The 576,716-nt window shown below is 37.1% G+C and overlaps 15 protein-coding genes, 1 long non-coding RNA gene and 2 other non-coding genes across 26 annotated transcripts; 7 read left to right on the forward strand and 11 right to left on the reverse strand.

Moving 5' to 3' along the window:
• Positions 1–2,006: 2,006 nt before the first annotated feature.
• On the forward strand, positions 2,007–4,083 carry LOC133526996 (alpha-(1,3)-fucosyltransferase C-like). The gene is made up of 2 exons (XM_061863882.1): positions 2,007–3,302; positions 3,698–4,083. Exons 1-2 carry the CDS (start codon positions 2,407–2,409, stop codon positions 4,011–4,013), a joined length of 1,212 nt encoding a protein of 403 aa, XP_061719866.1. The 5' UTR covers positions 2,007–2,406; the 3' UTR covers positions 4,014–4,083.
• A 2,002-nt stretch (positions 4,084–6,085) lies between these two features.
• Positions 6,086–7,611, forward strand: LOC133526997 (alpha-(1,3)-fucosyltransferase C-like; the record flags this gene model as incomplete). The annotated part of the gene is made up of 2 exons (XM_061863883.1): positions 6,086–6,888; positions 7,171–7,611. Coding segments are annotated over 2 exons (1,098 nt in total), but the record flags the coding sequence as incomplete, so codon positions are not given.
• A 10,721-nt stretch (positions 7,612–18,332) lies between these two features.
• Positions 18,333–19,732, reverse strand: LOC133527042 (cuticle protein-like). Its single transcript, XM_061863928.1, has 2 exons — positions 19,615–19,732; positions 18,333–19,187 (listed from the first exon to the last, which is right to left on the reverse strand). Exons 1-2 carry the CDS (start codon positions 19,672–19,674, stop codon positions 18,387–18,389), a joined length of 861 nt encoding a protein of 286 aa, XP_061719912.1. The 5' UTR covers positions 19,675–19,732; the 3' UTR covers positions 18,333–18,386.
• An 8,547-nt stretch (positions 19,733–28,279) lies between these two features.
• Positions 28,280–29,017, forward strand: LOC133527264 (cuticle protein-like). Its single transcript, XM_061864202.1, has 2 exons — positions 28,280–28,341; positions 28,462–29,017. The coding sequence occupies exons 1-2, from the start codon at positions 28,330–28,332 to the stop codon at positions 28,954–28,956; spliced, it is 507 nt and encodes a 168-aa protein (XP_061720186.1). The 5' UTR covers positions 28,280–28,329; the 3' UTR covers positions 28,957–29,017.
• Positions 29,018–34,410: 5,393 nt separating this feature from the next.
• Positions 34,411–35,225, reverse strand: LOC133527045 (cuticle protein-like). Its single transcript, XM_061863931.1, has 2 exons — positions 35,167–35,225; positions 34,411–34,939 (listed from the first exon to the last, which is right to left on the reverse strand). Exons 1-2 carry the CDS (start codon positions 35,176–35,178, stop codon positions 34,472–34,474), a joined length of 480 nt encoding a protein of 159 aa, XP_061719915.1. The 5' UTR covers positions 35,179–35,225; the 3' UTR covers positions 34,411–34,471.
• Positions 35,226–37,347: 2,122 nt separating this feature from the next.
• LOC133527070 (superkiller complex protein 8-like) lies at positions 37,348–42,296 on the reverse strand. Its single transcript, XM_061863959.1, has 8 exons — positions 42,114–42,296; positions 41,942–42,030; positions 41,251–41,399; positions 40,741–40,976; positions 40,261–40,365; positions 39,572–39,654; positions 39,094–39,259; positions 37,348–37,492 (listed from the first exon to the last, which is right to left on the reverse strand). Exons 1-8 carry the CDS (start codon positions 42,129–42,131, stop codon positions 37,379–37,381), a joined length of 960 nt encoding a protein of 319 aa, XP_061719943.1. The 5' UTR covers positions 42,132–42,296; the 3' UTR covers positions 37,348–37,378.
• Positions 42,297–43,355: 1,059 nt separating this feature from the next.
• LOC133526784 (zinc finger protein ZFP2-like) lies at positions 43,356–48,184 on the forward strand. Its single transcript, XM_061863534.1, has 3 exons — positions 43,356–45,366; positions 45,800–45,964; positions 46,499–48,184. The coding sequence occupies exons 1-3, from the start codon at positions 44,574–44,576 to the stop codon at positions 47,515–47,517; spliced, it is 1,977 nt and encodes a 658-aa protein (XP_061719518.1). The 5' UTR covers positions 43,356–44,573; the 3' UTR covers positions 47,518–48,184.
• Positions 48,185–48,925: 741 nt separating this feature from the next.
• LOC133526785 (superkiller complex protein 8) lies at positions 48,926–53,194 on the reverse strand. 2 transcript variants are annotated; one of them, XM_061863536.1, is made up of 7 exons: positions 53,039–53,194; positions 52,835–52,956; positions 52,579–52,739; positions 50,853–51,088; positions 50,242–50,429; positions 49,911–50,082; positions 48,926–49,052 (listed from the first exon to the last, which is right to left on the reverse strand). In XM_061863536.1, exons 1-7 carry the CDS (start codon positions 53,054–53,056, stop codon positions 48,963–48,965), a joined length of 987 nt encoding a protein of 328 aa, XP_061719520.1. In that variant the 5' UTR covers positions 53,057–53,194; the 3' UTR covers positions 48,926–48,962. The 2 variants fall into 2 exon arrangements, with proteins under 2 accessions (XP_061719520.1, XP_061719519.1); XM_061863535.1 differs by having other exon boundaries at positions 52,573–52,739; positions 53,039–53,193.
• A 765-nt stretch (positions 53,195–53,959) lies between these two features.
• On the forward strand, positions 53,960–60,113 carry LOC133526911 (pre-mRNA-splicing factor RBM22). 2 transcript variants are annotated; one of them, XM_061863766.1, is made up of 8 exons: positions 53,960–53,996; positions 54,133–54,229; positions 54,310–54,363; positions 54,449–54,942; positions 55,305–55,478; positions 57,176–57,318; positions 59,000–59,112; positions 59,452–60,113. In XM_061863766.1, exons 2-8 carry the CDS (start codon positions 54,176–54,178, stop codon positions 59,746–59,748), a joined length of 1,329 nt encoding a protein of 442 aa, XP_061719750.1. In that variant the 5' UTR covers positions 53,960–53,996; positions 54,133–54,175; the 3' UTR covers positions 59,749–60,113. The 2 variants fall into 2 exon arrangements, with proteins under 2 accessions (XP_061719750.1, XP_061719749.1); XM_061863765.1 differs by lacking the exon at positions 53,960–53,996 and having other exon boundaries at positions 54,009–54,229.
• A 1,545-nt stretch (positions 60,114–61,658) lies between these two features.
• Positions 61,659–75,506, reverse strand: LOC133527201 (secretory carrier-associated membrane protein 5). The gene is made up of 8 exons (XM_061864100.1): positions 75,299–75,506; positions 75,122–75,223; positions 74,221–74,358; positions 69,669–69,873; positions 68,885–69,143; positions 68,310–68,427; positions 67,700–67,858; positions 61,659–65,046 (listed from the first exon to the last, which is right to left on the reverse strand). The coding sequence occupies exons 1-7, from the start codon at positions 75,353–75,355 to the stop codon at positions 67,703–67,705; spliced, it is 1,035 nt and encodes a 344-aa protein (XP_061720084.1). The 5' UTR covers positions 75,356–75,506; the 3' UTR covers positions 61,659–65,046; positions 67,700–67,702.
• A 410-nt stretch (positions 75,507–75,916) lies between these two features.
• LOC133527193 (furin-like protease 2) lies at positions 75,917–444,512 on the forward strand. 3 transcript variants are annotated; one of them, XM_061864092.1, is made up of 15 exons: positions 75,917–76,227; positions 118,840–118,881; positions 326,633–326,897; positions 412,277–412,381; positions 419,641–419,811; positions 421,187–421,321; positions 421,546–421,853; positions 422,240–424,036; positions 424,145–424,378; positions 424,967–425,128; positions 426,215–426,354; positions 426,453–426,708; positions 426,862–426,953; positions 437,610–437,770; positions 440,565–444,512. In XM_061864092.1, exons 3-15 carry the CDS (start codon positions 326,736–326,738, stop codon positions 440,751–440,753), a joined length of 3,912 nt encoding a protein of 1,303 aa, XP_061720076.1. In that variant the 5' UTR covers positions 75,917–76,227; positions 118,840–118,881; positions 326,633–326,735; the 3' UTR covers positions 440,754–444,512. The 3 variants fall into 3 exon arrangements, with proteins under 3 accessions (XP_061720076.1, XP_061720075.1, XP_061720077.1); XM_061864091.1 differs by lacking the exon at positions 118,840–118,881; XM_061864093.1 differs by lacking the exon at positions 118,840–118,881 and having other exon boundaries at positions 424,970–425,128.
• On the reverse strand, positions 224,935–227,389 carry LOC133527123 (uncharacterized). The gene is made up of 2 exons (XR_009800826.1): positions 226,320–227,389; positions 224,935–226,197 (listed from the first exon to the last, which is right to left on the reverse strand). It is a non-coding gene; the product is annotated as an uncharacterized LOC133527123 (long non-coding RNA).
• Trnas-gcu (transfer RNA serine (anticodon GCU)) lies at positions 345,800–345,881 on the forward strand. The gene has a single exon. It is a non-coding gene; the product is annotated as a tRNA-Ser (tRNA).
• On the reverse strand, positions 385,804–385,874 carry Trnag-gcc (transfer RNA glycine (anticodon GCC)). Its single transcript has one exon. It is a non-coding gene; the product is annotated as a tRNA-Gly (tRNA).
• LOC133527100 (uncharacterized) lies at positions 430,424–433,858 on the reverse strand. Its single transcript, XM_061863990.1, has 5 exons — positions 432,920–433,858; positions 432,310–432,467; positions 431,821–431,979; positions 431,260–431,544; positions 430,424–430,594 (listed from the first exon to the last, which is right to left on the reverse strand). The coding sequence occupies exons 1-5, from the start codon at positions 432,981–432,983 to the stop codon at positions 430,424–430,426; spliced, it is 837 nt and encodes a 278-aa protein (XP_061719974.1). The 5' UTR covers positions 432,984–433,858.
• Positions 444,513–538,559: 94,047 nt separating the features above from the next.
• On the reverse strand, positions 538,560–539,783 carry LOC133527162 (uncharacterized). Its single transcript, XM_061864055.1, has one exon. It carries the CDS (start codon positions 539,781–539,783, stop codon positions 538,560–538,562), a length of 1,224 nt encoding a protein of 407 aa, XP_061720039.1.
• Positions 539,784–545,606: 5,823 nt separating this feature from the next.
• Positions 545,607–547,206, reverse strand: LOC133527221 (uncharacterized). 2 transcript variants are annotated; one of them, XM_061864123.1, is made up of 3 exons: positions 546,804–547,206; positions 546,531–546,707; positions 545,607–546,360 (listed from the first exon to the last, which is right to left on the reverse strand). In XM_061864123.1, the coding sequence occupies exons 2-3, from the start codon at positions 546,559–546,561 to the stop codon at positions 545,717–545,719; spliced, it is 675 nt and encodes a 224-aa protein (XP_061720107.1). In that variant the 5' UTR covers positions 546,562–546,707; positions 546,804–547,206; the 3' UTR covers positions 545,607–545,716. The 2 variants fall into 2 exon arrangements, with proteins under 2 accessions (XP_061720107.1, XP_061720106.1); XM_061864122.1 differs by having other exon boundaries at positions 546,531–547,206.
• A 19,106-nt stretch (positions 547,207–566,312) lies between these two features.
• On the reverse strand, positions 566,313–571,377 carry LOC133526905 (bifunctional methylenetetrahydrofolate dehydrogenase/cyclohydrolase 2, mitochondrial). 4 transcript variants are annotated; one of them, XM_061863759.1, is made up of 6 exons: positions 571,032–571,377; positions 570,605–570,702; positions 569,893–570,348; positions 569,118–569,326; positions 568,507–568,629; positions 566,313–567,737 (listed from the first exon to the last, which is right to left on the reverse strand). In XM_061863759.1, exons 2-6 carry the CDS (start codon positions 570,694–570,696, stop codon positions 567,610–567,612), a joined length of 1,008 nt encoding a protein of 335 aa, XP_061719743.1. In that variant the 5' UTR covers positions 570,697–570,702; positions 571,032–571,377; the 3' UTR covers positions 566,313–567,609. The 4 variants fall into 4 exon arrangements, with proteins under 4 accessions (XP_061719743.1, XP_061719744.1, XP_061719745.1 ...); XM_061863760.1 differs by having other exon boundaries at positions 571,257–571,314; XM_061863761.1 differs by lacking the exon at positions 570,605–570,702.
• Positions 571,378–576,716: the final 5,339 nt, after the last annotated feature.

Below are 576,716 nucleotides of genomic sequence, written 5' to 3' on the forward strand. Positions count from 1 at the left end.
AATTTATGTTGGATCGTCCTTTTATAATATTTTTATTATAATACGTAGCTATTAGACTATTTCGGCCAGTATTCTAAACCGGAAAAACGAGATGTTTTGTTACAGAAACTTAAAAATACGGAGTTTCTTTTACAGCAGTTTTCGAGTACCAGGGCCAAAAATTACAAATTAACGTCTTATTCTTCGCTCGCGTTTGAAGCTATATAAAAAGGAAATCTCACATTTTACGAATAAGATTTTGTAATTACGTAAAAGATATATAGTTGAGCTAATATCATCTGAACTTTTCTCAATCCACCATCCCAAGCCAAAAAGTTTATCTGATATTAGTTAGATCTACTGTACTCGTATTTTAGTACCTACTTAGAAATACGGTAGAGCGTTGATTTCCCATATACACATTATTACGTCGCAATTGACGTTATAATATGCACTGTCATGGTTTAAATAAAGCACATGATTAACCACAGTTGCATTCAGCGCGCAAGTTTATTTATTTGACAAATATTTCGCCGCTGGTAATACCTGCAGATAATGTTATTTGGCATTATTGAGCGCGCGAGGTCGCGGTTAGTTTTTCAGTTGTGATTCCGGTGTGTGCTGGAGAAATGTGGAACACATACCTACCTATTCACATTTAAAAAAAACGGTATTTAAAGCAACACTCTTGTCGGACCATCGGCTGGTCTTTGCGATAAATGTTAACCAAATGTTAATGCGAGCGAGATATATTGATGTCTACCTGGTTATTATGTAATATTGACGACCGGTCTGGCCTAGTGGGTAGTGACCCTGCCTATGAAGCCGATGGTCCCGGGTTCAAATCCTGGTAAGGGCATTTATTCGTGTGATGAGCATGGATATTTGTTCCTGAGTCATGGGTATTTTCTATGTATTTAAGTATTTATATATTATATATATCGTTGTCTAAGTACCCTCAACACAAGCCTTATTGAGCTTACTGTGGGACTTAGTCAATTTGTGTAATAATGTCCTATAATATTTATTAATTTTTTTATGTATTAATATTTTCAATTTTTAATACTCTTCTAGCTACGATATCACACCGTCTTACGCTTTGCACACAGAAACGCGTCTGATAGGTTCTGTTCTCTTACAACATTGTATATAAATAAGTGTAATATGTGCATCTGCCACCTATGCAAAGGCCTAAATTAAATAGTTCACTTTCTTCATGTAGTGCCTAAGCTACGCAAACCGAGCAGTACGCGCAAAGTAATTTTCTATGTATAAATCTATACTCGCAATTTTACCTTATTTCCATGTTGTTTAGTCCGTACCGTACCTATAGTTAATAGTCACCTGGTTGAAAGTCCATCTGTATTGCCACATAACTTGGCAAGGAAGTTGACACCAGCGCAGCTGCATCAGCTCCTGAGTAGCAAATAACAACTACGTGAGTCCGGCATTCCAAGAACGGTCATGGTGACGCCTCCGAGTGCTCTTAATTCAATTAGAACACCATTGTGACGTTTTTGCAGATTTCACGCGACAAAAGATTATTTTGTCAACAATAACTGTATCTCAACAAAAGTCGCGAGAACGACCAGTGGCCGGTAGTTTTTGTAACACTCTAACTGTTCTTGAAAGGTTGAGTATTTGTGTGTGAAGTGTTTATCGTGTTCTGGTCCAAAATCGATCTTAATCTGAGATTAGTGGGGTGTTACGTCTTTGTCAGGTTGTCTAAATTTGTCTCTTTATCAGTAGTTAGTGATGGCGTTGCCACCTAAGAGGCACAATGGTTTTTTGAATGGTCGTCGACGGATCCCAGGTCTCCCACGCATACAATGAGATATTTGAGGATTTTCCTATGATTACTTATTGATTTCACTTCCGGTTTGGAAATAAACATTTTGAAGTGGATTATTATCAATAGAAATAGGTAATTTATTACCAGGATATTGAAGAGTTACCCGTCAATACATTAATTGGTAAGAATGCGTAATTCAGTGGTAATTCACTTCCCAGCTATCTCCAATCATACATGAATCATACAATTTATTTAGTGTTTACGTGTCTCAGTGTCACATTTTACTCTTCTGTATCTATGGTGCAATGAATATAGCAACCCCAACCAACAAGTTTTTATTCTCATGTCTTAGGTAGAAACACATTCTCCCTTGCCATGTGCTGGAATTTTAAGTTTTTTAAATAAACCAATTTGATTGTATCGTCTACTGTTAAATTTAGCTACCTGATGGCAATAACTAATGAGTATTTTTGTTAAAATGCTTAAAGATTTTTTATGACGACCATAAAGTAAAACATTAGTGCTGTAAAGTCAACGTGTCACTTGATTGTCACTTTCTTATCCCAAAGCAGGGTACGTTATTCTCGTTTTCTTCTTGGAAATATTCCAGAACTCCACATCCATGTTGTACAGGCATGCTTTCCCGGGTTTCGTGTTGGCGGCTATGCTCAATAAAAAATATGTTTTATACGCTTTTCTTAATTTCGCTATGTGTCGTCCTTCTCGTATGGATGCTCGACGAAATCCTCGACTTCACTGAAAAGACGCGCTCTTTATTCTTAATCAAATTTAGCACTCATAAACTCATACCGGACACGAAATACATCCTCTCCTGGGATCATAAGTACCTTACTTCAAACGTGACGGACAGCTTTCAGAAGTTTAATTGTCCAGTAAATAATTGTGTTTTCACTACAAACAAAGACTTGTTGAACCTCAGTGCGTTTGACGCAATCGTCTTCGGTGAAAACATTCTGACCTCCGTTAACAGACCGAGGGAGCGGAGCCCGCACCAGATATTCGTGTTCATGTCGAACGAATCGTCCTACAAGTACCCGGCGTGCGAGTTATACAACGATGATTACTTCAACTGGACGTTCACGTATCGTTTCGATTCTGATGTATTGTGGAGGCCCTTCGTGGTGCGGGACCTCGCCGGCGACACCGTTGCACCCTCTGCGGAGGTGGTATGGACAATTCTTAGAAATTTCGTTCCACTTAGATCCAATATAAAATCCACGTTGCGCAGTAAAATGAGAGCAATTGTTTGGATTGTGGACGACTGCAGTTTTGCGGGCTATGACTATCTGCTGAGGTTGGAAAAACATCTGTATCACTTCGGTCTTAAACTATACAAGCACAGACATTTTAAAAAGAGCAGTCTCTATTATAGCGATATTTTGCCTCAAAATTATCAGTTTGTGCTGGGGTTTGAAAACTCGATAGTCAAAGACTACGTGTCACAAAAGGTCATGGAAGGTTACAGAAACTATGCGGTGCCTGTCGTCTACGGTGGGGCCAATTATAGCAGGTAAATTCCTAAATGTTCAAAATACTATCTTACTCTATGCTCACAGAAAAGTTATCTTTTTAGAAGAAGAACGACGTACCTATATTTTATACATACTTTGGCCATCCAATCAGTATTATATAAACTCAGTGTAGGTACCTAGCAGGATCTATTCCTTATGGGTAATCCTTTATCACGCAAAATAGGCGCAAGTCATCGAGTTGCGCAAAATCGCCCGAATACAATACAATATAAATGGGTAATCCTTGTATTCGGTTCGGCTAGAATAACATTCAGTAATTTGTAACAGATTCAGACCGGATTTCACTGTACCTCCCGTAAGTATGTAAGGAGGCACCTGCTATAAAACAGGCCTATATATTATTATATTTACAAAATAATCTCATCATCCACAGGTTCCTTCCTCCGGGCTCCTACATCAATGCGCGCGAAACGCATCCCTACAACCTAGCACAAGCCATTTACGAGGCAACGAGGAGTCAGGAGGCATACAAAAGTTACTTCAAATGGAGGAACTATTATTCAATAGAAGAAGATCACTCCTCCCTGTGCGACCTGTGCGCGGCGTTGAACGGCGACAAATCCAAGTATGCTCCTGCAAAGAAAACATTCAGGGTATGGTGGAACTCTCCTCACAATATGCATCGATGTCTTCCTACAGATTACTCTGATGTAGAAAAACTTGATAACTTAACTATTCAGCATCTTTAAAAAACCAATACTTACCAAAACTTTTAGAATAAAACTTATTTTTTATTTCTATTAAAGTTTAGTTGCTAAATCTGTATTATTATCCCTCTCACTCATGTGTAACAATAAAAACGGGCTCAAGGAAAACCCATCAGATCCTAGCGATTAGGGCGTCGTACGAGTTCGCGATAGTTTACTACTGATGGGCTGTTTAGAATTGGGAATTCAATGCCAATATAATATCAATTCTATATTAATATCAATACGTTGTACGCCACTTTAGTAGCTGCGCTTCAAAAACGAACTAGCGGGTTGTGCTTTGGATACGTGTAGTTGCTATATATTATATCGCTAAACTATCGACACAATTATAATTTTACTTGAAAGGATTTAAACTATACCTAAAATGAACAGAAAACCGTTGTAACAGAACTTTATATATTCTTATATATAAAGTTCTTCAGTTTCAGTATGTTTATGTGAATTACAATAATTTATGCCGGAAATCCATGGTAAAAAAAATCCAATTTTGAATTACAATTTACAATACATAAAATCCAACTAAAATATGTGTTATACTCGTAATATACATCGTGTTTTTATTGAATTCCATTAACTTCAGGGTATCGGTAAGTACGTCAAAGGAAACTAAATGGCTTATTTAATGTAATTTTTTTTTTCTTAATTAAATGTTGCATATAGCGCTGTTGTAACGCGGGCATTACATTTAACTCAACCAAACAATTGAAAACTGTGAGATTGTGACATATCAATGTCATTTCGATAACCGATCGTCTGAGATAGTACTTAAATTTAGTAGCAAATGTATTAACTCGTAGGTAATTAACACTAATCAATATGTAAACAGACCCTAAGGCAAGTATACACGCTCGTAAGGGCCTTATCAGGTAAAACATAATTATCATATAATTATTGATTATCCCCGACATGGAGTTAAATAGAATACCGGTGTCATTTAGAAAGTTACTTAATTTAAGCTCAGGGATGCACCCTTGAAATTAACGGAAATAAAAAAAACACGGTGTATATGTAGTCAATAGTATAGTTATTTCCTTCACCAGAAAAAAAAGCGGCAAATTTAAACTATATGTATAGTAGCTTCGGAGTTTGTTTTATGGCGACCATAAACTAAAGTATTATTGCTGTAACGTCAACCTGTCACTTGATTGTCATATCCCGAAACGGGAGAAGTTACTCTTGAGGTTTCTTCTTGGAAATATTCCAGAATTCCACATCAATGTTGTACCAGCATGCATTTCCGGGTTTCGTGTTGGCCGCTATGCTCAACAAAAAAATTGTCTACAAGACTTATTACAACGCTTTTCTTAATTTTTCTATGTGTCGCCCTTCGCGTGTGGATCCTCGACGTTAACCTCGACTTCACTGACAAGATACGTTCCTTATTCTCAACCAGGTTTCGAAGTGTCTAGTCGTCCGCTAAACGGACGCGTAAAATAATTTAGTCCTCCGCTAAACGCCAAATTTCGTTTATTTACAATTAGGAAGAATGTCATATGACAGAGCCTAGATAGGTGCGACGACGAGCGAAGCGAGGAGGAGTGTGTTATGTGAACTGCGCGCGTAGACAAGATGCCAATTGTTAACGCTCCGTAGCGAACGAAACGCAACTGACTCTGTCGCACTAATATGGAAGAGTGATAGAGAGAGATAACTACGCTACACTACGGAGTGTGAACGATTGGCATCTTGTCTACGCACCCTGTGACCAAAACGGTGCGCGAAGCCGAGCGAGCGAAGCGAGCGTGCTGCGGCAGCGGGCTGCGAGCGCCGTCACCGACATTTTATTGTACGATATTGTTTTTTTACATTAATATAAGAAAGGTTATCCAAATTCTGCGAATGGTTAGAAAACCTATCAGAAAATATGCTATTGAATATGCGAATATGTTAGAAAAGCGTTCGGGAAAGGAAGCTATTGAAAAAAAATAAAGTGGTAAATTTTGCAAATGGAAAAATCGCTTCCAGTAAAATTCTATTTTCGGAAAATAATCATCACTCTCAAACACGCTCTCACTCTCTTATAATATAAAATTATATATTACAATATATTTATCCGACGACTAATTTATTTTATTCGTCCGTTTACCAGACGACTAGCAACATTCACCAGGTTTAGCACTCCTAAATTCATACCCGATGCAAACACGAAATACATCCTCTCCTGGGACCATCAGTACCTTACTCCAGATGTGACCGACAGCTTCCAGAAGTTTAATTGTCCAGTGAGGAATTGTTTTTTCACTACAAATAAAGAACTGTTGAACAACCTTAGTGCGTTTGACGCGATCATTTTCGATGAGAACATTCTGACGTCCGATAACAGACCGAGAGAGCGGAGCCCGCACCAGATGTTTGTGTTCATGTCGAACGAATCGTCCGACAAGTTCCCGGCGTGCGAGTTATACAACGATGATTACTTCAACTGGACGTTCACGTATCGGTTCGATTCCGATATATTATGGAGACCTTTCCTGGTGCGCGACCTCACCGGCGACATCGTTGCACCCTCTACGCAGGTGGTTTGGACAATGTACTCCGCTCCGCTCAGATCTGACATAAAATCTATGCTGCGATGTAAAATGAGAGCAGTTGTGTGGATTGTGAACGACTGCAGTTTTGCGGGCTTTGAGTATCTGCTGAGGTTGGAAAAACATCTGGACCACTTCAATCTGAAACTATACAAACACAGGAATTTTAAAATGAACATTAACTATAGCGATATTTTGGCTCAAAATTACCAGTTTGTGCTGGGGTTTGAAAACTCAATAGTCGAAGACTATGTGTCAAGGAAGGTCATGGAAGGTTACAAAAACTACGCCGTTCCTGTTGTCTACGGTGGGGCCAATTATATCAGGTAGATTCCTAAATGTTTAAAACACTATCTTACGATGTTCACAGACAATTTTTTTTCAAGAAGAAAAAACATCTCATGGTTATTAAAAAATAAACTCAGTTCTTCGATGTCCTAGTTCGATTCTCTTTATTCCTTTTATTCGGTTCGGCACGACTAACTATATTTTTTAACAGATTTAGCTTTTACTGTACCTCCCGAGGTAGTATTTAGAGAGATACTACTACTACTACTATAAAAAAATACCTATATTAATAATGTTCAAAATAATCTCATCATCCACAGGTTCCTTCCTCCGGGCTCCTATATCAATGCGCGCGAAACGCATCCCTACAACCTAGCACAAGCCATTTACGAGGCAACGAGGAGTCAGGAGGCATACGAAAGTTACTTCAAATGGAGGAACTATTATTCAATAGAAGAAAATCACTCCTCCCTGTGCGACCTGTGTGCCGCGTTGTACGGCGACAAAGCCAAGTATGCTCCTGCTAAGAAAACATTCAGGGTATGGTGGAACTCTCCTAGCAATATGCATCGATGTCTTCCTACAGATTACTCGGATATTGAAAAAAAATGGTAACTTCACTATTCACAATCCTTAGAAGTATATCTATTCCAAAACTTTTAGATTAACACTTTAACTAATTTTATTGAATTATTTTATTTACGAGTTTATAAAAGTTTATTTGCTAAATCTGTATTAATAGCTCTCACTCATGTGCAGGTAACAAGAAAAACCCATCATATCTTAGCGATTAGGGCGTTGTACGAGTTCGCGATAGCCGTTCTGAAATGAGAATTCAATACCAATATAATATCAATTCAATATCAGTGTCACCTTAGTGGCTGGGGCCTGCGCTTTAGAAGCTAGCAAGCACGTGCATCTAGTGTGTTATTTAGGTTTAAGAACTTTATTTCTCAAAAGAAGATATATAAAACTTCACTTAAATGAGAATTAAATTAATTATATATATTATAAGCATGCATAACATATTATTGTGTACAATATATTATTACAGTTTCAGAATTCGATTTGAGTGGGTAAGACTATGTAGCGTAGAGGTACAATATGCAAACAGTAGGAATGGTATGTTATTTATATCAGTTGATACATGTAATGCACGTTCAAGAATAAGGCCCTGGTTATTAATTTCATATCACACAAAAGAGCATGTTGCTACAAATACAAACACAAAAGACGAAGTAATTAATGTCGGAGTCGTATTGGTTGAATCAGTCGTTAGTCGGGGAGGCAAATCGCTACACAATACGGTAGTTAGGGAGGGGAGGATCGGAACGTTTAACGAGGAAATTATTTAGTAAATGTTGCCAAATAATAACATTAGTGTGAGTGAGGGGTGAGGGCCGTCTGGCGCGGCGCTAGGACTTGCTTGCAGGGATAATTTCCTGAAATCTAATGGAGATTCCATTGCTCTCCTATACATTTTGACGGGTTACTCAAGTAATTTAACTTTTTTAAATGCACTTGCATCAGTTTTGGCAAAGAGAATTTGAATAGAGGTGTATTGTCAAAGGAAACTTTGTAGCGACTTAAATTTACTGCCATCTTTTTCGACACATAATTAAAACTTTTAGAACGTCATTTGACTTTGATCCTTATTCTTTCACTGATATGTCAAAGATATAATAGATCATCTCGCGCCATCGCCATCTAATAGATCAAAGGCCAAAGGTATAGCAGCATCATTTCGAGCGATGGCGCCATAACCTTTAGGTAGTGCCCGGTAAGATGTCGCCACTTTTTGATATTTAACAAATTGAACACATATCAGTGAAAGAATAATCAAAGTCAAATGGCGTTCTAAAAGTTTTAATTATGCGTCGAAAGATGGCAGTAAATTTACGTCGCTACAAAGTTTTCTTTGACAATACACCTCTATTTCAAATTCTCTTTGGTTTTGGGTAGTCTTAGCATTATGACATTATCTAACAAAAAAACATTATGTATGTATTACACCTTGCTGAAGCGCTGGTGGCCTAGCGGTAAGAGCGTGCGACTTGCAATCCGGAGGTCGCGGGTTCAAACCCCGGCTCGTACCAATGAGTTTTTAGGAACTCATGTACAAAAATATCATTTGATATTTACCAGTCGCTTTTCGGTGAAGGAGAACGTCGTGAGGAAACCGGACTAATCCCAACAAGGCCTAGTTTACCCTCTGGGTTGGAAGGTCAGATGGCATTCACGTAGAATAGAATATCATTTATTTCAGCACAAGTACACATTAGTTATACAAAAGACTTAAGACTTACAACTAACTAACTTATGTATACACTGAAAAAGTTGAACACTCAACATAATCCTACTAGTGTAGTACCTGAAGCTCAACGCAACTTCATATGACCATTAGCCGAAGTTTTCGACAGGGGTAAGCTCTTAAAGGCGACTCATAATATTATCCCATTTATTAGGTAGGTATATTAACTTTTCGCGGCCGATTAAGAAAGAAAGAAGGAAAAATATTTTATGGCCACACCCAAAAAATAAATTACAGTTAAAATTTCACAAGTAAACTACACATATAGTTACTTAACCTTAGACAAAACTTATTAACGAGCTTAATTTACAAATATAACAAACCAACATTTAATTAACAAGCAGAAATTATAATTTGACGGAGTTTTGACGCAGACACACAAATCTAGAGATTGACCAACCAAATCCTGTATATATTGAATTAATATGTATATGCAATTATTTTTTTTACCATTCACATTTCTAAACAGAAAGGTTTACTTATCATAGCTATAAAAACAATCGCGGCACTCCTGTCCCTTCCACAAAGCGGGGGGCGGCCTCCTCCAATGAGCGCGCTCGCGACTGCGGTCCCGCCGCTCTCAGCAAAGTCCTATCTCCTCACGTGGCTCGTCCACATAAGGCTTTTGGCTGCAGGGCGGCAGTATTGCAAACAGCGAGTCTGAATTGCCACATAATTGAGAGGCTACATGACTGCTATTCTTGCGAGCGAGCCGTCGACTCGGTCGAACCAATACCCAGTGTCAGGAACGGTTTTCATTTGTTTTTATTTATTTATTAATGAATGATTGATTATGAATACCTCTACTTCTATTTTTAGTTTTACTATAGGTTCCCTGAGTTTTATAATTCGAGAGCATAATTTTAATCAAGACGAGCCGTTTGCTCTTATTTTCGAAGCGTAACCTTCTTATAATAGTACATTACGATACAAGTGCGAAAAATAGGAAATTCGAAACGAGTGGCGATAAATTAAAACACAACCGAAGGGAGTGTTTTAAATCGACACGAGTTGCGAATTACCTATTCGCACATGTATCGTACAACGTTTTACAGTACATATGGCCCTTTAAATGTTCGACACAGTAACGTAATATGCTACTTCTCGCACTAGTGCTATAAAGTAGCCATATGTACTGTAAAACTTTTTTTAAACAATTCTTTAAACGGTTGCTAAAATCCTAGTCGTGTAAGTATTTCCGTGTCTTTCGAGTCGAGTGATAAAAATTATTTTGGGATGTTCAATTTCAGCTCTTTCAAATAATACCCCATCACTTGATTTAGTAACCAGACTTTCAAATTAATATTGTCTGGCTTAGTGTTGTTCATAATGTGACATGTGAGAGACAGACAGAAGGACGGACGGAGTGGATGGACGGACGCACCACAAGAATTCCTTTTGTAACTTTTTGGTACGGGACTCTAAAAATGATTGTAATAGTTTCCAGTCCTAATCTGAGATAATTCATAATCGTACTGGATATCGTCCGGGCAATGGGAATGTGCCAGCTCTCCGTCCACGGATCCATTGTCGCCACCATCACAATTATGAGCTAAACGCTCACAATTAATCCCGGTTTTATGACAGTTTACGCGTGGATACGCAATCACAATTGGCGAATCTTAAGCCTGATGGCGGCTTTTATTCTGTTCGAGCGCATTATTACTGGAAGATTGAGTGGTTGTTCGATGGTACTTAATTTTGAATGTCGTTTTTTATTCCTAATGAATTATCTCAAAAATACAATTTGACTTTAAAAATTAATAAGTAAAATGAAGAAGTAGAGGTACCTTATACCTAATTGTGGGTTTATTTATTACAAGCACTTACCTACTTATTATTTACAATAATAATATATCTACATAATGGATATACAGAGGCTTATTATAACTAGCTTAAATCTAAAATAAGCCCTTGTAGCTTGATACAATATCAAGGATGCTGGCGGTATTTCCACGTTATATCGCAATACTCATACGTTGTGCGAGGAAGCCGCCAGCTCTTTGGTCACCAGTTACGTTACTTAAACAATAGAGATCTAATTCAACAACAACTTTGATTAAAGAGATTTATGTAAGTACGTAATCTATTCAACCGAAAATTTATTATAATTCCATATTTAATATCGCCGGAACGGCCGGAACCAAAATAAAGGATACCCGCCCTAAAACGGATAAAACGTCATTTTTTTGAAAACCAAACAATGGTAAAAAAATTGGTTTTAGTTGTTTATTTTATTAGAAAAAATATTTTACATAATTAAATTTTCTACACAACTTATTCTAAACACAGCTAAAATATTAGTTTAAATACTCGTGTAACAAGTTGATGAGACGACTCGTAAGCGAGCCCGCGCGTCCCCCGGGGCCCGCTCCAAAAGGAATGGATAATTCAATCACCTCCGGAACGTACCCGCTAATCCCGAAATTAGCAATACGATATGAATAAATAGATTTCGGTCGAACAAAGCTCGCCCTGGGAATAGAGGGAGTGTTTAGCGAATCATTAGTTTTCCTAATGACGGGTTGTGTTGCGTGCGTTTATTTTATTCCAATGACATTATGGCAATGTGTTATGGCGGGACATTTTGCTCGGCGGTTTGTAAAGGCGTTTATATTTAGGTTCAAATTTTTATCCGACAGACGAAGCTGCGAAGGAGAGCTGCGGCGGTAGGATGGTCGCGTTTTTATCATCTGTCACCACGCCTGTCACGTTCTAATAAGTATGTAAGTTCGAAACTGACGCATGTCACGACAGGCGATAAAAAGGCGACCATGCTACCGCCTCTGCTATCTAATCCTTTCGAACGTCTATTTTATCCTTTGTATGCATTCTGTATGTAAGTATGACTATTTTTGCGTTGAACGTTATCTCAAACCGCCCGACGGATTTTATATTATGAAGTGCTGTAAGATTCGTTTTACAATTAGTAAGTGGGGGGTGGAAGAGACGTGGAACTAATTAATTAGGTAGTTTAATTTAATTAATATATCATTACTGATGAGTAGACGATGGTCTAAAACATAAGTCGCTTACTCGTGTCCTTTTAAGCCGTCCATATTCTTTAAATAAAAATAAATTAATACAATGCTAAAATCAGTTTGGTATGGGGTGGTTTAAGAAAGTTTGAAATGCAAATTCATGTCCAATTTCGAGGCTCCTAAAACACGAAAAATCAATGTCTAAAAACGACAAAGAAACACAGCTATATATTTCTGTTTATAGCTGAGGAGGCGCTCGGTTGTCCCCATTTACATAAACAGAGCTTCACAATATTTACAGGAAAGCATCTGTCTCACCCTCGCTCGTCTTTCTCTGTCATTGCCTGGAGCAGACTCTGGGCGGATACCAGTATGGCATTTCTCCGATTTGACACAGTGATGGTGCAAGTGTCTTTTAATAAGCCCCCTCTTCAAAGCACCTACGATCATGATATCTAAGTACCTAATCTTAATAGATGCAAAACGTAGCTTTTGTTTAAAAGCGCGGTTCAAAAATGGTATAACTTCTGTTGGAATGGAAGGTTAGGGTGCGTAACCAACGAGCCAATCGTTTAAGCTCTGTAGCGAACGAAACGCAACTATCACTGTCTTACTAATATGGAAGAGTGATAGAGAGAGATGACTACGCTACGCTACAGAGCATTAACGATTGGTACGTTGGCTAAACACCCATATGGCAGACGTTTTGTCAATTCTTCAGATAAGGTTGAAAAGAACGAACCCCAAATTTGTTTAGGAAAACGCTTAGATGAGGGGAAGGACTTAAATCATAGGTTTCAAAAACAAAGTACAACGAGCATCAATTAAAAGCACTGCGAGTCTTGTCAGGGGAGGAAATTCGAATAGTTGCTATTTACCTGTCGCTTTACTAGCGGCTCTTGGGATGACAAATAGACGAACGAACAAAGTGTTTCGCGGGTATAGTCCAGGTTTGACTTCTCATCTGCTTGCAAAAATGTGTGTCGAGAAGGTGGCGGCGAATCGGGTTGCGTCCTCTCAGGGTTCAGCCCTGGGAGGCAGCGGGGCCGGGGCCGGAAGCAATTAGCCAGCGCGCACGCGCGCGCTTCCTCCGCCTAATTGGCGTATCGCTCGATGTGTCCCATTATAATCCATGTTGATATTATCTGAGGATTAGTGCCGTGGTTGCGGTCACTGTCTTGAATGCGTTATTATCTGTGAAGGCGGTGCGGTTGCTACTGATGCTTGTTGAAGCCTCTTGGCTACATACCTACTTATGAGGCATGTTATGAACCAATCATTCGTGGTTCAGTTCGTCGGTGTTCGGTCAATTTAAAGCATTATTGTATTTATTTGATTTTTCTATTTAAGTATAAATATAAAGACCACCAAACGCTCTGTGATCGGAACCGAAGGCGCCTTTTTTTCAGCGATAAAGTATGACAGTGCCATAATAAACATCACAAGCTGCCGACATATATGTACACTGAAAGTACCTATTTGAATATTATTTGTTAAAGGTTTTTAAACTTCCCTAAATTAAATTTTCATGAGACAAATATAAAAATATTTCTTAATATTCTTTGACTCACGAGTGTAACCTCTAGGTTCTTTATTTGCTATTTTTAAATGGTAGCAGATGAGCCAAGTAGTGAAAGCCCATAGTGGAGCAGCAATTTGTATGTTACTAAAAGTACATCAACACCAATAATATTGCACTCAGTAAATAATGAACCTGTTTAACATGGCCACTGCGCCACGCGGTCATCTGAAAACAATCTGGTTCACAACACCCCCGCGAAGACTGAAGACTGCATGTCGAATAGAGCCGCGTGGCGAACGCGTGGCGTTGGCGATTAGCAACTATCGCTGAATGGACATTGTTAGGATTTCCTTTACTTGACTGGTGTGTCGAGAATGAAATAATTGCATTGACATTGAGAGGGCTTGTAATGGTCGTATTTGTAACTACTGGCAAGTTCTAACCAAAAGAATATGACAAATAACATGTAACAATGTGCCGTACTCGTAGTTGCTGGCAGCATTACCCCGCATTTAAGTATATAGGTATGTATAATATGTAACAACGATAACATCAATGTAAGTATGATGTTACAGAAAGGAAGACATTAAATATGTTAGACAACATATTTAATGTCTTCCTTTCTTGCAACTGCAGTTGTGAGCTGCATTATTTATGGCAATTCGACAAACTAACACAAACACTACATATACACTGGAAATGGGATTTTTGAAATATGTTCACGGTCTATCAGCAACACTTCAATTGAGCATGGGTATCTTTGCAATAAAATTTTCGAATTCCCAGTTAACAGTAATGACGATGGTATCTACATCATAACATAACAATGGTTCGTGAAGACTCTATCGAATTGTTGAATAGTGACGCGTGGCGTGGCGCGTGGCACACGTCGATTAGCAACTATTACTGAGTGGTGGTTGTTAGACTCGTTAGGCTTTACTTAATGATTTCACTGGTGTGGCTTTGTAAAAGAATTAAACGGTTCTTTTGACATAAAGAGCATGTAATGACCGTGCTTATCTTTGTAACCGAAGAACGGAGAAAGTACCTACCCGAAGATATGAAAATTATTTTTGAGTAAATTGAAGGAGTAGTTTATTTCTTCACAGCCTAAACGGCTTGACTGTCAATAGAGTATACAAGATACAAGAAATTTATTGGTAAAAGTCAATGTTTTACAGGTCATTTTGAGTTAGGTACATATTCAACTAATACTAGTAGGTACACAGCATTTTTTGGATAAATGTCACTTATTATAAAATAAAAAATATGTTTAAAGCAGAACAAATACATAATTAGTATTCAATAGGTCGCATATGTCTTTCAAGTCATCATGTTATTTATAAGTTAAAAAATTAAAAACGTGTTTATATATAAATTACCTACTTAGGGTTAGTACACGATTCAACAAATTCGTCGAAGCTGTAGCATGCTAAGTCAGTTAACATTGCTTTAAGATTTTGGTCAAACTTTTTATTCGTTTTTGCTAGTTTTATTTCCTCAGGTAGCAAGTTATACAATTTTACGCCTAAGATCCCAAGTGACTTTCGGGCCCTTGCGAGCCTGCACCGCGGGACGATTAACCGGTTAATTCTACGGACCTGCGAATGGGTAGCGTATTGATCCACGTTAGCTCTAACATACTTACATGCGCTTAATATGTAAACACTCGGAAGAGTGAGAATCTTATACTCTTTAAATAAACTTTTTGCGGGATGATCATATGACTTTCAGCTGATAAATAATACGAACAGCACGTTTTTGTAATTTGAAAGGCATTTCGCGGTCAGCCGCCGTCGCCCACAGGTCAGCACCCATAATAAGAAGCGAATGAAAATACCCATAGTACGCTTTTATCACATTTTCATGAGACAAGGTCGGTGCTATTCTGGAAAAGTATAAAGTGTCGTTACATTTGTGTAGGTTATGAGACCCTAAACATGTAGGTATTAGGTAAGTACTAGGTATACTGAGTTCACCTATACTCTGTTATTTAGGTATTTAAATAAAAGTAAACAAAATCAACCCTTAAATGGCTCCTTAAGCCAGTTGAGGGTAGATGAAAACATTATATGATCAAAATAATGTAGGTTAAAGTCAGGTCATTCAGACACAGATCCAGGCGGTTTTGTATTTGGTTGGTTATCCAATAAATGTTATAACTACCCGAAAATTTACAAATTGTTCGATTAGTTTTATTTAAGTACCTAAAGATACAGACAGAGTATACTTACACGCAGGTATAACTTTAGCAACACGTGCTCTTATTGCTAAGATCAGTAATAAATTTACTAAGCTTGTAGTTTTTAATGCATTGTTTATTATGATATACAAAGCATTTTTTACTTTAAATCTGTAAAACAGGTATATTATAGGCGTTTACATGAAACAATGTTTCCACTGTGATCATTTATATAAGCTTCATACGTTAACCACAACAAACAGATGTTTGTAACATGTTCCACCATGCAATTATGCAGCTTATCATGGACAAAGGAAAATATTTTTCATAAACATTAACCCTTTATCATAAAATTCATAAACAACATAATAATTAAGTACCGTCGTACTATAATATCTGTGCTATTATCTAGATAGGACTTTGTCGCTTTTAACCGAATATCCCTTCGAACTTGCATGCGATATTCGATGCGACCGATTGGTTTTTTAAACCTTCCAATTTCGACATTTAACTTTTCGGCACCTCTCTTAAACTTTTTATCTGCATTCGTTATATCCGGTTTTTTATATTTAATTTAATTTAATGCTGTAATTTGGTATACCAAATAAAAACCTTATTTACAAGCAAGCAGTAACTTTCAAGGCGTGTACCTATATCATCGGACGGCGCGGCATGATGCCTTTGACTCCTCGAAAGGTACGGTCGTCATTTTACTTTACTTTTGTCTACGGATACGAGTATAATTAACTATATCATGCAAAAATGCAAATTTCAATTACCTAAGTAAGTTGTTAGACAGCCAAGGCATTAGATCCCATGGAAGTCTGTAAGTAAGTAGTAACACCTATATACTGTGACAAGGTCCTAAATAACCATAAAAGGGGTAGTTCATCATCCGATAATAGAGGATTATCGCGACAACCCTTTGTGGTAAAAACTGCACCAAACATTTGCCGCTACTGATTATTTAATGCGCGCTCGGCATTAACTCCGTCAGTGAATTGGTAATCACGACGGCTCTGTGACATGACGTGTTGGTAAATATTTATCAAAATATTTCGGCTTTTCGTGTTTTCATTCAGTTCGGTATTTATTTAAATGTTTTGTATGTAGAATGTCTTTTCTTAGGGTTTCACGTAGAAGGATGAAAACCGGAGCCATATTACGAAGATGCGCTGCATGTCCATCCGTCAGCAAATCCCTAGCGGGTTATATCTCAAGAACCATATTAGGCCAGCGGTTTTGCCAAATTATCATTAGTCCGAAACAACCGTTTTCAAAAACCGTTGAATATTTAGAAGGGTTTTAAATACAGTGTATACATTCAATACGGGCGAATATTTAAACGGTGGTCAGCTTGGGAGCTAATAAGTATATTGAGATAAGTTTTGCTTAGAACTACAATTAAAATACTAACCATACAAAATAATTTGGCCCGCAATGTACCTAAAGCAACAAAAGTTACGAGATACGAGCTTTTATACGAGATAGTAACTGTCAACAGTGTCAACGCTTGTTGGCAGTGACCATAAAAAGCTCGTATCTTGTAATGTAATGTCATGTCATGTTATGTCTCGTAATGTTTCCAGTACATTACTGCTCAGTAAATTTACAAAAAATATTACCGAGTCATAATCCCATAACATAGTTAAATGTAACTATTTATTAATGCTTACACAGATAAATACTATATCTGGTAAATTTATCGCCCGTGTTGGATTTACAAACTGCATATTCTAATTCTGATAATTAGTATATTACAAATTATAAAAAAAATGCTTTTGGACGATGACAAAGGAGAGAAAAGTTGGCAAATATGAACATTATTTACATCACAACAGTGTCAACAGTCCACAATATACTAAACAAAAACTTTTGTATGTGGTCTAAATTGTATTTTTAAAACACCAAAGGCAACCCTAATAAAGACATCCTACTTAGTTTAAAACATACAATGCGGCCCTTTCATAAACCAAATATTATCGCGACCCCTTACGTCAGCGCACTACGGGACTTCACAAATAAAATATTCACATCACACGTTGAACAAGCCCTCCGCGTCCTAACAACCACTTTCGCCATCAGTCGCTGTCAATTTATATTTGCCTGCAATCAAAATTTGCGCGTCGACACGTTCAAACGGCAGTTTGTCCGAGGCCGGCCAAGGGGAAACACCCTGCCCCCCGCGGGCTTCCTGCCGCAGGGTAGCACAGGGGCTTAAGGAGCATATTCTCAGGCGGCCGACTAAACTAGCCCAATGAATAGGTGTCAAGAGCAATGCGTCAGAGTGGCCCGGCGGCTCCGGGCGCCCTACGTGCCGCGTAACCGGAGCTCCTCGCCTCATAATGCTACATAATTCAATTGATTCCCCGACACTACCCGCACGCTTGCTACTAACTTCGTTTGGAGCGTTTTGATATCGGATACGCTTTGACGCCTCCTTGTGCAATTCTTCTGGCCGCTCGGGGGAAAATAAAAGACGAAAATTCGATCAATTGGCTATAGTGATGTATTACAATAAATACTAACTTAACAATTACTTAATGTTGGTATGAGACAGTTGGCGAGGAGTAGGTGACATGGCTGATGTGGGCGGGGTAGGCGTGAGGGGCCGGCGCGTAGGCCACGTGATGAGCGGCCGGGGCTTGGGCGTATGCCACGGGAGCAGGTGCGTACGCGACTTTAGCGATGGGCTGGGCGTAGGCGATCTTGGCGACGGGCTGAGCGTAGGCCACGGGAGCTGGTTGCGCATACGCGATGGGCTGCGAGTAGGTTACAGCGGGCGCTGGCGCCGGGGCGTAGGCCACTTTAGCGACAGGTTGGGCGTAAGCGACTTGTGCCGGTGCCGGGGCATACGCTACTTTGGCAACAGGTTGAGCATAAGTCACTTGAGCTGGTGCAGGAGCGTAGGCTACTTTGGCGACAGGTTGGGCATAAGCCACTGGGGCTGGTGCAGGGGCGTAGGCAACTTTGGCAACCGGCTGAGCGTAGGCGACCGGGGCGGGGGCAGCCGCGTACGCGATTTTTTGGGGTACTCCCTCGTAACGGACTACAGCGTTGAACCCGTGGATCTTATCAGCTGTGTACTCCACTATGCGCTGCACGCCATCGGGCTGAACGAGAGAGTAGAATCCGTGAACAGCATCTCCATTGCGGTTCTCTTTGGCTTGTTTAGAGTCTCCGGAGAGCTGGTCTTGGATGGAGTACTCGTACTCGTACTGGGCGGGCGCCTCGGGCTCCTCGTAGACCACCTTGGCGGCGGGTGCGACCTGGACTGCCGCGGGGGCGACCTCCACGACCACGGCCGCGGCCGCTGCTACCATGCAGAATAAGGTTGTGATCTGTTGGAGAGATAAATGTTTGGTTACTGTATTAAATAAGTCTGGCTCTATAAGCAAAGCACTAGGAGTAGCATCCACTACATGACTACAGCTAGCAATCGTTAAAATGGAATGAATTACCTACAGCAAATCTTTTACAATCTTACAAGTTATTTTAATCTTAAGTAGTTATCAAACTTTTGATTAAAAATGGTATGTGTGAATCAAGGGGGTTGCATAGTGCACACACAGTTGCAAATTAAGGTGTTTCATTTTTTTTAAATAATGACATGATAAAAGCACTGAAAGCAATTTTAAGGATTCAACATTTAATCAAATCTAAATCATTGCGTAGCACGAACTAGTTTTATAGCTGGATTTCATTAAGTAACTAGTGGATTTTAATCAACATTTTTATTAACGAGATGATCATTGATGCTTTACTCACTTTGACTGCCATGTCGAGTGTTTGTTCGTCAGTGTGACGAGATGAGCGCCCGCGCAGCATTTATACGTGACAGTTGCGCATACGATGACACGCCCTGCGTCTAGGGTCAAAAACCGGATCAATTCAATAATTATGTAACTGTGATGGGAAGTTAGTTATAGCCCTTGTTTTCATATATCGATAACTATATTGCATTATCGATATTCCGATAACAATCTAATCAGACATGCACCAACAATAATGAATGAATGATAAAGTAAAACCGGCTATCCTCGTGGCTTTGTAGGGGTAATGAGCTTACAAGATTGATGTAGACTTGATAATTGGGTTGTAGATAAGTATTAAGTATTTGTATGAACTAAGCATATTAAGACTAGATTATACGTTGTGTCTAGCTAAATCTGAGATCTAAGAAATTAATCAGAATAAAACACGCAATCTCTAGGTATTTTGATAAAAGCCATCAGCTAAGGAATAAGAAAGAGCTAGTGCTAGGTAAAAGCATAAAAGTTACGAGCAAGTGTCTATAGAGCAAGATCCCAGAGCCCCCAGACCTTACTTATTTTCTCATGAATAACATGTATGGGATAATGTAGTGTTAGTATGTACATACTTTTAATGTCTGCATACTTGCTATATTGGCCCAACGGCCATTTGTTCGGTACAAGGTGCTAAAGGTAAGTAAAAATAATACTAACTTTTCTTAGATTCTCATGGCTAATTTTTATGTATGTTATAGAAAATATTGTTCAAAATTGATAGTTAACATTTCCAGACCATTTCCGCCGGCGGTAACCTTTAACTGATGCTTTATAGCTGTAAAAAAAAATTGTAACTTATATTCTCACTCTTGGAACTATTACAAAACATTTTGTAAGCAGCCAGAATAATTGGAGGGGCCCAACTATCCTCCAAACCCACATAATGTTTCGCTATGAGTATGAGTACAATCGTGATTAGGAGATAGCCGAAACTAGAAAAGCTAGAAAGTTGAGTTTTGCACATCAGGTTACGTTTATAATGTATATGAGACATTTTAAAAAATTCGACCCCTATGGGGGTTAAAAAGGATGGCAGTTTGTATGTGGTACAAGTTTAATTTTCAGCTTGGAACCCCCTTAGGGGTCGAATTTTTAACCTTATTAACTATCTCGAAAAAAAAACCACCAAAATATAAGTGAAAGACAGTTGTTTGTACTAACGGAACGGACCAAAATATTCGCCTTAAATAAAACATCCGTCATCATCATCTTTTTTACTTGTCTGACTAAGACCGTTGGACGTGGACGTATGCCAATATAAATGCATTCTTATCAGGGTACATACGGCCCGCCTGATTATAAGCAGTCACCGTAGCTTAAGGACGCCTGCAACTCAAAATCTGTACACTCCTTTTTTGAAGAACCTCATACTGTAGACCCTCGAGAAAATCTAAACATTTAAAATATAAGATTTTAAGATTGTTAAGAGTGTCACCTCACCATATGTGAGACCTTAATCATAAAATAGTACCTAACCGAGACTGTGCAATGTGATTGACCTTCGTTTAAATTTTAAGTAGCTAAATAGCGACAAAATCTGTACTCACATTTACATAAAAATAGAATAAAACTCTCCATTAACGCATAAATCGCCATCGAGCAACTTTAATTACTACGATTAGTACCTAATAATTTTAGAATTATTGACGCCATTTCCTTACAATATTTTTTCACACGACCATGTAATAGTTATTTGTTTAACAAGGGGGAAACGTTGTTGTTTAACCGCTCGTGCTAATATATTGATACTTGAGCAAGCGAAAGATTGTAAAATTGGACTTCGAGCGCAGTGAGTGGTTCGAGAAGTGAAACGAGCGCTGTGAGAGTTTCAAGGCACGAGGGAGAAACACACTTTGCCTCCGAGTGAAACACAATTATTTTCACCACACCAACGCGAGGAAAATACTAACTATGAAAAACCAAAAAAATGTAACCAAATCAAATCGAAATGAACGTAATAAAAAAATTGTCATTCAAAATCATAATTTAAAAGTCAATCCCCTACCAGCTAACATAAGGAAACATCTCAAAATTTGTATTTGATTACATGTGGATAAAATTTTCAACTTTCTCATTAGTTTTTGAACAATCAAGAGGGCCTTTACAGTTGGTGTGTTGAAACAATAGTTAAGTAGGTACATCATATACTGTCTGTGCGTCCCTATTTTAGAATGAATTGTGCAGCTCAAATCAATAAGTTTCTTAGCTTTTCTGATCTGAATTGTCACCATCACACAATTTAATTTTGCCGTCGGTCCTGAAGTTACTTTGCCTACACGTACACGGGTGTTTTATTTAAATCCCGTTAAATTCGGGGTATGACTAAATACATTTAAGAAAACTATGTAGTTAACTAGTTACATAGTTAATTTTATTTTTTTTCACACGAACATTATATTGAAATCAACCAACCATACAATTGAAAACTAGTTACATAATATCAATGAAATTTCTAATACCTATCGGTCGTCCGAGATAGTACTTGCATTTAGTAGCAAATGTATTAACTTATACTAAACACTAATCAATATGTAAACAGGCTCTAAGGCGAGTGTACACGCTCGTAGGAGCCTTGAAAGAAAAAAAAAAATCGTTGATTAGGTATCTCCAAAATGGAGTTAATTAGAATACCGCTGTTTTTGAGAAAGTTACTTAATTTCAGGTTAGAAATGCACACTTGAAATTAACAGACTTAAAAAAACACGGTGTATAATTTACCTACTCATAATTGGCAGTCATGTCGAACTTACTGAAAGAGTAAAATGAATACCTGCTTAAAATGCTTAAATCTAAATTAAGTACCTACTAACTATAACATATACTAATTAATTACCCACTTAGAACAATGTGCAAGTTGCCGAAAGTTAAAAAAATGGACAATTTCTCGGAACTTTCATAAAAAATCAAGGAAATTTTTATTTTGGAAACGGAAATTTTTGATCCCCTTACAAAAATATAATAAATTTCCGATTTTTTTGAAAGCTGCGCATTAGTATTTGAACTACACTCGAAAGCCGCGCGAAAAACTAATATATGGTTACACATTGGTAATCAACTAATCATACATATACACATGCGCGATAACTCGTCTAACAAGATCATATAGCCGATACGCCGTAGACCATTACTCTAATTTCAAATTGCCAAACTATAATTTACATAATTCAGTAGGCTTGGGTAACTTGATTGTTTTGTTAAGACTTAGTAAATTTTACATTAACGAGTTTCTTAAATGCTTGGACATTATTGGCATCCGTAATGTGTTGCCTTAGTTGTCTATCATTATCGTTTTTGTATATATACGAATTAGCCAACAAACCACAGACTATTTAGTCAATTTAAGTGTTCGCCTTCAAAATAAAGTGAAGTCTTTGCAAAAACTACCAAGTAAAACAGCAATTTTACAAAAAAGCATACTCGGAATGGCTCACAAAATATATAACAAGTTACCGGCTAATATAATATAATGTAAGGATAAGGATAATGTTTTTAAAAGAAACCTAAAAGCTTTTCTTACCAAGAAAGCATATTATTACTCTATACCAGAGTTTTTGACTGATTTGTAAATTAAAATGTATTGACAATGGATCCTGACCTCTATTATATTATATTAAGATTATTTTTTCTAATTACCTAATTTAGATTTACCTCATGATATAACCCTGGGGACCGATTTTTGAATTACGACCGCTCGATTTCGTGTATTTCGTTTAAGACTATTTCCACTACTAAGCTTTTAAATTCTACTGATAGAATTGAAAACGAGTGGTCAATTCCACCAGTATCTAGTACTAGATTCCCAATTTCTATTGTTCTTATTTCAAAAATATCAATTTCTCCGTTTTCCACAGATTTTCGAGTAACGAAATCGAGTGCTCAAAATTCAAAAATCGGCCCCAGTTCTGTACCCCTAGTGTAACTTTAGTCGATAGCGAAACGTTACGTACGCGTTTGCGTTAAGTCTCATTTTGTATGGGTTTTTGAACAGCTCGCCAAGCGGGACGTTTTGGAAAGTCAAAAATTTCATACAAAATGACACTTAACGCAAACGCGTACGTCACGTTTCGCTGTCGAAAATATTTACACTAGGGGTACTGACTATTATTGTTTGCCTGTGATACCATGATTAGATTGATTAGAGTGTGTATTTTTATTGAATTTGTATGCCAATAAGCACGACATAGTGATACCAAGATATTTATTTAACATCTTGTACCTAATCTACCTATATTGTACAAATAAAATCTTTGAATCTTTGTCACTTCAAAGTTAAAAGCAGTAATTTGATTATCTACGTATAAGTAGGTACCTACGAGTATTCTGTGTTTAATATGTATTTAACTGTGAGAGACCTGCGCTGCGCGCGTTATCGGAATTTAATTTGACAATCATTACGAGATACCTAGATATACCTATATTGACAATTTTCCGATAGTTTGTTATTATTTAATTATCTATTTGACGTTGTGTAGAGTTTATTAACTATTGATTTTTGATGATGACTTTGTATGTAGGTACCTATATTTATAGACATTTTATAATTGTATATAATAAATTTTTTTATTCATTTTCTTTGACGATCATAATATAAATTCATATAGATTAGTTTAATATAATTTATACAAATAGAAATACGTTTATTTTGTAATTTACAATTTATATTGTAATATCATATTAAAAAAAGCGCTGGTGGCCTAGCGGTAAGAGCGTGCGAATGCCAACCGGAGGTCGCGGGTTCAAACTTCAAACCCGACTCGTACCAATGAGTTTTTCGGAACTTAATGTACGAAATATCATTTGATATTTACACATAGTCGCTTTTCAGTGAAGGAAAACATCGCGAGGAAACCGGACTAATCCCAACAAGGCCTAGTTTACCCTCTGGGTTGGAAGGTCAGATGGAATCAGTCGCTTTCGTAAAAACTAGTGCCTACGCCAAATCTTGGGATTAGTTGTCAGGCGGACCCCAGGCTCCCATGAGCCGTGGCAAAATGCCAGGACAATGCGAGGAAGAAGATATTGTAATTTCATATTATGAAATAAATAAATCTAAATCTAAATCATATTGGAAGGACACACATATTTTTGCCCGCGACTACGTTCGTGTGGAATTTTATTTTGGTTTGTAATTTTAACAGGCATTCCTTGGTTTTAATATGAACGAGTATTGAGTTTCCCTCTTCAAAAATAAACATTAAATCCATTTGTATCCCATTAAGAGGTAAGTAATTAGTTTTATTTATTTTGTGATATTTGAAATTCCTGCGTAACCATACCATAAGCTTACGTGACTCACGAGCTGCTCCGCATAGCCTTACTAACTTACTATAGATCACTATCTGTCTCCACCAAACTGCATAACTGAATAAACAAAACAATACTACTAATTATCATATCACGCTGTCGAAGCTGACTTGTCATCGATCGATCAAGGATCATTCCAGTCGCTCACCAAGCAAGGGTCACTCACACTCAAGTGAAACAATATAATAGGAACTCAGAGCATAGACAGTCATTAAAGAGTTCGAGATCACGCTGACATGAATAGTTCAACGAATCGCGCCGTGTTCATACAATCGATAGGAATGAGCAGCAAGCTTTTCGTGTTACAGACTATGCGCCATGTCGGCCAAGGCCACGGTCACCTAACTACTTTTATGTCGATCATAATTGAACCAACTTAACCAGACCTCCATTATTGCCCGTTACTATGATACTCGCCTTATACCCGAGAAAGCTCAGGGATCTACTTAGTCGGACGCTGGCAATTACTGGTTTTACATGTTTTCGATCTGTACGTAATACAAAAATTATAGAAGACACTTTCGTAATTGTTTACAATATTTATTTGATCGCTTTTTGATATTGCAACATTAAGAGTAATAAATTGCTTCTTGCAAATAATCTTGCAGTGTACCCAGTCTTGCCATAAATTATGACACATAATTAAACGTCCCTAGAGACTATGATTTCGAAGTTATTTGCTTATTTAGTTATTTATATAGAATAAAAATGCCTAATGATTATTACATGTTGTCATCCCTCGCCTTAAGAGGGAAGTATAACACGTGTCGTCCATACAAAAAGAGTAAAAGCGGCCAAGTGCGAATCAGACTCGCTCATGAAGGGTTCCGTACCATTTATGACGTATTAAAAAAAACTACTTACTAGATCTCGTTCAAACCAATTTTCGGTGAAAATTTGCATGGTAATGTACATCATATATTTTTTTTAGTTTTATCATTTTCTTATTTTAGAAGTTACAGGGGGGGGGGGGGGGACACATTTTACCACTTTGGAAGTGTCTCTTGTGCAAACTATTCAGTTTAGAAAAAAAATTATATTACAAACCTCAATATCATTTTTGAATACCTATCTATAGATACCCCATACCATATGTACGTACGTATACGTCTTGGTATGGGTTTGATGTAAAAAAAATTGCGTTTCAGTTCTAAGTATGGGGCACCCCCAAAATTTATTGTTTTTTTTTTCTATTTTTGTGTGAAAATCTTAATGCAGTGCACAGAACACTTACCAAGTTTCAACAGTACAGTTATTATAGTTTCAGAAAAAAGTGGCTGTGACATACGGACGGACGGACAGACAGACATGACGACGAATCCATAAGGGTTCCGTTTTTTGCCATTTGGCTACGGAACCTTAAAAACGTTTTTCCACTTCTAAATATTTTCCATTCTCCATAATCTTTTAGTATGTTATTGACACAATGAAAAAATTGTTTTATAGGTTTCCTCTTTTTCAAAATTTGCAAAACCAAAAGCTTTTTTTTTAAGCGAAACGTATAAATCTAGAATATATTATGCTGAAGCGATATACATCAAAATCAAAGTGATTTGTTAAGGTTTAGTAAGTGAAAAACGTTTTGTCTTGAAATGGAATTTCATACAAAAAATACAGTTATTTCGCTAGGATTGCAAAGCTATTCTTCCCTCTTAATAGCAATTGCAAGCGAATGTTGCCTAATTTACAGTCTTGTCCTGAAATGTTTTATTCACGTGACCAATATTTGTACGATATTTAATGCATTTTTGTCTACGTACAGATCTAAGAAAGCGGCAGATGTAGTTAACAAAGTCTTAGAATTAGACCAAGCTAAGTTGGCAGCAATTTTCTTACCAGACTGTGCAAGGGTTATTAAACGTCATAACTTCATAGATGTTTGACTTATAATTATAAAATAACACTTGCACAGTCGGGGCTCTCAAAATCGCAACTTTCATTTAAAAAAGTTATGTATCTAAGAACTATTATAGGCCTGTTCCTAAAAGACCTGTTCGCCCTCGGAATACCCAACTGGCGTGAAGTGGCGCAGGATAAGGCAGAGTGGCGCTCTCTTGTGTCAGAGGCCAAGATCCTGTTTGGGTGTAGTAAGTAAGGCCTGTTTTACGTGACATATAAAAGTTAGTTAGTTATATACATTTTTAAAAGCTATGGAATCGAGATTTCTGTCAGAATTGGTAAAAAGTGGTGCGTCGCTCGTTCATTAAAAATACGGTGTATTCCCATTTGTCCTCGCTACACGTGACCGCCGCCATTCATGCGGGATTTATATGAATCGCCTATTCCCATCTGTGCCCAGCGGGGGCAAACCAAACACCAAGACACCACCACCAGGACACCAAATATAGGACTTGCTTATAGAGCTATGTCCAGGAATGGCTTTATACCTTTTACCGGTGATTTAATGATGAGGATGACTGCCTATTAAACTGGAGGGTAAACATATTTATAAAAATAAAAACATTCAGAAGTTGCCACTCAGTTCTTAGGTAAAGCCTGACCAGTAATATATGATCACGCGCCATATTGCGGAATTTAATAGGAACTAAATTATTCATACTAAACTGCAATGCCGGATTTAGAGGTCTGGAGGCCTCGGGCAATAAAGGAGTGGAGGCCCCCTGGCCCCAAATTTTTTCCAAATAAAATGGTAAATTTACCGAATTCTCTATTGTGGGGGGCCCCTCTTTTGTGGAGGCCCGGGGCAGTAGCCCCGGTTGCCCTCCTCTAAATCCGGCCCTGCTAAACTGAACTGTCACCCTATACATGAGAATAACAGCGCCCTTTTGACAATGATCATATATTTCTAGTCGGGCTTTACATTAAATAATTAAGCTTTTACGAAAATACCTGCCTACTATCGATACAACTGGTTGCACCTATGTTGTAATCAACGCAACGTATCCCAAGTTCAATCAGTCAAGCAAGAAGGTGGTTCAAAGTCGACGAAAGTTATCTGGCATTTCAATGATACCAGTGCAAGTATTTAAATTCGCTCCCCAATTACCCATAACTGGTATGGATATCGAGGGTCCCGTTAAAATGGACCCGAACACTACCAGCATCTATGCAAGCAATTAGAATAGGTTGTGCTCACTTGTTGTTATCGTCATGTCAAATCAAGTTGATCTGGTTATGCATTTCTCGAGTGACACAGACCTTCAACTCACAATATGTGAATTAGCATTACGATTGACAACGAAAGGGCAGTCACTAGTAAAACATATAGACATTGTTAGTGCGTTTTTATTTTGGAGTGCGACTTAGCCCTCCGGCCGGCGCTGGCCGCCTGTAGGCGCTAATCGAAGTATAAAAAGTGTCGCGGGTCAGTAAATGTCATAGTCCACCACCGACAATCACATCAGTAACAATGGCCGCTAAGGTGAGCGTATTAATTGATAATTTAATTATTACTTCAATTTTTTTTCATCTATTTCTGATTTGTGCGAAAAGATTTGGGCACTATTCAGTAGACTCGCATTAACGAAACATTTGTTTTCAGTTCGTCGCTATCCTTTCCCTGGCCGTGGCCGTGTCCGCCATTCCTGTGGTGCCCCTCGCCAAGGTGGCCTACGAGGAGGCGCCCGCCCACTACGAGTTCCAGTACTCCGTGGCGGACCACCACACCGGCGACATCAAGCAGCAGCAGGAAGCGCGCGCTGGCGACGCCGTGCACGGTTCCTACTCGCTGCTGCAGCCCGACGGCGTGCAGCGCATCGTGGAGTATACCGCCGACAAGGAGCACGGCTTCAACGCCATCGTCCGCTACGAGGGACACCCCACTGAGGCGCCCCACAAGGTCGCCCTCGCCCCCATCGCCAAACTCGCCTACGCCGCTCCCGTCGCCAAGATCGCCTACGCCGCTCCCGTAACCAAGGTCGCTTACGCTGCCCCCGTAGCCAAGATTGCCTACGCCGCCCCCGTCGCCAAGGTCGCCTACGCCGCCGCTCCCGCTCACGTCACCTTCTCTTCCCCCGCCATCTCCTACCACCACTAGACTGATAATTGAGGCTTGTTTTTATTATGACTAGTTTCTAATAAATTATTTATTGAACGAATTTTATATTTTACATTCCTAATTCCCAATGGTACCCGCAATTGGCCAATTGAAAACATTATCTAGAGCAAAATAGATTAACCACTTCTATTTTAAGCCCTTCACACATCGTACTTAATTCAGAATTCTAATTCCTAAATCCTAAAGGTGTTACCGCGTTTAGTAATAGTTTGACTGCATGAACTAGGGAAAATATTTAGGATCCTAGTATGTCAATTAGGACGACTGAGTGTGTGAATCGTTTAAAGTTGATGTTTCTGTTAGCAATATGAGATTATGACAAAAGTACCTAATTTTGAAGATGATGAGATACTGGCCAGATCTGTGGTTTGTAAAAACAATTAACAATATACACACACAGAACATGAGCAAGCACTGACTTAATACACACATACTTACACATATCTGTATTAGTTGGCTTTAATTAGTTACACTCTTTGTCATTTACCTTTTTTCCAGTCTACGGATTTCTATTGCTGATACCATTGTTACCATATCAAGTGCTCTCACCTGGGAGGAATCGCTGACTCCCGAGTCACAGGCTTAGACCTAGTTCGGGAGGCAGAGGCTCAACCCCACTACCTAAATGTGTTACAAACCTAATACACCTGTCTTACTCATAAATTTTACAATATGAAATGTAACGTAAGGTTTAAAGCAATAAAGAATTATAATATTCTATAGGTAAACTGTAAGGCTTGATGCATTTTTGTGTACCCACATTTACAATCCACGCTGTTTAATATCCCAGAAAACAAAACTACATCCTACCGAATTACATTCAGCAAGACTATTTTCAACATGTGTAGCAGAAACACAATTAAAATTGGCTTTATAATGACTATAAAGGTTTACCTACACTACAAGTACCTAAAGTTTAGCTTTGTCTAGAATACCTACCTACCCAAAAATATCACTACTTACTTTTTTAAATTAAAAACAAACAGTCGCATCGGTACAGCAAAATACGAGCATTCGCCTGTAAACTATTGTACAGTAGGTGCCTAGATAAGAAGGTACCAGCAAAGAGAATTTGAAATAGAGGGGGATTTGTCAAATAAAACTTTGTGGTGCTTTGTAGCTGCAGTAAATTTACCTACTGCCATCTTTCGACACATGATTAAAAAATTTAGAACGCCATTTGACTTTGATCCTTATTCTTTCACTGATATGTGCTAAATTTGTTAAATATCAAACAGTGCTGAAATTGATGTGGCTACAAATTTTTCTTTGAAAATCTACCTCTATTTCAAATTCTCTTTGGTACCAGAGACCAGCAAGAGAAAACCCTCAGATCATAGAAAGTACTAGATGGCTGACGGAGGCGTGGCGCGTGTCGCCGCGACATGGTGGCCATACCGGCCCGCCGTAAGACAGTAGCAAATTAGCTGTCATTGAACAATGTGCGCGTCAATTTTATTGAAATGCCGAATTATAGCGTTATTTTGTGTCGAAATAGGAGTGCATCCAAAAACTATAAGGATCATGGAGTTACATACCACATGTGAGTACATTTTTTTTCACGTATTAGTCAATAAAACCACACATTTTAACAAATAAATCCAGTGACATATGATTTTTCTGAGTCAGACCATGTTGTCATACAAACGAGTGGCAATTTGTCTATGCATCCTACATTGACGCTTTGGCATGGAAAACTATTTGTAGTGTCCTTAGCAACGGCGCAATGCATTAAACCGCTAACGATATTCACAGGGGCATTATTGTTTCTTGGTACGACCGCCAACCGCTCCCTTCATTGACGCCGCGAAGTAGAGTGGTGCTCGTGCATATAATTGATCTTTGAGCGTTATCGATAAAAATGTTTGGATATAGTGTGTATGAAAGTAATTATTTTTCAAGTAAAATTTTACAATTATTTTATATGCACCTAATGTTTAATTTAATACTTATTATTTTGGATTAAAAATGGAATAGGTAAGCCAAAAAATAAACTGATTTAATTAAGTACAATTTATTTATAACATTAGAGTTTATACCTATAAGTATATTTTATTCAGGTTCTTAGCAACGATTCGAATAACTGCACTAGGTATAATCAAATATGTTCATGATTGCAATTTTTTTCAGTTCCCCGAAAAATCCCAGTATTAAAGAAAAATGGATAGATGCTACAGGTAGAGGGCCCTAACAGGTTTACGAGCGAGAAAATTGTTATTTGTTCGGATCATTTTCAAGAAAAATGTTTCCAGTTACACTTTGCCTCATTGATATAACGATAGAATATAAATGTGTTTAAAATAATAGTATATTGTATACTTAGTCGATCCAAAAGTTCTAGCAGAAAGATTTTTACTGATAATTATGATTACTCTTTCCTTATTATTCGTGCATATGATTTAAAAGCTTATTTAATGGTGCATTATACTTACAATATAATTTACTATAACTTGCTTTCGCAGTTCTTCATAACTCTATGTAACATGCTGGAATTGCTTTCAACTGGTAACGAAATATGCTATAATAAACTGAAACTATTTTTTTAATGAAGCGCTCGCGTCTAACGACAATCCCAAAGTAAACAATTTAAACAAACATTACATCAAATAATGACTAAAATTTAAACCAATTTGATTAGTTAAGCATAAACAAGCTTTCGCATCATGGTACATGTTTTTTTTTTTTAATTAAAAGCTTTGTATTACATTTTATCAGTAAAAATCTTTGTGAGAGAACTTATGGATCAACTAATATACCTTACACGTACCTTAAAATTCTTAGCTCGTAAATAAGGTCAAAAATTTAAAGGAATATAAATTACGTCTATGGCAATTATTACTTAAAACAAAAATGTCAAAACTCTAAGGTCATGTTCAGAACATGTAAAATATCGATAGCTCTATCGAATTGTCCTCACTCTAGTGCCGCCGCTCTAGGCTCCTACACCGCGCGGTTTGTTTGGCCAATCACAGCGCGTGAGTTGGTTGTCTGGCCACGCCTTTAATGATGTGGTGGGGGATAGTTGGAGTCAGCGAGATTCGTTGAAATTATGCTTCGTTATAAATCTCCTTACTTCTTATATCTATGAGAAAACCGGACTATGGCATGGCTAAGCAAAGTGGGTCTCAAGCACTGGCATATTGTACCTATGTTGATAAGTACTAAGTCTAACGTGATATTCAGGAGTACAAAGAATAAAATAACAGTAGTTCGATAAATATTTAGCAATAGGGGATATTCTGCGCAGGGGGCGCCACTAGCACATACTAACGCGAAACACTCCTAGGAGGTAGGTACTGCGTGTATTTTTGATATAACCACAAACTTAAACGAAACGTAGGTTTTAGTGGTACGAAATGATTCTGATTTTTTTTTTCATTTACTCTTTACCACAACCGCATTATTACCCAATTCTCGATTTTTTTTTTCTAGCGGCAATGTATTTCGTACATCGCCGCATCATGATCACTAGATTGACAGTTGTGACAATAATATATACTAATCTATGGTTGCGACGTCGCCTCATTAAATGCGATGTTTTGAGTTAAAACAAAGTAGTGATACATTGCTTGCTGAATTATTTTATATAGAATAACAAAAGTCGTCAATTTTTTTATAAAACCTATGAAATTGTGTTCATAAAAGCCTAATTAACTACCCTTTGATTATATGGTCGTAATAAAAATACGTACAAACCTGTAGGTATATAAGTAAAAGTTCACCCATCACGACAATCGAGTCACATCAATTATTAAAAATATTTTTATTATATACGTATAAAATTACGCAATTTTTCCTTTATCTGTGCTATAAGGCGTTGCTTAGTTGTGACAGCCCGAACAGCCTCCTGAAGACATTAGCTGTAAGGAATGAGTGCTCAATAATGCAACATTTAATTAAAAATACTTTGTTATTAGTTAGTTACGAATATTAACATATATTTTAGGTTTTAGCTGTAATAATAAATACTAACAAATTTGTGGATATTGTTGTCTGAATAAATAAACTTAAAATAAAAATTAGTACCAAATTTCAAGTCTTTGAGGTCACGAGAAGTACCTGGTTTTGATTCCCTTGCGAGTGTCGAAAATTTGAGGCATAAACGGCTGTATCTTTTGATTGCGTAGGCTTAGAAGTTTGATTTTTTCACAGCTCCAAGGGACAGAGTAGACCTGAGCATTTGATATAAATTCCAGCTTGATACCTCAACGCGTTCCTGAGAAAAAGGGTCTTGACAGACAGACAGACAGACAGACGGACAACAGAGTGATCCTATAAGGGTTCCGTTTTTCCCTTTCGAGGTACGAAACCCTAAAAAAGATCGTAAATGCGAAAATTTGTCAGGGTCCTTACCAAACACAGACGAAAGGTTAAAAAGTGGGGACCTACATAATAAGAATTGGATGTACTAAAGATAGAAAATTATATGGTTAAAATTAAGTTTTGCTCACAAAAGCGGGTGGGTACATTCTGTACATCTAGCCACCTAGCCGAGTCGGACAATTTTCGGTGCACATAGTGTCTGTACATAATGTCTGCCGCATGTCCAGCGGAGGTATCGGTGTCGTAATCACGGGCCGGCGGCGCTGCCATTCAATGAGATGAAATCACTATGCGCGGGTATGAATAATTCAGGTGCGGTCCGCCGCCGGCCGGCTCGACATCGATATAAAGTTTTCATATGTGCTGTGATAGTCGGTAAAGATAAAATACTGAAGCAGTTTCGTAGCTTGGTAAGTTTTCTTCAAAAATTATATTTCAATAGCTTCGTGGATAGTTGGTAGTAAACGTAATACTTGGTACAAGGATAGTTGTACCTATTCTCTTCTCCTTTTAATTTGTTAGTGGGTTGCTAATACATACCTACTTTCTTGATTCGTTAGTCAATTTTAACATTTACTTCACAGTAAAATAAGATAATAATAACAATCATGATAACTGCGCACAATAAACAAAAATATTCGTAAATACTTTGTTTGATTATACATATTTTTGGATGAGGTACATGACTTGTTTCAATTCAAGTTATTTCGGATAATAGAAATCGAATATGTTGAGTACAGAAAATAAATTCCACGAGTATACACGCACTCGCAGAATTCAGAGTACCTACATACTGCATGCTTAGTTTAAATTCGGTCTAATTCTATACATACAGCTACAACCAATTGGAAATATGTACCCAGTCTGAAATCTTCTTTATTAGCCAAATTTGGGCATTCATGATTAGCAGATAATGATTAAATAGAAGCGCGCGAAACGGCTAAGCTAAAATAACTAGCTTTAGCTAAGCACATTCCCAGCCTGCAACAGCGAGTGCGTAGTATTGATCAGTCTCGCGCTAATTGGAAGTGTCGCAGTCCATTGCTATTTAAATTACCCGGTGCAGTCAATTGCGGGTACCATTAGGAATTAGAAATGTCAAATGCAAAGTTCGTTCAATAAATAATTTATTAGAAACTAGTCGTAATAAAAACAAGCCTCAATCATCAGTCTAGTGGTGGTAAGAGATGGCGGGGGAAGAAAAGGTGACGTGAGCAGGAGCGGCGGCGTAGGCGACCTTGGCGACGGGGGCGGCGTAGGCAACCTTGGCTACGGGGGCAGCGTAGGCGATCTTGGCGACGGGAGCGGCGTAGGCGAGTTTGGCGATGGGAGCGAGGGCGACCTTGTGGGGCGCCTCAGTGGGGTGTCCCTCGTAGCGGACGATGGCATTGAAGCCGTGCTCCTTGTCGGCGGTGTACTCCACGATGCGCTGCACGCCGTCGGGCTGCAGCAGCGAGTAGGAGCCGTGCACGGCATCGCCGGCGCGCGCCTCCTGCTGCTGCTTGATGTCGCCGGTGTGGTGGTCCGCCACGGAGTACTGGAACTCGTAGTGGGCGGGCGCCTCCTCGTAGGCCACCTTGGCGAGGGGCACCACAGGGATGGCGGACGCGGCCACGGCCAGGGAGAGGATAGCGACGAACTGGAAACCAATTAAGCATTATTATAACATGTATGTCTAAGCTACCAGGCTGTTTTATGTTGTAAGAAATATTGAGAGTAGAAATGAAATATTAAAACTTTTGTATTACACATACAAATGCTTGAATGACAGAATGGGGAAGAAAAAGAAGGAATAAAAGAATTTACCTACCTAATAATTAGGTATTGTAGTAATTAGAGACCACACTAATAATTAAAAAAGCTCACCTTAGCGGCCATTGTTGCTGATGGGATTGTCGGTGGTGGACTATGACATTTACTGACCCGCGACACTTTTTATACTTCGATCTGCGCCTACAGGCGACCAGCCCAAGCCGCAGGGCTAATCCACATTCCAATATAAAAACGCACTAACAATATACGCATGTCGTACACCCTTGGCTATTTGTTGCTAACACGAGGTGAAGGTCGTCACGATAACGACACTTGCGCGAGAAATGCATAACTAGATCAACTTGATTTGGCAGCGTGTTCAAATTTGGGCCACTATTTATCTTTACATTTCTGTGTCTATTGGAAAAACTCCTCGACAAAGTCATCGATTATAATTAAACCTCGCCTTTAAGAAATGGTTGGCTCGGTCCGTTTTTCCCATTTTTGACCACCCCGATGTTAGGTAGGTACTTAATCAAGCTAAAATATACCTAAGAACGCCGCCATGTCTGTGATATGAATTGAAACAATACTCTTCCACAACCAATAGGTGCCTATCAATAAATCCAGCCAGCTTATATGATTCTACGCACTCAAACTAATGAATCTATTTGAAAACACGATCCAATCACATCATCAATACAAAGCTACATCGTGTACAAAGTATTTTCCTTATTTTCCGCAACCGCCAAAAACCTAATAGTGCTTCCATTATCCGGCCATGTTTGAGGTCCCTATTCATCGTGCCAGTAATTACGACAGAAAGGGCGGGATTTATCAAAAATATTTACATTGTACGAGTCAATTGGCATGGGCTTAATTTGCGGCGGCCCGTGGGGAAATCGACTTTACATTCAATTTGCCGCTGCACAGATAAAAAGCAATCTCTTTCCATTTTTACCTGCGCCGGTAAATCGCTGTTTCGGTAACAAGGTTTTAAAGCTAACATTTGTAGCGGAACATAGGGTACCTTTAGGGAAAACGGGGATACTTTCGATAGATGTAAAATAGTGGGCATCACAGCATCATTCTTAGATAGCTTAGATGTACTTATTACCTAAGTAGTAAGTGTATGAAAATTGAAAACTGGGTCATTTGAAAAATTACAAAATTAACCCAAAAACCAAAATGTAAATATTTTAAGAATATAGTACCCATTTGGTACCCAAGCGATGTACTTTTAAAACGACACATCGCAAAAACTGTGTTAATGTGTTGGAAGTAACCCACTGTAAATTTGTCAATAATTTGACTTTAAAAATCGCTGCGTTAAAAACTTTAACGTCTATGTATATCTGTGTACTTAACTTGCTTATCAATGCAGATTACAAAAAAAATGCATTAAAAATTTCGCCCACATAAAAATAATATCAACACAGCTCTTAAAACTTCATTACTTCCTCAAGGACAGATTAAAGGTTGTTTTAAGGAGTATTTAATGGAAGCTCCCGCGGGTATCATGACGTGAGCGAGCGCAATCCGCTTACCGGCAAAAATTAATCAACCGCCAGACGGCTTAGGGGCTAATACTGCGGCCCTTCGGCGACACGGGGCCGGTACGGACACGATGCGTGTTTTAGAGATTGGATACTTTCTAGTAAGGTAATAGGTACAGGTCGATTCACGAAATCTGGCAAGAATGAAATGAATTAAACTTTAATTTTATGAGTGACACCTGTATCGGTAGGTCAGTCACGGCATGGCAGTCAGAGCCACCATTTCATTTTATTGGTTAATATAATACACACATAGATATTTTCATTAACTAATCCTTCCATTCGTACCAGATTTTGTAAATCCTTGTTTTATTTATTTATTAGAACTTAGAAATTTTCCACAGCTACCTACAAAACTTACGCATTAGCTAATAAGGTTTCATACAGAAAGATCTTTTTTAAAGTCCACTCGATGGTAAACGGTTACCATAGCATAAGCTGCTTGCAACCACAGAGGTTCACATGCGCATTGCTGACTCTTTAAAACACGCGTGCACGCCATTGTAGTCCTTTGAGAAAACCTCCGCAAGCCAGCATGGAATTCATTCCATAGCCACAGCGTTTGAGGAATTAATAGACGATACAAAAAATACCTACCGCGTTCTCGTAAATTAAAACTCGAGTAACATAAATTAATACTTACCAACTCATTCGTTTTTAGAGGCACCTTTTCAGGGTAACGTAGGTATTTTTAATTGTTCAGGTCAGGTTTAATAATAGTCTAAAATAAAATAAGACGTATTTTAAGAGAAAAACATATAATTACTTGATCACTTCTTAGCAGCAGGTTTAGGCGGTGGCGGGCACTCGTATAAGTTAATGCATTTGTCCTTGGACACTGACAGGAGCTTGTTGCCTTCGGCGTTGAACTGCACTCCGCACACCTGCGAAAAGGGTCATCATGAAAACAATGTATTCGAGGAAGACGGGTAGTTAAAGAGATCCACAACATAACAAGTATGCACTTATGAATTGCATAAAATGTGATATTTATTTTTGTACCAGTTATTAATTTCTTCAGTAAACGCCTTGCCAATACCTATATGCATGGGTATGTACGGTAAACAACAATTGTAGTTATTTACCACCCTCTGAAAGCTTCGAGAATAGAGATATTGCGTATATCTCTATTCGTGCTTTCACGATCAAGTGTTTCAGAAACACTGATTGCTTTAAATACATAATTATTGAGACATATTTATTTTTGTGAAACTATATTAGTGAATGGTAACCATACTATTTTTAATTTCCGTTAATTTCGAGGGTGCATCCTTTAGCTTAAATTAAGTAACTTTCTCAAAGACACCAGTATTGTAATTACCTAACTCCATTTCGGAGATAATTTATAATAATTTTTATCGTATAAGGCCCTTACGAGCGTGTACACTTTCCTTAGGGCCTTTTTACATATTGATTAGTGTTTAGTACGAGTTTAAGAATATAGTAACCATACATTTGCTACTAAACGATAAGTACTATCTCGGACGATCGATGTTATGTCACAGTTTTCAATTGTTTGGTTGAGTTAAATGTAATGCCCGTATTGCAACAATGATATATACAATATTTAAATACTTTTTATCACAGTGAAAATAATTTAAAAATGTATATATATATTTTTTAACTATGCCATTTAGTTTCCTTAAACGTACTTACCGATACCCCGAAGTTAACGGGGAATTCAATAAAAACACGGTGTATATATTAGATAAGCATTTTCAACGTGTAGTATTACCCGCTACAATAGATGCTGACTGTACTATTATATGGAGCTTTTTTAGGACTGGCACAAATAGGGCACAATGACATATAGTGTTTAACCCCCGACGCAAAAAAGTGGTGTTCACTACTATTTGTGTGTGGGTCTGTTTGTGCAAACGTAGCTCTTAATCGGCGGTTTTTATTTTCTATTTGAAAACAGATTTTGTAGCGATCGTTCTTTGACAGGTTTTATCAAAACCGCACACGGCGGCAGCGGTGCGTCCTTCTACGCTCGCTACCACCGCGCCGCCCTACATGTGACTTCCATAATCCATATATACTTCGCGATCATCACATAGGTACAAACCACATATCTGCCATTTCACATGTGATTTTTTGAATACTGAGGACGCATTTTTGAATACAGACTCTAATTACCATTAGGTAAGATACTTACCTACAGTGCCAGTGTGCTCCTTGAAGACGCGCAGCTCGTGCAGTTTGTCGACGCCAGCGACGTGCATGGCGCCGGCGCTGCTCTATGTGTGAGTTCCACACTACCCTGCAGACTCCTGCTTGCTCTAAGAATATGGTACAATATACTCACAGCGCCGGTGTGTTCTCTAAAGACATGCAGCTCTTGTAGTTTCTCGAGGCTGGCGACGCATACGGCACCGGCGGCGGCGCGACCGTCTGAACTCGCTGCCGCTGACGCCGCTCTGCGTATGAGTTTCATACTGCTTTGCAGACTCCCGCTTAAGAGAATGATTCACATGACACTCACAGCGCCGGTGTGCTCCTTGAAAACATGTAGATCCTGTAGTTTGTCGAGGCTAGCGACGCGTACGGCACCGTCGGCGGCGGCGGCGGCGGCGCGACCGTCTGCACTCGCTGCCGCTGATGCAGCTCTGCATGTGAGTTTCATACTGCTTTGCAGACTCCCACTCGCTCTAAAGGTATAATATCGTAAAGTGTATTCGATAACCTATAGATTAAATGTTGACGTTTGAAAGTCAAAAGTATACCTACACTAAGTTTTTTAAGTCGTGACAAAACTATCGTCAATTCATTTCTTATTCTTAGTTTCAGTTTGCTTCGCTTTCATTTAACATATAAATGAAATATTATGCAACGCGAATGTTTGAGCAAACCCCTATAACATACCACGAATTGAATTGGTTAAATTGAATGAATCTATCGTGCGCCTTTATGAAAAAATACATATTAGCGTTGATAAACTTGTAGTTGATAAAGTAACTTACACATTGTATGTGTGCACATGCCCGTCGGACGACGCAGTGAGCAGGAGCGACGAGTCTGGTGAGAATGTTACGGTGTTCACGGCCTAACAAATTGGTAAAATATTCATTGGTACATCATTTCAATACATTTAAATTTACAACACATAAGTTAAATATAGGTACTAAAATAAATACATAACTAAGTTTTAAAATAATTAAGTAGGTATTAAAAGGTTCAATTTTGTAAGTATGTAATTATAGTAATAGGTATCGTAATAGAAATCCACCTAAGCCACGCCAAAATATAAGTAAGTATAAAGGTTTTCTTTTTTACCGAAAATTAAGATTTTAATTATAAGGTGTAATTTCAAAAGGAAAAAACAAAAAAAGTGGCGGATAATTTCAAAAATTCGGGATTATCCCTTTTTCGAAATTACTCGAATACATTTTACTATATGAATTTCACATTACTTCCAGAGATTACTACCATTATTACGATCTTTCTCATGTCAGTTCATTCCTGACGTGTATTAACTATTAATTAAGAAAATTATTAACAAACAAATGAATACAACAACTAGAGTAATTAAAATTAACATTGTATGTTCAACTTTAAATTGTAAGTAATAATAATGCACCTTAAAGGAGGTATTTGTCGTCTCCCCAGTTGTTGGTGTCTGATTGTAATGTATAGTCAGTACAGTACCAACCTGTGTATGGGCTTGTATGGTGTGCAGCAGCTTGCCCTGCGCCGCGTCGAAGATACAAGCAGCGCCATCTGTGGCGCCACTCGCGATGTACTTGCCGTCGGGACTCTGCGGTTGTTCAACTTGTTGTTTTTAAACATTTTAAATTGTTTACCTTATAAAACTACTTTATTAAATGTAAACATACTAATCTCAACAATTGACTTGCAATCGTAAAGGGGCTTGATTATTAATCATTAAAGGTATGTTGGTTAGGTGATCTTAAATATCAATAAAATTCCTAGTAAATCCTAGTTTAATTATAGGTATAGTGACAAGGCATAATTACCTAGTAAATATTAGAGATACCTAACAAACTGAGAATGATTGTTGATTGCACATTTAAAAAGCAATGCTAAGTCAAATAAAACAGATTTCTTGTTAACAAGTTATACATATTTTATACTATTATTTTTTAAACAATACATTTAATGCACAACTTACCCAAGCCACACTTAAAACAAATTTTCCTCTAGTGTCCAAGACACACTCCAAGGACGCTTTCTCAATGCCATAAACGCCCAGCTTCCCAGTATGGCTTCCGGTGACTATGTGGTTGCCCTCAGGTGAAAATGCCACCTTCCACACATCTGTGCCACTGTTCTGGATCTCATGGACTTTGTGGCCGGTCAACAAGTCCCAGATTATCAAGGTGGAGTCCAGAGATGTGCTGGCTAGGGCTAAGAAATAGTACATATTTATAAAAATATCCTCCACAACTCCAGATCAATAAAATAGTAAAGTTAAAAATATGTAAATAAAATCTAATTCTTTTTTAATTTTATACACATAAGCTTACACTTAAAACTTACAAATTAATTCACAATTAGATACAAAATAATGAACTATAGCTCTTTTGATAATGTAACTCAAAAAAACATTGATCAGCATTCTCAGTCTTTGATACTGTGTATGCATAAAATAAAGGAAAGTAGAAAAACGAAATTAACTCACTGTGACCGTCAAAGCTGATTGCAACACAAACTACAGCCATAGAGTGCCCCGCTAGAGAGTGCACTAGCTCCAATCTATTGTTCTCAAATAGCCACACCTTTACCAGGCCATCTAGGCCACCCGTTGCTATGAAATCTTTGCATGGTGCCCTAGAAACAGAAGTAAATCAAAACAAAGCAAAATTTGAATTGGGTAAACTTACCCTATTGTCCACAGCCTATTATTTTTAGTTGTGGACAATTAAAATGTGAGATAATAACAATTACTTAAGAGCTTTTATTTGTCTACAACTTAATTGTTTCTTTTGCATAACAAAATTACGCATTTAAATGTACAACCACCTTTAGTGTTACAATGTAAAAATTAGATTATTAACAAATAAAGGCTCAATTCATGACTATACTACGGCCAATACTTTCAAACGCCATTATATATATTAAAGTCAATGTGGGGTTGACTGGCATATAAAATTTATTGCTGGGAAGACCATTATCGGACAAGAACTCTCTTGTTTGTATACATACATCACTCAGGCATAGTTACATATAAAGAACTTCGCTCCTTCTGTTCTACCAACCTTCTGTGAGTGGATTATATATACAAACTGAAAAGTTAAAAGCAACTAAAAATCTTCTAAAGAGTCTTCCTTTATAGTCGGATTTTATGTAAATAGGGATACTTATTTTCTTACTTCGGATTTTCAGAAGTAGCCGTTTTAGCCCATGCGCAGCAGTAAATAGGGTCGTCGTGAGCATTTTCTTTCTTCAGTAATATCGAATACTAAGACAGAACATGATTTAAAAAATATGCCGATGCCGCAACAGATGTTTAGTATACACAATTGTTTAGGGTTATGTGCTTACCGCGGTTGAAGCTGGCATAGTGTTAAAAGTAAATATTAAGTTTATAACACTTATCGTAGCTAATTACAAAATCTAAACAATCACCTAGTGGAGTATTTTTTAAATAAAAACTAGTATTTTAAAAGTAAATTTATTAATTTTGACACTGACAATGACATTCATGTTGTCAAAATTTGTACCATAGAATAGATAATAAAACAACCATTCTATTTTTTTTAACAAAAAATAACCATTCATAACCGGTCCGAGGCATGTTCGATAGTGTCGAAGATGGACCATGGCCCGTTAAGGACGTATCTATAAGTGAGAGAAGATATATATATATATATATATATATATATATATATATATATATATATATATATATATATATATATATATATATAAGTGGCTTTTTTTTCATATGAACCATTTTTTACATTTCAAATATTGTAAACGATGTGCTGATATTTGGTAAAACGGAAAAATATTCTTTCTCGGGCCCGAAATCAGACCTGACATCGGGCGATAGCGAGTGTGGATGTAATTGGCCCACTAGTTAATTTGTGTATAGGGCCCTCCACACTCGTGCGCGAATCGAGGCGCGAAGCCGCGAACGCGGGTGTGGAGGGCCCTCGCGTCGATTTCGCAGATTGTTCACGCCTTCGCGCCTTATTCCCCGTTTTTTGTCGGTATTTGGCCCGCGTCAAAGGAGACGCGAAGGGCGAACTTGCAAGACTCTACACTCGCGATCGCTTCGCGCCGCGATTCGCTCACGAGTTGGTTAATCTGAAATCTGTCATAACATTCTGTGGCGGCTACTTAGTTATATTGGGTGCGAACTTGATCAACCAAAGATCAATTTGACAGTTTGAATCAGTGCCTTTCCGCAAACTAAATCCGATCAGCTGACGCTTCGGCGCCATCTTGCCGCGAACCAAACTGCGAAATCGCCGTGAAGTTATGCGAGTGTGGAGGCTACGTTAACGTCGCGGAATGTTCGCTCCGCGAAGTCGTGCCGCGATTCACGCGCATAGTCTGTAGGGGTCTTAATAAACGCAAATGCGAATACAAATAAATGTCCTGTAATATTTATTTAGTTAATTTACAAACTTCGGTGTACGCGGTAAAGACCTGATAAAGTGTGGATGTAATTGGCACTTTCGGGCCTGATATCGGAAAGTGTGGATATAATTAGTCCATGGTCGAACCGTGTCGAACCCGGGACTATGGAGTGTGGATTCTCTTATGGTAGAACTGTCACAAAGGTGTCCAGCTGTCAGCTATAAATAATAGTTCCAAATCTCTCCAGAGTAGCGCTAGAGTAGCTAAGAACCTAGGCGTTATTGATGAAGTGAAGTGCCATTGTAGCGCCACCTATTTGAGGTTTTTTCATGACACTTTTTGGTACATGGAGATTTCATTTCTTGCCTCCACACCCGGGACCATCGATTTCATAGGCAGGGCCACTAAGCCAGACAGGTCGTCAAATTGAGGGCATTTTTCTTTTTACTCCAATTATGATATAATTAGAGTGACGGAGAAAGATGCAACCAGAACTTGCGAACTTCGGTGTTCGCTTATTCTATGTTCGCGGTAGCCACTAGGATGTCGATCTGCATAGGTACAATAAGTCTAGAGATGAAATGGTAGAGCGGGCAGATGACCGAACGAGATGCTCTTATGGATCTTTCAGTAGGAGTAGCAGAGAAAGCGCTATTGTTTGTCCTTGTCACAGTTTTTTTTATTCCCCACCGTAAATTTTAGTATGGCTTATAGTGGGCGCGGTGGGCAACAAATAACTCGACGAAATTACTTAGGTTGTTTTTGGTATGAGGAATGTTAAAACGTGATTTAATTTTGGCGCGTTGCGTATGTTCCCTTTCGCGGGCGCATGCGTGTGGCACATCTAGTTGATCCTACCATCTATGTCGATCTGTCAGACTTGACGTTGACGTGTACTTGACGTTTTTGTATTTATTTTCACTTTTCCTAGTTCCTTGACTACTTTTACTTTATACATACTTACTTTAAGGACAATATTTTTGAAGTATTCGGTAATTATTGAACATTTTCTTGGATGGGCCTGCCTCAAGGATTATCCAGTTTAACTTAAAGGTTTCTTTGACAAAAACTGAAACGTGAAAGGTCGCATATTGGTAATCGAGATCAAGGACAGAGAGTTGAAGTCACTGGACACGCTGGAAACTCGTTTCAAAGTCCGATCACCACTCACCATATCACTGAGGCAGGCCCCATAATGAATTCCACAGCGAAAGTGTCTACGTAGCCGACAAAATCACATCTGTAGATGAGTAATAGTCGCATGAGGTTGTAGATAACTGAATCGAAATAGTGATTACAAGACGCCCTCTGCCCTTTCCAGAGGTCTTAGCTTATTATTTCTAGTTCCTTGATACAGTAGGTAAAACACGCTATTACAACTGGAAAATACTTTTATAACTACTAATAGATTCTGCAATGTCAGAAGGTATAGATGTAGTCCAGGTGAAGGTAGAACCACTATATACAGATAATGAAGAAAATTTGGAGTCTACAGGGAAAGCGGGAGAACCTGAATACATACATAAATATGTAAAAAAAGAGTCTAATCGGAACATCAAAGACTGCTTACTGGCCAGCCTCTGTAGGGACCAAGTAATAGAAAACGACCATGTGAGTCACACAAGCAGAAATACAGATCATATAGATCATGAGATAAAAAAAGAAACTGAGAAAAGCACTATAGATGACTCGCAAGTTAACTGGTTTATGGACCATGTAGTAAAAGTTGAGAGAGTGGTAGATATTTATCATGGAAGCAAGATAGCATCACAAGTTAATGGATACACTCAAAACACACCACTTATGCAGAGCAAAGTGTCACAGACTGCATACAGCGACTGTGATATAAAAAAGGAGAATGAGTTGGCAAATGATGCAAATACATCCAGTATATCTGAGGCAACCATACCAAGTAGCATGTACATAGACCATGTGGTCAAGATTGAGAGAGAAGCAGACATGTCCAGTGCAAACAATATTACTTCCCAACATGAGTTCAATAAGTCTGAGAGCAAAGCGGAACAGGCCAGTCAAACAGGCCATGATATGCAGGATGAAAGTAAAGCTATAGTACAGTCGGGCCTGAGCACAGACCAAATGGTAAAGGCTGAAAGTGCAGTCATAGGCCTGTACATGGATCATGTTGTAAAGGATGAGGTGGTAGTTGGGCCGGAGGTACTACAGAGACCAAAACTCTTACTGCATCAAGGTTAGTACTGTTAAAACTGTAATGTAATTTCAGGTGTCAATTAGATGTTTACTGGCATAACCTCCTAATTCTTTTTTACCAACCCTTTGAATACTTTAGAATTGGGAACCTTTTTTATTCCAATATAGTCCAAAATTAGGCAGGTCCACATGAGCGTTTTCCTCGCCTGAGCGTGCCGCCTCTGCCGAGGCACGTCTACACTGGCCGTTTTGTGCGTGAGGAAATTGCTACGCGCGTATGCTCGCTTTGTGTGGACCCGCCTATTTGATTTGATTTTGTCATTTTATAAGACTTACGAGGATAAGTATGCAATAACAAATTATTGATACTAGTGTTATATAGTCTGTGCTGTAATAAATTATAAATTGGGATTTAGAGTTACATACAAAACTTCATCTTTATTCTTATTTTAAATATTGTAAAATTTTTACAGCAATAATCAACCGTATGGGGAGTAGAGGTAGGAGCTGCTCTGTCAGATTGGAGAAAATGCATGTGGACATGGACCACAGTGTGTGTCGGGTTGGACTTAATACATACAAGTTCCGAAAGTGTCTCCTAAACTACCAAGATAATCATGTAAAAATAGATATTAATAGTAAGTTTTACTTTATTCCTATTCAAATTAAAATATCATACATCTTGAATGACCTTGAGTAAATTGAGTTTCTAAAATATTTTATGAATTAAACAGTAATTTATAATTTTATACCTTAAAACCCACAACCTACTCAATTGTTGGTGCTCCCTCATTGGCTGTTATAAAATTTTATATAACATCGTGTGACAGGGACAACATAATAATACAAAGGTATTACAGAGAATCCCATTGTTGGGCAAAGGCCTCCCCCATCATATTCCAATTCCGTTTGTCAGTAGCCTGTCTGTTCCATGTTAATCCTGCGAAGTCAGCCAGCTTGTCACGCCATTACTATCAATACTATCATGATGTCCCTGTAACACAATGTTGTATAACATTTTATAATAGCCAATGTTGGAGCACCATTAATAAAAACATTACTTACCTATTTGCAGGCCATATACTACTATTGTTAATGAAGTCATCACCATTTACAAAGGTAACTCATAATTGATAATGTTGTGTTAGTAATGTTTAATATTTTTATTGCAGGATCAACTCCACAAAAATACGAAAATAAGCATATGAGAGCAAATGCCAAATCAAGTAAACAAAGCATTAAAATCCAAGAAAAACGATACAAATGTGACCTTTGCAATTATGCTACTGATGAAAAATATAGGCTTAAAGTCCATGGAAAGGTGCATAGTAGTGAAAAACCCTTCAAATGCAACCTCTGCAGTTACTCCACTGCCTATAAAGCTCACTTGCAAATTCACGACAGAATACACACTGGGGAAAGACCTTACAAATGCGACCAATGTAGTTATGCCTCCATCCAAAAATGTGACTTGTCGGTCCACCAAAGAGTGCACAGTGGGGAGAAGCCTCACAAATGTAGCTACTGTAGTTTCGCCTGTAAACGTAAACGTGACTTGTTAGCCCATGAAAGGACACACAAAGTTGAAAAACCGTTTAAATGTGATCACTGTGATTACAGCAGCAACCGCAAACGAGATCTGTTAATCCATGTTAGTCGCACTCACTCTTTAATAACTACCATAAATGATCAGAATATTTACAAATGTGACCTATGTAGTTACACTAGTCCTACTAAACGAAACTGGACGAACCACATCAAAATAGTGCATATGAAAATTAAACCATACAAATGCAATCAATGTGGATATGAAACTAGAGATAAAACTAGATTTGGAACTCACATCAAGAAACACACTGGGGAGCCAATTGATTTGCGTTACAAATGTAGTCAATGTAATTACGCTACTGACCATAAACATCATATGTTAGGCCACCAAAGAACTCATTCAGGTGAAAAACCTTTTAAATGTGGCCACTGCAGCTATGCTACGGCCTATAGACGTGAATTGTTAGCCCACAAAGCTTTACACAACGATGAAAACCCTTACAAATGCAATAAATGCAGCTACGCATGTGGCAGTGAGAGTAATCTGCGAAACCATGAAAGGCTACACATTAGTGAGAACGCGAATAAACTTACGGAAACCTTAACAGAAACTCAAAAACCTGTCTGTTCAGATCAGAGTTAAAATAATTTCGAATATTTAACTTTAGGGTTAGAAGGAAAATGGGAGAGTTGTAAAAAACAAACAATACATGCAACATAAATTATTTACAATTCTGGCATTAAAGTCGACCGCTATCCACATCCAGACCGGTCAATGGTCAGGGCAATTTAATTTTTCTACTAACATGATATAAAAACGCGGTCTGTCGGTACCATTCCAATGATTAACAGACTATTGTCAGTTTTTGGTGAAGGACTAGGGACTTGAACGCGCGAAATTATAACACAAACTGTCTAACAGAGGAAAACAATGGGGTCTGTACAATAAGTGCTTTAATTGAATAAAGAAACGCATAAGTTAAAGAGACTTCCTGCACAAATGCAGGATAATATTTTTATAATAGATAAAATATAAGTGTATAGTAATTAGGTTTTTGTTACATATAATCACACGTCCATCACTGCATAGCATACACATTTTTCTTCATGATTAATATTAGATTATTTTTATTATGTAGGTAGTATTATACTTGGGTTATTTTTTTTACCATTGACGATTGAATTTATTTACAAATTGAATTTTCATCACAAAGTACCTAAGTCGTTCCATTTATTGTGTTTATTACTTTATATTGTTATTTATAAATTGTTAATAGGTAATGGAAATAAATCAATTATAATTTTAAAAATGGTTTTGTCCATTAAAATCCAGATGCTCCCAACATCATCCGAGTTTCTATAACGCGCCGTCGAGGCGTGTTTTAGAAATATCGTTTTGTGCGTCGACTAACGCGGTCTGCAAATGCATAAGGAAAACAACTAAAATTACAATCCCAGAAATGGTTCTAAAACAAGCTGGGAAGCTTCTGCTTCCCAGCTTGTTGCAGAAGGGAAATAAATCCCAAATGAGTATCCACCGTTATTAAAACCCCGTGACTCAAAGGTTCTTGTCTCTTTGACCTACTTAAATAGAATCTAGAGCACCATCTATAATAAGCTTTCTAAGGCCTGCCTTTCGCATTTAACACTCATTATAGCCTATACGCCAGTTTTTTTCCCCAGAATCTTTTGAAACTTGTCAACCTATATATATCTATCGGATCGGCTATCCAGTGCGCAGGCCATAATAGTACATTACGATACAAGTGCAGAAAATAGGAAATTCGCAATAAGTGGTGATAAATTAAAACACGATAGAAGGGAGTTACCTATTCGCACGTGTATCTTACAACGTTTTACAGTACATATGGCTCTTTAAAGTTTCGACATATGCACGGAAACTGCTCATTCCCGCCCACGTGCTACTGTAAATATTTTATTTCAAATGACGCACGTTCGCGCTGCTGTAAATATTTTATTTCAAATGACGCACGTTCGCGCTGCCTTTTTACACCCTCTATATATGTTAAGTAAACGGAAAATGCTCAACTTTATTATAAAATTGTTTATTACTTAATTATATACAAGCTATAATGGACACGAGTAAATGATTAAACTTTTGTCTTCGGAAACAGATACTATTTTGTTGCTATCTGCATTGAACTTCACTCCCCAAACCTGTAACAGAAATCAAATATTTTAGTTAAATTAATTGAATACACACGACAAAACAAAAATAAGGAAACAAAATTTAAGAAAAACAAAAATATTTTAAAAATTACAATCACCAGCAGAAGTGCAAACGAGTTGATATATATGTAGCTAAATAATCTCTTAAGTTGTGCTCAGTTTATTTTGGAATAAACCGGTCCACATTCCTGGTTACGAAGTGCTTGCCGACCGGAGAGTAATTAACATAACATTGGTCACTAGGCGGGTCCACACAGAGCGATCATACCGGCCAGTGTAGACGTGCCTCGGCCGAGGCGGCGCGCTCAGACGAGGAAAACGCGCGTTTGTGCGTGAGGAAATTGCCTATTGTTGTTGAAAACTTTCTGGCACTATAATGGAATACAGGCCTATAACCGCGTAAATCGAAGTTCGTCAGTTGCGAGCATTTATCTCTGTCACTCTAATTACGTCTTAGTGAGAGTAAAAGAGAAAAATCCCCGCAATTTGCGAATTCCGATTTTCGCGGTAGGCCCCCAGGTCCCACTCGCGAAAGGTCCGGTCGGCACTGCTGAATAAGAAGAGCTTGATGTCTGGAGAGAAACTGACATATCATACCTGGTCATTTCTTTCCTTGAAGACGTTATGGCTCAACATGGAATACAGGTCCCACTCGCAAACGGTCCTGTCCGCACTGCTATACAAAGAGCTTAATGTCCGGAGAAAAACTGACATATCATAACCTGGTCATTATTCGTCCTTGAAGACGTTCTGACACTGCATGGAGTCCTTGTCCCAGACCCGGACGGTCCGGTCGGCACTGCTTAATACGAGTGCTTGATGTCCGAAAAAAAACTGACATCATACCTGGTCATTGTTGTCCTTGAAGACGTTCTGGCACTGCATGGAGTCTAGGTCCCAGACCCGGACGGTTCTGTCGGCGCTGCTAGACACGAAGCGCTTGCCGTCCGGGGAGAACGCGACAGATAGCACCCATGAGGCGTGGCCTGATAATGTGCCGGCCAGGTTCGCGTGGACACTGCAATTTTAATTCACTTTTTAGGTTTTTGGCAACATAGCCTAGATTCCAATACGTATGTTCTGTTCTCAGGTTTTAACACTTATGTTGTATGAAATATTCGACATTTACCAGTCGTTTTTTGGTTGTAGACATAGACATAAAAAATATTGTACTTACACATCATATAGCTTCATATGGCCATCATCGGAGGCAGTTAGCAGTAGTTGCGAATCGGGAGAGAAGCACAGACTACGAATGGGCATGGCGTGGCCTTCTAGCGTATGCACCAGCTTGCCTTGTGCGACGTCGAAAATGTTGATGATGCCGTCTAGCGCACCGCTGGCTATGTACTTGCCGTCGGGACTCTGAAAGATGTATACAATTTTATTATTTTGCAACTTTAATTGACTAATGCATAGACATATCTTTCATGGAGGTTTTAATAGTCCCTGTTCCTATTTTTTCAGCAACCTCTGCTCGTTTTAATAAGTTACAAGCTTTCGGAAATAGCTTTTCAATAGGCGGGTCCACACAGAGCGAGCATATGCGCGAGGCAATTTCCTCACGCACAAACCGGCCAGTGTAGACGTGCCTCGGTCTGCTCGTTCTGTGTGGACCCGCCAAGTAAAGAGGAGTTTTAGGTTTTTCTTACAAATAAGGAAAAAGTAACATGGGAGAGTGGCTTGTATTGGGACTAAAATATATACAGATAAACTTAAAATATAATTAATGTACAAATTTAACTTAATAAGTATGTTAGTTAACATCAAATTAAACCATTGCCTTACATAAGCCACACTCAATGTAAATTTTCCTCTAGTATCCAATGTCTGTTCCTGCTTGCCACTTTCCACATTGAATATGAGGATCTTCCCGGCATTGCTGCCAGAGATAACATGCTTGCCATCCGGTGAGAAGTCCAGTGTCCACACATCAGAGGAGCCCGGTTCCATCGTCTTGAGTTTTTCACCAGATGCAATGTCCCATAGGATTAAGGAGGAGTCTTGAGAACTGCTTGCTAATGCTGTAAATAATGCATTTGATTAATACAAAAAATGCATGGAAATTATATCTACAAGATTTTTAGCTGTATTTAATTCAGATTATAAGGATTGTAATAAATAAAATCGAGATGTAAGATTGGGTATAAAATCATGAAAATTACAATCCACAAACTAAGAAGTGGTTCTTTTATGTAAACATTAAACTATTTTAACATTCTAAATAATAATTTACAATTATGATATAGTTACTATAGTTAGCTCTCTCAGTAGAATGTTGACCATTCACTGAGGCACACTGATCATACTTAAAAGACAATTTAAATGAAAGGAAAGAAACAACATAGTTAAACTTTCTATTGAGCCAACTATAGAAATATCATGTGTCGAATTATTAATTGGACTCTGACATTGGCAAGGCCTTTTACACCTCCAAATGTAATTTATTATTAACTATAAAGACTGTACATCACTGTTATTTTTTAGTAATTATTTAGTTTTAAGATTATTACAATGTAATGTTTTCCCAGCTATTGGCTGTTGTATTTATAAACATTGGTATGTATTTTTGATGTCACTATATGATATTACTGTAAATGTATTAACTTATAAAATAGCCCTTGAGGCCTACATGCAGATTTTTTTTTTATAAACACATGTACTTCTATGGAGTTTGTAAATCATAATATAATTAAACATTCAATATTTTCACATGTATATTATTATTATTCAGAGCCCACTGTGTCCCACTCAGTTTTCCACTCATCTCTGTTTAGTGCTATATCTGGCCAGCCTCTCAAGAAGGAGTCCAAATTGTCAACAAGGTCTACCAGCTCCTCGGTTAGACTCATGGGGCTCCCACTCAGTGATATTACCAGCCCAGTCCCATTTCACACGTTCACATCTGCTTCACATGTGTGTCAAAAAATATACAGTAGAATCCGTTTATTATGACTCCGCCTATATTGACCACCGGTTATTATGACGTAATTACACCACGAAGTTTGGTTTTCATATAAAATTCTTTATAAAAAAGTCGGATATAATGACTTCCCTTACAGTGACATGTCGCTTATTATGACCCATTTTTAATAAATTATGTCCGGTTATAATGACCGACATGATTCTTTACACCTCCGGTAATGTTCGTTGATTCCCGACGACGTTCGGCACGTGGCTCGTTTTTGTTTTGAATCTCAGTGAGTAATTGACGCTTGAAGGTTTAATGAAAAATTACAGATTTCTTGCAGTAAAAAATACACTTGTATGTGTTATAATGTGCTGATTATGTACAATTTTGATTTAATATGTATGTAGACATATGTATTTACTATGTTTCTGTATTAAAATACTTAAGTACATACATATTTACATAAAAAAGGTTTTTCATTTCACAAAACGTTTTGTATGACGTCCGCTTATTATGACGTGTTTGTCAATTCCTTTCGATGTCATAATAAACGGATTCTACTGTATAAATAAAAAAGAAGACAGAAATAATACACACTTTTACCGTCGGGACTCACAGCCACGGATATGACGCCGAGGGAATGTCCCTCCAGTTGGTGCCTTAATTCAAGCTTGCCATTCTCTAACTGCCAAATTTTAATTATATCATCCAACCCTCCAGTGATGATATAATCTTCTACTGCTTCTTGAGAATGGTTTGAGTCCCTGAAAACATATTATATTTCAATTAAAATACTGGTAAGTCTTGACTTATGTTTAAATTACAAGATATCTATAGTAAAGACAATAGGTTAACTTACTGTGAGTTCTCAGTATTTTCCCCATTATCAGCGGGTTTCTGCTTTTCATGGCCTATTCTACTCCACCCACAACACCAGATTGAGTCTTCATGCGCATTTTCTTTCTTTAATTCTAAATAATACTGCAAAATAACAAAATTTAAAGCATATTGCTTCAGTTTGCCGGATTAAAACATAATTTAATTAAACTTGCTAGCGACTTACCAATGTTGTGATCGACATTGTTGCTTTCAATAAATGCTACAGGAATTAAATATTGTAATATAATTATTTAATTGAATCCGTAATTCACAAAATAAACAAGCACTTTCCATTCCAATTCATGTCAACTTTGAGCTTTGACGTTTGTCACCCATAGAGAAAGTAAATTCTGGATACTTTGCTTTATATTTCTGAGGACCAAAGAATGTACTATACATCCACAGGTTTAATTAAGCGGCTACGAGACGTTCCAGCATTTGTACTGGCATATGTTAATCATGAATAAAATGCTTTAACCATAAAGAACTTTGACGTATCTGTGGCCTCATGGCCTGCCCAGTCTTGCCAGGCATACGATAATTATCGTACATGTACGATTATTTGGGCTCCGGGGGCCTACCTCAAAAACCGAAATTTTCAAATTGCGGGGATCTTTTACTCTCCCAAAGACCTAATTAGGGTGATAGAGAAAAATAAAAATGCCCGTAATTGACGAACTGCGATTTTCTTGTTTATAGCCCCGGTAACGATGTACGTTCCAAAGAGCATTATCGTACGCAAAAGTACGATAATTTCAGCTCTTGAAAGTTGCCACCCAAAAAGTCTAGTATTAAAAGCAATATCTTCCCCCGACACTTTTCCTAACTTCCTCAGAAATATGCTAAAATTAGCACCTTTTGGGTGTTCGGCTCCTTGGTGTAAGTCAAAAATGACGAAATTTTCTGTAAATTGTTTAGATTTATCACAAAAATATTTGCGCAATTTAGACAAAAATTGTGTTTTCTTTGATTATACTTTGGACATGTAAGCTTATTTTGCAAGACATTTTAGGGGTAGTGACTTTTTGGTAGGCGTACAATAATTTTTTTACCGATATTCTGATTCTGACACTCAAATACCTACGATAATTTTTTTCCGCTCATCTGGAAACACTGGGCCTGCCACTGCTGCCAATGATGCTGTGAGAATTTGGCATTCTTTCTTTTCTGTGAATGCGTATAGGATTTATTTATTTCGATGCGCTATTTTCTGCTTAGTGATGATTAATTATCAAAGATAATATCTATAACTTACTTAAAAGCTTTCTTTTTGTTTAGTTTACAGTTAGTAAAAAGGAAAAGGTGTTTTTAAAATCTGAAAATGGCTGTGTCCAAATCAACGAACACCTACAATCGACAGAATTGGGAAGATTCGGTAAGATTAAACCATATTTTTTATACATATTCAGTTCAGATCAGTTAAATAGTTATTAATATTATGATTTTCTTTTTCAGGACTTTCCAATTTTGTGCCAAACATGCCTAGGAGACAATCCGTATATTCGTATGGTAACGTGTTACTTTATCACTATTAACTGCAAATAAGGTTACCACTTATCATGAATAGATTATTATATGATTAAATTCTTTACAGACAAAAGAGAAGTATGGCAAAGAGTGTAAAATATGCGCTCGACCATTTACAGTCTTCCGTTGGTGCCCAGGGTCTAGGATGCGATTTAAGAAAACAGAAATTTGTCAAACATGTTCCAAATTGAAGAATGTTTGTCAAACTTGCTTGTTGGACTTAGAATATGGGCTGCCTATTCAAGTAAGAGATGCAGCTCTTAAGATACAAGATGATCTACCTCGAAATGAAGTGAATAAAGAGTACTATATTCAGAACTTAGATAGTCAAATGTCTAAATTTGATTCTACTCAACCGAGTAATTCTGCTCTGAAGTCGAAGGGTGCTTCTGATCTGTTGTTGAGGTTGGCCCGAACTGCACCATATTACAAAAGGAATAGGCCACATGTGTGTTCATTCTGGGTGAAAGGGGAGTGCCGGAGAGGAGAGGAGTGCCCGTACCGGCATGAAAAGCCTACTGACCCTGATGATCCATTGGCTGATCAGAATATCAAAGACAGGTACACTCTATTTTTTATATTTCATTTTATACTTACAACATATCATAGGGTGACTTTTATAAAATTATATTTTATGTATTAGAGTAGCAAGTTTACGCACACATTTATAAATTTGTTTGTACATTTATTCACTGTTTTGTCCATTTGTAATTTTGTTTAGTAATTAGAAAGCAGTGGCAAGCTTAAAGTACCGCAAAAGTATCTACTCATATAATACTGTACTGTACAATATTGTAATTCACCATTTTGTAAATATCATGTTCATTGCAATAACCATTGAAATATATTTGATAGTATGCATGATCTTTCTGCTGTTGTTAAGATGATTTAACAGTTTAAATATCCTTATAATTTCCTGACAGATACTATGGTGTGAATGACCCAGTCGCCGAGAAGCTAATGCGCCGCGCTGCTGCCATGCCAGCTTTGCCACCACCCGAGGACAGAACGGTCACAACACTATATGTGGGCAATCTGCCCGATAATATCTCCGAGGAGGAGTTGAGGGGACATTTCTACCAGTATGGAGAAATAAGGTTTGGACCAATCTTTTTTGACAGTATTAGAATAATACTGTTATATAATTATAGGCGAGCAGCTATTTAGCTGATGAGCCTCAATAAGACTCTTACATATGTTTCTGTTGTTCGTACACTCATCAGCCTTCGACAGTTATGCTTTAAACCTGTCTGGTTGCATGACTAGAGTCAAACATAGATAAGTTGGCAGCAATATTGATAACCCAGACACAGTGCACGGGTCATTTAAAACATCAAACTTCTACGAAATTATGACGTTTACTTGACACTTGCACATTCTGGGCTATCAAATTTGCTGCCAACTTATCCTGGTCTGACTTTAACTTGCGGGCAGTCAGTATCAAAAGTAGCAATGAAACAATTCACTAGAGTTATGTGCCACCCTCAAATACTTTTTTTTATACTATATAGGTGGCAAACAAGCATACGGCCCGCCTGACAACTTAACTTTACTACTTTTACATGTACTCTTGCAAATTGAGATATATTCAGATTGCATTCAAAAGTATCTGCCACAGTAATTGTTCTACATAATATAGAGACATATCTCTACTACTTCTCTTTTCTGGTACTTTTGATGTCGACTGTTGAATAGTTAGATATTGTATTGTTCTTATTTAAAATGGTTTTAGATCATTAAATTTAAGTGACGAAGCTTACCCTATAAGGTCCTTTTTTTAGCTCAGGTAAAAAAATAAAAAATAATTCAGCCTATATACGTCCCACTGCTGGGCACAGGCCTCCTCTCATGCGCGAGAGGGCTTCAACTTCAACGTTTATTCAGCAAATCGGCCACAAGGGCACTTTTACACGTCGACATGGAATTTACATACAAGCAAAAACAAGCACAACAACAATTATAAAATACAATTCATTGAAAATATTAATGCAAACTACAGTATTATTGTTTAAAGAAAAAGTAAGTAAAATATTATTATTACTTAGAGATGTATAAAGTCTCTAAATGTCGAATTACAAAAAAAAAGTAATAATAAAAAACACAAACAGATACAAAAAAAAATTAGTTAGAGGTCTAAATATCTCTAAATTTCAGAACTAAATGATTTTTATCAAATAATACTTAGAAGTGTATACTCTCTAAGAGTCAAAATTCCGTATAATTAAAACATTCATTAGGATAAAAGAAACATACGAGAACCGTATGAGGTGTCTCACTGTAATTATACTCAAAAATAAAGTTAACTTAAACAGACCAGTCTCCACAAAACCGGGTAAATCGAAATTCGTCAATTGCGGGCATTTTATCTGTCACTCTAATGACGTCTTATTAGGAGTAAAAGAGAAAGATCCCCGCAATTTGCGAATTTCGGTTTTCGCGGTAGGCCCCCAGCACCCGTTCACGAGTATGACGCGTATCTCGGCTCGGGCTATCACGCTAGCCCAATGCGGATTGGGGGGGACTTCTCATACACCATTGAATTTCTTCACAGATCTATGCAGGTTTCCTCACGATGTTTTCGTTCACCGAAAAGCTAGTGGTAAATATCAAATGATATTTCGTACATAAGTTCCGAAAAACTCATTGGCACGAGCCAGGATTTCAACCCGCGACCTCCAGATTGAAAGTCGGACGTCATATCCACTCGGTCACCACCGCTTATGCTTAGCTCAGGGTAAGATTAATTTTATTAAATCTAATAGGAATTTAAGTATTTTTTACTTTTAATCGGCAGGTCGCTAACTTTGGTGCCGCGAGCACAATGTGCCTTCGTGCAGTACACGACTAGGAGTGCCGCCGAACACGCGGCCGAGAAGACCTTCAACCGACTGGTCATAGGCGGCAAGAGGCTCACCATCAAATGGGGCAAATCTCAAGGTAAGGTTGGAGCAGTTTTGTTGCTGTGACTACTGGAATTTGATGGCATCTTATTATCCTTATGATGAATGACTTTGTTTATTCTTCTTCTTTCCCTTCCTATTCCTTTTAATAAAATGAGAACTATGCAACTGGTCTTTGAATATAATTTTCAAATAAGTCATGTTGCAGTTTTTCTCTTGTTGCATAAAATTGAAATAGTATTTACAGTACTTTTCAATAGGCTTGGCAGAGAATTGTAGATTATTTCGAAGATTGTGTATTGTGTAAACTGTGAAGAGTTATGTTTTTATTTATTTATTAAAAGAATACAGGAAGCCAAAATTCTATATAAATATTTTTTTTTAATCGAGAGCCTCGGCCTCGCCACATGCAGATAACCAAGTAGGATGCATCTAGGATTTTTCATCTTATTTATTTATAATTAATGGAAAGGTTAAAAGCTGGTTATGAGACAAACAATAGGGACAGTATTAGTTGTTGTTGTTTAACCCTTTACCAGGCCCCGAAGAACCAGCGTGTCTTAATACGTACTTTATATGCTGTTGCAACCGTATTGAACGCCTTGTAAAAAATGTATTTATGAACGTCGGAGATCTTCCTTTAAACCAGAAATAAAAATGTGGGTTAAGGTTATCCCATCGCCTGTCTAAGTAATGAACTGTCATACTAGATTTTGTCTTATTATATTCTTGATCAGGCCAAGGGATATATTCCACCCACATCTTATATCGGTTATAATAGTCAAGGTTTAACTCCAAATCTCCTACGAAACATTATATCAATCACTGAAAAAAAATCACTTACTTACGTGAGTTTTTATGACATGACAAGACAATTTACCGGGCCATGGGAAATATAGCTCCCACACAGTTAAACTCTAATAAGGCCATGGGATAATGTCAACCCACATCCTAATTCTGGTCATACACAATAATGCATGAATATTTAGCAATGTTTCCGATTACATTAGCTTTCAACACTCAAAATCTACAAAATATCAAAAAATTGTTCGACCTATGTACTTCTGTTTCATATAAATTATGAAAAGTGTTCGAATTTATCCGTAGTTTACTGAAATTAGCGTTCAAGTGAATTTAAACGGCTGCCAAAGATATATTACGCAATTTAGAAGCGTGTTGTGAATGAAGATCATAAAATAATATTTTCAGGGATTGACAAAATATTTTGTAGGTGGTTTGGAGTTAAAACCTGACTACGGTAACCGATATAAGATGTGGGTGAAATATATCCCTTGGCCTGGTAAAGGGTTAAGCTAAACTTCGCCCCCTCATACAGATAACTTAGTTTACAAATGCTCTAGGGCAAAACAAAGGCAAAGCAGGGTAAAGAAAATGATGGCAATAAAATTAGTAATTAGTCAAGTGGTGGCGGGTATTTTAGCTAACTAAAATCGGTCAACTGACTAAAAATCGTTCACACTACAGACGAGTGAGTTGGCAATGTTATAATATGAAAGGCTGCTTCGGACTACGTTAATTTAGTCAAGTGGCGAGTATTTTAGTTACTAAACGTGTATGAACACCAAAAATTTAGTCGAGTAGATTAGTAAGGGGTCTCACTCGCCAGATTTTTTTAAATAAAATGAATCGATTCGACTAAAACAGAAAAAGTCGAACATATTTGTACTCATTTTTCTTTACTTCACCTCGTGTTTTAGGACGTCAAGGTACAAACGAGAAGAACGAAGCGCTGCCGGCGCTGGAGCCCGTGCCCGGCCTGCCCGGCGCTCTGCCGCCGGCGCCTGCCTTCCTGCATCCATTTCCACCACAGGTAATATAACTGTATATTCTGTAATTGTCCGTTTTTTTTAAATGTGTTTTACTAGCAAAAGCAATCGGTGGAAGTGTAAACAGCTATCAGCGATAAATATATGCCTCTCTTTCATTCATACAAGACTTGTAAGTAGATGTGTTTTTTTGCGTGAGAAAATAGCCGGTCGGTAATCACTTACTCGTCGTCGATCTGAAACCTCTCTGCCCTAATTTGTCTAATCGATCTATAATTTTAGTGAAAAAGCAGTATTATTGGGTAAATTTGCCAAACTCATAGTATCTGTTAAAACGAAGCTTAGACACACTTCATTAGATTTTAAACGTCGTATTTTTGTAGATGCCGCCGCCCCACCGTCCCAACGACTTCTTCAACCTGCACCACTACGGGCCGGCGGCGGGCTGGCCGTGGGGCGCGCCGCCGCCGCCGCCCGGCGCCGGCCTGCCGCCGCCCGGCCCGGGCCTGCCCCCGCCCGGCCCCGGCCTGCCCCCGCCCGGCCCCGGCCTGCCCCCGCCCGGCCCCGGCCTGCCCCCGCCCGGACCCGGCCTGCCGCCGCCGGCGCCGGCCCTGCACTACCCGAGTCAGGACCCGGGCCGCCTGGGCGCTCACGCGCATGCCAATGCGCCGCAGACGTAGTATATTTGAGCTTTACATCTATCACAGCAGAAATGTACAAATTCATAAAACCACCCGAAATGAAATATTTCTACAAAATGCGGAATAAAACGTTTATACATATGAGCGATATTTTTTCTTCAAAGTTATTGGTATATTGTGGTCATAATATACCATTGAAGGTGATAATTAAGAATTATTTTTGTCCATCCGGGGCAAATTAAACTTAGTGTTGAATATTATAGGGTTTATAAATCGACATCGTTCCTTGAACATAATGTTTATATTGTGACGTGGGCACGGATCGAAGTGTGTTAGTTTATTGTGTGGATATTGTAAGTATCTTGTCAGTAATTATGAAATAAAATAGTTTTCGTATGTAGTAATACGTAGTTTTCTTTATTATTACACACTGCTTCCCTTCGTATATACAATATACCACCGTAATGTTCATGACAATGCAACACGCAGACGTGATCTGATGCAGTAGTAAGGTGACTATATAGACATCGAAAGAACCGGAGATTAATTCAGTAATAAATGCGTGAAAATAACTGTGCTATTTAAAGTCACATTGTGAAAACTGGTCGCCTATGTTTGCTTTGTTATAAATAAAAGCATTTAACGGTTCCGATGCACTTTTAACTCAACAATTTTCCCTTATAGGCAAGTGTAATAAGTATTTGTCCGAATGCCGAACATTTGACAAAGTGGCCGAATACCGAATATTCGTAGCATTTAGTAGAATACTTGCTGTGATTTTTGACGTTCAAACGGATTTGCTTAGAATCAAACCTTAGAACAACCAAACGAATATAAATTGGCAGCGCTTTTAACGATTATACTTACAATGTATTTGTCCACGTATAGTGGAGCCGTTAACCACGTATAGTACGATGAATTTTATCGACAAATCACCCCCATACCTATGTTTTTTCTCAACCATTTTAAAATTGCACCCTTTCAAAGTTTTATGGTGCCATACACTACAAGTACAAGGTACTACACTACAGGTACAAGAAAAAACATAGGTATGGGCTGTTTTTTTGTCAACCATTTTAAAACTGCACCCTTTCAAAATTTTATGGTGCCATACACTACTATAAATGTCATTAAAAAATCAAATATTTAATAGGTAACAAAAATAAAAATCGTCTCCAAAAATTTACTTTTTTTTCAAAAACGAGGTCGTTGACCTGTACTTTTTTTATTGTTAAATGATAGCACAGGATATCAGCTAAAAGTTGACATCAAAATGATAACCCTAGTTAAAACATTTCACAAGTTACACGAGTCCAAACAAGACATGTAATGTGCGTCGAACTAAGTTGTTTTAGTTCCAAATGATAATCGGGCGGCGGGAAATTATTCTTTAGAACTAAGTTGACGCTCATTACAGAAGGTCTTCTTTTGAGTCGTGTAGACGTGTAACTTGTGAAATGTTTTAACTAGGGCTATCATTTTGATGTCAACTTTTAGCTAATATCCTGTTCTATCATTTAACAATTAAAAAAGTACAGATCAACGACCTCGTTTTCGAAAAAAAAAGATAAAATGTAAAAAAGTAAATTTATCAAGACGATTTTTATTTTGGTTATTAATTATCGAGTAATTGTGGAAAATTCTTTATGACATTTGTGCTTCAAATGTATGTCCTAATTCATAAGCTATCGAATGATTATTATTTTTTAGATGTGCGATAGGTAAATGGGCATATAATGTTACATTAACCAAGTGCAGTAGTGTATGGCACCATAAAACTTTGGAAGTGTGCAGTTTTAAAATGGTTTTGCAAAAATATAGGTATGGGGGGTGATTTGTCGATAAAATTCATCGTACTATACATGGTTAACGGCTCCACTATACGTGGACAAACACGTTGTATTGGTAATGTAACGGAGAGCCGTACATTAGATATAATAAAACAAGAGTTTAATTGAAACTATATTTATTAATTAATCATAAGTATATAACATGACTTAAGTTACAAAACAGTTAAACGTTCAGATAGACCCGCCTTCTTCCGGGGAGGACGGTTACAATAATTTACATTCTAGGCCCAGATATATGCCAGCAGTAATACCCTGACTTACATGATTATTAGAAGGTAATCTATTAACTGGACATACATATTTAACAAGCCTCCTTTAGATTTTTTTTAATACTACGACGGTGGCAATCAAGCATACGGCCCGCCTGATGGTAAGCAGTCTCGGTAGCCTATGTACGCCTGCAACTCCAGAGGAGTTACATGCGCGTTGCCGACCCTAAACCCGCCCCCCCTCGTTGAGCTCTGGCAACCTTACTCGCCGGCAGGAACACAACACTATGAGTAGGGACTAGTGTTATTTGGCTGCTGTTTTCTGTAAGGTGGAGGTACTTCCCCAGTTGGGCTCTGCTCTAGATGTGGAATGACATCTAGAGCAACTGCCCATACCTCTCTTTTGGACGTAGTTTAAGGACGTACCCCGATCCATTACTTGGTTGATACTTGATACTTCATTTAATTGGTTGTAGTACCATAACACACTATTGTTTCCTGTTATAATCTCATTAATAACGCCAGTTTTATGATGGCCAAATTTTTAAAATGTTTCTGTTGAGACTAGTTAAAATTAATTTCATATTAAAAAGTAAAATCGGGGCATTACTGCGCTGATACAGGAAAACGGTTCATATAACTTTTACATTACCTCGCGCCGTAAGGCCGTCTTCGGCGTGACGTGTGAGTGGGACATCGTTATTACATGCAAAGCGTTGTCGCGGTCACACACTGCAAGGCAACCATTACGACCCGTTACGGCTACAAGAGGACGTTTCTGTAGGAACACACCGCAGGCGGTCAAAAAGAAAACCTCTGGGCTATCTACAATCGCGAAAATCGAAGTTTGTCAATTGCGGGCATTTTTCTCTGTCACTCTAATTACGTCTTAGAGAGAGAGTAAAAGAGAAAGATCTCCGCAATTTGCGAATTTCAGTTTTCGCGATAGGCCCCTGGTCATATGTTTGCCGTAAGTTTACCGCGCTAGGCATGTTATTGACTCTATTGCGTAGTCAGGTGACTAGTTCGGCTTAAAAGAAAACTAAGCTATTTTTTTTTACAACAATGTCTCTATGATGTGTTGTGCTACTATGAAACAACTCGGAACATAGGTATTAAGGCCGATTGGATTGTCATTATGGGTAATGGACTATTTTACTACCTACTTGTAATAAAAGTTATTGTTGGGTTAGTTTAGGATACTAGCTAATTTACAAAAAAGGGATGTGAAAAAACTTGGGGCAACTATAAAAATATGAAAGTTTTAATTGATATTTCATATGACTATGTCAATTCAATTGCTTCCTATAATATGGTGACATACGTTACCCCAATTTTAAGTTTTGTAAAATGTAATTAAGATTTAGCGGCTTATTTAAGTGTCAGTAAAAAAAAGAAAGCCAGATTGCGGATTGCTCTTTACCTTTATATATTATTACTATATCAAAACTAGGCTAAACCGAATGATTTATATTAATCAGTTCAAACCTACCAAATCCACACTGAATGGTATTTAACCATGAATACTAATAAACAGTAAGTGCTATATGTAGACCTAATTTACATGGACATATATAAATTAAAGATATAAAATATTTACATTTTGTTTAGACAGTTCGCTTTGGAATGTTCACATAATTGCCAAAAATAAGTTATCTGTGGATACAAACGATGAAGCAAAAACTAATGTGAACACCCCTTTATCTTATATATTACTAGTATAGGTTACAAGGGCATTCTATAAAGTAATAAAATCTAGTAAGGCTCAGCTCAAAAAGTGCGCAAATAAAAAAATAATAACTGACATAAATACTAAAATCGCACTTTGATGAACTTAATATTTTAATCCCATAAAATATCAGTCGGGGCAATTACAACCATGGGGCATATTTAACTGCCAATGAAATACAAATAAAGCACACTTAAGAAATGAAACGCTAGTCTCTATCACTCTTCCGTATTAGTGCGATAGAGACAGATAGCGTTTCGTTTCTCTGTGAACGATAGTCATCTTGGTTAGGCCCTTAGATCGCCACGTACTTATATTTCTGGGTATTTACATTTTTAACTTTAGGGTTACTGCTGCCCAGACTGACCTTTCAATAAATATTTTTCACTGCATTCAAAATAATTTCCTGGAGCTTTTCGTAACATAAGTAAAGAAAAACCAACAGGTCTTTAAGTATAAGAGCCACCGCGACCCAACGTAAAACATAATTTCAATAAGGCTTTGTAGAACATTAAAGCATCATTAAGCTCACATTATTTAAAATGTTCATAAAATTAGCAATCAACTTAACAATTTAATTTTATTGGCGATGCTTAACACTAAAATAAGATATACTCAAAACAAAGTGATATTGAAAAACAGTGCAACACAATTTTAATTGTTACATAAATCTTCGCTATAATAGGTGTAGTATAAAACGTAAAATACTAGCTCACATTTATTTTGTGATCCGCTCTTTACACTACGCATTATTTTGGACACTTCTAAAAGTAATGTTGTACTTTATAACCCCCAAAATACGAAGTCTATAAAATGCGACTTTTTGTGATACACTGCTTTTGGAAGCAGCCCATTATTATATTACAAAATTATTTTTATAAGTCATAATAAATAAGTAATAATTATCGATATTACGATTACACACACAGCCCTCTTGTCAATTTGGCTGTCCACTGACCGCAACAGCTATTAATAACAAACAAAAAGTTTGTCGTCGGAGAATTTACATATACTAAATTTCTGGATGCCGCAATTATTTGATCATTGACTTGATTTTCATACAACAATTAGATCACGAATAATTACCAAGCAGAGACATGACCGGCCAGTTTCAACACATATTCTCACGAGTCGAGTAAAATCTCGAGGCATTGCATTGGGCAGCCTTGGAGCCACTACACTAGAAATACAAGTATCGGATCGTGATATTGGCAATTTCATCCATGGCGCAGTCAGCCGTACTTTAAATTTTATAAGGTTAAGAAACTTTTATTATTTAAATGTATTTCTGAATACTTGAATTTACCCCATAGTCGCAATTACTCCGACTAGCCTTACGCTTAACGTTTAGCTCTTCGAACATGTCTCTGCATGGTGACATAACATACAACAATAAATACGTCGAAAAAGCCCACGAAAAGTGTAAATATGAATAATCATATTTACATGCTTCGTGAACAAAGAGAAAAAGCGAATTACCACTAGTTCATTTCCAGTGTACGTTGCGTATTTCTAAATGCACGTTTGGAGCGGTCCGTCTGTTTCAATTCTGAAACAAAAATGTAATTTCGATTATATTGTAATTCTTGGATTCTCACGAATACTTCAAGAATTTCGAGGTCATATTGTTTTGTTTAAGTTAATTATTCTAAAAAAACTAATCTTAAACTTAATCTAACAAGACTTTGAAAAACTTATAAGCTGGTCCTTGATTTTCAAACTATTAGGTAGTCTACTCTCCAACGTAGTCGTCAATAGTTAAGTATCGTTAATTTTTTTAAAATATATATTTACATTTCTTCCCTAATTTGTAAAACAAAAAAGCGGCCAAGTGCGAGTCGGACTCGCGCATGAAGGGTTCCGTACCATTTAAGACGTATTAAAAAAAAACCTACTTACTAGATTTTGTTCAACATTTTACCACTTTGGAAGTGTCTCTCGCGCAAACTATTCAGTTTAGAAAAAAATGATATTAGGAACCTAAATATCATTTTTGAAGACCTATCCATAGATACCCCACACGTATGGGTTTGATGAAAAATTTTTTTTTAAATTATATGACGTTTTAAAAAAAAACTACTCACTAGATCTCGTTCAAACCAATTTTCGTTGGAAGTTTGCATGGTAATGTATATCATATATTTTTTTTAGATTTTTCATTCTGTTATTTTAGAAGTTACGGGGGGGGGGGGGGCACACATTTTTTCACTTTGGAAGTGTCTCTCGCGCAAACTATTCAGTTTAGAAAAAAATTATATTAGAAACCTAAATATCATTTTTGAAGACCTATCCATAGATACCCCACACGTATGGGTTTGATGAAAAAAAAATTTTTTTTAATTTTATGACGTATAAAAAAAAAACTACTTACTAGATCTCGTTCAAACCAATTTTCGGTGGAAGTTTGCATGACAATGTATATCATATATTTTTTTTAGTTTTTTCATTCTGTTATTTTAGAAGTTACGGGGGGGGGGGGGGGGAGGACACACATTTTACCACTTTGGAAGTGTCTCTCGCGCAAACTATTCATTTTAGAAAAAAATGATATTAGAAACCTCAATATCATTTTTGAAGACCTATCCATAGATACCCCACACGTATGGGTTTGACGAAAAAAGATTTTTTGAGTTTCAGTTCTAAGTATGGGGAACCCCCAAAATTTATTGTTTTTTTTCTATTTTTGTGTGAACATCTTAATGCGGTTCATAGAATACATCCACTTACTAAGTTTGAACAGTATAGCTCTTATAGTTTCGGAAAAAAGTGGCTGTGACAGAATCGGACAGACAGACGGACATGACGAATCTATAAGGGTTCCGTTTTTTGCCATTTGGCTACGGAACCCTAAAAACAATCGGGCTATTTTGTAAATTTGGTGTCTGTGATTGTACGCGAACAAAAACTTCATGTAAGAGATACAAAAATAAACTCGCAATGTAAACGATGAATTTACCGTTGTTAAGTTTGAGTAGTATACATATTTACCTCGGCAAGATTGAGCAATTTATGCAAATCGACCCTCATGGCACATATAATATGACCTATATGTAATGGAATACACGGGACATTTGTAAGTGATTTACATGAACGTTACTGAATCATCGGTAATAAAACAATTTCAACTAGTTATCAACCACGTATAAACAAAGATGAATCATATCGAGGATAAGATACCGACTTTCTCCACGCCTTTATACAATCCGAAATGTCTATTATAGGTATTAGGTATGTATACTGCTATCTATAACTATAAATCTGCGATTAAAGTTGGACTGAAATGAAACTCAAATGTATGAAATTACTGTTAAAACTTAAAAGGGTTATCTGCACAATATTGATGAAAATGTTATGTTTTATTCGATTAGGTATTTTTAACGTTCCAAAATATTTTTTCTTGAATCTTCGACAGTATTTTTATGGCATTTTTGTAGTAATATCGTTTATAATTTTTTTTCTTCTTATTTACATCGGTAACATTCGATTCTCCTTTCCAATAAAAAAAATGAGTTTCACTGAAAATCCGAAACATGGTGAATGATCCAAATATAATCTTAATATTTTTAACACGTCGTGCGTTGACGTCGCTTGTATTTCCCCCACATCCGAAGTATCACACATAGTGCGAAGTATCGCACATATCCAATACACCTACCTCCGCCAGTAGCGGTTGGTCAGCGCGATTCAAGCGCGGCCGCGCTGGACCCGCCGGTCTGCACAGGCGGGTAGCAGAGGATCTCCGTCGTGCGTGAACTCCGTCAGCACCTTGTTAGCAGCACGTTGATGCTCCCGTCTGGTAGATGAAGTTCCAACATTTCCATAATACACAACCTACCGGCTAATGGCGGTTGGTCTGCGCCATCTGCGCGTTGACGGCAGCAGCGGTCGCGCTGGACCCGTCGGACTGCACAAGCGGTTGCAGAGGGTCGCCGTCGTGCGTAAACTCCGTCTACACTTTGTTAGTGACGCTCCCGTCTGGAAGATATAGTTGCAACATTCCCTATAATACACAACCTACCAGCTAGTAGCGGTTGGTCTGCGCCATCTGCGCGTTGACGGCAGCGGCGGTCGCGCTGGACCCGTCGGTCTGCACAAGCGAGTAGCAGAGGGTCTAAGTCGTGCGTGAACTCCATGTGCAACTTGTTAGCGACGCTCCCATCCGGAAGATATAGTTGCAACATTCCCTATAATACACAACTTACCGGCTAGTAGCGGTTGGCCTGCGCGATCTGCGCGTTGACGGCGGCGGCGGCCGCGCTGGACGCGGCGGTCTGCACGTGCGGGTTGCGGAGGATCTCCGTCGTGAACTCCGTCTGCGCCTTGGCGAGCGACGCTCCCGTTGATCGGTAGATGCGGTGCACCTGGGGAAACACATGCTTGTCCATTACTCTAACAGTCCAGAAGACTATAAAAAGGCCATAAATTTTATTATATTTTGACATTTAAGGATTGCATTTGTTTCGACAAATTTGGACGGCGCTGGTGATGAAGCCGATGTTGATCAGAATGGTGATGTTGCCGACCTCGATATTCGTCTCGATTATACTGGTGATCAAACCACGGTAAAACATCTTCAATGGTTACCATAGCCATGAGCATAAAATCAGCAACGGCGCTGGTGTAAAGAATATGGCGATACTGGTGATCAAACCGCTGTAAAACATCTTCAATGGTTGCTCACCTTAGCAATCAGCATAACATCGGCTACGGCGCTGGTGATCAGAATGGTGATGATACCGACCCAGATGTTCGTATGGATTATGGTGATACTGGTGATTAAACCTCTGTAAAATATATTCAATGGTTGCTCACCTTAGCCATGAGCATAACATCGGCCACGGCGCTGGTGATGAAGCCGATGGTGATCAGAATGGTGATGATACCGACACCAATGTTCGTCTGGAATATGGCGATACTGGTGATCAAACCGCTGCAAAAAACGAAAAATAATGTTACTAATATAATAATGGTTAATATCAGCAAAAATATTTAGTCTTAGAGTGATAAAATATATTTAACTGGATTATAAGTTTCAAAAGTTTGCGAAAATAACATCGAATAGAAATATCCCAAATGCAAAATTAAAATTTGTAAGTGTTTTTGTCATAATCTTCAATTTTGTTGCTTCTCATTTAACTCCAAAACAGCTGTAAGAAACTTCGATTAGCTTAATTCGCTTTTTTCGAATACCTATATAACAAATATCTGCTGAAGTATACCTAAAGCGCATCATTTAAGATGCCTCAGTAATCGTCCCTTCTTGATAAGCAAAAGTCACCTACCTAGAAAGGTTCTTGGTTAGCTGAAAGCGATTTCCTAAATCACGCCATTTTTAATTTACCAGAACCTACCCAATTTGATTAAATGGCAAAATTAACATTACTTACCAATAACCACTTCCATTGAACCCAACACTCTGCACCACAGCAATAATGATTTGGAACAGGAATATGAAGAAGTACACCATAAAGTTAAAGGAGGAGTCGCTCCTGAACGCCTTGTAGATGGGTCGGTACCAGCAGATAAAGCTGAAGGGAGTCAGTAGCACGAAGTAGAGGATGGCCAGACCGAACACGGTGAAGCCTTCGCCCGCGAACATGAGGCACATTGTGCCGACGATGTTTAGGGCAAGGATCAGCGCGTGGACTGGAAAAGAAAACGAATTATGTCAGTGCTCTTGCAGTTTTCATTTGTTTATAAAGGAGAAGAAGCGGAATATGTGGAAAATACTTCAAATGGCGCTGGCGCTGTCTCATTCCATGAAATAGGAAATAAGTGTTCGTTTTTAAATAATTTTGTTAAATATGATGTTGCAAAGTAAGTGAGACTACTTCGTCGGTAATTAACAGGGACAATTTGCTTTTTAAGCACCTTAAATATATAAATTGGGCTTTTTTCTATAGCATCACAAATAAAGAGCTTAACATATAAACAAAGAGTAATAATTAGCTAAAAATTTCAACACTCACTCATCCACAGGTGGTAAAGGTGTAGCACGATCCTCTAGAACTCTAATGGTATGTCCACATTTATATCCTGATGGAAGCACGGTTGCACAGGGCAACTCGGTAATGGCACCAGTTGTTCCGTCTGCCGGGGGACCCGGCCCGGAGTTCTGCTTCGCACCTGGCTACTACTATACTATGTAGAGAAACTTTACAGAACACTCACACATCCACAGATGGTACAGGTGCCGCACGATCCTCTGGAACTCCAATGGTATGTCCACATTTATATCCTGGTAGAAGCACGGTTGCACAGGGCAGAAGCCCGGCAATGGCGGCCAATTGTTCCGTCTGCCGGCGGACCCGGCCCGGAGTTCTGCCTCGCGCCTGGCTAGCTCCTCCGCTTTACGTTCTAGTTCTTCTTGCCGCCTCTGTAGTTGAGATTCCAATTCAACACTCATCTTTTTTTTATTTAAAGTAGGAATAATGCTATTTCTCTTATATCTTTTTTTACATTTAGTATACTGATTTATATGACGCACTCTCTCAATATTTGTCCTAAGTATAGCAAACTTTAATATTGCAATCCACTTTTATTTAGTAAAATAAGATCCCACTTTTAGATTATTTACGTATGTAGTTGTCCTAGCAGGGATAGAACTGAAATTCACTGATTGGGGACCTACTTAAAGGAAACCCAAATAGGATTCCGCCATTACATTATACCTCACAGTATAGCTAAGATGAGTGGGCGCTAACAATTTGGCAATTGTGAGTGTGACCTCTTATCGGTATATATAGATATATTTCTACATTGTACATTGTGAGAGCGTGGGATCAAGTATTACCTTTATTACTATTAGCTTACCTATTAACAGTATTTAATGGAAAAAGTATTTTGATATATTATAGCTTTTCTACCTAATAATAGTGATATAAAAGTCAATATCACAAGCTCCGTACGATTAGGTGTTTTAAATATTGACTTTATTTTGTTTGTGTGTAGGTAGAAAATCAAATGGAATAATATCTCGATCACAAATTATTTTGAAATATCTGTACACTATATACACGATACTAAGAGAAAAATAAATTCTAATTTGAATACTATTTTATATATAGAATCTATATATAAGAGAGTCTTCTTCTTCCTCGCGTTGTCCCGGCATTTTGCCATGGCTCATGGGAGCCTGGGGTCCGCTTGACAACTAATCCCAAGATTTGGCGTAGGCACTAGTTTTTACGAAAGCGACTGCCATCTGACCTTCCAACCCAGAGGGTAAACTAGGCCTTGTTAGGATTAGTCCGGTTTCCTCACGATGTTTTCCTTCACCGAAAAGCGAGTGGTAAATATCAAATGATATTTCTCGTACATAAGTTCTGAAAACTCATTGGTACGAGCCGGGTTTGAACCCGCGACCTCCGGATTGCAAGTCGCACGCTCTTACCGCTAGGCCACCAGCGCTTCTCTATATATAAGAGAGTAAGCGAACATAAATAAAATAAGTACATAAGAGATCTAATAGTGTGTTTACCTTTAACTCCTTTTTGTGCCATATGGAAAAGCAAAGCAAGTGTTAGTAAAGTGACTGGCAATGTACATATAAATAAGAGCAATATGTAATACATATCCAACAGTGTCGAGTGCAATAGATAATCACTAGTTTTTGATATTGTGCTATATGGATACAGAAGATTTATATACTAACTAGTTGTATTAGACTCTCATATCTCTCTCTATGTACATGTAAATATCCGACCAGGCGTGCACTTGTCGGCGATACAGAGCTTGCCAAAAACAAAGTAAATGTACACGCCTACATACACTTGTAAACAAATTATTCACAGGAGAAAATTGGAGCGCGATAAATCGACACAACAGCAATGATATTATTGTAACTAGTTACCTGTCTATACAGGTTATACACGCTCCTTGTGACAATTGTACAGAATGCTCATTAGTCGCGTCTAGGCACGCGAGAGATGTACTGTACGTGCTAACGAGTTCCCGCACACCTCAAGAAAAATGGACAAGTCGTCGACTACTAAAATAATAAGCGTTTTGGTAAGAAAACTGATGTATGGAGTGAGCACTGCTTACTTGCGTTACTTATTTCTCTATGATTAAGGTTTATAACTTGTCAGGACGTATTATTTATATCTGCACACAATGTAACTTCCTTAGTCGATATTATTAACTAGATAATAGTCCGTATGTGTGACTGTTTGTATGTTTTCTATACAATACAAGTTTCACAGGAAAACCTGTAATTGGCCATACTATAGGGTAAATAGCATATGATAAAAACTCTGTAGCGCTATCTCATTTTTCTCAATAAATAATAATAATAATGAAAGAAAGAAGTGAGAATATTCAAAAATGTGGAAGTAGTCTACACTCTACATTCATCATCAATGCTCATTCATTTAAATTATCCACATGAAAAATTTAAATTGTGGACAACACAATTTGGCTGCTCGTTATGAAACTGTTAATGGTGACTCACTGTTATCTGTATTGATGATATCTACGTGTATAGCATTTTATTGTGAAGCTTGGTGGTCACTTTCACTAATAAAAGGTGCTTTATGGTGCATAGCTATAACTGTATTGTACATGTGTTCATGTAGTACAATAAACGGTTAAAAATTAATTCGCTTTTTACGTGACTTATTGTCCCACTTACTAAATTGAAATATATATAATATTTTTTTAATATTTATTTAAAGCTACATAAATCATATAAATAATAGTACATTACGATACAAGTGCGAAAAATAGGAAATTCGAAACGAGTGGCGATAAATTAAAACACGACCGAAGGGAGTGTTTTAAATCGACACGAGTTGCGAATTACCTATTCGCACATGTATCGTACAACGTTTTACAGTACATATGGCCCTTTAAATGTTCGACACAGTAACGTAATATGCTACTTCTCGCACTAGTGCTATAAAGTAGCCCCATATGTACTGTAAAGTATATTTTAAGGTATGCCTAAGAGGTGGGAAAGGTATAAATATAGGATTTTCTATAGATGAGCCATACGCGTGTGCCCGTGAGGGACAGAACATATGCAATGCGACGAAATTAAAAACGTTTTTAACATTCCTGATAACACGTTTTCGTCACTTATGATTTTTTAGAAGTAGGTAGAAATGAAAACTGAGACTGACAAGGACAAACAATAATAGCACTTTCTCTGCTACTCCTACTTGAAAGTTCTATAATAAGACCATCCCGTTCGGTATTTTCCCTCCACCCCCACGTCCCACCCAGTAGATCATATTCATGAACTGTAATTTTTTTGAGAAATAAAGTTCTTTAAAGTTTAAACCTATCTTTAAAGAAGAAATCTAGCTGCCAATAGTTTTTTTATCCTAGATGGTGTACATCATCTAATAACTCCTTTAAAAAATTAAATAAAACTATATATAGGTAGTTCAGTACAAGAAAACTCTATATTTAAATGCTTTTTACAGACCAATTGATTGCAGTATATTAATTTAATTGTTGTGGTCAGGCAACCTCATTATCTCCTTAACAACATTCCAACCTGTTAATAAAAACGTACTTTAAAGAAATAAAAGTTCTTGGCTCAAAACTATGTTTTATCTATGTATTTCCTTATGGGTTACGATCGGTAGCGAAGAGCTGGCCCACACCAGCCAGACACACCGTCCCCCAAATGACGGCCAATAGACCTCCCCACCCGTCGGTGGGTCTGGGGAGCGACCCGCGACAGCCGCCGAGGCCGAAAGGCGGAAGCGGCCCCTCATACAACCCTGACGGGGGTATCGAATGAAATCCAGTCCAGTGTATTTCCTTATTTCTTGGGATTGATTATCATCACAAAGTGTTCCCAAACTTGCTTGATGAAAGAAGGGCCCTAACAAACACTAAGAAACAATAGATTTTAACTATTCTAGTCAGGTGTAGGAGATAGAGAAAGTTTGTTGTTTCATTTTTTGGTCTTGAAGCAACACTAGCACAGTCTTTTGTATCTTCTTCTTTCCTTCTTGTTACCCCCTGCTGGGATGTAGGGCTCGAACCATTTTATTCCATTGACTCAGGTCCTGGGCAGCTTGGGTCAAACACCCAACTCTTGCTGCATGGAACGGTGCCAAGTAAATTTAAATGACCATGTTTCCAGGTCTGGGTCACTTTAGATAGGTGGTTTATAGGCTTCCTGAGGATATGCCCAATCCAATGCCATTTGCGCATTTGGATCCCCTTGTGTACAGGTGCTTGACTGTCCAGTTATTCTCCCTAAGTGAGTGTTTTTTGATCCAGGTAGGCCAAAAGTGTTTTTTTTTGTATAGATGTAGTATAGTCAGCATCAAATAGATAGTGACAGCCAAAGTGGCCAAATATATCCTAACACACAAGGTGTTATCATATAATAAGGACATGTCCCAATACATTTGGCCACCTTGAAAGTCCATAACGTCGGGAATAGTGCAATACCGCGCAACTAACAAAGTCGTAAGAGTTCGAAATTCAAACAATGTACAAGGTAATTGGACCTTACTGCATTTGTTAGTTACGCGGTATTGCACTATCCCCAACGATATGTGCTGACTGTATGCCAATTAACCCCTGGTTGCATGGCTGTGTGTGGCTGGTGTGTGTGTATGTGGTCAAGTAGGAAGCTAGGTGAACTGGTCTCAGCTGGAAAGAGCTGGAAGTAGCCACTCAAGATCACGGCAAGAAGCCTTATGTCCCTAATGAGGTATGGGGGTGGATGTCAACAAATAATGCTTATCAAAATACATACCAAAAGGTCAGCAGTGAGGTTATTGTTGGGCGGCCCTTGCGGCTGCTGTTGGGATGGCCTGTTGCCACCTCCAACAAACTGTGTGTTTGTGGGCGGGGACACTGCCTGCATGATCGCTGGCTGTGGTGGTTGTTGGACCTGCATGACAAAATATTAACACATGAATGTTGCCCTTTCAAACCTATCCCGTGTCTATATTAAGTTGGACGGAACTGAATTTTTCATGGCTCAAAAAACAGACTCGTGTAACACATCTGAAATTAAGCCAGTATTACTTACCAAATTTTGTAGTTCTAGGTCAACGGAAAGTACCTTATAAATTTTGATTCCCTTGGGTAACAAAATACACGTTTTTTGCGGCATAAACAGCCACATCTTTTTTCTTTTTTTTACATTAAATTAGAAGTTTAATTTTTTCAGAGCTTCAAGGGACTGCAGACCTGAGCATAAATTTAATTTCAACACAATACCTCCATGTGTTCCACACAGTAAACAAAGTGGTCCTAAATAAGTAGGTACACTTATAGGGTTCCTTTTTTTCGCTTTGAGGTATGGAACCCTAAAAATGGGATGTAGCTGCATATAAACTTGAAAAACATAATTTCATAAACGAAGTTCCTCGTGAGTTCATAATATGCAATAATCATACTTTAAAATCATAAATTGTTTTCTCAGGTGCATAATATAATGATATCAATATATAATATGGATATATTTATTACATTGTTTACTTACTCATAGGTTTCCCTGTTATCTATATGCAATTATTATAAAGAGAAACTTATTATCATTAGACACAATTTGAACTCGTTCGGCCGGTCTCGATAAAATGTTCCGATGCTGTTAATACCGTATTGACGCAGCAGAATTCGTTGACTCAACTGAAACTAAACAAAATTACCGTGGGTTGATTTGCGTTAGGCTGCCCATCGAAGGGATTGTAATCGTCGAGACCTTGTGTCGCATTGTTTGTACTTCTCGCAACTTGCTGGACGGCAGGGTCCTAAAACAAAACATCCACAATCACACTGTTGAACTGCTAGAACACAAATTCCGATAACTTGGATGGGCTACTTACAGCAAATGGGTTGTCTATGGTAGGGTCCTCAAACGGATTATCCTCGAACTTAGACATTGTTTAGGTTACTACTATATTTTCTGAATCCTTTGTATATATTACTTTCGACAAAGCAAGGGTTTTTCCATATATTTTTAGCTCAAAATGAGATACACAATCAACTGATAAAGTAGTGACAAATCGTTGATGACGAAAAGTGACAGTTGACAGTAAGTTTTTAATGTTACCAATCTTAAATCTTAACAGCGCTGCCGCAAAATCTTAAAATATATAATACAAAGAATATTTTTATACACAGTGCATTTAATTATTTGAAAACACTGAATAGATATAACAAGATCTTATTTTTGTGGTTAAGTAATTGGAAATCAGTCACTTACTTTATTTATATTAAATTAAATACAAAATATACAGTTTACCTCAATGGTCGATTCGTCGCAAAAGTAGATCTCGTTTTCAGATTAAACCAAATGTGTTTACTGGTATTACGAAACACTACGTATTAAAAAATATGATCCTAAAATATTTATAAACGACTTTCTACCCTGAAACCTCATTTAACTCGTGTATTGCAGAGATCTCCGCAGGTTGGCACTATCAAAAAGTGGGGGCGAAGCGATAGCTGAGTGAAGCAGTTGGCAACTACGGACAAGTGTCAGTTCAGTTTCATCGCTGCTGTCAAATGTGGATGGTGTTTACGTTTTGTAAAACTATTTTTGTGATCGTTTTGCCTAGTTTTTGTTAATTATTATTATTTTTATAACTACGCTTTACTTCGTAGTTTTTAACGGTGCAATAGAATTGTGATATTACCATTGAATTCCTTAGAACCATGTCAGATGTCAAGAGGTGAATAATTTTGTGTTTAGTGTTAGTTGTGAGTGACGGTTTTTGATATTTTTTTCGGATTTGGACCGATAGCTGAAAAGGTAAGTGTTTCCTGTTATGATTAGGAATAGGTTTACGCGCTGATAATGCACTTTGGGTAGTTACGTGGCTGGTGAAACAATAATAATTGGCGCTGATCGAAATGTGTACGAGGTGAGTTTCAAGGCTTGCGTAATGTTAAAGAAACGCTGATTGTGCTGGTGGAGGTGCGTACGAGTTAGCCACACGGTGCGGCCGGCCGCGCGTGCGCAAATCTGCAGCGGCAGCGCGCTGGAGGCCAGAGAGCGGCGAAAGTTGTTTGCTCTTGATATCGAGGAAGTAATGCCCAACAGGATATTAGGCTTAGCGCACCCGCGCAACGCGAATATACGTTTTATCCACTTGAACTCATGGCAAAACATCACATTATGATTTTTCTTAATTGTCACATATATATTGCTCTAACTACCTACCTATAAGATTCCAATAAGTAAAAACTTGTTTCTCACCATTTGGCCTTTACTAGTTTTGGTGTCCAAATGGCCCAACAGATAGGAATATTTACTTTGTTAGTAGTATCCAAAGAAATCATTGGCTATTAATCAAGGTTAAAGTATAATGTTCCTGTTTTACAATACAATTATGCTGCTGGGCCAAATTTTAATCATATTTACAATCCTTTTATGGGAGTGCATGCTTGCATTGAGATAAATATGGTTATTATTATTTCGTGTCTGTCATTTTGTTACTTATATCAATTTTAGTAATTTACACTCAAATGTGTTTTCTGATGAATGGTGAACACAACTTATTTGAATTTATTTATTTGCTTTCTAGACATTTGTGATTTTGTGCCACAGTAAGCAATTTATAATTTAAAATATGGACACTAACTTTAACAACTCTATGGTTGTTATTTTCTCATTATTATGACACAGACTTGCTTTTACTCTTAAAGGACATAGTTTAAATATTACAGGAAAATATTGCAGTTAATAATCAGTACTAACATTCATAGTCATGGCTCTAACGGAAAACATGTTACAATTAAGGTTTGTGCATAATGATTTATTATGACAAATTTTTCACTGTAATTAGTACATGTGTGAGTATATTAACATAGGTATTCGTCATTAAAAGATTTTATAATATTTCAGTGTTTATAATGTTTAGAAGTTACTGAGGAAAATGACAAACAATAGTATAAAATAATACAGTGTAAACTCCATATAATGTCACTTGATATAACATTTCACTCCCTATATTGTTGTAATTTTTTGCCTACAGTTGCTTTACTTCAATGTTAATTACATACTCTCTATATCACGAAAACTCTCTATAACGTCAAAGAATGTCCAGTCCATTAAGTGTCTCCTTACATATACCCCCTTATTCATAAACGTCTAATTAAGTTGACAAGCCGCTAATAATCATTTGAAAGCGACAAACGATTATTAGTGGCTTGTCAACTTTAGTAGACGTTTATGAATAAGGGAGTTAGAGTATACACTGTATGTTGTTGCATGATAGGCCATATTTACTTGGAGAGTAATATTTTTGTAACATAATTATTTAAGTTGATTTTTTCTTGCAACAATCATTATAGATATTTCTGTTTTTAACTTATTGTGAGTGGATTATATTAGTCATCAGCAGTTCAACAGCTATCTGCATCTATTTACAAAACCAAAGCTATTGATAGATATTGGAATATAAAGAGTAAATATTTTGGAAAACCAATTATAAAGGTTTTTGGAATGACTTCATGCTTCTATTACAGAGGCCCTATTGTGATAAACGAACATTGAAATTAATTGAAGTATATGTCTTTCGTATAGCTTGAATAAGCAAGAGTGATAGTGAGACAGATAATGAAATCTTGATTTCCGTTGTTGGTGGTAAGGGCTAATCAAACAGCTTCCAGGAATAAAGAATTTTAGCTGTAGCTATCTAGAACGAAAATTAATTCATAATAGTATCACTTGTACTCCATCTTCTAACATCAATACTACCCAGGACCTTAGCCAAATAGCTCTATCTCAAAAAAAAATGAAATTATCACCTATAAAAATTAAAGTATAAGGTAGCAATGAATAGTCTTTTGAGATAGCGCTATTTGGCTTAGTAGGGCAGAATAGCGAAGCATCCATAGAACTGATTCTCACTACGAATTACGAAACCATTATGCAAATTTCGATAGAACATCAATCTTATCTGTAAAAAGGAAAGACAAAGTAAGACTCACAGATATTAGAAAGAAAACCAAAATTTAGGATATATCAGTGACTATAAAAACGTTAAAATGGAAATGGGCTGGACATATGGCAAGAGAAGGTAAAAACAAGCGGGATAGAGAGGTAGCAGAATGGTATCCTAGAGGTGGAAGGAGGAGATGGTCGGATGACATCATAAAGCATGCGGGAATCAATTGGATTGGGATAGCACAGAAGAGAGAGTTATGGAGAGAGCTGGAGGAGGCCTATGCCAAGAAGGCAGACTAAATAATTAATGAAAAGCAATGGTATTAAAATATATTTATTAAAATGATTTAAGAAAAATATTAAAATCAATATAAATGCCATATGAAATAATGTAAAATTTTATATGTAATGAATTATTATTTTGGTCAATAAAGGCTATTCCTATCTTATCTTATGCTAATTGTCCTATAATATTTATTATTTATTTATTATTATTATTTAATTTCATGCATATGTTTATCCAAGGAAAGAAGCATCCAAATCATCTCTGGCTCAGGCACTAGATATAACCTAAAAGAAAAACCTTAAGTTAGAATTTTGCCTGAAAGGAGTATACAGGTTTTTAAATGGTCAGCAACGCGCACGTAATATCTCTGATGTTGCAGGCGTCCATTCCATAGGTTACAATGATTGCTTACCATCGATTGTTTGCCCACCAACATGGTAAAAAAAATTTTTTTGCCCTTCCCAGGAATCTGACTGCTTCTTCTTGACAGGATTTTAAAATCGTCTAAATGGCCTGTGCATCTAGTAAGGGGGCAATTCAGATTGATGTGATTGACGGTCTGGTCTGGCCAACACATACAGACAGGAGATGCGCTCCAGCCCCATTTGTACCAGTGGAATAGGAAATAAAATCAATAGATGATTAATTGACTAAATTATAGGGTCTCATTCTTCATCCTGACCGTTAAGAATCTCTCACAAGCACAATGGATTCAATGCCATGCATTCACGTTCCCATCGCAATCAAAACATCTTCAAACGTAAAAACAAACTAACCTCTTTCACTATGGCTTGTTACTGTACAAGTTTTTTGTTCTATTAGCTGTGGAAGTTTTTTAGTTCTATTAGTTGCGAACATGAGTACTAGGCTTTAAAGAATGACACTATATTTTGTAGCGTACGGTCGCTCTTGATCTATTTAGGGTTCAAACTAATTTAGTTGTCAATATTTGCGGTATGAGGTGTCCAATGTAAAGTAAACCCTAAAAGTCCGTGACTTTACCTAGGTGAGAAGTATGCATATATGTATTACATTCATTCATTCAAGTATTAGTTTACTTCAAAGTTTGTAACTGTTTTCGCGTTTATACTTCAGTACTCCGAGTGTAAATTTATTCGATAGCGAAACGTGCGCGTTTGTGGTGAGTCTCATTTTGTATGGGATTTAGAAACAGCGCGCCAAGCGGGACGTTTTGGAAACTCAAAATCCCATGCAAAATGAGACTTAACGCAAACGTATGTCACGTTTCGCTATCGAATAAATTTACACTAGGGGTACTGACAAGCGCTACTGCTGACTTTCGTACTATTACGGACTGTGTGGTATACATATTGATTTAAACTATTACGCGTTGTACCCATTATAGCGTATAGAATAAACTTAAAAAGTTGATTATATTCAACCTTTCCTCACATACCTATAACAACGGTACTGAGAATGGACGTGAACGAAAGTGGTGAAGTAATTACCACCATGGTCATAAAACACGACAACTTTCTCAAAGTACGTAATGTAGGTATTGTATTACTTCGTAATCAAGATAGGTAATAAAATATCAACAATACTCATTTGACGTACGCTAAAGAAAATAATGGACAGTAAAATCGATAGTCATTGAGACAATTACGATACCCATGTTTAGCACTTATTAAACAATTTTTGTAATAATGCTTATTGTTAAAGGAAAGGTACCTATCCTTACATACTTGGCTGGCGCGATGACCCAAAATGAGTCTTGGCCTCCAACACAGGAGCACGCCACTTTGCTCGGTCCAGAGCGGACTTTGCGCCAGCTCTCGCTGACACCGAGCTCACGGAGATCAGCCTCCACTCTATCCGCCCAACGATATTTATAACGATAACAGGACGGCGTCCAGTTGGTCTTCTCAAGTAAGCCGTTTTGACTGCCCGATTGTCACCCATCCCAGGTATAAAAAACTTTTTTTACTTCATCTACATACGGATATTTACCTTATACGGATATTCGGACGCAATAGAGGCTGCGATCATATATTATAGTTATATTTTAATTGAGGATACCTAGGCAGTAGCGGTTAGCTGCGTGTTAAAACTATTATTTATTCTGTGGTTAAGGCTTCAACCGACGTTGCGATAAATGGCATGCGATTTTAGATAATTGCTGGCTAAGTAAGAGCAACGAATTCAATTGCTGAACCAAAAGCTGCAATGTATTGCAAATCGCATTATCAGTGACGTTTGGTAGTAAATAGATTTAATTGATTCATAACAAGTCTAATTATACACCGTGTTCTTATAGAATTCCGTTAACTCCGGGGTATGGGTAAGTACGTTTAAGGAAAGTAAAATTATTTTGCAAAATAATAAAAATATATCTTTGTTTTTATTTTTATAAAAAGTAATTAAATGTTGCATATAGCGTTGTTGTAACACACGCATTACATTTAATTCAACCAAACAATTGAAAACTGTGACATATCAATGTCATTTCGAACATCAATCGTCCGAGATATTAATTACGTTTACATAAGTCATTTAACACTAATAAACACTAACCAATATGTAATCAGGCCCTATGGCAAGTGTATACGCTCGTAAGGGCCTTATTTTAAGATAAAAATAAATTATTGATTATCTCCGAAATGGAGTTAATTAGACTACCGGGGTCTTTGAGAAAGTTACTTAATTTAAGCTCAGGAATGCACCCTTGAAATGAACGGAAAAAAGAAGATGGTATACATGTGTCCGCGATAAATTTTGCCCACGAATGAGTACCATAAACTGAGTTAACTACAAAATTTCTCTCTCCGTGAAACATGTGTATCGGCTTAAAAGGTAAGAATATTACTTTTTTCCGAATATGATCTTCAGAAACATTCTCCTGGAATACAAGGTAAAAAACACAATATTTAAGGCCCAGTAAGGTCGTGTTCTTCTCTGACTCATTCACTGAGCGTAAGCGTGAGCGAAATGGAAATGCGTGTGGGAAGCGGTTTTTTTACCCTCTGGGTTGGAAGTTCAGATGGCAGTCGCTTTCGTAAAAATTCGTGCCTACGCCAATTCTAGGGATAAGTTGCCAAGCGGACTCATGAGCCGAATATTTTATATAATAATACTACACGATAACAGCAATAAATATTCATTAAATTGCTAAATATAAACAGTAATAAGAGTTGTAGGCCGGGCCGCCCGTACTGTAAGTAAATAACTTTAAAAATAGACGAATAAAAAAACGACGCGAGGAAGATGATGTGTATAATTTGTTACACATTTTAAAAGTGCATTTTAAAGGGCCCACTGATTAACAGTCCGCCGGACGGTATCGGCCTGTCAGTTGTTCGGAACTGTCAACTTTTTGTTCTAACTGACAGGCCGATACCGTCCGGCGGACTGTTAATGAGTGGGCCCCTTTAGACATATATTCGTGATTTTGTTCTATCGAGCGGAAGTCAAAACTTAGCATTCGAATCGATATAATCTCTCGAGAAAGGCCTCACGACACGAATGCTAATTAAATTTATGGCAGCAGTATTGTGATCCAAAAGCGCTACGACTTTTTAAAAACTCCGTTTACGGAACCTACTGCAAATTAATGTGGAACGACTCTGTTTTCGCAGTTTTGACGTAAGCTCTAGGGTATTGTTTGACGTAATCCGTCTGTGTAGCCTGTAGGCAGAACGTAGATGAGTCTTGATAAGGACAAACTTAGGTGGGCGTACCATAATACTGAATGTTTACATTAACCTACATCGAACCTACGAATGACGTCAACTTACCTATCCCTAAAGTTGATATAGGTATTGGACAATATTTGCCAGATTCTTGAGGGCTTCAGAAATGATCAACTTGACTTTCTCAGACTTATTTTTGGCCGGTGAAGGGTCAGCTTATGCTAACAAATAAAAGATAATTTTAATTTGTCGTAGGTATAAAGATCATACATAAACAATCCATTTGAATCAATCGTAGACCGTAGATACCTAAGTATTATTTTAGATCGGTTTATTAAAGATTACACAAAGACTACTTACGTGAGCGTTTTTTTATTCGTAGATTTTAAATCCTTATTTTATAAAGTGCCAAGTTACGATAGTGTGAAATTGACATTTAAACGATAACATACACTAAGCATCATTTACTAGGCTTCAGAAAGTGTCCTGCCTTCCCATAATTACATTGTTTTCTTGACCTTTTCCTAAAACAAAGTTGCCGAAAAGGTCGTTACGTCCGCCCGCGACCCAATGAATCGACGAAAAATGCGTTATGTGGGACAAATTTCGTAAAGAACCTCGAACTTTCCGAGCCAATGCACTTGTATAGCTTAAGTTTGTCGATGGCTGGTGTGATTTCCAACTGCTGGCGTAAGCCCGAGTGAGTCGAGTTCTCGGTCAATCCAGCCTATCATGACCTTGAAATGATTAACAATAAAGGGTAATCGAAGAGCATAGTTTCAATGGTTTGCCTGAGTTCTACTCGCTCGCGTTCAATAAGTAATTGGAATATCACTTTTGAAAAAACGACACGCCGGCGACGCGGCGGCTGCGACGAATGTCTATCACTCGTCGACATGTTAAATGAGGGAGACAAACAGATTTTAGCGTCGACACTTTATAGGGATATTCTAACTTTTTTAACAAAATAGAAGAATAAAGTGCTTCTTTACGTTCTAAAAGTACGAGCAAAACCGTCTCCACTTTCGCCGACTGACTTTCATAAAACGTATACCTTTTTTATGCTAGTAAGAGTCGTTGCTACTACGCTGATTTAACATGTATTCTGTAGTAACGGTTAAACAATTGAAACTAATTTAAAACCAATTCACATTGAACAAAGAGAAAGAGAAGTCTTGAGATTTTATTTATAACTGGTCTTTATGGTTCTACGGTGGTCTTTGTATTAGAATTCCAATTAGTTGATTGTACGTCCAATAGCAATCAATTTAGAATAATATATTTAACAATAAACCTAGCGATTGCACGCCGCAGCTCTACTTATAAACGACCATTCCGTCGTTAAGCTATTACATAACCAAGCGGTCCCATTACCTGTCCAATTAAAGAACTGCTGTTTTGTAGAAAACCATTCGCCAATAAATTGTTCCATGTTTTAAAACTCGTATCTTATTCCAGAGTCTAATTGCGAAAGAAGCTCTTCTTTATGCGAGATAAAGTTGTTATTCCACAAAGGTAAAGGTAATGTGGTTTGGAAAGTTGTTGTTTTTAAATTGTATCGAAATAACCGGGATGTTGTGAACTCGAGTTGTAAAATAAGTTTCTCTTGTTTTTATAATCTTAAGAAATTAGTTATGACCGCTTTGCGCATATTAATACCTGTTCGTTGTCTTGTAGAACTATTTTTAACATTTTCTTTTAGTTTTAAAATATAATGTCATTTTCCTTCACGTATATTTTGTGATGGCATCTTAACAACGATCAGTAGTTCATTGAATTCATCGTTAAATAAATATTCTTTGATAAAAAATGCAACGATTGCAATACCCATTCAAATACTCATAATACTCGAGTGACTGAGTCTTTCCTACAACATTTTGCAGACAGAGACTCACACCACAAAAGGCGAAGTGCTAAAAGCACTATTACACGGCGATGGCACCAATTGTCCGTGAAAGACTACCTGTAGTGGAGGCTCGTCTATAAATTGAGGCATTGTACTACAGAGTTGAATGATCTGCATTAGACTAGTACCTACCGAAAAGTCAACAGCAGATGATGAGATGTCTAAATATAATATATTCGAGAACCATGTATTTTATTTTTTTACAAGAACGGCTTTGACACCAATTACACCTGTACAGGCAATAGATCAATAGACAGATGTATAGATCCTTTTGAAAACCTCACCCGCTTAACTCCTTCTGCTGACTGTACCTAGGCAAAAATAAGAAATGATTTTGTTTAAGTAAGTTTGTAAATTTTTAAATGAAACTGCACACATAGCGAGTGTAAGTTAGGGCCACTCACGCAACGACATTAAATTTTATCCTAAGTCTTTTTATTACGATACGTTTACCTACGCGTCTCTTACGCTTACGCTCCGTGTGCTGAGGGCCTAACTGTTCAATATTCCAATTGCGGTATATATCAGGGACTGATTTCGGTTACGGTATAACGGTATGGTTGCGGTATAAAATTACGATAACGATACATTATACCGGTAGGCCGCGCGGCTCCGATATAAAGGTATCGCTACCGTTGTAAAATAACGGTGCCGGTATTTTTTCCAGTATATACCTTAACCGTTATTATAGCTAAACTGATCATATTAAATAAAATTAAAAGGGCTTACGGGTTTACACTTACATATACAGCTTCATCCAATAGGAACCAAGTTGGCGCATGGCGCGGGCGGCTTGGCAACGACGCCTAAGCTAATAGGGTACCTTTATAAAAGCGGTTAAGGTACCCAAAAAAATAATTATTTTTCGGTAGCGAAATAAATTTATTCGTCTACCTAAATGGTTCGGATTAAAGCGGTATGACGTCATACCGTTATTTAAAGGTATCGTTATTTTTCGGTTATGCAGTCCCTGGTACATATATCTATGACAGACTTTCATCCTATGACTTTAAATAATTGAACTTGTTATATCTCTAGCAGCGTGATTGTGACTTTTATTTTTATACGAGTAAGAACCCAATTTTTAACTAACTCCACTTCGGGATTTGATACGTGTTTACTTACATTCCATATTTGTTTGTAAATTATCTGTGTTATCGAAATAAAGTATATCCTGCAATTAGCAACCACATAATGTTAATGTAACAGGATATTAAGCAACTGAAACATGTTGATATACCTACATTGGGTTATTCCCAGTGGTAACAACTGAGAAAAAAATACCTAGCTAATACCAGTGGTAATAAATTGGTGGTAATATCTATTGTAAAATATCTCGCATGTTCAGTAGCATCAGGTTACTATGCGGGCGAGGTGTTCAAAATTATCTAATTATACCTTCATTTTTGGGAGTAAGATGCGTGTGCCGATTAATTTGACCGCCTCGTCCCCTTAGCAACTAACATTATTGAGTTCTTTATAAAATCATTAACGTTATTGTTGTCGGTTATCTATATTCGTTAATTTATTTGTCTTAAATGCCATCGTTAAAATATTTTCCATCTTGAAATTCTAAAATGAGACCTAAATACAAAACACTTCTCGGCATTTTGACGCCTACATTTCTTCGCATTCTGATTTTGATGTTCGGCGACGCCTAAAATTTTAGGTATTAAATTGATACTAAAATGTTATTTCAACAGTTATTTAAATCTAAAATATGCGACTATCAAAGTTACAAATTTTAATTTTTATTTATTCACTGTGTTTGCACCGTAAACTTGCTCAACATTTAATGTGTTTTTGATTATGCAGTGGAATCCGTTTATTATGACCAGACATAGGAATCCGTGGGGCAAAATTATTTGACAAGTAGGGAGTGCCTGTATCGATAAATTCAACTATCGAGGCTAGTTCTATATACTAGTGGTCACTCAAGGGTTTGCTTGTAAAAATATGTTTTTATTAAGACTAAAAAAATAATTAAATAATAACTCAATGTACTCTTCTTCGTTTTTAAGACAAGACAAGACAATTTTATAATTTTACTCATCCCAATTTTTTTCTTCGTGAATATCCCATTTACTATTGTTAAAGCAAATGACCAGAATTTGTTCCATATTTTCGGGCATTAAGCGTCTCCGTCTTGGCAAAAAAATTGAGATGAGTTAAATTATAAAATTGTCTTGTCTTGAAAACGAAGAAGAGTACATTGAGTTATTATTTCATTATTTTTTTACTCTTATTAAAAATATATTTTTACAAGCAAACTCTTGAGTGATCACTAGTATATAGAACTAGCATCGATAGTTGAGTTTATCGATACAGGAACTCCCTACTTGTCAAACAATTTTTCCTCGCGGATTCCTGTCTGATTATGACTCTGCTGCTTATATTGAATATTGACCAACTGCTTACTATGACGTTATCTCTCTGCGAAGTTTGGATTTCATATAAAATTCTTTGTAACAAAGTCGGATAAGATGACTTCGCTTATTGTGACATAACTTATCCTATTAATCCTAGTTTCATGAAATGATGACCGGTTATACTGACACATTCGCTGGTTTTCCTTCTTCCTTGGTGGCCGTCCCCGCGTCTTTCTCTGCGCGGAAGTTTGATGCGTGGCGTGTTAGTTGTTTTAGTTTTGATTCTTAGTGACAAGTTCATAATTTATACAAAAGTAATAAAACTCATCTTTCACAAAGGAATTTGAGATTAATTTGGAAAACTTAACATAATTAAGAAGTTGATCAAGTATGTTTTATAAAATGTTGACTATGACATCCGCTTAGTATGATGTATTTGTCACTTCCCTTGATTGTCATTATATGCGGATTCTACTGTAGTACAGAGAAAGGCGACCATTTATAGTAATAATACGTATCAGATATCATTTGTTTTTAAAGGTTTTTTGATTTGGCACAGCATAGGCAATGATGGGAAAATGGACAGTAGGTACATACCACGACAAGGTACAAACGGCATAATTCATTTATGAAATAATTTGAAAGTTTAGTACAGTTTAATTAAACTTGACGGGTGGAAGAAATTTATAATTCCAGATTTATTGTCATATATGTCCCCGTAACTTCTTTTATGACGTTTACCTAACCTAATGTTGTAACGGTCTGTATAACGTATTATACCGTAATACAAGATAAATTTATTAGAGTATAATGTATCGATGACATATGTGTATTAAATGTCGGTGCCTTCAGACCTTGTTAGGCTGGCCTAGTATGAAAATTATGTAATGATTTAATTAATACTATTGCATCACAGATAAGTAAATATAATATAACAACTATCTATCGACATACGCTTTTCTTGTTATAACTGTAAATGGGGACCATCCGCCCTCCAGGCATCAAATATCGAGTATACGAGATACTGACCTTTGTATTTTCGTGGCACTTTAATAATTTCTCGTATCCAGAAACCAAAGCGCCTTACAAAATATCATATGTCAACTCACGAAATTGAACATCATTACGTCAATGGCCTGATTTTTATTTTGTTCTTGTTTTTTGGTTGGAAAAAATACGAGATCCCAATTTGGGACAAAAAATTAGTGTAATTTTCCGTTGAGTTACGACCAGAGGAAGACTTTTTAAGACATACGCTGAAATTAGGCTTATTTATACGTACATAATAGGGAACTCTATCTATATAAGTAAGATACAGGCTTAGCTTAGTTTGGGTTCCACCAGATATTTCTTTTATGGAAAAATTGTTACTGGTAAACAATAAAAAGATTTTGTTTTTTTTTTTATATGTCCATATACCAAATTAAAAGAAATCAGACAAAAAAGAGACAACAAAATGAAAATCGCACGAAGGATTCCGTACCATTATCTATAAAAACGGCAAAAAAATAATGTCTGTTGTATCGGAGCCTCCTTAAATATTAATTTTATTCTGTTTTTTAGTATTTGTTGTTATAGCGGCAACTGTCTAACTATCACGGTTCATGAGATAAAGCCTGGTGGCAGACGGACAGACAGACAGACAGACGGACGGACAGCGGAGTCCTAGTAATAGCGTCCCGTTTTACATTCTGGGTACGGAACTTTAAAAAGACAACAAAATGAAAATCGGCCCCAGTACGACAGTGATGAAAAACGACAGTTTGCTTGAAGGAGACCAGTCTGTTCTTAAATTGTCTCTCGTTGTATTTAAAAGGCGGATGTGTAAGCTTGGTTAAGCGAGCTGTGAACGGTTGACCTTGCCGAGCGAACCTTCAAACTCTTAAGGTTTCAATTCTTAAGGTTGATAGTCAGGTCACCACGTGTAATGCAACCCGTTTTCATTTCTCTTAAGTGTATTTTGGTCATATACCTACTCGGATGGAAAAAAACTTTATGTCGATGTCGATAAAATTGCTTAAATAAGTCCAGCAAGAAATGTAAATGTCTGGAAGAAATGTCAGTGTACCAGAAGTTTACGGTTCACTGATATTTCTAGTCCTGAATAATTGAATATTATCTACCAGGCCAAGCGTTGCGAAGCTTGAACAAATAGTGATTCTCTACAAAACTGCTGTCTATATTTAATTCCTAATAAATTGTCGCCTTTCTCCCATAATTAGGAATTAAATATAATAGGCAGCTACAATTCAGGCAATGTTTGGCATGACAGGCAATGTTGAGTTAGTAAACGGTTCGAATCACTTTGATATGCGTTGACGCAAAATATCCCTTCCGTAGCGAAAACAACTTAATGACCTATAGTTCGTGTCGTTCACGATGACGCGCAGATTTGTCAAATGTAACCTTTAATAGCGTGACAATACGAGTAAAGGCATGCGTCTTCGTGAATGACAAGATCTATATGGGCTATTGCTTTGTCATTGTTAGAGTCTATGCACTACCTTATTCTTAAAAGAGTGCACTTAAAACAGACAATTTCATAGGAATAACCGTGGCACATGTTATTGCCCTGTCATTGTCATCCTTCCTTACCCTATGAAGAGCCACGTCGATCGATTCAATTCGGCTTTATTCCGAAACTCATTCATGTGGGTAATTTGACTCCGATTCAGTAATGTAGAATTTCATTAGGGGTATGTGAACAAATTAATACTGTCAAAATAAACATGAATAATGTGTTGCGATCAGGCGATAGGGCGCAGATTACTTATTAGATGGAGCATATGGGACAACTCAAGCTTACAATGCGCCAGTACCCGTAGGTACTTATTAAAAGCTTGAACGCGTCACAACAGCGTTCGGATGAACTGCAAAAAAAGAAGTTTTAATTAGTCTTAAGTTAATTAACTCTATTGTGTTACGAATTACGACAATTAAGCAGCTTCTTTTTAAGTTACATGCATAAACGTGTGTTGGCTTATGCTATTTATAAACTTATGTGTGTAGGAGTTAAATACAATATAATTTACATAGATAAGACTAATTACTAAGCCGGAAAAGGGGAAGAACAAAATTTTTTCGAAACCATCAAAACAAAGTAATTAATCAACTATGCGGCAACAAAATTTGATAGACTAGCCAATAGACGAGACTACAAGTTGCCTGCTGCATGGACATAGAGACCCGCGAGGGCGTGGCAGTGACCGTTTTTTTATTTATTCTATTGGTTATATGCGAAGTTGGGGGTAGGGAAAATACAAGCGACGCCATCGCATGATGTAGTGAAAATGTGAATTTTCGGAGGACGCTGTCAACTGCCAAAAATTAGCATTACGTATGTCCCACACCCAGTAGGGCGGCGCAGCGCGCCACTGTCATGTACGGAGCGAAAAATGCGCAATCTAAGGGTGGTAGTGTGTGTCACAAAATTACATTACTGTGATTTGTATAGCCAGGAATTAAAAGACTACTTTTCACGCGTTTGAATAGGAACCGTATTACATTTCTTTGTCCCGAGAATTGGGTTTCGTGCTTGTGTTGTTTTGGAGCGTTAATTACATGGCACGTTCTTAGAATTAAGTTATTAAAGTAACGTATTTGTTTTAAGCACGCTATGTAGAAAAATGTTAAATTACACGAGTAAATCAGCCGAAGATAGTATAGGTAAAAAAATTTGACTAGTAAATCTTTATATTTATGTTTATATTTATCACCTATATTCAGGGGTGTCCTGTCGTTTGGCCAAAAGATGTTTAGCAAATTGACACTTGGCAACCAACTACTGGCAAAATTATATTTTAGCAAATCATTTTTTTACAACAATATTTTTGACAAATTATTCTTATTACCAAATAATTAACTAATAAAATTTCATTTCATAACAGATCTTTTTGACAAATGATTATTTAACAACAAAGTTAACAAATAAATCTATCATTGGTCAAAAAAGGTTTGCTATAATGTATTATTTGACATGTGTTTCTGTACTAATAAACTGTAAGCGAGCCAGACCTGTCGGGGCAATCCGACTCGGATAGGTTAGGTTAGAAGCCTAAGGCGGGAGCTTTGCTCCCGCCTTAGGCTTCGAGGTTATTTTTTTTTAACAACGCGAAAAATGTAAGCAACGATTGCTTGCTTGTCTTGCAACTAAGTAACTTACCTCAAAATAATCTGGCCCAAATGAAAATTGCAACCATGCAGAATTATTCCCTCAAAGTTTGGTGAATGTATAAATTTGCTAAACATATTACTAGGTGACATGAAAAATATAAAATTGATACTTTGTATTTTGACATATTGTAATAATGTATTATTTACTAAATGATTATTTGTCAAGTGACTTTTTGTAAAATGATACATTTGCGGAATAACATATTTGCCAAATACTACTTTGGTGAAACGATTTTTGTAAAATGAAAATTTGCCAACATTGTTTTGGTTAAACATTAGTGAACCATATTCAGGTCCCTACCCATAAATAATGCGATAACAGTTTTTTTTTTAAGTTATTAGATCTTGCCCTAATGAGTACTCCGTATATATATCTTATTTGTGGGAGCAATGAATACATTATTTGGATTGTTATTACATAGTTGCGTGTTGTTATGATTTTATTTATTTCTATATTACTATTAATTAAAAATTCAATTTAATTCTGATTGTTTAGAAGCAAAGATTTTGTTACGTCTTTAATTTATTAATTTTTTAGTTCGTTTTCAAGTATTTTAAGTGTTGTACTTGTTAACGAAGTACGAGTTAAGTTTTTAGTAGGTTCATTGACTTTGTTTTTTTTTTCTTTAAATAATTACCATATTCTTTGTTCTTAAAGGTCGTGTGAGGACCTCAATGAATATTAATAACAGATTAATATTACTACCAGTAATTAAATCTTAACACATTGAGTGCCGGGAACCCGCTCGGCGGGCGCTCTGTTCGTCGTCGCTTTCCTTTACAAAGCGGGAAATCGCTAGAATTGGCTACGCGTGTAGCGCTACGAAAACGTTGGCAGGGAATGCGTTAATGCTGAGGGCCTAACGCGAATACAGAAGTTCGCAAATTGCGGGCATATTTCTCCCGTAAAACCCGCGCCACGTGACTATATATTCCGTTTCTGTCACAAGTTTCGCGCAGCGCACCATATCTTGCTCGAAAAAGATCTTATTTCATGCAGGTGTATTGAGGGACAAAGGCCTATATTGTTCCCAGGGGAGTTATGGATTGTGAAAAAAAGCTATATAGCTCCCTAGGGAGTCATAGGTTATTTTTTTATTCTGTCACTAATTCATACAAACCAAGTAGCGTAAATAAGTTTTACTTTTAAAATACTGACGTTTATAATTTAATATTTTTGTTTAGGTTGAAAAATATTACCCTCGTTTCCAAAATTTCACTTACCCCCGTCGTTGCACAATGTATAGTATAATAGTTACTTTCTAATTTGCTGGATTTAGTCTCTCACTTTATTTGACTCGTATACTATTCTTCATGAACTTTATTTACACGGAATTAGGCTAATTTAACAGTGTTATTTTACTATGGCGTTATTCATAAACGCGTTGCTGGCCTGAATTAGCTATGAATCGTTTGTCTTTTACTGTCATTTTGACTTCTGTACCCCTAGTGTAAATATTTTCGACAGCGAAACGTGACGTACGCGTTTGCGTTAAGTGTCATTTTGTATGCGATTTTTGACTTTCCAAAACGTCCCGCTTGGCGCGCTGTTCAAAAACCCATACAAAATGAGACTTAACGCAAACGCGTACGTCACGTTTCGAAATCGAAATTATTTACACTAGGGGTACTGTATTTGTCAGAAAGGAAAAAAACATAATTTAACTAAATCAGGCCCGTAAAGTTTTATGAATAAGGGGGTTAGACTGTAGATAGGACGTTCGCTTTACCAAATATGTATATATTATTCAAAGTTGACCGACGTCAAAGTCATTGCGTTTAGTTTTTGTCTACGCCCAAATTTCAATTGGTTCTGTTGCTAGTTGTATCTTTAACCATAATACTTATTTTTCTTCGTATTTTGTGCTCTTCGGTTAGGTAGGTACATTTAAGTGTTTTTTTGCAAATAAAACAAGTGTTTTCGCATGTCTGTATTTTTTCAATCAGCTACACCAATTTAATTAATATTTAATCTAAACTTAACTTGATTAGAAGTGCGTCATCGTCACGCTCAAAATTGCTAAAGCAAGCGAACGCAAAGAACCAATTCGCTAAAAACACATTGGGGATCCACCGACCTAATGTAATAGACTAGCTAAGAAAAATTGGCAATTAAATCTTTTCGATTAGAATTTTGGGTTATTCGTCTATTTCGTTACTTTTAGGTAAAATTTGGCAAATTGATAAGAGTACCCTAATGTGCACCTCTACAATAGCAGAGAAATGTCACCGTATGTCTTAAAAAAATCTTCCTGTGTGTTACTAAAACGTATTGCGTTTTCATAACGGAATGAGAAGCTATTCAAACTAACCAAATTTTATCGCAATCTAATAAAAAATGGCCCTTTAACTGTTTTATACCCCGTGCACCAGCAACAATCGACGTTGACTAATCTCTTCCCTCTAAGCCAAGCGCTCGAGTTTCGACAATAATAAATTACCTGTTGAAGTCGAAATTGCCACTTAATTGTGATAAATCGTTAGGCTGTCATATTTTGGTTTTATTGTCTCGGCGGGACGTCTTTTTTATTCCACTATAGAAGCAAATGACGAATAAGCATGACGACTCTAGTTTGAAGTTTATAAACGCTTTCCACTCAAAGGCCCTTACATGCGATTTTCAAGTATCTTTTAAAGATTTTGGTTAGACGTTTATACCTAGCCACATATAACCTAGGTGTAACCTGTTATAATATTACTATAATATATTTTACGACGACTAAGTACTAGGTCGTTTGTTTGATGGTCGTGCTGCCTCCCGTAGCACAGCCTCCTTGCGTACGTACCCTACAATTATCGACGTTCTTCGTCATTACAGCATGGCACATACTTTTATCAAGTGATTTACATGTATCAAATATCAGATAGCCTGACTTTAATTACAATTTTTTCATTGTTTTTCTATCCAGCCGAACTCCGTCTCCCTTTTTGGAGTATCCAGACGTGAACTCCGTCGTTCTCCTGGTATCGGCCACAACAAAAACTATGAAATTCCCTCCTTGCGTCGATGACCCATCAGGGCATCACGATGTTCCGCGATCGCTTCGGTATCTTTAATGGTAAGTGAGGTAGCTGAAATTAGGAACGGTGACTATTTGCTGTATGATACATTCTCAGAATTTGAAAGATAAAAGACCCCTACAAATCGCGTAACTGTCATATTTCGGTTTTATTTTATTGTCTCGTAGGGTCTTTACTGTCCGCAGCCATTATAGGCCATTTACGTTCTGCTAACCGATTTACGGGATTTTCTGATGACACAACTTGCTTGCAAATAGCCCATAAAAGTTATTTGTATCCGTTTGTTGTCACGTCGGTTGAATCTAAACTGACTGGCCTAATTTTCTTGGAAGGCGTTGAGAGGCATACTACGGTATACTATACAGCCTATACAGTGTGTAGCTGCGATACAGATTGGTATCCATTAGATAGATCATACAAAATCGCGGCCACCAAGCATTGGCGCGTGCTGCATAATCAAATATGAAAGTGCGGCCGCTTAGTTCAGTTCAGTTCTACATTTATAAACTGTCAGCGCATAAATTAAGTTCCAAGTTGTTGTAATATCTATTAAAATGGTGAAAGATGTAACTGAATAGTTCTCGCAGCATAGTTAATCTCCTGTGCGGTGCTTGAGTTAAAACTTAGGTCTTCATTTATGGTGCATGATTATGATTTTTTTTTCTTAACATCAGGGATAGCTGTCTCTTCTTCTCTTCGTCTTCGTTAGTTAGGACACTTTTGTTTATTCATCCTACACAACGTTCAGCTATGCTTTATTGGTCCAGCCATGCTTCTTGACAGCTGTCAAAGGTAACAAAACAATCCGTTAGAATCTGAGGGAGGTTATCTGTGAGTGAAGGCGATATAACCCGTAGTAGGCACTTAGGCAAGCTCATTTCTCTTTGTCAAATCCCTGTTACCAACAAATGAAGGAAGTTTCTGCTAAGTTACACCTGTTCCATTCACTAGATATAGAAGCGTTGAATAATTATACCGCTATAAGGCACCCGAAGAAGTTTCGTAAAATTCGAGGCGGCGATACTTTCGAGATTTTCGTTTCTGTGTCGTATGTTATTGCTTTCAATATTTTTAACAAGTACACGACGTCTAAAAGTGCTGTATTAAAAAGACTCTATATTTAATCTAACTTATTAAGTTGTTGTACTAGCACAAATTCAGGAAATGTAGTTAAGTATTTCACAAAGTTAGCGATCGGCACCCTTGCAGTAGTTCAATCCGATACAATACAATACAAATACTCTTTATTGCACACAGTACAGAAACAATCGATAGTTGGCTGCTTCAACCTTATTTTAAGGCTTATTATACTTTTTCCTGTCAAATAAGTGCCAATGAATAGTACTATTCAGTATCAATAATTGAGTAGGTAAAATTTAGAATTCACGTTGTTAGCATTATTAAATGTTTACATTCTTTTGACGTTGAACTGAGAATAACGGCTTTTAAATTTTACTTTATCTTCCGTAGCAAGTCTTATGTATATTCAATCAAGAACTTGAGATATTAATGTATTTTTATTAATTGGGTAATCTATTCGTTTTGAGTCATGTAAAAGGAAGTACTCACTCATTCTTAAGTATTGATTGGAAGCGGCGATGCGTTTACTACACGCACATGATCACGAGTAACAGTAATACAACTTACCTACTGTAGATACACCTTAACTCCTTGTAATAGGGTGCAAGAATGGCCAGTTCAGTGTATACGGTATGTCTGTATATTATGTGTTGGCTTAGACTTAGTTATGTAGTCATCCTCTGAATGCACGTGCTTGTTTAACTAACATTACATCATCTGAGCCATTCACCAAGATTGCTGCGTTACAAGCGACTGATATAAGCCTCCATATCATATCAGTCGAAAGATTTTGTCTTCCTTAAGGATCTTCGCAATGAATGGTCGTGCGCTGCCTCTATCCAACATTTCCCTACGATCTTGGCTGTAACGTCGATCAACCTTGTTGTTTATCCATCCATCCAAGGCGTTCTGTTGGCCAGTCACTACCTAGAAAAGGCTTCAGAATGCGTACATCTGGGGATCTAATTATACCAGTTTAGTTTGATCAGCTGTGGTATTTTTCTTACTTCCTAACTTCACGTAAACAATAGATGAGCGCTGCTGTATCTTATGTATATGCCGGCTCCGCCTGGACTGAATGGGAAAGACCAAGTGCTGACTGGACGTTTTAAGGGATGACAAGCGTGCGTGGATGTGATCAATAAAATAGAGTAAAAAAGTCGGAAAGCTGAGGATGCAACATGCATAAACAGTGAAGCCGACCACTATCATGTTACTTGTTTATTTCATTACGTCATTGTTACGCACGATGAGGACAAATAAAATGCGCATGTACGGATATGATGAATGATACACATATATATGGCAGTGTGATAATGATAGTGTCTCTCTTTCATTCGCGCAGTGTTAAAATTAGACGCCTGCTGCTGTATAAAACGTTTTATGAACATTCTGCGTGCAGGTTCAAGCAATCAACTAGCTATAGGCACCTAATTTTAGAGGTGTTTCTCACGGAACTCATGCAATAATGCCCAAAATTTGGGAGCCTGTCATGGCCACTGCGTTCCGAAACCTTCGCCAATTCTTACGCCTTTTGTTTCATATATAAAATACATATTCAATTTTTAAATATATTTAATAAGGCTGTGTAAAAATCGATTTCAAATTTTGCACAGTTAATGATAAGTCGTGGTTAACACTTATCATTTGATATGAAACAAAACGGTAACTAATTGACAGCCGTGTATAATAAAACACAAATTGCAACCGATAAAAAACTACTAAAACTTTACGACTGATTTTTTTTTACACTAAGAATCCAATTTATTTGCTAGTTATTAGGCAATTAAAGGAAAATCAATTTATTATTGCTTATAATACCCTGAGGAGTTTCATAAGCCCTGACTGATAATATTGACAAAAGGGAAGATTATCGCAAGTCCTGAAGTTTCGGTTTAGTTTGTTTATAGAGGATGGTTGCCGAGGCTCCAATGATAAGTACATAATATAGTAAGCGTATGGCTTACCCTACAGTTGTTGGAGTTTGTAAAAGTTACTTACTTACTCCATAGTAGATGTAGGTCACAGCGGAATTTAGTTACGCTCAAGAATTCACACTTCATTTTAAAAAATCGCGTCAAAATAGAACTTCCATTTATTTATTTGTCGTCATATTTTGGTCTTAAGGATGCTTTCAAGTCACGTTTAAATCAATGTACTACTTACTCTGAATGTAGTCGTGGTTTTGTTACACATGATAAGCTAGTCCGCTATCACGGATGGTTTTTACCGCTTATCGCCGTAGTTAACTTAAAAGACATCCATGACAATCCGAGAAGTATAAAAGTGCGGGCTGACATACGCCTATTACCAGAGATGATGAGGAGAACTCGTGTAAGTTTACCTACAAAGTTATAAGCGTCCATAGGCAGCGTAGACCACTTCGCATCAAGGCCGTCTACTTGTTTGCCATCAGCGGGATATAGAAAAGGAAGTAATCAAACTTGGGCACTACTTCAATGCCAAACGTCTTCGTGTACAGAATTGCCTCCAATAGAAACGCTAAACTGAGTTCGAAAATCATGACCTCTTATTGCCTTGTTATTGTGAGATAGAGTTATAGTTATTACTTTTGAAGGGAACTATGTAAGTTATATAGTCACGCGATACAGCGCTTAGTGATCGGGTGAATGTTTTATTCTCGTTTTAAATCAATTATGCTGGATTAACCTGCTGTAGGTCATTTGATCGGCGGTTAAGTTGGCTGTTTCACAACTTTTAACAAGCGCTTCGCTTTTTGCGGACCAGTATAATAAATGTGAGCTTTGATTTGACGCCCGCTTTTGGGTGTGTGTTACAGTGATACATGGTTATTAATTAATGACGATATATTTAGGGTCCGTCTCTTTCTTTCGAGCGGTTTCAAAAAGTGATGTGATAACCGCGCCCTTCATACACCGGCTGGTTGGTAGTAAAGTCCCTGGGCGTAGAAGTGCATGCACATGTTGTTGATTCTCAATTCCTCACCAGGAGATTCATGAGGAATAGGGGGACCTTTTTTTCGTGCATACGGCGATGTTTGTATTTTAATCATTAAATTATCAATTTGCTTTCAAAAAGTACATTAGTGACGTGGAACTCACGAAGACGAGAATGTCGTCTTTCACGTATTACCCAGTTTCTTTTGTCAAGTTAAAGCAGTGCTTAAGATAAATAAAAGGTAGGTAAGGTAAAAAAAGGACATTATAAAGACTTTCCAGTGTTTTTACCATATAACGATCAACGGAACGCCGCAATGAAACGATGCAAGGCTTTCTTGCCATTTCCACTAAGGCGAAGATGAGAGGAGACGCACGGGAATCAAACAAAAGCATTGGTTGTAATCCACATCTCTTCTCCATCCCGCTGGATTGCAACCAATGCTATTGGCAGATTCCCGCACTTCTCTCATTTCCGCCTCAGTGGAAAGGCAGCCTTAATCTAGATACTAAGTGTAGTCGCTTCGCTATCAGATATATCGTAGCGCCCGAGGTGCTTAAAAATATTTGAACACGCCACTTGACAATAGAAGCGCGTGTTCAGGATATTTGGAGCACGTTACGTTGGGTTAATTGTTATTGTGATGAGATGCACTGATTTATGCATGCAGTTATTTAAACTGTTTTATTAACTATACCTAACTATGTCGGACTCTGTCATGACAATAACAGTTTTGAATGATTCACGGTTAGTTTCACTACACTTAAACCGACCGGGATTAATATCGGGAGCTCATAAACAATATTAAACGTAATCACGGTTCATATCCCGGTCGATTAAAGTCTACTGTCGTGACAAAATGTTTGTGAATGAGTGTGTGGTCGATACTGCACTATACATTGTGTAACCGCCGCGTGGTCCGTTCCTTTTACTTCTGCGACAGTTCTGGGAAGTTGTTACATAGTTAAGTGCGGCCTCCTTGGGGTAAATAGTTTACAGTTGTAGGGTAAATGTTAATGGTGGAGCGTTTATAGAAACCGATTCTTATATGTTACTAAGTATTTAAGAAGTTGTTGTATTTTTACAGTATCAATAGTAGCAGCAATAGTAGCGGGCGTGCCGAAAGTATCTACCATCCCTAAATAATTTTACAAATAGAGATAATATATATATCGCATTAAAAAAACTACACTTGAATTGTTTAACATATAAGGACATATCTCTTTTTTTTAAACTATTGGATAATATACTTTTGGACGCGTATTCTCATGAGTATTCTGACTGTACCCATTTTTTACAATATCTCAGTGTGTAAAATTTAATTAAGTGCTAAAGTACCCTGTAAATTTTGGGACTGACCTTACTAATTAAAACCCAGGGACAAGTATGAAAACCCTAGTTTTAGAAAATGAACACTTGACCTTATAACATATAGAGGTAAAACTAGGTCTTATATTTTAAAATACCTACCTACTAAAATATGTACCTCGAGACTTCGTGCACACTAAAAGAGGCAGTTAGCAACCTGAAAGCTATTCTATGCTTCGTGTTGGAGCTGGGGTGATTAGAGTAGCGCTACCTCGATTTCACGCAAAATAGGCACAATGGTTGTCGATTTGCGGAAAATGCCCAGTAGCACTAATTAACTAAGGTCTTATTTTTGAGAGTGAAGTAAAGTCAGTGGCGGAGAACTGCACATCGACGTTGCAGTTAGCGTGCAGATGACAACCTAAACTCATTAATTACTTACTTTAGTACCACAAGTTCAGAGTCATAGTAAATAAGTACTAGTGTAGAAACAAGGTTGTTTTTTTTTGCAATTAGTGAGTTTTGTTTGTCACCTGACGAAATAAATCTTAAAGATATTGAGGGGGTCCCCAACGCCAATTACCTTCGAATCTGAATCTCTTAGTTTTCTATTGTAGCTTATAGCGTCACAAATTTACTTCACTGTCTTCGAGATATTTGGCATTAAAGTTGAACCATTTTAGGCAAAAAAACTGGTTTACTGGCCATAACTTTTGTGTTAATTAGTTTAAAATTAAAATCCCTGACCAGTTTTAGTCGTCGAAGACGAACCCAAATGTGTAGATTTCGTACATGTAAAATCCTTAACAGCAATCGAGTAACGAAAAAGTGTTTTTTTAGACAATGTTTAAAAATATATATAAAAAACCGGGCAAGTGCGAGTCGGACTCGCGCACGAAGGGTTCCGTGCCATTATGTATAAAAACGGCAAAAAAGTTATGTTTGTTGTATGGGAGCCCCCCTTAAATATTTATTTTATTCTGTTTTTAGTATTTGTTGTTATAGCGGCAACAGAAATACATCATCTGTGAAAATTTCAACTGTCTAGCTATCACGGTTCATGAGATACAGCCTGGTGACAGACGGACGGACGGACGGACGGACGGACAGCGAAGTCTCAGTAATAGGGTCCCGCTTGACCCTTTGGGTACGGAACCCTAAAAATAAGTGTTCATTTCTTTCAAAATCCGGCAGACCAGAATGGAGATAAAAAATTAAAAAACCGATAGCCGTTTGTCTTATAATTCTATCTAGGTGCCCTTAGTCCGCCATTTGTAACTTCATATATTGTGCAATAAAGATTAAATAAATAAATGCAGGAGTAACGACTCAAAACTAGTCAAAAATTGATGTAAACCGCGGGGAGCCCCTTAACCCAATTACTTTTCTTGCATACGATATGTAGTTTTTAAAATCTGTTAAAAATTTAGCCTATTATTTATTGACCACCATTATCATCAACCATTGTCGTGATTTGTTACCATAGGCGCCTGCCTAAGCAACCGCAACCTAAAGCTAAGGCAACCTGGGATCCGCTTGGTCGCTAATGCCAAGAATGCGACTGTCATCTGAACTTTCAAACCAGAGCGGAAGCCAGGTTCTATTGGTGTCAGTCCTATTTCCTAAACTTCACTGAAAAGGTTCTGATAAATATCGTTTCGTGGCATTAAAGCTCTTGCCCTTTTTATTGACCTTCATGAAAACATTATTTTGTGGAACGAGACAAAGTAATGTGGACTCTGTGATGTATGTAAATTGCCAATAGACGTAATTTCTTTGAAATTGCCCGATTACTCCTTATACATACAAACGGATTTTCTCCGCCATTATACTTGGTTATCAATTGAATATTTCATCTTTTCTGTAAAACGAGGCAAAAGTGGGATTGTAGGTAATTTTTAGTATTAAATTAGTAATATTATAGGTTGTCCACCTTTCACAAATCGATCTATCACCAGAGTAAGCCCGATAAGGCTATATGTTGTGGGTACTAGACGTCAGACGACGATACAATATATTATAATATATAGATATGGATAAATAGGTACATAGAAAACATCCATAACTCAGGAACAGATATTGTCTGTGATGAACACGAATAAATGCCCTTACCAGAATTTAAGCCCGGGTCCTGCTTCGTAGGCAGAATCACTACCAACCAGGCTAGGAGGTCGTTAAATTAATTATAAGCGATCATAATAGTGTTGCTTAATTCTAGCAAGAATGGCATTAGGCATACATAACTGTATCGTTTAACACAGGAACGCGTTGGTGGGATTATATTATAAACTTCCTAGCTAGATAAACATTGTACTTGAATGATTGATATGATTATATGGTTATAAACCCTGTGAACTTTAGAATAATCGTGTACGAATACTCCGATCGAACTAGTATAGTACCTATATTGTTTGACAACGAAATTTTTCCGAAACTTACACATGTAAGTATAAATTGATGTAATTAAATTTCCCTCAGACCTTAAATATTTTCGTGTAACGTTTTCTTTTAAAACGTTATCTTCATAACCAACATTATAAACGTTGTTAAAACATTATTTTAATATTATTACATCAGTATTTCAAAGCGTTACTTCGCAACGTTACCGAACCGAGATGTACCGAACGAGATATATATATTGGAGGACAATATAAGTATCTCATTTAGGTAAATGATTCGTTTTTTTATGCTGAACCTTGCCCATTGTTGCCAGTGTACACGTGTAAAACCTTACTCTGTGATTGTACAGACGCCAGCAGTAGTCCAGTAGTCCCACGTCTTCCTTGATCGGGCTAGTAACAACTACAATAACAAGTAAACCTATATCACCCACTTGGCAACCGACAATCGTTAGAAGACACGGCACACAGTCAGGCGACATTTGCACATTTCGACAATCCCTCTTGAATATTCAGATTACGTACATTAATTAATACAAAGGTTGAATGAATTGCATACAATGCCGACATTGCTTAAGCGTTTAACGTAGGTTTAGGGGAGTACCGCAAGGAGTTATAAAGGGCTCATAAATTTCTTCTTCTTTTCACGGAAATTAAAAATTTGTTTTTTTTTTTTAATATTTACTTACTTTAAAATAATTACTAGTAATTTATTTATGGGATTCTTTTTGATTAATTTGCCTTTATAAGAATTGTTTTTTTTCTAATATTCCCCAATTGTTAAGTAATTAAAATATTTGTACATTATTATAAAATAATGAACTGTTAGCAGTACTTTAAAAAAACAGTATGTGCGGATTATACCGTAATTAAAAATAGGTTGATTTCGAAGTACTTGGCCTTAACTGCGGCACAATCGTGCCTATACATACATTCATACGCATTATGACATTATACGCGATAAAGACATATGCTAGAAAAAGTGTTTGCGTGTTAAGGTTAAGTTATGTAAGAACTTAAGTCTTACTTTTACACTTTTCAAACAATGGAGGGGTCAAGATCGCTGGCTTAGACCTGAATACTTTTACTATCTGTAACCTAAAAACAATGACCTTGGAAACATTTCCAACTAATGTCAGTAGTCATTAGAATCTTAAATTACTTGTGACATAGAATTTTGAAGCCGATAACCAAATGTGCTATCATTTGAAAATTTCTACTTTTGAAACAGCACAAGAGCCGCACTTACCTAATAATATAATAATAATAATTCAGCCTATATACGTCCCACGGCTGGGCACAGGCCTCCTCTCATGCACGAGAGGGCTTGGGCTATAGTCCCCACGCTAGCCCAATCTGCCCAATGCGGATTGGGGACTTCACATACACCTTTGAATTTCTTCGCAGATGTATGCAGGTTTCCTCACGGTGTTTTCCTTTACCGAAAAGCTAGTGGTAAATATCAAATGACATTTCGTACATAAGCACTTACCTGATTACGTAAATTAGTTAATCAGCTTATTTCATGTCTATTTATATATACTTTCAATATGCGGCCTAATATAACTAATATGACAAACAAGCAATGAATTATTTAATATTTCGCAGAGAATTTTTCATGACATAATACAGCTATGAAAACTGATCTTTATATATTTTTATATTAACCTGTTAAAACCTTAATGCCTGTTTAGTAGCGCACTTCCTAACGGGAACCCAACGCATAAAAAGATACGACGCAGGGGTTCATCGGCATTATCTACGCTCATTTATTTTCAGGAGTTTTGTATTAAGCGGATTCCTTAAAAAAATACGTATTTGGGTCCCGATCTTCATTACTCTTACGGTACATCAGGTTCACTGTTGGACAATATTGGACATCTACCTCTTGTGGACTAGGGTTGGGCTATAGTATGGCTATTATTTTGCGAAACCAATTAGTACTAGGTATCTAAGATGCAAACCGATAAACTGGTGAAAAAAATCAACTAATATTCACTAAAGTTTCCGCATTTCGTGAAATTCAGGCTTAAACTTAAGCCTTAATTTTGTTGTGAAACTTCACTAAAGAAACGAAACCTAGCAGAATTTTTTTGATATGGTAATATATCAGAATATAGCGCGCCAAAACTCAATACAGTGTATGACAAATACATACTGACATTTCTGAATATATATATAAAGAATAGGGAAGTCAAATTAAAACGTGAATTTATTTTCGGTCTTCCTATATATAGCTAAAAAAAAGTGTTTCCATTGACATGTGCCAAGTACTCGGAAAGGGAAAATAATTCCAACCATATGGTTGGAACAAAAAGGATATCCTTTTTTTCAGATGTGTGCTTTTAGTGGAGGTTAGCTTAGGCTTTCTCTCCACATTTTTAGTGGAGGTTAGCTTAGGCTTTCTCTCCACATCTAGTGATAAATAAAACCGCAGATCCTAGCGTTTTATACACGTGCAACACTTAATTAATACCAATGAACGTTGGTTAATGACTATATATTGACCGATACATTATCGTCGGAATTTGGAATGGAACCCTTGAGAATGTAATTAAGACACCTGGACTACATTCGCGACCCAAATTTAAGCCTCGATATTCATACGGCTTATAAGCTTCCTTTAAATCGATATCTTATTGTGTGTTAATTTAGCAACAAGTTCCCTGACACGTCGTAGCGCCGCCCTATCGCGGCCATTATCAGTTTTACTTCGAGGTCGATAGGCCTCATTTCGTTTGCCACTAATTGGCCCATAAACACTTATCTAGGACATTGCGACCCGTCCCCATTGCCAAATAGCAGACAACGCTGAATTATTACCCTATAATCGCAATCAGCTTGCACATCTCCGCTTCCCGATTCGTATGGGGTGCTTATTCGCGGACAATGTCAGGAACAAAATTGCAACGAAATGGCTACCATTACGTTACGAGCAGTACGTTACTGTTATTATTTTCTACGAAATATTGCGAGATACCGGCGAGAATGACCTCAGAAACTGGAGCGAAACGTACGAACATATCATAAATTCAACAATATAAGGTTTTCCCGAAGCTAGTTGCCTTTTCGAGTGAACTTCCTTCCAGCCGGGAATGTGTTCGCCTTGTTTTGTTATGTTTTCGAGTTAGCAACGGCAAATTGTCGGATTACACAACTCCTAAGTTCTTCTATAAACATTACAGAACCTTCTTCGATTCCAGAATCACAGCTTTTCTGTTGTGTTTGTAATTTGTTTATCGGTAAAACAAGGAGGCAACATCGCCTGCGAAAACATTTGAATATTGTTGGTGTTGAATTTGGAGATCGTGTTTGTTGTACGTAAAAGTCGATTTAGCAAATCCTCGCGGCGGAGCGGCCCGTAATGTAAGCTGCTTGTAGACGTGTTTTTCTGTAAAAAAATAATAACGAATTTCAGCTGTTTGCCGTAAATTCAGTGATTTATGTCCGTTTCCTCCAGTAGCGGGCCATCCGTTCGCTCGGACTTCCTTTCCCCGCCGTGTAAATAAGCACCCGGCATTTTGTTTGCCAGTTTAACGGTTGTAAATTTTATAAGAAAAACACAAACGAGGACCGAGCGCCGCGCGGTCGACAAACGACCACTTTTTACATATTTATAAGCTTTAGAAAAAACACGGTGCAACGGCTTTTTGAACCGTGCTTAATTTTACAGGAAGTATTTCAGAGGGGGCACTTATGTTGCACTCGTTTCTTTCTATTGCAATAATAGCCAAGAAAAAGTCCTTTGTTAGTAGTTTTTCCACTCTCTTTTTTTATTAAGATCAGATTTCCTTCTTTGATTACAGCCATTGTAGTGTCTTTTAAAGTAACACTTCACTATGAAAAGAGCATCGGGCTGGGACGCCTGGGACGTCAAAAATGTAAGTTATTGTTCGGAAAACCAAAAGCTTGAGTTTGTATGTATTAATTTGACCTTACTGGTAAAGTACAAATTCCTTGATCCCACATCCCGTGTTGTATTTTTCCTTTCCTTAGTCAAAAAGTAAGTCTTCATTCAGATACTGCCGATTGCAAACTGATTCACATTGCGCGATCGGTTATTCCGTTTAATTTGGCGTATAATCCGATCGCACCTACGTTTGCCTTAAAAACATCCACGTATCGCACTCCGGGAGCCATCCGTTCCCAAGTTTCCTTCCTCTGGGGGCGCAGGTAAATAAGCGCCCCTTTGTTTGCCGGTTTAACGGTGGCGGTGGTAAATTGTACGGTAATAACGGCACTGTGGTGCTTTTCCACACGCTTACAAAGTTGATGTTCAAGGGAACCAGAAGTTAATTGATCTCTGGTGCGGTTTCTGAACTTATAAATTCTTATCTTGATTATTAAATTGACCTTCTTATTGCACGTTGTCGAATATATTAATCTGAGTGCGCCTCGGTCGTATTTATCACTGATAAGTGGTTAGCCCAAGAAGCTTTAAAACAGACTGGGGATTGAATGTAGAACAACAATTTGAGGAGAAGTTTATTCACATACGAGTCTATGGAATATACTCAGTCTCTTCGCGCAGGTATATTCCCTTCCCTTACTATTAAGCTATTTTTAAAAGGAATCACCTGACAGACCAAACATGCAAAACATGTCATAACCCTTATTGAGGTCATATTTCTGTTCCTTAAGTTTTTGTTCTGAGCGAAAATTATGAGTACATATGAGTTTCTTGAGTGAATCCAAACCTCAAATCGCCCGCGTGAGCAGCCAATAGGAACACAGCCTGGTAGAGGTGCGCTCGTTTGCCGGAAGCAATACAACTCTTTGCCTCCCTGCATATTCATAGAGTGGCAAAAATGCCGCAATCCACGAGGCGGCCCGTAAATTGTGCTGCAGGATGTTTTACTCGCTAGTTCACTTTGTAGCTTTGTAACAAATCTTCAACACCTTTATCGTCAAACAGGATTTTTTTTTGTGTTATTTGAAAGTAAATAAGCGAAGGGTAAAGACGCTTTTTTCAAATACAGCCAAGGCCACCTGAGACTTTTGTTATTCTTTAGAAGATAACATTTATTTTGAATTTCCGAACAAATATTGACCTACATACCGATTCTCATCCTAGTATATTGTCTTCGTCTCGTTTCTGTTTTGAGCTAAATTATGAAAAGATTGTTTTAATCATTCTTTAAAGTAATTAGTGTAGTTATGGCTTCCTCTTTAATTCGGGTCCTTTCGTGCTCTTGATGATAATTTTTGTAGGTTTTCCAATTTATTTTTTTCTTTATTCCGTCTGTTATTGTTTTAATCTGGTTTTCCTTGCGTAAATGTCATTGTATACCGCCGTGGTAAACAAACGTACAGCCCTAACATTAGCCTTTAAACTTTTTGAATAACTTTCATCTAATTCTATCTTACCTTGTTAATATTTTCAAATTTTGTCATTAGCTACAAATATAAAAAAAATATTACAATACATATATAGTATTAGCACTATTAGCAGGTATTCTATCGACGCATCTGCCTAATATTTAATGAGTAACATTTATTAAAGTCGACTAATTACAGTTACACTACATTCACGTATCTCATAATTAGTTATCTGGTTTAATTAGGTTTGAATGGGTGCCTTCCAATAGTTAGCCTAAATGATAACCGTCATATTGCCAGTCCGATCACGTTTCATAAAACCGCCATTTGCCTAATAGCCTTTGAGTAAGGTCAACAGGATTACTCGAATTATCTTAAACTATTTAAATTATAGTTTTGTTACTATTGCATAATGGAGAATTATTTTCGAATGTATAAACCACGCTCAAGTAGTGCTGGTTGAGTGCGTCAGCGTCAATATTATGTAAATTTTTATGTATTATTAAATTAAATATGACAAAAGATATTATATAATAATATATTAAATGGCATTATAACAAATGTATGATAGTTTTTTTTATTAGCGTCTATAGTTGAAAAGCATTCTATTTTTATTTTTATGTGATGAGGAAATAGGCTTATACTTAGCAGATACGACGTACACTTTAAAACTAATTAATAATATTATAATCTTTTCGTGTACTACATTAGTCAAGCGATCAGCTACTTCTAAGATATAATGGCATAGATGGAACTGAATAATATAACGATATACTTTACTCTAAAATATCAGTACGTGATTTTAGATTTTAGATTTAGATACACAAAGGATTTCCAATGCTTATTGGAACTTAGCCTAATTTACAATTAATTTCGTTCACGTATAATTAGGTAAGCTTTGTTTTTTAAGACATTCATGAAATAAAAATAGATTGTGAACCCGCATTGTATATTCACATGGCGTTGCTCATTGCAACTTGTTTAAAATTCCTAAAACCAAGTGCATCTCGGGGTCGTACAATGAAGTCGGAGTGTAACCAAGTCCGGACGTTTCATAGATGTATATAAAAAGACCACCCAACACTACCTATGCTCCTCGAAGAGATTTGTACACTGTATTCAGTTTGGAAAAAGAGTAGTTTGAAAGTTTGTACATATTAACTCATAATGTTTTTTTATTTATTGGCTAATAGTTTGTGTGGGTCTTATCCAACAAAGTTTGCTCAAATTCTGATTAACATGTGATCTAAACTTTCGCGCCAATGATACAATGAAATGTAATGATACATCAAGATGTTCTGATCATGTATATGTAGAAAGAATGCAACTACATTAAATAGGTTTGGTCTTGTTAAAACATTTATGATCAGTAGGGAAAATAGTAGATAACTGTCTTCAAAATTGAAAAATCCCCTACGCTATGTGCGAAAAAAATTATTTTGGACAAGAGTTGATACTCTTCAAACATAGCTAAGAACCACCGCGAGGAAACTCGATTTCACGTTAAAAAAACGCATTAAAATCGGTCCATCGGTTGGAGAGCTGCTATGTCACAGTCAGACATACATTGGCGTCAAACATCTAACACCCCTCTTTTGGCGTCGGGGGTTAAAAAAGACAGTGCGCGTAAAATGTTTGTTTTGCTAATTATAAACTTTTTTCTTCTCTTGGATTCAAAGCAAAAACGAACTTTCTGGTTGCGTTTAAATAAGTTAATAAATACTAAACGCGAAAACCAATGGAAACACTATGCTAATTATGTGTAATGACGAGAGTCGGTTTAACACGTGCCTAACCAACAATCAATTCTACTCGCTGAAAATTGAACACGTTTAATGTTTTACCTCGTGAAGCTCTGTAAAATACATTGTACGTACATATTGGAAATTGTACTTTGAATTTCTATCGAATATAACAAGGTTTCAAACTCAAGCTTCAGGGAAACGGGACATTTTTATATTTTTTTAATAAGTGCGGTAAATGCTTCGCCCTTCAAATTATGTACATGTCTGTGGCATATCCCGTTGGCAGGCTCGTCACGTGCATTCGCTGTAGTGTGTCCCACTGTTTACCCACCGGTCACGCCTGGCCATTCAACACGCTTACAAAGACTTAACCAGTTACACCTTTGATCTCTGATCACGCATAGTTAATACAGGCCTCGAGTTCAATTCATATTGGTAGGTGTAGTGTGCTTTTGTGAAGGTGTAGTGTACTCCTGTTACGTAACCACATGATCACGAATGCCGTGTTTCCAGGTTAATTCTGATTGGATTTTATTGCGATACGTGCTAAAGATGTGCTAATGTTTGATGCTCTTTTGTTTCCATTGTTATCATATTAGGAAAGGATTCAACAACTGGTATAATTTTAATAAGTTATATCAATTACGATTGGTAAAGAACAAGCGTACGGTCTGCTCCGGAGTTATCTGTTACGATAGCACATGGACGCTTGGAACTCCAGAAGAGTTGTACCAGAAATCCTAGGACCCTATTGCAGTGTTTGTAATTCTTTTTTGCACGTTTTGCCATTATTTTTATTCGAAGACGAATCGATATTCGAAGTGACGCGTTACAGGATTTATATTTAAAATAGTTATGTCTATTAGCAGAAAACTTAGGTTAATACAAAATACACACAGAGTAGAGAATTTGTCTTTCTTACTTATATACGATGACACTGATCTTTGACAAACGCGGCAGCAATTCAGTCGGCAGCAATGTCGCGCCTCATTACTCCATCAGTAATGCTGGTGAAGTATGAATCCGAACGGTACCTTAATACTTAAGGTGTTGATTGTAAGCCTGCAGCAAAACGTCACCTTTCCTTAAACGCGTCGACAACCTCAATAGATTGTTGCGGTTGCTCCAGTTCACACCTGAGTTACATTCTAATCGCCCTCCAAGCACGGGCGAGTCAGAGTTTACACAAACCAATATAAGGGCAATCTACGAGTTATTACAGATGATGAGGTCACGTTATACTGGCTCATGGAAAAACTAGACTCGCCCGTGCTCGAAGAGGCGATATGAATACGTTCTTGTTCAAGTCTTAAGTGTACAATTATTCACTACGTCTTTGTAATGAGTGCAAACTTGCATTAGTGTGAACCGTGCAGGTAGTTAATGAAATTTCAAGATGTTACTTCGGAACAGAACATGCAATTAGCAATTATAATTAGCATGTGGAGGGTAAAATAAAAACCAGTCTCAAAGCAGCGCTCGTCTTTAACTTACGTTCCCTGTGCCCTTGCATACTGAACATGGCGCAGCCGGTTTTTAAAATTTACTAATTCATAGTCAATAGTGTTATTCGAAGTAGAAGTGATAAGATAACTGTAATAAAAACGTAAAAGTGAAAGTGCTATGCAATATAAAAGCTAAAATAATTACCAAGTACAATGGAAGCCATTTTGCAACCACCGCCGCCGTTTATATTTGAAAATAATCTTGTAAATGTGACATCTGGTAATTTAAGTAAAGAGTGGGACAAATGGAAAAAGAGTTTTAAAATTTACTATGCAGCGTGTGAAATCGGCAAGAAAGATGTGATAGTGCAGATAAATATTTTGCTTCACGTCATTGGTGATCAGTGCGCCTACGTGTTCCCTTGCCCCCGCGCAGTCCCCGCCGCACTCGCTCAGCACCGGTTCTAACGTTCGCAATGTTCTCATAAACAATACTTACCGTACTACTCGTTCCGGCAGGGAAGTACGACCTCCTGATCGGTGGGGATTCCCAGCCACATCATGAAGGGTGAACTACATGCAGTGAATCTAATCCCGGCGCAATTTGTCAATGAACAATGAATTCAAGTTTAGATTGTTTTAACAGTCAAGTATAGGAAATCAATTGCATGTCTTTGTAATGTTTAACTTATGTATCTTAAATTGAAATTTTAATATAGTTAAGAACGCAAATTTTAACATATGTATATTATTTATTTTTACCAATGTCAGAATTGTAATTTTTTTTAACCACTTTAATGATTCTACCTGCCAATGAATTGTAATGTATTTTTATTATTTACACCAATGATGTTTTATATATTTTTTTTAATAGTAAGGAGATTACAGATAAAACTTATTGCATGTTCAGAAAGGAATGTATTAATAGTCAATAAGTAAATAATTTATGTCAACTTATATTTTATGTTACGCGTAAAATTTTACTCAGTCATAATTTATATTTAAGCGATTGTTACGTGTAATAGTCTGTATTTTTTTTCTTCTCTTTTTCTGTTTTTGAAAAAGGGAATTGTCATATAATTAGCATGTGGAGGGTAAAATAAAAACCAGTCTCAAAGCAGCGCTCGTCTTTAACTTACGTTCCCTGTGCCCTTGCATACTGAACAGGTACCTTAATACTTAAGGTGTTGATTGTAAGCCTGCAGCAAAACGTCACCTTTCCTTAAACGCGTCGACAACCTCAATAGATTGTTGCGGTTGCTCCAGTTCACACCTGAGTTACATTCTAATCGCCCTCCAAGCACGGGCGAGTCAGAGTTTACACAAACCAATATAAGGGCAATCTACGAGTTATTACAGATGATGAGGTCACGTTATACTGGCTCATGGAAAAACTAGACTCGCCCGTGCTCGAAGAGGCGATATGAATACGTTCTTGTTCAAGTCTTAAGTGTACAATTATTCACTACGTCTTTGTAATGAGTGCAAACTTGCATTAGTGTGAACCGTGCAGGTAGTTAATGAAATTTCAAGATGTTACTTCGGAACAGAACATGCAATTAGCAATTATCTTGAGCTAATGATTAGACTGCGCATTAGAATTTGAATAATATACGGTAGACAAAATTCTGTTTAAATACCCACTAAGTATAACAACAATTTTTATAATCTGTTGCATAACTTGTGAAAATTACCTGCGAAAAGAGTAGGTATTAAAAACAAAAAAATGTGCCAGTCAGCTTTTAATAACTTCTTATCTTGTTTTTTTGCAATATCGCGTTAAAAAGGAGCAAACTCCCTACTAACATTATACTATCTCATTAAAACGCATTTGTATCTAAATCAGCAACAAAGTTACAAAACCACTTAATTATCACTATCGCGGGCAACATTTAAAATACCAATTTTCGGTTAAGTTAAAACGTTTACAATTTCGCTCTTACGCAAACGTCGGCCGCCTGTAGCATAATGAATGTAAACTAGATATTTGTATTCTGTTCAAATGTTTATTCTATTGTGTGCAAATATCAAGTTCAGTAATAGTATCTGCGTTTGACATGAATACTCAGTCAAACAAATCGCGTATGAGCCGATTTAACGAGCGTCGCAACGACTTTCGGTTTCGATAGTCGAACGACCAATCAACATTATTTCCGTGTAGTGAGAGCCCTATACTCGACTGCACGCCAATTTGAAAACTGCCTAAATTTAGCTAGCGGACTGTGTTGGTGATGTGCTCGATAAATCAGTGCCTTGTCCTCTCACATCACCGTTGAGTAATTAAACAAACATATTGCAAGTCGATTTAAAACGTGTTCTATTACGACACAATTTGCGGTACTAAATTATAATGATAGAACTAGTAATTCAGAGCTACTGAAGTAGGTAGTACGTATTATTGACGATGTGAGCAAAGTTGTAGAAGTTCATTGTACTCCAATTCAAACAAGCGGTGTAACCGAGCAGTACAGCAGAACTTAGTTAAATCTTATTCCGTCTGAGAACTTTAAGAGACTACCGCACGATACGAGATTCAGTGTAATCTCGCGTCCAAGTCAACATAACCTAATTGCTAATAAATGAGAGATGGCATTCCAGGTGGTCAATTAGGAAATGACCGCTTACGCTTACATTAAGCAGGCTGTAAGTACCATATCAGTACATGCTCGTCTACGACTACGATCGACGCGTGGTTGTAAAATCTAGAACTCGACCGAAGTTTCATTCGGCTTCGGCAAAAAACCGGTTACGGTCCGATATTAGTAAAATTATGTATAGGGTATCCTGCTGTCTCTGAATTTTAATTCTTAAATCACTACCTTTGATGAGAGCCATTTAAGAGTGAAGTAGTAACACAGCTACGAGTATAGTAGGTAAACTGTTTTACTACTGATAATACTGATATGTTTGTAAAGTTCGTACAGTTCGTTCTGCACCCCGCAATCCAAACGAGCGGTGTAACCGAACCGTGCCGAACTTAGGTAGAACTTATTTCGTCTCAAAACTAAAAGCGTCTATAACAAAACATGTTTCTGGTCTAATTGTTTTCTCCTCCCGATCGTTGGCAACGATTTCGACGGAACTTTTCTTATTCTACGTTGTTGATATTTTTAAAGTTTCCTTTAACTACTGCTAAACGGATAGAACTTTTTGTAACGCGGCAACTGTTCGTACCAGTAACAAGCTGTTTTTATTGTTTTTGTGGAATCGTGAAAAGAAAATTGTTAGGCACATTTAAATGTTTCTGTTTATTAATATTATATTATATACATTCTTCGACACAATTTTGTGTAATAAGAAATCTTTTTACAAAAGAGGAATAATATCCGAAGTAATAAAGGTGAGAAAGAAAATCGAACACCACTCGTGCGGCGCGGAGTACGCGTTAACATTATTGAACTACTTTTCATCAGCATTGCAGGCGTGACGTCACAGGCAAAACAAAACACTATCCTAACATCAAACATCGTTTATATTTACACTCTATTGTTTGGCAGTGCGATGTCTGAATAATGGCGTTGTTATCTAGTTGTATCCAAAGTTGTGGAATAAAACAATTTCTAGCTAACATTAACGATGCAGCGGGGAGTGCCCGCTTTATGACGACACCGACTGAGGCCCTGCATACAAATTGCGAAATGTCACTTTCCACTTTAGAGTATGGCGAATTGGTGAATTTAGTATAGTTGTTTCGAGTTTAGACGTGTCTGTACTCTCATGAAAGCGGGTTTAATATATTCTGATAATATTATTAATGCGAGTTGAAGATGAATTTGTCTCCTTGTTACCCTTTCAACTAAAAAGTACTCCATAGATTTGGATGAATTCTAACATTCAAATAGATTAGTTAGCTTGTTACCACAGGTTATTATTTATCCCGGAAAATAACCCACGAATATAATATACGACCAAGGAGTTTTCTACGCAAACGAAAACGTGTAATTCTAAAATAATTAATACGGGTGAATAAGATATTGCAATTCCACATGCGTTACTGAAGTTTATCACTAACGTTTTATTATAGTACATTGTGCAATGAGGGGGGGTAAGTAAAATGTTGCAAACGAGGTCTTTTGATGCACGACAGGCGCAGGCTGGAGACTCGAGTTTGCAATAATCTTACCACCGGAGTTACACACAATGTTTTTCATCACACTTGCGAAGAAAAAAACGAAATTATAACGAAATGATTCTTAAATACGGTGACATTACAGACAGGTTTGGCATTGAAGGCACACACCCATCCGGCATTCTGCCACGATTGAAAATTGTTTTAAATATTTTAAACAGCTATTAAATTAATCAAAATAAATAAACTATGAATGTCAGTATTTCATAAGTAAAACTCATTGATACCTTGACTTGAAATAAGCATTTTAATTTTACACTAATCTACTCGGTTCGTATGAGTTAGTAACATAATTTAATAGAATATAACTCCCGTGGGGGTAAAATAGACTTTAGCTCCCGCTGCACTTGAGTGAAATAGCACGCTTACTGCGTAGGAGTGATGAACATAATATCATTGCAGTAGGTACAAAATATACAATATCTGGCAAATTTACGCCAAAACAATAGGTATCATTAAGGAACGTCTGGTTACATTTACACTTCATTAACATTCATTATTTAAAGCGTTGGACGGATATTTTTCATTATATTATTCTAATCGCTGTTTAAATGAAGATATTAACATTTTATGACGAGATATGTCTATCACTTTAAGCAAATAGGGTATTGTCATAATATAAGGGTCGAAATTATTTTCGTGTTCTTGTATTTGTTTCCAAAAAATGTGACGAAGTGGAGGTTTTTGTGTGAGATGAAGTTTAGTTTCTAATTTTTCTCAAGTAAAATATAATCTACAGCTAGAAAGATATACAAGATAGCACTCGACTTTTTTATTAATTTGATATAAGACGGAAATACAATTGTGACATAGTGGGCAGAAACAAGACAAGAAAAGATTTTTGACCTATGGAACAGATTTCTAAATGTATAAAGTCAATCCCCCTTATAACGCATTCACTGCTAACGTTTTCGTAGCGCTACACGCGTAGCCGATTCTAGCGTTTTCCCGCTTTGTAGAGGAAAGCGACTACGAACAGAGCGCCCACCGATCGGGTTCCCGGCACTCAATGTGATAAGGCTCTAAGAACTTTACAACCCTCAATTAGTTGATGTATTTGTTATCCCTTACTTACAAATCATCACAGGCCTTTGCGTCTATTGCAGACGATTTATGCATTGCTATTTAGACAGCGGGTTAGGTGACTGTGGAGGCCGATGCGTGAGCGGCACAACCTCCCACATTTTTGGCAGAGAAAGCTCATGCCACCTGAGGTTCCATTCCAGTCCCGATTTGCTTACAAATACATAAATAAAAATGAAAGATAACGATTAATAACTATTGATGCATTTATAAATAACGTCAAATGAAACTAATGATTGTACCGATTACTTTGCAGGGGGGGCCTTAATTGTCTGTTTGTATGTATGTTCGCAATAAACTCAAAAACTACTGAACGGATTTTCATGTGGTTTACACTTATCAATAGAGTGATTCTTAAGGAAGGTTTAGGTTTGTAATTTATTAAGGATTTATGTAACCCGTGCGAAGTCGGGGCGGGTCGCTAGTTACCTTTAATAAAAACTACCGTCATTAACCGTACTGCAAAATGATTTTCTCAAACTTGTAATGAAATGTTGACATGACTTACTTCAAATTAGGCCCGGAAATAACACATATCAGGTGCGATGAGTGAAGATGATATATTATGTAAAGGAATTTCATACAGCCTTTCTTTTGTTTTTAAAGTCAAATTATGGCACGTCTTGGCATTCAACCTTAAAAAACCTATAAGCAAATTCTGCCATTATGCTTTTTTTTGTCTATTTTTTTCTTTTTTTGTCTTTTTTTTCTTTTTTGTGTTTGTTAAATATTATTTCTGGGAGATAGGGCTCTATCTCCTAAACCGTGCGTCGTAATGCAAAAATAATCAAATTTTCGTTCCCCTTCGAAACCCGACGCACTGAATAACCTATCATAGTAGGACATGAAACAATCATCATCATCCAATTTTTTTTTTTATAATTTCATTGCAAGTTTGAGAAAAGCACTATACAAATCTCGTCAAGAAACGGGGTTGCCGGCCGCGTATCCTTATTCGTCCTCGCTACGCTCGGCCGTCTATATCTACTTGGCCTGCATCCATTCGTTTCCCGTTCTCTATAGTAATGTACTATTGCATAACGAATGAGATAAACAACAAAGAAAGTATATCACACTTCTCATTAAAGTTATCAACATTCTATAACAGAATAAAATGTCTAATTGCAGTTGTTGTATTTTAATTGGGTTACGTAGCCTGCTTTACGTAGCTGTTACAAGTTACAACTAACAATGCAATTTGTGATTATTGCACAATCCGGAGCGCATTCGACCTTTCTCAAACACTTCTCATTTTATGACTATCATTCACGTGTCACGAATCCCCTTTCAAGTTATTATTACAAATGTATTGTGAATTTGTTATAGTAAGTTGGATACAAACAGTGGCAATCCCCGCAAATATTATAAATGCGGAATCCCATACAAACGCAGTTTCGTTCTCATTTTAAAACTGCCTGTTGGATTGTAATGAAATTTTGCACATACAATGATATGAGGTATATCTATGCCTGTAATTAGTTTATATAGTTCCAGCTTATAATACAAAGAAAATAGAGCAAAATCAAGTTTTGTATGAAAAACTTACGTTCGCTGTATTATTTTAACTATTGTAGGTATCTGAAGCTACATAAACTAATTTTATTACAGGCATAGATACTTATAGCTTGTCCTAATGTATGTATAAAGGTCAGAGTAATCTATAACTACGTTTGTATGGTGAACCGAGCGTGCTGCGGACTCTTAACCGGCGAACCGATGCAGATGAAATTTGTTATTGTGATAGTTTTTATCACAGAAATAAACGCAAAGTCGCGGGAAATTTTTATAGTAATATATAAAATAAATCATATTTAGACCGATTTAGATTTTGTTGTCGATATCTTTATCGTCTCATTTCAATAAAATTATAGTTCGTGTCAACCACGATGACGCGCAGATTTGTCAAATCTAACCTTTAATAAATAATATGACAATACGAGTCAAGGCACGCGTCTTCGTGAATCACACAATCTATTGGTGGTAAGATAATTCCCTACTGTCGTACTGTGTACAGTCAGCATCAAAAGTAGCGGATCAAACAAGGTTTCAAAAGTATCTACCATTCTGAAACAGCTTAACAAAATGTGGTGGTTATATATGTAGAACAATTAAGACGGTAAAAGATATACTTTTGAATGTAAATTTTAGAGATTTATCTATATTTGGAAAAGTTATCCGGAATATCAGATACTTTTGGCGCGTTGTTTCATCCGCTACTATTGATGCTGACTGTACATAATAAATAATAAGTAAGCGCAATTTCAGCGTACACATATTATAAAAATCCTCCACTGACGGCACGATTCGAAGAATGAGATACGATAACGATAAGTTCTGGTTTAGATAAGTTCTCATTTAGATATCGTTTGTATGTTGTATAATTGACAGAAGCAGCTCGATTCGGGCAACCAATGTCACTTTGATGTTAGAAATATCGTAGATCACAACCAATTCCAAGATCTTAAACGTGTCTTAATAATTTTTCGTATCGGGCTGTGAGTTTCGAAAACGTGTATTTTCGTAACAGATTTGAATACTTATAGTATTTATACTGCCCAGAATGAGGAAGGAGCTCTTCAGAACAGAAATCTAACGCTCTTTAGCCAAATCTAACGCCAAAGTATATAGACCCATTTGCGATGTCGCAACCTGCCAAAATACAAAGTTGAAACTCTCGTGTTATAACAATTAACTAGAATAACGGTGCCCGGAAACTAAACAAAAGCTATTGGGAAAATACGAGAGTTGGACAGACTTCCGGTCTAAAGCAGAAATAACAGGATGGCTGCAGCAACGCGATGTTTGCGCACTATGTCAGTCTAAGTATATAAAAAGAAGATATTGTAAGCAAAACCTAGGTACTGCTTGCTAGGTACCTGTAAGCAAAACAAATACAATTTACAGGGTATTCCTTTTTTAAAGAATAATATCATTTTTCTACTCGTCGACTGTAAGTAATGGTTGAAATAAGATTTAGTATACCAAACTATAATTACGTACTTTTCATGTATGGACACCAAACTAAACTATAATATGCGTTTCGATACGCTGTAGTCAACTATAAAAAAATATTACCAATCACGTGCCGCCGCGCTCTCATAGAAAAGACTAAACAGGAAACGGGCGGGCGGGGGCTGGCGCGTTTATGTCTTTTATCTACTGAGATACTTACCAATTTTCATTGCTTAGTTAGGTTTTATAGTGAAAAAAGGATTATTTTTGATGGCTCGTAGAAAAAGTATTGCATACTACAGTGATATAATCATTAATCATGCTTTTCAATCCCGTACCTTACTTCAGGCAACTCAGCAAGCTTCCTTGCCTAAACACGGTACTCGTCTGAAAAGCTCTCTATTATATAACGATTGTATACAATACTATAATAAAATCAGGATAAAGTAACGCTTAAAAGGACACCGAATCAGTATTTTGGCAAGTAAACATCCAAGTAGGCGCGAGAACAAAGCTTGTGGGAGGATATATTTTAATTTATGAAGTATCTTTTTTAATTGTTTTTCTAGCCGCTCTCTCCTCTGTGCCGCAATTTGGTACTGTCCAATGCACACTCCCACAATTTTTCACAGTATGTCTCATGAAGTACTTAATTCAGTTTATTTTAATCGTTTCAACTTTGTTTGCAGGTATGGGCATGGCAATAATACTACATACACAGTAAGGAGAAGGTAAGAACCGGTGTGAGCCCAGCGCTGAAGCGTTACTAGTGTCGCTAACTTTACCACAGAGAAATGTAAAAGGTTTATTAAATTCCCGAACGTCCTCCTCTAGCGTCCCACTACACAGTCCTAATACTAGGAAATACAATTAAATATAAATCGTTATCGAAAGGGACGTAGTTGATTTTGATTTATTTATTAATTCATATCTATTTTGTAATTCTAAATTTTTCTTGTATGGTGGGTGTATCTTTTTGTTTGAGACTTATGTTGTCAAAAACAGAGACAGAAAATTGTGGACATTAGATTCACGAAAGTTCTTAATTTTGGAAACAAAAATACTGTTTCATTTAGTACACAATCCAATTACAAGTTTTTGTTGGACCCAAAGTTTGAATAGTGGAGAATGCCTTAACTTTCACAGACTTTAAATCTACCTTGATTGTAATTATGCAATAAAGTTTAAATACTTTAAATAAATACTTGTGTTAGAATCGGATTAAACTAAGGGCGTGTAATTGGATTGTGTACTAAATAAAACTGTATTTTTATTTCCGAAATTAAGAACTTTCGTGAACGTCCACAATTTTCTGTCTCTTTTTTTGAGGACGTAAGCCTCAAACAAAAAGATACACCCATGATACAAGAAAAAATAATTATTTTATGTACGTAATTTTTTTTAATGAAAATATGATGTTTGTAATCACACACCCTAACTTTGTTCTATTCAAATCGGTGCAAAGTTGACTTAGTTTGATTCGGATTCTAGGAATATTAATGAAAATGGAAGCCAATTCCTAGATTCGTGTAAGCTGATTTTGGTATGATGATATTTCGTGGCTTATTGGCTTTAAGCATCAGTGTCACACCAAAATACGTCATCCAAGCATATTCAGGAACATTACGATAGCCTACCTATTTATTACTATAAAATCGCTTGAACGATGACTGATTTATTTTGCATCAAATTTAGTAAATCATCCGCCTAGCCACAGAGTGGATGGTATTAATTAACTCATGTCAATTTAACATATTCCGTTACGTGACCGGAAAGGTACTTGTGCACGTATCAGTGGGAAGTGGTTAATCAACGGTCATCGAAGCGTTTTCAATTTTGGAATATGATGCGAATTAATTTTGCGCAATATATTTGGACATAGGTTGATATCGGAAGAACATTATTGGTTTTGGTACAGATACCTACACTGACACATTCTCATCATCATTACAATATCAGCCTTTTCTTGTCCACTGCTGAGCATAGGCCTGTGTTCAATTCAAGTACGCCATTTATCCCGGTCCTGAGCTAATCTCATCCAGTAGTGACCCGCTATCTTCCGAATGTCATCGACCCAACGAGCCAACCACCATTAACTTGTAACTATTTAACGATTTTAATATAGGACACGGTGTAAAAAGTGGTAGTTATAAGTATCTTTCAAGACAAAGGACGTTGGTTCGAATCTCGGCTCAGAGAGACAGAAGTCTCTTGAAGCTTACGAATATAACCCGAGCTAATTCTATCAATGCTTTAGATTGGGTCAGGCAGTCGCCTATGTGGAATCAACCCTCACAAGCTCTTTTAGGAAACAACCCGATAAATAGTTTATGTGAAATTTGAAGGAGGCCTTTAAAGTAAGTAGGAGGCCTATTTTCTTATTTTTTTGGCTACGGAAGATTTTTTAAATTATTATATTGATTAAGAATAAGTTGAACAAAATAGGTACTACGATTAGAAATACGTGTTTCTTGGCGATGTGCGCTTCTTGTGTCTTGGGAGTAATACCATCAAAAAACTCACATAAACTACAAATACCCAGTGAGTATAGTTTAGTTATCCGCGTGTATAATAGGATTTCCGAAACTTTGAAGGCATCGACGTCAAATATTTGCCTTGTTAGTTGCACCTCTTTAGTGCACACACAAAGGCGTAGGCATCAAAAATATTTGAATGCAACTCTATTGTGTGGAACATAAGGTAGTTTTTGAACTAGATAAATTTAGTTCACCTTATGTCTCGACCTGGACCTTTAGAGTTTGAAGATACACTTATAACCATATACCAGTTATGTGTTCCCTTGCATTTTTATACATACAAGATTGGCGTCTGTGTAGCCCACCTAAGGATTGCTCAACTCCTTAAGATAAGGATGGAACCTTTGCAGGCATTGCTATCAGCGATTGCAAAAGCAACGTGGATTTTGCGAACCTATTTTTGCATCTCTACTGGATGAACTGGATCGAAAAAGACAGAGCATATGCTAAGCAGACCATATAGTCTGGCGAACTAAGCAATCTCCGGTCAAATTTGAATTTTAAGCGTTAGCGTCGAATGTAGCCAACAGTCTAGCCTGCATATGTACTGGATCTTCCATATTTACATAGGTACCTTTATTAAATATGGCGCGTGAAGTTTCCCAAACACACTTCCTGAACCAAGGTGTACAATTGCACAGTTGAATGAGCATGCATTAATGAATGAAATATTACACAAATTTCCCAGTTGGTCTACAACTTCGTGCTTCTCATTTCCATTGTTTTAGAACTTGAATCATGTGATGTAGGGCGTAAAGTACAATTTAAATTGACAAGATTGAGCAAGATACGAGGTTTAATATGCTTGCATAGCGATGAGGTACGGTGTGAGACAATTTAACGCCTAATTAGTTACAGTTAAATTCGTCCGATGGATGCTAATTATTTTACACTTTGCTCCACAAATTATCACGCTAATTGAAACTGTGAAATTTTTCAATAGTGATGCCAAATTGTTTATTGAATAAATAAGGAGTAGATACAATGTTATTAAGTGGTTATAAAATTCTTGACATATTTAATATAGCTTTTTAAAGATTTATATAATGAAAACAAAAGAGAAAAAACTACACTGATCTAAGACGAATGTAACAACAAAGTTAGCATTATTTTACAGTAAACATAAGTTTTAAAAGAAAAAGTTGAACAAGAGACACCGGGGTCGAACAAGCTTTGGTAGCTCAGTTGTTTCTAGTTTCCCCTATAACCATATGTAATTATTGGCTACACCTAAGGTCAATGTGTGAAAAGAGGCATATACAATTTTTTGTTAGCAAGACCGTTATACATAGGGCAAGAACTCTCGTATCCCTAGTTCGTGTCATCCATGATGACGCGTAAATTTGACAAATCTAACCTTTAATAACATGACCTTACGAGTAGGGTTTCTGCTCGAGAATTCTCGAGGCGAGAAATCTCGAGAAATTCGGACGCGGAAAAGAAGCGGGAAAAAAAAAAACTAAATGCCTCAATCAAGAACTCGAGAAATAAATCTCTTGTTATAGTAAAAAGAAAACACGCGTATAACACGTGATGTGTCATAGTGTATTTCTTTAGGTAATGAAATAAATGTAAACAATGTTTTATTTAACATTTTCAGGTACTTAAACATTTATTAGTTAACCAACCATTGATCCGTCTCCTATCGTTCTGGCTTCAACAGATTTTTATATTATGTAACATTTGAACTACTATCCTCAAATGTCTAAAGAATTCGTCTTGTTTAAGGTTCATTACTATGCTTCCTTTAGCATTAGAAAAAGGTAAACAATCTTGACGCGTCTTTTATTAAAAACGCTTTAAAAAATGTATATGATTAATAATTGTTACATTTTTTGCCTTGACTTATTTTTCAAACATGTTTTTCAATGAAAAAACACGCCAGGATTAGATCGCTTATCTTATTTCTAATGCTAAAAGACGAATTACAGGGCCATGTAATAACAAATATTACAAAACTAATTTACTATTAATAAATCAAATCATCCCGGGAATAGGAATGTATCTATTGGCAAAATAGCACAATTTTAGCAGATTTATTGTTACGTTGAGTAAGTACCTATATTAATAAATCTTCTGTAAGTTTGTCACATCGAGTTAAATTAATTCACTTGAATATACTTGCCTAATAAAACACCATATTGGGGTTTGTGTACATTTCGTTAAATACCTAAAGAAATATACTATAGCATATTACATAACCGGCGCCTGCACCTATAGACTATAGTTTGTTTGTTTATTGTTGAATTTTTGATTATTAAGTGCAATTTATGGTAATTAAAAATTTACCATTTGTATGATTATTGATCTCACCTAAGACTTCTGCATCTGATTTGTAATAAAGCAAAAAAAATGAAAATAATATCATGTATTTTGAGCCTTTCGAAATTTCTCAAGATACTCGAGAAACTCGAGAAATCCTGGTCGAGAATTCCCGTGCCTCGAGAAATGAAAGTGGTCGAGAAACCAGAAACCCTACTTATGAGTCAAGGCACGCGTCGTCGTGAATGACACGATCTATATTTGAAAACTTACTTCGCTCAGACTCAGGCAGAAAGAAAGAGCTTCGCTCCTTGTGCTCTACCGAACTTCTGTGAGTGGAGTCTGTGTACAAACGCAATAGTTGGAAGCGACGAAAACGTATTTTATACAATCGTGATATAATAGAGAGCTTTTCAGTCGAGTACCGTGTTAGGCAATAAAGCTTCCTGAGTTGCCTATGTAAGGTACGAGATTAAAAAGCTTGATTATATCACTATTGTATACAATACTCTTTCTACTAGTCATCTAAAATAAAACTTGTTTTACTATAAAGCCTAAATAATTAATGAAAATTGGTAAGTATCTCAGTAGATAAAAATGTAGACAGACATAAACGCGCGACTCCTGCCCTGCGCCCCGCGCCCGTTTAGTCTTTTCAATGGGAGCGTAGCGAAACGTGATTGGTATTTTTTTTTACAGGCGACTACAGCGTATTGAAATGAATCTTATAGTTGAGTTGCAGCCCATACATGAAAAGTACGCAATTATAGTTTACGAAATCTTAATTCAACCATTACAGTCGACGAGTAGAAAAAAGGTTGTAGTAAATGTAGCAAAGCGCGTTGTTGAACTGTTAAAAACTTTTAAACTGGAGCTACTATTATTTTTCCAGTCTCTCACCATTTGGTTATTATATAGGCTTGTGCACACCGGATGCGGGTGCGTAGACGTGTACGTGCATGTTGTATTATACAGATCTGTGGTCTGTGATTTATATGAACTAACCTAACAAGATCCTTATGAGACATCGCATACCGCTGGCGTGACGTGTGCGTGCACGGATCTATCATTTTACTTAGCGTACGCTACTCACACGCAGCCAGTGTGCTCTGCCCTTTATGAAATTCCGACATCATTATATAAATTTAACTAAGCAGAATGCCAGCGCAGACTCAATGAGCCTTGGCATATAGTTCTAATAACTATTATTTTGCCAACCAAAACATCACACACCATCGGTTGTTAAAGGTTTCCAGGAACTCTGGTTTATATAATATATGGTTGATTTAATATTAATTTCATTAAATACGTAACTGTGTAAGGTACATTAGGTACGGGTACTAGGTATTACAAATAATACAGGTTGATGACGGGTAGCATAGGAACATATACTACCCACGTGAAGTTCCAAATTTCTAAAAACATCTAGAAATAGAAATAAAGTGTTTCTTTTCGGAGATTTTGTGACCTTTCTGTCATGAGTCAGCTTGAGGGGTTTTTTGCCACAGTCGTGGTATAAATAGGAAAAACTTTTACGAAAATATTGGAAATAAAATATCAATTGCGTCAGCAAGGAGTTTCCGTAACAAATAATTTGATATTTACCATTCGCTTTGATGGAGGAAAACGTCGCGTGGAAACTGGACGTATCTCAATAAGACGCGTATTAGAATTATATAAAAATCTCCTCTGTTATTGATATGCACAGATATCAAATAACATATCAATATTAGATTAAAAAAAAAAAAAACGAATTGACCACCTAGTTTACCTTTTGGGTTGGAAGGTTAAATGGATTTTATTGTTGGATTAGGATTCTTAGAATCCAAGTGTACCTACCTACATATTTAAAGTCAACTGGGACTAAGTGGGTTTACTATTAGTAAACCTAGTTCGTGTCATCCACAATGACGCGCAGATTTGTCAATTCTAACATTTAATAACGTCACAATACTAGCCAAGGCATCACGCGTCGTCGTGAATAAGACGATCCCTAGTCTAGGGTTAACTCTACTGAACATCAGACCTGCTAGAAAGAGTTGCGTTCTCGCGCGCGACTTCATACATCTAGCCTAGTGCGACTTCAAGTATGGAGCCGCGCGCGAGAATGCAACTCATTGCTAGCCGGTCAAGGCTCACAAGGTTGCCTAAAACTCATAGGTACCACTACATTTTAATTCCCGCTCAAGCCAACAAAGAGCAACATTAACCTGTATCTGTTATTCCCTACAGATCTATAAAACAATATTTAAGGGCTAATAAACAAAATTTATTGGGCCAAGTGTCGAAATTCACGAGAGCCCTTTAATTTGTTAAATTGAAAAGAACCATCGCATTGTTCGATGGAATTAGGTTTATTTGTACGCATTCGGTCGTCAAAGAAGATCCCTTTGCCGGAAATAAGTGAATAGAATAAATGGAATGCCCAATAAAGACGATAGACTGCGGCAGTTTGAGAGCTATTACATTTAACCCTTATTCTGAGAGTCGGATGGTCGCCACTAACCATTAGTCTATTCTTTCTGCTAAATTGCATTGGCGCTTCATGTTTACGCTAATTTGATTAACAGGCTCACAGTAAAAGTAGGTACAGGATGACATTTGAGACGTGACTAAAAATAACAATGAAAAAAAAATTGGAAATAATCTTACACAGATGGACCTCGACCCAAACATTGAAATTCGTATTAAAATATGTTTGTAGCTCAAATAGTGATTTCCTAATTTTATTGAAAGTAATGCTACGCAGTGTCACAATCAATTTAATCGCTGAACACAAGGCATGATCTTAAAGAAGTTTGTTTTAAGTACTAGCATGGATATTTGTTCCTGAGTCATGGGTGATTTCTACGTATGTAAGTATTTATAAAAAAATATATATGTTGTTGTCTAAGTAGGTACCTTTAACACAAGCCTTATTGAGTTTACCGTGGGACTTGGTCAGTTTGTGTAATAATGTCCTATAATATATATTTATTTCGTTTAATTTATATATGATTGTGGCTTAACGAAATGTAAAGATGTTTTCTGATCACGACTCCGATTTTACTCTGTATGTGTATAATGGTGATCCCACACTGGCTATTATATAACTTTATGACTTGTGTGACAGAGAATATAAAAGGCTATAAATACTATCATGGTGTACCTGTCTTTTTTGCCATCCCGGATTATCCATTTTAGCATGCTTTTGAACATCCTTTGCCATGCCATGGAAAGAGGTGATTAGTGGTCTGTCAGTTTGTGATATGTATGATTGGATTGTTATGTATGATACGTCAGCCTGTGTGTCAGTCGAAGACACGATGTTATACAACCTTATATAACAGACAGTGTGGGAACACCATAACCGCGTATCGCATCCAAAGTTTCAGCTTAGAAACAAGAATGTACGGGTTCATTTTGACCTGATTCTCGCAGTCGAGCGAGATTCTTGCCTTCCTTAGCAGACCATTTCCTGCGGCTTTTAGAGACATTTCGTTTAAGGAGATTGCAGTGTCTCTGTAGTTCTGTTTGGATTTAATTTAATATTTCTATTCAGCGTAAGTTGTAATATTAAAACGGTGCTTATTGCAAGTCAAATTAGTTACATTTTAGGTTTTTGAAGATAAAGAAGAGAAATAAAACCTATCAAATAATCGACCAATTTTCCTAATTAATAGTCTGCATTGTAGGTACAGTCAGCGTCAAATACTTTGTAGCAGTCAAAGTGGCCAAATAGTTCGGTACACCATACTAAATATATGGTGTACCGAACTATTTGGATACTTTGGTTGCTACAAAGTATTTGACGCTGACTGTACCTATAGATATTCAATTCAATTCAATACACTGCAGAACGAATTTGTTCTATACCATTTGGCCACCTTCATCTCATCCGGTAATAGTTGTTGGCGATACGATTGATACGAATCCCTTCTAAAAACTTTAAATGGTCACTCAGTCAAAGGCCCGCATTGAAACGTCGCTTATATCAGTTATAGCACTGTGCACTGACATTACAGATAAATTCCTATTTATAAGACAAAAATACATCAAGTATTTGTTTTTATGTATTTTAGGCTAATGTTTGTATTATGACCATTATTCTTAAATACGACGGATTCCATGGAATGAACGGTCCTTTTGAACCACAGATCCTAAGTTTAACATATGCGCCATTGTTCTTAGCAATTCTCCCATACAAAGGAACTAGTATGACTGACAGGACAGCGTTGTCTCTTAATGTCACGGCCATGACTCGCGCAATTCATGTCTTAGTTGATAACGGATACAGTGCGACTGTAACTACAACTTAAAAGAGACACCCGCCGCCAAAACGCCGCTCCCATCCCATACAAACAAAGTCATTGTAAAACGACTTAGACTTGCATAAATTACATAAAACCTGGGGCGTATTTTGAAATTTGGCGCCCGCGTTTCACGTGAAACGTTAAGTGAATGTTAGACTAAATAGCAAGGATATGGACTAATGAAATAAATAAAATGGAGAAAATGATGGTAGACCGAGCGCGGTCTACACAACTTTGACTCCCACCCGCTATATCCAGTTACCCGTGAACAAGATGCATGTAACTGCGTCGAAATATCGGGAGCTCAAAAACAATACAAAAGGTAATCATGGTCCATATCCCGGTCTATAAGTGTAGTGAAACTAACCGTGAATCATTCAATACTGTTAGGTGAACGTCTTTAAAGACCCGTAGAAGGGGGCTCGTACCAAAAACCAGATGTAACAAAACGTGTTATGGCGCGGTGGCTTATCTCTCTAATAATAATACCTATATCTATAGTTTTGATATCAGTCTATAACAGAAAGTAGCCATTACTCGCAACTGCGTGTGGAGCGGACATAGATGGCACTGATTCTGCGCTACGCATTCGGAGCTAAAATAAAACCTATTTGCAGTATTTATGTTGACATGAATAATATTGTCGTTCTTTCATTTTATTCCATTTCCTTCCAATCTCTACACTGTCAATACGTCAATAATAGTACTCGTAATGCAATTTTATTATTTAAAGGTACCTAATGCTATTTTTATTGATAGTGTCTGGCCCGCAGAGACCTTTCTACAAAGCTGTGCAACTTACGGTTGTTGATATTCAATACATAATAATATATGGGTAGTTTTGAATACCTACTGATCAACTTTTAATGCGGCAGTTGCGACACACACTAATAAATTGCAAAAAAGAGGTTTCTTGAAAACTTGTACGTGGGTAATACTGAAGGCTTCTGGAATGAGCCATTTAGAGGTCACACAATGAAAATGTTTATTTGTTGAAAATATAACTTATTGTCTAGTTTTAGATACACATTGTTGGATGATAATTTGTTTTTAGGAATGCTGTTTGAAAATTATTTTTCAGGGTTATTTTAAGGATTAAAAATAATAATTAAGATTCCAGGAACTTTCACTATGACCTAAGTACTTAACTTGTAATTCAAGCGGTACGTTTGACTTTTCTAAACTTTCACATGAAAAAGGTTCCGCTTATGTATTACTGCTGAAAATATGTTCATTGGGCCATTTGATTACTTGCAAATTGTTTATAGATGCGCACTGTAGCGGTCTCCTTTACAAATGGCACCGAACGTAGTTTCGCGACATTAACAGAATGGGGTTACTTAGTTTCGGATTAGTAGCGTTCTTGTGCTGCGTATTGTTACCGTTAATGCTGGATTAGAACTCCTTGATAATGTTGCTGGGCTCTTACTTACATTATAAAGGTTCTTAAGACTTTGATTATTAATTTGAAGGTGCGTCCAGAGATGTAAATGCGTCGCGACTGCGGAGGCATGTTTGATGTACATTGCGCGCTTTATGTGGTCCTTGTATGAGTTGTGCCCACCCAAGGCGCATTTACTAGAATTGGACTCTGAACTTACCTTCACTTTTACGCTGGTCAAATGAAGGTGGTTAACGAGGCAAAAGTGTAAGGTTAAAATTTCTAACTATTATTCAACAGTATGAAATCGATCATCTCTCCAATAACTACCTATATGTCCCAAAGCCGCGAAGCGCCTCTGCTAACGCCGCCTCCAATACTCGTATCGACAATATTAATCAGTATATAAATTAAATAAAAAGGAACTACAATATTATATACTTACCTAGGGACACTGCTTTACTTGTCAAACACACACATTTTGTTGAAACGTGAAAGCAAACAGTTAACATGTAGGCTGCACTTATGCCGCAGAATGACATAGTTGTGTATGAATGTGTACTATTTGCAACCATCATGTAAATACACATAACATATAATGTAGCCTGCTGTCGCAGAGAGGCGCCCTGAATACTTTTCCGTACTTTATTGTCGGACTATATTATTGGATCATGTAAATGATGTAATCAGGTTTCAGGTTAAAGATACCGTTTGGAATTGTCATTTCAAGAAATTAATAGGTATTCCATTTCATATTTCCTCAAGTAATGCAGTCGGCAGTATGACAGAATAAAATTTCTAACTAGATGTATGCCCCTCCCCTTGGCCATCGGCCATATGAACTGCCCCCCTAGCCTATCAGCAATCGGCGCCCTTGACTGTAGTAGTATTATAGGCCGTCATTACTACTACAAATGTCAAAATCGATGTCGCCGCCTGCAAATTTTACATTTGCGTCAGTAATGCAGTCGACGGCAATGTCGCGCCGCAATGCTGCAGCAGTAATGCTGGTGCTGTCTGAATCCGAATGTCACCTTTAATATTATTTCCCCTTGGGAAAGCATTATAAGTGAATGAGATTGATCGTATTAATTTATGTGTTTTCAAGTCTCTGCTTTTGAACGGCAACCGGAATGCTTTGGCATCTCTCCTAGTTTTAACCTCCAGGGGTTACGACTCCCTCTAAAAGCGATCCAATTTAGGACCAACCTGTTTTACCCTGGCAGTTTTACTATGGGACCGTTTCAGTTTAGGACTTAAATTGAATTGCGTCAGAAATTGCGACATTCTAGCCTTTTTACTGCTCTTTCCTATGCATCATCGTGTCAAATTCGTTTTCTTATCGCAGCAGTAAAGTCAGTGGCAGATCAACATGTTTTTAAAAAAACTGTATAAAACTTCCATAAAAATACAGGATAATTCAAGAAGCGATCACAAATGCATTATTCCGATGTTAAATTATCATTTTAATCCAACATGAAACATAAATACTTACAATTGTATACAATAATTCGATGAAATTCATAATTAAAATATTAACACCCCCTATTATACTGTAATTGTATTGATCATATTGACACTAGCATGGACATTGGACCGTGACACTGATTCCACAGATTATTGGAGTGTGATCAAATAAAAAAATATTTTTATCGGTTTATATTTCGAAATACGATTATTATTAACCCAGTAAGAAGCTTATTATTATGCTACCAACTTAACTAAGTTACAATTCTTTATCGTGACTTTTTGTTTCCGATCACATTTCCTGAAGCATCCTGTATGTTAACATTTGTTGCCACGGCCCAATCAATTCGTGTAATTAAATTCAGTAATGGATTGTGGATTAAGTTAATTGTCATTTATCGACATGGCTATGTGTATTATTGAGGTATGCATGATAATAGTATTAATTGGTAGTAAAACCATATGATTTAGTTGATAATAGCTTTTAACTAAACAATCGTTATCCTTATGTTATTGCAATACGGTTTCAAATGTGGATGGTAGTTTAGCTTAAAAATACCTGTGTCTGACCGAAACTCTGCATTTTCAAAAATAAAATACAAAGCGGCGTTCATGCGAGGCAATGTTGGATTCTAATAGGAAAACGTCGCCTCGAGCAAAATTCGAATCCAATCAAAAAGTTGTATTTCATACAGTTTTTGAAAACAACAACTCTGCAACAATTCTCAAAATTATATGCCTAATAACGTCTAGTTTAATTAAAACTGTCATTGTTCAATTTTCATGTTACATTATCGCGGTGTCGAAGTGGAAGGGACGTGTTTAGTTTATACCTACATATTATCGGCTCCATCCATCGGATCCAACTAAAATTATCGGCTCGTTACGCCAGAGAATTATAGCGAATAATCTCCGCGCCAAATATTCGAGGTTAATATAATTTTATTAAACATAATTCCAAATTAATTATATCGTTGTTAATAAACTGTACCATTAATTTCGCTTCGCTTTTACTCGTTAATCCCATCCTGGTAATCCCATCGTTTATTAAGCGCATCTCCTCTTTGGAATCAGCTTAAAGTCAACAGTATCCGTAATATTATTCTCAAGGCCAAAGGAAATGGTTTACTTATGTATGAAAAAATTAAACAGAATACATATTGTTGTTGCTAGAATGTATGCATTATTAAAATCGTCGTAAAAAAAGGCTTAAGGCTTAAGGCCAATTTCTGCGGACGATACAAAGAAGCTCGCTTTTCTTCCCAGAACGTACAGAATGTGGAACGAGTTGCCTCCTGAGGTATTTCCTTTGCGCTACGACATGGGATTCTTTAAGAAGCGGGTATTTAAGGTTCTCAAGGGTCGACAACGCTTAAGGCTCCTGTGATGTTGCTTATATCCATGGGCGACGACGACCGCTTTCCATCAGGCGGCTCGTTTCCTGACTATCACATAAAAAAAAGAAGCGATACAGTGTTCTCTAGTTCGCGCGTAAGGTTAAATTGGGGAATACCGTCTACAAGGTCTTCCCCCGTAGACGGAGACGGACTGTCTAAGCGTCGTACGTGTACGAATGCGAAAGTTCTGGTCTTCCCTGCAATCAATTTTATATGCTGGTCTTTCCAACATTGATCTTACTTCAAAATCGATCCTCTGTAGCTTTTCTATCAGTTCGCAAACCTTTCCTATTCGGCAGTAGTATACTCAGTACTTATGTGCAGATTAAATACCTACTATTTATTTTCCTGTACTAAGGTGATCAATTATCTTTGTGAATGGCCTGGCGGATAAGCGCAGGGCAGATTTTGATAGCCGCCAATACGGGACCGAATGAATATTAAATTAACTCCAGCATTTAGTACGAAAATACGCCAATTAAGTACCGACGTACACGGCCGTTTTACGAGGTGATAAAATTGTCGAATAGCCCCCTTTATATGATACATGTCGTACCAAAGATATGTGAATAATGAAGACTCAATCAAGGCCGTATTAAACTATGCTGCCATTATACCCTTGGGCACATAAGAATTTAGGGCCTTTTTGGAAAGTAAAGAACGCGAATTAAAGTAACATTTTTCTACTATGATTTTATATTTATTATGGGTAATCAAATATACTGTAACTGTCTGCCCTTCGGGGCCCCCTGAGGATGGGGGTCCTGGGCACGGGCCGGTAATTACGGTATTGGCCTCAATCTACAGAATCGTCGTGCACTGGTGCACGCCATTTTTGTAATCACACATTACGCGACGGTTCAGGCCGTTTGAGAATGTTTTGTCTTTCTTTGGCACTAACACTATTTAATTAGCTAAGTAAGTTACAGTTTTTAACAGAACTCAAGAAAGCTTTGGACCATGAAGCATATGAAACAAATCTATATAATCTAATGTGTTTCCAACAATAACTAGGAACGTAAATTTGCAAAGACTTCAAGTCTTTATGAATTCCTAGTCTTTGGTCGTGTGCATGTGTGGTGCGCGCCTCCGGGCCGAGTCATTATTGTGTTATCTTTATGATTGACTTCCCACTGGATCGCCCGGTATAATGACCCTGCGTTCGATACAAACCGATACGATTGTCGTTCCATTGCTCTTGTGTCAATATTTTATCGGTGTCGGCTTTTTTTCGCAACGTGAAGGTCGTAAAGAGAACAGATGATTCCAATTACATTTGGACAGGGGTTTTTTGGGTAGCAGAGTGCCTCTGAAAAAGGGAAAGTGGTGTTCTTCGTTAAGGCGACTCAAGTAGGTTAAGAGAAACGATGACCCTTGGAATTTTCAAATTCATTTTACGAAAACTTTAATACATGCGATTTGTTCTTCTTTTTATTAACTGACTTATAAAAATGAGTTGGATCTCAATTCGTCGAGATGCGGAATTTCAAAAGATTTTCTTTAGTGGGACACTACAGCATTTGAATATGAGCGGTATACACATACACTTATTGGTGTTTTCGAGATGCACTGCGAGTCGTGTCAAGTTCGTATTATGACAAAATCAAAACTAACATATTGTAAATTATATTTCGTCGCTTTATTTTTCAGATATAAATTTATATTGACCACGTAGTTTCCCTATTGTACAGGTAGCACCGCACATATTTAAGAGTAACTATTTTGATTAAAACTGCCAAAGCAACTTCCGCTTACTTTCGGTTACCGCTGAACCGCTCACCGGCGATAGCTGTTCATTCTTTATTTGTGCGAGGTAGCGTACGCACGTCGGTCTAGTTGCCGAAACGATTGACTTAAGATCACATTGTAATATCGTTCTATGTTTCAAACTTCAAGCTAATCCAGCACGGTATACCTATAGTTATAGTACTTTAATAGGTACTTATTTAACCATATCTTTTGTTTCCATTCCAGGTAAGCAAAGTTTTACCCTTTTACCAACTACGCTCGCGTGCCGAGATGGGGTCGTCAGGTCGACTGATAAGGTAATTGTACAGTTTATGGGAACGAGCCGTGGGAAAATGTGTTGTTTAAAACAATACACGTGTCATATTGCAATTACCTATCAATGTCGGGCCGATTAAAGGTCACGTGTTAACTGGTTTGCGTGACATTTTAGTTAGTACTTTCGATTTGCTGGCACTAATAATTATGCTTGGTTTGTAATGTCAACTGAGCGGTTACGTCTGGTGAACGATGTTAGTTTTTAATTAAGTGAACTAATTAAAAGCCTTAATGGCTTCGAGATTATCCTACTAAATTTAAACTATCGTATTGTATACCTATTTTGAAACATTAACTCTTTCAAACTGATTTCTAAAGAAAAGAAAAGGAACTCAATGGTTGAATATTCAGGCTTTTACTTCAGGAGACTCACAGTGACGCCTACCGTCGTAAACAATAGACTTCCAATCCCGCTCTATACAATTTTTCAACTTACCTAAAAATATGTTTATTTTCTATGAATGGTTTTAATATACTCACGGCTAATTTGTATAACATCTTCATGGAAAGTATATTACTTAGTTAGGTTCTGACACAAAGGATTTGACTGATAAAATGTAATACAAACCTTTTAGTAAAAAAAAGTTTTCCTTGATTTGAAAGCTTGTTTCATACTGATCAAAATGTAATATACTATTTACTACTTGTTTGGTACTTTGGTATATGCGGCTGGATTGTGAAAAAATATACGTTACAAAAGGGAGTAAAAATCAGTGTCACATTAATAAAATAGGTACAATTGTTTATGTGTATGAACCTACTTTATTAGAACGTTATATTATCACCAGTATTGAGTTCTACGACAAGTCTGTACTTCAGCTATTACCCTTCAAACTTAGGGCACTTTTTAGTGACACGCTAATTTTTGACTGCCATCCAACGAGTAGGTTTGGTTAACACGTACAGTTGCAATTTTGGCAATACCATACACATGAATTATATATTTAAAGATAGGTAATCTTCTAATAACCGGGGGCCCTTGCGGATACACTTCGACCCATAGGGATCTTTTGTGTAGTTAAAGATAGGTAAAAGATCTAGCTTTTGTTTTATGTAAAATTCAACCATGCAAAAATGAAAAATAAATAAATAGGAATCAAAATCTCCTTGAACAGGTCGCGTATTTTTTGCATATTTTTATATAACATTTTTCCGAATATTACATAGAATTATGCAAAACTGAGACAGCAAATTACATTAAATTATTGTAAATTGTAAATAATTCAGCATTAAATAAGCTTTCAACCCATATATATGAATGATAATGGATCTGTACCTATAGCTTTTTTATCAGTCAAAACCTTTGTGACAGAACTTATGACCTGACTAAGTAAATGTATATATATTTTATTTATTTCATTTAAAGTAATCCGTTTTAATTGAGAGTGTATTAAAGCTCTCGGTTTCCTCTTGTTTTCATCGAAGCATCAACAAATTAACTGTTATTTCACAAAGAGCAATCCGCTGGAACTGGCGGATTAATGGCCAAGCCTTAGCGTTATGGCGAGATCGTTCGTAATGCTAATTACATTTTTAACCGCACAAAAGGGTAAATAAAGCTGGGAAGCCGTAGATTTATCTGATTTTATCTGTTTATTTATTTTGCAATTTGTAGCTTTGTTTTAATTAAGTTAAAATATCATACCGTACATAAAAAGTGTCACTTTGATATAATCATAGTGCTTCGAATACGCCAGTCAGGGCGAGTCAGCGAAATATTTTAGTGCATTTTATATGTATAGATTACTGCGATTACTGATTACTGCGTAAAAATAGCCTAAAATATGAAACGCTTTTATGGTTCTACATTGTGTTGCGAGCTTCGTTGTGCAACAGATTCCGTACTCGTGTTATTGGATCTGACTATTCTGACTGCACTGTACAAACCAAATGTAGAGATTTTCCTTGCCGAATGTTAAACCAGTGGATAGTAGGATAGTTTTGAATGATGATTGCTTTGAGATGGTCAATAAAACACTGTTTTTGGTTTAACGTTGCACAAAAATATACAATGGAGGTTATAAATTGAAAGGAAAGATGACGGCCGTTTCTCCATACAAACTACTACCCCATATTCTTCTCTGAATATTGGCATTATTATTTTTTCTCTATTTTGGCACAAACAGTCATTACAGAAGAGTTACATTAGAAAATATTACATATAATATTGACAATACAGTGCCGAAAACGTTATAGATTATAGTTATTAATGTTGTTGCGATGGAACTGAATTAACTATGAGAAGAAGATGAAATTGAAAGAAGGAAAACGTTTAAGCGTTGACCACTATCCCAGTAAGTGGCACCATTAAACTTAAGTAATTAACAGTAGAAGTGACAGTGACATGCCAAGCACTAGGACGTTCACCCTCCTAATTGTTTATTGCCTACTTAATATCTACGCGTGTTATTGGTACATTATACATTATTATTACTCTCACTCACTTATAATTTTATCATTCGTAGCTTGTGAATTTTTTATTAATTTTGTTTATCAATTCTGTAAGAGTGGTATTAAAAAGGTCTTTTTCATTAAATTGTTAGTTATTACGGGGAATAACACTGTTTCTAGTGTAGTTCTTTCGACGGATGATGGGTGGTACGAACATATGAAGGTTACGGTTGGGGCTAGCGGAAAATCTGGCTTTAGTGATGAAGTTCAATTTAGAGAAAAATAAGGGGCAATCAACTTCGTTACTGACAATATTATAAAGGAAGGATATATCGAACAGCTTGCGGCGGTTTGCAAGACTTGAGTTGAGGACGATTGTGTCAATAATTTAGTATTTTAATAAATTTTCTTTGCACTTTTTCGATACGACCGACATTATGGAAAATATATTTATTTAAGTTGATGTATATGAATTAACAATAGCTATGCCCCTACGTTTGACTTTTTTCAGATTTTTAGATTATTGGAAAAACTTGGAGCGATAAACAGATTTCATTAAAAAATTTATACGCTCCTAACTCTTATATTAATAAAAAAAAAAAAACGTAGAGGCATAGCTGTGATATACAACAAATTGTGTCAAAATATTTTCAATAATGTTATCCTCCTACCTTACCAACCGTTCCCAAGCCGTGGTTCTTGGAGGTTTTAGATCAAATTACATTACAATCCCATCTGGCGTTCCCCAGGGCTCTCATCTTGGACCTCTTCTATACATTGCTTACATACATGATATAAATAGATCTATAAATAATGCCCATCACCTGTTATATGCAGACGACAAAAAAATATTCATCCGTGTCAGAACTCTTGAAGATTCTCATCGTCTGCAAAGCGATCTCAATAATCTTGACGATTATTACTCCCTGAACAAGATCTCTCTTAGTACTAATAAATTTCAGTGCATAACCTTCACTCGCCGAATCACACCAATAAAATTTTCATATAATCTTAGAGGTACCGTGGTGGAAAGAGTCGAAGTAGTTCGTGATCTGGGAATAATACTCGACACCAAGATGTCAATGAGGGAACATGTCGACCATATAGTCAACAAAGCGTATCGTAATCTCGGCTTTATGATGAGAACGTGTAAACCATTCTCAGATGTTCTAAGTTTGAAGATAGTATACTATGCATACGTTAGAAGTATTTTAGAATATGCCTCTCCCATATGGTCAGTCAATTACGCCATTCATAAAGATCGTATTGAAAAAAATCACAGGAAATTTGCGTCACATTTAAATCACAAATTAAAAAAAATTATAGCATCTACCTCCTACACTGATAAATGTCGACAATATAATCTCTTAACACTAGAAGACAGACGTAAACTTTCAGACATGAGGTTTCTCTTTGATATAATTAATGGTCGCATCGATTGCCCACAACTGTTATCTAGTCTATCATTTCGAGCACCAAAGCGTCGCACTAGACATACCGCCCTATTTCATGTTCCTTTTCACGTGACTAAGTATGGTGACAATGCAGTGTTATCTCGAATCCCTCGTTTATATAACATGGAATTCTATTCTGCGGACCCCTTTCTCGGATTTAGGAATAAATATATGAACAATATCTACAAGACACTTTCAGAAAAATACAAATAAAATTAAGATTAAATTATTCACCAGTCTATTTAGCCTGTCCATCGGACACACACAATTATGTATATATAAATATATCATTAAATTTACTGTACTTCTATGAGTATTACCATGCAACTCTTCTTTTTAATTTATGTTTAATATTTCTAATTTACTGATGTAAAGTCATACAATTGTGTAGTATTGACATACCAAAATAAACGATGAACTGCAGATTTATTGAGGCATATGCACTTAAATAAAATGAACAATATTTGTACATCGTCACGTCACATCAGATCTTTACGTCTACGAACTTATTGACGTATCCGTCTTGGCTAAAATTTATGTATTTGTATAGAATCATAAACTCATAATTCATGATGAGCATGTTGTGAAGAGCACACTTTCTTATTAAAACTGTTTATTAGGATAATACCTAGATACGACTTACGTTATTCTAAGTAAAATGTAATTAGTGAATAACTGTCATTGGCCATCTATTATGTAATCACTCATATGTAAAACTTTTATTTACGGCTGTTGTTGTCCTAAATATCAATAAATAAAAAATAAAAATAAAAAAATATCCAGAGAAGAAAATTAGGACTACGTTTGTATGAAAAGGTGATTTCGCGCGGGTCCTCCATTTTCGTCTTAAGTTCGGTAGCTTACGCTGTTAGGAGAATTTGACAATTGACTGATACTAAGACAGCTCGCTTTATACTTATTTTCATATTGAAATGCCTTATGGTATTATGGTTTGGGGCGAAGCAGCTGACATACTTGCAGACTATATTTGTCTTACAAAAGAGAGGCATTCATTCGTTCTAATATACAAGTTAAGGGCACGGGCAAGTTCTCTTAATGACAACTTTTTAAAGAAATTAATATTTTAACTGTCATATCTTCCCAGTATGTCTATGAGTGTATTATATATGTTATTAAAAACCTAGAGTCATTCACAAAGAAATTTGATCTATTTTTTTATAACACCTGAAATAAAAATAAGCTACAATAGATATCAGAAAGTTTCGTGTACATAATGTACAAAAATCATTCGTTGGATAATGCGTACATTTTTATAAACAGTTACGTGACGATTGTTTAAGATTACCACTTCCAGCTCCTAAGAATTATTTGAAAAAGCCTTTGACGCTGACGGCTTATTACAGAGTCGAGGACTACCTGACAGACAAACATGCATGGTCCAAACCAAACTAAAAACTGTAACAAAGTCGAGTTGGTACAGTTTAGCTAAATTACGCAAATTGCATTTTTAAATGAATGCATGTTAATTATAAAGATGTAATGTTTTGAAAAGATGAGTCCCGCCGAGTTTCTTGCCGGTCCCATATTGGGATACCCATCTTCAATTTAGGAGGGATTTAAGGGTTAAAGCCGGTGTCTCTTTTTTTGATGTTCATAAGCGCATTGTAATATGCTTACTTGAAAAATAAACTATCTATAAATAAATAAATATTATAAGACATTATTACACAAATTGACTAAGTCCCACAGTAAGCTTAATAAGGCTTGTGTTGAGGGTTCTATATCTCTTTATAATGTAAAATTAGTTATTTTTATTTCTAGTTTAATTTTGATTTGTCAAACTTGGCGCAGGTGCGTATGCCCAAACGAGAGGTGCAAATCGGGTCCTTTTTGACATGATAAGTGTTCTGTCTTCAGTGCTCTAAGTGTACGTATTTTCGTATTTGTAGCTTGCTTCGTGTAACTACGAGTATATATAGTCAATAAGTATTAACAGTAATTTAGAACGCACTGCAGACAGCAGAGAATACCTCTACATATATATAACTACACTTTTTGCTATGTACGACATTCAATTTTCAACTTCCGGCAACTTCATATAAACCGATCAACATAAGCTCTCATTTCCCTTACTATCAGAACACAGCGTTAAATGGAGTCCGCGTGTTCGCTCACTGTAATGTCCACGACACAAGCTAAAGCCATCGACGGTGGGACATTTCCGACGCGTTTTCATTCACAGTACTTGCGCGGAGTGGGGCGAACCACTGTAAAATGACCCGGTGTTCCGTAAACTAGTACTCATTTTAGTGCGTTCTTGGTGGCGCCTTATAGTACCTAACCCTTTATAAGCCTTAACAGGCAGGGTTAAATGGAGTTCGCATTCTTGTTCACTGTAATGTCCACGACACAAACTAAAGCCGACGATGGCGGGACATTTCCGACGCATTTACATTCTCAGTACTTGCGCGAACGCACTGAACTCAGGTGAATCATCGTGAAATGACCTGGAGTTCAACATACGCTCTCATTTCCCTTACTATCAGAATACGGCGTTAAATGCAGTCTGTGTGTTCGCTAACTGTAATGTTCCACGACGCAAGCTAAAATCTTTACATTCTCAGCACTTGCGTGAACCTCACCATCATCTGTCATTGTGTCCTTCAGGAAAGCGAGGTTCGCTTTGTCAGTCAAATTTCCATCTCAAGTCCAGGAGCAGACCCGGATCAAGGGGCAAGGGTGTAATGCTTAAGGACATGATTGAGTGCAGGTTATCTAAGGGCGATGTCGTGGACACTTATCAACGTAGAGGATAAACTAGAATTGGTCCGGTGTCCTTGCAATCTTCTTAAATATCTGTTATTTATATTACTGTCAACACAAGCTAATCCTCTACATATTTGATTAGGTAAGGTCTAAGAAACTCAATGTCACGAATCGGGATTTGAACGCACGATCTCTTATTTGGCTGCCGCACGTCTTTCTGCTGCTATGAATAATCGGTGCGCTCTTGCATTGGTTCAACCGAGCGATCAACTCGCTCTGAGTTGGCAAGCGTTGAGTGACAGTACTGTTCTGCGTGCGCCATATAGGGCCTTTGGGCGCATAGGTCTAGGTTCCATTGCTGATTTCTTATCCTATGTGTTCCTTACCATAATACTGTCAATATAAGCTAATTTTATAACATACTGAATTAATGGTACTTAATTATTTTTTTCACTTCAGTTCGTCTTCGAATCGATAAACGAATCAACACATGCGTATAAAAATGTGCCTTGTTACATGTGTTACCAATGTGAGACATTTGCTACGGAATAACGCAGTTTACATATCTATACCAAACCATCCTACGATGACAGTATAAGTTTAACACGGGCTATTAACTTATTTACCGTGTCGGAACCGTCTCCTTACATCGTTTACACGTTGGAAGCAGTTATGTGCAATATGTTGTTCTAGATATTTTATTGTGCAATTTTGTTTTTTCTATCACTCTTGTGGTGGACTTAAATTTGAAGTTTTAGGACTTGAATTTGAAGGACAGGGCAAAAGTTTCAATTTGCTTGTTTTTGTTCTATAACTGTTGCAAATTATTTATTTTATACATAGAAAGAACAGAGTGTAGAAATGTGCAGTTACGTCTCGGACTCGGACTACAGTCGAGCAAGAGCGCAGTATTGACGTATGGAGCATGCACGGATGCGCCTAGTCTATGATCGAATCGACAGGAGTAACCCGGGCGTGTAGGAATCGGAACTGTCTTCTCCTTACATCGCTTACACGTTGCAAGCACATGTCACGTCACAAGCAATTTATGTAATGTGCAATGTTATTATTTTCTGCATCTCTGTCAGTCTTACAGTAGCTAATAGAGTGAGAAAGCGATCAAAATTATCTGTATGGATTTCTAAGTGACTACGGGTGGCCGGCCTTGCAGATTCGGCTTCGTTTTTCAATATGTCAATGAAGTTTCAAACCTTTTTCAGCTTCATCTACCAATAAATTGCAATTAAACACAGGCGAGATCAAAACACGTATTTTTAATGTGTACTTCAAATTACATAGTGTTTATTCGCTTAATCCTTCTTCCTCGCGTTGTCCCGGCATATTGCCACAGCTCATGGGAGCCTGGGGTCAGCTTGACAACTAATCCCAAGATTTGGCGTAGGTACTAGTTTTTACGAAAGCGACTGCCATCTGACTTTCCAACCCAGAGTAAACTAGGCCTGGTTGGGATTAGTCCGGTTTCCTTACGATGTTTTCCTTCACCGAAAAGCGACTGGTAAATAGCAAATGATATTTCGTACATAAGTTCCGAAAAACTCATTGGTACGGTAGCCGGGGTTTGAACCCGCGACCTCCGGATTGCAAGTCGCACGCTCTTACCGCTAGGCCACCAGCGCTTCGGTGTTTATTCCCTTAATAAAATTAGTATTTATTTACAAGATCGTATAAACAGTATAAGAACTGATTTTTACAAGGCCCAAATAACTTACCTTCTTTTTTGCTTAAGGACTTATAAGTCCAGGACAAAACACCTTTGCAGAGTTATATTCTGGTCCTTGCCAATTATTAATAGTTCATAAGCTGAAATAAATGCCATATACTAAGAAAAATTTCTTGGTATATATCTAACATTTATTTCAGTTTATAATTTATATAGTAGTATTTTTACGTGAAATAAAAACAAATTAAAATATTTTCTGAAAATAATTTAATATGTGCTAATACTTCTAAGAGTATTAATAACTCATTTTGTCGTTTTTTAATAATGACATATCATACGCGTAATGATCTTGCCTGACGTTGAACTAGCATAAATTGTATTTAAATGCGTTCCTTGTCAATGACGGGTGACGGGGACGGGACGGTGACATCACACACAACGAAGTGGATGTTCAGCGCACTGTGTCATTCCAATAGCTTAAGGCGAGTTGGAAGCTCAAATAAAATTGTATTTTGTGTGTGGGCAAGCGGCGCGTGGCGAAGTGGTTCCGTTAATTAACGTAAAAGAGTAAATATACTTAGATGTTTGGAAGTCTTCAACATTGCGATATATCATCAGAAACTTCCTGCCTCGCGGTATTTGCGAACTGATACTACCTCCAACCTTAAGCAACGAGCGTACTCCAATCGCAAGGCCTGTAACGCACTTGTGACCGCCTGATGATGCAGGTGTACGTGGCCGACAGTAAATAATTGCGTACTATTCAGGCTAATCGTCTGCACGCTTGTCTCCTATGTCATTATGAAAACTGTAGGCTCGCAAAACTTTTCATTTATGTCGCGTCGACGGCACATTTAATTTTAGTTTCCTCACAACGCGTATCGCACTTGATGGCCAATAAGAGAACTGTTTGATTACATAGTTGATCTTGATCTACATCTCACAACGTCAGGCTAGCACCATGCTGAGTCGGGACCATTCCGTGGCTTTCTCGCTGTTTACTTCTTTTATTTTGCCACGAATAAACGCTCTCTACTCTACCCTTCAACGCCTTCCGTACTAAATTGGGATACATTAAATGATTTATATAATAAAATTTTCGACAAAATGCTGGCAAAGGCGGAAGCGTAAGCAAAGGTTTAGTTCGTGTCATCCGCGATGACGCGCAGATTTGTCAAATCTAACTTTTAATAACATAACAATACGATTCAAGACACGCGTCTTCGTGAATGACACGATCTGTACGTACTCGTAATATGGTTATAACGTCATCGGCAGCCCTTATTATTTTTGAAACAAGGTCGAATTGTCAGTTTGAAACAGTGTGGTGTAGACCATTTATTATTATTAATTTAATAAAATATACGACAGAACATATAATAATGTAATGAGTTTGCCTGTGGGATCATTAGTCTCTAGTTAGCTAATAAAATTGTCACTGAGGAAAAATAATCTTATAGTTACTACTATATGTGTATATAAATTAGTAAGTTTTTTAACAGTGTCTTAATTTTTTTTTCGCATCTGATGAGTTCTTGCTTATCTCGGTAATATGGAATACGTTTCCTTTGGGTTCTATCCCCGCAGTAGGTATGGTTTGTTGATCTATCCCATGATTTCTTAGATCTATCTACAATTTGACAGCTTAGCTAAGTCATAGACACATAGCAATGGGAATGCACTGCGTTGGTACGTCCCTGCACTCGGCTTGAAACAAATCTGTGCATTCGCGCAGACGACATCGGAGCAGCTGTTTACATAATTATGTAACCGTTGTTTATTTCGACATTGCTTGTTTGTGTAAATATTGAAGCGTTTTCGTCGCGTTACGTTTTATTATGCTTGATTTTGTTTGCAGAAATTGTATACGTATATTACGTACAAATCATGTGATAGAATTTTATAGAGGCAGTACAATTATATTTTCGAAGCTATACTATAGTTATTAGCTACTTTAATGATAGTGCTTGTTGTACTTAGAGGCTGTTTCGTGAGTTTTATTAGTATTTTAGTTTTTAATTATAAAACTATTTTTTTAATAATCAGGTACGGTCTTCTTCACAACCGTCCTTACGGGGCAACTTTCCAAGAATACATTTATATATACGACCTTATTGTCAGTGAGATTTAAGTTCCAACATTTGACACATTACAACGCCGAAGAACGTAAACACGCATGACCCAGTGAAATTATAAATATTCACAAATGATACGTCTCATCACTACAAACTTCAATAGATAACTGTCAAATGTATGAACTAAGCTCTCGCAAACTATTGAGGCGTGTATATATAACTATCTTTACAGTACGTTTGAAAACTCGTCTGTACAGGATACAGATTAAGTCCCTAATATTAACCCGTCTTGTAAACATGCATAAAATGTACATATGAATTTAAAAGTGGAAAAATTACTCTCTTGGGTGAGACTTGAACTCACGGCCTCTGGCTCGATACTCCTCTGGAACGCTAGATGGCAGAGCGCTGGAGTATCGATCCAGAGGCCGTGAGTTCAAGTCTCACCCAAGATAGTCATTTTTCCACTTTTAAATTTATTCTAAGCTTAATAGCATCGATGCTTGTTAAAAATTAAATGTACATAATTATGGTCTTGCAAGTCTTTATTTTGATGACTTCGATCATTTGGATTCGATATGTGGAGACTTGGAGAGTATAGGAGACAGAAAATACACATATCGTTCGCGGAAAAAAAGATAAAGAAATATCAGCTCAAAAGAACCTATATAAAACATTTTAATATCAGCTAATTAAGGAATAACTTTATTTTAATATAAGTGCTTCTTTGACCGGGTCAACATATGTCTTATTATTATGAAGGCGAAAGGCATTTAAGTGGCAACACGTCTTTCAAAAGAGCGGCTCTTATTTTTGTCGTCTGTGGCGTACTACACCAATTTCACTAACCTATCTCATACATACGTAACCGATTTCAATTTGTAACGCATTTCGCAGCTAAACGCTAGTGAAATTCCTGGTACATCGTATCCTTTGTCACGGGGAACAGTAAACAGCACTCGATACCCGTTGAGTGCAGGACAGATTCCCGGCGTGACGAGGACGCATCCTTAGTCTGCAGACATCCGTGCTGTGTAGCGAACACATGTAGCTAGGGACGTTCACAACAATCACAACACCGACTACAACTCCTAGACAGTTTAACAGTTGCTACACGTAAGTAACGCGATCTTTATAGTTCTAGTAAGTTTTATACATACGACGAATCGTAGCTCAACCATCCAACCCCATGCCCGGTACAATTTGTCTCGCCCGGTAAAATTAATATTATTTTAGGCCTTTCTACCTATCTAACTACTAACAAGCTTTCTAATACAAATCCCTTTACTCACTCCCAAACTCCACAAGAGTCAACATCTGGCTTTAAAAGCAACCGAATAGTGAAATTCCCGGTGCATCTCGCATCCTCTGTTACCGGCAACAGTAAACAGCACTCGATACAGTTCAGTGCAGGACAGATTCCCGGCGTGACGAGGATGCGTCCTTAGTCTGCAGACATCCGTGCTGAGTAGCGTGCACCACCCTAGATACTAGGGACGTTCACAACACTAACCAACAGCAATGTCTTAGACGAACCAGTATAAAAGTAGCGTCACCTTTACTGTTTGGAACAGGGCGGGAAAGTTGTATTTGAGACGGAAGGTGACTCTTCCCTTCATAAATAATATTTTAGTCCGATAATCAATCATGTTATTTATTTCAAATATGTTTTTATCAGCAACCCAGCTGTTAATTCATTCATGTTCCTTTCAGATAATTTTAGTAGTCAGATTGACTTTAATTTTAGCAATAATGTATTAGGTCCTAATACGAGTACTAATCCCAATATGAATTACGATAGAAAATACGAAATGAAGATACATAAACATATTAAATCTCTTTACATAGTTAATACGTACGTACTACGTAACACTGAGTTTACATAAAATATTATGTTTAAAGAACTTTATTTTCTCAAAAGAAATTTTACATTCCACTTAATGAGAATATATACTAAAACAAAAGTAAAATTAAATATTCAAACATCAAAATCGTTTCAGTTCGCACCGCATCTCAACGCAGCTTCAAATGTAAACACTTGTGAAATTCCCGATGCATCTCTTATCTTATAGTGTAGTGCTCGATGCCGGTGAGTGCAGGTGAACATATTCCCGGCGTAACGGGAACGCATCCTTAGGCTGCCTTTCCACTAAGGCGGATCTTGAGCGACGATGAGAGGAGACGTGCGGGATTCAACCAATAGCATTAGTTGTCCTTTCCGTTCCGCTGCATTACAATCAATTCTATTGGCTGATTCCTGCCCGTCTCCTCTCATCTTCGCTCATCTGCGCCTTAGTGGAAAGGCAGCCTAAGTCTGCATACATTAGTGTATACAAATTGTATGTCTACATATATTGTTGACATCACTAAGCTTCAAATATCTTAGCTAAGCGCACACATCTCAAGCATATCGATCATATCTTTTACAAACGCTCCATTTACAATATGTGTTAATGTCTGTTGTTGTTGCGTTAATGCCCCTATGTCACGAGATCTCGCCATTGTAATTGTTCTACTTTTACGTGAGGAGATAAACTTGTTCATTTATTTTTAATTGGAGTTCATATAAACGCCACCAGGACCACAGGTGAAAATTGTAACCCATCGTCGTTTTTAACCCACTGGAAAACACTCGCATTTAAATTAATTGGAGAGTGTAATCTCAAGGCGTTCAGAACAATAACTAGATCTGGGCATAATATGGGTTAAGACTTAGAGAGTACATATAATATGATTATAATGTTTGCATAGTTGTCCAAGAGATCAAGTCATACTGGAGACGAGCTGGCAACCGAGGCAGAATGTGTAGTGAATTGGTAGCGGCTGTCTATGAAAGCCTGCGCTAGACATTTCCGTCACTATCCTTACTCCAAGATCTAGTATTTCGATCTTACAATTTACATAGATACTAGGTAGTATCTTGTAAGATATTCATGGATATTGCGTAACTTATTGCTGCTAAAAAATATGCGTACATGTCGGAAAATATCCGAAAACAAGAATGATTAGTAAAATACTAATCAAATCATCAGTCAATACATAAGGTTAAAAACCTCCAACTCTCGGTCCAACATGCTTGAGTGGCCTACCTCAAATATCTGCGATCGTCCGTTCGTCTACTCGCCTTTCTGGCGCTCTAGCATACCTACGGGCGATAGAGATGTCATGAATGCTAGAAGCATGCACCGGATCGTGTCAATTACGTCATGTTGCGGCGTTCCCGATCGACAAGACGTCGGTTACCTCGTACGTGCAACGGATCCCCGCCTTCATTCAGAGCTGCCTGAGGGCTTTTGGTGTCAATAATTCACGGGCCAATCGTAATATTTTCGGATAGAACTCTAAATGTACCTACGTAGTCCGTAATTTAAGTAGTTATTTAAGAATGTAAATAATAGTTTATTTTATTTAAAACTTATTTTATTAATTTCGGCTGCAGGGCCAGTGTTACACAGCCTTAATTGCATAACAATGAATGCAGTAAGTAAAAAAACTCAAAAACGATAATAAATAAATAAATATTATAGGACATTATTACACAAATTGAACTAAGTCCCACGGTACGCTCAATAAGGATTGTGTTGCGGGTACTTAGACAACGATATATATAATAAATACATATTCACAAATGGAAGCATTATTCAATAATTTTTGCTCAGAATGATGGCTTTCTCGAAGCTAAAGTGGTATCTGAATCACAAGCTTCGTCGCTTTAAAACTAAATTCTAAAAGTAATTCCGAGTGTTTTCTGTCCGGCGCTAAGATTAATTTGTTCCGTTGGAAAACAAGCGTTAAGCCCATCCCGTATTGGTTGGATACTGTCCAAAAAATATTCATCCGAACTAAGAAAAGTTTGTATAAAAATATTTTTTTCACACCACTGCTCGGAAATATGGCAATAGATGGTATAAGTCTTGACTAGAAAGTAGCACTTAGTGTGAACTTTTTTGATACGATATAATTACGAGATAAGCTGTAAAAACGGTAATTCAAGTGAGTTCAGTGAGAGTATTACAATTTTAGAGTTAAATAATACGTCATTATTGTCTTGTATAATTCCTCAATTCGATTACGTACAAGGTAAGGATGGACACTTAGCTCCTAAGTCCCATTACAGTCATTAAACACTAATAACACCTTTAAACAAATGAAGACCGCTAACATGTTGGCTCAATAGTCTAAATACAACATTAGAGATGTAATCCGCAGTCTAACTCCATTGCAGAGAATTCGAACGCCATCTGTTGTCACCACCAATAACCAGTATAAGTTTGATAGTCGATTATTATGGATCTAAAGATCATGAAGTAACAAGTACGAGTAATATACGAGAACGAGTAGTATATCATACAAAGTATATGTTTAAGTTTATGATTTAATTATATTATATTAATTAGTATTTAATTAGTAAATAGTAGGTAGTGATATCGGTTAATTATTCTCAAGTACCAAGCATGCACCTAACAAACGTCTCTTTTTTTTGACCCAGTGGTTGACTGGTGGAGAATACCTTAAGGCATTAAGTTCACCATTTGTACTTAATATTTTATATGCAATATTGTATAAATTAATGAATAAATAATATGTGTATTAATAAAAGAAAACGGGATTTAGATTTAGAAAGCTTGCATCCCTTAGGTATTAGAGACTGGACTTTTCTGTCGAAACTCTAGTCCTTTCTAATGCCTAGACCTTCAAAAATTGATGACAAGTTTTGTTTTATAGACTCAAAACACTCTGACATTCAATTGGAGTTTTGGAAGGTAAACCACCAAAGTTCTCTTATTTAGAGGTCAAATTACACTGGATAAGTTTAAGAGTTGACTTATTCGCACAAATGATGGGAATCCCACCTAAGTGAGCTCACGTCGTTTCCCAAACGACCTTGTCCATCAGAAACATTAGTGTCGGATGTCGTTCAGATGCCGGATTGTCGACTTCCTTAAACTGCACGAATAAGGTAAATGTGCGAACGCTTGGCTTACCCGAGCGTCCTTGGTGTTGGAGTACGCCGCGTTAATCGTTTTTGTGTTTTTGCTGTCTGTACCACAAAAAATAAGAGAGGCTTCTCAGCTTGGGTGGTCATTCGGTCAAATTCTATTGGACTTTGGTTCTTGCTCGCATACTCAGATATAAGTTTCAATATAGGATAGCCGAACACAAATTTCATGTGTCGCAAAATGATCCAGTAGGTAGGTTAAGAAATAGAATCCAAATAAAGATCACAAGGGTAGCACCATTAACGTAGCAAAATTTCTGATTGTATTGTAATGCAGTCATAAAGAAAACAAGTTACTGGATGTACGCTGCATGATGTTTCAGTATAGTCGTGCCTTCTACTATGTACGTATCTACTTTCAAACAAACAACTGTTCATTAATTGGTACAGTCTCCGTCAAAAACAGCGTAAAGATAGTCCAATTGCAATAGTACTGGCCAGCATACCCGGAGGCATTCCGAGTCCGGGGTTGTTTAATCGTCGAAGTTCCTCGATACAAACCCTGAACTATTCCAATCCCACGTCAAACCCTCCTTATGAACAAACCAGCATACAAATTACCTTTGCATCCTTAAGATATGTCAGTAATCTAAGTTCAATGTATACTGGATAGTCTACTGCGAGTTGCTTGCGCTTTGCAAAGAGATCGTAATACAGTGCCTGCGGCGCGGAAACTTCGGCCACAGAATCCCATCCTGAATAAAACGACGTATCACCACTTCCAACACGACTGTGTAATACGACCTTTCGTAATATAGCCCGCTCATAGAGCAGGCTCGTTTCGTTTAATGTCCCGTGCTAGTTAAGTGCATTTATATGTATAAATATTAAACTTCCGACTGTTGTTTTGTATTTGACTTTTACTTTCCAAATTAGACCTACGCTATGGAACCTCTTATGGACATTAGATCTGTTTCTACTGCATTTGGTATTAAACCATAAAAATAGTAAAAATATGTAATAGAGGATTTGGAGTGCAGGTGAAATCGACTCTTGTTAGTTACGCTACACTGTGACCTAAAGATCCAAGTGGCAGACTAGATTAATCATCATTATGTTACCTAAAAGTCATAAAACCATTGCTGGTCAGTTGCCCCAAGTATCTCCGCAAAGACCGGTCGTGCACGGCCCTCATATATTTTGATATTCACCAGATCACTACGGCGGTCGGTTAATCGAACGGACGAGAATTCAGCATACTATGTTACTAAAAAAACATTTTAAATACGGAATAAATAAAAAAATAAATCTATTTATTTCAAATAATGAACTTATTCCTATTGGACAATTGTGTGCAAAATGTCTTTTATAATGAGATTATGTGCGCGGTCACTAAACTCGCGTGTTGTTACCTAGGTATCACTATTATGATATAATAAACTAAAATGAAATTAATATAGCTAGTGGGTTTTTTTCTAAATGAATCTTTCTCTACGTAATAGAAGGACAATGTTATACCGCCAGTGTTTATCAGCTAATGTAGAAAGTTCGCGGCACCGCTCATTTCGTAGTCATTTCCATAACAAAAGTGTTATTTAATATTTTCCTTCAACCCTTAACCGCTTATTAAAGTAATGCAAAAGTAGCGTGGCGGTTTTGCGTGTGGCGGCTCGGAAGCAATTTTCTAACGCCATACAATAGTTGGCCCTATAATACCATGGCTTTATAAGCGCATGCGAGCGTTTGTATCAAACTTGCGCTGGTCGTCCGTCACCTTATGATCAACTAGAGTCTGTCTGATCTGAAGTCTAAGATAACTGAAGAATAGACTTCGCAGCTACTATGGACATCATATATTCAATTATATTATTAGAAATTGACGTTAATGGTGACTATAGTGTCACTTTCACACTGTCGCTTGCTAAGTCAGCGCAAAATTAGCTTGGTATAGCTCTGGTATAAACTGGTTTCGTTCAGGCGAACACTTGGTAAGTCTGGATGATTGGGGCTAGGTATTGTATTTCGGATAGTTACGCGAGCGCGCGCCAACCGCAGTGTAGCTTGGTTTGAAACGTCTAACAAGTATCCGTAATCTTTGACTGGTTCGCCGTGAGTCATCGACTCTTTTAACGATTGGAATACCGCTGGGCTTGCCTCAGGGCCTCAGGTGTAAAATTAAATGCCATAATCCGTGGTATTGCGACAATTTTACGACTCGCCGGGGTCAATGCGAGAATAATTACGAGCTATTGTTCTATTTATTGTTAAACGTTAACTAACGCCGCGGCACTTCTGCGAATTTACGATAAAGAATTACGGTACGAGTGAGATGATTTTATGCTTGTGGCGAAAAAAACGCCGGAAAGGCATTACTTATAAAAGTACTAAGGGCCTATCGTGTATAGTGTGTAATTAAGTTTTTTATTAGGTATAATTTAAAGAGGTATTTATTTTATTTATTTATTAAGGTTTGCCAACAGGTGTAATACAAATACAATTGGACTTAAATAATAACCACAAAAATCATACCGGAGTATTCACCCAATTATAGGCAAACACAACTTGCTAATACTACTTGCTTACATTTTGTACTTATGTTAAAATTCTTAACCTTAGCCAAAACAAAACAAAAAAAAAAGCTACAAGCATAAGATGCAAGAGAGCAAAATGAAAAGTAAAACATATTCTAGAACTAACCTCTAAGCTATGAGAAACTACAAAGACTCCAAAAATACTACAATTTCATGTCCCAACCTACTACAGACACAGAGGTAGGTGCATACAATTGCAGGAATTAAACAAAATGGACATAAAGGCGAAACACAGTGGCCATCCAGTTAATTTGTCACAACAATTATTACTTTTTGACATTTCAATGTACTTAAACAATTATTTCTATTTTAATAAGTATGTTTTATGTCAAATTAATTTTTAATTAAAGAACAGAAAAAAAAGATCGGTTATATTATATACGTCTGCGCCATACGTAAAATTTAAAAACCACAAAGGACGCACTTACGCAGCAAGAGATGGGTGTATTGATGTTTCATCAATCTTGTGTACCACTAAGGACAGCGTTACATCTAGAAAGAGCTTTGATTATTGACTGTATTGTCTTGATATGTCCTAGTCTTATACTTATATAAACACGTTTTGAACCTGTGTTAAGAGATATTAAGAATGTCAACTTTAGTTTCCTTAAACAGGTTGTTGTGCTCTTTACAAATCCTGAGAACTACACTCTGAGACCCGATATTGGTTCTATAAGTGCTAGTTGCGAATGGTCTAAAATTAGTGATTCGAGCATGCTGTCTGGGTACAGTAAAATTAATCTTTCGCAACAGCTCAGGACAATCCACAGCCCCTTCCAAATTTTGTAAAGCAGTACCTGGTCGGATACCCAACGACGGTCTTCCAGGGATGTTATTTTGAAGTAATTAAGGCGATCTCTATAAGCATGCAGCGAGGTATGCGGAACTTACATGTTTTTCAAAAACGTGTATAAAATTGAGAATGTTTAAAAAGAAAACTTACATATATTTTTCCCTTTATTTTTTGATACCGGTATCAGTTTGAGCAGCGCTCGAAATATAGATAGGTAAGTACGCTTGTTTTCTAGTTTCAATTCAATTCAATAAGCCTTTATTTAACAATCTTATTAACTAGTTTTACAAAATATAATAATACATATCTTAATTTCGCTTGTCTTAAACTTTAAAAACTATGTATCAATGTTCAGTTTCAGACATCGGCGTCGAGAGTGGCTTGCTTTCTAGGTTAATATATAGTAACTTTGATAGATTTTTTTAACTTGCAATTAGTTACTAAATATAAACTAAATGGCATTCAGAACCAACTGCTTAAAAGCCCGTGTAAAATCTGCTCGAGCTAAAACGTATTTATCTGATTGTGGCAGCTGCGAAGGTTTAACTATAAACACGTAGAAACGGCACTATTTGTTTAGGGAGAGATTCGGCGTAAAGAGTGGTATCGGACCACCCCAAGCCGTGACTTGGCCGCGCCTCTCTTTGGCGCACATCCAATGTTGCTTGATGACTTCTCTCACACGTTAAATTGATATTGGCACTTAGTACAACGTTCCTTGTCGCCGCTCCCGCATCAAACTTTCAACTTTTACGACAACATTGCGTTTAAAATAACAGCCAACTTCTAACAAATAAAGTACCACGTTAAATTGAAGTCGAGCACTATTTCCGTTCGAGTTACAGGTTCCGATGCTGAAGTTGCTTTGAGACAACGTATAAAATATTTCACGTCTCAAAGGCAACTTGAGCTTCGAGACGATGTTGTTCTATTTGAAATGAAATATACTTTATTTATTCTCAACTAAGGGGTTACTTTATATTTAAAGGACTTGTCGAGTTACGAGTATTATTACACTGGCACACATTGCCAGTACACGTTAATGTTCATCTACGAAGCACGGAATCCAAATGCGCAAAATGGCAGTATAATCTCAGCATGCAACCACTAATCCGGTCGTAAGCTGCATCGAGGAAGGCATTTACGAAAGAGCCGCCTGAGAAAGGTCACGGTGCACGGTCCATTACACAACGTGGAGCCAGGCAGGTGTCAGTCGGTCGTGGCCAAATGGTGCGAACTGCGGTTTACGGGAGAAAGACGTGAGAACGTGTGTGGCACGTACGTTTACTGCCTTTTTCTTTCAACGGCTGTGTAACGTGCAAGCTAGTTAGTGTCCGGAGATATCTGCAAACCGAAGCTATTAGGAGTATTCAGTAAGGAAATGGTGTTCTGTATATATTAAGGAAAGTAAAATTAATGTATATTTAGGTAATTATATTTCGACATTTCACTATAAATTTAATATTGAATAAATTACGCGGAAAAACTGTGATCTTGATGTCATATCCACGTCTATACATTTGGCATAATTTGCAATCAAAGAAGTAAATCTTAACTGTGAGCGCTATTGCGATCTACGATCTAAAAATAAATAAAAAAACGTAGAAATGTGTACTTACTTCAGAAATCCTGTTTTTTTTTTCTTATAATGAACAGGTCAGCGCTCGTGTATACAATGCAGATATCAAGGGATGTTTTCAAATCGACACTTTCAATATTGTAAAATTAAGGAATATATCCGTTCTATTGTGACAATGCGACAAATTTCAAACGCATATCAATCAGGCAATCTCCTTCGACATTTGGCTATCAAAGAAATGAATTACTTCTGAATAAAATTTCACCCAAACAGCGCGCGGAAACTTTACAAACGCCCTATTTTTCCCAACCGCGAAGATTCATTCGCCATCTAAATGAAAATGCGTCTTTCAGAGTTGGAACGATTCAGGTCACAGGCAGGGGTCGTGTGATGAATATTCCGATGTCGATTGTTTATCCATATTCTGCCTCACTTTTGTCTTTGCGCAGGAAGAATTCAGATAGTTCGATTCGATTTTCAGACGTATTCTGCCTGCATATGTTAGGTCTAGGCACATCCATTGATGATGATTGCCGGTCGCTGCGTAGGAAAATTCCATAGAATTGATACTGTATTCCTATACAACGTAGGAGTACAGCTTTAGCGGGCGAACGAGGCCTATGTGAGTACTAGGAACTCGCAATCTCGTTATGCTCATAATTCTCAGAGCAATTTCAGAATTCTTTAAATAAAAACTATTTTTAAAGTACTTACAAACTTTATTCATAACAGTTCAAAACTCCGTTTCAATTTGAGCTCCAAAACGTGGTAGATGTTAAATATATATCTTCTTGTTATTTTAAATAAATGGCCATACCTTGCGCTTTACTTATCAAAACATCAAGTGGCATAATGAAGTCCCGCCGGGCGCTATCGGTGCCGAAATACGCGGTATTTAAGTTCCTGCCGAATTTGTCCGGGGCGCGACAGCCAGGCCGATCGTTGGAAATTTGCCAGTCACCGGTGCATTGTTGGGCCGCCATGTTAGTAAATTAATATCAGCAATGGAGCTGGACGCAACACTGCAAGTCGGGGCATGACTGGGGTGACAACGAGTTGGCACAAGCGGAACGTGACAGGGGATAAATTTGCGCTGGTGTACGGTGACCGTGTGATGCTTTGTTAGGAGTGTTAGGTGTTGCGCGAGGATAAAAAGTCTTGACTGCATTTTGTGCAATCTTCTGATGCAACTGTATAAATTTATTTTACCATGCACCTGAATGTAAAAGTAATTTAGGTATTACATAATTGATAATTAACAAAACTAGTCAATCATAACTTGGCGTCAAGATTTGGCTTGCTTATGCTTTTTTACACATGGATAAAATATCACCCGCCTGATTAGTCGTAACAAAGGGACGAGAAATGCCGTAGAAATTAAATGGATATCTGTAACGAAACGTCTGGCATCACGATTGCAGTTATTTTAAAATATTAGGCATCAGAAAAAAATACACGAGTGTAATTTTCAGTTCGTCGAGCATGCTATTCTTTACTTCAAGCAAGTTGCTGTTAATAATAGTTATGTAAAATGTTGCAATAACATTCAATGCTTATCAAAGGCTAGATATATAAAATGATTTGTAACATTTCCTATGAATAACTGTGTAATATCGGACTCGTCCGGGCGTAAAAGCAGCTTCCATGGAAACCCTACTCAGGCGCGCCTTGCACTGTGGTAACATTTGCTTTATGCCGGTGCGAACTTTTGGAGTTTCGCCTCGAATAGAGTCACTATAAATGCAACGGTGTGCACTTCTGCACGGTCTAAGGCTAATAACGCTGCCATTTTGCTTACTAAGTTTGTACGAGCGCTTTAGGTGCTTATTTTGTATTGTTATTTTATGCGGAGTGTGAAATATGCTGGCAGGTGTCGTTATAGCCGCAACTATGAGTATAAAGTTAGGTACATTATTCCCATCAGGAGCAAAATTCTATCTCGCACATCGTTAATCTCGTAAAGTGCCATATCACGAAGTTTATATTCAATGCGTCGACTTAAAATGTATAAGTACAGAATAGAATAGAAACACATTATTGACAAACCGTGTACAGAAGTTGACATTTATACAACATTGTTCCAACAGTTACCCGACATAAGTAAGTACTTATTTATAGCATTTAAATTAATAAAGTTTGATTGTTGCACGATGACGACTTTAAGTCACGAACTAATTATAAAACGAGCCTCATTTGTCTCTCCTTCAGACGAACTCATACCGACTTAAGTGCTGTCTGATGAGCGGTAAGTAATTATAAACAATCTTTTGACCTTTCTATATAAATAATCTTGTTCGAACGTATATAACTTGATGAAGAGACAATTAAATCAAAATAAATGACAACGTTCATATTTTCAGTATTGCATCGATTTTTATGGGCTCCGATCACGCCTCGCTCGACCGCACTTTTTGGCACTTGAAAACTCATTTAATATTAAAACGTAACTTAAGTGATATTAATAATTTTGTGCTAAAATCCTTTTAATATCAATTTTTTTATTTACCGCAATCGTGTCTTTAAATCCGCTACATTTCCTATCTCCCGACATCCTGTGCGGCCACTGATACCAAATCCTCTAGAGTATTGACACGTCAAGCGACACGGCCAGTCCAATCACATTAAATTAATCGCTAAACAGCATTGGGCTAATAAGTGTACTGTATTATATTATTCATGGCCACATTACGAATTCTAAACGCAATTACACTCTGTGGTCATGAATTTCGCTGTAATCAAATTTCTCGCTGTTACATTTGATTCTGGCATTAATATTTGATGACTGAATTAATTAGTTTTAACATCCGTTGAGAAACTCATACGCCGTGCTGTTTAATCATAATTAATTTGAAGACTAATGTTTTGTCTAAGTACAAATTGTAGGTGTATTTCGCTCCTAATAAATAACTTGAATTTTTAATCAAACCAGTGAATCTAGGTAAAGGCGTCGTCTCTCTTTGTGTATAATATCTATGTTGTATTCTGAAATATTGACTGATTCTACAATATATACTCTTACACACCGATAGAAACAATATTTTTATAATAACATTAATAACCAATTATTTTTAATTTCAGGTAAGTGAGATCGCAGTCGAACTCCTTCAAGCCAGGTGCTAGGTTTGTAGAACCAGAAATATAGCATGATTCTTTAGTGGACTACGGTATCCACTTACCGCTAACGTCCTGTTTGCGTTATTGACACCTACTTGGAATTCAAAAATGTATTCTGCAAATAGGCGTCAAGGGCTCTTTTACAAATACAATCTTGGTAATTAATCTTACGGGTGGCATGATTAATAGATTAGATGTATGTAAACTGTCGTGAGTCATACTAACTCGCGTATATTTAGTCACTCGTGCCGCTATCGTGACCGCTGCTCATGCACTGTTAGTGTTTGAAAATGGAGACATAGGCTCTCCGAAACATGTCGCGTGAGTGAGTTAAACCGTGAAATTTTGCTTAGCCGTATATTTTTTCTGTTTTTGTTTCTTAAAATAATTATAAGGTAATACTAAGTTGAGTAATGTTCAATTATCTATACAATTTACCGTCTATACTACCAGCAATACACTTAATTCACTACTGGAAGACCTTATCTCGTTGCAATTAGGTTCTCCAACCGTCAGTTAACTGGGTTGATGGTACTTGCTACGTTAATTACACTTGAGTATACCCAGTCAATGCAATTTTCTGTTGCATTATAATGAAATTGCGCTAATATTAGGTTCAATTGGATGTGAGGTCGTTATCGACATGACAATTGCATCAAATTAGGATGTAACAATTAAACGATTCTGGGAATATAGGTACTGAAACATTTTCACTTTATGCTAGGCGGCGATAACGTAATTTCTGTGTTTTTCCTCGGAGGTTCGGCTGGATATTCTATCTAACACGACAAAAAATGTGGCCTTCTCATATCTATAGGTATTTAAAATTGATTAGATACTAAAATACATATTTTGGCACTCCTTTACAGGCTTTAACAATTTGATTTGTTCATAGTTAATTAATACATTTATATTAAGTGATTCATTATTTCGTATGACAAAATATATATTAATTATGATGTCCCAACATTATTGTTTCCTCAAGGTGACTTGCACATAGTATTCTAAATTATAATTATATATACGTATTGCATGTAATTTCATTTCTTCTTGTTTTTCAATGAAGTAACTTTAGTTGTAAAAGCGTCTTGCCGTATGTTTTTTTTAATTCACGTACTTTTGTCCACACTTACCCGTCAATTTATAAAATGATATTGCAAAGACATGTTACTGCGAATTAACATTTTAATTGATATTTTCTTATTTGTAATAAGAACACGCTAAAGCCACAACACACCACGAGCGACCTTGATGCATTCATGCGCGCACGCCCCGGTTACGTTAACGTCACGTGACCGCAGCACGACGTGACGCTGCAGTTACGTGCACTTGACGACTCGTTAACGCGTCGACGTGCCATGTGGCGTGTTACGTTTGCGGCTGCGATTTGCGACGGGGAACATTTTGGAGGCGGAAGTGGCGGACCTTGGGTGTTCCCAAGTTAATTCGTTTTTGTTGATCTAGTTTTTATAAATTAAGCTGTAACTAGTAATGGTTGTCGGGACGCCTTAACTTTTTTGAAACAGTATAAATGTTGCAACGGGGAGGTTCTTAAATGGGCGCCATTACCGCAAAAATCACATGTGCCGCAAAAAATCCAAGTAAGAAAGAAAAAAAGGTCTCAACAAGGTGAAACGACGACGTTGCAATACTTGCAATACGCTTATGTTGTATAATATAGTACTGGCCAATAATGTCACCTCTATGTTTTTTTTACGATATAACTTTTTTTTGTGTTTGTGAGTGGCTTTCACCTCACTACTTTGGGCAATCTAGAAGTATTCCTTTGTACGAGCGATGAGAAAAATCGGTCTCACGTAATGGTTTTTTTCATAGAGGTTTTTATTTTATTTTAATCAACTTCATTTTTTTATTATAGCTCTTTTAGTAATACGAGTATGCTGCGTCTCCTATTGTAATTAACTGTATTTTATTGCACTATTCTAACCTATACTGCTTACTCTATACAAGTTCATACCAAAACACACAAAGGTAATATACATATTTGGGGTTAATTAATTCTGATTATAAATATATTCAGAATCGGACTGGATCTTTTTCGGCCGATGTGATGTTTTTTTTTGTTTACGTACCTATTTTTTTCACTAAAACTCAATTTACATCATAATAACCACGATATCTTTAACGTAAAGTAACTTTAACTTGTACTTTGAGTTTAGTAACAGGAAATTACTTTTTTTATTGTAGCTCTATTCTTCAAAGCAACTTGACAATGCTTGATGCGGATATCATCGTTAGTATGTTTGGGACGTAACTTGTTGCTGATTTGCATTTGTAGCCACCTGACGAAGCCTGCGTTGCGGATTTCTTAAATATAAATTAATTTATTTTTAAGATTTTGTTTCGGTCGTTTATTGTAAAATGACATGTTTATACATGTCATTTTACATCCTTTATACTTTATAATCCTTTATAGTTTATAATTGTTTATAAACTAAATGAATTATATTTGACGATACACTTAAACACTTCACACTCTAAACTACCACAATGTCAATCAAGTTCATTTCCCCAAATGTAACTTAACGGAAATTAAAGCTCGAAACTTCTGTACAATATTACATTCCGCTATCAAATATCAATCAGGAAATACAACTATAACGAAAAATGTCCACGTATATTTTGGAACCTTGCCACAGTGACAATGACAATAGTACAAAATTCCTCGTGGCTGTAAAATTAATTGCCTTTGTGAAAAAAATCAAAGTGGCCTAGAATTCATTTGATCGACTGTATTCCCATGGCTAGCTGTAGAAAAAGCGGGCTGACGTAGTTGGTTCTTTTGGTCAGGAGCCATGGAAATGAATCAAAAGCAAACTGAAAACCGAATGAAAAGAACCAAACAGAATCTTTTAGAGCTTGGCTTTTGATAAATCGCGGCCGTTCGGACGCCGCCGCAGCCCAATTATCTTAGGTGTCAGAGACAAAGGAACGGGGTATCTGATCAAATATGCACTGCCACTGCCAGCTGCATATGGGAGAACGCTAAGCATGTCTGGTTTGTATTACCTATCTTTATTGCTATCGATATCGTGTTTGTGACTTTTTAATAGTTTTAATCGCCTTAGCTTCATAAGAAATTTGTAAGAAGTCTAAAACAAATAAAGAAAACCTAATTTTGCCACTATGCGAAGTTCTGTTGACTGCAAAGCATAATCAAGTTGACAATCGTTATTTTTGGCGGACGAGTTTTCCTCATGAGCTAAATACACACAACTGCAAATACATATCCGATTGGGCTAATAGCAATTTTTAATATACAAAACTGCATAATTCTTGCATTAGCAAGTCGTATAGCGCAATCAGTCCACGAATTATGCGATTATACTCAGGTGACTCGAGTGGGCTTATCCGGCAGTTTGCTTCCAATATTGAATTATCTTATCAGCAGCACTTTATACGTATTTGCGGGTCAATTCGCAAGAGCTGCGACTTTGGTTCATTTTGACAAAGAATTTGAGTGACAGATATTTTAATTTAGAACGCGAGAAATTGCATTGTTTTGTATTCGTTTGTGATTGGCAGTATTTGTATCTGTGCTGAGTTTCTGTTTTACCAATAACCTAAAGGTCAAAGTGCAATGTAACTGTTTAATATTATACTGGGGTAATCAAATTAATTTTTAAAATAGTTTCATCTCGTATGAATTGCTCAATAAATACTTGTGAAAAGGAAATAAACCAGTATTGAGAACAGGTTCGATTTAAATAGTACAATAAGCATTATAAAAGTACGAAAGAAGTCTGAAGTGGATGGAAAGAATTAATAATTGGTAAGATGCTTACCCCGGTTGGGAAGGAAGGAAGATAAGAAAAGACGTAAAATTATCTTTGAGTGAACATCTTTTCGCAAATACTAATATTTAGCAAAAATGCTATCTTTAATTGTTGTAAACAGGAAAATATTGTATTATTAATTACGCTCGAAGCAGTTCGTGGAAATTTTCCATTCTCGGAACATTCCGTTTAAAAATATTGCTATTGGTCATTCTGGTGGTGTGTTTAGAAATACAATAAGGTAGGTTATTATGTCGATCAGTTTATTTATTTATAAAATAATACACAAGACCCTACTCATAGTGTTGTGTTCCTGCCAGTGAGTAAGGTTGTCAGAGCTCAACGAGGGTGCGGAGGCGGAGTGTTAGGGTCGGCAACGCGCATGTAACTCTGGAGTTGCAGGCGACTGCTTACGTAGTATTAAAAAAAGTAGTCTAGTCACATCGTTCATAACAGTCGGTAATAGTAATAGATGTTAAAAAGCAAAATCATATAGCATGCCTTTCAAACGTGTATCGGATTTAGCGAAGCGGCCATGATGGTCAGAAATATCCAAACGGGCACCCTAACGACTTGATAATAGTGGCATGTTTATTTTTATTTGTAAACGTTGTTGTACCTTTGTTTCTTTATTTACTACTCGACGTAGGTGTCAGCAATTTATTTCTATAGAGCTTTCTCAAAAACCGCTTTTTTGTTCTATTTGTCTCGCTTGTCTAGCCTTCTTTCTAACGTTATTTGCTTTCACTTTCATAAGAAATTAGGCTGAATTATTAGCACATGAATTTATCTTCCTTTTTATACCGTTCGTGCATTTAATGGAGATTAGACTTGAAGGACTATGCAAAAAATATTTAAATTAAGTATATCTTTTGCAGCCAATCCACTTTTATTCCACATCGTTTAGCTGTATCAACATTTAGGCGAAATTGCTTATAGCATCAATGGATTTAACGGCCTTTGAATTAGCTGTATAATTATCATCACTCTCTCTACATTTTTTTATTGGTTTGACCCGTCTGTATGATGTAAGACTGGTTGGACGAGACCACTTTGTAGACAACCTGTTCTCTGCCTTCCCAGTCAAAACACCGACGGAACATTGAATTAATTTCTAAAGTCTGGGGTATTGCACTGCTGGTCAAAAGGTTCTCATTCTCCCACATCCCGTTTTAAAAAGTGTGAACCTTGGTAGGATAATTTCAATCGAATCGATCAATTGTTTTTCCTGAAGCTGTATCTTTTGCTGAGAGGGGCAAAAAATATTTTATTTATCTATCACTGGTGAGAGAATGTAGTCAAACAACCGTAACACTTTCCGGCTAAAGTTCTGGCATGTAAAGCCACTTCATCCTTTATATAAAGAAACAGGGTAACATCAACGTGTAGTATGTTGAATCTCAGCCTCAACCGTTTTTATATCTATAACATAATTCTCAGTGACAGTTGTGACAACGGTGTTTTTAGCGGGTGGTTATCGTTTTTTGTTAGCAACGTCCACGAGCGACCAATTAGTTGTGAGACTGAGAAGTACAGGCTCTCAGCCTCTATTATCAAGAATTTAAAGTGGATATCCAGATATTTTTGAGCACCTTGGTCGATCCGATATATTTGATAGCGACTGTACCAATGTCTACACTGAAAACTGACAATTCGTAAACGTTATTGCTAAGAGAAAAAGCCCATGAGTGTTAATTGATGGTGAACTGGTGATCACGTCTTACTTTAATTCCTGCTTGTATAACATCAGTTACAGGTTTCTTGCATGTAAAAGTAAAGCAGAAACTACACAGAAGTGCCAGCGAATCAGTAGTTGTGGAGCACCGGACGGCAATTTGTGACTCCAGTGTGTAATCAGCAATTCGCGAATCGGCCCATTAAGCTCGACTCCGGCCTTTCGGGCGCCGAGCAGTTTTACCAATATTTGCCTCTGCGGGGCCCACATTATTATCCGAAACTTTATCAATTATCGAGTAATGTGGCGAAGTTTCTGGCCAGAATACTTCGCTCGCATTCGAGTTTCGTTCGTTAGTGGGTCGCGTGTCTTAGACGTATTTGGTTTGTATTAATTATCATAAGTAGATATGATTTCGGGAGTTCTAAGCTTTATTAGTGTTACGATGAGTTAAGCGGAATTAATGAGGTCCTTATTAATGAACTTAGGTCTTTAAACTTTCTAATAGGCTTGTTATAGGTATTTTACTTATATGATTGTAATATTTTACTTATAATCATACCCCGGGGTTGTGGGTGCGGATTTCATGTATCTACATGTTTAACTTTGTTTATTGTAAAATGGTTACCAAACTATGAATTAAAAATAGGTAGTAAGCTCCAAATGTGCTTAGAAACGTTGAAATAGTTTCTGTTTTTACAGTTTTTGGCTAGAGTAAAACTTTTCCGCACCCCAAACCCCGAAGTATGCTCATAATAATGACTATAATAATTGTTCTATATTTTTTAATAAACAAAGAATACGAGTAAAAATATATCTGGTGTTGAAGGCATCCATAAGCTACGGTGACTGCTTACCATCAGGTATGCTTGTTTGCTACCGACGTGGTATAAAAAAATCATAAGTAAAATCAGTTCGTTTTTATCAACCCTTCAATTGTACTGCAGAATTACTTCATCCCTGATATATAAAACCTTTATTTTCGAATAAAAAATCATTAAAGCTTTCAGTTAAATAGGTCAATGCATAATGGGCGTGATTTAAACTTTCGTCATAACATTGCGACTATGTAATTGTATTTAAACATGCGAAGTTCGGTACGTTTCGGAGTTACGACCGAAACGTGCTCAGTTTATGTCTCAACTAGGAATCACGACTTTATTAACATGCAATAAAGTTGCATAAAACTCGTCAAAATTTAGGCATTGTTTCTAGGCTTATAAATCATACATGTTACACTAGTGTAACATGTGGTTTATTTATTGCGCTGAAGATACTTTTGATGAGACATCAAGCGGATGGTATAGAAATCGGCAAAATGGCAAACTAGGTTAATCGACCAAATAACGAAATGCACTAATAACTAAGCTAAGCTAAATTATACAGGTTAACTCACGTATTTTAATCATTGTTAGTGCTTGCACGACCTCCGGATTGAAAGTCGCACGCTAAGTCAACCAGCGCTTACACCCTAAAATACATAGGTCACTAGATAAGTTTTACAATAGACAAATATGTAACAATGACGTGGCCTAACACACATATTTTTAAATTTCATAATGAAATCATTCATAAATTGTCCATGCAAATTTTAACCTGATGGTACGTGAGTTAAACCGTACAATTAGCTTAGTGTTAGTGTGACTCAAAAAAAAATACTGTATACTACAGCATATAGAAAAATATTTTGGCTATAAATAATAACATAATGTGTACCAGATCGGTGCGGATAATAGAATTGTTATTGTCACTGTCTTAAATTAGTCCCATTTTCACATCATCATTTGTTATGCTACGTGCATAACAACGTAGACACAATCGTAACAAACAACATCAGGAAATCGTTTTAAAACCACCACGTTCCCATCCATAAACACGTGACTGTAACGTGCACTTTCTTTGCGACCGAAACCGCTAACTAACGTCTGGGGGAACCAAATTACCTGCTCAGAATTAAAACGGCATATCAACCCGTGTAACTTTAGTAACATAGGGCGTTTTTGTTCGAACACTGCTAAATTACGTATACAGATCACAACGTCGTATAAACCTGTACTTCTTTAGTGACATAGGTCTTTTCTATACTAACTCCAAGTTGTCATGATCACTGCCTTTCGCCATTGAAGGCCAATTCCAAAGGCGTATAAAAAGATGAACTCCCTAAGACACCGCATTGTCAAGGGTAGGTGCGAAGAATTCCGAACAGTGTTGTATGTAAGTACCTACTTGTATAATTGCAGGTACTTTTAAAACTCTGCACCGTCGGTTGCTAACCTTCCCACTTAGTTTACATTTAACATTGTTTTACTTTACGGTGTCTTTAAAATTAAATAAGACTGATATTGATGATACTTTCGGCCTATTTCGAACATGGCGAAAACTTTGACCCCTATCTTTTTCGGTCACGTGACACCTGCTGCCCTGAGGCGAGTTTAACATTTTTTCCCCATCACAAAAAGTGCACAGCGCCGCTAAAGAAGTTTTTACTTCAAAAACCAATTGCTACATTTTTGAAATGGTCGTTTCACTAGCTTTCATTTAATATCCATATTGCTACGGTAATAAAAAAATCAAACATTCCCCTTTTTTCATATGCGGGCGCCATTTCCCATTTTATACATATAGCTTATGTCACTACCAAAATTCTGACGAATTCAACGACATCTCATATATCAAAATCCTGTACAACAGTTAGGGCTGTAGGGCGTGCCAAAAAAATGGACATAATACATACATACGCTCGAAAAACATTACCCTTCTTTGACGCAGTCGGGTAAAAAAACGACGATTCTGCTTATGTGCGCATGTTGTGTTATAATGCTGTATCTATCGAGTAACTGATCTGTGCGTATAAATGACGTCACGCCCTCTCATCTTAAACTCTACTTTCTCCGCCTGGTCGCGTATTGCATAAGTCCGAAACGCAAAACATTCCTGCAGAAAGAGAATGTAATGGATTACCTGTTTGGAATAAATGATGTATTGGTTTTAGTTGTACCGGTTTTGGAGGTCACTGTCACTTTTTTGCGGAATATTTAAGTCTTGAATTTTAATATAAACAAGAATAACAAACTGCAGTAAAAGTTCAAAATTCTGCCATCTTTTATGTGGTACGTATCGGCAAACTAAGATTGAAAGAGATGGCGTTATGACCTGCCTCGCCACTTAGTTTTGCGGCAAGAATAAGTCCCACGGATGTATGTAACAAATAAATATTCATAAATACTATATATTTATATGTATACATGAAAAACATCTATCACTCAGGAACAAATCAAATATCCGTGCTCATCACACGAATAAATGCCCTTACCAGGATTTGAACCCAGGCTCCCTCATTATTTTTACCTATTTACAACGGAACGTAGGCGGTTGCTTTTAGGATGAGAGGCTGTTCATGTTTTTGTGTTTCTTTGTGCACACGATGTTCAGAAAATTGTTATCTCCTAAATGGATTGACCGAGTCATGGTTTCAAGATAAAAAATATGTATCTTTTTATTTACGATGAAGTAAGTTATGACATAAATCATCAATGACTCGGGAGCTAATATTATTGTTCATCCCAAAAAGACCTCAGGGCCCCGCCTGCGCAGACATCACTAAGAAAAAGCAACCGGCAAAAACCAGTTACACCGAGATATCTCACCCGCAACTTTTTCCGCATCAGAGTCAATTTCCTAAGCCGTTCGCACACAATGACCGGACATCTCCCGGATCACCTGTCCAAGTGGAGTCCTGGTCATTTGTCAATGTCGCTCGGCGGCCATTGTGACCGCGTTGTGACGTCGAAGTTTTACTTTCGCACGGAATGTGGGCAATGGCGTCACGCTTGCTTGGTGCTTCGCAGTCAATACAATTTGTAAACATCAGAAAAGAGGATCTATTATTTTCTGGCATTTCGGCGTCCAGGATTTCATACCAAATTTTTGGTATACCTGTCAAATAGATGCTGAATAAATTTAAAGCGATATTTTTTCAGTAAACAAATGTGTGTTGACAGACTATTCGATAGATCTTTAATAAATAAATATAGGATAGGGCTTTTTTAAACTTTTTTATTAGGCAAATATTTAGTGAAAATAATCGCAACGAATCAAATAAATAATGTAAAATGAGTAGCTCTGTGAGCTGTAGACCTCGCAATCATAGCTCGAAACTGAATAAATGTATGGCTCCGAAGTTTAGAAGATTAAAAACTATATTGTCAAAAAAAAACATAATTATCGAACCTACTCACAAAATTTCAGGCGAATCGGTTGAGAAGAGGAAAAGATCCGGGCATACGAAAGCAGATTGCCCGAGTTCAACGTAGATGTTCGCTAACGCTTCGGTCAATAAATAGTTTCAACATATTTTGCACGTGATCAGTTAAGCCGTTTTAAAAAAATTCCCAAAAAAAGTCCAATCATAATGAAAGGAAGTTAGTCCCGTTATATTTTATAACCATTTTGAACATCTAATTGCGGTATAGGTGCTTCCTACACCGCGCTTGTGAACTTATCTCAATTCCTCTAATCTCATTACGCACTTAGCAACTATTAAGTGGAATTAATAGCTTGTTCACATTTGCCGTTGTAAGTTGAGCGAACTCCGGAATGCCCAGAAGATTACGCCGACATACCCGAAAACTTGTATGCGTAAGCATTTGAATTATGTAAGTGGCCGTTTTGAGTTTTTATGAATACATATTTTGCAAATTTAGGTTGACTTCGGTGTCATGTCATGCATATAAAGAAGGCATCAAATATACGTTGAATAGTTATTAATTAATCAGTATTTTTAGCGCTTAGCTCTAGTAGGTAAGAAGGATATATGTAAATCTTATTTTCTTCTTAAAATTATATGACAGAATCAGCAGATGATACGTAGCCAAGTTTTGTGATAAAAGACTGAAAATAAAAATAAACTTGTTATAAAATTAACGTTGTGTTCAATACTTAATCCACAGCTAAACGTGGCAGAATATATGCATTCATATATGCTCTCCTATAAATAAGAAAGATTTATGTAATTTTTTATTGTGTAAATACTAGCAATTGAACATCGAATTGCCTACGGTATACAAACAGTATATTGTTTTAATACTGACGTGTTTCATTTAATTGTTTTCGACAAACAAATATATATCTCTATACCGCTATTTACATGCAGCGCCTGTTTCAAATTTAAAAGGTTTATTACTCATATTATTACAGCGTGAGTTATCCGAATACCTAGAGAAGTTATTTCCTTAGGCACTCACATTTATGATATTTGCCATAGAAATAACATTAATATGAAAAGGATGGTCAGACATATGTGTAATCGGATCATATATGGACCCTTTACCCTTTACGGCACGAAGAATATCAAACTGCTTATAATAATATATGTAGTTTGTGCCTTAAGTATCGGGTATCACGTCTACGTTGGAGTTAACCTTTCGCGGGGAGTTTCCTATTATACGATAGAGTTGAAAGAGGGATTCCTTACTAAAGTTGTCTCTTTTATAAAGTTAAAAGTGACCCATTTTCAATACTTTGGAGTGTAGTTTATTTAATAAAAATAAATCTTTAGTGAAAACATCACTAGCCCTTTCTGTATAAGTAGCGAAATTTGTCTTTTTAGCTTAATTGAAAGTTTAGCCACTTTTACATAAAATATTGATGTACTCGTAATTACAATCCGAATCGTACCAATTTTATTTATATTAAAATGATAATGCTATAACGGTGAATGAGATCCAGAGAGATCTTCTAAGGTGTGATTTTAAGAGTACTAAATCTCCTTGTAAACCCTAGTGGGTCAAATAATAAACAAAATTTAATTAGGCGGTCCTATTGTCCCAACCCACCTCGTTTGAAGTACTGCTGTTTCATACAAAACTTTATCTATTGTTCGTGCAATCCAAACGTTGGAACTGCGCACCAAACTTTCTTGGTGCATCTGGGTCATACACGGGTAGAAAAAAAAACAGCAACGGCCTTGGAAGTAAGAATGTATTTGTGATTAGCGTTATCGAGTTAGTTATTGCCTGTTTTAAATAAAAATATTTAATGCATCCATGAAGGAATTTTATATAACGCACAGCCGAGCGTGTTAAGAATCTCAATAATTGTAACGAGTGTAAACATGCTATAGGAATAAAATAAGTAAATAATTGTTTTTCTTTCCGGTATCTAGTTTTCCTGTACTTATAGAGATAATGAGAGGCTATTAAACAGCTTGGCAGCTGCTGTTTGAATGTTTATTTTTTTTAAGTAACATTGTACCTACTTACTACACTAGATGGTGTGTAATAAGGTCCACATGGCTAACTTCCTAAGTTGGCTGAAACTTGCGAAGTTCCATGTCTGACTTACTTGACTTAAAGTCCTACGTCCCCTAGGTGGGGCAGAGCAGAGGGCATCCACAGTGCGCCGCCATCTCGTTCTATCTGGGGCTGCGTGCTTCGCCTCAGGCCATGATAGCCAACTGTCAACTCGGATGTCACTGAGCGTCGCCTGAATTAGTTGGGACAGCCTGATCTTCTCTTGCCTTGCGGGCTTGCCTAGGGATGTGGTCGGGATCCCTTCTAAGAGTGTGACCGATCCAGGTCCACTTAAGGCGCGCGATCTGGTCAGCGATCGGAGTTTCGCGGCACATATCTAATAGGTGTTCATTAGATATTCTCTCGGGCCAGTATATCCTGAGAATCTGTCGAAGGCACCGGTTAACAAACGCGTGGATCCGCTGCGTGATGTCCATAGTGACCCTCCACGTCTCGCATCCATATAGCAGCACGGTATTCACATTCGGAAAAATTTCAATTTTACTCCTCTCGTCAGTTTTCGAGACCGCCATATGGGACGAAGCTGTGCGAATGTTGCCTTAGCTTTGGCTATCCTAGAAGCGATGTCCTCTTCAGTTCCTTATACTTTTGGTTTTTGAACTCAACGTTAACATAATTAAAAGTCTACAAATCAGTGTTGGCTGGACGTTATTTACAACTGACCATTAACCATTACAAATTGAACCGTTTTTTGCATCAACGTTTCGGCCAACACTGCTACAAATAATAACACTGCGCATTCTTCTTATAATTGACCGAGTGTTAGCGAAGGTCTCCATTTCAGCTCTGGAAAAACGCTTTCTGATGAATTCATAATAAAATAAAATAAACAATAGACCATACAATACAATACTAATTTTGCACACTATTGCTCACCTCAATAGAAGAAAATAATACAGAAAGAAAACAGCAACTCGAGTAGGGTTAAACAACTAGCGGTCTTATTGCTAAAAAGCGATCTCTTCCAAACAACCAAGACCATATTATTTCAAACATATAAACAGGTGGTGTTGTGTTCCGCGACAGCGACTCGATTTTTTTTTTATACCACGTCGGTGGCAAACAAGCATACGGCCCGCCAGATGGTAAGTAATCACCGTAGGATATGGACGCCTGCAACACCAGAGATATACATGCGCGTCGCCGACTCTTTAAAAACCTGTACACTCCTTTTTTAATGAATTAATTTATATATTTATTAAACTTCATTGCACAAAAGAAAAACTCAATGTACAAAAGGCGATCTTAATGCCATTAGGCATTCTCTACCAGTCAACCTCAGGGCAAAACATAAAAGATTGAAAGCGGTGCATTAAAAACTAAAGAAATCATTATTGAAAGAATAAGAGACTTAATACACATTAACATACACACAACCGATTGTAAGACAGATACTTAATTAATCTTATCTTAATTAATGTTGTCACAATTCAGTGAGCTCCATATGGTGCTTGCAAAGACGAAGTTTGTTTTAAAGACATGTTCTAATTTACCTGTATTGAGACCGGCGCTATCAAGCTTGCTTGTCTGAAGTGGCTAGGTTCAAGTTGGCTGAAACTTGCGATCGGTGTCAATGACGGCTCCAGTAACTTCACTTTGCATGCTCTGCACTCAAATTAGAGCAGTTTACCGTTCAAAGGTAGTGTAGGTAGGTAAATCGTTTTACATAGCACTAGGACGCAAGTTTTAAATAAAGAATAAAAATCACCTCTATTGTTTTGCCTTTAGCTAGGTGTTGGAATTTCTTGGTCAATTTAGCTCAGGCTATTTTCTTTTCGAAATACTATCGAAAAACTAGCAGTACCTGGGCGTCGTATCTGAAAGCAAATCGAATGTATAGAATAGATTAGTAAAACATTTATTCAGACAACACAAATAACAAAGAAATCAAGATGAGAATCCGAAATGTTCTCCACTCAGCAATGCCGTTGGTACCAGTGTTGGCCGAACGTTAATTAGAATTGAAAATATTGAAAATTAACCATTACAAACGTTCGGCCAACACTGGTTAGCACGACTAGCGTGGTCAACGGCGCTGGTTTTCTGTGGGGTCAGCGGGGTGTCCGAGTCTTTTCAATATAATTCTTATTTTACTTTTTCTTTAAAATGTGCCATATTTTCTTATAATGGGTAGACCGGCAGGGTAGGTGGAATATTTATATAGATGCATACGCTGAAAACTACGTAATGATTTTCGAGAAACTTATTAGTATCAGCCAGCATTCGACCCATATGCATTATTCATATAACTGCTCCTAGAATCAACATTACCGTTTCCTATTACTGGGTTCCAAATTGTTTGATTAGTGACACCGTTTAGACGGCGAGTAAGACCGGGTTTATGTTAATGGACGAGGAAAGAGGGAAGTGTTTGATAATCACCCGAGTCTCTTTGGGACCGTAATAGGAGGACAGTAATAAAAGAAAACCAGAATTGGCGCTAAGACTTTTGTTAATCTGAGATTGAGGCCGTTGAGAGTTCTCTCGTTGTGTGTCATTTACATGTAAAAATAAAACGTTTCATTCGATTGAAATGTTATGCATGATATTTTTTTTTATTCGAATTGGATGTATTTCTAGACCTATCTCCAGCTCGTTCAACATCATCAATCTATTTAATTTTTTTATCATTCGGCTTATTCGAGTCCGCGTCCGGTTTCTGAATTATAGTAGTACCTAATTGCACGCCAATTTATGTTTTCTTTTTTAATCATGTTGGACCAACATCGTGTAGTAAAAGCGTCTACTGCATGTAGAGATGCTTGCAACTCTCTGGAAATTGGTGTCACATGTAAGAATTGTAAGATGCAGAAGAGCTTTTAACAACCTTTCTGTTTAAGACCTAAACTGAATTGCTAAAGGACGGAGCTACATAAGTCGCATATCTCTGTCGTTAGCAAATCAGTTTTGGTCCTAAACTGAATCGCAAAGACATCATGGTAAGGCTACTGTATCTAATCTAATCTCCCTTCTTGGAAGGAATACGTCAGTCCTTCATAATATATAATGTATGGCTTATATGATCGGCCTCGGTATTCCATTCAAAGTCGAACTAAACTTGATATGGGTTGGAACTAAATTACTAATTAGACTGAATACGGAATAGTTCCAGCAGCGTATTTAGCTCAGCCAGCAATCGGCCTTAGCATAATGTACTAACATCTTATCATGGCGTGGATTGTGTTAAACTAAACATAAATGAACTCATTGAAAATGGATTTGTTCTAAATAGTTCGGTACTGGACCGAGTTCTGTATTTATACCTCAGGTGGTAGTTAATTCAAGAGCCCTCATAAAGTCGTAACAAATGCACCAGCGGAATTTCTAAAAGGCTTGTAATTTTCCTGGAGTTAAATGCTAATTTACAAATGCAACGGTTTATAAAATGCGCATAATTTATATTGTTATCGGAAAATATAGACGGGTTCACAATTGTTATTATACTTAGAATTCCGTAGGTAAAGTTTTTGTTAAAAGAGCACACTTAAAGAAATGTTTTCGTAACAGTAACAAAATATTTGGTTACTACTTAGGCACAAATTGGGACTAGTGAATGTGTTACACATGTCGGTCTGTAACAACAAAACCGGTTATAGGATATTGATCAAAATTGATTTCTCTATTAAGTACTTAAAGGTCAGTTAATTTTTGAAATACTCACTGAGTTCAGCTAATATTTTTTTCCTAGCTACAATAATTCATAAGTTTTGACACTCAAAGAAATAAAAGGGTCACCTTTTTAAAGACCTGTGTTTATATATAGCGATGAAATAGTTCAAACTTATATTTCCCTGCGTTCGTCCGAAAACGACTGCCAGTGCCAGTTATCGCGTTATATAAGTTAAAATATCGAGTGCAACATAAATTTAGAGCTAGGGTTTACAATATATGCATATATTTAGACTGCAATTGTTACCAAAACAGATAAATATCTATCTTTTTACAAACCTCAAATTTCCGTTTTTTCATACAAGTATATCTACTCTTAAGGGTCAGCAAAGATGTCTCGAATGTGTACTGGTACGAGTAATGGTACTTAATCTAGCATACATATCAATTACACTTAGGGACCTTTGTGAGCAAATGGGAGCCCCCATTGTGGCTCACTCGACGGTGAAACGTATTCCATAACAGAATTCAATCTTATCATTGAAGTTCTACGAAGCGTGCTGGGGAAAACTAATAGAACTGCATTTAACAGAAAATTACGTGATTATATTACATTCGTGTTTGTAAGGCTTTCAGGTAAATTAATATTTTCATTTGTAGAAAACTGATTAATTACATCAGTGTAGTTCATAACGCGATCGTATTAAGGGTATTTATCTACTGGCCTATTGTTTAACCTGAGTTTAGGAATGTATATAGGTATACCTAGTCGTTTTGCATATTTTCATTTAATGTTAGCCCTTAATTCATCATCATCATTATCCTTGCCTTATCCCGTTTACTTGGGGTCGGCACATCTAACACTGGCGCCATTTTTGGCGGTATTTTGTCATATCCAGCGGGTTTAGCCCTTCATTCATAACGTTTAAAATATTGATGTTCAGTTTTGGTTTCTTTCTAACCATCACAAATGATGCATAATACACGCCCATTAAGTCTTATTGCATATTAAATTCTTTTTAACCGGGTTACTCACTTATTATTAAGTCGAATAAATGCTTGACACGTTTCGATCTAATTTTCACGGAAATTTTTTAGGACCACCGACTGCACCGCCTTTACTGATCGAGCGCGCGACGTGTACAGTCACGTGTATACATTTTATGTTTAGTAAAGCCTTATTGCTTATACTTAAACTGTTAAAAGTATAAAAATGTTAAATCTATAGATATCTTTACCGTCACACCATACGGCATCCTTCAATTCTGACTAACGACTTCATCTCTATGGGTGATTCCGCACTAAATGGATATAGGCGGGTTTGAAGCACGATTTGATCGTAAAAGGCGTCGTGCCAACCCAATTACGAGTCGGATTGAGAGGCGTCAGTCGGCGCGGTCATTAAACTATCTATCCTGATACACTTGGACGGTATAAAATATGTTCCTCGGTTTACGAGCGCGGTTCCTGCGCGAACGCTTTCCTTCTGTATTCCCGTATTTTAGCGGACGAGCGAGTCGCAAGCTCAAAGGATACATATAGGCACAGAAAGAAAAAAAAAACTCTTACCAGCATGAGTACAAAAACCTAAGTGCGGTTGGTCCAGCCATAGTCAACCTGCGGCCTGCGGCCCTTGCCGGGCGTGGTCACTATTGAAGTATTGACTGAAAATGCAGGCCCAGGCAGGGAGTTGCTAAGAAGTTGTGGACAAGTGGCAGCATAGTGGAGTACCTGAAACAGATGAAACTAAAAATGAGATCCTACATTTTTAAAAGTAAAATTGTTTGATTGACATATTTTTAATTTCCTCAAATATTGTACGTGTACAAAACCGATTCCTTGAGTATGTCTTTCTTGTGTTATAAATAACTATATTATTATGGCGGCTTTTCGCAAAATATGCTTGCGGTAACGATTAATCAATTTAATATCTAATAATTAAACAGCAGACATTGTTTTTAAATGACCGTAAGTACATGCGTTTTAACTTTAACCAGTTATTTACAAAGGTAAACTTCGATAGGCCAGCAACACTAAATGCTTCTATGTTTCTACTTTTTTAAATGATACAATGTCAGTAAAATACCGTGCTAATATTACATTATTAAAGGTTTGACTCGTTCAAGGTCCATAAGCGTTCAGAATAACGCCCCTTATCGGAACGTTTTTACTTTTAAACGGATTTTATATCAGATGACGTGGCAACACTTGCCCGCGCTATGAAAACTTAAGGAGCCATCAACGGCCAGCTAAACGCGTTGTAACATTAAGTATTTTATGTTATTATTATTTCCTTAAGGCAGGAACAAACTGAGCCTACTTAAAGCAATGTAGATATGCATTATTAGAATCTAAACCCTGAAATGAGTAAGCTTGAAAACATAGTCGTCATGAGTTTCGTTGCCTATTACAAGTATGTTTCCAAGCATACAAATTCCTCAGCTCAGTTCTCAGTTTCAGGTTGTCCTTGCCTTTAAGGTTACATTCTGGCTGTAAAAGCATTGCTGGACAGCATTGTAGTAGCAGAAACGGGTAATGTGACTGTCCATCTCCATTCTCCTTGTTAAAATGAGTGACGGAGCTGCAACAACGCTGGACCAGAGACCCTACAACAGTAAAGCTGTTGTCAGTAGCTAATCGAATGTCACCTTTATCATGCTCTCTTGTTTAAAATATTGATGCCTCTTACGCTACGTGGTTAATTAAATGTTACAATGTTGTTCCATGAAATGAGATTGTCATTATAAAATCGATTTTACGAAATTGGAACACATTTACATTGTACTTAGAAAAAACGGTCTCAGCTTTGAGGATATATAATATTTGTACGACTATAAAGTAGGTATATCAGCCGAAAGCTATGTTAGTGTTTTTCAATTCGCGACAGGTTAAAGACTTGGGTAACCCAAAATTGTAGTTTTTTATATTGAATTATTACAAGTAAATGTTTTAATCAAGGACAAATACCGTTAAAAATATTTACAAGGAAACTAGACTATATGATATATATGTGTGACCGCGGCCGACAAAACGTCCCAATTTGTGGCTTGTCATAAGGACGAGATTTGCTTGTATCTTTATACGAATATCATGACACGGCGACCTTATGGTAAGCGACAAAGTGGGACGTTTTGCCGGCCGTCACATATTTGCAAGGTCGGTATAACCAATCCGCTCCGGTCCGCTTGGTTTAATTTATTTTCAGTTGTATATCATTAATTCATTTCTTTGCAAAGCACAAAAGTATAATTTTAGTATAACATCTTAGTTAGTTATATAGCAGCGGGACTCAGAGTGATTGAGATAAAAAGTAAAAATACGCGCGATGGCCTAATTTTCCGTTGCTAGTTTCGCGCGGCGCGCCGTATCGTTTGTTTTTTTTTTTAATTTCCTGACTTTCCTCTTAATGAGTTAATAAAGCTAGTGCGAATAGAAAAACACTGACAACTGAGATATCTTTAAATTACCCGGATAGCAACAAGAAGCAAGACCAACTCGACAGAGTTAATTAGTAGTTAATAATTAGGTATCATTTACAAATTAAAAGGAACTTCGCGTAAGTTTTAAGAATGTCGGCGCCTTACAGGTAAGGCACAGAATACATGGAGTGGTATCCCCCCGGGATCCACGGCGGATCGATAAACGCGAAAAGTAAACAATAAAACAAATGTCATTTGATATGCCAAATCCAAATAAACATTAACTACAGACTTTTAACTGTTGGAACTAGTACAATCTGTTTTGGGCTTGGTAGGCTAGGTTTTGGTATGGGCTATGTACTCAGTGAGTAATGCTGTTACTAAGGGATGCGTATGTAAAAATCTTTTAAAAATAGGCCATAATCCATAGGTGTTGATAGCGTCAAAGCGCTCGTTAGAGTAAGACCGCGAGGCCGATTCTGATTTTAAAAATGTTTTTATAATTAGGCTGCCGCCCACTGACCTATCACACATAGACAGTTAGTCCTCATAAGGCTAATCTGCCAAAAGCATAGAAATAGGATAGTATAGAACGACTGTCAAACTTGGAAAGTGTGACCAAAAATGAAATGCAAGTGTGTGCGTAAATTGTCTATGTGCGAACAAAAATAGTGATGTCATGTTACAACATATTAATAATCTCTCGATGTTTAACTGCTTTATCGACTACTTTTTCAAATGTGTTTGAAAAAGTTGAAAATGATAAAGTTGAAGTTGTTTGAAAATGTGTTCGCAAAGAGTTGACTTACCAAAGAAAATTTGAATTTCGCCCCTTTTCCTGCTGACAACTTGGGTTGGATGTGTATACGCTGTGTACAAGTATACGCTGTCTTGTGTTTCCTTGTGTTGGCGGCAAAGCCGTGGAAAAGTGGTTAAAATGTAAGTACTGTGTTGGAAAGTGAAGTTTAAATTTATCGCCAAACATGTACACGTTCAAAAAAGGTATTATAACAATCGTTATTATTTTAAGTCGGTTATAAAGGTAATATCTTAATGATGTCTTGTGAACAACTAATTCCATACCTACTAATATACCGACAAGTTATCGATACAGTCATATGAACATTTTGTCAAGCCCTAGCGTAAAGTAACAGTTTAGGTTTTTACACAAAATATTCTAAATTATTGACTAATATGATGAAATATTAACACACAATTGAAGAAAAACTTATAATGAACTGTTATAATTGGTTTTTAAAACTTTTTATGCTGTTAATTTGATAAAATATCGTTACGAAAATTTCGCTAGGATTATCATAATTACCTGTGAAATGAGTATTTTCCTGGGTTTTTTGGCCCTGAAATACTACAACCCGGCACACAACATGACACCATCGTCACTAAATTACTTAATGTATAATTTTCTTTTTGATTCGCTTATATTTTTCACGTTAAAAAATACGGCAATATGATCTTGGCCGCCTCGGCCGCCTTCGAACTCAAAATTGGTTACGTTTTCTCATATGTAGTCTGCCTCTTTTGCACTTATGGCTTGTTCATATACGTCATGGCTTCCCTTTCGCACACTTCATCTGTCTGTCAAGCGAAGCGACTGACATGTCTCTGGCCAAAAGTGAAGCCGAAACACGATCGATGTGTGCGTGCGACGTTCGTGTCTTACGCTCAGCGACACACACATATATACAAAAACGGGTTGCCAGTGTAAATTTTTTCCCCTCAAAGCAGAGGGATTTTAACCACATCCTTATACTTGGCTATCAATCATTTGGAAGTGTGTATGTAGATATTAAATTTGTAGCAAAAGCTTTCAAGGTTTCTTTTAGGCACTTTTCATTTCTGTTCTTTGTGAAATAAGGTTTAAATAAATAAATGTTTATTTAACATTTTACAAATGTGCACAAAATTATTTGTTATTATTTTTTCCTGCACCAACATACACAAATGTCTCTGTTTGACCCAATGGTTGACTGGTAGAGAATGCCTTTTGGCATTAAGTTCGCCATTTGTACATTTTTCTTTATGTGTGCAATAAAGTTTAAATAAATAAATAAAATTATAACAATAATTTTCTGAGCCTATTTACAAAGAGTGACGTTAAAATTCTGTTAGCAACATATCAATAGCCCTGAAACTGTAGCTGAAACTTTCCGTCCATCTCGCAGATGGAAGCGGATCAGTCGGAAATCTATAACGAATATTACACAAAATAAAAATATTAATTTAAACTGTAATTTTATAAAACCCAAACCATAATTTGAAATAAAAGAATGACAAATATTAATTTTATCAATATAATGGTCATGCCTCATTTGGATGAAAAAAGATTCATATCACCTGGCAACATTTATAAGTAATGGCGGCTGACGAAAATTTGGATTTTTGTATTCACAATTGCGTAAAAATATCACATTAAACTCGATACTTACGCGTGAAATGTTATATCAGGCGGTTTGTTTTTATTCACTGATGTGTTGTGATTGTGACACCCATTCACCGCACAAACGCACCTTCTTTCTTGTATTTTTTAATTTATAACCGGGAGGTGTACACAAACCAACTCGACCTTGAGTACTGCGAGGGCCGTTCGGATACGATGACACGAGTGCGACATAACGTCGTACTCGAAATGGCTTCACTAGGGAGCGAGCAATCAGAGTCGTATCAAAATGCACGGCTCAAGGTCGCGTCGAAAAACGATGAAAACGTTAACAATCACAGGGCGTATCGCGAACACCGAAGTTCATAACACAAATTGAGGGCATCTTTCTCTGTCTTATTACGCCTTAATTGGAGTAAAAGAGAATCTGAATCCGCGTCGCGAAGCTTCGCTATTTACTCGTGTGTTCCGCGCCTATGCCTCCAGTATAAAACTTCCTGGTTTATCCCTATAAATTTCTAATCCTCATGTAACATTGTTGAGGAACTTAAACGAAACTCGTATTAATCTAAAATTTGAATTTACGTAAGCCTAGAATCTAGATACTCTGTAAGCATCTAATTATAACTTTTTGTTTGTGTTCCTTATATCGTTGTTGCCATACGGGAGGGAACTCTAATATAAGGTGCTAATAAATTAAATACCGATATTTTAAGACATGGTACAATTAACTCTAAATAGAATTAAGGAAACTTTTCATATGATTTTTTTGTTTTCATTTACCGAACAAAAATAATAAATTATTAATCTATCTATTGTTTGTCTTAAATGTTATAGTCAACTTGTCATTTGATTTATCAATGAGAAGTGGCCAGATAAGAGTTAGGTAAAAGAGGTCCCATTTAATTATCTCATTAACAGGATGTTTTTGCGTAACAAATTTGTTTACCAATTTTCTCCAAAAATACATCATGACCCCTATAATGTTTCATACTTAAATATGTTCCAGGAGTCGAGTTCTATCAGCTGTAAAAATATTGGTAGCTAATTTGTTAGCACATTATACGTATGAAGTATTATGAATAATGTTTTAAATCATTAAAGTAGTATTTTTATTAGTGTTTCTTACTAAGTAGTACTTACTAAGTAAACAAATGACTTATAATAGTTGTGGAAACTAATTAAGCTAATGAAAGTTGGAAAAATATCTTCTTTGCATTATTAAGCATTTACAGTCAAATAATTTAATTTGTGTACCATTTCTACCTTGTCACAGTGACAATAACATAAGATACATAATAGCGGCTTTTTTAACAGTTGTCTATAATATTAGCGATGCAGGCAGCCAATTGTTTTTGTCAGGTACACAGCAGTAAGGTTTGAGGCTTGTGACTGTTCTCTAAACCCTTAGAGAGCAAAAAGACACTCTACGTACACCTATAAATTTTGAGCTGTGAGCATTTCATTGCTTTTTAGCTATGTGACTAGATTTACCGACCGTTTTGGTAATTTTTTTCTGTTTAAATTCACAAGTAAACCTTTTCTTTGTCTTGCATATACGAGTAGCTTAGGAGTTTATGTAAAATAATACGAGAACAGCATCTTTAGGTAACATTATTGAGCATGTGTGTGTTAACTCTAGTGAGGTTATGTATTGTGTAGTTCTAACCCAACTAGCAAAAATGCGCAGATTTTGTGGTATATCAATGATATATGGAGTGTTATATCCGTGATAGAAATGTTTCTATCATTGGAAAGTGGCCCCACTTTTACAACTAATTGATGATATATCGTTTGTATATTGATGTCGTTTAACAATAACTTAGATGTATATCAGCGTTATTTCAATGTTGCAGAAATCAAATTGGTGTTATATCAATGACACTATAATCGCTATATCACTTAACATAAGAGCTACCACTATTCCGCTAGTAAGCTTTTAGTTGATATTTTGTTGATATAATTTCCGTTGTATTCGTTTGTTCGAAACTCAGTGACTCGGTGAAAAAGTGGTGTCAAAGCACAAAATAAAAAGGAGAATATCGGTAAGTTACAATGTCATGTTTTTATCACATCATGTTTTAAGACTTTTAAGTAAGTAAGTATTGATGTGCGTGCATAGCGCGGTTAATTTACCTTGCGCTTTAAATTGTATTGATAAAGTAGTAGCATATTATTAATGTTTTTTCCACGCCCCCCATTAAAAATGCTTATTTAATTAATTATAAAATGTTTAAATTAGCTTATTATTTTGTAGTCACCGATATATAACTAACACATGTTCAGATTACTGATATATCATTGATATGTAGTTTCTCGCCGCCATTACAATGCTTTAGGGTTCCTTAGGAAAATAGAAGTAAACCTTCTTAATTATACACGTTAGTGTACAACTTTATACTATATAATAGAAGGTTTTAAAATGTAATTAACATTTTTCAGCTCATTCGCTTAAAAAGAAAATGGTGATATATTTGGATGTTGATTGCTTTCTAAGCCGAACGGATTTCAAGAAACTCAACAGGTTTAAATGGCCGTGGACAGTGACTCATTTCATTATATCTGAGAAGTGCTTTAGTTGCGGGAAATTAACTGATTGTAGCTTGGGCTCTCATTTTGTTATCCACGAAAATAATATTAAAAAATTTCTTGGCATGAAGAAACTATGGTGTAAAGGTTGTCGATACACATTAGTGTACGATCATTACCCAGAGGACGAATGTTACTACTGTTAACGTATAAATTCGTGTATATAACAACCTACCTTCTACTAATTATACACACCTATTTATATCTAGAGACGGGCCTTATACCTAGTTATAAACACACCAAAGAACAAAGACCGCGACGCGACGTCTATTCATTGCAGGTACTTAAGTATTGCTGCGCTCTTCGCGCACAACGTAGATTATTACCTACTTTTATTTCTCTCTCTCTTAGATCAGTCAGTAGTGTCTGGTATATAGAACGCGCAGGTCATATTGCGCATTGCGATCCGTACGCGCGGATACGACACAAAAGGTTTTAATTTTAATCGTTTTGAATACCTACTAAGTAAGAAAATACATTTAATGCTTTACGTTTGTTTTGCGATTTTAAGATTGTTATGTCTGCCTTTATGAAAATGTAATATTATAAAGTAATATAAAAATATGATTTAGGTACTTACCTACGTAATATAATCTACACCGGTATTTTTACCAATTAAGTAAAGCTACCTAGTAGGTAAACAAGGCAAAATATATTTTAAATACTACAGCTATTTTATGGCGTATAATCATAAGAATCGTCTGTTCAGAAAGTTATATATTGGGACCTACTCGTAGTTATTTTATTTCTGCATTAGCTTCTTAATATAACTTATATTAATATTAGTATTTTTTATTATTATAGAACATGCCATTTAAAGTAGTTCAAACCAGAGAAGATGATGCGTTGTATATAACATACTGCCCCGATAATTGGGAATCTGGGGGCAAGTTATACTGGCCACCGTCAATGGTGCAGGCGGAAAAATTTAAAAAAAAAGAGACTTCACAACCTGCACCTAATTGGAAGGTCTTTGCCTGTGAGGTTAAAAGAGAAAAGCTGACGTTAGCACAGGCGAAAGCATGTGCTAAGGAAATGTCAGATATTTCCGAAACCGAGGAGGAGGATGCGAGACCCAAACCTGCACCTAGAAGACACAATTATAAGGAAAATGCTTGCTTCAACACTTTCAACAGGATAGCAGAGCAGTGTACTAAGGTAGGTTTTATACCTCTTTAAAGTTCCTTTTTTTAGTTTTTTTTAAATAACTCGTAAACGGTGGCCCTTAGCAAGAAATGTTCTTTGACGCAAATAATCTATGTAAAATTGCCTACTAGAAAGATTCCGTACACTTTTTCGCTGAGATCAATATTTAAAAAGAAATTAAAGCGGGATTTACGTTTTACAGCATTTTTTTTATTATCTATTAGCCACCGTTTACGAGATATACCCTACCCGTTAGCGCCACCCCCATCCATCAGTACTTTCAGTATGTTATGTAAGGTACATTATCTACAACTATGCCAAAATTCGCTTATACACGAATTATCTCCCCGTTTTTCCTTCGTTTGGTGGCCTATTATGCAAATATTCATATGAATTATTAAATTCAAACCATTATCTTTTTTACAGGATAAGTACAAACCCCAAGAAGTTGAATCATCATTAACAAAGGTGGAAGAGTATGTCTTGGTAAGTATTATTTATTACATTAATATTTTCTATGGACCACTTTTGCATTAAAACAAAACATGTACTTACTCGTATCATTTGTTTACCCTTTTGTACCTATAATCGACGTCAGAGGTATGTATTTGCATCTTATTTCATAAACATATTTTTGACGTCGACTGTACAGTTAAGGGCAAAAATATGTAAGCACTTTTTAACCCTAATTCGAAAGAATAAGGTTTTAAAGTGTACACATTATTTTACCCTTCCCTGTACATTTTTACTATTACTGTCAAACAGAATTTATGTCCATGTTGATTCCATGTACATACTCTTGACTCGGGCCACGAGTACAGTCAGCATCAAAAGTAGCGGATCAAATAACGCTTCAAAAGTATCTACCATTCTGTAACAGCTTAAAAAAAGTGATGTCTTTAATATAGAACAACTAAGACTGTAAAAGATATATTTTTAAACGCGAATTTCAGAAAATTATCTACATTTGAAAAAGTTATACGGAATATCAGATACTTTTGGCGCGTTGTTTCATCCGCTACTTTTGATGCTGACTGTACCACGACTTGGCTTGACTTGGCTCTTAGATAATATTTATTTTTTACCTTTTTTCCAGCAAAAAGATCCTATATTGTCTGCCTTCATAGATACAACCGAAACCATTAATGACCTCCCACCACTTGATGATCGGACAATGTTTCATATACAGGAAACTGATATAACACCACAAAGTAATAGTATTTCACAACCAAATTATACAGAAGTAGTTACTCCAGCAGCACACGATACTGAATCAAATTTAATATTAGTGAACACAAATATTTCGGAAAACGACACCGTGACAAAAAAAGTAGATGTGCTTTTTTCCGCCATGGTAGTTGTCCAGGAAAACCAGGCAACTATTCAAAAAGAACTGGAGCGCATCAGTAAGATGGTTGTGAATCTCGATACAAAATTTGACGAATTTTTGAAAAGAGCAGAATCCATTCAAAGAAGCGCAGATATTGGAATACAACCAATAGATAGTAAAAATTCATTGATTGATTTTGAAGAAAAGCTAAAGAATCCTGTTGTTGAGACTGAATTATATAAGAAACTCTTATTTGTATGTGGTGTCGGTAAAGGCAAGGGCATGGACAACTGCTATAATCTCGTGGACATACTCTTTAAAAGACAATTTTTGACGTCATGCTCATGGTCCGGTGGAAGTCGAAAAGAAAATGAGCCTAAATTATGCTTTAAAGCATACGAAAAGACTTTCAATTTCTTTTTTAGTCTTATCAGAGAGAGCGACCCCTCGTTTACGAAAGTAGAGTGTGAAACTTTTTTTAAAAACGTGCTCCGGAATTCGACCAGACGCAATAAGGCCAAAGGTCTTAGAACCTCAGCTTCCCGTGTGAGATCAAAAAAAGGGACCAAGTCTGACTTAACCTCTGATCCGACCCAATCCGGATCGAAAGAAGAAGATACGAATATATGAACATTTTTTGGACATTGGAATATACGGGACAAAATTTAATACTGGGTAGAAAGTTCCTATATCGATAAACTAAATTATCAATGGATTTCACCTAAACTATGAATCGCTACAAGTTTTGTTCGTAAAAAGTTTGTTCTTTAACCTGAACGTTTATTTTAGCAAAAGTAAATGAGACAGTAATTTAAAATACACAACGAAGAAAAAAAATTTGTGAAATTTCATAAGTTCTTTTAAATTAAAAAAGATCATATTACTTAAGACGTTATTTTGTTTAACAAAATTTACTTTTTACAAGCAAAGCATCAGTGGTGTAGGTAAAAATCATTAATATTTAGTTTATTCGATAACTTCCTACCTATCATTGAATTTTGCCCCGTAAATTCCGATGTATTAGATTGGTGATTTTTATGGGGCTTGGCAAAATACTCATATTGTATTTAATTGTTACGTTTGATTGTTGGTAGAGATAAAATACGCCTAATATACACTGTTTAGCAAGTCGGAATACGGTTTTACCGACTGCGTGACTGTATGGTATTCTTAGTTTTTTGTTTTAATAAGAGGATTATGATTGTTTTCATTTAAAGAAATGTTGAAGAAATTGACAGTTATTAGGTCTGTAATTAGGTGTTTATAAGTAATTCGAAATGAATTATCTAAGAACATCTAATTATTATATTTTTAGTTTGTTGTTTTATAAAGAGCGTTATGATTGTTTTAATTTAAAGAAATTTCGAAGGAGTTGACAGGTCTATTAGGTGATTATAGTTAATTCGATATGAATTAACTAAGAACACCTAATGAATGTATTCTTAATTTGTTGTTTTATAAAGAGGATTATGATTGTTTTAATTTAAAGAAATGTCCAAGAAGTTGACATTTATTTCTGTAATTAGTTGTTAATAGTTCATTCATATCTTCTTGATTGTGTTCCATTGGTAGGTGGCACCAAGTTCAATTTATTAAAAATCAATATTTAAGTATTAGCAAATTCCATTTATGAGAAAATACTAGGTTCACTTCTCACGGTTTCTTGAGGTAAAGTTCAGTGCTCTTGCAGAAATTATGTGTTCAATAATTGGTCAGAGTTTATATTATTACGATTGTGTAAACTAATATTGCCTACCAGGATTGTTACACGGATTTGTAAAAGGTCTAACTAATTTCTGCAAGGGCACTGAACTTTACCTAAAGAAACGAAAAAATGTTAAGAATCCACAAGTATTTATTTAGTAATCTAACTTGCTAATCTAGCTTGAACATCAATATTATTTTTGTCTAATTACATTTTGTTTACTTTTTTTAATTTTACTAAAATAACTAAATTATACTGTTCCGTTTGAATTTTGTTTTTCAGAATTGTAAACAAGTAAATTCACTAATTGTGTGACTTTAAATAATGTTATTTTATCTTTTACAAAGAAGTTTGTGATTGTTTTGATTTTTTTTTAACTAAATTACATCGATATCATTTCGTTCATACATATCTCTTATATAAGTTAAAAGTCAAATATACCAAAAATAATTCTAGCATTTAATACAACTCCAAGTGCCTCATCTTTGTTGTAGATGGCGCATTTTTTTAAAAAGCCGCATCTCCACTGGGCGCACGAGCTCGGGAGCCAAACGCTCGGCCGTTCGACAACGCGATGTGTCCACACAGACCGAGCGTTTGGCTCGCATTCGCAAAGCTGCCGCGCGAGCCCGTGCGCCCATCGTCAGGGATCGTTACCGGTATTCTGACTACCGGTTTTAAATTAGGTATAACCGGTTATAATTGTATTTTGCTATTTATATCACTAAAACTTTGATTACCGGTATAATCAATAACGGTATGCATGTATATTAGCGATTTTGCCATTAGACAACAATACCTGTATTTGACATATTATCCTTAAAAAACTTTACCGGTAATACATGTCAATGTCAATACACTCCTTTATTTGTTTCTTCGAATATGTTGTGCTTTGCCGTATTGCTAAATAGTCAGAATATTTCAGACTTACCGAAAAGTGAAATAATAGTATGTATGACATACGTCGTAAATTAATTTTCTTATTCAGTACCTACCTAGTAATAATACTTCAGCCAGCTATGCAGAATGTTATCGCGTAACGTTACAATATTACACCTATTTGTGGTGTTTTAGTAGTAGTATCTGATTGACATCTTACCTTACAAGCGCAATGAATAGCGGTATTGAATAAAGGTATTTATTATTTTAAATAGTCTATATATAGCGGTAAAAACAAAAGCGAAATGAAAACAATACCTCTAATAGGATTATAGGTATTATTTTTATAGCGGTAATAGTCTGACAATTTATTTACATACCTGTAAAAATAAAACCGGTTGTACAATCCCTGCCCATCGTGCGTCCGGTGGAGATGCGGCTTATATAAATTTAATATTATACACTTTATGCCTATGGAAACTGTAACATTACTTTTGTTTTTAACTTCGAAACATGCAATTTTACTAGTCAGAGTGCTGTTGCAGGGACAAAACTAGAATAAAAGCAATTAAAGGCATATCAGATGTTGCAATTAAATCAATAACGGTATCCAAGTGAGTTACGAGTAAAGCAGTCTTAAAATTAGTAAATATACCTAATTCCGCCCAGAAAAATACATGCTCAAAGCAATGTTTTGATGATACGTGTTTTAGCGTTGAGACAAGTCAAATTTTACGTTCCCAATTTTACAATAGCAGCAAAGTTACAGTTTCAATAGGAAAAAAGCTAAAAAAATACGTGTGAAAATCTAACTATGATGCGTTAAACGTTGTTTGGAGTTTATTTTCATTTTACCTACTGCTCTCTGATGCAAAGGTAATTACTCAGACATGTCGTATCGTAAATTAGGCATGTAATTTTAAAAGTTTTTTTTCAGAAAATATATCAATCTCATAAATTACTTAACTTGATCAGTTCATAAATAAATACCATTATTACATTTAAAAGTGTTTTATTCATTCCTGAAATTCAACCATTAAAAATCTATTTAATTATATGAAACTGTAATATATGACATTATAATAGAATAAACATATAACTAAGTCACAGTTATTAACATTGATATTCGAAGATCTATTTTCTCGATCAGATACATCAGAGGATGCTGCAAATACATATTGGGCCAACGTCGGCAAATATAAGGGATGCAGCTATACGAACGCATAAGTGCGTCCCTTATATTTGCCGACGTTGGCCCAATATGTATTAGCAGCATCGCGTGAAAAGGCAATCTTTGAACTTAGATATTGAGGCACGCATTTTCTTTTCTCACTCACAGGTTTTACCCCGGGCAAAGGAGAGGGCCCTTTTAAACAGAGTTAACAAAACTTTTTATAATTCAGGTAGGTACTCTGCGTTATAAAGTGTGAAGTAAAGGTACAAAATACATGTCCGATTTATATTCAAGGGATACTAATTTACACTTTATATCATTAATGTTGTAGATTCCTTCTGTTCTTTTCATTATTTTGATGTCACATTTGTATATATTCAAATATGAGGATTTTATTGGATTCACAAAAACATCATCAAGAGGCTCTAAACGGTAACCGTGGATAGTTATGCCACTTTTTGATCTATTCAATGACAGAATCTCAATAACATGATCTTCTTTGCTCAAAAACCATTTGTTATTTTTTTGTGATGTCAAAACAAATCCTTTTAGGTGTAGTTCTGTCACGGAATTATAAGCACATTTAACAAATGGGTATTTTTCTTTTTTTTCTCTGGCAGAATTAATTTCAATGTCACTTATTTCACTTATTCTTCTAGCAACTTGTGCAAGTGGATTGTTGCCCTGTCTTATCATTCTCTTGAGAGTATATAACTTATTTTCAAATGGATAGGCACAGAACTGTTGTAATTTTCCAAATCTTTTAACCTCGTCAACGACGTGTGTCAAATTGTGCACATTGCTAGTAATATAATCTCTTCCATAGATATGCTTAAAACTTTGAACAAAGCTGTCTAACAATTGTTTTGCTAATTCCAAGAAATGAAAATAATGTTCATTTGATAATATAGTTACCGCGCAGAAAAGGCACATAAAATGCTGGAATACGTCTGTTTATAATGTGTATTGCAAAATTATAAAGCTTAAATAATGCAAAAATGTACGAAACTCAGACCCTTTCCAATGGCATAGCTCACTTAAGCTTCTCACTGATCTGTGGATTTCTTTTGGCATTTTGCAGCCTAGTAAAAAATCCGTTACTTGGGATATTTCTTGGGCGCACCATTTTGTGTCATAGTTGTTACTATATTTACCATCTCTCCATGAAGTCAGAAGCCGCTTCATTATGCCAAGTTCTATTAAATGGAGTGAATCTCCTACAACGAAATCTTCAACCATGTCTACAGGAAGCTCCAGTATAGGTGAATCCGCTTTATGGTGTTCATCATACTTTCTAGCTCGAAAGTCTGTATCAATCCTCTTCGGGCAACCAATTTTTGGAAAAACGACAGTATGAGATACATGTGAGTACTCCCCATATACAGTGCATTTTTGGCATCCATCTTTTCCATTAAAATTACATACACCTAAAAATTATTGTTTCTATAAGTAATATAATTTTTTCATACACCAAATACTATTTTTTTTGTTTAAGTATATATAAGTGAGTACTAAGCGATAGTATACGAAATTATATAGTAGAAAAATGCATAATTGTACATAAAAGTTACCTTTAACAAAAGCCCGTGCAGGAGAATCACATATAAAGGCTCTTATGTTTAGAATTACTTTTAATTCGGAACCTCGTTCATTTGTTACAACGACACCATCTTCTAAAAGCTGTTTTATTTCGTCCACAAAGCTCCTCAAGTATGTTTTTACTTCGGGCGGTTTCCCATAACCAGAATAAATTCCAATTACAATTGGAGGAAGTTGCGGAATCTCATGAACATTACATAGTATTGGCCAAAACTGGCTTTTTGAGCTTTTCGAAATTGGTAAACCATCCACGTTTATATTTAATGAAAGTTTTTGTGGTATTTCATCGACGTTTTTAATATACAAAATTAATGAAGCTTTCAAACTATTATGCCAATAATGCCCTGTACCCATTGGCTTGATTTCTATCTTAGTATTTGTTTTCAGTAACGTCCTTGGATCGGTTGGTAACACATATGGTAGTCGTTTGTTCAGTATCTCCAGTAAACTTTTAAGAGAATTGTGTGGTATATTAAATTGGATGGCCCATTTTTTTATATCTTCCTTAAAGTCGTAATCTTTGTCCCTTACTTCATCACTTGTAACATCACTGTCCGATTCTTCTAAATTATCATCCAAATTTACAAATGAGTCATCTTTCACGCTGACACACGGTTCTGATTCAATATTTTTTTCCGTATGTACGGAACCTGCTTGTAAATTCTCGATGCTGACTTGTTTATGATTATTATTTTCAGGTTCATTGTTGTCCAATATAAATCGCGATTGTTGAAGTTTGCTTTTAACTTTTCTTTTGTAAGAACCACTTCTCTTAAATCTTTTCCAAGACTTTAAATCCATTTTATTGCAATAAATTCAAATTTTCAGTTATTAATGTGATACAACGACCGTATTTTGATATTTAAGTGTTTAATTCTTTCCCTTAGAGCATCTTTCTTCTATAGAAGAGTTTAAAACAACCAATATGTGTCTATACAACTATATATTGGGGCAAAAAATACGTTTATAAGTATTTGGTGATAAATAAGGTCTCACGAAATCCATTAACAATTATTAAGGGTTAATATAGATCCCGTTAATACTTTAATGCTGCTAGCGTAAAATTGTCCCCTTAGAAGCTAATGTGCGATAAATAAGACGTATATCATCTGCGTTATGACCTTATATATCATCGCGTAGTCATATTTGTGCCATATATATCACAAGTGTTATTATAGTGATTTAAAATCCGCAATAGAGTGACATAACTGTACAATAGTACCGTTTATAGCTGCTATGCAAGAGATTTGCTCTAAATTACTGTTGTAAACAGTGTTGAACAGCTGCGTTATATGTGCTATATAATGCGATCCAGGAAACGTTTCTGTCATCAGTTATTATCACTATTTGGCTGTACAAAATTATAACGCTTAATGATGATACTAGTCACCAATATACAACAAACGGTCACCGCATTGCTGTTATACGACTCTTGAGAACAACCAATATGTGTCTATATGACTATATATTGGGGCAAAACAGACGTTTATATATATTTGGTGATAAATAAGGTCTCACGAAATCGTTTAACAACTATTAAGGGTTAATACAGATCCCGTTAGGCCTTAATGCTGCTAGCGTAAACTTGTCCCCATAGAAGCGCATGTGCGATAAATAAGACGTATATCAGCTGCGTTATGACCTTATATAGCATTGAATAGTTATATTTGTGCCAGATATATCACAAGTGTTATTATAGTGACTTAAAATCAGCAATAGAATGACATAGCTGTACAACAGTACCGTTTATAGCTGCTATGCAAGAGATTTGCTCCAAATCACTGTTATGAACAGGGTTAAACAGCTGCGTTATATGTGCTATATAATGCGGTCCAGGAAACGTTTCTATCATCAGTTATTATCACTATTTGGCTGTACAAGATTATAACGCTGAATAATGATACTAGTCACCAATATACAACAAACGGTCACCGCATTGCTGTTATACGACTCTTGTAACTCTGGTTAGGGATAAAAAAAAATCTATTATCACTACTTTGCTAGTTGGGAAGTTCTCTTGAGCACTCGAAAACCGACACGTAGAAGCCGTCGTGTTTTTGCCATTGTGTCGCCTACTATTTAGACAGCTACACGAGGCCAGTAGTTTCTTGTCTATGGTACACTACAGAGCATTAACCCTTCTCTGATATGTATGTGGAATTAATTGTATTTACTCTTGTTAACAGTTTTCATGAAAAAAATACGTATATAAGTAATGAAGATAAAGAATCCAAACTCAATTTTTTTTTTCGAAATGATTGACATATTTTTGACAGAAAGTTAAAATATTTTTGGCAGATTTTTGTCGATAAGATCCTTTGCCCTAAATTACCTCGTTCAGGGATAAAAACCACATTACAGGCTAGCGTACACTGGGCCCAAGGTAGAGCGGCTTGGAGAGCGAAGGTCAAGAGTGTCCACAGTCGTCACGTCCATCAGCCATGAGGACGACAAGGAAGAAGAAATTACCTCCAAATTATTGTAATTTATAGATAAGACTATATAGCAAATGTTTCAACGAATAAACTACTGAAATTGCATTACCTACTCTTGCTTAATGATGAATGTTTCATATCTGAAAATGTATATCAACACCATTTCACGGAACGCATAAATATGTAGATGGTAAATTACTCGATGTCCCCCTTTGTCTCCTGTCATCGGGTCGACGGTGCCCGGATATTGCCTTTCAAAGTTCCGAATATCTCTAGAATTGATCCCGCTTTATGTTATATATCACTTGAATATAAAATTTGTATGACCGAAATGAAATAGGGTGTCATGTTCATTTCTTTTGATAATTCGTTGTATTTGTTACTCTGGTGAAATGTACGATATGCGTATAGCTAAACGTGAATGAATAAAAGGTAAGGTGTCATTAATGTCATCATTAGATCGGTTTCTTTGGCAATTATAGCTTCATTACCTATTCACAATTTAAAATGAATATTCCGTAAAACGATGTCATTTCAAACGGAAGGAGGGTTTTTATTCAAATCTGGTACCGAAATTACGAATGATATTTCTTAGGCATACATAGACACGTCCCAAGAAACTGATATTTTATCATTCATTACAAATGTCTATAATAGATATTAATTTATCTTAACACGTCCATAGCATTATTAGTATTAACACTATTAACTTACAAACTATGTTAATATCGATACAGATGGAACGCTATTGTAACTGCGTGCATTGATGTAGAAATATCAGAGCTCTCAGAATTTCATTAAGTTCAAGACAAGCATCCGCTCTGTAACAATTGAAATGCTACTTAGTTCTATCGATGTACTATAGGGGAGGGTGGAGAAAAACGGGGTAGGGGAGTAAGACAAGCCACTGGCCTGTATTCCAAAAAAAAATAAGGAATAGATTCTTCAACGCCACTAAGGCCAACAATATTAGTAGGCTCCAAGGGCTAGTGGCGAAGTATCTGATGTTTTTTTATGACCAGGTATGCTAAGAATTATCTCGGATTAAATACCTACTTCATAAAGTAAATTTGTTTAATCCTGTTTAAAGATCAACTATAGACATTGTTCAATAGAAAACCAACGATGTGAATAAAGTCTTAAAACATTTTAAGCAGTTTTATTCGGAATCAAACGTTAAGTAACCCGTTGTGTCCTACCCTCCCCTAATGTGAGTCATGCCAGTAGAACTTAGAACTAAAACTTCGACTGTTAGCGGGATCTATGTCGAAGTTCCATCAACAGGTTCGGCAGAACCCAAATGGAACTTTATAGTTGAAGGACTTCTATCAAAAATGGTTGATGCATGTAATGTCTATTACAATGTTATAAGGCTTTATCCAAACCAATAATACAAAAGTAACGGTTTGTTTATCTGAAACCTTTTCAGGCTTAAACTACTGTAACGATTGTGAAACAAAAATGGGGTTATCCAAGCGATAAAGCAAACATCGCAGCGCAATTGAAAGAAACAGACACTTTCAATTTTACGTAGACAGGTATGATCATTATACTCGTAATGCCGTGTTAAGCCAATCTCTAGCGGTCTCAAATCATATATATATATATATATATATATAAATTGGGCAGTACATCCGTATCCGCCGCGTACAAAACTTATGCTGTAGGAATTGGATTTATAATTACTTCATTTGTTGAAAGTTATTACACACACGTGTTAAGTCGCGAGGAGCACAACTAATAAATAAATCACAGATACATAAATAAACAAAACACAGTTTCCAAAGATGAACGTTTTCCATCAAGATAAAGTAATTTTTACTACAGAAAATACCAAGACTGCAGAAAATACTATAAAATATAAAGAGTCGGAAAGCCAGAACATTTCAAAACACTCGCACAATAATGTCTTTGTTCTCAAGTAAGTACAATCAGCAAAATGGCACGTATCGCGAGCATTCGACTCAATTTAGTTTTTCGCGTGAACAAATTTGAACAGACATCATTTTGCATATTATTATGAGCTAAGATTAAATACGTGTAAGGCTGCCTCGCGACACAACGTGCCGAGTTCGAGATGAGCCTGAAATGCTGCCGTTAAATATAATTTGACTAAAAACAGGCTTTGTACTTTGTCGTACATATACTTGCTACATTTTTGACGATCTTGTCTTCTTAATCCTTATTGAAATTGAAGACTTTACCGTAAAGCTGCTAACGCTAAAGCGCTGTAAATACGGACAGAAGGCTGGCAAACATCGTAACATAATCAGCCGAAATACCTAAAAGCATTTTTTGCGACTTCGGCGATAGTCAAAGTTGACCCCATAGTCATATTCGTTAATCGTGACATTTGTGACTTTGATGTTAGTACCTTTAATGGAGTTTTTATGTCTAGACGTAAGAAAAACTTCCTGTGTGGGAATCGATCTATTGTTGGACACGTGATAATGAAATGTCGTGAACGTGACCGAAGTGATTGTCACAAGGCCAACATGACCTAGTTAGTGAAAGAGATCTCATCATCATAAATTAAAAGTCTAGCTCTTGTCAATGAGCAGAGAGGACCGCGGGAACGTCGGTTCACTCACTTAGTTTTTGGTTAGAGTTAGACACAACATTTACTTTCTCTTTTAGTTATGTTATACCTTGCTCTCGGATTTTATCTTCGTTTTTTTGATTCCAATACGCCTTCTACAGGCTACTATAAGACTTATCTTGGGCGTAGCACGAGTGTGCCATGACAGTATCTCGCACGTGTACATGTCATTTCCTAACTGTATTAATTAGAGAGGGACAGGTCTATCTTGCGCCCGAGATACTCTTGCGACGCTGCACTTGTGCTAAACCTGCTGTTTTCAAAAAGTTAAGTCGCACTTTGTCGTTAGGTCGTTTATTGTTGTCTAAGGACAGCCTTCGATTATGGGTGACGCTCGTATCAGGCACGGCACGGTGTGAGCAATCCTTACGCTCGCAAGAGTCACGGAGTGACTCAAGTGACTGTAATCAACAAGTTAGCAGGACTTCGTGCGGAAGCCCTCGAGGCTTGCTGGCGTTCGGGAATCTACTGCCGTGCTTGCCATAAACACCATATGTACACTTTAAAACACATTCAATTCTGTACATTATCCTCCAGCGATAAAGTACAAGTTAAAGTGAGTTTTTAAAGGCGGATACAGTGTGCATGATAAGATTGATAAGCAGTATTGTGGTACTTGTCAAACGGAAGTCTAGACGCTCGTTTCTTGCCTTTGCCACATGAGAACTTATATTAAATCTGTCAAGATTTACCAGTTGCATTATTTTTAATATAGGTAATTATTGACAAGCGTATAACTACTAAACTAAGTACTTACAACAGACACAGAGATAAAGGTTACAGTCCGATTGTGACTGCAGAAACGGAAATGGGAGATGTTCCTTGATAAAATGAGTAGGTAACTTTCGTAAAATGTGCCTGATTTGCTCCAAATTAAAAATTTGATTTAAATTTAAAAACTATTACACTGTGGCAAGTATATTGATATATATGTCAATTAAATAATGATGTAAAAGTTAAACGAGGTTGTGATTAGTTTTCATATAAACAAACTGTAGGAGCACAATAACCCAGTCTCCACTGGGTATCGTGGGTGGGAGGATTGTTTACCGTTAAATCGACCTACTTTACTGGGGATCAAAATCGGCACATTTAACATTTTACTATGGGCAAATACACATTACGTATATGTACATATATTTTTTTCCTGTTTCAGGTAAGATGGCCATCGCAGACATAAAATTGAAATCACAGGTACCCTTTAATCCTGGTAAGTGTTGAGCGTTATTGGCGCGGTGCGAGTTGTCACGATCATGTTCTTCATTTAGCACGAACGAGTGCGTGCGAACCAGTGTAACGTGGCATCGAACTCCAAACAACTATGGTTGGTTGAAGAGCTCATTGGGTTATGAAATAAGATATGAGGAGATCCACAAGTGACCCAAAGTCAAATCGAAAATATCAGTAGGCAAGCAGTAGGTAAGGGTCATAGTCCTATCTCACACCGGTACACCACGGCGGCGCAACCAGTTGTCGGCTTATCACGTGGTGACGGACCGGTTGCTCCGCCGTGGTGTCCAATTGAGTTATGGCCCTAAATGGCAATGGCCTCTAGGGCCACGAATTGGAAAACGCAGTGTGGGTAACCCTCCATCAAGGTCTATCAGGAAACCGGTAGCGCACAACCGGTTCTTGTGGAATCTTTGGAGCTACCTTTCTTTATTGTCTGTGGTGATGACCGCATCTGACCTAGCGTTTTCTTGGCAGTGAATGTATTATGTGATGATTGATGATTTACCACATTCACTGCCAAAAACACGCTAGGTGTATGTCAAGACTTACATGACATCGGACCCCGTTTTTGTACTTTTTCCTATTTAGAATCATTGGAACTATTGAGCGGCAAGGGGGCTTGAACTCACTACGTTGATTTTTTTAATGCCATATTACGAGTTAATTAGTATGATGATGTAACAGGTTTGGCGAAGCCATCGAATAGCTCGTGCTCGGAGCGTGATATCGGAACAACGCCGCAGGTCGGACGTCCAATTTCGTCGCGGGTTGTGGCCAATTTCGCCCGCGCCGGGCGCAAATAAAAAGTCCCAAGTGCAATAAGTGCCGCCATCAATGTCGCGTTAGCCCCGACACAATAAAATAAAAAGTCAATCGGTTGCGGGGAAAAGAGAAAACAGATATATATCCCAAGAGACCACGCTAACGTATTAGGTGCGTAGGTTTAGAATGGTTTTATATGAAGGGTTTACGAAAGGCATATTTTAAGTTATATTTCAAGTTCTCGTATAATTTTAATTCATCAAAAGTATAGTAGATTGTTAACCAAGGGATGAAAGACACTCATTTCAATCGGGGTAGTTTGACGCTCGAACGGAACTATCGAGTCCGAGACTAAAATGGTTCCTTTCACCTGAGTTAACACTCTACTTTTCATTTCGAATCGTAGAAAAGTAAAATACACGTGTATTTAAAAAAAGACATCTTCTGTTGTAAAATGGACTATCATTGTTTGCATGGAGTCTTCATGTGTTAATAATGTTGTTATTGTCTGACAGTGAATGACCCTAACACTTAATTTAAAAAAATAGTAGATGCGTAGCTTTTATTTGCCGAAGTATAAACGTATATCCTATAAACAGTTAAAGATGGGATTGGTCAACTTGTTTTTATTTTATATATATTATAATTTTTGAAAGTCGGACGTGATATCCACTCGGCCACCACCGCAAGTGGATATCACGTCCGACTTACAATCCGGAGGTCGCGGTTTCAAACCCTGGCTTGTACCAATGAGTTTTTCGGAACTTATGTACGAAATGTCATTTGATATTTACCACTAGCTTTTCGGTGAAGGAATACATCGTGAGGAAATCTGCATACATCTGCGAAGGAATTCAAAAAGTATGTGAAGTCGCCAATCCGCTAGCCATTGGGCTAGCGGGGGGACTATAGCCCGAGCCCTCTTGCGCATGAGAGGAGGCCTGTGCCCAGCAGTGGGAATATTTATAGGCTGAATTATTTTTTTTTTTTTAATTTTTGACACGTGCTGTTTTTTAAATAAATATTATAGGACAATTTTACACAGATCGTCCTAGTCCCATAGTAAGATCAATAAGGCTTGAGTTGTGGGTACTAGATGGTGATTAATAGTTATTTACTTGTATATATAATCATCCGTAGCTCAGGAAGAAATATTTGTGATAAATACCCGAATAATCCCACTATCAGGATTCGAACCCCGGACCTCATGCTTCGTAGGCACGGTCACTAACGATTAGGCTAAGAGCCCGTTTTTAACATTAAATATTTTGAATCAAATTGAATTCTTCTATCTCTGATATTTTCTAGTGGCTTTGCATACGATATACGATACCTACTAAAAGACGTGCATTTTCATACAAGTCATGGCACACGTCTACTTGAAAAGGCGGGAGGGGTACTGTTTTTGATGTCTATTTTATGTGAGGCTGGTGATATATGTCTGTGGCGTAGACCGCCCGCCCGTTCGCCGCCCGTGTAGGAGCGTAGCAAACGCCTTCCTATGGATGCCTGCGATTGTCGACTCAACAATAGCTTTCTGAAATGTCCCCCTTGCTCCTTTGTCAGCCATTAGTCTTTTATTTTCCTTCGCAGATGACTTTTGTCTCACACGATTCTATTGTTACTTTTTATTTTTTGACTTTCGAGTTCTCCTTGTTTCCTTGTTCGCTATGGGAAAGAGCATTAGCTTGAACTGATTTGTAATTAAAGTGATGCGGTTATTTTAATTCAATGGTTTTTTTTTCGCCGTCAAATAATATGTGTAACTTAATACGATATACTAGCAATACCGCGTGATAGGTCTTTATTTACAATACTTAGTTAGAGGAATAAGGGTTTTATTTTATTTGAACTCAAGTTACTAAAGTTAAGTTCGCTTAGCTATAATTTCCATACCTACCTATACAACGTACCTCTACCCTCTGGACATAGATGAATAGGACGTGTCGATTAGGGAATTTCTAACCTATGTACAGTCTCATTCCAAACGCCACAGTATTAACGGAGAAATTAATGATTTACGATTTAATACTTCGGAACAGCCTGTATATAGATACACGGTAATTAAAGAGTATGTCATGTCACTAGTGTCACTTTAATGTTATCGTCATTGTGAACGTTTATGACAGTATGTTCCTATTGATGATTTATTTGAATTAATTGAACTTGTAGAATATATTTTTTTATGTTTACCTAATCAAATAATTTACCATATTAGAACATTCCTGAGAAGGATAGTATAGACACGTTGTATAATAAGTGTATTAATAGTTGTATTATACCTATAATATACTCGGCCAACTCTATTGCCCTACCTGCGATAGAGTGTTTAAAAGTAAGTTTGGCTTTGCAAGCCATATTAGAGCTCACGCTCGTAATTAGCTAAGGTCGCCGTTGCCGATCACGGCATGGATAGCTATATACATATATATATAATTAGTGATACTTTTAACCACTTTGTTTTTTAATGTCATTGAGGTAGTCTTCATTATTCTATTTCTAATGTGTCGGGATCAGTGTCTAGCAACAATTTACGTCATAGTTTTACCATAATCATTCTTTTTTACCTTTATTATGCTCGCGGAGATAAAATAACTATAACAGTTAATACCGTAAATTTAGCCAAGTAGGCGTCAATGCCTACCAATCTACCATACGAGAAAAGCGACCAATGCGACCATATCTATGTTGAGGAAGTTAACGATTATGTTCATCGCACCCAAATTTCTTATTGCGAGTGAATCTTCTGATTTGCTGAATGTATTTATTCTTGTTCTACCCAAAAAAGTGTAGCGAAATCGAGTCTTGTCGATTGTCCGTCGCACGCCCACTTTCACTCGTCCCGCTGTATACTGCGCGAGCGCATGCGAGTCCAACTTCCTCACGCCAATCATAAGTGACCTTGAAATCCGTTACAAAATTGCGTAATTTCATATCAACTGAAATTAGTTTATCATTTTAAATAAATCCAGCGATTGTGTTTTTAATTAAAAATAAAATGTATTTATTTGTATTTGTATAACTTGGGATTAAATTGATACATGTGGACATTTGATAGTCATAGAACATAGAAAAAATCGACACCATAAAAAAACAAAAACCTATTAAGTTCCATAATCAGACTATTGGAGACAATCATAATGGTTCGCCGGAGTCGTCGACTCGCCAGCTCAGCCAATCAGAAATCAGAACACACAACCAGCTGGCCATTTAGCGTTATCTTATTAGCCCGTTTAGTGCCATTGTTTTAAAGTGGTTTCTTCACTTGGAAATGAACTCCAGTGAAACCAGGATACATCAAAACTAAGGACAAATTATGTTCAGTAATAATAAAAGGCTTTTTGTTCCAATATCAAATATTTGAGATTGAAATAATTTATTAATACAAACGACTTATTAACAGATGTTCATAGTACACGGCTTTCTTTTCCATTTCGTTTCAATTGTATTTAAAGGTAATAGCTTGACCTGACCTGAACTACTTTTCTAAAGGTTTCTAGTTCTAATAATGGAGGTCATTTATTCCTGAGGCCTTATCGAGAACTCGAGAAACGAATTGTGATGTGAAGAAGTGATGTTAAGAGTGCGACGCACGTTGTAACACTGCGACGATGTTTTTGGCGCTGATTGCTTACCCTGAGTGTAATTATGGAGGTTTTCCATTAATCCAAGACCCGTATACCTACGTTTCATGGTACTGTGGCGTTTCCAACTCGTCAGAATTAAAAAATCGAATTTCAATGTAATTAACCTTTTGATGGCGTATGGTACTTTCCGGCTTAAAACAACGGTTTTATGTTATCGCCACGTTTTTCGCAATGCGTTTGCGTCGGATGTTCCACTTTCATTTCTGGTTTTGTAACTAAGTTAATATTTTAGCGCGCCAATTTTAATGATAAGCGAATGTTAGTGTTATATAGATTGGGTACACCGGTTAAACTCGGTCGATTTGTAAAATCTACGACTACGGCTAGACGTACTTGGGTAGTTTGAGTATATCAAAGTTATAGGTATAATTATGGACTTATACCTATAAGTATTGTTGGTGATTAGGACACGAGAAAATACTCATAAATAAATACTGATGTATTTTGTTCCTTGTTCCTTTAAATAATAGTTTTAAGTAATCGAAGGTTGTCTGGAAGAGATCGCTGTTTAGCGATAAGTCCGCCTGTTGTTACCTACCAATGTGTATATTTTATCAATTTCTGTATCTGTTTTTTATGTAGTGTGCAATAAAGAATTTTATTATTATTATTAATCGTCGAAATTCATCGACCATTGAACGAAAAAAAGAACATCGACTTAAGAAGAGAAATTAGGAGGCAAAGAGATCAGATTAAATTTAAATACTCAAACCCATTAACAAAATTAGAAAGTCAGATATACGCGTGGCGTCACACGGTTAAATGTAACACTGAAAGGTTCACTAAAATAAAGTACTTTCTCCACAAAGGTTCGTTTCATACATCCCATCTATCGAACAATAATTCTGAATATCCATCAAAGCACGTCACACAATAGTGTCAGGTGGACGACACCTCGTTAGAAAGGTCCTCCTTTACAATCCTACACCTTTGGGGGTAGAGGATCCTGTTTCAATCGCTCTGTCCACTTTACAAATAGCACCCGTTGAATTTCATTAACAAGGTTGATAGGAAATGGGCGTCACTCTAAGTGGACTCGAAGTACACCCGTTTGTATTCAGAAATATCAAATTCTGTTTGGTATAATTTAATCTGATTATCCAGTGTGATACGCCTTTGCAGAATTGGCTTTGCGCTAGTGCAATCGAGTGCATGTTAACTACAACATTGACATTATGTTCTCTTCTAACTCGTAACCTCACTTTCCCCAAAAATAAGAAATGCTCTCTACTTTAACATAATTATAATTATAGATTTATACAAAGTCTCTACTTCCTTGGCTGCCCCTTATCCCATTTATTGGAGGTCAGTTCGACAGCATGTTTTGCTCTTCCATGTCTGTCGTCCGACATATTCAATTTTGCTTCCAATCATCTATAAAGTCCTGCAAGGGTCTCCACAAAAACCGGTCGTCAATCTTGACCATGTCGACGCTCAAGAACCTTTCTGCCCTATTGAGTATCGCTATGAGCAAAGTTTACTCATAATGACCTATTTAGATTCATCGTATATAGTCAATTAGTCATGTCAGTTCGGGTTTAAATTACACGGGATCGATTGTGAGTGATTTGTTGCGCTTTAAATATTCGATACGCGATGCGGTCTCGTTAACCGATTTTACAAAATAAATTTCACTGGATTGCGTATCTGTGGCAAGGTCGTGTGGCGAATATGTTTTATAATCTCGATACACTCTAGCTTCGTTACGGAATTAAGTAAGATATTTTTCCAGCGAGTTAGCTGCACAAAAAATAGACCTAAACTTAAATACTTATTTGAAGTCAAATTTCGACTACTACTTTGGTTCTACTTTGGCAAACATACGTAAATTGTGAAAAGCCATTAGCAACAAAACTGGTAATGTTTTCATAAAAAATATTTCTTGTTGTTTTTAGCTTTCTCTACCAAAAATGAAATATCTCAAATTGTCGACATTTTCGTTCAATATCACCATGTTTGTACCCAAATGTTGATGTAACCTCCTTGGTCGAAAGTTATATTAGATAAAATAATACCCTGGTTAGCGATTCTCGACTCTAAAATCAACTCCATCGCTCAATGTCAGCACGAAAACCTCTGCCAATGCTCGTCATTCAAACGGCACCGCTTCGACAGAAACGGTCACTGTTACAAGTTTTGCTAGTTCAGATAATTCAGACACATCAGATGAATGTGCACACGCCAGTTGCAATGTGTGGAGTTACGAGTATATGCCAGGTCTCACATCAATTGCGTTGCATGCATTTATGTTATAATTTCTGTAGAACTTTATGTAAACGCATAGTCTTATATCATTACATAATATTGAGTTTTTTTTACAAATAAAAACATTGAAATCTCCGTCTGTTATAACACAAGTAGTGTTTACCAGGAAAACGAAAATAGGTCAGCTGTAAGGAGTGTTCTCCTTGCCCCATAATTGCAACGGAGATGTTTTAATCTAACTAGTGCAGTTTCTTGTACTGACGAAGTATTTTGGAGTGGACCCGAAGGAGGTTGTTGTACGTGTTGCATCAAAAGTGTGGGTTACTTACTTAAATTAACGCCACCGTGACAAATGATGTACACGAAGATATAGGGCGACAATATATTACAATGATGATGATGGTAATTAGATTAGTGCTTAAAGCAGAGATTTGCTTATTGGGAGAGTGAACTTATCCGAACTAGTTCGCTTGAGCCAATCAACAAGCGATTGCAATAGTATCCCCCGAGATATGGCCGAGCTGTTATGCAAGCTCACACGGATGGAATTTGCTAATTACTCACCTTACTAGTTAGTAGCATTGCGTTAGCTCATCGGCCGACGGCGAGCTGAAACTTGCAATTATGTAATCAATTTTAATGTATGATGATATTATGTCTTGGTTTCCTGAAAATAAGGAATTTTTGGTTTTTGCACATTTTATGACACTGTAGCGTGTGCTTAGCACCTGGCAGTAGCCGAATGCATGCCACCAACTGGGGATGAACCATTGAGAGGAGTAACTTTAACCGAAAATGAGCTGAGTGTGAGACGACATCCGACAGCACCCGGCGGTAGATGGAAAAAACCGCTTATTTAACGTTAGCCGCGTGCACATCCACGCGCATCCGTAAGAAGTCGACTGGGTGCCAAGAACAAATTCTCAGTCAGTCAATCAATATATAAATGTTCGCTGGGTCAGACAGAAAGCTCATCGGGTTCACTTTGTCGACACTTGATTTAGGTTTGCATTCCGTTTGTCTTGATCTAATCAATGTGCAATTTTTGCAAATTTCGTGTGTGGACCCTACAGGTCTTGTGATATATATATAAGTTGCAACGCGAAACGCGCATCCCGATTGTCTGTAGATATTTTACAACGATACACCAACCTCGACCGTAGATTAACGGACCGCAGGCGCAGATAACGTGGATTATTATGAATATTTGCGTGGCGTGACGACGACCCGGGGGCTTATTCATAGGCGTGAAATATGATAAAACTTGAATGTATCGGTGCTTGGTTGCCAAAACGTGCTCAGTCTTAGACCATATATATGCGTCATAAAAATATGCATATTTAAGAGGCCACAAGTGCCAAAGTTGTTAGTATTCAGGCGTCTAGATCTCAATATTGAAAACAACTACATGCCTGATATTCATATACATTAAACTTCAACATATATCCTTCAAACTGGTAAACTTGAAAACACGATTAGTAAAAAAAGCCTCGATACTTTTATTTTTCAAACATTGCCCCTTTTTTACATGTTTTTGGTCGGGACGTCGAAACCCTTGAGTGTTTAAAAATGATTCTTAGTTTAATAGTTGAGTAATTACCAGTTCTTTAATCTGGTAAAAGCTTTTTCTTATAAATTTTATAGTTTAGTTGTATACAGCAATTATCTGATTCGGCGCTTACGCCATGTAGTTTGAGGCACCCGCCTACTGTCGCCTTCTCATGTTTTGCGTGTTCTGGCAATTAGATCTATCTCGCTTTCTATTTTTAGAACAGACTGCGCCAAACTCATTGCGCGACGGACGTGTGTCAAATTTTCGCTGGTCATTAATTATTGCGTTTGTAAATACATAGAAAAATTGTTAAGCTAGTTGTAAATATTTTCGTTATTTGTGTTTTGTGTGGTACATAATTAAACACATTTAGGTACATAATAACATTAAGTACTTTCTATATAAATTTGACCGTAACATACGGCTGCCGATTCGGCGAACAAGAGCGCATCGAACAGAATGGAGTCGCTGTTATTTATGCAAAATAGAGATGATGGGTAATGTTAATTATTACGTTCTATCTATATTAAAGTTTTAAATTACGTAAAATAAGAGTGAGTACTAGTTTACAAACTTTATTTTATATTGTTTTATCTTACAGAAAAACTTCCAATACTTCACCTAACGAGTGGCGGGCAGAGACGCCGCCATTATTTTGGAATTTAGATAACGTATTTGGCTTAAAACACCTTATAAATTATTTCACCTAACTATTTTTTATAAATACTAAGATGCAGAGGTACAGAGCAAGTAATTCCAGACGTAAAAGTTAGCCGCGAAGAAATGTTATCATTGAAAAATATCCAAATAAAGATAAAAATTACGGCGAAAATTGCTTAAAGCCCGATTTGCTGCAAGAAGATTTAGATAAGCTAAAATAATCTTTTACAGTACATATGGGGCTACTTTATAGCACTAGTGCGAGAAGTAGCATATTATGTTACTGTGTCGAACATTTAAAGGGCCATATGTACTGTAAAACGTTGTACGATACATGTGCGAATAGGTAATTCGCAACTCGTGTCGATTTAAAACACTCCCTTCGGTCGTGTTTTAATTTATCGCCACTCGTTTCGAATTTCCTATTTTTCGCACTTGTATCGTAATGTACTATTCTAAAAAAATTGGATAAAACAGATGAGGAACGAGAAAAAAAACAGTCCTGCAAAGCAACTGTAGCAAGTAAGAGAAATGTGTTGCAAATCTACTGGAAGCAAGAACAAAAATTAAATAAATGAATGAATTATTTAAATTGCGTTTTAATTATTTCATTTTACCATTTTCTTGGCGTGATTTATATGTTTATCCATGTCAAATTTCCATTTTATAGAAAATATAAAAATAATGAAAGAAATATCGGGGGACGCTCTTACACAATATATCATTTAATGCTTTCGCGTTTTTAACGCATATTAAATGCATACACATTATGCATATTACATATTTAGAACTGGGCATATCTGAGTCTAAACTTTATTTCGGGCAACTAGTGGCCCATAGAAAAAACCCTACCTACCTACCTATATACCTTAAAACGAGCATACATGTTACAAAAATATATATTTTAAAACTAAAAACTACAAAACACATTATGATTGCGATATTACGATTATACCATAGTTAGACACTACGGGTTTCATTGTTCTAAAACTAAAGCGAGCGGGCGCGTTTCTCGGAATATGGTCTATGGCCCGGCCGCGCTTGCGAGTTGAGCCTCGCGGTGTATTGTAGAGAGGAGCGGGGCGCGGGGTGCGAAATCGCTCTAGCCGGCTTGCGATTGTGGACTCTTAACAGGAATGTTCTAGGAGTTCTGCTGCAGAAAAGTCAGAAGTGAGAGAACGAACAGACGATGAAACGAAATTATGATGACCAACGCGACACGCTTTTTCAAGCGCGTGTTACATATTATATAGAGAGAATGTGGAGCGCGATGTACTGATATTAATGTAAAATCGGATCGGTGTCATATTTCCCGATTCTGAACTCGTCCCGCGTCGGACGCTCGCGTGTATTGTTTATCCGCAAATTAAGTAATGAATTCATTTTTCCAATGGATATCTCTGGCGCTGGTCACGAGTGAATTACGACTGAAATTAAATTCGGCTCATGGCACCGAAATCCAGCCTTTTGAATAATGCAAAATGCAAACGGTTTATTGGCCTGGACGTGCACCATGGTAGCCTTATGATTTAATATCGCATCAATAAATCGAATTTTATTCGCATAAGTACCAATTTAATGTAAGGATGGGAGGGATGGAAGCGCTAAACGATGGATTGTCAAAATATTACGTGATGACTTAAGGTTTAGGTTCTTTTGGTTCAACGACTGTAACGACCAAAAACTGGTAGAAATGTAATTGCGAGTACCGATAGTAATTATGTTGTATGGTCAATTATTGAATTGCTAATTCGCAAAATAAAACGTAAGTCATGTAAAAAGACGTTATGGTTAGATTTATCTATGTGTAATAAAATGTATACGTCAACTTGTGAGACAGTAACAATATTGACATGTAAAATACCTATAAAAAAAAGCATTAAATTCGATCGAAAACGCTGGCATTTACTCTATGACTTAATAGCATACTGGGCTAATTGCTCTTGAAACAACTCAGCATAGTCAAAAAAACTTCAAAAGAAGATTAAAACTTTTAAAAACCAAATTGACCTTATTCTTATGCGAGTAAAATTTAACCATGACCAAGTTATCTCTTGCTTAGAATTAGCGTTTCTCTATAATAGCTGTGACTGAACACCGTAAGCTATTAAATCCGCTCCGTTTTTCACAACCCATTAATCAAGTGCTGCCGAATCATTTAATCCCGACGTCATGAGAAATTGAATTATTTCAACGTCGACAGGAACAGTGGTATTGAATGAGTACACAGCTTTACCACTTCACACACAAGAGCGTCTTTGCGGAGACGCGGTTGCCGCCAGCAACCCTGTAAAGTTTTCTCATGTACCTAAACATAAACATAGGGAATTCTAGAGCAAATTTAGATAATATCGACGAACAAAAGTAAATGTGATGTTAAACATTTTTCGTTGTCTTCTAGACTTGACAAGCATCTGTATCGCATGGCACCGACAGTCATGCGATACAGATTTGTCTCTCAATATTTGTTTGTGATTTGTCAAACATTTTAACTCAAAATCTAGCTCTCTGTCTGTCTAGTCAACAAAACACCAAGAACAAATTTGATGGTCCATATGCATACATGCATTTATTTAGCTGGAACACAAAACCAAATGAATAACATTTTTTCTGTTTCAACGTTCCGCACAGAAATGAAGTTATAAATGGTAAACGATTCATGAACGTTAAAGCTGCTACGAGAAAGCATTGGACAGAAAGATATTCCTAGAAATTCGTTTCTACAGCAATGCTTACTCACTCAGTGTTCTTTTTGATTTGTAAAACTGTAAGAGCACACTTTAGAATATGTAGTTATTTTTCCTAGACATTGGTTTACTTTTAGGTAAGTACACTCTTTTAATGCTATAATTAATAATACGTGATGACGAACGAATGTTCTTACCAGTCCTGCGTTCTAGGTCATATGGTATCCTTATTATCCTTGTTGATATGAGTAAAATAGATTAAGCAAAATCAAAATAATATAACTATTTTAAATAAATGGTCTTCTGTGATTCTGTACCAACTGAGTTACGATACAAAAACCTCACCTTTTCAAATAGTTCGTGTAAAGCGAAATCTTTTTTCTTCTTCCGTAATTAAGTGTACGTGGTAAAGTAAACAGAAATCAATAACAGGTCGTTGTATATTTTATTAGGCTTCGAAATTAAACAGTGCGGAGAAATGTCAATAAAAACGTTTTAGTATCAATGTTTGACCACAAATTGTAATTACACCAGTCACGCACGGACGGACAAAATAAGCGGAGCGACACATTACCTCGATAATTATGGATTAGCCGACTGAAACAACACAGGTATTTGGTCATTATTAATCTCGTTGTTTAATCGTGAATCAAAACTGAGCGGATTATGCATATGCATCTAATAAACTATGATACATGCACTGTCATAAATCTAATCGATGTACGTGGTCACGTATGGAAAAGCGGCAAATATCTGTAATTGGAAACTACTACGACGGTAAATCTAGATACCAACTGGTACCTCATCCCATAATTACAAAGTATCTCGTCGTTGCGTTGAGATTGGTTGTATATTCTTGTTAAATCATACCACACAATAAACAAGGATGTACGGGTTGACGGTGCATGGATCATCAGAATATCAGAAATAGAATCATAAAATTTGGCTGAATGAATTCTGCGATTTGATTTATATTTTTGCAAGCTCTTAAAAACCGAAATACGATGGAAAAATAAGGTCACGAAGCTATTAGAAGTAAAAATATATATGGAGAAGGGGGGGGGCTGTCAGTCGTCACATTAATTCACAAGCCGATTTTCTCTCGCGGAGACACACATGTTTGTATTTGTATGTATGAGTACACATACGGCTCTGACGCTTGTTCTGAATGCAGTGACACGTTAGAAACCGGGACACGTTCGCGCGATTATGCTATCTATAAATATCGGATGTGTGATCGACGATCGGTGTGTTTGCGTGGTTTTCCACTATGTACTGTACTTTGCAAACATGTCGGTAGTTTATTCAGTAGATAAATACATTAGGAGTTGTTTTATCTGAAGATGAAAATTATGTTCAATAATTTTAAAGGCGGTGTATTACTAGTAGGTAATCTTTATCAACTTCTTTTACACCATTATATAGAAGAATTACCCATCAGAGTGAATTTATAAGGTGGCACATTTACTACCTAAACCTTAATTGTGTTGCATTCTTAATCGTCTAAACAGCCTCGTGTTATCTCTATAAGAGACGAATACTACCGTCACGTCAAATTGCGAGTTCGTAACCAAGTCGTAACGTGCTGACGTAAAATTCATTCAACATTTTTCCAGATATCTGGTACGGAGCTACCGCAAAAAACAAACAGCACTTTGCTTACCAAGCACAAAGAGGCTGTGTTCTCGTTTTGCGTACTCACGAGTAAGTGATTTAGTACAAGGGCTTGTGTGTGACGCCCTCGCTGTGCGAATGGATTTTTGATCGATGGCTAACGGCCAAGAGGGAGCATTGTTTATGTACAATGGTTCCAAGCGCTGTGTGACAAATAAAACAACCAGCGGCAAACTTTCGCTTCTGGGCTTTTGTGTGCCTTCGAATTTGTTTTTCGTCATTCTCTATGCAAAGAACAGAACTGTATGCTGAGTACCACGTTAATAGTAGAACATGGTATTCACTTCAGAACGAGAACCCATTTCTTTGAATAATAAATGTAAAGAGCATGCGATGATTCTGGCTAATATGACTCGTATGAGTTAAAATCAATATAAAGAATGTAAAGTACTTGTGAAACATGAAAAGTGTTGTTGTGTTCATGAAAGGTATTATTACTACCCCATTATTGTCTACGATCGATTGATGGCTGATCAGTGTTGGTGATAAAGCGAAATGTTTACTGATAATTAAATACAATGCACCTTCGCCACACAGAAACGACTACGTAAAAATGGCGCTGTAACAAAATCATCAGTGCTTATTGCTTTAGAATGCAACTTTTAGATTTTTTCCGAGCATGAATATACTCAATATATGTATGTACTGAATACCACGATGGTATCAGACAATCTTATGGTCTGATGGTAAGTGGTCTCGTAGCTAATTCGCGATCGATGTTTGTTTCATTTATATTTAACTAGCTTCCGCCTGCGTCTTCACCCGCGAGGCTATTTGCAAACGCTCGGGAAACGTGCATTTTTAACTCACTTTAATTTGTATCTGTCGGGCCTATACAAACTGAAATAAAAATCTTCCTAAAATATACCTGTGCTTATAATACCATCCTACCAACTGCGCCAGACAAGAGTTTAAAAGAAAGTCACCTGGAATCTAGAGATAGGTTTTATTACATCTATGCGACATAAGAATATAACACTTATTACTGAGGTCAGTTTAAAAAAAACCTTTGCATGATTAATTTAGAATTAGAATGAGGTTAACGTGGCTATAACATCTGATATCTCATAATATCTATCAGATTTTTCAGATCTTATTCTCCATGTACAGTCACGCTCCGTGATTTTTGAGCCATTTAGAGGTCTAGCTAAGTTGGACATTCCATAGCGTATGTATTGATCAAGTAATTTAGCTAGGACCCTAAATGGCTCCACAATTACGGAGCGTGCGTGACCGTACATCAAGCACCTGAAAAAACTCTACGACCTAAATGTCTAGCCTTCGAATGAGAGAAGTTAGAATACTTATTTATATGTTTATTATAATAACGATACGATGATGAATATCTAGAAGTGAAGTGGTTCTTTTGGCAGCCAGAAAGCAGAGCAAATCTATGAATCTTAATCTTAAACAAATAAACATGCGCAAAGCTCGTTAAATGCACACTCGCCGCTAAAATATGCAATAAATTCACAGGCTAAATTCCAAATTTGTTTGTTCAAAATGCGCCCAAGCGATAACGCGTTGCATAAATAAAATGATGCATGGATTGGTTAGTTGTATTTTACTTACAGGTTTTGCCTCTGACTTTGTTCCAGTAGCCTATGAGTGTTATTCCTCCCGGAAGAACTCATTCGTCTGTCTGAACAAACTTCTCAATTTCACCCATAGGGGACGATTTCTGGGAAAAGTACATTGTTTAAAAACAATAGGTTTTTTTAAGTGCCGGGTTTATATGGATCAAAGAATAACATTTGTCCATATATATACTCGTATCTATACATTTACGATATTCGTAGAATTTAAAACATTTTAAACAATCGGTGTTACTTAGTCTGCGTGTCCGAGGTATTCTTTCTAAATAACATACATTTTCCGAGCCAGATTCTGATAAAAACCGGCGTTTAATGTAAATAATACTGTGAACTTAGTACGAGCAATTAGACTATTCGCTAATTCATGTTCTTTTGTCCTGGAATGTCCTTTAGACTCCATCCGAGAATGTCTCTTTTCTCGCACACGAAACTATTTTATTAAAATACTCGACGGGAACATTATTTGAATAGCTTCGTAATACGATCCCGCCTACAACATCGCCTTGCTGCTGTTTATTTTCTCAAACGAGCTAGAATATAAACAATTCCTTGCTAGGATTATCTGGATTAAGCGGGCTTATCCATTTAAACAGAAAATAAGAAGCGTTCGACGAAATAATGTTTTTTACGTGACACAAAACCATTACGGAACTTAAGTAAGATTGATTGCATCAAACTAGGAAATCATCAAGCATTTTCGAAAAAATTATACCACGGAATGGTGCGTATCCTTCATAGATTTCCATCAGCGCGGAAACCGTGCGAAATTCGGTATCGTGCACCAAATTGCCTCGAAGGAAGCGCTGAAAAAAAGGAAAATACGGCGACATCCGCCGGGCCGGTGGTCATTACGTTAATGCGAGACTAAACTTGATTGATGATAGCGAATCGTTGACCTCCGTGCTCGGAGCTATCTGCCCTTTGGAGAGCAGGCCTTATGTCATTGGTGGCGCGAGACCGGGTGAGTAGGTATTTAGAGCTCTAAACGAAGCTAATGCGACATGAATTTGAGAACTGATGATGTGCCGTCGGAAAGTTTTTCCTCTAATTGCGAAATTTTCATTTGGAAAAATTTCGGATACTTCTCGAATTTTTATACATGAACCGTAATTTTTCATTTAAAAAAACCCTTTCGTTTCCTGTGAAAAAGAAATTTTTACCTGTTTGGACACTTTTCGCAAATTGCACATCAGTAAGGCCTGCTAAAATAGATTTACTTATGCTTAAGCCTTGCTTATTCTTCCGTAAGTTTCATCGATTGCTATGTTCTTGAAGCAATAGTTATGCAAATACTGTAGGTACACGAAAGTTCAGGATTTACTGTATTGATCGCAAGTTTCAGATACGCGATTACTTGCCTTTGCCTCGAAAGAAAGTTAGCTCTAAGTTAGTGCCTCTATTAGTCTATAATACCAAACAATGCGGTGTAATATGGTTATTATCAAGTTCTTGAAAGTTTACCATGGGACTGGGCCGGTCACGTCTACCCCATGCATCCAGACAGGTGCATGCTAGAAGATGGGCGTGGACGCGGTAGGCCCAGACGGAGATGGCGGGACAACCCGGATACCTTCCTCAACAACTGGCCGGAAGCCGCGCTAGATTGGGAGTCGTGGAGATCAAGGGAAGAGGCCTTTGTCTAGCAGCGCAACGCAAAATAAATAGAAATGGGTGCAGCTAGTTTTATTTATGTTAAATGATTTATTTATTTAAAAAAAATACGACTATATACTAAAACTTCAAAAAAGCTTAGTCAGACATGCCGGGAGGTATCCCGGGTACCTTACGATTTAATACCGAGACCACAACAGCCTATCCCCGTGGGTCGAGGGCAAACGTCCGTAGAGCTCAGCCACTCCACAGGTTTGACATTGCATCCTTTACCAAACAAAGTCAAGATTTTACAAAGGCACGGCTCTTGGAAACCAGAAAGTCTTGCGACTTCATATGTCATTACGCTTATATGAAGTCTCACTTAACTCGCTCTCGCAAACCAGAGACTAACATATGCTAGAGGTATATGCTATGCTAGTATAAGGGCCAGTTGCACCAAACCACCTGCTAACGTAAGCACAGTTCGCTAAATTTTAACGCTTACGTGGGGGTCTTAACGATTGCTAAATAAAATGCGTTGCACCAACTATAAAATAACAGAATGTCGGCGCTAATCGTGTGGCCATACTATGAACGCGTTCCTACCAAAAAATTTATGGTAGAATTATTTTTTCATATAGCAACCCAGTCATAAATGTCAAAGTTGTCAAATTTTTCAACAACGAGAAAACTTGTAGGCGCGAACTAGTTTCTTTTCGGGTTTTAAATCTAAATATTACACAATTTATGCCATGCCAATCTTGAATATATTTATGATTATATTAATGGCACATTAAATTAAAGTGAAACTGCTGACTACGATTGTTCAGTGTCCAAGTGCTTTCCAAGCTGCAATACCGAATTAAACAAGGAGCTGCATTGCCCGGTAAGTTATCTTATTCGTTTAATACGTATCCCTAACTACTTTCAGAGCCCTAAGCACAAGGAATTACCTACGCTACCTACAAATACCGACAGTTGGGGCAACATTTCCAATTACATATATTGTTGACACAATAATACATAACTGTTAGTTCTGTTAGTAGCAGATATTCAAGTTACTTTTGTACTTTAATTTAAACCTGCTTGATCTAAGCATTTTCTTTTTGCCAATGGTTGAAACGGATCACAATATATTTTTATGCACAATAATTTCATGTTACTTTCTTTTCAGGTTTGATATACACCATTTGATATGGAATACAAGATGAAAGTTACACACAAGTGAATCGATTCAAGAAATCAGAGAATCATACACTAGATTAACTGGAAAAACTTGTTGCGAAAAATAAAGTATTATAAATGATATCTGAATTTAATTTTTGATAATAAAATACATTTTTAGTTACCTTATCTTACTTTATTTTCTATCTTACACTAAATCCTTTTTAGGTAGTGACTAATGGAGGTAAAAGGTTATCCGGAGAGAAATCAACAACTCATTGACATATAATATATTATTTCACAGTGCCTACTTATTATATTTTCTGTCATACTGGTGACTTCACTTGTTTATTCCAACTATTATTTATTTTTTTCTTTATTGGGGTGATCATGATATAAATCATTTATGAAACATGGATGGGCTGTTGAAAAACTGGTATGGGGAAAACAAATAAAATCAATCTGAGGGCCTTTTATTATGACTGATTTTAGAGCTATTTAGGTATGTTAGGTTTTAAATGATGATGAATAGGGATTGGTGGGTTAATATGTAGGTAGGGTATTGTCAGTAGTCAGTCGTGTGTATAATAAATGTGTAGTCAGGTTTAAAAATAATGGGTTTACACATTCTCTAAAGTATGTTGTAATGCTCTTTTGCAAATTAAGACCTATGGATTATATTTTTACTAATTAACTGTTATGTTATTTCCAATACATGGCTAGGGTTACATACAATTGTTACATTGTAATTTATTTATATGCGACTTCACTGTATGACTGGTTGAATACAAGTAAAATTCAGGTGACAGAAGGGAGGCCATATTATATTTTATCTAACCCAGGTATTGGCTGTTATATTTATAAATGTTATCCAGTATGAAAGGAAACAATTAAGATGGTCAGCTCTTTATCATTTGTCACCATGCCTGTCATGTTCTAACAAGTATGTATGTGCAAAAGTGACGGGCATAGTGACAAGTGATAAAAATGGAACCATGCTGCCACCGCAGGTTATACCTATTAAACTACTCAGTTGTTCTCATGTATATTCGATATTTCCAGAAGAATTACTTTATTAGGCTCGGAGGCCACTATTGTCTAGACACAGTAAGAGATCCTTTGGCGTAGTATCAAGGTAAGTATGTCAGGGCATGCCGAGGCATCCCTCACACAAACAAATGCTAAGAACATCTGGCATTTCTAAGACACTGTGGTAAACCTGAAAATTCCAGAGGGATACCTTGACATTCACAAGCAGAGCTCAATGTGTAGGGATGCCTCGGCAATATGCTGAAGGACGGACGCCCTGCCATGCCATGTCGCTAACGGGTGCGGGACCCTATAATAGGTATAATGTAATAATTGAAGATAAGAGATACCCAGGTAGCCCACACTCAAAATAAATGTAGATTTTTGGAGCTGTTAATTGTTAAATCTAATTGTAACTTTGTATTCTAATAAATATTAATTTAAATATAAATATCACCATAAATAAAACTGTTTTAGTTAATTACTTGCAAAGTTGTTGTTTCTAGGGTTAATGAATAAGATATGTTGTAAAAGCAAATAAAACACAAGCAAGTATGTATGAATTGAAGTATTATAATCAGTTTTACATTAGGTACATATTTTGCCCACTTATATATAACCTATTATGCCGACTGGTCTGGAATTGTCCAATACATTTTCTTCGCACTAAAATACTTGATTTCATATGTAGCATCTTGTTTTATGTGATTTTATAGTTATAAATATAGATCACTTCTCTTCTGGGTTACGATTTTCAGAGGCCGACTTTGTATATGTTTATAGTTGTCATCTCGCTGTTTTCGAATATCATAGTTAGTCCACTAATATTTCCAAGGGATATAACATTCTTATCTTGATTCCAATAAACAGAGAGCGTTTTAAATTGATTTTAATGACCAGTCTGTCGATAAATAGTGTTCATTACATGCCGTCGAGTTTCACTTTATGGGACGTATTTGTTAACCTGTGATAGCATCAATCTGGTCTTATCCTCAACTTAAACTCATTCTGCACTCGATTTCAATTTAAAACACACCTTTTCTTTGAATATCCGGAACAAATTAATGTATTTTATGAAACACAAGTAGTCTCGCAACTAAAATGACATTTAAAACCATTATGTCAACTATCACACGTTTTTGCGTTTAGATATTTCCACCTTTTTATTGTTATAAATATATTTTTAATCATTTACATTACTTTTTACTCAAATTATTTAATAATCAAACATAAATTCGTGAAATACGGACGATTTCCAAAAAGCGCCGCCATATTTATCGAACGACTTTGCTGTTAACCAGTGCTCTGCCACCGGTTAAGGGCAGCGTAACTTTTTAACGGACACATAGCGTGGTGCAACCCAAATATGCAGTTAGCATTCGCTAGCGCCATATTTACACATGATCAGTACATCAAATGGGCATGGTGCAACTGGCCCTTAGTGTGGTCTCTGATTTCGCATTCTGATTAGGCACCGTATACCGTACTCGAGGTGACTCCTTTTTCTTATCCGTAGGCAACAGAAATTTCGCATTCTACGGTCGCCGACGTTGCAGTTGGCGTGCAATCGGCGTGCAGTTTCCATACAAATTGCAGTCGGATTGAAGTCTGTCTGTACCGGCCCTAACTCTGAAAATCTTGATTTGAGTTAACATTACTCGCAATGCTTCTCTCTCTTAACACATATTGAGCGAGGTGCACTATAAAATGTGTCAAACCAAGTTAAGCTCTTTTAAAGTTCGAAAACGGCTTCAGGCGTACACACGCGGATCCGTCGGTGTCGCTCGGAGGACTTTATATGGTTGCCCTGATAACTCCGTCGTTTCATGAAATTGAAGTTGTAAGGTTCATTAAGCCATGCTAATAATCACAACGCGTAATTGAAAAATGTTAATTTGCGTTATTTGACCCCTGGACCCCCTGGTAATGTAAAAGGTAGGTAACTAGGTATGGCACGTTTATTTTTTGACAGGCTCTACACTCCAAAGTGCTATTTACGGGAATCTGGGAGACCGAGCTTTGCTCGGAAAACATATAAAAACTCAAAAAATAAGCGTTATCCCAGAGATAAGACCTAGCCAGATCGATTTTTCGCCCCCGAAAATCGTTAGAGTCTTTTCTGAGATCCCCGAAATATATAAATATACATGAATAGCTCCTACATGAAAGGTATAAAATATTTATGCCGCGGTTAGAATACTGGATAAAATGTTGTTATTGGAAATTCCGTATTAGTATATAATAACTGCCTGAATAACGATATACTCGTAGTATATAAAACTGCGCGTCCAGAATTGCGGCTCACTTAAGGGATATCACTTGCACTACATGTCACGAAACACGGCCGGTCCATTATTCAGATGTGTTCATCATACGCCAATTAGCTTTAAGTTAGCTAGAAGCAAATTGCACTAGCCCAATATATGCGCAATATGCGCATGACAGTATTGGTAGTGCATTCAATATGCTTGTTTTCATGTTTCATGCGCTTGTGCAATAATAATTATACTCGTATCATCACAGTTAACTGAAGACAACATTTTTAATGCAAGTCCACTTCAACTTTAGCCGGCAACTTCGTCTGCGTGGATTGATGATGATGATGTTTGATAGAAACTACCCTTCGTCCGAAATGAGATAGTTTTGGTCTATGGATCTCCATGAGCTATACCAAATTTCAACTTAATCGGTTTAAGCGTGACAGTCAGACACTTTTACATTTGTAATATTAGAATAGAATATTTTTATTCTTAAACACACAAACAAGACATTACATATAATAAAAACGTACAAAGAAATAAAGTGGCACGAAATAGCCTCATGTCAGCATGTTGCTGGCGACTTCCAGCGCTAATCTTCCGATGAGACCATCAAGTGAGAAAAATCACGGCTGGTAACAGACAAAAGAAAAAAACATTAGATACTACCTCTATGATAGATTAGTATGGATTTGTGACTTTCCACGTATAATGCTTTAATGTATCCCTTCATTAAATAATGAAATCGAGCAAAATTACTATAAGTAGGTCGTCCGGAGACTTCCGCGACATATGAATGTAACTGGATTTATGCTGCGACCTTGTGTTCTCGATATATTTTTATAACACTATAAATTTAAGCTATCACTTACGTAACGGCTCAATAAAATTCACAGCGTGATACATGCGATCGTATTGGGATCGTTAGTGGAGCAGTTAGGTCGTTATTTCTCGTCGGCCGTTCATCATATTTTATCGTTTCGTTTTTGTTCGACGGCCGATCGTTGACACGTGTCCGGTGACGTTTCGCTTCTGCCGTCGGATCCTATGATGGATCGCAACGGACGCTGATTGGATCGGTCATGGGTGAAATCTCGGTGCTAAACGCGGGCTCGACAACTGATGCGCCGTCAAAGTGCACGTGCAGCCAATTTTGCTGAAATTTAAAGCGCATCGGGGTCAAGCTAGACAAAGACGAGTATTTATTCGCTTCTAATATTATAGTATATTTAATGATTTCTTACAAAAGTTCTCCGAGTCACTTATGAAAGTATATATAGTATTATGATAATCTTGGACCAGGTACAGCAACAAAGTGTAAAGTGATATTTTTAATGATTAAACTTCATAATGATGCTGGGAAAATAATTGCTGTAACACTAGTAGCATAGGCGTTAATTAAAAACAGAACCGTGGCGAGCCTGCGGTTAGTCGAAATGGACATAAATAATAATACAGGGGCAGAGTGTAATGTATGAAATTGTAAAAGGACGGCCGGTGCCAAACTTTTGGATCTCTCCCTTTCATAACTTTTTCGGTGAACCTTTTTTCCTACCATTATTTTATTCTGCCTCATTTGACTAAAAGAAAGTCCGAGCGACGCATCAGTGTTATGTGTCGGTCCCTTCATTTAAAATATGTATGAAGTTCTGCCCTTCCTAAAACAACCCTTGCTCGGATCATACAAATATATCAAAGTAATAGGTGCAAGCGTAACACAAAACTAGGCTTTTTTTAAGGTGAGTATTTATAAAAATACAACAGTACTTGCACGCAAACGCAGCCAAAAACATTTTCAGACTGCTTCTAACCATCCTTACTATAATAATATTGTAAATGGTAAAATAAATCTGTCTTTATGTCTGTATGTATCCGCTTAAACCGCTGAACCGATTTAGATGAAATTAGGTATGGAGATAGTTTGACACAGGATAGTTTTTATCAATAATGATTATTATACAGAAGCTAGTCAAACAATATTAGTCAAAGGTACTGTATAGTTGCGTTCAGATATTTGTGAGCAACCCGTATATTTGATATTTGATGGAAACTACTCCTACGTGCTTACACGAATTTTACATTTTGCACATAGCTCATATAGGCAAATGAGATAAAAAAAGCGCTGTGGAATTAATTTCTAGCAAGCTGGAAACACGGCCAATCGTTTTAATACCTTCATTTGGTCCTAAATGCGTGTAATCCGAGTTTGCGCAAATCCAAGAGGTGTGCATAAATTTTGGGAGCCTTGGGAGATACATTTTTCCTTGCATTTCTAAACCATTCGATGTAGAAGGAACCCACCAGCAATTTCAGGCACTACCAGCATGGTTTGTTGAATCAGACACAGGTGAAAAAGCGTTTTCGGTTTTTGACATGATTCAAATTAACATGGCGGCCATTTTTACATTCTTGACTACGGATTCATATCAAGGTACAAAATTTTCGTCGGGCATACGATTGTCGAGCTACAAGCAAAAAACTGATAAATGCAAAATATTTTTGCTTACCTTGCATTGCGGAAATTCGGATTTTGATTCGGATTAAAACGATTTTCATCTTGCTGGGAATTAATTCTTCGAAACAATAATATTGGTCTTTAATACTAAGTGACTGTTCATTGTAACCTGTGACAGGGACCGGGCTACCGTAAAAACCGAAATTTGAAGATCATCAATAATTATCATCAAGCCAACACGGTGAAACCTTATAACGGTTCTTGACCTTTCTTGTTGACAATGGAACCTTAAAAACCAGCTTTTACACAAAGAAACGCTAGACTGAAAGGGAAGTTCAGCACATCTAAACTTCGCTTTCAAATAGGTGTCTACGTCCCGAAGTTAGACGTGGACAGTAAGCTCCAAATGGACATTAGTGCTAAGAAGAAAATCATCTGGGATCCACGCGGAACTCAATAGCGGTCAATTTATAAAGCTCCTTCGAAGTGGATTCAACTAATGGCGTGTGCCGTTATCTCAGCTTAGGGTGCAGCCTAAGTGACAAGCGGGCTAAATTACATTCCACTGAGATTTAGAATGAATTCGTCCTTTTTACTTTGCCCACAGTAAAGGTAAAGTTTCGATTGTGACTGAATGGCCGCGCTGTATTGCTGTCATCTGTATTGCCGCGGATAATGTAATTAAAACGGACGTTGTCATTACTGCACGTTACTGTTGGCAATGCAGTCGTAATTAGAGTATGAACTCGTCGACAATCTCAATTCTCAAATTATACCAGTAGTTAAGTTTTGCTCTTGGTTAACAATATCTGTGTATTGGAAATATAAGTAGTAAAGTCATTCACAACAGCTGTTGCAGATTTGAAAAAGATCCGGGGACAACTATAAGCATGAAATAATTCGTTAGATGGCAGAGACGCTTCCACCAAAATCGATGATCTGAAATAATAACCAATCAAACAGGTTGTAATTTATAATGAAACGTTCCATTTTACCCTTATTAACGCATTAGAGCGTGCCACAATTTTTCGGTAATTAGTAAACCGCAACAAAACAAAGACAAACGGCGAAAACAACACCGACAATAAAGGCAAGAAATCAGCTGCAAATAATTTAAAAACTAAATTCGAAAACCACGAACGACAAAATAATTGCCAAGTAATTTAAAAGCGATCACGAACTTTTTTTGTTGCAAGCCCCGAATACGATGGGCCCACTGATCACGTTACTCGTTGATCTAGATAAAGCACAAAGCACAGCTACAAATCGCGGTTACCACAGACTATGAGCTACTCAGAGGGAGCGACTGTTCTTTTCAGATGCATCAACTCGTGTGCATGACTGTAAATTGAAAACAAGAGCATCTATCAAGAAAATTTGAGTTATTAAGCTAAACGGACAGTTGTCATATAAAACGGTGGAGGATGTCAACAAAGTCAAGCGCATGCTGCGAAGTGTTTTGCAAGTTGGAACACCATGTGACACTGGCGACCACACATTTTTTTAAATGCCTTATAAGGCGGAGTCTGTGAGAGGTAGTCTATGGATCGGCCGAATAAAAGCATTTCACTTAAGATTCCATCGCTTCCATCCTTTCACTTTCGAAGAAAATTACGTGTGAAGACGCTCGAAGAAATTGGTGGGGCCAATTTGTGAATTTGGTCTCGTAATTGTTTCCAATTGTAGTTGACGTACGACTAAGCTTTCAATATATTATGTACAACGATTAATGAAGGGGCATTATTTTCATTAAATCACCCAAACAGACATTAAAAACATCACGGCTAAAACTAAGAATAGTATTAGGTCAACGTAAGCATATCCAAGGGACGCAGCTATGCGGTGGAATGAAATAGCAATATAATTTGCTTCTTCAAGCGTATAATTGCGTCCCTTAAATTTGTTGTTGGACCAATATGTGTCTGTGCTCACTACTAATTATGCATAAAATATTGTATCGTCGTGCTACTTACGTCTACATATTATTAAAGAGGGTCCTGAAGGAGGTGTGTTTCGAAAACTACTCATAGATGATGTAGATTTTAGAGTTGTTACCTGTACTTGAAATATATAATTAGAGAAATGTACACTGCAGTTATTTTTGACACGATTTATATTTACTAAATCGGGAAGACTAAAAATTTTACTTGTCCGTGACGTCACTTGTTCTGTGTTTCATAAATTCCCCAGATGTATTGGTCTTCTTCAAAAAGCGTTGACAGTATTTAGTATAAGTACGTCGTAGTCACCTGCAATAATATCTTACTCTTAAAAATATGTAACACGCTCCTAATGGCTCTACAAATAAGAACGTGTCAGATATTTATGCACCCTTCGTTGTGTAACTATTGCAGGTGTACACACTATTCAAATTTATTGCGACTGAGTGAAAAGAAAAGTGCTCAAATGGTAATTAATTCCGTATGTTAGACCGTGACTGACGTGAACTAGCTGTTAACTGTTGAGCACGGTCGTTGGGCCCGGAATGGTTTGACGAGACCTTAAATGCACTCAACCGTGCTATATTGGGATATTGCTTAGAAACTAATGACGAAATGTCTAATGTCTCTTTATAAAGTTATAGTTACCTATTTTACAAGCTCTTATTTAACTTGCCTTGTTAGTACGAGTATTTATTTATGTATTTTACATGGAGAACCAACAGCTATAACTATGCTAATAACAACATAAATAGTGACAGTGACACAGAGCCTAACTTCGCTATTTTAAAGTTCAATCGGAAACCGATCTATTTTTTTACTTCTAAATGTATACGCGATTGCCTTATAGCAGGGGTGGCCAACTTGATTAGACCCAAGATCTCCTGTTTACTAACGAAACCCTGTGCGATCTACCAATTACATGCTTCTTGAAACCTTAAATGAAGCTGGTCTACGTATTTATATTTTTTGCCTTGCCACGATCGACTGGACTAACAGTCGCGATCGACCTGTTGGCCACCCCTGCCTTATAGTCTGCTCTGATGGAAAGTGATGACAGAGCTAAGATGAAGAAGGTATTAGTTCACTTACTAGCCTGTTCTCGCTTGTGCTCATTCTAAACAGGCCTAGAAGCACACTGCGTTTGACCATTATTATCGGAGTTGTTATCACATGGTAAGACAGCAAGCAATGGAGTCGACATTAGCTAATAATTCAACTCATATTCATACTTATAATCCGCATATATCATATTTATACTTGCAATCCGGAGGTCGCGGGTTCAAACCCCGGCTCGTACCAATGAGTTTATCGGAACTTATGTGCGCAATATCATTTGATATTTACCAGCCGCTTTTCGGTGAAGGAAAACATCGTGAGGAAACCGGACTAATCCCAACAAGGCCTAGTTTACCCTCTGAGTTGGAAGGGCAGATGGCAGTCGCTTTCGTAAAAATTAGTGCCTACGCCAAATCTTGGGATTAGGTGTCAAGCGGACCCCAGGCTCCCATGAGCCGTGGCAAAATGCCGGGACAAAGCGAGGCAGAAGGAGATTCATACTTATAATCATTCATTTATTTAATTAGTTTTTTTTAATTTTATCATCAAGACAAGAATAATAATACTGTACAATAATGTACATTATGTACAACCTCTTCTACGTGATATATTACAAAATATTCACTACAGTCAGGTTATAGGCTAGCTAAGAGTATGTATTTTGCTAATTTTAATAATTTAACCTAATTTCATTCAGACATTTTTCGTCTTATAACATGTGTGTCATGCATCTCTAAATTCATACTACATATTAGTTGATTATGAAAAATTGGTGTACATTTTTAACACACCCTATTTGCTAACACCTTACTAAATCGAGGAAGATCTGCCGTTACATAAGAAACAGCCGCTTCCAAAGGACTTTATCGCAGTGCAATCTCGAACGAGTGAGTGGCACAAGGGCAACCACTTGCAACGCCTGCACCCAAACAGCGAGAGCGACAAAGTTCTATGTGCACTAGAAATGTGTACAGTATTTAGACGTTTTGGATTTGAAACAGCAACAGCCGGTTTGATAATTAGACAATGCACGTCAATGCAATTATAATTGTCGTCGTAAACGTGAGGTATCACGCGTTGTAAAGATTGTAAAGATTACTCGTGACTAGGTTAACTAATTTTAATGGGTTTACCTATTGTATGTTGTCATGTGTCAATATTTTTTTATACATATATCTAAATAATTTGGGCATTTATGAAACAAACAGCCAGTTTTGCCTGTAGAAGAATGTAGCCTCGTAAGGGGTCTGTGTAAAAAATTTAACTACAAAACTCCGTCAATCAACTATTCAACAACTTTTACGTTTTTTAAATACATCTTGTGAATTCTGTCAATTTTTTGTCCAATGGATGGCTAATATTATTTTGTAAGCACTGGTACAGTTCAGTAAATATATGACACCTGTCTTCTAAAGTTACTTTCTAGAAATACTCATATTTCTACCTTAGCTCCGGTATTCATAGACTACAATCACGTAGACGAATCATCCCAAATTATGTTTGGCGAGCCATCATTTCGTATTATTTATTTCGCATGTTTGCCATCTTTCATTACGAACAGCTTGGGCGCCTTTATTGGCTCGTATTAGAGATATCAATACCGAACGAGATTTTCATACCGTCCCCGTCACGTTTTCAATTAGTGTCTTCGAGGAACGAGGACTTGTATCTTTTCTATGAAGCCTTTCATCCGGCACTCATAATCGGTGCACGTAGATTACCATTAATGGATTCCGCATGATATCAATATCGCAAGTAAGAATTAATATTACGAACTAAGATGAAAATTACATAATAAAGATTTGGAAGACGTCTACATTATACACATCTTTAGCGATAATTTGATAATCATTTATAAAATAACGCCTGATAACTGAGTACCGGAAAATGCAAGTCGCAAAGACGAAACTTGTTTAACTGTGCACGGCTGATTACTTACCCCCTTATTCATAAACGTGTACTAAAGTTACGATGCCGCTGATCATTGTTTGTCCCTTTCCGACGTATTGGTATGAATTTAGTACACCTTTATGATAAAGGGGGTTAGTGTTTATGGCGTTATTAAGAATAGTGATACGAAAAATTGCGCGATACATAGTCTGGTTTAGTTGCATTCCACACACAGGTTTTACCACCACATCTGTGGATTATTTTTACGTGGTGAAATTTAAAGGTGCACGAAACCGAACTGATCATATATAAATTACATGTCAAATAGACAGTGACGTACATTTTGCGACCCACGACTTAGGTTAAAGTAAATCGTAAATCGATACGCGATTTTCCTCTCTAATCACGCGCGCATAATTATATTGCTGTTTCGCTCGTACAAAATGGCATCGTGGCTCGTACAAACGGTAGGGCAGCAAAATAATTACGCGCGTGCGATAGAGATAGGAAATGGCATGTGAATGTACGAAATTGTTCGTGCTTAGCTACCTTACTTTGGTCGTTATACATGCATCCATGCATGCATTTATTCTGAGGTTGTGCAATAAAGAGGATTTGTATTGTATTGTATGCTCCATCTAGTGAGTTAGCGATGTGAATCGATACCATTCGTGCCCACTTGGACTAGTCATGAAAGGACTGCTGTGAAGCTGAAACTTCTTTGACACTAACTGATGGAGCGTTTACAATTTCTTTTCCATTTCCAAAGCCTCTACTTTTCCACTCGCTTCTCTGTATTAGTCGTACTAGACTAGTTATTGGGCAACAAATAACTAGGACCTATTTTGTTTTCTATGTATGTTACAACGAAAGTAATAATACCGTATATTATATATAGTATCCAACCATTATATGTAATATCTACTTAATTTAGACAAAGTGATCAAATTAGACATAGTTAATAAATAAGTAAAAATATCTTGGAAGACTCGGATAAAGTTATAAAACAAGTATTGGTGAAGATTGAAACTGAGTACCTAGACATTTATGATACGGTTTCTAAAGGTTGGACAGTATATAAAATAACCGGATTTATTACTTTCGCTTTAACATAGTCATATTTATTATAACCGTAACATGTACATATATCAATTAACAATTATTAAGCTTCACAAGCGAAAAGCCAGTGTGGTGTACAAGTGCATGCGCTATGTATCTTGTATGTTATGATCATAAGAACGAAATCATTCATTCATTCCAGGTTATCAGTATATTTTGCTATTGTTACATAATTTAGACGCCTACTCAAATTCGTGTGTTTCAAAAGAACATAAAAAATTAGCTCATTTTTGTCCAAAATTTCCAACTTATGATCTTTGTCGAGTCTAGAGCCCCTGGTCTAATTTTAATCGTAGGGCCTTTGCCACTTTTTGGCTCCGCTACTAGCTACTAGTCAACTCGATCAACTGAAGTATATCTAATCTCATTATCATTATTATAGTAACCAATAGTTAACATCAGTCTTTAGTCATATTTTCTTAAAGATGTCTGCATGCATAAGTTCATACTGTTCATAGTCATTGGCTGCGAAATATCGTATCGCGCGCTTAAGTTAATGAACTCAGGGTAAGGAACGCACTGCGATAATTTTTTTGCGGTTTCACGTAAGAATTTAGACTGAAAGCGCATTAAATTAATCGCAGTGTTGTACCTTACCCCATCTACTACTAAACTTAATTAACTAAAATTCAACCAGGATTAAATAAAAATAGGAAAATAAATAAATTTGGCCATGTGATCGTCTAGTGTATTTACGTTGTGAACCTTAGTACCCTTCGTCTTTTATGTGAAAACTGATACGATTTGGATTTTTCAAACCTATCCCTAAATATCCTATGAATTTGTAAATATTCCTACTATATAATTTTATTAACACTATTGTTAGACAAATAAAAAAAATAGTAAATAATATATATTTTTTAGAATTTATCTCCTACCGGGCCCTACCGTGACCAGTTACCGTGAACAGTAGTAAGCCCTTTTTGTTTGTAATTTAAAACTTATATTTTCCTTTTAATATATCTCTTCGCTAACCTAGCTAGCTAAAGGAAAATATGTATATGTAACCATTGTAACCATAAGTAAATATTGCAAAGAATAGTAAGTACAAACATACTTTATCTACTGTCACGCCCGGATGAAGACGGGTCTCTAAGCTAATTAATACCCATTTTATTTTATTTTATTTTTAATAGGTATTCCTAAGCACTATGTAATATTACTCTACCAACGTTTCGTAACCTAATTTCAGACGAGAAGAAACGCCAAGAAACTCATCTGAATGTACTATTAATGTATGGAATACTGAAAACAATCGTCTATTAAATATGACTTTATTTACCCTTTAATTCCCCAGTTATAGAAAAGCTCAATTGTCACTAGTGAACTGCTCCGCCGGTCACTAGCTCCCTATAACAAAATTATTTAGTATGTCCTCAAATAACTTTGTTCCCCTATCTCACCCAATGTAAAAATATATATACCTTGAATCATATTTAATGTACGAGCCTCAGTAACCCATCCATATGCTACTGAAAATAGATTTTAATTTATTTTGTAATTAAAAACAGTAAAAACTCTTATGATTTTAGTTTTGTATACAATCAAACTAAATGTGAAAGAAAATAAATAAACCTAACACCCAAATAATGACTCTACCCTAACTCTACCCCAATTCACCTATTCTAATGTGTGTAAAACTAGAGGCGAACCTCTATTTTTACAGGGAGGAGTGTGTGTGTGAGGGACCCTAATTTAAGCTCTAAACGTTCGGCCGACAAAACCGAGGTATAGCAAACCCTAGTGTCTGTGTGATTGCCTCCCTCCATCTGTGTTAGCCGAAGCCTGGGTACAGATGAATAAGGCGCCTTAACCATGTATATAATGTGTATAAATAAATATATTTAACAAGACAACGCTTCTTCAATTACCAACAGATTTCAATGAGTAAGGATTACTCCTAATGGTCCACACGTGAGACCCTCATATCCCTCTGTCAGACCTTGAAGAGAACGTAAGAGGTATAATCGTCACCTGTGTTGGTAAAAAGGCTGACGCCAGGCCCCTCTCGCGACCTGGACCTAACTCTCTACTGGATTCCCGAGTAAACCTGCTTGTCACCGTTTGGTTAGGTGTACTCGGTAGGTTGACCATGCAACCTGACACTGAACTGGCTCTAAAATACAAAAAATCCACAAAAATAAGTAAGTATTAACACTAAAATAACAATTGAACAGATTGACAAAGAACAGCATAGTAGCTACGCAATGTCAAACATTCAATCGTCAAAATAACAACCTTTGTTTTTACGTCTACGAATAAGCCAGAGAAAGTGACAATCCGACGGTCAAAAATATAATGGCGGTCCTGACTTAAACTGAGCTATTTATAACTTTCGGCAACCGCTCCAGACGTGTTAGACGCGTCTCTCGTACTTATCGCAGGGTAAAGGCACCAATAGTCAACCCCTCCACGAAATTTCTATATTCAAGAACGTCTCATTTGCCCACTAATTGATCAATAAGAATTATGAATGTTTTTACTCATCAATAATTTATTAAAGTTTAATTTTTATAAAGAATAAAACGTAATTTAATTTAGCTTATGGAAATATTTCATTAAATATAATGCAAGGGCCCTTCCGCCAGCAATCAGCCTCCCGACTACCAAGACACAGCCTTTAAGTACCCAGTCTACAGCCATCCCATTTTAACTTCTGGCTATTGGGTTCCGAGTTCCGTGATTTCAGTGTCCAGTAGTCAGCCACAGGATGACTACTGAGTATTTGATGTATTTCAATGAAATAAAGTCATAATAATGTAGATATTTAAAGGTGCTTGATTTAACGACTTACATTGCATTTGAAAATAAAAATAAATCTTGAAACCTATGCTCAGCCTCTATCGGCTGTCCTCTCGGTCCACGTCCCTTTAAAATTACTGCCTCAAACCCAGTAATCGGCCAGGGCTTACTTTAATATGGATTCATATTAATTTTTTACTTTTTCCAGATAAATTAAGTATTAATTACGTGAAGCAGTGCACATGCTTTTTTTAAAAAAATATCACAATTCGGCTGCTAACGTCTGATCAAAATACCATGTGACGCTCCAAAAAAATGGCGCATATGGCATATCCCTTCATGTCAGAAGACAGCACTTCTTTGAAGTAGTGTTGTGGTTTATGCTAAACAATTATTTTAAAAATTAAGTTACTTTTCAATTCATACTTTATTAATCTATAATAACACCTACTTTTGGCACACTGGTGCATGGCTCAGCACTGATGCCTTTACCTTATACGTTTGACTAATTTATTACCCTTTAAACTCGAGTACCAATCTCCTTTTCTGAGTAACGACCCACTACGAAATATGATTTAGTTAAAGTCGTTGTTTGTTGTTTAAAATTTCTCGTGAGAATATTTTGCTTCTATTCCATTTAACTTACGGAATTAATTTATTAGATATATACATACTATTTACTAGTATTTTGATTAATATTGGAACATAATAATTGAGGTTTGTAGTTTATGAAAATGATATGGACCGATTATTTGTGTCAATTATTTTATATGTTAACTAGATCTGCTAGTGCGTCTAGTTACAGTGTGTTCTAAGGTTCTTGCGGTTTCAGTCTTGCAAATGCGTGCGCTTCGCCTTTGTGGCCGTTGTTCATCGTTCAGTTCCTTGGACGAAAGTCGGAGGGCCTACCGCGAACACAGAAGTTCGCAAATTGCGGGCATCTTTCTCTTTTACTCCAATTAAGGCGTAATTAGAGTGACAGAGAAAGATATCCGCAATTTACGAAATTCGGTGTTCGCGGTAGGCCCTCAGGATTCAGGGAAGATAGGGTACTGTCGGATATTAGTTCTATTAATTTGTGAACATATTTTATTATACGAGTAAGTTGTTTTATTAGAAGAACCATGTTTCATTTACCGCAGTTAGCCGGCTACAACAGACGCGTTCAGAATTATTTTTTCCGTAAGTGTTCTACTTTCTATCCTGATCCTTTTCTATCCTAAAGCATTTATGTACCTAGTTAAAGACTTTAACCCGTATTTAACAAGACTATCATTTGTGTAAGTAGTTGTTGGTACGTACGAATGATATACTTATTGCTTAATTATTCAAAAGTATGAAGCTCATTTCATTTTTGAACAGATGTTTCCATATGAAAAGAAAATGTTTTTTACAAAAAAAAATATATATATATATATATAAGCTTCATTGTTAAAGTTTATGAATACGCCAATGAACTTGTTAAAGAGCTTACCTTCATTGTTAGAAAGTTTCTTAGAAATATTGGAGATAGATATTATTGATAACAAAGGCGTACCTAAAACGGTTCTAACATTATCACACACATAGGTAAAACGGTAACAAACAACTTTATCAAATAATAAAACTGTGATGCTTCTTCTCAAAATTCAAATTCAAAATTATTTCAAAACCATGACAAATATTACAGTGGCTGGTGTCTCCTTGTAAGTTATTTACAAAATAACCTGTGCTAGGATTCTCGCATGCTTACTCTAAATTATTACCAATACAACAATGGAGGTACTTGCAGGTACTCTGACCTAACCAGTCCTTTGCGATGCGTCCTCTTTGACGGCCTCAACCCAAGTGAACGAGCCTGTCCAACTTTTTCCGTGTCCTAAATATCTTCAAATGAAGTGACTCATATAATTTCGATCGAACTTCACTTCAAGAAGTTCGTTTGATCATCAATTATCCCAACTACCGATTGCATTAATTGGGATAACATAATAATGTTGCCACAGTAAAATTATTACTGAACGACTACCTGAAATGTAAATAAATAAATCATGACAAAACTTAGGCAAGATCGCAATAACAACTATATTATTTTAAAGTGGCTCGATAAAAACAAATTTCGCTTATTCATAAAAAAAGATTCGTGATTCCTGGAGTTCCGGAATTCATATCGCATTTGGAACAATTTTACAAACTTTGCCTTACAAGCTTTTCTTTAACTTGCCCTATTAGTATGTATGTGAGAGGTATGCGTGGCCGAAGACCGACCCATGTGACGTCATTTTATCCACGATGGTCAATCCAAGCACGCCGATGCATGCCTGGTTTTTCTCATTAAAAGGGAAACGCATGAGACTGAGGCGGCACGAGCAGGCCTTCTACCCCCGCAATCTGTGATGAAACAACGCAAACTAATTGTGTTTGAGATTTTCAAAATTGTCTCTATGAGTATTAGTTGCCTATTGGGAAGAAAAGTACCTACAGTAAGCGATAAAAGCTTGTACTAAAAATGAAATTTTCGCCAAAAACGTATCCAGCCTATTTAAGTATTAACACAATGGTACCTAACCTACATACATACGTTAGTTTTCCTAGAAACTAGGACTTAATAAGTTCAATTTGACTTTTTCCCGTGCCAACCTTCAATATAAAAGCCATTAAATATGTACACAGAATTTTATTTCATTCCGTAAATTGGTTTTCTTTCAGAAATACGATGTAGGTATTCATGTTGCGGCTGTCATATTGTGTTGTATATACTCCATATTTGTACAGAAAACCTTCGCACAAAATGGGTGCTTTAAAACTTTATGTTCATAGGAATGAACATCCCTCTTGTATCCCTTTAGAAAAGGTTAAAAGGTAGGGATAAAAGATCTCTTCCGGCCCAAATCGGCTTTGACACGTCATGAGATAAACTTACATTTTACTATTACCACTCTTTTACATATTACTTTATAGTGTGTTGTATACATTACCTATTTCAAAAAGCGGAAATTTTTCCGAAATTTTCCATACAAACTGCAATGACGGCTAAACTGTTGAATGACATGCTGAGATGAGGCCATATCGAGGTAAACTTTATACCTACTTTCTATGTTTTTGTTATATTATGTCATTTGTTTCGTTCGTGTTTACGAATAAAAATAATTATATTCTATTCTATGAACTCGCCTGCGGTATTTCCGGACCGATACGACCTTCAAACCTGCAAGAAAAGAGCGTACTTCAATCTTAAAGGCCGGCAACGTCCTTTTAGCCCCTCGTTTGTTTGTCATCATTAAGCATTTAGATTAAAGTAATGATAATTAAGAACCCAAAAAATCTCCCGGTCAATAAAAATTTCATACTCCCATACAGTACTAACTACTTTGCCTTTGAACTGCGCTCAAGTAAATGAGCTGTTTAATAATGGAACGCGGAACCAATTACCCAAGCGGCGGCGTCTGAGGAGTGGTTAAATGGGTCGTATTGGCGCTAAGACGAGGGTTGACGTGTGTCCACCTGGGCGCCATTCGAGTTGCGTGGCTGCAGGAGGCGAGTCTGGTGTTTGCAGTGTTGCCAGGCGTACGATGATTATCGTACATGTATGATAATTTGGGCTTCCGTACGATGTACCTTCCAAAGAGCTTTATCGTACGCAAAAGTACCTATGATAATTTCGGCCCTTGGACGATATCACCCAAAAAGTCTAGTATATGAAGCAAAATATGACACTTTCACTCAGAAATAAGCTACTAGTAGCACCCTTCGGGTGATCGGCTGCTTGGTTTAAGTCAAAATGTAAGTTCGCCTTTTGTACATTAAGTTTTTCTTTTGTGCAATAAAGTTTTAAATAAAAATAAAATGTCGATATTTCCTGTAAATCGTTTGGATCTATCACAGAAACACACAAATATAAAACATTTTTTTGCGCAATTAGTCGTTTTTTTATTATTAACCATTAGATATGATAGACGTACGATATTTTTTTCATCTGTACGATAATTTCGACACTCAAGTACGATAATTCTCTTTCGCTCACCTAGCAACACCGGTTTAGTCTAACTAGTGTAGGTAACACCGAGTTAGGACCTCCGCTAGCTGACGCGGATTATCCGGAACGAAATACATTTCACATTTCTATAAGAATGTACATGTGTCTAATAAGAAATTGTATGAACAGCGCTAACTGGCGCGGGCGCGTGCGACGGATTTGGCCTGGGAGCAGGACCCGCGAGCGTGCGCACGCGGCGGGCGTCCGCGTCAGCTAGCGGAGGCCCTTAGGCAATGATAATCGGCCATCGGCCCAATTCGAACAATGCTTAATATAAGATGGCAATTCAGTTCAGTTTTTAGTTCTTATGGCAATTGTGACAATTTGTGGGACACTCGGTATCGTATCTGTGTGACACTGACAATTGTTCAAATTGGACCAAATATCGCTCGGCGGGTTCTCTGAATATTTTTATACATTCTTGGTGTAAACTTAACAAAAATAACTCCGCTAATTTAAGGTCCACTCATCCTGCGATTCTCATCCTCCTCTGCATCCTCTTCCTCCGATTCTTTACTAAAATAGCGATTGAGTTAGTCGATCTGTCACATTCGTATTTGCGGTATAAAAGCAACGTTTAGTTACGCATACTAATACTGGTTGACCTAAAGCGTTCGACTCTGCAGGAGATGGAACAATGTCCTCTGGTACGTCACGCTCTCTCGCCCTACTGATTTATTCCGAATTTAATCTTGTATTCGGTTTTGTACCGTAAATATAGGTATTCGCATACATCCTGTGTTGTGTATATTGATTGACATGGGGCAATCAAAAATATATTTAGCTATTTTTATGGATTAACACGTATTTTTAGTGACTGACGCGACATGTTTCGGAGAGCCTAGGTAATTTTCAAGCACTTACGTGCGCGCATGAGCAGTGGTCACAATAGCAGTGGAAGCACCCGAAGTTATGAATTTATAGAGTAAGTGATTTTATTCGGTTTATTCTTAAACTTTAAAACTGTTCTCTGTTCTCGTGGTCCTTCGGAACATGGTGATCGTAGAAAATATTTCCTTTTCACCGAATGATTAAGAACCACTGTACATATTCTCTCATGATGATGTTCAAAATTAGGAAGAGTAAAATGACAGCAATTTTTAAAAACTATGATTCAAAAGCTATGGAGCCAAGTAAATAAAGGTACCCATATATGTGACATATGTACAGTCAGCGTCAAATACTTTGCAGCAACCAAAGTAGCCAAATAGTTCAGCGGTGGCAGCATGGTTCCATTTTTATCATTTGTCACTATGCCCGTCACTTTCGCGCTTACAATACTTGTTAGAACGTGACAGGCATGGTGACAAGTGATAAAGAGCCGACCATCTTAGCCCTACTGTACATCATATATTCATCACTTTGACTGCTACAAAGTATTTGACGCTGACTGTACCTAATACATACCTAAGTACATAAGTTACCTTTAAGTTATGTTTTATCTTCATACACATACATTACATTCAGAAAGCATTATAATAATATAATAATTCAGCCTATATACGTCCCACTGCTGGGCACAGGCCTCCTCTCATGTGCGAGAGGGCTCGGGCTATAGTCCCCACGCTAGCCCAATGCGGATTGGGGACTTCACATACCCCTTTGAATTTCTTCGCAGATGTATGCAGGTTTCCTCACGATGTTTTCCTTCAGAAAGCATTATTATTGTACATTTGTTCTGAGGTTGTGCAATAAAGAGGATTTGTATTGTATTGTATTGTATCTTTTTATTTGTAAAAATAAAGCAATGAATGTTTTGTTTTCAGGTAAGGAGATTCCTCGTTAGCGCGTCGTTCCTCCGGCGGTGATCTTGTGACTTGTAAGTTTTCTAAAGGAGCGATAATCGTACTTTATAAACCCCCAACTTGATTTGTTATTGATTTCCTATTATAATAACAAAACTTCCATGAGACTCAGAGGCCAATTAAAACTTAGACATCAAAATATCTAAATGATGTCATTATGTCACCGTTCGCCCGTGCGTCTCACTCGCGCCAATACATGTATGGACAAGTACAAGCGAAATGCAAACGCAAATAGTAACTAAATGACATATACTTACGTTTGTATGGGCCTCTCAGACATATTAAATAAATTAGAACGGACTAACTTCTGTTGATGATCAACTGGAGTGTGCGTTGGCAGATCGACGCTAACTTTCGGCTTAAAAACGAATAAAAAATTAAACGAGAATAAGTTAATGAAGTGATTCTATTGGTTCTTAATAAACATATCCCTACGAAACGCGGTGGAAAGGCAGCCTAAACAACGAGAGTGACCCTTTCTAAAATTAGTATGAGATTTCCATTACTAGCAGTGCATCTCGCTTGTACTTATACCGGGTGCTCAATTATTAATGGATAACCTTCTAAAAGGAAAGTTCGATTATCTCGAAAACCATGAAACTTTTACTAGACCTATAAGTGCATTCTCTGGACCAGCTTATGAGTTGCCCTGTCGGTGGATAGAAGGTTATCCATTAATTAAAGCCTGACCAGTAATATATAATCACGCGCCATGTTGCGGAATTTCTATGTAACTAAATTTTTCATACTAAACTGATCTGTCACCATACATGAGAAAACAGCGCCCTCTTGACAATGATCATATATTTCTGGTCGGGCTTTACTGGGCATCCTGTATACTGATCATGCGCGCTAGATGTACCGCGAGTAATATCAAATCGAGTAAAGATTTTTAAAGGGATATCGCTGCTCTTTCACAATCGGTACTAATTGCTATCGGGGTGTTGAATCGTTGCTACGAGTATTATACTTGCTTTAATTATCGACGAGGGAAAATATAAAGTTTGAAAGCGAGCGATAAGTTTTAGTGAACTAGTAGTTTAGACTAATTTAGATAACTTTGCCGGCTTAAACTGCATAAAAGGCTGATTAAAACGTATTCAGTCACTGGCGCAAGTTTGGCTGACGGGATGGGGGAGAAGTGGTAAAATATAGCCAGGTTTTGAGCAAAGAGTAAAGGGCTTGGAGGAGGCTTGAGTGAGAGTTTTTATATTTATAAGGTGACATAGATCCGCAAACGTTTAGTCCGTATGCCAATTTATTAAAAACATAATTTAACATCATACCAAGACAGGCAAGATCCACGACGCAGGCTTCGTGAATACATATATACCGGGTGTTTCCAGGAGCAATAAATTAAACTGTAGGCTGTACTCCTCAAACTCATCAACATTTGTGTAGCAACTTTTAAAAATAACTTATGTTTTAATTTTTATTACACATTGAAGTTAATTCTAAGACGCAATGTATTACGAATTTTGTTACGTTTAAAGCGTGACAAGCATCGTCAAACACACTGATGTCAGCGTACATTGAAAATAATATTAAATTTGTATGAAAAAGTTAAAATCTAAAGATTTCATAATTTTTTAAAGTTATTAGTCAAAAGTGATATCGTTTTAGGGGTACAATATATGGATTAATTATTTGCTCGTGTTACAGGAAACACCCGGTATACGAACATTTAATTCTACGTAAAGTCAAACATTTCTCTTAACTGTCCTGGTTGTTGTTTGGTATTATTTATATCAAAAAATAGTTTGTAAATCTCTTATAAACCTCACATATTTATGTTGTGCTTTTTACGTGCTCTGTACAAAACTTTGTTCACGGAGCACTTATTTGAATTAATTGCACACAACTATTAGCTTTGTTAGACGCAAGTGATCCTTGAACTTATTTTTTTTATTAAAAAAAGATAGGCTAGCCATAAATTAGTAAAATAAAGATCATTAATCAAGTCACATTAAATAATAACGTCTATTTACTAACTCCAACCCGACTTACGTACTCTTAAATTACAGCTAAGAAAAAGACGAAAAGTTGATTATACGTACGCAAATTGCATGTCTGACTCAAATTTGTTTTTAGCTAAAAAAGTAGATTACCATGATTTGCCTAAATTACCCATTGCTAGAAAGCCCTACATTCCCAATTTCGCGGGAGTGAGGGCGCTTTGATATTTTGGGCACACCATTATATTCTGAAACTGAGATCCCTAACGACTATGATAGAATGGGTTTATACTGGTTCCCGTGAGCCCACGATTCGGTACGCTGTATGGAACGATACACGAGCACATAGCTATATCACAAGTCAGGGTAATATGGTCTGCTATATGTCTCTGTTTTATTTTGTTGTGAAATTATTAACTCTGTGGGTACGGGCAGTAATTTTGGATGAATGAGCTTTCTTATTATCTTTCTTATATATATTATCTGTTACACACGATAATTAGATGAAAAAAAAAAATAGTTATTATTATTTTATTCTTGCGAAATTAACTACGAGTTTTTATGTTTTTATGATATATCTAAGCGATGCAATGGATATTTTAAAAGACAACATGACAGGCGAGGTTATAATAAAATAGGTCTGGGGACACAGAACTGCCACAAAAGGGCCAGGGGTTAAAAAAACATACAATGGGTGCAGCTACATACAGGTGCAGCATATAAAGTAGGAATTAGTTTTTTTTTTATCAAGCACATGTAACACGATAAAAAAACCTGTGACCGTTTTCGATTTAACCCGATTTGAAGCGAAGGAAACTGAACGCTACGAGCGTTCAACGCTACGGCCGATTAATTAATCCCGTGCTTTTTGTAATCAGATCATTTGCGCCAACTCAGAGGCCTATAAGAGCGAAATATACCCGGAAATGTTAACAAAACGATATCATTTTGATATAGGAATGTACGTCCGAATTAGCTTCACAGATGAAACTTTTTATTTCGACTGATCATGGACCAAATGCCATCCTACCTTACACGTACTATACGAGTACTCAGAAATATTACTAAGCAAAACTCCAATAGCAAAATTATGAACTTCAATAACCTGAAGAGAGAAAATTTAAAACTATGGCTCGCCTGGGACATAGTTTTTACATTTTAATTAAAAACTTCAATTCCCAGCAGTTCCCTGGAAGCACTTTTTACCGAATATGCATTTTACAGTTCCATTGAAGAAATGTGAAATGTAAACAAATACGAATGATGTTCGCTGAAATGTCCTACAAACTTCACAATATCATTATTTCATACTATAAATACTGAAACGTCCCCTCTAATTAACAACTTTGACCCCGTAACACACAACCGTTCAAACTTAGAAATGGATTTAAAAAACGTAAACTATTCTTATAGTGTAGCTCCACAACCTTTTTTTTAAACTCTTACCTTCAATAATTTAGTCGTTGTTTGTCATGACAACATATTTAGTGTTGTTTGTCATGACAACATATAATAAGTATCGATACTATTTTATATGTAGGTATATTAACGCTAGACTCGATTATGTCCTCCATCGATCAGCACAGACACATTGCCCGCTCACTTGAATGCCTAGTCACGGCTCGCGCTCCGAGAAAATCCGTCTCATCTCTCGCCTCAGCGGTAATATGAAATACAAACGTAATTATTTTATCAAATTGAGACTTAATCGTGTTAACTTAAATTCATTTATGGTGTCATTTAGGACGTTGCGACAATCCGAGTCTAACGTCGAAATAAAAGTAAATATAGTCGGTCAAACAAGTTTTCAGTAGAATTTTAAATTTTCTCTGGAACGATAACCCTTCGCACCTGCATTTTTTAAATTTACCGCTCTTGTCTACTAACGGAAATGGCTTGACAGACTATATGTTGTCGAAATAGATGATTTTTTTGTTCATATTCTTTAGTCTCAGTAATTTTTGTAGTTTTTAATTTGGAACCTTTTTTTATATTCCATTATAGTTCAAAAATCGATTTGATTTTATCATTTTAAAAGGACATTGATACATTATAGGTAATCTTAGTTGAGTCCGAATTTAACAATAGAATTTCTTCGTGTAAAGATTAAATTACACAATCAATTATGTAGTTACTCCTACTTAAAATCTAGGCGAATTTAACTCCTACACTATTGTTTTTTGAAAATCAACTCCTTGTCTATAAAACGATCTTTTTGACTCCTTGTAACTATCACTACATCTGTGATAGTTACAAGGTTAAACAAAGTCTCCCGCCGCGTCTGTCTGTCTGTATGTCGGCAAAAAATACAGAACCTACTAAACGGATTTTCATGCGGTTTTCACCTTTCAATAGATAGAGTTATTCTTGAGGAAGGTTAAGGCCCGGGTCGCTAAAAAAAAAATAGTTTGTAATTGGTCGAATTGTTAATACAATCTGTGTTTTAAATTACTTAAGTATCGCTACTATTGCTTATCGAATTTAAATTTGAACAAAAACTAAATAATGTAAACAAGTGTCTACGGATTTTCCTCTAGAACATTACATAACTATTAGGTTTTAATCAACAAATTAGATTTCCAACTCCTATGAAAACTCCTACCTCCCATATTTTAGTACGATCCCTAGTTGACTGTAAATACTGCCTGTAATAGGATAAATTAAAATAACCTTGTCGGTTCAGTATAATAACTCAAAGTTCTCTAACCATTCATCGTAGTTCGCCGAACTGCGGCGAGATATTTAATTTAATTTGAAAAGGCTGCCCTCTTCGCCGCATCCTTCATTTAAAAACCTTTTACCCTACTACGGTTTCAGAAGTCCTGTAACCGTAAGCTAATTGGGTCCTTTGAAGACAATATTTTCACGTAATTTGCGAGTAAAAGATACCACAGACAATTACTTGTACCTCTGCGCGTGTATTGAGCGACAAATTAAAATGTCAAAAGTTTCATAACAGGCTTTTCTGAATTCGGAAATAACTTCGTGTTTGTTACGTCAAACTGTTACTTGCCCCAGACATTTGGGAAGGAATTTTATCAAAGATTTGTCATTATCAGAAACTCGATACCTTGTGAACAATATTTAGTAAAGCGAAGTAATTATTACCAATGGAGGCGCTTGTCTTTTGAAATAAGTTAGTTCAGGAGTAGGCAAGCCCCATTACGACATGAGAAAAATGAGTAAAATTTAAAAATACAAGGAAGGGTAATGTCAATGCAGTGCCACTTCCACCATTAATCGACTTACTCTACCTGACAAAATCTCCCTTGTTGTGTCTTTGAAAGCATTAATAAATACACTAGCACATATTATCATCAATATATGTCACTGAGCCTATTTACGTGTTTCGTGATATAATATTTTTATTTTAACATTATCCCTTTCAGAAACTATAAAGCTTTACGTGGCGTGGCTCCGCTGAAAGCATTATGCGACCTACATAGCCGTGCCGTGCATTTCCATGGTCCGTTATCACTCCGCTAAATTTCAGGGCTGGCTGTATACGAAGACAAAGCATTCGCGCCGGTCTCTCATTACAGTAATGCGTAGCTAAAACTTGACTGATTACAGCTGTGGCACGACGAATTTTTCCCTCCGCGACAACCCTGGCATTCACGATTACTAATCTCGCCACAAAACGACTAGTATAACTCTGACCCATGATTTAAACATAGTTTTTTAGAATCTCAGTGTCAAGTTACGCTAGTAATGACAGTTGAGTGCGAAAGTTTGAATGTAGCCAGCTGGAACATTACCAGTATTACCAGGATTTGCTTATCCGCCTAATCGAAATTCACGTTAAAATGAGCTTGAGAGGTTTTTGCTCTTTAATGTAAGTTTTTTGTGACGCGCCAATTTATGGGAATTGAGGTTTTTTGCCGAACGTCTGAGCTAGAATAATGAATTGAGATTTTTCCGCTGTTTGTTTGCTGCTGTTGAGCATTAGCTGGGATTTTTCGTGGGGTTTTAAACAAAGTATTTTTTTGTCACGACGGTGATTTGTAAAATTGTGAATCGCGTTAAATCTTAAAAGAGGAAAATATAATAGAAGGATAGACAAGATAAGAAGTTGTGTTGAAGAATTACTTAATTAATCCTTGAAACGAACTGAAATATTTCGATGTAGGTATTTGACTTCAAATCGAATCGAATCTACGCCAAAAAATAAAAACAATATAAAATAAATAAATATTATAGGACATTATTACACAAATTGACTAAGTCCCACAGTAAGCTCAATAAGGCTTGTGTTGAGGGTACTTAGACAACGATATATATAATATATAAATAATAAATACTTAAATAGATAGAAAACACCCATGACTCAGGAACAAATATCCATGCTCATCACACGAATAAGTGCCCTTACCAGGATTTGAACCCGGGACCATCAGCTTCGTAGGCAGGGTCACTACTAACTAGGCAAAACCGGTCGTACATGCACAGGACTTCCCAATTTGGAATCCACAAGTTCAATTCCCGCTTTTAAAACAATTGTCAAGAAAAGGGGACTTATTATTTGCAATCGCTAGCAAGAAAGAAATAGCTTCCATCGTTGCCTTCCAATTTATAATGCATTAATAGCTAGGTCGGTTCTCTATGCCGCAGTCACGTCAGATTGCAATTACAATGATCGTCGCTTGTCCTCCGACCCACCAACAGCACGTCAGGGTCACAGTGACCTTACTAATCAACAGTAGGTATAGTAGTTGTAGTAAAACACCTTATTGTACAAAAAAGAAATATAAAACAGGAAAAACACACATTATTAGTACAAAGGCGAACTTATCCCTTTCAGAGATCTCTTCCAGTTACTCATAATAGGTAGTATTTTTACTTAGGGAACCGACTGACTTAGGCGGTAGACCGTAGACCTTTAGCTCAAAACTACAACTTTGTTTATATGGAAGTGAAGTGAGTTAGGTTTCTTGTAACAGTGGTAGCGATATCGCAGTAACAATTTGTGTTAAATGGCGACCATACAACACAAATTGTCGCGTAGCGCAAGGTGTAAAATTGTAATTTAGAAGTTATCTCGCTTTTTATGTCGGTGGCAATAAATCTAGGCTGTTCTGGCCGCCTTATGTTCAACGACTGTCGTAGGCTATATATGAAAGCTGCTCTGGGGGTACATTCAATATTATTGTAGTCCGTCGACAAAATCTCGGCAAGGAGCTAATTCTACAGGCTACTGTTTTGATTTAAGTACTGTTTTTAGTTTATCCACTGCGCGTTGGTCGTGTCGTTCATTGTTTATTGTATTCCGCTATGTCATTATTGTAGGTCGATTCGATAGCGGCAGTGGCTTTAATCAACTCCGATCACGAATTGATTATTTCAACACCAAATGTCAACGTTGCCGGGAAATGGCAGCTTTTGCACAATGTGCTCACGGAGTATTGGTATTTACAGTTTAGTAGAAAATCTAAGTTGTCACTGTGTCTTACGGATGCCCAGAATCGTGAGGAACCAAGGAGAAAATGTGGAATAGCGGACCCGGAGATCCGAAGTAGGACGAATCAAACGAAAGAGAAAGGGTTATGATGATTTTCAAATCCTACATCAGGGTTATAAGAATCTCAGAATGGATATTCTGAACGCGAATTGCGTTAACCATTTTTTTTGTTAAATAAAATCGAAAACACAATCCCCCTTATTCATAAACGTGTACCTAAAGTTACGATGCCGCTAATAATCGTTTGTCACTTTCCATCATACCAATACGTTGGAAAGGGACAAACAATTATTAGCAGCATCGTAACTTTAGTACACTATTATGAATAAGGGGGTTTATGTTTATTTCAATTTGAATTACACGTATACAGTGTTTATTTGATTAATAAAAACCTATGAAATTGTATTTTTCTTTCAGCTGTCCTAATGTCCTTTATAGAGCGTTTTCACCTTGTCCTATCCGATATCGGATGTCGGATGACCTTTGGAGAATCAAATCCTTTTATTGTTGCATTAGCCCTTTCTTTTGTACAACAAACATAATTAAATTTATAAAAAAAATATTTAAAAAAAATTCACTTTTTACTTCTTTGTAATCGTATCAGACATCTAATATCACAGGCCTTATTAATATAAGCTTACTGTGGGAGTAAGTCGATCTGTTTACAATTATTGTTCAATAATATTTTTTTTTTAATTATAAGTAAGAAAAAACAAGAAAGAAAGAAACATCGAATGTGAAAACGCTTTTCCGCTATTTTGCACCACCTTTATCATCAGAAGACGGTTGACAGAGAAATTGTGAACCATAAACTTATAACACAATAGTTACAATCCAATCAAAACAAACCACACAACTGCTACAATCTGACCCCAAACGCGTTTCATAAATCTAGTCATTTGTATTTATTACTGTCTGCCCATTCCGACTCCTGAGACAACAGACTGCCATACATATTCATACACTAGATACGGATTGATTACATTAATATCTGTCATAGTGATGTACAATTCATGAGGCTGTCCCATCCGGTTAGCCGTAATACGAGTAGTTTGATCCCGATCATCCGTGATACGACTCTTCCAATATCGCAGATGGATCTGTGACGCCTCCGGATTAGACTCGGCCTATTGAACAAGGATTGAAGTATCTTTGAAGACAAGTTAGATGTGAAACAGATTACCGATAAAATGGGCTTTGTCAGTCATTAATTAAAGCCGATGTTGAGTAATCCGGACTTATAATTGAGACACGTATTGATCCGCTCCTTTGTTACGAGTACTAAGCGCTGAATTAGAAATGTTAGTTTATTAGAGATTTTCTGGAACGGGTGCGCAAATGTTGATGACATTAAGCAATCCATTCTTTTTTTGTATGAATTGCTTAGTATCGTTTTTCTAGTGCTGAAAATCGAGATGCTGATGGTAATAAGTTTCCATCTTAATTGTCTGGGCAGATTTTTAGTTTTTATATTGAACTACTTAGGTCGGTATAAATTACTTAAGGCAGAACAGGATTATGACGTCAAGTTATACTTATTTAGATGTAATGCACTAAACATCTAGTTTCACAGTTCTCCCGGCATTGTATCAGTCTCAGTTGGCAAGGCCGGTGGTACGAATAGTGAGATATCTCACACGAACTATCCCAACAGTCGCATGGTTCGCCAAGCGCAAGCTACCGCTCGAATTGTTTCCGCCCGTCCTAGGATTTGCCAGGCGAGAACATCGCATTCCTCCACTCGGCAGGCAACTCGCAATCAATGCCTCACACGAATTCTGATACCAGTGCCGCTAACAAATTGTATATCGCATATTCCTTCCTACGGAACAAACAAGCCATTGCTTGGTTTTCATCAGATAGCTGCTCCGGTTTTGCTCTCTAATTTGATGGGTTTGGTAAAATAAATTAGATTTGGGGCTTTTGAGGTGGGTAGTAACTATGATTGGTATCTGATAACATGATGTTGTAGTTACGTGGATGTTGTACAACAAAATAATACACTTTTTTTAAACTACCTTTCATGATGGCTTCAAAAATGCTTTATTAATAATTTGTAACATTAAAAATGCACATATTTTGCATTAAAATAAAGTCACTTCACAGAATACGTTTAATTTTAAACATTTATGCAAAAAATATAACACTTGTCCATTGACGAACCTTTTACCCTATATATTTTTGACAGATATTTTTACTGAGAAATCTATAGATAAAACACGGAACACAATTTAAACAGTATCCTAAACAATATTAAGATGATCTCTGCTCTCCGCAATAATTATTACAGCAATCAATTACTAGTGTGCAGCGTCGTGCACAAAGCACGTTAAATGTCAAATCAATCAGTCGAATTGAAACGAAACTTGGACTCGTTAATAATAGCATTCGGGGAGCCTATTAGTGTGATCGATTTGATCAACTCCGCTTATAGCGTAGCAAAAACCTCGCATAATGCTTATTCCACGTGGATTGAGCGCGAAACTGGAATTATCCACGTCCAATATCAATGGTTAACTAAGCGTTTCACTGCGTCTAAGCAAATCAAGGCCCCACAATCAGTCAGTATTAATTGAACGCACGAACTCCGCGACGAAACCAATTACAAGACACTTGTAATGTTAATTAGTCACATCTGTATAATAGTATCTGCTGAATTAATATAGTGCTATGTATCCGGGAACAGAGTAACCCGTAAGCAATCAACGGCAGAGTAATTACATGTTCATTAGAGCCCAGGACGGCACGCCACATCGCGTGTTTGACTATACGTCATGTGCACACTTGCTACCAAATAATTGTATATTTAACTATGAGATTGATAACGTGTGAACGGAGGTAATATCTAATATTTGTGGGGCTTAAATTACTAACTGAAATTTTATTTGTTATCTCGAAAAATAGCTGACGGTATAACTCAATCAAACATAGGTATATAATGCATCATACGAGTATACCTACTTGCTGGCAACGGACTAAAAGTCTTTTCTCTTTCCGTCTACCAACATTATTATATGTCAATTAGGTACAGTCAGCAATATTATTCGCTTTATACAAACTTCTATGCAGAGGGGTGGTGGGGGCGGGGAAGGGGAGTAACTTTTTCTCTACAGCTGACTGTACCATCCACTCCTGAGATAGTGTTTGTCTTTACGTCCCACTGGCGGCGCACCGCGCCAGCCAGAGGATGAACGAGAAGAAAAATGAGGATAAAAAAAAACACAAGTATAACAAAACACCACTTCCATTATGGAAAGTTTACCCAATTGCTCGTCAGATGGCGGTAGCATTGACATAAAACGCGTTTGTTTTAAATAGAATAGTTAAGTTCTAAGTCTGATTTTTGTTTATTTGATAGATTCGATAGCTGACACGGTTATGCTATGCGATGCGAAGTATTCAGCTTAAGTATTGAAACCTGTGGTTTAGTTCGTGTTGAGGGTATTTGCTCTTGCATACTCTTTGAGGGTCGACACTTTTACACGGACTGTTACCTTTGTACACCATTACAAAGTCTGTAAAACTCTGCCAAGTTTGAAAATAAATTACTTGTCCGACAGTCTTTCGCTGATTGGAACGCCCCATCGATCCCGCCACTTACACAAGGACATTAAATTCTATGTAAATAATATTTGCGGGGGAAAATAGATAAGTTGCCTGGTAGAGAATGCCTTTTGGCATTAAGTCCGCCATTTGTACATTTTTCTTTGTTTGTGCAATAAAGTTTAAATAAATAAATAAGTACTGCAGACTGGACAGTTTTGTAAAGTACATAAAGAGTGTTAAAAATATCAAAAGAAATAATCGTATTTTTTAATATATAAAGATCTATATCCTCCAACCTTGAAAGTCCCGCGTTTTTATACAAGTACTTATTTAAATCGAGTTTTGAACTCTTGTATGATTAAGAAAATCCAAAATTCAAAAATCCGTGCGTTTTATGTACGAGGGCATTTACTTAATTATAATTAAATAAATAAATAAATACTATACGACAATATTACACATATTGTCTAAGTCCCACGGTAAGCTCAATGAGGCTTGTGTTGTGGGTACTTAGACAATGATATATATATAAATATTTATAAATACTTAAATACATAGAAAACACATGACTCGAGAGCAAATATTAGTGCTCATCACATAAATAAATGCCCTTACCAGGATTTGAACCCGGGACCATCAGCTTCATAGGCAGGGTCACTACCCACTAGACCAGACAGGTCGTCAAATCGTAATTAAGACTACATTCGAAGAATAAAGACGTAATATAACACAACTTAATTTAAATTAATTAATCAAATCGGCAATTTGTATTTTACAATCTCTAACATACGTTCAAGTTAATGACAGATTAACAATTATGAAAACAAGCAAAATTTGCTGCAAAACCATTGAAATGAGGTGTTGCGTCGTATATTACTTCCCCGCGTCAAATCTTAAGAAGTTTGGAAACCCGAATCAGACATCAAAGGTAGGCGCGTCAAATGAAATAGGTATCTTAATCAATATCCCCTCGCCTCCGTAATAAGGGCCGATAGTCGACATGTCAAACGTAATAATATAAAGGGCCCGAAATACACTTTTGTTTCGTAAAGGGTCGCGTGGTGCCTCATGTGACTGGCAACGAATACATAATCGGCTGTTGATTTAGGACCCTTTTTGGAATCCGCTTTTATACATAACAAAATTATGTTGAGTGCCAAGTCATTGTTTTGTAACAAACACTACATATTGCTCACAATTATGGGTTTCGATGTATACTTATGTGCGATTATGTATTCGCAGGCATACATGCTAATTTTAAGTTTCAATTATCTATTTAAACACATGAATATCACCTGTAATAATATTTTACAGTACATATGGGGCTACTTTATAGCACTAGTGCGAGAAGTAGCATATTACGTTACTGTGTCGAACATTTAAAGGGCCATATGTACTGTAAAACGTTGTACGATACATGTGCGAATAGGTAATTCGCAACTCGTGTCGATTTAAAACACTCCCTTCGGTCGTGTTTTAATTTATCGCCACTCGTTTCGAATTTCCTATTTTTCGCACTTGTATCGTAATGTACTATTATCTACACACATATCATAAACCCTCTATGATGCATTCAAAATCCGTAAATAATGGCCAACATTACGATAAACTGTTTTGTTACAACAAATTTCTTATCTGTGATAATGTTGGAATTGCTTCATAACTACATCAAAATCGTTTGGTAATGACATTCAAATTTGGAACATCTCTAAAAAAAGCAATTCGATTTGTCCTCTATTCTACCATCAGTCGAGATGCGTTTTTGTTTGAAATGAAATGTCAATTGCATACAATCCTGACAAATCTCGCATGTTAGTTTGTATCAAATGATACGGAAATAGGTCACCGACTCTAGTGTCTCTGAATTAAAACAAAACTATCGTTGCGTGACATGCGTGAAAAAATTTCATTTTCATTTACCGCCATTTGACGTTCAGTTTGTTTGTTGAATTAGTTGAATTTGTTTTGTTGTTTTTAAAGTAACTATAGCTTATGTTTCGTGCAATACGAGCGACAACAATATTTCGGAGACGCCACCACATATCCGCGAGTTCCGCCAAGAGAGCAACGATGCCCCAACGTTGGTTGTAATTTGGGTTTGTAGTTTGGGTTAGTGAATATATCATTTGACGACCGGTTTGGCCTAGTGGGTAGTGACCCTGCCTACGAAGCTGATGGTCCCGGGTTCAAATCCTGGTAAGGGCATTTATTCGTGTGATGAGCATGGATATTTGTTCCTGAGTCATGGGTGTTTTCTATGTATTTAAGTACTTATAAATATTTATATATTATATATATCGTTGTCTAAATACCCTCAACACAAGCCTTATTGAGCTTACTGTAGGACTTAGTCAATTTGTGTAATAATGTCGTATAATATTTATTTATTTATTTATCATAGAAAGTTTATAATATGTGTGTAGAAAAAATAGCGTATGTAACTGTACCTACATAATTAGGCATTAAAACACTCTTGTGATCCTTTTAAGAAACTCACTTCGTTCGTTTCTTAAACCCACACTCGGGTATTTTAATGCCTTTTATTATGTAGCAGTCACATAAACTACTATTACACGCCAAAGCAATTAAACATGTAGCTATGACTATGACACGTACGTTCTTAACAAGAGGCAAATAAACACAAGTTACATATTTATATATTTACGCGCTTTTTCTTGCCAGATATAATACCGTTAAATACGCCAACTTTGCCACCAGGGGGAACATTGCCCAAAACACAATTTCTAAGGCAATCTACTAATATCTAAAAAAGTTACAAAATTATGGCAACATTGATGACATTGGTAGAAAGTAAACTATACCTGTGGCAACACAGAATAGCGCGTGCACTCCTGACTTCATTCAGTAACCAGTCGGGACTTGTCGAGTACGGAGTGTATTTTTGCGGGCCAATTACTGAGAAATTTTGGAAGGGAATTGTACATCATGGCGAATACACAGGTATGTTGAATCGATTGTATGTAATGTAAAACCATGAGCTGAGTATTTTGATGCTAGGTTCGTTACTGTAACTAGTATATTACAAAAGTTATGCTGATGGGCAAAATTACCCAGTAATGTACCGTCGTATGAGTGTCAACATTGCCCGCAGTAAAAAAATGCTTAGGGTTGACACTTTTTTTTACAAACTTTTTTTTATTAATGTGCAAATCTTGCAATATTTGTATGTAAGTACATATGTTCGGATCAAATCTTGCAAGCCATTTTTCGACCACTTTTTGGTATCCGATTGAGCTGAGATTATAGCATACTACTTCTACTTCTACTACCAGTGACAATACAATCTGGTAGTGACATTCTGGTTCAACCGGGATCGTCTCCACATGAGGAATTCTTTTTTTTCTATGGTTAATATATAATGGAGTCGAAAACTATAGTTTCATTTCTGATTACTGGCCGTTTTTCAGAAAAAAAATTGAATAACTTTTTTGACATACCACACGTTTGAACGCATTTATAGCTTATTCAATTCAATTCATTTTTATTTATCAAGTAACATGACTCATACAATTTGTTAGTATACAATACAATATTAATTCTTATATCTAATGTTAGTATATAATTAATAAATTAAACATAATAAGGGCTGCAAGACACATGCATCTCACTTAGCTTAGATGCCTTAGTCTTCCGTAAAAAAGTGAAAAACGTGTCAACGCTGTCAACTCGACATTTTTACTTTTTTACGACAGACTAAGGCATCTAAGCTATAAATGCGTTCAAACGTGTGTTATGTCAAAATAAATATTCAAAAAAATATTTTTACAAAACCACAAGTAATTAAAAAAGTAGCTAGAGTTCTGAACTCCATTATGTGTCTATTAAAAAAAAAAATAGTAATGGCCACTTCAGAAAACTTAAGGTAACCAATTGAAATTTGGTTGGTACATATATAGATCTCAGTTGACAATACAAGTAAAGTCAACAAAAAGCACAGTCAGCGAAAAAAAGCTTATATTACAAATGTCATTTTTATGATTTGGTTATTTAAGTCTCAAGTATGTAGGTTAGTAACAAAAATAAAACTATTTGTTAATTTACTTACTACGTTAAAATAATTTGGTATTTTGTATTTCAGAAAAACAAACATAAATCTCGTATTAGAAAAAGAAAGTCAAGGCGTGAACTTGGATCCAGGATGTATAAAAATTACTCTGATGAAATGTTTTTTTGTTTAGTGTAAGACATTTAAATTTATCACAGTATTTGTGTTTGATTACCTTAAGTAGAATTTACTTATGCCGAGTGATGATTGATCTCAATTATGCTACAGAAGAAAATGTTGATTAGATTTTTATATAACGTTATTGAAATAAACAACTTTGCGCCTTATTAATATTTTTTGTTTCTTACCTACCCTACCAACTTTGTGCAAATTAATGTTCAGTTTTTATTATCTTCTCAATTTTGACAACCTTAGCACTTTTAAATCGCTACACGCCGTTTGTATGAAGAAGAAAAAATGTACAGGCTAACATTGCCCACTCATTTTAATAGGAAAGTATTTCGAGCATGTATTATTATGTCGAGTAAATTTTTGAACCGATCGCCTTCATTGCCAAAATACTTTCATTGGTTTTTATGGCAACCAAATAAGGTCTATAGTTGCGCTAAACATCACGGTGGGCAATGTTGGCTAAAAGTCCAGATAACTTTACCCGGCCTCAAAATCGGTCATATGATGGAGAAAACGTTGACTAAAGTTAAATTTGCAGTTAAATTTAAATGCGCATGATCTCGGTGTTACCACAGATACATAAATATTTCCGAGGTTTCATACAAAAAACTAGAAATTTTTGAGTTTTTCCCAAAAAAGTGGGCAAAGTTGGCGTATTTAACGGTAAGGATGTCTAAAACTGTATTTTTTTATACCATGCATAATTTTGATTTTAATTTTTTATTCCTTTCAATTGTTAACTTACGTATAGCCGTTATGAGGTCCGTTATACAAATAATCAAATCATCGCAGTATTATTTGAAGCAAAGCGTTGAAAATGTTATTAATTGTGTAAGGTCATCTACTCGTATCTTATCCATATCTTGTTTCACAAGCTTCTCAAGCTTTATATAGTCGGGTAATGAGCCGTGATCAACAGCAGCGGATAATACGAAATGTATTATCAAATTTGCTTGTTTAATACCGTAGTAATAACCCAATTTCAGCCATATGTGAGTCCTACTCCTTCCGGCAACAAATTAAAATGATTGAAATAAAAAGGTTTAACGTAAAACTCACGTGATCTCACACATTTAAGAAATCTCACTTATAGTTACTTTATATTATTTCTGACAACACCTGTGAGTATTTTTGTTATTATTATGTATCATGAGCGTAAATATTTCAAAAAATTTAATATGAATATCGAGTAAATTGTAACAATAGAAGCAGGTGTAGTGAGAAATGACTTCATAAAAGCGTTACTTGCTTATGAATAGTGGAACGCGCCTTGCCGGTCTTTACCCTTTTTGTACGCTATTCTCCTTTTATTACCCGATTATGGCAGAAAATATGTGGGGTTATGAAGTAGATTATTACGTTTGTTTATTTTATTTCCAGCCTTCAACAGATTGGTCTCGTGTTTTATAAATGTAACGCTGTTTATACTTATAGGTCGGCTTAAGTTTTAATGTGAAGTTTAAAACATATTTATTACCCCCAAATAATAGGTATTAAGTATTTAAGAATGAATTGCAAACTTTGTTCCTTTTGTTGAAATATAGCACAATACGAAGCACACCTATTGTGATATGGATTTCTTTCACACATAAAATGGAAATAAAATATAACTGAAGCTAACTAAATTCACAGACAAAACAAACTAGAATAACTCACTGCTTCGCGATGTGTTCTTTTGTCCGCGTTTGCGAATCCATTTCATTTATAACTAGCGCAGACTTGACTAATTTCAACTCTCCAGTTACTCATTATTTTAAGTTCCCTAATAGTGATTCCCTTGTGTTTCTCGACTAACCATAATTAAAACTTAGTGGCTAGTTTTAGACAAAGTTCGCTCATTAAAAGTTAGCACCTGGAGCACAAACATTCTTCTCATGGAGTAACATCGACCTGGGTTTAACTTTACACCTTTATGGCGAAGTGCTTATCTTGTAGAAATTACCGCGCCAAGGTAAGCTGTAACATTTACGGTGTACTAAGTATTACTATAAAACGGTAACGAAGAAAAGTGACCTAACTGAACTGGTCGTTAGTGTTTTATAAAGTAAATTTTGTACGCACCACGATAAATGTTGATTTTATGTGATAATTCATTACTATCTATGTAGGTTGATTGTGAGTTAGAGGTTGCTTCTTCTTAGTGGTCAGGAAAAAGGCGCACCTTCGGGCACCTAGGTATTAGATAATAGCATGAAGGTAGATAGTAAAAACTACATAACTGTGTAAAATAACTTCTGAGTTTTCTTTAATAAAAAGTAATATTTAAGACAATAATTTTATATTTAGCTTCCTGCATCCGCACAAGCTCAGACTTTTAAGTACGTAGGTATATAGGTTATGTTTATCGCTTACCATCAGGCGAATTGTCCGCTCATTTGCCTCCTATATAAAAAAAAAAACAAGATTAGTATCGTAATTACGAGACGATGCACCCGCTTTACTGTGCCGTTCTAGCTAGGGTCATTTGACGAATACTATTAACTATATGCTGCTCTCAGACGCTGCTAAGTATTAACAGCTAATAACGTATGACGAACGCGTGTTTCATTGAGCCTCATAATAAATGTCTGCGTTATTCCGCTGTAAAAGCAACGAAGACAAGGCCTCAGGCCGCGGGGACACAATCCGCCATTCTTCACATTTTTGCGGTGCCTTTGCCTCCGCGGAAATACTAGCGAAATTTCTGTCTCGACCGCGCTAAAAAGGTACGCTTTGTGTTCGCGTACGGGCTACAGGTGGTTCGTTTTAATATTTTAAATCGCTAAAAAGCCTGCGTTATATGCGTCATGAGACTAAAGGAAGGCAATTGTTAACCAGTAGGATTTGTTTGTGAGCAGAAATAACTCGTCAGTAAAGATTTTCATTAATGAATGACCTCACAAGCAGGGTTATGTGTATCGGATATTGGTGTTCTTAAAGCTCATTCTTCCTTTAAGCATTTTAACCTTTTCGACGCCGTGTCAAATCCAAATCTGTCACCCGGACGCCATTCACGTCACCGGAGTGTCAAAATTGATGAATGATTTATTTAAAAATGTCATTGGCTAAACAGGAAAATGAGATGAAGTTTTAATACATAAGTAATTTAGTGTGGTGTTCTGTTCTCTCCTGCTATCAAGACACACCACACAGGCAACAAAGAACAGCACAGCGATTTTTGCGCTACCCAATATGACGTGCTGTATATGATAGCTGTCGATAGTACTTGGTACAAAAGCGTTTGTTGACTTTTGCCTCTTCTGCAATTGACGCTCCAATATTGACGCAACGTATCAGTGCTGAAATAACACTTAAAAGTTCAAATCTGTAACGTCAACAATTGCCTTTCATAACGCATTTAGCGCTGGAATGTTGCGACAGTTGTTTGTTCTCAGCTCTTGCGGAAAATAACATGTTTTGCGCACTCGGGTGATAATATTTATTTACTTACATAGTAATAATATGTGATGTTTTCTTGCAAAAGCTGTTGCTTTGTTAGTTGTCAATAAAGGCTATTTCTAATTTATGTAATGGGAGTAGTTTTATAATATGGAACGATAAGCATATTACCATTATTTTATTACACATGCTAGCAATTCGTTTTGACGTTATGATCGGTCTAAAATGAAATAAATACAAAGAAGCTAAGTACCGTATTAAATTGAGACTGGTTATTATTTACGGACTTCAATTTATGTTACAACTTTTTCTTGCTCTCTTTTTTACGGATTAATATAAGTATTTCATTAATCTTGATGAGGGTACAGTCAGCATCAAATAACGCTTCATAAGTATCTACCATTCTGTAACGGCTTATCAAAAAGTGATGTCTTTAATATCGAACAACTAAGACTACTTTTGAACGTGAATTTTAGAAATTTATCTATATTTGGAAAAGTTATCCGAGATGTCAGATACTTCTGGCGCGTTGTATCATCCGCTACTATTGATGCTGACTGTACCTGCTTAAATTTAGACACTTTACACGTGAAACATTACAAACATTCTTCTTAATTAATTCATTTATTCTTCACGATTCATTTTTAAACTCTTGTTGACTCCATCAAAAAATACTCTTGAAAAAAAAAACATAGCGCTAGATCCGAAGGTCGAGTAGAAGGTAGATAAAGTTTTGCGGTTGCGATCATCAGGATCTCCGTCTACGTCTCTCCGTCTACGTCTCTACGTCTACGTCTGCTCGTTTGCCTCCTATATCGGGCCATGCTCAGTGTAGAATTCCGTAGTTACCATTCTGTCGGCTAAACGGGGTTATTGATTAAGTATCATGTACAATACAAGCATTAGGCAAAAACAACCATGGTTCCAAAAAATTGAGAAGGGGAACCTTTTCTTTCGGAGCGATTATTTTCGAAAATATTCTCTTTATCAAAAAATGATTGTTGAGACCTGTATTCGTATCGAAAGACCTATTCGACTATACCTCACGACCCCACGAGTTAAGCAAATTTTTTTTTTTAATTCATCTTTTTGTGTAGGAGGAACTCAAAAAGTCAAAGTCAAAGTCAAAAGCATTTATTTGTCCAACATAGGTATGTATACAATTGTACAGGTCCCATATACATCATCATCGTATCACAATCATCAAAAAATTGTAGTTTTTATTCTACCGTTCTATCGCCATGCTTGATTTATGTATCCATGCCAAATTGCAGCTTTCTAGCACTAACGATTACGGAGCAAAGACGCGGACGGACAGACGGACATGGCGAAACTATAAATCCTAGTTGACTATGGAACCTTAAAAAGGCCGAGTTCTTATTCCATATTGCATGAATAATGACCCCTTGTCTTCTAAACACTGCAATCTTATCTCATAGCGCATTAAATTACGTAAGTAAGTACCTACATATATAGTGTTGTACGAATTATGAATAATTGAATTGACGATACCTCTGAAATGAATCACTACTCAGAAGTGTGATTAGTAGTTGGAAACGCACATTCGCTGTAGTAATACGGAAAAATATCGTGAAAAATGTTTTATTATAAAATAAATTTGCAGTGAGTAATTCGATGATTTTTTGACAATTAGTGACCGTCACTTTAGGCTATGTAAATACTCGGGGTAAGTTATTATTTATTTTTAATCAAGTTTTAAGGAACTCAAGTTTAGGTACAATGGCTATACAGTCAAACACACCGAGTAGAATCCTAATGACAAACAAACTTAAGGCGTTATTCATAAACGCACTACAAGCCTCATTTAGCTGATTAATCTGTCATTTTGATTACGCGTTTGTAGTATATTTACTGTCATGATTTATATATGTTCACATTTAAGATAGCAGTTGAATAATAATTGGACTGTGACAACATTGTTATGTTGCCCCGATTGATACAGGGGTGGTTGGGAAAATAACGTTATGCTGTTGGCAACACGGTAGTTTTAGCAAGTGGTGGGGACACGGTAAATGTTGGACAGGCTCGTTCACTTGGATTGGGGAAGTCAAAGAGACGACATATTGATGGTAACGGGTTGAGCAAAGTAAAGAGGCACTTCCATTTTATAATTAGAGCAATGGGAAATATTTATAATATTTCAGAAGTGTTAACGTACCACTAACCCACATTAGGATTTTTAGATTCGGTCGGTAGATTAAAAACGTAAGTTGTCTTTATTTCATTAGTAAGTCCCTACTTGATATAAATCTTGAGTGATTTATGTGTTTCGAATGCAGTTTGTTTAGCCGTAAGAAGCTTAGAGTTTCATTATATTGTTGCTTTGTCGTGATGTTTTAAACTATCAAGAAAAAAAAAGGGTAGTTTTATAATACGTGAGTGATAGTGTTATTCAATTTTATCATCAAGGACCAAGTAAACTTTACAACATTCAATTGTAAATGTATTGAATTCAGTTTGGTTTATTTTGATGAAGGTAGTACCTACATTTTGCAAACGGAAAAATAGTTAAAGTTAAGTAGTCATATAAATGGGTGAGTAAGGAGTATGATTTAATTGGAGTTAAATGTTTGACAGTGTTAAAATTAGAGTATCTGACCTAACTACGTGTTCGTTGCAAAAGTATTTGGAATTTAAGAATAATTGTCGATATAAGTATTTGAGTTTTAGTACAATTATTTTGATCGGTTACGATTACGACACTTACCTACAATGGAATAATAGGTAATTATTGTAGTATTAAAGCGGCAGATTTTAGATATTGGAATGAGTTGATAGTTATGTACCCACCTATTTAATGGCTATTTAACACAGATTATTGTTTTATATACAGTTATTATCTATAAATGATCAAAATTTTTGACATCAAATTGCAGCGTCGTGAGAAAATTTATACATTTATGAGTATTTGAAATGCCTATTATTTTGATCTTATTATGTTTTCACTATTACAGATTCTTTGATGTGTGGATTTGTGTTGATGGCCAATTATCGGAATCTTATTCCTTTCATTAAATATAGGACATGTCCAGCAGGTCGAGTTAAATTAAAACGGTATAAGCTCTGTTCATGGAGATTGATTAACTATTTAAAGTATATGTATGGCGTGGAGGCGTCATTTATATGACATGGAGGTGTCATTTGTGTATGACGTGGAGGCGTCATTAGTGTATGGCGTGGAGGCGTCATTTATATGACATGGAGGTGTCATTTGTGTATGACGTGGAGGCGTCATTTGTATGACATGGAGGTGTCATTTGTGTATGACGTGGAGGCGTCATTTATATGACATGGAGGTGTCATTTGTGTATGGCGTGGAGGCGTCATTTGTATGACATGGATGTGTCATTTGTTTGTGGCGTGAAGGCGTCCTTTATATGACACGGATGTGTCATTTGTTTGACGTGTTGATGTCATTGATGTTGATTTGTATGACGTGTTGACGTCATTGATTTTGTTTTATATGACGTGGAGGCGTCATTGAACTTATTTGTATGAAGTTTAGATGTCATTGATGTTGTTTTGTATATTGTAGTGGCGTCATCAGAGTTGTTTTTATGCCGTTGAGACATCATTGAAGTCGTTTTGTATGACGTGGAGACGTCATTGAAACATATTATTTTTTTGACGCGGGGATGTCATTGATGTTTAATTTCAGCATTCGTCATTGGAGTTTCGTGTTGTATATTGGACACGCGGCTAATGAAGTTGACTTTTGTACAGACCTATGTCGGATGAATTTGAGAATGTTGAGATACGTTTGGCAAAAGTATTACATCATACATACATGTATACTTGTATAGCGCGCGTGTACGTTGTTGAAGTTCAGTATACCCATGCCTGACCCAAAGTAAAAAAAAAAGCTTTTGTCGTAAGGGTCTGACTGGCTGATGTTTATAGTTTATTGCATGTCATCTTAAAATGGTTTAATTTGTTTCTTAAAAAAAATATATATGTCGCGCGAGTGCGACAGATTTAGGTATGTCGATGTCGAGACAGCTCAACAGATTGTTGAGTATTTTGTGATATAATGCATTTTAAGTCTATTTAAGACTATAAATATGGGCGGTTGTAAAGACATGAAAAGGGTGTATGATTTTTTTTCTTCTCAACATATCTTTCTTCAATGCAGCAGTTTTAGTTAAATCTATACGAAATCAGTGAATTGGTAATAGTAAAATAGAATACCCTCGTTGGACAGAACTAAATTGCGAAATAATTAGTACCTATTTATAGACATATTTTTGTCGAAAATTACCTACGTTTACAGTGTTACACATGTTATCTGTAAATTTTACTCCAATTTAGCTAAAATTGTATGAGACTCATAGTTTCTGCTAATAAAAGCTTTACAGTTGAAAGCAGGCTAGCATAAAAATATAAGTAAATACAGATACTTATTTAAAGTAAGCTAGTGTACAATAACGTGAACAAGCGTTTTGTGTAGTATATATACTTACGTAGTTTTAATAACATGAGTAATATTAAGAGGGTAATATTAAGAGTTTGGACGTGAAACTATGAGATAAATAGAATAACAGATTCATAATGTGAGCGTACATTATGGTAAATTTACATGAGCGTATGTAAATTAGATGACGATAGTTCTTCATAATGTGAGCGTACATTATGGTAAATTTACTTGAGTGTAAGTAAATTAGATAATGATAGTTCTTCATAATGTGAGCGTACATTATGGTAAATTTACTTGAGCGTATTTAAATTAGATGATGATAGTTTTTCATAATGTGAGCGTACATTATGGTAAATTTACTGAGTGTAAGTAAATTAGATAATGATAGTTCTTCATAATGTGAGCGTACATTATAGTAAATTTACTTGAGCGTATTTAAATTAGATGATGATAGTTTTTCATAATGTGAGCGTACATTATGGTAAATTTACTTGAGTGTAAGTAAATTAGATAATGATAGTTCTTCATAATGTGAGCGTACATTATGGTAAATTTACTTGAGTGTAAGTAAATTAGATAATGATAGTTCTTCATAATGTGAGCGTACATTATGGTAAATTTACTTGAGCGTAAGTAAATTAGATGATGATAGTTCTTCATAATGTGAGCGTACATTATGGTAAATTTACATAAGCGTATGTAAATTAGAAGATGATAGTTCGACATAACGTTCTGACGTTTCATTGTAGTATTTTTTTTTATTAATGAGATAATTTAATTGGGTTAAATGACACTATATGCATAATGTGAGAATGGATTTTAACAGTGTTTATATTTAAATGCATTGATTCTAAATCACTTATTTAGTATTAAACGACAACATAGAACTTGGAAAGAAGTTGTGATAATTAAACTCATGCAGAGTTTGTGTAAAATTACTATCCGAGATGGTCTACCAGTATGATTCGAAGTTACGCAGGTACACGATATAATATATAATAACAATGTGAGAGAGCATTGTGGTAGCTTAACACAAGCGAAGGTAACTTGAGAGAAGTTAACTCAAGCTTTTGTATGACAATAATAAATAATATATTTATTAGCATGAGAGCGAGTATTGAGAGTTTGTTTTATACAGAACTATTCAGTGTCAGTGCCAGATGATAGTTTTGTTAAAGACAACAAAAAGCGAAAGAAATATAATTTATAACGAATTTGTTTGTTTTCAGTGATGAAAATATTTTTATTCAATTAAGTTATTTAACTTTTGTTGGACGTGAGAGTGCGTCTAAAATTTGAGTATTGTTTGAAGTGAGCGTGCGTCAAGGAATGTAAACATTAAAGTACGTGAGAGTTCGTCTTAATATTTTATTTTTGTTTGACGTGAGGGTTCGTCACAGATGTTGAGAATTAGATGAAATTGTTTGTTTTTTGACGGAAGTGTACATCATTGAAATTGAGAATTATATAATGCGAATGTGCGACTGGTCAATTCTGTATGACTAATTGCTAAAGATTTGAGTATGGCGGTCGCGAGAACGCGACGGATGTTTTTTTTTTTAGTCCAAATAAGATGACTAATCTTTTCTTTGATTGTTCATAAATTATATCCTAACGTGACATTGCAAGTAATATTAACAGTATTCAGTACGATGACGAGAATGCAACTGGTTATGGATGGAATGATAATAAAAAAAGTAATTTGTAGCTTATATTGATTTTTAATTCCAACAAGCATACCTATGTATTGATTAAACGGAGATACAGAATCACAATAGTGACTTGTGAGAGCTGTGTGTAAAATATGAAAAAAACGTAACGTTTGTAGCGAACGTTCGTTCTCTTGAAATGGTTCATATATTAATTTATTTCTTTATATGGATGAAATTAAAATAACCCTGAGCATAGGCCTCAAATTTTGGAGAGGTGAATCAAACGAAAGATGAATTAGTGAAATTACACTCTTATGACAATAAGAATTATAGATTTTTATCGACGCTGGCAGTTTCACGACTGTTGTGTGTGTGGAGATATAGATACGCGATTTTTTTAGATATAGAATTTACAGTGGCCTTGTGAGAAGAGAATATAAAGTATAAGTGGGTAAAATGTAAGACAGCATCTTGATTACAAGTTAGATCGAAATTAAGTTTGATCTCTGTTGAATTCTATAACACAGAGTATCAAATATTTTATTTTGTGAAATAAAGTAAAAAAAAAAAGTATATCAAAACCTAATGGTAGATACTATTAATAGATGGTAAAAGAAAAGAGAGACAAGTTATACATAGAGAACAGATACTGTATGTCTGTGACTATTGTTCGATTGAAATGTGTGTTAAAATAAATATTTTTTTACAAAAATGTTTTGTTAGAATTTGGGGAAGTTTTTCTCTTTTTCTAGGAAAAAACATTTGTTTGAATTTCGGGTGTTGAGCCAGATGAAAAACGTAATTGAACATGAATGCGTTTAATGCTTGAACATTGATTAAGGCTCTTGAGTTTGATATAATGATCCAAAACTAAACTGCAGGAATCTAAACCGTCGTGAGTAATGATATAGTAGTAAGTACGTAAAGTGACTGAGTTCTAACACAGATCGAGGTTTTCTTTCTTTCTTTCGAGTAAAGAGATTTGCCTTTAAGCAGGAAATTGAAAAGTATCGAGGTACTTAGGTAGGTAAGCAGAAGCCGGTATCTAATGATTGGTGTCGAATTATTCTTAAAGTGACTAGAGAGAAAGATTTTAAAAGTTTATACGAGATTGATAAATATAACAGAAATTAATTGTCATTTGACGGGATAAAGAGATTTATAATGGATAGACCAGAGCAGTGTGAGTAGTCTTTTTGAGAGGTGGACAAAATACAAAGTGAAAATAGAATAGAAATATTTTATTGACAAACTGTGTACAGGTGATGTCATTACAGACTAAAGTATCAAGTTACCCAGTTTGGGCAAGAAATTAACCACAAGCTAGTGTCATTTTTATAAATGAGTACTGGGTTTTCTTAATGCAACCGATAATTAAGATACGAAACAGTATTGTAAAAGTTTGCTGTAGTTTGTTAGCTTACTTATAGTAGAACAATTCGTGATCTCTTGTGAGTCAATAGTGAAATGAGAAACAAAAAACGTAGATAATGACATAAACAGTAAAAAAAAAGAGAGGCGACAAGATAGAGGTAGAATAGAAGATTTGAAAATATGATGCCTGGGATAAATGTAACGCATATGTTCGAACAATAGGATAACTAATAAATAAGTGTTGAACGTAGTAAAAGAAAGGAATTCTTGAAATTATTGAAAATAGTCAAAAACAATAGAGTAGAGAGATTGGGTATGTTATAACATACAGCCGTTTCTTTATAATTGATATCGAGAGGAATATGGAACAAATTAGGAGTATAGAAAGATGATTGTATCTTATCAAATAATTAAAAGACATGACACGATTGACTGGCTCGAGTTAGCTGATGATCAGGAGTTTATCAAACGAAGTGGATGCTAATAAACCTATCCACGTTTAGTTGAGCTTTTGTAAATATTATTTTGGATAAATAGTATACACGTCGCTTTATTGATGTAAAAATAAACTTTTGTTCAATTTAATCCACTCAGAACAACATAGTTGACTAAATGACTACTTATACGCAGTCTTGACGAAAGATACATGTGTTAGAGTTGTAGCTCCTTTTTAGTATTCAACAAGCTAAATGTGATAGTATTAAAAATAGTAAAATGAAATTGTGATAACATTTGACATCTTATATTGGCTATGGATGTTTAGTGTTTTTTGACTGAACTTTTGAGTCGCAAACTTTTGTGACAGCGAGTTTGTGATCAGTATTAGAAGAAATATCTTTATAATAATATATATATGTGAAATTTTAGTTAATATTTTAGATTATAAATTAGTTCATATTGCATTTTGAGATATGGTACAGACATTAGACATTAGAGACATTGTTGTCTGAGTATATTTTTATGCACACGAAGTTCTAACTATCATAATTTTGAAGTAACTTTAATGATCATCGAATAAAAAGGTGTTAAATGTATAGAAATGCATTAAATAAAAGATCAGAGGTAATTAGCATGGACTAAATGAGATATTCCGTTGAATAAAACTAATGAATGCAGGTGGATGCATAATGTTGAAGTGATAAGTGCTAACAAATAAACAGTAACAGGATAGTACCTGTATAAGTATATGTATACCTACCTATGGAGATTACCAAAATACCAAATGTTATAGTATAATAAATGTGTTTTACTGTACGACTTAAATAAAGAACAAATATAGTATATAGAGTAGACTTCAGACAGTACAAGGGCATCTCGGGTAAACATATTTTTAAGTAATCGAGATTGTAAAGTAAACAGCAGATCGAACATATTGCAAACGATTTGTTGTATCCATGGGATTTGTGACAAAGGCTAACAAGTGAAAAAAAAAGTAAGCACTTGAGTGTAGATGATGGCAATTGCCCTAAATATAGATTACGCAGGGAAACAGGGAAGATAAAGGAGCAATTATTCAGACAGATCAATAGAGAGACGAATATTTTGTTTGCAGATTGAATGGTGATTATCTAGAATTGGTTGGAAGTTATATTTACATAATTAACGTTTTAAACTTTGCAAACGTGGTGTTCAGTTCGAACGATTCAATATAAGTTGTACTTGTAGTACCTATGCGAGTATGCGTTGTAGTCGTAACAGCATCAGTTAGTAGCGACGTTAAAGTTAGATAATTACGACAGGACAGATAAGATAATTGAGTTGAACGCAAATGTACATGGTCATATTTCGCAAGTTGAAAGTATAAAAATATGATACAGATATCCAGAAAACGTTTTAACCTGCTACGTAGTTCCCGAAATTCAAAAGTGGAAGTAGTAAAAAACGATGTATAATTTATTAAAAAAAACGCATGAAAAAGAGATGTGCAGTGCATAGACGATAGAGATTTGACGTATCTGTAGAGTTATTAGTAGCGTTACAAGGTAAATACGCAATAAATTGTATGTAATAAGCTTAATGAGGATAGTTAGTTAATAAAGTTAGTATTTACCTGACGATAATAACAAGTAGCGTCCAAATAAGCTATAAATATAGGTTTGACAGAAGAGTTATTTATATAATCTTTATTGCACAAAAGAAAACCTTATTTATTAAAAGGCGGACTTAATGCCATGAGGCATATTTGGAGTTATTGTCCTTTTAGTAAAGATATGTCTGTTATGGTTTGCTACTTATCATAATTTATATTATTTACAAAACTAATACAAGATATTGGATGAAAAAAAAAAACTCGTAGAGGTTTAAGGCAAGAGAATATTAATAAAAATGTGAACTTCGAGCAATGATATGAGCAATATATTATGGCATAGATGTAGTCCTAAAAAAAATATATATGGGAAAAATAGATTTTATTGGATATGACAATAATTTGATTTGGTAGTTTCAATCATTGTTACAATTAAATGAACTTAAGTTTTTAGTGATGACACTTGTCATTTTACATTGATGTCACAGGCGCATCTAGCAGTGCTTTAGTCACCTTAAAAGTAGTATACTGGAATCTTATGTTACTGTATAAATACAACATAAAACCTGAAACCTGATAATATTTAAACTGAAAATTTTGCTAAAATAGTTGGCATCCTTTGAAATTACAAGGCACAAAATTTAATTACCTCAAGGACACTTTAGTATCACCTCTAGTAGAGAGTTGTATAATAGCCTCTGAAAGTGGCATTTGAATAAAGAATTTGTCGTGTGTTATTGTCATACGAACACATATTATGAAATGAGTAGTAGTAGTATAAAATTTGAACATTGTTACAGGTGACAAGTTCCAATTATACGTTTATACAAGTTTGGCACTTCACGTGCATATATGGATCCAGAGACATAATATTGTACATGTATAAAATTTCAACTGAACTTAATAGTTTTGAGCTGAACACAGGACTAATCACCATTAAGATTGTCACGTAGACTTCAGAGTTAAAACCATTTAGGGGTTAAATATTATATCTTAGCTGTTACTACGTTACGTAACGATTAATACGTGAATGGAGTAAGATGAAGTCTACATTAACGCAGTGTATACAATATTGGGTCAAGAAAGGTTTGATTGTTAAATGTAGAACTGAAAAAGATAGTGCTGAAGTCGAACCACTTTTGACTGTAAAACAATGGGTATTGAATTAAATCAAAGACAAGTTTTAACGGACAGAAGTAATGTTTGGTAGTTTGAGAAAACAAAACAAACTTTATACATAATAAAAACTGAGCTTTGTTTTTTTTTAGTTATTATACGAAATTAACAACAGGTATTAAGATTTTTCATTGACGTAGCAAAATGCTAATGTCACAGCATAGTAGTAAGTTATATGAACAAGGCGAAACAGAAGACCGAATGTCATGATATTATTTTCATGTAGAGCTACATTATAATTTTATTTAACACATTTCCTGATTATGTAAATGTATCAATTGTGATAAGTTAAGTTTCAATTTACTTCATTGGAAACTGTTTTGATGCTTTCAATAATTTTTGACGGTTGGTGTAAGATTAAAATGGATCTAGCTTTTAGTAAGAAGGTTCGTGCGCCGGAGTCATGCACGAAGTTGGATGGCCGAATGTCATGATTTATATATGTTCACATTTAAGATAGCAGTTGAATAATAATTGGACTGTGACAACATTGTTATGTTGCCCCGATTGATACAGGGGTGGTTGGGAAAATAACGTTATGCTGTTGGCAACACGGTAGTTTTAGCAAGTGGTGGGGACACGGTAAATGTTGGACAGGCTCGTTCACTTGGATTGGGGAAGTCAAAGAGACGACATATTGATGGTAACGGGTTGAGCAAAGTAAAGAGGCACTTCCATTTTATAATTAGAGCAATGGGAAATATTTATAATATTACCAATACTAGTTCTCCCATCAATAGTAACTCCCATACAACGGCTAACTACAAAATGTTCCACCTGATAGGACTTAAAGGACAAATCATCCATCTTGATTAACAGCTACTGCTTATTATTATTATTTATTACTTATTGGACAGATATGCAAAGACACCAAGACACTCTATTTATTTTCTTAATTACGTCTGATGGTTTGCCATTTGGTGGGTTGGTAAATAATGTAAAATAATACAATTTACAATAAACCTACCATATATCTTACTCCCCTTACATTAAACAGCAATTCCTCACATTCACCGAAACACTTCATAAATCCGCGTCCCTGATATATAATCGAGTGCCAAGCGAGTGCCGTTCCAAACGCCTACCGAATCCATGGCTCGAACCAACCAGTACACTAGCTTTCCTCAATTCAATTCAGTTTCAATAGAATAAGCGGTCAAGTTACCCTGGTTTCTTTGATTCAATTAAGCTTTGCATCCATTGGAATATACAGTTGGGACGTCGAGCAATAAACTGTGTATTCAAAACACGAGTGGCGATGAATCAAGTCGACGGTTGCACTCACTTTATGAGTGCATTTGATGTCTCCCTAGCGCATAAATTCACGCGCCAAAAACAAGTGCCTGCCTAATTCGCAAATTTTGAGAAAACGTCTAGCGTAACTTGGTCTCAAGTTTCGTAATAAATGTTAGTAATTAGAGACCACACTTGTACGGTTGGTCTATAGTAAGGCGCCGTTTAGCTTTATGTAGGCTGGGTTTTGAACAGGAGGGTTTCAGGCTGTCAGTGATGTCATTATTTACTGACAGTACGGCTGTGGTTGAGTGCATTAATCATTATCATTTCTACGCATTTATGACATTATTCGTCCAGCGTCTGGTTGAGCTTAATAAATAAAAAAATAAAAAGCATTTATTTCGGACAAGATCCATAATACAAACACGGGGGCTAGGGTCGCTGTATCTTGTCCTGCTTATATTAGATTATCTATTTACCCTGCACTGCCGCGCTAGCACATGATTGGCGGGACAGTATCTCGGGGCGAGATAGACCCGTTCCTCTTTAATTAACATAGAAAAAGACGGGTAGTCTATCTCGTTGCGCCAATCATATGCTAGGGCTACAGATGCTGTTCAATTATCTACTTTTCGTAAATCGCTAATTGTAATCAAATGATGATTATCTTATACCTTTAAACGAGCAATTCTTGTATATATATATATATATTTCTGTGATCTCGGAAACGGCTCTAACGATTTCGCTGAAATTTGGTATATGGGGGTTTTTGGGGGTATACAATCTATCTAGATTAGTCTTATGTTTGGGAAAACGCGTGTTTTCGAGTTTTCATGCGTTTTTCTTTCGACGCAGAATATGGTCGCTAATTTCGTGTTGCCGGCCAATGTCCGTCTGGTCCACCGGGTTATAACGCGGACTGCTAAACGAGTGTTACAGGTTCGAATCTCGCCCGGTGACTAACTTTTGTTTTTTTTTTTTAATATGTTCAAGTTTATTTTTTAATTTTTATAGTTATAACCGAGCAAAGCTCGGTCGCCCAGGTACTTGATACTTAAATAGGAAACGAAATGTTTCGTTAAGGCATATTATTTAGGCTGATTTGTGGCCTATTTACTTATTTATCTCGACCCATGCAACTGCCTTTATACTATTGCTCCTAAAAGTTTTACTTTTTTGCCATCCGGTACTCAACCTTCAATCGTTTGTCATTTACTGTTCCCCTACCAAAGGGGTTGCCAATAAGAGCTTGACAGTGATCACGAATAATTTTCAGGTTTTCACGGACTTTGATGTCACGTTACATAGAATCCGAATGATATGTTATAATATATGTATGTAAAATGGCAACAATGTTGCGATTTACATGCGCGTGACCAGTGCACAGTGGCAAGTAGTGTACTGACCAGACTTGTTAAATTGTAACTTTTAGTTTTATAAAATTGGGTCTTAAACTCGTCCCGCTCGCTCTCATGCAACTAATGAGAACGCAGTCTGCTGGCATCGAACGTTGAATCCCGGATCGAAATAAAAAACCGATACGTTAATCCGGAACACAAACATCCCACAAATCTCTGGAATTGGCCTGCGATACGATTCGATAGTTTTTAACAGCTAGTGACATCTTCAAATTTACCTGCCTGTAGAGGCGAGGCTTTAATACAAATATGTATCACTCGTATGTAGTATGGAAAGCCGGAATAAGTTTGACTTGGCTTAATGTTTCATCAAAAACTATAGGAGTAAGCGGTCAATTGTGTTCAAGTAAGCAATTCGAATATATAAGACGCTTCGCAAAATGGCTGTAGTGAACTTGAATGTGCGAGTTCGCAAAATTTTGCATTTTAGAAAGCTTACATTATCGCTATGTCATAGTACAGAGCCGATTAGAGCCCCTCCTCTGTCACTTGAACAAGTTGTCGGCCAAACACATTGACAACCGAAAGAGTCAATTTGAATCAATATAGCAGCGTCCTGACACGGAGTCGGAAAAGCTTTGAGGCTTACTCGAAGTCAAAGTGCGGTGTGAATAGGCCCGATTTTTACTCGGAAATATTCTGTTGAGAGTTGAAATAGTTTGCTTTTATAATGGCGGTTCATTCTATAAAATGCAGTCAAGGAATTTGACTTCTGTGAGACTTTTGTACCTTGTCAATGTGGCAATCAATGTGAAAACTGGAATCTCATATTATTGCCACTGAAAAGGTACGAAGTGGCACAGACATTTAATTCCTTGGCTGTACGTAAGAAAAGAAAACAGTAAAAAATCTTAGTTGTTATTATTGAAATAATAACAAAAGAAATAATAATCGTAATATCATTAAATAAAAATAAGAAACCTACAGCAATAAAGGAATCCCTTACATATCCTTAGCATATGTATCTCCGTTCAGTGCAATTTTGTTTGTTTGATGACGGTTTTTTTAGTTGCTTAAAAATATTTGTATTGAATTTGTAAACAATTTTAATGATTTGATCTTACCTATCCATACTTGAGCTTACGCTGAAATTTAGAATAAAAAGTACGTAAGTAAATTCAGTGAAATTGTAGAATTTTTTTGAATATTATGTATGGAATGTGGAGCTCTGTACTCACAGTACAATCTCATCGAGTTTTGGCTCGCTAGAATAATAATCTCGATGTGCAAGGAAAACTGCAGTCGGCACTAAAAGCATTTATCTAAATTGAAATTAAAATAATATTACGATTAAAATAATAAAACCTTCAGTACTGACACGAGCTATAAGTACTAGCCTGGTTGCTTTATTGACTTAATTTGTAACCTCATCTGTTATTAGACTTAGGCAAATATTATATTATTGTCATAGTCATATGACTATGAAGATGATGGTATATATCATTTTAGTATCAGATATTCACCTACACTTTTCCTTGATTATCGCAAGATCTTGTATTTTGGATTTATGACAAATCAGTAAATTAAATTAGGCTTTATATTCTAAGGTCTAAGGTTAGTACTCGTTAACACAAATATATAACTGTTTATTACGCAACCAGTTACATCTACACAACATTAACGATAAATACGTAAACTCAGCCATTTAACAACACGAATGTTAAAAATCACGTTCGAAACATTCCCAACAGCAAAGAATCGAGAGAAAAAATCAACGCTAAACAGTTTAGTTCGGGACGTGATCGAATGTAATCGGCCATACCCGTCCCTCGTACTACGTGACTCGGGTTTTCGGAATACAAGAGGTGTTAATTGCATTAGTGACCTCTGATTACTAAATATTCAAGTGTTTTGAATGTCCTTTTAGTATGATTGGATTGAATTTGTCGGTATTTTTAGTTTAGCCGTCCTAATCAAGGTCAAGGTAAGGTTCGGATGTCAACTGCAGCTGCATTACTGTTGCGCTGAGTGACGGAATGAACGTCATAATCGCGGCAGTATTGCGGACGCGATTATCACTCATTTTATCAAGGAAATTGATAGATACAGATGCGGAAACTATGATGCCAGTGTGGGCATCAGAACGACACCTTTGTATAATACACTTACAGCTACTTACCCTTTTTCCTATTAAGGTGGCGACAGTATCAGTAAATAATCATAAAAAAACTGCCAAGGAAAATGAAAATAGAGTATCCGTATTGAGGCCTTTCCTGAATATAAGATTAAAGAAGTTAATCTGCTCGAATCAACGTTGTCAGTGTAACGGGTCGCTGACGGATTGACCGATAAGGTCACTGCAAGTAATGAAAAGCCGATCTAACCAAAACGACGTCGTGAAAAAGGGCCAAGTCGTCATTTGGCATAACTACATCAATCAATTTATATCTTTCTCACTTCGTATTTAGCTTTGAATTCGTCTTGAGGTAATCGAATTCTATATTGATTGAAATGACATTACATACAACCCCCTAAGGTTTTTAGGCCATGTTACTGACTATGCTGTTTGAGGAATGCGTTGCGTGGTACAGTGCATTATTTACAAGAGCTTCTAGTTAGATGCTCAAGTCAAGTAAGTTAAGTTTGACATAAATTGTAAATGTGTAATAACTAGATCAACCAATGTTAGGATATTCTTGAGTTTACGAAGTTTATGTTTATTAATTTAGTATTGCAGTACAATCTTGTAGTTAGGTACAAAAGATTCTTTCTAGATATGGCACCGACCGAAATGCCTTCCTTTTATTTGTGAACTTGGCCGCCACCCTGCCGTGTCTAGATTTTAGTCTGTCCCCGAAATAACGACTTCCGAGGGAATTCCTGACGTTATTGGACCAACAGAGATGCTATCGTGCCCTTCCTTTCATTTTATATAAGCCTTATTAATTAAAACATCCAGAAAAGTTGGCTAAATCTAATACGTATAAAGCCAGACCTGTTTTCGGCATTTGCTTTGTGAGAAGAAATTACGTTACGGATTGCATTTTGTTTTGCGGAAATTTTTAATATTCGCACAATTCGTCTCGTTTTAATCTTAACTTTGCGAGAAACTTTTGCATCGGACAAAACGGCCAGGGTATTTATTATGACTGCTTAAAAAAGTACACGTCTCTGGTAAAACTGTATAAGGAAGATTTTTGATTCATGATTAAAAAGTTTTGTACATCATTTAAGTAAAGTTTAAAAGTTAAATTTACAGAATGCAATTATTCGTAAGATGACGTTATGGTGATTCCTGGTTTCCTAACAGTTTGTAATGAACGCCAAAAGCGGTGTGACGTAACCCATACGTTTTTGCAAGCAAATTCACGTCTAAGCTAACTTGATAAATTTACATTAATCAACTAATAGTGACACCTGTTTCGTTGTGCCTCGCTTCGTAGCCTTTGTTAGGTTAAGCCTTAGGACTTACATCTAGCTCAGTTGAGTTAGTCTGCAGCGAGCGCTCGCAGCGAAGTTTATAACAGTGTAGCGCAACTGCTCACATTTCGCTACTAAATAAACTTGCGCTAAAGATGCTTTGAGCTTTTTGTGCAAAAGAAATTATGACGCAGGTATTTCAGTGTACATATCAAAGGAACAGAAGAAAAGTCTGTCCCTGCGGTGCTCGAACCCGCACAAGTTGTTCTTTGACAAGCCAAGTTCCATTGGTGGTAATTCTAAGAGTTATCAAGCTTAGGAGAGTCTAACGCTCAGACTAACCAGCGTAGGACCTTATCCCTTGGTGCTGGTAAGGTCCTTGGTTAACGTCAAATCATATTTTGGCTAATAGTTATACCCGTAAGTACTCGGTCAGATTTTTTCAAACAAAACCGATGTTAAACAAAGGAAAGACACGAATTATGCCGACCTTTCCTAATATCATGACTGCTCAATTCGTGAGCAATTTCGCCTTCAAACAAATTGAGATTACATTGTTTGGGAAATACACCAGCATTTCTACAGAACGTGGACCTGTTCGCAGCGTACGGCGTCCAGACACACCGGATTTCTAGATCCGCTACATTGGTTTTCCTGAAGGTTCCACTCGTTAACTATAGATAATGCAGTCCTTTGTGACACGCCCGTAATTAATGTTGTCCGACGATCGTGCGTAGTTCTGTTCCGAGTTTTCTTATCGCTTTCTTTATTGGTGTTGCTATTATTCGAAACTTTTCGACTATAGAGACTCGTTAGACCATATAGTAAATATTGCTGGACTTTTTGTGCATTACTTTCTTTCGTCAGGGCAACTACTAACGAGCGACACATTCCTTAGCATTGGCTTAGTAAACATGCTAAGTATTTCACCAAATTGACAATTGACAACTGACAGTAACTCCACCATGCATAACAACTGCTAGTGACTAGCTAGTGAATTTATAATATTTTTCAAACAAGGTATCAAGGGTATTTTTGGCGTTTTAAGGTTATAAATTGTTTGGAGTTGACAACTGTCACCGTACCCACCCAGTTTTAACAATACTAGAGAATTGATTTAAACGATAAACAATTTAATCAGTTTTCGAATTAACTTTTCTCCGTAAATTTCTGACTCGAATTTTTAAGACGGTTAAAAAGGCCTGCTGCCCGATAATTAAGTATATTCGATCGATTCGAGACTCAATTATTAACTAATAATAAAATAAACTGAAAACCATTCGTGAATCCTCAATTTAGTTGTAATGTTCTCCATTTAATATCCAATCAGTCATGTCGTTTTCGTATTTTGATGAAATATGAAGTTTTCACTTGATAAACAAGCGTAATTCAATGCGCCAGTATCATTAATGGCCTTATTCAGTTGAATTGAACGGTCGTTTTTCGCTGCAAGCGTCGGAAGTGCAAATGGCGTGTAAATCATTGCTCTCGCGCCGGTTTGCGATTCACAACCAACTGGCTAGGGTTACGACTCCTGTCTAGCATACACAACACGAGCACAGAGTTTTTTTTTTATATTATTATAGGACATTATTACACTATCTAGTATTTTTTTATTTAAATTAAATGTCGTAGTTACACCATCGCTGTTTGAGGTTATACATTTAAATTTAATTCTACCTAGATATTTTATAAGTCTCCGTTTGATATACTTATAAAATGTCTAGCGGTTGGTAATGGCTCCTCTACACGATGGCCCCCAGCGCTGGACCAGCGAGATGCGATGGTTGAGAGAACGCACTGTGGAATGGGCCACGTGTAGATGCATACGCACCATCGCTGGCCTGGCTGGCTGATGTTTGGATAAACAAACACAAAAACAAACCAAATGTGTATTATTTTTTTTCCTTTAGATTCTTACGTAAAACAGGGGTCGGCCTATTCTTATATTTTCTTGGGTTTATATAGGGGCGGGAGGGGGTCAAAAACAGGCAAAAATCGCCTTATGTAATAAATGAATGGTAACTAACTTGGAAAATAGGTATATTATGGCAGAGGCCGGGAAAGGGCAATGCGTGGATGAGTTTCGATTTTTTCGGACGACGCGAAAGTGCTTTTCCAAAACATGCGAGGAAATCATGTAAAATAAACATAATTTAAGCATCAACCACCACTCAAATCGAACCTTCACATCAAAAACGTCAAAAGCAAATTCCCTCTTTAATTATTTAAAAAAAGTTAAAGGCACAACTATTCTGCCATTCAGTATCATTCAGTACTCGCTCATTCAATATAATTGTGCAATACAAGCTGTATTTGAACGCATGATATCCTTAAAAAATATATAAAAGTTATATAGTCTTTGATTTTATTAAGCGGTATTCGCACGATCATACACGACGGTCTTATATATCATATAGCTTGAAATGATGCTGACCGGGTGACAGGGTCGTGTAGACGCAACCCGCGGCTATATTAATTGGCTGTTTCTGTTTTTCTTAGTGGATACATGTTTTTAAAAAGTAAAAAACAATACAGTAATTACTTCCCGTCCGCTAAAACGCGACAATAATCGATTGAACTTTTTTAATTTGAGTTTAACCATAACGAAGAACTTCCCGTACTATTTTTGCTACAATAAGGTGAACATTTCCGAGCATATTGGAGAAAAAGGTTTTTACAAGATTTGATTCATCATGCCCCGACTCTCCCATTCATAAAACATAGCAAACCTCTACTTATTACATTTTGTTTCTTTCTAACAAACACAAACGCCAATTTACCGAATAATTAGAGTTATGAATAACGCCATTAGACTAGGTACTTAGTGGTTTGTCGCGTGAGTAGGCTTCGTGAATACTAGCCCAATACTCTCGCTCGGTATCTCGCACTATTCCGACTTACGACGCGGCATTCGGAAATTGCAATACTCATATGTCACCGACCTTTGCAGTGCAGCGACTCTATTGATGCCGAATGCATCGCTCTCAACATCTCGCCCGTTCTCACTTGATACTTACTCCCTCCTCCCACGATATGGTATATGTACAAAAAGGGAGGTCCCTTCGGCAATCGAGGGGCCAGATTTGACTGGGCGGTTCACATTGTTCGCATTAAGCACGGCACATCAGTCAGATCAGATCCTTTAATATTTCAAGTGTTACCAGTTGCCGATTGCTAGGTTGCACGATTTCACAATAATCTATTATTATTGGGGACGGGGTAAAATTGATAAAGATAAAGATAAAGATAAAGATATATTTATTTGCATAAATGTAGTGATGAACATAGGTGGACAGTAATTTGAAATGCGTACATTTTACTTGAAGAAGCATGCAAATTTTTCTTATTAGCTAGGTACTATAACTAAATAGGTATATACAAATTTAAGCTGTAGGTAAGTTATACAATAATAATATCATCATAATACACATACATGGTTTCATTTCTACCTAAGATTCACAATATACATAATCATTCTAGAAAATTATTTATTGATTTACAGATGCCAAATATTCGTCAATTGTATAATAACATTTATCTAAGCAAAATTTATATAATTTGTATTTAAATTCAGGCATGTCAGAGTTCCTTATTTCTACGGGTAAATGATTAAAGATTTTTATCGACATACATAAAACGTTATTTGCAAAGAAAACTGTCTTTGAGTGGAAAGGATAACATAGATCGGTGCCGTTTCGTGATTGATAAATGGTGGTAGATGACTTATTTTTAAATAAACCTATATTGTATTTGACATATATACCTATCTCATATATATATAATGATGGTAGCGTCATCAGTTTCAACTTATGGAAAAGAGGTCGACATGGTTCTGTTTGATGCGCACCACATATAGCCCGTATACATTTCTTTTGTAGTAAAAATACTTTCTGCATATTACAGCAGTTACCCCAAAGTATTAGGCCATAACGCAAATTGGACATTACATGTCCATTGAATGCTAATAGTGCAGTTTTTTGTGAAGAGATTTGGCAGAGCCTTCGTAGGGCAAATGTAAACCTGTTCAATTTATCTATGAGCATTTCAGTATGATCTTTCCAGTTTGTGTGGCAATCTAAAATAATACCCAAGAATCGAATAGATGACACACATTCGATTGCATGACCATCATAATTTATATTAACATTCCGTGGCTTCCCTTGTGGTGCATAAAATTCAATAAATTTCGTCTTAAGGAGGTTAACTTTCAAATTATTATTTACTAGCCACAGGTTTATATATGTAATGCGTGATGATAATAATGTGTTATTTGTTATATTCATGTGGATTTATTATGTAAATAAAACTGCACTAAGTACATACCAAATCCTTTATTGTTTTTTTAATATGCATAGTGGCAGAATGTCATGATGCCTGTGCCACAAATTTATGTGGAATTAAAATTAAAAAGAGGACTTTGCCGGCCTAGGCCTGAAATATTTCTATGAAATTCCTCTTGTCCTAGTCGCACCTGAAACGTCATACTTCGCAGCCTTTTATAAGGAACATAACATAAATATTTCATTCCATGATTGAGAAAAGAATGTTATAGTTGAGTTGGGAGCCCATACATGAAAAGTACGCAATTATAGTTTGGTATACGAATTCTTAATTCAACCATTACAGTCGACGAGTAGAAAAAATACTATTACATACGTACACGCATTACATATGTACATATTACGTACGTAGGTACCTACAATACGTACCTACATATATTATATTTATTAATTTTACTCTTGAACCTTCGGCTTTTTTTGGTGTTTATCCATTTACAGCAAATCTTAGCCGAAATTCTTGCCGGTCCCATATTGGGATACCCTCCTACAATTTAGGAGGGAATTCAATCTTCTCGGGTCAGAGGTGTAGGGTTAAAGCCGGCGTAGCTTTGTTTGACGTTCATAAGCGCATTGTAATAAACCTACTTGGAAAATAAGCTATCTTTATATATATCTTACTTGGTTGGTACGCAACCACGATTGAAATACCTTATGCCTGAGTTATTAAAACCTGATTAATTGTGTAAAGTGCCCATTAAATAGAGCTTTTGTCCTTTTACCAAGCAAAGCGGTGCTCTTAACATCTAATTCCTTATTTAAAGCTTGATTCTGATCCCGGATAGCCATCCACTGTAATTACATTAATAAATGAAGCTTCTTGTTTATAATAGCGCACCTAATTCGTATTTACGGCAGCATATTTGCATATGAGTTAAACGTATTAATTCTCGCCCTCGACGGAGTTTATTTGTGCTCACAGTCGGCGAAAGACTATCATATAACATATCCCCCGAGTTACTACAGAAATTGTGGTACGAAATTCATTAAACTCTAACACAAATTTTGACTGTATAACTGGAACCGCAATTAAAAGTTTGCTTAGAGAATATACGCCAACATTTTGATTTAAAGTTAGAGGTTTTGCCGCCACCCGTGGCAGTTTTTACGGGAAAGCGCAACATCATTGGTACCTCGACTGGCAGGGGAAGTGTTCTGTCTCTATTAACATATAGGCATAATGTGAAGATTTTCATTGGAATGGAATAAAAATGTGTAGGTATACTTTGTTAAGTTGTACAGTTGTCCTTTTAACTACAATTTTATATTATACACGATGGCTAAAATAAGTTCATATTTCGTTTGTTTGAATGGAAGTGGAAAAATGCAGGGTATGTTCAAAATAAAGAGCCATTAGGAATTTAGCTACATGATCTCATTTCCCGGAGAACAATTAGCATTTTGTGCACGCGAACATTACTTAAACCACGACTTTGTAGCCCAGACAAGGAGACAATTTTACGCAATTAATTATACGCAAAAAGTATCTGACCCCGCCATTAAATGGGTTTAAAAGTCCAGAGACGAACGTAATATCAATCAAGTTCGTCAAAAACGTCACGTCGCCCTGAAAACATAGACTGAGTTCAAGGTCAACCTACGAGAAACGGTTTACTTTCTTAACTGGTAGTTTCTTAAGGGATGCGGTATGCAAAAATATAACAGATTGTTTGTCTGTCCTGCATTACACTGCTTAAACTGCTCTAACTTACTTACTTGGCATTAAGAAGAAAGGACAACACCCCTTCCCTCTTAATGTCACCCCCTCCAACGACGCTATTTTTGCAGTCAAAAGAGATAACCGCCTCACGACCCAGATTTATCCCTAATGATTTTTTCTTATCGGGGATATGGTAAAAGTATTTTGTTACTGGTAAGTATGTACTCAAAATTGGAAACATGTTTCCTAGGCAGCTCATAATACAGAATTCCAATGAAAATTGTTTAGCCTATTATGAAAGAAATTCGGTGTAAGAAGGAAGGTTTGATGAAATGGGTGCGGGAAAGTCCTATGTAGTTTCAAGGAATATACACAATTAATTTGGCCCTTGCACATTTATGACTACATTCTAGTAAATTTACTGCATGTACCTATGAAAAATCAGTATGATGGTAGTTCTTGTCTAGGTGACAGCATGATAAACGGTGTCCGTCACTATTAACCCTTTGGTGTTAAAAAGTGACGGTTATTTTATCACGCGTAAAGTTATCAATAATACGCCTGCTGTAGTCAGTAAGTTTATTAAACAAAACTATTTAAACGGATTATATCGCGTATAACGATGTCCGCGATCCTATTATTGACCCTGTGAAGGTTTCGAAACGTCGGGATGTCGGTATTCTAAATTTATTATACCTGATATAATCCGTGTAAATAGTTTTATTTCATGAGTTACTTACGCACAAACGCCAAATTACTGTTAGAGTTATGAATAACACCATTAGACTAGGTACCGTAGACAATATTAAGTACCTATGCAATTTCTAGTTACATTAATTGTTTGCTTCAAAATGCAGGTAATAAAGCGAGAAATTGAAATTCTATTATGTCGTATATTAAATTAATGACTGATTCCTATGCTCGAATACATCGATGTGTTAATTAACGCAAAATATTAATGAGTGTTGAAACTGACTACAAATATACGGCACATTATTGGCGCGATTGTTGTTTTTGAATGTTAATAAGCAAATAGTACTGATGTATACAATATATTGACGCAAAAACATTTCGAAAAAGGATTGTTTATTACTTGATATATATCCAGTTTCTAGTATACTGGAATATTTCTTTGTATGCAATATGTTATGTTATATGATAGATGTATGTGCCGCCGGAAATGTACAACCTAAGAGATTAATTACTTAAGGAATAATGTTCACTAGTACAATACAATATAATTATAAATAATTATTATACAAGGAGATACAATAATTCTAATAATAATTATAAATAGAATTTATTGAACAAAAAGAAATATAATAATATATATGCATAATCACTGAAGTATAATAATGAAATAATATGTAAATAACATGTATATAATGACTAATTTGTAATAATTGAATAATATGTAAGTTGTGACCTGTAAGTTATTATAACCAATAAAGAATGTCTATGTCTATACATTACAATGTACAATAGTACATTATTGTCGAGGCTCGGGAGTAGCTACTTTTGGATGAGGATTAATTTTAAACGTATGAATTTAGGATTCCATTTAATTGAATCCGAAGCCAGCAATTAGCCTTCCAGCTGAGTCATTTGCTTTTCTCAAAAGAATAAAACACTCTCCAGGAATTTATTAAAATTTGAATGTTATGTTGTTTTTTTTTTGTATTGAAAATAGATATATTCGATTTTGAATGAATTGAACTTTATAACAATATTAAAATGTATTTTTTTCGTTTACAGGTAACTGATTCACATCACTCTAAACAAAATCAACTAAAGTAAGTAAGAATTAAGTACATGAACTGCCATTACTCTAGTATTTTAGCTATGGTATAAATATATCGGTGTGGTATTCGCCTTATATTTCATCGCGTAACAGGAAATAAGTCTTTATTGAGCGTAAATAAAAAATAAGTAATTGGGTCCGAGCAAAAAAGGTCATTAAATTCTTATAAAAACATCGTTTAATCTAAAATTCGTGCCCCTACACTCGTATAATTTAGCTCGGATCTTAATTGAAATAATATTCCTTTGTCCCGCTAAAGAAGATTGAGAGCGGTACGTGCGGCATTCTGGTTGTTTTTCTTCTCCGGCAAATGAGAAATACTTTCCTCTTTGTGACATGCGCCGCCCACTGTCCCGAGCTTGGTAGCGCTGTCCGGGGAAAATGGCTGCACAGGGTGCGCTCGCGGCCGGTGAGTTCCGTACCTGATTTAATGCAATTTGGTATACCTTGTTTTAGAAGGTAAAACGCTTGAATATGTTCCTTCGAGCTGTGAAAAAATCGAACTTCTAAGCCAACGCAATCAAAAGATACAGCCGTTTGTGCTGCAAATTTCCGCAAATGTTCGACACTCGCAAGGGAATCATAACCTACAGGGTACTTCCCGTGAATCCAGAATCTTGAAATTTGGTACGAAGCAACGTCTTATAACACAGATAAAGGAAAAATTGCGAAAACCGTAAATTTTTAGTTAGGTCATATAATAAATTATTTTGAATAATTGATATGACTCGATTGTCGTGATGAACTTGAACTTGATGAACGAAGTGAACTTTTACTTATATACCTACAGGTTTGTACGGAATCCTCGGTGCGCGAGTCCGACTCGCACATTTTTTCTTACTCGCCGGTTTTTTAAATGAAATTTGTCTTTCTTTAATATTAAAATCACCTAAATATATAATATTTACGGCCATGTTTTTCAAGTGTATGTTAATGAGGTATTGTAATTGACAAAAGAAGAAAAAATATCTCGACCGTTCCTCAAAAGCTGTAGAGGAAGGAGGAAGGTCTTTATACAATATTTCATACTCTTTCCGTACCGTCCATTCTGTTAAACATAAATATAGGTATTAATATCAAACGAAGTACGAAAAATAAAATGGAAAAGAAGAAATTGGCGTAAAACCTACCAATCTTGAGTAACCCTATTAGAAAGTAGGTAGGTATTATATGTCGGCATACAGGCCACACAGCCGATCGCGTCAGGTGTCAGATTGGTATAGAGGTTCTCCGGATCGCCTTGGTTACGTCTGGCAACCCTATAAGTTACACCTTCAGGTTAGATTTATTCCTACTACGACGGATCTCTAAAATCCTAAATAACAGGTTTTTCCTCTCGCTTCTAGTTGAACAGTCTCTTTGTTATGTGTAATTAGTTACCTCTCACTCGTAATAGTACCATCTATTATGTTATTTCCTCATACAGCTAACAAAGACTGACATAAATTCAGGAAGGTCGGGTATATTCGTTTGTACGATACGGGTAAAATACGAAGAATAGGTCGGAGTGGGCGTACCAGCCAAAATCATATCAGACAATCAGTAATTTCTATTATGAAATCACTATCATCATGGACTTCCGGGGCTTTTTACGTACAGGGCAGACCTATCATGGATGAAAAGGAAACTTCATTCACATACACGATTAAATTACTTATAAATCAATTATTGCACTATCTTTGAACCATATAACTAAGTATTTATATTTTGACGACCGGTCTGGCCTAGTTGACCCTGCCTATGAAGCCGATGGTCCCGGGTTCAAATCCCGGTTATTTGTTCCATAGTTGTTTTCTATGTCTACTATGGGTTGTTTAATTACAACAGTAAGGACATATAGGAAGCTACATTTATAAGAGAGCTTAATTATATTCTTGAGAACCACAAGGCCCCTTTTGGACATAACTAAGAAAAAAAAATTGATGCGGGAACATACATGAACTCAACAGGCCAATTATAATGTACACTGACATAAGAATGATATTTGAATCATATTATTTAGTTATCGTTCGTCTCGCCCGCGCCAGTGCATGTAAAGACAGCATGTTGGATGACATCAGTTAGATGTCAGTCTGATCTGATTTCAGTGTACGTTCGAATTGGTCTGTAATTTTTTAATTTTAATTTTAATTTATTTATTTGGGAAACATACAGCACATAATAATACAATAAGGTACAAGATAAAGTTAGAACATAAGCCAAAACAGTTTCCACAGTATGACACTTAAGTGTAAGTTTCACTTCAAAAAATTTCACACTGGCCTCGATGACATCATCGCTAATATCAATGACATCGACACAGTAGTTCTAACGACGGCCAATGATATTATAACTCCAGGTAGGTTATAGGCGTTCCAAAATTGAAGGGTTTACCTTTTACAAGTTTCCTTTAGGCGTGCCTAGGCAAGCAAGAAATGTGCACGTGCTAACGAGCTCCCGCACACCGAACAACGAGACAAGCTCAACAAGTATAACAAAGATAAATGGTATGCGAAAATTAATCAACAAAAACGGATTTATTCGTAGGTAATGAAATAAATATGGAAGTATCTTTGGTGCTCCCTATGTATGGGTATAAGTATAACCTATCTACAGGGTGATTCAGGAGACGTGAGCAAGATCAAGCTTGAGCATTCAGTAAGTTATAAGCAACTGTTTCGTACCAGTATTTGTGAGATTAACGTTCTTTTATTTTTTACTGTTCAAAAAAAAATGTTTTAATTTATTTACGCCATGTATGGTCACCCTCTTTGTTTTATCCATAACAAGTGACAAATTGAATGTCTGGTTACTTTTGAAAAATCGTATCTCTATCAAGTGTGACATTTTGTTTTCTTCATAATCAAACTGCTGTCATAACGGTTAAAGAGGTTTTATCTTTCTTAATTAAATGTTGTAGGGTGTCCATGATTGTAGATTACCAAATTTGTCCTTCCCAAAAAGTTAAATAACAGAAATAAAGCGAGATTGTTTTACTTAAATATGATGATGAACGGTTCATTAACATTTACTGATTGTGTAGGCTTAGTCCTGCTCACATCTCATGAATCACCCTGTATAGTTATATAATATCATTGACGACGGCCCACGGCCCCATCCATATCCATATTCTCTAAACTAGTACGATGTAAGCCCTGTCGGGTAACACTGGCACGTTTACGCCCTAAATTAGCTCGTCAAATTCATCCTTTTGATCCATGCTCGTAGACTAATTTATCCGGCAAATAACCAAATCGATGTCATTTAACGGCGAAGTTTATCTATTTCTAAAGGTGGGATTGGATAGAAAAACAACCGAAGATTAAGGATACTAGATACTAAGGTGTTTAGTGGTGTGACTCGAGTCAGTTAAAACTGTCTCCGAAATGGAGTCAGACCAAGATAAGTTGGCAGCAATTTATTTAGCCCAGACGGTGCAAGTGTTAAGAGCCAAGTACAGCATGAGATCGTCCATACAATAAGAGAAAATATTTATCCACTTCTAAATATTTTCCATTCTTAATGATTTTGAATGAAAAAGTAGGTTTATAGGTTTTCCTTATTATTTTAAAAATTTGCAAAAGCACAAATATTTTATTTAAGCAAAACTTATTAACCTAGAATATATTTTGCTGAAGCGATCGACATCAAAATCAAAGTGATTTGTACGATCGCAAAGCTATTCTTCCCTCTTAAGTAAACGTCGTAACTTCATAGAAGTATGACGTTTAAAATAACACGTGCATCGTCTGGGCTATCGAAATCCCTGCCAATTTAGCTTGATCTGACTCTAGATATTTAGTTTTAACCTGTACTGTCTCTTCCTCTTCGCCACACATTCGACAATCGGTGTTGTCGGAGTGTTCCATCTTAGCCAAAACTCCTTTGACCCCGTAATGGCCTGTAAACACCCATGTTATAATTTAGAGTTGTCTTTTGCTAAGTTTCCATAGCTTTTTGCTCCAACCGGAGTCTACTCCTTGCATAAAGAGCTTTGAATGAGACCCGTCAAACTGTCCCATTCTTTTTGATGTTTGGTCTTGGTAAGGTCATTGATAGCCGTTATAATGATTCCCTGTGAGAGCCCCACGAGGAACCATTCATGGGGCTCTCACAGGGAACCTAAAAGGTTACTTACAGAACCGGCTGTGGCAAGTTCATCATATCAGTAGGTACTTTCTTTCCATTCCCTTGTAACGTGATGAACGTATAAGCCTGTAACGTCTGGTTCTGTGGTCCCAGGTTGGAATCCTGGTGGACATATATTTGAGTGAAAAGTTTTAGTATTTCTTTGTGGGTTTTGAAAATATGTACACCCAGGCCAAAAGTATGGAAACAACCTTGTTTTATTTAATATATCATCTTTCTTTGCTGTATAATCTTACTTGACCTAAAACTTACATTAGGCAACCCCAAAAGATTAAAAATACACGCTAATTATTTTGAACATCCTAAAATATTGTAAAAAAAAGAAATTTGGAGAAAGTATCATAATCATACCCCTTGGAGGATTTTATAAACTGGAGACGCCTTGACTGTAATTTGCTGTTCAAAACAGTCTGCCGATTTTTGCGGGGGAGGTGTACGTCAAATGTATGGCTATTTCTACGTAACGTACAAATAGCCATGTCAGATAAACGTCAGTCCATACAATACATATGACCATTGGCCGAGCTTATCGACAGAGGGGTAAGCTCTTAAAGGCGTCTCCAGTTGTTAAATCCTCGAAGTCATACCCTTTTAATTGCCTTATAAAATTTTGAACTAAGAATTATCATAGCTAGAATTTGAGTAGGTAATTTACTCTTAAAAATGTTCTATTATATAGCCGGTCAAACAAGTTTGTCAGTAGAATAAGGCGCGAATTTCAAATTTTCTATGCGATGGGACATCGTTCCGTAACCCATCGCGACTACATTTTTTAAATTTGCCGCTTTTTCCTACTGACAGATATAGCTTGACATGCTATATAATTTTTTACCATTTCGTTTCTAATTTGTCAAGTATATATTGCAACACAAAAAATCACACTTTTCTGTAGAAACAAAAGCTTTCCATACTTTTGGCCGGGAGTGAACAGCGAGCTGCAAAAGTTCACACCCATATATGTACGAGTATAAGCAGTCTAAACTATCGTTAGTTCCATGATGTTGTCTCGATATAATTGCGAACTATCAAATGGCGATTATCACGGACGCCACACTGCGGCGGGTATAGACAAATGTCACCCGCTCCGGATGGTTTATGGCTGCAGATAACATTAATGTAAGGATATGACCTATGACCTCCCTCTGAAAACGCATGCAATTCTCGGCCTTTCACAGTTAAAATAAAGCCGTTTTACGCTTGAAACATGCTTGTAAGGCCATGAATTTTATTCCAATCGCTCAGTGAGCGACCCGAAAGCTCTGGGTGACCACTATAGAACGCTCTCCGATTAAGTATAGTTTTTTCTCAAAATTGGACAGCAAAGTCGACTTTGCCGGTTAAAAAATAGGACGCAAAGTGCGTAGTTTATGGTTAGGCCAAAATTAAAAAGTTAAATACAGTCTCGATTTCGCGACAGTAATGTTACATACAAATTTCATTATTTGTCGAATTCCAAACTTTTTAAATGTTCGTATATACCAAATAAAGGCCATCTCCATTAAACAGCTAAACAGATGATCAGTACTATACTGTTGGCACCGCAACTTTTTTAGCTGTTTCAAATAAGGTGCATATTTTTGTGTCATGTCATTTAGAATTATAAATTGAAAGTGTTTATTTTTAATAAAATTAATATTACCCTACCAGTTGTTTTATATCTAGAGGTCACATTAGTCTGGCTTGTTCAATGACAAGACTCGCCCGCGTTCACAAGATTAGGAATATAGAATCAACCATAAGGTTCACCATTAAATCTGTATATTGCTAGTACAGTTGTTCCATTGATCCCTAATTTATCACATTAACTAGGCTTATCGAAGTTATCGATTCACATTATTGCCTATCAAGATTCATGGGATGTGATTATCGTAACATTTATGGTCTGGTATTCCCTCTTTGCGCGTGTTTGTTTCCCGAGATATAATAGATTAAATGACCTTTTTGCATCGTAGAGCATACGTAAATTGGACTTGGGGAAATACTCTTCTTTATTAGAGATTATCATAGTATTTACCCGCGGTGGAACAGAGCAAGCATAATATGAGTTTTTTTTTATGATAGAGGAGGCAAACGAGCAGACGGATCACCTGATGGTAAGCGATTACCGCCGCCCATCACACCTGTATCACCAAAGGGGTTGTAAGTGCGTTGCCGGCCTTTAAGATGAGAGTACGCTCTTGAAGGTTTGAAGGTCGTATCGGTCCGAAAATACCGCAGGCGACAGGTCATTCCACAGTTTAGCTGTGCGAGGCAGAAAGTTCCTGGAGAAACGCACAGTTGAGGACTGCCAACCATCTAAGTGATGAGGATGGAAATGTTGTCGCGTAGGGCGATGGCGAAAAGAAGCGGCAGGGTTTACTCCGAACAATTCCTCGGAGCACTCCCCGTTGTACATGCGATAGAAAATGCAGAGCGAGGCCACTCTACGCAGCGCCAAGGAGTCAAGCCGATCCGAAATACGCTGGCAGTCGACAATTCGAGTTGCTCTTCGTTGAATGCGGTCCAGAGGGAGAAGCTGGTACTGGGGTGCCCCTGTCCATAGATGAGAACAGTATTCCATGTGCGGGCGCACCTGCGCCTTATAAAGCTGTAGGCGTTGGACCGGTGTGAAATACTATCTCTGAGTGCCCAATGTGCGCATAGAGTGCCAAGAAGAGGAGTTCAATAGAAATCGCAAATAATGTAAACAAATATGGTAGATTTTATTCATTTTATTAGCATTTGACGTACAACATTTTAGTTTTAGGATGGTTGTTTCATTGAAATTTTATTATTAATATAAACAAAAGATTGAAGTAAGTATAAGTGTTTTTAAACCTCATGAACGGAAGAGGTGCCTTCCAACACAGGCATTTATTTGCTTGCCGGGTGCGGGTGGCTCCTTAACATGCATCATATACAGTATGTATGTTTTTATAAAATAATTTTGAATATAAACTGTTGATAAAATCATTGTTGTCTACAAAAAGTGCGAGATTACGAAGAGATGAAGGACTATTGGAGTCCACTTTAAAAATCTCATGGTGTACAGTCAGCTGCAATAACATGACTCTTCGAGGCTTCAAAGGCCGCAAAAATATGTGACACACTCTTATGGCTCTACAAATCAGATGTTTTTGCGGCCTTCGTTGTGTAACATATTATTGCGGGTGACTGTACACTGCGAAAGTACCCGTCATGCTATCAAGAAACATTTATATTTGCAAGTTTGTACCAATGTTGTTGATAAAAGTCTATTATTTTGAAATATAGGTACACAAGTCACTTTTACTGGCAAAACTAATAAGTACTACTTTGTCCAATTATTTGCACAAAAAATTTTCACCCGCAATCGCACATGAATGGCTTACCCAAGATAATAAAAAATGTATCGGTATGTCACGTGATTATTTATACATATGCATATATTGTTTATTTCATTTTCGCGTTTTATATCAACGATTGTTGATCTCGGCTGAGCTCCAGGGGTACTTGTTGTTTAGGGGTGTATATCAGACCACTGAATCTGACGCCTTGAAGTCATCAATTCATCATGTATGGATTTAATATTAAAAATTAAAAAAAAAAACTAAAATATTTAGGGTCGAGAGGAACCGCCGGACTATCAGCACTGTGCCCGCCACCGCCTTCTGCATATTTAATAAAAATATTAAGGTGGTTCGATTTTCATACAAAAAACAATCGCTATTTATTAATTAATTACACAATATTATTACATAAATAGTTGCGCATCTATCTACTTTCGAATATTCATTTGCGCTAAATTAATAGAAAAACTTTGTTTCATACAGAAATCATGCAATAATCAACGTTATATTTATATAAATTTTACTCATGTGTGTGTGACAAATGTCGTGTACAAATACATTGCGGCGTTGCCACTCCATGCCTCGAACGGCCATCGGCGCGACGTTGCGATGTTTGACGCGTTTTTAGCTGACTCTGTCGACACTGACACTCAGTGTGACCAGGCGTACGATAATTGTCGTACATGTACGATAATTTGGGCCCCGGTATGACGTAATGTTCCAAAGAGCATTATCGTACACTAAAGTACTATAATTTCAGCCCTTGGATGATGCCACCTTAAAAGTTTATTAATTTGAAGCAAAATATGACACTTTCTCTCAGAAATAGGCTAAAATTAGTATCTTTTGGGTGTTCGGCTCCTTGGTGTAAGTTTAAAGTTTAAAATGTCTCAATTTCCTGTATACCGTTTGTGTCTATCCCAAAAATACACAAACATAAACAGATTTTTTGCGCAATTTAGACGAAAATTGTCTTTATTTTATTATTAATTGGAAATTTAAGCTTATTTTGCTAGACATTTTTAGGGGCTGCCTTTTTGATTGGCGTACGATATTTTTTTCAACGGTACAATAATATTGACACTCAAGTACGATAATTCTCTTCCGCTCACCTGGCAACACTGCTGAAACTTGACAGGACCTGGGGGCCTACCGCGAAAACCTAAATTCGCAAATTGCGGGGATCTTTCTCTTTTACTCTCACTAAGACGTAATTAGAGTGACAGAGAAAATTGCCCGAAATTGACGAATTTCGATTTTCCCGGTAGCCGCCCTGGTGCTTGAGGTACTTGATACAAAACAACGCTGCCGCATGTTCTGAATTGTGATTTTATGTGTTTTTGGATTGAAAATTATAGCAACGTCTAAATCAAGTTACAAAAATCATCGATATTCTGGTCCGCGAAAAACCAGGAAAAGTGTAACTGTAATTGGAGTCTACAAATATGACCAATTCATAGAAAATATGACCTAGAAACTAGTTCACTTTTATAAAACTCAATTTTGCCCGAGATTGTAGGTACTTAGGCGAATACCCAAGGGAGCTAAGTGTATTGATCTTGAATAATTAGTTGGCTAATATATGACTCCAACATGATATGGACATTTACATCATAACTATTATACCTAGTTGGTTACTAAGTTCTGTTACTCGATTTCTTTCTTTCTTCCTAGCGTTGTCCCAGTATATTGCCACGGCTCAATGGAGCCTGGGGTCCGCTTTGACAACTAATCCCAAGATTTGGCGTAAGCACTAGTTTTTACGAAAGCCACTGACATCTGACCTTCCAACCCAGAGGGTAAAACTAAGCCTTGTTGGGATTAGTCCAGTTTCCTCACGATGTTTTCCTTCACCGAAAAGCGACTGGTAAATATCAAATGAAATCCGTTCTGAAGTTCTGTTACTCGATTTGCAACTTCTTTATTTCCGTTAAAACAAATGCTACCGATAAAATAAAAAATGACATAATGTGGTGGATTTGTGAGCTATAATTATATAAGTACCACACATAACGCTTATCTCGTCGTATCTATAATGAATTGGGGCCTAAAAGAGAATCGTATTCCAATTTTTTGAAACGCTTGTATTACTTTCTATATTAACTAAAAGTTGCCTTAAAATTCAGCTTTTATACTAAAAATGGCTTTAAATATGTTAAATTAACAAAATATATTTTGACAGATGCTTTCGCGCCCAAAACGCTCTTTGAAAATTGTGTGACATCACAGTTTGTGGTTTGACACATAACTACATACACACGTAGAAGATACGAACTGTCAACTGATATTTGTCATTTGTTGTTAATCGCCTAACTGTCAACAGTGTCAATCCGAGAGTTGTGGAGTCATCAGAATCTTCAATGACGTTTCGAGTTTGGTCACGTGACATGTGCCAAAAGATATTTTAAATTCAATATTTACAAAAATATGGTCATTACAGGTCCCCTAAAAGTAGTTTAACATGTTCTTATAATCCAAAAGAATTTATTGGGATACAATTATGCCCTAAGATTTGTAGATGGAAACAACCCTATTGCGTTGCACAAATGTGGGCACCCGCCAAACATGATTTTAGGTGTATCATACTCGGGGCTAAAGATTCATTTATGTGAAAAAGGTGTGAAAACCGGAAACTGGAAACCGTTCTCGAACCAATAGTGAAGCCCTTAAGCCACACCCTATTTCAAAACCAGCCATGGATCTTTGAACAGGACTCAGCTCCTGCACATAAGGCAAAAACAACTCAAGCCTGGTTTCCAAGGAACAAAATTGACTTTATTGCCCACGAAGACTGGCCGTCCTCCAGCCCGGACCTTAACCCCCTGGGTTATGCCATATAGCAGGTTATTGAGGAGAAAGCCTGTGCTAAACCCCACACAAATCTTAACTCCCTCAAGCGGGCCATAGTTAAGACAGTGACGGAATTAGACATGACAATCGTGCGTGCCGCTATTGATGACTGGCCTCGTCGTTTGAGGGCCTGTGTCAAAGCCAGAGGAGGCGATTTTGAATGATATTGTCATATGTAATTCCTGATTTTGTGTACTTCATTTTAATATATACTTTATTAAACTTTCGTTGGTATATTTTATGTAGATAAAGATTATTGCAGTAACAGAATTTAATAACCAACTAGGTAGAAAACAATGCAATACATAAACACATAAATTGAATATTTGTGATCCGTTGAATGAAATTGAAAATAAATAAAATAAATAAATAAATAATTTTCTATCTCTAGGCATTGTGTGAAACTTCTAGTTGTGTCAAAATATCGGGAAATCAATAATATAAACAAAAATGGTAAATATCTCATTTCTTTTTATAATGGTTATAAATAGAACGCCATGCAATTTTGTAACTCACTGTAATTTAATTAAATGTATCGTAAAAAAATGTTTTAATTCTACTGTAAAATAGTACCTACTTTTTAAAAGGCTGGGCAGTAAGGGATTGCTTTAATTTTAGAACAAAACAGCGTTTTATTTTTGAAAAAAATACCGGAAAATCTGACTTACAAATTTGGACTTTCTTAGGTTCATTCTACTTAGAATCTTCTCCACCGTAGCATTAAAAAAAGATATCCTAAAATATCCATACCATTACGTCACATTTTAGTGTGAAAGAAATTTCAGTGTAAAACTAAAATTTCAATACAAATTTTCGGGTTTTTATAGCACGAGGATTGATTATGCTAGTGATTCTGAGTTGGAAGAACCCAAAAATATCATGATGTGTGAGAATCAGATTTTTAATATTTTTATGGAAAAACGCTCATATTCTCATAAAATAATTTATTAATAATAGGTACTTGATAATACTGATAACAAAAAAATAATAATGAGTCTTGAACCCACATCCTCTTGCATGTATTTCCACGTACATACCGCAACGCTATTGAAGCCTACTCACGCTGTGCCAAATTGTCTACTACAAGGATCCCAGTACGACTGTTTGAATGTGTGAGTGATACTTAGAAATAGAGTCAAGAAACATTCTGTCGACATTAAGGGGTAGTTTTTGTACAATGAAGTGTTCAATGTTTGTTTTAATAGTTCAATATTTATTAAAAGAGTGCGCTAAACATAATTTACAGTATAGAAATACCAAGACAACTCCACAAAAAAATTAAAACTCAAAATTTGCAATTGTGGCGCCATCTAGTGAGGTTTAAGCTTTGGGTAACCTAGTCGAACCACCTTAAACTTAATGACTGTAAATTTGCGTTAGAAAATAGAGAATGTTTTTAACACAAAATGAACATTCTTGATCTGACACGCCCGCATCAGTTTCCGCTGAGCCCGAATTAAACATACCCACGTCTAACTCACTGGCCGAAACGTGGCCCAGACACGTTTGCAAATGATTTACGTGGCTTCGGCGATGGCGATGGTAAATATTTGGCGAATGCTGCCCGCAGGGATTTCGTTCCGAAGGCTTAGCAAGGCAAGCTCGAGCTAACCAGGGAAAACCAGTACGGGTATGACGGTTTCTCTAAAATCTATCGTCTATCGTGATCGTATCGTATCACGCGTTACTCGCACTTCAATGTTTAAATCATTTTAAGAAAGCGATGGCAACGATTACCGCCATACACTGGCTGACACAAGATTATGTCACTGTCGAGTTGCTTTTTTATCGTCATTAATGCAAACAATATTGATGCATTACAATAGTCATTTGTTTTTAGGAAACAATAGGTCAATTTGATCACCAAATTCTAATAACCGCTATAATTTAATAAAATAGCCACGGTTTTGTCAGATTTATATAGAGTTTGGTTAGATTACGTGGTGAGTGGTAAGAAATACCTACTCGTAGATTTTACGGATCTCTAGGACACTGTTTTGACCGAGAACTCGAATCACACATGCTGCAACCATTGGGAATACACTGGCAGGCCACCGCATGACAGCCGCGGCCCTGTCTCGACGCCTGTCACGCACCGCGACGGTTAGGCCTTGTTAACTAACGCGACAACGACAAAGATAGCAATAATAAAAGACAGGTATCACTGTCGCTCTGCAAACATTACATGACGCATTTCACGCATTCCATCGCTTTTGACGCTTGATGTTTTAGGGAACTAGCAGGAGGCATTCTACGCAAATATGGATAGTGTGTTCAAACGCGAATTTTCTGTATGTACAGGATTTTATTTTGTGGCATATGAGTAAAAATATTTAAAAGTAATACGACTGTTTATCGCTTTTATTAGAACAATGGTTTAATTAAAGCAAGAAACATTACTTTGCTAATTCGCGAGAAAATAACGTGTTAGTCAATCAGTGCTAACCCGTTATACTTACTTGCGTATTTTTACATGCAATTAATGTTCCCACCCTCCCACCGCAAAAATAAATACGTAAATAAATATAACAACCCACCACCAAAAGTACAAAACTCGACACGTGTTTCGCCTCTCTACGAGGCATCCTCAGGAGATGCTGGAGATGTTGACGGTCTGAGACCCGACAACTGAATTCATGATTCATGTAAAAATGGGAACATTAATTGCATGTAAAAATACGCAAGTAAGTATAACGGGTTAGCACTGATTGAATAACACGTTATTTTCTCGCGGATTAGCAAAGTAATATTTCTTGCTTTAATTAGCATGGATTTCCGCAAAGTAACGCCTGATTCTATTAATTACAATAAATAAAATAAATAAATATTATAGGACATTATTACACAAATTGACTAAGTCCCACAGTAAGCTCAATAAGGCTTGTGTTGAGGGTACTTAGAAAACGATATATATAATATATAAATATTTATAAATACTTAAATACATAGAAAACACCCATGACTCAGGAACAAATATCCATGCATACAATGGTTTACCCAGTGTCCTAGCTTCTGGCCTAATGAGACTTCCTGTCCACAGATGTGCAGAGATTGTTGTATGTTTCCTTGTTGTAAATAAACAAGATTCTAACTTGTATTACATAGATTAAAAATATGTTCAACAATGTAAGAAGTAACATGGGACTCTTTATTCAAAAATTCATTAGGTTGTGTATTTGTGTAGTCAACACTTGATGTAACAGAATTACTCCTCTGACAAGATAACTTTGGCCTATGATTATATCTGCAATATAGCAAAGAGTATCACAATGAAACGTAAGTTTTGCGTGTACGGCCCCCTCAGGCGCAGCCGGCGCGCACATAAGTCGGTCAGCGGGCACGACCACTCCTACCACCGAAATTGAATTATACGAAGCCCCGGATTTTATATCTATTAGGGAAACGTTCAACCGTCCCCAGGGCGAGGATTTAGATACCGATAACTTTCTCATTTCCTCCGGGCCTCACACGTTACTCAGACGCATATAAAACTCGGTCCCTCGCGACAAAAAGGTCCGCGTCGAAAGTGTGACTTTGAATTGAGCTATCAATCTTACCTGGCGTCCTGATTCCCAGAGCACTTAAAAACTTCGTTCATTAAAGTGATATTAATATGCGTGAATATATCGATGGCTCGAGGCAATTCCCAATGGGTTCTGAATTGTATAAAGTGTTGCGAGCGTGAGCGGTATGAGTATTTGAAATTTTGAACAATACATGCGATGTTGATCTGCCTGGCTGTCTCGGAACTGGGGCGGTGATTATTGAACCGTGGGCCACTTGCTCTTTGTGTTAACTGCTATCTACTTCCGTATATTGCTGATATGGAGCAAAATGTAAGGCTATTGATAGTATTGAGGTTATATATGAAAATCGTAATAATATACCTTTATCCTCTAGCCGCCCAGGGATATGTAAAAAGCCTTTCTTCTCTGTATTTTGAATCTTTATTTTGACATATTAAAATTCCATTTGTATTAGCAAATTTGTGATTAGTCTGCTTAAAAATAAGAAAGCAATAGAATGCGGCGAAATGTATACATGACACATTTCGATTACTAATAGTAATTGTTTTTCAACTTCTAGCATGATACCAGTAGGGATGCATTGTGAATTTAAAAACAACTTTATACAGCTTTTACGCAGCCAGCGGCCACATCGCATCTAGCCGTGTAATCCAAATACACAAAGTACCTACCTACAGTCTAGTCGCTTCGGTTAACCAATGTAACTGTGACTCTGATTAAAGTAAAAACTATAAGTAATCGAAGAGCGTACTTATTCTGGTTCGTCTGTAGGGAATACGAGTAGAATAACATTCCCTGGGCGGGGAACTCTCGAGACGAATGGGCGCATCGACTGAACTTATCTTCAACGGAATGTTTTTAGAAAATGTTGTTTTACAAGCAAGCAAGCTTCATTTCTCAGCTATTAGAATGCATGCGCATGCTTTGTATCTAATACACTTGTTTTTAAAGAGAACCCGTTTGTATTTTTCCACGACTCGAACGTATTTCTTTGAAAATACTTGTGCTTAATACCTAAGATAGTAGGAACGTTTTATGCAAACATCAATGGCATATTTTAAATACAGTCTTAAAATTAACCATCTGAATATTACAGATTCATAGAATAGAATAGAATATTTTTTATTCGTAAACACAAACAAGACACATTATATTACATAATATAACAAAAACAAAGAAAGTATAAAGTGCCACGAAATGGCCTCATCTCAGCATGTTGCTGGTGGCTTCCAGCGCTGATCTTCCGATGAGACCATCAAGTGAGAAATCACGAAAGGTAAACAGACATGTGTTAGCATTTCATAGTTATAATTAATTATTAAAATATGTAATTTAATTTTCTGTATATTTTGATAAACAGTGTGAAGACTGTTTATCAAAATATATTCATTTAATAAGTAACGGAAGTGAGGATTCGACTTCTCGCGCTGGCTCCCAATTGGTCGCGCCACCTGGAATCGTAACGCGGGCGAGCAGGCAAGATGGCGGCAACTGGCGGTACGGTTGGGAGGCAGAACGAGTGAGGTTACGAACGAGTTGTCACTTTGTAAAAGCCAAACATTGTGATTTTATGTAAAATTAGTTAATTGTGTCGGAGACTACGTAAATATACGCCTTGCTGAGATAACGGATTCTTTTATTGAACTGTCGTTCCACAGTTCAGAAGGCGGGATTAGTCGAGGTTCTCGTATAAAAACCTTGGTGAAAAAACTTACGCCCTTGAAGGTATGTAATCGCAAATTATTGGCCTTTCTAATTTGATATATTTGTTTATTAATTTTTTTTTTAATTTTTTTTTGTGTTAGTAATAACTGTAGTTATTTTCAATTAATTATGATAACCCTTAAACGGTTCTACATCATTTTGCATAGAAATAGCACTGATAAGTATTGATATGGAACAAACGGTTTAAGCGCTTTGATCGAAACAAATAGTTTTTTTTTTGTTAGAGGGTACACAATTACATTCTCGCTTATTTTTAATATATATCTTGATTACGTGTAATTGTTTAGTAAATGAGTATAGACATTTAGTAAAGATAATTAAGTGTAAAGCACACATAACTTTATAACTGTTGTTTACATTAATCTACAGTTGTTTGTAATGAGTTTATAAAAGGTTACAAATTCGCAAATGTTCTGGAAGTCACAAATTGCGTTAGTGTGTGTCATATACAGTGATTTTACAATATTTTACAAAAGTTTACAAAATTTTACAAATGTTAGAAATCGATGAAATAGTTATTGATTAGGGTGGTGTGTGTATATCTTGTATTTTACACAAGTTTACAAAAAAATTACAAATTTACAAATGTTCCGAAAGACTCAGATTGCATTAAGGCATGTTTAATATAGTGTTTATAGTAGTTTACAATGAATTTACAAAAGTTTACAAAATTTTACAAATTTACAAATGTTGGAAATGGATGAAATATTTATTGATTAGGGTGTTTGTGTGTATATCTTGTATTTTACACAAGTTTACAAAAGTTTACAAATTTACAAATGTTCCGAAAGACTCAGATTGCATTAAGGCATGTTTAATATAGTGTTTAGAGTAGTTTACAATGAATTTACAAAAGTTTACAAAATTTTACAAATTTACAAATGTTGGAAATCGATGAAATAGTTATTGATTAGGGTTTCTGTGTGTATATTTATTATTTTACATAAGTTTACACAAAATTACAAAAGTTTACAAATTTACAAATGTTCTAAAAATATCAAATATCCATAGTATATGTTAAATGCAGTGTTTTACAGTATTTCACAACATTCTTACACAGAGTTTACAAATTGTTACAAATTTTCAATTTTCCAATTTAAGTAGATTTTAATATGAATAGTAGTTTACTGTTGTTTACATCAGGTTACATCATCTGTAAGAGATTATAGATTTACAAATGATGAAGAAAGTTGAACATTGCAATAAGCAAGGTTGTATGTAAGAGTTTACGGTAATTTCATTGTTTTTTTTTTGAGTTTACAAAGACTACTTTAATATTTGTACTAATTATAAAAGTCTTACAAGTTATTACGAGTAATTAAAATTCGTAATAAGTTATCAACCATATGCGACCCAGTTATATTTTTAGAACATTCACTTTTGGTGGACTTTTGCAGTTACAATCATGGCAAGTAGAAAAGAGTCGAGTCCAGGACCTTCTCGTAAACGAAAAAGAGACGAGTCGTATGAAGAAGATGACAGCTGTACTCCAGAGCGCCAACGACGTCGGCACTCGGGGCATCGCAGCAGCCGTAGCCGGCATAGAAAGAGCAGGAAGGTGAGGCGTTCGAGATCTCATCGGCGAAGGTCACCCAGTTCTTCTCGCCGTCAGCACGAGCACGTGCTGAACAGATTGCAATCAGGTGAACCCCAGTCAGTCACACCAGTTGAATCTAGCCAGATGACCCCTACAGATACAGCTTCGCCGGAATTGCTTAACTCATCAGTTAATAATAAGGAAATGATAGATTTTGCTACACAATTTAAAGAACTCATTCAGACTATGAAAGCGGGAGGCAATAATGAAAGATTTCCCACTATGAATGTTATACCTGAATATGATCCGGCTAAACGGACACAGACTATTAGTACATGGTTATTGAAGGTTAACGAATGCGCGCAAATTTATGGTTGGACTGAACGACAAACAATTCATTATGCCTTACCGAAGTTAGTAGGCCTTGCACAACAATGGTATCAAGGATTACCAAGTCTCCTGTTTTCATGGTCTGAGTGGCAGGAAAAACTGAAATCAGCTTTTCCAAGTGATGAGAATTATGGGCGACTATTGACTGAAATGTTGGCCTGTAAAGCGCGATTTGGGGAATCGTTAGAAGAATATTATTACAGAAAAATTATTTTGTTGAATCGCTGTAATATATCGGGTAAGAACGCAATAGACTGTCTGTTGTTTGGTATTGAGGATAGGTCCGTAAGGACAAGCGCAGAGGCTGCTCAATTCACAGAGCCTGACAAATTGTTAGTATATTTAAGAAACGTCAAAGTTACAAAACCCAGCGAAAGGACGATCACATCTTTTCAGGCCGGCACTTCTGAGAATAGGCGTCCTAGGTTTAATAGATCTGTACCCAGTAATAATGAACCTAAAAGCAACACAAAGTGCTACAATTGTGGTGAAGAGGGTCACCCATATTTTAAATGTAAACTTCCAATCAAAAGGTGCAACTCTTGTAATAAAGTTGGGCATATTGCTAGTGATTGTTCTTCAAGGAAAGATAACACTGAGAAAAAGACCGTTTTACGCATATCGCTTAAACAGGGTAATGATACCAAATATTTCAAGTCCGCGATAGTTAATGGTAAGGATTTGGAATGTTACATAGATTTCGGCAGTGAATGCACTGTAGTGAGAGAATCGGATGCTCGAAAATTATCAGATGATTGGATTCTTACCGACTTACCGGTGCTTATAGGATTCGGTGAAGGACTAGTTAACTGCATAGGAAAGTTTAATATCACCTTAAAGATAGACTCGGCTCAAGCGGGTTTGGAAGCGTTAGTTGTCCCAGATCATCTTTTGAAAGTTCCTTTGTTGGTAGGGCAAACATTTACCGAACAAGAACATATTGTTCATATCATATCATATCATATCATATCATATCATATCATTTATTTATTGCAGTCATGAAGTTACATAATAAGATGTTACATTAATTTAGTCAGTTCATGACACCCTGTTAGGGCACACAATATTAAATTTAACTAAATATCTAATACCTATTAAAACATTTCTACATAATATGTCTCGTGTATATAAAATTCGAATAATAATAATAACATTATAATAGTAAATAAAACATAAAAAAATTAAATAACATTCCATATACAAAGTTTGAGCTATTGTAAACGTAGATAAAAATAATAATTAAAAAAAAAAAAAAAAAAAAAAAAAAAAAAAAAAAAAAAAAAAAAAAAAAAAAAAAAAAACAATAATTCAGTGTCACAATAAATATTTTATTTCGCCAGCTTTTCGTCATTTAAAAACTCCTCAATTGAGTAGTAGCATTTGTGGATTAACATGTCTTTTAATTTATTTTTAAATAATTTGTCACTTGTTTCAAGTTTAATACTGTCCGGAATTTTATTAAAAATTGAAATACAATTATATTGTGGCCCATGTTTGAAGATGGCTAAGTTAGCTTTTGGTAGTAGTAATTTGTTTTTATATTGGCTTCTAGTTTTTGATGTTTCCGGTTTTATCGGGAATAGGTCTGGGTGTTTTCGAACAAAGAGGGCCGTTTCCAATATAAATATTGAGGGTAGCGTTAACAGATTAAGTTTAGTAAAATGAGGGTGGCAGCTGTTAGGAATATGGATATTGGCTAATATTCGGATACACTTCTTTTGCATGATGAAAAGTTGATGAGAGTCTACGCTGGCTCCCCACAGGACCACACCATAACGGAGACTCGAATATATATACGCGAAGTACACAGACAACGCAGATTCAAAAGTCGTGTTCGATTTTAGTAAACTTAGCGCGTATGTATATCTAGCTATTTTCGTTTTGGTATTTTGAATGTGGGTTTTCCAGTTTAAACTCGAGTCTATTATGATTCCGAGCAATTTAAATTCGTTAACCTCTTCAATTTCATTATTATTTGCTTTTAATTGTAATTCTAAAGGCTTCTTTTGGATGGGTTTAAACTGCATGATTTTGGTTTTTTTAAGGTTTATTTCTAGATTGTGATCCCCGAGCCACTTTTGAACGGTAAGGAGCGTGTTGCAGAGCTGTTTGTTACATTCAGTACTATCTGTACCATTAAGTAGCAGGGAAATGTCGTCCGCGTACATAACGCACTTGACATTTGTGTCCAATATTTTAGGCAAGTCGTTTATGTACGACAAGAATAGGGTACATCCGAGCACACTGCCCTGTGGAATTGAGCAGGTGGTCGACCGCAACTGTGAGGTGATCGCCGTAACCTCCCGAGCCTCGTCATCGTAGTTATCTATCTGCACAACCTGCTTCCGGTTTTGCAGGTACGATTTAAACCAGTTATATGCGGTACCCCGTATTCCCATGTCGTGTAATTTAGATAACAGGATTACATGGGACACTTTATCGTAGGCCTTCGTCATGTCCATTAGTAATCCGATACCATATTCTTTTGTGTTTATCTTCTCTAAAATTTCTTTTATGTAGTTATAAACGGCTAAGGTTGTCGAGTGATTTTTTCGAAACCCATATTGGTTTTTATCAAATATATTATATTTTTCAAAGAAGTTGCAAATACGATTTGACATGGCCATTTCGAAAATTTTTGACACAGTCGGCAATAGCGCAATTGGACGATATTGGTTAGGGTTGTCTGCGGCGCCTCCTGGTTTGAGAATCGGCTTAATTTTTGATATTTTTAATAGATCTGGAAATATACCTTCTTCAAAGGATTGATTAATCAGCCACGTTAAAGGTGTTACCAATTCAGTTGCGCATATTTTTATCAAACTTGATGGGATTTCGTCGCAGCCGAAACTGTTTTTATTTTTTAATTTTGTTGTTTATAAAACTAGTAAGACGCTTAAAATATCAACAAACACACTGCAGGTTAAGGAAAATATACCACTGCATGTTCATGAGACAGTGAATGTTAGGGGTTATACGGTTGTTGACGTGTATTCGAAACCAGCATATAATGGTGATTTGTTTATTGAGCCAAGTATGTGCTTACAGCCAAGAAAAGAATACGAGAGTATACAAAGTGTGATTAAAATGGTAGGTGGCTGTGGTCAGGTTGTGATTAAAGGTCTAGTTGCAGATGGCTTTAGTTTAGATAAAGACGTATTGTTGGTCCGTGCGATACCTTTAAAGGAAGTCCCTATGCCCGCAAAAACATTTAACATCAATAGGGTCGAATGTAATAATGGTAATCAAAATAGCGATTTCTTGATTGATGAAACGATGGTAAATGTAGATAAAAATATAAAGGATGAAGACCGGGACAAATTAATTAATTTGCTTAATGAGTACAGAGATTGCTTCGCGTTTTCGATCAAGGAGCTAGGATGTGTTACCAACACAGAAATGAGTATTAAACTTAATGATCCTACACCTGTGGTATATAGACCCTATCGGTTACCCCTTTCAGAGCGAGAGGTAGTTAGAGATATAGTTCAGGAACTAGAAGAATCAGGTATTGTGCAACAGTCTTCTTCAGAATACGCATCACCGATTTTGTTAGTTAAAAAGAAAACAGGCGATTACCGCCTTTGTGTGGATTTTAGGACTCTCAACAAACGTACAATCAAAGAACATTATCCTCTCCCGAGGATAGATGATCAACTAGATAATCTTTCAGGGCATAAATTTTATACAACTTTGGACTTGGTTTCTGGATATTATCAGATTCCCATGGCCGAATCCTCCAGACACCTGACTGCTTTCATAACGCCGGATGGACATTATGAATTTACAAGAATGCCCTTTGGGTTAGTTAATGCACCGTCCACTTTTCAAAGGGCAATCAATAACATTTTAGGTAACGCTAGATTCAAAGACGCTTTAGCGTACATGGATGATGTGAACATTCCGTCGAAGACTGTTGATGAAGGACTCGCTAAATTGAGGGGGGTATTAGAGCTGTTTCGCAATTCAGGGTTGACATTAAATCTCAAAAAGTGTCACTTTTTGATGCAGTCGATTAATTATCTCGGGTTTGAAATTAGCGAGGATGGTATAAGGCCTGGATTGAACAAGATAGAAGTTGTAGAGAAATTTCCCATACCCACGGACCAGCACAAAGTACGACAATTTGTCGGTTTAGCGAGTTTCTTTCGCCGATTTGTCAAAGGGTTTTCGACAATTGCAAAACCCTTAACTCAACTACTGAAGAAAGATGCCCGCTGGCTATGGGGAGAAGCTGAAGAAAACGCATTTGTTTCGTTGAAAAACGAGTTAATTAAACGACCGATACTGTCCTTTTATGACCCTTCATATGAAACGCAGGTTCACACAGATGCCTCAAAACATGGGATAGCAGGCATACTTCTTCAAAGACGAGATAAAGACTCTCCATTTACTGCAGTCGCGTACTTTAGTAGGCAGACTTCACCGGAAGAAGCAAAATTCACTTCTTATGATTTAGAAACTCTTGCCGTAGTATGTTCAGTGCAGCGCTTTCGTGTGTACTTGTTAGGTATTTCCTTCACCATTGTCACTGATTGTAACTCGCTTCGAGCCACCTTTGATAAAAAAGACATGTTACCGAGAGTGGCGCGCTGGTGGAGCATACTCCAAGAATACGATTTTAATATTGTTTACAAGCCCGGCTTAACCATGGCTCATGTCGATGCGTTGAGTCGTAATCCCCCAGACTTAAAATCCACCCTTGTTTTAAGTATCCGAAATATTAGTTCAAATTGGATAACTACGGTACAGAGCAGCGATCCCGAACTTCAGAGGATAGTAAATATACTTAATGATCCAGAAAGCAATAATGTTGTGGAAATCAAAAATAACTACTTAGTCAAGAGGGGGTTGTTATTTAGGAAAACCGAAGACGGTGATCGCTGGGTTGTACCAAAAGGCGTTAGATGGCAGGTGCTGAAGGCTAGTCATGACGATATCGGCCATTTTGGTTTCGACAAGACCTATGAGAAAATTAAGAGCAATTATTGGTTTGCTAAAATGAGACGATTCATTAAGAAATATGTTGATTCATGCTTAGAGTGTGCGCATGCGAAAGTCCCATCGGGGAAAAAGGCTGGCGAACTACATTCTATTGAAAAAGTTGACCGACCATTTCACACTATTCATATCGACCACTTGGGACCCTTCGTACGCGGCAAAAGGAAAAACGCATACTTACTTATAATAATAGATGCGTTCACAAAATATATCATGTTGATTCCAGTGAAAAGTACAAAAGCTGTCCATTCGATTAGGGCTATTAAACATTACTTCCACACTTTTGACGTACCAAAACGGCTAATATCTGATAGAGGAACTTCGTTCACGGCTAAAAGCTTTAAAAAGTATTTACACTCTCGAGGGGTCAAACATATTCTCAACGCAACCGCGACACCACGTGCCAACGGGCAGGTTGAGAGATACAACCGAACGGTTTTATCTTCTCTTACTGCTGTTACCCATGGTAAATCGGAATCGTCATGGGATGAATATGTTGACGAAGTTCAATGGGGTTTAAACAACACTCTTAACAAGGGCACGGGTAAAACACCTTCACAGGCACTTTTTGGTTTTAGACTATCCGGAATGTCTGACTCAGTGTTACAATCACACATTGAAAATGACGAAACAGTGAAGCAGAGTGACAATAAACAAAATAAGAGTACGTTAGAGACCAATCAGTCACTAGAGAATATTCGAAGTGAAATTTCTGAACATATCCGGTTAAAACAAGAAAAGCAAAAGGCAGCGTTTGATAAGGGTAGAAAACAGCTCACTTTTCAGGTTGGGGATTTAGTAAGGTTAGAAAGGGACATACCATCAAGTGGGCAAAGTAGAAAGCTAGTGTCTAAACTTCGGGGCCCTTATCGCGTCGTTAAAGTACTTGATAATGATAGGTACGTTGTTGAAGACACTCCACTCTCTCAAAAGGGTAATAGACCATTTAGTGGAATTTTCTCAGTTGATAAAATGCATCGTTGGATGGTATTCGATAGGAGTAATGATATTGATTCTAGCAGTGAAAATGATGAGTTGTAACTTTTGATTGGCGAGAAAGTATAATATAAAATTACTCGCACCGGAGCGAATGAAGTATTATGTACTTATACAATTATCAATGATATGACTATATTAGTAAAATGTACGATAAGTTATGATGTCTTATGATAGAGATTATTCCGATTTATTAAAGTTATGATTGACTATGATGAATGAGTACATGTTATTGGAGACTTGTTAAAACACTTAAAATTAACTTAATTGTATAGATAGTGTTGGAGACATGGAGGGGCTCCACTATTGTGATTAGTTACATGACGCAGTATTGGAAACATGAAGGGGTTCCAGTACTGTCATTAATTTATATGAGGCAATATTGGAGACATGAAGGGGCTCCATATTGTAATAAGGTCATATGAGGCAGTATTGGAGACATGAAGGGGCTCCAGTACTGTAATTAATTTATATGAGGCAATATTGGAGACATGAAGGGGCTCCATATTGTGATAAGATGATATGAGGCAGTATTGGAGACATGAAGGGGCTCCAGTACTGTAATTAATTTATATGAGGCAATATTGGAGACATGAAGGGGCTCCATATTGTGATAAGATGATATGAGGCAGTATTGGAGACATGAAGGGGGCTCCAGTACTGCGATTTGTATGTAATATGTGTTTCGAAAATGTCCAGTATTCATATTTAAAATGATTGCATTAATATTGTTAAATAGTGTTATTGATAGATAAATATGTTACAAATATAACATAGTAGAATAAGTATGAAAAGCAAGTCGATCCTGATTTTTGAACATATTAAAATTAGAAAAATCAACCTTATTATTGTAAATTCTAACTGCTGTGATTGAGTCATGGTTAATTAGCATTTTATCGAGACGATAAAAAGTCAGGAAAGGCCGATTGTTAGCATTTCATAGTTATAATTAATTATTAAAATATGTAATTTAATTTTCTGTATATTTTGATAAACAGTGTGAAGACTGTTTATCAAAATATATTCATTTAATAAGTAACGAAAGTGAGGATTCGACTTCTCGCGCTGGCTCCCAATTGGTCGCGCCACCTGGAATCGTAACGCGGGCGAGCAGGCAAGATGGCGGCAACTGGCGGTACGGTTGGGAGGCAGAACGAGTGAGGTTACGAACGAGTTGTCACTTTGTAAAAGCCAAACATTGTGATTTTATGTAAAATTAGTTAATTGTGTCGGAGACTACGTAAATATACGCCTTGCTGAGATAACGGATTCTTTTATTGAACTGTCGTTCCACACATGAAGGAAAAGGACAAAATAATATAGAGTGAACAAATTGAAAAATAAATAAAAGATAACGACTAAATTAAGTAAAGATTATTTATATATCAAGCATCGTAAACATAACACTGTATCGGTCCGGTCCAACCATACCTTGGCTGAACATTACAGCTGCATACGCAACAAATGCCAACGGTAGCTACACGAACTAAAAGTCAATGACAGACCAGACCAATATCGAGCGTCCATTAGATCAATTTACAGGATTTTTATACTATCAAAACAGCAGCAGAAGACGAATACTAACATAATAATACTCAAACAAGTATGGCATAACAGGAATGGTGAACTATTGCTATGCAGAAGGAACAAAAACATACATATACAGACATAGGATGCATGTTCTCTTTTAATTTGTAGGGGTCGGCAAACTTTTGAGAAGGAGACCCAGGTGCATTAGAAATCACCAATTTTAGGAAGTTCAAAGAGCCACAAATGTTGTATTCACTGTTCTTAGAACTATAAAATGTTAGTTTTTTGATCAATTAAAGAACCGCAATTGTACCTCCAAAAACCCATATACGGTTCGGCAGTGGCGGGGCAAGACGAAAGTTTGGTGTGGGCAAGGTATATTTAGTGAGGCACTCTGGTGGCGCAAAAAAGAACTTTTAAATTTTTACGTTGTGTGATGTGAGTTACACGTATTTGCCGCGCCAGCCCGAGCACTTGATCAGAGGCCCTACCGCGAACAGCGAAGTTCGCAAATTGCGGGCAACGGCGGATCGGAGCTTCCGTTCGAGGCCCAAGGCCGGGCTTACGAGAGAAAAACAAAGTACACCAATGCCGTGTGCCGTTGAGGCGCGAGGCCCCTCGGATCGCAAGGCCGTAGGCGGTGGTCCACGCCGCCAACGCATAGCACCGCCTCTGCGGCTCGCAAGTCGCAGTTTGCTGAGCCCAGCAGATATCACGCATAGCTTGATATCCACGGCATAAAAAAGGTGTCACTTTTTAACACCACACGATTGAAAGAGACACAGACACAGTCATTATCACAATGTCCATCACGAAGACAAATAGCACCATCATAATCTATATCTTTACTGGAGCCGGATTCAGATTTTAATTAGTAATAACAGAGTTTATTAAATCGGAATCGAGATCCTGGCTTAGTAAATGGGACATGCTCCTAGCTACAATATATTATTTGATACGTACGTACATCTAATTTACCAAAATTTTGGTCACTTCTATGAGTGTTTTGTTGCTATGCCTAATGTGAGTACATAGTTTGTTTTTTCAAACATGCACGAAATTATTGTCATCACTTTTGTGATATTACAAAGCAAAACAGCATGGCACTTCAGCGAAATGCGCCGGTAATGGATTTTCATCCTAGGTTTAGCGAGTTTGAGTACACGTACAATCGTACATTACACAGGTAATTTTGCGTTATGGTCATATCTCTGCGCAATGTTTTGAATAAAGTCGGAACAAGAATATATACCTCAAAAAAGAAGGACTGTATTGTTAACATACTTAGTCATTCATTTAAAAGATTATTCTAATCGGTGTAGCTGAAGAAGCGAGCTGTTCTCTTGATTAAGGCTTAGTATTAAGTCTTCACGTCGCCACCTTGATTTCCTTAGAAGTACGGTATATGATTGCAATATTTTTCTTTAGATATTTTATGTAATTAATATATGAATTATACATAGTTTTTTCAACTGGTATACATTTTAGTCATAATCGCGGATCCGACGCTCGCGCGCAACGTGTTTGTGTAAAGTTTTCCATTACATTAGGGAGCTGGCTGCAGCCACTATACTCCCATTGCCGAGCGCAGCCAAACTATCTCAGAAAACCAGTATAAGTTGGCCTTTCGATGTTTGTGATAGCTATGCGTTAGAGATCTTGGATGTACTGGTTTTTTTGTATATAGGGGATAGAATAAGGCCCCCAGCTTCTCGCAACTAGAACAAATGGGCGGGCGCGCGGATATCGTAGCAGCGACTGTTATTGTAACGGATGTAACTTTGGATAAATGTCAACTGTTCTCGAATTTACTGCGCCAGCTACTAGCGATATTAGCTCAGTGTGCATGCATTACTGGGGCTGATAGCTGAGCTCATTAATATGTAATACTATTGCTTATTGAAGTATTTTGATGGATTATGTCGCCCATTTTTACTTCAGCTTTTGTTTAAACAAATGTCCCTTTATCGGCCGAATTTCAGCAAGTTTTAATCCACTTTCATGATATGACAGTTAGAATACCTATATAACTTCGGCTTCGATACATTGAAAGTAACATCCAGATGGTCTGATGATGAAGACCAAAGTAAGCTGGCTAAAGTGAGTTACTTTGTTACAATCAATTGAGAACAGTTCAGATAGATAATGATAACAGCTTGTATGAATGATTAAATTTTACAGGCATTTATGACTGGTTTTATTCACGTGATAAAATAAGTGTCACTTTTTAACACCACCCTACTCAAAGAGACATACACTGTCATTATCACGATGTCACGTACACAAATACGACCATTATATCCGTATCGTATCGAAACATAACATTTAAAATGTTTAGGTAATAAAGTCACCCAGAAAGATAAATGGAAGCTACTTGGGCGTATGGCCAAATTAATCGCCTCCACTTCAACAATAACAACTATTGTAACATATTTCCCTGTATACAAGTCACTCTTAATAAAGCAAGCCTTCAGAACTGGACTTGATGCGAAAATCCCATTCCAAGTTTAACGGGAAGAAATTGGCTTCACAGCGGTATAGTGGGGACGTAAGGGTAGCAACTTTTCCGCTGTCCAATTTGCAAATAAATTCTAGTCCATTTCCTGACACTTTTAGTAGAGAAATAAGATTTACATTGATTTGAACAATTTCTTTTATAATATACGGAATTTTAAATTGCACAGGATTTTTATTTTGTACTAGCGATCCGCCCCGGCTTAGCATGAGTTACACAAAACCTTAACAAATTATAAAACCTTACTCAAGAATCACTCTATTGATAGGTGAAAACCGCATAAAAATCCGTTCAGTAGTTTTATCGCGAACATACAGACAGACAGACGCGGCGAGGACTTTGTTGTATAAGATATAGTAATAACGCTTGCTTCTTAACCACATAGGTAGTCCGCTAATGGAAATATAATTTTATCATCTAGGTTTCAAACTAAAAAGGTTGGCACCCGCTGGTTTAAATTAATTACAAAGACGCCAACGTGCCTTTTGTAAGCGTTACTACTCAATCCTCAACTCTGGATTTAATTTCTTGAAGCAACGTTATTTTATAATAGCGAGAATATTTCATAATGATAATATGCAGTCGCTTTCGCTTCGGCGATCTTAAATATAATAAGCTTAGATTTACTGTAATATTGGAGCACGGTCATATTATTCTCGATTTCAAAATACAGTTAATTCATTAAAGTATTGCGCTTGACTAAGTAAATCTCATTAGATTTAATGTATAAAATAACCTTTTATCTACCAAAGGCGACTAGAGTTTCGATGTATGAAGTCAGACGTGAAAAATAGAATAAATCCGGGATTAATGAAATGGTGACAGGTCTCTGGAACAACTTGCGATCCACGAATGCCCCTTAAACTTAAGGGGAAAATCTACAGGACGATCGTGAGACCTGTTGTAATGTATGGATCAGAATGCTGGGCGATGAAAGTGACGGATGAAAGAAGAGTGCACGCAGCGGAAATGAGAATGTTGAGATGGATGTGTGGAGTGACGAGAAAGGATCGGATTAAGAATGAGCATATAAGGAGAAGTTTGAAAGTAGAACCAGTAGCGGAGAAGATAAGGAGTGGTAGGTTAGCGTGGTATGGGCATTTAATGAGGAGGGATGAATGCCATATAGGAAAAAGAATGTTAGGAATGAATGTTGATGGACGGAGAGCGGATGGTAGACCCAAAAAAACGATGGGTGGATTGTGTGAAAGAGAATATGAGAAAGAAAGGAGTGAGTGCTGAGGTGACGAAAGATAGAGGAGAATGAAAGAGAAGAACATGTTGTGCCGACCCCACATAACGTGGGATAAGGGCAGGAGGAAGAAGAAGAAGAAGATCATAGGTTCTTATTTGTCCTTTCTGTTACCTATAAAAAGAGCACGAGAGAATCGAAATTGATAAAAGACAAAAATAAGTTTTCTTCAAATATTACCTAATTAATTACCCCGTTTCTATTTGACTGCTGTTCAATCGTTTTGTACCTATGTGAGCGAGGAATCAGGTCGCTGAAATGACCCCGCGTATCTTTCGAGATGGATGCTATGCATTCGAGTAAATGCAAGCATTAATACATAAATCAATTTATAGGCACGTCTTTCGGTCCTGAATTGTTGCGGTCCGCATGCACTCAGCGACTGAGTGGCTCAGGCAACGCAGTCGATATAGGTTAATCAGATCAAAGGCCGGCCCACTATATTACCATAGTGGGTGACTGTGTGACGCCGCTGGATCAATCCCTTTTGAACCTTAAAGCAGCCTTAGACCCGGTTACGTCCTTAAACTACGTTCAAAAGAGAGGTATGGGAATTGTGAATGTCATCTCGCTTAGTGTGGTAGGGCAGCCAGCGGATGTCACACCAGATTTAGAGCAGAGCCCAATTGGGGAAGTACCTCCACCTTACAGAAAACCGCAGCCAAATAACACTAGACCCTAATCATAGTGTTGTATTCCTGCCGGTGAGTAAGGTTGCCAGAGCTCAACGAGGGGGGGGGGGATGGGATGTTAGAGTCGGCAACGCGCATGTAATTCCTCTGGAGTTGCAGGCGTACATAGGCTACGGAGACTGCTTACCATCAGGCGGGCGTATGCTTGTTTGCCACCGACGTAGTATTAAAAAAAAAGATTTGTTAGACCTGTACCCCAAAAGCATAAAATTGTTGTAGTAATTCACCGAATCGCATTTCACCTTGAATGAAAAAGATATCACTGGATTTTTTTACTTGACGCACTTTTTCCCGTAGCCTTTGACATTAGTATAATTAATTTGTAGTATGTTATTTTTCGTGTAGTATGTTACCGAAGAGGCATTTCGCCGCGATCGACGTTTGTTTGGGACTCTATTTAACTTGATACGTTAATTTGATGCTTGCACTAAAATTAAGTGTTTTTTTAAACACGTTTTGTACTTGTAGGATTAAGCCTCAAGTGCTATCAAACTCATTAAAATTTTATCTATGTGACGTTGACGTTGCGTTGAATCACGTCGCCAATACAATATCGAGGTGAAATGCGACTAAAGTAATAAACGATTGAGTCACAACGCGATGTTTAAATGTACGGTCGAGGTGAAATGCGACTAAAACTTATAGCCACTAGAAAAAAAAACTATTGAGACACAATGCGAAAATTAAATATGAGATCGAGGTGAAATGCGATTCGGTGAATTACTACAACAATTTTATGCTTTTGGGGTACAGGTCTAACAAATCAAAAAAAAACCTTGAGTATTCCGCCATAGGTCAGCATTCCCCACCCTAATGTGTTCTCTTCAGGTGAAACATTACTGAAAATTTACAATTAGGTTTTTGAAATTTTCCCTGTTGCACGCTAATCTGAACAGTTGCTCAACGGTCATGATCCCAGTCCACTCGCCATTAATATAAGGAGTTCAAGTTATCCTGCGTCCTCTACTTTTATAATTTCCGAATAACCGTATATTATACATGTAAAACTAACGCGCAGTGGTTATTTTTCAACATATTCTTTTCTGGATATTTTATCCGTTTAAGATACTAGGCTCGCTCCAATCGACAATACTAGATTTCCTTTAATAAGGGGTGCTGCAAGTTTTTTTTTATGTAACATTATCGTGCCCTCTGCTCATTGTTTCGGTCGGCGTACAGTAGTCTTTGTTTCTGAAAACCCCGTTTCAGTGAGCAATTGAACGACAAAATGTTCTGACATAATACAAATTGCTTTTATAAGACTACATCGCGAACTAAAGAGTGCAATGGAAAGAAATGCCATTTTACGTTTACCGTTTCTTCGTTTATTTTGTTTTGCGTGTTTCTACTAATAATACGTTTTATACAAGGTGCCCGTGAGCATTGCGAGAGATTTTAACGGTACATTCCTGATGGCAACAGAAGCAAAAAATGTTATGACTTTTTGTGAAATTCGACAAAAAAAAAATCTTTTTGTTTTTTTCCCCTTTTTTGGTCACTCCTGTACATAAAACGTAATTTATATTGATAAACACATAGCCTAAGATTAACTAAAAAGTTTTTTTTTATTTGGGGGTAGCCTCTGGAATACATTTTTTTAATTTTTCGATGTCAATCAATAGGTATGTCAAGACTGGACCTCAATGTGGCAATACCGCAGTCAAAAATGTGTTTTGTACCGACTTATGGCGAAAGAATGATTTCGAAAAACATTTAATTATATCTGAAACTAGGCCTAATCCAGAAATTTTTATACGACATTTTAGTTTCTAAATATTACCAGGAATGCTTAGTTAAAATGTCTCGCAATGCTCGCGGGCACCTTGTATAGTGTCGATAAGGTATACATTGTAACATTGTGAACAATTAGGTCCAAATATATTTTCATGCAATTATGTTATAATTGTCATGCGCTAATAGTGCTAATACCAAAGCTTATATTGATTGATTGATATTCGCTCGCTTAGGTAATCAAGAGCAGTAAGTTATGATAACTTATTATTATTTCGAGCCTATTGCGTCCCCCCGCAGGATAAAGGCCTCCACCTCTTCTTCCACTCGTCTCGGTTTTGATCTACACCTGGCCATTCTCTCAAAAAGGAGATCACCCTACTGACTTTTAATTGAATTTAGCTTGAATTCGCTGCCAACTAAACTTGGAGCAGAGTTTAGATTCAAGTGCATAGGTGCGTACAGAATCTCGAACTACACTTGTATGAAGCTGTAGTCTCCTTAGCCTCTGACATACCGGCTGGACGATAATGACCGAGTACAATATGGCATGCCGGTTGACGTCGTTGGAGGGCTACTATTGTGCCGGCCGAACCACTTCATCTGCCTGTGTATTTCCATCGCTTTGCAAGCTTTTCAGTTGAGACAAACCAGTGTAAAAACATCCTGCGTATACTGTTTATTCATTTAATATAAATCAAGTAGATTGCTTTTCACATGTACATCAACAACAACCAAGTCGCAAATTAAGCCCATTTCAAAATAAGTATCTAAATAAGTTATACAAAGCTCATCGAAGCAAGGTTATGGCGATGTAGAAAGCACCCTGTGCGGTACAGCTCGAACTAACGACATAAGATAAACTTAAATACAATGCAGACATGATAGTTGCCACAGGAAGAGTACTTATTAAGCGTTCAGCTCGTGGGCGCTCTGTAAGCAATTTGATTACATGACCTCTTCGGGGCTGAGTATTGAGATGACCGGCGACGTAGATACAGGCACCGATGGGATATGTACAGTGCTGTAAGATGTTACATGTCCTACGTGTTCAGGGAATTCGTCTTGATGTCAGACGTAGAGAGCGCCTTTGAAAATCAGGGCACTTCCACGTCAATCTATGTATAGCATCGTAGCATATCGCGTACGGTAAATATTGCTGGAGGCGATGACTTTATCGTAGAGTAGACAAGCGACGTTTAACCTTTGCCTCCGTAAAAGTCTGCAGGGTACGTGATTAATATTAGGGTTAATTTTAGATTACAGAATCGTATTTGTAACTACTTTTGCTGACAAGAACTTGTAAGATTGATTATTGCATTGCACAATATCACGAGACATTCGCCATAGTAGTAAGGGGTATCATAAGCAGGGGTTGCGGCGCTAGGGCCCTCGAAGGCCTGTTTTATCCGCTCGTACTCAAGGGCCCTTCGTATTCAGACGAGAGATAAGGGCCAATACGTCGATCGAGACTGCCCGACATCTTGAATGAAATTTATGCGAACAATTTTAACAATGGCTAGCATTACAGCGGGGGTTAATGAAGGTTAAGTTCTGCTTGTGGCAAAAATACTTTATGAACCTAAATTGATTGAAACGATTTCGTGAAGTGGCATTGAGGACGGTAGCCGTTCCTAATCTGCTATTTATTTGGGACTAAAATTCTGAATTATGTGTGAACACTTGAATAAAACAAAATTAGAAGGAACCAGTAGATTCGCCACTGCTCCCAACCTCAACAGAATTTCTCTTTATTTTATTCTTGATGGAGTTGCAGCTATTTTACTTAGTACCATCACAATAATTGTATGTGTATCATTTTAAATACAGTGTACTCGAAAGGAATTCAAAAAGGTTACTAAAATGTCATTTAAAATCTAATAAATTTGGTCAGTAGTATAAAATACTTTAGGGCAATTACAATTCAATACGATGTCCATCCAGTACGAAACGAAGGTAGTGATATTGAATCGTTCATTATTTAAGGAAATAAATACGCGATTTAATTACTTTTCGGTAAAATAACTTGAGGCTTATTTGACCACACAAGTGCAATCAAGAATGAAATTGAAGCAAGCACGTTGTAAGGAAGAAGCCGCCATCGACAGACCTAGAAACAGGAAATTACGTGCACATTTAATATTATCTTCGTCCCCAGAGTTCCCAGATCACCTCAACTATCTGGATGGCTTAGCTTATTACCACACATACTTATGTAATTTATTTATTATTTCGATTGTTTCTACCTTCACGACTTTATGTAAATCTCTACTTCCTTACTACATGCCTACTTAAGATGATAAATGCAAAAGTAAGTCTGTCTGTCTATTACCGCCTCATGCTAAAACCGCTGAACCGGTTTACATGAAATTTGGTATGGAGATAGTTTGAGACCCGGGAAAGGACATAGGATAATTTTTATCAATCATCTTCATCATTCCACGCAGACAAAGTCGCGGGCAGAAGCTAGTTAAATATAAATGTGAAACTTGAAAACTGTACGTCTTTTTATACACGACACTTTATACACTTTCTTTACGATTGCCGGCTGTAAGTATCGTTTTTAAAAATGTATCCTTGTTTCTAAAATAGCCGTCTTAGTTAGATATTTATATTTATTAAAGTTTTTAGTTTTAAAATAGATAAGTACCCGTATAAGTGTGAGCAAGATGCACTGAGACTAATCGAAGAGCCGCACTTACACTAATTCTGCATTGGCTGGCATTGGAACCGTAAGCGGTCTGAATGTCACCCTTGTTTGTTCTAAAAGTAATTAGGGGAATAAAGGGGCTATTTAGGTTCTCGAATCACACCGGTAGGGATTGCAAACCGGATTGGTTTTCAATCCGGCCGGATCCGGCCGGATTTTGGCCGTAGTCCGGCCGGATCCGGCCAGACCGGATCCGGTTTGGCATAGGGATATAAAAGTTAATTACATGACATATTTTTCTAGTTTTTTGCGTAATACGTATTCCTAAATCTATAATTTGAAGTTAATAAATAACTTCTTAACAATAAAATAGAACTTGGTAGTAAAAAGTGTCACAATCTCAATATCACTTTAAAAATAAAATTTGAAATCGGTAATTTATTATATTTAACCATTTAAAAGTGGTCAAATTTTCGTTTACAATTATAAATTTGATTAGTTTGCAAAGCCTGATGATGGGATGTGGGGTGGGAATTGGAGCTCCTTGAAAGGACAAGTTATCGTAACTGTTCTTTGATTGAATTCTTTGTATAGTCTGTTCGGAAAGAGAAGAGTCGTGGAATGTATTGGGCCCCATACATTCCACGAATCTTCTCTTTCCTCACAAACTCTAACATTGACATCCATTCTAGCATAGAGAAATAAGAAGAACATAGAGTGCTCACTCCATACATCAGTTTTGGTACCAAAACGCTTATTTTCGTAGTCGACATCTAGCATCAAGTAGCGAAACTCTCAGTACTGCTACTCGACAATAGATAGCGCGGCAAACAAGAGTAACCGGAATTCTATTTTCAACTCCTACGCTTACTATTATTTCATTATCAATATTATCATATATTTTTCATTCACACATATTGATGAGCCCAACTGTAGTCGGTTGAGTACCGCCGACTTAATCCTGCTCATTTGTTTACTTTTAATCTCCTATCACAACATTATGACACGTCATTAACCTTGTCTTTAGCATAAATTACAAATGCCTTCCATGGCATCTCCATCCTTTCATTTTTCCTTCTAATACAGTATGTATGTAATCGTCATATCGTGCCACCAATATGAAAGAAGAAGAAGTCCTCTTCTGTTCCCAGTCATCGTCATAATAAATATATTTTTATCTTACTAAATTTAAACTTTTTCATTCGTTTTTGGTTCTGTTAAACTTCATACCTTGTATCCGTTGCCTTTTCCTCATCTGAAATGCACAGCGCGTGCTGTATTTAAGCGTTTTCTTATTTTACCGGATCCGGTCCGGATCCGGTGATTTTTACCGGATCCGGTAGCTCCTGAAAAGTGCCGGATCCGGCCGGATTACCGGATCCGCCGGACCGGATTGCAATCCCTACACACCGGTGACCTTCCTGTTAAGGTTAATTTCAACTCCATCACAATGCTCGACGAGTTTGATTGTTTGGAAGCAAATTAATTATCGGTAGTCGAATAAGTTATACAGAGATTTGAAGATATAATTTTGTTGGTGCTGAAACAAGCGTACGGCCTGATGGTAAGATGTCATCGTAGCATATGTACACAATGTGTTTTACTATTCTGACATGACATTAACATTATATCTAAAGGTACAAGTTGGAACCCGGCGAGATGGCGACGTGAGGCGTCTGCAGACGACATGTCGCCGCGTCACGGCTGGTTTCTATGTATTTCTATGAAATACCATTCGAACTCTGCGACACGAAGCCAGCTACACGTCGCCGAGCCCAACCGAAGATCACTAGTGCCGCTGATGTTACAAAACAACATGACGCGGCGACGTAACATGAAGTCTGCAGTTGTCGTCTGCGGTCGCTTCACGTCGCCGGGTTCCAATTTTTAACTTTGTGGGATTAAAGGTAAAAATTGATACTTTAAGTAATGAAAACATAATACTTAAAGCTCCCGCAACATACTGTAGTTACAGTCTGATACGGATTGGGATACAGTCAGCTTTGGAAGTAACCGATCAGACTGCTATAATATCTCGACAAGATATATTCTAATAGACAAAATATGGTAGGTCTTTATATGTAGAACAGTTAGACTGCGACAGATACTTTAGAACGCTAACTAATAAATTTTATAGGGTCATTCTTGCGGCAAGAAGGCTTATGTTGTAGTTACTCAGACAACAAATCATAACGCAAATACATGCTCTTAGCGGGATTCGAACCCAGGACCGTCGGCTGCATAGGCAGGCATAACTGTAGAGGTATAGCTATAATTCGAAAAAAAAAAACAGGATAACAGATACTTTTGGAGCGTTGTTTCATCTGCTACTTTTGATGCTGACTTTTCAAGGGGCAAATTTGGGGTATAAACGATATGTACATGGAAAAAGTAAGTATGCTCTGAACCCCTAAACTATCAGGATTAGGTAACATTGAATGTTGGTATAGTTATTTACAATAAAATTTCATTGCAAATGCACCCGTAATTACCCTAGGGTATACAAAACTTGGTACGTACAGCAGCTTAATGAAACATTAGTGAACTCCTAAACTACAGTTCCACTTTTCTCGCTCCAAACACCTCGTTACAGTTTTTTCCACCATTAACAAAATTAAACAACTGACTCGGCGCTACGCCTTTCATACGGAACAAAAGGAATTTTTAAGAAGGCTTATTATGCACGGGCACGCGCATAAAAAGTAGGTTGATTCGAATAAAAATGCTGCAACTCCAGCAAGACTAACATATCGCATGAAACGGTGTCAAATAATTTCAAAGTGAACAATTGCTTTTATTACGGCTTATCTTTTTACTCGGAAAAGAAGGATATGAATTTTTGCATGCTCTGGGACAGCTTAACTTATTTAAAAGGAATTTGAGGTGTCAGATAGGTTTCCAATGAACATGTACATGGAGTTATGTACCTGTAGGGTATGTTATGTGTGTAGGGAACTAGGGAATGTTAGGGACGTATAGCTCGAAAGAAAAGCTGAGCTATGAAAAGAACATGTAGGACTTCAGAAAATATTCCGGTCACATGAGTAATTGATGTATTGATAATTCACAACTTAGATTATTTATATGTTTTTATGATATAGGAGGTAAACGAGCAGACGGATTAACTGATGGTAAGCGATTATCGCCGCCCATGGACACCCGCAACGTCGGAGGAGTTGTAAGTGCATAGCCGACCTTTAAGTTGGGAGTACGATCTTGACTAAGAAAATAGTTTTCATTGTGGAGACGCGATCTGTTAGGTATCTATATCATATGAAATACGATACACAGACATAACGCTCTGCTATATTTTGATATTTGAGACTAATTAGCCTATTTTCGATTAATTCTACTCGGTTTTACAAGACTGCTTATTAGACATGAAAATGTGATGACTGGGATTGTATTATACTTCAAATTATCCGTCGGTAATATGAATTAGTTAATCAATAATATAATGGTGTACAGTTATGACCCCGTTCGGCATGTTGGTTTGATGGATGCTTTACCCTAAAAGCCCTATAAGCACCCACAAAGTGTAGAAGTCAGGGTATCGGCAACAGGGTACCTGTTAGTAGATCAACATCAGATTTCGAAGTTCGCCGGGCAACTTGGCTGGCTAGGACAACTTCTTCCTCGTAGTTTCAACGTGACGACCTCTTTGTTTTGTCTGTACTTGAATTCTAAGCGATTTGTTAGTTTGTATAAAGATTTACTAAGAATCACTTTGATACTTACAGTCTTAATTCAATTATTTTGTTTCGTAGATAGGTATATTACGTCAAGTATTTTAATAACTAAATATTATGTAGTTGTGTTGTTGAACATGTATTTCCCAATTAGTCAATGTAAAAATAATTACACATTTACAAAAGGATGTGATGGTCGACCTCACAAAATTTCTTAATGATGTTTTAATAACGTAACTAGAATTATTTACTGTTTTAATAAAATGCAACATTTAAAGCATAAATTGCAAAGCAATTAAAAATAGCCTACGATTCTTTAGTTTCATAAATAAGGCTTAGCTATTGCGGTTACATTTTGTTTGCCGTTAATCGGCTTCCGTAATAAAGCTGCAAACATAAATATTCCCATTACTACCGCTAGTACAGTCAACATCAAAAGTATGTATACATATTTTACCTTATTGTCATGGAATAAGGTGCAAAATTGTGAAAATGCTTTTGATGTCGAGCCTGCCGTCGTCGGCTTGCGTTTGTCGCAAGCCAGAATCCCTGTAATGTGCAGCGCGTATTACATTATTATACATAGCATTTTAAGTGCAGATTCTCGCCTCACGGTAAGCGCCTTACATTGCTAAGCATCCCTTTAAAAATCAACAATAAAACATGTTTCCGCGTAACATTGAATACAATAAGTAAAAGTATTATGAATCGATCTTCTTTCGAGTATATTTGATCCTGGAGGCGTATTCTGAATGTACTAACGCGTTATAAATTTGATCTGGTTTTCTCACGGATATTATCTGAGATATATACATTACGAATACAGATTACATTCATAACATGTTATCAGGTATACTTAAAAAACGCCTCCTGGGGGCTGATTTTTTATTTTGAGCGCTCGAATTCGTCACTCGAAAATCTGTGGAAAACAGCGAATTAACATTTTAGAAATACGAGCAATATAAATTGGGAATCTAGTGGTATTGACCACTCGTTTTCAATTATATTAGTAGAATTTAAATGTCTAGTAGTGGAGATAAATTGAAGGGAATTACATGAAATCGAGCACTCGAAATTCAAAAATCTGCCCCATAACGTATTCCGCCACCGAATTTCTTAGATTTTCGTTCAAATCAGGAATCTTATTTTTTCATGAGAGAGAAAGTTATGAAAAGTACACATTGCGATAAAAATTAGGCTCATTATGTTACAAGCTTTTATTTAACTTGCCCTGTTAGTATATTATAGGTACCTATATATATTTTTATGTTAGTGTGAGTCAGATCTTGGAAGCTAAATTTGACCCACTTCTCGATTTTCTATAAAGCTGAAAATTTACATGAATTTGTAAGTCGGGTGACAATTCAACATTATGGTACCATCGAGCTGATCTGATGATGAAGGCAGGAGGTGGCCATAGGAACTCCGTGATGAAACAACACAACCTAATTGTATTTGGGGTTTTTAGAATTGTCTCGATGAGTATTAGTTGCCTGTCTAAAGAAAAGTACAGTCAGCGATAAAAGCTTGTCACAAAAATATATTTTTGCCAAAAACTTATTTTGTCTATATTCGTAGTTACCATATACGAGGATACTCCAGTGGTCAACAACCTATATCAATCATGAATTAGTCCTGTTATTAGTAGTCAGTGTTTGCCTAAGTCACCACATATTTGCGCCACTGTATGCCTCGTTTGCCCTCTATATCCAAAAGCAATGTATCAAACACCCAAATAACTTGAACCATTTGTGAAACCTTTGTCGTCTAATTATTGTTATATTCAGGCGCCCAGCCGGGTCAGCTTAAAGTGGTTGTTGGAAGTGTACTTGCGAGTCGAGAAGCATGTTTTATTCATGCCACGATGCTCGAATGCTGCGAATAACCGCCTAATTGTAGGTAGGTGGTGAGATTTGGGTTGTGCGATCAGTGTTACCAACTTAGCACATTAGGTGCTAAATTTGGCATATTTCTGCTTAGCACATTTAAATGTCCATTTATAAAACTTGTGAAATTGCGTTTGTTTGCACAGATAATAGTAGATTGTTAACCAAGGGATGAAACACACTCATTGCTGTCGAGGTAGTTTGGCGCTCGAACGCAGTGAGAATATTTTTCCTTTTGTTCCCACCTAGTTATTCATGGGACGGGAACACAGAGGTATACACCACTTTTCTGCACCAGAGCAAAAACGTATCACTTTCTGCGCACTTTATAGATCAACTATGACCCATTTTCAGAGTACGAGATATGATATGAGATATAAAAATGTTTTTCTGTGGCTGAAAGTACAGTCAGTTGCAGAGAGAAGGTATCCCCCCTGCATAGAAATTTGTATGCAAAGGTGCTAAGCTAACAGTATTGCAGTACCTACCTACACTCAATTTTATATCAACTAAATCCGTGGGTGAACGTCCTGAACTGTCACCATGGGTTCTAAGTGACTATTTTCTTCCTTTATTACAATTTAGAATAATTTTCCTGCTCATCTAGTATCTTTTTAAAATCCTAGTAAGCAATACTGGCCAGTCCATTGACAGCGAATATGCCACTTTACTTGTTATCCTAATAACGTTCGGAGCATAAACGGGGTGACGTCGAACGGGGGCCAATGATAAATTGATTGATCACACCGAACCGTCAACTGAAAATGAATGAGCAGCAGCTGCGCTCTTGTTCTAGTTTTTCTATTACATTTTAACAAGTTCTCTATCCTTCTTACAAAAGGTAATCTCCGCTTGATTAAAGTTCACTATAGATATTATATTAAAGGCATACTATCTCTCCTTAAAGACAAAATTTATTCCTTAATCTCTTGCCTGTGTATGATAACGATTCTGACGGAATGTTTACTTATGTTTCCTGATTTTTTTATAGAACGATTTTTATCTGCTCTAAACAGGATAACCGAGGTGTGATTGAACCCACGTCATTTTCAAAACGTGAAATTAACAAAGTGTTGGCTTCAATTCAGATGTTAAAAGTGTATCCTTTTAAATTAACTTTCGGGTAACTCAGTTTGTTTTCCGTACGGATACCATGGAATATTTTAATTATACTGAACACGGGGTAATTGCACGGATGCATTTATTTGGGCGCGTACTCGTACATATTTCCACTCAAAATTTATGGTAATATATTTGTGTACGCATAAATTTGCCCCATCTTTATAGTGTAGTAGAGAATAACACCGGTGTGTAGCTATTATGGGACGGCTTTTGTGTAGGGTTAGCAGACGAACAATTCTGTGTTTTTGATTGTTTCTACGGACCTTGTATATAAGATGGTTTAATGGAAACCCGAAATACTCGTATCAGGTTTTTCTTTATATAGACTTTGTCACTGGTGATTTTGGTCAAATTGTACATTGTATCCACCGCACGTACCAATTTGATTATTTTTCCTAAATTCGAAATGCAATAGTGTGTATTCACATTTGGCACCCGATGATTGAAAATTATGATATCGGCATTGTTAAAGCGATGGAAAAGATAATAGACGCATTTGAAATGTGGCTGGATAGGAGCATGGTAAAATATCCTGGACCGAAGAATTACGAATTTGAAAGAAAGTACTTACTTAAAAGAATGTCTTCATTCTTTTAAGTAGTAACTTAGTAACGTAGTAGTAACTTCTTAGTTGGAGATTTAGGTCACGGTGAAAAAAAGAAAATACCATATTTTGGACATATATACAGAAATGACAAATATAATATACTACAACTAATATTGGAAGGAAAAAATGATGGCGAGAGGGGAAAAGGGAAGAAGCAAGGTCATCTGGCTTGACAACATTAAAAAATGGACGAATCTAGTGTACTCATTTCTCTCTCTTAGTTAGTAAATTAGATCCTAACCGTGACAACGTGAATAACGCAGCCATTCTGGCTATAATGGCAAAGAGCAGGAGGGAGATGGCAAAGGTGGTCGCCGACGTCCTTTAGGGCATGGCAAATAAAGAAGAAGATTGTTAAAGTATAAGTGACAATGGTCTAGACAGACAGCTAATTTTTTAGCCTTTTCATCACTATTTATCAGAGTATTTTAGCTTTCCAACTTACCGCCCAACACATGGTTAGATCCGCCTCTTCTAATTAAAGTATGATTTTATTAACAATCTAGGAATTGTCAGGAATTCAGACATTGGAATCTAGCAACCCTATTTCCTGCCGGTGCCGATAAACCGAGCGGCATTACTAGCGAGTCTAGCGAGCTAGGTTTTAGCCTAGCCTAGGTTTTAGTCGGAGATGCGACAGCGCCGTACTTTATCCGCAACAGCTGTTCCTTCGACGCGAAAATACTGCTACATTTAATCAAACCAATGTTTCTTTTACTTTTAAAAATTGTTGTTCTTATTTGTTTTTTTTAGATACCTTGAACGTGACTTATTGCATTTTCTTTTTGTCTATATGAGTGGCTTATATGACTTTGTTTTTTCACAGATTGTAGCATTACGAATATGGTCATAAGAGGAACGGGGGCAACGCGCGCTACTGCTGCTTCTCCTTACAAACTTAGTCCTCATTTTCCTCTTTTGATATTAAAATTAACATACACGTAATAGAAAATATTGATACACTATTTGGTGTACATTAACCATAGCTATGCTTGGAGCTTCTAAAAGTAATAATATTACTTTTTTACTTATATACTACATTAGGTACTCTGGTTTCCTTGCCAAAATCGTTAGACCAACGTTTTAATACCTTAATTGATATTTACGCGCGATTTAAATATGTACGCCCTCGTTATTAGCCCGTAAACATTTCCGTTCCCTTGTTCCGATGCGCCTAATGGAATTATCCCAATGATAGCTTCAAATTAATTCCAGTGGTACACCTTTTAAATTCTGTCCCTGCGGGTCGAGCCGTGCGAGGGTATTTCGGCCTTGTATTCTTAATGCTTGTGTTACTCCACTTCTCGGCCAGTCTAAATCTGTCTAGATATCCTTAAAGGTTCATCAAATGTTAAGTAAACAGTTGAACTACTCCATCGAACATATGATGCCGGAGTATTAAAGTAAATGCAATTTTTAACACGCGCGATCGGAAAAGACAGACATTGTGATTTTCATTCTGTCACTTAGACTAGTGCGGCCATCATAATGATTTTTAAATTTTTTAATTCGTATCCTGGTTCGACTGAACCATCGCCTCACACTAGATTGTTATACGGTTGGAATTACACTCTTGAACATACATAAATATTGTTCTTGTGTTTTTAAGGCCTTTGTGTAACCTTAATTTTCCCGAGTAAATACAACTCTTATAAATTAAATTTGCACCGCTTAATTTAATTTGTTTTCCATTTTAATACAATTATTTTCGATGTTATTGTGAGGGGCTTACATTAACAATTATTTCTTTTGCTTTTAAAGTGACATTTTTCAAAGATAAGGAAAAATTAAGTTATAATTAGAAAACTGCCAAAAACGAGCGCTTTTTCGAATTATTTGACTTACGAGAAGAGCGGACTCTGCGGACTTCTTTAATCTTAACCGGAAAAAGTAAAATAATTAGACTACTAGTACTTATACTTCATCAGTGCAAACGTGCATATTATTATATATATTTTCTTTTCTAATCTTTATAGCACGGGTACCGCTGTTGAAAAATATTTTGCTTTTTGCTTTATACTTAGGTACCGGCACGGCACCAGAGTTGAGGTCATGCACGAACCAGAGTTGAGGTCATCTACTTGTGATGTAGTGATCGAGATTTTTAGTTTAATATTCTTTTTCTCACTGATAGCAAGTACAACTGCCAACTTTAAAATTGGCCAAAAAAATGCAGATAGGTTTTTATGAATTGGGTCGAATTTAAATTATTAGTTTGAATATAGTACACTTAAATCACATCCACTCATTTTTGCAATTAGTACCTATTTTAATTGCAAAGTTTTCCTTACAAATTGAAATGACTGAATGTATGAACTAAGAAGTGAATTGAATTCTAGAAGGTTATCTTGCGCGATGCTTTGCTTGCGGCATAACCATAAAGAGCTGAAGTCTGCACTGCGGTGCTGTGCGCAATATCTCCATGTGTTTTACGGCTATATTACTTATTCTGCTTTAATATAAGCACCTGAATACGTGTGATATTTGAATAGTTTGAAAGTGCGATATTAAAATTAGCCTTTTGTATGTGTTGGCGGTTAAAAATCCTGAGTTCAAATTGTTCAACCTTCAGTCGCGCCGAATAAAACAGTAAAAATCGCTCTCGAAAAAATGCAAAAATACTTATGACTAAAAATTCGATCAGGATCCTCATCAAACACAGACGAGAGTAAATCATAAATAATTGTATGAAATTATCAATACTTACTACCTTGACAATATTTGACCTTACAATATTTCCCGGACTTTCATCTCTACCGTAAAGTACAACGAGTATGATACATATAAAACCATTCAAGCGAAACCAGACCCAAAAAATGTTCAAAGGTTTAGCTCTAGCACAGTTTAGGGACAATGAAAGTAACTTATATTCAGCCGTTTGTTAGTTCTCGCAGTGTCACTTTTGAAGAAATATCGGTGCCGTTATTTGTACATAAACTACGCGCGACCTTCATCTCTTCTTCTTTGTCCTGCTCCCATTTAGGGTTTGGACCCGGGCTGTCCTTAAACTACGTCCAAAAGATAGGTATGGGCGTTGTGAATGTCATCTCGCTTTGTGTGGTACAGCGGATCTAGGGTCGACAACACGCATTTAACTCCTCTGGAGTTGCAGGCGTACATAAGCTATAAACAGCCAACGATACACGCATGACCCCATGTATGTAATATATTTTGTTTGAAGATGAACTACTCTAAATAAATCTACTCTGTCTGGACGTTGGATAAATTTCCAAATAAAAATTCATAAATATTTTTGATATATTCACGGTCAGGCGTTTCATACTTTCCCCGCGTGGCTTATCTGGATTATCTAGGGATTCCCCTCGGATTCTTTTAACTTGTTCGCGTTGCGTTCGCTTATTGCGTTTATCTGGCGCGTGATTTGCCGCTGCTTAGGGTCACCAGGCGTCGGGATTTTCCCTCTTCCACTATCTCGCGTTGAATGATGGGTCTTATGACAGTTTCATTTTTATATGGAGTAGCGGTCACGTAAAATGTTTCTAAACGATCTTTGGATCTTTAGAACATTTTTTTTAGAAATGTAACATTTAAGTAACACAAATACGCTAAAAACATATGTGTCTTAAATTTTTAGGGTTCCGTACCCAATGGGAACGGTAACGGTTAAACGGGACCCTATTACTAAGACTCCGCTGTCCGTCCGTCCGTCTGTCCGTCTGTCACCAGGTTGTATCTCATGAACCGTGAACCGTGAGACAGTTGAAATTTTCACAGATTATGTATTTCTGTTGCCGCTATAGGTACAACAACAAATACTAAAAAGTACGGAACCCTCGGTGGGCGAGTCCGACTCGCACTTGCCGATTTTTTATATTAAGCCTAACCAGAAGAGATTTGAAGGAACTGTAATAGGAACCATCATTTGACGCGAGAGGTTTAAAAATAGCAACGCACATAATTCTGTTTGTTATGATACAACTTTTCGTGGCTTAAGAGTCCTTATTCCTACAGACGAGCGTATTTTGTAAAATGCTTCCTTTTTCATTCAAGATTACGACGTAACTATTAGTATTTGTTCAAAAACTGATAACGTACTTAAATAATCGTTTCCTAAACTAGGGGCTCCAACAGTTCAAATTTTCATTTTCTCTTTTAAACCTTTTTTTTAATGAGGTTTTTTGGGAGTCTTTTCCAAATTTTGCTATAAACAAGAATCATTTGGTACATGAATGACTACAATTTGATTCAACATATCTCGTACGAGGGGCTGGAATGATTAACAATCGAAGATTCATTTGAAAAAACTGATAAAATACCTTCCGAGTTTTCTTCATTTTTTTGTCGAAAACAGGGTTTTATTATATTTTATTTCCGCAAATTGTACGCATATTTTGCTTTAAAAATAATATTATAGCAAACTGTAACTTTATGTTAACCTATAAAAAAAAATCGTAACTATGGGACCTACATTGCCGTAAATTTATATTTTTTTAAAACAAGTATAAATCACGCAGCAGCGACGCCCCGCTCTCAGTCCGCGCGGAGCGCACTTAGAGGACGGACCTGTGCTCGATTGTCAGGCATTCGTTGCGATCGTAATCAGCTACGGAGTTCCGAGAAGTGCTATATACTGCGATTAGAAAATCTTAATAAAAGTTCATTTTTTACAGTATGCCTAACAGACTCGCTTATTGATGGATTTTCAGTGTTACTTTTTTTTTAATACTAAGTCGGTGGCAAACAAGCGTACGGCCCGCATATGTACGCCTGCAACTCCAGAGGAGTTACATGCGCGTTGCCGACCCTAACCCCCTCCCGCCCCTCGTTGAGCTCTGGCAACCTTACTCACCGGCAGGAACACAACACTATGAGTAAGGTCTAGTGTTATTTGGCTGCGATTTTCTGAAAAACGCATTTTCACTTGAAATTACGTTAGGGTTTGCATTATTATTTTTGACCCGGATGAAGTCCAAGTTCTCATGATGGAGTCAGGAGTTGGTCACCAGAACTCCTAATCTACTAATTATAATCCCATCGTGTTTGGGCTCAAAAGATTTGCCCTGACGAACACCATCGATCTAGATGAGGTCCAGGGTCTCATGATGGAGTCAGGAGTTGGTCACTAGAACTCCTAATCTACTCATTATAATTCCATCGTGTTTAGGCTCAACAGAGTTGCCCTGATGAGCACCTTCAATCTAGATGAGGTCCAGGGTCTCATGATGGAGTCAGGAGCTGGTCACCAGAACTCCTAATCTACTCATCATAACTCCATCGTGTTTGGGTTCAATAGAGTTGCCCTGACGAGCACCATCAATCTAGATGAGGTCCAGGGTCTCATGATGGAGTCAGGAGCTGGTCACCAGAACTCCTAATCTACTCATCATAACTCCATCGTGTTTGGGCTCAATAGATTTGCCCTGATGAACACCATCGATCTAGATGAGGCCCAGGGTCTCATGATGGAGTCAGGAGTTGGTCACCAGAACTCCTAAACTACTCATCATAACCTCATCGTGTTCGGGCTCAATAGATTTGCCCTGACGAGCATCATCAATCTAGATAAAGTCCAGGGTCTCATGATGGAGTCAGGAGTTGGTCACTAGAACTCCTAATCTAATCATTATAATTCCAACGTGTTTGGGCTCAAAAGATTTGCCCTGATGAGCACCATCGATCTAGATGAGGTCCAGGGTCTCATGATGGAGTCAGGAGTTGGTCACCAGAACTCCTACTCTACTCATCATAACTCCATCGTGTTTGGGCTCAATAGAGTTGCCCTGACGAGCACCTTCAATCTAGATGAGGTCCAGGGTCTTATGATGGAGTCAGGAGCTGGTCACCAGAACTCCTAATCTACTCATCATAACTCCATCGTGTTTGGGTTCAATAGAGTTGCCCTGACGACCACCATCAATCTAGATGAGGTCCAGGGTCTCATGATGGAGTCAGGAGCTGGTTACCAGAACTCCTAATCTACTCATCATAACTCCATCGTGTTTGGGCTCAATAGATTTGCCCTGATGAACACCATCGATCTAGATGAGGCCCAGGGTCTCATGATGGAGTCAGGAGTTGGTCACCAGAACTCCTAATCTACTCATTATAACCTCATCGTGTTCGGGCTCAATAGATTTGCCCTGGCGAGCATCATCAATCTAGATAAAGTCCAGGGTCTCATGATGGAGTCAGGAGTTGGTCACTAGAACTCCTAATCTACTCATTATAATTCCAACGTGTTTGGGCTCAAAAGATTTGCCCTGATGAGCACCATCGATCTAGATGAGGTCCAGGGTCTCATGATGGAGTCAGGAGTTGGTCACCAGAACTCCTAATCTACTCATCATAACTCCATCGTGTTTGGGCTCAATAGATTTGCCCTGATGAACACCATCGATCTAGATGAGGTCCAGGGTCTCATGATGGAGTCAGGAGTTGGTCACCAGAACTCCTAAACTACTCATCATAACCTCATCGTGTTTGGGCTCAATAGATTTGCCCTGACGAGCATCATCAATCTAGATAAAGTCCAGGGTCTCATGATGGAGTCAGGAGTTGGTCACTAGAACTCCTAATCTACTCATTATAATTCCAACGTGTTTGGGCTAAAAAGATTTGCCCTGACGAGCACCATCGATCTAGATGAGGTCCAGGGTCTCATGATGGAGTCAGGAGTTGGTCACCAGAACTCCTAATCTACTCATCATAACTCCATCGTGTATGGGCTCAATAGAGTTGCCCTGACGAGCACCATCAATCTAGATCAGGTCCAGGGTCTCATGATGGACTCAGGAGTTGATCACCAGAACTCCTAGTCTATTCATCATAACTCCATCGTGTTTGGGCTCAAAAGATTTGCCCTGACGAGTACCATTGATCTAGATTAAGTCGAGGGTCTCATGATGGACTCAGTAGTTGGTCACCAGAATTCCTTATCCATTCATCATAATGGTAATTTGATGGTGCTTGTCGGAGTAAATCTATTGAGCCCAAACACGATGGAGTTATGATAAATAGATTACGAGTTCTGGTGACCAACTCCTGACTCCATCATGAGACCCTGGACTTCATCTAGATCGATGGTACTCGTCAGGGCAAATCTTTTGAGCCCAAACACGATGGAATTATAATGAGTAGATTAGGAGTTCTAGTGACCAACTCCTGACTCCATCATGAGACCCTGAACATCATCTAGATTAATGGTGCTCGTGAGGGCAAATCTATTGAGCCCAAACACGATGGAGTTATGATGAGTAGATTAGGAATTATGGTGACCAACTCCTGACTCCATCATGAGACCCTGGACTTCATCTAGATCGATGGTACTCGTCAGGGCAAATCTTTTGAGCCCAAACACGATGGAATTATAATGAGTAGATTAGGAGTTCTAGTGACCAACTCCTGACTCCATCATGAGACCCTGAACATCATCTAGATTGATGGTGCTCGTGAGGGCAAATCTATTGAGCCCAAACACGATGGAGTTATGATGAGTAGATTAGGAATTATGGTGACCAACTCCTGACTCCATCATGAGACCCTGGACTTCATCTAGATCGATGGTACTCGTCAGGGCAAATCTTTTGAGCCCAAACACGATGGAATTATAATGAGTAGATTAGGAGTTCTGGTGACCAACTCCTGACTCCATCATGAGACCCTGGACTTCATTTAGATCGATGGTACTCGTCAGGGCAAATCTATTGAGCTCGAATACGATGGAATTATAATGAGTAGATTAGGAGTTCTAGTGACCTACTCCTGACTCCATCATGAGATCCTGGACTTCATCTAGATTGATGGTGCTCATCAGGGTAAATCTATTGAGCCCAAACTCGATGGAGTTATGATGAGTAGATTAGGAGTTCTGGGGAGTTCTGGTGACCAACTCCTGACTCCGTCATGAGACCCTGGACCTCATCTAGATCGATGGTGTTCGTCAGGGCAAATCTTTTGAGCCCAAGCACGATGGAATTATAATGAGTAGATTAGGAGTTCTGGTGACCAACTCCTGACTCCATCATAAGAACCTGGATGGACTTCATTCGGGTCAAAAATAATAATACAAACCCTAACGTGATTTCAAATAACACTGAAACTCTATAGCACTAATGTGCGCAAACGATTGGCATCTTGACTACGCAGCATGGGTGCGTAGCCACCATGCCAATCGATACGACAACGAAACACTATCTGTCTCTCTCTCGTACTAATATGCACAAACGATTGGCATCTTGGCTGGGCAGCATGGGTGCGTAGCCAACATGCCAAACGTTTACGATACGACAAGGAAACACTATCTGTCTCTCTATCGCACTAATATGCGCAATCGATTGGCTTCTTGGCTAGGTATCATGGGTGCGTAGCCAACATGCCAATCGTTTACGATACGACAACGAAACACTACTCTCTCTCTATCGCACTAATATACGCAAACGATTGGTATTTTGGCTAGGCACTAAGCAAGTGTGTGGCCAACATGCCAATCGTTTACGATGCGACAACGAAACACTATCTGTCTCTCTATCGCACTAATATACTTTATTTATACCTGCAGTCATTTAGTAACTTCTTCATTTTCCATTGGTGTGAAAGAGACAGAATAAAGAGCAAGGGTTATAGTACACTCTGTAGTCTGTACACTTAGTAGTAGTGTACATTAAAAAAAAACTATTGTGCATATACAATAAAATAAAGAGTGCCCATATGATATCATATGACACTAAAATTAATGTTGCTTGAAATTATATTGAAAACTATCAAGATTATTCTAGTCTGCATTGAAACGCGCGTCGCGTTGCCGGCGCTCGCGTACCGAGCGCCAACGCCATCTATCGAGCGTTATTTCGTGAAATCGGAGAACGCTCCAAGGATTAAGGGCTCTTAAACCTAGCGCATCAGGGGATGTTGTCTCTTGACATAAATAAATACAAAATGTTTGAAGTGACTGTCAATTAAATGAAAAACTGATATTTTTAGTAGGTAGGCCGTACCGTTATTGAATTACAACACAGTACTTACTCCTGACGTTTAATAAAAAATACAATTAAGTATATATTACCAATTGCAATATGCAAAGGCCTTTAAGACGTCGACTTTGCAAGCGTAAACTGTTAAAACTTCTTTATGATTTCGATTGAGTGATTTTAATGGAACAGTCAGTAAAGTGAAATTACATTGAGCCAAAGTGTACGAGCCAGGTATATTCTTCAAGTATCAGGGCTAGGACTTTAAAAATTAAGTGGTTACCCTACGCCGCTCCTGCAAATATGTTTGTCGTGTCCCAAATTTTCGCTTTATATTTATGGAACGTTAAAATAAAGCTAGAAATAAAATGCGGCGAGGGAATATCACTTTATTAAATTTTAATATCTCTCGCCTCTTGTGTTCGAAAGCGGAGCGGACCAATTACGGCGCATTTTAATTAAGCCTTTTGATCAGGGAGCAAAGAATATATACTAATAAGTATGTACAGCAGTTACGCCTCTCGAAAAAATACTCTTCTAAATTATCATTACGAGGCGGACGGCCGGTATCAATGTTAGTAAGTTATATTTAATTATTGTGCCACGTCATTTCGTATTCGACGTCTTTATTTAATGTTATCATTATCATCGTGGCTTTGGTAACAAATATAGGTATTTGTGCTAGAAGCATATTTATTGTGAAAACTGATGGTCACCTATTATTTTTTTAATTGCGCATCTTAATTCCTCTTTTAACGCCATCGGCTTTCGAAGTAACTATACCAACTCATAAAAAAATCTAATGACGGGTATCTACAATATTACCGTCAGCCAAAAATTCAAAAGTGGCAATGTCCGAAAAAAACCCGCGCAATCAATATTATCGTAAAGTAAATATTGTTTTTCTTTACAGGTTATCAAAAGTGGGATGAACACCGTTGGAGCCTCAAGAACACAGTGCAAAGTTGTGTGAGTGGACCCTGATGTGGTTGTGTGCGTGAGTGATACCAAGTGTCATGTGTCAGTCATGGCGCGCGCTGGCGCTGCTCGCGGTGCTGGGGTGGAGCGGCGCGGTGCGCGAGAGCATGTACCACAACCAGTTCGCTGTGCACGTGCCCGCCGGGGCGCAACACGTGGATGACATCGCCGTGAGGCATGGGTTCGTCAACCACGGACAGGTGAGTCTCGTGTGTGTGTGTTGTGTGTGGAGAGTCATGTGTTAGGGCTATATCTCTAGGATATCTCACCGGGACACTGGTGGTTGCGTAACCAAGCGGACGCCAGGTGAGATACCCTTCATAGAGCTGCTATTTTGTTAGTGTCCGGCGACTGGTTGAGCCGCCGTGGTGTCCCGGTGAACTACGGCCTTTATTTACGGCGCTGTTGGCCGTGTTGACACTAATGGGATGCCAATCCAACATTGGTCTAAATAAAAACAACTGCATTAATCAAGACATTTCAATAGAACCATTTTGACTGTAAACGCTTAAGCTAGTTATTAAAAATAAAGACATAGATAAAGGGTATTTATTCGCCACAATCACAAAACATGTACCAACACGTACAGAGAACATAAGCAGAGAAACAGAACATTAAGTGGGCATCAAAAATGGACGCAACTCAGCATAATGCTAAGCTATATGATATGAACCAGCGCTGGCCTTCCGTAGGGCCCATTCGGTGATGCCACTACCCATAATACATATGGGTACCTACATTAAGTGTGGCTTTCCATCAGAGTCCTTAGACTCCTTAGGTATGCACATGGAGCATAAGGGCCCTTTAAGCCTAGAACGCCATATATTACAAAAATAAATATCACACAGAGGCACTTATAGAAAACACACAAAAAAACGGTTTACAAAACAAATTGTTTTCCATGATTCCACAGTTGACGTTCGTTCACCCACGTTCACCAATTTTATTGTGCGCACTACCTGAAACGCCTGGAAAGTATAACGTCGTATTTTTTTGCGATAAGTCACATAAAGAAAGTATTGGCAGGAGCAAAGATACCCCAAAAACTTGGTACCTTTTGCTCCTTATTTGTGCTTAACGTGTATCATAAGATATTTCATAATGTTGATTTACTGATAAAACTAGGTTAGATAAGATGTTCTCCTTGATATCAATTTATCTGAATATATTTAATGAATAATTTATTTAATTTGAAGCAAATGTTGGGGCAAAGCACGACCATTTTACGGTACTCCAAATAAATTGTAAAATTATACCTGTTTAACCCCAACTAATATCGATATTATCGAACAAGGTTAACTAGAGCGCTCATTAGAGAACTGATGACTACGTAACATTAATGTATGTAATAAACTACACGGTAAGTTTGTTAAGAACTCATCGCTAATACTAGATATAAGCAGATTTCTCATTAAGGCTCTTGCTCACAGACAACTATACAATAGACAAAGCATGTTAAATGATTAGAATTCACCACGTGTAGACGCTCGTACTAATGCAAAATTTTACCTCAATCGGAAATCGAGGAATGGGTCAAATTTACCTACCAAGAGTTGACCCACACTATCAAAATAACCAACAGGGCAAGTTAAATATAAAAAGGTTTACGACTCGTAACGTCGTACTTTTATCTTGGCAAGGCCAAATATATCTTCAAGTAAACTATTTTTTTCCCTTTTGTAACCTAATAGGAATGCCCATCACTAAAAATAAGCAAAAAAATCTAGGGTATTCCATGTCTGAAAAATCAAATGTATCATATTTTAAGTATAAAACACATAGGTAGACGCTAAGCGCGAGTTTCGTTTGTAATTCATAAACTGCAATTCTGCGACGAAATTTACTAACGACTCGTTCACGACACGAACGCTGCAGCTCATAGCGAGCTACTCTTATCGGAATCCATTCTTGCTAGACGGTCACATGATATATGATGTATGACTTTTGCAATATAAATGTGACTTTTCATTAAACGAAACATTAGGACCCAGAGTACAAACGTGCAAGTTGCGGAAAATGTCTAAAAGGTTTTATGAAAAACTTCACATGAATCAAAGGAAACATTAATTTTGGAAATAGAAAATTTCAATTACCATACATAAATATGAGAAGTTATCGAAATTTTACCATGTGAAAATTTCGCAATTTTGGAAAGTTTCCGACGGCACATCAGTACCCAAGAGTCCCTGGCAACAGTCGGAAATATAGCTCAAGTTAGTAGTCTACCGGAGGTGATCTGTGCGCTCACTATAAGCAGCAAACACTTGCGCAGCATATTTGAAGTTGCGAGCGTCGGCGTTTTGCGAGGGACGCTAGTATTTTACACGCTAGACGGTGCTTGTGTGTGGGCGCTTAGGCAATATCGGTAATTATTTATTACACGCCTTATTTTTGATTTCACATGCACCCAACACCTTCTTCTTCACTATGCCCGTTACTTTCGCGCTTACACACTAGTTCAAGAAAATTAACCTGAATATGGACAATCAGGGGAAATAATTGGTACAATTATACCTTGTGGTGTCCGATGAATATACTAAACGTACTCGAGGGAGGGGGTTGTGCTGAGAGTGTAGGGAGGGGGGCGGGAGGTTTGAAGGTATCTTTTTTTCAGATTGTTGCTCATATCTTAAATATCTGTACAAATGTCTAAGTTAACAAAGAGACAAAAATAGACGATTTAAGAAAATGTAGTTTTTTGGTAATTGGTCATCATGTGGCAATGCCACCCATCTATATACTTATAAATACATATTACTTATATACATAAATATTACATGTATACCTACTTACATAGTAAACATAACTAAATATATAAATCATATAAAACACTTACATACATAAATATAAATAAATATATAAATACTCACTTTCACTATAATAACGCACATGCAATATATACTGCTTAAAACATCTCACGCAGATGAAAAGGCCTATTATATAATATATACATAAATAAACACATTAAAATCAACGTAGATACAAATCGAATCTCCGGCGCGGTGGACACGCAGCCGTGACGTCACACCAGACAACCGGCTCGACGAGGCGCCCGCGCTCGCTTATCGCTCGCTTACGTTACACAGTATTTACATCTATCTTTCTTCCGCTTGTGCTTGTGATTCTGTACCGCTTGTATTAATACAGCTGTGAGAGTGATTTAGTTGTTTTTTTTTGGAGTCAGATCCCGTTACCCACAACTACAATCATAACACAAATTTTTAGTTTAGAATAAGCAAGCTTAGTCACCTGCTGATCAAATATATAAAAAAACCGGCCAAGAGCATGTCGGGCCACGCACAGTGTAGGGTTCTCTAATTACCCGTTCGTCAAAGTAGCCTTTTATACCAATAAGGTTCGCTATAGTTTTCCTTGAAAGTGGAAGATATAAATTATTCTTTATTAAAATAAGAATAATTTCATTGGATTTCCTTAAACGCGCTCATCGCACAAACGTTACCAGTAACAGCGGAACGCCCTCCAGCGGAGTCCGCGACTGTCTGTCAGTTCGGGCCGTCCAATTAAGTTTTACCCGTGATTAATGTTCCCGATACCTAACTATCTGCGCATAGCTTTACTTCATGTGTTCTACAATGTTCTAGCGATGTGTATTTCTTTCTCAGAAAATTATGTAGGTAGCATACAACAACGCAATGCAAATATTTCAGAAAAAAAGCGGCCAAGTGCGTGTCGGACACGCCCATGAAGGGTTCCGTACCATTTATGACGTATAAAAAAAAAAAACTACTTACTAGATCTCGTTCAAACCAATTTTCGATGAAAGTTTGCATGGTAATGTACAACATATATTTTTTTAGGTTTATCATTCTCTTATTTTAGAAGTTAGAGGGGGGCACACACATTTTACCACTTTGGAAGTGTCTCTCGCGCAAACTATTCAATTTAGAAAAAAAATGATAGTAGAAACCTCAATATCATTTTTGAAGACCTATTCATAGATACCCCACACGTATGGGTTTGATGAAAAAAACATTTTTGAGTTTCAGTTCGAGGTATGGGGAACCCCCAAATTTATTGTTTTTTTTTTCCATTTTTGTGTGAAAATCTTAATGCTGTTCATAGAATACATCTACTTACCAAGTTTGAACAGTATAGTTCTTATAGTTTCGGAAAAAAGTGGCTGTGACATTAACGGACAGACAGACGGACATGACGAATCTATAAGGGTTCCGGTTTTTGCCATTTGGCTACGGAACCCTAAAAACGACGTCACTCAACAGTTTAATAACCATAATTTTAAAGATTTGCACTTCACCAATGGTTGTATGGCGAAAGGAAAATGCACGAGTCACATTAATAATACCCAATACCCAAATACTTAAAGGGTTACTAAAATGTTTGGATGACTCGTCTCTTTACTATTTTTTTTTACTGGGTTTCTTTTGCCTCTTTGTGTAAAGTATGCCCGCGTTTTCCAGTCTCATATTGGCCCTTTACAACACGCTTGTTTTTTTAAGAAGGACATTTTAGTGGTAAGGTATTGTTGTTTTTTGAGCGGTTTCCTAATCTTAAACACGAGTCAACAATGAAAATCATGTTGCTCACCACATGCTTATACAATGGCATTGAATCCTGACCAATTGTTCAGTAATAACAACGCAGAGAACTGTTCCTTTGGTGTGTATCTTGTATAATGTAATCCCTGGTTCTATAGACGTGGTTATTTTCTCGCTCAACCTGCAATGCCAATCTTGTTTCAACATACTCCACTATAAAAAAAGGAAGAATTTCCTCACAAGAGACCAACAAAGAATTAATCTTCTAAAAAAATACTTGCCCTAGAGGGGGACTTAAACCATTTTATAAGAAAAATAAATATTTCTTAGCATACACATGTGTCATTCTCAAATGTACCCATTAGTTAATAGAAGATGTTGGAATGTGGATAAAATTAAAATTAAATTTTGACACTTTTTTAATGAAATTGAATCGGTTCTAGTCTCCCTTGAGCAAGTCTCACGAACTACCTTTACCAATTTTCTGATACCGACCGGAAATTATCAGTAAGATTAATATAACTGATAGGCATTAAATAAAATGTGTAATATCAAAATTCGAATGGAATTAAATAATGACAATGACTTAAATTACCCAAATTTGAGTTATTAACATTTACAGGCCAATTTGAACGCGCATTACAAACTGATATTGGAATGATATCTGTTAGCTCTTTTGTGCGTTCTAGGCCAATTCGAGTTTTAATTATTCGATCTGTTTCCGATATGATTTCAATTTGTCAGTGTCAAAAGTGACGCTTTTGGTTGAACAAATGTCACTTCTGACACTGACAGATCAGTAACAGATGAGATCAGTATATCGGAAACAGATCGAATAACTAAAACTGCATATTTCGCTCAGACTTGTCCGGTGTCCGCACAAGTATTAGTGCCAGAGAGACTATTGTTGAATTTGTAGATGAGCAAATGTGCCGCAAGAGGCGCGTGTCATCGATTTCCGACTCATTTAAAAAAATAAAGTAAATGCGATATATGGTGTTCCGGCAAATTGCTTTTTGCATCTCTGGAATTTGTATTGAGTTCTCTTTAAGAGGCTGTCAATACCTAAACTGTCTATTTCTATCGGAGTAAATGAGATAGCACTGTCGCATGTTACTGGGCCTGGGCAAGGGAATAATAAGAAAAATATTTAAATAAAAAAAAGTGGATTATTAGTGTAATATTTTACTCAACCACGGTTTAGATATAAATGTTTTGAAATTGTGATTTTAATTGCAGACCCATAAGTCAAAACATAAAACCGTTTAATTGTGATTTTAAGACCAATCTTAGCAATTATTTTCTATCGAGCCGATTTCGTTCAATCATGTATCGAGTACAACCACGGTCTTTGAAATATAATTAATATGAACATATATTTTTCTTACTTGACTAAAACAAATAGTCTTTCTTAAAAAACTGTTTAAGTAACATTGTTTTGTTGACAGCCTCTTAAAATACAATGAAAGGAAATGACTTTACTAACGAAATGTCGAATAATACCTCCATTTGCTTGAGACATTTAATGCAGCCATTCATTCCCTTTGAGAATAACATGGAAGGTATTCGATGAATGTTCCGATTGTTCCACGTCGAATTATTTCTACGTGGTGCACTGTCTATTCCCAATGTTTAATTGAACAGCGAGTCAAACGCTGAGAATCAGTACTATTCAGTACCCCTAGTGTAAAAATGGACATCGTAACGTGACGAACGCGTTTGCCTTAAGTTTAATTTTGTATAGGATTTTGAGTTTCCAAAACGTCCCGCTTGGCGCGCTCTTTCTAAATCCAATACAAAATGAGACTAAACGCAAACGCGTACGTCACGTTTCGAAATCGAATTTATTTACACTAGGGGTACTGTAGTATATAACTATATATAGTTATAGATATCGTCCCAATATTAATGTGTATTTGAACAAAACTAAACGAATTTAGTGTATAGTTGTTAGCTTTGTAGCTGGCCCCCAACGGCTTATCCTTTGTATATTGTTAACTAAAACCGCGCGTGCCTTTTACCTGCAAAAAAGGTTACTTATGCTATATGCTTGTTTGCCACCGACGTAGTATAAAAAAAACTGAAATAAAATTCAAAATGAACAAATGGAATAATAATTTGTGATTTCTTGTGTGGTCCCTATACGGTCACTGAGTGCCGGCGAGTCGAATGCTACCGAACCAGTCTAAAATGAGTCCTCGAGATATGCGGAACAAAGGCGCGTTATCGGAGAGCGCACCTACACTGCTTTTTTGAGCGTTGGACTAGCCCGCGCTCAGGTGCCAATTAGAATTATACTTTTTTGCAGGTAGTGGCTCGCGCGGTTTTAGTTAATAATAGGTTAAAGGATAAGCCGTTGCGGGCCAGCTACAAAGCAAACAACTATACCTACTGGTGAAGGGTCATGTAGGGTAACATAGTTTATTTAGCTCGTAGCTCAAGAAACCGTATGAGGATTCCCTACAAATGTCTCTCATCTCTTTTATTTCATTTAACAAAATTATTACCGCAGCCAAATAATACTAGACCCTACTCATAGTGTTGTGTTCCTGCCGGTGAGTAAGGTTGCCATTGCCAGAGCTCAACGAGGGTGCGGGGTGTTAGGGTCGCCAACGCGCATATAACTCCTCTGGAGTTGCAGGCGTCCATACGCTACGGTAACCTCGTACCATCAGGCGTACCGTATGCTTGTTTCCCACCGACGTAAAGTTTTGGGGCTAAATAATACCCCATAAGATAGGGCTTGTGCACAAATCACGCAAGGTTTTTTTCGGCTACTTTTTTGTTTTGATGTAGTAATGAAGCAATGACAACATTTTCACAGATAAGAAACTTGTTGTAACAAAACAGTTTATCTTAATGTTTTCGTTGATATCGGATTTAAGGCATCATATAAGGTTTATGATATGTGTGTAGATTTTTATTCGTCGCCCGTTACAGAGCTCTTTACTCGTTAAAGCAAGTGAAATATGAATGGCTTATCAGAAATATAAGTTGAGAGCCATCCGACTTGAGCACTAGCAAAAGTGGAATTGAAAGTTCAAAGAACCCAGCTCTGAGTTTGGAAAATCTTACAACTGAATTTCTATGAAAATACTAGTACCTACAAGCAATTTAGTAATGAGTTTGGTGTGTGTTGTCCTCAAACTAGGTAACTTTGCATGCATGCTGTTGGGTAGATTCGCACTCGCGGCTCTGGAAAAGTTGTGTTTTTAAAATTGGTCATTATCAAAAATACTTTTAATGGTTGTTAGTAGTAGAAAAAATGTTTCACGGCAATGTGAAATAACTGTTTTCTACCTTTGATGGATTAAATGAAAACTGTTGGACGTGCAGTAGGTACTGTACATATTTATCACGCTCTCCAATACGTTTTTCGTGCTAACCGCGTTTTGAAAAATAAATTTTATGAATTTTTCCACTAATATAATCTGCTATAAATATAAAAATATATATTCTGCAAGTAGGCCTCAAGGACTCTTTTACAAGTTAATACAACATTTATAGTAAAGTATTAAATAGCAAACCTGTCATTACACACGTTTTTGAATGTTATGTATATGCCGATGGTCAATGAGACTTCACGTGCGTTGGAGGAACTGAATGAGCGAGAAACTAGTTTAGTAATAAGTATCTTGTAATGCATTTCTACCCACTATGAATTTAATAACATGTTTTTTGTGTACACTGTATGCTTAGACTTAGTTTTAACATGTGAATTTTCTCATGTAAGTGAATTATATAATTCTTTATGAGAATAAAGTTCTTTAAACCTAAACCTAAACCTAATTGTTATCTTTAGGTACCTAAGTTTTGGATCTCTCGAATGGCTTCTTATCCTATTCAGTAAGATAAAGATAGTTTATTATTCAAGTAGGCATATTACAATGCGCTATTATGAACGTCAAATAAAGCTGCACCGGCTCTAACCCTACACCTCTGACCCGAGAAGATTTAAATCCCCCTCAACAAGTAGGGACCCTTGCCTACGATGCAGGAGTTCCCGGGTTCGAATCTCGGCAGGGGTATTTATTTGTGTGTTTATCACGAGTTTTGTTCCTGACCTATAGATGTTATCTCTATATCTGAGTCTCTATATAAGTATGTTTATGGTATATGGTATGGTATGTGGTATGTATATGGTATGGTATATGTGTATGTATATGGTATGGTATGGTGTATATCAGGGGTCGCCAAATGGCGGACCGCGGTCCGCATCCGGACCGCCGACCCATTTTGTGCGGACCGCGAGAACACAGCAACTTTTGCACTACAGAGTACGTAATTTGAAATAAAAATGTATCCGATCTACTGTTGCATAATAATGTGAGATGGTTAAGCAAAGGCTGCGTTTTAGAAAGATTCTTCAGCATTTTAGAACACTTGAAGACATTTATTTTCAACAGTGACCAGATTTCAGCAAACGCCTACTTAAGTTTCCTAAACGAAAAAGAAAATGTAGCTGCCATTGCTTTCATGACGGATATTTTTAAACATATCAATGACCTGAACCTTAAACTTCAAGGCAAAGGAAAGCTTGTATGGGAGCTCATGTCAGATGTAAAAAGTTTTTCGCGAAAACTCGATCTCTTTATGAATGATCTTGGTAATGAATGCTTACACTTCCCCAATTTAAATAAAATAATCAGCAGTGACAACGAGATTGACGTCGGCCAATACAAAACGTTCATTACGGATCTTAAATCGGAATTTAAAAACAGGTTCGCAGACTTTAAAAAAATTGAGAATGTTTGTAGAAATCCTTAGCAGCATTTACTCTCTGCACCCTGATGGTGAATGGAGCAACGAAGCTGCAATTGTTTTCGGGAGTGATAAAGCTCCTCTGCAAATAGAAATGATAGATTTCCAAGAAAACACAGTTTTAAAACATAAACATACGGAAGTTTCCAGTGAAGACTTCTGGATAAAATTTGTGTGTGGCATTCAATATCCAGAACTACAAAAATTAGCTTTGAAACTTCTTACTTTGTTTGGGTCCACATATATTTGTGAAGCAGCATTTTCGAAGATGAACTTCATTAAGAATAAATTTCGATCACGACTTACTGACGAACATCTCCAGGATTTAATGTCAATAGCTTGCACCAATTTTACTCCAAACTTCAGACAGATAGTCCGCAACAAAAAAATGTAATTTTTCTTATTGATATGTAAAAAAATACCTTTGTTATTTCTTTAATTATATTTGTTTAATAAATATTTTTTCTATAAAATGTTGTGCGGACCGCGATGGTCATTTCATTACTTAAAACAGACCCCGAGCGAAACTAATTGGTGACCCCTGGTGTATATGGTTACTAAGTACCATAGTACAAGCTTTGCTTAGTTTAGGGCTAGGCCAATTCGTGTAAGATTGTCCCAAAAATATTTTTTGCTTTGAATTTTGAAATCATTCTCTCACCTTTGCCATAAAATACGTTACGACATTGCGTTAAATGTGCTCGGGTTCTCCAATTTATCGGAGGCCTTGGTTTCCCCAAATTCCGCACCCCGTCACCTTTAGCACTCGCGGAGCAAACATCCCGCCTAATGTTTGTAGAGACAAATTGATCGAGTTCCCTGCCATACTAGAGGCCAGGTTCGCACCGATGTCGCAGATTACTTAAACTTAAACTACTGGGTGATTTTGGGGCCGTAATCCGAAATGTCAAAAATGTATAAAGATTGCTCATACTGAACAAGGTTTCCCATTGGACCGATATGAAAATCTTTAGAAAATTACCCTGGGTCCATACATTTCGTCTACTTCGGACTACCAATGCCACTCCATCTTAACACATCTTTGAAATTCAGGATCACGTGTTCACGAGCCCAGAGTTACCCAGTATAATACAAATTTGTAGATAGCGCGAATTTTCTACGGATGGTGTGGTGTAAAGGAGTTTTAAACACATTGATAAAGGGAGTCAAAAATGCTCTGATAAAACTATAGCGACTTGACAAGGTGAGATAAGGTTCTTTCTTGTACAACCGTGTTATCGAAAAATGCGCCTACTTTGCTCCCCACTGGGTAATTGTGCTCTAACAACCAACAGTTTTTATTTATGAAAACTATATTATAACTACATTTAAGGGCCGGTACAGACGGACTGCAACTCGACTACAACTTGTATGGGAACTGCATGCCGACTGCACTCCAACTGCAACTTCGACGTGCAGTTCCCATACAAGTTGCAGTCGAGTTGCAGTCCGTCTGTACCGGCCCTAAGTGTTACAACATAATAGTAGTGATGGTCTACTTTAAATCGACATGTGGCATATACATCAATAAACCTTCTACAGTATAATAATTTAAAAATTTAAATTAAATTTCGAATTTTGGAGTAAAGTTCGTACATTTTACGGTAAGGAGAAAGAACTCGAATAAACGGATTCTTGTGTTTTAACAGGATTACCGTGTAAATAAAATTTGACTTTGACAGAAGAACAGTACCTACCGTCCTTTTTACCTGAACTGAATACACTGGAGCCTAATTTCTGTCCTCAAAATTGTTACATTTGATCCTTGCTCTTGCTAGACGTTCTAACTTGTATTTATATAACAATACGAATGAAGGTGCTTTGAATGACACATAACATCTTCTTCCATTGAAACGGCGAGATAGCACGTTCATCCATGGATGGAGGATTGGATTTTTTTATGTACATAACACGTTTATTAATTGGGTTGTAGGCTTTTATGGCTTAAAATCATGAAATCAGAAAATATTAAACTATTCATTATACCTTTAAATATTCATTTATAATAAAAAATCTAAATCTGAAAAATAGTTACACAGCACGTTCATCCACTCACGTTTTCAATTAGATGGTCCTATCCTCTTTCTGCGGTTATGGTTAGGACCATTAGAAGATTTTAGACCCGCCGTACGGCACGTTCTAGTGGTACCCTATTAGGAGCTTAATGATTATTTAAGTTAGGTTCCTTATTGTGGTTTATCGTATTTTAAAAACACTTGTAATTTTATATGAGGGTGAAGTATCTGCTACTTATGCACAATTTGCATTTGATTCTGCTATGTACGCACCTAGTGTGCTAAGGCTCTTATGTAATCTGCGGTTAAGTGTGATGTGAATAAATCTTCAGCCGCGTGAGTAGGTAAGCAAACTAGTATCTACGTGGCAAACAGACACGCCACCATTGTCGGGAGAGGCTGGCCAAACACTCACCATCCTGAACGCTGTATTTGACGTACTCCGAAATCGCTCCTAAGGTATTAATGTCATCGCTAGCTAAGTTTCCAACGAGTCGAGTATCTCACCTAACCAGTGTTATTTGAGCTCGAGATTCGTAGGCACTGAAAGCGCATTTATACTGGTTTTTGTTGGATCTTGACTCATCTGCTCGCGGGTAGCGATTAGAATTAAGCCTCTGGAGCGCTCTTATCGCTTGTGGCTGAAGCGAAAGAGCGTTTGAGGACACGCGCACTTTGTACTACATTTTCATTGAAGTGCCACTTCGCGGTGGGTACAGTGGGAACTAAAACACTTTGCCGACGGAAATAATTGTGACTGTTACTAACGTGCACTATTTCGAAATAGAAAGCCTAAGAGGCATCGTGTTTCGAAAACGCTGCGTGTAAGTCAAGTCACCGGATAATAGGAAAATGTTTAACGAAAATAACTTTATCAAAAAAAATAGTTGGTTTATTGAATCCTGCCAAATGCCGTGAAAGGCAGATGCATTTCTCATTTCTCGTACCAGTGGCAAACCGTTAATAGAACTAGATTTCTTATAAATACGGTAGGTACGGTACGGTATACGGTATACAAAAAGTAGATGAGCTATGTAAATAAGTCAAATTACAGAATTTAAAAGTACTAGGTACTGTGTTAAGGCTTCTCATTTTAATATATCTTATGTCATGTAGCGGATAAAAACATTATTGTAGCGGATAAAAATGCGGGTTTGTATTTTATATACTGTAGTGAATAACGAGTACCTGGATGTGGCTCGCAGCAAAGCAATGGACAATTGGAGTACAAAGGCCTCTTGTTTTAGCTTAACCTGGTTCTGGGAATCTGGCAGGGATAATATGATTAATAAGGCCAGAATAGGTTACATACAATTTAATTGGCACAAAAGTCCCTAGTTACCCGCAGGCCCGTAGCCCGCAGGCCGGAGCTGTGCCCTTCGGCGGAAGAGACGGCGTCAGCACACCGCGCCGAGGAGCTGGCGACACGCGCAGGTGCGCCGGATGACGCGGAAGGCCATCAGGTCAGGAGCTTCCGGTCCCGACGAATCACGTTTGTTGCCGCACTATATCGCTACAAAACACTCGCGGCGATGTCCGCACTTTACATGCTTGGGCTTCCCAACAGGCAAGTCTAACGGTGGAGGCATCTAGCGTAAATCTTCAGAAATTCGAGGAGCGCAACGTGCCCCGTGCTAGCAATCTCTCCCGTCTGTCACATCCACCTCAAGGTGCGGGTGACATTAGAAAATCGTTCCGTTACGCGTAGGCTCGCCAAATGCCAAATCAACTCAAAACAACAACCAAGCTTTTCCAAATCGAATAATGTTTAAATAAAATAAATGTTTGATAATATTTACGGTATTTTAAGAGACTAACATTAATTACTAATAATTACAATTTTAATACAAATTTCTACTTTTGTTTAATTTGAAACGTCATCTTTCTTCGCGTAGAAACAAAACATGTTTTTCGCGATGACAGATATGGTCGTCAATATTTGTGTCCACCCACTGTTTTGTTATTTATATTCTCTTTTTTTTTATGGTAGAGGAGGCAAACGAGCAGACGGATCACCTGATGGTAAGCGATTACCGCCGCCCAAGGACACCTGCAACACCAGAGGGGTTGTAAGTGCGTTGCCGGCCTTTAAGATGGGAGTACGCTCTTTTCTTGAAGGTTTGTTCTCTAACTAAATTCATATATAATTTTGAAAATACTTAACGATTCGAAACGTGACCTATTTAAATAGCTGCAGTGATACACAAGGAGCATTTTATATGCAGATCGTTAAGTTCTGTTCAGTAGTTTTAGTGCAATTTTCATGTGAGGTTTCGCCAAGAACATGCGGCTTCTTTGAGCCGATGTTCCAGAATTAGCCAGCCACGATCGAAAGTTGAGAAGGTACATAGCCGTTCTATATAAGTGTTACACTCTGATGTATGTTATTTTGTCGAAAATACGACCTTCAAATTTGACAGGTTATATGGAAACTTATGTAGTTATTACTACAGTCATTCCCACAATTGAGACGAAATTTAATGAAACCTCAGACATTGTAATCCGTCAAACGGTGTGGGTTGTAGGCCGTGCATAATAATTACACACACAAATAGGCTCGAAAATTATAACCTTGCGGCAGTCGGCAAAAATAATGGCGAAAATTGGCTCTGGTTTTGCTAAATTATAGGCTACAGCACAATTGCTAATGTAATAGATTTTAGTTCTATGCACAAACGCATAAAAATCCATTTTATGCAGCTTGCACTCATCCATAAAGACGAACGTTACGATCTTCACAAGTGAAAAATTGGTTTAATGTCCTCATTCATGGAAAGGTGAAGGCATGCGAATGCGATTTGGAAGAGCGCGAGTCAGAGGCGACACATTCATTACACGAAAACGTCGAAAATCATTTTGAGATTGTCAATAGGTTAACATTTTTGAGGAGTGTGCAAAGTTCAGAAGACGAAATTTTGTCTAATGCTTTTATTATATAATAACATTTGTTATAACTTATAACTTAAAACTCAAGGGGCCGCCAATTTAAACTATGCACATTTTGCGTTAATTAAAATATTTTTTGTACGCTGACTTAATTACTTTCTAACTCTATTTCATCTTAAAAATCTTGAAATATTCCTCAACAGAAGAAAATAGCCTTTGTTTACAAATATTTCTTTTAATTTGCTTGCAAACAGATTTTCTCTCTTTATTGATACTGATAAACGGCCGGATGAATGGAGTTTTGATCGGAAGCGTGGTGGCATTAACTGATTTGTGAACAAAAAGTTAATTATCATTGAAAAGTCCGAAATTATAAAACCAGTGTAAAATCTCTCTAAGTAACTAAAGTGTACTTCTTTTACAGTACATATGGTGTTACTTTACCGCACTAGTGCGAAAATTAGCATATTACGTTACTGTATCGAACATTTAAAGGGCCATATGTAATGTAAAACGTTGTAAGAGACATGTGCGAATAGGTAATTCGCAACTCGTGTAAATTTAAAACACTCCCTTCAGTCGTGTTTTAATTTAGCGCCACTCGTTTCGAATTTCCTATTTTTCGCACTTGTATCGTAATGTACTATTACGCTGTTTACTAATGTGATAAAAAACCCCTTTAACATTAATGAGGTTTCGTTGCTACAGTATAAATAAAGAAGGAACTCACCGCAAATTACCAATGGCTCAGCTTGAGCTCATAGAATTAATTCACCCGGCGCCGAACCCATAACAATAACTGGAATGATTATCATTCCGCTGCACCCGATGAATATTCCCGCCCTAATGGACCTGTACCTACTTTCTTTCATTAAAACGTACATAAAGACCATCTACTCTAGCAACCTCGCAATTGTGTAAATGCTAACCGGAAATATAATCTTTATTCAACACTAACTAAAGCATCTTTTACAACATCCGCTCGATCGAGATACGATGTCGATGAACAAAGTAGATAATGTGCTCTTTCTCTTCGTGAATAATTCCAACACTTGTTCGGAATATGAATGAGCGAATTGCGAATGTTATAATGTAAGTTAAGAATAATAAAGCCTAGAAACCTAAATACGACTCTTTCCATTTCTTTTACCATAATCGAGGGAAAGAGCGAAACTATACAAATGCTATGTCAAAATGATATAAAAAAAAGGGTTTTATTACGGACAATGTTATATAACTTAATGTTTCGGGCGCACTAGTTCAGCTCAGGACTGCATGCTCCGCTTAGTTAAGAGGAAAAGGGACGACAGCTGCTCCATACAAACGTAGGCCCCATTTTCCTCTCGGGATATTGACATTACGGAAAATATTTTCACACAATTTGATGTATACAGCTCGTTCGTTGGACTTTTTTTAATTATTATAAGAATCAAGAGCAAAAAACAAATTCCATAGATTTTTTAAATACTAAGGTATACATCAAATTGTGTCAAAATATTTTTTATATCTAATGTTAATATCTAGAGAGGAAAATGAGGACTACGTTTGTATGAAATGGCGATGAATAGTTATTTGTTTTACAAGGATCCGAGTTGTTGTTTAACCGCTCGTATTAATATTGATACTCGAGCAAGCGAAAGATTCCAAAACAGACCGTCAGCGTAGCGGGTGATTCGAGAAGTGGAATCTTGAGCGTTGCGAGGGTTTCAATGCACGAGGGTTAAACAAACTTTGCCTCCGAGCGAAACACAAAATTATTCACCGCTAGGAAAATACTAACTATGAAACATCGAAAAAACCAAAAGAAATCAAATCCAAACTATTACTTCTTCTTCTTCTCTGCTTAGCCTTATCCCATTTCACTTGGGGTCGGCTCTCCTCGTCCTTAGTCGCCAGACACGTCGGTTCTGGGTCTTCGAGTCATTTACTTGGGCTGTCTTCAGGTCACTGTTGATGACGGAAATCTAAGTCAAGGGGGGTCTGCCGTGATTTCTCGGACCGGTACATATGTTAAGGACTTGGCGGTTCACATGCTGTTCAGGCCTTCTCATTACATGTCCATACCACCTATGACGTGTTTCGGATAGTTTTTCTCTTCGATAGGGCGGATTTTAAAACTTCCACGGATATGCGTGTTCCTTACCCTGTCGGCGAGGGTGACACCTCCGGCCCATCTCAGCATCTTCATTTCTGTCGTATGTACCTTTGTGGTGTGGACCTTTTTCATGGGCCAGCATTCGGCAACATAAATTAGGGCAGGGCGGACTGCAGTTTTATACACCTTTCCCTTTACACGAACCGGCATTCTACTGTCGCAAAGCACACCCGAGAGCTCTCGAGAAATCCAAACTATTACGTTCATATAAAATGTATTATTCAAAATTATTATTTAATAGTCCACCCATCCAGTCCATCAGCTAACATGAGGAAACAACTCAACATTTGCATCTGGTTACTTTGCCCCACATGTGGATAAAATGCAACTTTCTTATTAGTTAGTGAAAAATATTTTGTGTTACGGGTGCCAGTACATACCTTCTATAATTTATTATTCTATGGTTGCAGCCTAATTTCTTTGTTCGAAGATGTCAATTTGTGGAGTTTCGATTGTCCGCTTGCCGATTCGTCTGAACTTCGTGATAATTTCTTTTGTAACTTAATAAAGAATTCGCCCGGTTGTTTTGTTATTATGTAAATATTCGGCTAAATCTTTATACAGCTGTAATTTGATCAAACTTGTATCTTAATTATGTTTAGGCTCTAATTTGGCTTCCGTGTTCCTGTTAATTAAGGATAAAGCGACAATTAAAGTCCCATAATAACATTTACTCGGTCGAAAAACATCTAAATTTTACCTTCCCGAACATAATATGTAATACGTGCAAATTAGTCCTTCTTCCTATCTTTTAAAGTTGAAGCGATACAGATTAATAGAGTTACGCATCTGTAAGAGATTCTACTACTTATGAAAATAAAGGGAGCTATACTTGTTAGGAGCTTAACAATAACCTATTTTTTTATTAGCTATCTTGTGTCCCACTGCTGGGCAAAGGTCTCCCCTTTCTTCCGTCATCACGGTTTGGTGCATGCTCCCAGCCAGTCGTTACATAAAGCGTCGAGGTCATCCCGCCATCTCATTTTTGATCTGCCCCTGCCCCGACCTAATATTATTTACCTTAAAAGGCCGTATTGAGTACAAAAATGATTGTGCCGCACAGTGCCACATAGTGGAATCCCGCTTTAAGACTAACAAGTCACGTTCGCTACAAGCGTTTAAGCAAATAATTCCAAAGCAAACTCTCTATGCAAACTGTACACATAAAATAGTTAAGTAAACGACTTTACGCGGTACGCACCCTCTCAATTGGTGCGAGCACTTGTGAACACTATTGAATGCTTACGGGAACAGGAAATATGGGCCGAGGAGAGCCATCGGAGGAGGCACGTGACGGGAAAACTAGAGTGCGTAGTCTTGCGTACCTAGGCCGTCTGAGAATGTTGTCGTACATGTGTGTATTCGTAAATAAGATTCTGGATGTATATTTTACCTTTAAAAGGGTTTTTAGACAACTTTTATTTCTTATGTTCCTTACAGTTTTGATCTTTGCGTAGTTCGGTTGAGCTGAATATTTTACTTACAGTTATTAAACGAGATGAATGTACCTATAGGTCATATTGAGCTTCTACTATAGGACCAACCCCGAAATCATGAAAAAATGGCTGTTTCATACATTATGGCTAGTCAGATATTGATATTTTATATAGGAGAGTAATATTTTCGCTATTTAGTTGGTCCCATAGTAAACGTTGCTCAGTATGGCGTATTTATTCACATCGCAAAATATTGCCTGTTATTAAAAACATTCTGTAGGTATAAGTAGTCTGGTTTTTTAACTATAAAAAACTACGCCATACATTTTCTATGCAAGAAACAAAATAGGCGTTCCATACTATTACTAATGGGCAGTGGTTTTTTTTAATCAGTTCATAGTGCAATATACAAAAACATTAAAGCGGGAAATATGGGCCCATTGATGAACACAAGGCGATGCGTAAAACGATTAATGACGGCATGTGTCAAAAAATTTCACACACAGGCACATTAACAAAATCACCCCTAACCAACCAGTATAATTCTGACCCCCAATTACACCTAGTTGTTGGGACTCCGGGGTCGAGGTGCACCGGTGGACAACAAAGTTATATAAATTCCGGCAACGCACTTACGGTGTTGGTGTGGGAGACGGTAATAGGGTAGTTGACTGGTTAGTCAAACCTTTTTTATTTCGAACTGTCAAAACGATTAGCTATTATGAAACCCATATAGAAAACAGAACAATGGCGTCACGGTCAATTTATCTACTCTTTATAGTTCTTTCGGATTTATTCAACTGCGATCTAGATTTTTCTATTTTTGTGATGCTTTATTTCGTGCATGGTTCAGATCCCTAATTCCCCATTGCTTACCATCAGGCGATAAGTCTGCTCGTTTGCCTCCTAACTAATATAGAAAAAGATTAGATTAAGTCAAATGGTATTGCGAGGTTCTAATAAGAATCAGATTCAAAATGTTCTTTAATCAAGTAAGCCTAGCAACAAGCAATTTCGGATCGTTCTTTTTTGGGAAGCAACTGTTTACCACCGTTGGATTATTTCGATGGCTTCAGAATCTAAAAATATATTTATTATCTAAAAGGATATAATTTTATTAATAAAGGGATATGAATATGAATACATAATAGTAAAATAATCAAAACTATTTGCAAAAAAATATAACTGCGAACTGTACTGCCACGTTTACTTCATGTAAAATATATTTTTTGTAAACGTACTCAATATTTACATATCGATTCCATACAAGGCTAATTTCCGTGACGTATCGCTCGATAAGAAGTGAACAGTAATTTTGCGCGCCACCGACATGACGAGGTGGCCGAGAGGTTAAGGCGTTGGACTGCTAATCCAATGTGCTCTGCACGCGTGGGTTCGAATCCCATCCTCGTCGATGTTTTTGTATTTTTTTTCTAAGTCATCTTAAATGGATCCTTTACGAATAAAATTTTAGAGCTATGTTGGTAGGTAAATCTATTTTTCCTATACGATATATATATGAATGTTCATGCAATTTTGCAACTCTTTGTACCTATACTGTATTTAATGGAATTCATTCATAACGTAGCCATGCAATTTTGCAGCAGGGTGTATGAAAAAAAGGGATAATACTTAATCATGTTTTGATAAAGGTCAATAATTTAATAATTTTTTCATAATATTATCAAAATATTTTAACAAAACAACTTCTAATTAAATGTTGTTATAAGTAAGTCATATTTAATGAAATGTTTATGTCAGTTGAAATTGTAGACTGTATTAGATAAATATACTTACTAAATATACATAATTTTAACCCTAATAAATATGAAACTTGAGCATATTATGTGACTTATTTAATGTATAATGAATACACAATAAGGTAACAGAAAAAAAAGAAAACATACAAAGGGAACCACAACATTACTTAAGAAACGTCTAAAGCATTTTAAGAGCGAACGTAAGCGAATTATTTCGAGTGATATGCCTTCGAATATTTCGCTTTGTTCCAAATTAGATAAATTATTTCCACACAAAGATTCTTACAAAAGAGGCCAGAAAATGGGAAGTAATAAACATTGTGCCTGTCAAATTCACTCCGAATGGTAAATCGACGCGTCTGAGACGCCGCGGCCCAGCGCAGTATAGACGAGCGATTGAAAAAAATGGCGGAGCAAAAAATACCAATCAACGGGACCAAAAACCGTGATCGATTTTATGATTAAATTTTTTTTGTGCAAATAATGAATGAATAAATAGTTTATAGTTTATTTGTGTAAAAAAGGGCATACATTGATGTTACATAATATTGTTTCCAATCCATAATTTACAATAATACACGGCGTACAAATATTCTTAAAATACTATCTAATATTAAATAAATGGCTCTATAATATCGGCTATAAACTAATTTTAATAAAACCACTAAACAAAATAGTAATAAAAAAACGCCTTACAAGGTCACTGTAGAATACCACTTAGACCAGCAATACTCTTCGGCCCGCGGGGCTTTACGGGGGGCAGGCCACAGGCTTCAAGGCAAAAAGTATTTGTTGCCCTCATAAAAAAAGGTTCATAGTGTACTTTACGGCTCTAAAATTAGATCTAGGTTATCAACTACAAACGATACAATAACTAAATACCTTAAAAACCTACTTTACTATTACAAAAATCTTAACCTAAACTAAATCCTATCCTATTATTATTATTTCAACAGATAATATTTATACGAAATGTTCAACCTTTGAATAAAAACTGTTCATCATAAAAATACGAATGTCAAAAGGTAGCTCGCTCTGTATTTATCCCAATATTTCCAAGCGCTTGCAGAACTAAGCACAGTTATACCGGCTATGATGTGTGATCTCCACTCATGTGCAAGGTTATTGCGCATCGCGAGATCATTTTTGATTGATCATAGGGGAATTCTCTTTAAGCAACGTGAATAGGAACTCTGACCACGCCATCGCCATGCCTACAATATGAATAGTTAATAATAGTATATTAGACTCAATTGTAAATAAAATGGAATATTGAAACGATTTTATGAACCATTTATGTCCGAGCTGGTGAATAATTAAACAGTGATCAAATTAGTATAACTAGAAAAGCGTGACATACATATATGAAAGTGAATATTAATTTCGGCTATATTAGAATTGTAATTTCTCACATGTCACTTGCAAAACTATGCACAGATAATGAAATTTCAGTTTTCTGAATTACCCCAAAGCTTATTAAAATTTAATAGCGCGAGGTCTTTATTGTAATTGTGGCTTTATCGTAGGTCATGTTCGACGTTATGTGAAGAATTGTTGCCGTCGCGACAGAGCCGCGGGGTGATTGAATGTATTTAAAACTGTTCCATGAATATCTGCAACGGTATATTTTAATCATGAAGTTTAATTAAATGTTTATTTGTTTCTGGTAACAAATTATATTAGAGCGTGATGAAACTTTAGCGAGTAACCTACACAACTGGTAGGTTAAATATCATAAACTTTTACCCTCATCCGGGGTGAATTGGCGGGGTGACCACAAATAAAAACCGCGGATGACTTTTACCTGATAATAAATTAAGCTTAGCTTAGCAAGAATTCATCTCCCATCCGTACATTCAGTACTCCCACTGGAAATCTTAATCACCATCCGGAGCACAACATACACACAGAGTAAGTAGCAGTATGATTACAAGCTCATTAATCAGGATGCAAATTACCAGTGTTGGGTAAAAAGTAGTTGGATTACAGATTAACGATTATGATTACAAAACGTAGTTTTAACTACAATTTCCAATTTTTAGGAAAAAGTAGTTGAGCCTTTGACTAACGAAATTACTATTACTAACTACAAAATGTAGTTAGTAATCGGATTAATAACTACATTTTGTAATTGTAATGTGTAATAAATTACTTGATGCGATTACAAATAACTTTTACTCAAAAAAATGTTTTCGATCATCTTTGTTTCCCAAATCAGTTTAAAAAAAAGAACAAATTTTAAGTTCATCTTAAAAAAAAAACAACAACATTATCAACATTGACTTTTCATTTAAAAAAAGGAATGTTAGTTTGACAAGATTTTCTATAAAGGGACTTATTAAAAATATGAACATTTTAGGGCAAAAACGAGTTTTTGTCAGGTACTCAGTTCCATGAAGCGGCACCCGAGTATTTTTTATTTATTTATATGCCATGAGGTTAAGATTATGTATGAAAAAAAAATATATCTTTTGTTTACTGAGAGAGTACTAAACTACTAAATTTGCTCATCTTTGCCTATCAAGAAGTAATCGAGTAATTTTGATTATAAATTAATGTAATTTCGATTATAAATCTTAATTACAAAGTTTACAAATCTTAATTACAAGTAGTTTTAACTACATGTACAACTACAAATAATTTAACTACATGTAATCTAATTTGTAGTTAAAATTACACAAGTAATTGATTACGCCCAACACTGCTTTATACCTGCTCCATTATCATCTGACCTTTGAGGCGGTATTTTTCCAGTTTTTTGCTTGAACTCGTGCCGTCCTATTTAGCTGTCTACCTCGTATTCATTATGTATGCATCGAACAGATTATTACATGGTCGGTTATTCAACGTTTTTTTTTATACTTTGCACACATTCGTCAAATGCCTTTAATAGGCCGTCTAAGGGCTCGTTTGTTCTGATCGCGTACAACGTCTACCCGCCGGCGCCGGACGGGCGAGAATGACCGCTTCCGAACATTTACGAGTACACCTTATAGACGGCGGTCAGAACGACCAGACCTAAGATGCATTTGCTGCCCGTCTGCACCGGCCCGGCCCGCGTCCCGGATCGTCGTCTACGTCTCACGGAAATGGCTTTGTTTCCTCCAGCGCGCTACAGACGCGCGCCATCCGCCGGAAAATAAAATAAATGAATATCACATTAAGGGGGGCAAGGCACAAACGCCAACAATATCAGTGACAAGGCGTGACGTGGCCAACATAAGTCCTCTTTTGTGTAATACTCGTATACCTAAGTAAAGTGCACATACAAGTTCTGACCAGGAATTTGTTTTTTTTTTAAACCACGACAGTGGCAATAAAGAATATGGCCAGCCTGATGCTAAGCAGTCACCGCAGCCTATGGACGCCTGCAGCTCCAGAGGTGTTACGTGCGCGTTGCCGACCATTTAAAAACCTGAACACGCCTTTTCCGAAGAACCCCATTCTGTAGACCTTCGGGAAAACCTCGGAAGCGTTTCCACAGCCGGAGCGTCCGTGAGAGGAAATTCCTTTTAAACCGCACACATAGTACGCGACCATTTAGGTTCTAGGGTGTGAGGATGAACATCCTGCCGACGGCGAGCGGTTCGGTGATAGAAAGTGGCCGTTGGCATCATGTCAAACAATTCTACAGAGACAGCCCATTGTACAAGCACACAAGGAGGCAGTCTTTCCTTAGACGTACAATACCGCTTGTGGGCTTATGATATACCTATATATATATATATATATATATATATGATTACTGTGCCACATTGTGTCTTGTCATAATTACAATCAATATGAAATATGAATGCCGCTAGGGATTTCATATTCTCACTGTTACAAGGTACAATGCAATACATAAATCATTCCTTGACCGTACGGCCTCTCATTCAAACGCAACAACATTGAATAGGCCCTTATTATATTACCGGTCTTATAAAAAGGCAACCTGGCAAACTGTTTGTTATTCAATAAATTCAGATGGACATAAATTCCAATTCGTTATGTCACAAGCTATTAAAAGGCCAATGTGGAGTAGCCTGCCTAATGCAACGGTAACGTAAAAGCGGGGTCAAATTGAATTTTAAGCAATTCTGTGCGTATTTTTTTGTAATGAAATTTTCTGTTGCTAGGACGAGATTTGATTAATAATGAGATTTTGCAATAAAAAAACTAGGGAAATACCTTTTTTATTAACATAGATACGTGGGACGCCATTCGGTTTTTTTGTTTTAGTTTCTGAAATCGCTAGTCTCTGGACTTGGCCGCCATATTGATATCTTAGTTAAGTTTTATGTTAAGTGGAAACACTTAACATAAAACTTAAGTGTGCAAACATCACATTCATATTGCGATGAATAGGTATTGATATTTGTACACCGTCCAAGTTTTATTCAAATAAATAAACGATCATATTTATTCAATTGTTGAAAGAGGGGCGGATATATAGCGATAGTTTTATTTAAGCTTGACTTTGGAATAATAAAACTATTTGAATTCACCTCATTCAATGTTGATTTTTCGCTTGATTTGCGGCATCAGTAACAAACCGAAATAAATTCCTCAGCTTAAACATATCAATGTAACGATAGTGAATATTCATCGGGAGCTGCGCTGCAGGCCAGAGTGTGTGCACCGCAAATAGTAAACACGAATAAAAACCGTCGTGTTCCCAACGTACGAAAACAATACAAAAACGCCGGGGATTAGGGGTGAGCGGATTTTTCCGGAACCGTTCCGAAAAAATATTTTACAGTACATATGGGGCTACTTTATAGCACTAGTGCGAGAAGTAGCATATTATGTTACTGTGTCGAACATTTAAAGGGCCATATGTACTGTAAAACGTTGTACGATACATGTGCGAATAGGTAATTCGCAACTCGTGTCGATTTAAAACACTCCCTTCGGTCGTGTTTTAATTTATCGCCACTCGTTTCGAATTTCCTATTTTTCGCACTTGTATCGTAATGTACTATTATATCTACAAAAAATCTGCGGTTATGTTGCTTCGATATTCAGAGTGATATGACATGCACAAAATGTAATGACCATGACAATTGCAACCGATATATCAGCCTATATTAACTAGACAATTCGGAAGAACAAACTAGCGTCAAGAATCGTTTCACCGGTTTGTTCTTTCGTTTCGCAAATTAGCTGAATCTCACATGAAAAAAAAATACATATATGTATTTCTTCTGATTTCGGTTCATTATTCTAAAAAAAGACTTGTATTTTATTAGTGCGATGTACAAAAATCGAATCGACTTATGTAATTAATTATGACCGGGTAGTAATGCCGGAAAAAGCATTTATCTGTGTGTTTGTCAGGAATTTTAAGTATATATTCATCTATAAGTATGTGTGTAATATATGGTATCCTAGTACCCATAGTACACTTTGCTTAGTTTACGGCTAGGTTGATCTGTGAGAGATTGTCCCTAAATATTTATTTATTTATAATGTTACTCACAATCGTTTCCCTTTCTTTCGGTCTCAAAGAAATCTATAAATTAAGTGGGTCGTGGACCGTGGATGACCTGGTCATAATCATAATTCATAACACACGTATGTAACTATGTATACAACCCGTATCTCCATTTCGATCAAACACTTACTTATACTCTAAGTGACTGAAATATACTTCTTTTCGCTTAAGACTCCGTTTTCCAAACCGGAAAACCGGAAGCAACCCAGCTCTATCGGAATGAAGGGGTCTCAGTGCTGTGATTACGAAACCGATACGCTCCGCAATTTGGACGCACTCGTGCCTTACTCTCGTACAGAATGAGGGGTGTATTGGACTCAACGACCGCGATCACGTTGAGCTTGCAATCGCGGCTGAAACTGTTTGCCAGTTTCGTTTTTTACAAGCTTGCGTATGAGTAAGGTAAAAATATGGAAGGTATTGTAATTCAGAAACAAATTTTTGACTACTTCGTGACAGCTAAATGACCGAACACCGAGCGCCTATTACCAAAGAAAATTTCAAATAGAGGTGGATAGTCAAAAAAAAATTCTAGCCACAATAAATTACCTGACTTAAATTATTTAACACCAAAAAGATTGTTGTTAAATAACTTAATAGGCGCGCGGTGTTCAGTAATTTAGCTGTATCAATAATTGTATGTCATGAAATTGTCTTGTTATTAAATATGCGTCACCAATCGAATACCGAATACTTACGTAGATTATAAACTGAAATACATGTCATTCCATGAAAAACACAGAAAAAAACATGTAAAACAATTGAATTTGCATTAACGTTTAATAGACCGCGGGCCAGGAGCATATTTCATCAGTCATCGCCTCCCGGCTGATACTTTGTCAGATGATAGTTTAGATGCTGTTTTAAACTAAAAAACCGTCAGTCGGTTCTATCGCGGTGGAATGACCGTCAGCTGTAAAATGAACATGTAAAAAATATGCGCCTTACCACTTTATGTGCGGCAAAGTATGCGTAATTTGTAAATTGCGTAATCCGTTGATGGCTTTTCAGGCGTTTACGCCTGATGAATTGCTACATGCAAAGTTTCATGATTTGTTATTGCTATCATAAAAGATACAGCGCTTATTTTTTACATGTTCTTGCGACCAGCTGATGTTCTTACCACCACGATATAAACGGCTGACGATTTTTTTAGTTAACAACAGCATCTGAACTATCATATGACAAAGTATCAAACGGGAGGCGATGACAATTTTTTTTGTTTTACGTGTTTCGGTGGCTGCCATTGCTCAACCCACCAACGGAACGGCAGCTGACGTCCACGAGGGTTCATCATACCTAACCGTTAACCACTACACGAGTTTTCAGCCGGGAGGCGATTGGTCATGGAAATTGTTCCTGGCTCGCGGTCTATAACGCTTTAAACAGTTCCATATGAGCTTATTGAACAAAACAGTAAATTTTACTGTTCCGAAAAGACAGTAAATTTTACTGTTTTGAGACGCTAAAATGTAGTGACTGTTCGTTTATTTTTATTGTTTTTTCAATGCTTAGAAATGTTCTAACACGTTACTGTTTTGTATTTTACTGTTTTTCAAAAAAAATGTTGATATTGTATATAGCAGTAATTTTAATGAAAGTCACTTTAATGTGTGCTCGATAGTTCATATTTTTTTCAGTGAAGTGACGAACCCGGCCTTCACTACTGTAGGGCTTCATGACTTTTTGTTTAATATGTGACATCTATTTCAATTTATAATTTATGATATATATATAGTAGTATGAATACATTAAAAACACGAATGTAAATATTTGATAAAAATAATTTGATCCCAGAAACTTACGTGGATTATTTTATACAAGATCTACACAGCTGGAGTATGCCGCGAAACCAACAGATATCTATCGGACGCCTACCTTTTGAAATACTCAAGTCTTATTCTCGTAGATCATTACCACTTTTATACCCATATGTCAAAGTGATGAACGATTGGTTCATTGGATATTCTTAGGTAAACCTACCTTATTTAATCTAATGTTATAAGCCCAATAGCGGAGCGGTATCTCAAAAATAAATTAATTAGAAAATGGAATTTTAAGATAAGGAATTTAAGGTATACATTTGCATTCAGTTTTGATTTGCGATAACACTTATAAGCTTAGTAATGCTTTGAAGTTATGATAATTTAAAAAAGTAGCTTTCTTTTCATTAAGTATGTCATATTATGAGTAAAGCAGCGCATTTTATTACTCCGGCGATAAAATACTTTATTATGAAAAACAAAAGATGAAATTGAGCGGGAAATGAAGAGAAAAGTTTTGAAAGATGACCCATTTCCACTCAAAAGTAGACAAAGCTCAGCAGAATATTTTAATTAAATCTTTAATAGGCTATCACAAAAGGAGGAGTGTGAAAACAAAAGATTTTGTTCGGCTTTTCAGCGTTTATTATTCATAGTGTACTTATTATAGTGATGTTTGTTTAAACTTTGGGTTTTCTTTTTATAAACAGCGAAACTAGCGAAAGTCTTATTTACGCTTTTAGAGAAGTCGCTTTGTTTAGTGTGGACAAAGAGACGACTGAACCAATTAGTGAGTCCTTCTAGTTAGTTCCCATTAGTATTCTGTTCTACATGTGTACATTGCAGGGACTGAAAAACCGCAAAAGACCGGTAACCTAAAATAAAGGTATCAATTGAATAGGTATCCAAAGCTAACGGTACCCGAATAAAATCGCACAAGACCGATACCTAAACTAAGGGTATCAATTGAAAAGCTATACAACTGTAACGGTACCCGAATAAAATCGCAAACGACCGATACCTACACAAAGGGTATCAATTGAATAGGTATCCAAAGCTAACGGTACCCGAATAAAATCGCACAAGACCGATACCTAAACTAAGGGTATCAATTGAAAAGCTATACAACTGTAACGGTACCCGAATAAATAAAATGTAATAGGTACATTTTTCAAACGGTACCGCTACAGTTGAAAGGGTACCGTACGGTACCGTTTCAAGTAGATTTCTACTTTGGAATCCAAGATGGCGGCTGTGCACTCGTCTTTAAAAGTCGTCATGGATATCGTTTTGTAAGTTTTAGGGAGTGCTGATTTCGAAAATGGTCACCATTTTGGAAACAAACATGGCGGCCGTGCACTATGTCATTAAAGTCGTCATGGATATCGTTTTATAGATATTAGGGAATGCAGATTTCGAAATTGATGACCATTTTGGAATCCAAGATGGCGGCCGTGCATTCTGTCATAAAAGTCGTCATGGATATCGTTTTATAGGTTTTAGGGAGTGCAGATTTCGAAAATGATGACCATTTTGGAATCCAAGATGGCGGCCGTGCATTCTGTCATAAAAGTCGTCATGGATATCGTTTTATAGGTTTTAGGGAGTGCAGATTTCGAAAATGATGACCATTTTGGAATCCAAGATGGCGGCCGTGCATTCTGTCATAAAAGTCGTCATGGATATCGTTTTATAGGTTTTAGGGAGTGCAGATTTCGAAAATGATGACCATTTTGGAATCCAAGATGTCGGCCGTGCACTCTGTCATAAAAGTCGTCATGGATATCGTTTTATAGGTTTTAGGGAGTGCAGATTTCGTAAATGATGACCAGTTTGGAATCCAAGATGGCGGCCGTGCATTCTGTCATAAAAGTCGTCATGGATATCGTTTTATAGGTTTTAGGGAGTGCAGATTTCGAAAATGATGACCATTTTGGAATCCAAGATGGCGGCCGTGCACTCTGTCATAAAAGTAGTCATGGATATCGTTTTATAGGTTTTAGGGAGTGCAGATTTCGAAAATGATGACCATTTTGGAATCCAAGATGGCGGCCGTACATTCTGTCATAAAAGTCGTCATGGATATCGTTTTATAGGTTTTAGGGAGTGCAGATTTCGAAAATGTTGACCATTTTGGAATGCAAGATGGCGGCCGTGCACTCTGTCATAAAAGTCGTCATGAATATCGTTTTATAGGTTTTAGGGAGTGCAGATTTCGAAAATAATGACCATTTTGGAATCCAAGATGGCGGCCGTGCACTCTGTCATAAAAGTCGTCATGGATATCGTTTTATAGGTTTTAGGGAGTGCAGATTTCGAAATTGATGACCATTTTGGAATCCAAGATGGCGGCGGTGCACTATGTCAAAAAAGTCGTCATGGATATCGTTTCATAGGTTTTAGGGAGTGCAGATTTCGAAATTGATGACCATTTTGGAATCCAAGATGGCGGCCGCACGGTGGGCTGAAAATCGGCTTTCATAGAAATAGAAACCGAAGTATTAATTTTGATCTTTTTTTTATTGGAATAGCTTTTGTTGGGTTTTATTATGTCCAAAAATTAATCTTAGCTAATTTGGTTGGAAAAATAATAAATTATATATTTTTTTTTCAAAATCTTTGTATGGCGCGTATCAGAAAAATCGAGTTTTCTCCGAAAATAAAATTTAACCGTAATATCCTGACAGATGATTTTAAAACAAAATATTCTTGATTTTTTCACTTGATTGAGATATATTTTAATGGAGCTTTTATTTTTTATTTTTCAATAATATATTCTTAGACGCTACTTACGATAGATTAATTTTGGGACATAATAAAACCCAACAAAAGCTATTCCAATAAAAAAAAGTTCAAATTTAAGACTTCGGTTTCTATTTCTATGAAGGCCGATTTTCAGCCCACCGTGCGCCGTTTTGTCACCGAACTAGTGACGAACGGACGGTCATTTTTAGGTAGGTACATGGAGATTGTATTCCTTACGTCCGACTTCCATATTTAAATTGTATCAATTTTATAGTGACATCTGGTGGCGTAGTTTGCATAATCGGAAGTCGACTTTAAGCAAAAGTTAGAGATGTCTCGATTCAATTAATATAAATCGCCTCCATCTTAACTAATGTTAACTACATTTCTAAGTGTCGCCCCATGAGTAAGACTGACACCGACAAGGCCAGAGTCGAAACGCGAGTGCAAGACATTCACCATGGAATTCGTGGATTTAGATAAAGTGAAAAGTAAAAGTAAGTTATGTTATATTCATAATATAGGTCCTCTGGGATCCTCAGATATCGATTTTCATCTCAATCTGAGCTTAAATGCTGAAATCAAAAATGGCGTGCGTTTTCTAAAAATTTGACCTCAGAATCATAATAAAGATCCTCTGGGATCCTCAGATATCGATTTTCATCTTAATCTGAGCTAAAATGCCGAAATTTAAAATGGCGTGCGTTTTCTAAAAATTTGACCTCGGAATCATAATAAAGGTCCTCTGGGATCCTCAGATATCGATTTTCATCTCAATCTGAGCTTAAATGCCGAAATCAAAAATGGCGTGCGTTTTCTAAAAATTTGACCTCGGAATAATAATAAAGGCCCTCTGGGATCCTCAGATATCGATTTTCATCTCAATCTGAGCTTAAATGCCGAAATCAATTATGGCGTGCGTTTTCTACAAATTTGACCTCAGAATCATAATAAAGGTCCTCTGGGATCCTCAGATATCGATTTTCATCTCAATCTGAGCTTAAATGCCGAAATCAAAAATGGCGTGCGTTTTCTAAAAATTTGACCTCAGAATCCTAATAAAGATCCTCTGGGATCCTCAGATATCGATTTTCATCTTAATCTGAGCTTAAATGCCAAAATTTAAAATGGCGTGCGTTTTCTAAAAATTTGACGTCGGAATCATAATAAAGGTCCTCTGGGATCCTCAGATATCGATTTTCATCTCAATCTGAGCTTAAATGCCGAAATCAATTATGGCGTGCGTTTTCTACAAATTTGACCTCAGAATCATAATAAAGGTCCTCTGGGATCCTCAGATATCGATTTTCATCTCAATCTGAGCTTAAATGCCGAAATCAAAAATGGCGTGCGTTTTCTTAAAATTTGACCTCAGATTCACAATAAAGGTCCTCTGGGATCCACAGATATCGATTTACATCTCAATCTGAGCTTAAATGCCGAAATCAAAAATGGCGTGCGTTTTCTAAAAATTTGACCTCAGATTCACAATAAAGGTCCTCTGGTATCCACAGATATCGATTTACATCTAAATCTGAGCATAAATGCCGAAATAAAAAATGGCGTGCGTTTTCTAAAAATTTGACCTCGGAATCATAATAAAGGTCCTCTGGGATCCTCAGATATCGATTTTCATCTCAATCTGAGTTTAATTGCCGAAATCAAAAATGGCGTGCGTTTTCTACAAATTTGACCTCAGAATCATAATAAAGGTCCTCTGGGATCCTCAGATATCGTTTTTCATCTTAATCGGACCTTAAATGCCGAAATTTAAAATGGCGTGCGTTTTCTAAAAATTTGACCTCGGAATCATATAAAGGCCCTCTGGGATCCTCAGATATCGATTTTCATCTCAATCTGAGCTTAAATGCCGAAATCAAAAATGGCGTGCGTTTTCTACAAATTTGACCTCAGAATCATAATAAAGGTCCTCTGGGATCCTCAGATATCGTTTTTCATCTTAATCGGACCTTAAATGCCGAAATTTAAAATGGCGTGCGTTTTCTAAAAATTTGACCTCGGAATCATAATAAAGGTCCTCTGGGATCCTCAGATATCGATTTTCATCTCAATTTGAGCTTAAATGCCGAAATCAAAAATGGCGTGCGTTTTCTAAAAATTTGACCTCAGATTCACAATAAAGGTCCTCTGGTATCCACAGATATCGATTTACATCTGAATCTGAGCATAAATGCCGAAATAAAAAATGGCGTGCGTTTTCTAAAAAATTGACCTCAGATTCACAATAAAGGTCCTCTGGGATCCTCAGATATCGATTTTCATCTTAATCTGAGCTTAAATGCCGAAATTAAAAATGGCGTGCGTTTTCTAAAAATTTGACCTCGGAATCATAATAAAGGTCCTCTGGGATCCTCAGATATCGATTTTCATCTCAATCTGAGCTTAAATGCCGAAATCAAAAATGGCGTGCGTTTTCTAAAAATTTTACCTCGGAATCATAATAAAGGTCCTCTGGGATCCTCAGATATCGATTTTCATCTTAATCTGAGCTTAAATGCCGAAATTTAAAATGGCGTGCGTTTTCTAAAAATTTGACCTCGGAATCATAATAAAGGTCCTCTGGGATCCTCAAATATCGATTTTCATCTCAATCTGAGCTTAAATGCCGAAATCAAAAATGGCGTGCGTTTTCTGAAAATTTGACCTCAGATTCACAATAAAGGTCCTCTGGTATCCACAGATATCGATTTACATCTGAATCTGAGCATAAATGCCGAAATAAAAAATGGCGTGCGTTTTCTAAAAAATTTACCTCAGATTCACAATAAAGGTCCTCTGGGATCCTCAGATATCGATTTTCATCTTAATCTGAGCTTAAATGCCGAAATTTAAAATGGCGTGCGTTTTCTAAAAATTTGACCTCGGAATCATAATAAAGGTGCTCTGGGATCCTCAGATATCGATTTACATCTGAATCTGAGCATAAATGCCGAAATCAAAAATGGCGTGCGTTTTCTAAAAATTTGACCTCAGAATCCTAATAAAGATCCTCTGGGATCCTCAGATATCGATTTTCATCTTAATCTGAGCTTAAATGCCGAAATTTAAAATGGCGTGCGTTTTCTAAAAACTTGACCTCGGAATCATAATAAAGGTCCTCTGGGATCCTCAGATATCGATTTTCATCTCAATCTGAGCTTAAATGCCGAAATCAAAAATGGCGTGCGTTTTCTAAAAATTTGACCTCGGAATCATAATAAAGGTCCTCTGTGATCCTCGGATATCGATTTACATCTGTATCTGAGCTTAAATGCCGAAATAAAAAATGGCGTGCGTTTTCTAAAAATTTGACCTCAGAATCATAATAAAGATCCTCTGGGATCCTCAGATATCGATTTTCATCTTAATCTGAGCTTAAATGCCCAAATCCAAGATGGCGGGCGATCATTCAAATTGAGTGACCGGTTTGTATTGGGGTATCCGATCGCGTGGCAAGATACTTTTACTTAAGGGTACCGTTTGGACGGAAGCTTGTTTGGATACCCAAAGTATTGATATCGCTTCCGGAATGCTATTTTAACGGTCGGGTACCCTTTCAAAATTGTTTTAAAGTCTAAGGGTACCGTTTGGACGGAAGCTTGTTTGGATACCTAAAGTATTGATACCGCTTCCGTAATGCTATTTCAACGGTCGGGTACCGTTTCAAAATTGTTTTAAAGGTACTTTTATTTCACGGTACCGTTTGGACGGAAGCTTATTTGGATACCCAAACCGTTGATATCGGTACCGAAATGCTAGTTTAACGGTCGGGTACCCTTTAAAAAGACCGGTCAAAACCGTTTTTAAGGGTACCTTTTCAGTCCCTGGTACATTGGCGATTTTTTTCAAGGTCTGCGCTGAGCGGAATATCTGGGTTACAAGTGTTTACTGTAGGGATTTGGGTATGGGGAGGACCCCATAATCACAAAAAGGCTGTCTGTGTTTACATTCGATCGGTTGATTAGAATAGATCAGACTTTCTATGGAACAAATAAATAATCTCGCTGTTTTGGAATACAACCTTATACCTTCATGTAATTAGGTCGCAGTAGTCTTTAAATTAATAAGATTAATTACAGTGAGGTTAAAATTTTGGCTTTGTGGAACTATTTATTTTATTGTGCTGAGTACCTGAACAGAAAATAAAAATAATAATTCGTCTAAAATTGACCAACTAGGGAACCTTCGCGCAACTGTCTTATTAACCTTCATAGTTAATTAGGATCACCTATATGAAGTACCTACTGAAATGAAGAAAGTGAGTATGAATAGCAAAACCAGATGATCGTTAGGTATTTCAATGATTATAAAGAAATAGAAAATGTTTGAAGACCGTTTTACTTGGCTGTTCTTGCATCGAACTTCATTACACCGTATCGGCCCTATAATAGGTTGTCGGGAGTGTACTAAAGTGCTTTAATACCCGGTACGTAGCAGAGACAAGTAAACATTAAAGAGTGATGGTATGCACTAAAAATCCTTGTTCGTCATTAGATAGATGGCGCTATCACCACGCGTCAAATAGGGTGACTGCTAATGGCCACTACATTAATTGGCCACACTTAAAAATGAAACTTATATCGCCTTGTTTCTTTCTGATTTATTAAGAGAGGCCAATTGACTATGGAGAGTATGGAGGGGCCAAATAGGCCAATAACTATAGCAGTCACCCTAGCAAGGTCTCAAACGTTTTAAAAAGCGCTTTTATAGTGTCATGTATCCTTAGCGCCGTGTAGTGCGGTCGCTGAGAGTTAAAATAGATGACATTACGATATTAAACATAAATCAAAGCGTATTAGGGACATTTAATGAAGTGAGAACTAGCTAATTTAGTACCATCATCCATATACCGTATTGATTATCGGGATATTCTTACACGGAACGACCTAGAGGCGTATTGTGATTGTAATAATAGGTAATTAATAGAATCAAGCGTTACTTTGCGGAAATCCATGCTTATTAAAGCAAGAAATAATAATTGTTTTTTGTAATAATAGGTCATAATGAAGAGAAAAGTTTTGAAAGATGACCCATTTCCACTCAAAAGTAGACAAAGCTCAGCAGAATATTTTAATTTGGTCTGGATTTCTTATGGGTTAACCTGTCAGACAGAAGTGACCTTTCTTCAACCAGAAACGTCACTTTATTACAATCAGAATACGTCTCATATTCCGAAACTGATTGATAGATAATTTCTTAGTTTTGCTTAGTTGTGAACTAACTTAGTTTTGCTTCATAAATGAAATAAAATTCAGGATATTTATGCCCTTTTCAAAAAATAAATGGCCTTATTCCAACCTTTCTTACTTATTTGTTCAAGTTGCGGGATTCGAACAAATAAGTACTAAATACAAACTAAAGCGCTCGTTATCTTCGATTCTAATTAGGCGATTATAATACTGACGCCGCATCCGGAAATCGGATCAGTGTAATAACCGTCTTAAAAAAGCAATTTCAAGTCTTTATTATTTACCATTCCAGGAGTACACACGAAGCTTGCGTGTTTACGTTTTAACTACGTAGGTACCATTCGATAGCAGCTGTACGTTCACACGATTCGTGGCACATATCGCTTTGAATAAATAATATTCGATACTTTCGCATGGTTACACACATGAATAATGTGATAAGGGCCTTGCTGAGTGAATTATGGCCGATGTAAATGAGATAGTTTCACGTTTAATAATAACTGAAGAAATTATGATAATCAGAAATGAAGAATACAGTTTTTTTAATACTACGTCGGTGGCAAACAAGCATACGGCCTGCCTGATGGTAAGCAGTCTCCGCTGCTTATGGACGCCTGCAACTCCAGAGTTATATGCGCGTTGCCGATACTAACACTCCGCACCCTCGTTGAGCTCTGGCAACCTTACTTACCGGCAGGAACACAACACTTTGAGTAGGGTCTAGTGTTATTTGGCTGCGGTTTTCTGTAAGGTGGAGGTTAATGGAATTGTAACAGTTACCGTCGAATATAGCGCAGGGACCAAGGTGCTCAATAATATCTGAACATATTCTTATAGAGACTTTTTGGATCATACAGACGCATAATGTTAATGTAAGATGATACGGCGGTTATGGTGATACCTTATTAATCAGCATAAACGCCTTTTGCTCTGAATTCGAAAACTTGCTTATGTTCACAATAAAAACGCAAAACCACTTATATTTTTCCATGACCCGTTCATTGTTTTTCCCTAACAATGGATTATTGTATTTGAAATAGAAAATTAATTGCATATAAAACTACCTACATAACAAATATAGATACCTTATTTATCATCTTCCGTTGTCGGCATAATGTTGCAGTGCCTTCATGGAAAAACTGGATTTCATTTGAAAATCTGCTTATGTTATGACAAGTTCCCGAGTAGCTGTGTTTTATGCAATTGATACTGTCCATTTACACAGCCATATAGGACATGTACCTACAGTGACAGCTGTCTTAAATGTAAGGCTTTATCCTATGTTCTTGTTCTAACCGAGCGACAAACGAAACGAAGCAGCGCGAATCGTAATACAGTTACAGCGACAATATTGTTTGTCACTGTCACTTGTCTTACATAAATATATTTACCCAAAAATTCATTAGATACATCGCTTTGCTTGTGACGCTTACGTAAAAGCCCTTAAGGGCGATGTGTAATGAACCCTCGTGGACGTCAGCTGCCGCTGCGTTGGTGAGTTATTGAACGTGGCATGGTATCCCTATTGAAAGTTTTTCAGATGATAGTGTAGATGTTATTGTGAATTTAAAAAAATCTCCAGCCGGTCTTATGACACATTTATGTGTCAGTTATAAAACCACAGTTTTGGGAGGAGTGTTAGCTAGTTTTGAAATGTTCTTTTTCGCATAGTTTAGCTCTCTTTAATCAGTTAGCACAAGATGTCAAAACACATAAAAGTGCGCTCAGAACATGCTACCATTGTCAAACTATCTACTCCCGAAACCCTATATTTAAATACCTATTCAGCACAAACCGAGTAAATTTAATCAGACTATTCTCCGCGAGACCATAATTTGGATTGTGGTTTCTAGGTACGCGGTTAAGCTATAATGTTATAATTCGCGCTATTAACTTTAACAGGATAATTGTCAGTTATTATCTGTGGCGTCTTAGCCAAAACTTCGCATTAGACCCATTTGTCGCTCAGTCTGTACATGAAATCTCAGCCGGGCGCTCGCATCTGGCATAGTCGCTGCTTATTACAAACACAAAGAATCTCGGCACTGTATTCGCGTCGGCGCGTCTATTGCCGCGTGACACATTCCTGCATTAGGTATGTAACTGTGAAGGCGCATTTTTCATAGGGAGATTCCTTGAGAGCGCACCTGTCGCAGGGGCTGAGAGGAATATTACATTATGCCGGTGAAAGGCGCCTTCCCAGACATATTTATGTAGACTCCAGTCTAGGTTGGTTTTGAAATGTTTCTTATCTCACACATCGTTTAGTCACTTTTTAATCAGTTAGCATAAGACATTAAAATATACATAAGTGCGCTATGAATTTGCTAGCATTGTCAAAATAGCTAATCCCGACACTCTTTAAATGAATATTACCTATTTAGTACCGAACCGATTCTATTTCTTCTATTTTATGCGAGAACATAGAGGTTATTCGGATTGTGATTTCTAGTGACGCGGTTATGGTTTTTGACGTTGAAGGGATAATTGACAGTTATTATCTGAGGCGACTTCAAGCGGAATCATGAACACGTTGATGGAGCCAAAACTTCACATCAGGCCCATTCGTCGCTCAGTCCATCATACACGGTGTTTTATGAAATCTCAGCGGAGCGCCCGCATCTGGCTTAGTCGCTGCTTAGGTATGTAACTGTGAAAGCGCATTTTTCATAGGGAGACACCTGGAGAGCGCACCTGTCGCAGGAGCCGAGAAGAATATTATGCCGGTGAAAGTCGCCTTTCCTACGAAAGGCTATATTCGTTCCTGTTTGGTAGACACGCTGCTGTCTTAAAACTGGGCATTGCGTTGAAAATACGAGTATGTTAAGTACATGTGTTTTTTATGTTAATAAAACCTATTAGGGATCAGTACAGTGATCGCAAATAAAATGTCTATGACCTGATGTGTATCTACGATCTGACAAACATGTGCATTATGAATTATGCATTTTCTCCGTATACAATTAAACGAAAATCTTTTTTTTTGTTGTTCAAGGGAACATGAAAGAAGATGAATGAAAATCCAACCATAGGTAAGGTAATTGCTACTTCAAACAACACTGCAAACCTAATGTGCGCTGTTCTAGAGCGTGGCAGATGTTACGTGATCTACGTATACATGAATATGTCTGTGGCGACTTCAGACGGCGTTCTCAAACGACGCTGTCACGGCGGCGTCTAACCTCTCTATCCGCGCTAATGTTATAGGTATTATGAAGGATTATTTGTTGTATTATCGCAGTTTAAGATACCCTTATCCTGCATTTCAGAGAAGGTACTGCATATTTTTTAATATGCATGTTATGCTAAATTCAATTTAATATAGGTATTTTAAGCGCACTTTATGTTGTATATTAAATGAAACTTTTATACTGATTTTTATTCAGTTTCTGGCTATATTATGCATACTGAACGATTTTTTTACGGACGTAACCCCAAAATGTCGAAAAAAATTTCACCTAATAGTACCTTTGAAAACAAGCTTGAAAAAGTAAAGAAACGTGTCCATCTGAATTTTTATCCGGCTCTTATAGTCGCCATCAGATATATCGGAGCGGCCGAGGTGCCCAAAAATATCTGAACACGCACTCTAGCGCCTTGACTATAGGCGTCTAGGGGTGTTCAGATATTTGTGAGTTGTGAGCACCTTGGCCACTTCGATATATCTGAAGGTGAGTATGGTGACTGTATTCAACCGCGCAAATCAGTGTACACATATGTACGGTTCACATTGCATCGCTCAATTGGGACAACGAACGAAACGTGCTCGTAGTTCACAGTGTTCACACATGTGTTTATTATGTCTTCTTCTATCTCCGTAAATATGATTTTCATTGTGTGTAATAAAGTCGTAATAAAGGTCCCTCTCGGCCCGGGACGGAAACTTCGACCTTTCCTGGCCTGTGTTCCAATTGGATGCGCGACTGGAATTTTTGGATAGACCAGCGTAATGAGGCCTCGAGATTGATCGTATCAACCTTGTTTGCGCAGTAATTAGAGAGCACTCGAGTTTTTTTTGGAAATTTAATGTTAGGTATGTCTTCTCAAGGCTCATCAAGAATATCTTAAACTCTTCCGTATTTAAACTGCCGTGAGTTATCACAATATATATTATAAATATCGAGATAAGATATAATATTGTATCACTTGATTGTTTCTAAACGCTTCTCACTGCACCCTTGGCATGTTTCTGTTTGGGCCTATAGTTGACTTGTAGAGAATGCCATGAGGCATTAAGCCCGCCATTTGTACCTTTTTATGTACATTAAAGTTTATAATAAATTAATATAAAAGACTACTTTATTTTTCACCAGAGCGCTAAGCTTCGCACGCAGCTTCGGCGATTTGTCTGGCGTGAACGTAGCGCTTGCTACGTTCCTCGCAGTTTAATTCTTATTTAAAAGCAGCCTTATTTTGGGGTTTTGACCAATGCAATTACATACTTTGATCGACACGTCAATATTTTTACGTCTATTTATAAAATGTTTTAATAGAATGAAAGTACAAGTAAATTATATCCTTTTTTCTCCTATCAGGTCCGGTTTCGCCTATTTTCTATCGGGTACAAACTTTTTTAGAGCGACCCTTTTATACTGGTTAGGCCGAATCTTCTGTTTGCCTGTCCCCTGGCAATCTCCTATAGGCCCGCGGGAGTTTCCGCACAGTAATGTTCGCATACTGCTTATGATATATGGCTGTCTCAGCGAATGGATAAAAATGTCGAAAAACTCTTTTGTCAAAACCAAGTAACGCTCCCGAGTTTAAATAAAAGGAAGATGTTTTTTGTGTATTCTCGTGCATGACCTTTATTTAGCCATCCCTCATGTTGAGTTGGAAATGTTGACATGTGGATGATAAGTTTATTTTTAAGAATGTTTTTTTTTTCAATTAAGGGGGTTCCTTTGTCATGTTTTGCATATAAATGAAAAAATATCATTATTTAATGCTCCATATTTTTTTTTGGTACAATGATGATACAATTTCGGTTGTTCACATTTTACAATGTGTGGTAGAAATAGTTAGACACAACTTTTTATAGCTAAATAAAACACACTTGTTACGTTTTATGAATTGGGATCTAAAATGTAAGATGAAGTAAGACTTTTTTTTTAGATAAAGCAAGTTCCTAATTAAAAGGTATTTCTACAGTAGACGCAATTATTTATACTTCACCTTATTAATTATTCCGATACCTTTTCTCCAGGTATTCCAATTATCTTAAACACTATAATTTCTCGTGTTATATTGAAACTAAATGGATTCTAGGTTTGACCGGGACCACTTAATCGGCTTATCTATCACCCGTGCACGAATCCCCAATTCATTGATGCCATTATCCGTCAAAACAATAGGTCTCTGAGCGATCAACTTAGAAATCGATACGTTATGGCGAATAGGAACTTATCTAATTGAATTACCCTCGTTCTTGGGTGCGACCTCTTTAAGGATGAAAAATCACTTATTTCATCACCCTCGCAATGTTGTCAGATGACGAAACAGAAAAACCGGTATTAGCGGTATGTTTAGTTTTTATAGTTGCCCAATTCTAGAGTAGATGTAGCTGTTTCTATCAGCTACTTCATTCTATTAAGATTTTTCTACCGCCTCTTATAAGGTAAATTTGGTTTCTGAATTAGTGAGTAGTTGTCAAGTGAATTATTTCATTACAAAAGGTAGTGCAGTGCAGTGTAGTGAGTGAAAAATTAATTTTCTTCCATAGAACTCCACCATCAAGTTCGGATTCTCGCTAAATTGATTTTTTATCTTCTTGACCACTATAATGTGCCGTCAGTAAAAGAAAATATGTCGTAATATTTTAGTAAGTTTTAGTTTTAAACCTTAAATGTTACTAACCATTATGGACCATTGTGGTCTTTCGAAATAAATAAATTAAATTAAAAATATATTACATTACGATACAAGTGCGGGAAGTAGGAAATTCGCAAGGAGTGGCGATAAATTAAAAGGCGACTTAAGGGAGATTGTATAACGTTTTACAGTACATACGGCCCTTGAAATTTTCGACATATAGTGCTAATTACCGCACTAAGGCGGTAAAGTACCTTATGTACTGTAAATATAATATGAATTTTTCCCCTTATAGTGCCCTGGATAAAAAGTATATTTTAATCCAAGTTAAAGGTATGTCAAATTTAAAATAAATCGAATCGGCCGTTCTTATCTTAGGTATTAACAAACACGCAGGCAACTAAAGACATAACTTTCATAAATGTATATAGATAAGATATTATTACTTACTAATAACATGGGTTTTCAACAAAATCTTATACGAAAAGTTAGGTACTTGATCAAATCCGAAAAATGCGCAAAAACCGTACTTGGCAATTTTGGTTCTTCGATTCTACCTGATATTGGCCTAAATGGCCTAACTGGCTCGTACACATGAATTGATCGTTTACTGCTGTTCAAGAACATTATCATGAATGTTCTGCCCTTTAACTGTTTTGATTCGCTTATGCCTCGGCCACGAACAAACTGCTGCGAACGCTCGAAGCTGCCACGCTGGCCTTTTACGGCGTCGATTTTAGATCTTCTTGGTCAGCGGTTGCTGGCGTACGACGTGTACAGTATCAAGTATGTGCAATAGGGTTGTTTCCATCTGCAAATCTTAGGGCAGAATTGTATCCCAATAAATTCTTTTGGATGATAAGAACATGTTAAACTACTTTTAGGGGACCTGTAATGACCATATTTTTGTAAATATTGAATTTAAAATATCTTTTGGCAAACGTCACGTGACCAAACTCGAAATGTCATTGAAGATTCTGATGACGTCACAACTCTCGGATTGACACTGTTGGCAGTTAGGCGATAAACAACAAATGTCAGTTGACAATTCGTATCGTCTAAGTGTGTATGTAGTTATGTGTCAAACCGTAAACTGTGACGTCACACAATTTTCAAAGAGCGTTTTGGGCGCGAAAGCATCTGTCAAGATATATTTTGTTAATTTAACTTATTTAAAGCCGTTTTTAGTATAAAAATTGAATTTTAGGGCACCTTTTAGTTAATATAGAACGTAATATGAGTGTTTCAAAAAATTGGAAACAACCCTATTGCGCATGGTATATACATCGCATTAAAATATTTATATATATAGAATGTGCAGCTTCAGCTTATGCAGTATTTATTTTTTCATAATAACTATGTACTACTATTTTAAAGCTATTTAAGTTGAACACGAAATTGTGGCTTAAAGAAAAATGTTTTTACTGTGTTAATGATTATGTAAGTTGCTCAATGGTACATGAGTGTCCCTAGGATGTAAGTAAAGTTTCGGTGTAACTAAATATGAAATTGTATATTCGACCTACAATGTTGAAATCTAAAGTTGTATTGAGGGGCCTAATAAATATAAACTAAGTAGTACCCCTTTAGTCGAATTATTTATCAACAGAACAGAAACGGCACGCAAATGATATTAGTCTCAACAAATGTTACCAGGGGCCCATTTCTCGAACAGTATTAGACTAAATAATATTACTCCACGAACTGTTAGGGTTCCTCTACACGATGGCCCAGCGTAGGCCAGTCTAAGGGACGCAGCTATGCGTTGGAATGAGATAGCAATATCATTTTCTCCCTCTAACGCATAAATGCGTCCCTTCCCTTGGACTGGCCTACGCTGGGCCATCGTGTAGAGGAGCCATTAAGTCGTATAGGTTACCATACCATGGCAACACACTAATAATATTAGACTAATACCGTTCGAGAAATGGGCCCCAGGTCTAAATATTCATTCATACATTCATTTAGTCCTTTATAATATAAAGCATAGTTTACATGTCGATAACAGATGTAAATTGCTGGCTAGGCAAGGGTGTAATACATAGGTTAAGTAGTTATGCTTGTCACGTTTTAACAAGTATGTAAGTGCGAACGTTACGCATGACATGACAAGTGGTAAAAATGCGACTAAGGCATAAATGAATACAATTTTAATTGAGTCAATTTGGTTTGGAAAGGTGTTAGGTAAAAACTATTTTCAGTAAAACTTGGGTCCATCCAATCGAAATTTGGATTGAATCACTGTTATTTTGTAAATATAAATTATGTAGTAATTACATGGAATTTTCACCCACATTTCCATTAACACGCACAATACATACAAGTACAAACACCGAGGCTCATTTCTCGAAAATTAAATAATAGACTAACAATGTTATTATTATTAGTATGTTGTGTGTTGTCTTGGAAACCCATACGATTCGGCAGGTCGTGAACGAATAATGATACCTATCCAATTCAAATAATTTATTCAAACGGGGTCCACGTGTTTCTTACATCTGGGTCCACGTGTTTCATATTAGTATTAAATGATTAGATTTTTGAACGATCATTTAGCTTTTTTATTAATGTTTGACAAGTAACAGATAGATTACCGCGGCGCGCGGTTTTTGTGAAAAATGATGAGTACGATATAAAAAAAAAACCCTAAGGCGTTGAATAGAAAGATTTGTATTATTTTTTAAAAATAAACTTCTACGAGTTACCCTGCGCTAGCCCTGGTTAGCGGACCCTGCTGGGCGCTAGGCCGGGAAAACGCTAGGTTGAAGAAGAAGAAGAAACTTCTATGAGCTAGAATAAGTTGTTTGCTTTTATTAAGTACAAGTAAATGAGGTGGGTAAAGCTGCGATTCTGCCAGAGATGTGAGAGCGTATATGCTTAGTATACCCCCTTATTCATAAACGTGTACTAAAGTCACGATGCCGCTGATCATCGTTTGTCCCTTTCAAACCAATCACCAATCATCCAATCATACTAATACGTCGGAAAGGAACAAACGATGATCAGCGGCATCGTAACTTTAGTACACGTTTATGAATAAGGGGGTTTGTGTTTATTGTTAGACAAGATAATTGAAAGTTTGTACTGAACCCTCAGTGCGCAAGTTCGGACTCGCACTTGACCGGTTTATTTACAATTATTTGAATTTTCCCCTAATGATGTCCACTGTTGGTTCATAATTCTTCAATTACAAGTTGCTATGCCTTTAAACTATCAAATTTATAGATTTCCGCAGAGTAAAGTTCGCAAACAAGAGTTCCAACACGACACATTTCAATTGCAGCTAGATGAAAGCACGCATGCCGCCGATTTGGCACGAGCTCAATGGGGGCTTTCAAAATTCCGCTCAGTGCCTTTTTTATTTCGTTTGGATGCACCAAGCACTAGTTACGAGCGCCTAAAGTCGTTACCAATGTATGCGCCGCCATATTTTGTTACAATTTTGTTTCGGAGGTTTATTGAACTGTTTGAACGCGAAGTTTGGCTTTACATTGCTCGTTTCACGGTGGGAATGTGTAGCATACAGTGAGGTTGCAGGGAATAGTTTATCTTACTGCTAATTTTTGAGCTTGGAATTTCATAGAATTTGATATTTTACGACTATTAGGTAACATTGCATACAAATGAATGAGTACTAAATAGATAAAACAGACGACTTTAATCTACTATTAGAAGATGCAGTTCCGTATCTGAGAAGTTGAGACGTGTAAAATTGTAATTGTATTGTTATCTATGCTATATTATTATGAAATAGAAATTGCATCGGCATAAATGTAACACTTTATTAAATAATAAAGACACAAAATAAACACATAGAAAATTACGCTGCTTATAATAAAAGCAAATAAATAAATAAAATATGTATATGAACATTTTAGGGAAAATATAGAATAGAATAGAATTTGTTTTAAATACACAAACAGTAATAGACATGCATAAAAGAGAACATAGTGAGAGTAAAGTGTCACGAAATGGCCTCATCTCAGCATGTTGCTGGTGACTTCCAGCGCTGATCTTCCGATGAGGCCATTGAGTGCGAAATAATCACGGAAGGTAACAGACAAAAGGAAAGAAACATAAAATAAACCGAAATAAATTACACACAGTAGACAAGCTAATACAAATATCTTACTCAGATCGACCTAGCCTCAAACTAAGTTTATAGATTGGGTACGAGTAAATAGGTACACAAATAATATCCATAACTCAGGAACAAACGCCCTTAACAAGATTTGAACCCGATACCTGCTGCTTCGTAGGCAGTGTCATTACCCACTAGGCTATAGGAGGACGTTAAAAAAGTAAAGTAAGGCGCTTTGAATGTCACAAAATAGACTGTTATCGTACTTATCGTATTTCCTTGTTATCTTCAACTGTCCGCAGCTTCACCGATCAATGAGCACATAACATGGCAGACACGCCGCACAGATTATCTTAATGGCGCCGGCGTACAATTATGTATTCGTGAGGCACAATCGGGCCAAATGAGAGCCCAATCAGGCCCCATCCGTGCCCGTGTAAACGGGGTGACAGACGTGCCGTCAAACCAAATCGATAATGCGCAAATTATTCCTGATGAGTATCGCAAGTCGGGACATGGCGTAGAGGGATATGTCAATCGAAGCTATTAATTATGTTCTATTGTCCCAAATAAATTAGGATGAGGAGATCCCGAAAACCAAGATTGACATGATTGATAGAGCTACGTAGCTGCGAGAGTTGTACAGACTGACAGTGAAAATTCTAAATAAAAATATAATAATAAAATAAAAATATTGGTAACTAATTTATTAGCACCTTATTAGTATCAGCCAGCGTGATGCACTGATATCACAACAAATAAATAATAGATTAAGATTTAAAAGTGTAGGCCTCAATATGTGTTTAAGATTTAAGTGTATTATGCAGTACTATGGTAAAAACTATAGTTTTCATTGGAACTACCTATACAATTTCTGAATAACATCGCATCCGAATGGCTGAATTAACAAATTGATTCGGCCACGAAACCTGAAAACTTAGTGCCTACAAGTCTAGTCCTTTATATGCAATCCAAAAAACCTTCAGTAGGAATTTCCTGATCTGGCACAGTCCTGACAAGTTACTAAAACTTTAGTTTTTCCTGGAAAATTCCTGCTTGCTGTTAATTCAAATTCAAACCACTCACTCATGTACAATATTGTCGGCAATTAAATAACGTAACGCCATAAGTGAGTGGCGGACGCCTAGTTTAACTACAGAGTTCCACAGAACCCAAAGTTCAACAAATTTTTAGCAAACCCGTTTAAATGCTATTACTTTTGCGTTCCACTTTGAAGCAATAAAACCCGGGGTCGGGCACGTCGGGCCCGCATGCGGGACTTGAAACCCACGTAACTTTGCGGCCGGTAAGAGCCGGCAACCATTAAAACTTATTTAGACACCGTCCACTGTGCAGTGCGACTGTGCGGGTGCCGTCGAAGCGCGAATAATCGCATTGCGAGTTGCGACAGAAAGCCAGCGCCAGTCGCAGCAGGAAGTTTACACGCCTTTTGTGAGACGTAGATCGTTGTATAGGTGTCACAACATGTTATTGTAGAGTAAATTTGCAAACGCTGTCGGGGATGGAAGGAAATACTCGTAAAAATATGGCAGCTATCGTTTTGTGAGTATCACCATTTCATGTAGGTAAAAAGATACCTATATTTTTGTTTAATTTCCAGACATAAACAGACTTGAAAAAAATTATCACTCGTTCATGCTATTTGTATTCTTATAGCATTCATTATATGTATTTTAATATACATTGATAGTAGTTTTATTCTCATTATCTCCTACTAATAGTGTCAGACGCGTGATTCATAATCGGTACATATATAACTTAGTAAATAAGCATCAAATTAATGAATGCTTTAAATAAGACCTTTGTCATAGTTTTCAGTAAAGGATACAAATAAAGTTTAATTTAAACATACATAACAAAAACTAATATAGGCTAACGTACATAAAGTGTAAGTAGGTAGATATTTACTTTTGACTGTGGTTCTAAAATAGAAACCGTATTTTAGCATCAGATTGAAGCTGCCAAAAAAAAAAAGATTAAAGTCAGTCATAACAGTAAACCTCAATAAAGCAGTCGACAAATAACAGCGGCATTCAAACGTAAACGACTGACGTATATGATGTACATCCCAGACGCACATTTCCTCGCATCCGCAAATATTCCGTCACGTCTTTATAATAAAAACATCATCCGTACGCAAGTCCCGTCGCTGAGAAAAATCGCACAACATTAGGCGCGATAAGTTGCCAAATGCGTACTATTCGCTCACAATATACATAAAATGAGCACAATAAATATAACGCCGCCGCAGAATGGTGGAGCAGGTGTGTCGAACTGTGGTCCGCGGGCGCCGCGAACGTGAAAAACTCATTCGTAAACAACAAAAGGAGAACCGAAGTTATAACTCACGCCGGGGGCGGCCAGGTGCTGAGTTAAGATAAAGTACTGACGTCTATCCAGTGATTTAGATATGACCTTCTAGCAATCTGCATTATTAGCACCTGTGGGCATGCGGGCGCTTTCGCTCGGAAACAGTTGTTTTTGTTTTGTAAGGAAAAGCTGTAAGCGGTTTATAGATAAAGTAGCGAGACCAACGAAGGTTTAGTAGAATTTTCAGCACATTTCAAGTAGGTAGGTTATTCTACGCAGACCATAGATAGGGAACGAGAATAGTAGTGCTTTTTATTTGTAGTCATGTTTGTTACTAAGTCATGCAAAATAGTATAAGAATACTATCGATGTTCATTTGAAGTATATGCCTTGTAGCGCAGCTTATTACTTATACTATTCACCAATACGCACTACACTGTTGCATTATCATACTACGACTCATTTACATACAAACATAAAAAATGACAATTTTATGAATAAATAGGCATGTTAAACCTTATCAAGTTTTTTTTTGTACATCGATAGTCTATTTTTCAGTTTATCAATTCTCCGCCGTAAAAATTGTAACGTGTTACTGAGCCAGTTTTTTTAAAAAAGAAATTGTTATACTTATAGCTTGAATATTAATTTGGGATAATTCTCCACCGTTTGTTGAGCCATCCAATAATCCATCAGCATTAACATGCGAGTTTTCCGTCGGCAGTCTAGCGTGGAAACTGAGTATACTGTGCAGCCTACTGGATCGGAAATGCGTCTGTAATCGCTTTGCCTGACGCCATTTGTTTGTAGGAGTTGTTGGTACATGCTGCGGTAGAGTCCATCTAAGGTACTTCTTCGCTAACTTTGACAGAACGAAGTATCATTACAAACATCACACTTTCATAGAAATTTGATATTTCTCATGACATTTCCCCACTTTGTCTTTGTAAATGCCCCGCAGAGTTACCTTAGTCCGACTCAAGAGATGCTCAGAACTCGTGTCTTGATATCTAAATTACTTGTCTCAATTTTAAGAGGTCAGTTTTCGGTCCAATCTTCTTTGTAGTCGTTTTTGAATGTAGCTTAAAATGATTAAAGCTTTATAATAAAGACTTTAACTGACGCCATGTCCTCAACGGCAGTTGTTTGTACGACTCATTGGCGTGCTTTGGAGTGGAGTTGCTCAGACCTGAATTAGAAGAACTCGATTAAATGTTAAGATGTTCTTAAAATATATCTAGATACCGTTTTCTATTTTTTTTTAGAACGTGACTTAAAGAGACTAAGGTTCTTTAATAAAGACTATTTAACCGAATGGCAGTTGTTTGTACGGGTAAGAGTAGTACACACTGCGAGAGTGAGAACTCGAGTATGAATGAGGAGAATGCGACAGACAGATCCATTCTATGAGACAGATCTTCGATGACTTGAATTGTTAGAAGAGTCCTTTTTAGTTTCTTTGGGCTCATGATGTCAGCTGTTACGTTGAGAGTCAGCGATAACGTTGGGTGTCTGACATTTTTATGGCAGACCGTGACATTTACCGATAGTCATTTTGTATAACAACATCTGATTATTATTTTTGACCTTTATGGATTCCAAATCGAAAGTGCTATAACTTTTTCCTGTTTCAAAGTTTCTCGCTCCGTGTGTGACGTCCCCCACTTCGCTCTCATGTATTTTCGTTTCGTTTTTCACGCCGCATGCTCTTGTCGTTAATTTTCACGATTGAAGTGTACAGTCAGCTTGAAATGAACAGGTTTGTGCGCCGAGCGAGAATAAATGGGCAAGATTTTAATTTGATTGTAAGTGGAATGACATTACATAAAGTTGTAGTTGCTGAGCAATAACAGAAAACTCTAGTTATGCAACTGCTTCTTGTTTGTAGGAAAATTTCAATTGTGACATTGAATGTTTATGAATAAATCAAAATGTAATTCACCGGCTATCTGATGAAGTTTGAGGTTTCACTAATCAATAACGAAGGCAGATCGAATATTGAAGCGTTTGTTTTGAGATGATTAGAATAGTAATGGTGGGCTGACAGACAGACGAACGGGCAGCGGAGGCTAAGTAATAGTAAAGTATTATCTCATTTATCTCGTAATTTAACTATATGCACTAACTATATGTTTCTGTTTGACCCAATAGTTGACTGGTAGAGAATATCTTAAGGCATTAAAAGTCCGCCGTTTGTAAAATTTTATATAGTGCAATAAAGTTAAATATATAAATCTGTCTATAAAATATAATTGATTATAGAAGATATATATTTAACTCTAAGAATTAATCGTATTCCCAAGTTTGACAGACATACTAGATGGCGCTATACGGCGCCATAATGTTTTCTGGCAACAGAATTGTTAACTACAAGTTTTGACAACCGGAATAACCGCTTAATGTACGGAGCCGTGTAGCTACATCTAGCCTTAAGGGGCCCACTGATGATTATCAGTTCGCCAGTTATTTGCAAAAGCTAACAATCGCGAATAACTGACAGGCCGATATCGTCCGGCGAACTAGTTATTAGTGGGCCCCCTTAGAGTTCCGGTTGGCACCTTTCGGGTACGGAACACTAAAAAGGATTCCGTTAGTGCGTTAAGCAAATAACATTAATAGTTAAGTTCGCGTTAACCGGACCGCAGTTTACAATGCAGCTCTCCGTGGTACCCGTTTTCGGCAGTTATAGTAAATTGTGGCCGCGGCGCGGTTATTAAACGATAACGCTTTATTGCATCGCTGCAGTTAGCTCGGCCGATTGCTATTACAAAAGGGCTATCATGTCGCTACACACGAGTATAAAGTACACCCCTGGCTAAAAATATGGAAACGATGTCGTTTTCTTTAATATCTTATGTTTCTATTGATATTATTATATATTGGTAATAAAATAATTTATAAAAGATAAAAAATAGTGGAGAAAGAAATTTGGCAGTTATCGTAACTAGACTTTGAGTTGTTTACGTTTAAAATGTTCTATTATCGGTTTTATTATTTAGTTTTCTAGTTGTCAATGAGTAGTATAAATATAAATATCCATCGCATGATAATCGCAGTTTTTTAACTTTTTATTGTCATATAAGCTTGTCTACAAACTTTTGGCCAGGGGTTTAAATATGTAATGATGTATATAATAACGCAGGGCAGTTTGTGGCGAGCTGTTGGGGAGTAGCGACCCCACGTAGCTGAGTGCTCCTAGGGAGGCTCCTGTCACCCGAAGGAGGATGGGTGGGACAGGATTCTCTGCCTCTGGCTTGCCTTGGCCGGCCAGCCAGAGTGGAGTCGTTAGAGCTATATGCTCCCGGGGTGGAAGTAAAACATGCATAAGACGTGTAAGGTGGGTGTGTGTGTGTAGTTGGCACAGTGGTTGTTAACAGTCACTGGGTAGACGGCGGCGCACACCTCTCAATACCCCTCACACCGCACCGGTGTTGCCCTTAAGCCATCCTAGATGTAGCTTTTTGTGAAGGCATATCTTGTGGGGGCGAGTCACCGTCTGCCGGAAATAAAATTGGATATCGTTTTATTAGGCAGGCGTCTAATTTTTTATCCCATAGCCCAGAATTTAGTCCATCGCTTTCACCCAATTTCATTTTAGATTCCATCAACCCTCATATACTCAAAGTACAGTAAATAGTTAATTTATGTGACATGCAATATGACATTACCAATAAATATGACTATGATTATGTACAAGAAATATGTTTCCGGGAATAGTACATTACGATACAAGAGCGAAAAATAGGAAATTCGAAACAAGTGGCGATAAATTAAAACACGACCGAAGGGAATGTTTTAAATCGACACGAGTTGCGAATTACCTATTCGCACATGTACCGTACAACGTTTTACAGTAAATATAAATAAATAATAATAAATAAATATTATAGGACATTATTACACAAATTGACTAAGTCCCACAGTAAGCTCAATAAGGCTTGTGTTGAGGGTACTTAGACAACGATATATATAATATATAAATATTTATAAATACTTAAATACATAGAAAACACCCATGACTCAGGAACAAATATCCATGCTCATCACATGAATAAATGCCCTTACCAGGATTTGAACCCGGGACCATCAGCTTCGTAGGCAGGGTCACTACCCACTAGGCCAAACCGGTCGTCAAAGACATATGGCCCTTTAAATGTTCGACACAGTAAAGTAATATGCTAATTTTCGCACTAGTGCGGTAAAGTAGCACTATATGTACTGTAAATAGGTATTTTACATATCTGATATGTCATACACACGATTGTTGAGTGCTGGCTTTAACTACGGATACAATCATTGTGTTGTACTTTTAGTTCATATTATTGTATGTAAATGTTGAGCTATTCGTAACATAAATATTCGGCAAGAAAATCGTTTTTCTTTCTTCGCCAAGTCATGAAAAAACCATGTGTAGAATTCCTCGAGGCAAAATCAAGTAATTTCTTTGCTCGCCCAGCTCAGGCCACGGCCCTACATAAGCCGGGGGATTATCAGCTAAGCCCCGAAGTCCTGTTCGACAGATGCCAGGTGTAGCATTGTAATCGTTTACCAAGTTAACGGCGCGTTTAGTCCAGTATAAGTTTCCAAGCAGCTGTTATATATCTCGAGTTCACGTTACACTGGATGCCCAGAGATTGTACTCGCCGCGTAACATGCAGTCAGGTGTGCGGATTACTCGGTAATCAGTACAAGTGGAACTTTTTTGTCTTGTTCCGAATTCTATCGTAATTAAAGGCGTACATGGAATAAAGAATAAGTGTTTTGAACCAATCCATTTAATAAAATTGTAGCTATGGGGCTATTAAATAATATGCTGTAGTTTAACATTTATAAAGTTTATTATAGGTTAAACACAGTCCACAGAAGATAGTCAGTACAGTACGGAAGAAAGAAAATAGCACAGAACACCGTAGAAGAAGAAATACAGAAAAGTACACATAAAACGTAATTAAAATGCAAGCGAGAGCGATCGGCCTGCGCGCAGCCTCCCGGCGTCAAGTATCGGATATGACTGAGTTGGCTAGGAAAACCGAGCGCGCACGAATGCGCCCGAAGATTGGACCGTTACTTTTGGGTACAACGCGCGGCGCGGAAGCGCGGTGCGCAGGCAACTAACATTGACAACAAAAACGATTTAAACATACATAATATGTGTTGCTACAAAATTTTATCTTTTCAGGTATTTACACAAAACCTACATAATAAACGCAATAAACTAAATTAAAACGGTGGCTAAAGGTAAAACCGTTCTTGAATAAGTCATAATATAAACGCAACTACAAGCCCTGGCCTGACTTACTGGTGTTTTACTTACTAAAGCGGATAAAATACGTAGTCGAAATATAATTAGAACGCAAAGTAGTGAATGTAATTCAAAAGTACTTCATTGTTCATAAATATGACAATTCCAAATAACTTCAAACAGTGACACAACTTCAATCGGAGGGATCTTCATCAGCAGCTACGAAATTCTAAAGAATCTAGAGGATTTGTCTCTTCCAATAAATCTAAGTTTATATTAATGCCCGAGAAATAGACCGTAATCCTGATTACTTATTTGTTAAGGTTGTGACATTGATAAGATATAATCGTTCACGTTGTTCGCTGTGCGCGAAATCTACTATCAATCGTATCGTTAGTCATCTCACTCGTACTTAATGGTGCACGCAATATGCCAAGATCGTATCATAACAATATAAAAACAATTACAAATTGTAAAATCGGAATACTGCTTAAGATATTAATTGAGTCTGAACAAAGCAATGGAGAACGAATTCTTGGAGCCCCTTTGACGCCTCTACTCGCCCTTTAATATAATTGATATTAATGTGAAATATTATTTGTTTCAGGTAATAATAACTCTGCAACAAGTAGAATACTCTTCGAGGCTTCTAAGGCAAGAGTTTAGGTACCTATTGTTGGTGACGCGTTGTGGGTGTATTCGTGCCCCCACACAACCTGATGGATGCTTTTGTATGATGTGTCTACCTTATATTGAAATTAGCAATCGGGGTTATTAGTATTATAATATTACTTTTCTCAAACATGAAATGAAATATTGATGTTATGTTCCTTATAATAGGCTGCGAAGTATGACGTTTCAGGTGCGGCTAGGACAAGAGGCCATTAATGGAATTTCATACAAATCTTGCAGGCCTAGGCCGGCAAAGTCCTCTTTTTTAATTTCTATTCCACATAAATTTTTGGCACAGGCATCATGACATTCTGCCACTATGCGTATTAAAAAAAACAATAAACGATTGGGTATGTACTTAGTGCAGTTTTATTTACATAATAAATTCAGATTCACATTCAATAACACATGATTATCAATACACACTATAAATATACACATACACATTGAAATATTAATATTTCTACTCAAATGTGTCTCGAATAGATATAGAAAAAAAAGATTTGGCGGGAAACTTGATAATTTTTCGCTGTAATTCTGTTTTATCGGATTTAATTTTGTTGTTTGTAATCTTGTTTTGTTGTAAATAATTCAATATGAGTTCGGACGAAACTACCAACGAAGAAATGATTATTGATTGCACTCCACCTAAATTAAGAGCCGAAGCAGAATTGGTTATACTTACAGAACTTGCTGCCAGCTAAATCAAAGGCGAAATATATGGTTACTTATGACAATATTATAAATTGGAAAACCAAAAAAAATGGCCGCAGTTTCTAAGAACACGTGTTTTTGGCATATTTTAAAGAACTGACAGAAACTAAAAAGTCTTCAAAATTGTGGGCATTGTACTCCATGCTTAATGTTTTGTTTACTAAGCATCTTTTAACCCGAAATGCATTGTGTTTTAGTATTTTAAAGTGTAACTCGACAGTTTAATATATAAGTTTAGTTTATCTACATATCTACCGACAAGTACCTATTGCTATTGAGTTCTGATTGATTATTGAGATTGAGAAGAGGTTATAATTTAATTTTGGTTGCAACAAATTGAAATTCTAAAGGTTCGTTCAGAAACGTGCTTTCGTACTTTTTTGAAGTACCTATAACATGATAATAAATATAAATGTATGAAGTATCTGTTTTCTATTAAAACCGAGTCAAAATACACACTTTAGTTTTAGTTTTATCTTGTTTACGTATAATTTCTTTAAAAATAAAACTTAGATTTTTTGTTGTTTATTTCATTGCATGTTTGAGATAAGCACTATACATACCTCGACGGGAAATATGGGGTTCGGCCGGCAACCCCTTTTGTCCCGGCCTCTGTAGTAATGTACTATTTCTAGTCCGCGAAATAACTTGCCAGTCAATCAGTGCTAACCAGTTATACTTACGTATTTTTATATGCAATTCATGCTCCCCTCCCACGTCGCCCCGCGTTTAGTGTATACATGTCCTAAAGTCCTAAAACAGTTGCCTTACTCTGTATAATGACATCCCGAAGTTTTTGTGATAATAGGCTGGAAAACGAGGAATTCCCTTTGGCCGCCATCGCCATCGCAACTGTGTTTCGCAACCAATTTGTAAATGAGAAGTTTTAAAACTGTCCTGGCAATCAGTTGTGAAATAACATTTTGCGAAGTTTTTTTTAGACAAGCGCCAACTTTCACAAGCGCTCTTCTTGTAAATTGGTGTTGTAACCTTTGATATTTTTTTAAAGATATATTGAATACTCCTACCTAATGTAACGTTCATTTACACGAATTAACATAACTTAATGTTTGTTTTTCATGATTGTAATGATATCCTACCAGTTGTATCCGTCACACCTGCGTCGGCGACACCTGAACGGTTACATAATTGATAAATTATTGCGCGATTAGTGTGAATTGCAAAATTAATCTGGTTTTGAACATTACCAAGTACTAAGACTACCAAGAGATTTATTTATTTTATCATTCAAATTTGTTACACAGCATTACAGTATTTCTACTAAAGCACTGCGAACTACAAAACATAAAAATTCGAGAAAAGACAAATAATAACAAAATACAATCTAAACATTGGATTTGGGCGACGACGTAACAGCGTGGCTCCGTAGCGTCGTCTGACTCGGCGTAGGATTCGGCAGGTTGCCCCGGAACCGCCGAAACACCACACCCTTCAGCCAGATGTCCGCGCTTGCGATGGTGTCCTGCAGCGGCCGCGGCACTCGCATCACAAATGACCTGAAGTGCACATACTGAAGCCGGTGCACCATCAGCGTGTAGCCAGTCTTCCGACGAACGTACTCCACCACGTCGTCGGCTACGGCGGAGTAATGTAGGCGTAACACGTAAAGCGCCTTACTCAGTGTCGCAACTCGTAGGACAGAATTAACCGGCTCCGCAGTGCCACACAGAGTCTTACGAGGCGCCCTGCGCGCCTTGCGTTTCCTTTCCACCAGTGTGAATCCCTCCTTATCCACATCGGTGGGGGAGGACTTCTCGTTAAGTGGAGCCCGTGCTTCATACACCTTAGTAGGCGCGTTGACCCGGTTGCACACGCGGGTGGCGCGCGGGCGATGCAGCGGCGCAGGGGGCGCGCTGGCGATGCAGTGGCGCGTGCGGTGCAGCGGCGCGTGCGGCACATTTTACTGTCTCAGCAACACGCAAACTAACCGACTCAACACCAGTGTCAGGCCGATTATCGTTCTTGAAATTTGAAGCCGCCGACCGACTTGGAGCATTCCGCAAACTTATGATTTCGTTGTGCGTAATTCGGCAATAATCGCTAATCTTGTTCTTAGGTCCACGATTTCCTTTGACAAGCAGCGAACGTCGACCTGATCCGGATCACACGACGGCAGGATACCCGTCGCCACAAACTCTTGAATCCGGCCTTCATTCTCCCTCAGAATTTTCAATATATCCTCAAGGATTTTTTTCCGGTTTCATCCCCTCTCCGGTGAGGTACATAGGTGCCGACCATCCCAAGGCACAGCACTTGCTTCGCTTCACAGATGTCTTCAACGGTGAAACTCGACGCACGCGAATTCATCTGGACAGATGCAGATGCAGTAAAGTTCATTATTCGAGTTATAAGCATAGGTGTAGGAAGGTTTGGGCCAAAATTTACGGAGCTGGTGTTTGGTATCTTCACTTAGTGTTTTAGGAGGGCACTTTGGTAGCCTAGGACGTATTTTGACTAATTTAGAGTGGCTGTCGTCTTAAACGCTCATAAATTAAAAATCTACAAATCTCTCTCTCTCTTAATCTATCTTTAAATTACAGTTCGATCACAGCCTTTTCCCCGTCTAACTGAACTAATAAACCACTAGAACTCAAAAAACTTCGCTCCGTCGCTTACAAATGGCATACAAATCGAGTGCACAATATCATTTACTTTACCGGCGAGAGGGCGAGACGCTATCAAAGGCGCTCCTGAGGAGGGCTCTCGGCATTAGCTTGGCGGATGAATGGTTGGAGGCAAAAACTCTTAGGGTTGATGTTCAAGTGCCTTACCGAGCACTTGTCTTAAAAACAGGATACGTTGGTTCCTTATTATTCTCCAAAACCACCAACAACAAAAACCGCGATACCGCGATATAATTTCATTTTTTTCCTTAAATCCGACGTTTCAGCTGGGTTGCACCAGTCACGGATAACTGACGTTCCAGCAAAACGTCAACGGAGATAGGTATGTGTGTGACACAATACCAAACTACTCGAAAATAGTTTATGAAAATAGGGTAGACAAAGAGATTTAAACTACCCAAACGGGTAGTTTTATTAAACATAAACATGTTTAATGTTTAATTCTATACGTGTACTGTTCTGAAGATAGATCCCCTGGTCCCCAAGTTTGCGATAATATGTACCGTCACCGTTATTGTTTTGAATTTTTTAGGGTGTTTTTTCCCGGTAGACCCGTTCATATGACCAAATATGTGTACAAAATGCGAGAGTTTAAAGTGTTAAACTTCAAAAACAGCGATAAGATGGTCGGTTCGGACAGCAGGACCTTCTTCGGTATATGCTTTGCCACCAGAGAGCCGCGACTTCGCTTACAGTGCATCAATCCAGAACTAAGTTCTAGCCGATTCGAGTATTCGTACGCATAAATTCTACCGTAACGAACGGGCAAAACCATACAAGTCACTTAACTCATTCAGTTTTTGGGCCAGTTTACGTTAGTTTTTAGGAGACTTTACGCCCACTAGTTTATTATGATACATTTTTGGCGGCTAGCCCTTCACACCAATGCTTTTGAAGTAAAGCTCATGGCAAGCAGTTATAATAACGCCTAGTTTCCACCCCAGAGCCCTACTGCGACATTAAGCTGCAAAATACGAGAAATTGCGAAAGCTTTCTCTGACTGCGTTCTAAAATCCGATCCCAGATACGATATCAGAGCTGGACAGAAATAAAAGAACTATTTGCGAATTCTGTACCTGCTGGTACATGGAAACGCTCCAGCCTCTGACAGATTTAAAAAGGATAGGTATCCTGGCTCGGACTAAAAGCGTACGGATAAAAATTGTAAAGCGAAAATGCATGTGCTTCTAATCACATTAACAATTAGGAATATTTTGGGCTATACTTAGAAAACGTTGACGTTGCTATTATTGTTATTAATCTTTATTTAAAAAACGATAGGATTGATATAGAGCTAGATAGACAGGATAAGATAAACTCAGTGCTGGGCGTTGATGCATAATAGATAAATGCTTCGATAAAATGAAAATGTCTTAATATTTACGGCAGTTTGACTGAGCACCGGAAAAACGTCTTCTATTACGGATCCTTTCCGTAAATAAACATAGTCTCAATGTAATGCAACGTATCAAAAGGGTTGTTACTCAAGTGTGCATTGAGCGATCGCGGCGATATCGGTTATCGACTGTTTACCTATCATACCTCGAATCTCTATAACACTGTCATCGTAAAAGCGACCTAGTTTAAAGTGTATTAAGGTTCATATTTAAATACAAGGTGAGATAAAGAAGTGAGCTTGGGAAAGAAGTCGTCGATATAAAGCGTCGATAGAATACGAAGCGGTCTCCGCCAGACGCTCTAGACTGATATTCCCAAGTACAGAAATTGTTCCAGTAGAAGCTTGACATTTCGTCGAATGTAGTTGTCACAGAATTCGAGGTCATTTTATTCTGGTTATTAAAGTTTAGCCTTTGGTGGGCGAATGCCAGTAATCACACATTCGTATGCAATTTATTCGCCATATTGGCTCAAATGAGCTATGCTATGCTGTCTCCATTTATACCAGGGACTTTTTAACCCTTCTTTCTCGTACTTTGAACCAGGAGGCGGAGTCAAAAATACCTACTATTAGCTAAATATCAAGGAGGATGGGTAAGTCAAAATTATTAATAGAAGTCTTCTTGATAAAAGACTTCAGGAGATAATTACAGAATAATTTCACACTTTGACAGTGTTAGACCAAATCTGGACTTTCGGCTGAAACTGAAACATGATTTTTATGCCGAAAAAAGGAATTGTAACTTCCATCGGACACTCCGTAACACAGTGCCCTGTAAGTTTCGGCGCGGCCGATAGGTTCGGCAGTTTTACAGCACCTACGGCCGAAACATTATTTTTATGCCGAAACCTAGGGAAACCGAAAGTTCGGTCGGACACTATCTCCAGAACATCTCGCAGCTACTCTTGCTGCTACTCTAGCAGAGCTAGAAAGAAAAAAATACATACACATTTTTCTCCTGTCCATGAAAGGGAGTTTTCTGATCGTATAGCTATTACCGGCAAGTAACTAATTTTAGTACTAGGTCATGTAATGTAATATTCTTTTGCTATTTCTAAGTAAGGTAGTACATATATGTAATTTGATCTATAATTACGAAACGTCTTAGGCCTTACTTTCACAGTCCAATACTTAGAAAATACGTGAATTATTTTGCAAGACGTAATTCCTGTTGTAACTTTAGTCTCGTATTTCAGCCGTGTCGTTTCGATGCAAACTAGAAAATTGCATACATACCCGATGTTTCTATCGCGGTATATTTTAACGCCACACTTCCCGCCTTACACCTCACTCCGAGTAAGTGAATGCGCTCTTTGAATATGAATTCGGTGTCTCCATGCGCTGTTTTGAAATTTTTCGTGCTTTATTGCCACTCCTAAGGTGGTTTACTGAAGTAAAGTATTAAAAATAGCAAGATTTTCAATTTACGTATGTTTCCTGTTGGAATAAAAAAATAAACATGAAAAAACTGTAAAAAAAAAATAGAATTCATACTTTATGACAAAAAATCATGCATCGGCCGGGAATCGAACCCGGGCCGCCCGCGTGGCAGGCGAGCATTCTACCACTGAACCACCGATGCTCGCTTAAAGCCATTGAATTTAGTATTCATTATCATCACGTTATATTCCTATTTTATTATGTGTGTAATGTAATAAACGTAAAGATTCTTATACCTACCTAATTGTAATTACGTAAATATTTTATACACGTTATCGCATGTGCAGATTGTATTTGGCAGTTTGGACACTAGCACAATCGGATTAAGATCAACCTCGAAATCTCTAGAACAGTCATAAAATTTGGTATGTATATAAATTAAAGGCCCCTTTTTCATGCCCACACCATTTGACATTTAGGGACCTCGAGGAATCGCAGCCATTTTGGAAAATGTGTACCATCCAGGAGAAATTGCGCGTTTTACTCAAAATCTACATCCTTTATGAAAATAAAGTGTAAGGCAACATTAAAGCTCATTAAATTCTACATTGTTATAGAAAATACTTGCTGAATCTAAGTTTAACGCTTATACACTTCTAGGGGACATTCTCTTAATAGGAAACTCGGAGGAATATGAATTCCACTTTTAACTATACATATGTACGTGATCTACCCCAATATTAACATTTTACTCGACGGCGACTTAACCAGAAAGTAGGGTTATGGGTTTAAATACTGATGATTCAGTACACCCTGTAGCTTAGGATACTGGACGGATTTTTTAAATGACGTATCGGTAGATTCCTCTTACTCTTCACACCTTGAGAGGACTCCGAATATTACATCATATTTTTTCTTCTAGCGCCTAAACTATTTAGCGGATTTCAATAAAATAGACATCAGTAGATCCATAATTTATACACGAGTGTTAAGCAATACAAAGTTACTAAAATTAACAGAGGAAAACATTTTAGGGCTCAATAATGTGATTGCAAAAACAGATTTTAGGTCTTAAATGGGGTTCAAACAATAGTGACAGTAATCAAATTTCACACCTACAATTTCTGGGATCCCGGTTTGCGTGTCTTAAAATTTGAGCTTCAGGGACCATGGGGATAAGACGGCATAGGAAAAAGTATGCGGCTTATTTTTTCTATTTTTTTATTATTTAGATGGATTTAATATGAATATTGTGTAAGGCGAAGTGAAAGCTTATTAAATTTCTCACAATAAATGTTTAACACTATGTCCCTAAAATGAAGCCATCTCATAGAAATATGGCTCAGAAGTCAAAAAGTTGTTCTACAGACGTTTTATTCAAATAAAACTCGGTAAAAATATATATTTGTACTTTTTATTCCTGTAATAATGCTCAATTTTCATAGTTACCGCAAACTGTAGATAGAAGTACGCCATATCAAATATCGTGTACTATATTTGCCGAATTTCCATTTCCGACCTCTTGTTAAATCCACCTGAAATTTCATTTCGTCCGATTTAGGTCTTAAGCAAAATGTATGAACTAGGCAATAAGCTAGGGTTAATAACAGGTAATATTGCCTGAAGTCTGCTGGAAGAAACAAGCGGCACTCGATATTAAAGACGACGTGGATTAACACGTCGTCACTCGTGCCAGTATGCGTGGTATAAGTTAGTAGCGGTTACTACCTGGAGCCCTTTTCACGAAAGCTTATAACTTGAAATACAAACGGAAGTCTCTTTTTAACTACTTTTTGTTAGAAAGAGACTTCTAATTGGTTAAGTAGCTTTGTTTATTAGGATATAGAATATATTACAATCTATATACATACTACTTATAAGTTACAAACTATATATATATATATATATGTTGTAAATAAAAACATAGCAATAGTGCGAATAAATTTAAACATTGCGTTAACACTATTACCACAAGGGCTTAATTAAGTATAAATTAGAATAAGTACAAAATTTAAATTTAAATATTAAAAATACATCTGCTTAATATTATCAAAAAATGTTTTACACTAAAGTAACTAAGGTAGGCTAGCTGAGCTAGCTTTCATAATACTGAACCCGGTGGTAATGAAACATGTTGTCAACAGTTTTATATTCGTTTCACGCTTAGGCTATGGACATGGTGAGTATCATAAACCTACACATATGAACTCGCAAGGGTGTTGTTAAAACAGGATGGTAGGGTCTAGGGTGGCAGGGAACATGCCCGCTTCGTATAAGCTTCATAAAATCTTCGCTCCATGTTCAGAAAGACTTAAGTGCAAATATCACCGCGAACCATGTAATCGGCAGTTGCTATCAGACATATTGAAGCGGCCATGTTGCTAGCAAATATCTGACCAAACCTTAGCATCCCATTCCTCCCAAAAGTATCTGCCACAGTTGGATACTTTTCAGAATTCGGACATATGAATAGAGATATTCGGACAGAGATGTTTGACAGTTCGCGTTTAAAAGTATCTGCAACAGTTTAAATGTACTACCTATATAAGTATATAGATACATATCTCTTTTCGTTGAGATATCTGAGAATCGAAGTCTGTATTGGCTAGTGTCTGACAGAAATATGTTTTTTGTCGAAACCGAAACCGAAGGTGTGCTCTCCGAAACCGAAGGTTCGGTTTTCGTTCTAGTTTCGGTCGAAACCAAAACCTAAACTTTTGTAGACATGTTAAAATCGTTAAAAAATATCAAATAACTGCTTTTATACACTTATTAAGACTATGTCGACCGTCCAGCGGCGCCCTCATAAGGGCGTTGTGTTTTTCAATAAACCAAAAAAAGTTCTGTATACATAACTCAGTATATTAATATTGTTGTCCTACTTGTTCCCCAACTTTTGGTCTTTGTCACTAAGTTTAGTTTCATAGTTTCATACTAAGAAGTACCTAAAAGGTTCGGCCGTTTTTGGCCAAAACCTTTTTTTTTTTGCCGAAACTGGCCGAAATCGAATCTTCGGTCGGACACTACTTTTGACGCATAGTCAGATATAGGTACTTTTGATGCTGACTGTACAACTGATTGTAGAATGAGAGGAGATTTGTGCCCTAAAATGGGATTTATATAGGCCTGGTGATGATGGGTAAAGATGTAAAAACATAATATAATATAACAATGAACGTTGTTTAACACAATGCTACACAAAGAATGCGTGATTTTACCACTTCAGACAAATTAAAGAAATGTCGGTATTTGTTCAGCTGAACGGCATAATTTAATAGCATTGCTTTATGACGAAGCGATCACCGTCGATAATTGGACGAATGAATGGCATCGTTAAATCCATGGCGGTTGAATCACGAACGAATCAATTTTCGTGTGCCTTAATTATGTCTATTGTTTCCGTTTACTCGGAGTTCTGGTCTTAATTTTTTTAATGATGTCGCAAGAGTAAACACAATTTGGTATTTTCGCTAAGTTGAATGATTTGCCTCGACCATAGAGAAATAAAAAGTAAGCATAAAGTGCTCACTCCATGTATACATCAGTTTTGGGACCAAATCGCTTATTATTTTATATATTAGCGGAATTATCAGTACGAAAACTGCTATCTAGTTATCTGCTTGACGAAAACGAAAAGTCTAATGCTTAACAACTTTCAGTTCCACTGCTTCTCTCTTGCTCCTTCTGCTTGCGATATCCGAGACATCAGCCTGTCAAGTAGCGGTACTGATAATTCTGCTACTCAATGCTAGATGTCGACTACGAAAATAATAAAGCGTTTGGTTCAACAACTGACGTATGGAGTGAGCACTCTATGCTTACTTCTTATTTATCTATGGCCTCGACTAATGTTTCTAATAATAGCTTCTAAAAGCGTAACAAATAGTTACATTTAATGCAAAGCAACGCTCAGTAGGGCGAGCACCTAGTCCTGGGCGATATGGTTAAATTATACTTGAGAAAAAAAGTTATAGCTTTCCTTTTTTTTAATGCCAAATCGAAATGCGCTGAAGAGTTTATACTCTTTTTTGAGTCTTTTATCCCCTGCAAAAATTATCGCCTCAGCACACACGGGGGCAAATCAGGGCTATAACCGCCAAAATCGAAGTTCGCAAATTGTGGGCATCTTTCTCTGTCACTCTAATTATGCCTTAATTGGAGTAAAAGAGAAAGATGCCCGCAATTTGCGAACGTCGCTATTCACGGTAGACCCTCAGAGATATGAAGGTCGGTTACGCAATAAATTAACCCTTCCCAGTTTGTGTAACCGAGTTATCAAAGCAGAACCCGCGACTCGGATTATCGAAGCAACCGATTACCGCTTCTAAAGACTAAATGGATTATAAGGCCGCGTTCCCAGTATCTCGTGACGATGGTACCGTAATGGCATCGTCCTAATGTGAACACCTGTATTTAAATATATAAGCCACAACAAGACGATTAAAGATAAAAAAAAGATAAAAGATATTTATTCGTGACGATCACAAAACATGTACGAACATGTACAGACAAAAGCAAAAAAAGAAGAAATCATAACGTGTGCATCACGAAATGGATCCAACTCAGCATAGTGCCAGCGCTGGTCTACCGTAGGCCCCAGTCGGTAATGCCACGACAAAGAAAGAAAAACAAGAGAAATAATTACGGAAACAAACAAAACAAAAATATACAAGAGAAACCATCAGCAAACAAAACAGTCGGTTATTAATAATACTGTTAACTTACTTGCGCGTATAGTTCAATGAATAAAATATATACTTATAGCTGGCATTTACTTATATATATTATATGTATTTTAATATATGTATTTATATATCTTTTTTATTTATATTCGATATTGTATATTGTTTTGTTTTGTGTTTATTATGTGCTGGACTTCTTTTATTGCATCTGGAACACCTACTGACATGACATAAATTTATTTAATTCCGCTAAAGGTTGTCTGGAAGAGATCGCTTTTTAGCGATAAGACCGCCTGTTGTTTACCTCTTCTTAATGTGTTGTATTATTTGTATTGTTTCTGTATTGAGGTGTGCAATAAAGAGTATTTGTAATGTATTGTATTGTACGGTATATAATTTTATTTTAAAATACAATTTTTATCATATTTTTATTATTAATTTGATAACCGTTCTATATGTGAACAGCTCCATTTTAAATATACAGGCCACGACGCACGAATATCTGTCGTTACGACATAGTGGGAGCCAAAGTGGTGGCTTTCACTATGTCGTATCCTTTTTTGCAGTTTTTTAAGCCAGTTCCAATCTACCATCTCCCGACACTGAACAGCGTTTAATAATTTGTCGACGACACGGTAAATTCACTTTTCCCTTTGTATGTCCAAGTTATTTCTTAGGAGGAAAGGAAGGAAGCAACTAAGGTTCAGTAGTAGTAGTTCAGGCGTAATAAATAGTTTAAAAAAATCGAGCGATGACCCTACACCCCGCGTAGCCAACGTACCAATCGTTAACGTTCCGTAGCGAACGAAACGCAACTGTCACGGTCGCACTAAAATTTAGTGACTAAATGGAAGAGTGATAGAGAGAGATAACTACGCTACATGCTACATGTTGGCTACTCCGAAAGCTCGGACGGCAAGCTAGCTTCCCCAAACGCGCTCAAGTAAAATAATATTTCGCTTTTATTTGTGCTCTCTTTTTACCTTCGCTTTTAAACTTTTTTTGTTTTAATGGAAAAAGCGACATACATACGTCTGAAGTCGCGGCTTTATCCTTCGTTTTTTGCAGCCTTTTTAATCCAGTACAGACCTAACATCGCCCGACGCTGACAGGGGTCCAAATCAGAGATATTAATTTGCAGGGTGCGCTGTAAATTAACTGTTCCCAAGCTGTATTGCCGTTGGTCAGAGCGCAAGCGGCTCGCTCGCTTAGAAGAACAAGCCCTGATTCACATACTTAAGTGACTTTAATCTAAGTTGCTGCAGTTTAGCAATGTACGAGTAAGTCTCTTTCTAAACAATTGTTTAAGTGACAGATAAAGACAAACGAATTTTAGGTGTTCAATATTAGTAAGCCGTTCGAATGTGGCAATCACGCATGTACCATTGTGCTGAGAATAACCCACGTGACCATTGCCTTCAGTCTTTTTAGGGTTCCGTACCTCGAAAGGAAAAAACGGAACCCTTATAGGATCACTTTGTTGTCCGTCCGTCCGTCTGTCTGTCTATCAAGACCCTTTTTCTCAGGAACGCGTGGAGGTATCAAGCTGGAATTTATATCAAATACTCAGGTCTACTGTCCCTTGGAGCTGTGAAAAAATCAAACTTCTAAGCCAAGGCAATCAAAAGGTACAGCCGTGTATGCCGCAAATTTTCGACACTCGCAAGGGAATCAAAACGTACAGGGTACTTCCCGTGAACTCAAAATCTTGAAATTTGGTAGGAAGCAACGTCTTATAGCACAGATAAAGGAAAATATGAGAAAACCGTACATTTTTAGTTACATCATATAATAATTTATACCTACAGATTTGTACGGAACCCTCGGTGCGTGAGTCCGACTCGCACTTAGCCGGTTTTTTACGAAAGGTTAACCTTTCCAGACACATTTCTCAATCATTTCGTGGAGACTGTTTGCAGAAAAAAGATGACGTCCTTGGTTCTCCCGAGCCGTTGACTCGCAGTCTCTGAAAGCGATCGTAACAATCTCCGTGTAACCGAGTTACCCCGAGACTACGGAGGGCCGGATAATTTGTTAGACAAGCGAGTAATAATTTCCGACTGTTGTCCCTTTACGGCGACGTGTGCTGCCCTCGTCGGATTAGGGCCAGCGAGCGTTACACTGTGGCCTAGCAGATTCCGCAAATTTGCTGATATTTCGAGCCTAGATGGAAGAACCCTCACAGAGCATCACAGCTATACGACGAACCTCTATTACCTCTATGTTTTCTCGGCCATGTTAATGTAATCCTTGAGCTTATTCCGTTTCTTTTATCTTTGTCAGTCAGTAGGTATTCAGTTTTCCTCGATCCCAGTCCACCTGGGGTTCAGTTCACCAGCTTCTTTCAAGTCTGTTTTACTGGGTTTGCTGCCAAGGTTTGACTGTTGGGTAAGCAACATGTTTGGCCTGACTGTTTTTTAAAGTCACAATATATTATTGTTCATATCGCAGGCTAAGGCGGGTAAAAAAACGACCTGGCCGTTTGGTTTTATTTTTGGTCGCACCCTCGCATCCGCGCCAATCAGTTAGCATTAGGTACTGATTTGGCACCAATTTCTTACTGCAAAGTCGGGAAATGCCTGTCTCTACTGAAAATCGCATTGACTTGGTCCAAACGCTGTGTAACGCAAAACACCTTTTTTACAAACCTGACTGAACTGTACACTTGACTTCAAGCCTAGTCTGACCTCTGTTCACGCATAATTACTAATAATCTCGGGGTTGGATGACACCAGGCACTCTCGCAGTAACTAGTACCTACTAACAGCAACACTTTTAAGAGGTAAAACCAGGGAATTAGGGCGTAAAGCCAGGGAATTAGAAAGGAACAAAAGATATGGCGCGCCACGTGAAACTTGCGACACAAGATTCGGTGATTGCGCCGTTTTTAACGTTTCACCTCAACAACTCTGAAAGTAACTTATCATTAAAATTTTGCTAGTCAAAACACTCGACTATATCAGCTATTTTATACTAAAATTATACTGCTATGGTATGCAGGGTAACGATAATTGAAACTAAATGAAAATTATACATGTTTTTGTGTTTTTTTTTTCTATTGAGATAACTTTAACCCTTTCAGGTTTTGCTTAGAACCGCAAATATAGTCTAGTTTTCGAGCGATTTTTTGTCATGGTATTTGCTCTTGATTTTATACGTGTAAAAAAATAAAATAAAACTCCAATGCTGTGGGTCTTATGGGTAGACAGAGCCGGAGCGTTCCGACAATGAATAACGCGCGACGTGATGGTAATAGGCTTGGGTCGTCATTGTGGACTAACGTTACTTTGTGAAATTAATAGGCGCAGGCCTAGGAACTGTATTAGGTCACAGTAGCGGCCAGAACTATATATTGCGTCCACGCCTTAGCTATTGAACTCATATTTCTTTAAACATTTTACCCTGACGGTATCAGGTAGGGATCGGGTAATTTATGGTGGAGATTGTTTAAGATATAATGTACTTAACTTTAAACATAATACTCGTATGAATAAAATACATACAATTTAGTTATTTTATTGGACGGTAGCGTAGAAAGGCAAAATTTAGGAGCATTTTGAATTTTTGAAATAGTTCCATGAAAAAAGGAGACTGAAGCTTTACAATCGAGGGACGCAGCGAGAAGGACACCAAAAAGAAAAAATAATTAATCGAAACAATTTCGAAAATATTTTCTCAGAATAGCTGACAAAAGGGAACGTTATAAGTTTTTCTTAGTATCTTCAGTTTTAAATAATAGGTATTTTATATGGTACAACAGCAATGCACATGTTAAATGTGTGTGTTTGTGTTTTTTTTTCTTTAGCGTTTATCGCCTTCTTTATACTTTTCTGGTAATTTGTATTAAATATATTTACAGCGAAAATTTTATCAAATATTGTAAATTCAGATTTTTTATATTTATGCCTAGATACAAGCTAGGTCTGTAGGTAAGGTATGTTAGTTTGTGTAATTATTGCTTACTGGCTTCAGTTACAGTACCTGGGCGACCGAGCTTTGCTCGGTTATATATAACTATTTATTGTAATATGGTGGTGTATAGGTGATAATCTTAACTACATTTTTTTTACTAAATTAAACTTGTCTAAAACAATAAAAATTAAAAAAATTATATATAAACTTGAACATATAAAAAAAAAAAGTTAGTCACCGGGAGATTCGAACACTCGTTTAGCAGTCCGCGTCTTAACCCGCTGGACCAGACAGACAGTGGCCGGCAACACGAAATTAGCGACCATATTCTGCGTCGAAAGAAAAACGCATGAAAACTCAAAAACACGCGTTTTCCCAAACATAAGACTAATCTAGATAGATTGTATACCCCCAAAAACCCCCATATACCAAATTTCAGCGAAATCGTTAGAGCCGTTTCCGAGATCACAGAAATATATATATATATACAAGAATTGCTCGTTTAAAGGTATAAGATTAATGTTCAAATGGCACTGGTGCCTGTCATTAGAAACTTACAATCAGATTAGTGAACGCAAATTAAACATGGAAATACAAAATGGTTTCAAATTACAGCCCGATATATTTTGCGTCTTTATCAAACAAATAAGGACCCAAGAAATAACAATAAAATGTAGGTAGTTATCTAACATAGGTACCTACTGGATTTTAAGCAATGGAATCTTGCTCATCCAATTAGTTGAATAAAAATAATGAGATTGTTTTTACAGCTCTGTACGTAATTGGCGTCTGCAGATGGCTTTCGATAGGCCTTCGATCTCAATTTACGACTTTGTGAATGGCTCCTCAACTCCGTCTGGGAATTTTGTTCTTAGATCGGGTGTCTCTTAAACTAATAATATAAATACTTACCACGTAGCTGATATTGAGCTTACTATTGATTAATTTCAAAACGCACATTATCTCCGAATATGTTAAAAAAAAATGTTACTAACCAAAGATTTGAAGGTTTCAGTAAATGGTCAAAAATCTGTTTGTTATCTTGTTTCTGACCACTCTGTCACGCTTGTATTTATGCCTTCTATCAATGAAATAAAAAATTCGAGATCTATTTGGGGATTGCATGCCTTTCTAGCTGTAGCTTATTAATTTACGTACAAATTAATTGTATCTCATACAAAAAGCTACAGTGCGTCACATGTTTTGAGGACAAAAAATTAGACAACGAAAATAACTTTGTCCCAAATATGTTGAATTTCTTGCTCTATAATACTTAGATGATTTAAGTTTAACTTACAATTAGACGTAATCACCTTCTTTATACGACTCATATAAAACGGTGAGATCTAAAGAAGTCTCAAGTGAATATAGACCAGACCTCCTATCAAGAAGTCATAGTAAGCTTGAGGCCTAATAAATGTCAGATCTCTAAATTTTGAAGATATTTCTGATACTTTAATAAAGGTCCCAGACTGGAAGGTGTCGGAAACATCATCAACTCGTAGAGGTATTTCGTCAAAAATGTGACGACCATACAAATTGCAAGATCTAATTACTCTAGACTCGATGGACTGGCTGAATTAGACAAGATGTTACGTGAGTAGAAATCTAGGTATGACAGTCGCAGGTGGACTGATTGATTTGTGGACCGGCCGTGTTTGCTCTGGCGAGTTTGGCGTTGCTGCGATTTCCCTGTGTGATACATGTTTGATCCCATTCCAGTCGTAGTGCGCGCGGAAATTAACGAAGATTTAAGGCAAACTATTTTATGTGTATATGTAGACTTTATTACGTTGGGATAAGGTTGACGAATGGTCAAGATATATGATGGATGCGAATATCGGAGATTCATTGTTTATTTTGTACGTAGTGGCGTGGGAATGGCGAACTTCGTTGCGATGGATTGGGTGCGAATGCGTGTAGCTTATTCGGCCGTTTTTGTGACTTCCATTAATAGATTAATTTAGTTGTATTAATAGATTATATAGCTGATTAATCTATCCTTCAACTCGATACCTCCACGCGTTCCCGAGATAAAGGGTCTTGACAGACAGACAGACGGACAGACGGACGGACGGACGGACAGACAGACAACAAAGTGATCCTGAAAGGGTTCCTTTTTTCCGTTAGAGGTACGGAACCCTAAAAATAACGAAACAATTTGTAATACATATTTGAATTTATTCACTAACTGCTAAAAACAGTCATCTTAAAAAATCATTGCCATTAAGCTCCTCTTCCGTGTAGTTGTGTAGGAACAGTTTACAAAAACACACACATGCACATGTAATTATTATAAGCTGTAATCCGGAATAAATAAAATAAAATAAAATAAAAACACATGAAATAAATTACACTGTCGTAGCCAACTAATCCTGTAGGGCTACCAGCTTTTTGACACTGACATATTCGCTATCGTGTGCGTTACTTACTTTCTATGCATCTCGCTCGTACTCGCATATTAGCGCGAGATGTATAGAAAGTAAGTTACGCAGACGTTAGCGAACATGTGAGTTTGATATTCCTAAGGCACTCGTGGGAAGGCTACAGATACAAACATGATACATCTCTTACTCTCTCTACTACTACTACATAACTCTACTCTTCATAAAAAATAATTACATGGGGACAGGATTAATCATCAAACTTAGTAAACAAAATAATGAGTCTGCAAACTTTATGTCATATCATCATATGATAAATATAGATCACTTATCTGAACAGTGAACAAATTAACTATTTTATACAGCAAAGGCTTTTTCCTATGTTTTTGTTTTAAGATACCATCAAACTATCCCATTTAATGTAATTCAAAACGGAATCCATGATAACTGATTCAACCAAGAAACTCTCCTTTGGTTACAATGAACGCGAAAATTCTCATAAAGACACTTCTGAAATTTTGGCATCGCTTATATAATTCCGACGGAAATAACGAATCATATCGCCCCTCCGACGTAACACAAAAATGCAATTATTGACGTGTTTCGGCGCTCCTCTTTATCGTGAGTCCTCCTAAGACGTTTTAAAAAATATTGTTTTCTCATCTATAGGGGAGATCGGGGCTAAAAGTGCCGGGGGTAAGTTGTTCTGATGAGAGGAACGCAAGTAAACAACGGAGCGATTCGTATGATATTTGCCGCGTAAGGTTAGGATACTATGTCATTGCAGGAGCCGTTTTAGTTGTTTCCATTATGGTAGAATAGTAGTTACGGAAAAAAAACTAAAATGATGGCACAGCTTACCTCACGGAATAATACACAAGATCACGTATTTCGATGAATTGCAAAACATTGTTTTAGCGTGTGGGAACAGAGATTTTTAATTTTTGATGGATAAGTTGGAATTTGAATCGCGGGGTTAGTTTAGTTAGTTGTTTTGTTCCGACCGATCTCATAAAAAATGTTCTGATAAGAAGACTTAACCTATTAGCGCAATTTTCTATTCGTTTAAATATTAATTAGTGTATTATTGCTCTTTTTGTGCTAATAAATTCTTCTTATCTTATCTTAACAGTGAACAAAACAATATGAATTATCAGAAACGCAAATATACATTCCTTAAAATAGCGCAAGCCTAACAATCTAATGACACTGATTTCATACCTCAATTATGTATTTATAAAAATAGTTACTTCAAGCTCCGTCCTCCCCTACAGGGGTAACTTCTTGGTGAGTCGCGCTCGGCACAAGAAGCGAAGAAAGAAAATGCGTTTATTCTAATCTTGTTAAAAATACAATACACGAATTTTCTTTACTCGTTAAGCATTTCTTGCCTCTCTTCCGTTTTAACCACGCCCCCTTAAAAGGGAAGTATGTGATCGTCCATACAAAAAGAGAAAAGTTCTTCCACTTCTAAATATTTTCCATTCTCCATGATTTTACTATGTTATTAACACAATAAAAAACTAGGTTTATAGGTTTTCCTTTTTTTTCAAAATTTGCAAAACAAAAAAAAATAAGCTAAACCTATAAACCTAGTAAATATTATGGTGAAGAGATCGACATCAAAATCAAAATGATTTGTTAAGATTTAGTTAGTGGAAACCGTTTTCTCCCGAAATGGAGTTTCATCAAAAATTACCGTTATTTCGTTAGATTCGAAAAGCTCTTCTTCCCTCTTAAAGAGATCAACACTTGCTCTAATTTAACCTAACTTTGAAAACTTAGGTCACACTTAGGTCACGTAGCCAAGTATGTACCAATTTTTTTTTTAATTACACTAATTCTCATTTCATCGAGGCTATGTACGTATGTATTATTTGACGACCGGTTTGGCCTAGTGGGTAGTGACCCTGCCTACGAAGCTGATGGTCCCGGGTTCAAATCCTGGTAAGGGCATTTATTCGTGTGATGAGCATGGATATTTGTTCCTGAGTCATGGGTGTTTTCTATGTATTTAAGTATTTATAAATATTTATATATTATATATATCGTTGTCTAAGTACCCTCAATACAAGCCTTATTGAGCTTACTGTGGGACTTAGTAAATTTGTGTAATAATGTCCTATAATATTTATTTATTTATTTATTATAATTACCGTTGTGAAAAGCAGCACAGAATTCTTATAACATTAATGAATGTTTAGGTAATTCTATGTCTTGCTTTTCAATTATAGTATTGAAAATAAAAATTGTAAATAAAGTTCTTGGAAGAGCGGTCGATATGCCCCGTAATTCAAAACTCACATCAAAGCACTGCCAAGTTTCATAAAGTCTTATTGTTTCTTGAGCACCTGTTAACGCTTTTTGTAAGAAAAGCTGGATTTTTGATGTTGAAGGGCATTTTCTAATTTTGTACGTAGTGAGCCCGTACTCGTGTAACCGATAAGCCACAGTTGTTTACTGAAGACGCTCGGAGACAAAGGTTGGTGCTCTAAAATTCTTAATTTACCCTTACCCTCAGTTTTGTATATGAAATAACTGGTGGCCCCGATACTTGTCGCAAACTAAGTGGCGAGTCAGGTCATAATGCCATCTCTTTCACTCTTGGTGGGTCTTAACAAGGCTAAAGGAGATAGCATTATGATCTCAGTCGCCAGTTAGTTTTGCGGCAAGTATAGTGAATAAGGGTACAAGTCTCGGGCAGCGCAGGTGTTGAAGGTTGTAAGTTCCACGTAACACTTATGCCTTTTTATACCTACATAAGTCGCGCGAGACTTTCCCTTTTTGACTAGGGCCACAGTTGTGTATATATATATAAATTCGTGCAAGTAGTATAAGAACTACACCGTAGTTAAAACGGATGCTTGTATAGGAATTTTGAATGTCCTCTTATGCCCCGTACCTACAAAAATACTCCTAAGCTTAAGAATATGATTAAATATTAGTTTGTATTTATTTCCAATCATAAACCGATACCATCACCCACACTGTTATCTGTTTGTCGGTGGACCTTATTACGAAAGTCATAAGGTCCACCGATGAACTGTTAGGAGTGTTTCTGAATGCTGTTTGTACGTGCGATTGGCTCCTAACGAAATTAATTTTACTTGTGATGTGACATGTAACTGTCTTATTATATTTTTGAATGTGAATGTCATGTGTTTGTATGTGAATATGAATAGGCCGTAAAACTGTATTGTTATTGTTGGCCTACAATAATGTAAAAAAAGAAGTTTGAGATCTGTGAAAGATAGATTGAGGTTAGTCGTGACCGTCGTGACCAGTGTGAACTGTGAACCAAAAGTTTTATTACTATACTAATGATATTGCTAGCTTTTATGAACATTTAAGGCCATCACGAACTGGTTCGGGATTGATAGCCAGTGAAACATTTGATTTACCACCTCACTAAACTGTTATATTGAAAGTTCCATCTAGGCCGCAAACTTTCACTTACCACACACATAAAGGTTCATATTAAGATCCCCACATAAGTACAGAACTCTGCCCTGTATATAATACAAGTGGCCCTCTGTTGTGGTTTTATTAAACTTGGGTAATTAATTAAAAGTTGTAAGAAACACTCCGCAGTTGCCAGGGAGTTGTCAGGCCTTTGCCTCGATCACAGACATATCTTTACGAGTATGTAGACCACATAATTATTGCGTGCAATATCAACTCAACTTTACATGAGATTATGTTGGTCTGTCATATCATATAAATCATATTACATAATATATGTGCTACATATTCGTTTGTTCATCTCAATAATCGAAACGAAATGTGTTTTGACGGTTTAAGATGAACTGTCAAAACCGAAACAAGTGAAGTTACTGAGCAACCAGTGGCCCTTCTGTCGTTTTAATAGTGCTTTGTTTAATATTTATAATAGGGGATCAGACTCACAAGTAAAATATGTTACTTTCAGTATAATGTTTATAAAAAAACTTAATAACGTCATATGTCAGTAAGCTAATGCCGAAATTGCCAACGCTCTCAAAAATATCTTGGGAAGGAGATTATCGTCGATACAACTGTTCATCTGTTACTTTTCTTATATTTTGATGTTTAGCCGTCTGTTTAAATACATTGTCTTTACTCACGACCAAGAGGCAGCGGCATTAGGCAACTGGGCATCAATAATTATTTCTAATAAACACTTGAGAGAATTTCGAGCACCCAACATTCCAAGAAGTCATTTTAGTGGAAATTATGATAGAAATTCTACTTATAGTACATTTTCGGATAATTAACCTTCATTGGAGTTCGGTCTGAATTTAGTGTAGCCCAACTTGTTAAGCTTGACGTATACACGGGGCGGGTGTCGGTCAGGTGCATAGGTCGGCGGCGGGTCCGAGGTAGTTTTTAGGTATTCATGTTGGAGGATATGGACACAGACGAGAAATTATTGTATCTGCTTATTAAAACAAAAATATTACTTTGCTAATCCGCGAACAAATAACGTGCTAGTCAATCAGTGCCAGTCCGTTATACTTACTTACTGTATTTTTACATACAATTAATGTTCCCAGTAACACCCTCCCGCCGTAAAAATAAATATAACAAACCACCACCAAAAGTACAAAACTCGACATGCGTTTCGCCTCTCTACGAGGCATACGTAGGGGGCGTGGTGTAGCACGTGTTTTAATTAGTATGTATTTCCGAAAGTAACGCCTGATTCTATTCATTAGTAACTGCTTATTTTGAGAAATAGAGTTCGAAAAAGAAAACGGGTATGGGCTGGCAAAATTTATAAAAAAAAGGTTAAAATCTAAAGACTCTGTGTAAAGAACTAAGAAACATATAAATATCGTTTTTTTTTTTAATATTCTCACAAGTCAAATGCAAGTTTGGAAAACTGAGTGCAAGAATATTCAAGCGCGAACGACGCGATAGAAACTGGAGGCTAGTAATCTCCAAAAGAAAAGCTTGCAGTTTGTATAAGATATTTATGTATTCTTTATTGAAATGAATAATCACCTTACTTAGTTTTTAAACGTAGGCGTAGGAATCGTAAATTAAGTTTATTCCTTTTTTTAAAAATGCAACGTTAATGAAACGTGCACACGCGCCAGACCCGCGTACACTAGCCGTGTTGTGTGCTTGTTGACAAACGTACAATCGGGGACATTCGCGGTGAACCACGTCAGAAGCTTTTGCTTCGATCCTTACGAGCGAGCTAAACTCGGCCTCCCATACAGATGACCAATTACGATGCATTTAGAATTCTTTATCTTAATAATGAAAAGGGTAAAAGCAGGTAATGAGACAAACAATAGGTAGTAAGGACAGTTTATTAGGTAAAATAGGTAGTTGTTGTTGTTTAGGTTGAACTTCGCCTCTCCATAAAGATGACCAATTGGATGCATTTAGGATTCCTTATCTTAGTTTGCAAATGCCGGCCACTGCAAAGACAATGGACGACAATAAACTTTACCTGGGCTAACCTTTTTTTTTGGACATCCACTTTTTTTAAGTGCCATACTATTGGTTGTCACTTTTGTGTTATCGCCTCACCGCCTGTAAGACGTTTAAAAGATTTTCGCCCTTAAGGCTACGGTCGTACTGCACACGCCGCACGCAGCCGACAACGTCCCGTCGCATGATGGAAGACGCTGGACGCAGCCGACAGCGGGTGTTTTGGTCGTTTTGAGACCGTAGCCGCAGCGGCCAGTCGCGGCAGTTTCCGAGAGTTTTTGTAGCGAAAGGACGTGTGTGTGTAGTATTACGATGGAAAAAATTCTAGCGTATTTACTGCTTAATGAGGAAGATGATGAGGACATTTTATTTATGATATCAAGGAAGCAAAAGAAAAAGAAGAACAATAGATTTAAAGCTTATCACGTGTATCGTACAAAATACTATTCGACTTTACTAACTCAATCAATAACTCGTCTTTTTCTTTCGTAAATTTCTCCATTTCGAGCTAGCGTCCAGCCGCAGCAATGCTCCAAAATGACTAAAGACGCAACGGCCAGCGGGCGGCTGCAGCGGGCGGCGGGGGGACGCCGCACGCAGCGAGCGAAAACGACCACTCCCGAGCATTCTCGAACACACCATTCAGACGCTGCGTGCGACGTGACGTTGTCGGCTGCGTGCGGCGTGTGCAGTACGACCGTAGCCTAAGGTTGTTCATCGCGAATATTCCCGATTGTACGTATCACAAAAAAGCGACCGCACATTATAGTCGTTAGATTTGTAGCTGGCCCTCAACGGCTTATCCATTGTCCATTGTTAACTAAAACGGCGCGTGCCACTACCTGCAAAAAAAATGGCCCGGTCACTTTAACCCGCGTCGCCCGCGCTCTGTCTGTGGCGACGTGCGCGCCCGCGGGCGGTGTGATGATGTTCATATAAAACTCGGCCCCGCTTCGTCACGCACCCGACCCGCACCAGGCCTGTGTGCGTCTACCTTTACTCCTTACTCTGTGGGTTTGTAGTGTTGTTTTCCTGATAGTCAGGCTCCTATTTCACCACGTTGACAGGTGCAAAAATTGTCAAAATTACAAACCACGGTTTCACCACGGCGAAATTTGTCAGTGACAATTGTCAAGTGATAATCTCGTAATTTGTTTTTGTATTGAAGTGCTTATATACATGACAAGCATTTGGTTACAATTGTCCACCTTTACTTTAATGGCAATAATTTTGTGAAACGAGGGTAACTTTGACATACATTATATATATATTTATCAATTTGTCGGTAATTATAGACATGAGGTCGGAGCTCTGTCAGGCTTGAATTACAATTGTAGAATGATGACGTAATTAGTAATTAGTACTACGAGTAGTACAGCGGGCCTTACGAGGATAATAACTTAATCTAACGTCATATATAACTGACAGCGTTTTAGGCAAGCACGTAAATTGTGGTTCGGGTGAAAAATGCGGCCCTTGCAAAGTGAGTTGAAATTTTATTCATAGAACTAAATTTTAAGAACTCTACTTAGTTTTACGAGCGCTTAAAAGGCTTAAGTCTTTTGAGTCGACTGAGTCCAATTTCGAGTCGTTTAAGCGAGCGGTTGTTTTATGCGATAGACGCAGTGTTGAACGCATGCGATCACGAAATGTAGGGAAAATGACATCATTGCGCTCACCGCTGCATTTGCCGCGTAAAGCAATATACGGTCATAAGATTATCTGGTTTAAAACGGATGTGCGGCAACGGCAAACGCCTTAAAGAGATTTGATTTCTATAAAAAAATATGTGTGTAAAGGCTGGCGTCCACTAGGCTCGCCGAGGTGGATCGAATCGAATCGCAATAATTCGCCTTCCATACATTTACTATGAATGGTAAATTCGATTCGACGCGCCGCGGCTCTTCGTCAATAGACGCAGTTTCATAGTCAATGTAAGTACCTATAGAACGCAAATTATTGCGATTCGCCTCGGCGAGCCTAGTGGAGGCCAGCCTTAATATATATGTTTACATTTTTTGCCTTATAACAAAGGAGTAAGCTGCAAAAGTGTTTGACGTCGATTGTACCAAAACATAAACGCGAAAAATACGAGAAAAAGACATATTTTGCAGTTTAACACAATGGACAGCGTTGAATAAATAACCACAGACATTAAATTATACCATTACTTTATAACTAGAATTGTTAGGACTCTGATATGTCGATTTAATTACATAGACCATTTGTCAAAAAGTCTTCTCTTTCTTACGCCAAGTGTCAGAAAAAACAATTATAGTATGTTCTCGAGACCCGAAATAACTATGAATAGTCGCCCACGGTATGTCCAGTCCGGACCAATAACGACCTTCAAGAAAAAAGCGTACTCTCATCATGATTCCGGCAATACACTTGCAACCCCTTTGGTGTTGTAGATGTCCATGGGTGACAGTAATTGGTTACCATCAGGCGCTTTGTCTGCTCGTTCGCCTCCTATATCTTTAAAAAATGCATAACTGGAGATGTCACTTACTCCCCTGAGACTATCACTCAAGGATACTGGAGGTTGAACTTTCTTACTGATATCGCTGGCGGGATACTATCAAAACGAACAAGCTTTATCGAACGGTATAACATACTTACGACCTTTTGCTGTTTGGAATAGCACGACGTATCTAGTGGAATAGCACGACGCATCTAGTTTTAACGAAACATTTAGTATGATTCAGGCATTGGTCTTACCGACTAGTTTGCAATTGCGAACATTTTAGTTTAAATTCCATTTGAAACTGTACGAAGACTCGAGAACGTACTAACTTTCTCGGGGTTTTCTTATTTGTGGTCTTCCACTTGGGCCAGTCTCCCGGGCTCTCCCTACTTCAGAGATATGTTTTTGGCAGTGTGAATTGGTTAATCAACATTTTCGAGTTCCCATGGACATGTCTACTGGGTTGCTTTCGAAATGTACGATATAGTGAAGCAGCCGGAAAAAAAACATTATTACTAGTAATTTAAGATTCATAGGCAGGGTCAGGGCCCACTAGGCCAGACTGGTCGTGGGCGTGGTATGGTGCGAAACATTGTTTATAAGCCTGGTTTTAAAATACGTGGCTTTAGATGTCTGATAACACGACTCAAGGTCGTATAAAAATTAGATAAAAACCATATCAAATTGGTAAAATAGAACCCGCCTCCTTCATGTATCTGTATCTGTAAAATTGGACCGTTTGTATCTGCAATTGCATCAGGCCCGAAATAGCTCGTATCAAATCCACTTTGAAGCCAATGTGATCTTGAATCCAAGTCTTACTAATGCATCGTATCGACGGTACTTTAAGTGTTCATTCGATTGGAATGCTCTGATTGGAAACGTTGTTTGATTTAGAGCAGATGAGATAAAGAAATCTCGATTCTGGAGTCGTGACGCGAAACCTAACTTACGGCTAAATAGGTTCAATGGAGGGACGCGAGAAAGTAAAATGTGGCTTTGAAATTTCCACTCCATTTTACATAAAATGGTTTGGTACATTATGGTACTTGCTGGATTTTTCCAGACTTAATAGGTATTCGATACTTACGACAGTTTAAGCAATCGTATTTTTGTTTATACATTGTACATAACTTACACTGAAAAAAATAGATAGCCGAACTGGTTTTGTAACTTTACTAAATAACTAAACTACGGTTATAAGAAAATAAACTTTGCATAAATTTACAAACTTATTTTGTAGTGTATACCCAGTACCTGAACACTGATAGCCAAACACGGTTTTGTAACATATAACACATAGTTCGCAAGTCCCAATTTTTGTGTAAACAGTAACCAAAATTTTGTTACAGTTATGCAAACATTTCTTTCAGTGTACTTAAAAAGTATTCAGTTTTTGGTAAGATCATTATTAGATGGTTTCTTCAAGACTTGTTGACTATATTTATTTGAACTCTTATCCCACTTTGCAAAATATATTATATTCATTATAGTCCGATGTTACAGCATAACACTTGTAAAAACCGTCTTTTGTTTACTTGTGGTTTTTACGAAACGCGAAGAGTAAACAGAAAGCTGGATGACTGGCAAAACTATTCGGAATTTCCTGTTGCGAATCTGCATTGTATTTTTTTACATTCATTTGTATAACAAACATGCCAAAGTAGTTTTCAAAAGCCGTTTTAGGTTTTATGCGTTTTTAATGAGTGTCTTACAAAAGTTTTACATTTTAATTAGCCTAGTAGTATTGTAGTATACAATTGTTTCTTTACCTAAGTTGATTTATATTTTAGTATTGTAGGTGTTGTACTTTTTTGTAACAATTTGTGAAGACACAATTGCATTATTTTTCATTAAGTAACCGATTTCCAGTTTCAAGTACATTGATACACATTTAATAAGGATCGGACGATAGAGTACAAATGACACAAGGGACAGGACAAATTGACTTTTTTTTTCAAAAGCACCTATAAGTACAAAGCACAAGAAGCAGTGGCCAGCAGAAGACGCGCTGGAAAGACGACATAATAAAACTGGCAGGCAAAACATGGCAAAGAACAGCTAGAAACCGACACAAATGGCGTGATATGGAGGAGGCCTTTGCCCAAAACTGGGCGTCCAAACGAACATAGCATGGATTAACAAAACAAATACCTATTAAAAATGTCTATAGATAGTATAAATTAATGAAGGTAGAAACTGTAAAACGTTTGGAATAAAGAGCTTTAATAATAATAATAAATACAAACCCATACGAAACTAGATTTACCCTAGCTGTAGCAATTCTAAAACAACAGTATTTTCTTCGCTCCGAACCAAATGAAACACTTTTTTTAGTTATGAAACACCTCATATCAAAATCATTGCATTTGAAAACATACGACCACTGAAATAACAAAACAGATTACAGTAAAGCCATTTAAAGAAACCGAAATAACTTAGCGGAAAACTATTCCGCGAGCAATATATTCCATGGCCGGATTTCCACCGATATAACCATATCATTGGAGAACCTTCTTAACTGCTATATAAATATAACCATATAGCATTCGAAGGGCGCTTCGCATAAATCCGGCGCATAGTTTTATCCTTCACTTGGTTTGGGATTGTGGAGTAAGTGGAAACAGCGGGTTGTTTCAGTTGTAAGAACGCTATGCCTACGAAAGCTTTAGGATTTTAATCCAAACTTTAATAGGGAAGATGGCTTTTCTCTATCATCAGCTTGGGAGCCAGTACATAGTCCGTCTAATAAAGGAACAAACAAGACATAGGGACTGCGAGACAATACTATTGATGTTAAATGGTTGAACCCGGGTATGTCCTTAAACTACGTCCACAAGAGAGGTATGGGCATTGTGAATGTCATCTCGCTCTGTGTGGTAGGTCACAGCACAGCGGATGTCATTCCAGATCTAGAGCAGAGCCCAACTGGGGAAGTACCGAAAATCGCAGCCAAATAACACTAGACCCTACTTATAGTGTTGTGTTCCTGCCGGTGAGTAAGGTTGCCAGAGCTCAACGAGGGTGGGAGGGGGTTAGGGTCGGCAACGCGCATATAACTCCTCTGGAGTTGCAGGCGTACATAGGCTACGGATACTGCTTACCATCCGGCAGGCCGTATGCTTGTTTGCCACCGACGAAGTATTAAAAAAAAATGGTGTGGACATTTTAGTATAGTAGTGATACATAGAATAATGATAGGTAATTTACGAGTATAACCAGCTTTATAACTCTGTTTTAGATGTATAATCCTTAAAATGTATAACTTTTGTAAAAAAGAAATGATGTGGGTAATTTTGTATATTCTAATTTCGATAGAGGTGAATAGGTAGGTACCTATTTTTTTCCTCAGTCTCCCGTTGACCGCAAACGCTGTGCTGTAAACACACTAGCTGTGTGCTGTAGACACTTCGGGATGTATTTTAAATTCCTTATACGCGATATCATACATTAACATAGGTTTAACTGAGTACAAGGCAAACATACCTACTTTTCAAATATGTGGATAAAAAATTGGCATGTTTATACGAATGAAACACTTACAAGCTAAGGAAAAGACAATAATCTTTCCAATGACAGAATATAACTAAATATACGAGTAAATTATCCTTAAAATTACTTAGATGTTATTCTGACACTGAGGCAATGCACTGCACGTTTTGTGGTAAAACATATTGAACGTCGAAAAGGGAAAGCTGGCGTTTTGAGGACAAATAGCTCGATCTGGAAACTATTCTGTGAGTTGAACCTTTACCGTTTGGATACGGATTTATGCTGCCATATTTTGTATCATCAATAACGTCTATCTACGTTCCATTCCGACCCTTCACAATCGCTAATATCCACCCCTTAGATACGTACTGATTTCTAATAAATATCATATCACGTGCTTTTATTATTCACCTGGAGGCACGTGTGCGTGCTTACGTACGTATTTGGACCAACATGCTTTGGGTTCTTCCTTAATAGTTGATAGTACCATCAAAATTATTTTCTGTTGTATTTGGACTTGGACAACGTATTTATTAAGGATTGAACTGTTCACTTTGCTTCTCTATTCATGGCAAAAATGGGGAAGTGCCACGTTTTCATGAGCTCTAGAGTTATCGCATGTGGTACTAAACAAAAAGTGGATGTTGTGATATGAAGTATCCATACAGTCCTTCATCATCTTAGTAACAGAAAATATGACAATATGTATAACACATAACGTAAAATCGAACCGAACTTTACTCATGCCAAAGATACAATTTATTATGAAGTTGAACTACTGAAGTACTCTGAATATATAAACCTGGATATGCTTTCATTCCATCATACCTATTCATAACCCATTTCGCTCGCATGCCCTTTTAAATTCTGTTCGAGTTTGTTGCTGTAGGTATGTAACTACTCGTAGCTAGAGTAAATTAATATATCATGTTTTTCGGAACTGTTCTCATCGTCTTTTGACCGTGTTTATTTTTCAATCCAAACATTTATCCGATGAACTCAAGTTCTAACAAAGATGTAGGTAGTATATAAAGTTAACATCATTGTTAACCCGTTCCTCTACGAAAGCTACGATATATTTCCTTAGAGAGCGCCGTAACTGCCGAGTTCTCACAAAATCAACTCGCCAAAAATGAACCCACACGCCGAGCTAAAGTTCGCGACGGCAAGTTTATAACGCCAATAAAGGTAATAGAAGCGTAGTTCCTCGCGCGAGAAATCCCAGTGCGAACACTATACAGGCCAGGTTAATGCTATTCATCGCACTCCCTAAGTACAGATAAAGGCAGCTATGCATGGTTCGTATGTCGGGTAAGTGCGCGGTCCGTACAAAATATAATTTGGCCAAGTGTGCGTCAAACTCGCGGACCAAGTGCTACGTCACATGATACTAGAAGTTTTGATTATTTTTCTTGAGGCTGATTGACGCGTATGCTCGACTTAGACCTCCTGTTTAATTAATATTAATTAATGTTACTTGTCCTTGTGGTTGTTCCTAACGTTCCGAGCCGAAATCCTACAAAATCTAATTATACGTCGAAACGTAGAAATTATACATAAATATAATTAGAGTATGCACTGGTTCTAAGCATCAAGTCTAAAAATAAATCTCTGTGCCAATGTCAAAGCAAAATCGCCGTCTTAAAAGGTCTAAAGTATTTTAACGAAATTATTTAATATTTCTCAAGTATCTAGACTAACTTTTAAGTTATTTACTCATAATAACAGTTGGTCGTTCAATTATTAACCCGAGAACGGAGCGACTTACTCAATAATCGTACTTTATACCATTATTGGCCGAAGGCCCAATGTAATTTTATCGTTCGACTGGATTGCATTGCGTTATAATATGGCATTGCGCCCAGTTTAGTTCGAAAACTTTTCCTTGCAAAGTTGGTACGCAATTCATCATTGTATAATCATTTTAGCGAAAAGCGTTGGTTTCCTGATCATACAATCGGTCTCTTGTATAGCGTACTTTAATAAAAGGGAAGCAGGGGAGTGTTAGTTAATAGCACGGACGTTAAACGCAGCGCCTCGGGCCCTCGAAACCCTCCTACCCTCGTAAACCACGAGCATAGACAACTTCTCATCGACTCCGTGTTAAAGCCTTTACAAAGACTCCAGCACCACACGTGGGTACCCTTATACTTGTAAAGCGGCGTGAACTGCACCATTCACTTACATTCTACACCAATTTATACTTACTAGTCTTACTACAAAAACGTCTACTTCATCGGGGACGTGTCGCTTGTCTGGAACCTTTAGGAAAATAACCTGCAGAAATCTGTATCAATTTATCAAACGTTATCATGCTAAATATCGGCTTCTTAGCTTTATCAGAAGTGTTAAAAAATAGCGTCACGTACAATACAATGCAAACAGTACAAGTCCTCTTTATTGCACAATATCAGAATAAATACATAAGTATAAACACATATAATACATGAAGATAGAGGTAAACAACAGCGGCCTTATCGCTACAGAGCGATCTCTTCCAGACAACCATTAGGTGGTAGTGGTACCTAACCGTCACTTTTCTGGTATGCCAGTGCATATTTACTCCTATACCTCAATATCGTGGATAAGTTTAATTTATGTCTGCATAAGAACGACGACCGGTCTGGCCTAGTGGGTAGTGACCCTGCCTATGAAGCTGATGGTCCCGGGTTCAAATCCTGGTAAGGGAATTTATTTTTGATGAGCATGAATATTGTTCGTGAGTCATTTTCTATGTATTTATATATTATATATGTCGTTCTCTGAGTACCCACAACACAAGCCTTATTGAGCTTACTGTGGGACTTAGTCAATTTGTGTAATAATGTCCTATAATATTTATTTATTTTATCATAAGAAGCAAACTTGAGTGCACCGTAAACGAGTGGGTGCGCTCTCATAATTAAATATTATGACAACAAAACAACAAGTCGTAATATATGTTCTATCTACTCTAGTAGCTAAGTAATCTGGAAGTACGGGCCACGTGAGCAGCCAAATAATTTAATCCGACCACTGTTTCCAGGAGAATCGGCCGCGATAAATTATGCTCTTTTTGCGGCCCATATCAAAATTGCTGCAATTTTGCTTCTGTCTCGGCTTTATATTTATTCGTGTTTGTCGTGCTCGGTGCCTGCATGTTCTGGCAAACTTGCTCCGACACGATGCAGTTTCATTAATAAGTCCTACGTAATAAGGATTCACTTTATTAATGTGGGGAGCGTGTGCTACTTTTGGATCGCATTATTTTTGAATGTCTGGAATTTTGTTTACCTTTGTGCTATCTTTCCCAACGTAAATATATAAATAGTTACTTACACACACATCTACATATGCTTCAAATCCTTTATTATCTTATTAAGCTTTTGAACCAGGCTCGGTTGTCTCGTGTTCCTTTTGCACTTATACCCACAATATTTTTCAGTGTTAACGACATAATTGAAAAACTGATTTATATACCAGATTGTACTCGTTAAAGGAAGTCAAATTAAACTGATTTGAATGGCTAATAAAATCACTGTTGCAAAATGGTTTTTGAATAAAATATAATAGGTAATATAAAATGATATTTTGGTCTTCTGCGTTATCCGGATTCATCTAAACAAACAAGACAAACTAAAGCTAGGTTGTCGAGAATACGAGCAAGATATTACGCACATTAATATAGTAACCGCGAGTGGGATGCAATTATCTGCTGAATGTGGTTTGAAACTTTACGCCGTGCATTGTAAACTAACAATATCTTGACAATTTGAGGGTTCGACTTGAACATCGACTTATTGCCACAGTTTCGAAGTTCGACTTTATTTGTGCCCCAGTTGATCTCAGTCTGAACTAGGAATATATTATAGGTATGCATATGAATACAATTATTATAAACATTTTCATGACGTACATATATAGATAAGACATTAGATGTAAATACAGTGGTCTCATTCCAGCGCGGCGATGTTTTTTTCTTCTTCTTTCTGATAGACTTGAGCATTTCTAATGAGCAAGGATGTACTAGCGTTCGTCAAATCTGCTTAAATCTGCGAATGCGCGATGTCGTGTTCGAGTGAATGCTAAAAGTCTAATTAGCATCAGCACCTTGCTTTTTTTTGTGATACTCGTATGTAAAAGGCGTCAAAAGACATCACTTTTAAACGACAATTCTGACTTATTTACATGATAGGTTTTATATTTCTTTCAGGTTTTTGTTGAAATTTCCAATAAACAGTATTAGTTATATATTTTTTTGTTTCAGATCGGCTCACTCAAGGGGTACTATCTGTTGTCACATCACGAGGTCCGCAAGCGCTCAACAGAACCCAGTCATGATCACCACAAGAAACTAAACGATGAACCACAGGTAAGTTTTTAATATATATAATAGGTGATCACTAACCCCCTTATTCATAAACGTGTACTAAGGTTACGATCCCGCTAATCATCGTTTGTCCCTTTCCGACGTATTAGTATGATGGAAAGAGACAAACGATGATGATGGCACTCCACGCATAGAACAGTGAAGTCACTAAGAGATTTGTAGATCTTCATTATTAATATGAATAGGTAGAACTAACACGGAATATCAAACCTTCATTTAAGCTTGACGTGTATGAAATTATGTTAACATTTACGGGTGTCCGCGACTCAGTTCATTTAGTAACCAATCGCCTATTGAAAAAAAAAACCGCAATAAACCAGATTGAACGCCAGTTGTTTCAAAATGTTTTCAGTTTATATTAATAAACTGACCGAATAAGTAATTAACTTGATTTAAAAGTTACATCTGAGTCGAAGCTGTAGGTATTTGCCGTTGTTTTGGTACGGAGATAGTTAGATTTAAATTTTATTACTTAATGAAGGCTAACATAGCTATGTAACGTCAATTCAATATTATAGGAAACACTCACGGCCTCGAAAATGGCTGTAAGAAATCAAATATGAATATTTTATATGGCTTATACCGACCCTGAACAACTTTTTTAGTAAACAAAATTACATATCAAGTGTCAAATACTAGTAGGCGAGTTCCACCAGACACAACTCCATACATCGTAGGGAAAAAAATAAAGATAAAGTAAGGTCCGTGCACACGGTCCATACATCGTACGACGAAAAGATTAAGTGGGGTTGCGGATTAGGGCGGGGGGCGACAAGCTGGAGTGAGCAGAGGAAAGTCCGCTGCCTCAGTGAATCTTGTTATGAAGAGTAACGTAATTCCGTCTAATCAAGTCGATGTGGCTATCGGGTTTACTTAATTTAAAGAACTGCTACTTAGTTGTTGCCATACCATGATGTCTACTGCATTATTTTTTAAAGGGTTCTTCTCTGCGAAAAAATGATAGAATTATGTAAGATTTACAATAGTTAACTTTTTGTGGAAGAGCGGAGTTTCTTAATACAGCAAGTATCATGAATACTTAAAATAGACCCATGGAGCTCATGGTAGTTACATTGAGTTTGTTTGTTTGTTTGTTTATTTATTAGACATTTATAAGCTAACAGGTACACCAAATCGCTTACAAACTAGATTACAGTAGGATATACAATACAAATTACATTATATACATTAAAACACAATTCATTATTTTCAGAAATATTAAATATAGGATTATTAAATAAATTAAATTAGTCAAATAGAAAACATCATCATTATAATTAAATTATTAAAAATATAAGTCAGTTTTTTGTGGCCAAATATTGGCTAAGGAATTCTGATAGCTTTTTACCAAAACCACCAACACTATCCGCGAATATGTCAATCTGCGGGGCAACAATGGACATGACATTAAGGAGAGAGAGCGCCCGAGTCGTGGGTGAGTTAGCGGCGCGGCGGGTGCGCGCGGGGCACCCCGCGAACAGGCGCGCCGGGCGCCGCGCGGGCAGCGCGCTCAGGCCCGGGGGACAGGGACGCCACCCCGGGACGAACAGGCCGAGTCTCTCCAGTACATCCGGATTATTTACTGTGTTGTTTATTACACCGTAGTAGTGCATCAACAACAACAGCTTCCGCCTTAGCTCCAGCGTATGAAGCCCCACCATCCCCGAGACGAAAAGCGAAGGATACAGGAGAGGGTAATATCCATACTGCCTTTTGTACAGGTATCGGGCGAATCGTCTTTGGACTCTCTCCACCATTAACTGGTATTTTTTTTCGCTGGGGTCCCACGCTATGGCTCCAAACTCTAACTTACTTCGGACGTAAGCATTGTACAACAATACCGCTACCCTGATGTTTTTAAACTGCGCTGATACCCTCATAATGAATCCGAGCGTTTTCGTAGCGGCTTTACACATCTGTGTTATATGTGTACGAAAGTCCAGCTCCACATCCAGTTTGAGTCCCAAATCAGATATTTCACTGACTCTTCCAAGCGGAACGTCTCGAAGATGGTATGCAGCGTACACTGGTGAACGAGCCCTAGAAAAAGTGATGATTTTACATTTAGATGCGTTAAATTGCAAGTTGTTAGCATCACTCCAACCTGCAAGAGCCTCAATATCTTTCTGCAGATTGTCACAGTCATCCCGTTCACTAATTTGCAGGAAGAGCTTGAGATCATCCGCAAATAACAGGCACCTAGAGTTTCTGACGACCCTCGGTAGATCGTTGATCATCAGTAGAAACAGAGTCGGTCCCAACGTGCTGCCCTGACTAACACCGGATCGGGTGTAATATGGTTGGGAATGATATCCGGACACTGCTACATATTGACTACGACCGCGTAGGTAATCTGCAAAAAAATGTATCAGCTTAGGCGTGAATCCGAACCCAGCCAACTTCTGCAGCAAAACGTCGTTGTCAACCAAATCGAACGCTTTTTTGAAATCAAAGTAGGCCACGTCAACTTGGGAGCGGTAATCCATGGCCTTAGTCACATAGTCTACAAAGCAGATGTGATTAGTTGTGGTTGACCTACCAGTCCTAAAGCCATGTTGAGCGTCATCAAGTTGAGCGGCCGTTTGATTGATGATTCTATTGTTGAGAGCGGCTTCGAAGACCTTGCCAAAAACTGACAGCACCGCAATGGGCCGATAGTTACTTAATACATTGTTTTGTATTTTTATAACGACTACGCTTACAACATTGCGATGGAGTAGCTTAAAAACAAACATTCATTTAAGAATTTGTGTCTCCTGCGTTACGATACCGATCGAATAACAACTTCTATAACGTGACATAGGTAACCAATCAAGTTTAGGTACCAATGCAGTATACTGAGGACATTATTTTAGTGTTTCACTAGTAGGTTGTAAAGTTCATACATTCTGCCTATATTTTTCGATGGTCGTCAGTAAACCATCGGGAGTGAAAACCCAAAAATGCTAACGACCGCTCAGGTGAGCTCGGCTCGCCGTATCGACAAGTCAAGCTCTCGAAGTACTTAATGTCAGTTGAACATATATACAGTGCATTCGCCACTTCAAGTGTAACCTAGAGGTCCGTAATAACAATCCGTAATCGGGGCACACATTTACACTGGCGAACCAAGCGAACGCTCTCCTGTGCTTGCATACTCGTATTAACTTGCAACTCAGAAAGCAATTCATGAAGCGAACTTTTAGTCGGACCAGTGTAGGTACGAATAGATCAGGATTTTTACGAATCTAGGAATCAAATTATACAAGGGTCGGACAATACAGTCGAGTATAAAACGGTTCGTGAATGCATAGCCTGGGCGGGAGAACTTATTTACAGTTGCTGTCCATATGGGCATATATATGCACCCACATACTTCGGTTGTGGAATGACCTGCGGGGGCTTTAGTTTATCGGGCCCCAGTATATTTAAAAAGCGGCTTTAGAGGTATTTTTATAAGAGATTAGCTTAGCATTTGAGTGATTCTTTCACGAGTCAACAACGTGCCTATCGAATCAAGGACGCGCTCAGTGAGTGTTTGGCTAAGGAAATTGAACTTATTCAAATCAAGTTACGCGGATACTTGATTATTCGATAAATTAAGCGTTGCCGCGAACGATGAAATGCTGACGCGTAATCGAATTTAATAAATTGACCATTCGTTATAGAAATAAACTGAGTAAACAGCTTTAGGTAATGTTGCTTAATCTGCGCCTTTCAAGTGAATCAATGTGCCTGGTGACCTTAACGTTGCACGTTCCAATCCTAAAGTCGTTTCAAAAATATGCACGCCACCTAAACAAGACTCCCAGCACCGTTTAGAAGGTGCAATTTCACAGCCGCTGGAACACAACTGACATACGAGAGGAAAATAACACCGGTATGTATTAGCATGAAAAAAGCCGAGCGCGTCGTCCTGCGGGCTTCATTGCTTTTTCACAAGTCGAGGTTGGCGCGACAAAACGACGCAATTTCTCCCCGGGACTAAAAGTCAAGAGGAAAACATAATTTTTAAATTCTTGCTTGATTGCGTTAGGTCTTAGCAGTGGGTACTCTAATTTCATTAGCGGCACTGGCAAGTAAAAATGGTAGCGTAGAAAGTACTCGTTATACAGACAGGGTCGGCGGAGCCAACCGGCCACTGTTTGTCTCGCTCCCCACTTAATTTAATAAAAAAATCCACACATTCCGTGTTTTCTCTCGTAGAAACAAGTTCAGAACTAATATGAGAATACTGTGAAAAGGGAGCGAGGAAAATAAAATCTACTATTTTGTTGCTCTTAATAGAGTTGTTCTTTTATAACTTTCATGAGATTTCTGATGTTGATGAAAAAATATATTAATAGGCAGTTCATGTATTATAGATTATTAGGGGCGACGAACTTTTTTTTTTTGTTCCTTGTTTGAAACACAAAGATAACAAAGGAAAGAGCCCGCACGACCTTGATATTCATGTTCGATGAAATTATGTCATCAAATATACATATTACATTTGCCCTAGCCGTCTCCAAATAAGTCGTAATCGGGAAGTAAATAACAAAGGCTCGTGTAGTTAAAATAATATCTCCAGTAATTATAAAGAGTTGTCCAGACATAAACATAAACATTACCTGTTATGGGCTGCCACAAGGACATTAAATTCAGCTTGCTTTAAATACCTAACCGAAATATTACAAGCTCCGTCTGGTAGCGACGCGTGTGGGTCGCAACATTTTTGGCATTCCCCTGATAAAAGTCACGGGCCATTTTCCAGCTCTCGACACAGACACATCTGGCAAAGAGACATCACGCAAACCAAATATTGTGATGTCGAAAAACGTGAAAAATGGTATCTGAGTTTGGAAAAAGTTTTATGCCTAGTAAAGTCGAAGCGCATACAGGGGGTAATAGAGTCCTAAACTAATAAAGTTCGCTGCGGGGAGCCTCTGCTAACAATGTTCAGGTTAAAACAGATTTGTGCAAAAAGTCGCACGCTCGTTACGTCTAGTTGACCCGTGTCTTTTGTTACACGACCCAATTTGCGCGGCGTATTTGTTTTTCAATCTCATTAAAATTCCTGCCAACATTGTTTATCATGATGTTATTAAAGCGGTCGCATCATTAAAAAGCGAGTGTAAGGAAAACCAGGTTTTGCTGAGATGCTGTAATGGGTTTTGTTGGAAAAAATGGTACACACAATGCCCAACGGCCGGAGCCTAAATTGTCCCTTTATGCTTGGTTGCGTTTCATGAGCTTGCTACTGATATTTTCCAATATATATATATTCTTCAAAGAGGTGTAGAGTTTATTTAAAGGGCAGACTATTATAGGCATGCAATAGCTCTGGAATTTAGAGACTGCGGTTTCCTTATCAGGAGGGCCGTAGTCTTATTTGCCACCGAAGTAGTGCATTAAAAAAGTAGGCGTGTAGCGGTGAGGAATTGGGTGTCTAATCAACATGAGAAAGGCCGGGTCGGAAGGACCCGCCCCGGAGTTTTATTGTCCCTCTGTCCAGCGGGCCAAGTCGGCCGAACTCGCTTGTTACGGCACAAAGGGAGGAAAGTGTCACGGTACGTTAGCGTCCGCAACACGCCCGCTACAAATCTAACCGCCAAGTCGCGAGATGCTTGGCTATTCACGAAGTTTAGTCTGAGTGAAGTTATGTAGGCTCCATTCCAAAGAAAGGTTTGTATCTTTACCGCGATCCGCTTGCCAAAACAATTAACCACCGCTAGCCTGGACTTACCTGTATTAGAAGGGACGATCAATCTTTTCATATAAATACGAGTTTTCTACAGGAAAAAGGTAACTGGCAATGTCCTCGTATTTTGCAAAATAATTGTGACCCTTACGTTATGATTAACTTTCATATATATTGAAGAAAAGTAAGGCCCTCGGCACACGGTGCGTAAGCGTAAGCGTATCGTCAAAACGTTACGAGTACGAGACGCGTACAGTTTTGGACACCAAGCGTACGTTAGCGTAATCATTTAGTAAGTGAAATCTCATTAATTGAAATCATGTAGTCGTTGGCGTCAAATGTCTTCGACGGATGTATCTACGATCTTACTTTCTCGCCAGATTTATTTATTTAAGCGTATGGCGTAACATTGTAGGCAATATTAATGTACTAACTATTTGTTATAAGTCGACATTCAGGCCACGCAGCCAACTGATCGCGTCCGGTGTCAAATTGGTATAGAGGTCCTCCGGGCTGCCTTGGAAACGTCTCAAAGAGACGTTTCTCGCCAGATGATGATTTTTTTTATTGTTTGATTAATTCAGAAGTTTTATTTTTTACGCGTGTATTACGCTACCTCTGTCGCAAGGACGACAGAAATCTAATACGATACGCTACGACGACGCTTCGTGTGCGGACTTGTTTGAAGTTGGACGTGCTTGTAGAGCCCTCGTTCTTGGCGCGTATTACGATACGCTTACGCGTCTCTTACGCTTACGCGCCGTGTGCTAAAGGCCTAACGCAAAAAATAATGACGTCAAAATAGTAATTATAAAAGCTAATAAATACTAGCTATCCCCGCTTATCTCTCTGTCTTCGTACTCGTATTGAGTGTTTTTGTAATAAAGTCCAGCGAATGAGTAACTCTTCAAAATTCCAAACTAGCAAAAATTTTTGATGAGGTCAGATCGTAAAACGAAATCTGCGAAGTTTAAATTAAAGCCAAATCCAGACTAATACTGGTCCGAAATATCATTGGTACATAAAATAAGTCCAACATATGTCAGTACAGTTTATTACCGCGCTCCATATTCCTGTGACGTCCTAAGACTTTATTTGACACGTTACGTCCCGACGAGAATGTCATGCCTGGCACATCCCGTGTTGTTATTGCTTTATATCACCTATCAAAAGTAAAGTGACGGGAAAAAAACATGTAAGTCGAATTATAGGTAAAAATGGAACAAAACGTGTTCCTATTGGACTCTCTTATTCACTCTTGCTACAAACGTGGAAGTGTTACGACGTAACTTATCAGTTTGGTTGTGTCATTCATGAAGACGCGTACCAGTCTAGACTGGTAATGTCATGTTATTAAGGTTAAATTTGACAAATTTGCGCGTCATCGTGAATGACACGAACTATACCGTAGTGTATAGACGCTTGCTGAGTGCGCTTTAATAAGGAAGAAATGGAACTGTGGAAGTGATCACTTCCAGCAAATCTGTTTATTCCCTGTAAGTTTCGAAATGAAAATGAAAAAAAAAAACGAAAAAATTTAAATGTAAACTCTTTATGAAATCGCCATTGATTGTTTGTCCAGGTACACTGGGTCCAGCAGCAGCGAGAGCGGAGGCGAGTCAAGCGTGACTACTCGCCGTACGAAGGCATCTGGCCGCGTCGCTTGCAATCCCGCGGCCGGCTTCAGCACCCCCGCGCTCTCACCTCGGCGGCATTCTTCCCTGACCCACTGTTCAAGGAGCAATGGTATTTGGTAAGTATTGAACCTAGGCTAATACTAGGACTAGGCCTGGGTCCAGCAGACCTTGACGCAAGTCAAGTAATAGGAGCTAGCTGTAACGCTTGTCTCACAGTCGGCGTCAACATCTTTGAGTGCTCACCTTGGCGAAATTCCGATTTATGACCAACTTAGCAGCGTATACAAGTATGTTCACTACAGTATATCTACGTACAGGTTTCTAATATCCGCGGCCTTATTTCTGCTGCATATCAACGACATGCTAGTCCCAGATACTTTTGGGTATGCCGATGACAGCACTGTCGTGGACAGATATCTCTCCAATGCTCGGGCCAAAAAAGAGGAGATCCAATCTAATCGACAGGCTATGGTAGACCGTCTGAATTTGACACTTAAGGTAGTATCCGACGTTTGGGGCGACGCAAACCTGGTCAAATTCAACGCTACCAAAATACAGGCGTGTCTGTTCTCTGCGAAACGGAGTCCTTTCGACCTGACTCCGACTTTCCGGGATGTATCCGTACCGATATCCAACCATCTTCAGCTACTTGGCACAAGTATCTCATCTAACCTGAGCTTTGGGGCGTATATTGAATTTCTGGCTAAATCTGCAGCTAGACGATTAGGCGTCCTTTCTAAGGTCAAGCAGTACTTCACACCGGGGCAGCTTCTTCAGCTTTACATAGCTCAAGTCCGGTCGTGTATGGAATATTGCAGTCACCTTTGGGATGGATCCGCCAACTATCAGCTAGCCACCCTAGATTCTATAGACAGACGCGCTAGGAAGCTTATTGGGGATGCGAGATTGGTAGAGGCTAGACTGCAGAGCCTAGAACACCGTAGAAAGGTAGCCTGTTTATCGGTATTCTACAGGATGCATTTCGGGGAGTGTGCGATGGGATTACATAATCTTCTCCCCCCATCTCCGTTCTGCCACCGTGGGACTAGACGCGGACTTGCGTTTCACCCTTACGTCATTACTTTACCACTGATTCGCACTAAACGCTACGCATCCAGCTTTATCATGCGAACGGCTAAGGAGTGGAATTCACTTCCTGCAAATCTATTCCCAGTCCACTATAACTTAGACCTTTTTAAATCGAGAGTGAATAGACATCTTTTAGGTAAGCATGTTCCATCCTAGACTGCATCGGCACTTTCCATCAGGTGAGATTGTGGTCAAATGCTTACCTTTTCGTAATAATATAAAAAAAAATGTTGCGATATTTATCATATTATGAACGTCAACTACTGGTGATCCTTCACTACTGGATATCATTAGACAAAATGACGGACCCATTTATATTTGAACAAAGTAACATTACACCAAGTATTTAACAAATGCCTGCACGGTTATGCAATCTTATTTATAAACTAACCTTTCTTACAGAACGGTGGTGCAAAAGATGGGCTAGATATGAATGTGTCACCAGCTTGGCAAAAAGGCTACACAGGCAAAGGCGTTGTAGTATCAATCTTAGATGATGGAATACAAACAAATCATCCCGACCTTGCCCAAAACTATGTAAGTATTTACTTATGGTATATAGGTAAGCTGCCTACCACATACCTAAGTATAGTGAGAAGGTGACCATAGTAAGACATTTCTACATGGAAGTATTCTATACACACAATGTTTTTTGTTTTATTTATGGAACTTTGATTTTTTTGTTTTGTCTAAGTTACATATTCTTGAATACCTTGAACCTAAATCTTGTATACCTTTAAATATACCTTTTACCATTTTAGGATCCTAACGCATCCACCGATATTAACGGCAACGATGACGATCCCATGCCACAAGATAACGGCGATAATAAACACGGCACGAGATGCGCTGGAGAGGTAGCTGCCGTTGCATACAACCAGTACTGCGGAGTAGGCATCGCTTACAACGCCAGCATAGGCGGCGTGAGAATGTTGGACGGTGTAGTGAACGATGCCGTCGAGGCTAGGGCCCTGGGGCTCAACCCGGACCATATTGATGTGTACAGCGCCTCGTGGGGACCTGAGGATGACGGTAAAACGGTCGATGGACCGGGGCCGTTAGCACGGAGGTTAGTGGCATTTACTAGTTGGTTTGTTTAAATTCCCGTCAAGTGGGGAAGCTAATAATGGGCACTTTTCGTTCATTCCATTGAATTGTAAATATTATATACCTATTGAAAAAAAACGTCCATACATCGCTGATATGACTTCTAAGAGACTACTGGAAACAAACCAGTGAAATATTTTTTGAAGTAACAGAGCCATCATTAAGCTCTTATACAACCAAATGTTATCGTTATCATTGAAACATTTCTTGTAAAAAACGTTCAACTGAATTGAGTAGAGAACCTCCTCCATTTGAAATTTTGAAGTCGGTCATAAACAGGCATCTCAAGTAACTATTCGGTCTTTAAGTTTTTCCAATTCACAGTACTAATATATACTCCATTTTTAGAGCATTTATTTACGGAGTCACGAGCGGCCGCAGAGGTAAAGGATCTATCTTCGTATGGGCATCAGGAAACGGTGGACGACATACAGATTCTTGCAATTGCGATGGTTACACTAATAGTATATTCACGCTATCCATCTCGAGCGCTACTCAAGGAGGATATAAACCCTGGTATTTAGAAGAATGCTCGTCAACTTTGGCAACAACATACAGTTCAGGCACTCCAGGCCACGATAAGAGTGTAGCCACTGTTGATATGGATGGAAGATTAAGACCTGATCATATTTGTACTGTAGAACACACAGGTACTTCTGCGTCCGCTCCCCTCGCCGCTGGAATTTGTGCTTTAGCGCTAGAAGCTAACCCAGACTTAACTTGGAGAGATATGCAATATTTAGTAGTTCTAACATCACGCCCTCAACCTTTAGAAAGAGAAACGGGCTGGATAGTCAATGGCGTCAAAAGGAAAGTTAGTCACAAATTCGGATATGGCCTCATGGATGCATCTGAGATGGTGAATTTAGCAGAAGAATGGGTGTCAGTTCCTCCTCAACATATCTGTAAATCTCAAGAAATCAACGAAGACAAATCAATCGAATCCACTTTTGGCTATACGTTGTCGGTGCATATGGACGTGAATGGCTGTGGCGGTACTGTCAACGAAGTACGATACCTAGAACATGTTCAATGTAAAATATCGTTAAGATTCTTCCCTCGCGGTAATTTGCGTATAGTACTTAAATCCCCTATGGGTACTGTATCGACTTTGCTTTTTGAAAGGCCACGTGATGTAGTGAGCTCGAACTTTGACGAGTGGCCGTTCCTTAGCGTTCACTTCTGGGGTGAACAAGCAGAAGGCAGATGGACGTTGCAGATCATCAACGGCGGCAACAGACACGTGAACCAGGCGGGTATACTAAAGAAATGGCAACTCATATTTTATGGAACAAATATTGACCCAGTGAGATTACGTAATAAGCGACCATTGTCCGGATCCCCTCCGTTAGCGTTCCCAACTGCCGCAGACGGTTACGAAGCTATCGGGGATTCTTTTTACAACACTGACGCGTTTGCCAACTATCAGAACTTTCCGACACTATTCGCCGCCGGCTCAAACCCGGAGAAGGCGGTAGCTCGGCTCGACGGACACAACGTCCCTTCACCGCAGGGGGAGAGTGTCCTGGCTGATAGCAACGACAGGCGCGTCGTGCATGACTGTGATCCCGAATGCGATTCTCAAGGCTGCTATGGTAAAGGTCCTACTCAGTGCATTGCTTGTAAGCACTATCGATTGGACGACGCCTGCGTTTCACGGTGTCCCCCTAGGAGCTACGCTAACCAAGGCGGAGTGTGCTGGCAGTGTCACGAATCTTGTGAGACGTGTGTCGGACCTGGATTGGACTCTTGTTTGACTTGTGCGCCTGCTCATTTGCTAGTAGCAGATTTAGCAGTTTGCTTGCAGCAATGCCCAGATGGCTATTGGGAGGACAGTGACTCTTCAGTTTGCCGTCCGTGTGCTGCTCATTGTGCGACTTGCTCCGAACGAGCGGACTCTTGCAATTCCTGCGATCACCATTTGCTACTTCACAGCGGTACATGCTTGACTTCTTGTCCTCCTTCCTACTATGAAACCGATGACTATGGTTGCGCCAAGTGCCATCCCTCTTGTGATACTTGCACTGGTCCGGGAGAATCACAGTGCGTTACATGTTACGCTTCCCACTACGCAATTAATGGACAGTGTAACACTTCATGCCCTTCTGGATACTATGCTGATAAGAAAAGAAGGGAATGCGTCAAGTAAGTTTTTGTTGCTAAAACGATTTGTCAGTATAACATTTGTGTGAATGTCCTGTTTATAGCGTTAAATGTTTATATACGGTTGCTAATTTACTCGTACTCTTTTAGATGTCCCATAGGTTGTTCAACATGCACGAACGGTTTCTGCCTGGCCTGCGAGCCCAAATGGGAGCTCAACAAGAAAGGCAAGTGCGTGCTGTTGGGTGGCGACCAGTGCATGTCGACCGAGTTCATCGAGGACGGGCAGTGTCGACAGTGTCATTCTGCCTGTGACACGTGCTACGGACATGACGAAGAACATTGTTTAACGTGCCCGTCACCGAACCTGTTGCAGGATAACAAGTATGTTTATATTATTAATTGACGCCATTGTAATGGCGTTGACGCTTAAATTGAAAAGTGTAAGTATGGTAGAGGTATCTACTTGTTTTTAATCATCTCATCATAAATAGGCGTATTGCTTGACCACTGAGGCGGAGCGGAGCAGAGATGTAGGAAATCAACCAATGCTCTTGGTTAGCATAGCATGATGGGACGGCCTCCGCCACTGGAGGGCTTGGTCACTTTTTTTAGCATGTGTTTATAATTTATATAGTAGTGTGGCTTTTAAATAATACACATCAAAATATTTAATAAAACTATTTAATATAAATCTGCATCAATAAATCGCTTTTTGACACCGCTAGTTAAAAATCACACAATATAACACGTCACGTCCGATAAGCGGAACATGAGAACCCCTGAATAGGAAAATTAAAGAGTGTAATGAAAATATGATAGTATAGAAATAAGGATTGCCTGATTTCCTATCATGATTAGAGCAACTTACGTCTGAATAAAGGCGTCAAGTAATCGAGAGCCCGCTCTTTCCTGTCGAGTGCCCGTATGGGTACATCATCATGATTTGCAGTTAACTTAACCTATGTTCAGCAGATGCGTCACCGACTGCGCTCGGGGCTTCTACTCTGAAGCGGGCCGCTGCGCACGTTGCACTCACGGCTGCTCAGCGTGTGTGTCGCGACTCAACTGTACGGCCTGTGCTGGTGCTCTGCGTCTGCAGTCCGGGTCGTGTCGCGCCACTTGTGCTGACGGGTGAGTATAGTGTCATGTTAATTCGGAGAGATGCCGCACGCAGTGTACAGCGCGCGTCGTGGCTCAACTGTTCCACGTGCTGCACACAGTAGCTGTAGTCCGGCTCATGTCTTGCCACATGTGCTGACAGGTAGGTATAGGCCGTTGTATGCTACTCGAGGCCAGCATTACGTGTAGGCACCTACACGCACAGTTCAGTGTGTCGCGGCTTAACTGCACAGCTTGTGCTGATGATATGCGGCTGCATTCCGGGTCGTGCCAGGTAACTTGTGCTGACGGGTGAGTATGGCGTGTCATAATCTACTCGGATAGTTGTTTCATGCACTGTTTAGCGTATGGCATGGCTCAAGAGTATATCTGGCTCATTCCGGGTCACTAGTGACTAGTACACGACTATAAGTCTTTTTCATAGGTACTACACGGCAGGGTAAACGTCGCTGTTCATCATCGCTCTCCAAACCCCTCTACTTGGGTTAACGTGACTTTGAATAAAAATTGCAATTTACCTGCATACTCTTGACATATTGTTTTAATTTTCGTGTGTTGAAACACCAGTACCCCAGATACTTGCTTAATGCATGCGTGTTTTACACATGTGTGTTGCGCATGCTCTATAACTTTGTTAAATCCTGTACTGCTCCGAAATAACTTAACGCAGGTAATTAAATCAGTACGCTTCGGTATTTTCTTTCTTGGTAATTTAATACTGACTTTTCAAAACTATCGCACGTGTACCCATGCCACATGTACCACGCTTATAACTCCTTTTAAGTACAGACAAAAACCAAGAACTCAAACTTTGTGAAATTTTATTGCGAAAACTTGAAGCGTGAAAGTTCAGGAATGAAATACTTTTTTACTATAATTTATCTAATATCAATTATCATAGTTTCATGTAACTTTTAATTTTGCCTCGTGTTTTTAATTTTCATTCAGGTACTGAACAATTTATAATTATTAATTACGCAAGTGTTTCAAGATGGAATATAATTCAACTTGGAATACTTCTAAAATTTCACAGATTTTACGCATTCTGGATACGCTATGCCTGTTTTTATAATAATTAAGTTTTTTTTGTTGATTAAGGTACTATGCGGATCGCGGGACTTGTACAAAATGCTACCTCTCTTGCCGAACATGCATAGGGCCGCGGCGAGACCAGTGTGCTTCGTGCCCCGCAGGCTGGAGGCTTGCGGCCGGCGAGTGCCATCCTGAATGTCCGCAGGGTGAGTTGTCTTTCACTAACGCTACTACGTGTAGCTACTACGCTATTGTACAAAACCTTGCACTTTTTTAATCGTAACTTATATATTCTCTTGCCCAGGTTTCTACCAAACTTCAGATGGATGCCGTCGCTGCCACCACTACTGTCGCGAGTGCGACGGCTCCGGCCCGCTCCACTGCAAGTCTTGCCCGCCTCGCTTCATGCTCGACGGCGGGCTGTGCATGGAGTGCCTCGGTTCGCAGTACTATGATACGAGCACCGGCATGTGTAAAGCGTGCGATGCTAGCTGCAGGACTTGTTCCGGCCCTGGACAGTTTAGTTGTACCGCGTGCTCCAGGCCGCTGCGGCTCGACAGGTAAGAATATTCCGTGGTTCTTACTGGATTGACTGTTTAGAGTGGCTCTTATAGTATTACTGAAGTCCTGCTACGCTTCAATGATTTCTGATTCCTTTGTGCTCATGGACCTTTCGACCTACTACTTCTGTTCTAAAATGATGTTTATTCTAGGCTCAACAACCAATGCGTGACGTGTTGCGCGGACCGAGGCACTGCCGCCAACTCAACGGCTGTCGACTGCTGTCACTGTCACCCTGAAACAGGTAATTGATGTCTACCAACACAGTAAGCTCAATAAGGTTTGTGTTATGGGTACCTACTACGGTGCTAGACGACGCTACAGTTATATATGTATGTATAAGTATACATACATAGAAAAATTCTTAACCTAGTAAAAAACATTAGTGATAAACACCCAAACAAATGTCTTTAAACTGATTCGAACCCGGGATCTTCTGCTTCGTAGACAGGGTCACTACCGTCTAGGCTAGTAGGCCGTCTATCTCGTGACAAAAGCTGATAAAATTTAACTAGTGCATAGTGATGGTACCCACTAGTAAAAAGACCTTTTAGAAATACCTTGTCAACAAAAAAAGATGGTGGAAATTGCAGTGGTGGCGCGAACATAATTTCACATATCAAATGAGTATTGATCACTGAGCGACGGGACACAACTAAATAGCAGTTGGAACAATATTAATAAATAATAAAATAAAAAGCCTTTTATTTCCTGCAAACTAAGACTATACATTTTGCCATAGCTAAAAAACACTAAATCTAGATTTATGAATAACACTAACTTTTTTTTTTTTTAGACTAATAGTATTTAAAGTGCAAGAACCCCTCCGCAGGTGAAGGCCTCCTCCAAAGATGCCCATTTCGCTCTGTTCTGGGCTATTTGCATCCAGTTTGGACCAGCTATTTTATTTATCTCGTCCGCCCATCTTGTTCGCGGTCTTCCGTTACCGCGTTTCCCACGTGGGCCTTTCCACGATGTCACTCTTAGGGTCCATCGGCCGTCTGTCAGTCGTGCTATATGCCCGGCCCATTTCCATTTTAGCTTTTTGGCATATTTTAGAGCATCTATAGCTTTTGATATGTTTCTTATTTCAGAGTGCCGTATTTTTTGGATTTTTTTAATATTTAGCATGCTTCTCTCCATGCCTCGTTGACACGTGACAATTTTTTTCTTTATTTTTGCTGTGTACTTCCAGGTCTGGCAAGCATATGTTAAGCATGGTAAAAAGCAGGACGACATTACTTGCGTTTTAATTCTTATCAGCATATTGCTTTTGAAAATCTCCTTCAGACTCCAATATTTGTTCCAAGTATGTTGAATACGCCTCTCTATTTCCTCGTCGTTGCTCTCTTTTCCGAAGCTGATTTGCTTTCCCAAGTATGTGAATTTATCCGTAAAGATCAGTTTTTCGTTGTCTACCGATATCGTCTTAGCCGTGCTGTTTGTCATTAGCATTGTTTTAGTGAGGTTCATCTCTAAGCCTACTTCTTTGCTTGCTGTGTTTAGTGAATGGATCATGCGTTTTATTTGCGCGCTTGATTCCGATAGAAGCACCAAGTCATCTACAAATCGCAGGTGACTCAGGTAGTTTCCGTCGATGTTTAGGCCGCAGTTTTTCCAATTAAGCTTTCTTATGATTGGAACAATATTACCAGCATAAAACTCGTGATTCGGAACTACGGAATTGAGTACGACCAAGAACTAAAACTACATACTTTCAAATAAAAATTGCAATGAAGAACTTGCAAAATATTAATTCTTTCCTCAGTTATAGTCCCGTTCTAAATACGAAGGAATAATAAAAAGAAAGAAACTAAACCATAACAAATAGTAACTTAAAATGATACGCTACCGATACGAAAGGCAGTAAGTAATTATAAAAAGGTTATACCGTTTTATGAGCGCACAGATGGCTTTCATCTTCCTAATGAGCTTTAGCTGTAAATGGAACGCGATGAAACTACCGGACGATTTGTTTTGTTCACCGTGTTTGTTTTATGCAAGTTCTTATAAAATAATGCAGGTATTTTTTGGAACACCGTAGTAGAAAAGAATGGTATTCCTGTGACATCTATTACGTTGCTTTTTATTTAAAAAAAAATACATGAAAGAGTTTCCAATTTCAACGGTCCCATTACCAACCAACGAAACAAAAGTTGCAATTTATTAGTGTTTAAGTAGCGTGTATTTAAAAAAAATATCTGCACAATAATATTTTCTTGAACCATTTAACGGGCATAAGTGTGTCAGAAATTACGCAAAATTGATACATATCACTTTGAAATAAAGTTCGAAATGATTGTGCCTCTGCCTTATAAAGGTTTAAGGCACACTGAAAAAATTTTTTGATCATTTTAACTAAGATCTTGTTTATTAAAATCATGTATCTTGTCTCCATATGAGCCTGTCAAGATCATGACTACTGTGACAAAGAGAATTTAGTTAAAATGTTCTTAGTTCCGGCTATCAAGTACTGTTGTAGAATTAATAAACACTGATTAGTTAGTTTCATTAATTATCTTGTCCAGTATAAGCATTAAACCTTAATATATTAATAAAGTTCATTTGTAGATTCAAGTAATCGCACAGTTGTATTCAATTAGATAATAGTTAGATTTAACCAAGACGCTTAGTTGAGTTTATCTAAATAATGCTTGCTTTAAAGAAGGCCACTTGTTTATGTCAATTATTATGTTGTTATACGCAAGCATAAATCTTTATTATAACAACAAAGTAATTTATAGAATCACTCAAGATCCTATAGCTTAATCAACTAAGATAAGAGTTATCCGAATAATGAAAGTGGTCCAATGTGTCAAGTAATCGCAGTTGTATTTAATTAGATAATAGTTGATTTAACCAAGACGCTTAGTTGCGTCTATCTAAATAATGCTTGCTTTAAAGAAGGCCACTTGTTTATGTCAATTATTATGTTGTTATACGCAAGCATTAATCTTTATTATAACAACAAAGTAATTTATAGAATCACTCAAGATCCTATAGCTTAATCAACTAAGATAAGAGTTATCCGAATAATGAAAGTGGTCCAATGTGTCAAGTAATCGCAGTTGTATTTAATTAGATAATAGTTGATTTAACCAAGACGCTTAGTTGAGTCTATCTAAATAATGCTTGCTTCAAAGAAGGCCACTTGTTTATGTCAATTATTATGTTGTTATACGCAAGCATTAAACTTTATAATAACAACAAAATAATTTATAGAATCACTCAAGATCCTATAGCTTCATCAACTAAGATAAAAGTTCATTCAACTAAGATCTAGGCTAGTTTGACTTTGAGGTTTGTTTGAATCTATTAAGAATGATTTGTTGATGTAGTCACGACAGGAAATAGATTCAATTAAGATCTTTTTCAAGGTAGTTGGTAGGTACTCATGACTACCTAACCGTCGTATGTACTAGGTGTATGCGAATCCATGTAACTTACATAGATATTTACTAAGTGTACACACAGTACACTATGTACTTAGTAAATGCCTATGTATGTTACATGAATTCGCTTACACTTGATAAAAACGACGATTTAGGTAGTCACCAATATACTACCTACCTTGAAAAAGTTCTTAATTGAATCCTTGTACCTAGGAGATTATAAAAAAAAAATACATTACGTAATTATTTCTTTATTTTTCTTTCTTTACAATACTTACTTACATTAATACCTAATAGGACTCAACCTTAATGTTGTTTATTGTCATAAAAACCTTAGTTGTTTTCCAACTAAGGTTTTTATGACAATAAATTTATTCTTTATTCTTGGCATTGGTCTTGGTGATGAAGAAGATGGTCCTGGGCTTTCTTCTCTGTTTCTTTTTTTTGTTGTCAAGGATCCTAATTGTTGGAAGCGCCTCCTTTTGTTCAGTACCTTGAATAATAAAAAACACTGTGTGTCAGGCAAGCACAGAGTAAACTTTCGTTTAAGCACATGCTACGTAAGCACTTTTTGGATAAGCTTCGTGATTGATTTTTAGTAGGTATGATATTTTCTACAGGTACATAGAGAGTGAATATGTATATGTAAGTTTATTATACAACCTATTTAAGTTTATTTAACATAATATGTATAACATAGAATATTGTTGTTTTATTTCAATAATCTCTCTCACGTATTGTTCTTTAAAGCACCTTTAATTACTGTTTCTATTTAGTCCAATGGTTAACTGGTAGAGAATGCCTAAAGGCATTAAGTCCGCCATTTGTACATTATTTGTAATACTTGTGCAATAAAGTTTAAATAAATAAATAAATAAATAAGTATCTGGGACATTAGATACTGAAGCTTAGATTTATTTAATTGAGAACAAAATTAGATGAGTTTGGAGAACAAAATTAAAATTGACAAATTATTAATATATAACTACTATTTGCCTACTAATAAAATTGATAAAAATTAAAATTAACTAATTGTGAATTAAAACTAAACTCTAAAATAAATGTAAAAAGTAGGTACTTAAGTACATTAATTTTCAAGGACACAGGAACACTACCATGGTACAAAATATGCTTGAAAATCAGTGGTCATCCACCTACCTGATGTACGAGTTTGCCTCTTGCTTGAAGAACTGCGCCAGACGCAGTAGTACATGCAGGGATATAATACGTTGTGGTCCTTTCACCCGGAAAGAGTTCACTTATCAATTTTGTCCACTTGAAATAAATTTGACCAACTATTGGTGAATTTTTGTTCTCATTTAATATTTCTTTGGCAATCACAGACGCTAATAAATTTCTAGTAGCATCTCCATCTAAGCTACCGCCTTTATAAATCAGAAGTGAAGAAGTTTCGAGTGATTGTTTCAATAAATTTTCAAGTATCTGAAAGAAAATATTAGTAGGTAAGTAGGTACATAGGTATAAATTCAAAACAGAGATGGAATATTTTTTCACCTGTAGGTATGTAAACCTGTAATAAATCTATGTAGATAGATACAAAATCCTATCCTACCCTATTAGGTAACTACTATTTTTTTTAATTACAACTAAGTACTTAGTACTTAGTTCCAACTAAGACGGGGGCGGAGGCTAAAAGCTAATTATTAAAAGTATATCTGTACTACTTAAATGATCTGCTTAATATTTTATCATACATACCCCAGTTTGAGTTTCTTTTCCTAATTGTTGATGACTTGTTGTACTTGCAGTATTTTCTTTTGTCTCAGGGTTGTCTAATGGTATTACCTCTACAACACATTCAGATAGTTCGTCAGTTTCCTTCAAGCAATCAAACTGCAAGTTTGACAAATCCAGGCCCTGAAAACAATAATTCATAATAATAATTTGACTTAAGTCTAATAATACAATCCTAGTCTCACAGTCTCTGCCCCACTGCTGGGCAAAGTCCTCCCTCCCTCCTCATATTGATACCTACTTATTCTACATATCTAAGTAGGTAGCTATGTAAGCTACCGCCAAGTAGGTACCTAGTAGGTCAAAACAAACCAACAATCTGTTGCATGGTGGCGCTGGATAAGATGCCGACTGTACCTATCTAGATACCACCTAACTAATAGGTAAGTTGTCAATATAACATTTTACAAATAGGTACTTAGGTACCCAAACAAAATCACATAAAAAACTTACCGAAAAAGATGGTATACTAGTATCGTTTATTGGCAAAAACTCATTTTTCCACGAACGCCAACACCTTGTAAATAGCACCCTTGGTCCTGCCTGCGGAATAAGGTCCTTCAAGTCCTCTCGAGTCAGAGCCGATAACGCCTGGATTGTCATCCGCTGTTCTAAAAGCAAGTTTCATCATTTAACTTATCCTTTTACGTCAGTAAGTAACTAGGTACCAATTTACAACAGATTTAGCCTTCATTGTAATAACTACTAGTTTCAATTCCGAGGTTTAGGATATTAAACATAAATTAAAGTAGGATTGAAGTAATTAATTATTATTAATTGAAGTAGGTACGAGCTGGTTAAAAATAGATAGGTTATAGCACCTATTTATGTTGGTACTTACATAGAAATATAACGCCCAGAAGGATAGTTTCATACGGGCGACGCGTCAAAACTGAGGCCGAAAATGGATTCATGTAGTTGTGAAAAAGTCCTATTCATACGCGCCATTACGCACACAAACGCAGCAATAATGTATGGCGTAGTAAGCCAACTGGCTTACAAAAATGACCTCACTTTGGCGCGTGAACTAGGTTTCTCGGCTTTATATTTCTATGGTACTTACCTGTAAAAATTGGTACTAAGTCGTTTAGCTCCCAGGTCTTCAAAAGTTCGGCAACGTCATCCATTTCTGACTGGACCACAACAACGCAAAATCACTATCAATACGTAAGTATCAGTAAGCGCATCACTAAATAGAGGCTTCAGGCTGCGCTCGCGTTGCCAGAGGCAGAACTCCACTTCACAATGCTCAGAGCTGTGGCGCTATTGAAGCGTCGCCGGAAAATGCGCGTGGCGGCAGACGGCAAGTCGAGACGCGCCGCGCGCGGGGGAAGGGTGACGCGTGGGGGGACTCGCTCTTATTAGTTTCAGTCAAATCTTATTTGAATCTACTAAGAAGATTGTTAGGTATAACGTACCTAGTTGAACACAACTATCACTTTATATGATTAAAATAACTTATTATAATTTGTAAATGCTATCATTATGTTTATTCAAACAATAACTTAATTATGTTTAATTTTATAATCAACATTGTTTATATACCACATAAATTATTTGCAGTAACATTGTAAATAATTAATACGACTAAATACTAAATAATTGGTGCTACTAAAGAAAATGGTAGATATTACATTTTGTCTTGTTTTGTTCTACTTCATAGCGTCTTTAATGTAACATATCCAGTTATTATTTTAACTTTGCGCCTCGTTAATATAATAGACATAAATGGTTAATGCATGCACAGAGTCTTTGCAAGTGTAAATTATAGAAAATAACTAATTTAACGAGTGTAGTGTATGAATTCAAAAAAGTATTAGTTGTTTTTATAAAAAGTTTTTATTACATCAACAATTTACTTGTGTGTAACTTCAAACATATTCAGGTTTCTGTTACAACTACATGGTTTTGGTTTCAGTAAACAATAATAAGGTCATTTCAATTATTTTAACGCCAACTAAGAGAAAATGCTACTTAGTTGGAGTTCATTTTTTTCAGTGCAAGCAGTGCAATTAAGTTGCTAATTACTTTTACTAAATTTTCGTCCATCACAAGACAAGACACTAGTTTTAATGGTTTACCATTGAATTGCCGACAGACATTTAATCGAATATTATTTAAAAGACAACGTTTCAAGTATTTTTATTTCATCGACAAGTCATTGCGTCGAGGACTCGATACTAGGTAATTTGAACCGAGGTATTTTAATTGGTAGTTGACTTATTTCAATAAATTTCATGTCATGGCTTTTCATTTCGGGTTTTTTTAATTAATTTTTTTACATGTTTTTTTTTGTTACATGAATATTTATTCCGCATAAAATTATTTCAATTGGTAATATTTCGTTATCGAAATAGTTTTCTTGGGAGTCGCAGTTCTAACCTAACCTAACCCACTTCTGGCAACAGTTCTTTTTCTTAGGGGTCGCAGTTTTAACCCAACCTAACCCACTTCTGGCAACAGTTAATTTTCTTGGGGGAAGCAGTTCTAACCTAACCTAACTCACTTCTGGAAACAGCTCGTTTTCTTGGGGATCGCAGTTCTAACCTAACCTAACCCACTTCTGGAAACAGTTCGATTTCTTGGGGGTCGCAGTTCTAACCTAAACTAAACCTACTTTGACAGCCTCACAGTTCTATTTTGTGATATAATTATGCAATAATATTATTAATTTATTTTTCAGAAGAGTTCAAAAGTAGGACATTTAAAATTGTATTAAAGTAATACTCGTACGTCGAAGAAATGAATTGCAATGTTTTGTAGTTGTGCCAATTAAGATAATTTGAAACAAATCAGCGATTAAGTAATATTCGTTAAAAATAGTATTTCTACGTAGTAAGATAAATTTAAATAAATAGTAGTTGAAATAAAATAACGCCAAACAACATTACTACATAGTACTAAAGTTTCGATGAATCGTTGTTGATGAAATAATATTCGATGAAAAGGTTGTCGACAAAACAAGGGTACACCAGTTTTAGGTTAGTCTAAGGAAATAATATAAACGCGAGTTTCTCATACGATTTGGGGCAAAAACAGTATCTTAGTTTCGCATGCGGTATTCGGCGATGTAAGTCACATATAAAAATTAAGCCAATATCCATAACTGTGGGGTAAAGAAGAAACATTTTGTCTGTATAACATAAACAGTGTGTGCAACAATCTCAATTTTCTGTTCATTTATGTAAGGGCAATATTGTGTTCTGTCTCCACGGCCGACATGAAAACAATTACCGACTCTTTAAATTGACTTTTCGAGCGATTGAGCATGATGAAGTATGCAAATTAATCAGTAATACACTCCTCGTGCGTCGTTTTTCGCCAGGAGCGGGATTCAGAATCGGAAATGTAACGCCAACGTGAATGAACTAATACCCCGGTATTACTGCAATGTTCTGCCGCCAGAGTGCAACACTAGCTGATATTCTATCCCACAGATTAACATATACGTACAATGCCTTGAACAGCTTTTAGAGAAGTTTTAACTATTACATTGTTGCATCAAGGCGGTTTGTTTAACAGAAGGTCTATCGCGAAACGTGAAAATCGAACGTTCGTTATCTGCTTCTCTATCGCTCGAATACGCGAGAGTGATACAGAGGCAGATAACGAAATTCAGATTATTTTGTTTCACGGCAGGCCCTCAGTATGTACTAGTGGCGCTCTACGCAGAGTTTTGCGTAATAATCCGTAAAACGTAAAACACTCCTCAGTACTTTTACTTCTAACGAGTACGAAAATATAAAGTCTGAGTACGAGAAAAAACGCGCTAAAAAATCTACTGTACGGTCAAATCCCATTAAAATTTGTAATTACATACGCTATACGCATATTAGACCCTCAGATATTTTAGTCTGGACCTACCTTCCTAATTAAATGTAAATTACTAGGTATCGTTCAAACTCGCACACATTATGTTCGTGCTAGCAATAAATATTTTAGGTTAACAATACTACCTAAGTATCGATTATCGTTAATCATGTATTATTTAGACAATGTCATTGAGTTAAATCGAATATACAGATTATTACAATATAAATTGGGTGCGTGGAATGCACATTTGAGAATAAAGCATACAATTTGTATATTAAAGACTGCTCACTTTAACAACCTCTTATCCTACTAAGGCAGTTCATGTAAAAAATACCTTAACGCTTTGCAAATTAAGTCTAAATTTGAACGCACTTTAAAGAAACATACGAGTTGAAGAGAGTAAATAGCCGTTATTAAGCTATCAATATTGATTACGGTCACCGAGGGAACTTGAGTTATTGTCATACATAATTTAAATCCTATAATTGCAATTCGCATTGGAAGGGAAGCATGTTATTTGCCAAATATAATTTTCATACTTCGCTAATTATCGGGATTACTATTGTGAAATAATTACGAGGACGAATAATTAATGGCATGGGAAGCGTCAAAATGTACTTAAGTCTGTGTTTTTTTCTTATTTGTAATACCGTATTTAACATAAAGGCCTCATCCTCAAGGGGCCCCGAAGGACAGACAGTAACAATATTTTTGATTACTTACCCACATAATAAATAGAAGATCATAGTAGATTTTTTTATTTTAATTCGCTCTCTTTACTTTCCAAAGGGGCCCCAAATTCTTATGCGCCCAAGGGCCTCAGCATAGTTTAAGACCTTGCTTCATATACTGTACTACATCATCTGAGGCGTCATAGGAATTTACGAGATATGATTAAGAATGAGGTATAAGAGAAAGAAAAGTATTTTTCTTATTTAAAACAGGAAAATATATAACAAATGAATGTTTTGGACTCGGAGACTTATTTTAGGTATGTGTCAAAAGTCACACGTGCGATAATGAATAGTGAGAAATAGATTTACGTTCTTTCGTCTCGTTTGAAAAGGCCCTAGCTCAAAATTCCATTATCTACAAATGCTCCTATCTAATGACTATTAAGTTCCGTGTCTCCTTAACCCTTTACCAGGCCAAGGGATATATTTCACCCACATCTTATATCGGTTACCGTAGTCAGGTTTTAACTCCAAACCACCTACAAAATATTTTGTCAATCCCTGAAAATATTATTTTATGATCTTCATTCACAACACGCTTCTAAATTGCGTAATATATCTTTGGCAGCCGTTTAAATTCACTTGAACGCTAATTTTAGTAAACTACGGAGAAATTCGAACACTTTTCATAATTTCTATGAAACAGAAGTACATAGGTCGAACAATTTTTTGATATTTTGTAGATTTTGAGTGTTGAAAGCTAATGTAATCGGAAACATTGCTAAATATTCATGCATTATTGTGTATGACCAGAATTAGGATGTGGGTTGACATTATCCCATGGCCTTATTAGAGTTTAACTGTTTGGGAGCTATATTTCCCATGGCCCGGTAAATTGTCTTGTCATGTCATAAAAACTCACGTAAGTAAGTGATTTTTTTTCAGTGATTGATATAATGTTTCGTAGGAGATTTGGAGTTAAACCTTGACTATTATAACCGATATAAGATGTGGGTGGAATATATCCCTTGGCCTGATCAAGAATATAATAAGACAAAATCTAGTATGACAGTTCATTACTTAGACAGGCGATGGGATAACCTTAACCCACATTTTTATTTCTGGTTTAAAGGAAGATCTCCGACGTTCATAAATACATTTTTTACAAGGCGTTCAATACGGTTGCAACAGCATATAAAGTACGTATTAAGACACGCTGGTTCTTCGGGGCCTGGTAAAGGGTTAAATATTGTTGTTTGATGGCAGGGGAGTGCATAAACTCATCCGTGGCGGGCAAACGGCGGATCGCCGAGTACGGGGCGCTGCGTACGGAAAGCGTGCGTGCGGCCCCGGGCGTCGCTGCGGTCGTCCTGGCCGTCTGCGCCGCCGCCACTGTGCTGTTCCTGGCTGTGCTGCTGGTGTTACAGGTATGACTATGTGGACATAGTACTCTTAATGATAATTAATGCCTCCGCTGTTTTGTGTGCACGCGCGCGGATAAAATTGTACATCGTATGCGTCATATTTTTCAATAGCGGACAGCGGAGGTACTTAGCGTCAGATGACAGATCGCTTAGTGGGCACGTCGTACCGAGCATTACTGTTCTGATCTTGCCTGCCGAAGCACCAGGTACGATATGTTATGAACATATACTGGAAATGCTTAATGCTCCTCGAGCGAACAAGTCTTTGAGTACGAGGTACAAAAAATATTTAAAGTACTTGTTATCCCATGTTATACATATGTAGGTATTATGCTCAGTGGCACTCAATAAATTTCAAAAATGTTTATGTACCACTACAAATAAGGTTGATTAGAACTTCTACTGCAGTCTTCTATTAGATCAACACTCATATTTTATATACTTACCTAAATTTCTTACGGTCTAGGGGCTTTAAATCCAATTAAATTGGTTTCTTAGATGTACTTAAAGTTAATACAGACATTTAAAATGAAGTGGATCCCGATGCGACAGGCGCCGAGATAATAATCTCAAAGCTAACGTTACCAACTTCGCTTCGCGCCACACGGCTTAATGTAAACATGGCTGATTAGAACTTCTACCTGCAGATGTGCACCCGGTTATTAGAGCAACACTCATGTTGTCATGTTTTATACTTGGCTTTATTACCTTACCGACCTTACCGTCTACAGGGCGTTTAATTCAATTAAATTGCTGTCTTAGACGTAGGTACATTACATTAGTACACACATATTTTAATTATGGAGTGAATCCCAACAACAAATACAAGAGATATGTGTCTCAAGACATAGGTAATAACAGTAGAACTCGTAGTTATCATTAACAATGCTTGAGTGTCATGGAACAATCCGTTGGAACGATGTTTATTATTTAAACAAATAAATAATATTTTAATTGCAAAAAAAGGGTAATGTTTACAGGTCTTAATTTAAGTAAACAGTAGTTTGTTTCACCTTTTCAGTTGTGTACAAATCCATGAAGGTTAATAACTAACATAACAATAACTTTTTTTTTTATACTACGTCGGTGGCAAACAAGCATACGGCCTGCCTGATGGTAAGCAGTATCCGTAGCCTATGTACGCCTGCAACTCCAGAGGAGTTACATGCGCGTTGCCGACCCTAACCCCTCCCACCCTCGTTGAGCTCTGGCAACCTTACTCACCGGCAGGAACACAACACTATGAGTAGGGTCTAGTGTTATTTGGCTGCGATTTTCTGTAAGGTGGAGGTACTTCCCCAGTTGGGCTCTGCTCTAGATCTGGAATGACATCCGCTGTGCTGTGCCCTACCACACAGAGCGTGATGACATTCACAATGCCCATACCTCTCTTGTGGACGTAGTTTAAGGACATACCCGGGTCCGAGTACTTAATCGACAGAATAATAATTATCGAATCTGCTCACAAAATTTCACAAATCAATTCAGAAATGCGACTAGAAGCAGTGTTTGCCAGCTGCGCCACTATAGGATATACCCAAGTCGGTGACATTAGGCTACTTATTCTCGAGAAAGAATTTAAAAAAAAAGGGCACCGACGGAAATATCTTACACTTTTTTTCGCCCAGCCCCCATCCGCCAACCAACCGTCCAATAAGGAACTTCGGTCCAATAATTATTGTATTCATTTTATTTATTGACAGTGAAACGACAAAAACACATCTTAAATCAACTTTTGCCTTAAACATCTTTACAATAGTACCGTAGATATTTATGCCTTTCAGCGAGCGGATTGCAACTCGTTGCAACAGCCATTGTGTACAAAACGTAGAAAAAAATGAGTTATGTTTTCGTTGACGTCGTAGATAAAGTAAAAGTTAAATTAAAACCAACGAAGTCGAAAAAAGACAGACTGAAATGTAATTTCCCTAGTCCAGACCGGTGCGATATCGCGTGATTTGTATCGTCTACCATCTAACCAGACCACCGAAACTCGTGCAATCTCGTTGTTTACCAACGTTTGCTTTAATGCAAAAATAAAGTATTCATTCCTGGAGAGATTGTAGCTCGGAGCGGTATTGGGACCGTGCGAAGTGCATGGTGGGGTAAGTAAAGCGATCCCAGCGCATACGGTGGTAAAAATTTGAACTAACTGCGGTTAGCGTCTTTAATATTTCGTACAAGTTATATGGCTCGAAATGAAATTTTAATTTACGATTACTCCTAAAATGTTCATTTAAATTGTATGGTGGAAGAGACCATTTTAATCTGTATGAAATGCTTAATATAACTAACGTATTTAATTTGATAATTATTAATACTGTATCCATGTAAATAGCTTTGCAAATTCCACATATTATGTGATCTTTTTATAGAAGTTAAGAATAGGCATAGTAAGTTATTTTTAAAAGCGCGAACTTTTTTGTCGACCCATAAAAGAGAGACACCCCTACCATACATTGTGTTGTTATAGCTCCAACGGTTTAGGCAGCGTTTTCAATTAAAGCTCCTAGCCAGTGCGATTTTTTTCCGACAACGTAGTTATATTTCAACCAATTTACACAAAACACGCACGTGTATTGTACAACGTTTTACAGAAAACAGGTAATATTGGACATAGACACGTATGTAAATTGCTAATTACCGCTCTAGTGCGGTAAAGAAGCACCATATGTACTGTAAAGAGTATTGTATTGTTTGTGTGCTCTTATCATTCAAAAACGCTACTTTTTATGTTTCCTTCCGAATTACTTTGAATCCTTTACCTGTGAACTAATAATATTATTTTTGTCCACAGGCTCGCACCAAACGCGAGCCCGTGACCCGTTCCCGAGGCGTCGTATACTCGCCCCTAGCCTGTACCGACGATGGCGAGGTCTCCGTGCTGACCACCCGCAGCGCTTGCCCCGTCAAACTCGAGCACAAGCTCGAGCACCAACTCGAGCCCGAGCTCGAGCACGAGCCCCTGCTCGAGCAACGCACGTAGCGCGCTGTGATCATAGCAGTAAGTTGTGGTACTTCCCACTAGTTCTGTCTCCATATAGGAATTCTTGTGGCGTCATTTTTAACGTTCTTTACCAATCGGTGCCCTTTAGCGTGTATTGTCACTTGTTTTTTGCGCGCGGCCCGCGCATTTACGTATGAAATGGGCCAATCTAATGGTATCTATTGACATACGAATGGTACGTAATGTTTGCCCGATTATGAACCTTATCCATTAAGTATTAAGGTTTATGGAACAAATGGGAAGTATCCGTTTGTACACGTGGATTACTAGTGAATCCGACGTGGAACAAAAGCGGGAGAGCCCCGATAGTGTAAGTCACAACGTTAGTTATACGAATTTGAATTTGGATTTTTATGTATTGTTGATATTTTAGGGCCTATCGTGTTTTAGAGCATTGTATGTGTGGGCTTTGAGTATTTCAGACTAACGTTTTTCTCTATAAAACCCGTTTGGAATATATGCGCTTATTACACTATGTTCGCTAGAACAGATGACAAGTTCATAAGCTGTTCAAAGATAAGCGCAAGTCATACGCGTTTTAGAAACGAGAAAAAATGGTAGTTTGAAAATGCTTTATATCCCGAAAAGCGCGCTGTAAAAAGTTTTTAAAATATCCGATTGGTTTACAAATAACTAATGCATAATTATATCCCCTAAAAGTTCACGACCGGTACTTCTGTGCCCAATTAGTGTATATATAATTATAGCTAGCTAGATATGAATTATAAATATTATAATTGAACAAAATTAAAATGTGGGGATCAACGCCCTCTGTTATACCTACATCGGTATTGTGATATGGATTATCTACCTGTAATATTGATTAGCCAAATGTTTGCTGTTGCCTTGTTTGCGTAATACAAGTTTCTCGTGCCTACCGTGTGTACTCTGCTTTAAACTTGTTTAAGCTTTAAGCATGTTTCCTTGACGTGTTTATGTTCGATCAGTTCTATAATTACACTTCGTATATAAATACTAAATCGGGAATCTACTTAATCAAGTGAAATTAATTTTACATGATTGTTACATGTGCTCGGCAAAATATTTCAGACCTATTTAGGTTTTAGAAGTGGTTAACACTATGCAGAACTACTTCTAATTATAACTTTTTGTTTACCACTGTTTAAGTGAAGAACCGTTTAACCGTTGCTTTTCCGAGTAGGTACTGGACTTAACTTTCTGCTTTCAATTTTAATTTACCAATCGTAATGTAACATTGTCAAACTTGGATACAATGTCGCTAAGTACCCCAGCGTCAAGTCAAGAATAACCTACATTTGAAACTGATAGTCAAACTTGGTCTGGTAGCCAACTACGACAAAGTTTAGTTAGTCACTTTCAATGTTATATCTCTTTGACCTCGCTTTCAAATTTAGCAGATACTGGCACTACAGTTTCAGTGAGTGATATATTATCTTATTTTAAGCAGCAGCAAACATGGAGGGCGAAACAAGCCATAGTCGATGCCAGATGATTCGTAACATGTAAGACGAGTCGAACTCATTTGTATACGTCACAATCGCATCGCTTCTCAAATGCCTAAGCTTAATCACATACAACTGAACTACGAAATGCATGGATTCTCAAACGTTGGCAGTTGAATACGAACACATATGGTATTGTATCGGCTCTGATGAAGCTACATTTGATACCAAGAAGCATTGTTCAATGTTCAACTGCGCATGTCTATTATAGTTCTGTTGTTTGTGGCTTAATATACTTTTATGTAGTACGTAGGACACAAAGTTACCATAGTTATTATTTTAATGAATTGTACAATTTATTCCGTCAGCCCCGTATGATGTTTATTAGGAAAAAATATATTTCGCTCCCGTAACTCGTTTTCTCTTAGTTGTGAAGTCTAGTTTTAGTATAGTTAGTAAAATTATAATCGCTTATTTCGTAATGCCATGCTGTGTGGACATTTTAGCATTGATTTTGCATTAGGGCCTTAATCCACTTACTAGTGGTGGCGCCAACGACCGCAGTGGGTGGTTGCCTGCCCTGGCGTTATGATGCCAAGCACCCGTGGTAAAATGCGATTTTAAAATATTCATGATAACCTTTGCAACTTCAGACCGACTTCGGAACATGATATTTTACTCAGGCCATGAAATCGTATAAATTTGCGCTTTATTATTATTTTGCTCTGAGCAAAATTGGACAGATTTACGCTAAAGTTAGTTTGAGTAGGTGAAACACAGTTTATTTTAAATGTGGGGATATAGTATTACAAAATCCTTATAGTATTCCACTTATCTCGACGATTCGCTTACATAATAATCCTAATATAATTTATAATTTCTATAACCTCTTATTTAAAGAGTAATGTCACAAACTATTATTTAAAAATATGGATTAGATATAGTTTATCAAAACATATTTTTGAAATCCACAAGCAGAGTTTACATTAACGTACTAATATGTTTTCTTAACTCCTTGAACCAAATTTTACGCCCTTAATTTACGAAGCTATTCTAATCTGGCCTATTGGTTGTAATATGGGACGTATATATGATATGGGATCCTAATATTTTTAACAGACTATATTTGTATTACTTAATTAATTGATGAGTGAGGGGTATCTAAAGTGTTTTGGTCATACGTATGAGAGCCAAACTAAATTTAACTAAATAATAAAATTCTGTAAGATTTTTGTTCAAGTTCAAAGAGTTAAGAGCTTGCTTAATGTAAACGCCCCTTGCATGTAAAATTTATAAAATACTATCCAATGTCTGTAGTATTTTAACCGTCGCGCGAAGTTTTTTGAAACTAAGAAATTAGTTTAAAGGCCGACTATTGTATGGTAATTGTATGCTTCATCTATAAAGTTGGCTTTAGTGGATGCTTTTTATAAGTTCGAATAGCTTCACGCGACGATTCTGATTGATTTGTACATGTCGTTATATTAAGTTTGGATTTATTATCGATCGCAAATCATGTCAAAGCAGACACTTGTAATTCAGCCACAGTAGGCAGAATAATCAAAGATGATACGTTACCACTCCCATTAAACATGTAAATAACTGTAATAATTGTTAACCTATTGATTAAATGTGATTACAAATGACAATTTACTATTTTGAAGGATTGATCACACTGTTATACAGTTTGCTGTGTGAACGACTTTTGGGCTTCGGTATGATCGATCATTTAGTCACAACACTATTTATATTAATGGTTCAAGTATAGCGTTAGTAGCGTTACTGCGGTCCGCCACTTGTTGAAATGTCTTTAAGGTTTTATACGTATTATACCTGAGTATGGATAGATGGCGTTGTCTACAAAGCGAAAGGGCGTCAATCAATTAAATTAAAATCGAAAGACACTTCAACAACTCACGTTCTGTATTTGACTCTCTTTATTTTTCAATTGTATTTGTCAGTTTTGTAATTATAAATTATACATTTGAAAATAATTGTATTTGTCTTGGCGAAATTGTATCAATTTATTTTTAGTTAAAATTAATTTTAAGTAGGTACTTGAATTATTAATCATTTAATCTTGACATCTGACTCAAACAGAGTTTAATGAAATATTAGTGCCTACGAAAACTTATAGTAAGATGATTTTATGTTAGTCAAAACTGTATTACATATTTGTCCGATGAAACATGGTATTTATTACAGTTTTATATAGTTTCATTTTAATGGGAATATTTTTAATTAAAACTATATTTTTGTATGAAAAGATCTTATGTGCAATTATAAATATTTGTAATAAAAAAGTATGCGTCAAGCTTTTGTTTCTATTGACCCCGTAACGAGTCATTTGTTTTTTATACAGTATTAAAACGTATTTGAAATGAATAGAAAGCGCGGGGCCGCGCGGCGACCCCAAATGTATAGAAAAACGTACAATAAACCGTAAAAACCAATCACATCCCGATACAAATAAAAGGGGACAGTCCGGCCAATAATACTGTCCTTCGGATCCTATTAAAATAGCAAGGTATTGGCTTGTGCTTTTGGGTATCGGTTGTAGTCTAAATGTTAATGCGGTGGACAATACTATGCAAATAGGCCCCCGACGGAATTACTGTCATAATGTATGCGGGCTCAATAACCGGGCTGACCCTGGCTTTACTTACCTTTACAATCATTGTACACGTTTATTTTAGAGTCGTGTACGATTGTTTCGGAAACGTAAGGGGATCTTCTTTTTTTTTTGTTATTCTGTCCCGTAAGCCAGGCGACAATATTGTCATAGTTTGTTAGAAGAAATGTTATTATATTACATTGTTCCTATTAATATCCTTAGTTAAATTGTAAGTTTGATTATTTTAAATTTAAACATCGTGAAACAAAGATTTTTAAGAGTGACTCAGGCGACCGTAACCATGGTAACTGGTGACAAGAAAAAGTCGATTCACCGAAGTACCTAAGTAACTAAGCCTAGAGTCTAATGATCAATATGACTTGCAATTTTTAAAACCGAGCTGAAAAGGATTATTGACCTCGATAAAATAAGTAAATAAAATATATTTGTTATTAAAACGACCCTTTGGGCCAAATGCCTTGGCAAATCAGAGTGTAGGGGAATAGTTACTTGTTTTACAAGGGGGCAAAGTTGTTGTTTAACTGCTCGTGCTAAGATTGATACCCGAGCAAGCGAAACATTCCAAAATTGAACCACAAGCGTAGCGAGCGGGGGTAGTGGAATCTTGACCGTTGCGAGGGTTTCAAGGCACGAGTGTTAAACAAACTTTGCCTCCGAGTGAAACACAAAAAAATTCACCACACCAACACGAGGAAAATACTAACTATGAAATACCAATTAAATCTTGTCAAATGAAATCCAAATGAACGTCACAAAAAAAAAAATTGTTCAAAAACTTCATTTAAAAGTCAATTCTGTCAGCTAACGTAAGGAAACAACTCATGCATTTGATTACTTTGAAAACCGACTTCAAGGACGATAAAATCCATATATTCCTTTTATATGCAACTGATATGTTCGAAGTCGGTGCTAAGCCTGGTTAGACAATTAATTTCGTTATTTAACGAAGATACGGCAAGAATAACCTTCACACTTTCACTCTTTTAAGTATGTTTGCTACCAAGCCTGGATTTAGGGCCCCTAGGCTATGTATGTCACTTATAATTTAGGGGGGACGCTTCTCCATTTCAAAACCATTGCTAGGTTGCCTGGGCTCCTAGGCCCGGGCCTTGTGGCCATCAATTATGCAGGCGTATGCAAGTTATGTTAGCATGTGAACAAATTTAAATTATTTCAGTGCGTTTTGATAGCTAAGTATACAAGACACATTTTACACTGATAATAAGACAAACTCTATTTGAAGGGTTTATGTGCGATGTACTCCAGGCATCTATTCATTCCAAAGAATTTACAACAACACCGAGTCGCGAAGTTGTAAACTGCAGATAAGTTGTAGATGTCCTGAGAGGGAAGTCAGTAGGTAGACGGGTTCTCGCCCACCGCACGTCGAATCATCACTTTTGCGTCTATTGCAGACGATTTTTCATTGCTGTTTAGACAATGAGTTTGGTGACTGTGGAGGCCGATGCGTGAGCGGCATGACCTCCCACATTTTTGGCAGAGAAAGCTCATGCCACCTGAGGTTCTAATCCCGGTTTTCTTTCTGCGACACCTTCTGCTATCTAATGCAATAAACCAGGCTTGGTCGAATAGCCTTCTCCCCTCCACAACACGCTTTCGCCATCCATCACGGTCTTCAGCTTTTCCCAGGCATGGTGGTCGATTTCAAATGCTAACATGTCTCGCTTAACACAGTCTTCGCACGTCGAAATGCCTGCAATGTTAATAAGCAGAGTCTGACCAACCTAACTGTGTGCCGTTAATGTCAAATTCCTACGAAAATATGTCATTTATAAAGATACTCCCGCACTTTGTTAGGGTTTGCGCACGCAGCTAAAACAATTTGTGGTTTCCTTGAGTGATGACGATATTAATCATACGTTTGTTTTTTCATAAAGGTAGACAATGGTTTTTATATTATTTGTATATCAGAAACAACATATTTTTGGTAAGTTTCACTGTGAAACGATGCCCTAATTGTGGCTAAACATGAAAATTTTGTTGATTTTACATGATAGCTTTTTATGTGGTTGACAAAGAATCGTAAATTTTGGGAGTAATAGTCGTGAACAGATTTCCAAGATCGTTATTTTCATTAAAAAAAATTATGAGAGCAAAGTTATCGTCGAAAAAAAAGAAAATTCTCATGTCCGACGTCGGAACCACACAAGTGCGGCGTCGGACTACAGTGCGTTTGGTGCATCATCTGGTCGGGTAGGACCCGAGTAACTCGTGTCCCGACGGTTGAGTAGAAACTCGAAAACATTGCTTCTGCCAGCGAACTTCGCTTCAGCGACAAGACGAAACTAAAAGTAGTGTGTAATGCCAGGTAATATGCAAGAAAATAACAAGTAATATATAGCTATATTACAAATATATTGCTGAATAAAGGTTAGACGAAATTAGTGTTATGTTTAAATAACCAAGTAATATATATTTTTTAATATGATAGATTCCGTTTTAGTATAGAAGAAAAGAAAAGAATATGATATTATAATGATTTAATCCTCGACATTTATTAGCATTTAACGAAAGGTACATTAATACATAATTTCTATGCTACTCTAATTTACGTATTTATAACGTAACCTTTTGTTTATGTTTTGTCAAAATTGGTAACCAAATGCGATTGGCTGACTGGCAAATGCGATTTTCGTATATGAGATCATAGATAAATTAAATAAATAAATATTACAGGACATTCTTTCACAAATTGACTAAGTCCCACAGTAACGTAACCTCGATAAAGCTGGTGTTGTGGGTACTTAGACAACGATATAAATATTTTTAAATACTTAAATACATAGAAAACACCCATGACTCAGTAACAAATTTCTATGCTCATCACACAAATAAATGCCCTTACCAAGATTTGAACCCGGGACCATCGCCTTCATAGGCAGGGTCACTACCCACTAGGCCAGACAGGCCGCCAACACTACAATATGTATTATTTATATGTATGTTACTAGCTTCAGCCCGCAACTTCGTCTTCGTAGGATAATGATCGATAAAAACTAACCTAAATTAATACCGTAGGTATGCAGAAAACCACCAATTCCATTTTTTATCAATGCAGAATGCGACGAAATCTAAATTATGGTGTAAGTCACTTTGACAAACATAAAAAGTTGGTTGCTTTCTACAGAACTACGGACCGTATGTCCTTCCTCGGGCCTCAAACAGTCGGACCCGATTCGAAAAATGATTAAGACAGGTTTAAGATCTTGGAAAGATCATTAAAAGATCGATAACTAATCGACATGTCAAAATTGACGTTTATTTCGATTCCGCTGTGATCCCAATAAGATCTATCTACGATATTTCTATCGTCAAAGTGACCTTGGATGCCCGAATCGAGCTGCTTCTGTCAATTATACGAAAAACAAACGATAAAAACGATATCTAAATGAGAACTTGTCTAAACCAGAACTTATCGTTATCGTGTCTTATTCTTCGAATCGGGCCGAGTGTCTCGCAGAACAGTCGTAAGTAGGTTTTGCTTTTTGCTCCCTTTAGACTTGGGACATATTAAAGGGTTTTGTGGTTTCCGTGGTCTTTTATTTGCATACATACCTACGGCAATGTCTCTACTGATTATTTTTTGCCGAAATGCCGGGACCGGGACACACACACTTGCACATATCACACAGTGCGACGAATGTCGGTTTTTGTGATGCAGGGAATTATGTTAAGCCCCATTTAGACGGTTGAGCGAAATGCATGTAATATTCAATACATTGCTAACTATAGAGTACCTACAGAGTAACAATGAATTCAGTCGATCGACCAGATACAGCAATGTAACAAAAATTGCATGCAAATTCTTAACCATCTAAATGGGACTTTACAATCGGCGGAAGCGTGTGAAGTCATTTTCGGAAGAGGTATATATGGATTCTTATGACAGGTGAACAAAAACATACAGAAGTTTATCCGCCGTCCAGAGTAACACAAAGTACAGTCGACGTCAAAGATATGTTTTATAAATTTTTATTTATTAATTGAGGGTTTTTAACAAAAAAAGATATGTTTACACTTTTGCACCTTAATCCTTCATGAAAGGCCTGATTGGACGCTCGAAGCGGAGCGTTCGGCTGGGCGTGCAGCGTGGCGTCGGGCTCACAAGTGATTTGAGCAGCGTGCACTGAGGCCGCTCCTGTAGTACGTTTGCATTTGTTTAACATGGACGCCGCACGCCCCGCCCCGCTGCACGCCCAACTCAAGCGTCCACTTCGAGTCCTTCGTAATCAGCAAAAACGTAAATATATTTTTGATGTCGACTGTACCTAAAAATAAAGGCCTATTTAATCAGTGAAAAGTAATAGTTGCACACAGTTCCTACTATCGTGTGAACATGTACAGCAGTCCAAATTGTATGTCGAGCCACTGAATCATACCATGTCTCAAATAATTCTGCCCATTGTAAACATGTACCAAACTATTGTGGCTATTTCCAGATAATTATGTTTGACATGATTCCATATAAATAAATAGTTTGTTTCTTTGGAAACTGCGTGCCTATTGATATTACATTTCAACCTAACAGAACCGCACACTGTAGACTAAGAGCTAGTTCCGGAAAGACAAGATTTTATGACACTCTGTAGAGTAATATTTAACTAGTGCGTTTGCTGTATAATACCTTATTACTTTATCTGGATGTCTGGATGTATAATACATATCTATCGAAGTCAGGTTAGTCAATAAACGATGGAAAATTTTAACCTTTTTCCAGTCTCTTGAGTTAATATTTTTACCGATTATGACAATGCACACAGGCGATGCGACAATAAAAGGTTATTATTTCAGGAAATTATATCCTAAGTGTTTTGATCCACCGTAGCGTCGAAAATACTGAGACGCTTTTATGAATGATTTGTCTTTATTGCTTGGAATAAAAATGTAACCTATTTCAGGTTACATCTTTCTTATTGATTTAAAACTATTAATCTGAACATGATCTGAACTTCATAGATGGGCATTTGTCAGGCGCCCTGAATTTAGTAATAAGCACAGTATAGCAAACTACAAGAACAAATATTTTTTTTTAATGCAAATATTTTAATATGTGTTAATTCTATTAGAGACACTACTACGCCAATGGGTATCTTAAGTCCTTAAGAGATTGCATGCATATACTCTAGAAAATTCGATCCCTGCCGCCTTGGCCCGGGTTGTCCAGTGGTCAAGGCACCTGCCGAGAATGCAGAGGAAGTTGGTTCTATCTCATCCATCACTCACTACCGGACTCCTCTTACTCTCGTACGTGACAGATTTATTTTCTATGGTATTATAAAGGTACCTTTTCCAGGTCTAGCTCTCCGTCTACCAGAATAGATATAGGAAATAATGAATCGCACGTCTGTACGTGCCGCCGTTGAAATTGAATTCGTGAACAACCAATAGCGGCCAATTACGTTCATTTAACTGGCTATAATTGGCCCACTTTCATTGAGCTCGGTTGGTTTTCATAAAAGCATTGCTATGAAACTATTCGGCCATAACTTGAAATGTGGCTTTTGCGAGTTTTCGTTTAACACCGACGCTTTGCTTGCATTCAAAATGCTTCACGCTTTGACGATAATATTATTTGGGGAGTTTTCTGCGATATGTAGATCGCTATTTAAGTAGCCAGTTTATTTCTAAAATATACATACCTACTTAGTTGTCATAATATCAATCAAAATTAAGAAAATAAATACATTAAAAATGAAAATGGAGGGAATGGGAATACAATAAACTAAATTAAATCAATACTAAACAGAAATAAAAATCTAGTCAAACAACACGTCCCGGGTCCCTCCGGACGCAATGGTGCCCATCACGCTCGCCGCGTTGCCACGCTGAATTGGGTTGCCGATTGCCTCTGCATCAGGAATGACCCTGAACGAGTAGCCAGTTATAACTTAAAATTAGACTGCAGTTTATGCTACAAGACTTTGTTTTTTATGTGTAAGTTGTTCATAATTTTTAAATAGCTTTGAAGATAGTATATTATGTTTTCTTTTAGTGATTTTAGTTTTAAATTTAAATGACATTTTGTAAAAGACATGTACATATAATAAATTATTTCTAAAAGTTATTTGTCAACGTATTTTTGATGCAGTACATAAAAGAGTAGAAATAAAATAAAATGGCACTAAACAATCTCCATATAAAGTTGTTGCCATGTTTAAAGAATTTCACGTTAAAAATGTGTCAGTTACGAAGAAAGTGGCGTCCTCATTTATTTCCTACTATTGTATGTCGCACTGTACGTATGTAGGTATACAGGGTGGCCACTCTGTAGATAATGTAGCTTATGTTACGCGAGGTTTTCATTAAAATCACCTTAGCAGAGTACTCTGCTCTAGACAAGTACTAGGGAAACTCGACATAAACATAAAAACACACAAACTTTATTGAAGTCAAGTAAAAATAAAGCTTTAGGAGCAATAAAGCAGTACGAACGTGAGATTGATGACAGGCATAATGAAGTCCCTGTGGCTAAAATAAAAGAAATTCGCAGCGCATTTCTAAGTGTATGAAGAAATTACCTAACTACTAAGTAGGTCCCAACCTATCACCAATAATAAATGTTTACAAATAAATCTTATTTTTCCAAACGCAATTACTTAATATAAGGCCATTGTAATATTTCTTCTGAGTGAAGTATAGTCACGTGATCGTCCATAAAAAAGAGAAAACGTTTTTACACTTCTAGATATTTTCCATTCTCCATCATTTTTTAGTATCTTATTGACACAATGAAAAACTAAGTTTAATTTCAAAATGTGCAATACAAAAAAAAAATTAATGCGAAACCTATAAACCTAGAATACTATGCTGAAGCGATCGACATCAAAATCAAAGTGATTTGTTAAGATTTAGTTAGTGGAAACCGTTTTCTCCCGAAATGGAATCTCATAGAAAAAGTGTCGTTATTTCCTTAGCATCGCAAAGCTATTCTTCCCTCTTAAGAGTCCTTTTGTGGAATTCCCCTAATAAAAAGACCTATATTTGTAAATAACTAATCTAACTTATAACATAACTAATAAATATTTCAAATACATCGAAACCTCAATAATTTTGAAGATTCTAGGGAAAAATTTGTCACATGGGTAATACGCGTCAAATACGTGAATAGCCGAGTAAAAACAATGTCAATACTTTAACCATTTCATATTTATAGGTAAATTCGGACCGGACGTAATAATGCTCGAAATTCGATCCTATCCACTACGTGACGAGTTTGCCAAGCAGCTAATCATATTTTATCTCGCTTTCTACGGCCCAGGGCCCATCAAACTTATGTCTTTAGCCGACCGACTTGTTTTACTATCGTCCTATCAAAATATTGCGATAACTTGTGCGGTTAATGAATATAAAATACATTTCCCGTTTTTCCTTATCCATAAAGCTGACACAAGGACATGCGTGGGACTAATGATGACCGATGTAGAGAGAGAAAGGCCCTCAGCATACGGCGCGTAAGCGTAAGAGACGCGTAAACGTATCGTCATACGCGCGTAGAACGAGAGCTCTACGAGCACGTACCTACAACTTCAAACAAGTCCGCACACGAAGCGTCGTCGTATGAGATTTCTGTCGTCATTCGACAGTCGTAGCATAATACACGCGTAAAAAACAAACCTTCTGACATAATCAAACAATAAAAAATCTTCATCTGACGACTGAAAGTAAGATCCTAGATACATCCGCCGAAGACATCTGACGCCAGCGACTACATGATGTCAACTAATGAGATTTCACTTACAAAACGATTACGCTTACGCGACGCTTGGTGTCCAGAACTCTACGCGTCTCGCGTAATGTTTTTACGATACGCTTACGCCCCGTGTGCTGAGGGCCTTAGTATCCTTTTACCCGATTGTGATGAAGCCAAAAAGGAAGTATGTTTTTTTTTCCTCCTTAAGTACCCTCTTAAGCCGAACCTATTTTGGTGAATGATTATGTAATTTCATTCGCTTTAATTGCAAATCATCGTGGGCCCGTCAAAAATATAATTGCTACGATTTTACCTATTACAAACCGTTCTTCTCGCTTGATGGTATCATCGGAAGATCAGCGCTGGCAGTCACAGCAACATGCTGAGGTGAAGCATTTCGTGGCACTTTATTCTTTCTATGTTTTTGTAATAATATGTATTTTGTATTTACAATAAAATAATATTGTATTCTAAAAAGTGTGCTACGAGCCCGCGTCAGCCGTTTAAACGAACTCCAACTGCTACGCATGCGCTTGTGCGGAAACGTAGACGCGCTACGGCAAGCTATGCCACGCGGAATTGCGGCGCGTTGTATCTGAAGCGCCATCTGAAAGCAAAATCTGATCTTTATAGCTACTTGCAGTGCAAATTAAAAAGTTGATTTTGATGAATGAGCTAGAATCGGATCAACCTAACTCAAAGTGAGGATATGTCATCATTAATCAAATTTCTATGAAAATATGATTTTTATAATGACTGGCTGTTACAATTGATTCTGTTCCAGTCGGTTCATAATTAGCTTAGACGCACTGTACATAAGTTAATTGTCTAGGTTTAAGTAAATGTACATTTAAACTTATTTCAAAGAAGGACCTTTACGAATTAATGTTTTTACTATTATTTTGTACTTTTCAGTGGGTTGGTTTTTTGATGACGATGATAGATATTAAATTGTTATTTTGGTTTTGCTCTTTTTTCAATTTTTTATTATCTTTGTTTTTGGTATTAAAAATGCGAGTAATTTATGATACGATTACTTAAATAATAATATTAACTAAAATTATCAGCAGCAGTTCGAATAATCTACCTCGCATTTTGTAAATCCAAAAAATGTTACGTTTTATGTTGTTTTATCTAAACTATAGCTACACGTACTTAAACCTGCCTACCTCCTTTTACTTCGTAGGGGAATACGTTTAGCCGATACATAAACTAAATTATCGGTTGGCTTTCACGATAGACGTTGTTTGATGTCCACGGGGAAGGATGATTATTTGTATGCATACATGATGAGGCATCTGGACGGACTGGACGTATTAGTTAATGCTTACTAACGAACTAGAATAGCTAAAGTTAGCTAGATCTCAAAAATGACTCGACGTGTAATGTGCCGCGAGAGACTTAACTGTACTGCACGCAGCTTGAATGATGACGTCAAATATTGTTATGACGTTCAAGACGTTTAACATATACACCGTTTTTTTATTGAATTCCGTTAACTTTGGGGTATCGGTAAGTATATACGTTTAAGGAAACTAAATGGCATAGTTATTTTTAAAATTTATTTTTTATAATTTATTAATTTTCGTAAAAAGTAGTTAAATGTTGCATATATGCATATATAGCGTTGTTGTAACGCGGGCATTACATTTAACTCAACCAAACAATTGAAAACTGTGACATATCAATGTCATTTCGAACACCAATCACCCGAGATAGTACTTACGTTTAGTAGCAAACATACCAACCAACCGACCAACCGGTTTTTTACTTAGCAATAGATACAGAAATAAAAATGGCAATAGATTAAGATAATTTCGAATACGAGATTACTATAATATATGTGTTATTCGGCATTAAAAATTAAACGATTGGCTCGAATTCGCGGGTGACACCACTGGTTCTCACCCGCGAATTCGAGCCAATCGTGCAGTCTAACGTAACTAGTTGCGACCAATCGCGCGCATGATGCGAACTCATCAACCAATCGCGTTGTGGCGTTAGACTGCACGATTGGCTCTAATTCATTTGCATGACACCGCTGTACTGGTCCCATTCTTCTTGTCCGTAAGGCCCGTAACTAGATTTTATGTCAATGAACCTCGACAACCAATGTAACTCGGTTTTTTATAGAATATAACTGCAAGTCGGACTTAATATCAAGTAAGTCCTAAGTTAATGACGATACAAATCCAAAGGGTCATATTTCATCCGCCATAGTTAGTTTTAATCACTGGTTGGTAAAACTCCCCTCGGAGTCGTTACGAATAGAAACTTTGTCCCATTCCCACTGCGAAATAGAATCCAGATGCTTTTAATAGCTTTTTAACACAATTACTGTGTAACTTTGTGGAATGTTTCGTGACATTGAAATGTTTATCGCAATTCACTTAATGCAGTGTCGTTTCATAAATCTGGATTCATATCTACATTCTTGTGTTAAACTTTTTTCCTTCATTTTCTTCCTCGACTACGTAAGCGACACTAAAATAAGTATGTATGTATGTCCCTTTATTGCACATAAACAGGTTAACATAAAACAGACAAAACTAAACAAAAAAACAAATGTTATGTACAAAGGCGAACTTATCCTTAAAAGGTTTATAAGTCTTGACTAAAATTGTTTAGCTATTTTCGTTCATATAAAATGTAGACACGTGTATGTTTCGTACACGAGAATATACTTAAATATGATTAACCTTTTATCCAGGAATGAGAAAGTGTACATTCTCGTCTTTCAGCGTGTATTTTATAAATTAAGTACTTAATACCTAGCGCGTTGTGTTATAAATTTCAAACTTCTTAATCCTGAATAAGAGTTAATAGTTGATTAGAATCTTAAAATACAAATGACACTACCCGTTCCTGACAAATCCTGGTCTGCTCTGCGAATCCAATATAACGATGCGTTCAGAGTGCTGATGAGGTTGCCCCGATACTCCAGCGCGTCAGGGATGTTTGCGACAGTCAGGGTAGACTGCTTCCATGCCACCATGCGCAAGCGCTGTGCCTCTCGGGTGCGCCGGGTGAGGGCCAGCTTATCGATTATTATGAGCGTTGGGGGCTACAGTGCAATGTCGAAAAGACGGAATGCATCATGTTTACAAGAAAAAGGGGTTACAAATCAACGGTTAAACTAAAAGACCAGACTTTGCCGTATAAAAAAGAAACAAAGTACCTCGGAGTTATTTTTGATAAAACAATGACGCTGGGACCACACACGAACCTGGTAACGACAAAGGCAAAGCGTATACGTGGAGCCCTTAGCTCAATCATTGGCTATCATGCAAAAACAGACATTACAGTGAAACTTGCCATCATTCAAGCATGTCTGTTACCGGTGCTGGACTATGGTACTGTTCAACTTCTGCCTCGGTATAGCAAAACTAACTTGCTCAAAATAGAGAGGCAATACTGTATGGCTTTAAAATCAGCAGCACAGTTCCCGCGACGCATTCTTACTGAAATGCTGTGGGACACATTATATTGGGACCCGTGGCACGTTTGTGTCCACGACCTGCATCAAGATACATATGATGGATAAATTGAAACAGCTGAACATAGCGGACCTTGATGCCCCAGGTGACGCATATCTCGGCTACGGTAAATTTAATCCTTTGCTCACTAACTATAGAATAGGAGACATTCCTTATATTGTAAATAAGAAAGACCGCAGGAGACCACTCAGTACAAGAGCAGCAGTTCCTAGGTCACATAGATTGTAAGTTAGTTTTAAGTAATTATTAAGAACCCAACAAAGAAAGTTAAATGATAGTTGTCCTCATATAAAGTAACTAAAATAAATCAAATACACCACACTTGCACTGGTCTCATCTAGACTTAAGCAAGCTTACACCCCTGAGACTCGAGCGGCAGCAGGGTCACAAATTGTAACCGATACTTAACTATGAAAATAAACCATTTCTGATTCTGATTCTGAGGGGCAGCTCCAACAGCATAGTGACAATGATTGCGAGCAGGTTCGACTGCGCATATGTAAACCATTGTTGCATGACCAAACTTAATAAAAATGTTATTTATGATATTGATTATTAATGGATATTTATGTGTAAATAGTTAAATATATATAAATTGTGTATAATAATAGTAATTATTTGTGGTCTAATTTGTAATTGTGATTTTTAATTTTTCACATTCACGACGACGCATGCCTTGACTCGTATTGTCATGTTATAAAAGGTTATAGTTGACAAATCTGCGCGTCATCGTGGTTGACACGAACTATATAGTTAGTTCGAGCGCAATCTACGGAGCAGGATGAAGTGTGCCAGTTGAGCCAGTTTAAGTTCAAGTACCTACTTTTAGTACGCAAATTCAGGGACTGCGAGTGGTCCGATTAGATTCGGCACACACCGCGATGTGTTGTGGCGAGCAATATTTATATTTACTTATTTATTTAAACTTTATTGCACACATAAAGAAAAATGTACAAATGGCGAACTTAATGCCAAAAGGCATTCTCTACCAGTCAAACATGTGGTCAAACAGAGACATTTGTGTTTGTTGGACTTATGAGTCCAAAACGCCAAAAGCAGTCTGTCCGCCTGTGTGTGTGTGTGTGTGTGTGTGTGTGTGTGTGTGTGTGTGTGTGGTGTGTGCGTGTGCGTGCGCGTGTGTGTGTGTGTGTGTGGTGTGCGTGTGCGTGTACGTGTGTGTGTGTGTGTGTGTGTGCTTAATGAACACTCGCTGCTAATAGGACACTTTATTATGAGGTAAGATAGGTAGGACTGTAGCAGTTGTATACACCGTGGGTAAGACCGACAGATTTTAAAGGTGTATTATTGACCGCATTTAGAGACTAAAATGTCATAAAAAAAGTTTTCTGAAATCATAAATCATCGTCAATTCTTGTGGAAAGAGCGTAGCCACGAAATGTTTACAGTATTTTATTTATTAAGAGCCCTTATGACAAGTCTTATTTCTTGTAAGTTTCAGCTTCCTATCTCTGTTATTTTCAGAGATATGTTTTTTTTAACTTTGTATAAATAAATAAATAAATAAGGTGACTGTGGGCAAGACCGGCATACTTTATTTATTTTTTACATTGGAGTATTCTAGCTCCGTTAATTATTCACTTACGTGACCGCTTGTAATCACATACGATGAAGAATTTCATATATAATAATTAAGCTATAGTGACAGATCATTTTAATCATTAATTAAGCAAAAACAATAGTATTTTTAAAAATTCGGCGAGTAGACGGACTTCCCGTGTAGTTTAAGGTAAGTCCGTCTAGTAACGTTATCAGCCATACTATGGGTGCTTATGTGTTCGTATTAGAATCCTTACAAAGAATGAAACCAGACAATGAAAAGTGTACTCTAAACTTGTTAATATAGGGTTTAGATTCGAAATACACACAATTTTTCTTATTAAAAGGTAAGTCCGGGGTCACTACGTAAATGGGGTGGTAAACCTTTTTTGGAAAATAATTATACGTACTTATTTTTTTTCTTCTCAAATAAAATACCAATAGTCATTTTAAATTTACTCGTTGTATTAAATTTACGGAGATCAAAGAGGGTTACATAAATAAGCTCATAGGAGTAGCAAGTTTAAATCAAATAGTGATTGGCAAATCAAATTCCATAACACAAGTAGGTACCCTACATACGTAAATTTTCAGGATAAGTAAGGCGAAGAACCCACGTCACATAGCGGCGTGGCACACGCGGTACAGCGTTGGCGTGGCGCGTAACCTTGTATCACGGTGTAGGCAAATCGCCTAAATCACGATAAGTACAATAAATGTTCCGAAATAAAAAATACGTATGGACTCGTATGGCTGCAGTGATTTTAATCTTCAAAACTATCAAGAAAATATGACTGTACAACCGTATTCTAAAATTCAAGAGGAGTAAAAAGGGTAATAATATGTGTCATAGGTATAATAATATAACATATGAAGGCCCGAATCCCGGTAGGGGCATTTGCTTGTATAATCTACACATATATTTGTTCCTTCAGTCATGTTTGTTTTTTATATATTTATCTATATGAGTTTCTATATGTCGTCGCCTAGCATCAATAGTAAAAGCTAAGCTATGCTTAGCTTGCGGCCAATATTTATTCATTTATTTACTTAATAGGTATTTTCTTATTTGTATTTTCGGTTACATAGTGCTGAGGATAAAGAACACATTTCTTTACTAGTTTCGAGATTAAAATTGTTAATAAATACAAAACACAAACATCATACGCAATGTCGTAAAAATGCGTATCTGTAGTAACCTTATAAAATCGCAATAAATAATATTGAAGCCATTTAACAGTTGGTAACCTCTGATTCAAGGAAAGTCCGGCATATGACGGACTTGCCTTGTGCATAGTAGACGGACTTTCCAACTTAGCAAAATTTTAATGTGATGAATGATGGAACGTATAATTACAAAACTAAGCCAATATCTTATAATTTAAACACATAATAAAGATTGCCGGGTCTTATATTACTTACGTAGTCGAGTTCTGGTGCAAAATCTGATCACAAACTATTTTTAACAATTTTATTTGCAAAGACTGTCGCACTATTACTTCGAGTTCCATACACGTAATGACTTGTTTACGCGGATTGCTCTGAAGTTCGTTGTCACAGCGCCATCTGTTTTAGAGTGAAGGAACTAGCGCGAAAAACTGACTTATAAACTCGACACCAAAGCGGCAAACGCTTTCTAATTCAAGAGTTATAATGTGTTGACGGACTTGCCTTGTAGACGGTCTTGCCCACAGTGACCTTACCATATTGGCTAATGCAATTTACGTAAACTTTTGGTACGGTAATCTATATATAGGTACTCATATATTCTTTAAATAATATTTAAATTTTATTTCAATGATCTTACATAAATGTAATAATTAAAATTTCAGTATTTTTTTCTTGCTTTCTTAAAGAGCGACACCGACAGTTCCTCAGTCATGGGTGCTTTTTAATGTATTTAAGTATTTATGCATTATATATCGTTGTCTAAGTAAGTACCCACAACACAAGCCTTATTGAGCTTACTGTAGGACTTAGTCAATTTGAGTAATAATGTCCTGTTATATTTATTTATTTTTATTTCAAAGAGTCAATAATTATTTTTATAAAACCTTTGAAAAAAAGTTAATTGAAGCCTAAATTAACTACCCTTTGATTATGAAAAATACACGCTGTATAAGTAACATCAATTTCAATTTATAACCAACAGATTTCCTTGAATATAGAAATCAGTTATAAAACAAATAATTCGGCTCCGAATTGATGCTTGCTGTGTACTTTTCCGTGTGTCCCAACTCCGTATGAAATTTAGAGGCTCATCGGCACTGTGGCTCTGTAACACACGCCGGGTCCATTAGGAATACAAGTGCAGCAAAAAGGTCGAGTAATGGAATTCTCGTGTCGCCCAATTGTGCTGTAGCACAGCTCTTAAGAGTTGTGTATCCGACACGGCGTGGTGCGGACAAGATGTAGGTCGGTTTGACATGGTGTTAACTGGCTGGTGTTGTACTGGCGTGTTTAAGTGCATGAGTACTGCAAACCGCAACTAACATAAACACGACCCACAAAAAATACATCAGTTCAATAGATGTTCTTTCAGCTGAAAAGCTTATTAATTATATTAGAACTTTCTCATACCCTTTCGCATAATAAATATCAGCCATTGCAATTTCTTGCGAACTACGGTAGGTATTATAGTCAAATCCAAGGTGTATAGTTCGTGTCATCCACGATGACGCGCAAATTTGTCAAATCTAACCTATAATAACATGACAATACGAGTCAAGGCAAGCGCCTTTTTGAATGACACTATATATAGTTCATGACATTTGTCTTTATTATTAACTCGTCAATGCCACCAACTCAATTGGATTGGAACTACCGCAAGCACTTATATACCTCAGTGGGGGTCTAAGAGTACTGTGATGAAAAATGTTAGACTCCGCAATAACTCAGGGACACCCGTGGCGTTATGTATGGGCTGGGGGTGCATTTGAAGTCTGCGGGTGACCTAGCAAATTGGTATTAAAGTAGCGTGGGAGTTCCTTTTGTTTATGAAGGTCCGATTACCTCAGTTGGAGACCAATGGAGAGATAATGAAAGTTTGCAGTCGCGTAAAGTGCCTTATTTACTATAGTGTTACAGCAATAAATATTGATATATGGGTGTTGTGCTCGATAAAAAACACAGGCGTTGTTATTTGGGTTATACACACACAGAAAAAGAAAATTTATCTCTCTGTTCCTGAAAGTTTAGGACTCTTGTATTTATAAGCAAACAAAGCGCATATTTATTACCATAAAATTGTACCACTTTTTTAATACAAAAACAACGTCCGTCTCAAATTAATTCAGATACCAATTCTATTTCTCGAACAATCCTTTACAATCTCGACCAAAACAGCGAATAATAAGTTACGGGGCACCGTGATACATTTGCGGCGTCTTTACTGCCCTGGCTAAGATATAGATTGTCTTTCCCTGTTTACACCCTTACACAACAAAGGGCCTAAGTTACCATACATCTGTACTTAGATAGAACCTTGTCTGCGCAATGTATAAATTCCATCGTGTTTGTAAGGGCTTGTTTATTGCATTATGAGGTTACTAGGGCAGTTGGTGTTGAGTTAGAACGACGCGAGTTGATTGCGTAGTTGAGGTACTTACTGTTGTGATTTAATTCAACGATGAGGTAAATTTAATTATCCGTGGTTTTGAGGTATTAAGAATATGTATACAGCCTTTCTATCGTATTTTGATACATTGAGATTTAATAAAAGAAAACCTGACAAGAGCATGATATTAGTTTCGCGCTAAGGTCGGTAAACTTTCCAGGATAAGAAACTAATGCAGTAAAAACTTTATTTTCAGGAATTTCAATGAGTCTCCTGTGTAAAATAATAATTTGTCTGAACAACGAAAATAGCTTGCAAACCATAGTTTGCCGACTTTTGCCCCCGCAGATAGCAAAGGTAACGCTTTGTTAGCTTTAGCGTGATCTTTATTCAAACTTCAAATGTTCATGAAAAGGAACTGTAGGCGTCCTTTAGAACGGGGCACTATTTGGTCGTTACCAAAGTTCGTCGTTTTTGCCGTTGCACGTTTTATCCTGCCATCGCGAAAACTGCGTGCGTCATACTTATTCACACATATTATAGTTTAAAAAAAAAACACCCATTTACAAATACACCAATACATGTTGGGCCATTTCACGAGAATGTCGCTTACGTAACGCTTTTGCTTTATATGACAGCTTGCTTGCTTTGTTGTTTGTTCTGGAGTTGCAGGCGTACATAGGCTACGGAGACTGCTTACCATCAGGTAGGCCGTATGCTTGTTTGCCACCGACGTATTATAAAAATAAAATAAAATAAATCAAATCCGTAAAGCTCGAGAATATACTTTCAATTTGTTCACCAAGTCATAAAAAATTACCAGACCCAATATCGTTTTCTCAGCATTTTCAGAAGTATTAGAAGAATGGTGTTATATAAGGCTCGTGGAATGTCCTTGGTGTGGACTTATCCTAACTTTTACACCTCAAGTTGCAACTCGTGTCCCAACAGCTGTATCGCATTTATATCTGCGCCAAATTGCGTACATAATTACCGCCGTTAAGCTGAGGTACTGGTTAATGGAACTGAAAACGAGTTCAACTTTTAAATGTCGCTATGAAGGCAAGCTGTTTCTCAATTTTAGTAATTTGGCACAATTTTTGAGTTTCGGTGCCGAGTTTCGGAGTTATATGTGTGCCTAGCGGGCGAGTTGGATGTTAGTGAACCCGATTCAAATTTAATAACTTGATACCGTTTGATAGTTGTTATACGACCTTGAAGATCGCTCGCGATGATTGGGGCATGCAATAAAATTAAAGTCGTGCGTGAGATGTGCTCTCTCTATCACTCTTCCATATTAATGCGAGAGTGACAGTTGCGTTTCGTTCGAGCGGAGCGTTTACGATTGTCATTTGATTTGCGAGCAGATTGTTAAATTTGTATCGACCTCAGTATCCGTTTGGCTAGAATACAGAATGCAGGAGGCATAGTTATTACCTAATTCTGTGATTGTAGTTAGTTACTTCATTACATAGCTAAAACTAGATTTTTTTGTTACAGTTAGCATCGCAAAGATAAATAATCTAAAGCGCAGCCAGGCTGCCTGGCAACCAAATTATATCACATGAATCATATCATAATATTAGTCTTGATAGTATTTATTAATATTTTATCCTTACATCTTGTTTAAATATTATGAAAAAATATCAGCTCTATTAACTTTAAAGCAAACTTTTTTAAGTTACCCTTCAATCCTTAACCCTATTTTGTTATTTTCCGTGTCTGTTCCTATTTCATTTGAAGTCGGCCCAATAACAGCTAAACATTAATATGCCTAAATTGTTTTCATTAAACCATTCAACATCTTAACTTGATATAAAATTAACGGGGTTTTTAAGAAACATTTTTCCTATAAAATAAGAGCTTTAATATTTTTCCTCTTTATTTCATAAAAAAGTTTATATAAAGTGTTTTATAGGCCTTGGACATGACGGAACAGATAAAGTCGCTTACAATTGAAGTGTAAGTCGTAAACACCTCCTAAATACTTAAGTATGTTGTGAAGGAAAAGTTGTAAGGTTCTTAGGCAATCCTGAGGGACTTATGCTGGTTTACGACACCATTAAACTTTATAGATAAATTGTAAAAAAAAAATGTTTTATTAATATCTGTTCAACGTTTTCCTCAGCAAAGCGATTAAGTATAAATAGGTATTAATTGTGATACGTAGATTTTTTCTAATGCGGTCGATACGAGATTTTATTAACTCCTGCGCCGGTGCATAGGCAAAATGCCAATTGTTTACCGTAGCGAAGGAAACGCAACTGTCACCGTCACACCAATATGGTAGTGTGATAGAGATAGATTAGAGGTAGTATATCGTTCGCTACGGAGCGAACATTTGGCATTTTGGCTACGCGCCCTGATAGCAACATACGGCCCTATTCGAACTTTAAGATACGTCAAATGTTAGGTATAAATACGATATGGATTGGATATATCATTGTCAAAAGTGACGTTTCTTTAAGCAAAAACATTTAACGTACTGCAATGGCTTGTTGTGCTACGCCGCGCGTTTACCACGGTACATAAGTATCGGCGAGCAATCTGGGATCGATAGGATCAGTTGATTTTTACATGCCCAGTGTTTTTAGGGTTCCGTAGCCAAATGGCAAAAAACGGAACCCTTATAGATTCGTCATGTCCGTCTGTCTGTCCGATTCTGTCACAGCCACTTTTTTCCGAAACTATAAAAGCTATACTGTTCAAACTTGGTAAGTAGATGTATTCTATGAACCGCATTATGATGTTCACACAAAAATAGAAAAAAAAACAATAAATTTTGGGGGTTCCCCATACTTAGAACTGAAACTCAAAAAATCTTTTTTCATCAAACTCATACGTGTGGGGTATCTATGGATAGGTCTTTAAAAATGATATTGAGGTTTCTAATGTCATTTTTTTCTAAACTGAAAAGTTTGCGCGAGAGACACTTCCAAAGTGGTAAAAAGTGTGTCCCCCCCCCCCGTAACTTCTAAAATAACAGAATGAAAAATCTAAAAAAAATATATGATATACATTGCCATGCAAACTTCCACCGAAAATTGGTTCGAACGAGATCTAGTAAGTAGTTTTTTTTTAATACGTCATAAAAATTAAAAAAAAAATTTTTTTTCATCAAACCCATACGTGTGGGGTATCTATGGATAGGTCTTCAAAAATGATATTTAGGTTTCTAATATCATTTTTTTCTAAACTGAATAGTTTGCGCGAGAGACACTTCCAAAGTGAAAAAATGTGTGTCCCCCCCCCCTGTAACTTCTAAAATAACAGAATGAAAAATCTAAAAAAAATATATGATATACATTGCCATGCAAACTTCCACCGAAAATTGGTTCGAACGAGATCTAGTAAGTAGTTTTTTTTTAATACGTCATAAAAATTAAAAAAAAAAATTTTTTTCATCAAACCCATACGTGTGGGGTATCTATGGATAGGTCTTCAAAAATGATATTTAGGTTCCTAATATCATTTTTTTCTAAACTGAATAGTTTGCGCGAGAGACACTTCCAAAGTGAAAAAATGTGTGTCCCCCCCCCTGTAACTTCTAAAATAACAGAATGAAAAATCTAAAAAAAATATATGATATACATTACCATGCAAACTTCCACCGAAAATTGGTTTGAACGAGATCTAGTGAATAGTTTTTTTTTAATACGTCAATAAATTTAAAAAAAATGTTTTTTCATCAAACCCATACTTGTGGGGTATCTATGGATAGGTCTTCAAAAATGATATTTAGGTTCCTAACATCATTTTTTTCTAAACTGAATAGTTTGCACGAGAGACAGTTCCAAAGTGGTAAAATGTGTGTCCAAAGTGGTAAAATGTTGAACAAGATCTAGCAAGTAGATTTTTTTTTAATACGTCTTAAATGGTACGGAACCCTTCATGCGCGAGTCCGACTCGCACTTGGCCGCTTTTTTAACTTAATATTAATCGAATCTAATAAGAGTGGCCAGTACCTAGGCGATACCCAAATGTATTTATTCCAAATAAAATAGTGCTAGGAGGTTTACGGGAACAAATAGTGTAGGTAGAAATACCGGACCGAACAAACTCAACATGATTTAGGTTGCGGTCACATATATCGGGATTCGGTGAAAATTCGTGGCGCCGTGACGTGATGGCGTTCTTTCATTTCCCTTGGATAGCGAGAGACGCCATCACGAATATTCGCCGAATCCCGATATGAGTAGCCGCACTCTTAGACTAAAAATACCTAAAGTGGACTTCAATATAAATTGCAAATAATGTAAACAAGTATGGCAGCTTTCTTAGCGTTTGACATATAACCTTTAATCTCTAGGTAGGTTGTTTTCACTGAAATATTAATAATTAACATATACTTTAACTATCATCATCTTTAACTAGTAATTGATATCAATAAATTAATTAAGTATATTAACCTATGATATTAACTGTTGATAATATGATAGTTTTCCAATTGCGAAGTAATGAAGGTAAATTGGTTTGTTTACATTATTTACCATTTCTATTGAACTCTACGTTATTTTTGCTTAAAACTAATTCATAAGCTACTCTGTAATTTTTAAGGTATCATTTATACGCAAACTAATTTTTCCCTTCTAATGCAACTCTGATAACTTTGGTAGGTAATCGCATAAAAGTGATACAGGGAGTTACATCCTTCTTCACAAGTTAAATGTCTCATTCGCCTCTCCTCCAAGCGCAGCTCAAAGTTTTACTCAATAATCAATCACTGCTGAACGAAATTGTTTTATTTATACGCGTTCTGGTTTAAGGTAAATCCGACGGTTTCAAGAAACATTGACTATCTAATAATAGATCCCACGTGCATGACTCGCGGTATTACTGCACTCCACGCCCGTGAAAAAACTCTCGCAAAAAATTAGTAGTAGGTAGTTTTTTGGGAAATAAAGCTCTACTTATCGTACGTACGTACTATAAAAATCAATCATAGTACATATATAAATATTTCATAAAAATATACTAGCTCCATTTAAGGTTAAAAAAAAAACCTATAGAAGCGGGTTAATGTTATTTAAGGTCGCGAGATTTCTGTATTTTTTCTTACTGCGCTTTAATTTCGTTAGCAGTTAAAGTATTTGCTTATGATAACTAAAGTATGCGGATTGGCGATTGACATAGGTTAGCGAGCTACTTTAGAAAAAATAAACGTACCTCCCGATGAGATGATTATTATACCGATATTTTTGTTTTATTTTTTTTCTTGAGAAGGCGAGTTTTTTATGCTCCATTTGGTATCTTTAATTATTGTCTCTTTAGAAGTCTAGACCACAATAAAAAGGAGGAAACTTAAATATTCCTGCTACAAAATGGACAAACTCAAAATTACAAATATTTGCAGGGTAATTTAGGATAAAATCTACACACAAGTCCCGAAGGAATAACTTGGCTTAATCTGCACTGTTTCCGAAAAAGCTCGTGATCACTATTTAGAGCTGCCTTATCGAAGGTTGAAATTGCTCTGATGATGACCAAACTATAACAGCCAAATAAGAAGATCTGGTATGAGGTAATCTACGTCGGCAACGAAAAAGTTTCGATGAGATTGTATTGGCCACAGCCCAAGTTTCTGGACGGCGGGGAGTTTTACTTAGCTACCAAATAGGGATCGAGCCAATAGAATCATATCCTCTTCGCGCTCGATGTGTCTGCAGTACCGTCGTAACTTGATGAGAAAGGAAATAAGTAACTGGATGAGAAAGAAAATAGTAACTTGATAAGAAAGAAAAGTAACTGGAGTAAGCTGGGAGTCTTGTACTGCTTAGTCCGGTTTTCGAAATTAGACATTACCCTCATATGGGGTTTCAATTTAATACGCGAGTATTAAACGGTGGGGGGGTAGTATACTGGGTGTGATCGCGAAACTCAAAAATTTATGTAAATGATCGTACTGAACAACATTCCTCATTATGGGACCGATCGTGAAAAAAATATACCGCTGGGCCCATTACGTTTCGCCTACTTCAGTCCTCACAAGGTGTCCATCAGATATTTTTTCGCGATTTTGGACTGAGTTCCATGGGAAAATTTGTTTAGTATGACCATCTAAACATTTTTTTGATATTTAGGATCCCGACTCCAAAACCATTGATTGTAGAAAACAGAATCATTTGAAATCTTGAAAAACAATATTCACGAATTATAACCTATTAGGTGCTTGAGGTTATGCAGGTAAATCCTGTAATAAAGTGCGTCCTGCAAATAGGGCGTCCTGCAAACAAAATGCGTTTTGCTTTAAAAAAATGTGTGTTGTTATTTATTTTAATATTTATTAGCTAGCGTGGATATTAATTTGCGCAGCTGCTATGTATGCAAAGGCTATCTGTTACAGCGGCCATTATTAAAGCCGACTCGTTCAGCGCGCGTCACTTTTGTCAGTCGGCGCACACTATCTATTCATACAGAAGGTCTTTTTTATACAGCACTCAGCAGTGATCGCAAACAAGCGCAGGATTGCCGTGATTATGAGCAGAAAGGAAAGCGAATGCAGTGGAAAAAATGTAATTTATCAGGCTGCGGCAAAGATTATTAAGTAGTCTTGTCTATAGCCGCGGCGAACAGAGCAGCGGGCGGCGGCGCGGCAAGCAGCCGCCGCTGTCGTCCAAAATGGTTCTATTAAATTCTATACTTACATCTTGATGGTGCCGCGCGAACGACCGCTCGTGCGGCCCGGTTCCAAGCGGCACGATCAAGATGTATGTATAGATTTGAATAGAACCGTTTTGGACGCGTGCGTCCTGCCCGCGGCCTTAGCCTCTCTTATAGTCTTGTTCGTTGCTTTACACCCGGGGGCAACTTACTCGTATCATATAGAATTGTGCATTTTGTGGTTTTTTTACCAGCCTACCACTCCAAGGGTCAAGTGGCATCTGTCGTTTTTGAGTTATTGGAATTTTGTTTTTATTTCAATTGATCAAATTTGAAATTTAAATGACATAATCGGTCGGAAGTCGACGGCCTACCACTCCAAGGGATAAGTTAAGTTTTAACTAGGAAAAACATGTTATCACTAAAAATTGGTTTACTCTTCAACTCAACTCAATCTCAAACTCAACAGTCATTTGACTAAATCAGATAATGAACTGAACTGTCAGTCATAGTCAAAATTTGAAATCATCAACACTATTAAATAAATTTATCTAGTTGTCTACGATTTAGTAACTTTATGCACATATTAAAGCCAATAACCAATTTACCAAACGACTTAAACTAGTGCAAAATCCCGTTCCAATTTGAAACTTCTTTCTGTTCAAATAAGGTTGTATTTAAAAGTAATAAGACAACCATTGTAAAGTAGAGACTTGCTAAGTATTTATTCCCTAAGTAACCTAAGATCAGGCTGCAATCAAAAAACTATTAAAGATATGGTTAGCCTGATAATTTTCCCGCCGTCTCCATGCTCGTTTTAGTTGGTTATTGTCTGCTCAGCTTCCTGTTTGCTATAGTTTTTGCGAAAATCGCCAGGACAGAGGAGAAATTTATTGTATGAAAACTTACAACTTGAAATGCATTTATAAACTAAACTAAATTAATAAATAAAAAAATAAAAAAAGAGCTTTATTTCTTCCACACATACTTTAAACAAAATAAATATAGAAAACTAACGGAAAGAAACTAAATTATAACCATCGAAATTAATAATAAATAGAAAAAAAAAAAACTCAACTGGGCTCTCAACGACATCTTGCGACGCGCGCTCGCCAGCGCTAACGTGCCGGCTTTGCTGGAGCCCTCCGGCGTCCTCAGGGACGATGGTAAAAGGCCGGACGGAATGTCATTGATTCCGTGGGAGATGGGACGGGTGTTGGTGTGGGACGCTACATGCGTGGACACACTAGCCCCATCCCGTCTTCATGGCACTTCCGTCTCACCGGGTGCAGCGGCGGATGCGGCTGAGCGAAAAAAAAGAGCTAAGTACAGCCGCATCGGCCAAGAATATAGTTTTACCCCTTTTGGTGTGGAAACACTTGGCCCGTGGGGTCCCGGTGCCCTGAAATTTTTTGGGGCTTTGTCAAAGAGCTTGTGGATGCGACTGGGGACCGTAGGGCTGGCAGCTTCCTCGCACAGCGCATTAGTATTGCAATCCAGCGGGGTAATGCTGCCAGCATCTACGGCACCTTGCCGAGGGGTGAATTTTTATTTTATTTTAGGTTTTGGGTTTTTTTTTGAAATGCATTTTATATCGAAACTACTGCACGTAAAATGAACTCAAAATTAGTCCATCGGCTCAAATTTTTGCAAGCTTTTAAATGGTATCCCACACGGTACTTACAAATAAAAAATAAATTCAGTTTACCCCTCGCAACCCACTAAATTTCCCTCAAAAATAAGAAATAAGCAGTTTTAGCTTATTTACAATATTAGTAGCGGTAATTACCATAACTGTTCCAAATTTTAGCTGCCTCCGTCAAACGGTCTCTGAGAAAATCGCATATAACCGATTTGCAAAACCAAAGTGATTCCATAAGTGTTCCGTGAACAAAGTTTTGTACGAAACACTAAAAATACTATGACATGGCATGTACGCTATTGTAACTCAAGCATGTAAAAATTCTACAGTCGTCAGAACATTTTGACAGTAAACTTTTCCATAAAAGCAAAAAACGTCTTGGTTGAATTGAATAGGTGCTATGTAAACAACGTGGCCGCCGTTTCCAAGCTGCTTGTATTAGGCTGAGCTATTGATGAAATAAAATTATCGTTTCAAATTAGTTATAAGTAAGAAATAAATGTGCTTAATCTAAACTCTTTAACTTACCTACCGATGATATGTAATCCCGTCAACTTTTTTAATTTTTCTGTATATTACTTTTTACACCCTTCCACGATACAACTAGGCAATTTTTAAAAAGTGTGACAGCTTCACACTGCGCAGTTAGGCTCACGACTGCATCATGTCACAAATGCAATTTTGGCACCAACGAACTGGGTACTTAGTACCCATAAGGCCAGTGTTTATAAAATAATATACTTATGTGTGACTGTAAAAACCCGTTTTTAGTGAAAACGTCTTTTCCCTAGCTAAAACCGTATCTGTTCAGTGAAAACGGGCTTCGGTAAAAACTAGATGCAACTGTGATTTTTCAATCAAAACCACTGACCTATCACACATAGACAGTTAGTCCTCATAAGGCTAATCTGCCAAAAGTGAAGCCGAAACTCGATCGATGTGTGCGTGCGACTCGTGTCTTACGCTCAGCGACACACACATATATACAAAAATGGGTTACCAGAGTTCATTTATTCCCCTTAAAGTAGATGGATTTTAACCACATCCTTATACTTGGCTATCAATCATTTGGGAGTGTGTATGTAGATATTAAATTTCTAGCAAAAGCTTTCAAGGTTTCTTTTAAGGACTTTGCATTTCTGTACTTTGTGAAATAATGTTTAAATAAAAAAACGTCTATTTTTTTATTTTAGAAATGTGCACAGATAATAGCTGGTAGAATTGACTTTGGAATAATGATTTTAAATGATAAATATTTAATGACGATCATTTGGATTATATTTGACTAATATTTTCTTCGGGTTGGTGTGGTGAAAAGTTTTGTGTTTCACTTGGGGCAAAATTTGTTTAACTCTCGTAACTTGAAACCCTCGCAACGCTCAAGATTCCATTTTTCGACATTTTGGATCTTTATTTAGCTCGAGTAGCAATATTAGCACGAGCGGTTAAACAACAACTTTTCCACTTGTAAAACAAATAACTATTTATCGTCAGTACTAGTAATTGTACCTGCAGGCCTAGCCAAGGTGGCAATCGCTATTGCTTCGAACAACGAAACGCTTTGTGTCTCTCTATCAGTCTTCCATATAAGTGCGACAATGACAGTTGCGTTTCGTTTTTACAGACCTTAACTGTAACACCTGTGTTCCACAAATAAAATTTACTTTACTTGCTCATCAAAATGGCGAGAGCATATTCGACTATGTTTAGTCGGTTTCCATATTGCATCGTTCCTATTTAATCTAATTTTTTCCGTCCATCTCGCAGACAGAAGCGGATCAGTCGGAAATCTAAAACGAATATCACACAAAATAAAAATATGAATTTGAACTGTAATTTTATAAAAGACAAAACATAATTTGAAATAAAAGAATGAAAAACTAAAAAAGAATATTTTCTATAGTCATACAAGGAACTTAAAGTAAGCATATTAATTTTATCAATGTAATCGTCATGCCTCATTTGGAGGAAAAAAGATTCATATCACCTGGCAACATTTATAAGTAATGGCGGCTGCCGAAAATTTGGATTTTTGTACTTACAATTACGTAAAAATATCACATTAAACTGGATACTTACGCGTGAAATGTTATATCAGGCGGTTTGTTTTTATTCACTGATGTGTTGTGACACCAATTCACCGCACGAACAACCATCTTTCTTGTATTTTTTAATTTATAACCGGGAGGTGTACACAAACCAACTCGACCTTGAGTACTGCGAGGGCCGTTCGGATACGATGACACGAGGGCGACATAATGTCGTACTCGAAATGGCTTCACTAGGGATGTAGGCTAGTTATAAATCTATGATCAAAACTAGTTTTAACCATTTCAATGATGTCTTGTTGTAACTTTAACTTTTACAAATATCAGAAGCGGATCTACTGTAAAGTTTTACCCATGTAGAGGATTTCAGCGAAATAAAATTTTTTGGCGATAGGGTAACTTTGACATGTGAAATTGGTTTTTTTTTTCTTGTTAAAGCATATCGTAAAGATAATAAGTGATATCGGATAGAAAAGGTTGCATCATTTAACATTTTTCACGTTTCTAGTGTTTTTTTGGGTGTGCTGTAAATATTGCGATCTTATGACCGCAGTTTGGCTTCTAATGTAGCTGGGCTGAAAAAAGGTGCCGTTTCTACATCAGAGCCCTTGAATTTCCACCTAACAATTCTCATCGTCGAAAAATTACACCTTTTCCACAAATCTGAATTACGAGTATGTAATGCAAGCGTGAACTTTAAAAACATCAAGATCATTTTTAGGGTTCCGTACCCAAAGGGTAAAACGGGACCCTATTACTAAGATTCCACAGCCCGTCCGTCCGTCTGTCCGTCTGTCATCAGGCTGAATCTCATGAACCGTGATAGTTAGACAGTTGAAATTTTCACAGATGATGTATTTCTGTTGCCGCTATAACAACAAAACCCATCCACGTTGGGCGAGTCCGACTCACACTTGTCCGGTTTTTTCTTTTATTTGCTTGCATCCAAAACCAAGGTATAACTCAAAGGTTTACCTTATAGATCCTGCGCTTTCATAGCTTACCCATTAAGAGCTATACATTAAATCATCATAACATACCAATTAATTACAACATACCAACCCATACCTGATAGTTTTTCAAATATGTTACTGGCATTTCTGAAATAAAGAAATACGAGTAATATTGGTAGCGCGTTATGTATTTGTTTTTGTTTAGATTATTATTAAATTAACTCATATAATTGTTTGCTGAACTGTATATTTTTTACCTATTATGGGCAATAATTAAAGGTGTTAATTTTATTTTACCCTAAAATAGCTGCCAATCCCGTGCCCACATCAGAGAATTTTTTAATTTTAATTATTGATTCCCTGCATACGAATGGACTGCATCAATTCTGACTGTGCTAAATACCTTAAACCAGGGCGAAAAGATACGATTTTCAACTTCAAGCACGATTTTCAAAAATAATCCTAACGGTAACAATAAAATATTTAACAATATTTTTTGAGTCTTGATTAGTGCTTCAATTTGGCATTTGTAAATCAATTTTTACCCACCTAATTCAGAGAAAATCAAAGAAATCTACCAATTTTCTCCATATTTTAAAACGGGATCGACAATACAAGACACATTTGTTATTGACACAAAATAATTTTTTCGTGTTTCTTAACCCTTAAGCCGTGTTTTTTTACCCCTTTTTTCATAAATAATTAATAAACAAATTGCACTATGTTAATATCATTCATCATATATCATTTCGTGTGTTGCAGGTGTCCATGAGCGGCAGTAATCGCTTACCATCAGGTGATCCGTCTGCTCGTTTGCCTCCTCTACCATAAAAAAATCATTACATTTACCGCTAAAACAAATTTGAGAGAGGCTTCATTTCTTACCTCGGCGATGACTTTAGAGTAAAAACGTAAAGTAATTTTTAGCCATTTTTTTTTTGTATCAATGTAGAGTTTAAATAAAGCTAGATCCGTGGCCGAACGCCACGGTCACTGGTGAAGGGTATTAAAACTAGAAATCGGAAACTGGTGGTGGAAATTTATGGCGGTAGGTGTCACCCAATCGTGAACCGTTACGTCATCGTCAAACAGCTATTTTTTTTTATACTACGTCGGTGGCAAACAAGCATACGGCCCGCCTGATGGTAAGCAGTATCCGTAGCCTATGTACGCCTGCAACTCCAGAGGAGTTACATGCGCGTTGCCGACCCTAAACCCGCCCCCCCTCGTTGAGCTCTGGCAACCTTACTCACCGGCAGGAACACAACACTATGAGTAGGGTCTAGTGTTATTTGGCTGCTGTTTTCTGTAAGGTGGAGGTACTTCCCCAGTTGGGCTCTGCTCTAGATCTGGAATGACATCCACTGGCTGTGCCCTACCACACAAAGCGAGATGACATTCACAATGCCCATACCTCTCTTATGGACGTAGTTTAAGGACGTACCCGGGTCCGAGCATCGCTCTCTCAAATATTAAATAGGCTTCAAATAACGGCACACAATCTTAATAGTCTACTATATTGAGCCCAAACTTTAGATATCCCTTTTTAAATATAACAACTTGAAAGAAAATCTACAAAAGTTCTCTATTAACCCCGCGATTTCGTGACCCCATTTTACGGCACCTGTGAATTAAAAATAAAATTTGAATGATGCCTTTCGGCTCAGACAGTTCACTTCGCGTACATTGTATATTACATTAAATATTTATAAGAGCCAATGTTTTAATACCAAGCCGGGCTATATAGGTCATTTAAATTTATATCTTTCTACCTTGATATGTTATGTAAGGAGATGAAATTATCATCTCGTGGTAGGCGTTCTACTTATATTTGTGCACTAGCTTTTGCCTGCGACTTCGTCGTCATGGAATAATGATGTTTTTTTTTCAAACCACGACGTTGGCAAACCAGCAGACGGCCCGCCTCATGGTAAGCAGTCACCGTAGCCTATGGACGCCAGTAACTCCAGAGGTGTTACATGCGCGTTGCCGACCCTTTAAAAATCTGTACACTCCTTTTATTGAAGAACCTCATACTGTAAGACCCTCGGGAAAACCTCGGTAGGTAGCTCATTCTACAGCCGGAGCGTCCGCGGGAGGAAATTCGTCTTAAACTGCACAGTATGCGACCATTTAGGTTTTAAGGTGTGAGGATGAACACCCTGCCGACGGCGGGCGGTGCGGTGATAGAAAGTAGCCTTGGGCATCATGTCAAACAACGATGATGGTGAAAAAAATATGTCATTACTCCTCCCATTTTTAAAAATCAGTTAGATCTACATTATCTGTCTTTACCTTTAGTTGCCATTTTATATATTGTGTAAGTATATATATATAGTATACTTGTTTATGTATTAACATTTTATTTAATTTGTATGTATTTGTTTTATACTGTTATTTCTTGTATGTGTTGTGTGATGTTCTCTGTTTTAGCTCCTTGCACTAGAATAAGAATTGTTAATTTAAAAGAAAAAAATATTTATTAACATTTAAAAGATATCCTGCGGCCCCAAACTAGGCTATGCCTGTCACGTGGCAGCCATATTCGGTATAAAATACTATACTATTTATGCCAATGATAAGGCACTAGCTGTTGACTTTTGATATGCGTTCTTCATTTCTCGGTACCCAAAGGTTGTCTGGAAAAAATCGCTTTTTAGCCACAAGACCGCCTATTGTTACTTAATTATAATTTTCTTCTCATTGTAATTTTATATGAAAATATTATTGGAGCAATAAAGAATATTTACTTACTCGGGCCCCCAACTATCTCCATACCAAATATTGTCCAAATCGATTCAGCGGTTTAAGCGTGAAGAAGTAACAGATATATATATATATATTAGACACATTTTATTTTCACACTTATAATATTAAGTATGAATTTAACACTTATCGCTGTGGATAGTAAAGTAGCTCTCGCGCAAATAAATAAATAAATATTACAGGACATTATTACACAAATTGACTAAGTCCCACAGTAAGCTCAATAAGGCCTGTGTTGAGGGTACTTAGACAACGATATATATAAATATTTATAAATACTTAAATACATAGAAAACACCCATGACTCAGGAACAAATATCCATGCTCATCACACGAATAAATGCCCTTACCAGGATTTGAACCCGGGACCATCAGCTTCGTAGGCAGGGTCACTACCCACTAGGCCAAACCGGTCGGCAAATAGTCTCCTTCTTTTAAAATATGGCCTCCATCAAATCTATGATGATTTTGCCAGTGTCTTTGTTCAGTAGTAACTTTTAAGTGTGATCGTAGAGCATGACGTTGTTCGGTAGTTGATTTTAGTAAAGAGATAGCTGGACTTTACTAAAAGCTAGAATAGTTTGCCGGGTGTTGATTAAAACATAGTTAAACGCGTTTCAAGATTAGTTTTTCATTAGCTGCACACTTTAACGATAGTTCACTGCATAATAAACTATCAATATTACACTTTAAACAACATTAGTGAGCAAAACACAAAAAAATATTCTCGAGACGTCTTCGCCATCTTGAATTGAATCTTAACGACAACCTCCCCGCGCAAATAGTATGACGGCCCCATTTGAACATTCAGATAGGTACGTTAAACATTTGCTAAAAACACGATATGGATTTTGGACGTTTTTTCAAAAAACCGTTACTTTTGGCGCTGAAATATCCAATCCAAAGCTGTAGAAAATATTATTTACGAAGTTAGAGATTTAGCATTTTTAGATCATAGTCTTGTTTCAAAACACGATAAAGATTACCATAAGAAAAATAATATACTAGTACAAAATTGTGTTTCTTTGGACCTCCTTTTTCCTATCGGCGGCGGCGTTATATTTAAAAGCAAAGCTCTTCTTATTACCCGACTGCATCAGAAGGAGGGTAATGTTTTTCGACCGTATGTATGTACCTATGCCCATTTCTTTGGCACGCCCTGTGGCCCAAGCGGTTGGATGGTTTGTGACATATGAGGTATCGTTGAATTCGTCAGCATTGTGGTCGTGACATTTGGAAAATGGCGCCCGCAAATGAACGCTCTCCTGAAAGGGTTCATTGGCACAGGTTGGCACATGAAGGCTACTGAAAAGATCATTTCAAAAATATGTGTAGCTAATAAATAAAAAAAACCCGGCCAAGTGCGAGTCGGACTCGCGCACCGAGGGTTCCGTACAAACCTGTAGGTTTATATTATTATATGATGTAACTAAAAATTTACGGTTTTCGCAATTTTTCCCTTATCTGTGCTATAAGACGTCACTTCGTAAATTTCAAGATTCTGAGTTCAAGTACCCTGTAGGGTTTGATTTCCTTGCGAGTGTCAAAAATTTGCGGCATAAACGGCTGTATCTTTTGATTGCGTTGCCTTAGAAGTTTAATTTTTTCACAGCTCCAAGGGACAGTAGACCTGAGTATTTGATATAAATTCCAGTTTGATACCTCAGCGCGTTTCTGAGAAAAAGGGTCTGGACAGACAGACAGACGGACGGACGGAGAACAAAGTGATCCTATTATAAGGGTTCCGTTTTTTTCCTTTCGAGGTACGGAACCCTAAAAAGTCTGAAATACAATAATTTTTATAAAAACAATAATCTCGACTGCTTAAAAAAAGGTCTGAAAAGGGAAAAAAACTAAATACTTTAAGGTCCTGCAGACGGGGACAAACAGTATTTTGTTACCTATTACTGGCACAAAAAGATCTACCGATGTTTGTCACTGCATGCGGCATCTTAAAGTACTTAGTTTAACTAATTTGAATATACAGTCAAATTTTATATTGGTATTGTGACACTTAGTTTTTTTTTCCTTTTTAGTTTATTTAATTAACCAGTCGTTTTTTTTTGTTTTTATAAAAATATAATTTTTGTATTAAATTTTATTTTCTTTCAGGTTAATAACGTAAACCTCGATAATGGATCTCAAACGAAAAACTACGCAGAAAATGACAAAGGCAGGGAAAAAAATTCAAAGGGAATAAAAACAGGTCAGCTTTTCGGGCGCTACTTTAATTTGCAAATATTATAAGGAAAGGGTATTTATTGTGTTTTCTTAAGATTTCCCTGTCCTTGGGCTCGTTTTATTAAAACACTTCATTAAGATATCTGAGGACGGCGCGTGGAGCCCCTAATTTGTCAAACAGATAAGGCGAACGTGAGATGAATTATCTTCAGCTGTATTTGTCTTTCTTGAATAATTGACTTCACTCTTTTTCCTGTGAGTTTTTCGCATTTTTTATCTAGCTTAATTTTATGTAAAAATCTTTTGCGTTTTTCTCATCTGTGTCGTTTTCAAGCGAAAGATTTCTAATGATTGCTAAGTTTTGGGTCGGTTGAACTTGTGACAAAAGACGTCAGATAGATTTTAATCCTTATCCGGACTGACAGTTCAAAATTGACAATCGAATGTCCGTCTTATAAATGAAAAATACATGTTAAAGTGCCGCATTAGTAAGGTAAATGCGCAATTACTGGCCGCTCTATTATAACTAGCCACCTTAAATACTAAAAATCTAGGAGGAGTTAACAACCGGACACGCTTTATCTGTAATTTTCTGTACAAAACTGTACTGTCTGTCGATTTTTGCGGGGAAGGGGCACGTCAAATGTATGGCTTTTTGTACGTAACGTACAAATAGCCATGTCAGATAAACGTCAGTCCATACAATACATATGACCATTGGCCGATGTTTTCAACAGAGGGGTAAGTTCTTAAAGGCGACTTCAGTTGTTAAATCCTCCAAGCTAAAAATTAATTATATTCACCTATAAACAGAATTCATTTTTAGTAGAAGGTGGTCAGTTATTAAAGAGTGGCCAGTAATTGACCCACCCAATTTACCCACTGATTAACGGCATTTTGGAAAAATCGGCTAATATCTTTTCGCAATTAAAAACTAATTATCTCTGCTAGTTTATGTTAACCCAAATAATAAACAGTTTTACCTCGGATAAACAATTCCTGCGCTAAATAAATTGACCCAATAAACACCTCAAATGGATAATTTTTGCATAAAACATCTAGGCAGGTCAAAATCAAAAAATCCAATTGCATAGCCCGGTATTGCATTTCCAGGAGCGAAGGAAGCTATGAATAAATTTACAGAGTTCGTTACTAGAAGGATTGGCTGTACCAAGGTTACAGCGGTCTTTAAGCAGAAAGTTGACTTAATACAAATGAACGAAAACAGTGTAGGTACATAGAAAGTGATGACCGTTATTAAGCGAAAATCCACTTTAACGACCTATCTAAATAGTGAAGAGTTCCTCTCCATCCCAATAGTTTGGGCACACTATAGGTATATGTGTATATTAACAAGCTTAACGCCACAGATGGGACTATCTTCAGTTTATTGAAGATGGTTTCACCCACTTTTTCCGTATAACTTTCAATTGTAGAGTATAACTTACGTTAAATACATAGTTACTCCGCCGGCGGGTTTAAAAATTATTTGGTGGATAGTTAGGATTTACGTCCTTCCAAACTGATAATAAAACTATGAAGAGATGTCACGGTATACTTATACTGCTTACAACCTAGCTGTGATTGCCGGCCAGGTAGCTTTGCAAAACACGTTAATTATCATTGTCAAACTGGTTTCCCAAATAGATGTCACGGTACTGTACTAATGCCTCTGCTGTGACCGTCGGCCGGGAGCAAGCCTCCGGCGGCTTGGATGCAAATTATTTTATTCTATAGACTGTGGCGGCATCTTCATGAGCCGTGTTTGTGGTTATTTGCCAGTTTCTTTATCATCATAACTGTTTATTTGTGCCGGATAACTCACAACCGCGGTAGGACGTAAGGGGAGACGCGCGCGAAATCTATTTGCCATTACAGCCGGTAAAACTCAAACCCACCAAGCCTGCAATGCACCTACCACCAGAGCCATTAAGCTGTTAAATGAGTTTCTGTCACAGATCCAGGATGCTGACGTATTTGCCGACAACATGACACTTTTAAAAGCAAAATTGTTTCCTTTGTAAACCATCTAGTCCGCACATAAATAATTACAAAGTGACATTTATTTTAACTTAATTGTAATTTAATGTTATTTAGCTGTAACTTGCCATAATTTTATTTCGTTGTAACCTAATATTTACTTATTTGTATAATTTATAATTCATTTATGTATTAAGAATAATATATTTCACAATCCACATATAAATAAAGTACGAAAAATACAAAGTTATACAAACACAAAAATCTTAACATAAACTGAACTAAATCCTAAATCTAACAGACACACAAAAACTATCCGCACAACTCGCCCCGCGCCCCTCCAGATGCAAAGGAGCCCATCACGCTCGCTGCGTTGCCACGTTGAACGGCGATGGACAACCTCTGCATCAAAAACGACCCGGAGTGAGGGTCATGACCACACTCCCGCATGCGTCTGCCCACTTCACCAATAAATGTCTTGGCCTCATCACACCAACAGCCCGTGGTTTCTACGGCAAGAGGGACAAATATGTAGCTCGCCAGCGCTGCGTACTTCACCCGCTTTCGAACCGACGCCAGCTCAGCTGCTGCTCCCGCCGAACGCATGGTTCGGTTTGGATGGTGTATTTGTATTAAGTAATTCATGGAAATACAGATTATGCAGACTAAAATATATCGAAACGTAAAACTAATTAAAAACTAACTTAAATAACATAAATAAAAAATAACTTAAATAAGCTAAACCTCCGAGGCACCGCCAGGGCGATACGTTGCGAGAAGTACGCGCCAGCCCTGGGGTATCTTGTGAGCGTTTTGGGGTATCTTGTGAACGTATCCTGTGAGGGACCTCCTCCCACCCCATCCCCAATACACCCAACTCTTGCTCCACGGAACGGATCATGCCATACTTGAATGAATTAATACTAATTTTTTTTTTTACTCAATTAATTAATCCATGTTTTATCGCTTTTTGACAAATATATACACGCCAACGAAATGACAGATTAAAACCACCGATTACTTAATATTTAATTTAATTTAATAGAGGTTAACGCTATAAATCTATGCTAAGTATTAAGTATATAACTACAAGAACCATTCACGTATACTTACATAAAACAAATACAAGCTACTCAACACCAACACAGGGAATAAAGAGCTTTGGCCAACCCAATAGCAGTATCATTATGGCTGTAGTTTTCTCTAAAGTGGATATCCACTTTAGAGAAAACTGTATAGGTACGAGATTCGAGCGAGATTTCATTTCGATTGCATGTTACCAACCCGCCCTACTTGGTTACGCCCTTGATGATTTGCTACACTTACTAGTATGTAAGTGTATATTCGAGAGAGACCATAATGAAGAGTGCAGTGTCGGATATGTCGATGTCCATGTCAAGCGAAATTTGATTAAAATTATGTAAGTGCCCTTTGTTAAATATTTTCCAGTTCCATAGTTCCATAATTCCGTGGCAGAACAGCATAGTGAAATAATTACCGGGCGAGAAATCAGCCGCAACTTGTGTTTTCTTACATGATAATACAGTTTTCAATTGGCTGTGTTTACCATTATTATTTTTATATTAGCTGGCGGCTTCCTCGCACAACGTATCAGTATCGCGATACAACGAGGAAATGCCGTCAGCATCCTTGGTACAATGCCTCAAGGGCCTATTTTAGATTTAAGCTAGTTATAGTAATCCTCTGTATATATCCATCATGTATATTGTTATTATACGGGTGTTATACATGCACACATTAAAGAAAAATATGAGACAATTATACACAAATAAACCTAGTCCCACAGTAAGGTCAATATATATGGCTTGTGTTGTGAATATAGGCGACCATAATATACATGTGTAATAGATAAATATACAATATCTATAACTCAGGAGCAACATTTTTTATGATAGCACATAAATCTATACCATGACGGGTATTCCAGCCCAGACCCTCCAGCTTGTATAGAAATTATCCTTAACTCATTAACCAAATATTTGTGATAAACACACAAATAATTGCCAGGATTGGGAACCGGGATCTGCAGCTTCGTAGGCAAGCTTAAGTTCGTAAACCACATCCCTGCAGTAGTCGCGATGTGTTGTGGTATTTATTCCGGCCAGCGTTGCGATTGGGCTGCGTGACCTGACTGGCAATGGCGGGATTCAGTTGCAATGTCGGTGCAACGTAGCCCTCCATGCAACAGCACGATGGACTTAACTTATTTATGACTAGTCTTAGCTCGCAACTCTGTCCGCGAAGAAGTCGTTAAAATCTTTCGAGTCAAAAGAAAACGTAATTAAAAAGAAGCGCGAACTTTTCCTAGCACTAGCTATGATAAAATGATTCCTATGGTTCACCGGATTATATAAGTTTAATGGGCCCCATGTGTAAGCTCAAACTTACTAAGTGAATGATTTTTAGCGAAATCGAATCAGTCAAGTACGATGGGACTCAGAAATTTAACAGACAAGTTTGGTGGCAGCCAACATTGCTCATCGAATATACGGACTCGAATATCAACGACCTCGTAGGACAAAAGTCTAGTGACATTATGCGTTAAAAACAGCATACACAAGGTAACATGATCTACTCCCAGATGGCACGGAACCATTGATAAGGCCGCGTACAGTCGTGCTCAACTTCTTTCGGCTGACATATCAGCTGTGATAAACCTACGTTTACCACAACACGATATTCACCGTGTTACGATGTTGTATCTTACCACAACACGTAAATAATGTGTTCGCGTTGGATGCTGGGCTATCGCAGACAACATAAGTCACTGCCCGTGCAATAGCTTGTATACTTCAATCCCATCCCAGTTTGCTCGTTCAAATGGCGAATAAGACATAAACCTATATTTATCGGTTTTGGCGATGGATTATTTATTTTGGTTCTTATTTGGTATTTAATAGATATTAAGTAAACGTGGCTAGAAATAACACCAACTAAATTTTCCGATGTAAAATCGTTTTTACTTCATTGTTTCAAAAGAGTATTTTATGTACTTAACTTTGGCGTTCTAATTCCAATTTACTGCCATATGATGCACAATTTATGACTCTCTTTTGTAACTCTTCGCTGCTGGTTATAAACAAACTTCGTTAGCTACTGCATGCGTTCGCTTACCGTTGAATGAAGTCTTTCTTGAATGAGCATTAATGACGCATCATTGATAATATCAAAAACATCAACGTAAAAGACGTTTAGATACCTATAATACTTTCCCAATCATCATTACAAAAATACTATTACATGCATTACTTCTTGTAACCATCGTCCAGCATACTCCCAAACCGGAACGCAAAACCTTCAGTAGCTCGTCGGTTGTCTATCAATTCTCCACGGGGCAGTATTTGCTTTAAAAACATACTTTTTATAGTGAGAACGGTGATTTCCAAACACACGGTTTAGAAATACCTTGTATTGGTTAGAACTTTGATACCCGAATACGGCCCGGCAGCATGATGAGCTATGTCCAAGTTGGCGATGATTACAGCCCGAACAATGCACGCTGATTGTAATTTCGGTTTAAACCCACCCGGAAATCGACATTTAACATCCCCAACCTCATATCTCGCATACATAACGTTACAATTTAAACTCTACGTTCTAAAGAGCAAAGATATTTTTGCAGTGGAGGGAAAAGAGTTACACCGTCCAGAAAGTAATACAAAATATGTCAGTGTTTCATGTGGGCCAGTTTAATGTGGCCATCGAAAACAATGCCCAGTCTTTGTTCAGAAACGTGCCGTCCGTTGTTTTATTTATTAAGGCTCGTATTTAAGCTGCGGAACGAATTACTTGGGTTTTAATGAGTTTTTATTTGTAGAGGCATGTTTGCCGTCTGCCGCGGGCGGTAACTATGTTTTTACAGCTTTTATCCTGCTTAATTTGAACTGTAACGTCAGTAACTTAGTGATGTAGTTGGTAACCCTAAAATAAATGTTTTAAAATAGTTAGCTAAGTATTATTATTATTGGTTTCTAACTGCGTAATTCGAAGTTTTCAGTTATAAATGCCTTTTAGTAAGAGCTACACTGTCAATTGTCTAACAATATGATCGACATTTGAGATCAAATTTCTACAAACCGCAACATTCTTAACTGATAATTGATCTTATAATATATGTATGTATTTGCAAGTAACAATAGAAAACTGTCAGTTAAGAACAATTCCTAGGTGAGCAACTTTTCGAATCTTGAATTTTTGAAGCTATGTTTCTGTCTCGCTGCGGAGGGCGGGAGTGCGTGCGTGTGATAAAGACAACTGCAGCTCGGACTAAAATTCCCACGCAAAAAACTCAAAAATCGGGGTGTCGCTCTCGACTGTTTCCTCCTCCGAAATGCAACCAATCATTATGAAATTTTAGAAACTGCATGAGGAAGGAATAATCTATGTCGCTATGTTTTGATTTGTTTGATATTTGTTGTCATATTTGTATACTGCGTCGTTTTTTACAGCCTATTCAATTGAGCCGTTTTTGCGTACGATATTGATTTTTGAATGGATTTGAAAAAATCATTGCTCTAGGTCAGGGGTTCCCAATCTTTTTCAACATGCGGCGCAGTTACAAGTTTAGTATTTTGCAACGGCGCCCTTGTAAATTTAAAATCACGGTCGAAAAAGAGTGACACGACGCTATATTATTTAACGCTGCGAGCGCTCAAATAGGTACCCGCGAATATTTGTGGTTTCGGATAATGATAGAACTCACGGCGCCCCTCTTTACTTTCTACGGCGCACCAGGGCGCCGCGGCGCACACTTTGGGAACCCCTGCTCTAGGTTAAACATCCAGGGTGGAAACAGTCGAGAGCGTTTGTATGGAAAAATCTCAACTAGGAATTTCTCTTAACAGCTGGCTTAGCCAAGGTGACTGTCGCTATCGTTTCGACAGCGAAACTCTTTATGTCTCTCAATCACTCTTTCATATTATATTAGTGCGACAGTAACAGTTACTTTTTGATCGCTGCGGAACGTAAGCGATTGTTGAATGGTTGAATGTTAACTAATTGCCGCAGCGAAAGTGTTATACTAATTGAAGACGATTTGATTAGGCAGTAAGCCTAATCAATTTATATAACTGTTCAAAAAGATCCGGAAACTCAATAAAAATAAGTTTAAACTACGTCTGTTATCTGATTTTTTTTACTTTGATTACGAAAAACCACGCTAAATTGATCGGATTGAATATCATACTTAACATAATTCTTAATTCATAATACGAGCAAGAGCATATTCAGCTAAATGAAACTTAAGCTTTTGCTGCACTTAAAAGAGTTATATTAAATTACCATTTTTAGTAATTATCATTTAATTATACTGGGGATCTCATTTTAATCCTTTCAATTCTTAATCTCTCTCTGGCATACTTTTCGGCCTTCAACAGCAGGAGTAATTAGGACCCTCTTCGCCGGATCGGGTTATTTTTATCAAATTAAAATATGGCAGTGACAAATTTCTCCTAAAAATTGTGTTATAATGAAAACCAGCTAGCATAGCGTAAAACGCACAATAAAAATGTGTTTATTTTCAGCAGTAGTTGACTGGCCTGCCTGAATTTTAAAATTGAAGTTCCTCTCTATTTCATGGACGATTTGAAAATTGAAATAGTAACATTCTATTTCCAGTTAATAAAGCTGCAGTGTGCGCGACCGATTCTGTCACCTTGCCGGATGAGTCCGGCCCGAAAGAGATTTATTTCACACATTTACACACCACACGTCCAGCTGTAAGAAGGCATGGGTGATAAAGGCACAGTGGACTTTAATTTTAAATTATATTATAAAACATTGAAATCGCTATTTAACTCGGCAGAAACAATAAACATAATGGATATAAACAGAGGTAATATCATAACTAGCTTAAATCTAAAATAGGGCCTTGAGGCATTCTACCAAGGATGCTGGCGGCATTTCTTTGTTGTATTGCAATACTGACAAGTGCGAGGAAGCCGCCAGCTCTTCGGTCACCAGTTATGTCAACCAGACGCTCGGCAGATATAGACCCGCAATCAACAGATCTACTGGAGCTGTTTTGAGAACTGTTCTGAATCTTGAAATCATTCGAAGTTCTTGGTTTGATGCTGTTTGCATATTTGTGCACGCGAATCAATGTTTTCAGCTATTTTTTAAATCGACCGTTTGTTATATTTTTGAATGCTTTTGAAAAAGGATTTATATAATTGTACACAAGCGATGGCATTAAATTATCATAAAAACGCTGTATTAATATTATTGAGTATTTTAAAATTTCAAATTTGGATTTTAATCAAGATCGCCGGCTGTGCCTTGTTCCGGTAGGCGCTACTCGGCCAAGCCCCACTGGCCGCCGTTGATAAGTGGCTATGTTCCTTCTTAATTACACTTTTGTAGCGCCGTTGTAATTCCGACTCTGCGCGCATATGATTAAGTTTCTTTAATTAACTTTTTATAGTTTACGTTATTGCTGGACTCTAGCGATATGGGTGCAGATGTTGCCAGGGCGGGATCTATGGTAATATGATACTTATTCCAACCTCAGTGATTGTTATGTGCCATGCTGACAATTTCTCAGATGACCAGAAAAAATAATGCGCCTTAAGGTGTATGAGTAAGGAGTACTTTAGAAAAAAATATTTATTGACAATAACAATATACATAATGGATATATACAGATGATTACTATAACTAGCTTATATCTAAAATAGGCCCTTGAGGCATTGTACCAAGGATGCTGGCGGAATTTCCTCGTTGTATCAAATACTTTATAGTTGACAGTTTGTATGATATATGCAACCCCGTTATCAGTGTTGCAGTTTATTGAAAATAAGTGTTGGAAAAAATACTTACCGTACATTTGCCTCAGTAAATAAGTTCGCTTTAACAAGCATAGGGTAAATTGGCTTTTCAAATTTTTTTTCCTTTTGTAGGAGGATATTATATGTGGCACCTGTTATGGCAGTGTCAAATACTGGTAGATTTGCGTTTTGTCTTGAACTTGGAACTTATAGTAATCTAAATTATCAGGTTTCAGTCTAAGCGTCGATTTATATCTACAGACATTGAGCGTGCCAGGCACGTGTTGTGGCAGACAAACACTAACTACAGTGTCCATCAACGTGTTCAAATCTATCGGTAAGCTGACCATGCACACTGCACACTAGGGTATGCCAGCGCAATTTTGCCTGTACAGTTCGACTGCAGTTAAAGCTGTATGGGAAACAGCACAGTCGAATGCCACACACGCTCCGTTTTACCTGCATAGTTGATAAAACTGCGCAGGCATACCCTTGTGTGTATGGCCAGCTTTATGCGGTCACATAGACGCCGACAGACAACTCTATAGTAAAATAACTGCACGGAATACATATGTCTGGCACGCTCAATGTCTGTAGATAAAAACGACCTTAACGTTCCTCCTCCCTCAAAATACCGTAAAACTAAGTTACTCCAAACCATTTTTTATATTAAATATGACACTTTTTGAGCTAGAAAAAAAAAACAATCTAAAAAAATAAGCATAATTCCCGCCTAGGTTCCTACCATTACCCCACTTTTGTCCGCATAGTTAGATAGATAGATAGATAAAACTTTATTCGTTTCCACAACATACATGGTAGGTAGGTATAGACAATAAGAAGAACATGCAGCTTAGAATTATTCTTAAAACTAGTTTACAATTCTTGAATGCAAAACCATGTGTCGTGGCAGTGAATAGGCTCTGGCTCAGCATGATGACGCGGCAAGCCACATCGCTGATATTCTGCCAGGACCTTACAAAAACAAAAAAGACTGTACAACGCTTAATTCTTATTAATATAACCTAATTATGCTCATGTTGTGTTGTGTGTGTAATGGCGTGTGCTTTTGTGTATTCGATATAGTAGGTAGCTACATTATTGAGATTTAATTTATATGTTACAATTTGACCCTAAGATTTTGTAAAATTTGAATTTAAATAAATAAACGAGACTACTTCAACTACTACTAGTCAGTGCGGGGTAAGTCTAACGAATGATTCGGGTATCTATTCTAATACATTTATTCCTTTTTATACAACGCGTTAGGCCTAAAAGTGTTGTTGGGAGATTGTTTACAAAATATAATTTCTAAATTACCGAATATGGAACACACACGGTTTCTCTCCAAATGAATATTAAACCAAGGTTCTACTTTGATCCATAATAAACCGGATATAATAACGACGAATTTATTCGTCAGAAAGCTGTAAAAGCATGAAATGAAATAAAAGGGTCCATATTTAAAATTTAAATATCCGAGAGTTACTAAATAAATATGAGCACGGTATACGCGTTCACATAATTTCGAATTGAGTAAATTATTTTTATTCGTTCTTTGGATATCCACAAAAGAGCATATACAAATTCTTCAGGTATTTTGAGGTAGAATTGTGGTCAAAAAACCTTAAGAGTATATTCCCCCCCCCCCATCCTCATTCCATCTGAATGTTCTGAAATCAGTTTTCAAGCTTCAGTGAGGTGGAATGACGATCTGGTTCAGATCTCGGGAACGGTTGGACGAGGGCATTTGCGGGTCTTTGTGGAGGTTGGTGAACGCTTATGATCTACCTACCTACCTACTTGCACTTAATTTTTATAACCTACGGTCTATAGTACCTACAAGAGAACAGTTGTCATTTTAACACCGCTGAGTTACGCGGTCGTAGCGCTACTTCGTAGCCGATAACACGGGTTTCCCGGTATGTAGCGATAATGCTTCGTAGAAGCAAAACGACAACGTGTCGTGATTAGCGGCCGCAAGGCCGATTCTCGTTCGTAGGCGCTTTTTGTCACAAAGCGGAAATCACGTGATATCGATTATGCTCGTAACGCGTAGCTCACGCTAGCAGTGAATATGTTAAAATGTACATAACTTAGAAGTTTAGGACTCGTAATAGTAGTATTCAGATTTTTCAGCAATTGAGGTTCGTCGAAAACACGCAAACCTAAAAGCGATCTAATTATTACCTCACAGCGCGACACAGAGGAGGGTAGTGTGTTTATCAATCTATGTATGTAAGGATTACTGATTACTAAGGACGTACCCAAAGAGTAAAGTAAGTATTATGTACCTATATTTTTTGTTCCATTGTGGCACTCTATATAGAGACCAATGCGCGGGCCGATTTTGATTATTCTTGCGTCAACCGCCCGAGTGTCACTTAAAAGACATGACAGTAAAAACTAATCAAGATAGCGACAATCAGACGTCATACTGTAAAAAAGAAAATCGACTATGTCGAGTGGGGTATCATTTATAATGAGTTAAAAGTAAAAAATATAAGAGCCTCGGTAGAGAGTACCATTTTGTACCATTTGGTGTTGAAACTCTAGGTCCATATGGGCTCCCAGCGCGCACAAGTTTTTATTGCACAAATCGCGAAGCATCTGGCTGATATAACTGGTGACCGAAGAGCAAGCTGGCGGCGGCTTCCTCGTATAACGTATCAGCATTACGATACAACGAGGAAATGCCGCCAGCATCCTTGGTACAATGCATCAAGGGCCTATTTTAGATTTAAGCTAGTTATAGTAACACCACTGTATATGTATCAATTATGTATACCGTTATTCAATTCAATTCAATTCAATTCAATTCAATTCGCTTCTTTATTACAGATAACAAATGATCCATATTACAATAAAATGAATAAAAAAACGTAAATTAAAAAAAAAGATTAAAATATTAAAATTAAATGTAAAGCCTATACAAATAAAAAGGTATATTTTAGCGTTACATATAATCACAACGTATCAGTATTGCGATACAACGAGGAAATGCCGCCAGCATCCTTGGTACAATGCCTCAAGGGCCTATTTTAGATATAAGCTAGTTATAGTAATCATCTGTATATATCCATTATGTATATTGTTATTGTCAATAAATATAATTTATCACAAAATAAATATTAATAATGGTTAAAATACTGCCTATTAATTAATTACATGCAGATTATTCCAGTGTCTGGCTATGGTATTTATTTAAAGTTATTGTAAATGAGTTAAAGTTACACTGTTAAATTTTTTATGTTTAAAATTTTATAAGGAAGTTAGGGACATAACAATCTCTTTATGCTCCCGTTATGTTATCCTAGTCTTAAGCCACATGTGCGCTGTAAGTGGATGATGGATACTGTCACTTACAATTTCTGTCGCTATCCGTCTTACGGAGTCTTCCAATTGACTATGTGTGAAGGTCCAATTTTCGGTTGATCGTTCACCGAGCTTCCTAAGTATGGAAGGTATAGGCAAGGAACAAAATCTCCATAGGCAGAATTGTTGCAAGAATGTCCAGCTGTCAGCTACAAATAATATTTCCAAATCTCTCCAGAGTACCTAGGCGTTATTGACGGAGTGAATTGCGCTGTCTATGATTAGATTTTTTTCTCAAGTATTCTAGGTATTGTAGCGCCACCTATTTATAGTTTTAGTCGGACACTTTTTGATATATGGAGATTTCGTTCCTTGCCTCTACCTTCCATATTCCTAAGGTAACTGGAATAAGACAATCCTTTTCGAAAAATGACAGCAACGTTGAGAATAAAACAAACCGTCGCATATTTTTAATTTAAGTAGTTCAAACACACACACATTCCTGAAAATACAACCTTAAAATTCAAATGCGAAAAGTAATTATGTTAAAGTAATTAATTTAATTCGCAACAAGTGGTGATAAATAAAAACACGGCCGAAGGGAGTGTTTTAAATCGACACAAGTTGCGAAGTACCTTTTCGCACATGTATTATACAACGTTTTACACTACATATGACCCTTTAAAGGGTCTAGCAAGCTAAGCTAAGAAGAATGGCCCCCGCAAGGGATTTGGTTGTAATTTGAGGTGCAGTAGTGGCAGGTCCTAAGAACACTGTATGCGTAATATCAGCCTTCGATCTTCTTTTGTTTCAGACTTATCCACGAAAATGTCAAAAAATCAAGGTAATTTTTAAACTGTTATTGCAGCTAAACCAAGCAAGCGAGAGCAACCAAATAAATTCAGAATTAAGGAGCATAAAATGGGGTTCATAATGCATATTTTTACAGACATTCATTTCCTTGAACTTGGATGAAAAAATAATGTAATTTTTTAATGTATCAAAAAAATTACGTGATAAACCACATTTGTTAACTACGTATCCATTTAAAAACATTTTGAAAAATCATGGTGCGTCATATTAAAAAAAAAACAATTACGAACATAAGTTTACTACATCATATTATATCAATAGAGTAGTACCTACTACCTAGTGGCAAATGAGTCTGTAGTATAACATCCTCTTTCGTTCATTATGAAATAATTAATTGTCATTGATCAATGACGTACATATGTCATACATTTACAACTACACATTTTCTAGCTATTTCTTAATTGTATTGTTCTGTTTGCTGTTCCGAGTTATTTGTTAATATGGAATGGTAATAAAAAATGTTTTTGTCAATGACTTTACATCCAATACTTTTATGTACCCACTTCGTTTCTTATTTGCATAAATTTAAAAAAAATTAAATAATACCTAAAGCAATCAATTTTTGCAGCGTTCTTTATCACTTTTTTAGTTCCATTTGTTTTGCGTTAACATATATTACAACATTTACACCTTCTTTCAGACATTATTAAAATTGCATAAGAAATAGCTAGAAAATGTGTCAATTAATTATTTCATAATGAACGAAAGAGGAAGTTATACCACAGACACATTTGCCACTAGGTAGTTGGTACTACTCTATTGATATAATATGATATAGTAAACATATCTTCGTAATTGTTTTTTTTTGACATGACGCACCATGATTTTTCAAAATGTTTTTAAATGGACACGTAGTTAACAATTGTGGCTTATCAAGTAATTTTTGATAGTTGTGTCTCCGCGAGAAGTGGCAAAAAAATGGAGCAGAAAAAAATAACATTATTTTTTTCACCAAGTTCAAGGAAATGAATGTCTGTAAAAATATGCATTATGAACCCCATTTTATGCTCCTTAATTCTGAATTTATTTGGTTGCTCTCGCTTGCTTGGTTTAGCTGCAATAACAGTTTAAAAATTACCTTGATTTTTTGACATTTTCGTGGATAAGTCTGAAACAAAAGAAGATCGAAGGCTGATATTACGCATACAGTGTTCTTAGGACCTGCCACTACTGCACCTCAAATTACAACCAAATCCCTTGCGGGGGCCAATCTTCTTAGCTTAGCTTGCTAGACCCTTTTCGACATACGTCTAGTGCGAGTTACCGCACTAGGGCGGTAAAGTAGCACCATATGTATTGTAAAGATATTTTGCTATGCGGTTTGAAGTTCATAATTTCTCTGAGCTCTGAAGTGAACAGCAGTGAAAATTGAAATGTTTTATCCGTTTTTCTTTCGTGTAATATTATATTAAAACTGTATACCTGCGTAAAGTACTGGAACTATGAGGAATCATAAGAAATTCTGAAATTCTCCCAAGGGATTCCAACAACTACGTATTCAACTCCATCTACCAGTTCTTCAATTTTGGTAACTCGTAATGACCTTGACACCCGCGATACCGGCCATGCCTAGTGCGGGGATCACTGCAATGTGCCTCTGTTAAAATAACCTCTTATATTAAAGAAAGATATTTTAATTTTAGTTTAGTTAACAAGACTTTACTTGCTAAGGTCGTTGGCTTTGAGAGTGTTATTAGAAGGCCCAGCCATCTAGGTATTCTATCTATAGAATAGAGATAAAAATAAACTTGTACCTAACCACGACTGCCTTAGCAGTGTCAAACTGGTATATTCGCTAACGTCTGCGTAACTTACTTTCCATAGGCACATCACGCTCGCACTGATATGCTAGTTAATAGAGCGAGATGCACATAAAGTAAGTAACGCTTATGTTGTTGTTATTGGTCTTAGGGTACCGCGGAGGTGCATAGGGCTTCCTTATATGCCTTTCTACCTTAAGCAACCGTCTTGGCCTCGTTCCAGCTCAGTCCTACAGCTCGCAGGTCGTTTTCTACGCTCGGCCTCCAGGTGTGTTCGGGGCGTTTGCGGCCTCGCTTTCCGCCTTGAGGCCGCACTCAAGCTCGATACTGGCGCTATTCGCAGCTCCTCTTCGAAGGGTATGTCCGATCCATCTCTATTTCCGCAGTGCTAGTTCTTAGGCGATCGGAGGTTGTCGGCACATACTCCACAAATCCTCATTTCTTATGGTCTTCGGCCAGAAAATGAGGAGGATCGACCGGAGGGCCTTATTGACAAACACTAGTTGGTGTGCTAGTTACGCTTATTTACTTATATGTTAAATTACGCTCATGCTAGTGAATATGTCAGAGTTAAAATGGTACACTGGTGATAGCCGTACTGTTGACAACTACGCATACATAGAATAGGAAATATAAATAATAACAATAAAAAAATAACAACTAGAAATATTACCCAAACATATACCAGAAGGTTGTAACTTGACTCGGGTCGTATCGAAGGTTGAGGAATATTCTATAAACAACTGCAGGGTTTCCCTTTCCGCGATATATTATTATTATCATGTTATATTCCCCACGTGTTAGCCAAATAAGGCAGTACTCAGAACCGAACCGTGGCCGTGTCTCCACTTCTACGCAGTTAAATTCTAATAATATAATTGAAAACGAGTGGTCAATACCACTAGATTCCCAATTTCTATTGCTCGTATTTCTAAAATATCAATTCGGCGTTTTCCACAGATTTTCGAGTGACGAAGGCGGGCCACCGTGCAACGTTTCCGAAAATGCAATCTGATTTGATCTTTCCTTGGAATGCGAATACTGAACTTAGTAAGTATTCTATTGATACATGAATCTAGTATAACTGAATCAGATATGAGCGGTGGGGGGAAATGACCGAACGGAATAGTCTTATAGTCCCCTCCATAAATTTAGTATGGTTTATGGTGGGCAACAAATAACCCGACCAAATTACGTAGGTTGTTTTCGGCATGTCGTCAGGAATGTTAAAACGTTTTTTTTTTTTTTAATTTTGTCACATATCTACATTCATATTTATTTCGTAAATGCATGATACATATAGGATCCTCTACCAATCATTGTGTTGATACGTATGTGATTTATAATCGGGATATATCTGAAAAAGGTTAACATCTCACCTATTTTCGTATCAGGTAGCCAAGTAGATGGTTTCGTTTTTTATTCTTTAACTGTTAAGCTAGATCGGTGCAGTCTACAATAGTTTTCTCGGTATGTAGCGAATATGCTTCATAGAGGCGTGCAAGGCGTTCAATGCATGGCATTATAATTATCGCTAAATTTGTCAAGCAAAGGTGAAAATACTTCACAAAATATTGGTGAGTGTTTGCTAATAATACCATGTACAATAATGGCGAGAAACGTGACAGACTTTTCACTTGTCTCCAACGAAACGTTCTATATAGCGTCGTCTATATAATGTCCTAGGGGTAGCGTCCTATGTAGCCGTTTTGCCGTTTATAATTTGTCAAATGTTAGAACGAAACGCGTACCTGTAGTGGAAATGTATTAATTAAGCTGAAATGCGGCAATAAAGTCTCGTTGAAATTTACCGAGAGAACGCCTTTGAAGTAAATGAACAACACATGTTAATTAGAAAATTTTCATAACACACGGTCCTAATTGACTTCGCTTTGTATTAAATCTGTAATTACCCATTTTGGAACGTTTTATATATAACGTACCATAGAATAATGTAATATTTCGTGCGACGTGCGGTTTCCATGCCTTACTCCAGCCGGATGAAAGGGGAGACTGGGTGTAATGATTCAGAGCTTCTTTATTTACTCTTATTAAGTTTAGTTTCTGTAGTTTCCCTGAAAATTCATATGTGAAGTAAGATGATACTAGGGTACGCCAAAGTTCCAGCCTTGGATTAGCTAGTAGCAATGACAATTTAGCTATTATGTCTTAGGCTTTAATTCTTTGAATTTACACACTACATTTCGCGCTACCCAAAATTTGTCTAGAAGAGATTGCTTTTAGCGATAAGACCGCTCGTTGTTACCTATTATGTTTTCCTTTAAAAGGTATTTGTAGTTTTAAATGTAAAATGTATTATTATTGGTGCAGTAAATAATATTTACTTATTTAACCTTTGAATTTTAAGATGCGGTTAGCTTTCTCTTCTTTGACGAGAACCATACATTAGTCGCAGAAACTACAGAATTAGGAATAAGTATTGAGTAAGAATTACTTATTGGGATTACGTAACGTCTAGATCACAGTGCAAAATAAAATAAAATAAATCTGGCATTGTTTCCAAACGCTCTTCATTATCTGAACCAACGCTAAAATAGATCTAGACAAAGATAAAAAGTCAACAATAAACTAATATATATGAACCGTTTCAGTAAAAAAACATTTGAATTCCCCCGCAGCCCCCATGTTAAGCTCCTCCTTAGAATTCTTGACACGTATGCACGATTTTCGAGTTTCTCGCGTCGTCCCTGCGAATTCTTATTTTATCCTGATTTCCTAAGGCTGCGACCACGTATGCTTTTTTTTCAAACACCTCACATAAAAATCCCTTACTGGCTGAAATTATTTACTTGTTCAATATAGTTTGGTTCCGGTTTCTGATCACGTTTTGTGACGTCGGAGGTGAAAGTTTTTAATTTAAAATTCAGGAAGTTGTACAAAGCAATACAAGAACGTAAAAAGACGTATACGTGCAGGTTTCTTAATTAAATTCGGCTGTTTTTTCCTCCTTGGCACCGGGCTGGAAATACCCTTGGGATTGAAGAAGAAGTGAAATCTTAAGGGCACCGAAATATTTGACATTCTAGACGGGCGGTAAATTTTAACATGCTTTAATGTATGAGCGTCGCAGTTGTAAAGTGACCGAGTGTCTGTTTAGACGACATTTTTAGGGTTTCGTAGTCACCTAAAATATCCTTATAGTTTCGCCATGTCCGTCTGTCCGTCCGTCCGCAGCTTTGCTCCGTGATCGTTAGTGCTAGAAAGCTGCAATTTGACAGGGATACATGAATCATGTGACAGAACGGTAAAATAAAAAGTAGACTAATTTTTTAGGGCACCTCCCATAACATTTTTTTTTATATATATATATTTTGCTTTATCCCAATAGTGTGATTTATCGTTCGATAGATTTTTCAAAACGAATAAGGGTCTCCAAAAACACTTTTTGGTAAAGTTAATATTTTTTTGGTAAACCCTACACTGAGAATGGCCCGCTCTTGGCCGATTTATTTAATTTTGTGGCGAGTCTTTTGACACTACGCAAGAACACACGACACAAACATCTCCTCCCATATGCATACATACACACATATATAGACTGTTAAAATCATAACCTCCCCTTTGCTGTACTCGGTTAATAATGAGCACTATTATTACCTATTAATCTAACAAATTGAAAACTAACGTGCATGAAAATCAACACCAATTTCCGTTCTCACTGAACAATGTCATTATTTGTGAAATATGGACCGAATCAAATTATTAATAACGCCACATTTCAGTAATTAAGGAGGCAAATTAACTCGCGTGATGACAGGCGCCTTGTAATTACTAATTACTCTAACAAATTAGGCCTCAGAGTAATTTCGTTGCTGATGAAATGTAAAGGTGCTTGAGCGTTGTGTATTAAAGGTTTGAATTAAATTATTAAAATATGTATAGCTATTAACTGCAAATATAATTATCTATAACTTTCTTTCAATTCTATTCGAAAAACTTAGAATAGTATACTAACCTAACCTAGTTTCATTGTGGAACCGGTTTGATATTTAATATTTATTGAGATACACACGATTTTACAGCATTGGAGCATTCCATGCGCTGTCCCGTACGGACGGATTTTATTTACTGTGTTGCGATCTTTTTCAGTGTTTAAAGCAGGCAATTATTTTTCTATGCATGTGTTTGACCATTAGTCACAGAAAAGGAAACTCTTGTACCTGAATATCTTGAGATGATTCGCGTTAGTACGGGACAACTGTAGACAATTTAATGGGATGCTCCATTACAGTTAAGCGGCGCCATTGCACTGTAAAATTAAGTAAAATGATCTCAAAAATGCCAAAGCTGGAGGCGCCAATAGACAAAATACCAAAACTATTGTCTTCTGGTAAGACTACGCCATATCGTTAACAGAAGATCCGAAGGAAGGACCTACCAAACAAACCTAAGAATATTTACAGATGGTTTGAAAACAAATGAAGGGACAGGATGCGGTGTCTTCTTGGAGGACCTGAACATACACATCTGAAAACCCCTGGGTGAACACAATACGGTATTCCAAGCTGAATGTGTAGGAATAATAGAAGCTTGCAATGCGGTAAAAAGACGACAAGTAAAACATCAAAATATACAGACAGTAAATCGGTACTACAAGCACTATGTAGCGACAAACTTACATCAGAACTCATACTCGAATGCCATCGAAGCCTCACTGAAGTGAGCAAAGAAGGCAACAAAGTAACCGTTCCATGGATAAAGTATCCTACATACAAAACCAGCTAGACCAACAGCACAAACAACTGCACAATAAGTAAATACTTTTTTTTTATGATACAGGAGGCAAACAAGCAGACAGATCACCTGATGGTAAGCGATTATCGTCGCCCATGAACACCTGCAACACCCGAGGGTTTGTAAGTGCGTTACCGGCTTTAAGATGGGAGTACGCTCTTTTCTTGAAGGTTTGAAGGTCGTATCGGTCCGAAAATACCGCAGGCAACAGTTCATTCCAGTTCATACTGGGCTGAAATGAACACATGTAAGAAGACCAAAGAAATTCTACCGGAACAAAACCACAAGCTAGTACTTTCGAATTGACTTCAGGTATCGTTAACACATTCACCGCTGAGCGACGGTCGTAGCGCTACGTCGTAGCCGATAACATCGTCGGCCCGATTCGAAGAATGATTAAGACACGTTTAATATTTTGAAAGATCTTTAAAAGATCGATAACTAAACGACATGTCAAAATTGACGTTTATTTCGATTCCGCTGTGATTCCAATAAGATCTAGCTACGATATTTCTAACGTCAAAGTGACATCATTTGCTCGAATCCAGCTGCTTCTGTCAATTATATGACATACAAACCATATATAAATGAGAACTTATCTAAACCAGAACTTATCGCCGACATTCACTGCCAGCACGAGCTACGCGCTACGGGCGTAGCCGGTAACACGAGAAAAACCGTATGTAGCGTACAGCGTCTACGAATGGAAAACCCGCCTAGGGGGTTGTTGACAGTAAATTTGTTAATGAAGAAGGCAACTGTTAAAATAATATTTCCAACGATAGCTCCTAAAATAAGCTGAATTTAAATTAAATATATTAGTGTTCCCATGCAGCGCTAATCACGACACGTTGTCGTTTCGCCTCTACGAAGTATTTTCGCTACATATCGGGAAACCCACATTATCGGCTACCCCGTAGCGCTACGACCGTAACTCAGCCGTAAATGTATTAATTTAAGTTATATCAATCGAAGGACTAAAACTCGAATTGGTCTATAGGTGGGTGTAACACATTTTAGTAATAGGCCACTACACTAGTTTTATACTAGTTGACACAATTATATCTTCAACATTATATTTGGGTACCTACTAAAACAGTTCGTTGCAATCAGGCACATAATTCGTGTCGTCGTCAGCAGGTATCGCATCCAATTTCGCGGAAGTTTCTCAAAACTTGGCTAAAACTATAGACAGTCTCTCTAAGATGCCGCGTATTGAAGCATTTACGTACACAGATTTAACTTATAATTTGACGACCCTGCCTATGAAGTCGATGGTCCTGGGTCCGAATCCCGGTAAGGGCATCTATTTGTGTTAGAGCACAGATATTTGGTCATGGGTGTTTTCTATGTATTTAAGTATTTTGTATATTAGGTATATGTATCGGTGTCTAAGTACCAACAACACAAGCCTTCTTCAGATTAATATGGGACTTAGTAAATTTGTGTAAGAATGTCCTAAAATATTTATTTATTACTTATTATGAGTGTTCTGACTTTTGTACAGTTCTAGCTGACCCAGCTGTACCAGTCAGTTGACCTTAGATCATTGTATACTAATTATTTAGTAAGTCATGTTTACCCCTAGAGTGTTTAATCCATGTTTAACCCTGTACTATGATAATTTCATTTAAACGAGACCGCATCAAATATGTATAATGTGGTGACAAGAGCATGGCATACTGCGTCCGATTCGCACGTCGCTCCAAAGTATGAGCGAGGCAACGCTATACTCATATTATAGCGACACCCCGCTCGCACGTCGGAGCGGCGTGCGAATCGGATGCAGTGTGTCATGCGCCATATGCTGAATCCTAAGGTGGATTAGACGACGCAGCGTAGTCACGCTGTTTAGTCCTCATAAATATTTATAAATACTTAAATACATAGAAAACACCCATGACTCAGAAACAAATATTCGTGCTCATCATACAAATAAATGCCCTTACCAGGATTAATGAAATAAGAATGCTCCATCTACTGAGCAGGTGTGTTCTGTGACTAAAACGATTACCGTCGCTTCAGTACATGCTTTTCTTAATAAATCATACGGGGATGTTATTAAGGTATGTCTTGTTTAATATCTTTAGGATATAATTTTATCGCGAAGCGGGCGCACGCGATGCCCAAATATTTACTAGGGGAAAGTTTTTATGAGAAAAATAGTGTGAATAAGTGAGGAGAAGACGGGTGTCATAATTTTTTTAATGAGCTATGATTATCTAACAAAATATTTACTTGGCGAGAAGGGTCTGTTAAGAGACAAGGGGAGTAGTCTTTCCATCCAAACATATTCGACTGTATCCTCTTTTTTAAATACACATTAATATTATCTATGCTATCTTTTTTTTAAGCGCTAGAGCTCTTCAAACATTGCCTAATATGGCACAATGAACTAAGCCGCAAAGAGAAGCGTGATATTCAAAACTGACACCAATTGACCAAAAATACAAAATAGTCCAACATAGATAATTTCATTATCATGTAGATTTCAATATTTCGTTATAATTGATTACGTTTCGGAGGAGGAAACAGTCGATTTTTGAGATTTTTACGCTGGCTTTTTCGCCTAAGCTGCACTAATTTTAGGAGCCGCTGTCGTGACTGCGACGGATATACACTTTACCTAAAAATGCCAAAATCAAATTCAAATTCGGAAGAGGGGCTCAGCTCTCCTTTCCTCTTAAGAGGTATCTAAAATAAGCTGATAGAGTCAAAATTAGCTGACTCTGCATGGCATTGGAAATGACAAAGTGTCGCATTGTCAAATGTCTATGAAAATATGACGTTTTTAATGGGACCCTCTCACTTTGTTCTGGTCAAGTTGGTGCTATGTTAGCCGGATTATATTGTTTTTAGGTATTTTTAGGGTTCCGTGCCCAAAGGATAAAACGGGATCATATTACTAAGACTTCGCTGTTAGTCCGTTGCTCAGAACTAGTACATGTAGTTGGAGTCAATCAGATCGATCTCAAGATAAAAATAAAAATATTTGCAATCGTCAAATTGTAAAAAAAGGGTCTTCGTATTTAACAACTTTGAAAGAATACTTGGTTAGGTTAGGTTCGGTCAGGTGTTCGAGATATTCAATATGTGGCCGAATAGTAGGCAATATTCGGCCGAATACCGAATAATCGGCGAAGTACCGAATATATCGAATACCGAATAGTTGCCGAATATTGGCGGCATCTCTAAAAAAACGCTATACGTTAGGACTATGTTATCCTTTAAAATGTTTCCAAGCGTAACATACATACATACATATAATCACACCTATTTCCCGGAGGGGTAGGCAGAGACCACGGATTTCCACTTGCTACGATCCTGATATACCTCTTTCGCTTCCTTCACTTTCATGATATTCCTCATACACGCTCGTCGGTTTATGGTGCTCTTGACCTGGCTTTTCTTCAGGATTTCCCCGATTTGATCAGAGAAAGTCCGCCGAGGTCTACCCTTTCCAGCTCCCTCTTCTAATTCTCCCTTATACACTCTACTTGTTAACCTTCTTTCACTCATTCTTTCCACGTGTCCAAACCATCTCAACATACCTTTCTCAATTTTTGTCACTTCATCTTCGTTCAGTCCACACTTTTCCCTTATCACACTGTTCCTAATTCTATCTTGTAATTTTACACCACACACACTTCTCAACGCTCTCATTTCCACTGCATTCACATGACTCTGATGCTTCTTCTGCCATACCCAAATTTTGCTACCATACATAAGTGTAGGCACCAACACCCCTCTATGTCTTCATCATGTTTACCGTCCCTAATGAACAAGGTTCCCGGATACACAAACTATTTCACTAGTTCCACTCTTTCTTGACCAATCAAAACTTCACAGTTTCTCATACTTTCTCCCTTTTCAAATACCATTACTTTCGTCTTGCTCACATTTATAAAATTTAGAAATTGAAAGAGTAAATAAATTCGAAGTATTTTGTTGAATACTATAAGTTTTTCTGTAAGGTGTATTGAAGTATAAAATCCATAAAGATGAAAAACTAATTAGCTATAAAAGAAATCGGGGCACAATTTTTCTAAACGTTAATCCAACCTAACCTCCTCCTACGAGTAATACGTAACCGAGACACGAAAAGGTTGGGCTGTATGAGATAACAGTTGTATAGGAATGTGAGTGACAAATGACGGGCAACACACGTATGGAAGAAAAAGATGCCTCAAGTAACAGAGGTAAGGACATGTCAATCATAATTTGTCAGGATTTCCTTTAAGGAAAATCAGGGGAAATGTGTCTAGCCCGATTTGGGGTGTTTTTGAATCAATTTTATACCGATATTTCATAACATCATTTTAATATTTCAGCTGAACTATAAATAAACGTCCCACTCAGTAGTGAGCTTTAGGCCTCCTCTCATGAATAAGATCTCATCTGATTTCATATATATATATAGGTATGTATATGTAAGTATATGTATTTGTATCAATATTATTAATATATATGTATGTTTATGTATGTGTATTTTTTATGAATGTATTGTGTTCGTACATGTATCAATTGTATCACCTATACCTATGTTTTTGCACCGCCTACAACTTATCTGCTTTGCCTACAGGTTGACTGGTAGAGAATGCCTTACGGCATTAAGTTCGCCTATTGTACAGTGTGTTTTCTTATGTGCAATAAAGATTAAATAAATGAATAAATAAATAAGAGCGAAATTAATGTTATCATGTAGCGATTATAGTAATGTTGCCAATTAAGAAATTGAACTACTGGCATTCATTTATTATTTATTACCCTTTCTAGTATCTATTTATATTGATACATCACTTTTTAAAAAGTATTGATACTTGACTCATATGATAGTTTAATATTTTATACATATACTTAACTACTAAATTGACAAAATATTTAATAAAATATCGTACACCGTGCCTAATAGAGGATTTACCGTTTCGTTTCGTATTTATTGCAATTATTACCAACGCACGAATTATTTTCACATTTGCTATTTGCATTGCCCGTCAGCGTGCGTAGACAAGATGCCAATCGTTAAAGCTCCTTAGCGAACGAAACACAACTGTCTCTGTCGCACTTATATGGAGCGTGAACAATTAGCATCTTGTCTACGCACCCTGTAGTTATCGTTATTTTACTTCTCCGGTTGTCGTATGTTCTAAGACCGAATCCGACACAAGACCAGACGGTTTAACGTAGCCACGCCGTTTTGGACCTTATATGTTAGTCTAAAAGGTATTTGTCATATATACCTTGTTGCTCGATTCAAATTATAAATAAATAAATATTCCCACGTTAAAAATTTACCTGTTCTTTACGAGTACATCAACATATTTAACCACAACGTTCACCACGATGTATGCATTGTACCGCTCTTAGCAAAAAGACACCCGCGGATACTGATGTCTCATTACAATTGCTTGTTTAGCCAGGCGGGATTTTAGCTGCCACTTAACATCACCTCGCGATGTTTAATAACCGAGCGTAATCGGTGAGCGCGTTTATAATGGTTTTTCTGAATCTGTAAGTATCTTGCGCTCTGTAAGCGATTGCAATCATAGCACAGAACACAATGGACCGCATTCAGACTGGAAACAAAGAGTTTTGAATGGAAGGTTCACGGATTTCAATCGCAGTTGTGTAAATAAATAAAGCATTTGGTGGGTACCGTATCTAGGGTTACAAACGGTTGCAGCGCAGGAATTTTCTAAACGTAAAAACAAGAGACCACCACAATCACCAGGAGAGCGGGAGAGGTACGTGTCAAAAGAGGCGTGTGGATAGAAACAGAGGCTAGCAATATTTCACCTGGCTCCAATCTGTTTTGGGAAGTTCCTTACTGTTCTTCTTTAGGGATGGGTAGAGGGCGCCGTAAGCTTTTAGTAAGAAGTGCATATACTTGGAAAAATTCGACCAATACCGCCGTGACCCCGGTGGCCGAGTGGCTCGGGCACCTGCCGCGATAGCAGAGGACGCTGGTTCGATTCCAGCCTGGGGCACTGGAGGCCTTGGTCATTTTTTCTTAGTAGGTATATCACATTTATTTCAGTTTACAAAGTAATAACAAGTATACAAATAACTTAACAATTTCTTAATAAATGACTTAAATATAATATATCCCCTATCATAGAAATAGGATAGTATAGAACGACTGTCAAACTTCGAAAGTGTGACCAAAAATGAAATGCAAGTGTGTGTGTAAATTGTCTATGTGCGAACAAAAATAGTGATGTCATGTTACAACATATTAATAATCTATCGATGTTTAACTGCTTTATCGACTACTTTTTCAAATGTGTTTGAAAAAGTTGAAAATGATAAAGTTGAAGTTGTTTGAAAATGTGTTCGCAAAGAGTTGACTTACCAAAGAAAATTTGAATTTCGCGCCTTTTCCTGCTGACAAGTTGGGTTGGGTGTGGTTAAAATGTAAGTACTGTGTTGGAAAGTGAAGTTTAAATTTATCGCTAAACATGTGCACCTTCAAAAAAGGTATTATAACAATCGTTATTATTTTAAGTCGGTTATAAAGGTAATATCTTGTGAACAACTAATTCCATACCTACTAATATACCGACAAGTTATCGATACAGTCATATGAACATTTTGTCAAGCCCTAGCGTAAAGTAACAGTTTAGGTTTTTACACAAAATATTCTAAATTATTGACTAATATGATGAAATATTAACACACAATTGAAGAAAAACTTATGATGAACTGTATAAATTGGTTTTTTTACACTTTTTATGCTGTTAATTTGATAAAATATCGTTACGAAATTTCGCTACGAATATCATAATTACCTGTGAAATTAGTATTTTCCTGGGTTTTTTGGCCCTGAAACACTACAACCCGGCACACAACATGACACCATCGTCACTAAATTACTTAATATATATTTTTCTTTTTGATTCTCTTATATTTTTCACGTTAAAAAATACGGCCGCCTTCGCACTCAAAATTGGTTACGTTTTCTCATATGTAGTCTCCCTCTTTCGCACTTATGGCTTGTTCATATACGTCATGGCTTCCCTTTCGCACACTTCATCTGTCTGTCAAGCGAAGCGACTGACATGTCTCTGTCCCCTATAATGGGTCGACAACGCGCTACTGATAACTCTTGAGTTGTAAAGCGTTACAAAAATAAATTTTTATGGCATATTAAATATGAAAACACAAAATGCTTATTATATAATATATTATGTAACTTCTTTATAAAAGATAGATTGATAGTGGGCATTATTGTTATATCACGCAAAATAGGCGCCAGTCGTAGAGTTGCGGAAAATCGCCCGTATACAATACTCGTACAATAGTGGGTATTAGGTATGCAATTTTATGGCTACGAAAAAATGACTTCGTAGTCCAATACAAAATTCAACAAGCACCAAACCACGCGAGATCATAAATTAGGTTTTCCTTGCGCATGGAAACCTGCCAACTTTGAAACAAGATACCTACAATTTCAAAAACTAAGATACAGTACTGTATGGAGTATATCACGCGTTGTCCCGGCATTTTTGCCACGGCTCATGGGAGCCTGGGGTCCGCTTGGCAACTAATCCCGAGAATTGGCGTAGGCACTAGTTTTTACGAAAGCGATTCCAATACGACCTTCCAACCCAGAGGGTAAACTAGGCCTTATTGGGATAAGTCCGGATTCCTCACGATGTTTTCCTTCACCGAAAAGCGACTGGTAAATATCAAATGATACTTCGCACATAAGTTCCGAAAAACTCATTGGTACGAGCCGGGGTTTGAACCCGCGACCTCCGGATTGCAAGTCGCATGCTCTTACCGCTAGGCCACAAGCGGTTCAAGTAAAATAAGTTATTGTAAAAATGTAACAGTCAACTTCAAATGATCCGCGGTCTAGATTGTCAGTTTCCGAAAGAAGATACCTCACTGACATATAAAAATCCAAATTAAGCTAGCTAGCTGCGCAGTTTTATCAACTGCACAGGTAAAACAGAGCGTATGTGGCATTCAACTGTGCAGTTTCCTGTACAGCTTTACCTGTGCAGTTGAACTGTACAGGCAAAACTACACAGGCAGGGTATGCGTAGTGTGTATGGCCAGCTTAAGACAGTAAGAGCAAACATGACTTTTTGATATCACTTTATTACAGCAAGAGACGTTTTGTCTTGTCACTATCTATGGTAACGCGAGGAATGCCGAAGGACCAATGAAAAAGCGCAGTCCAAGAAATACAGAGGGACTGTGGCTGTGAGAAAACTAAAAATAAGAATAAAATTAAAAGGATGTTAATTATGAGGCCGACCGTAGCTGGATATGGATTCCGATTTGTTGACGCCGTATTTAATTTTTGGTTCGTGTTCTTCCCTATCCTTACTCCTTCACACTCACGTTTATCACTCTCATTAATTATAATTATTTCATCGTATTATTTTATTTATATTATAAGGAAAAAGGTATATTGATTTTTCACTTCATTGACGTTGTCCAACATTTGACATGTATTTAAATTTTTAGCTTCTTTATTTTTCGTTTAAGTAGGTCGGCAAAAAGGCGGGTGATATGAGAATAAAAATGAGGTTGAATAGAGTAGATAGTATGAAAGAAAAGCGAGCGAGATGGATGAATATGAATGATAATGTATGAAAAGGGACGCGAACAATCTAATAGTGCAATAAATACTTTTGTATATGTGCTGTCATTGGAATTCAGTTTTGTCGATAACTAAGTTTCTAATAATTACCTAAGTTTCTAATAATTCACTAAGTAATAAAAGTTTTCGAAGGCTTTCTTGGCATTTCTTTCAAAAGGTGTTTTGAAAAAATAAACAAAATTACGCCCGACGAACGCCGCGCCGGTAGCAACAATTTTATTATAAGCTACGCGTGTTTTATCCTCAAGAGGATAAACTAAAATAGGCCTAACCTATCGCTTCCTTATCCTCATAGTGTATATTCATTTTATGTTAGGGTTATGCAAATACGATCACGTCTCTTGGTTTTGTTCGCGATTTAAATGGGCCCCTATCCGTCGTTGTTGAAGCTCGTATATTCTCACTATGCTATGACACCAATAAATCATTTAGACATTCGAGAAATCCCATTCCTTTCCATGATCTATATATTAAATATGCATACATAATACTTTTCACAGTACAAATGGTGCTACTTTACGGCATTAGTGCGATAATTATTACATTGCGTAACTATGTCGAAATTTTAAAGGGCCATGTACTTTTAATAACAAAACTTCCGTGAGACACAAGACATATAACTATATATACATACATAAATATAACTACACGTGAATTTTAGCCGAGATTGTGGTTGGTCAGTGTCTCCGAGCTGGAAAACTACGAAAACTACGAACCACGTGGGGTACTACGTCGGTTGACAGTGTGGATGAACCATTAGCGAATGACGTAGTGAGAGTTGTGTGCAACCCATTCTCCTTCCTCGCGTTGTCCCGGCATTTTGCCACGGCTCATGGTAGCCTGGGGTCCGCTTGACAACTAATCCCCAGAATTGGCGTGGGCACTAGTTTTTACGAAAGCGACTGCCATCTGACCTTCCAACTATAAACTATAAACATAAACTATATATATAAACTAGGTCTTATTGGGATTAGTCCGGTTTCCTCACGATGTTTTCTTTCACCGAATAGCGACTGGTACCTAAATATCAAATGACACAATTAAACACTAACTATAAGGACCCGAGTAAGATGAATTGAAAATACCTACGACAAAATGGGATTCGACGGTTAGGAAATCGATGTTACTGCCCGGAATTTTGGCATTTGCCACAGAAATGCAGTCGGCAGTAGATAATGTCGCGCTACAATAGTGTGCGCTACAGTAATGCTGGTGCAGTCTGAATCTGAACGTCGCCTTTAGCCTGCCTAATATTACGACGTGTCTAAAAAGCCGTACCTATGTAAATTTCCACCTATCTAATGAAAGTTTATACTCGTAATATTCGATACTTTTACTAAACATTAAAAACAACAAAACAAATGGCAAGGACACAATCGCTTAAGCCCAGGGGGTTTATTCTAGGATCGATGTCAATGCGCGCCATATTGCGAGCCTTATCAGGACCGTTTTATCCCGACACATCCATCATACTCAATTTGACAAGCACACATGTTCCCCACTAACGTATGTCGAACGGGAAAATACAATTTACCATCTCATTGCCTTGCCGAGCGAATTTTAGAAATAATATCGAAACATATTCTAAAATATCGACGAATACGTAGGAACAGAAGCCAGCATGTTATGCGTTAGACGTTTAATTTGTGCAAATCAAACGAGATTTCGGTAAGATTTTTACATTGAGTTTTCCAATTTTAGATTGCAATCGTGTAGGATAGATAAAGCGACAAGAGGAATGAAGATTAAGTTCGTTGAGCATTAGAGGGAATTTGGACTTGAGACGTTTTACCAAGACTTTTGTAATTTTGTTCGAGTGTTTTCCGAAATCGAATCATGCGACACCGGGAATTGGAGTTTCTCCAATGATAGCCATCAACGTGATCCATTTTGTCGCCGTTTGATCTGACCTTAGAATGATATAGTTATACGAGCCTTATAAATGAGTTGTTCTGAATGCCTTTAAACCACTTAGAACGTCAACAAAGCAGAATTTCCCGCACGGTGAAATTCTTAAGCAAATCAACTACACGACCAACGAAATTCGGGGGGAAATGCGGCAAAAATATAAACAAAAAGTAATCACTTAAATAATAAAAGGGCTTTGAGCTTTTTCTGTTCCGCTTGAGCGCAATTTCCTTGCAAAGAGGTTGTCTCCGTAGTAATGTCAGATAAGACAGGAGGTCTCAAGAGTGGCGCCGTGCTAATTTGAATTAAATTTAGGGGATTACGAGCATCCTTCGTCCTGTAGATTACAGCATCCGTCGCTTTGCATAAACTTACTGGCGATTCTGTAATTCTTGGAGAGTTTTCACATGCGTATATAAACTTAAGTAACTATTTATGGCGCGTGAAACGAAATTATTTAAAATTTAAAATTCGTGTCGGAGTGTTTGTACTAAAATGGAGGATTCATCCACGAACAATGATTTATTTGAAATGTGGTGTCTTCATTTTAGATCTGATTTTTTTTATGTAAAATTCAAATAATAAACAGTCAGCCAACCTGTGAAATGAATAATAAAATACTGGTATCTTGTTTGCTGCCTTTCTGTGCTATAAATTGATTTAACCAAGTATTACGAATGCAAAAACTGTCCCTTTCAGCTAAAAGGAGGAATTACCTGCTAGTAGATTACCAACCACCACACCACTACCAAAAGAGTGTCGTTTTATTAAAATATATCGTTACGTTTTATGTTTCTTTCATCTTTCGCCTGTCACCGTCATCTGTCACAATTTGATTTCCGTTTATACCAAACATTTAAAACAGGTACTGTCTTTGTCTTCCTTGTTTTAACAACTTCCAGCCTGTTTTTGTAAATATCTGCAGAAGACATGAAAATTTCGATGTAAGCTTCCTGGCCAAACTGAAGCTGCTCAAATGACTTTTCGCCATGGGTACCTATAATCCTTTTCCTATTAAGTAATTTAACGTTTTACAAAACTCACTGAGTATTTCGAAAATAGGGTCAACATCCATTATGCTTTACGTTTCTTTCATCTTCCGCCTGACACCGTTGAATGTCACGATTTTTACCAAACTCGTAAAACCTGGTACCTTTAGTCTTTCTTGATATAGACCATTCGGTGCAAATTTTTTGAACTTACCTACAAAAAATAGGAGAATGAAAACTTTAAAATTTTAATTTTAAATCCTCCAAAATGTGACCAAACCAAAGCAAGCAAGACTTCCACCAGATAATTCAATACCTATTCGTTTAACCCCCAACCTTAAAAACCACAGAACTCAATTTCCCCGCAACTTAATCGGAACTCGGCTGAAATCTTTTCGGAACAGGTGGTTCGTGTATCACGCTAAATGGATAACGGCTTACAGGGTTGCTGAAAAATAAATCCCGGCATAGACGAACGAGGAAACCGGGAAATGTGGGATAAATATTTGAAGCGAGCATTGTAGGGAACCGCTAAATAATTTCGCGAGCCTCCGGGGTTAAAACACTTCGGTAGCAGTGGGGGTATTAATTACAGTGGTGGACATGCCAATGCATGATCATTGTGAGGTAAAATTGAAATAAAAAATAAAAAGTGAAAACATGTAATAAAATGAATGAGTTGTCTATAGCCTTTTTGATCAAGCCGGAGCTTTTGGTTTCTTTTACCCCTTTCAAATAGCACGTTACAAATTGGCGCCCTGGGTTATTTTTTTGAAATAATAGCTTGCTGCGGGAATGGTTGATATACCACGAAAATTGTGCACACTGTAACTCACCTTTTTGTCTAGTGTTAGTTCCTCTTTATACATTAAATTGTCTTTACATATCATCATTCGAAGTTTTGAAAGCCTTTTTGCTGGTTTTCTGTACATTTATATGTAATCTTTTAATAAAGAATGGGTAGATTATACCGTAATACATGTTGAGTTTAAAATTTTTGCTGATTTGACAGATGTCAAAACATGTGTGAATTTTAGTCAGTTTGGATACTATTTTTAAGCTATTTCATTTTGTTTTACTGAAACACTTATGTTCAATTAAAAAACATAAAAAAAGTTATATTTGTTAACATTTCATAAGATAGTAACATAATTTTACCACTGGAGGCGTCTAGGAGAGTAGCCTAGACACGAAAAATGTTTTTTAATGATTATTCTTTCCCGACGATTGAAACCTCGCATACTTGTCCTATAAATAAATAAATAAAAAACAAATTTAAACAAGAGGATTGACTACCTGCCGTAATCATCATCCGTGGTGGCTTCAAGGTCCTAGAGAGGCTAGTGCAGATATGTAATGCGTAGCCCACCGGAACACATGACCCGGCAAGTACCTACCCGAAATGTTTCCGGTGCCAAAAAGAGGAGGAGGAAGACACCTCCTCACATGGAGAAGTTACCATAAACAAGGACACGAATGATCTAAATGTCACATCTGAGACAACCCAGGACAAAGCGTCCTGGCGAAGAAACACTAGGAAAGCCGACCCCAAAATGATGGGGTAGGACTAGGCGGAGAGAGAAAATGATAGGTACAATTAAAATTTTCCATTTCGTTTTTTATTATTATTAATAATGTAGAAGTCCGAGTGCTCGTCACTATACCAGGGTCAAGTGCTACTTATCTTTGAACTTACCTACTTCATTCATAATAGAGCTGACAGCCGAGTGTCAACTTCAACTATTATTAGGCATTGGCATTTCTTGGCATTGAGCACTGGCACGTCTACGAATTCAAATTTAAAAAAATTGTGGAGTCACGTCGTTTTAATCCAATTTTGTAATGAAATTGGGTGACTAGCTGTTACCAATATCAGGGAGTACTTCCTTATTTAAATTTGCAACTTTAAATTTATATCTCCTATTTCGGTTATTATATTTAATAGCGAAATAGGACTAAAGGTAGCGAATGTTCGCCTCGCCTGCACTGTATGTACTTAGAAGCTCACTGGCTCCGGTGCCCGTGGTCAACCGCTGACTGCGGCATTTAACTAAGAGTAGCTTACTGAGTTACCATCGGGCACTACCACTGTTCTTGGCTATTGACATAGGGACCATTGCTGATAATTGAATTTAATACACCTGCTTTCTAACTAAGCACGCAAATTATCCATAAAATTTAAATCATTATTAGGTATTTCTACAATTAGCTGACAAGTATGTATTTTTTAGAAGATGGAAATTGAATATACTTCCCGTGAGATTTAAATATTTCTAATAGATAAACATTCCATCTATAAACTTCCAAACTGCAGAAACGTTCAAATTGCAAAAATAAATGTGGCTCGTGCTCCGCGAGAACGCTCCATACTTGTACAAACAGCGCCCTGTGATATCACAGCACAAACGGCTTCGCAGTGCGCCAAAAACTACAAAACAATCATGAAAAATAAGTTTTTTCATTAATTGGGTATTTACGTCATATAAACATGCGTTTAATAAGATAATGTATTTTATCCTTCACGTGTATGAAATCATGTATTTCCACTATTGCACCGTAGAGATGCTATCGGTATCATTTTAAGTTTGAACATCTTATTTATACGCTCTGTTAATACATTTCATAATATCTATGGCATTTATAAAAAAATAACTAACAAGTACGGTAAACTACTTACCATAGATAGATAAGTAGATAATATGTTAAATAATACGTTTTTAAACTCTACGTTTACAAAAATAATTCCAAAAATTGCAGATTTCACAATTTTTATTCATTTTGTGTTATAGAACGTGTTTATTAAATTAACATTGTAAAATATTTTTCATGCATGTAGCCCATTATTTATATACCTTCGCCAACTTGCATTCCTCAGAATAAATTATTTTTCATGAAGTCAAACATGCCGATTTTTAATTAATCTTTAATTTAGATTAACTTACCTAGTTACCATCGGGAACTACCACTGTTCGTGGTTATGGAAGTAGGAACTGTTGCTAGGTAATTCAGTAATTTTATAGAACCTACGTTAGATGTAAGAAACTGAGCAAACAAATTATCAATAATTAGTTGGAATTGGTAATAATCTTTAGGGAAAACCTTCGCCTTCGCCGAATTTTAAGAAACGACTCAGAATAGTCAGAATGAATTGTTTTCAGGCAGTCAACTGAGCAGATAATTTTGTATCAAATCGCATCTGATTGGCATACTATATAAAACAAATAAAATAAATTAATTATCTTCCAAACAGGTGTATTTTCAAACATTTCAAAAGATGATTAAAATATGGCGTGGGTAATTTAATACGTGACAAAGCAAAATTCGGAACATCAACAGGATAGGATCACTTCCATCGCTTTATACGACAAAAACCGAGCATTATATTCGAGTTTCAGGTTAGATCTTTTTAAACAAAAATAATCACAATATTTGGTTAGATCTTTTAAACAAATATATGAAGAAAGTAGGGAGTTAACAAATTTCCTTAATTTAAAAAATTCTAAATAGTTGGAAGTAAGTATCTTAATACCAATTCTGCGCGCGATTTCTATTTTATATATCGTACCAAAAAGATTTAATGGATCCCTTATGGTGTGACTCTGTCCGTCTGACAGTCTGTTTGTCACATCGCTAAATATCTCAGGAAATACTTAAGATATCAATATGAAATTTTGGTATAAATAGTTATAAACAAGGGTAACCCACCAGACGCATTGAAACATGCAAGTTTTTTTAACAAGTCGAAACACCTAATAAAAATCATTGAAATCCGGGGAAAATAATATCCTTAAGGCCAAGAATACGAAAGACGCGGCTTTTCTCCTAATATATTATGTGTAATTTAAGTAATTATAAAAGCCTGAATCCATCATCAGCCGTAGCCTCTTTTTTCTTAAGCAAGCCTTTTCCCTTGTGACCAAAGTTATCTAAGTCATCCAACTACGTAATAGAACCCTTCTTGTAGTTGTCTATCGATTTGTGCCATACAAACGCGAATTATTTGAGATAGGAGTTCCTTTTTCTGTGACAAATGGTCAAAAATTTGCCTGAAAAATAATCACCGGTTTTGACGCCGAAAAAAATTCCAATATAAGTACTAAAAACGCGTTTAAATTAAACAAGATAGCCCATAAAATGCTTCATTGAGTGTATCAAAGGCGCAACATGAAATTGAGTAACGTGCTTGAATTAATCCGTCCGAGTAGCCCATGAGTTGCTTGTGAGTTCATGTAGTGTTGTCCGGCAACAGGATGCACAAATTGCCCAACACCAACTCTAATTACATTCATCTAAGGTTAGGGCATCTATTCTGTGATTAATCATTGTAATCCATTTTCAAATGTTTTAGGCGTTACCAAATGAGACCTACGGCAGACCAGTGCTGGTTCATTTAGTGATGCACACTTAATGTTCTGTTTTTTTTTTTGCAACTGTTAATGCTCGTACATGTACGGATAACTGTTGTAGAAAAACATTAACGGTGGAAGTGAAGGAAGAAAGCATTTAATTGTTCATTACGTTATTCTAATACAGCATCATGATTAGGCTTGGATTAATCCCGAAGGGCCTGGCACAGTATTTTCCAACCTGTAAGTTGCGAGCCTCTGAAGTCGATTACGGAGGTCACAAAAGTAGTCACGGGAACCTCTTCTTTTCAAACAAAGGAATAAATCTATAGAGGAGCTCGATCAGAAATTATGCGAAATCGAACCCTATGTCTTTGAAATAAAGTTCAAAATCAGGTGGGAAATTTATTCCCTCTGTCTTGAAAAGGCCTAACAATGTGTTATGGTTTGTAACTGGTATTGATACGACTTTGACGACCGTCGTGGACTTTCACTTCATTTCGTGTGCACCAATCAGTGTAAGCGATATTTAAGGTCATATCAAAATAAGTTCAAACCCGTCACATGACTGAATGGACTCTAGGTTACAAACAACGGAATCTATTTTGCATTTGATATTGCTGATAATTATGCTGATATTCAATCTATAAATTTCTATGAAATAATTAAACAATTTAAATGACATTTCAGCGCCGTGAAAACCGAGTCCTAAAGTTGCTCAGCTGTAAAATCAAGTAAACGAACTCTAATAGCTGAATTCAAATGGCAATATCGGATGCTACCCGGTAGTTTACCAGAGGGACTTCAGTGTAATTGGCAGTCTTTGCTCTGGAGCATTGCAGATAACTTTGGTTTGAAGTCTTACATAATTTTAATTTTACTGTACATGATCATTCATGAGACGTGATCAGGACCAACCCTACACGCTCAGTATTATAGAATCATTTACCATCGTCTTCAAGTAAAACAATCTCATGATTGTTCTCTTTTTGGTAAGGACAGATTTAATTTTCAACTATCATGGTCTCCCTACAAAACCCAATGAATAAACCTCTTTAACTGTTAAGACAACACTTTGTTTATGAAGAAAGAAAATTGTCACACTTTTTTCTTTCAGTAATGCAGTCGACTGCAGCAGTATTCAGTGCGACATTCGTGCCGATTGTATGACTGCCGCAAGTGTCAAAATCGATGTTGATGTTGCGATGGTTGCAGCAGTGGCAGCATGGTTCCACTTTTATCGCTTGTAGGCCCGTCACTTTCGCACTTACATACTTGTTAGAAAGTGACAGGTATGCTGATAAATGATAAAGAGCGGACCATCTTAGCCTACTGAATCATATGATATGTCTATACATATACAAAGTACAAAGTGTACAAGTAAGTTAGTACAAAGTGGTGTTTTAAATTACTAGTACCATTACCTACTAATCATAACTGTGCTACGCGTCAGAAACCCACTTGCCTTGGTCTACCCATTGGTAAAACAAGCGTGATACGGCCCGATTCGAAGCATGACATACGACAACGATAAGTTCTGTAGGGCTAAGATGGTCGGCTCTTTATCATTTGTCACCATGTCTGTCACTTTCTAACAAGTATATAAGGGCGAAAGTCAGAGGCATAGTGACAAGTGATAAAAATGGAACCATGCTGCCACCGCTGGTTTAGATAAGTTCTCATTTAGATATCGTTTGTATGTGTCGTATAATTGACAGAAGCAGCTCGATTCGGGCAACCAAAGTCACTTTGACGTTAGAAATATCGTAAATAGATCTTATTGGGATCACAGCGTCAATTTTGACATTTCATTCAGTTATCGATCTTTTAAAGATCTTTCCAATATCCTAAACGTGTCTTAATCATTCTTCGAATCGGGCCGATAGTTTACACTGCGGCTTATGGATGTTTACTTCTTTTCTGAAGCCAAACTTCTTGTTGTTTCTTTATGTATTATATATATAGTTGTGTCCTTACGAGATCTGAAAGAGAAACAAGTGGTGAAGGCGGAGGTCTGCTCCTTGTTGGGGACCAAAGTGGACCTATGTTTTTATCAAGATTTCCCTTAATCGTTTGTCTAAGGAAGGCCTGAAGATTTTCTTTTTTTTCCAAGAAATTCTGCATATCTTAATGTTTTAACCATTTTTTGCTGCATTTCCTTAAAGCACAATGTTTGTTAAAACCATCTCATTTCCCCGTCGGATGCTCGAGCACCGTCCAAGGCGTAACACCACTAAACCTGCCGTCTTACCGCCGACTTAATTAATACTACACATTCCCGCCGCTTACAGAGCACGAGCGAAAGAAAATAATGATAATTAACGCTCTCTCTAAAATACGCAATCCACTGTTCTACGTGTATAACCTAAAATAGCACCTCCAGATAACAGATATACGGAATGATGCATGACACGATAGAAATATAAAAGTGGCATGTCAAGAATACCGCTAAACGTAGGGTAGCAAGATATTTAGCTCACTTGGGTCTTTGGTTGTTGCTACACGATGGTCGCCGGCAGAGATGACGGGACGACTCTGTAGTCAAAATGGTTTGGTAAACGATTACTCGAAACAGAGACGAGTGATAAATTGAAAGTTTTGCCCAGCTGTGGGACGCTATATGAAGGAGTAGAATCTAAAGTTGCAGTCCTGGAAGAGCACGCATGCTTAGCTCAGGATGCAATATCATTAATTACAGAACTGTGTAATGTTTTTTGATTGGTTACTTACGACTCTTACGAGACAGGCAAAGCCTAGTGTTGGAATCTTTATGATAATGTTGAATTGAATACATAGATCGCTGAATAAGTTTTGCAATAGACAAATAAAAACAAAGAGGTGGCCTATCAGATATACTTTTCAAAACTATATTTCCTTAGATAATGTTTGGCGGGAAAACATTTACTATCTTTTAAAATCTACTTATTAAAAATAAATTTAAACTTTGTATGAAATGATAATTATGTATAAAATATTCGTAAATAATTTAGTCCACGCTGACATTTTTAAAGTTTTAATCTATTTTTAATTAGTGAATTAAAAAATTAATTAAATGTTTTCTTGACAAACACTGTCAATGGGAATATAGTTTTAAAAAGTATAAGTGAACGGCCACGTCTTTTTTTCATATTTGTCTATTACAATACTAATCTAGTGACCTATGTATGTTGGGTAAATAAACAACCTTTAACTTTAAGGGCCGTAAAGTTTACGGCCCTAAAGATCAAATTACACTGGTTAACCGCGAACTAAAGAGCCCGCGTGCGTGTAACCGCTCGTATACACGGGCTGCTTGCTCATTGCTAAACTGACGGAGGGGAATTCCCTCATTGGAGCACCCAATGAGGTGAACAACGAGTTGAATGCTTAATTTAATTAGTTATCAGACTTAATATTAAACGCGCTGCGCTATTATTGTCTTGTAACTGAAAGATATTAATTAGTTACTTGTATGAACATTTAAAAGGTACCTAATTAAAATAATTAGAGAATGGTCCCGGTAATGGTTTTGTATGGCGAAAAGATTTCCCGTTTGCGTAGGAATTCCCGGTATCCTGGTTTCCGGACTGAATTGTAAAGTAAGTTAGGAACATATCAACATTATGAACCTTATAGTAATGTACAGTCAGCATCAATAGTAGCGTATGAAACAACACGACAGAAGTATCTGACATCCCGGATAACTTTTCCAAATATACGAGTAGATAAATCTCTAAAATTCACGTTCAAGAGTATATTTTGTACAGTCTTAATTGTTCTATATATATGAACCATCACTTTTGTTAAACTGTTACAGAATGGCAGATACTTTTGAGGCGTTGTTTGATGCGCAAATTTTGATACTGACTGTACAACTACCAATAAGTATTTTACTTAGTAGTTTAGGTAAGGAACTAAGTTAGGTTGTAAAGGCAATCCAATTTGTGGGACTACATTTGTTTTTGTAAAATAGACACATTTATTAATTACACTTTAATATTCAATGGTATCGTACTTAACGACTGTTGATTTGAAATAATAATAAAGTGTTATATTTTTAGTAAGCTTAATCAAACATTATTGAATAATCCTCGTCAAATACCTACATTGTCGTGTCTAAGAAAAAAACAAAAGAAAGCATGTATGCTATCGCACTAATATGGCTTAAGTTTTCAAGCTCTGCATTATTGAGCAGGTCAGGGTCGTATCTACCAAGCTATTTCCAACCTTAACTGCTATCTTTAAGGTTTAATCTCATAAATCAAGCAACTCGCTCTTTCTTAGGACCATTTTTATTCCGACAGTCTGTTTCCGCTCTTTCCATTTTTAATTCTTGTGCAATTTCATGCAACTTTTTTCGTGGAAAGGAAATTTCATAATCTCTTGGAAAAGTACCATTTTTTTACTTTCTTGCGTTCGAATACTTTGACAACTATTCACAACTATTTTCGATTTTGTAGATATTAAGAAGAGGAAGACAGAGACGCGCGTTTACACTTACCAAGACACTTACAAGATTAAAGTCAATTAACAATACCTACTCCTAATGTTAACACATGTTTAACATTAGTAACTAAAAACAGCAGCAGAAAGAAGTACGGAATGGCGAATACTCCATCGCCACAAGCCAGGCTCGTAAAATTATGATGCAGATTTCAGGGTTTCATTGTTAATAAGGAACATATAGTGTAACCATGTCCATCCGCACATACGTAGTAATATGTATTCAAGTTTACATGTTCTAGGGTGAGCACCCCGCATATAATTGACACAAAACAACATGTACGAGTAAGTAGGTAAATTATAAACGAAATAAATGTCATACTTATACAAAGGAAAAAATGACCAAGGGACCTGAATTGATTCGGTTAGGAGGTCGAACCATACTTTTCTAGCTTAGGGATGGCCAGAGGATGCCACGAGCCTTCGACAATTGTCATACTCTTGGAAATATCGATCTATAGCACCGAGCCCAGGTGGCCGAGCGGTTAGCAGGCATCTGTCGCGTAAACGGAGAACGCTGGTGCGATTCCAGCCCTAGCCACTGGAGGCCTTGTTGGTAATTTTTTTCTTTGTATGTGATATTTATTTCGTTCTTAGAGTATGTAACTAATTATGTTTGGGCTTGTAATTTTGCCCTTCGTAATGATTGAGATTAAATACCATCAATACTATTCATTATTGTTATTAGTAGCTCGATACATATATATATATATATAGGTATGTAAATAATTGTCATTGTCTCTTTGTGTATACAATCTACCTTATTCAAAGAACCATGACAGCACCTACTTAAACATTTTTCTTCCGTTAATTTTAGGAAATTTGTATTGCATAGCACTCGTGTACCAATTACGGATCTACGGATGTCTGTTTTATTGAAATCTGCTCTATAATTTAGGCGCTAGAAGAAAAAATATGATATATTATTCTGCGTCTTCTCAAGGCGGCTCTACTGATTTGTCTAATAAAACAAGTGTAAACAGGTTGTGAAGGGCAAGAGGATTCTTTTTTTTTTTTAATATTATAGGACATTATTACACAAATTGACTAAGTCCCACAGTAAGCTCAATAAGGCTTGTGTTGAGGGTACTTAGACAACGATATATATAATATATAAATATTTATAAATACTTAAATACATAGAAAACACCCATGACTCAGGAACAAATATCCATGCTCATCACACGAATAAATGCCCTTACCAGGATTTGAACCCGGGACCATCAGCTTCGTAGGCAGGGTCACTACCCACTAGGCCAAACCGGTCGTCATCGGTAGATTCCTCTACGTACGTATCGATATCATTTTTAAAAATCCGGCCAGTATACTAAGCTACATGATGTACTGAATCATCAGTACTTAAACCCATAACCCTACTTTCTGGAGAAGTCGCAGTCAAGTAAAATATTGATATTGGGGTAGATCATGTACAAATGTATACACAAAAGTGGAATTATTATTCCTCCGAGTTTCCTATTAAAAGAATGTCTCTTGGAAGTGTATAAGCGCTAAACCTAGATTCAGTAAGTATTTTCTATAACAAGATGTATTTTCTATAACAAGATGTAAAAGAAAAAGTCTAGAGACTTTTTTGTGTAGAATTTAATAAACTTGAATGTTGTCTTACAGAATATTTTTGTAGATAACGTAGATTTTGAGTAAAACGCGAATTCCTCCAGGATGGTACACATTTCCAAGATGGCTGCAGTATCTCGAGGTCCCCAAATGTCAAATGGTATGGACGTGAATAAGGGGCCTTTTATGTCATCATACCAAATTTCAGGACTGTCCAAGAGATTTCGAGGTATGTTCTATTCCGATTGTGCTATAGGAAGAAAATAATAATCACACTTAGAACTTAACTATTCTATGGAAGACAAACGTTTTGCGCGTTCTATCTCGACGCCACCTCTATTTATTGAACGGTTTGCATACTAATGTCTAATACATGCCATGAAACTGTCAGACTGTCAAAGCTTGCGCGATTTAACTCGACACTAGCGCCATCTAGCGAGGAATTGGGTAAACTTTCCGTATTGGAAGTGGTGTTATGTTACTCGTACAGTACTTACTTTTGTTGTAATTCTACAAATAACTTGTATAACAGAAAAGGAACCCACACCACGCCAATAAATACTTAAGCATATTCGTTCTGTTTCCATAGGTACATATTTAAGGTTCTCTATTTCATAATTCGACCATAGTAACACGTGATTTTGACAATACATTGCTTTTGAACCTAGCAAGCAATTCAGATATATATAAGTAGTTTACTTATTTCGCAAGTACATAGGTTTAAAAACAGTTCTTAAAATTACACCGGTGAACCCTTAAGCCTTAGGTTATTCATCAAACAATTTCCTCGTAATTTACTTGGCTTAAGGTGAAATGTCAGAACTAATTAATAACCGGAGTGCACCGGACTTATATGACGGTCATGGTTATTGCCCCATCCCGGCACTACAGAACAAAAGGACCCACATCGCGGGCTTGAAGATAAACGGTCTGGCACAATTGAGATATTACACAGCACCTTGACTTGTAGGTACATCTAGAGAATCGGCAACGTGTTTAAAGTAATCTTAAGTTTAGTTACTTATCCCGTATTTTGCTTTTCGTTAATGGACTAAATGGTGACAACTGCATTGGTTTATGAATTATGTATAGATACTAGCTATTAAGAAACATGTACCGTTTGAGCCCAAATGTTTGACGACCGGTTTGGCCTAGTGGGTAGTGGACCTTGCCTACGAAGCTGATGGTCCCGGGTTCAAATCCTGGTAAGGGCATTTATTCGTGAGATGAGCATGGATATTTGTTCCTGAGTCATGGGTGTTTATATATTACGAGTATATATATATCGTTGTCTAAGTACCCTCAACACAAGCCATATTGTGGGACTTAGTCAATTTGTGTAATAATGTCCTATAATATTTATTTATTTATTTATAAACATTAAAACGTCTTGTCGGTCGGTCTTGGGAGTAACTGAGACGTGTCGAAGTCTTCTTTGTCTGGGCGGACGTAGGAAGAATGCCACTATGTACCTAGTGCTCTGAGCTAGCATGGCGAGCGGAGGTGTTCGAGCCAGGGTGGCGAGCGGAGAAGCTTGAGTCATATGTGGCGAGAGAGAGAGGAAGGGAGAGCGGAGATGCTCAGAGCCGACAAGGTGACCATAAGTAGAGGGCGACGACTAGTAAGGGGAGCGTAGAAAACAATACTGTAGTGGACTCGCTAGGGTCAAGGCTGCATCAGGATGTTCTTTATATCTGCTCGTTATAATTCTTGCTTCTGATTATGTTCTGCGGCCCAATAATCTGGAAACCGGAATATAATGGAGGTTCTCGTTGCTTTCCCATTATGTTTCTTGCACGTTTGCTACCATTAAACAATGTCACCAGCACGACGTTGTTTTATGGTAGCAAAAGCAAATTGTGGCGAGATCATTTTGTCAGTCTTTCTTGACCTGTAGTTGACTGTCGCAGTCACTTATTCCCGAATGTACTTTGCTGGAGCTGCAGCTCTTCGTGTAGACCTGTAGACATCAAAGTAGGTGCGTGTTCTTTTGGCGAGTTATCACTATAACGAAAGTGGCAACCGTACACGTTGGTCCCCGTATGGTTATGAGGTGAGTGTTATGAGGTCCGGTCCCTCTAGATCTGAGTCTGGCCTGGGGACTCAGGATCACTTTAAGAGACAGCGGCTGATGAGTAAAGCAACCGTTGACGGGTAAATTTAGACTAATTTATTTCATATGAATGAATGCTTGTATACCTACAGTGTGGTCACATTCTTAATCTACACCGATACAAACACTATCTTAACCAGATCAGCGTGTGCGATAACCTCTTCCAAGTTATTGTTACGTGCTGATAAAATTTTGCTGACCGGCATAATACAAAACAGGATAGTAGGGTAGTATATTGGCCAATAGAACTGTAACTTTATATAGTGGAATAAAAATCAAACATTTTCATTCTGTTGCCACCTATGTTTAAAATACTGGATTCCATCTTTTGACTATAGTAACACGTGATTTTGACAAGACGTTGCTTTGAGGCCGGAATAAAGGATATAGAGATATATATGAGAGATCTCAACATTACTCAGCCTTTTACGCGTCAAATTGGGCATGACGGATACCCGGGCTTTGGGCGGTCTAGGCTCAGGTACTGGCTCAAATATATCTGTTTCCAATTCGGGATATTTATTTCCACGAGTAACTGAGATAATGTGAAATAGAAAAATAATTTTTACTAACTTGATTGTGCAAAAAAGTTTAACTAAAAAAACATATCAGTGATAAGTATACGTAAAGATTTTCCTAACACAAACGTCATGTTGTTAGTGCTCGACATAATAAATTATCCATATTCCCGCTTATTTATTTATTTATTCGTATGGCATCCGGTATACTCCCATTACATCAGTGGAAGTTGAAAAATCTTTTAGTCAATAAAAGTGATTTTTTTCAAAGACTCAAAGCAGTTTGACGTCCGAAAATATGTAAAAAAAATTGATAGATTACTTCGAGAATCATGTAAAAAACCTGTATGGTGGTTTTATTGTGCGATGACCATTTGGAGGATTTGGAGGGCAATATCGGTATATTTGTGTCATGGATTTTCTTTTAAATATAAAGTATATAGGTAAATAATTAATAAATTAATAGTTTCGGAATTCTTGTTCATTTATTTCCAAACACGCCACATTTGTTTAACCCTTTACGGCCGGGAAAAATATTTTGACATAACTCATAAAAAATGCTTGTGAATCATTTTCATTTCTTATAAAATACACGTAAAAATCTTATAAAAAATCCTATTGTCCTTTATTATTAAAAAAATCGCATGCACAAAAGTGACGTTCAGTACCCCTAGTGTAACTTTGATCGACATCATAACGTGACGAACGCGTTTGCGTTAAGTCTCATTTTGTATAGGATTTTGAGGTTCCAAAACGTCCCGCTTGGCGCGCTCTTTCGAAATCCAATACAAAATGAGACTAAACGCAAACGCGTACGTCACGTTTGGAAATGGAATTTATTTACACTAGGGGTACAGGAACTATCGGTAAATGCACGAACGTGCAAATTCATTTAGATTTGTAAAATAATATGAATAAAACGCAACATTAGTCTTCAATTTTGCATAATTATTAATATTTTCTTCAATAATCAACATCTAAACGATTATAGAATTATAAAAAACAGTAATCAACAATTATAAAGTAATATTAGTTCAACTACATCTTAAGGAAATGCTTGAAAAAGTTATTTGGACGTGTAATGAAATTGTTGAAATTTTATACTCAGTTGGTAGATTTCATTGTTTTCGGCTTTGATTTTAAATTCATATCAATTTAACTGTTATTAGTAATTATTTCCTAATTATTCATGATTGTCTTTAATTATAGGTAGTAGGTATATTCAATAAAGGCAGTAATAATTATGCATCGGGTTACTCGCAACACTACAATGATGCAGGCCAGTAATTGCGGCTGGGGTCTTTGATCTCCGTAGGGGTTTAATTACATACCCTTACTGAGTTCGCATTTCATTTTGTTTATTGTCCATGTTCCTACAGCATTATTGTTTTTATGGTAGACATTATGAATTCATGAATTGTTGGTAGTTGATTGCAGACATATAAAACTATTAAAACTGCCTTCTATTTAATAAATAAATTCTTATAGTTTCAATAGGTATTTTAACTTTGTACTCGTAGAGTAGGTTTATGGAATGTAGCCTTTTCATAATTAATTGTCGAGAATAGTTAATCAATTACTTCAACACAAAAGTTAAGAATTACGTAACTTCTTAAGCACTTACATAGTTTACTAACAATAAGTTTGTATAAACATTAAACAATTACCATTGTTTAATAGAACTTTAAGTGGATATAGTGATACTTTAAAGTTTCGTAACTACTTGAAAAGGTAACTTTAAGTTTGCTGTTGTTCAAATTGGCTGAAAGGCAGGTGAAACAAAGGCATTTATGGAGTTAATATGATTAAGAAGTGCCAAGGAGTTCTATTTTGTTACCGTGAATGTAAAGTCCTGGAGCACTCTGCAATAGTTTCAATCTAAAACATGTTCGCATAAAATCGGAGAAAGCATTGGAGGCTTTATTTATTTTTTGTACTTCTGAAACACTGTTAGTAGCTTTTGATGGAATTAAAATAAAATAATCAACATACTTATGTTTTAAGAGAATACAAACGAATCCAGTTACAAACACCTGCGGGGCATACTTAGGTCCTATAATTATGTGGCGTCAGGAAAACTAAGTATTTGTTAAATTTTCTAGGGTTTTATTTAGTTCTTTTGTTTTATCCATGTATTTAATAAAAACTCGTGCGCCTAGAGGATGTTGATGTCAACTTAAACTAGTCTTTCTCCGAGACCACGGGGACAATGCCTAAATGTCCGAGGTAATCTATATGCGATTAAGTCCCGCTTTCGTAAATAATGATGCGTGTATAAAAATCGTTAAAATGTAAATCAGTAACCTGTTTTTTTAATGAGCTGGAGTGACATCAAAAATAACACACCGGCTGCGTGTGCGTAGACGTGCACATGCACGTGCGCTAAAATGTTGGAGCCGTACGCATGCACAGTCGCACACGTCACGCAAGCGGTATGCCGTTTCTCATAAGGATCCGGTGTGCACAGAGCTAAAGAGCGCTGCTGGAGACGTGAGTTCGTAAACGCCCTCTGTACTACTGGGGTACCATAACAACAACAACAACATAATAATTAGTAAACAACGTTATTATCCGGCGACAAGCAACCGCGAAACGACAGCCTGAAAGTACGGAAGCACGGATACTTCGATAATTGGGTATCCGATTACGAGTCTAAAGAAGAAAATATTTCGGGATTTTCTTTATTTACAACACAATGTGAAACGGTCTTTGTATTTTATTCCATTTAAGCTGAAATTCTCAACGTCCCTTTTAAGTTATTTTAGGCCATTAATGTTTATGCTATTCGTATTTTGTTGGTCGGAAAAAATGTCTTTGAGAGTTTATTTTGGTTAGGGTATAGTGATTAGGTTAGGAATTTTCATCGACATTTTAATATTGCGGGAAAAATAGATCTAACCAATATTTCTTTTTTCTCTCTTTACTAAGAAACTTGTTGTAAGTTGCCCAATTTGTAAATATAACACAAATACAACTAAATATAGCTGTGTGCGATCACGCAGCTTCCTTTAATTTGATTTACCTACCTAATTTTATATATTTAAGGACCAAGAACGGATGATAAGCACGTCTAGGCTGCGCTGAGGAATTTACAAGTATATAGGCTAATCATAGGCTAGGCATAGGGTAGCGGCTAATGTCCCATGCGTTCTGGAGCCACCGAGTTGGTCACGCACAGATGGCAAGAGACCGAACGGATTAACGTTGGTTCGTAGGCGTCGTCTCTTGTGGGATCCAACATGTGTAAGTACATATGCTGCATCTCATTTGAGACACACTCTGAAGTTGGCGGGATCGGCGGCAGAAACGGCTGCAAGGCTCAAACACGCCAAGTACTCCACCTCAGAAAGTGGCGTACGATTTCGTAGCGGTCGCCGTGGAGACTGTTGGACCCTGGGGTAATGAGGCTCTGGAGTTTTTTAGGGAGTTGGGCAGGCGTTTACGGGAGAAGGGTAATGATCCCCGCTCTGGGTCCTGGCTGGTCCAACAGGTTTCCATCGCCATGCAGCGGGAGAATTCTGCCGGCATAATGGGAACTTTTGGGTCGGGCTTGTTGCAGAGTGGGGATGGGCGTTAGATTATAGGTGTGTTTGACGAAGTTTGTTGCGGTATTTGATTATCAACAAATTTGCATCGACTAGTACCTACATAGGTATTTACACAAAAATATTTACCTGGTTCCAGAAACTAACTACAAAGCGTATCGTGCGCAGCCAGCAGGGCCGGATTTAGGGGAGAGCAACCGGGGCCACAGCCCCGAGGCCTCCACAAAAGAGGGGCCCCCACAATAGAGACTTCGGAAAATTTACCTTTTTTTTGGAAAATAATTTGGGACCAGGGAGCCTTCTTTATTGCCCGAGGCCTCCAGACCTCTAAATCCGGCATTGGCAGCCAGTACGCAGCTAAAATGGATTTGACTATGTTGATGTAGGTACCATAAAGTAGTTCAAACTTCTATTAAGAGTACGCAGCAAGCTCGGTTCTTCATATACACGAAGTTTAATCTCTTCTTCCTCGCGTTGTCCCGGCATTTCCACGGCTCATGGGAACCTGGGGTCCGCTTGACAACTAATCCCAAGATTTGGCGTAGGCACTAGTTTTTACGAAAGCGACTGTCATCAGACCTTCCAACCCAGAGGATAAACTAGGCCTTGTTGGGATTAGTCCGGTTTCCTCACGATGTTTTCCTTCACCGAAAAGCAACTGGTAAATATTAAATGATATTTCGTACATAAGTTTCGAAAAACTCATTGGTACGAGCCGGGGTTTGAACCCGCGACCTCCGGATTGCAAGTCGCACGCTCTTACCGCTAGGCCACCAGCGCTTTTTTTTACACACACATTTTATACACGAAGTTTAATATGAGAACGAAACTCCATTTGTATGGGAAGGTGAAATTCGTGGTGGGATGGTGTATTGTGGTTGATTGGGGTCAACGATGTAGGTACAACAGCCGATATTAACGCAACAATGACTCAAAATCAATGCAAACGGGTTTTTCCGTATAACTTTAACTTAACCCACGTGGTTTGTTCTTGAATCTCGCCAAAAAGTTTGCATTTAAAAGTCGTGATCACGAATGAGAATGCAGATAATAAAACCAAAATAAACGCTTTATGCTAAGTGAAGAGTTTATGACACACTACACCCGCTTCCAACTTTTCTTGGCCATAATTGACGCAGTTTTATTCTAAAGTAAAAAGCTTTATGACAAGAGCCGCTGTTATTCTGTTCATTTATTTACGTAAAGCGAGTTAATTTTTCAAATAAACCAATATAAGGACATCAACCATGCATTAACGGCCTGATTCGAATTTTAAGATACGTCAAATATTAGATCTAAATACGATAATGAATGCCGTTTCTTCAAACATAAATGTCAGTTTTGACACTGACATATTATCTGATCCTTATCGTATCTAGACCTAATATTTGACGTATTTTAAAGTTCGAATCGGGCCGTAGGTTTATTATGGGTACAGTCAGCATCAGTAGTAGTGGATGAAACAAACAACGCACGGAAATTATCTGCCAAGCTGGAATACTTTTCCATATAGGTATAGATATATATTCCAAATAGGTACAGTTTGCGTTTCAAAGTCTCTGTCTTATATTATTGTATATTACAATGTTAGCAACAATATACTAGTACATATATATATATTTATTATGTTACTTATTTCAGCAGCAGTACTTTGGTCATGAATTGCGAAATGACAAATACCATCTCCTCCAGCTGATAATACAGGGGAAAATCCAAGGCAAACGAAAACGTGAAAGAAGACGTATCTCGTGGCTCACGTGCTGGTTCAACATGAACACCATATCGTCAAGTTGCAGCATCAAAAGTAAGAATAGCCCTAATGAAAGCCAACCTCCGGCAGGAGCCGGCACCATAAGAAGAAGTAACTTCGATTGAGTGTGGCTTTTGAAGTAGTAAGTGAGTTAAGTGGTTTACTAGTTACCAACTAACTCTAGTTACCAACCATCACTTTTATTACTTAGACAATAGAGTACACCGAAAAATATGAAGCTAGTGAGTTGGCCAAATAACTCGACTCCTCGCCGAACGGGAACACGTCTAACTTGGAAATTATCTTTTGACGAGCGGAGACAGCGTCGGGTTTTATGTTATCTTGAAAGCTTAAGTATGCCTACGAGAGAAAGATTCTCACTCCCTGCTTTCTAACCGCTTTAGTGCTCTATATTAAAACAGCTATGAAACTGTTGTGGTACCCTAGTGTGGGATTTTTAAACTGAAACGTGGGATTGAAGGGAAAAAAAATATCAATGGGGTTCTTGGTAATTTTTAGTGATTGCGAAATACTCACAATTTTGTGTCGTAAACGACATAGAGTTGAGAGCTAGACCACCTAAATTTGCATACTGAATTATTGCGTCCATAGGCTACGGTGACTGCTTACCATCAGGCGGGCCGTATGCTTGCTTGCCACCGTCGTGGTATAAAAAAACTCGTACACCCATTTTCCTCCCTGGATAGTAACTTTATTGAAAATATGTTTATACATTTTGATGTTTATCCCTAGATTACCCTCAAGGTTGAAAGGTCAGATTGCAGTCGCTCTCGTAAAAACTAGTGCCTACGCCAATTCTTGGGATTAGATTGTGTCAAAATACTTTCAATAATCTTAATATACAGAGAGGAAATTGGGGAGTACGTTTGTATAAAAAGGCGGTTTCAGAACGGTCGTTCACTTTTGTCTTAAAAGTACTTAAATATTTCAAAACTCTGCATTTACTCGAGTGTTATCTTTTTATTAATTATTTTTTTATTTCGATTTTATTCATAAGCTTATTTATGAAGTCTAATAAACCAGGGCGCTTATAAGTAATGTTATTATAATTATTATACACTATGTCACACTTACACTATGAGAATTACATGTCAACCTTATAAAAACAAATTAACTTGTATAATATTATATATCAATAAAGTAAATAAATATGAATGATTTAGAAAATCTTTTTTTAAATGTAATGTAGGTACATGTGTATCTATTTTCACGTCAGCAGCTCGAATAAGGGTAATTTTCTGCTTAAAAACAGTGAGCAAAATCGCATTTTGCTCACCGAGTGAGACAAAATAACATTTAAGTGACCTTTAGATTCGAATGTCATTTCAACGTGCGGGGCCTAATACAAGTTCGAAATATTTGGATTCTATTGTCTTTATCCCTTTCACGTCATTAGCAAAAAGAAAGAGACAAAAAAAGTGCATACGTAATTCAACGGTATATTGACGGTTTATAATAGACCCCCGAAATAAGTCAGACCGCATCGTTCCAAAACACCCTACGAGTCTTCATTCGTAATAATTAATTAATGAAATAAAAGTTTAAAATTTAATAAAAACACCATATTTTACGTATTTTATTATACAATCAAAACAATGAACTTATACCAATTTACGCAATTGTTAATTCTACTTAACTGCTGCTGCTGCTGCTGCTTCTAACGATCTCTACTATAGTTGACAAATAGTAGTATCCGCAATTCGGGCCGGATCTTACAAAGTTTTTTTTTTACAAAAAAAAGTTGTTGATTGAACTGTCAATTGATGTTCGTTAATTCATTATTTTCGTATTATTTTATTGAAATTTCTTTCGTTTTGTTTTGTTGCGGTAGTTAAAGTTAATTGTTAGAATACCTTCATAAAACATGAGTGAAATAGTGATCCGTCCATCTGGATTACATTTTTTCAGGTTGTATTTTTTGATGGCTGACTGACGTGAAAAATTTTGTGTACTACACGAGATCAAAGTTATTTACATCTCGTGCGCTTTTGAGTCCCTTACTACGCTCAAGATTCTAAATTAGTTACGCTACGCTCGTGAAACTATTATAGAATCTTTCGCTTGCACGGGACTCGAAGAAATATCAAACTTTGGTCTCTTGTTTCACGACAAAACTATTAATCCAGTAACTTTGTCGATTTTAAACAAGTCTGCAATAAATCAAAACTACCGGATTTGACGCAAACGGTAATGTTTTAAGTTACTATATAAGTATTGTTACTTTTACAAGCTTTTATTTACTTTCACCTGCCCGTTGTCTGTTTCTAATCAAATCTTGCAAGTTAAATTTGACCCACTTTCAGGTTTCCGATGAAGCTGAAAATTTGCATACATATGTAAGTCGGGTGACAATACAATATTATGTTACCATCGAGATGATCTGATGATGGAGACAGAAGGTGGCCATAGGAACTCTGTGATAAAACAACGTAACCTAATTGTGTTTGGGATTTTTAGAAGTGTATCGATGAGTATTAGTTACTTGTGGAAAGAAAAGTACAGTCAGCGATAAAAGCTTGTACCAAAAATGAAATTTTTGCCAAAAACTTATTACAGTATGAGTTATAGTCTATATAATTATATTAACTATATGGCCTTGGACATAAACACCATGTACTTAATACATAGAATTATATAGACTATAACTTCTACTATTGATAATTTCATCATTATTTCATCCAACAACATGAAGGAAAATACTAATTCATTGTATCACGATAATTAACAACGACCTTTGACTTTTACTTCAAACAACAAATTTGTTAAAATCAAGTTAATTATCAATTACATAATTATCCGTGTCTCATTAGTGAAATAAATGGAAAAAGAAAATAAATATTTTTCTGGTTACTAGGCACGAGTCTAAAATAGAATAAATCTTTAACTTATTCAATTCGCTTTTCTTTGGTAACTATCATCTGTTTTCGCAGTGTAATCTTAAACAGAAAGAGATGAAAAATATTTTCACTTCAGCAAATCGAACAAGCCTGCTTTCGTCACTCCAGGGAGTGAGGAAATGGCGACTTTAGCCACTCCAGGGAGTGAGGAAAGTGCGACTTTCGTCACTCCAGGGCGTGAGACAAAGTAGCTTTTTAGTTTAGTGAAGGCCATGAATACAGGAATATTACTAGAAGCTTTCGTCATAATGATGATGCCTTTCATTCAAGAATGTAAATAAACGTGGTTAACTTTACTTGATGTTGAATTTTTTTAACTTTTAATATGGCCTCACTACTGAGGTGAAAAGTTGTATGTGTCACACGAGAGCAAAGTTATTTAACATCTCGTGTTTTTGAGTTCTTCGCTACGCTCAAGGTTCTAACTTAGAATCTTTCGCTTACTCGGGACTCAAAATCAACACTCGCAAGAAAAACCATCTTTCCTCTATTGTTGCACAAATAACTATTGTTAATAGTCTATCAAGCTATTTCAGTCAGTAGAAAAAAGCTACAAATTTACAAAATGTAGGCGCGAAGTTATCGTCCCATAGAAATTTTTTATTTCGCGCTTTTTTCTACCGACAAAGTTGTTTGACCGGCTATAATTCATACTTACCTATTTAAGGACTGGCTATGATTAAACAGCGACGTATCTGTTAAAGTTTTATTCAATCTGTATTATTACATTACTTTGAGACTTTAAATTAAATGAAATATTAGAATCAAGATCATAATTTATTAACATTATAGAGTTTACCTCCAGAGCCAGACACTCGTAATATTTATTTTGCTATTAAAGATAAAGATAGTTTATTATTCAAGTAGGCATATTACAATGCGCTCATGAACGTCAAATAAAGCTACACCGGCTCTAACCCTACACCTCTGACCCGAGAAGATTTAAATCGCCCCTCAATTGAGCCCCCAAGATGACGACCGGTTTGGCTTAGTGGGTAGTGACCCTGCCTACGAAGCTGATGGTCCCGGGTTCAAATCCTGGTAAGGGCATTTATTCGTGTGATGAGCATTGATATTTGTTCCTGAGTCATGTGTGTTTTCTATGTATTTAAGTATTTATAATTATTTATATATTATATATATCGTTGTCTAAGTACCCTCAACACAAGCCTTATTGAGCTTACTGTGGGACTTAGTCAATTTGTGTAATAATGTCCTATAATATTAATATTTATTTATTTATTTAATTGGAGTTGGGGTGGGTTTCCCAATATGGACCGGCAAGAAACTCGGCGGGACACATCTTTTTAAAACATTACATCTTATAATTAATATGTATTAAATAAGAAAAAAAAAATACAATTTAGATTACTAAAGAAATCATGCAATTACATACAGTTGCTACTTTTCTTTATACAAAAGTTATTTGTTAACTATGTAAATTCTGATTTGTATAATATAGGCAAGAAACGTAACTGCTTAAATAAGTATCAATTCCATTTATGTTGATTTGAAATAGTCTTGTTTTCAGAGTAAAATACGGTCTCAGGCTAGACGCTTGGCATTTGATTTAAAGGTGTACTACCTACGAAAAGCATTTGCAAATTGAAACCTAAATAATCCTCGAACGTCCTAGTAAGGCATCTTTTTTGGATGGGGCGATTTTTGACTTTTGAGCACTTGAACTGAAGTCAATAAATATTTGAGTTTATCTTAGGTATTTAATTCGTCCCCGACTAAGAAAGCGACATAGTGCGACTTTAAACTTGATAGGATTTTGACGATTATAACGGCACTTCCATATTTTGTCTTGCCAAGACGGATTTCACGAACAATTTTTCAGGGATACTTTGAAATAAATGTTTTTACAGGACAATTCAAGTTTTAGTTATTTGATCTGTTTCCGATATGATATTGATTTATCACTGTCATATCGGAAAACTCGAATTGGTCTATTAGGTAATTTTAGGACATAAATTTTAATTCGGAACTAGGTTTTAGTAGATTGTTAACCATGGGATGAAAGGCATGTCTGTCGAGTTAGTTTGACCAATATAGTTTGTCCGAAACTAAAATGATGACTCGAAACTTTCGCCCGAGTTAAACACTAATTTTTATTTAGAATATGAGGAAAGAAATTTAATGTGTATTACATAAACACGACTAATGTGGTATTTTATAAGATTTCGAGAATAAACTAGAATTGTTTAGTGTTGAGATATGTTAAACTAATGGTATTCAGCGAGTAGTGATAACAAATGTATGTTAATTAAATAGTCTGTCGGTACTCGCGAAAATGACAGTAGTGTAAATATGTATGTTCCATCTCAAAACTATTCCGCCAGAGGGCGCCACTTGGTAGTTCGGCAAAGATCCGTTAGATGGCGCCACTTTGTAGTTCGGCAAAGATCCGTTAGATGGCGCCACTTGGTAGTTCGGCAAAGATCCGTTAGATGGCGCCACTTGGTAGTTCGGCAAAGATCCGTTAGATGGCGCCACTTGGTAGTTCGGCAAAGATCCGCCAGAGGGCGCCACTTGGTAGTTTGGCAAAGATCCGTTAGATGGCGCCACTTGGTAGTTGTTCATTGATCCCCGTCAGATGGCGTTACTTTGTACGTGTAAGTTAGTTAGTTATCGATGAATTTAAAAAGTTCGGCAAAGATCCGTTAGATGGCGTCACTTGTTCCTTCCGCAATGATCCGTCTTTGTAAGTAAGTTAGCTATGGATCTGTTTAAAAAATATATAGAGGGCGCCACTTGCCCCCTTCCCGCCGCCTCCCCGCCCTCCCCCGCCCCCTCCCCGCCGCTGCCCCTGGCCCTGCGCCCCTTGGTAGTTGTGCATATATCCTCGCCAGTTGGCGCTACTTTCTATGTTTAAGGTATTTATCTCCCGAGGGAAAACTTCGCTAAAATAGATGGCACCACTTTGTACGTGTACGACAAACAAAAAGTGACGAGGTGGCCTCCAGTGGCGAAGGTCGGATTCGAACCAGCGTCTTTGGCTAACCGGGGCGTCTTTAGCCAGTTAACGTCATGAACCCCTAGGCCACCCCGTCACGGTGAAACTGGTCCTAATTTCTCGTTTTTGGCTCAATTTAGGTATTTATCTCCCGACGTGTTGCATCAGCCGCCACCGTGGCGCCGACGGCCACCTGCAAATTCCTACGTGGGCGTCGAGGTCGATCGAGATAAGAGAGAGAATAAGTTAGATTTAAAATATGCATATATATATTTATATATTTATATATTGGCGCTACTTTGTATGTATCTGACGCCACAGAGCACGTGTACGCGTCAAGGTCGAGGTCGATGGCCTCGGCTCGCTCCCGGTGCGGTTGGTTTTGGAGCTTGCGGTCAGCAAATATATGGACTTTGTACTTTTCCAACTGCCCAATAAGTTTGTTTTAAAATATGCATACGGGCATATTTGCAAGAGCACATAATATAGAGTGGTTAAAACCGGATAGAAAAATGTATATTTTCTTGAATACCTGGGTATTCGATATTTATCCAGGTACTAGTCGTAATGTTAAACATACATGTTTTTACTTACATTACGGGATGTTTCATGTTAATCTAAAAGTTGTAACTATTTCTAGTTACATCTGGTAACATTTACATCACACTTTTTAGAAAAGGGAGTTTCTAAACCTAAGTATGTCGTTAACTAGCAAAGTCGAGTATATCTGTATGTGAATAATAAATAAATATCGAATATCCAGGTATTCAAGAAAAATACATTTTTATATCCGGTTGTAACCACTCTATATTATGTAATAGGTATTTTTTAGCTGACCTAATTCCGATTCCTGGTACTGGTGAACTTATTTATACCACGTCGGTGGCAAATACTGTCCGCCCGATGATAAACTGTCACCGTAGCCTATGGATGCCTGCAACTTTAGAATTGTTACACGCGCATTGCCAACACTTTAAAAACCTATACACTGCTTTTTGAATTGGGAATGGGAAATTTCCTATCGCTCGTTGAACAATAATGTGGAGAAATGATCATGTATGCGCAGGTGTGTAGATAGATAGGTATACTGAAATAAAAAAAAAGTTTAAAAGTGAATGAGTAATTATTTATTTACCAATCATTTAGCTATTTTACAATGTCCCCATGCAAGGGTTTTATTACCATCGTTCAAAATGAATCTCTTTTCATCTTTACCACAGAGAATTTTCTTTCTTCTAATTTGAGTGTACATATTGTGCTTATCACTAATCAAATTATACATGTTATCATAGAGAGTTTTACTCAAGTCTAAACAGGTATAGTATTTATTAAAATTTAACCTACGTACAGCAGCGGCGTTAACACCTTTGTTTTTTTTTATACATTTAATTTCGTTATTGTCATCAGAGTCTAATATATACGCATACATTTTTGCCCTTAACGCAACAAATTCTCGTATTATTCTTCCATTGTTTTCATCCTTCATCATGCCCACAACCTTTTTATTGACTTGTGGTAAATTATATACGTTGTTTTGAGGCAAATCTGAAGTGTCAAATCTGCTATGCAAGTCAGGTTTAATGTCTTCGTAAAAGTTATCTGTTTTGATATGATAAACAAAAGAATCGGTGTCCGTGTATAAAAGGCTTACATTATCACCGTATTTATTTAACATGTAATCATAGTGAAAGTTGTACATGATTTGTTTACTCAAATCTAATACACTAAAACCTACATAAATAGGTTTGTCATATACAATTATGGTTTTGTTCATTTGCACAGCTACTAGTTCTTCAGAGAAAATAGAGGCACTGTGGAAATTTGGTCTGGAAATGTAACGATCGAGACCATATGTAGGTTTTTTTCGTTGTTTATGTTCGCTGTGCAAAGTATCCCACCGTTTACACAACTTGACATCAACCCTTTTCTCGACATTTTCAATAGTTTTCCCGAATATGGAGTTATTCATGAGTTTAAAGAAATCTTTTTCAAAACTGTTTTCAGCTTGGATTCTCATTTGCGAATTTAAGTCAATATATGATTTTAGCCAAGATGATTGATTGAAAGTGAGAATTCTATGAATTTTCTTACAAATTAAACCTTTTTCTATATAAAGTTTGAGGTTAGCATGGTGCACGACATAATTGGTTTTGTTATCGAACGTTAGCAATAACTTTTTAATTTTACCTTCAATTGGTAGCTTGGTTTCAGCACAGAAAGGGTAATCATTATGCAAGTCATGTAAGCTATGCGGATACTCCAAATCTACTTCCAATATATATCCAACATCAGAGTCTATCCGCTGTGTCGATATATCAAACAGTTTAACCTCGTCTTCACTCATCCACCTAAAGTTATCGATTGGAAGCGGACGTCGCATGGCATCACCGTAAAGATTATTTATATCCAAATAGATGATAAAACTGCTGTCCTGATTCATGTCATAATCATGCATAAATACATTATTGGCCTTAGCATAGCGGTTTGACGCTTGACATACACCACCTCTTATACCTTTCTTTATAAATTGAATCATTTCATAGTCCGTAAACAATTCTAGGCATACTTCGGTATGTTTCAACATGGCGTCCCAACTCAAACCGGGTGCAGTGACATATTGACACGGATCTAATTCATACGCACCTAAACACACTTGTCTAAAGTTTTCAAACACTTCAGCCAATAATAGAACATCTGTCTTTAAATATAAGTCACAGTATTCACCCAGAGTTGTAATATTGAACGCATCCCAAACATCTTTTGCATGTTGGTAATCCTCATCGGAAATATTTAAGTCCGTGAGGCTGCTATAGAAGGCGGCCTGAGGGGGTAGCGCAGTTTCCTCAAGCCGCCTCCAGTCACTTACATACTCGTAAGGAAAAACTCCTTTACGCGTAAGTAACTTCATATATTTCTCACGCTCGTAACAATTATCGGATGGTGGTAAGAAATGTGGTAGTATTTTGAATTGGTCCTGTGAAAGGTTTGAAACTAGTTTATCCAGGCTACTTGACATGAATTTATACGAGTCGACAAACCTAAGACTGTATTCGTTAATCTCTAAATTGAATGAAATATATTTTTCCTTGTTAATGGGAATGCAGGTTAACTTTCCCTTAATCTTGGCTAATTCCTTAATGAATAGATGACAATCGTAACCGCTCAAATTGTGAAAGACGACTGGTATAAACTTTGGTAATTGGTAATTCAAATTACATGAATTGTGTGTTTTGCCTCTAATATTACCCGTTAAATGACAATGATCAATTACATAAGCTTCATCATCTCCAATTTTTTTCTTGCAAATATGACATATATTGGAGGATGTGTTAGCACCGGTGCTGTCGCTGTAATTTTTTTTTGGTGGTACGACTTTTTGCAAGATTTTTATGATTCTATCAGCGTCTTCACGAATGCTCTGTATAAATTTCTCCACACAATCTTCACCGCGATAGATAACAAATTTGGATAAATTATTGTCATATTCACAATGAATATAATAGGAAAAACTACATGGCACATGTTTATGGGTGTTACAAGTAGCACTTGTAGTATTAGACTTTTCATTAGCTAATGGAACTAAAATCGATTCAAAGTCACCATAAATTACAAATGGCACTTTCATTTTATTTTTATAATTTTTGAAACGTAAGTATTTATTATTAGGCTTAGGTAGCTCTACAAGTGTCTCCCCACAACCAATTGCTCGGTGTCGATCTAGTTTATTTTTATTTGCAAAGGGGTGTAAACACCCATCACATATCCATGTTTTTTCTGTGTGTTTAGTAATTTGCGAACGCACCAAACGAGACAAATTTTTAATCCAACAATAATGTGAAACATCACCTCTCTCAAAATATAACAAATTTACATGATTTTCGCAAGACATTTTCGAAATACGTAGAGGTACAATAGTCAGACCCCTGTCATCCCTTTTCTTATCTGTATCAATACCATATACATTAACACTGATTTTATTAAATTTTTCAAACGTTTTAATGTCCGAGAGACAAACCGGATCTTTTATACCTGTCACGTTAAAAATGTCTGTATAATGTGGGTACGATGAGGGACGATCACTGTTTTTATCAACTGGATAGAGAGCACTAATGATGGCCCAAAAAAAGCACTTGTTATCTTGATTTTTCACGTTAACACATGCATTCTTCGATTGCACCTCGGGTGGCAGTGGTATATATGTAGATCCTTTGAGTGGTTGATATTTGTTAACGTTGACGTTGAGAAACTCAATCTTCTCGAGACCCCAACCGCTGTCCCTTTCGTTGAAATCTTCACATTTTTTGGAAATACACAAGGATATTTGTTCAAAATACGATGGAAAATCCATACAGTCTTTATGCAGAGCCACGTTTTTTGTGTTGAATGACTTTAGATCACGTATCACTTCACCTTCAGCATTGGTTTTCACAAAAGTACCAAAGAGTTCAACATTTATTTTTACATGTTTATGTGTTTTTAGTTCAATGGTAATCAGCTTTTCAAGCGTTTCTCCAATATTCAACAAATACATTTTAGGATCCAAAATGTCTGCACTCCCATTAATCCGGTATGTAATTATTCTGCACTTGAAGGCACTGTCAACAATGTAAACAGCACCGTCGGCAGACTTTTCTTGTGCACAAAGCAGGATGTGGCGGTCACTTTCCGAATGAGATATCAAACAGTTTGATAATACATCTTCGTTACAAAAGTTGCAATGATGTAACAACGCCATGGTGATGCTTCAATTCACTCGCTCAGACAACGGTACGGTCGTGCCGTGAGGCGGGCTGCGGGCAACTGACATCATGCCATGCGCTGGCGTCTGCGGTGCGCGGCGAAGCGGGGAAGGGGAGCCTAGCCGGCGCCGCGCCCACGCATGATTTGCACGTGTCAAGGTCGACCTCGACTCGTGCGCTGACGTCTGCGGTGCGCGGCGAAGCGGGGAAGGGGAGCCTGGCCGGCGACGCGCCATGCGACGCCCACACATGATTTGCACGTGTCGACACAGAGTGAGTCATTATTGCATCATCGGGCTTGACTGAGAATGGTTAGAGAAAACGGGGATTTCCCGTCGACCAAACACAAGTGAATGATTACATATCTTCAAGTATACTCTGGTGAACCCACTTTGTGAGTAGAAAAAAAAGACGTAATATTCAATTATTACTGCGCGTTATTACTGTACAGCCTACAATTGCATTGGTGTAGGGGAGGAAGAAAGATAAGGTTCTATGTTAAAATAAATAATAAATAGGTTAGTTATTGTTTTTTATTTTTATTTTCATGAAACTTTAACCGTTTCAATTGAAAATATAGGTATTACACAAAATATCGGTGGCATAACACTTGATTTCAGAGTCGACAATATCGTTTACATTGCACAAACTACCTATAATATTGCGTGCATGTTGAACATTAGCGGGGTGATATATCTTGAAATGTTTCTTGAAGAAGTTGAGACGGTTTTCGTAGGTAGACTTTATTTTGTTCAAGTATCCGATACGTGCGTTAATACACTCCATAACACATTCGATATGACTCCATTCCATGTGGTTTATCACCAAGGGGTGTGTGTTCGTCACCGGTTCATTGTCACAGCTGAGTAAAAGTAACGGTACAGGAGAGATACACATCCGAAGACGATCGCACTGAATCAGCTCTGGTGAAACACACATTGGGCTATGAAAGAAGTTTCCAATGACGTCAACTTTTTCCGCAAACATTGCATTCCATTCTTCACAGGTGAGTTCATAATGGCCATTAAAACTGACACAGGTATGTAATCTGATTTTAGCTTGAATAAACTGCAACTTCAAGTATACATGGATATTTACAATCGGAGCACTTGCACCAGCAGGACAGCGTTTGAGATTGTAGACACTCTTGCTCAGCTCACAGCAACCATCACCAGCACCGGAACAATCAATCGACGGTGTGTAAGAAGGTAAAAAAATGTTTGAATAATTCATTTTTTAAACGTATTTTCAAAGTTCCAAGACACGTTTACAATTGAGGGTGGTCAATGCTCTACTGAATGATTTTACGTGTGGCACTGGTGAGAGCGTTGTACTCAAACAGTGAATCATTGATAATGAGACAGTATGCCGTGGTGTTGGCAGGTACATTCTCTTTAAACTCCATTTCCAATTTAATATCAATAGCACCAGCTCCCGAGTTGAAGCTGTCACACTGTCTGGACGTGTCAATGACTATTAATGGAGAGTGTGTCTTGTAATGAGCATAATTTACTTGAGGGCTGGTATGATCACGGCTGTAGTACGATCGTTGGAAATTGGTAAATGCGTCATATAAGAGCGCATAGTTGTTTGTTTTAAATTCAGCCGAAAAAGGATCGTATGGATAATACTGTGCGTTCAAATACACCCTGCAATTGGTAAGATTACAATGGTCGAATATACTCATATCTTTGGTCTTGTCGTTCCTGCGTGCCGTTTGGAAACCAACAATGAGATAGCGAGGTTTCTCAAGCTGAGTACTAGTCTTGATGCACCAAATATGACGTTCTGAGGAAGGTAGTATGGGATATTCATACAGTTCCCACGTGCGGAACGCTATCTGAACTGGTATGCTGCCCTCAACATACGACATTAAGCGCAGTTTCTCCTTATCAGATACTTTTATGACTGGCATCCTCCATGTGACACGAGTGATTTCAATCTCACCATTTGGAGTCGGCGGTTTTGGTACCGTATTCGGATCAACGGGTGCTAAATCTAAACAGTTTACATCTATACTGGCGCGATTTAATATCAACTCGTGTTTCCCATTCATTATTACCTTCTTGTAATCCTCAGCGAAACCCAAGAAATGAGATAGTGGTATGGTTAATGTAAACTTGTCATGTATCTTTTTAGCACCAACTTCCCACCCCGCAGTCTGAAGACTATGGTCCATTTCCTTGGTGTATGAGATTAGTCCCTTAATGGTGGATGTGATGCCGCAGTTTCTCGCTCGATCAATCTCCACACCGTTCAATTCATAACGAATGTCTTGAAATAAAAAAGCAGCACCATTGTTGACCAGTAGACAGCCTTTCTCCACAGTGCCTTCCACTAATATTTGACTTTGACTCGGTAGTAGAATTAGATCTTGACGGTTGATACATATGTGGATGTTATCGTTGTTTTTGAAAGAGTCATTATACGGAGTGTATGGGTGAAATTCTATACTTTCTATACTGTCATCGAATAACACCTTCTCACCAATGTTTAAGATAGATGACGAGGACATACTTTGAAACCGATACTCTGTAAAAATGTACTGTTTTCTCTAGTCAATTTCCTTGGTTGTTGTTGTTTTTGTAGTGACTGCCGCTGTCTCTCGTTAATACGACGAGTTCTAGTAGTTCTCTCGACGAGAGCAAGATCTCGACTAGTTGTGAAGGTGTTGTTACCAAGGCTTTTATTGTTATGTATAATCATTTTTTTTTTTACTTTTTACGAATATGCAAACGAAGTGCAATGCTTTCACCTCGGAAATTTACCGTATTACCGTGCTCGTTTACAATGCGCAATTCAATGTTTTGTATGCGATTGTTACTCTTCTTGACGGGTAGATATATAATATTGGTAGGTTGTTCAATAATTTGGTAGCCGGGCGGGACGTCAGGTGAAAACTCGTGTAAAACATGTGACGGCTTGTTGTTTACGAATGAGCCCTCCACAATATTGCACTCTATTCTTATAGTGTTTGTAATGATTATATTAATTGTTTTATCCGACCAATGTGATGTTTTTGCTTTAAGCTTTTTCGCTGAATAACCAAACAATGACCCTATGCTGTTTGGTTTGTCAAAGCGAATATCATACTTTGGCGAGAATATCATACACTTGGAGGTATTGTTATTTACAAAGATATCCACCAATTTTTCACCATCACCTTTAGCCCTCTTTGTCATTTCCTCGTTCAAGAGGTGTATTATACTGGAGAGCTCGTATGAACCTTCAGGAATTGCGATTACATCATCCCCATAGTGAAACATATTATTGCTCTTATCAACATTAGGAATAGTGTTGAAAGTCTTAAAGTACACGAGAGCACACTCGTAAAAACCATCATTGTCCAATTCTAGAGCCGGTTGAAAGTCTACATTCAACACAGGCTCGTTACCGCTCAGACTTATTGTGAATGATGTCATAGACATGATACTGACGGGGTAGACGATTAATGTAAGAATGAAACTACACATGTAATGCTCATTATATTTATTTAAAACAAACGCTTAGCATTGGTACACAGGAAGGCCAAACATAAGTGTCCACAATTTACAGTATTAAATTTCTGTAATCGATTGTAATTATACTCTACTCGCATGTTGCGCTGTTGTTTGGTACTAGCGGAATCATTTATATAATCAATAAACTCTCGAGGTGGTCTCAAATCACCAAAGCTATCAAAATATAGACAATAATTACCCTTTTTCGCATAGGCACACCAATGTGTACCTTCACCCTGCTGAGAGTCTAAATTGATAATACCAGTTTCATAATAGTGAGGTTTCTTTGGGAGATTATCTCGCATGAAAACACCCCTAAAGTAGGGGATTTTCTCTCTACGTGCAAATCTCACAATGTCCACATCGGTGAGAGCTTGACCAATCGGAGGTAAATCTAATTTCTTGTTTTTTTTTTTTTCGCCACTTTTGCAGTTGCCGTTACTGTTGCTGCTGCTGCTGCTGCTGCTGCTTCATTAGCCGGTGTAATGTAGAGTCCCATTCCACGTTTATAAGGTGCTAAATATAAACCTCTACCGACAATCTTGCTTTCATTATTATTATTATTATTATTTCTATTCCTGACCATTTCATAAATATTTTTAGCAGCAGTGGTAACACCGCCGGCCAAAGTTCCCGTGGCTGCTAAAGCACCCAGTAGCGGTATCAAAGCTGGTAGGAAACCGCCTTTCTTAGGTATTGGAATGACTCGCTGTTTCTGTTGTCCCTTAACAATTTTCCCTTTAACAAAATGTTTAGCAGCTTTTACACCCACTTTTAGTAGTGTATTAGTAGTTGTATCCTTCTTTTTCGCAATGTGTTTTTTTACAGCATCACGACTTGCTTTAATGACTTTAGATATGGGAATCATACCCATACCGTGTTTAACTTTATATTTCATAATCTTATCTACCGCTAACGCGGCAATACGTTCACCAATTGAATTGTTACCACGCCAACGATTTTCAGCAGCTTGGGCCAATCGCAAATCTGCTTGATGACGTCCCTCCAATGTTTTATCACGTGAGTAGGCAATATCGTGTAATTTACAAGCTTCGTCAAGCGGATTCACTCCGGGATCGTTGCGAGCCAATCTCTCCTTCAATCTAGTACCGGGACCGCAATAATTGTAACCGGGTATGTGCGCTTCGAATGGTAGATTATTAATTAAATTATTTATAATACCCCCACCGCTACTATGAGATCGCAGTCGTCTAGGTCGTTTGGGATTATGCTTAACACTAACCCCGCCAATGTGTGTTATCATCTCAAGTATCTATACTTGACTGTGTACGTGAGTATAAAGTATGCCTATATATCTATATAATATTTAAACCTTTGAAATTTGATCATGTATGTGTGTATGTGTGAGTATAAAATACATGTCCTAACGATTTGATACATCACAGTGAAATGAAGCTTAAAAAACAAAACACGTCACTGGCTATTAAAGATTGGAGTGTTGTGCTAGATGATAATGTGAAACCAGCAATGACTCATCGCTCCCTTAAACATGGCTCGTTGCTGGCGAATAACATTAGATGTCTCATCTGTGGACCTTCCAACTGTGGCAAGACAAATGTTCTGTTGTCTCTGCTCTTACATCCGAACGGTGTAAAGTTTCATAATGTTTATCTTTATTCGAAATCATTGAATCAACCTAAATACAAGTTTCTGAGTGACGTTTTAGAGCAAGCGGGTGACATACCGTTTCACACGTACAATGATAAGAGTCAAGTCGTCCCACCGGAGGAAGCTGCGGAGGACAGCGTCATTGTATTTGACGATGTGGCTTTGGAAGATCAAGATGCCATTCGTCAGTACTTTGCAATGGGACGTCATCGTTGGTTAGATTGTTTCTACTTATGCCAGACATATAGTAGGATACCTAAACAGTTGGTACGTGATAATGCCAATCTTATATTGCTATTCAAACAGGACGAGTTGAATTTAAAACATGCCTATGACGATCACGTGAACACCGATATGGGTTGGGAAAAGTTTAAGGAAATTTGTCGCGAGTGTTGGCAGAAAAAGTATACTTTTTTAACAATCGACAAGGAGAGAGACATTAATAAGGGTCGATAGCGTAAAGGATTTGACGTTTTCATTATTGTATAAAATTTAGTGTCATCTCCGGTTTATTATCAGTTTTATGTTGTCAGCTACTGAAGAACAACGTCGTTTAATTTATATCCTATCAACATATTAGCATCGGCCGTACCAAAAGCAGCAGCAGCAGCAAAAGCAGCATCAGCACATACACTATAAAATAAAATATGTTTGGTAATAAAAAGTTGAAACGGAAACTCGTAGATTCCATTGAGAGTGTAAAGAGAAAAGTAAAAGCGTTGCGAGCAGATAAAACTTTGCTTGACACTTCGCTAGCTCAAACCTTTGAACCAATTACAAAACCGCTCAATGTTTTAATGACTAAAGCTTTAGAATCTAAAGGTAATAATAATAATGATGACAATGCTAAACCAGCAGTAATGAATAACCCCCAGCTCCCTTTGATAAAGACCTCCACACCATTGTCAAAACATTCACGTAAAAGGAAATATCTGATTAAAACCGAAGAACCCAATAGTAAACTGATTAAGTGGAGTAATAATCTTTTTACAAAAACACAACAGTTTGATGATGCTGCTGATGATGATGATGATGAAGATGATTCTAATGATGATGCTGATAATGATGATGATGATGATGAAAGAAAAACAGAGGGAGATGAAGAGTTTAGCGATGCTGAAGATATGAAGTCGGCTCTTGAATTTGATGAAGGTGGTGGTGGTAGTGGTAATAGTAGTATTGATGATCTACAAAATAAATATATGAAACATCTTTTAAAAACATCAAAAATACCATTTGGTGTTTATCTCAAGGATAATAAAATGCATATTGGTAATAGTCGGGTTAAAATCATTGATGACGTGTTACATATTAAAGATTCACGATTCAACCTAACTCCTGGACTGTTGGAACTTATCTTTAAAAGAATACCAAACAAGAATATAGTTTTGAGAAAAGATGTAGAGGATTACAATAATATTTTAGACATTACAAACGCTCATCGTAGAGGATTCTCGCCAAACGGCCAATTGAGTGGAGATAGAAGTGTAAAATATCAATGTTACATTAAACAACCACAAGAATCAAAGAAACATAAAGAAGGTGGATGTTTGAACTCTGGTAGAAGAGATGTATTAACAACTAAAACTTTTTATCCTAAAACTGATTATATCTATTGGGATGATCCCAACGAACTGGTGAGCCGTTTACAGCTTTTGATAGCATCACAGAATGCTGGCAACACCTCTCATTCGAACGAGATCAATGCAATCGTTGAGGAACTGACTGAGAGCGGTATAATTTTAAAGTAAGAAAACAGACCCTCTTCTGTTAGCTGTTTTTAAACCTGTTCTGAGCTGTTATCTAATAAAACAGACATGTTTTGTAACTAAGCCTCTCCCCCCTTGCTACCTTGTTATAAATACCGATGAGGCCTCCCCCATCGTTCACTTTCACAATGCCTCTTAACAAGTTTGGACAATACTTGGGTAGCGAGTCTACAATCCGTGACGACTTGAAAGTGGAACGAGATTTAGTAAATTTTGAAAATAGACGGGTGGCAGGAATTCATAAATCTTTTCTTAAAACTGATGCTATTTGTAGGGCTGAATTGGATGAACAAGTAGTATTTTTAAACACAAAGCTAAAGGCAAATATTAAAGATATAAAAGATTTACGGGTAAAGGTTGAACAATTATCAGCTAGAATTACTACACAAACACACGCACCACAACCAGCCCAAACACCATCAGCAACGGCAATAGCTCCAGGAAAGCGATTGAAGAAAAATGAGTAAAGCTCAAGTGGTCAACGAGATACACAGGTATGCGAGAAAAACATTTCCACGTCGTCGATTCATTCAGAGGGGGCTCGATGACACATGGCAGATTGATCTAATTGATATGCAAAAGTACTCCAAGGATAATAACAACTACAAGTACATTCTAGTGTGTATCGATACCTTTTCCAAATACGCTTGGATGCAACCGCTAAAGTCTAAGAGCGCTGAAGATGTTACAAAGGCAATGAGCAGAATTTTGAGTGAAAACGGGAGAAAGCCCAAGAATATTCAATCAGATGATGGAAAAGAGTTTTTCAATGTCAAATTTAAATCGCTCATGAAACATCATCATATCAATCACTACTCTACCTATAGTGTCATGAAAGCTTCCATAGTGGAAAGGCTAATTAGAACCTTAAAACATTGGATTTGGAAACAATTTAGCATGAATGGTTCCTACAAATGGATACAGCTGACAAGTGAAGTGGAACAATATTACAATAACAAACTGCATCGTACTATCGGTATGGCACCGGCGAGTGTGAATAAAAACAACTCTAAACAGTTGTTACATAAAGTCTACAATCACATTAAAGTCAAACCACGTGCCAAGTTCAAGGTCGGTCAACATGTGAGAATTAGTAAATATAAATCCACTTTCGCCAAAGGCTACACCGGCAATTGGACTACGGAAATATTTACAATAACTAAAGTGCAAACTACTAATCCAGTGACATATTTACTTCAAGACGCTAATCACCAACCCATCTCTGGATGTTTTTATGAACAAGAGTTGCAGAAAACTAAACACAATGACATTTATCTAGTGGAAAAAGTTTTAAAGCGTCGTGGAAATAAAGTGTATGTAAAATGGCTTGGCTTAAATGAAAAAAGTTGGATAGAAAAAGATAACATTGTGTAACTATTTTACTCAATAAATATTCATTTACTCCAAATCAATGAGGTTTCACTCAATAAAACATTCCTATATTCAGTAATATGAATTTATTATTAATACGTGTACATTAAAACATTTACATTCGCAGCGAGCTAACAATTTAAAATTAAACAATGACAAGGAATAAATGCATCATCACCTTAATATGTACGAGCATTCTTACATTTAGGTTCACATTCATAATCACCGGAAGCTATTATGTTTGGACCTAGCACACAAAATATTACATTGATTAAATAATTAAAAGATTTAGTATTGAACACCACGCGTGAAAATAGTTCCGCTGTAACGCCACCTAATAACGCAATCCAGTCTTGATAGTTGATTTGAGCATCTCCCACTATCTCTTCTACGTCATCGTTTAAATCGTCCCACATTACAATTAACGGGTAAATATGACAATCGTCATGGTGACCTTCGATATACAATCGTTTTAACAATCTCGCTACTTCCGCTCTAAATGTGTGAAATGGCATGGGGAGGCGCCATCTATTAATCAGAGTATTGTTCTGGAACGCTTTTATCCACTTGCTTTTACATCCTTGATAAAAAGATTTCATTTCATCGCTCGTATCGCTCTCAGAAGCGCTCTCTAGGCAGTTTGTTTTTCCCTTGTCCCCATCGTCTTGTTTTAACAGTGCCTTTGCTGTTGCCATCGGTTGTGGTCCGGGTGACGATTGCGAAGTGGAGCTGCTACAGCCACCGTCACAGCCGCCGCCGCCGCCGCTTGTGGTGGTGGACAACCAGCACTGGCAGCACCAAGTGGTGATGGTATTGTTGTCGGCTGGGGAAAATATAATAAAAATATTGTTATTATTTATATTAAAAGTATGCAAGTATTCCTAATTGAGAACATAGGGGATAGGTCGAAAGTGATAGATTATTTAAACTACACAGACAGAACAGAGGTGAAATACTCAAATGTTAATCTGAGTATAATACAACTATACTTACATTTGGTATGTGATGAAGCTTGCGGATCCATGATTTCAACGCAATATTCGTTGTGACACTGTAGTGGGAATATGGTTCAACATGCTCTTTTATAGCAGAAAAATTCAGTTGAGGGGTGGGGTGTAGACGGGCGGGGCGCATGTGGTAAAGAAACGTGTGAAACGGTTCTCATGAACTCTATGAAAAGAGGAAAAGATTTGTTTGTTAAGTTATCGTACAGGAAACGAAACTACATTATTTTGTAATAATTAAAATATAAATATATGTACTTACCTCAACTTTCGGTGCAAACTGAATCATCTTTGTCGAGCGAGGTCAAATGTAGTCATTTACATTATTGCTCAACGAGCTATAGGAAATTGGCATCGATACATGCGAATTTCACATAACGCCTAGTCTCACTACGATTGCATATATAGTCGAGAAATTAGGACCAGTTTCACCGTGACGGGGTGGCCTAGGGGTTCATGACGTTAACTGGCTAAAGACGCCCCGGTTAGCCAAAGACGCTGGTTCGAATCCGACCTTCGCCACTGGAGGCCACCTCGTCACTTTTTGTTTGTCGTACACGTACAAAGTGGTGCCATCTATTTTAGCGAAGTTTTCCCTCGGGAGATAAATACCTTAAACATAGAAAGTAGCGCCAACTGGCGAGGATATATGCACAACTACCAAGGGGCGCAGGGCCAGGGGCAGCGGCGGGGAGGGGGCGGGGGAGGGCGGGGAGGCGGCGGGAAGGGGGCAAGTGGCGCCCTCTATATATTTTTTAAACAGATTCATAGCTAACTTACTTACAAAGACGGATCATTGCGGAAGGAACAAGTGACGCCATCTAACGGATCTTTGCCGAACTTTTTAAATTCATCGATAACTAACTTACTTACACGTACAAAGTAACGCCATCTGACGGGGATCAATGAACAACTACCAAGTGGCGCCATCTAACGGATCTTTGCCGAACTACCAAGTGGCGCCCTCTGGCGGATCTTTGCCGAACTACCAAGTGGCGCCATCTAACGGATCTTTGCCGAACTACCAAGTGGCGCCATCTAACGGATCTTTGCCGAACTACCAAGTGGCGCCCTCTGGCGGAATAGTTTTGAGATGGAACATACATATTTACACTACTAATGACCCTTCCGTCGTACCCGCCAATTCTAACCATGAGAAAGTATAAATATAACGTACCATGGGGTGGAAAGGGCATTCTCGCTATGGCGCTTGAACCAGTAACACTTAGTACGACGGCTACTGTTTGTTAAGCTTGTTTAAGAGTGTTGAAGTAAGAACTTGGAGTAAAATAAAAGTAATTGTTTGTACCAAGGACTTTGATTCAACATACTAAGTACAAACATCTATAGTATTTCTTGAGGGGTACTTTCAACACTGGCATACTTTCAATTAAGAATTTAGGTAAAAGTGTGGTTATTTATGGAATATACAATGTGTAATATCATCATGTAATATTTAAGTGAGTAAGTAAACACTTCATTGTACGAGAAAAATAAATATTGATTACGTCAGATAGAAAATAATTGGGTAGTACAAAGGCGAACTTATATAATTGCAGACTGTTTTGTATAAAAAAATACAAACAGACGTGTCCGTGTTAAATCCTCCAAGATGAGAAATGAAAATGTCATTTTCCCTATACTATGATATCAGCAAGTGTCCCAAACCAATATAGCAGCTCGTGTATTGTTAGTTACGTGATCTCCTCGGTATTAACGTAGTAAGATAATTCTGGACAAGTGTACCCGGTACGTGCTTACTGCGGGAATTAAGGACATGACTGTACTAACAGAAATATTTATGATCGTCGGTGGACCTTATGTCTTTGTGATAAGGTTAAGCATTGGTCAGTTAATGTGGATGGTGTGTATTGTGGGACGGTTATATTAATGTACAACGACGTTGGCATTGGGTAAGCAATCTAAACGGATAAGCGGGAAATATAGAGACATTTTCTAGATTTCTTACTTGTAACATGTGGATATTGCGTAAGGGCCACCCCACACTAGCGTCTACCGAGCGTCGGCGTCTAGTCAACTCTATGGCTACTGCTCGACGCAACGTTGGCGCAACTGCTCAGCGACGTCATTTTCCATAGCGCTGACTAGACGCCGACGCTCAAAAGACGGTAGTGGATGACCCTAAAACGTATTGAATACTTGAATATAGGTATGTACATAATCATTCCACTCTCAGTGCTCTAAACCCGTAAGGACTATAAGGTTCTTACATAAAATGTAGGTAGTATCTACAAAAAAATACCTTTGCTCGAAAACCGAAGGACTTCTGACTTCTGATATAACCGACAGAGGAACCGACTTCAAAAAAGGCGTAGGTTTTTTTCTCGCCAGTTGGTAACTTAAACTAGTCAGTTTACATCGAGTTATTTTGATAGAGAATCGAACTACAAATTAGCTGGGGTAAAAATTTCAGATGTGAGAAGCAGAATAAGGTCGAAAACATAATGTTCTGAGTTGATAATACATCTGCGGCCAATTTTTCGAACGGTATTAGACTACTAATTATGGAAGGTAGAGGCAAGGAACAGAATCTCCAAATACCAAAAAATGTCCGACAAAAAACTATAAATAGGTGGCGCTACAATACAATACCTAGAATACTTAAGAAAAAAATCTAATCATAGCGCACTTCACTCTGTCAATAACGCCTAGGTTCTTATCTACTCAAGCGCTACTCTGGAGAGATTTGGAACTATTATTTATAGCTGACAGCTGGACACTTTTGCATCAGTTCTGCCTAAGGAGATTCTGTTCCTTGCCTCTACCTTCCATACTACTAATATTTGTTAATGAGCTGTCAAGTAGTATGGGTTACCATGGCAACACACTATTAGACTATTTTGCAAGATGAAAGCTACAAAGTATGGAGTATGGAATTAAGAGGAGTGGCATCTCTTATGGTAGAACTGTTGCAAAAGTGTCCAGCTGTCAGCTATAAATAATAGTTCCAAATCTCCCCAGAGTAGCGCTAGAGTAGCTAAGAACCTAGGCGTTATTGACGGAGTGGATTGCGCTGTCTATGATTTGATTTTTTTGTTCAAGTACTCTAGGTATTGTAGCGCCACCTATTTAAAGTTATTTGATGACACTTTTTGATACATGGAGATTTCGTTCCTTATCTCCACCTTCCGTACTACAAAGATTAGATCGTGATCTATGCAAACTAGTGACACGCCCCTGCTTCGCACGCAAAGCCTTAACAAATTATACACCTAAATCTTCCTTAAGAATCACTCTATTGATAGGTAAAAACCGCATAGAAAACCGTTTCTGTAAAAGAAGTTTTTGAGTTTATCGCCAACATATATACACACATACAGACGCGGCGGGGGATTTTGTTTTATAAGTTGTAGTGATGTAGTTACACCAACTAAATCAATTCACTTGCCTTCAACATCAAGTTTGCTAAACTAACTGATGAAGTAGGTAGGTAAACCAGGCGTTTTAGCAAGACGTTCAGACGCTGCTAGTTCAGTAGCTTAACGAGTACGGGCGAACGCTGGTAGCCGCGCGATAAAAGAGGTCTAGAATGTACAACGATCGAAAGCGCGACGAATATCGGAATGATGTTAAGTGTCATTGAAAATTCAGAATAAATAATATGTGATTGAGTAAATTAATTTCCGCCCACAAATTTAACGTTTTGGTACATTAAACCAGCGATGCAATCTTAATAATGGTCACCTTTTCGAATTTAGTGCTTGTCTCTTTCGCGCTCGAAATGTTCATACACGTGATGACTTCCCTTTTGCACACTTCAATGATCTTTAAACGCAAGCGTCATTCTAGATCTGTGGCTGTGGGTAACCGACAACATGCTAAAGCCTCGCCTTCGAATCGTGATACTAAAAATTACTAAGAGATTTCAAAAAATGTGCATATACATACTTACTATCATTTTGGTACTTTTGGTATGCCTCATGGCTGGAGACTGGGTACAACGTAGCGCCACTCAAACGCATCGTCACTTGCCGCTCGATGCTGTTCTGCTGTCCAGTTACAGCCAAGCTGAAACGTATAGCCACCTACTAAATTAATTGTATATCAGACAAAAACCTTCAAGTTCAGGAGTTCAAGTTTCACCCCAGGCAGTAGATTTTTCCACTTTTAAATTTATTCTAAGCTCATTTAGCTAGTTCGTTTCAGCGGCTTCAGCATTCGATTCGCTCTGTTTCTGCTGCTTTATACTCGTTAGCTCAGGCGCCTGTTTGCCCACGAGGCCGCGCTGACAATTGACATCTGACACTGTCCATTTCTGGGTTAATAAGTAACGACCGCTAGCCTAACCTACTTATTGGTCCAGCAATACCAATAGCGCGACTTGTCACCGTGTCACAGGAGCCTTGGTGGAAGTTCACTTAGGCATCTCTGTCTATGTTACGGTTTCGAAGTCATATTCCGCTGGCTCGCATGAAAACTCGAATCACCCACACTCGCGCATAATGGGAATGGCTTGATCTAGAGCTGGTGACTTCTAGTCTTACGAGTCCATATTTGAATATATTGTCTCATTTAAAAAAGTAGATCTCGTATTTAAAATATAAGTAAATTAAATTAATATTTAGATTCCAGAAATAACTTACACGTATAAGAGCCACTTCCAGGGTTAACCAACTAGTTAACTAGGAGTTAACCGTTTATACATGCAGCACAGTTTAACTCCGAGTCAGTTGGCTAACCCTGGAATGCACAAATAGCTCTAACCGTTTTAACTACTAAACTTATATCTAACATCACGCATAAAAAACAATGTTAGTTGAAAATGGTTGCATTGATATTGAAACTTCTTTAAAACGTACTGGGGCCTCTAAAACAACTCTAGTTTCGGCTTAATCACACAAATCTAAAATCAATCGAGTCTTAAAGGTGAGAATTACAGATTCGAGTCTCAACCAACACTAACCTAGTCTTAGACTGCCAAATATTTGCAAGCAATAAGCAATTCGTAAACCACTAACTCGAAGCGAATTCTAAACACCTGCTAGGCAAAGCAAACCGCCTGCTAGATTAAATATTTAGAGCTAGGCAGGAACGCAAATAGTTCAGAGTAATTATTTATTTTGTACTGGTAATTATTTGCCAGCTATATTGTGTACCAGTTGAGGCATATGTAACAGGAACGTGCTGTTTAATTTTTCAATTTAGCGGTTAAAAGGATTTGCCAAGTATGTACTCGTATATTATCGAATGAGCGAAGCAAAGTAAAATTATTACATTCAACTTGGAACACACGGCTGGCTATAGACACGTCCCAGCATTTCGATGTTTTTAAGCTGAACTATTAGAGGATAGTTTGATGGACAATAACTTAAGTAATTTTGTTTAGATTTAAATGAAATCGGGTAAACGTGTAGTTGAGGACATTATATTATATTCATTAAATGATGAGCAGGCTCGATCAAGGGGTTGTGGAGCTAGAAGAGCTCAGAAGGCCAAAAAGCTATTTGTGATGGGTCATGTTATTTGCAAGTAAGTATAGTCGAGTATGTGGGTAAATTTCGTGAATCAAATATAATTAAATATACCATCGGCACGCAAGGCTGTTATAAAGTAAATCTGCAGCTTCACCAGAGCTGACGTGACAAAGTGTTGCAATACCATAATAATCGTTACATATATTTTTAAAGAAATTTGATACTCCCACTGTCTTTGCAGTCATCGTATATAACAATTAACAACTAATGTTATCAAACATTAGTTTAAGATAATAATATGTAATACTGTCTTACTATTCATAAGTGTTTGTTGCTAGGCCTACATGAATAAAGTATATTTGAACTGAACTTTGAACTGAACTGACACAATACCAGTTGGTATTGTTATATTAATATATTATATTAATACCTATAGTATTTTTTTAACTATTACCCTGAAGGTGGTTGCGGATAGGGTGGATAGCCCTTTTATCATTCATTGGATGTCTATGCATGTAAGATTCAATGAGCAGTATACTTATCTTATTTTTACTAACATAATGTTGTAAACAAACATTATAGATACCTGATGGTGTGTGAAATAATATTTGTTTACATAACTTGTTGTATTCTATTTGGAAACAACTCATTACATTAAAAATCGTCCCACACAAGCTCTAAGAGTCTAAACACGCATTTGGCAACCACATTACCTCTCTAACTCTAATAGTTGCACAAAATTGTTGCCATTACGGCGAACTTTGGGCTGGGCGGGATGTAGGCCGGTCACAGATCACTTGATCCCTGTGACCCGTACTTTAATACTTTATACCTATTGACTACGAGTGATGAGTACCTAGGTACTTTAGTATGAGAGCCAAGTTACAATCATTGATAGAAAACCCCAATCGAAAGTTTAATAATGTAGGTATGTAATGTAAACGATCGTGTGACTTTTCATTTGAATATATCCTGCATTTTAACTATAGGTATACCATCAGCTTCAATCGGTTTTTCGTACCTATCTATCTACCGTAGGCGTATATTACATACACTTTACAATGTGCTTATACATATAACGTGAGGCAACAGAGAGCGATATAATGTCAAGTATGACTCGACATGGTATCGCTTTCTGCGGGGTAGTAGCCCCATCATGACCCAAAACCAATGTTGTAAGCGGGGTAGTAGCCCCATCATGACCCAAAACTGTTGTAAGTAATGATAGCCATTGGATAACCAATCCTAATTAAGAATTTATAGCTCAGAACAATTTAATGATTATAATGCGTCAAAGGATAACTAAATACCAAAACTTTATTATTATGACAGTACGTAACTGAGTGGACAGATAAGTAGAACGACTCACTATACCTACTCGTACATATTCTAAGTATACATGTCCATGCCATGCTTTTTCATTTGCGCAGTCTGTTGTTGGTAGTAAATGAGGCCGGCAGACTTAAAAATTTACAAACGAAATGTGGAAATAAAAGAACTTCTGCTCTTTACGAACTTTTTCAAGTAGGTAGGTTTTGATAGTTTTTCTCACTTAGCGATTTTTAGCCGATTGTAATTGTAAATTCAATTAAGCTAATTATTACGAGATTTAAGGAGACATGTACGAAGTACGTAAGTAAGTCATTTGAATCACGATTTACAATTGTAGGTAGTCACCATGTCAAATGCGGAGGATCGATCATGTTTTCTCGTGTTTCAAGCAGAAAGCAAGAAATGTCTAGGTATCTGTGAATATATCTCGGTGCCAAGATATTAATCGAAGCGGGCTAATCCACGAAATTTAATATTTAACGCTACATTGAATTCTCTCTTCGTTCATCGAGTTATCTCGTGGTTATATGAATATTTCATATCACCACATGCCTTTATTTCTCGCGCAAAGCCTAGCATTTTAGATAATCTCATATAAATTCTGCTTTCATTTACGATCTATAAAGACCTCTCAATACGATCCGACGCAAAATAAAATAGGATGTAATAAATAAACGTTGGCTTGACAATGTCTGCGCTTGGCTATTTCACAAAAAATTTCCTTTCGACTAGTTTATTTCATATTATAACTTGACCTGTCCGCAGGTGACGATTGTAAATAAACACAGGTCACGGATAAACTGGATCGTCTAAATCGTCTGGTTAAACGTTGTGATAGAGCCCAGTTCAATATGCGGCGTGACTCAGCAGATGCACCGCTTGCTGCTGACTCCACAACCCTATTCACTGCAATCTTGCTACCAACATTTATAGTCAAAACTCCCCTCTCTGTCACCCTTACACGCATCGTGAAATAATCGAAAAGGACAACGCATATGGCATCGGAACGTCGTGGTAAGCGGAGTAAGAATGTGCCAGTTGGTGCGATATCTGAACTTTATTGGACATGCGGTGACAAATCTGTGCTCAGAATATTTTGCAGATTCCAATGCTGCTCAAAATATCAGCGATATTGGCTTTAGTGGTATTAGTGGTGGCTGTGATAGATTGAGTCGAGTTTTATTCGACTACGATAAAAAATACCTACGTGTTAATCTAATAATGTCTCTACGGCGCTGACGATATGTTCTATGCAGCTGCCAGTCTTCCAGACAAACGCTTCTAATTACATTTTTTACAGAGACTAAGGGGCGCGCTTATAGCTTTGAGTTCAAGATCAGACAAATGTTCTACACCGTGTTTTTACTGAATTCCGTAACTTCGGGGCATCGGTAAGTACGTTTAAGGAAACTAAATGGCATAGTTAATTAAAAAGATAAAAGTTTTTTATTTTTATGTTTATTTATATATTTTTATTTTAATAAAAAGTAGTTAAATGTTGCATATAGCGTTGTTGTAACACGGACATTACATTTAAACTCAACCAAACAATTGAAAATTGTGACATATCAATGTAATTTCGAACATCGATCGTCCGAGATAGCACTTACGTTTAGTAGCAAATGTATGAACTCTTACTAAACACTAATCAATATGTATACAGGCCTTAAGGCTAGTTAGTGTACACACTCGTAAGGGCCATATAAGGAAAAAATAAATTAAAGATTATCTCCGAAATACCAGTGTCTTTGAGAAAGTTACTTAATTCAAGCTCAGGAATGCGCCCTCGAAATTAACGAAACAAAAAACACGGTGTATAAATATCCGATAAAGTCTTTGTTCTAACTTTGCCAAAATACGCGTAATTTTGAATTATAAAAGACGAAGTCTTCGACTCTCCAATTAGTAATTTAAAACATTAATTAGGACCCCTAATTCAGCGATGCAGCGGGCTAGTTTTCTTAAAATTTTGAATGAAAAGGACATTACATTCAGCGTTTCTATAGCGAATTTGTCCCCAAAGAGGGACAGGGTCTTTGTTTGTACAGCGACCGAATAAACGGGCGTTTTGTATGGAAGGAGAATAAGTTAAATCTCGTTTAGAAAATACGTGACGGATTCGTTAAAGGGTTCGAAGCCCTTTGGCATTTTCTTCCCTATTTATTACTCCCTTAGTTGCAAAACTTAAAGAATAGGTAGGTATATCTTTAATAGCTAAACTTTTTTTTCTATGTAATAACTGTAAATTAATGTAATATTTAATGGAAAAGTGCCACATTACCTACTTACTATAAGCGAACAAATATTTACTGAAAAAGTGTTGATGAGCGATTATTTACAGACCTCCTTTTAAAGATAAATTAAGAGCATTTATAATTCAGAACAAAAAATCGCGTCACATACATAGTCTTGAGCTCTAATAGGGGGCCATTGGAGTTCAAGACTACTACAATGCAGGCTTAAAAATATCCAAAATACAATTGTGAATAGTTGAGTTTTAAAGATTCATTTTGGATACGAGTCACATGCAAAAGTCTAATCAAATGTGGTTGATAAATCGTCCCTTGCCTGAAAAAAGGGTTAGGCAGTTTATCTGCATTAAAAAAAACATTTACTAATCTAACATATAGGAAACACCCCTATATTGGAACAGGCACCAGTAATGGGATGGTAAATACTTGTTTTACAGGATTTGTTTATGTTTTTTTGTCTATTTGTCTCCAGTCATGGGATGTATGGCGCCATTAATTTTCAAACTAACAAATATCAATGAAAAATTGAACTTAAGCAGCTCTTTGGCAAGAGAAAAGGGTTAGGCAGTTTAAATGAATTAAAAAAAAACATTTACTAATCTAACATATAGTAAACACCCCTATATTGGAACAGGCACCAGTAATGGGATGGTAAATACTTGTTTTACAGGATTTGTCTATACCATCCCAACAAAAATCTAAATTTCGTTATTTAACTTTCTATTACTCTCCCATATTCGTGCGTTTTTCGCGGTAGGCCCTCTGATATTACGGTATATTTGTAAGTTCAGACAATGAACAGAATTACTTGGCGCAAGTTGCCCTGTACCCCTAGTGTCAATTTATTCGATAGCGAGACGTCACGTACCTACGCGTTTGCATTAAATCTCATTTATGGGATTTTGAGTTTTCGAAACGTCCCGCTTGGCGCGCTGTTTCTAAATCCCATACAAAATGACTTAACGCAAATGCGTACATCACGTCACGCTATCGAATAAATTCACACTAGGGGTTCTGATATCGTGTCGTCCACATACCGTCACCATCTCGCAACATCTAAACAAGTTCAACCCAACACTCATTACGGCTCCCTTTCGTTAACTAATTATGAGGGTTGTATTAAATGAAATAGAGACCAAAAATAATTGTCGGACAGAGCCCAATATAAACGAAGCATTGTAATGAAGTTAATATATGGCTTGACCCGTTTGCCCTTCGTGTAATGACGTTAGGATGCCCATACGCGCCCGTCTTATGATGAAGGGTTATTAGGTTTGTCCAGAGGATAATTTGGACTGCGATGAAGACATTTAGGCGTCAGATGTTTCATAAGTTTGACCAAAGGCCTCGTATGTATGAATTTGGTGGAAAAGTGGCGGCTACATGGGATAATGTGCTACTACTATTGAAGGTGAATGAGGTTTTAAAAGCTCATAGTTGCCGAAGGTATAAAACCTACATTTGTCTCTAAATATTTATAATAAAATTTTGTCGCTCGCGCGAAGACAATTTCTCTGTACTGTGGCTTACCAGTTGCCGATTCACGCTGTACGTACCCACTTTTTTCTTACAAAAATAAAAAGTTGTTTTGTATTTGAATATATTTTATGATATTCTATTCTATTTTATGTATAGGTATTATGACTGTTTGTTTTTCTCTATGTAAGTGAATTGTAATATTCTTTTGGAGAAATAAATTTTTAAACCATTAAACCATAAATATGTCATTAAAACAAGGCACATAAATAATATCAGGTCCAAAAAACCTAACTTCCTCTGCATACAGCTACATTTTGTAAGCAAAGTGGTGAACGCTAAATATTTGTTGCGACTCTACAGCGGTAGAGTTTGCAACTAATTGCGTACAGTGAGCTGCAAAAGTGCATGGATGGAATTCATTCTTAAAGTGGGCTTGCATTTTTCAACTGTGTACATAGGCGCTTTTATAAATACAGGCATAATTTTAACAGGTCAATTGGATTTTTTCTCCAGTACGGTAGTATTATTTTCACGAAAAAAGCTTCTAAATAATTCAGTAACAGCTTTAGCGAAACACTCCAGTTAGAGTAACGAGTCGTCGGTCTGACGAGCAACAGAATATGTAAACTTCACTAAGTTACAAATGAAATTACAGCCAGCTCCCGTGCGGGGTGACAATACAAAGCCAGTTTATTCAGAATTGAACAATCGATTACAATTTTAAACGAGAGAGAATTGATTGAACATTTTCTACTAAATAAAGGACGCTTATCATGAAGATTTCTGACATTGACTCGCCTGTTTCTATCTCTATCGCTTGCGCGTAATTATTAATATGATGCCCATGATGACGGCGGTCAATGACACTGTGAGAGCTGAGCAATATCAAAGAAAATTTGAAATAGAGGTGGATTTTCAAAGAAAATTTTGTGGTCACAGTAAATTTACTGCCATCTTTCGACACATGATTAAAACTATTAGACCGCCATTGGACCTTGTTAAATATCTAAAAGTGGTGCCAATAGATCAAAGGCAAAAGGTATGACAGCATCGTTTCGAGCGATGGCGCCATAACTTTTAGGTTGTGCCCAGTAAGATGCCGCGACTTTTTTATATTTGACTAATTTCAATCATAAAAGTGAAATAATAAGAATCAAGGTCAAATGGAGTTCTAAAAGTTTTAATCACGAGTCGAAAGATGGCAGTCAATTTATGTAAGTATGTAAATACAAAGTTTTCTTTGACAATACACCTCTATTTCAAATTTTCTTTGATGATAATACAAAATAGTCGCAGGCAAATCTCTCCCACAATTAAGCGTTGCTTACTTAATACGTCGGTCGGTAAAAACGAATACGTCGAACTCGTTTAAAAGTGGAAGTAGTCTAGAGTGAACGACAATACACAAGCAATACATTTTCAAAAACATTTTTATACGTCAAATTCATATATGAAAATGAGGCTTGAGATGTAAGTGCTGTCCGTAGAGACAGTAGATTACTTCAATATTGTAACAAAACACGGTATTACGAGAAAGTCAAAAGGAGTCACCCCCGTGTGTATACCCGTGGTATTGCCGTTGATGGATATTTTGCTTACTGAATAATTTACCTGAAAAGAGCGAAGAACATTAAAGGATGTTCGAAGCAAAGTACGTATAAAGTCATAGGTTATTTAGTTATTAGGTAACATGTATCGCGCGTACAATATTCTCATATTGTATATCTTAGACTCGCCTCGGTTTTCCTCCGGTTGAACCACTTGTTAATGCACCACTAACTTATACATTTATAATTCAATTTATAAACCAACACAAACAAAAATAGCGGCTGTCACGACACTCACGACACAAAGAAACTGTATTTTTATTTTTTAAGTTTTCTACTTTTTAGGGACTATGTGCACTACCAGTATGCAGTGTAACATGTATTTCGTACCGAAAACACTCTAGTGAAAAAGGGGATCGGATCTAACTTTTCTTGTGCCGGTTTCGTAACAGTAACTTTTTTATGTGAGCGAGGTCTTGATCCGCCGCACAACCCCCGAAATGCTGGAGGACCATAACCTGCTTTAGTCAGCGAGTCCAATGGACTTAACCTGCTGGCTGCGGGCTGTACTACCGACCATTCCTCCATCCACCAACCGGGGGACGCTCCTCTACGCCATACCATGAGGCAGCGAGGAGACCTCAATGAACTCGGCATCGGTGATTGAACAGACAGCTTTGGACAGAGAAGCATGGCGGTCTTTGGTTTCGGAGGCCAAGATCCACTTCGGGTCGCTGCGCCACAGTAGTAAGTAAGTGAAAAAAGGGGTGGATTTATGGGCCCACAAATAGGGGCGTGTTTATTACCCTAGGATCATAATAAGGAGCTAGTGGCAGCAGCGCAAATTAGGCTTAAGAGAAACTCAAGAGCTTATACAGCCGTTTATAAATACATTGCCAGGGAGTCATTTTACTAAGTACTTTTAACATACAAATCATTAACATGTTAAAATTAAATTGTCTCTTCAAATAAAACGTTACGGCGCTCGTAAAATCACGCAAGCTGCTCTGATTTAATCTGAGCATATTATTTCACGCCCTCAAGATCAGATAAACTGAATTTAATACGTGTAAGTGTAATTTCCACGTCTCCCCGAAGTCGAATTAAAACGGTTAGCTTCACTGTCGCCACTAAAGTGCCGGCAATGTGTGGAAAGGAGGGTGCATACAGAATGAGGAAAACTCTAACCTGTAGGGTTACCATGTACAATTTTAAAGTTCTTGACATTTTGATTTAATTAAAAAATAAGGGCCTATTTTAGATATAAGCTATTTATAGTAACACCACTGTATTATGTATATTAGAAAATTAAATGTGCCTTGAGGGTAGGTACAGGCTTTGATAGTTACAAGAATCTGAAAAAAAAAGAAAGAAATACAAGAGGAAAAAACCCAACACAAAACACTAACCAATAAATAAAAGCAATTACCACAAGCTTGTGACTGACATGACACTGACATATTCGCTAGCGTGTGCGTAACTTACTTTTCAACACACTTGCTCAAAACGGCATTTATATTCCACCGATTTTGCTCATAATCCGAGATATTAAACACGCGTGCTTTTTTAGTATATTATAACACTCGTGCTTTTTCATTATATTATCCGACTGAGTTAAGAAGGTACCTGATTGCTAATAATATGTATGGAAACGGAGCCTTCTTAAATTGGTCGAGTAGATTTTACAACGTGGACTGGCGGGAGCAGCCGGCGCCCCGCCCGCCGCCGGGGCCACCCGGCTGCCGGCGGTGGGGCGAGGGGCGGCAGGCAGTATGACAGATGCAACACCGCATACTAACCGATTTAACAAATAAAATTTGATGAATATGAAAGTTTATTTTTTTCTCGCAAGTGTGCTGAAAAACGTTGTATGAAACACGTGTGCTATGGTCATTAGTTCATTACACACATCGGCTATCTTATTGCGCGCTCGCTTGCAGCTCGCGCGCACAATATCGCCTTCGTGTGTAATGACCAAATTAGCACACTTGTATCATAATGTACTATTACAGTACCTATGGTGCTACTTTTCCGCACTATTGCGTAAATTAGCACATTATGTAACTATGTCGAAAATTTAAAAGTCACATGTAAAACGTTGTACGATACATGTACGAATAGGTAATTCAGAACTCGTGTCGATTTAAAACACTCCCTTCGATCGTGTTTTAATTTATCGCCATTCGTTATGAATTTCCTATTTTTCGCACTTGTTTCGTAAATAACTAATTCTATGCATCTCGCTCTTACTGGGATATTAGTGCGAGCAAAACGTATACGTATATTATTCTATAGAAAGTAACTAACTCCAATATGTCAGTGTCAGCTTAGTGACAGGCTCGTGGTAGCCGTACAAGATGACCTTTGCCAGTTAAAGACCAAGCATCAAACATCTTACAAGTCATATGCGACCAAAAATATTGTCGTCTTAACTAGGCCCCCTGAGATACCGGCGCAATAGTTCTCGAAACAAAACTAAGCTTCACAAACTGCTTTTCGTTAGCAAACGACACTGCTTACAAAATGGTTGTCAGAAAAGTTCAACATCTGGCAACCCTAAAACCGAGTTTAATTATGCAAAGTTATTTCATAGGTGGTGGAATATATTGCTTTAGTATTCAGTTGGCTGAGGTAATTAAGAGGTGTAGCGATTGTTGGATATGCGAGCATGAATCACGAGACAGGTGTAGTAAAAAAGGTATACAAGGTAGGCCAAATTGAACCTTAAGTCTGTTGCAGAAACGCTGTTTCTTGCCGTTGCAGCCCTCGATTTATCTAAATTAACCACGACCAAAAGCTATCTTTATTTTAGCTTTGTCGACACAATTCAATGATGTCAAAACACAATGTATAAAGTAGGTATAAGAGCGCTTTCACAATATCCGATCGAATGTCGGATACGACGACAAAGAAGGGGTCATCCACATATTACGTCACAGCAACAGCGCGGGGTCCTGCTAAATGTGACAGTACGTGTTAAAGAGTAGCTAAAAGCGTGGCAAAGGAAGAAGGGAAGATTAAAAAAGTAGATTTTTGTGTGATATTATAAATGGATGACAGAATTATATTTTTTTTATACGAAAATAAGAGGATGTGATTCCACAGGGAGTTTCCTAGCAGCTTTTTTTCTCCAAAGATCATCTGACATCCGAAATCTGATCGGATAATGTCAAAACTTATTGTACCATGATACCGAAGTAGGTAGTTGTTTTGACAATCTGTGCGAAATACGTACCTATTTGTAGCAGCACAAGGAATTATCAGAAGTTAATATGCTATATTATGCTGATATGTCAGAAAATGCAGGTCACTTGAAGGATGCAAGTTTTTGAGTTTTTTTTTTGTTTTTGTGCGAAAACAAAAAAAAAATCGGGGATTATCACTTTAACTTCTACCGATGACCAGCTGTCAGATGCCCGGATCTAGAGATAAGAATAGTATTTTTTTTTTCATTTTATTATTGACTATTGGTTAAGCTTTTATGATAATGAATTATACAATTATAAAATACCTGAGCATGAATCCAATTTAATTAAGATTTCTATTATTTTAATGAATTTTATAATGTACCTATTCTAAATTATTATGTAAAGACAAGTTTAGTTTAGTTTATTATTTGTAAATATTCACCACTAGTATTAAGATTAATGCCATGCCCTAACAGGGTGTCATGTACCGACTATGTTTTAATACCATCTTATGTACCTACAAATGAACATAGTACACAATATAGTATAACAAACTAACTAGATTACATTTCATTTGGTACATTAACATATAGAAATAATTAAATAAGCTAAGAGTGCTCACTTCATAGACACCTAGCTAAAAACCCATTTATAAAAAGATTTATATGTAATTAAATTTAAGCATGCCCGATTCACATTTTAAGATACGTCAAAAATTAGGTCTAGATACGATATGGTAAAAACTAATCTAAATTAAAATATATCGATACGATATGGATCGGATATGTCAGTATCTTTATACCACGACGGTGGCAAACAAGCATACGGTCCGCCTGACGGTAAGCAGTCTATATGTATGCCTATGCAGCCTATGGGTCTCTTCAAACAAAAATACGCCACTTTCGACACTGACATATTCGATTCATATCGTAATTAATTCGACGTATCTCAACGTGCTTAATCGTTATTAAGCGAATTTAAAACTTATATCAATAATACGTTTTGAAACTTCTATACTCCCAAGTCCCATACAACCTCCTATTATTAATAAGTAAGTAACTTAGTTACTTACTCGTATTTCTTTATATATGGTAGTAGATAATCTTCGAAAGTTTGTTTGATGGTATTAATAATCTAATTCTCAAGATTCAGACTTGGTAACAGACGGGGTACCTAGTGATAAAGTTTTGTAAATAGGTTTGCCTTACCTAATCTGAATTAAGGTCAGCCTCGCTCTAACCTTCAGTGTTGTAACTCCTACCTGCCTGCCTAAAACAGGTGTACCTAAGCTGAAGTATTATAATATTTGTTCGTTTGTAACAGCATGTGGCTTACACTGTTACTTTGAGAACCTTAACAACTACGTTTTAACACCAGCTTTTACTACATATCTAATACCAAATTGATAAAATATTATTATTAAGCCAAAAAACCTAGCACCTTTTTAAAGTAATTCTGCAGTTGTGTCAGTGGTTTGGTAATATCTAATTATAACAAATCAAAGGTGTACCAAGTACTCCATCAAAATAAACTGTCTTCGACCTGTGAAACAATCTCCTTTGACTGCCAATTCATTGTCATGCATATACCATATTACCTATGCAACCTCGTATTCTACGACAAACCTAAACTTTAAAAAGCGTCCTTACTCTGGACAATATAAGGTCCGCATTTAAATAGAGTTTTTAGGTCTTATATGAAGTTGAGATGGTAACGATACGGGAAGCAATATAAACGTTCGTAAACGTCTTGCAACTTGCAGCGGGTGTCCAGTCAGACTACCTCTCGTAGACTTCGCATTTTGAAGCATTATGAAGCGTTTACGAAGAGCATGAGGTCAAACCTTAGAGCATTTAGACAGGAGTCGCCTTTAAGAGCTTACCCCTCTGTCGAAAACTTTGCACAATTGTGCATACTTTTGTATGGACTGACGTTAATCTGACATGGCTATTTTCACGTTATGTAACATACATACATTTGACGTGCCCCTCCCCGCAAAACTCGGCAGCCTGTTTTGTACAGAAAGTGACAGACATGGCGTCTCCAAGGTCACAGATAGGTGCAAAACTTGGAAAGTGCAGGTTGGATTAAATGCGACCCGATATCGGATGCCGGTTAATCCTTAGAGAATCTCGTATTACAGAATGCCCTATATAATTAATAATAATTATTCATTAACGTAACAGCAGCACTCCAAAAAAAAATACATCTTATTTTTTGATCGTAAGTATCTTTTGTGATACTGATAGGTACCAGTGTACTTAGGTGATCTGTGATACCGGTACATGTTGACAAAATTGTCCCCAGTATCCGTTTGCAAATGTTTGTCGAGGAAATGCATTGTTGAGACGTGCCTCTATACCAATAAGATAGTGAGCTACAAACATCGAAGTACCTTCGTCTCTAGTGAGTTTACGTCACGGTCCTAACACTAGGACAGAGTTGTGTTGTTTTGTTTCGTTAGATTTTTAAAATAAACCATTTAAATTCTATGTTCTAATCTAATACTTACCGATGCGAATTTTTCATGCATGGTGGGCCGTTAGAAGCTAGACGTAGGTCGCTGGCGTAGATGAATACCTATACCTAGGTTTTTGTATTTTAATAAGATGGTTCAAGTTAGGTTAAATAATATAAGCGCTGGTGGCCTAGCGGTAAGAGACTGCGACTTGCAATCCGGAGGTCGCGGGTTCAAACCCCGGCTCGTACCAATAAGTTTTTCGGAATTTATGTACGAAATATCATTTGATATTTACTAGTCGCTTTTCGGTGAAGGAAAATATCGTGAGGAAACCGGACTAATCCCAATAGGGCCTAGTTTACCCTCTGGGTTGGAAGGTCAGATGGCAGTCGCTTTCGTAAAAACTAGTGCCTACGCCAATTCTTGGGATTAGTTGCCAAGCGGACCCCAGGCTCCCAAGAGCCGTGGCAAAATACCAGGACAATGCGAGGAAGAAGAAGGTTCAAGTTGGGTTAAATCTTCCATTTGGACATGTCTCCCTGACTCCCCCTACTTATGTGATGTTGTCGTGTGTGTAATTTTTTATTCCTTAACCTCATGACCGCCATTCACATAGTACTATTTAGGTATCTATTAGAGGCAGACCAAGATAAGTTGGCAGCCTAGCCAATGCAAGTATTATTTTAAACGTCAAACTTCTATAAAATTATGTCGTTTAGGTACTTACCTAATAACAACCATTAAACAAAAGAGAAAATCACGTACCTACCTATTATAAATAAAAAGTACTCGTTAAAATTGTTTTTAACTTTTCCATTATATAAGCTTCGGAATAGGTACGACCTTGGATTCCCCATGTCGCGAACGCTAGCACGCAGAAAATGTGGTGAATCTAATGGAAAATGTATTTCTCACTCAAGATAACCTTAAATTGTAATATTAGGTCTACAGAACAATGCGTATTATTTCACATTCTTGTGAATATAGGCAAAGAGCTTACCAACGTTACAACAGATATATAAAGTACCTATTTTGTGATTGGTAATGTCTGTGCATAGAAACTGCTTACTGGGAATTAAATATTCTTCTCTCCAATGGTTGCTCAGTGCGCAACTGGTTGTTCAATGATAACAGGTACGTTAGGTACCTACTACAAATCGACCGTTAATTTCAGTCTTATTACTAATGTCCAACGGAAACCGGATTTTTTGCCGGACCCGAAAGTTCTGTTTTGCCCTAGATTGCCGAAACATGATTTTTTTAATACCGAAATCGAAACATCAACTGAACATACAGTTTCAGCGCGGGTGAAATGTTCAGCAGTTTTTTGGCCGACACTGTTCAGCGCGCGTAGCCAACATCATTAACGTTCCGAAGCGTAGCGCGTCGTCATCTCTCTATCACTCTTCCATATTAGTGCAACAGTGGCAGTTGCGTTTCGTTCGCTACGGAGCGTTAACGATTGACATATTGACTACGCGGGCAAGTTTCCTTCTGCCGCAACATTACGTTTATGCCGAAACCGAAACTTCGGTCGGACACTACTAAATACTTTATAACTAAAAGTGAGATACGTAAGTTAGGCAGCTTGATCTATTAATTTTAATATTATGAAAAACTCGACGATTATACGCGTTTACTCCTTGACTAGTTCTTTGAAACAGCGAATTAATTATGTAGTTATACGTCGATGTTCCAACCAATGTCTTCGGTGATCTAGATTGATCACGTACAATCAAATAAATGAAACAGGTGTTCATAAAATATTAATTAGGATTCATGGAGACGCGAGGAAATAAAAAATTACGGTCTTGCAAGCATGTATTATGGCGAAATATAAGTTCGTTTCTTTCCGTCATATGTCACCGTATAAGTATCGCACCCGTATTTTTCCCGTTTGTCCCGTATACCCCTACCCCCCCCCCCCCCCAATACCCCTATAGAATACCTATATAAATGGTCATAATCAACTTTGTTTAACCATCTACTTTCATTACCTTAGACATAGGTATGGTGGTTAAAAAGAGCAAGACTTGCTAAATTATGAATAAGGGAATAAGTAAATAATAGTCAAGAATTAGTACGAATAATTTATTTATTATTAACTTGGTATAATTTATAGTCAACAACATGCCAATTGATACTATGATGGAACAGAAGAATTTTATTTATCACAGCCATTATGGAATAGGTAAATGAAATGAAATGTGGAAATTACAGTCGTTATGGCATGACTTATGGACCATGACGCTCATAGGCATCAATAAGTTATTGCATTAGCTTCCTGGAAGGGCTTCAAAACTTAAAGGTAAGTGAGTCTATTAAATATAACTGCAGTACAATCCCGGTAATCCGGCACTAACGCTGACACTAGAGTGCCGTATTAATGGAAAGTTTCGAGTTACTGGAAATTAAAGCAAATCTGCATTATTTTGATATGTTTTAAGTATGTTGTACCTATGTTGTATACTCCTCCTTCTTCCTCGCGTTGTCCCGGCATTTTTGCCACGGCTCATGGGAGCCTGGGGTCCGCTTCCTGCGTCATGCGTTCATGCGTTGTTGTATGTTGTATACTATACTAAAATAAGAAGAAAATTCGACCCTTATTTGGTTTTTAGCCACTTTTAAAGGGAAGGCAGTGTGATAATGTAAGTGCAGATAGTAAACCTGGACATATAATGATCACTTGCACCTCTACTTTAGTGCCGGATTACTGGACGTGCCGAACCATCGTAGTTCCGGATTATCGAGATTCTACTGTATTTGATATTTTACAATGGTTCTGCTTAAGATTAACAACAATATAACAAGGAATGTGTTGATTTGAAAAACAATCAGCTGATTACATCTTAATAACTAACAGAATAATATAGCATAGATCTAGTCAAATTGCTAAATACCATCAAGGTATTATTAAATTATAATAACCTATATAATACTTTTTTAAATCGCATTATAACTAAGTAAGGCACTGTGGTACGAAATAGAAGAGGCATACATTTAATTTAGAGATTCTTAAACAATACCCAATAAACATAACCAATTACAAAATATGAGCAGCACTCACCTGACTCCATGTTAAAATTTATAACAAATTAACACATTTAACTTTAAAATAACTTAATTTTGAAACTTAAAATTCTAAATGAAATGTATTTCATATTATTCAGTTTCCAAAGGGTTTGTCAAGTTAATAGAATAGTTCCAGCCAATAATAAAATTAATTTTAGTGAAACGTTTTCATATCATCAGATGGATAACATGAAATAATATGAATAATAAGTTTCCCAACATCAACAAAAAATACATATTATTGGCTGTAATTTACAAATGGAAAACCAGCCACAAGATGTCTAATAAACTTTACTTGTAACTTATTGCATCATCTCAGCATCTCGCAGTCTCTGGGCAGCTTGGAAGGTGTTATGCATGAGCATGGCCACAGTCATGGGGCCCACACCGCCGGGCACGGGCGTTATAGCGCCGGCTACTTTGCTTACCTCTGCGGACAAAATACTACGTCAGTATAGGAAGTGATGGATTGAGGGTTGACGGCCGAGAGCTAGCGAATTCAGTTGTTAGAGACAGGCAAGTTGTTCAGTTCAGCGGTGGCAGCACAGTTCCATTTTTATCACTTGTCACTATGCCCGTCACTTTCGCACTTACATACTTGTTAGAACGTGACAGGCAGGGTGACAAATGATAAAGAGCCGACTATCTTAGCTCTACTGGTAATTAATTTTATAAAAACAACAAAATAGAAACTTTTCAATATAATATACTTAAAAAAAAAAACGGATTTGATGAACGCTAATTTTTAAGTAAATCACGCTTAAATAAACAAGCAAAGTTACTTTACTGAAACTCATCAGCAAACTTCTTAAGTATGAAGGTAGACTAGGTACAACAATAAAAATGCTAATGTAATACCAAAGTTTGTTGCTAGACTTAACTCATCAAGTAACTGCACTAAGACTCTAGATAATACCGCTATTGTTATTGATTTTAGAAGTAAAAGTAAACGATCAATCAATGATTAATATCGTTAAGTGCTGTCATTAATCGTACGAGTATGTGTAGCATTTAAACAATCATAAAGATAAGTATTAATGTAACATTACTTTAATGGCTTTAATTCGGATCAGTATTCCATATTTTATACGTTTATAAGACTGTTCTAGAATCTAGATGAATAAATAAGTAAAAACATTTTAACGACCGCATCATCAGTAAAAAAAAAACTCATAAATAAGTAATATAGTAAAACTCACCATCATAGTCGACATCACCGACAAGTCTGGTCTTCCCATCATCATCGGTCACTCTGACAATGCCAACATCAATGACTGTAGCCCCCGGCTTCACCATGTCAGCTTTGATTAATTTTGGAACACCTAAATGAAAATATTGAATTAGTCATGTAAACTATCTCATACTTGAGAATTGTAACAGGTCTCATAGGTTGTATCGATAAAAATTTCAACAAAAGCTCCTTATGTATGTTGTTTAGAAGTGTTCGGATCATATCTGTATATTTGAAATAAGACGTAAGATTTGCACAATCATTATTTATATTATTATTTATTTATATACTTATGTAATTAGCTAAAATCCTGTTCAATTACAGTTTATTTTTCATTAAGATTCAACAGGAAGAGATCAATGCCAACATAATTTTTTATTGCGTTTTTATAAATTATACACAATGAAGTACATGTAAGAGGGCTAAGTTTTTTACCTATATCAGCTAAAGGAAAGGCAAAGTTGTACTCCTCTATTGATTTACTTTGATCTGAATTTAGTTGAAGAAAAGAATGTCTATAAATAGTTTGGACAGCACAGTACAAGCAAACTTATGGTAAAAAGGATAGTTGAAACATACCTGTGGCAGTAATAATAATGTCAGCATTCCGGCAGTAGAACTCCAGCTTCTCTTTAGGCGTGAACCGGTGGCAGATGGTGACCGTGGCATCCATGCCTAGGCCACTGTCATGACTCATGTCACTGTGCAACATCATGGCGATTGGCATGCCTACATTCTTTGAACGGCCTACCACTACTGCATTACGGCCAAAGGTGTCGATTTTGAATCTACAAAAATAGTTTAATGTTAGTTTGAAATTAAATATTCCAGAGGCTGTTCAATCAGGTTTTGCTATGAAGTCAAATTCCAAAGATTGTATAAAATAAATATTAAGTAATGATACTTTTCAGTATGTGAACATAATATATTTATGAAAAAGTGAAAGATTGGCTATTAATAATTATGTTAAACAGGATGTGTCAAGGTTACTACAAATTCAAAAGTTAGCATATAAAATATTATACTAACTTCCTTTACCACCCAGTCTGGTCTGATTGTGCGGGTTGATAATAATAAAATCTCAATTTGAACACACTAGACTTGAAAAACATAAAAATCTAAACTAAAAATCAAGATTATCAAAATTGTGCATTGTGCATTTGTGTTGTGTTCATGATAACACTTTATTTAAATAAGTATTCTAATCAAATAAAATAAATCTACCCAGATATAATTTGAGACTTTGTGTTTGATAGCCATTGATTGGAAATTGATGTTAATTATTGTTTGGATTAATTGACAGAAGAAAATAACAAAACTAAACCCAAAAAATCTTAGTTTAAAAAATACATACCTTTTCAACATCTCCACAACAGCCAAAGCAGTGGCAGGAACAATAGTTGGCATGTCCAGACACAGCTGCCCGACATTGACAATATGGAAGCCGTCCACATCCTTCTCCGGAGCCACAGCATTGCACACCTTCCTCTCATCAATGCCTCCGGGCAAAGGCAATTGCACTAAAATGCCATCAACTTCAGAGCTTGCATTTAATTCATCAATAGCTAGCAAAAGGTCCTCTTCGGTCATATTAACTTCATATCTTATGGTTTCGGCCTGAATACCTACATCTGTCGCAGCTTGAATCTTGTTCTTAACATAAGTATGGCTGGCCGGGTCATCACCAACTATAATGCATCTCAAGGTTGGCGCCCGGTGACCTTGTTGCATCCAATTATGGATCTTAATTTTTAATTCATTGCGGATGTCCTTGGCAAGCCCCTTGCCATCAAGGATTCGGGCCATGATGCTAAATAAAAAAGAAAAATTAAAAACATAATTTTAAAATTCTTAAAACAAACACATATAGCTATTAACACAACAGTAATATGGTCACTAAGGTTGGATACAGAAAGAGATTCTGTCTGATTTTGGGACAGAATGTAAATAAAACCCAAGCTAAGAAAAGTAATAAATTAATAAAACCACACAACATAAAATAGGGCTAAGGTTAAAAAGAAACTAATAGCGGAGAAAATGCAGAGGTCATTAATCTAATATATTACCTGGCCGAGCCCAAGGAATCAAAGAACGTATGACTTCTCATTGTGGCTTTCAGAACTGAACTGACAACTCGAAGGCAAATGATTTGCCTCATCGCCTACTGTTGACGTTAATAGGTCAGTCAGGTCACATTAACCGAACAACAAAATTATTATCTATCATGTTTACTAGTCTCTATAATTGGTATAGGAACAAATAATTGGCCCCGAAACAAACACGTGGAACGGGTGTTAACTGGATTTAAACAGTTTAAACAGTAAACTATTCGTTCATGGGGTTGAAGAGATCAAGAATAATCGCAGTTACTGGTTCATTATGAGCATAAACCGATTAAAACTGCTTCAAAAGACGTCTTACAGTACAATACCGGATATTTCAAGACTAATGTAACTCAGGTTATCTTTACTCATAGGTTATCAACTTATTTACCTCAGAATCTCGTGTACAACGGCAAGTAAGGAGGCGTGTTCCGTTGCGTATGAATTAACCTGATTGAAGCCAAGTCCAAGACGCAAACAACTTCATTAATTTACACAATACGGGTTGATAACTTCCTGGTGTTAACACCAACACGGAATTCAGCTTAGTAACAAATAAGAGGGGAGAAGGCGCGTTATGACTTATATTATATTGCTATTTTTCTACGTTACATACCAAAGTTAAACTGAAATCACTGATAAAAACTTCTTAATAAAATTTCCACTCCTAATAACGCGTGTTATTTTTATTGCACCACGTTTTAATAGAAACGAATTTCACCTTTTATCTAAACGTAGATTTTGACAACTGATTCTTTTGACATAAACGTAACCGTGTTATATAAGAAACAACCTTATTTTAATAGAAATAAAACACAAAGTTGATCATCTGTGTTAATTGTTTTAAGTAGACGCCAGTTTCTCTAATGTCTACTCATAGAAATGAGGGATAAAAACCCCATAGATTATAATGGTTCTTACTGGAACTGGAACCCAGAAAAACATCGGAAGGAAAGAGAAATCCTACCACGACACGAACCACGTTCGACATGTTGCCTCCCTATCACACTTAGGTACGTAGGAATTTACAAGAGCAACACGTTGAACGCGGTTCGCGGTAGATCTTCTGAAGACGTACCGCGTACACCGAAGTTCGCAAATTGCAGGTACCTTTTTGTCACTCCAATTACGCCATAATTGGAGTAAGATAGAAAGATGTCCGCAATTTGTGAACTTCGGTGTTCGCGGTCGGCACTATAGAATAGAATATAATTCGATCACTCATGACATTGTAATCACCTGACTCTTCTTTTTCCGAGCCCACTCTATCAGTTGGTAACGCATATAGGATGATCGTGCTAGTTACCGTCCAGCTCTAGTTTTTGTCCACTCGACGGAGCTACAAAGAGTTGCGTTTTGAATATAAACAAGCGAAGCGACTGACATGTCTCTGATATAAATCTACCTTACCGCACAATTTTGGACTTATTGCAATCCTGAAATTTGTCTAATCAATAGATCTAATACATAAAAATGATATTTCGCTATATGCGAATTATAAATAAATCATTAGATGCAGCGTCATGTCCGTGCCTTTCCGTGCCGTCATAAAAACAACAAAAAAACCGGCTAAGTGCGAGTGGAACTCGCGTTTCTAGGGTTCCGGACGTCACAATTTTTCTATGAATGTTTTATTTTTATACGTGATACGAATTAAAAATCCCGAAAATCAAAAAAAACAGTTTAACGGAAAGTGTTATGGCACGATGTCTGCAACTATAATAACTATATGCTTAGTTTCTATATCGATGGTTAGGAAAGAAGCCATTACTTGGAATTTAATGTACCGCTTACAAGGATAGCTCTCATTTTGTGCCAGAAACAACGCATTTGGAACTAAAATAACTCGTATACGCTGTATTTACTTAGTAATCTAATCAGTCCATGGACATATTTGAAAAAAAAATGTTATTTGGTAGATCTTACTTAATCAATACATTTTTTTGGGATTATAAGAACGTGTATTTTTTTATTGTGTATTTATTTTCACAGATGTTATAAGATTGCTCGTGTTTGAGGCTACTGTGTGCGAAAATTAATGTACAAAACTGATGCAAAGTAGCTGGGATAGCAAGATCAAAATACAAAACAATAGTATAAATAAAAAAATGAATAAATAAACAGTGCAAGTTCCCAAATCCGAAGGCTCCGCGTAGGGTCGGTGCGCGTTTTCCGTAAATTTCCCAAGAGTTTTAATAGCGAAGATCTAAGAGAGAACTGCATGAATGTAGTACCTACTCAAACATAGAATGATAGTAAAAGTACCTAATCAATAAAACAAATACTATTGCGGCTATGTGCCACCCAACCCCAACCCCTCAACTCTCAACTTCTGACCCCTCAACTCCCAACTTCCGACCCCTTAACCTTCACCAACTCACAGACCCGCCAACCAGCAGTGCTGGGCCAGCAGCTCAATTCCTGACTGTGAAGCTCCAAACTCTCTACCTCCTACCTCAGACCCCTCAAACACCATCACATCCGACGCCTATCCCTCACCTCTCAGTCTCGTTAGTAATTTTCACAACTACCTATACTTATCTAAAATCATAATATACCCACTTGTGTTAAGAAAGTCCCACAATCGTCATCTGTGGTCTTCGTCATCAGATCTACTCCATCGAATTGCTGGTTTTCGAGAGGAAATCTTTGAGTTGCTTAAGGAAACACCCAAACCACCATTTTAATAATTGAGGAGTTCCTTCAATTCCTTAATTACAACTTAACATATTAGTCCAGTAGTTTCGGAGAAGAAAGGCTGTGACAGACGGACAGACAGACACACGAGTGATCCTTTAAGGGTTCCAGTACCTTTTGAGTACAGGTACCTTTTGAGGTACGGATCTCTAAGTATAGCCCAACCGAATACAGCAGCTCCTCCTTCTTGAAACTGAAGTCGGTTAAAAAACCCTGTTGAGAATCGTAGGCCAGCATGATGTTCAATCAAGAAACCTATTTATTCCCAGTCGTGGCTTGTTATTGAGGAAGAATAGGACAAACATGACCAAAAAAGTAAAAAAACACTGCAATCGCGCTTTGTTTTGTGCGTCATTATGTATAGACATTTGATAATTTTCTTACGCAAATAACAATGGAGAAACGCAACCTTTATCTTATTATTACAGACGGCTCTTGATACTATTAGCTATTATATCTACATGCCTACCTTACCAGAATAAAGTTCTTACTAACTACTGTTCACTAAATGTCGAGTTACAATACTTATAAGCATGTAAGTAAATACACTCTGATTCTATCATCAAATCCTGACTTGGTAACAAATGGGATCATTGTAATGTCAGAATAGTAGGTATACTTAATTTCAAAGAAATAAATAAACTGATCCAAACCTTTTCCGGGGAAAAAAACAGTAGGTAATCCTCCTTTTTTACATGACTGCTTAAAAAAGGAGTGTATTGTTTATTTCCACATCGTCATTCGTTTTCTCATTACCATCAACATCGCAATTTATAGTATGTATTTGAATTTACTGCAAATGTTTAGCCAATATCGGAACCACATAAAAACCGGCCAAGTGCCAGTCGGCCTCGCGCACGAAGGGTTCCGTACCATTGTCTAAGAATCACTTTTTTGTATGGGAGCCACCTTAAATATTTATTTCATTCTGTTTTTATTGTAGTATTTGTTGTTATAGCGGCAACAGAAATACATAAACTGTAGAAATTTCAACTGGCTAACTATCACGGTTCATGAGATACAGCCTTGTGACAGTTGTGACAGACGGACGGACGGACGGACGGACAGCGGAGCCTCAGTAATAGGGTCCCGTTTGACCCTTTGGGTACGGAACCCTAAAAACTACTCCCTAATGTTTTTCTGCAACTGCTTCAGAGAGTAAATTATATACATAGGAACGGCCTGCAGGTACCAACAATACCTATTATTTTACAGTTGCATCAAAGTGTTTGTTTTTAATAAATCAAGCCATGATCTTCCTCGATAGACTATCACACCCCCTTGCGCTGTTTGATTCATCAAGCATGAAAACTATTGTTATCTCATGTTTTTCTGTCTACAGCTCCGATGAGTGAAATGTGGGCGCGGTTCTGACGTAATCTTGAGGTGGTTGGGGTCACTGTATCGACGTGTCCCAGCTGATAAGTTGTCGTGGACGTAACGCAATAATAACATGTCGTTTCCAAGTTGTGTCGAGCAAGGCTATTTTAAGTGTCAGGAAACGATCTTGGAAGTGTTTTGGCCAAGACTGAATTTTCTACAGATATACATAGTATTGTAGGTACTACGAGCACCAATGGGGTCGACAAGGAGTGTAACAGTAAAATAAGCATAAGCATAATTTAAAGACCAGGTGTGAGACTTAAAAAACTGATCTTATTTTTATATCGTAGCGCATTTCATCATAGCAAGTATGAGCGAGATGCACTACGACTAATGTCAAAATTATGTCAAATTGAGAATGAGTTAAAATATGGGTCTTGTAGGTAAGATACCACGTTTTTTTATAGAATTAGGAATATATCGGACGAATTCGCCCACGTGATTTTATTTAATACACAATTCTAAAGAAAATATTAATATATTTTAATTAGTTCCTCTTTTAGATAAATGCAAAACCAAATAAGAAGCCTATTAGCCACTTTTAAACCGTTTACCCAAAAATCGCACCCGGCAGCAAATATTTGAATAACACAATATATTTTTGACGCTTCCTATTTTCATCCCCGATTTGAATTAATTTTTGAAAAAGATGCTTAGGTTTATGCAATGGGCTAGGTTTTTATCATTGAATTTTATAAATAAAAACCTGACTTATTTACCTTACAATTACGGGTTTCTCAACGGAATAGGTACCTAGTTTCGTTATTGTCATTGGTGTACAGGCTGCGTGAAAAGAGAAGAGTCGTGGAATATAATATAAGGTAAGTAGGTAACCAATCCATTCTGTGACTCTTCTCTTTCCACACAGACTATCCAGTCTTACTCGTATCTCATCATATCTTGGCCTTATTTTCTAAGGCACATTGTTGCGCTGCAGCAACAAGCTTCATTGTTCACGTGGTTAGCGTGTGTCGCGATAATTTTATTAATGTAGACGTAGTTCATTATCGACGTATCTTTATCTATTACTGGGAGCGGAACGGTCTCATGATGAGGGGCACTTACAAATTGCATAAGGATTCAACTTTACATATTTATAAATAAATAAATAAATATGATTAGTCCCACAGTAAGCTCAATAAGGCTTGTGGTGTGGGTACTCAGACAACGATATACCTATATAATATATAAATACTTAAATACATAGAAAACACCCATGACTTAAGAAAAAATATCCGTGCTCATCACACGAATAGTTAAATGCCCTTACCAGAATTTGAACCCGGGACCATCGGTTTCATAGGCAGGGTTACCCACCTAGCCAGTGGGCCAGGTTGGCTCACTAGGCCAGGCCGGTTTATGTCGTATTAAAACCCCGAAACTTCGGCTATGGCTTTTGTTTATGTCTAGTCAAACCTCAAGTTAGACAAGTCATCTTGCAAAGGGGCAATTTGTTGTGAAACGCGCCTATGAAAAGCACCCCGGACAACATTTGAGTACAACTTATTCTAGGCGTGAAATTTTTAAATCTTTGTCTACTTTTAGGTTTGATCTATATTTACATATAGTAGATTTATTTCAAACCCTAATTAGACTAGTTATGTCTAAGAGTCGTCAATAAGAATAGTTTTGGAACGCAATTATGTTTTCTACCGTCTGGCTGCAAAGTGTCAAGGTTAGTTCTATAGTATAATTAATTATGTCCGTAAAGAGAAAATAAATCCCTTGAAATGACTTTTACATTAAATAACTGACCAAAGTGATAGTATTATTATCTAAGTAGTTATTCATATTCAACGCTAATATTAGGTACGAAACTACTACTTAGGCCATAGGCGCCACAGCGCTAAAATTAATTTCGTCTACTGTTTTCTACAACATTCCCATATGATTCTCTCATTGTTGTGGTCGTGGCTTTTGGATTTTCCTCACACCATCCTCCCGTTAGTAGAAGTGTTAGTATTATGAATTTTACGATTATGTTTATTGCGCAGTC

Source organism: Cydia pomonella, chromosome 17 (assembly GCF_033807575.1).
Source record: "Cydia pomonella isolate Wapato2018A chromosome 17, ilCydPomo1, whole genome shotgun sequence".
Taxonomy (NCBI): Eukaryota; Metazoa; Arthropoda; class Insecta; order Lepidoptera; family Tortricidae; genus Cydia; species Cydia pomonella.

Coding starts and splice junctions, on each gene's coding strand:
- LOC133527193 (XM_061864092.1), top strand. CDS start 326,736: ATGTGTCAGTCATGGCGCGCGCTGGCGCTGCTCGCGGTGCTGGGGTGG. Junction 421,322..421,545: donor CCGACCTTGCCCAAAACTAT/GTAAGTATTTAC, acceptor TTACCATTTTAG/GATCCTAACGCATCCACCGA. Junction 426,709..426,861: donor AGGCCGCTGCGGCTCGACAG/GTAAGAATATTC, acceptor TGTTTATTCTAG/GCTCAACAACCAATGCGTGA.
- LOC133527070 (XM_061863959.1), bottom strand. Junction 39,655..40,260: donor CCATACAAGCCCATACACAG/GTTGGTACTGTA, acceptor CCAATTTGTTAG/GCCGTGAACACCGTAACATT. Junction 39,260..39,571: donor CATGTGCACACATACAATGT/GTAAGTTACTTT, acceptor TTATACCTTTAG/AGCGAGTGGGAGTCTGCAAA.
- LOC133526996 (XM_061863882.1), top strand. CDS start 2,407: ATGCTTTCCCGGGTTTCGTGTTGGCGGCTATGCTCAATAAAAAATATG. Junction 3,303..3,697: donor GGTGGGGCCAATTATAGCAG/GTAAATTCCTAA, acceptor CATCATCCACAG/GTTCCTTCCTCCGGGCTCCT.
- LOC133527100 (XM_061863990.1), bottom strand. CDS start 432,983: ATGGATGACGTTGCCGAACTTTTGAAGACCTGGGAGCTAAACGACTTA. Junction 431,980..432,309: donor CTAGTATACCATCTTTTTCG/GTAAGTTTTTTA, acceptor TATTGTTTTCAG/GGCCTGGATTTGTCAAACTT. Junction 430,595..431,259: donor GAGGCAAACTCGTACATCAG/GTAGGTGGATGA, acceptor TTATTATTCAAG/GTACTGAACAAAAGGAGGCG.
- LOC133526905 (XM_061863759.1), bottom strand. CDS start 570,696: ATGAGGCAAATCATTTGCCTTCGAGTTGTCAGTTCAGTTCTGAAAGCC. Junction 569,327..569,892: donor GTTGTGGAGATGTTGAAAAG/GTATGTATTTTT, acceptor CTATTTTTGTAG/ATTCAAAATCGACACCTTTG. Junction 567,738..568,506: donor CGGTGATGTCGACTATGATG/GTGAGTTTTACT, acceptor TTTTGTCCGCAG/AGGTAAGCAAAGTAGCCGGC.
- LOC133526785 (XM_061863535.1), bottom strand. Junction 51,089..52,572: donor TGTGAGTCCCGACGGTAAAA/GTGTGTATTATT, acceptor CATTATTTACAG/CATTAGCAAGCAGTTCTCAA. Junction 50,430..50,852: donor TTACATTGAGTGTGGCTTAT/GTAAGGCAATGG, acceptor TACATCTTTCAG/AGTCCCGACGGCAAGTACAT.
- LOC133527042 (XM_061863928.1), bottom strand. CDS start 19,674: ATGCTGCGCGGGCGCTCATCTCGTCACACTGACGAACAAACACTCGAC. Junction 19,188..19,614: donor CACTCGACATGGCAGTCAAA/GTGAGTAAAGCA, acceptor TCTCTCCAACAG/ATCACAACCTTATTCTGCAT.
- LOC133527162 (XM_061864055.1), bottom strand. CDS start 539,783: ATGTCCTCGTCATCTATCTTAAACATTGGTGAGAAGGTGTTATTCGAT.
- LOC133527201 (XM_061864100.1), bottom strand. CDS start 75,355: ATGTCTAAGTTCGAGGATAATCCGTTTGAGGACCCTACCATAGACAAC. Junction 75,224..75,298: donor CCATAGACAACCCATTTGCT/GTAAGTAGCCCA, acceptor GTTTTGTTTTAG/GACCCTGCCGTCCAGCAAGT. Junction 69,874..74,220: donor ACCTCACTGCTGACCTTTTG/GTATGTATTTTG, acceptor TCTCAACTACAG/AGGCGGCAAGAAGAACTAGA.
- LOC133526784 (XM_061863534.1), top strand. CDS start 44,574: ATGTCAGAAGGTATAGATGTAGTCCAGGTGAAGGTAGAACCACTATAT. Junction 45,367..45,799: donor AAAACTCTTACTGCATCAAG/GTTAGTACTGTT, acceptor AAATTTTTACAG/CAATAATCAACCGTATGGGG. Junction 45,965..46,498: donor TGTAAAAATAGATATTAATA/GTAAGTTTTACT, acceptor TTTTTATTGCAG/GATCAACTCCACAAAAATAC.
- LOC133527221 (XM_061864123.1), bottom strand. CDS start 546,561: ATGGATCCGCAAGCTTCATCACATACCAAAT. Junction 546,361..546,530: donor AGCTTCATCACATACCAAAT/GTAAGTATAGTT, acceptor TATTTTCCCCAG/CCGACAACAATACCATCACC.
- LOC133526911 (XM_061863766.1), top strand. CDS start 54,176: ATGGCTGTGTCCAAATCAACGAACACCTACAATCGACAGAATTGGGAA. Junction 54,230..54,309: donor GACAGAATTGGGAAGATTCG/GTAAGATTAAAC, acceptor TTTCTTTTTCAG/GACTTTCCAATTTTGTGCCA. Junction 54,364..54,448: donor ACAATCCGTATATTCGTATG/GTAACGTGTTAC, acceptor AATTCTTTACAG/ACAAAAGAGAAGTATGGCAA.